At 40.3% G+C, this 413,653-nt stretch overlaps 8 protein-coding genes and 2 long non-coding RNA genes across 27 annotated transcripts; 5 read left to right on the top strand and 5 right to left on the bottom strand.

The window, feature by feature from the left end:
* Nucleotides 1–33,540: 33,540 nt before the first annotated feature.
* On the bottom strand, nucleotides 33,541–136,160 carry OTOG (otogelin). Its single transcript, XM_083589137.1, has 56 exons — nucleotides 136,075–136,160; nucleotides 135,786–135,849; nucleotides 134,270–134,324; nucleotides 129,537–129,624; nucleotides 127,417–127,509; nucleotides 126,530–126,684; nucleotides 124,233–124,351; nucleotides 122,995–123,200; nucleotides 122,205–122,338; nucleotides 120,406–120,512; nucleotides 119,288–119,397; nucleotides 118,215–118,340; nucleotides 117,063–117,171; nucleotides 116,238–116,284; nucleotides 115,802–115,947; nucleotides 111,653–111,785; nucleotides 110,585–110,762; nucleotides 109,888–110,012; nucleotides 108,795–109,007; nucleotides 107,262–107,427; nucleotides 106,344–106,418; nucleotides 105,535–105,578; nucleotides 104,613–104,763; nucleotides 99,854–99,961; nucleotides 96,487–96,625; nucleotides 96,055–96,189; nucleotides 94,869–95,015; nucleotides 94,316–94,435; nucleotides 91,033–91,149; nucleotides 89,694–89,850; nucleotides 88,782–88,808; nucleotides 85,775–85,942; nucleotides 81,926–82,204; nucleotides 71,681–71,798; nucleotides 70,082–70,161; nucleotides 66,107–69,276; nucleotides 64,771–64,939; nucleotides 63,189–63,334; nucleotides 62,283–62,372; nucleotides 60,820–61,003; nucleotides 57,419–57,639; nucleotides 56,008–56,146; nucleotides 54,564–54,758; nucleotides 53,064–53,276; nucleotides 52,003–52,107; nucleotides 50,582–50,692; nucleotides 49,591–49,692; nucleotides 49,135–49,233; nucleotides 48,260–48,300; nucleotides 45,826–45,901; nucleotides 44,850–45,028; nucleotides 43,512–43,616; nucleotides 42,275–42,394; nucleotides 41,022–41,067; nucleotides 37,054–37,133; nucleotides 33,541–36,922 (listed from the first exon to the last, which is right to left on the bottom strand). The coding sequence occupies exons 1-56, from the start codon at nucleotides 136,130–136,132 to the stop codon at nucleotides 36,722–36,724; spliced, it is 10,089 nt and encodes a 3,362-aa protein (XP_083445263.1). The 5' UTR covers nucleotides 136,133–136,160; the 3' UTR covers nucleotides 33,541–36,721.
* USH1C (USH1 protein network component harmonin) lies at nucleotides 87,119–195,141 on the top strand. 7 transcript variants are annotated; one of them, XR_014542384.1, is made up of 27 exons: nucleotides 140,169–140,318; nucleotides 148,220–148,287; nucleotides 154,958–155,101; nucleotides 155,921–156,059; nucleotides 163,377–163,485; nucleotides 163,575–163,599; nucleotides 164,954–165,011; nucleotides 165,397–165,500; nucleotides 166,118–166,202; nucleotides 166,735–166,794; nucleotides 167,131–167,187; nucleotides 168,546–168,688; nucleotides 169,956–170,021; nucleotides 172,774–172,898; nucleotides 174,214–174,290; nucleotides 175,776–175,825; nucleotides 177,771–177,923; nucleotides 178,421–178,537; nucleotides 179,978–180,484; nucleotides 182,501–182,620; nucleotides 183,405–183,467; nucleotides 187,360–187,401; nucleotides 188,180–188,233; nucleotides 188,578–188,677; nucleotides 189,890–189,999; nucleotides 191,378–191,433; nucleotides 194,483–195,141. XR_014542384.1 is itself a non-coding variant. In XM_083590060.1 (23 exons), the coding sequence occupies exons 3-23, from the start codon at nucleotides 142,162–142,164 to the stop codon at nucleotides 194,493–194,495; spliced, it is 1,671 nt and encodes a 556-aa protein (XP_083446186.1). In that variant the 5' UTR covers nucleotides 87,119–87,206; nucleotides 140,169–140,318; nucleotides 141,903–142,161; the 3' UTR covers nucleotides 194,496–195,141. The 7 variants fall into 7 exon arrangements, 3 of the variants coding, with proteins under 3 accessions (XP_083446186.1, XP_083446184.1, XP_083446185.1); XR_014542383.1 differs by lacking the exons at nucleotides 178,421–178,537; nucleotides 183,405–183,467; nucleotides 194,483–195,141 and adding exons at nucleotides 87,119–87,206; nucleotides 141,903–142,197; XM_083590060.1 differs by lacking the exons at nucleotides 175,776–175,825; nucleotides 177,771–177,923; nucleotides 178,421–178,537; ... (1 more) ...; nucleotides 182,501–182,620; nucleotides 183,405–183,467 and adding exons at nucleotides 87,119–87,206; nucleotides 141,903–142,197.
* A 6,546-nt stretch (nucleotides 195,142–201,687) lies between these two features.
* On the top strand, nucleotides 201,688–259,501 carry ABCC8 (ATP binding cassette subfamily C member 8). Of its 10 annotated transcripts, none has more exons than XM_083589170.1 (39): nucleotides 201,712–202,464; nucleotides 204,573–204,714; nucleotides 207,327–207,448; nucleotides 209,310–209,476; nucleotides 210,143–210,385; nucleotides 210,910–211,101; nucleotides 215,231–215,395; nucleotides 216,013–216,168; nucleotides 217,940–218,074; nucleotides 218,494–218,656; nucleotides 223,280–223,320; nucleotides 224,606–224,751; nucleotides 225,472–225,577; nucleotides 226,164–226,274; nucleotides 228,060–228,135; nucleotides 229,085–229,190; nucleotides 231,089–231,121; nucleotides 232,416–232,451; nucleotides 234,261–234,359; nucleotides 235,534–235,618; nucleotides 236,957–237,037; nucleotides 237,480–237,617; nucleotides 238,607–238,732; nucleotides 240,684–240,783; nucleotides 241,963–242,210; nucleotides 243,590–243,756; nucleotides 245,974–246,043; nucleotides 247,481–247,638; nucleotides 247,978–248,070; nucleotides 250,583–250,685; nucleotides 251,448–251,561; nucleotides 252,207–252,327; nucleotides 252,490–252,620; nucleotides 253,928–254,006; nucleotides 255,253–255,361; nucleotides 256,354–256,457; nucleotides 257,592–257,725; nucleotides 257,887–257,949; nucleotides 259,273–259,501. In XM_083589170.1, the coding sequence occupies exons 1-39, from the start codon at nucleotides 202,317–202,319 to the stop codon at nucleotides 259,408–259,410; spliced, it is 4,749 nt and encodes a 1,582-aa protein (XP_083445296.1). In that variant the 5' UTR covers nucleotides 201,712–202,316; the 3' UTR covers nucleotides 259,411–259,501. The 10 variants fall into 10 exon arrangements, with proteins under 10 accessions (XP_083445302.1, XP_083445296.1, XP_083445299.1 ...); XM_083589172.1 differs by having other exon boundaries at nucleotides 201,787–202,464; nucleotides 209,310–209,470; XM_083589176.1 differs by lacking the exon at nucleotides 204,573–204,714 and having other exon boundaries at nucleotides 201,688–202,464.
* Nucleotides 259,502–262,769: 3,268 nt separating this feature from the next.
* On the top strand, nucleotides 262,770–267,672 carry KCNJ11 (potassium inwardly rectifying channel subfamily J member 11). Its single transcript, XM_083574970.1, has one exon. The coding sequence runs from the start codon at nucleotides 263,500–263,502 to the stop codon at nucleotides 264,700–264,702; it is 1,203 nt and encodes a 400-aa protein (XP_083431096.1). The 5' UTR covers nucleotides 262,770–263,499; the 3' UTR covers nucleotides 264,703–267,672.
* Nucleotides 267,673–274,275: 6,603 nt separating this feature from the next.
* On the bottom strand, nucleotides 274,276–292,659 carry NCR3LG1 (natural killer cell cytotoxicity receptor 3 ligand 1). The gene is made up of 11 exons (XM_083589499.1): nucleotides 292,362–292,659; nucleotides 289,115–289,465; nucleotides 287,018–287,344; nucleotides 285,532–285,627; nucleotides 282,689–283,126; nucleotides 281,631–281,945; nucleotides 280,190–280,501; nucleotides 279,048–279,353; nucleotides 278,287–278,349; nucleotides 275,130–276,890; nucleotides 274,276–275,047 (listed from the first exon to the last, which is right to left on the bottom strand). Exons 1-10 carry the CDS (start codon nucleotides 292,450–292,452, stop codon nucleotides 276,574–276,576), a joined length of 2,616 nt encoding a protein of 871 aa, XP_083445625.1. The 5' UTR covers nucleotides 292,453–292,659; the 3' UTR covers nucleotides 274,276–275,047; nucleotides 275,130–276,573.
* Nucleotides 292,660–294,267: 1,608 nt separating this feature from the next.
* Nucleotides 294,268–324,537, bottom strand: NUCB2 (nucleobindin 2). The gene is made up of 13 exons (XM_083590286.1): nucleotides 324,121–324,537; nucleotides 313,834–313,977; nucleotides 312,850–312,957; nucleotides 311,129–311,255; nucleotides 307,406–307,509; nucleotides 303,629–303,814; nucleotides 302,915–303,005; nucleotides 301,394–301,452; nucleotides 300,623–300,715; nucleotides 299,855–299,944; nucleotides 298,357–298,527; nucleotides 297,646–297,727; nucleotides 294,268–296,881 (listed from the first exon to the last, which is right to left on the bottom strand). The coding sequence occupies exons 1-13, from the start codon at nucleotides 324,139–324,141 to the stop codon at nucleotides 296,757–296,759; spliced, it is 1,401 nt and encodes a 466-aa protein (XP_083446412.1). The 5' UTR covers nucleotides 324,142–324,537; the 3' UTR covers nucleotides 294,268–296,756.
* Nucleotides 324,538–328,735: 4,198 nt separating this feature from the next.
* Nucleotides 328,736–336,923, bottom strand: LOC310751275. 2 transcript variants are annotated; one of them, XR_014542442.1, is made up of 3 exons: nucleotides 336,561–336,923; nucleotides 329,303–331,801; nucleotides 328,736–329,261 (listed from the first exon to the last, which is right to left on the bottom strand). It is a non-coding gene; the product is annotated as an uncharacterized lncRNA (long non-coding RNA). The 2 variants fall into 2 exon arrangements; XR_014542443.1 differs by lacking the exons at nucleotides 328,736–329,261; nucleotides 336,561–336,923 and adding an exon at nucleotides 335,227–336,506 and having other exon boundaries at nucleotides 329,426–331,801.
* Nucleotides 336,924–337,629: 706 nt separating this feature from the next.
* Nucleotides 337,630–386,246, top strand: PIK3C2A (phosphatidylinositol-4-phosphate 3-kinase catalytic subunit type 2 alpha). Of its 2 annotated transcripts, none has more exons than XM_083589151.1 (33): nucleotides 337,630–337,841; nucleotides 342,648–343,827; nucleotides 350,312–350,412; nucleotides 351,048–351,205; nucleotides 352,012–352,132; nucleotides 352,807–352,918; nucleotides 357,236–357,315; nucleotides 357,421–357,484; nucleotides 358,429–358,572; nucleotides 359,108–359,150; nucleotides 359,233–359,443; nucleotides 359,534–359,656; nucleotides 360,513–360,680; nucleotides 362,480–362,588; nucleotides 364,122–364,264; nucleotides 366,593–366,781; nucleotides 367,420–367,513; nucleotides 368,554–368,648; nucleotides 369,464–369,644; nucleotides 369,741–369,845; nucleotides 371,111–371,203; nucleotides 371,602–371,731; nucleotides 372,354–372,490; nucleotides 374,466–374,635; nucleotides 375,041–375,197; nucleotides 375,644–375,753; nucleotides 375,937–376,144; nucleotides 377,019–377,143; nucleotides 378,401–378,518; nucleotides 378,612–378,693; nucleotides 380,289–380,398; nucleotides 380,603–380,728; nucleotides 382,926–386,246. In XM_083589151.1, the coding sequence occupies exons 2-33, from the start codon at nucleotides 342,715–342,717 to the stop codon at nucleotides 383,106–383,108; spliced, it is 5,103 nt and encodes a 1,700-aa protein (XP_083445277.1). In that variant the 5' UTR covers nucleotides 337,630–337,841; nucleotides 342,648–342,714; the 3' UTR covers nucleotides 383,109–386,246. The 2 variants fall into 2 exon arrangements, with proteins under 2 accessions (XP_083445277.1, XP_083445276.1); XM_083589150.1 differs by having other exon boundaries at nucleotides 337,731–337,917.
* LOC310751260 lies at nucleotides 385,680–388,227 on the bottom strand. The gene is made up of 2 exons (XR_014542437.1): nucleotides 388,098–388,227; nucleotides 385,680–386,879 (listed from the first exon to the last, which is right to left on the bottom strand). It is a non-coding gene; the product is annotated as an uncharacterized lncRNA (long non-coding RNA).
* A 503-nt stretch (nucleotides 388,228–388,730) lies between these two features.
* Nucleotides 388,731–392,752, top strand: RPS13 (ribosomal protein S13). The gene is made up of 6 exons (XM_083590519.1): nucleotides 388,731–388,816; nucleotides 389,467–389,515; nucleotides 390,869–390,947; nucleotides 391,478–391,647; nucleotides 391,841–391,941; nucleotides 392,570–392,752. Exons 1-6 carry the CDS (start codon nucleotides 388,794–388,796, stop codon nucleotides 392,601–392,603), a joined length of 456 nt encoding a protein of 151 aa, XP_083446645.1. The 5' UTR covers nucleotides 388,731–388,793; the 3' UTR covers nucleotides 392,604–392,752.
* The last annotated feature ends 20,901 nt before the right edge of the window (nucleotides 392,753–413,653 follow it).

Here is a 413,653-nt window from a genome sequence, read left to right on the forward strand (position 1 = left end):
CCCACAGGTTGCATGTATATCACTTGTTCTCTCATCCACTGATCAATCAGCACTTGATGATTCTCAGACAAATGGGTGAACTGATGGGTCCCCCCAAAAAATTATTGTGTTCAAGTTGAGACTGAATCATATCAGATTGTAAAGAAAAAGTAATTAGAATTAAAATGTGAAGGGCATTACAGTATGGCTATAATGGCCCCCTCTCCTTGAGTTGCATCTGATTAATAATACTTTCAGGATTAACTAATTAACCCAACGTTTCAATCCCAAAGTTTATTTTATTTTTAGCTATGTACCAAGCACAACAGATATTATAGTATATGATTATAAACTTAGAGAGAGACTTAATTAAGTCCCTAACAGCACCATCTTCTGCATGCTTATTCAGAATTAAAGTGCGCTGAGTTCAGTGGGACTTATTCTTTACCTAGTGCGCTTAGGATTGCACTCTTAGTGACATATGTAATCCCCTGGATTGCTTAGTAGCACATTCATTAATACTTGGGAGTATGAGTTTCCAACGGAGTGTGCACCCAGCCTTCAGCATCCTATGAAGCTGTTTTAAAGGCCATGCAAATATATCTCATTTATTTCATAAAATACTACATATCCAGGAGGGAACCTGAGTACTTAAACACCACTCTTATGCTCCCTTGCTGCAGCCGATAAAATGTCCCTTATCCTGCCAGTCAGCCCATGATTTACTGGATGTCAGCAACATACATCTAGTCCATTGGTAAACCTGAACTGATCACTTTATGGGTGAGGGGTACAGTAAATCCCAAGCTGCAAGCCATCAGCAACTGTCAACCATCTCAACAAATCATGCAGACATCTGTGGCTTATCAAACAAGAAGCATCCCCCCCCACCCGCTACATTAATCTCTACTAGTCCAGCCCCAGCTTTCATTTCAAAAGGCTTGGCATTATATCTTCTGCAGAAAAAGTTGCCTGATTTCGTGAGCTGCAGCTGGTTCTGAGGACGGTCTTTGAAATCCGAGTATGTCACAAAAGATATTGCCATGCTTGCTGCAAGCAGCTTGCAAAGTGAGGGACGCTGCTAATTACTGGAACGGGGGGGGGGAGGGGGTGCTTCTCCCTGGGTCTTTTAGATGAGTCGGACCAGGAGGGTTTCCCACCCACCCCCATCATCATCTTCCTTTCTTTTCATTACCAACTCAAGGAAGTTGCTTTAAGTGGCCATTAAAGGGTTTGATATGGGAGCAGTGCACACGTGCCAACCACCCTTCACTCTTCCATTTGCTGTCAAGGTTGTGAATTGATGACATGATTGGGTACTAAGGGATCCCTTGCTTTGTCTCTGAGGATGTCATATCAGCAGTGGGGCAGGCATGATGTCAAGTGGGAAGAATGCCAACTGCCCAAACCTTTGCACGTTTACTCGGAAGCAATTCTCACTGAGTTCAGTAGGACTTGCTCTCAAAGTTTGTACAGAAGTGTCTGACCCTCTTTATTTTGGAAGACTGAAGGGATACCATAGGGGTCAACTCCTAGGGGCTGAGGAGTCTTTGGCCCCCCGCCCCATAAAATATTTGAGGGCACCCCTGAGGGCACTGAAGTGCTGCAATGTATCCTCACTGTCCATGTGGAAATTATTGACCTGCTACTACCATTGTCTATATTAAGTGAGACAAAGTTTGACTCATGAAGTTTAGGCCCTCCTTTCCCATGGGTTAGGAAATAGAAAGGGGGGCAAGGCAGCAGCAATGCTAACATAGAGACTAATTGTGAGTTGTCAGTCTTTATTTTGTCCACAAGGATCTCGGGCCTGTTTTCTACACTGATTTCTGATGTGGCAAAGTTTCTGTGTACGTTCTACTACATCAGTTATATGTGGTGAACATTTAATTATCCAAACATATGGTATATCTCACTCTTCAGATTCCCTAAATCTAACAACAAGTTTAAGCAACAACAAAAGCCAGCAGCAATTTTTCTCCCCTCTTAGAAAGACCCAGTGAAACTAACCTGGTGGGTCTCCCACGGTTGCCATTTCCCTTGCCCACACCCTTTTGAAAACAGGACTCAGAAGAATCCACTCAGTAGTAGAATCTGCTCTGTTGATGGTGAGGATTGTGATTCCAACTGCAATGCTCAACACACCAGGGAGTTTCCCCCACTAAACACCAGATGCATAGGACTGTGCAGCATGTTGAAAGAGATGGTCAAGTTGCTGGTAGCAGGGCCAAGGAGCTATTGCTTCCCACAAAGGCAGTCCATAAAGGCAACATGCACAGGAAGCCCACTATTGATTAATATAGATCAAGGAGGTTTTTTTAAAAAAACAAAACCCAGAGGAGGTAAAGACTGAAACAAAGCATGAGCCACTCCACTGTATGTGTCCCACACCTACATAGGACCTTGACACTCTTTTTCCTCTGCCTATGCTACTGCAACAGCATTCCCTATACCATCCCACCACCCAATTCTGGGATGGTCTAAACCACTGAGCCTCTTGGACTTGCCAATCAGAAGGTCAGCAGTTCGAATCCCCGCAACGGGGTGAGCTCCCATTGCTCTGTTCCAGCTCCTGCCAACCTAGCAGTTCGAAAGCATGCCAGTACAAGTAGATAAATAGGTACTGCTGTGGCGGGGAGGTAAACAGCATTTTCCATATGCTCTGGTTTCTGTCACAGTGTTCTATTGTGCCAGAAGCAGTTTAGTCATGCTGGCCAGGTGACCCAGAAAGCTGTCTGTGGACAAATGCCGGCTCCCTCAGCCTGAAAGCGAGATGTGCGCCACAACCCCATAGTCGCCTTTGACGGGGCTTAACCATCCAGGGGTCCTTTACCTTTACCTTTACTCACCCATCACCCAAGCAACACTTTGCCATGATTTTATAAAAATGCAGATCATTGGACAAAGTATTCTAAAGCCCCCTATTTTACAAAAGTTTTCTGTTTCCCTTGTTTTCTTGTTTTAATCTGAATACTTTGTGCTACTTCGTGCCACTACTTTGCACACAACCATTAGGATTTAATTTTAGCCATTTCCTTATGAATCAAGGTTTTTTTAAAAAAAAATGGAGTATCAAATGGATATCATTAGAACAGGTGATGTGCTTTAATGTTAAAGGCTTCATTACAGTCATCTAGTATGGAAAAGTTTTTTTCCTTTGAGAAGGGCATTTATGGCTATCTACTTTCAGTTAATGACATCTGCTGATTGGGTGGTGGGGGACAGAAGCATGAAAAGACTCCTCTAGATTATTCAGGAACTACAAGCTATTGTCCTTTACAAAGAATAAAATTGGCAATAATCAGAAGAAATGAACAAAAAATCCTAATCGTGTTTATAGTTTCAGTCCCCTCTTCCAAGCTTACTCCAGCTGTCTCAAGGCAGAATGATATAAAACACATAACTCCATTGTACTTGGTAAGAGAGTCTCCATATGCTTTCATATCACATTTTAAATGTCACAATATATTTATGTCTACTGCACACATGCCATGAATGGGTTAGAAGGTATGTTTAAGATCAGAATACATATGCAGTCCATCACAGAACTAATTCCTTTTTGTCACACTCGCAAGTTATGTCAGATACTAACTTATCAGTGTCAGCCATGGTCATTTTCCGTACGTAGTACAGTGAGACTGTAGACTAGAGAAGACTGATTCTGATATATAGTTAAGCCCCCCCCCCCCCCAGTGCTGGATGATGGCAGTTTTTTAAAATGGCAGTACTGGATGATAGACAGTTTTTAAAAATTATTTTCTGGACTTCCGGCGAGCCTCTTATAAAACAACCTCAATAAAATAACCAATCAACAGGCTATAATCTGACACACAACTAGCATAATGGTGGCGCCAGACTGTGCCAATAACCATATCCTTATCCTAACACCCCAACAAACCAACAATATTGGCAACTATACTGATAACATTATTTATAAACCTTGGACCCAACACAAGTACCACAATGGTGCTTCACACCATCTCACTGACCCTCCCCTATCGCAAGCAAAAGGGAGGAAGGCCTGTTTCTAAACAAGGCCCTCCATGTCAGCTGAGACCTAGGACCAACTGATTGGAAGCCAAATGGTCCAAAATATCCCCAACAAACACCTATATTGCTACATATAGGCTACCTTCTCTAATCCACTCCCCAACCAAACTCCAACTCTAATCTCCCTCTTCCCCTGCCCATCATACTTTAGGTCAGCGCAACACACTAGGTTTGATAGAGAATATAAGGCGAGAGAGACGGTACAACCCAGACGGGTTGGCAGTAAATTGCCCTATAAAGTAGAAATGCAGAATGGCTAGCTTAAAAGCAATCACATGTGTCAGAGCTGCCCAAGGTCCCAGCTCACAAAGGACCAACGCTGCTTCGTTGTTAAGTACAAAAGTCTTTATTGAAGTTCAGTTTCACTTCCAGAGCCGCAGTGCGCAGCTCTACGTCTCAACTGTCAGACCGCTGATGCTCCGTCTGAGTCTCCTCCCCCCAGACACCAATTTAAGACTCTAGCCTTACTCCACCTCTTCCTCTGTTTCTTCCGCCTCTGGTTCCGCCTGGCCGTTGGGGTCTCGCCCTTTCTAGACTCTTCTGACGCTGAGTCCCCTGAGCCTTCCCCCTCTCTCCGGCGGGCTTTAGGAGCTGGTTCCCCATCCGGGTCTCCTGCTGTTCCCCGCGCCTGTACATTTGAACTTGGCGCGCGCGCCCAGCCGGTAACTTTTCTCCTGACCGTTTCACTGCTGCTGCTGTCACTGCTTCCCCCTCTGGGGGGGCTAGCTGCAACTGACCTCCCCTCCATTGGAGGCGTGGTCAGCCCTGACTCACTTTCTCTCCCCGCTGGAGGAGACGCTGGCCCTGACACATGTGACTCTTCCCCCCCACTACGCTCTGGTGGGGAAACTGGTCCCGATCCCCCACTGCTGCTTTGGGGTTCCCCTCTGTCTCCTTGCTTCTGGTGCGTCCCCCCTGGGACCCCCCTTGCCCTGACCATCGGCGCCCCCTTCTGGGAATCTTCTGATTTGCTGGAGAAGCTCATGGAATCTCTCGGGCCACTGTCATACTCCCCTACGCTGCCCTCGGATTCTTCCCCTTCGCTCTCCATTTCCTCTCTCCCCAGTGCTCCTGCTCCTGAGCCCCTGACAACATGAAACCCTATCAAAAGAAAATGCATCACATCGTACATAAACACCATAAAACCACACATAGCCTTCCTACAGGAAATACATAATCCATCCAAAGGAAGCAAACTCCTAAGCGTACCCTGCTTCAATCAACTAGGGGTTGCACCTAGCTCAGGAAAGGCTCACAGAGTAGCCATAATACTGAGCAGAGACCTGAATTTTAAAGCTAAAACAGTGCTAAAGGACAAAAATTCATTTTTGCCAAAGGGATACTAGAAGGCAAAACTAAACTAACAATTGGCCCCAAATATGCCCCAAACTCAAAACTAGAGTTCATCCAGAAAACACTAAACAAATTTCTCTCCTTCTCTGAAGGGGAAGCAATCCTAGGAGGTGACCTCAACCTAAATGAGAGACGCAACTCCCTGAAAGACACCCATCCCACAACCCCATGGGCCACCTTCCTCCGAGGAAAACCCCAAACAATTAGAGACAAACTTACAAACTGCTAAAAATACTAAAAAACGGAGGCCTTTATGACATATGGGGTAAAAAAATGTGGGAGACACCAACCACACATTCCAATCCAAGCGCCATGGCACAATGTCCAACCCCATGGATGAGTCAACGAATACAGTAGTACCTCTGGTTACAAACTTAATTCGTTCCGGAGGTCCGTTCTTAACCTGAAACCATTCTTAACCTGAGGTATCACTTTAGCTAATGGGGCCTCCTGCTGCCACCATGCCGCTGCAGTGCAATTTCTGTTCTCATCCCGAAGCAAAGTTCTTAACCCAAGGTACTACTTCCGGGTTAGTGGAGTCTGTAACGCAAGGTATTTGTAACCCAAGGTGTTTGTAACCCAAGGTACCACTGTATTAGCAAGTTTCTAGGAGTGTTCTAGAGCCAGTCTATTTGTGTTATGCCTTAAAATAGGAGAGGAAACACGAACCACCCCAACATGGTTTTTTAGTCCCATCCTAACCACAAATAAATTAATCAGAGAGAGTCTCACAAAAACTATCCAGAACTACTTCAAAGAATATGGTGTAGATAATATTACAACTCCACTCCTTTGGGACACAATGAAAGCAGTCACCAGAGGAGACTGCACAAAAGAGAAACCATTCCTTAAAAAACAAACCTCAAAAATTAGCAAAACAGAAAAGATATCACAGCCCTCTCATCACACTACAAACAAACAGGAGCTAAAAGACGCCTTATACTGACAGAACAAAAAAAGGGTAATTGACTGCATATAACCATATACAGCATATAACACTAATGCCTCACAACAAATGTAACTGATCTGTAGAAAACACAACCTGAAGAAAGATACAATGCATGTGCTTTTGTAATATATAAATATTCTTACACTTATATTCTGCTTTTATTTATTTATTTATATACGTATTTGTAATCCACATTTTCATGAAAATATATCAAGATAAAATAATAATAATAAATCATAAAAAATCACTGAAACATCAACAAATATTGATGGGGTTGAAAGGGGAAAGTTCTTCCGAGTCCTCTCTTCCCCTCACAGAGTTAAAATGCTCAAAATGGTTTAACACTCTATCCCTCTTCATATGGTACTCTGAGAATTGTAGCCCTAAGTGGGGGGGGGCGGGATAGGGATCTCCTAACAACCCTCAGCATGTTTAATAAACCACGGCTCTCAGAATACTTTAGGCCGGGAAGCCATGACTGATTAAAGTGGTATCATAGCACTTTTAATGTACGGTGTGAATGTGGCCTAACTGTAGATAAAGCCATCCATTTTAAGAGGATTTGCATGACTGCTGTACCATATCCCCAGTCCATCTAGCTCGCCAGGGTCTCAGCAGGAAGGTCTTCCACAGAATATTCCACTTGGTTTAGCTGGAGATGCCAGGGACAGATTAGGATCTGCACATACAATACATGTGCTGTATCACTCATCTGTATTGTTTCCCTGATTACGGTTCCTAGACACAGAGCTGGTTAGTTTATTTATTGTATTAAACAGAATGAAAGATGGTACATGTGCATTCTGACTTCATGTTTTCTGCAGAAAACTAAGATAGGAATAATTGTATTTATTGTAGAAGTAGAAAATATATATATATTGATGTTTCATTCTGTTTTTAATCTGTTGGGAGCCGCCCAGAGTGGCTGGGGAAACCCAGCCAGATGAGTGGTGTATAAGTAATAAATTATTTCTATTCTATTCTATTCTATTCTATTCTACAATAATAAATCTACTCATAAAATAAATACCATAATTTATTTTATCATGAAAACACATGGATCTACAGTGGGGGGAAAGTATTATGTAAGTTAAAATGACCATTGATTGTTACTAAGCCTCATAAATATCTATAACCTCTTCACTATTCAAACTTGCAACCAAATTAGTCCCACTTGTTTGTCCATATCTGGTCCACTATTTTTTATTTTTTTAAATCAGTGCAACCCATTACTTTAATTGGAACTTCCTGCCTTCTTTCCCTGATAATAAATGAGTTTAAGACAACTAAACACAGAAAAAACATTTAATCTCCCATGACAATACAGCTGGAACTTCTGGATCTTTCCAGTGCTGGGCAATTCAAATTCTAGCAGCATAGGCAGGTAGATTATTTAACATTTGAAAGAAAGAAAGTGACTCAAACTATTTGACGAGCTAATGTTAACACTCTTAATCTTAAAGTGACAGTGGCCGTGGGAGTTCCAATTCACGCCCATGCCACCACAATTGCAAGCAATTCCTGGTTCAGTGCAACGTCAGGGAATGAATTCCCATGTTTGATATGCATTTGCTGATACCATATTTCTCTTTAGGATCTCTGTTTAAAAAGCATCATGGCTGATGCTCTATTATAGAAAAGAATAGAAAGCAAGAAAGTGTTCTTCTAATATTATAACCCAACACAGTCAAGAACAGCATGGGTCAACTTCAAAGAGACCGACTGTTGACATATGAATTCTATATCACCTCAGAAATTCTACGTGCCAATTTCTCACATAATTAGGCTCTGCAAGCAGAGATGTGAAATTATTGTTTTAATATTAGGCTTCCTTTTATCTTTGAACAAGGGCATTTGTTTTGGCAGAGGCAAGACAAACCTTAATAAACTGATTGGCAAACAGTATGTTTTAGCAATGAAAATGATACCCGAACAGGGATTAGAATATAAGGAATTGAGAGATTTAGGGAAGGATGTGATTTATAATGCCTTAAAGAAAGATAAGCTTCTACATCTGTGATTGCCTGATTGCCTAATATTTTTAATTGATTATCAGAGGTAATAGGTTTATTGTTTCTTGTGAAGAAAAGCTGTTTTATTTTGCTTCTTCATTTCTGTTAATTGACAGACTATATAGACGTGGCTATGTTTTGTAGATTTTGGCTTTATTATGGTGTATTAATTTTGTTAGACTCAGACTCTTAAATTAGCTTCAGAGAAGAAAACACCAGTTCACACACCTGTTACTTCAGCTAGTTCATCTATCTTGGTTCTTCTTGTCTATAATTTTTAAATTTTCTTTTGGATATTATGCTCCAAAAGAGGCCAGAGGCCACTAAGAACCAAGAGTGAATAGTTCAACAGAGTAGCTATGAAAACATGTCTTAGCAGTGGCAGGTCAACCTGAGTGCTGCTGACAAGGGAGAGGAACGCTACTGCCTTGGGAGTGCTAAGAGGCCAAGTGGCTGCCTGACCTATCTTTTGTGCAATGGAGAGTGAGGCAAAGCAAAGGTCAAAGGAGCCGGGGGGGGGGGGCAAAGTGAGGTTGGCTTGTACTCAGCAACAAATTTCCTAATTGATCTTGTGACCAAATGTGGCTTTGTATCTTTTACAGAGAATCACCTAAAAAGAGACGGGCAAATCTGACAATTTTGGTTTTTCTCAGTTTCTCATTTTTCCAATCTTAAACTCAATTCTCCACATTTCCACATCAGCATATGAGTGCTAATTACTACTCTGAATGTACACATGTATGTGTTACTTTCACTGATATCTGCATTATAATGTAAACTTTACTCTTGATAACGTGCATTTTGGTACGCATGAGTTGGCTGGAGAACTGCATTTCAAAATTCAGAGAAGTGCAGATTTCAAAGGATCAAAGGATAGCTATGTTTGCATGTTGTTGTGTTAAGTGCCAAATAGGTAGGGTCCCCTTTAAAGGTGAACTGAACTGAATCTCTCCCATCCCTACATCTGACCCACTCTGGCCCGTTGATATAACGAAGTTTCCTGAAACTCTTCTCCTTGGCCAGAGCTTGGTGGCAGCAGACTGTTTTACTTAAACAACAACTTAGTTTGCATGTGTGTTTTATATTTGGAATTAAGCATCACATCTTTTTTTTATGCCAAAAGAGTTTAAGTATTAAGGCATTAATTAGAGCTTTTTCTCAAGTTCTGTTTAATTACCTCTACAAGAGTGATGAATGGGACCTTATTGTATAAGCTCACAGAACAGTTCAGCTCCAGACAGTAACTGGTCACAGATTTGCAGCTCAACTTCTAAGCTTCTGTCATAGAGACATAAAAGGTACTTTGGCATCTGTCCACTTTGAGTGAGTAGAAAGATTGTTTTTCTACTCAGGGTGAAAAAGCATATATGACATTTCTCCTCATTTCTGCTACCAAGTCATATGTCCCGACCCTCCACGCGTACAAGGCAGTGTGCAGCCTGCTGTTTCCATGTTAAAGTACTCTTGCAGTCCACTTGGTATGAAAATTTGGGCCACCCTGCTCTAAGTCAAGCATTTTCCCCAGGCTCACCTGGTTTTGTTCCTGGATCTGCCACGAAGTCACTAGACTACCTTTGACTTGCCCAAAAAAAGCTCTCCAAGCTTCTCCTCTACCCCTGCACTCTCGACCTGCTCCTTAGCTACACCCAAGGCTTCACCCAGGCACCTGATTATTTCAGAAGTTAGCATCTTTATGAGAAGTTGCTGCCATTATGAGGACTGCATTTTTTACTTGTGCCACAGTTTGATTTTCTCCAAGCTCTGGCTTCAACCATAATTTATAAGAAATATAAGACATCAGATGGTGTAAAAAATGTGCCTCAGAGCAGTAACCTTCAATTCACCCACCTAGAAATCAGCTAGCCTATGCATACTTTTGAGACTGGATACTTTTCCTGAGAACCAGAGGTGAATGCCTGTAGACAAGCATAAACTGACTTAGTTGAACCTTTAATGATTATATTAATAGCATTTCAATGAATGAAATTAGTGAATATCTACAGAAATGATGCACTATTCTTGAATGTGTTTACCTTTTAAATTGAAATCCTAGGAAGTATGCTGATAAACTGTGCAACTGAAACTGGAAATTTAGCACCAGATGGCCTGAGTTCAACATTAAAAATAGATTCCTTTTCTCTTGCTCTGATCCTGGCACATTTTGATTTCCCAGAAGCCAAACTGAATGTTACTGCAAGACTAAAACAAATAATGACTCATTAAGCACTCCTAGGAAGAAGAGAGACCTGGCTCCATGGAAAAGAATTTGCACTCAGAAACCTGATAATGTCAGCAACCCCAGCAACAAACATTACTAGAAGAATTTATGGAAGTACATTTTGCGATACAAACTGTTCACCCATGCCGAGCGGAGCATTTCCATGATGTGATTGTCCCGTAATCAAGTAAACTCTCTTTGAGAGGGAAAACTGCTAATCTGGAAGGATGAAAGATTGCTGCCCACAGAGACTTCCTTTGACATTCGCAATCCTAATTCACCTTTTTAAACTTGCTGTTAAATGCACATGATTGGATAAGAACATGGGGGTCTACTGATGGTTGTAATGAACCATTGGTTATGCCTGATGTTGCTATGTGAAACATAATTCTGCTATGAACTAAGCTAAATTACCAAATGTGATGAAGGTGGTGTTATCTTATCTTTGGGATAGCACATCGTTTGTGAATGATAAAAAACATATCTAGATGCCTGACACTCCAGGAATCCTATATCCTCCTTCTTTCAGTAAGATATCGTTAACTCAAAATGTAAGAGAAACCAGCTATACCCACAAGGGGATGGAACTATTTAAAGTAATAGTGGCTGCCACTAGAAGAACATGAAATCCAGCCTTGCCATAGCTGAAATGCCTCTCAAGAATCAAAAACCTGCAGACTAGAGCTTGAACATGTTCTCTTTCCTTTAAATGTCTCCTATAAATATCAGTGGAACAACTGCCCTTTTCTGATTGAAAAGGAGAGAAAGTTAGTATCAGTTTTTCCTCATTTGTTACACCCAGCCTCACCCATGTTGCGTTCACCTGAGTCACCTATTTCATGTTCTTTCAAGTGTAAGAGTTATCAAGTGCTAGCAAGGTTATTCTTTCAAATTCATAAAACAAATCATTCGAACCTCAATAAATGTGTTGAATAACTAAATATGCAGTAGAAGACAGGAGTGCCTGGCGTGCTCTGGTCCATGGGGTCACGAAGAGTTGGACATGACTAAACAACTAAACAACAACAACTAAATATGACTGAAGTGTAGGCTAACATTTGAGCCAATCTAGAATGTAAAAATAGCTCCTTGGAATGCAAAAACTAAAGTTAAAGGTTCAGCCATCTACCCCCTGCTATACTTCATTATTAGAATGTATGTAGAAAATAATCTAACCTTTTCTATAGGAGGCTCATTCCCTGTTTAACAAAATCTGATCTGTTGAATCAGGATCATTAAAACTAAACAGGGCCTGTGAAAGTGGCAATCCTGAACCCATTTACCTGGGAGTAAGTTACATTGAACTCAGTGTGTACTTACTGCTCAGTACACATGTATATGCTTACACTGTAAGACTCTGCCCAGTAGCAAAAAGTGAGATTTTGCTTTCTCATAATACCTAAGTAAATCCAAGAACAGTGGGACGTGGGTGGCGCTGTGGTCTAAACCACAAAGCCTAGGGCTTGCCAATCAGAAGGTCGGCGGTTCGAATCCCCGCGATGGGGTGAGCTCCTGTTGTTCAGTCCCTGCTCCTGCCAACCTAGCAGTTCGAAAGCACATCGAAGTGCAAGTAGATAAATAGGTACCGCTCCGGCGGGAAGGTAAACGGCATTTCTGTGCGCTGCTCTGGTTTCACCAGAAGTGGCTTACTCATGCTGGCCACATGACCCGAAGCTGTCTGCGGACAAACGCCAGCTGCCTCGGCTTATAGCGCGAGATGAGCGCGCAACCCCAGAGTTGTCCGCGACTGGACCTAACGGTCAGGGGTACCTTTACCTTTTAAATCCAATAATTCTTGCTATTCTTCTATTGATCGAAGACTGATCCTCCATGCACCTTATTTCAATTAATGGTGCAGAAATCCAGCGGATTTCAATGGCCTGGTTACTATGGCATCCACACTCTTCTAATTATTCTGCCTCAATTTTTATGTGTCTTTCAAGGGCAAAATAAGTGTAATCAGCCCCAGTCAGCAGGGCTAGTTGTCAGAGATGATGGGAGTTGCAGACTGACAACATGTGGGAGGCCACAATGTATTAGAGTCACCACCTCTGTATTAGAGTCACACCTGCTTGGTGACTTCTTGGCATCTAAAATATCACCACTTGAGCCACTGAAACACTACACTACGAATGGATATAAAGTCTTATAGCAATACAGAATGCATATACACAGAAAAATAAGGGGCACAAAGAGAGTTTGGTGAAGTGTACATGTACACACACACACATATCAGATGACAAACAGGATTCGGATCTTGGAAACGTTAAAAACCAGTGTGTGATAGAACCCAAAGATCTGCTCTCCTAGCACCCTCAAAAATATAGCAGTTACATGTTAACAATGAAATTAAAATGAAGGTTCAGCATAGCAAGGTGCTTTGCCCAGAGTGAAATGCTGCTCCTGTAGTTTCATCAGCACAACTCCCTCTTTCAGGCTGGAATATGTTTGGTTGTGATCAAAAGCAAACTTATTAAAAACTTTTCTTTTTTGTATCTTTTATGTATCCTTCCTGATAGACAGTTCTCCCCCGCACCACTGCTTCATTATAACTTAAACAAAAATTTCAGGCGATTGGTTAAGTATAGGAGATTTCCTATGGCTGCCTTCTGCTGGTTGTTGCCTGACAAGAGTTCAAACTCATCTTTGCTCTTTAGAAAGTCAGCCATCATTGGCATAGCTACTTCCTTGGCTTCTTTCTGTCCTAGGCTGCTATGCAATTTGATAACTTTCTGCTTTTGACTTGGAAGAGAAGATCCATCTCCTCCTCTTCTCTATTGGAACATTCAAGTAGAAAGAAAGATTGAAGCATCCACACACCTCCCTGAGGCTTAGACACTCCCATAAAGAGGTGAAAAAGATCTATAAAAGGTATACAGGCCTTGGTCCAATATACCTGAAGGAGTGTCTCCACCCACATCGTTCAGCCTGGACACAGATCCAGCACTGGGACCTTCTGGCAGTTCCCTCACTGTGAGAAGTGAAGCTACAGGGAACCAGACAAAAGGCCTTCTCAGTAGTGGCACCCACCCTGTGGAACACCCTTCCATCGGATGTAAACGAGATGAGTAACTATATAACCTTTAGAAGACATCTGAAGGCAGCCCTGTATAGGGAAGCTTTTTAATGTTTAATGTTTTATTATGTTTCTATATATGCTGGAAGCTGCACAGAGTGGCTGCGGCAATGCAGTCAGATGGCAGGGGAACAATAAATTATTATTATTATTATTATTATTATTATTATTATTATTATTATTATGAACTATTGTTGCATGGAATTCCAAAGGATCTGCAAAAAGGCAGTGAGTGAGGAACAATTTGTTATACAGGTCTGCTTTACAGTTTGGTATGGATTTATTCATTTATTTTAGTAGAAACAGATACCTGAATAGCATCACCATTGTTTTTTCAGTGTGTACAATATAATCCTGTATAATATAATAAAGCAGACTGAAGAATATTAAAATATTCAAATGAAAAATAGTGGCTGGGAGGGGGGCGTTAAAGTGAAGTTATACCTCAACTCCGTAATCTGTCTCATTTTTCAGCTTGCATCAGTTTGAAGGGGCCAAAATACTTGACAGTGCTCTTTTCAAAGGCAGAGACAGAAGAGTGAATTATGAGAGAGATTAAAAAGTGATCGGAATCCTCTTTACATAGAGTTAGGTTTCTTCATACCATTCTTTTGCCCAAGGCCCGAGATGCAAGTGGTACAGAGACAAATTTGTTTCCAAATTTATACTGTACCACGAAACAAAGGAATGTGCAGTCAAAATAAAGCAAAGTACCTATATGAAGGTTTTTTTTAGGCTGCAGTCTTACAATGTTTACCTGCCATTCCTATTGAATTCAACATGGTTCACTTCTGAACAGGAAGGACAGTATTGTTTATCATCTTTAACTGAGTTTGCAGCACTGTGTGGTATTCAATCAAAGCATTGCTTTCTAACCACACTTGAGGAGCCAAGCAGCCCAAAGCCAATGTTTCTTTGAATGCGGAACACACTGCATTAACCAAAATTCACTTGTCAGTGGATGTGCATAGGATTACAGACTAAGTCTAATGCAGGCATTTATCACAATGCTCAGGTGGTTGTTTCATCAGGGCAAACATTTCAGCTTGCCAGAGAAAAAAGATCTCTCCCATCTCCTCTCTCTTAGCACAGAGGCTTCTCCTGGCACCCCCCTTGTGCAAGGCTTCCACTGATGGGACTCGTGATGAATCCCACCCCAAGGGTTGAAATCAATAGGTCTACTCTAACACTGGAAGCACCAACAATGTAAAAGATTCACAGTTTCTCTGGTGGAGTCTGCAAAGGTGTGACAGAAAAATCAAAAGTTACCTTAAAATTGCACAACAGTCGGGACAAGCAACAAATTAGTGTTGTGAAATAAGAGAGTGACACCAGACCCTGAAGGTAGCACGATACTATATCTCATGCTATGTAAGACAATTGGTCGAACATATCAGTGGCACAGTGTCCTCGGTGGAGTGCACTTTTATGGATTCATGTATTTTTCTGTGAGATAAAGCAATTTATTTTGCCCTTTGAAGATAATCCAGAGGATATTGACTATAAAGCATCAAGTAAATATTAAAGAGGCATATTATTTATTAGCAAAGGAAAGTAGCTGAGGTATTAATTTTCTAACAATAAAATTTTGTATTAGGCCATAATTTAATTTACTAGAAGCAATAAAGTCCAGTGTACTTTATTTTTGGCAGCATGGCATATTATGGAATAATTCAATTAAATCTGGGGGTTTTGGGGGGGGCGGAAATCAAAATCAAAGTACAGCTGTTGACCATAATGATTCTTTACTCTTTGGCATTGTATTGGACAGCTTATCTTCTAGGGATAGAAGGAGGACAGTATTTGGGAAGGCAGATCTTTAAAGCAAGTTATTTAAAAAGAACAGCCCTGTGTGCTCAGAAGGAAGCCCCACTGGGTTAATTCGAGCTATTCTTAATCCCAATTAAATCTTCATAGGATTGCATTTAAAATATGGTGCATCATTTTTGAACTGCCTTTTCAAGCCGAAAGTTATGCTTTTCATTTTCTCATTTTGATGTCTAAAAAGAAGCTGGGCCTGAGTTTTGATCTTGAAGGACTATGCTCAAATTACACTGTCTGGACAGCATTACGGTTTGGTGTCAATTCCTTGTGCCAGCAGCTCCTGGAGATACGCCACTGCTAAAAAAATCAAAGACAGCATAACTTCAGAATATGCCAGCATAATGTCAAGTGAATCCCACTGCTGTCATAAATCCACCACCAGAGAGACTAAAACTTCATGCAACCCAGGCTCTGCCTTCATGGCAGGAGTGCCAACTTGCCCCTGCGACCATGGATGCCTGGGGCTGTGAGTGCCATACAGCATGCATGGCCCTGGCGGTGAAATTTACGGGTGCCCAGCCCCTTCATGGGGAATTTTGTGGGTGCTCAGGCACCCAGGGCCCCAGGGAACTAGACCTATGCTCCATGCATCAGGTGAGGCCATTGACACGATTGCACCTGAGTGCTCTCTCTGAGACTATGGGGTTTGGAATATTCCCTGGGACACTGCAAAGCAGGTGCAAGACTTGTCCGGAGGATGATAAAAAACACACCCTAGTGCACATAATCACACCTATTGCATGGCAGCACAAATTGCAACAACAGCCTATTTTGCTGCCTTCAGGTAGCCATCATGTTGTTGTTCATTGCAACTATGCCACTGCCTGGGGGCAAGGTGAATCTGACTTTACTTCTATCCTCCTCCTGGTAGGGCTTCAGTCTACTCCATTGCTTCCCATTCCATTGCTCCATGAAGTGAGCTATTGTAAAAGTGCAGTGGCTGTTTCGTTTGTTGTCCATCCAAGAGCCTTGCTTTCCCTGACTGATGAAAAGCAATTTCTCTGCTTCAGCTGGGTTTTGCATCACCAGAAGGCATTGGACACTTGTTTCAATGAAGCCAATATGTCATAAGTAGGTCTCTTCCAAAGTGAGCTACTAGGGTGTTTTGCTCTGTTTTCTGTCCTCCCTTCTGGGTGCAACTGGGCTTTTTCTATTGGCACCACAATGGATCCTTCAGCAGTGGATATCATGATTTTTCTATATCTGATGGATGTGGCATGGCACAATGACATCGTCAGGGCAATTTGAGCCCATCTGTGGGTGGCTGATGTGGGGACATTGTCGCCATGCTGCTCCATAATTGGTGTGTGTGTCAGCAATGTTGCCACAAAGGCTAGCAGAATGGCTGTCGAGCTTGCTATATTTTCTTGTGTTTGCCATTAAGTTGTTTACTTACTGGCTTTTCCAACTGAGCCACCATGATGTTACACCTGTGCAAACTTATAGTCAACATGGCTTTCCTATGCCTCACCCCCACCAAGAATTTCCTCAAATTTGACATATAAATATATATGTTCCCAGTACTCTCCACAATTAAACATGTGCACTCTGTATGCTTTTATTTCTTTTTGCACAATCCCACATGACTACATGGAGAAATGAATTTCCTTTATAGCAGCTTTGAAACAGTCTTCACAGTTTATCTTTATACCTAATTCTTTGCAGCTGTTCCAAACTGCAGACTATACTCTCGGAGCACAACCATACAAGAGGACCTGACTGTAGCAGTCGAACACTATAGAATCATTTTGCCATTTCTGCTTTTCTCCACTTAATCCCCTTTTGCTGGCCACGATCCGATGAGTGCCTCACAAAAAACAGATGGCAGTAACTGATATGTTTCGTAATTGTGGCCAGTTAATAGCTCAGGATAACAGTGAGATAAGGACTAGGCAAGCCAGACTCCTTGAGACCAGCTGCTGCTGTTTTAACCCTTTTAAAGAACTCAGAGACTTGTTAGATTTTTGCAGATTCTCAATTAGCAAAGTTAATTGCATTCTAATAAATTCTGCATATTTTTGTTTCTGCTTTTGTTTATGTATAACTTATAAGTCTTCTCAGAGTGCTTTCCAGTCATATAATTCAAATCAATCAGCTTTCATCTCTTCTGTTTCAGTCAGTCTAGTTTTACCCTGGAGAACATTCCCCAACCCCAACGAAGATCTGTTTATTGAAAGGCCATGTATTTTAAATGAAATTGAACACTCTTCAGGAAACTATGGCTAAGCATATCTGCTCTTCTGGGTGGGGACCAAATAAAGTTTTCGAAGGAGTTGAATTATCTTTCTCCTCAAAGCAAGAACTCAAAAGCAGGCAATGTTGCCCTCCATAAGTTGTTGGACTGCAACTCCCATCATCCTTCACCATTCATCATGTTGACTGGGGTTGATGAGAGTTCGAGTCCAACAACATCTGGAGCACACCTCATTGGCTATTCCAGCTCTGAAGAATGTCTGTGTGATTCAGCACTAACTAGTTTAACAGCTACCTGGAGGAAGCCCTAGAAGTCTGTCACAGTGAGGAGAACTGTGGATTTTTAAAGCTGATGTTAATCTTTTTTAAAGTGAAAAGCTCGGTGGATCAGAGGTTCGTGTTAACATCATGTGAAAGCAAATCCCCTTTTCTCATAGAACCTGTCTGTTTTCATAATAATACACTTACTTCCAAGTATATATGCCAAAAATTTGAGGAAAGACTAGCAAAAGTGATAAACACAAATCCAAAACGTACATTCATTCAGTAATCATGTGCTGTGTCATATGGGAGAGATCATACTTCACCTTCCTGCTCCTTCAACAGATTGTTGGCATTATTGCAGATGATTTGAGCAGTGGCTAGATGGGCTTTGTTGAGGGTCCACAGGGGTACTTGTCCTTGCCACCCAATTCTAAATGTATTTATTTTGATGTACACAGATGTGTGCACATCCAGCCAACCAACAGGAGGCTTAGAGTGATTGCTAAAACTCCTGTTGAGAGTGGCTGCCAAGCTCAGACTTAGAACTTCTCTGCAGGAGAGCCTTCCATGACAGGCAGACAGCTCAGATGGATGCTGCTTGTTCTAATCTAATGATGATTCTGCAAATGTTACAACAACTGGAAACACTAGAAATACAATGATAATATAAATGAGTGGGTTGTGCCTTTTCGTGATCTGGTGAAGAGCTTGGGGTGCTGTTGGACACAGCCTAGGGGCAGGTGGGGGTGGAACAAAAAACAGAAACCAAAAGTAACCCAGCAAGAATAGAAACCAAGAATGCTGACAAGGTTCAAAGGAAATGGGAAAAGACAATCCTTTTCTTGGGAAACAAACTTAGTGCTACTGTTTTGAATGATTGAAGGCTGGGCGCAGGGTGGAAAGGCACAAATGTTTTCTATATAAGGTTGCTAAAGGCAGAAAGCAAAGAAAAATAAGGATTTCAGTTTGTTTAGCTATGGATATGCACAACTTACTCAAAGATCTGAAGACAGCTAGGGTCATCTAGGACCCTGGCACCTGGAGGCAGTTTAGAAATATGATTTCTGCAGCCTCATCCTATCAGGAGAAAGAGGCTGAGCCACTCTGTCCTCACCTATTACCCCATGAATCCAGGACAGAGGTGCCAAGTTGAATAAAATATGGGAGGGGCAGGTAAGCCCCACCTGCATAATTGCAGACTCTTCAAGTGTCCCTATTTTTCCCCAGGAACAGTCCTGGTTTTACAGAAGCCATCGTGGTTTCTGATTTGATCCCAGAATGTCCCACTTTTCCTTAGGACGTCCCTCTTTTCATCAGAGAAATGTTGGAGGGTATGGACCCCCAAGCCAATGAGACAAGTAACTATACAACCTTCAGAAGACACATGAAGGCAGCCCTGTAAACCAAAGTTTTTGAATGTTTCATGTTATATTGTGTTTTTATATATGCTGGAAACTGCCCAGAGTGGTAGGGGCAACCCAGTCAGGACATTCCTATTTTCATTGAAGAAATGTTGGAGGGTATGTACCGTAAGTGATCAGCCCTGCTTAGGGAAGTTTTTAATGACTGATGTTCTGATATTTAATGAATTTTTAATCTTGTTGGAAGCCACCCAGAGTGGCTGGGGAAACCCAGCCAGATGGGTGGGGTACAAATAATTAATCATCATCATCATCATCATCATCGTCATCACATGATGTGGTACATGCCCACCATTTGAATGGCTATGCTCATCAGCTTGGGCTTGGCCCCATCAACTATTTTATTGGGAGGTGGGTCAAAGGGACCTCAGCCTCTTAGAATTGACTCCTATGCTCCAGGATAACCTCAGCTACTTGGTCCCAGACACATACTGACCCTCGGGTTCTTCCAATTCTACAATTCTTTGATTCTATCGTTATTCAATTCAATTTAAGCCAAAGTCTATAGCTCTCTTTCTAGCAGACAACATGCAGATGGAGCTGGTGGCGTTTAAATGAAGCAAATGCAAATATGACCTCCATATCTTACCATTTGACAATCCTGAGGGGGAATATTCATTTCTTTGTTTTTGATATACAGTGGTACCTTGGGTTACATACGCTTCAGGTTACATACGCTTCAGGTTACACACTCTGCTAACCCAGAAATAGTACCTTGGGTTAAGAACTTTGCTTCAGGATGAGAACAGAAATCGTGCGGCAGCGACGTGGCAGCAGCAGGAGGCCCCATTAGCTAAAGTGGTGCTTCAGGTTAAGAACAGTTTCAGGTTAAGAACGGACCTCCGGAACGAATTAAGTAATTAACCCGAGGTACTACTGTATTACTATATTTGAAATTTGAAATTCTTTGATGTGAAAATTAAGACAGTATTAACTAGCAACTATCCCCTTCAAATATTAAACTCAACCTGTATGTGAAATGTGCTAAACATGCTTCCAATATACTAGAGGGGAGAGGAGGTAATAAACAAGAATATAAGAATAGCCCCATTTGAATTTGGGGTTGGGGTGGGGTGGTCTTCTGTTTCCATACCATAGAAAGTATACTAGTCCAGTCCAACATGTGTCTAGTAAGAGCATAGCCTGATGGAGTTCAGTAGTACCAACTCCCAGGTTTGTGAGTAGAGGACTACAGCCTAAGGCTGTTTTCCAGTGATGGTTTCCCTGATTTCTCTGAGCTAACCTTGTAGTGTGAGAAAAGCACTATGGCACCACCTGGTGACAGCCTAAACAACACAATTGTTACAGCACAGCTTTAAAACTCCATCTAACCAAGTGTGAGGCGAGGGGAGAGGAAGCAGTGACTAGGTTTTTAAACAGAACCATCTACCCTGGCACAGGTAGATTAACATAGCTTACTGTGTATTAGTTCAGTGGAACAGCTGCTGAGAGGCTGGCGCTCAGTAGGAGAGCACGCCTTGTCTGCAGAAGGTCATTCCTTGGCATTGCCATGTAGGACTCCTACCTGAAACCCTGGAGAGCTGCTGCTGGTTGTGTTGTGAATCTCCCTGAGATCTACAGATGTAGGGCGATATACATATTTAAATAACAATAATAACAACAATAATAGTAGTTGGTATTGACAATACTAAGCCAGATGAACCAAGTGCCTTGGTATAAGACCTTTCGTGAGTGCACAAGAAATGCTTTTTTAAAAATAAAAAATAAAATGAAGCACATTAAATAAATATTGCTCTAATGATCTTAGTGCTCCACAGTGTCTTTTTGTCAATCAGAACTGCCTTTCTGGAACATACATGAGGCAAGATTGCAGCACTCAAGATCAAACACATAAATTCAGGGTGAGTTTTGCCCTAGTATAGGCAGAAGGATTGGGACTGTGAGGAAAATGCTCAGCATTGACTGAGCCAACTGTCACTTTGGTGCTTTATAGTGCAGGGGATGTAATGATTATACATTCTTTAATCCCATTTCCTTCTAGAGAAACAATAGATTTACTGTGACTTTATGGCCTCTGCATGTCAATCAATGGGGTTTCCGTCACCAGCATTCTTTCCTTACCACTGACCTGTTGCTTCTACTTGGCCATAAGCCGTACAGTAAACCCTTTCGTGCTGTATAGTTTGATTCAGACAATGCCAACAGCCCTACTCACGTGCCTTTCCTGCTGGAGCTGAAGGCTGCGGTTGAACATCTTGTTTTTTCATTTGCTATAGACATTTGTTCTTGCAGCTGACCATGGGCAGAAAATTTTGCTTGTGTTCCAGGAAAGGACAGCTGCACCACAAATTACCTTAAACCTCCTTGCTTCAGGGATTAGCCGGGTACAGTGAAGTGTGTGTATCTAAGAAAGTGGGGCTTTTCTTTACCATAAACACGGTTATTAACCTTTTCTTTACCAGGGACATTTCAAAGCAGAAAAAGGAGACAAGTCGTTCTGTTAATTCATTATTTAAATTAGGTGCTGCTTGCTCTTGACAGTGTTCTGCTCCTTCTTCACCTCTTTTACAGAATCATAGAGTTGGAAGAGACTTCAAAGGCCATTCACGCACAGACACCAGCCAATGCAGCAAACCCTAATGGGTGGTCATTCAGCCTCCGCTATAAAAAGTAAAAAAGGAGAGACCGCCATCTTCTGAGGTCAAATAACTCATACCATCAAGAGGTTCTTGTCATTGAACTTGTTGACGCAGTCCTACCTCTGAAGCAACAGAAAACAAATTTGCTCCATTAGCTACATGGCAACCCTCTCAATATTTGAATGTGGCTACTACATTATCCCTGAAACATCTCCTCTCCAGGTTAAATATTCCCAACTATTCCAGCCTTTCCTCATAGGTTCCATGTAGGTCTCTGGGACCTTCTTCTTTAAGATGAAAAAATGGCTGGCAAGCTGGGATGTGTGCAGAGAAGGGTGACTAAGATGGTGAGGCCAACTATGGACCAAGCCCTATGGGGAAAGGTTGAAAGTGAGTAATGCACTTCCATATGAATTAGCCTTATCTTACTTGGGTGGCCCATGGACTGCGTTTAGTTCTCAGAGGCCTTAGTTTTGGGCCACAGTGGGTTCGCCTGCCACATTCTCACACTGCCACTTTTTGCTGCCTTGGTGAAGAAATAAAGTAATGGATCTATAAAGCAGTACAGGGTCAGTGTATAGAAAAAGGAACTGACAGCTGAAACTTAAAAATGTACTGCTGTGATAATGATGATTTTGTATCATGTGCTATAAAATAGCGGGGTCTGGACAGCAGAGGGCTGATGAAATCAGAAGGACTGTTGAAGGTTCCTTAACAGTCAGTGGCAAAGTTGCCAAGCTGGGTCCTATGCTGACATGAGAAAAATGGGACTGTTACAAAATAATTAGCCAATTAAAATATTTGATATCTCCTTCTTTGCCATTAACTTTTACATCTTCCTGCTCCAAACCTAACCAGAACAAAGGGGAATTACAGAAGGGCTATATCTTAGCAATATCAGTATAGTGTTTTGAATGTATGCTTATACCTGACTTAAGTCCGGGGGCCGCGGGTGGCTCTGTGGGTTAAACCACAGAGCCTAGGGCTTGCCGATCAGAAGGTCGGCGGTTTGAATCCCCGCAACGGGGTGAGCTCCCTTTGCTCGGTCCCTGCTTCTGCCAACCTAGCATTTCAAAAGCACTTCAAAGTGCAAGTAGATAAATAGGTACCACTCCGGCGGGAAGGTAAACAGCGTTTCCATGCGCTGCTCTGGTTTGCCAGAAGCGACTTAGTCATGCTGGCCACATGACCTGGAAGCTGTACGCTGGCTCTCTCGGCCAATAAAGCGAGATGAGTGCCGCAACCCCGGAGTCGGTCACGACTGGACCTAATGGTCAGGGGTCCCTTTACCTTTATATCTTAGCAATATCAGTATGGTGTTTTGAATGTATGTTCATCCTTGACTTAAGCATCGGTCCAGTGACAAGTAGCATGACAGGTGAGAAGATGGTAAAGAAGATAATACACTGGTAGGGTGCTTCTACCATTTCAGGAGGCCAGAAAGCAGTTATACAGAGGCTAGACATCATATGACCAGACCAAAATGCTTTTATATTACACAAGCAGCTTGCAACATCTGTGTAGAGACTGTGTAGGCAACTGTGCTTTGAAAGTAGGGTCTGTAACAAAATGCTGCAGTGTGTTCTTGTCAGTGTTCCAGTCAGTCAACCATGCATTCTTCAAGATACTTCATTTCATTCTCCTTTCCACCAGTTGATCACCACTCCATAGTCATTGAGCCTGCTCAGACCTCTCTGTGCTTCTTTAGGAGTCCCCCCCCTTTAGGGTTTCCACACATGTATCAATATTATTTGTAATTCTTCGAATGTTAGGGCTCCCCCAGTTCTGCTAATACCCCTAGATAGTGCTGATTTGGTCTCATTAGAAAATACACTCGTTTCCAAACTTCATAAACAGAGAGAATGTTCTTAAGCCTTTCTCTTATTGAAGGAGAAGAGGCTACAACATGGGCAGAATTTGCTCATAGAGCTTGCTCCAGAGGAAGAGAGTGCATCCTTCTGGGTCAACATAAATATTATGTTAATTATACATTTTTTAAAAAGCATGCTTATAACTTTGTGATCAAAACTTCCTCCAGCTACATGCCAGGGGATGGGGCCTAGAGGAGAAGGAAAATGCCGATCTGCTTAAATGAGCTATGGTTGAATGAAGTAAATTCTAGCACAGATTTCATTTACAGAGCAGAAGCAGAAGAATAGAGGTTTCTTGAGTTTAACTGTGACCCTGGCGCAGGATGACCAGTCATCTATTGCCAGCTCTTAGCAAGGACAGAAGAGGTATATAGTGATATTGCCTTCAGTAACATTTGGAGAAAATAGAACTGGCTGCAGAACAACATATTCCCTTGGCATCTCTGGCTCCCGGGATAATTGTTGCAACATAAAAAGCAATGCCGTTACATTTGTCATGAATCAAAATAACAATGGTACGCTGCACTCTGGCATGATTGCATTCATATAATATCAGAACTATGCAATAATATATGGTTATTCTGTTCCCTGTCCACCTTACTCTTCTAACTCTACAAGTCTTCAATGAGCTATCTAAAGTCCATAGGCCTTATAGATTAACTTCAAAACCATTAAAGTGTCTATTTTCAGACTTGACTAATTCATGTACATGCTCCACCTCCTGTTTACAGACGCATTCATATTAGGCTTCTTGAGGAAGCTGAGCAGTAGTGAAAGAGTTAATAGTTTATTGTGCTTTAACACACTTCAGCAGATCATCTTTCAACAATGGCAGTAAAATCAGCATGTAGCTTGAATTTTCTATGGTTGAACCTTGAACGTGAATCATTATATTACAATGTAGTTATTGATTTCAACAGGAAGAGGATTAAGCCCAGAAAATCAGGTTAGGAACCTGAAACTTGACTGAGGAAAATGGAATTTTTCTGGTGCTAAAAACCTCTTATGTTATGTAAAATACATTAAAATTGCAGACAAGAGATTTGCCCATTTGGAAAATATCATTGCTTGTCATATGAGAAAATACAGATCTGTAGTAAGGTGAAATTTTCTTGATAAGTGTTGCATTTTTTATTTCTATAATACACAAAAGATTCAGGCACATCTTAGATAAACATCAAACTTTCATATATCCCTAAAGGTGTGGGATATCAAAATTACCTCATTTGACTGAATGAAAATGGTCTCTGAAAGTTCTCCACCCTAATGGGGAGAAGAACAGGCATAATGCCAGAAGCCTGAAGGGAACCTGAAAAAAGAAATTCTCCAAAAATTCTCTTTTGGGAAATTTCAGCTCAGTTAATAATGAAACTTTACTGCTAGATCAGACTGTTGGGTGAAGAAAGCAAAGAACTAAGGGGACTAACTGGAAAGAAGAGAGGGCAATCCCATTCCTTCCTTTAACAATATTATAATATAAATAATAGTAAAAATGGATCAGAAGTTGCACCTGAAATTCTCCCCTATTTGAGGATAGTGAAAATAGTGAGAGGGTATTTTGCCAAACGTTCTCTGTGAGAACCCTGAAATTCTCCAACTTCTGTTTAAATTTTTGTATGGCCACAGTGGCTCTGCCCTGACTATTTCTTTAAAGCCTACATCTGATAAGTGGTATGTTCTCTCAGGACACCAGCAGGGCTGGTGTTTCTGGGACAGATGAAATGAACTTCAGAAGCAAAGTTCAATTTCTCCATTGGAATCATTGCACACAGTTGTCAGTAAAGCTGCCAGTCATGAGACCTGAGGGAGTGGCACTCCAACAGTGAGTAAGTCAGAGAAGATAGATAGTATGGGAGATGAATCTCACAATGACTACAGAACACACCTCTGAAGTTTACAGATCATTCTGTAGAAGGACCTGGCAGTCTTAGAAACAAATGAAGCCGAGTTGAACTAAATGAAGTCAGGAACTAAGTGAATCTTGGGAAGGAGTATTTTCTATTACAGTTCAATGTGCAGTATTTCAGATGTCCACCAGGCAGCAGATTTCTTGGCCTTTTTGAAACGTGTGTGTATGTGTGCAAGAATAACTACAAGAGGGTTTGTTTTAAATTTAAATCTCCGCTTGATACTTTATAAATTGGTTTGGCACTTGATGATAAAGGACAGGGTCCATGAACCTGTGTTTTAAAGCAAATATATTCTAAACAGGCTTTGGCACCGTACATGCACCTGGCATCACTTCCAGTCTGTTCTCAGGCACCTCTTGCCGAAATAATAATAATCCGGGTGGGATTTGCACTAATTCCTCATATTAAAAGTACATCTTAAATGTTTGGGAGGAGGATTTTCTTAAACAGCATCTTGCACCAAACATTATGCTGCAAACGTTTGCAAGACTTTAATTTGAACTTCAAATGACATATTAACCAAAATAGACTAGATGAGCAATAAGCAAGTCTCAGACTTTGTAACTCGGCTAGGCTTTCAGTTCATTCCAAGTATCTAGATCATAATTTAATAGTTTCAGAGAAGGGGAGTGTAACAGGAGATGAGTCCTCAATGACACATTGATTAAAATAGCTACTTGAAAAAAATGCCTTGGATTTATCTATGTATTGGTAGGAAGGTGACCTTGGGTTGATGCGTAAGGTTAGTAGAGCTAGACAAACTAGCAAGTGAAGGTTTCTCATTAGGCAAATACTTCTACAAACAAAAAGTTATAATCTCACTTTTCAAGAATATCTGTGGGGATACTTTATCAGTTTGCCTTTTTAAATACAACTCCCATTTTTTTCTGTCAGGCATGCCAGCAGGGGCTGATGGGAATTGTAGTTCAAACATCTGAAGGACACCAATTTGGGGAAGGTTAGAGGCTAGCCTTGGGTCAAGGCCTGACCCAATGTTGTTGTTGCTGCTGTTTTAATTAGCTTAATTTACTGTTGGATTATCAAAATTGGTGTTTAGATCAGGTTATGCTAGCGTGGAAGTTGTATAATGAATGTAAACATTCATGTGTTATCAGATAATGACAATTTTACTGTATTTGGGTTTAAGGGCACAGAAATAAACGGATTATTGTAGTCTGAATACTCACTGAGGATCCAGGAAGGTTTCATGGTTAGGCACTGTGCGTAGCACATACTTAGTAACACAGCCCAAGAGAACTACTGTACTTCAGATTGTCTTATTTAGGAGAAACCATTTTGGATGAAACAGCAGCACCATATTTTCTTTGATCTGCTGCTCATACACAGAACAGCAAGGACAGGCTAAATAAAAGGCAAGGTATCTCAGTAGCACTCAGAGGTTAGGTGGTGGGGTCACTCAATGAGAAGAAGCCTATGCTAGGATTTGAGAGCCAGGACATGAACTGAGGTAGGAAATTCACCGCCAAGCAGCTAGTGAGCATTTTATGGAAGCAGAGAAAGACAGGAGGCCTTTGCTGAAGTGAAGCTCTGCAGATCCAAGTGGGATGGGTGAGAATGAGCTACCAGGTTCAGAAAGTCCAAGGAGAGGAGAAATTGCATTGTGATATTTCACTAGGAACATGAACATGCTCAAAGCTGATCCTCAAATAGGAGTGGACTTTTACGGGAACTGAATATCTAAATCGGAAGCTGAGGAATAAGGGAGCAAAATGTAGTTCTTCCTATACTGGTTTGGTTTGACCCCACAGTTTGAGGCCCACAGTATACTCTGATTTAACTGTACAGTGGTACCTCAGGATACAGACACTTCAGGTTACAGACTCTGCTAACCCAGAAATAGTACCTCAGGTTAAAAACTTTGCTGTAGGATGAGAACAGAAATCTTGCTGCAGCAGTGGGAAGCCCCATTAGCTAAAGTGGTACCTCAGGTTAAGAACAGTTTCAGGTTAAGAACGGACCTCCAGAACAAATAAAGTTCTTAACCCAAGGTACCACTGTAATGTGTTTCCTTGACCTCCACTTTCTTGATTTTTCTTCTTCTGGAGAAGTCATTGCTCAGACTTTCAGCTCATAAAGGAGAAAATGTGTCATCTATCAAAATATGTCTGTATGCAGTCTTAACTTCTAGCAATGTGATATGCATGTAAAGCCCATGGAAAGTTGTCCCCTTGTTTTTTAGCCTGGGCTCAAGGGTGCATTACCCCAGTTACAAGAAAGATACATTTGTACGGGCATACAATGTGACAGCTCCTGAAAGTATCATATTCATCTCTGGAAAAGTTTGTGCCTTGTAGGAAGAACCATTCTAAAGAACTGTTACTTACATTACTTGTATCCATATTGCAAACATAAAGCCTATACCCAATAGATTGTACATTTAATTCCAAATTTGTTCTTTTCCTATCTTGTTAACGGCGTTTATATGCACATACAAATAGTTCAATGAGAGCTTAAATTGTCCAAACGTCATCTGAGGGCAGGGTTTGAGATCTTTGTCATCTCCATTAAGTATGGTTGGTGGGGATGAGCATGAAGGCCTTTTTCATTGTGGCTCCTAAACTACGGAACGGCTCCTCTCTGGCTAGAGCTTTCAGGCTATTGGTTTTTATCTGATGTTTTCTGGTGTGTTTAATGCCATAATTTTACGGTTGTTGCTGTCTGAGATTTCATTTTCATTTCTTGCTATCATTTTTCTGTGTGCTATGTTGAGTGCACATTGACACAGAATATAAATATTGCACTAAATACATAAAATAAAATAAGACTGATTTAAAGAAAAGCCTGTACAAGTGCATGGGAGAATTGCTGATTTCCCACCCCCCATAAATAAAATTATATTTATATATATCACCTTTTCTCTAAGAAGCCCAAGCTGGAGTACACCCTTCTTCCTCTCCATTTTATCCTCGCACCAACCATGTGAGGAAGGTCAGACTAAGAGATATTGACTGACCCAATGATACCCAGTGAGGCTGAGGACTGAGTGAGGATTTGAACCCTGATCTCCTAGATCAGGGGTCAGCAACCTTTTTCAGCTGTGGGCCGGTCCACCGTCCCTCAGACCATGTGGTGGGCCAGACTATATTTGGGGGGGTGAACGAATTCCTGTGCCCCACAAATAACCCAGAGAGGCATTTTAAATAAAAGGACACATTCTACTCATGTAAAAACACACTGATTCCCAGACCATCCGTGGGCTGGATTTAGAAGATGATTGGGCCTCATCCGGCCCCTGGACCTTAGGTTGCCTACCCCTTTCCTAGATCCTAGTTTAGCACTCTCGACTACTACATCATATGGCAAACCCTTAATAGGTTGTAGGTGCCACTCTTGAGAGTTCTCAGACTTCACATGTGGGCTTTCAGGGAGAAGTAGGGAACTGCTGCCAGAAAGAGAGGGGCCAATGTAACTTGAAATTTCTTCCCCTATACACATAGATTTGTGTACTAGGCATCAACCTGTTTTACATCATTCCAGTACAGTTCTTGAACTTAATCCATTCTGGGAGTTCGTTCAACTCTCAAAACCATTCAAAAACCAAGGCACGGCTTATGGTTGGCTGCAGGAGCTTCCTGCACTCAATCGGAAGCCACATTGGATGTTCAGCTTCCAAAAAACGTTCACAAACCAGAACACTTACTTCCAGGTTTGCGGCATTCAGGAGCCGATTTGTTTGGGAGCCAAGCCATTCAGGAACCAAGGTATCACTGTATACAAATGACCTATGCAGTAACAGATATCGCAGGCTGATTTTCCATTGGTTGTGCAACAGCGTAGAATAAGAAAGTCAAGGGGAGCACACCCCACTTGCCACAAAAACCCCTTAGCAATAAAAAAAACCTCCTTAATAATCACAGCAGTGATTTGGCTTTTGCACTCCCATTAACCTACTTGGCTCTGGGGGTCAGGTGCTAGGTCCTCTGAGCTCATCAGAACCTCATGTCCTTTACTTCAGTCAACCCAGATCCAGTGTGCCTGTTCTTTCAGAATATTGATTCAGTCATTAATCTGAAGATAGCAAGCATAAAGTAATGTGCAGAAGTGGAGCGTTTGAAAAAAAAGTTGTTGCATTGTAGAATTATAAATGCATTTATTTAATATCACTGTATAAGCTTTAAACTATGTTGCTTTAAAAGCCATGGCAAATTTATGAATGAAACTGTGCAAAGAGGATTTAAAAAGGGCTCGGCAGCAAGTGTTCAGGGGTCTGGATGCAGCCTGCCACCAGGGTAGCATGAAATCATTTGATAATTACACCATAGCCAAGGTGGATTAGTGTACCATAAAAATATAGGGCTGCATTATTTTTATTTATATAACAGATGGATCCTAGAAAGAGACTTTAAAAAAACATGAATGCAACACCATGCCACTGTTGACAGAGGATTTAGAAGTGTTACAATACAGCCGGGCCAAAAAAACTGGGAAATGTCACCATTCCCTGCTCTCTTTTTTCCTGTCAAGGAGAAGAAAGCTGAGAAACAAATGTTTTAATGATATGCATTCCATGCCGGGATCACTTAGGAAGCATTGTCAGAAAGGAAAGGTTGCTGTGAATAGGTGGTTTACTTCTCAGCTCCTTGCTTGAAAGGATTTAAGCTTAGAGGGAAGCACTGTAATATTTTGCTGTATGAAAAATTCAGCAGCCTAAAAGATTCTGTTTACAGCAATTGCCAAGCCTCTGCTTTATCCTGCAGGGCTTGCCAGCATTTGAACATTATTTAGCTCTTAATTTACTCCTCACTCTTCGAATTAGACTGAAGTAGTCCACTCCCACGTGTATTTGAACTGGTAGCAGGCATTTTCTTTTGTGTTTATCCCAACTTTTCTATTTCTATTTCTATTATTATTATTTATTATATACTGCCCTTCATCCAAAGATCACAGGGTGGTTCACAACATAAAAATACAAAATGAGAACACAAAATACATAATAAAACAAAAACTAACCAATAACCTCACCCAAAACATTTTAAAGGCCACAGAATGTTCATCAACCAAAGGCCTGGTTATTGAGAAAGCTTTTCACCTGGCGCCTAAAGATACGTAATAAAGGCACTAGGCGAGCCTCGCTAGGGAATTAATTCAAACTGGCAATTTTATATTATGGTTGGAATACATGAGGTTTCCAGCTTAGACCAAATTCCATCGTTATATGGTAAATCATCTTCCTCCAGTTCTAGGATATTTTTGACTATTTTGAAATGGGTTCTCTTCAAAGGCAACAGAATTGGTCCTAATAAAGGTATAGTGCTGTTGTTGCGGTCATTTTTTTCCTAGTTGACCAGCATGGCTGCCTGTGTCTTATGCAGCCCTTATTTACTAATGCTGATAATCAGGCAACAACGACAATACAAGATACACTAGTTCCCTGACTAAGCCACTCTTGTTTAAAGAATGTCAGGCATTTTAACAGGATAATATTCCTCTAAAGGAATATACTGCAGAGGCCACATTAAATTACATCTCAGAACCCCTGTGGAAGCACAAGTTTCCAAAGTCGTCATACTGTGTGTGTGTTTTCTGTGTGTGCAGATCAGACCTATTATGGCCTGATCAAAACACTCATTTCAAAATAGAACTTGTCTGTCTTCTGTCCTCTTTAGGAACTTAGGAAGCAAGAAGTCAACAATACAGCTGCCAGGAGGGAATAGGGCTTAGATAACACAGCTGTGGGATTAGGAAAGAGAGATCAAGAGCAAGAGTGCTCTTTAAGCTTCTACTGTAATTAAAACATGAAATGTGGAACAAATTGAATTTTGGAAGATCAGGTTTATAAAATAGTCAAATTTATTTTTATTTCAGTCCCGCAACAGGAAGATAATGATGGAAACACAAAGGGACAGTGGCCCTATATGTATGTTTAACCATTCACTCTCAACATTGAACATATTTCTATCAAACAAACTTGACGATAGTCAACTATCATTGTTAGCAGTGACTGAGTCCTGTACATTAGTCAATAACCGATTCAAATTGGGGTGTTTACTGGTGCAAAAGGAGTCTCCCTTATTTGGTAACTAGAATAGAAACTTCCATGTTTAACTCCACATTCATGTACTTGTTAATTTAAAACACTGTGTTATCTTTCCAAAGGCAAAACTGACTAAAGAAACTCTATGTTAGCCTTTAAACCATGGGTAGGCAAACTAAAGCGGACACAGGTGGCACTGTGGTGTAAACCACTGAGCCTAGGGCTTGCCGATCAGAAGGTCAGCGGTTTGAATCCCTGCAACGGGGTGAGCTCCCGTTGTTCAGTCCCAGCTCCTGCCAACCTAGCAGTTCGAAAGCACGTCAAAGTGCAAGTAGATAAATAGGTACCGCTCTGGTGGGAAGGTAAATGGTGTTTCCGTGCACTGCTGTAGTTTCGCCAGAAGCAGCTTAGTCATGCTGGCCACATGACCCAGAAAAACTGTCTGCGGACAAATGAGTAGAATGTGTGTTTTTATTTAAAATGCATCTCTGGGTTATTTGTGGGTTATAGGAATTCGTTCACTTTCCCCCCCAAAATATAGTCCAGCCCCCCACAAGGTCTGAGGGACAGTGGACCGGCCCCCAGCTGAAAAAGTTTGCTGACCCCTTAAACACCAAAACCAAATGGATGAATGCTTTTATGCCAGGGGACACCAATGCAAAAATGTGCCCACCCAGCAAAAAGTTTCAGTAAATATCCATTTAAAAATACACAATGCACAAGAGGCTCTTTTCTCTTCCTACTCAGTTCTGGCTCAAGCTTTCCTACATCAAACATATTTGCTTAAATATGCTAACATTTCATTGGATATCAAGGCTGCTCTGATCAAGGCAAAGGTGCAAAGAGCTTCTTTCTGTCAGTGTGACAATGGCTGTTGTAGTTGCTTTTTCCTGGTTTGATGGTGGGAGCATGTCGCACAATTTTGTGGTCCCTTTTCTTTTAATGTTTTTAGATCTGGCAGCCATTTTGTGACAGGCACTCACAGCACTTTTTCAAAATTCCAAACATGCCCACTGATCTGAAAAGGTTGGCAGCCGCTGCTGTGAATGTCAAAGAAGATATTTCTGATATTTTCCCCTGTTGAAGGTAAAATTCTGAAAAGTGTCACAGGCATACTTCTAATGTCAGAACAGACATTTGTGATAATCTGACACATGATCTGCAGTAAAAGGTCAAAGGGCTCCACAAGAAGTACCTCGCATATTCATGTCAGAAGGATCCCATGCATCCTTTGACCATTTGCTGGAGAATATGAGCAGAAAGAGCTATTATTGCACTTATGTCACAGGCATCTGGTTAGCCACTGTGAGAACAGAATGGTAGAAGAGATTAACTTTCTGTCTGATCCAACAGGACTCTTAGGTTATAAAATTGACAGGGCGATATTCCTTTCAGAGGTCCTCTATTTAAACAGCCTCTATTTAAAGTTTGGGGATAGAAACACAGTATCTTTGAAAGGCAAGAATGTTTTTGATCTTTATTATCCAGGGTAAAATGTGACCATTTATGTTGCACATTCAGTGGGAACAATTCAGAAAGATGGTTTAGCATAAAAACAGAACTCTTTTACTTGATTTTTTTTAAAAAAACAACCCACCACCATCCATCATTGGTCAGCTGTGTTGCAAAAACTCACTCAAGGATTTTTGTAACACAATATAAATGAAATACACCAGTGCAGTCTAGTTGCATCGAACACTTTAAAGCACTAGAAGAAAAAAACTAATCTATAATCTATAGTGCCTGTTTATTAGATAAGTGAATATAACATGCAGAGTATGCAGAAAGTGATAGCAAACAAACCGATGTGACTTTTGCCTTAGTATTTTTTTTATTATCATTGTAATTTAATTGCTTGCAAGAGGCAAATTCTAGTACCAGGGATTCTCAAAGGCAGGGTCAAAGTACATGAGATTATTCTGTCCTGTCAATCAACCTGTCTACCTTTAACATTTCACAAGCTGTTTTGTTATTTTGCTGCAACAGACTCAACACAAGTACTTCCCTGCTCCCCCGAGCATCTGGCATGGTGGGACAGTGCTACATAGGTGCCCTCCTGATACTGGCATGGCTGCTTAGAGGATGGGGTGGTGTAGAACAGTAGCGAGGGTGGGGCTATGAGTACAAAAGCTAGTTTGGTTCCACCAGTGCACCTGTGCGGTCCTGACCTTGCTGCCACCTTGTCTCACCCTTGCACCATCTGAGTGAGCAGCAGCAATGCTGGTGTCGAGAGATCAGCTCTGCCTCACAATACCAGCTGCTGGAAATAGTTCAGAAGCTGAATAATACAAAGCGATTACATATAATATTGTTTTCTTGATTTCACAACACATATTGGATCGAACTGGTCAGAGAAAGTCATTTGATCAGAGAGAATCATGTGTCACTTGCTGTTACCAAACATCATGTAACCCATCTCTTTTGTTGATTTTGTTCTGAGAAGCCAACTTCCATAATACATCAAAAACTGCTTCTGAATTTATCCTGGCAGTGGAACAGACTCCCTCAGAAAGTGGTGGAGTCCATTGGTGGTTCTTAAGCAGGGGTTGGTTGGCCATCTGTCATGGATGCTTTTAGCTGAGATACCAGCATTGCAGAGGATTGGATTAAATGACTCTCAGGGTCCCTTCCAGCTCTACAATTCTATGATTCTGTGAAAAGTAGCTTGAAATGCAATGTAGGGAAATTATCGCTTGAGAAAAACGATCAGTCACCCCCAAACTACATAGAGAGCTAGTTGTATATTTCTCTAGATGGTGGATATTCTCCTTAAGAGACACACAAATGTCACACATACAATATGATATGCTATAGAAGGCAAAAGGTTTATTTTTCATATAAAATGTGTTTAAATGAAAGGAAAGGGAAACACTTTTTAAATTTGATAAACTGGTGTAAATCAGTTTGTCATACTGTTTTCAAGATGCAGCTATTGCTAATGTTTAACTTGGATACTGTCAAATGGCAGATCTATATTTCCTAGCAAATATGCTTTTACATAACACCATAAAATATTTAAAATATCATATTTCATACCAGGGAACATGTTTATATATACAGTTCTCAATATTGAAAATATTTCCCTGATAAACATAACTATATTTATATCATTTGCCTTCTTTTGCATTATCAGTGTGACGTATACTTTCTTACAATTTACTTGCAGTGTCATCCAATGTATATACATTCATAACACAATATTGTCTAGGTATTACGACTACAATTCTATACAAACTTGCTTGGGAAGAAGTCACACTGAACTCAGCAGGACATGCATAGGATTTCACGGTACACTATTTGAAGATGTGGGGGGGGTTGGGGGGGACAAGGATAGAGAACGTGTAGGGATGGGGTAGGAATCTGTCTACTCTGATTCAAAAAACAAGTTTGTCTAATCCAACCTGGGTGGATCATGACCAGAATTGCCTTAATGGTCTTCAGAACCCTCAGTCTGGTAGGTTCATTTACAATGCAGCCTGATGGCTGCCATCTTTTCCCCACCCCCAGCAATTTTCCTTTTAAACTTCTAAAACAGGGCATCCAATTGCCCACGGTCTGAGCACCTAGTGCCAGCAGGACTTGATGACGTTCCGTCTCTGTCAGGGAGAATTGGACAGTAAAAGCATTGCAAGTCCTGTAACACTCAGGAGAGCTTACTGCACACTGAATCAATTTGCGTGGTGGCATAGAGTACCATGCAGTAACCACTCAAGCTGAAGGCAGCTGGGTGCCCTGCTTCAGGATTTTTTGTGGGGAGGGAAAGATTAGAGGCAGTGCCCAACTCTTGGACCACCTGGTATTTTATTTTTTATTTTTTTAAAGTGTGTTTCTAGGCAGCTTTTTAAAGATTTTCCATTTTAAAAAATCTTCCCAGAAACAGGAAAGGATAAATTTAGCCCCATAGCTTCTGGAAACCAGGATAGACTGGTCTTTAATGGGTCCATCCAACCCTCCTAACCTGGTACCTTACAGATGTTTCAGATTACAACTCCAGTCAGTCCAGCTGAGCATGCCAACTGTCAAAGACAATGACAGCTGCAGTCCAAAATATATGTTGGTCACCCTGTTTTAAAAAGTGGTGGTGTGGTTGATACAGAATAAATCAGACGTCCACAAAAACAGTTCTGTCTGTTTCATGGCCTCTTTCAAAGGCAATCCCTTTTCTTTTGAAAGTTGGCACATACCACAATTTTTAAAAAATGAAATTAACAACAGGACCAAAATCCTGCAATTTCAGATATTTTTTGCTTTTGTTTTTATTATGGACTGGTAATAGAAATCTAGCTATAAAAATTTGACCAAAAGGATCCCCTTCCTCCCCAAATCACTAAAGAAGTACTACATGTATCACCTTTCCATAATGCATAGTTAACTGAATGGGTGCACAGGGGAACACAGATCCATCTTCTAGAACCATCATTAGTTGGACACAACTTCTTCCTTGCAACTAGAGCTGGATCAGGGCTCTTCTCTTTTAGTGGTTCTAAGGGATGGTTCATATATCACAATCAACCAATGATTTGGAGATTTAACAGCTTACATGAATTCTATGACTTCATAAGAACAATGTAACATGAACAAGCAACTTGCAAAGCAGTATGGCAATAACTTCCATGAATGGGAGAATTTGAAAATGCATATTTGCTTCTTCACAGCCATTGCTACCATGAAACTGTGTTTCTCTGTTTAAATGATACACTGCTCCTGTAAGTAGACCAGTCACACAATCTGTTAAGTGGCCAATTTTGTTGTATGAACTAACTCTTAGAATATTGCGCCTTATTGGAACGTTCAGATTTTTGTGGGGTTATGTTCTGAAAATATAACATCAGTGCTGTAAGTTCATCTGTTAAGCAGAGATCCCAGAACACAATCCAGTTTTTTTAAATGCTGATTTTTTTTGTAACTGTAGGCAACTGTGTCATCAACATTCTTTGTCCTAACTCAGGGAATAAAATTAATTTTCCCCAAAGCTGTTTAACACATTGATTTCTTGTAGCATTGTTTCATGACCACTGGCAAGAACAGTCTGTGGGTTCTTGAATAGTATAGCTGACCCAGGTGGAGTTGCCACTGCAATATAGCTGCACATTTCGTCTGTGTAGCCCAAGTTCCCTGCAGCACTTGCAGAATCTTGCATATGTGTTGATGTTATAATTATATATGCTAGCAGAAGGGCATTTTCCATCACAGGAAACAATATTTACCTGGAAATAAGCAGAAAAATAACTTAATGTGCTAAGAGAAATGGCTAAATGGCTTCCAACCAACAATAATGCTAAACTTTCAGGGTAACAGAGTGCAAATAGTAGCGGGATACTGCTAGTCATTTACTTACTGGTGTGTTACTTCGACAATCATTCTTGCGTATTGTCATCCTAACAGTCACCTTTTTGCAGAATTTTCCATCTTCCTTGCCTACAAAGAATGACATGATTAGAAACCAGTTGATACACCAGGTAAGCATATAGAAAATAAAAGACAAAGACCATGAGCAATGGTCTATGTCATTCAAATTTTGGACTCTCAAAATTATTCTAAGCATTACATTTATTACCAGCACAAATATTCTATGTATCAAAAAATCTAAATATAGATAGGACTGTGTCAGTATAGTTGCCATTGAAATGAGTGGAGCTTGTACCAATGAAGTTCCTGGGGTGGACAGCACCCTAAAATTCACTTTCCAAATCAACAGAAAGCTTAATTCCAAATGTATTTATTTTAAAGTACCAGTGTTTTTAATAATTGTTCTCAAGTAAGAGCTCAGGACTATAATCTAGGGCCCTAGTCTTAAATTACTTACTGCTAAGTAACCTCATGAATGTGAATAGGTCTATCTCAAAATGTGGAAGTAAACTATCCAAGTATTTTCCAAAAGCACTTAACATAATTTAATTCAGCTGAATTCAATACTACTAAACTGGTGTTACATAAAAATAAATATGGTGTGTACATGGCAACATTCATAGTGCCAAGTCTACATTAATTACACCATCATATTTTGGGTAAGCAATTTGAAGATTGCACTCTAAGGGTTTCACACTATGACAATTGCACAACATGATGTGACATCCCAAATCAACACAAAGCCACAAAGGCAACAGCCACCAATGCCAAACTGTGTAATAGGGAACTAGATAGATGAGATGGAGAAACAGTGCAATTTGGAGGCAACTTTCCTATGCATGATACCCCACTCCAAATCTTCTACACCAGCCCAACTATTTTACATAGGAGTTACAAATGAATAACAGGCAGGCTGCATTACAAGCTAGGATTTGTTTGCAACATATGAGATACCACTGTTCTTACATTGGCACAAACTCCTGAATAACACCAGTATTCACAGAGGTGTTTTATTGCTATCATTCTCAGTTCAAGCTACAAGCCTTTTAGTTGAGAGTGGCCCATCAGTGAGACCACCTTCACATGCAGCTACAGTCAAGCTATTTCTTCGTGCTGCAATCCTTCATAGCTAGAAGCTACACATCACACTGCATCCAACTGCCTTGAAAATATGGTTGGACAGGTGGCATACAAATATTTAAAATAAAACAAACAGGTCAACAGGAAGAATTTGCTTATTTACTCCCAATCCAATAGGAACTCTGCCAGAAGACAGTGTGTCAATTGTATGGGGAAGACTTTTGTGAAGGATTATTGCACTGTTTCTGGTTTGCAGTATTTCTCATTGAGCAACTACCAGCACCACATAATTATTTTTAGAAATGTTATATAACAGATGATAATATTTAGCCATTCATTCAGCATATACCCAAGGAGACAGTGCTGTACACATATGCCATACTTTCTGGATAAGTGTTATTTTAACAGCAAGCTTTAACAAGCAAAGCAATTAGTTTCTATCTTCTACAGCACTATGGAAATTACTGGAAATAGCAAGCAAAATAACCATGCAGCAAGCTAAAACACTATGCAAATGCTTACTACCAACAGTACATTGTTGGCTAACAACAATGCACTGCCCATACAGTGCAAAATGAAAAGATATGTGAACAGATCTGAAAAAAAATCAGCAGTTCATACTACAATACAGCTTATTTCAACCAGATGTTGTGACCTGAGGGCATGATGCTCCTATGAGGGAGTACATTGTTGGAAATCAACAATGGTTCTGTCTGGTTTGTTCCTACTGATTTCCAAGAATATGTACCTGTGTTACAGCTAGCACTAGGTATAGGAGTGACTGGGCTAACGGGGAATGGGAGCAACAATGACATTCCAGAACCTAATAAGAATATTACAAATCGAACACATTATATATGATACATAGATGCACAAACATTAGGGAGGAATTCAGTGTTGCGCTAAGGCATTCATTCCTTCAAGGTACGTATTTTGACTCTACACTCCTGTTCCCCATCCCACTGTTCCAAGAGTTCTCCCTGTTCCCCCATGATAATTGGGGGGAGGGGAATGAGGGTGAGGAAATCATTCCATCAAGGAAGCATAATTGCCTGCACTGACAGAGCCTCTTAGTGCTACTTTGAATTCCTTCCTGAGTTTAAATAATATTTTCTTGTTTTATATTTAAAATAGGTTCTTGCACTTGTGCATGTAACTTTCTTTTATATGTAGTAGTTGCTAAACAATTTCCTTCTCCTTAAATTACACACAGTAATATCTTATTTATTTTTTCATGTTTGTGTCCCATTTTTCTTCCAGGGAGCTCAACATGGAATATTTTAATAATTGTATTGTACTGACATGTTCATATTACTGCAAGTATATTGCATTGCTATGTACATACAGTAATAACATAATACATGAGCATTACCAATTCTATCCACTCAACAAATCTACAAGGTAGGTTTGGGCTGAAGTAAAGTTGTCCAAAGCTACCCAAAGTGCCTCATGACTGAACAAGGATTTGAGCCCAGATCTTCCAAGGTGAAGTCTGACACTCTAACCACTTCACAATAGCCACAACCCAAGACTTGTACTGTTAATCTATGGATTTTGATCTAGATGTGGAGCTACATGATGTGCCATACAATCCTTTGAATGTTTACTTGGAAATAAATCCCACTGAGTTCAATGAGATTTACTCTAAAGTAAGTTAGCATAGGATTGCAGCTTCTAATATAAACATATACCCAAGTGATTCTGGGCTTAGTAAAAATGTGAGTATCTGTGGAATTATGAAATGAATAAGCTGACAACTCCTTTGTACCATAAAACGAAGATACTGCCTCCATGATTCATTCGTCTGGTATATTTAAACAAAATATTAGTAATAGTTTCTGCTTTTCACAGTGCCTCTAATTCTGTAATGTTTTAACTTCATTTTGAGGAATACCAAAGAGAGCTGATATCAGAAAACAAAGAGCCACATTTTCATGAACCTCAATTCTACATGTCAAGTTATATTATGAAAATGACACTGTTCCCTTTATTTTCTTTTAAATGTAAATTAAACAGCTTAAAATATACCACATATCATAGACAAATATGCCCCTACTTTATTATTAATAATTTCTTGGCAAACTGAAACCATGAAAAACTTTATTTCACACGCACACCCTGCAACAGCTTTTGTAAATTGTAATGGGATTTCAGCTGCAGAATTTCCTGATGAATTATGTCCCCATGTAACAACATTATGGCTTTCCTTTTCGTTTCTTATTTATCCCGTAAGTACTTATTTGTTTATGACTGTTTGGTTCTGTGTTGGTATTTTAAATAATAATAGTTTTAAATAGTAAAATCTTCAGCTAAAGGAAATAAACAGCAAAGCTCATTTAAATCAACTAAATGACCATGCAACCAAACTAATATTTCAAATCATAGTGAATGAATCATTGATTAGCAATTTTCCAGCTCTTGCCCCACTCCCAGCTGGTTGGTCTGATTTGTGAATTATGATTGAAAGAATCACTACTGGTTGCAGAAAAGTAGCCTTAGATTCAGTCCCAACCAGCGAAAATAACACAGGTGTCATTCTAACCTTAGTAAATATTGTCTTAACGCAGACTGAATCTAGATTTAGTTTTACTGGCAATGGTAGACAATGCTATCACCTGTGTGATTTTTTTACAGTCATTCACAATCTCATACTAGGTACACAATGATCTAAACAAAACATGGAGGTAAATTTCATTGATTTAAATGGCACATGATCTCTTAATAACTAAAGAATGTTACTGCTATTATAACCATTGGGTAAACCAATTTTATTCTTGTTATTGTTAGTGCTGCTTATTGTTTAGATGTTTCAGAAGGCAACCAGTACCCCTCAAAACTCTCTCATACATACACCATTATTGATGTTTTGGTACTTACATGTTTTGCAGCATCCTTCTAAGAACGGTACAATATATCCTCCAACCTGAATTTGTATTTAAAAAAAAAGTCACTATCAGTATGAAATCATTTTTAGCACTAATTCACAGGTTGTTGTAGTAGTAGAGATGAACTATTGGAAGAGCGCTTAACTGCACTATTAGGGAAACTAAACAGTAAATAAACCAGAATCTAGAGAATAATACAATATTTCTTTAACTGAAACAAAATATGGTTACAGCGTGATGCTACTAATGCCAATGTTGCAGGTTCGATCCCCATATGGGAAAGATACATATTCCTGCATTTCCAACTCTACAGTTCTGTGATTCTGCAGTTCTGTGATTCTATTACTACATTAAAAAAAACCACACCTTAGATTCAGCGTAATGTTCACTCTAAACAAAAGTCAGATCAAACAGATTAGGAGTAACATAGCAAGGCTGCTCTTGAAAGTCTACTTGAGAGGAAAATGTAAGTATAATCCTCTAGGGACTTTGCCTGCCCCTCTGAACTGCATGGGAGTGACAACACTGCTTTCTTCCCATCATCCGTAGAACACTTCTACACCTGGTAAATCAATGAGCAGTCACAGTGCTCACTGTAGAGGTTATTTTACCTTGATGGCTCTGAAAAGACTATCTATCATCTATCATCTATCTATCTATCTATCTATTTGCATCTACATCCCTCTTTTGTTCCAATGAGTTCATGGTGGTGTACATGGCTCTTCCTCTCTCCATATTATCCTCACAACAATGCTGTCAGGTGGGTTAGGCTAAGAGGTGGAGACTGTCCCAAAGTCACCCAGTAATCTTCATGGCTGAATGGGGATTTGAATCCTGGTCTCCCAAGTCCTAGTACCTACACCCTAACCACTATACAGCACTGGATCTATGGTAGTTTACATTACATATAGCTCTATGGTAATTATATTACCATGATGTTGCGAGCATCCCTGTTTCCCCACCAGTGCTGCCCAGGGGTGTGGTGGACACACAGAGACTTACAGTGTGGCGGTCTTGTGATCTATATGTTAAGTAGATCTAAATGTTACAGCCAGGAGAAGGGTCACTCACCAGAGGGAGGACTGATTTCAACAGCATCCCATTTCCAAATGCAAGGTCTAACCTGTGTTCTGGCTCTTTAGCCTTTACGACCTTTTGTTCCATCTTGTTGCAATAAATGGAAGTGTCCAGAGGAAGCAAAATAAAAGCTTTCAAAATCGAGTGCAAAAGGGATGAACCACTGACCTTCACACATTCCGTTTCATTAAACGGTGGACAGCTGATGGCTGATGTAATTAGAACAGGTCCAAATGGTGTGTTTGTGCAGTCGTATCTGACACAGTTCGAAATCCAACTGGTGCCAGGCTATTTTGAGTATTTAAAATAATAATCAGAAATACAAACATTTCAAAAAACAAATAGAATTTGCAGTTTTTTAAAACAAACAAACTTGATTTAAGGTCAAAATAAGCCACTTGTTCGCGCTGAGGGAGCTGTCACTGACATTCCTAATACCAAATACAATCAGTACTGTGCCTTTCTGAGAAACAAGACTTCCAGAAGCATCCACGAAGTAATACAGTTCTGCACTGTAGCAACCTTGGTTTATTATATTTCTTATTCCCACATAGTCCTGTGGCAGACCAGCATAATTCAATGTGACGTCTGAAAGGTTACATAGCTCTATGTGGAGTGCAAATTAGTAGTGAAAGTATTGCTGTTTCTCCCCCGTCCCACCTCTTGTGAAGAGAAGCCAAAGCCTACATAATGGTAAACAGCTGTACTATTGCTCTACTACAGGCATCGCCAACCTGCGGCCCTCCAGATGTTTTGGCCTACAACTCCCATGATCCCTAGCTAACAGGACCAGTAGTCAGGGATGATGGGAATTGTAGTCCAAAACATCTAGAGAGCCCAAGGTTGGGGATGCCTGCTCTACTATCCATAGTGCTCCTTATTGATCTTACAGTTTCCCCACCTTAAGATTTTTCAATAAAATGAAATGATGGGAAGAAGAATGGTCAGCAACTGTATTTGGCCACTAGACTCAGCACTTACCCATGTCCTCAAGGCGGCTGGGAGGTTGATGCTGTGCAAGCACACTGGTGGAGCCAATCTTGCACTCCTGCTGGCTGGTGTGTTTGCATGGCACCAACTGCCTCACTACCTTGCCCTCTCCGTCACAATAAAATCAGTGACTCCATTGTCAGGAGGCCAGGTGAGTACCATCATCCCACCACGTCATTCAGTACTGTCCAGGTAGCTCCCATCATACATAGCTATGCCATCACCAGAGAAGGAATGTGCAACTTCATGTTTCCTAAATTTGTTTCGCTAATGTAATTTGAGCACAGATTGCTTGCTCAAAAAATTCCACAACTGTTTTTTTGGTTCGGAAGCACAAACTTAATTCAGCACTTACACTTAGTAACCAGTAAGAGCTACTCTCCCTCCATAAGAAAAACTGTAAGTACGAATTTACCTTAAAATGTGAAACTGTTCCATTGCTGAAAGAGTGAACACAAGACACATTCTTGCATTTTCCACAACAAGTTGTTAAATCCTCTGGAGGTTCATAGACTTCATTCTGGAAAAGTAAAGGATATCATTTCAAATATAGTTCAAATCAGGAATTAAGATGACAAACGTGTATTTTTTATTACCATATTCCATTGAACTCTGTCATAATCATAGTATCTAACAGTACTATTAAATGTATTATTGTACCTTAAATAAATGTACAGCTGCTATTGCTAGGAGACCAGTGTACTTCAATGGCCCTTAGACTTGCATATGGGGAAGCTGGGTTCATGCTGTGTGGCTCAGCCACTTTGAAATTGATTATGGGCCTTTCCACGTGATCAGTTTTTAGCATGATAAATGTACAGTTCATACACATTTGTTGTGTCCAAGACAGATTATCTTCTGTTGCCAAGATGCCGTGATACAATAAAACCAGGATGACCTGGTTAATGTCCATCAGTGTTTGAGGCAACAACTTCTTAAGTTCTGCAGAGAAGTCAAGCATGGCTATTAAGTTTTAATTCATGCTGTGGTTTGACTTCTGTTTGCTCATGGCAATTACTCAGCTTAAACAGTGAACTATGTTTGCATTTTCTAACACATTTATGTGTATCACATGCACATTCATGTTTATGCCACTAAAGCATACATAAAATGACTTTCTGTATTCCATATTAGCAAAGACTTGAACTTTTTCACAATTAAATTGTATTTATGCATAGTGCGATATTCCAACAAGCCTTTGTCCAACACTAATAGCATGATATCCTGTCCTCATAGAAAGGATTGTTGGCTGCATTTGCTGTAGCAGAATAGTTATAATGATACTCAGTTTCTTGTTTGTTGTACAGAAGCTCTTCAAGCCTCAACAAACAGATACAATATCAATTGATTCAATATATGGGGAAATTTTCACCAGGAACAAAATGCATTGTATCAATTGATTAATTTATCTAATATTCGGTAAATATACTCTACATTTCTGCAGCTTGCTTTGATCCTTGAAACTATTACCTATGCAGAGGAGTTAACTTCTAACAGCAAATATTTACTTTTGTAGAACAAATCATAGCAGCATTAAAACATCTGTTCTTATAACTGAATGTTATCAATGGGTCAACCACCAATCCCAGTTTTCAAATAAGACCTCTTGTTATAAGACATCAGAGATTCTGGGTGGGGAAATTAGTGCAACTGCACTAGTTTCCTTTATTATTAAAATGATTTACTTTTATTATTCCTATCTGCTGTTCTATTTTACCAGAGAAAACCCAAAGTTAAATTCTAAACTTCTTACAGATTTGCACCTTGCTGCACAATCTATAGTTGATATATTTATCCGATAGTACTTGGTAACAGGATCAACTATGCTTGTGCAGTAGGAAGTGTGGCAAACACCATCAGGTGAGTGTTCAACAATGGACTGTCCTGGATGCAGAACACCTCTCTCGCTGCTCAGGCACACTTTGTCTCTTGCTGGAACAGATTTCCAAAAACAAAGTACATTGGAGAAAGTTAACTGAAATAATCAAAACCGATGACAATTGATGCTTCAAAAGAAGAAAGAAAAGTGAGGACATAATACTTTTAGACCTTCACAAATATCATTTGGCTTATTCGTGAAAGTGAATCAACTGAATCCATTTTTATCTATTTACGACTTTATGTTGGCTCATACTGGTTGCCTCTTAAAAAACCAAAGGCCACATTCATTAAACATATCTGCTCAGCTTTTCTTGAACGCATAAAAAATATGCAGGAAAATTTCCCAAGAATTATTTCCTTAGAATAATGAGAAACTATAGATTTAGAACAATTTATAACTATTATACTAACACTGATTCTATAATAATAATAATAATAATAATAATAATAATAATAATAATAAAAATAATACTTCCAATCCTTCTACATAATGCTTCCTTGGGAACACAGCAGCAGCATATGAAACTGGTTTGTCTTCCACTTCTGCTTCATCATGGTTCATTGTTTCATACAGACAAATGTGTTGATATTAATTATGCCTCGTTTGAAACAAGCTATCTTGAAACCAAGCTGGCTTGTTTCAAGCAGATGATACTTAATGTTAGCTATTGTGTGCAAGCTTGGATAAAGCAACAAACTGGTTAAGCAAAAGGGGAAGTAAAAGCTTACAAACCTCTGGAAGGAGAGGAGAGTCTGTCCTAAACAGCATGATGTGTGAATGTGGCCATAGCCTTGAGTTAAATAGGATAAATTAAATGCTTTTTCAACTAAAAATCTTGTATACTTACAACACTTGTACTTAGTGCAGTGACAAACATTTTCTGTGCTGTTCTGGAATTGTTCATCTATAATCAGTTTCTCTCCCTGTCCATAAAAGAAGAAAAATACAATTACTATGTCATTAATGTTGCATTTCAATGTCAGTGCTAAGAAGCACAGCATGCATATATATATATATATATATATATATATATATATATATATATATATTCCTATTCCACTTGCAATTCTTCATTTTGTTGCTTAGTAACAAAGTACTTTCAAAAAGTGTAACTTAAGCTACACTGGGAGGTAAAAATCTGGTTTCATAGCAATGTTTAGAAATATGGCATGGAAAAGGTAGCATCTGCCTAGTGGCTACTTTATAGTATACATGCTCAGGGAACACAGGCCTAAAAAGAATACAATATTTCTTCCTCTCAGACAGTTTACTTTTACGGGTATATGTTCAAACATTAAGTATACCACCCAATCTTATAATGATCATTTAAAAGTCTGATTAGATTCATTGCACTTATTCCTAATTATGCACAGGATGTCTTAGTCAAAGGGAAATTACATGCAATTCACTGCATACTAAAAGGCAATTTCTTTGTCAATGTTTGCTAAGAGCAATAGGTGTCATCCATTTCTGATGTTCCACCTGTGCACCAGACTTCTGCATCTACAAATGGGACTTCCCATTCCTCTCCTACCCCAACGCCCTCCTCCTAAATGTGCTCTGGAGTTTTGGGGAAGTCCTGCTGTGTCTGCTGGTGTGATGTTGGATCTCACCCATCATTCCTAATCCTGAGCTATGTGAACATTTGGATGCTTTCCTGCTTTCACAAACAGAAGCAGATGCTGGATCAAAATACTGCTTAGTTACTGCAAATGTTCATTCCAGGGAACTGAGCAGAAAGTATTCAGGAAACAGAGTTAAGTCATCCTACCACCCAAGGCAAACAAGGTCACCTGATACTGAGGTGCAGTGAATATGTAGCTCCTCTGTTTCCACCCACAACCCCCTTTCTGACCATATCTGTGCAAGAGGCATAGCACTCTCCCAGAACTGACATGGCCCAAAGAAGAGGTAGGAAGCTATATGCCCCAAGCTCATCAAGCTGAAAAAAGGGTCCAGCTGGATGTCTCCTGCTTACTCCTCTGACAGAACATTTATGATAAACAACCCTGGTTGGTGAGCAGGAGCTACCCAGGAAACAGAGGGATATATGCCCAAGATCAGCCAATTAAAGGTAAAGGTAAAGGGACCCCTGACCATTAGGTCCAGTCGTGGCCGACTCAGGGGTTGTGGCGCTCATCTCGCTTTATTGGCCAACGGAGCCGGCGTACAACTTCCGGGTCATGTGGCCAGCATGACTAAGCCACTTCTGGCGAACCAGAGCAGCACACGGAAACGCCATTTACCTTCCTCCCGGAGCGGTACCTATTTATCTACTTGCACTTTGACATGCTTTCAAACTGCTAGGTTGGCAGGAACAGGGACCAAGCAACGGGAGCTCACCCCGTCGCATGGATTCGAACCGCTGACCTTCTGATCGGCAAGTCCTAGGCTCTGTGGTTTAACCCACAGCACCACCCGCGTCCCAAGATCAGCCAATTAGGGAGGGACAAACTTATTGCCAGATGCCTTTATGTCCCCAAGGAGGAGGCTACAGAGGCAGTTGCTGCCCTACTGGAGTGAGCTGAGATATTTAATAATGTTGAAAGACTCTGGCCTCATGCACCTTGGTGATGCAAACACACAGCCAATGGGCCAATGGGAACATGTTGATTTCCCCTCCTCATCTGGGGTGAAAGGATACAAAAGTGAGTGAGAATTATGAAATCGTTCAGTTTTATGAAATCAAACTTTCTGGGCCCTCCTGACATCTAATTTATGGCATATCTATGTGGGGCTTCCCTTGTGCTTGATCCAGAGGCCGTGGTTAGTGCAGAGTGCTGCAGCACGATTGCTGACAGGAGTGGGGCCTTGTCAGCATGTAACACTTGTGCTTAGAGATTTGCACTGGTTGCCAATCTGCTACTGGGCCACGTTCAATGTGTTACCATTAGTATACAAAGTCCTTAACAACTTGGGACCAGTTTACCTACGAGATTGCCTTGCTTCACATGTGCCCACTCAATTGCTTCAATAGCTGGAACTGGCACTACTGAAGGTGCTATATAATACCCATTCCAACATTGCTTTGAGTCCTACCCTCCAGAGCATGAGAAAACAAGCTTGCTCCACCTTCCACGTGACAGCCCTTAAGATGCTTGAAGATGACTATCATATCTCCTCTCAGTCTCCTGTCATTCTTGTTCAACAATATAAATAATGTCAACAAATTCAGTCTATGTCAAATATGACTGGAGTCAAAGATGGACAGCACAATTTGCAGGCAGTTCATTGTATTAGAATAACATTTAAAACATGTTTTAATAGGATTTCCTCCTTACCAGTTTACACTGAGGCTTAGGAACAGTTTCACATGCACATTCTAAAATGGGGAAGGGAAGTGTCAGAATAAATGTTCATACACTTTCATGAATGCAAGCAATCAACAGACAAAATTATTTCCTAAAATGATGCGGTTCAACGTTTGTCAGGCATTCCATAAACAAGTCTTGTAGCACCTTAATTACTAGCAGATTTATTGTGGCACACACTTTACGGACTAGAGCAGGCATAGGCAAACTCGGCCCTCCAGATGTTTTGGGAATACAATCCCCATCATCCCTGACCATTGGTCCTGTTAGCTAGGGATGATGGGAGTTGTAGTCCGAAAACAGCTGGACAGCCAAGTTTGCCTATGCCTGGACTAGAGTCACTTCATCCTACAAAAGCAGTATCCTCAACAGTCATCCAGTTTCTCTAAAGTTTTATTCCCCTGAGACAGAGCATTCCAATCTTCTTCATTCTCAAATAATGTTAAAATTTCCTCAGATGTTTAATCGATGTAGGGTTGAGCTTACTTTATTGTTATGAAGGGGGCATGGGTGGTGCACACATCTTTCCCCCTTTCCTTTAAACACTCTGCAACCTCCCCAGCTGCCCACTCTTCCTGCTCTGAAAAAGCCCCTGTCTCAGCTGGGGAGCAGTAACCTTCCTGATCCCCAGCTGAGCTGTGCAAACAAGCTGCATTGTGCCAGCCTGCAAGCACCTGGGTGAAACCACCTCTCTATAAGACATCTCAATTGGTCCACACCATAGTTAGGCTACTGATGGCTCCAGACATAGCTAGATTTTCAATATTAATTCAACATTGCCTTTTTATACTACAAGATAAATTGATGTAACCTAATTAAAGGACATTGAAAAGAACTGCACTTACCACATGTACGATATGGACAACACTTTTCTGGGCTCCATACTTCTACCAAGGACATCCCTAATAAACACTTAAATTCAGGACAACGGTAGGTTTCACAAACTGCAAGTTAAAAGTGCAAAGAAAGAAATGGTGTTGAATGTTCAAGCAGGGAGAGCATTTCCAAAACTCATGACCAAAAATAAAATGTTCAACAAAGCATAAAGCACATTCTTCATATATACTTCACACAAAATTTTGTTTATACATTGAATCATAGTTATTTGGTTTAATAAATTAATGACATTTTTAAGAGGCATGGTAATAATTCCATATGCTTATTCCATGACTGCTTTAAAATGATTAGGGTAGATTTAATGAGCTTTTCTCTTAATGAAAATTCTGTATTGTTCATCATTTACAGCACTGAAAAATCATTGCAAACAATTAAGAAAGCCTCTAGAGAAATCATCAACTCACTACACTGGTAAGCAGGACAACATCTGTCTGTTGTGTTGCCTTCCACAGTAAGCACTTCTCCTTCCTGGCACACTGGAATTTGATCAGAGCAAATACCACATGCTGATAAAAAGAGAAATATTAAATTATTAGAAAGCACATATACATGCCATTTGTTTTCAGTTTTCTGTAAGTGCAAAAATTCTACCTCAAAGGATTGATGAAACTACAATGAAAAGTTGAGCACCACCTAATTTCACTCCTGAATGCAGAACTGTCAACCTTACGTCTAGTTAGAGAGTCAGTACGAGAATGAGATTGGTGTCGGACTTTTGGCTGCCCCAATCATGTGACTTTGATTGTAAAAAGAAAGAGGTCAAATTGGGTGGAGAAGCTTAATTTAGCTAAGTAGTTTTTTATTCATTGGGAGAAAGACTTTGCATAGCTTAAAAAGGGATCAAGTATAGGTGAAGTATTGCCACAGAAACTAAACAGCAGCCCTGTAACCTCAAACCACTCAGAGGGAGGAGTGCATGCAACAGAATGCTTATTAGTTTTGGATGGGCCTCCAGTTTGGGCTGATAGCGTATAGGATGCTGAATGCACTGGGGGATTTGGGAAGCAGTCTTTCAGGATTGCAGTGACCACCACAGAAGTACAGTTGGGCTTTTAGAAACAACTGGAATTCAAAAGATTGGGTGGTGTGGGCCTGCAGGGGGTAGGGGAATTTGAATCAGTTCTGGTTACATTGTATACTTCATTGTAGCTTCTATAAAAGATGTGCCAGCAGGAAGATGGTGCCAGTACACCACTGCACACCGACACATCATTTCTCTCTGCGTAAGGTGTTTTGTTCTATCCCTCAAGTATCCATATTTTGGATATTGTGCAATACAGAATACTGGACTAGGCAGTAGAACTTCTCTTATACCATTGTGGCATATATTCCTAGATAGTCTTCTTTGCTTACAAATTAATCTACAGGCTGTCAATAAGAACTAAATTTGAATACCACAGATATAGGATACACAGCAGGTGCCTTCCACATGGGCAGCAATCAGAGTTTGATCTGCTCGGCAGTTTGGAATCTGTTCCATAGACTCACATTTTGCTGGATCACATTCTGAAACAAACATAATATTCTCATAAAATATATGATATTCCATCCTGAAGTCATGCTCAGGCGGCTTACACTAAATAATAAAATATAACTACATCTTATTTCCTTCTGCGGTGTAACTAGGAATACTGGAGCAAACTGTGAAATATAGGTCTAGCACGTCCTCTATATATGTTGGAGCAAGATCTTCCACATACCACATTGATACAGTTTCTTCAGTCTTGCCTTCCAAGTATCTAAAAATGGATCTGGGACTAGTGCATGGAAAAATGCTTACAGGGCAAATGAGCACCGCCAAGACATTCCCAGGCTTGTTTACCTTTTTGTCTCTGTTTCCTTTTTCCTTTGCAACTGCACACGGCACAGGCTACTAAGTTCCTTCCCAGAACAGGGAATGGATTTTCTGAATCAACGGGGGGCAGGGCAAATTAGGGTTTTTAAACATAGTCAGGGATGAGCAGGGGAAGGAGGAGACACTGTGCCCCTTCTCCCTTCTGGCCTCACAACCAAGAGCAGGAGGGTTCAGTCCTTACCCTGTGGGAAAGGAACTTGCAAAGGAGCACCTTGTGGCCCACAAGTGGAGGACTCAATCCTACTGGGATCTGCTTCTCAAACACTTCCCTGCAGGGAAGGATCATGCGAAGGGGTACCTTTACTATGCACAGGATTCAGTTCTGCTTAGGTCTGTGTCACTAGTGATTTTCCTGTGGGGAAAATCACCCTGGAGAAATAGACTCCTGCAGACTTGCCTTACCAATACCCTGCTCCTTGACAACTCAAGATCCAGCATGACCCAACTTGGGACCAGATCTAGGGCTGTCTCTAATTTGGCTGAATCTGATGCCCAGCCCTAATAATAACAGTAAAAAAGGTAAAGGTAAAGGGACCCCTGACCATTAAGTTCAGTCGTGGACGACTCCGGGGTTGTGGTGCTCATCTCACTTTACTGGCCGAGGGAGCCGGCATTTGTCCACAGACAGCTTCTAGGTCATGTGGCCAGCATGACTAAGCCGCTTCTGGCGAACCAGAGCAGTGCACGGAAATGCTGTTTACCTTCCCACTGGGGCAGTACCTATTTATCTACTTGCACTTTGACGTGCTTTCGAACTGCTAGGTTGGCAGGAGCTGGGACCGAGCAACAGGAGCTCACCCTGTCGTGGGGATTCGAACCTCTGACCTTCCAATCGGCAATCCCTAGGCTCTGTGGTTTAGACCACAGCGCCATCCGCGTCCCAATAATAACAGTGGTCAAGGTCAAATATTTCAATAGAGACTCCTTTGCCAGATATTTCAATTCTTCATTCAATACCTACCACAACTGTAGCTAGGACAGCAGGAATCATCTTGGTAATAGGTTGCCAGTTTCTCTAGGCCCTTGCATTCAGGAATAAATGTTTCACAGAGGCTCTGATTACAAGCTTTTTAGATCACAGCAAAAACAAGAGAAGAATAGGGTTGAATGGCATTAATAAAACTGATTGCATTTTTTGCGTATTACACACACACACACACACAGAGAGAGAGAGAGAGAGAGAGAGAGAGAGAGAGAGAGAGAGACCCTAGGGCTGATATTTGTAAATGTTTTGTAAAATCCAAGAAGGCTTCAACTTGCTTTGTTGCTTGTGCCACATTAAACTTTTCTTCAGGCAATAAAATAAGTGGGGATAGAGTGCTATGAGAAGCTGTCATACTGCTGTATTCTGTTTATACATAGCTGCACTATGAGGACTTGATATATGGCTCTCAATCTCCATTCCTGTCTTTAATGTTGACTGATTTTTAAGGTTAAAAGGGGCACAAGGTATGCAGTATTCACATTGCAGTCTTATGTAAAGACAGGGTGGCAAAGTGGCTGTCAGCTGTCAATGAGGTTATCTTCCTAGGTGAGTGCTTTTCCTTTCCAAGAAAAAAGCTGGGCTTAAAAGACAGCAAACTGTGCTAGGAAAAGGAAGAAGCCTTGAAACCTTAATTTTTTAATTAAAAAAATCCAATTCTCATGTTTTAATTAAAACTTTTGAAACCAGTATTGTTCATGGAAACCTCAGAAATAGAGCAGAAAGCAGTGGTGTTGTGATAAACATCTTATTTGTCACAACTCCGCCACCCCCCAAATAATCTCAACCACTTCCTAACACTACTCCTGCTCATCCACCTCCTAGATCAACATAGCACTTTCTTCCTTGCACAGTATAACCTCAGCACTTGTCAAAATGATGTACCTTATGAAAGCCCACATACTGCTTCCAAACACCTGCAAATTAAGTCATTTTTTTTTAGTTTGCATATATCTTAAATCAAGAAAAACTTGACTATAGTTTATAAGATATCGAAAGTCAGTGGTGCTGGTAAGAAAGTGTATATTAAGGATACTTACTACAAACTTTCTGGTGACAACAGGATTGATCATCTGGTACAATTAAAGCTACTTCCCCAAAACGCTGACATTCCAAGTCATTATTTGCTGAGCAGTTGTATTCCACAGGAGCAATGGTCTCATTGTCAATGCATTTGTGCATGCAGCATCCACTATGGGAAGTTTTCCAAGTCTCACCCAGTGCATGTGGCACTCCAGAAGTGTCTGTACAGGCTAAATTGTTGCCAAAAAAGGGAGGTAATTTATTTATTTTTATAAACGTCTAGATTCTATGACATGTTTATAACTACAGACATAAATAATATATGACCATGGCAGAGAAAAAAATTCCAAATCAATGCTACTTGTCAGGGGTTGGTAAAGCACTGTTACTCAGGAAACACACCTGAGTCATACTCTCTTTCAGTCTACATCTTCCAGACACAGAATGGACTCCATGAATCTTTTTAAAAATCTGGATGCACACAAACCAACCATCTATGAGTAATACAAAGAAATGGCTTTTAGACAGATCCCTGAACTGCAGCACTCTGAAAGCAACACTGCTGTTCTTGGGCCTGTTAGGAACTAGTTACATTCATTCTAAGGCCACTGCAGCTCCATGTTCAAAATTGAGTCATCTGAATTCCATCCAGCTGTTCTAATGAGTTATCTGAGGGGAGTAGATTCTGCAGCTTATTGTCATAGGATTGATTTGAAACTTGGTAGTAGGAGAGGTATAATATTTGGGTTAGAAAGGATAAGTGACAGCTTATTTTGAAAAAGTTACATGTTTGATGGGAGACTTTGGCAAGTCGATGGGTAGTGTGCAATCTTCTTCCATGGGCTTCTGCGGGGGTGCATTTTTGCTGGGGAAAATTTCTCCAGTTGTACTGTGTGCTTTAGAAAATGGGTTGTAATGTTAGGTTGGGGGACCGACTAGTACGTTGCATTGCCAGGGGCAGCCCTTTCCATTTCACCACCTGAGGCAAAATGGGAATGTGCCGCTCCCCCTTCCGCTGCAGCCTTGCTTACTGGGGTCATGCGGCGGCTTCTGGAGAGATCTTGTCAGAAGCTGCTGCTTCTCCAGCAGGGGCAGGTGGGACACCGTTCCATGGGATTCTGCTGTCTGAAGCAGCTGCCTCAGTCCACCTCATTGGCCTGACGATTACTCTTGAGTTGTGTAACATGTAGTGTTTATTTAAAAGGCATTTTTGTGGCCAATGTTATTTAATGAGATTTCATAAGGCTATTTTGGTGTGTAGATGGTGCGGGAGCCCTGCACATGGCAAGTCAGCTCCTGGATGTAGGGATAGCCTTCTGTATTCGCTAGACATTCATTTATTATTTTTCTCATTTTTGTGCCACCCATTAAAAATAAGTTACCTGGGTACTGTACACATCCTAAGGTTGATCTAGAAACAGAAATCTGTTTCCATTCATACATATGCTGGGTAGGACCAGAATAATTCATCATTACTTGTCAAATGATACAAAATTCAATAGCATATTGATACTTACCACACTTCTCTTCAGGGATGCAAAGCGCAGAGTGTACACGGTGAAGGATGGTCCCTTCTGCGCAAACACACCCCTCAGTCAATATTGAACAAGAGTCTGGATCCTGAAGTTCTGGCTCCATATTTTGACAAGTGCTTGGTGTCTCACAGGCAGATATACAGGCCTTATAGTAGAAACCTTCTGGACAGGGAAAGGCTAGCAACATAATAAACACAGAGTTTAACACCGTGATGCTTCTTCATGTAATATTTTACATGAGCTAATGTTTCATGTGAACTTGTGCAGAAAAACAGTGACAACACTTTTATTCACTGCAAATTAGAAAGTAAAATTAGAGTGGAAAAATACAGTAGAGCTTAAATTTTCACCTGCTCACATGAATCTCCCCTTTCAACCAATTACCCCAACCCAATTATTCCAGACATATCTTTTATCTTGCAAGCACGCAATTAGAACAGCCAGTGGTTGAGGAGCAGATGGCTGAAAAATTAAGCACTTCCTCCCCTAAATTGCTTTTCTACTCAGAAGTATCCTTTCCAGTGCTGTATTTTTTGCCATGCGTAGTAGAGGTTTGAGATTTTGTACATATTTCTACTGATTTCTCAACATTATTTCTATATAAATAAGCTTGGACTTGAACCTCAGCATTTTGGCTCAAATTCATTGCTTTGTCCCATAGACTGCACTGCCTTCTCATCTTGCAGTAATCAAAGGTGCACAGCCTGGGAGTCATTTTGGACTCACAGCTGTCCATGGAGGCACAGGTCCAGGGCAGCTGTCTACCAGCTCCACCTGGTATGCAACCTGAGACCCTACCTGCTCACAGACTGTCTTGCCGGAGTGCTGCATGCCCTGGTTATCTCCCGCTTGGACTACTGCAATGTGCTTTATGTGGGGCTACCTTTGAAGGTGACTCGGAAACTACAACTAATCCAGAATGTGGTGACTGAGAGTGGCTGCTGGGACCATGTAACACCAGTCCTAAAGGATCTTCACTGGCTCCCAGTATGTTTCCAAGCACAATTAAAAGTGTTGGCACTGACCTTTGAAGACCTAAACGGCCTCGGCCCAGTATACCTGCAGGAGTATCTCCACCCCCATCACTCAGCCTGGATACTGAGGTCCTCCTCCGAGAGCCTTCTCCTGGTTTCCTCACTGCGAGAAGCAAAGTTACAGGGAACCAGGCAGAGGGTCTTCTCGGTAGTGGCTCCCTCCCTGTGGAACGCCCTCCCTTCAGATGTCAAGGAGATAAAGAATTACACAACTATTAGAAGCCATTTGAAGGCAGCCCTGTATGAGGAAGTTTTTAATGCCTGATGTTTTTATTATTTTTTCTGATATGCTGTAAGCCACCCAGAGTGGCTGAGGAAAACTATTATCATCATCATCATTATAGCTATTGCCATCAACAGCAAACACAGTGTCTTTGATGCGAAGTACTTACAGCAATAATCAGAATTCCTCCATTCTATACAGATGTTAAATTTGTTACATGTTGCAACATAAGCAGCCAGTGCCACACATGGATTCTGAATGTATTCTTTATCTTGGACCCACATATCACAAAAGGAATCTGGAGAAACCTTAACACAAAAATAAAAGTCTTAACTTAATTACTGGTGGATAACTGGAGGGGAAAAAAGATCATCATTAGGTGTTTGATGCCAAATAGAAGCTGGTGCAGTTTAATGGGTAAAAGACAGAGTCACCACAATTCTAGGAAGCCCCTAATTATAAACTTGCATCTGTGATAAGCTCACTGTGTAGCCAGCCATAAACAAGTGCCTCTCTCTCTCTCTTCCCCAGCCCTCATCCGCAATATGAAGTATAATAGTGACATAATGTGCATGGTGGCTGTAAGAAGAGAGGAAACCTCTAGGTACACAAAAATACAATTTTATTGGGCCCAAAATGTCATCAGGACATAGTAAAACAAAAATGCTTTGTGTTCTCCAACTGGTCACTTCAAGAGTTAAGTTCACATGCAATTAGGTATGGCAAATGTTGGACAATTTCTCTGGCAGTTGAAAAAGCACCTCCAAGATGATGACAAATTATACGTGCTATAAGCAGTCCTCTTAGAGGAGTATACGGTTGACACATCTTTGACATGTCGCTGCACCCTATAAAGGTGCTAATGTCAAACCCAGAAAATAATCACTAGTTGCTAGAGAATATTAGTATATGTGATGGGGGACTGCTCATCCCACCTCTGGACAATCACATCACTGCTGCTTACTGTGAAGTAGAGGTGGAGGGTCAAGGCCACAAGGAAGACTGGTTCTCCTGGCATGTTTGAGCCATGTAAGTATCACTGCCACCTTGCCCTTCCCCCTCTACCTCCTGGTAAGAGCAGTCTTACAATGCTGTCTGTTGGTGGTATTAGTGGAGTATTAAAAAATACAAAAAGCAACCATTTATTAAATGCTCTAAATTTATTATTTCTGTGCACTGCTCTGGTTCGCCAGAAGTGGCTTAGTCATGCTGGCCACATGACCCGGAAGCTGTATGCAGGCTCCCTTGGCCAATAAAGCAAGATGAGCGCCGCAACCCCAGAGTCGGTCACGACTGGACCTAATGGACCCTAACCCTAACCCTTTACCCTTTACCTAATATATGTAGTACAGTACCTGTACTCTGATAAAAGCTCAACAGTTCTGAAGCTATATGCAGCCTATCATAATTTCCCTGGGATTATTATTGTTGAATAATCACTTGGTTGATATGTGAAATAGGCAAAGTTGTTTGTCAGGGAAACAACCCATAAAATAAATACTTTTGACTCCTTAAATATTAACAAAAACAGATGACCAACAATAAATTTAATTCAAACAGAGGATCAAAAGATAACATACGTAAGGATGGCAGCTGCTGAAGGTTTGGTTCAATAACGTGTTTAAACAAAGGGAACAGTCTGTGACTGAACAGTTAGTTTCATGGATTCTCTGTTCTCCAATATACTTCAATGTGTTTGGCACCTGCCAGCTATCTGTGAAAAGAACTGAAGCACCCACGGTGCTTACGACGGTCCTGTTGGGTAGCATGAGATCATTTGCTGAGATTCCATCACAGAAGCCTGCACAAGAGTACAATATACAGATTAGCATATCTCCATGTACATACTATGGTATTTTAGGACTGGCATCAGTATTATGCTAATCACAGAGTGGCTGCTTGAAACAGCCTCTGTGTAATGACTTTAACCCCATGGCTATTATATTATGCTGAGCTTGTATTTGCAATTTATGTGAAGAATCTCCACTGTATTAGCAACAGCTGCTGACCAAAATCTCCATATAGCATAGTTTGAGGACCACCTAATGCCACCTAATGCCAAAATATAGCATGGCGACCGAGTCTCTATATTTTGGCATTGGCACAGGAAAACCTAGACATGGAGGCATTTTAAGGAGCCCCTGTATGATAAACAATACGGGCAGACCAGCCCTAACAGCTGGAACCATAGTGTCCTATAAAGTACCAATCCTGCAAGATCTCTCAAAAGACATATATGGTGCATTAAAACTTTGCACCAAGCTTCCCTCTTGCTGATTTTATGCTGTTTTTAACTTGATTTAGATATTTTGCCTAAGCTGGTTTTACATAATTTTTTTTGCTATTGTGATTTTTTTATAATTAGCTCTGGTGGTTCATTGTGTCGGCTTTGAATTGTACACTTTAATGTCGTTGTATACCGTCCACAGAACGTAGTTATATCGGTGGTATACAAATGTAATAAATATATTAAAAATTAATAAGAATACAGTAATGTATCTACGCAATGTAAAAATGGTTAATTAGTCTGATAATTCTTTATGAAATATCTCATGATTGGGGGAGAATAATTGTCAATTTGAAAAGTACATTCTGTGTCAACCCCTAATACTATTTAAGGATGTAGGAAGTAGGATTATATTGGGTCCACTTAAGAGTTTTTTCCCTAGAAAAATAGGTGCCAGTACTCACCATGAAGTTGTTACAGTAAGTGTCACACTTTTAAACCAAAATAGAGAGGGGTACCAGTACTACGTCCCATTGAGTAGCCCTTGGGGGGTACTGGGTTCAGTACTGGTTAGAGTCTAGACTGACTGGCAGTGCCTCCCCAGGGTTTCAGACAGTATTTTTGTCTAAGCTCTGCTTGAGAATGGCAGGCACTGAACCAGGGACCTTTTGCATCCCAAACACATATTCCGTCACTGAACTACCACCCTTCTCTATAACATGCGCTGTCTAGCAGCAGCTGTTTTTACATAGCTGCTTTAGACCAACTTTCCTTTATTTAAAATGTTCCCTCTTTTATGAAATAGGACTAAGCTTCTGGGGTAGGGGGAGACTGCTTTGCAGAAATGCAAGGTGGGTACAGGAAAGAGATGAAGCACAGTGAAGTGGATAGCATTTTAATAAGCATCCTATTGTGGCCTTCTAGATTCTAGAATCTATCATAAAATGTCTTGTTCAATCAAGTTCTGTCTAGCATTTCATTCCTAATCAAGCTTACTTTCAAGTCAGTCACATCAACTTCAATGGAATGTATTACCGAATAGAATGTATTACCAAGTAAGTATTTATTTATCTGGATTTTCTAAAGCAAGGCAGCTTTAAGTAAGAAACCATGGTTAAGACACTGGCTTATGTGAAGTCCATTAAAGCATTGCCTTTTCTCAACTTATACTTTAAAATTTAAAACTGACTAAGAAAAAATAAATTAGAAACTAGTCAAACTAACAACTCAGAATAAGAACAAATAGCACTAACATTTATTTCAAGCACCTCTTCTCTGTAGGAACATTACTGTTTGCAAGCATTGAAATCTGACTAAGTATCACTGATATTTCATACTGTTGCTACACATATTTGCCCTTTATGAAACTTGGCAAGCTAGCCACTGTAATGATGGACTTTGCATCCAAGCCTTCCAGCAACGATAATTCAAGTGTCAAAGCTAAGATTTATATCAATAGATATCATGCTTCCAAGAGCCTATACCAAACATATCATCCAAGGTTAGAACTTCCAGAAAGAATGAAGCCATGTGCACATACCAAACAGGCTTAAGAGCAATTCCAGTATAACCTTTATGAGCTGTGAGCTTTTTGGTACCCATATATCTGAACTATTTCTGTAACTTGGACTGATTCTAAGTGAATAACTGGTGTTCCAATAAAATGTATGACTAAATATAATGAACCCTGAGGATATGTAAAGTGTTTTGAGTTCTACAATGGAAGGGGTGACCCTCCAGACATTCTGCTCCATGAGTGGTTGCAAGGTAGGTCAGATGACTGTACCTTAGTCCCACCGGCTTTGCTTCTGCAAAACTCCAGGTTTGATCATATGCATCTCTATTCAAAAGGATTTCGCAGCATTGTTTTTACTTTTGTTTTTAAGTAACTAATGCATGTTTTATAGGATGGGTGTGCATTTATTTTGGGGCTTCCCATAGGCATCTGGTTGGCCATTGTTAGTGCAGGATGTTGAACTAGCTGGGCTATTGGTCTAATCCAGCAGACTTGATTTATGTCACTGCTGTTTTAGTCTTACTGTACTATGAGCTCAACATTGAGGAAGGCTGGTATAAAAATGCAATTAATAAGTAATTAATTCATTATTGACTATGCTCACACCTTTATTCTATTCTCAGTAGCAAAGAAGAATTCTGATCTCCCTTATTCCCTTTCCCAGTTGTGTGTGTGTGTGTGTGTGTGTGTGTGTGTGTGTGTGTGTGTTAGGGAAAATCATGACATTTATTTGAAATTCCACCAATTATTAAAAATTGGACCCTTGTATTATATTCTACTTAGTAACTTCTATGTTAGCATAGAGTAGGCAACAAATCTCTAAGCCTTATTTTTTTTCTTTGCTCTATGGAAAGCTCAGTAAGATACATTTTCTCTTTATTGCAGTCCTATTTATTTCCATGTTGCTTCAGCATTCATGCCTCGGTTTCAAATGCTCTAAATTAGGAAGCAAACTTGCCTTATCCACGACTACCTGAAATCTGATCCCCAAGGGATTAAAACCAGCCTGCAGTTTATTGATTGGCAAACCTGGCATTTTCTCTCTCTTCCTGAATCATTTTAATCATTTCAGCAATCAACAGAGTAGCAGCTTCCAAAATAATCATATTTTCATTTTCTGTCTTCTGAATATATTTAACCTTACTATACATGCTCTAACAAAAGTTGTGAAAAACCAAGTGTGGAGCACTTCCCACATTTACCAGATGTAACATCACAATCTTACTAAAGTTGCTTACCACACAGTCCCATTGCTTTTGGATCACTGGTTGCATTAGGTTCTATTACCATCACCCCAGTGGTATGAAACCACTGAATTTTAGTATTTGTCGGAGTTTCAATAATATACATGAAGCCATTGTCCTCAATCTTAAATCCATATTTTGTAACAGTGGGCCATGCATATCTTGAGTTGACAGCTATCTGGAGAATATACATACTTATTTTAGCAAACAGTAAGATTTTAGCTTTGCCATAAAACTATGTTTTCGCAATATTTCACCCAGCCCTCCACAAAACATAAAAATAATTGAAATGAAATTTACATGCACTGTGCTAGTCAAATATTGCCTAATGCAGACCTATACAGCTTGTGTATTTTGCTTATCAGGTGCTTAACAACTTCCCTATTTCTGCAGTCCAAACTAGGTGGCAAAATCAAGTCAACACATGTGCTGCATTTGAGTGGTGGGTCAGGCCTCCAATTTGTGCAAGGATAGAAACTTTTGCAGTGAAAGGGCCACATTCCCTGAGAAGAAACCTTCCAGGGATCACATAATGTATTTTTAATCTACTGTTGGAAGCCACCCAGAGTGGCTGAGGAAACCTAGCCAGATGGGCGGGGTATAAGTAATAAATAAATAAAATAATAATAATAATAATAATAATAATAATAATAATAATAATAATAATTCCAGTGGTGGGTGTGCCAAAAGGGGTTAGAGCCAGACACACACCACTCTCCATCTTCCATCCAGAATCTTCCTGCTTTCTATCATGGGAGCATGGTGGTCATTTTGGTTGCCATGATCTCGCCCAATTTCATGCCATGGGGCATGTGTTTTGGGGTGCCGCATTAGATCATCGTCCCCCCCAAAGCACTTATTGGGGGGAGAAATCACACAATATCATGGCAACCAAAATGGCTGTCGTTCTCTCACAATAAGAAACAGGATGTCTCAGTTTTTCTGAGACACTTGTGGAGTATGAAAATCACTAGAGGACAGGCCAGAGGATGACCTGGTGTGACCTGGCAGAAACTTACCAAGTGTGACTTGGTAAAGACTCAAGGGCCATATCAAAAGGCACTGAGGGCCATATCTGGCTCCTAGGCCTGAGGTTTCCTACCCCTGGTCTAATGCCTTCAGGACACTGGGTGAATAAGTGTGTGATTTCTTCAGAGCCAACATGAGATCAACTACTCAGAAGCTGCTTCACAAGACCATAAAGAATATCATCTCTAAAAATGTAATACAGGAAGCAGAAAATCAATATGAACAGCACAAAAATTCCTAGTCCTGTTCCAGTTTTACTGCATATGCAGAATGCAAATAATAAAAGGCTGTTACATGTGTCCTCCTCTTGAAAAGTATCAGTTCTATTACTAGAGTCACAATTCTCAACAAAGTTACATGCATGTAAATTCTAGGAATCTAAAACAGAATACTTGAATGAGAATTATAACAGAAGAAATAAACTTTACCTTTCTGTTTAAGCGGTCAATGGTAATCTGGTTAGACATATATGTTAAATTTAACATTGCCAGGCACAGCTTAGTAGAGGTTAAAATGCCCTGAATGAAGATAAGAATCAAATCAAAACAACATGTCAGCTTATTCCATGGTTAAATGCAACATACATATATTATACATATACTCAACAGAAAATCTTCCCCCAGATAATTCTACCCTCTGCTTTTTTAGAATAGGTTTAAACATTTAAATAGCTGCAAAATGCAAAACTGAGCAGCTCCCATCCTCAAAGCTCCTATACAGTGGTACCTCAGGTTACATACCCTTCAGGTTATATACGCTTCAGGTTACAGACTCCGCTAACTCAGAAATAGTGCTTCAGGTTAAGAACTTTGCTTCAGGATGAGAACAGAAATCATGATGCGGGGGTGCGGCGGCAGCAGGAGGCCCCATTAGCTAAAGTGGTGCTTCAGGTTAAGAACAGTTTCAGGTTAAGTACGGACCTCCGGAACGAATTAAGTACTTAACCTGAGATACCACTGTATTCTACAGCCTTGAGGATGATGAGAGGTCCATATAGCTAGTTACATAAACCATTCATTGAGTGTGACATTTAAGGTTTGTATAAGAATACAGAAAACAATGTTATCAGTCACATTCCATTAATGCAGGCATAGGCAAACTCGCCTCTCCAGATGTTTTGAGACTACAATTCCCCTCATCCCTGACCACTGGTCCTGTTAGCTAGGGATGATGGGAGTTGTAGTTCCAAAACAGCTGGAGGGCCGAGTTTGCCTATGCCTGCATTAATGCGAAACAGAAGAAAATTGCATATTTTTATATGCAGCAGCATAACTGCACTTGTTTATGATCCTTAACATACTCAATAAACAACAAAATTCCACAAGGCCCATTACCATATGAATCTTGCTGCAGTCACTGATGTGGATGCTTATAGTTTGATCTTGAGTTTGGCTGATGATATAGGATGCTTCCTTAAATAAAGCCAAATGGTGCCCATCAAAGGTGATAAAGCTCAGATCAGAGAAGAGTGTACATCGACCTGATCAAACAAAATAAGGACTTCTTTAACTTATTTTATGAAACAAACAGCTAACTACTGATCAAGCATTATAAACTGAATCTAAGTCATTAAAATAGCTTGCTTAGTTCCTTTACGTTAGATACAGATCGTTAACATATAAAGGATTGACTGCAATGAAGTCAAAGCAGACCCTTGAAATCAATGATTTAACTTATTCATTATGTATTTATTTCATAACATTTATACACTGCTTGATTGTAAAAACCTCAAAGTGGTTTGCAAAAAGATAAAACAATAAAATATAGAAAAAAATCACAACCATTCTTAAAACAGGCATGGCCAAACTTGGCCCTCCAGCTGTTTTGGGACTACAATTCCCATCATTCCTGACCACTGGTTTTGTTAGCTAGGGATGATGGGAGTTGTAGTCCCAAAACAGCTGGAGGGCCGAGTTTGGCTTGCCTGCTTTAAAGCATACAGAAGTTAAAATCCTAAAACATATTAAAATCACCTCAACTTGCTAAGCATCTAGATAGGCTTGCCTAAAGAAGAACCCCTTTTTTTTGCAGGTGCCAAAAAGAGTACAGTGAAGGTGCCTGCTGGATCTCAATAGGAAGTGAGTTCCAAAGTGCAGGTGATGCCACACTAAACAACTGAATACTTACACATGCGGAATGGCAACTGTTGTAGTGCCAATTCTGCCAGTTGCTCAGGGAGGCACATGTGGGCTAAGGCAATCTTGTAGGTAAGTTGTTAAGGGCTTTATGTGCTAATAGTAACACTCTGGACTCAGTTAGCAAATTGGCAACCCGTGCAAATCTCTGAGCCCAGGTGTTATATGCTGACAAGGCCTCTCATGCTGCAATATTCTGCACTAACTGCAGCTTCTGGCTCAAGTACAAGGGAAACCCCACATAGAGCATATTGTAGTAAACTTAGCCAAACACATTGCTCAAACAGGAGTGAGACTCACTCCTGGACACTCTGGATCCAACCCATTACATAAATTGTGTGAAGCCTCTACATAACAGATGAATCTGAACTAGTTCCTCTGAAAAAGGATTTCAACAATTTTTGTATTTACAGGCATTAAGGGTCGCATGTTTTGCTGCTGGTGTTCTGTCCTAAAAAATAAATAAATCTATTGCTTGTCCTTGGAAACAAAAATTTGCTGTAATGGGATCGTGACTATTCTCTCGTTCTTTGGATTTCCAACATCCCACATAAGGCATTCTGTTTTTCAGTCTACTTCTTTAGTGTACTGTGGTAGATGATGATGCTTATTTCTTTTTATGAAATTCATACTTAAAAATATTTTCTATCTGCATCATGTCAGCAATGAATAGGCCCATGTATAAATCTCACTATCTGTTCCATTTACACAAATGTTTTAGCATAATCAAACTATCAAAGTAATGCAATTTTAAAATAAATACAGTATGGATAAAACTTACATGCACATTCCCACTTGGGGCAGCATTTATCTCCATTAATCTGAACACCAAATCCAAGAAATCCACAGCTGGGTTGTGTCGCATTGTATGGACAGTTCTGTGATTTGTTAACTTGGATTAGTTGTCCATCTAAGCAAATGTGCTTTATGCACTCATTCTCTGTGATTGGCTAAGACATATTTAGAAAACATAGGTTACTATTCTTATCAAAATAAAGTGATATTCAATAAATAAATATTCACAGAAAACAAGAAGTTCAGTATACCAAACTACTGAATGCCCTTTTCAAGTCAATTCTTGTAGTACCATTAAAAAGCAGAAACATGAAATCTTTCAAATGGCACACAGATCAATGCAAGGAATCAATATAATAAAAAGAAAAAACTGGAAACTGAGGATAGTCATGGAACATTATAAATTTGACAGTATGGACATATTTAAAGGATTATGTTGCCTTGCTATTTGGGACACGCGTCTAAAGACCAAAGTTACTCAGGGGATCAGCTACTCAGAATACATAATTTGCATTCTTTCATCAATAATATTTTACACACGGAGAACAATATTAAGAGGCTGGTCAAAGAGATGCAGATCATGCAGTAGAGGAGATATTCTGTAAAATACCTAGAATTAAAGCATTTGACAACTTTATAAGCGCAATGTGATGTAATAAACTTTGGTTGTGCTAATTGACACTTATGGGTGTTGGCAATACACGTTAACTGCTGAATCAGAGCAAACAACAGCCAGATTTTCTGCCGACGTCACACCATACACAACCTCCCTTTCATAATTAATTGAACCTGGAGAATAATGTGACAATAATGGCTAGAATATCGTATAGCATAGTGAGGGCTTTTTAAAAAAAAGAAAATAAAAGAAAGATGTTCTGCTAAATACAGATTAGTGGCAAGTATGGCCCTAATAGATTAGCTTATCAATGTATCAATTCTTAATGCTAACTAGAATCTGGAATTATATCTTGTAAATTATTTTTGAAACATACAAAGCAATTTCTGGATTAGTGGGGGGATAGTGAGTTTTATAATCTGAGCTAAATCTTTGACTTCTTAAATGTAACTGACATTCTACAAGCATATGTATGTCCCAGAATATTGTTGAAAGTTCTCCATCTCTATACCACAATGCAGGCCACTGTGATGAGATGAATTTCATGTCACAAAGTGAGATAAAGAGGCAAAAATATGTCACTCCATGAGCAGTTAGGAACCAAGCCACCTTCATTTCATATCCATCAGTAAATGAGACCCAAGAGTTATATATATGATACAGAAATCACTCATATGGTTGGGGGGGAATAATCTATGATACTCACTACACATGTTGGCGGTGTTGCTGTTTCTTTAGATGGCATGAAAGCTGCTGCTGTAACTCCTGAGACCATTTCAACAGTGGTTAATCCTGATAAATATGTGGGAACTGGTATGACTCCTGTAGCATTTGGAGGTAGTGGTGGCATCAACAAAGAACTTGATGAAGGTGTGGACATCTCTGTGGCAGATGGTTCTTTGGCTATTGTAGTTAGGACAGTAGAACCAAGTGAAGCTGGAGAGGTAGATGAATGTTCAGCGAGTGGATGTGATACAGGAAGCTTTGTAACCACTAATTGTCCATCAGTCTCTGACAATGTGATGCTCTTTGTTTCTAAAGCAATGGAAGGCACTGAAAATAAGGATGTTGTCATGAATTCTTTTATCCCTGCTGTTTTTTCTGCTAATGATTTAGTGACACTCCGTGTTGTGAGACCGCTGATCCCAAGCGGTGCTGACTCAGTCGTAGTTGTTAAATGTGGGGTAGCTGGTGTCACTCTAGACGCAGGGAGCGTGGAACTGAAAGAAATGGTAGAAAGTGGCACTTGCTTAGACAAGACAGAAATCTTCTCTGTGGCACTTTTGCTCATAGATGTAAACGCTGTTGATTGTATTGGTGTTAAAAATGCCGCCTCTTGTGAGTCTGTTGGACTCACAGCTGAGGTTTCTGGTACTTCCGGTATAAACAATGAAGGAGATGCTGGTTCTGATTCATGAAATAAAGTACTAGATGCTGTAAGTGTTTGAGAAGGAGTCAGTGCTTTCTCTGTGGTAGGGAGCTCAAGTTTTGACTTTTCAGTAGGAAATAACTCCACTACTTCTTTTATTGTAGACAATGGCAAAAAACCTATTTGGGTTACTTTTTTTCCACTTGTTAAAGGAACTTCTGGTGAAAGCACTGAAGTGAGTGATACAGTAGAAAGAGGAATCCCTGGTAGTGGAGTACTTTGGAATGTGGAGGGCACTGCAAATTTGGTTGCTGACTCTGTTGTACTAAAAGCAATTTGGGGGTGGATACTTGTTCTCAACAGTTCAACTGGAAAATGATAGGCTGCAGTACTTCCCTTGGTTGTTAAGTAATCTTTAGAAGGTGGTGAATAATCAAGTTTTCCTGTCGTTTGGGGGATAAAATGTGGAACAGTGGATTCTTCTTTCATACGGGAAGAAAACCTTTCCATTGGAGAAGTAGGAACAGATGAAGTAGCCTTGGAAGTTATAGATGGTTGTGTTATCTCAATTAGCTGCCCTGCAGTGGCTGCTGTTTCAGGTATTTTTTGTGTTAATGGGAGAACTGTTTTCTGTGCCAGGTAAAGTGTGGTTGGAAGTGTTGTTAGAGGAAGAGCAATAGAGGAAGAGAGGGTTGATACTACTTTGGTTGATGCTACTTCTTTAATGGTTGATGGCTGGCTGCTAAGTTCAGAGTATGGCCGTAAAGTAGCATCAGTGGCACCTAAAGCTTCTGTTATTGGAGCAACTGTGCTTAGCAGCTTTGTAGTAAGAGGAAACTCTGAAAAAAATGATGTTGACTTTGCTGTTTTTGGATGTTGAGTATCAGCACTGGTAACTTGCACTTCAGGTGATGATGCCATCAGACTCTTTGCTGTAGAAATGGACCCTGGAAGCAAAATAATGGAAGGTTTTTTTGTAGTGGTTTTTTCAGACTCTGCAGTGGCTTTTTCTGACTCTGCTGTGCCAGGGTACAATATCACTCTTTCTGTATCAGTCATGGGATGCAGAAATTCAGTTGTTTGAACTGGTTCAATTTTTTTAGTTACCAATGGAACTAGGACACCCATAGCTGCGGCTTCTTTTGTCAAATCAGATTTTGCTGTTTCCACTTTTGTCACACCAATAGAATAGGGTACAACACTCACTTTTGTAGTTTCCAGGGACGAAGGTGTTCTGTATTCTGTTGATGTTTTATCGGTGACTGATTCTGGCAGAATCGTCATTTTAGAACTTATTTTGGTAGAGAGGGGTGTAACTGTCATAGCGTGTGATGAAGTGGGATACTGGGTATACAGAACAGTCATTGCTTCTGTCACATTTGGTTGTATAAATGGTGAATATGCACTTGTCAATCCTGTCTCTAAAAATTCTTTTGAGTCTATTAAAGTTGGCGAAGTTGTACCAGGCACTCCAGGTAGTTTGGCAGAAGTACTACGTCTTAGAGTCGTAGCTGAATATAAATGAGAAAAAGTACTTGGGGGGTGCATAATGCTTGATGTTGTTTGTGCTATTTCCTTTTTAACAGTAGAAACTGGAAAACCACTTGTATGTGTCGGGACTGTGGTGGTGGGTTGCGTTAGTGCTGGAGGTAATGTAATAAATGTGGTTTTAACTCCTTCTTTGATTAAAGCAACTGTTGTTTTTGTTGTTTCTGAAGGAATTGGCTTTCCAACAGGCCTTACTGTTGATAAAACAGTAGATAAAATAGAAAACGGAGCTACAGTGATATTTGCATCTGTTACAGTCAGTTGACTTACACCCAGCATTGTTCTGTCTGTTGTTTGATTCACTGTGGGGGCATAGGAAGACATTTCCAAAGATGGCAATGGGGCTTTGGTAAAAAAATGACTTGTTCTTTCCGTCTTTGGTGTTGAAGAAATCTTGCCTTCTGTAATACCTTCAAGTTTTCTTTCTGTTTCCTCTGTTGGGGGAAGTTGAGCACCTGTTACTTTTTTATCCAGTGCTATTTTAGTTGTGGCTGGTGATTTAGCAACTGTAAGCATTGATGGCAGCACAATAATAGGTGAAGTAGAAATTAATTTAATTTCTGATTCAGTTGCTATAGATACAGAAGGGACTGTTGTACTACTTGTCTGTTTACCAGGCAAAGACTCCGTTACTGCCACAGTTGTAGGTGGAGGAACAGCAAAAGGGAGGCTAATATCAGATACTGGGTGTGAAACTACTGGCATTGAGCTGGTACCAAAAGCTGAATATGTTGAAGCATTTGATGTTGCAGATATGGCTAAAACTGTAATATTTGGCAACAAAAGAGAAGAAAATTTAGTTGGAGTAAATTGCCACTTGAATGCCTGTGTTGCTTCTCTGTCCTTTGATAAAGTTAGTTCTTTACTCAGCATTGTTGCAGAAGTTTGATGAGCCCCCGACGTTGTATGTGTCTTTACAGTGGATGATGGAATTTGAACATCAGCTGTAGGTTCAATGCCTGAAATAAGACAAACATGGGTGCTACTTTCCAGACCTGTAATAATATAGGCTCATAAATATGTACCAAAAGGAATAAATGTGAAGAACAGTATTAAAGAAACAATTGCCAACTTTAACATGTCTTCTTGGTGAGGAAATTATGTTTTAAAATGGGGAAAACTTAAAATGGGAATTGGTTCAATTTTAATGTTTCAAAACCTAATTTGACATCACAAAAAAATGTAAATGTAATTATTTATATGACTGGCTATGTATTTGGTGAAGACTTCAGATAAAAACAAGTAAGGTAACCTTCAGAATATCTGTTCTTATTCCCAGGCAGTTCCTTTTCCGGAGTAACACATATTTCCATATATGTCTACTTCAGTCAGACAAAAACTAATGGAAGTCATATAGTGGATAGCATGTTGGACTTGTACCCATTCCATTCCTGCTCAGCCATGAAGTTACTAGGTAACATTCAGCCTATCCTACTTGACAGGATTGTTTATGGGGGAAATGGGATAACTCTTTGTATGCTATCTGAGCTTCTTCAAGGAAAAGAAGATTTTAAGTATGGTATATTATGGGGATTGACATGCATTTCCCTCCTAGATCCCTTAGAAAGATATCTGTGGCTGATGGACTACAAAAGCAGAATGGAACTAAACTAGCAGGGGAGTTGCAATGGTTAGGAAGAAGTGAGAAGGGGGTGTTATTAGGCCCACGATCGAGATCCTGAACCCTGTACAAGATACTGAAAGGAATCATAGCACTGTATTTTGAATTTTATCTAAACATAATATGAAATGTGTTCTACGTACAGTCTTCAAAATAGACACATCTTTGAGTGACTTCATCCAGAACCATATGTGAAGGACACATAGGAACACATCCTTCCACTCTAAAAGAGAAAATAATAATAATGATGATAATGATGATGTAACTATTCACATAACAGCATGTGGAGATGAATGAGAGGGATTGAATAATATCCTTAGGAGCCCAATTAACAAAACACCTGAACAGGCATACTTGCACTTAAACCTGTCTTAGTCTGCACTTCAGTCAAGCTATTTTAAATGCTTGTACATTATTAATTTCTTAATAATTTAAGATGCAGAAATGTCAGGTTGTTGTCACATTGTGGCTGACCTAATGTGCCATCCTGCTGATTCATGAACAATGTGATGTAACCTTTGGAACAAAAACATATGCTTCTCCAATGATGAATACTTCCATTTAGAACTGGCAGAAAGCCTTTACGTGCTTGTACAAAATTGTGTTCCTTGTTTGTTTATACCAACACTAATGGCCCATCAGAGCCCTTCCAAAAATTTGCCTTGCATGGAAAATCTGAGGCAAGAACAGAAGCGATTGGAGAGGTAGTTTTGTCCAGGCCACTGGATATTAAAGGTGTGATTCTAAATCTCAGAAGTCAATGCCAGTTATTAATAACATCTTTAAGTGGGACTATGCATACAGTCAATGTCATGACCAGTATCCTTTACCTCTTTCATATGAAAAATATCTCTCTTACTATTGCTTGGCCAGTGTAATTACTGCTCAGGACGGCACTCCTACTTTTCTAATACTATAGTTATGAATCTGGCTGCTTCCTCCATTACAGCATAATTTTATTCTGTATAAGTGGGGGGAAGCTCTATTTAGGAGGAAAGATAGGGAGAATGCAACAAGGTATTTTTAGTTGTCATGAGTTGGTATGGCAATTTGTGACCCAGGGGTATGGGAGAGGGGACATTAGCTGGGGTAGGCCTCTTGGCCAAGAAGCATTATGAAGTATTGAATGAAGAACAGATGTGCTGGAATGGAAAGAGGCAGCTCAGTCAGATGGACAAATGTTTTTGGCACAGGCGGGAGATAAATTGCAAAATTACAAACATTAAATTAGAAAATGGTATCACTCCATATTACAACAGGGCTCCTAGTCTGAATTACCAGTATGCCATCAGCATATTACCTTCCTTCATACAGACTGAGAGCCCTATTATGTTTTTATATTTGATAAGTTTTTACTTCTGTGCTTCACCTACTATTGTCCACACTGTTGTCTGCCCCCCCCCCAACTTGGGCTGAAAAAGTTGTCCCCACTTCTGCTTTGTGCCCTTTCTCTCCCCCACCCCCACCCCCGGCTCAACTGCTATAAGTATTTCATACAATCTGGAAATTAAAGGTGGAAATTAAAGGTGGTTCCAAGCTGCTGAATATGTGTTGTTTTTCTTTTCATTTACAAAGTTTTTCTTTTCATTTTCCAAAGTTGCATTCTCCTGTGTATGTAGAAACTGCACAGTTCTCTATAGATGGACCTGTTATGTTTCCAAATTGAGAGGCACTCAGCCACCTGAAGTTACTATTAGAAAGAATGTTGTTAAAATAAAAAATAAAAAAATGTAGATACTTACTTTGGAACAGTTTGACAGCGTTCTGCCAAAGGATCTCTGCATGTTTTGAAACAAGGGCTTGCACAAACATCGTAGCGCCACTCACATGTTGAGTGAGCTAGAAATTTAAACTTGGTATCTAGAAATAGATTTTAAAAGTTTTAATGTAATGTGTATACACACACATTTTCTACTTTTACTTGGACCTCTATGCATTGAATGATCACCCCTTATTGAACTGATTTTATGTATTCCACAATGAGTGATGCCTAGTGTAGACAGTGCTTTGATCCACAGGTATTGGATCATACAGGTTCTACAACAGACAAATGTTGGAAATCTAATGTTTTCAGCAAGAAGCAATCTTAATTTTTAATGACTACAGAAAATATTGATGGACTTTTCAGTATCTCATAAGGTAGAGGCAGTTTCCCTAAATGTCCTCACATTGCACTTAACTGAAGAGGCTTACATCTCTGGGTGATCCAGTGCTGAGTTCCTTTATGTTTGTCTCAGTTGGAAGGAATGTTTTCATATTACAAACACAGCAACTTAGGTTGCTGATACTATTTATTTATAGTATACAGCAATCCCGGCTGAGTTTCAAGTGCCTGCAAAAGTGCTTTCTTTCTTCACAAGCAGTAGAGCATTTTAATTCCTAGGAAGTTTTATCTCCAAATGGTTGCATGCTTTGGGGTGACAGAGTGTGGGCTGTACACAATGCAACATTAAATGGACCAAGTATGGTATTGATACCTCTAAAAAATTTAAAGTAATTCCCAGTGCAATGTTGTGAAAGGGCATTGCACGCACACATGCACACACACAGAGTGAGAGATAAATTTCTTTCCAAGTCATATTTAGAACAGTTTCTCACATTACAATTTTTATTCATGGGAACTTTCCTACAAGTAAGAAATATCATGTAGCACAGCTCCTAGACTGTACCATTTCAGAGTGCCAGTGTAACATTTTTCGAGTGTACCTTTGTGTAAAAAACATATAAACAAGGAAAGCTGAAATGTCAAAAATAAAGGAATCCAGCTAGTAATGAGTGAAGTTGCCTATACTCCATTTGTACTAAGCATGACTCATTCATTCATACACGATAACTTAGGATGGGATCATTTAGGCCCATTATACTTGAAGTCCACCATTCCCTTTTCCAAACTTACTCTTGAGATGAGGGGAGGAGGATGGAATTAGGAAGGCTTTGTGGCAGTAGAGGCTTCCATTTTAAGGTATGTGTTGAGACTGGGAAGCATTGGAATCCAATGTGAACTACAAATTGCAGGGATGAATTTGGGGAATTTTGAAAGGGAGTATCTGGCATTTGCTGGAAAATGACAATGAAAATTTTATAAAGTCAGCTGAAATCAGACAAATCTTTCTCTGTCATAATCTTATTGATGACAGCGATTTGAATTCATTTCTTATATGTACAGAATTTTAACTGATACAGTTCTGAGTTCCATTCCTGGATTCTCATGTGAAAAAAGATCTTAGGGAGCAGGGCTCGGAAATATTTGTAAGATATTGGAGAGCTGCTATAAGTCAGGTTTTACAAAACCTACCTAGCTGAAGTGCTATATTTGATTTCTGCTGAGAAATGCTATTTGTGTCACCATGCAACCCTTATTAGCAATTTCCATTCCATTCTTCTTAATTCTGTTTTGGGTGCATTCACTTAATTCATAGCTGGACATTACACTGCTGTACTGTTTCTGGATGTCTCTGCAGTTAACTCACAACAAAAGAATGATGTGCTATTACTGATCATTCAAGTCATGGCTTTGCACCAGACCAGACACATTTCTCTGTAAAAAAAAACTAGCCATGAAATTGAAAAGAAACCTAATGCCATCTGTTAAATTTCAGTCATTTGTTTTCTACATAGTGAATAGCACAATCCTTGCTTGATTAGGGAGCAATGCTCTGTACGATGATCATGGCACTTGATATGACAAACAACTCTGAAACTGCAGCTGTATCACTGCATAAATTTGCTTATTCTGGATAGCAAAATAACTATAGCAAAAAAATGTATATATAACTATAGTTTGAGGTAAAATATATGTTGTTGGCTAGATAATAAATCTAAAACAATTCACTTCAATACAATGAAGGTGGGTTGTACAAGGGAACATATTTCTGTGCATAGAAGGCTTCCATACAAGGGTCCTCAATATAAAAGAGAAATCAATAGGACTTCCAGTTAGCACCGGCGCTTAATGGCGGATCTCAACCGGAGCTCCGGGAGAGATCTGCTTCGTGGGTTCGGGTCCTGTCAGCTACGGCGAAGCGGGGACCCCTAAAAATCACAGGCGCGTTGCCTGTGAACTGGAGACTCGGCGGGCACCTTTGCGCCCCCCCGACGCTGCGAAATAGCCTTTTTAAAGGCTCCGGAGGAGCGGAGGGGTCTTGGAGCGGTGCTGAGAGTCGTCTTCACCCAGCCTGCGAAGCGAAGCCGCGTCGCCATTAGCGGAGAGCGCTGACTTCTTCCCGGGAAATTGGATTAAAAGAACAACTATCCGTGAGTAGGATTGACCGCTAAAATATAATTGGACACTAAAAGTAAAGAAATTGGGCACCGAGACGGATAAGCACTAAAAAGGAAGTCTGCTTTCCGTTCTGTAGCAAGATCAAAGCGAAAGGCACTCTAGCTGTAACTGCTTGAGAGGAAACTTGCGGGATTTAAGAAATCCACCACCAAAGCAAAGAACTCCCCCCCCCGAAGGCAGGAGGGGGGGGAAGAAGATTTTAAAAGTGTTTCCCTGCCAATTTAAAAGAATTGGATTAAGTACCGCTGCTCTTTAACCTGGGATCGGACTGCCGGAGAAAAGGAACCGGCTAAGGACTGTTGCTATAAGAAGCTAAAAAATATCTCAAATTGACTTTGGTTACTTCCAATTTGAAACACTGTTTCTGTGGTATTACAAAGTTACTTACAGGACACTATTGACTGGGATCCCCTTGAAAAAGGAAAGAAAAATTGAAAGGGACTAGGAAACTTTGGACAAGGCACAAAGACAGGTAATAACAAAAGATGGAAGACTACCAAAGACTTTTTTTGAAATGACTGACAATATGGACTTGATTGATATTTGGAGAACAAAACACCCATTAGAAAGAGAGGGAACCTTCTTTTCTGAAGCCAAAATGACATGGACAAGGATTGACCAAATCTGGGTGACTAGCAGTATGGCTCCGAATATAAAAAAAGTAGAAATCTGCCCAAAAACTTTCTCCGACCATAATGCTGTAAAGATGGTGATGAGGCAAACAACAACTGGTTCCTTCAGATGGAGAATGAATGACACCTTATTTAGAGACGAGGAGATCTGCAAGAAGGCCAAAAAAACCTTGAAAGACTATTTTGAAATCAACTTAAGGTCTGAAGTAGAAAAAAGAATAGTATGGGACGCAAGCAAAGCCGTGATGAGAGGGTTTTTGATTCAGCAAAATACTTTAAAGAAGAGAAAGCAAAATGAGAAAAAGGAGAGAATTTTGGAAAAGATAAAAGAAGGGGAAAAACAATTAAGATCGAAGCCAAAATCCCAAGAGATTCTAAGAGAAATCAAATTTCATCAAACACAATATATGGAACTGATGAATCAAGAATTAGAGTGGAGAATTAAACAAATGAGACAAAAGACTTTTGAATCTGCTGATAAATGTGGCAAGTTACTGGCTTGGCAAATAAAGAAGAGACAAAAACTCAACACGGTAACAAATATAGAAGTGGAAGGAAAAAACATAAGCAACCCAGCGGAAATTAGGAATTGTTTTCAGAACTACTTTAGACAACTTTACACACAAGGGCCACAAAAAGAAATGGACATACAACAGTTCCTCGAGGAAAATGGGCTGAAAAAGGTTTCGCATGAAAGTAAGATAATATTGAACCAGGAGATATCAGCACAAGAAATAGAAGATGCCATTCAAGGCATGACGCTGGGCAAATCCCCTGGACCGGATGGACTGACTTCCAAATACTACAAAGTTTTGAAGGAAGGGTTGATACAACCTTTGAAGGAAGTCTGCAATGAGATTATGGAGGGGAAAAGGGCACCCGATACGTGGAGAGAGGCCTACATTACACTTATACCAAAGACAGAGACTGAAAAGACCCAACTTAAAAACTACCGACCCATCTCGTTATTGAATGTGGATTACAAAATCTTTGCTGATATTTTGGCAAAAAGACTGAAGAGAGTTTTGATGGAGGAGATTCACGGGGACCAAGCGGGCTTTCTCCCAAAAAGGCACTTGTCGAACAATGTAAGGAATATAATTGACATTTTGGAAAAGCTGGAAGTGAACATAAACACTAAAGCTGTTTTGATATTTGTGGATGCCGAGAAAGCCTTTGACAACATTTCTTGGAGTTTTATGTTGAAGAACCTCCGGGGGATGGGGGTAGGCCAAGGGTTTGAAAATGGTATAGGTGCAATATACTCTGAACAGAAAGCCAAACTAATTGTAAATAATGTGGTTACAGAAGAGTTCAAGATTGAAAAAGGGACACGCCAGGGGTGCCCTATCTCCCCATTACTTTTTATATCGGTCCTGGAGGTTTTGCTTAATATGATTAGGAGGGACCAGTTGGTTAAAGGGATTCAGGTCGGAGCTAAACAATATAAACTGAGAGCATTTGCAGATGACTTAGTACTTACATTGCAAGAGCCAGAAGCTAGCACGAAAAGAGTTTTGGAAATAATTCAAGAGTTTGGTCAAATGGCAGGATTTAAACTGAATAAGTCTAAGACAAAGGTTTTGGAGAAAAATTTGACACAGATAGAAAAGGAAAGGTTCCAGAATGAGACAGGGTTGACTGTGGTTAAAAAAGTGAAATATTTGGGTATAAATATGACAGCTAAAAATGTGAATTTGTTTAAAGATAATTATGAAAAAACCTGGAGAGAAGTGAAAAAAGATTTGGAGATTTGGTCCAACTTGAAGCTTTCCTTGTTAGGCCGTATTGCAGCTATAAAGATGAATGTATTGCCAAGAATGTTGTTTTTGTTCCAAGCATTGCAAATAATTGATAAAATGGATTGTTTCAAGAGGTGGCAAAAAGACATATCTAAATTTGTCTGGCAGGGCAAAAAGCCCAGAATTAAATTTAAGATACTAACGGATTCAAAGGAAAGAGGGGGGTTTGCCCTGCCAGACTTTAAACTTTACTACGAAGCGGCAGCTTTCTGCTGGCTGAAAGAATGGCTACTTCTTGAAAACACAGACATTTTGGATTTGGAAGGTTTTAATAACATTTTTGGGTGGCATGCATATTTGTGGTATGACAAGGTTAAAGCACATAAAAGTTTTAAAAATCATATTGTCAGAAAAGCACTACTAAATGTCTGGGACAGATATAAAGACTTGCTGGAAAATAAAACTCCAAGGTGGCTGTCGCCAATGGAAGCTAAGGCAGTTAAAAAGTTAAATATGGAGTCCAAGTGGCCAAGATACTGGGAAATTTTGGAAAAGGAAGGGGACAAATTGAGATTGCAGAGTTTTGAGAAATTAAAAGGGAAGGTGAGAGACTGGTTCCACTACCATCAAATAAATGAAGCGTTTAAACTGGACAGTAAAATTGGCTTCCAGGTGGAAAAATCAAAATTGGAGACAGAACTGTTAGAACCCAGTACTAAGAATTTGTCCAAAATGTACAATTTGCTGCTGAAATGGAATACACAAGATGAAACGGTTAAATCGGTCATGATTAAATGGGCTCAGGACATTGGTCATAATATTTTGTTTGCTGATTGGGAAAAGTTGTGGACCACCGGGATAAAATTTACGGCATGTAATGCCTTAAGAGAAAACATTATGAAAATGATATATAGGTGGTACATAACCCCAGTCAAGCTTGCAAAGATTTACCATGTGCCTGACAACAAATGTTGGAAATGTAAAGAAACTGAAAGTACATTTTTTCATCTTTGGTGGACCTGCCCGAAGATTAAGGCATTCTGGGAAATGATCTATAATGAACTTAAAAAGGTATTTAAATATACTTTCCCCAAGAAACCAGAGGCCTTTCTCTTGGGTATTGTCGGCCAAGGGGTGTTAAAGACGGATATAACTTTCTTTATGTATGCTACAACAGCAGCTAGAATACTCATTGCGAAGTACTGGAAGACGCAAGAACTACCCACACTGGAAGAATGGCAGATGAAGGTGATAGACTATATGGGCTTGGCAGAAATGACGAGCAGAATCCGAAACCAGGGAAGAGAAGCAGCGCAAGAAGAATGGAAAAAATTCAAGGACTATTTAAAGAAATATCACAAAGTTAATGAAAGTTAGAATGATGTTGGACTGGAAAGTAAATGGTTACTATTAGCAATGGTTAAGACAAGGAAAATAAGGAAGAATAGTCTAAATTTAAATTAAAATAAGGGAAGATTTGCTGAACAATCGATAAGAATTTGGAATACAGAAAGGGGAGGCATGAGGAAGTCGGGGAAGATAGGATATGAAATTAGGATATGAAATGATACATGTTTTTTGTTTTGTTTTTGTTTTTGTATGTTTATGTTTGTTGTATTGTGTTTATATGGAAAAATAAAAATATTTATATAAAAAAAAAAAGAGAAATCAATAGAGGTTAAAATACACAGTACCTAGAATCTAACAATTTCTGCTGTGTGCCCTTTATTGCAAAATAAATGGGCCATGTTGTCAACGGTTACAGTCCAGCCACTTGCTTTGCGGAACACGACAACCAAATTTAAATGATGGAACTTTCACGTAGCTTGTATACTCAGCTTTTAAAAAAAAAACCAATCAGTTTATGGCTTAAGTCTATCTCATTTTGGCTCAAGATCCACAAAGCCAGGAAATTAGAAGCTAAGGTGGATGCAGTGACAGTGACTCTTTACTGTATGCTTAATTATAAGAGCTTTCCTCTGTGAATATCCTGTGTGTTGTTTTTTAGTCAATTGTGCACAAAACAAATGGATAGGATAATTTCAGTCATTCACAGATTTAAGGAGATGAAACAGTAATCCAAATAATTGCAGTAAATATCTCCAGAGAACCACAACATTATTTTGTTATCAGCATCTGTTATATTGAAGGTGTTCTATCACTATGATATGCATGTTGGTATCTATGGTACACTTATTGATATCAAGTTGAGAATCTTCACATGACCTTTATTAAACAATGGTTTTCTCTAGGGCTTCTTGGTCTTTAAAAATATTTTAGATATGCTTCAGAGAACATCAAGCCTATTCATGAAGACACTTTTGGCCAAGGGGATTTAAAGGAGCAATTATACTATTCCCAATATTTATATTCAGGAATAGCAGTTCCCAGTTAGAAAAGTTCTGCTCTAATATGCAAAGCATTTATGACAGTCAGCAGGAAACCCAATCTGCCTTTGCCTCTGCACTCTAGAACTGGTGTAACTTTTCCATTAACTTAAACAAATGCTGCTATATTTTTAGACCATGTAATTATCCTGCATCAGCAAGTCGGGCCTTGTGAAAGAACACTGGAGAAAGATTCAAGCCCCATGTTTCTTTGCTTATAAAACTCTGAAACCCAAATCCTCGGATGTGGTGATTAATGAAATGCCTCATGATCATTTGATATGATCCCACTTGCTGAGGTAAATTGTTTTAGTTTTCCACTGGCATAGATAGGATTCTTTGGCATGACTGGAAGGCGAAGACTTCACACTTTTAAAAAGATATACAATTCCCAGCACTAGGGAAGTCTACTACAAATCTTAACCTCTTCTTTCCCTCTTAAAGAAAAAAGGCCACAACATTTTTGTTTTTTTCAAACTAAGGTGCATGTTTGCAGCACTTTATATCCTGGTAACAGCAATAGCTTCATGTATCCTGCTGCTCCACTCTTCAGCACCATCATGATTAAAGGAATTTGTCAAGAGGCAACAAGCATTTGGCAATGACAAATTCAGTCATTTTTTTGTGAAGTTGGAGTGTGCCAGCCAACAGCTGCATTAGGATCTCATCTTAGCATGCCCTCAAATGTAAGCAGATTCACAATGCCACTATTAACACTTTAATTCAATGGCTTGATAACAGGAAACTCTGCATGGCATGCAGTTGGCCCTTTCTGTCATGAAAATCAATGTGCTGGTAACTGTACAACTAGCCTAAGCAAAGCCTCTCTTTTTCTTTCTTTCTTTTTTTGCAACATTTCATGTTCTACCCTTTTCGTATAGGGAAAAGAATATTTTAATTATATTAGTATGAACAGATAACCAATACAATTAGCTCAATAAATGCTGAACAGTTCAGTATTGGACTCTAGATTATTTGTAATAGCTGTAGATGTACTTGAAAGTATCTTCTGTCCTATTGTGAGGGATACCTTTCAACATGTGCAGTGTGAGGATGTGGACAAAAGCCTTACAAGTTTAGGTCTGATTCTATGCATGCTTCAGTCTTGCCTTTCTGGGTTAAAAGCTTCCAGATGTTACTAGCTAAGTGGGAATAAGGTCCTTGCAGTTCTAAAATTATCAGTTGTAAGACCACTCCCTAGTTTAGAAGTCCTTGTTGGATCCCTTTTGCTTGGACAATTACTGACTAATCTACCTTTTCGGGGCAATGTAACTAAATGGATGCTGGCAACCCAACTCCAAGAGGTCTTGGATGTTATAGATTCTTTGAACCACTTTCAGGCAGATTTGCTACCCAGATTTGGGACTGATAATGCCTTGGTAAGAGTCCTAGTCTAGCAATGTGACATCTTTCAGTGGCCCTTGATACTATCAACCACATTAATCTTCCAGATTGCCTATCACAGTTGGGACAAGGCAGCATTGTCATTTCCTGGTTCTGCTGACACACTGAAGGTAAGTTTTAGAATGAGATGCAGATGGGACAGTTGGTCAACTCTTTGGCCACTGGCTTGTAGGGTGCCACAAGATTCCATCTTGTCCTCAGTGCTAATTAACATCTACATGAAGTCTCTGGAAGAGGCCATCCAAATGTTTTGGAGTAGGCAGCAGGGGTCATCAATATATTGATGGCACCCAATTCCACCTCCAGATTGGCAGCAAGGAGGAGGCTGGCTGAGCCAGAACTGGGCAGAACACCTCCACTTAATCCATTGCACAAACACAAATATGGCATTGAGGGAGTGGGGGTAAGATTACTTTGCCAGTTAATCTACATAGGGGGAGCTCTTGATGATGGTGACAAACTCTACCAAATATTGATCTTTAGGGATGATGCTTTAGGAATGGGTTAAGTGACTGAACTAGTAATGCCAGAGGAACCACAATGAGATTCCATAATGGACCAGTGAAGACTCCCTAACAAAGAAACTCTTAATGATTCCTAAGTATTAAGTCTCCCAATGACCACAGAATCCCCCAATGAGTAATTCCTCAGAATGTTCACGAATTCAAGGCCCATGAATAACAGCAGCATTAAATGTCACAAGCAATACAGTGATAAGGTCTGCAAGGTGCATTCTCTAAGGACTGATCAGAGTGTACATTAGCCTACAAAGTCAACCATCATCTACAGATATCTGTGGACAGGCTCAGTGTTTGAATGGGTAGTTTTCATATCTAAATTAAAATTATTTTGATTCTCAAAGACATCATGTTGCCATAACACCAATCTATTCAAATTAAAAAGATATACTTTGGACATTTACCATTACAAGGGTTTCATGGTGCAGAGTTAACAATTGGAAATTAAACTGCCAAAAGAATTCTTCCAAAAGAAGCACGCTCAGGAAAAACAGTGAGTTTAAGGTTGGGGCAGATGACAAAACAACCACATACTCAAGAGGTAATTAAGAGAACTAGCCCAAATAGAGAATATATAGTCAGTAAACAAAAAGCAGTTTATCTGACCTGATTATGTAGTTCAGACCAACAAATAAGAGTTTCAGTGAGAGTAATGGGTTAACACTAAAGAATTTCAGTGCATGTGCCTACAAAACAGCTGGTTGTGAACTTCTGGTCTGCGTGCACATGATCTCATTTTACATTTCAAGCTAGAGAAGAAAAGAGGAAGGGAATGGCGCTTGATTTGTAATAAAATTGAGCATTATATTGCTAGCTGGATGAAGTTATATTCTGAACCCGGGAAAACTAAAGGAACAAGTTTAAACTACAGAAATATCACACTCACAGGATGCTGTTTTAAATTGATTGGTCATTTATGAGAACTCCTGTCAGGCATCGCATGATAAAAGATGATATCATACAAAGGATGCCAAAATCAAGTTTGAAAATGTAGCCACCACAATTCATATTCAAGTACTTACCAACAAGTTTGAAAAGTGTAGCAAGTCTGAATGCCTCAGAGTGGCGATATTTAACAATATTCACAGAAGCAGCAGAAATGTGGATGAAGGCTCCTGGCACTGCAAATGACTCAAAGGAGCTATATCCTGAAAGCCATGTGTTTTTGTGGATGGTAAACGTTGATCTGTTTTGAAAATGTTCACTTCTTTCCCACTTGGCGAGAACCAAGGTATTGTTGGAAGCTAAATGAAGAAAATAATTTGGTCTGTCAGCTGATTCAAATGAAGCCAGGTTTGGATCTGGAAAACAAACAGCAATAACAAAAAATAATTACCTGAGCTGAGCAGAGTTTTTTTGAGATTGCCTCTAGCACACTACACTCTGTTGTGACTGTTTCTACACTTTTTAAAAGCACAGGCAGGTTCTGCTAGGCTCAGCTTAGCCCAAAGCGACTATACTATCTCAAACTATCTTTAGGCATTGAAGAGAGAGCAAGCCTAGTAGAAGGGACTGTGGGGGTGCCTGTTTAGTTCGATGTTCAAAATCACAGAGTTCTTCCCAATGCTACAATCACTGTGTTGAGGCATTTCTTATGAAGCAGGCAGCCTTTTCACCATGTCAAGTTTCCTTGCACCTCAGAATAATAAATTGTGCAGGGAGTCTTTACACACAGAACAGATACACGCTTCAGGAGTTATTTGCCCATATGATAACAGTAAAAGTGGTGAAAATCATGTGACTTTGGGGACAAGGCTAAATACTGGGGTGGGGATGTGTCAGATCTGCCTGTACTGTGAATAACGAAACAGATTGGCTTGATTTAGGGCAGTCTTTCATGCTTTTAAGCTAGATAGCACCATTAACAAGGGGGGTATAGGTGGATCATGATAGCTCTTGCACTTACTTTTCTGAACTTTGGCAGGTTTCTTACCCAGGGACACCTTCCTCATGTCACCAATTTCTAAACTGATTACATATGTCCACCAAAAAAAATAATAAAAAAGTGCTAGGGGAGGAATGTGATTTCTACTTTCCCAGTCCAAAATAACAGAGTCTGCCTTTGTGGGAGAACTGGTGCAACTATCTTTCTGAAAACTGGTGGGCTTCATCCTCTCAGGAGGAGGTTGCTATATCTTCAGTTTGCATCTAAAAAATATAGTAAAAAATAAAAAATAAAAAAGGCATTAAATAAATAAAGAAATAAATAAAGGTTTTCTCCAGGATGACTCAGCCTGAAATCTGGAGTGGCTTCTTTCCCTTCAAATTCATCCATTTATGTGAAAAGGAAAAAGCTATAGCCATTTTTAGATCTCCCATTATAGTCAAAGGAGGGGGAAAAAACACCTCTGGTTTAAGAGATCAGATTTGGACCAGAATAATGAGTCAAATCAGAATGACAAAGATCAGATCCAAAATGGATCAGGCTGCTTCTAAATGCTATGGATACAAGGCGGATCTTGTGGCCGCTGCACACTCCTGTTAAGTACATGACTGAATAGGGCTATTGTTGTAAACAGAGGAGTTTCTGAAACTATAGACTGAGGAATTTTGAAACACTACATTTTTCAGAGAACATTCTAATTCCATAAGACAAATGGTGTTTAACAAGTTATATTTTTCATTAAACTCGCTCTCCCCAATGCCCAGGAAATACCTCCCACCAAACCTTTATTCACAAAAATATCAAGAAAGCAACATTTGTACTGTAGGTTCTTGTTTTTCAGTTTTTCCCTCATCAATTGGCCACCTTATCCCAGAAAACATGTCAGTCACAGGCAATTCTATGTGTTAGCCATATTTTTACTCTGGAATTTTCAACGGGTCTTCAAAATACAGAGACGCTGAGAGCAGATTTAATTGTAGGGTAAAGTAACGCTCACTAAAAGGGTGACAGAACTGAGACTCAGATGAGCATCTGTTGTTCCAAATATTATTTTGCTGTACATTGTGTTATTTTGCTTAAAATAACCATAAAACTACTGTAAAATCAACTGTCCCCCCTCAGGGCTGGATAATGTTTCTTTAAAAATCCTGCAGAGAGAACAAATAATCTCTGTTAAACAGATGTTGTGTGATGCACAGTTCATTACTCGGGAATACTGTCTAATTTTCCAAGATGACAACATTTATTGTGTGAATCATAATTGCACCAAAGGAACTGACATTTTCTTCCATACACACAGTATCGAGAAAACTAGCAATACCAGTGTAAACTACCAATAGCTAATTCTTGTAACAATTTCATTAAGTTTCAATAAGCATTGGTGAACTCAAAGAGTCACCTCAGACAATGCACATGGAAGGGAGTGAGAGTGTTACCTGCCCTTCTCTGACCACCTAGCATAATTGGCCCACATGAAGATATTGTGGGACAGCCACATAAAGCCATAACATATAAATAAAGTCTGCATATGTGAACATCCATATGCTAATTTCATGAAGATGATTTCCTGATAAAATCCAGCAATACAGATGTCCACTGAAGAAAAGGGGATGTTTTGAAATCCACTTCACAACTTTGGACAGTGGGTCACTTCAGTTTGGCACTTTGAACTTTCACCCCAGCAGGAACTCAAATAAGAGTTTTGCTTCAGAAGATTCAATACTTTGTCAGATCAATAATAATGGGCAAATAAACAAATGGCTTTCATTTTCTTATGTTTTATCCAAATTGGATGCCATTTACACAATTTTTAACAATATGCTTCCTTAATCTTTCCTTTATTACACTACTATCTTCTATTACTTATTTCAATAACAGTTTTAGACTTCGATTTTTTTTTTTTTAAGTACCAGTTACTCCACAGACCACATTGGCTTGTTTGCTTTCTCATTTCTAAATAAGGAAGCAAAAATTATTTTTAAAAAAAAAATGGTTGAAGAAAATATCTTTGTAAAGTACAAATAACCACACATTCAACTCTAAAGTGGAGTAGATATCTGGCTAAGCAACTATCAAGACACTCCAAAATCATCTCTCACATCATTCACACATCACTCACTTTTTTCTGTTATCTGATTGCTCACTCACGCATGTTTTAAAAACTCAAATAATGAAAGGTGGTGTTGGAAGTAATCCTAAAAACCTCTTTACACTTGTGGTTTCCCACTTAACTACAGTCCCACCACCTGCCAACCAACCATAATGTGAACTCAGCTGACCTAACCATTTGTACCTCACTAATTCTACAGCTGGCTGCCTGTTTCCAGACTTCCTCCCATGCTTTTCTACCTCTGTTCCTGCCACAGGGAAGATAAGGACTGCTGGGTCTACAAATTTGTTGATCTGAAAAGCTGAAGTGTCGGACTATTTATAAATCAGCAATCACCTTGTAAAGATCCACTCATTAGATAGAGATTTTGGCAGACAGCCTTCTTGTTGAGAACCTACTGATAGATGTAGAGTGAGGTTTAATGCTCCTTCTACAAAACTTCCTACATTCTGATGCAGCCAGAATCCATACTGCCTACTAAGGAAGGACTGCCTTGCTGGGGGGGGAAAAAACACTGAAAAAGGATATGAAAATAATACCATTTCCCCATTGTTTGTGTCTGGTACAGTGCTACCTCGGGTTAAGCACTTAATTCGTTCCGGAGGTCCGTTCTTAACCTGAAACTGTTCTTAACCTGAAGCACCACTTTAGCTAATGGGGCCTCCTGCAGCCACTGCGCCACCGGAGCACAATTTCTGTTCTCATCCTGAAGCAAAGTTCTTAACCTGAAGCACTATTTCTGGGTTAGCGGAGTCTGTAACCTGAAGCGTATGTAATCTGAAGCGTAGGTACCACTGTACTTGAAAGAAAGATGCATCTGAAATAAGCATTGCCTTTGCTAATTTTCTAGATATTTTGCAGTGACAGTGAGTTTACCATGTGCTTTTGGCTTATACAGTCCCGATGTCAGCATAAAGTGTACTGCATCTCCAGGAGCAATAGCATCTCCTCTTGCTGGAAAAACAGAACCATCTAGCAGCTTGGCTCCAATTGCAATTTCTCTGTCCAAGAAGCTGACCAGCTTGTAGGGGCCCTTTCCCAGAACTGTCAAGAGAAGGCAAGGTTACATTTCCTGTTGAATGCCGCAAATGCTTGTATCGCACATGTTTATTGGTCAGCTTGTACAGTGGCAAAGAAAACAGCACCATCAAATGACATCAGAACTACGAGTCACGTAAAAGCTGTTAGAGATGTGCAATGTTTGCAAGCCCAGCTTCAAAAATGGTTTTAACCTTTTCTCCCTCTGTCAGGAGGAAAGTATCCGCTTTAGAGTCCTTCCCTATGTTAAAGCCCAGTGCTCATATAGGTGGGGGGGGGACCCCTGAAAACAATCATTTCCATCCCAAACACAAACAACATTAAAGTGGACTGCTAGCGTGTAAATGCATTGGGTACCAAAAAATGGAACCAATTTGAGAGCAAGAGTCGGACCCTGCAGGCAGGGAGGGTCACCAAAGGTTTTAAGAAAAGCTTGGGCTTGTGGAAAGATTGTTATTTATCTCCCAAAGCCAAGGGTTGGGCTTGTGCATATCTTAAGCTACCTTTGGATTTTGGAAGTAACATTCTGTTGTTTCTCCTGAGACCTAAAGGAGAAGGGACTTGCTCTGGAGATTTATGTACCCTAAAGGACATTTTATTTGAGCCCCTAGGATCTTTATGATGAAGAGTTGAAAGGATGGGGAATGGATAATTTGCTTCAGACAGCATGAATCATCTGGGGCTAATTTGTCCCACCCATCCCGCTGTGAAATGATTTCACAGCACCCCAGATACATATCACAATAGCTAACTTAAGTCCAGCATGCAGACCTTAAAATGCAGAGGGTGATATCCAATATTAAGTCATACTCTTAGTGGACCCATTGAAATCAATGGACCTAAGTAACTTTAGTCCATTATTTCAGAGCACCTATATTTTTTGCAGACAGGATTTGCACAGGTGCCCCAAAGATGTTACATGAAAAAACAGGGAACAAATCTGATGTACTATTGCAGACCCAGGCTAGCACCATGATCAGGCCCAGTGCTGTCAACATAATGGCAGTGATACTGGTTTGGGATCCATCAGAGACCAGATCAACTCAGCCCCACCCCAGATTCAGCCCCATGCCCAGATTCAGGGAGCAGGGGTGTTCCACAGACTCCTGATGGTGGGAGCAGCAACCAATGGCCTTCCCACCTGCCTGCATGTTCAGTGAGGAGAAGGGGGGCCAACAGTGGCTGTTTTAGCAGGGAAAGCTGAGCAGAGGGACATCTCCACTCATTCCAAGCTACCGCAGCCTGCTGTAAAGGGCATTTGGATTGCTCAGTAAGTACTATAAATCAAAATGTATAGTGAATTCTGTAAAAAGCATGCAGCTTATCAATAAAAATGTGCCGCCAGACTATCACAAGGCAGGATGTAATTGAAAATCACTAATACATGCAAAATAATGAATTGGATCCGAATGTTCCTTCCTCTAATGGAAAGTGTCTTCCTCCAGTGGGAAACCTGAAGGAAGGTCTTTTTTCCATTGATGGAAGGAAGTCTTTGGATCAAACCTAGTATATTCAAGCAATATTGAATCAAAATTCATGGCAACTAAAATACTACCTAAGATTTATTAGTTCTGCCTTGCCACTAATCTGGAGGGACAAGTGGATGATAGTTTACCACTTGCTAAGCCTTTCCTATCCCTTCAGAGGGAAGTGGAGCTGATACTCAGCACCCATCCTGTCTGGTAGACAACAAAAGAAGACCTTAGACCCTCACTGTAGTTTTACTGCACGCATTCATATGTTTAGAACAATCTCAATATTATCTGAGGAAAACTCAAAAGAAGTATTAAAGGAATGGAAAACTAAAACAATTTCAACCTGACTTTTTAAGATCCCTGCCCCCAGTACCTCAGGCTGTAAAAATTGTTTTGGACTCTATATATCTAAAATACATAAATATGCCAAACATGGATATGGATATGGAGTCATACCCTTTTAGCTATATAAGAAAGTGTACAAAATGGAAGTGTCAAGTGATGCGTTGTTGATTTCTTACACCAATAATGAATCTGAATATAGTAATAACAGCTAGGGAGAGACTAACAATTATCAAAACTTGCAAATTAGCTCCCTCTTGAGGCCCTTCAGGGGAAAAAACACAGAGCATATCTCTGGCAATTCCACATTATGTCTGAACATTTTCTGCTGCGAGGTGGGAAATGCAACTATTTTATTTTATTTTGTTTATTTTCTAACATTTTTATTCCAAGGTGTAGTAGTAGTAGTAACAAACAGTGGTACAAATAGTAGTAACTAGTAATTCTAAGATATGGAATCATGATGCAGCAGTATTAGACGGTACAATATTAAACATGATACTTGATAAAACTTGATAGTAAATAATAGGTAAATATCAGGAGAGGCAGAAGGAGGCAAAATTCTGTATTTGGCCATTCTTGACTGTTTTATGACCATTCCAGGAAAGATGCACCTGTACCAAATCTTGAAGTCATATCCAAGTGGCAAGTGCAGGTCTCTATCTCACAGAAAGCTTTCAAGTGCTGAGACACACACAGGAGGAACAAGGATGGTAATCTACTACATTCTTTTATTGCCTTCATACTCTCCTTTGCCTTAGAAATACTGTTCAGAATGTGAGATATTAGATGGAGAGTGCAGGAGTGCAACTCACTCTCAAATGTATGGAATAATTATGTGGATCAGATATAAATTTGATCCACATTTGATCCTGGTATGCATTTCAAGGTTAATCAGAACCCTACCTGTATGTTTAAACAGTAATGAATGCTGCTTTGATAAAACTGGATATGAAGTTGTTATTTTATTAAAAGTGAACAGAAAAATACTGAACTGTTTCATCATCAGTTCCCCATGATTTGCTTACCTTTATTGATATATTCACAATCATAAGCTGAAAGGAAAGGAAAGGAAACAGTGAGCAATATAAATCTGGAACACAACTAGCAGTATGTTCTGTATACATATGGGCATATTTGCACAATCACATTCCGTTTCTATTCAGACTGGGAAGAGAAATTAAGACTGGCAAATTAATTAAAAACTCACATACTACTGACTAATAAATCTGATACAGAATGAAGTATCAGCTGCAATGAGCAGATGCTTATCCTTTTGTGACCTCTAGTGGATAAGAATAAGCTTGGTCATACATCTTTGTACATCTTTCCTGCAGAGAGATGAGAAATTGATGTGAATACAACAGCTTTTGCATCTTCTAGAGGAAATGCATAATGCCCAGCTTTGAACTTAACTTTAAAAGACCAGAAAGAAATCTGAATCATTCACACTTCTTGTACTTCTGCATAAATGGAAAAAAGGTAGAGCTTTTTGCCTTCCGCTCACTACCAGTTGAGAGAATTCTTTAAGCGCCAATACTCCTTCAACACAACAATGTCCCACCCACTAAGCCTGGATCTCACTGCAGGGAGGATGGCTCACTTAACTAGGATGACCAGCAGAGATTGAGTGGTTTGTAAATTCTAGAGAAAGACAGCAGAAGAGATAAAATTCTAGACTGCCATGACTCAATAGGAAGCTATAAAAACAGATCCATCCCTGGCACTGGAATTGATTGAAAACCTGGCCTCGGAGTAAAAAGACTACAGAACAGGGTATCGGTTCAATTTTCTTCTGCAAAAGGAATAGGGAATCCATAAATGCCTACATTTTCTCACTAGCAAATCAGTAATACACACATTGCAGTAATTAAACCTGGGTGCAGACACAAATTCTTCCATTCTATTTCAGCAGGCAAAGAATATTTAAGCATACTTACGACACAATCTCGGAGATCTCCAGTCCACTGTAACTCCTTGTTGACAACATTGATGTGCATAGGCTGAAACACTTGTGCAGAAACACTCACAATCCCCTCCCTGGTTACAACCACATGTGTCTGTCAAACAGTTTGAATAAAACCAGGTGACATCAACCTGAAGAAGATAATTATTACTGTAACATATCATTACCTACAGAAACATTGGCAACCCAATGTGTTTTCAGCACAGAGCCACAGAAATCTAAAAAGCAAGTTCCAAAGGATTCTGGCACGCAGCATTTACTGTTGATTTGTATTAAACAAGTTCATCACTATGTCCTTTCATATATGCCCTGTTGTTTTGCAACATTTGACCCTCCCAGCCTTCACAGGTAAGCAAGGCACTGGGCTTTCATAAGAACAGGGACCTAGAGTCCTTCTCCCTACTTCCCAAAGCCTAGTTAGCACTTTTCCAGCTTTGGGAAAGAAATAGGAGGACTCCAGGACCCTGCCAGAGCCTCATGCATCCTTCCCAAAGTTTCTATATTGTAAACAAGAAAATAAATATGAACTAATATGTAGAATTTATTGGCCTCCTAGCATTTATATACAACATTTATGATAGTTAAAACTGGCACAGATTTAACAATTAAATAACCTTTTTCTTTTCTTCCCTGTGCCACAACTTGGTAATACCTTGTTCCTGGCACTATCAATTCATCAGTCAATGATGCTACACCATTGTACTGTGCTATATATTGGTGCTATATGCTGCTATATCTGATCGCTGCAAACATTTCACATTCCACAGTTAAGATTATTCTATGTTGGGAACATCTTCCTTGCAGTTCTAAAAATAGCAGTAACTGGTAGTGACTGCTCAGGATCATGGAATGGGAAGAGAGGAAAATAATTGCTTCACCTAATTGCTTCAGGTGAAGACTGCACACACTGTCAGCACAATGTGATCACTGCCAGCAGGCTTGGAACCTCACCAAGATAACGTAGAAACACTTTTTATGCGAATTGATGTCTTTATATTGGTAGGTGAGCATGCAGTGCCACAATTTGTGTTCAGACACTGGTTGTATGAACTGTCACCTCCACAGGTCAACACAAATTCCGGGTGGGGACTACAAACTCATTAGTGTTCCTGAACCATCAGTCTTACAGGTAGCCATATAGAACCCAGTTAGCATAGTCACTGTGGTTGTTCTTCCTGCCCATCCTAAATGCAACAGACTTTATGATCAAACTGTAAATGCAGGATCAGAGTTCTACATTATTCTAATATGGAATTCAGGAGCTATACATTAAAAACCTTAAGAATTATCATTATGCAGGAGCGGCTACTTACCACTGGATGGCAAGACTCAAATATTTCACTTAAGAGTATTCCACATTCTTTCTTGGCAAATGGTTCTCTGAGTGGGTTTAAAATGCATGGATGCCGAATGTCAGAACTGTCAACACACTGAATCCAAAAGCAAAATAATCAACCAGGAGAACATTTTCTTACATGCAGTATGGTTTTCTAACTTTTAAAATAACCAAGAAGTGTAACATACACAAGGTCTCTCTCTCTCTCTCTCTCTCTCTCTCTCTCTCTCTCTCTCTCTGTGTGTGTGTGTGTGTAGCACAGCTGTTCTGAACAGCACACTGACAGTCCCCCATGCATAAACACCTATAACTACAGAAGAATTCACCATGTCTAACTGTCTATAATATGTATAGAGGATTTTCTTACCAGTACCTAAAGTAAAATGACTATCAGTGTGCTGCCCATTCGGATTTAAACAGTCACCAGGAGTTGGGATATGGACTCATGCAAACACACTCACTCACTCACTCACTCTTTAAGAGGCATTGATATACTTCTCCTTTAAAAGCCTACTTTTTTGGTCATGTTGCTCCCCTTATTTCTCCCTGGCCCCGTGTACTGAGAGTGGCATATTACTGCTATATGTTTGCCAAAGGGAGTGTGCTGATGTTGGAAAATCCAGCTTAGGTATCATAAAGCTTCTGAAAGTGCCTCTATTGTCATTTTTTTAAAATAGCTACATTGTGGTTTGAATAAAAACAAAGTTACACAATAGTACAAACAATGTAATACTTCTAAAATTATAGTTTTTAAACCATTGTTTAGCACTACTATTCAGAACATGAAAGCCAGTAACATACAGTGCAGTTGGTGCTTGATTTTATTTATTTATTTTTAAATGATATTTATTAAAGTTTCAAAAAAGATTACAAAAATAAGAAAAAGAAAGAAAAAAGAAACAAAAAATACAAAATACAGAAAAATAAAAACAATTAAAAACAAATCAATCTTTCCATATCTTGTCTTTCATTTACTTGTTTCCCTGACCTCCTCACACCTCCCTTTTTTGTATTCCAGTTCAGTTAGTTAATTCAGCAAATCCTTTCCCTCTTTGTTTTTATCTTAATCCTTTATCTTTTATTTTTTGTATTCTAGCTTAATTAGTTATTTCACTGACCAATTAATTAGCTCTATACATCCTATCCATCTTTCACCATATTCTGTTACTCAATTTGCCTTACTTTATTTAACCTTATCTTACCATAAAATACCTTAAAACTTAAAAACTTAATGCTTATATATACATAACTCCTTATATCATTTCTACTAAAGCCAGACAATTTTGTTCCAACATTCTCCCTAATATTTATTAATTTTACACTAATTCCCAAAATAAAAAAATTTTTTTCCTTCCAGTAGCACCTTAAAGACCAACTAAGTTAGTTCTTGGTATGAGCTTTCGTGTGCATGCACACTTCTTCAGATACACCTTCAGTGTATCTGAAGAAGTGTGCATGCACACGAAAGCTCATACCAAGAACTAACTTAGTTGGTCTTTAAGGTGCTACTGGAAGGAAAAAAAAATTTTTGTCCCAAAATAAAAGTTTTTCTTTATAGACTCTTCCAATTTTCATCCAACATCCCTTCTTCCTGGTCTCGGGTTATGTCAGTCCTTACTATCCATTCCATCTAGTCCATCAACCTGGTAGCCTTATGTCCGAGGCCCTTAAATCTCTTCCATGCCCCTTCTGCAGATCTTCTTCTTCTTGTTTATATTTGCACTTTTCCTTGTCTTTTGTTGATCTCTTTCTTAGTTTCTTTCCTTTCTCATTGAGGAGTAGGTCTCCGGGGATTTCCGCCCATACTTATCTCCATCTCCCCTCATCAGACCCACCCATTCCCCACAGTCCCACTCCCCACAGCCATCAATATAATCCAAAAGATCTTTAACAGCATATTTCAAAATCTCTCCAAAGTTAAGAGCCTCCTCAGCTCCAGACTCCCTCTGGCCCATTCCAAGTTCATTCTTCCAAAACAGCGGCTTATGCTCCTGCAGGGCCTCGGGTCTCTCCATTTGTATTGCTTGAGGTACCACCGTAACTTCCTCCATTATTATCTGCCCTTGCATTTGCCCAGTCAAACCAGTTTCCTGGATTGATCCCTGTATGATTTCTATGTCAGTATTCCCTATTTGTCCACATTCACTGATTACAACAGTCATCAAATCCAACTTCTCGTTCATCAAATCCACCTTCTCATGCAACTGCTCCAACAAAGCACTTGTCTTGCAAAAAGCAAGCACCAGGACTTCTTCCAAACACATTTTTATTCAAGGTCACAGTCTGGTCCCACGATGTTAATCTCGCAGCTGTGAAGTCCCCAAGTAAACTGCAGCAACAATTTGACAAGCTCCCTCTAGAGGATACAATTTCTATTTGTGTTCATCTTTTTAAAGCATGTCCAACAAAAGAAAGTTACTTTCAATTTTCAAATATTTTGTTTCTTTATAATGCAAAAGGCAACACTGGAATCAATTTGTTTCTCTCTTTTTTTTTTTTTTTTTTTTTTTGCTATCTGTCAAAATGTTCCATTCACAGTCAATGGACGTCTCCGATAATTTCTGCCTCTGACACCCTGTTCCCAGGATTGAGACGGTGGAGACTTATTTTCCTTTACTCCCTCTCCTGCAGGCTTGAACAGTTAAATCCCCCCCCCCTTTTCTCCTGCTTCCAAGGGGGTTTTAGTGGTTATAAATGAAGGAAATTTCGACCTTTATAAAACAACTTTCCAGGCTATTAGCTTACAAGGTTTTTGCTTCAGTCTATTTACAAAAAGCGGAAGGCGGACTTCCTGTTTTGAACCTTCCCGCTTCGGTGCCAAATTAGGATATTTCTTGATCCAATTTTCCGTTTCTACTCACGGGTACTTATTTAGAGTCCAATTGTCGACAGGAAAAAGTCAGCGCTCTCCGGCAATGGCAATGCGGCTTCCCTCCGTGAAAACAGCAGTCAGTTCGCAGCACCGCGCCGCTCACCCTACTTCGCTCCGGAGCCCCAAAATGGGGTTCCCTGCGAGTAGGAGAGGCGCTCCTGGTGCTCTGCCGAACCCCACGTTCCCAGGCTTCTTCCACCTGGGATTTCTAGCGGGTCCCCACCTTTGCCACGGCGGGTAGACCCAGTTTCCACGGAGCCAGTTCCTCCGGTCGGAGGAACTCCGCCATTCGCTGATGGCGCTAACCCGGAAGTCTAGTTGGGGCTTGATTTTAAATGATAAAGAACTATGAAGAGAAATAGAATGAGTGACCACTCCAATTATTTACCTCTACAGCTGCCCAGCTACTTCCAAATTCTTGTGCATTTGTTAACTCAAAATTTTCTGGCGTTCTCATTTCATTTATTGTTTTTGAATCAAAATTTCCACATAATCCTGTCAGCACACCCTAAAAAGAAGGCAAAGTTATTATGACCTGCTGGTGGCATTTTGTTTTCTAATCAAAAGTCCTGTAGAAAAATCTCTGTTCCCAAAGGCATATAATCAAGTGCCCTGTAGTGCCCTTCAAATATTCTTAGACTACAACTCTCAATATTTATGACTATTGGTTGTATATTGGACAATATATGACTGTATTTCACCCTAGATATGGCAATGCTCATTATTTACTACAATATTTCATTTATACAATAAATCTAAGCTTCTTAATATGTTAAATATACGACTCACTCTAGCCAAAGCCAAACCCTTGGAAATCCCATTGACTTCAACTGGACTGTTAAGTATAATGCTAAATCTCTCCAAGAAAAATGAATGGGGTTTCAAACTACTTAACTGTAACTACATCATACTCATAATTAGATGAGGCAATGTGCTCTTACCTGCCATTGGGGTCCTATCTCTACATGAACAGTTGTTCTTTGATCCCACATTACTGTGATGTGTTCATTGGGAAAGTGAACAAGTGTGAAGAAACCAGCTTTCCATATATGCACTTGCTGCAGTTTGTCTAGGTAACTCAATGGACTCTGTTAGGAAAAGCCAGCCCACACATATTTACTTATTCATTTAAAGCATTTTTATACCATTTCATTAATATATATCACAGCAATACAATATCCAGTAGGAAGGCAATAAGTGTACTGAGTACTAGTGGTCAGGTTTAACAAACATAGAATGAAAGCATAGTGTTGTTCATGCATGCCGTAAAGCTATCACAGCAAAGGCCATCATCCAAGAAGTCACAAAGTGATCACAGGGCCTCGTCTGCTCATCCCAGTGCATGGGCAGATCTATATGGGAGAAGGCACTTTCTCAAAGTAGAATGCCCCAGCAGCTTGTTACAGGTTATTTATTAAGGGTTTATGTGCTCATGGTGGGTTGCTTCAGCGAACTGCTGCACAGCTGCATTCTGTACCAGCTGCAGCTTTAAGGGCAACCCCACATAGAGTGTGTTGCATCAATCCCGTCTCATGGTTATTAATACATGGACCACTGTAAAAGGTAAGATAAAGGACTCCTGGGTGATTAAGTCCAGTCAAAGGTGACTATGGGCTGCTGCGCTCATCACACAGTAAAAGCTTGTGTAAACTACATTTAGAAGAACAAGCACTTCAGTGTCTTCTGAACATCTCTCTAGGTTAATATTATTTAATATATGGGTCTGTTTTTTCAAAAGACGTGATGTCTCTTGGCTTGAAACCATTGTTTAAATTATGCATGCTTAGAGGTTGCTTTGAACCTATGTCTAATGTGCAGGGTCCACTTTGCATTTTCTCTGCATGCTGGTTATCACCTTGCTTGACACACACACACCAGCACATCCATCATGTGATGTCAGGTGCAAGTATGTGCAGTGCAAAGCACAAAGGCACTGAAGGGGGAAATATGTATATGTGTATCAGGGCTGACTCAAGCACAAGGCAAATTGAGGCAGTAGTCAGGTGTGGGAGAAGAGGGTGGCAAACATTTGTAGGCTTGCAGGGTTGGTGAGCAGAGCAAGCAGGGGCAGCAGTCCCTAGTACAGTTATACCTATGTGTCTTTTCTTCTTCAGTGCTAGAGCTTACCGGATCTCCAGTGTCATCGTCAAATATTATGAATGATTTTCCAATGTTAATGAAAATATACTTTCTGCAAATGATCCCAGTATTAAAGCAATTCACGTTTTCTATGATGATCGATATACTAGTAATTGAGGAACTCTGCAGAAGGGGGAGAAAGCAGCTGTTTGCAACTTGTTGACATTTGACGAAAACCTGTCTAATGTGTCCAATTCTCCAGCCACTCTGATCCCTCCCCTTAATGATATCTCTCTCTGGCTCTGAAGATAGAACTCGCACAGAGATGGCTGGTGAGGTAGTGCAGCAGGTAAAAAAATGCCACTAGTCTTACCTTTTAATGCAAGCTTTATTCAACTTAAAATTTAGAATAAGTAGTATGTTGGTTTTTTAGAAAAAAGCAAAACTTCTTTAAAAAACAAAAAACCCTCAAAGTCTTACCTTAACCAGGTAAACCTTACAATTCCCAATGTAATCAAAGGAAAGTCCATCGAAAGTTCTGTAATGGCGGTCTCCATACGTAGTACACATTGATGGGCAAGGATGGAAAGTGCATTCAAATGACCCATGGTAGCAGATGCTGGTGATGGTGGAAAGAAAATCAAGAGATATAATTTCAAAAGTAATTGTAATATTCACAAATAAGTCTGTTAATCTTCTGTGAAAGCAAAATGCATTGACATTCCTCCTGATCCAGAAATCCAGTTCGGACACAAAGTTGTTGCACATGCAACCAATCCATACATTTCAGTGAATGGATAAGATGCACATGCATAAAGCAATGTGAATTCTGCTTCTGGGCCCAGATTGCTGGACCTAACTGAATGCTGCAGTGCCAGACAACAAAAACCTCATAGCATCCCACTTTGGGAAGAATAAAAATGTTTGCTGATTCCATGTGAAATTATATAACCATCTGAATTATAATATATTGTAACACTAAACTGAACACATTTAAAGTAATAACTCAAAATGAAAAGTAGGAAATAAATGAAACTACCTGAAAATATTACAAAAAAATCATAGAACTGTATCCAATTACATAACGGATCACATAACAGATCCATGGAAATAATGGTCATGGCTAACTTGGCTCCATTAATGTCACTGGATCTGCTCTGAGCATGACTTAGTCTGATACAAATAATACAAAATATCAAAAATAAATGCCACATTGAAAAATAGATATACAGTGGTATTGTGAAGGTGTTGTTTTTTTAAAAATCTACACATGTATTTATAAAAATGAAATACAATTAGTCCAGTTTCATTAACACATACAGTTATACATTCACTGGATATCCATTAAAAACAAATTCTATTCTTATTCAGTGTGATGTTAGTCTAATATCCATTTCAGCATCAACCTGAGATATGAACAATATCAATAATACATATTTACTGTAGGAAGATTCATTACTCGGAGAGACAATGCCCCCGTGATTCTGGACAAATAGAAACAATAGAGCATGTGCTTCTCCAGTACCTATACTATAGACACATCCGTATTAGCCTCATCTTCCCACTACTCCATAAGTACCCAGGGCGCACAGGACAATTCTATACCTCCCTGCTGCTTTCAGATGCCAACCTTGCTACAACATACAATGTTGCTAGGTTCTGCATAGCAGCATTCAAAATTCATTGGTTGATGACCTGCACCACAAACTAGATTTAATGAACACTCACATCAGAGTGCTTTGTAAATTGATAGTCATAGCCTCTTATATACTAACCTTTTATGCTCTTCCACATCCATTTAATGCTCCTAACCCTTCTTTTAGCTTCTTTTAGCTTCTTATAGTCTTTTATATATACCTTCTATTTTAATAATTTTAGCTCTCCAAAACGTTTTACATATTTTTCAAATGATTGTACCCCACCCTACTTATGCTGGTCTATGACCGTAATAAAGATTTGATTAATTAATATTTACATTCTACCAAACTCACCTTGAGTATCTTGTAAAACATATTGAGAAAAACATATCACACTATTACAAGCATTCTATTCATGCAAGCTTGAATGATTATTATCCCCCATTCCCCTACATGCTGTTGCGGGAGTTCTCCTGACCCCCTCAAGCCAAATTGGAAGGAGAGGGCACGACGGGTAAGAAGACCCTTTGACCCTTGCGCTGGGCTTTCACTGATAGAGCTTGTTAGGTGAATCCTGCCCACTGAGCTTTCTTCTATAAGCAACGTGGATATTGCTAGCATATTGGTGGATAATTGGAAGTTTATACTCTGGTGAAGATTCACTTCTTGAAAAGATCAGAAAATAAATACTAACAATCTAATTATCCTCTTGCCTGTTATATTATTAATGACTGGGTTTCGACTTCTCAACTAATACATTATGCCGTTTCAGAATTACAGCAAGCCCTTCATGACATCCTCTACAGGGAACGAATTTTTGTGTGTGCAAACAATTATTAAAAGTTAAAAGTGTACAGGCCTTGGGGACCAAGGGAGGTAACACGGGGTCACTTTACCTTCCTGCCAAGTAGAGATGGCTTGTAAGTCGCTTCACCAGTCGGCCAAAGGGCTACAAATGTCTTCTAGAGCAGATACTGAGAACCTGACAAGAGGCAGAGGCAGTCAGTCAGCACAAGGCTGGATTGGGCAAAGACATCCAGACAAGGCATTGACTAGTGCTGACTGGACCAGCCTGGATTACTCTAGGCTCTATAGAGTTATGCAGGCCCAGCGGTAACCAGATGGAAGAAATTAGCCAAACTGGTCAACAGGGGTTAAGATACTGTTAAGATACAGTGTTGTGGTTGCAACACTCTGTAATACTTCTGCTATCAGTCTAGATGATGGGAAGAAGAGGCATAAGATGGGGTATTATTTCCAAGATTTTAGCTGTCACGCATTTGTTTGTTGTATGGAAACACCAGCATATCACTGGTTCAGAAAAATGGGTGGAGAGTGAAGGACCTTGCTTAAGAACTGCTGTATGAGTATAAACCACTGTTAAGCAAATGATGCTGTAACAGGATTTGTTTATTTGGGTTTTAGTCCAAATATGATAGACAAGGAGAAAATATGGTGATTTATGAAAGGAGACTAAGATTCATCTTTAAAATATGTATGTATATTTGGAAGTGGGAACTAATTTAGGAAAGGTAGTTAATATTGTGTTGGATGTTAAGGGAAAACTATACATTACAGGCTAATTAATGCAATAGTCGCGTATGACTTCGTTTTTAGAAAAAAGTGAAGCAGCTTTGAAAGGAAGGTGTTTGGCAGAAGCAGGTGCTTCACAATAATGGTGGAATAGTGTGGTGCGATAGTGTGATTAGCTGACCTCCCAGCAGTTGAGTCTCTGCTGCTACAGGGAGAGAGAAGTGTATGAGCAAGGAGACAGGAATGTCAGTGCAGTGCAAATGAACCAGAAGGAGTGCTAGATTGGCTCTGTCAGTGCATTTGCAATGTGCTCCTTCCCGCCACCTTGCCTTGTCCCCTCCCCTCCAGGTAGGTAGGAGTGACTCTGCTGTCAGAAGGTCAGTTGTCACTGCAACATCTTTCACAGGTGCTTCACCTTTCCCAGACTCCAAATCAGTCCTCTGGAGTTTTTACACTGGTTAATTTATAATTTTTTACCCATAGCTATCCATCATTTTCCCAATGCATAATTTAGTTATTAAAAACTATTTTAAGATGGATATTTTTTAAAAAATCACTTAAAGGCCAGTATATGCATTTAAATACTGAAATAGGAAAAAACAAAACAGCAATTCAGAACCAGAATAGTATAGTTGCATTTATAACATGAGATTTTTTAAAAAAAAGTTTCTACTCACCATGTATGGCAGGAAGAAATTACTTTATCCCCAGGAAAGTACTCTTTGCCTTTCCAAGAACACGGGCATTCATCTGGCTTGAAACATGCATCGCCATGTTTAACAAGGCTATAAAAAACATCAAATAGAAACTCATTGTCAATTATATTTTTAAATTTATGTAAATTTGAAGAAACAGTTTGCATACATATATTCCTGGTTGCCACTGAATAATTCAACTGAGCATGGGTGGGGGCATATACTTGTGAAACAGAGCATTGATGTCACAGTCACGATCAGACAGGTACCCATGATGTAAGCATTGCTATTACTTTTGCCCTAGTTTTGATACTTGAGGTGTTTAAGAACATGTCTTATTTCTCTGACTGTAAGCCAATTTAACCTATTTTTAATACTGTGTTTTAATGTTGTTACTTGCCCTGAAACCTTAGGATGAAGGGTGGAAAATAATAGCTATTATGATTAACAGCTAAAAGTGTTTTAAAATATGCTCTCCCTCACCAAGAGATATCATTTCAATTACTCCTTTTCAAAACATTTATTAAACACTGCATTTTGTTGCTGGTTTAACCATCACAGTCACCTAAGCTTCTCTGCGATAAAAAAAGAATTTAACAAATTTGCAGTAATAATTTCCCCCCCTCGTCTAGCATCTTCTACAGTCGTCTAGAAAAGTCCTCTAGACTAGAAAAAAAGTTAGCCAGCGAACATTTCAAGTATTGGTACTGGATAATCAGTGCCAGGATAACAAATACATCTTTTTACAAAGTCTTTGGCATGATGACTGTTTTGGTCAATGTCTAGACATAAATGCAACCTAAGATTTCACAGGAGCACTTTTATAAAAAGATGAATCACTCTTTTGTAAACTGTGGAGCAATAATAGCCAAAGCTTTCCTGAGTGTGTTTGCTTTCTCTAATTTTACAAGTTATCTAGAAAATGTTTACCGAGAAGGCAGTAACTTTTTCCAAAAAACAACATTTATATTAAACTTTAAAACTATAATTTTATTTAAAGCCTGTTGGGAGTTGCTGTACCATTTCAAGTTCTGCGTCAATTTCTTGGATGGAAAGTGAACTACAAAGCCGAAAATTCCCACTGGTTTAAGCTACCAACTAAGTAGGCCACATTTAGAGACAAAGAGCATCACTTTGACAAGGTGAGACCAAAGTGCAAGTTTCATGTCTGTAATATTATCCTGCATAAAACAAGTGTTAACAGCTTTCTCTCTTGGAAAGCCAAGCAGCCAGATTGATTACAATGATCTAAGAACTCAAAAAAACAAAACAAAATGCCATTTTGACATTTTGGCAGGTGGTCTCCACACCTCAAAATGAATATTGTATAGCTGGAAAAGGTTCAGAAAAGGGCAACCAAAATGATCACGGAGCTGGAACAATTCCCTTATGAGGGAAAATTACAACATATGGGACATTTTAGTTCAAAAAGTAAGCAAGAGGGGTGAGGGCGGGACATAATATAGAAATATGCTTAATGTGTAGAAAGCACACAGACATAACTTTTTTCTTTCTCCTCATAATGCTAGAACCTTGGCCCAGCTACTGAAGCTGCATGCTGAAAAATTGTAGCTAGACAAGGAGATGCCTCTTCACACAGTGCATAATTAGACTATTAAATTCACTACTATAAGATGTAGTAATGGTCACCAGCTTCAATGATTTTAAAAGGATTTTAGAGAAATTCATGGAGGATATCAATGGCTTCTGTGTGCCACCTCCAGTATCAGAGGTGGTATGTCTCTGAATACCAAAACAAAAAATTTTTTTCCTTCCAGTAGCACCTTAAAGACCAACTAAGTTAGTTCTTGGTATGAGCTTTCGTGCATGCACACGAAAGCTCATACCAAGAACTAACTTAGTTGGTCTTTAAGGTGCTACTGGAAGGAAAAAAAAAATTTGTTTTGACTATGGCAGACCAACACGGCTGGCTACCTATCTGTATCTGAATACCAACTACTTCAAAGCACAAGCATGAAATGTGCTATTGCTCCCATATCATCCTTGAGGGCTTCCCATGGACATCTGGACAAGATGGGCCTTTGGTCCAATACAGCATGACTTTTAGGCACTTACTACAAATGACTTTATTTCTATTATATGTCAAGGTTCAATATGATGCCTACAGATGAACTGAAATGATGGACCTTTTCATAGACCCTATTACTGAGCTTAGGCATGATTTAATTTCACTGGCATCTCAATCATATGCCATTTATCAGCCCCTACTATTAGCAGCAGTTACCAACCACACACATGAACACGCACAGAACAGAAACTGAGAGGAACAGCGTTGAAGAAAAACATCTCACCTACACTCATCACCAAGGGCCACTTTAGATATTCTGAAGAAGCAATGGCAGAGGAAGAGTGTATGATTCTTCCACACATTTCCCTTTAGGAGATAGTCTCACATTACCCCTCATTAAAATTTAGCACTTTTAAAGTAAAAACTTAATATTGCCAACTTGGTAAAATGAGACTTTCACATTATTTTTAGTTGATCATAGATCAATCTTATGCCAGCTCATCACTTAACAGGAGAAGGCAAGCCTGGATGTTGTTAAAGGCAAGTCATGATACATTTATAGTAAATTCTGTTTATTACTATGATCAGCTAAGCTATAAACCTCTACACACCTCCCTATCAGTAAGCCTTACACAGTGGAGCTTACTTCCACGCAAATAGGCATAGGCTTGCACTGCAAGTATCAAAGAAATTCTATGGAAAGGCTATTAAAGAACGAATGATCTAGCAACTGGAGGATGCACACTTAAAATGAAGGTTATTGTCGAGCTTTTGAACTAAATACGTAAAATACCATTCCTTCAATCCTGCATCATTTTTAAAAGACAAGACAACAGCCCATTTGAATTTATAAAATACACTGCAGATATGCAGACTGTTCATTTTACCCCAAGGACAACAGAAGAGTACTGCTGTCACAAAAGGTGGTTAAAAGAAATTACATTCTGTCTGTGTTATTACATTCTGTCTATGTTATTACATTCTGTCTATGTTAACTTCATTAACTGCACAATCCTAATCATGTCTATTTAGAAATAAGGTCTACTGAATTCAATAGGACTTATTCCCAATTAAGTGGGGTTAGGCTAGCATAATTCTCTCTGGCTATTGATAAGAAACATTCTTGGGCTCCATTAAAATCATTATTTTCTTGTATAAATTAGAAAGTGATGATTTTTCTTTTCTTTTTTAAAACAAACCTTTCAGGAATTCATTTAAGCTTCTTATAAGTTATTTGATCTGGTATGCCACCTGTTTTACAATGAGAAATATTTTTTCTTTTGAGATGAGAAAAAAGCAAGCAGAATATTCCGAGAACCTTATTTTCATTATTCTTGCAACATTATTCTTGCAAAAATACCATGGACAGTGCCAAAGTTCAGAACTGGAGGAGAGAGGTCCATAATTGTGAACCTAGGTGTATTCAGCTTCTTTTGAGCTGAACACAAGCTCTACTGGAGATTTCCCCAGTGCCATCACTTCCCATCACTGCAAATGCCTCTTTTCATTCCCTCTTTTAACTGACAATATCTTCATTACACTATGGCTGGCATCTGGAACGGCAGTCATCCAAGTACCAAGAATCCTGGAAATGTAATTTCTCAGGACATCTGAGAGACAATTTTAAGAACTTAGTAAGGCACCCTGGAAATTTTGATTGATCTGTTAGATTTGTTACCTGCTCTTCACCCAAAGACCCTGACAGGTTATATAAAAAGATGAAATGCATGCATTCATAGTAAAAGCAGCAGAGGTGGCGGCATCAGTAAATATCTCACCCTATCCCTCCCAATACCTGGATAAAAAGGCGCATCTTGACCTACTGGCAAAAGCTGTATAGTGACACTGTAATACATAGCTCAGATGGAAGACACACACACACACACACACACACACACACACACACACACACTTCCAGTTGCTCCATCTGCACAAGCATTTCAGCTTGCCAAATGGAACAACCCCCGTTTTTCTCCCCCTGCATGCTGTTTTCGGGGTTCTCCCAAACTGGTCAGAGACAATTTGGGAGGCAGACACACATGAGGGAATGGGAAACCCCACTGCATAAGTGGAAGTCCTTGAGCGGGGCTTCTGCTGACAAGGTTGGTTAGGTGAATCCCACCCAAATTCTTCATACAGAGATACTGCTTTTAATAAAACGGACCCTCTGTGGAAAAGATACCCAGTCTGGATGTCTCTATACCAGCCTTAACCAAACTGGTGCCCTCCAAACCTAAACCATGATGCCTTCTTAATAAAGATGTGCAACTGATTCCATAGTTAAAACCGTTCCTGTTTGGGAGGAACTGTTGGGAGTTGTAGTCCCAAACATCCAGAGGGCACCAGATTCATTCCTGAAGATATTAAGTGAGTTCTACAATGGGTACAAACGCCCCATGGAAAAGATAACAAAGCTGCACAACTCCACAGGAATAAGAATGGACTGGAGGTTGTTTAATCAATGGAGGCTTCTTAACACTGCTTCATTGCATGATGCTTGCTTTTTGATGTCCAGCATATGACAAGATGGGAGGAGGGTGAAGCATCCCCTTGCCTCTGCTGCCAAAATAACTTGAGCTAGCCATAGTCATCAAATGTCTTTGACTTCTTAAAAGGCAGAAGGCCATACTACCAAATGTACACTAGGTGCTGAAGTGGCCATAGGTTTTATACTAGTAGGATAAAATTGAACCTGTGTTTGTCTTTACTTACCCCTGAGGACACATGCATCCTGAAAAACAAGGAAGATGTGCCGATATAGTGAGGTTTAGCAGTTGGTTTTCACATGTTCTCTCCCGGCCAAGCTCCATAGTTTGTGGATTACTGCAGTTTACATAGATCTGGTCATCTGGACAGTCATGAACTACAACAATAGAAGACACACATACATCATATTTAGTTTGCTCTTTACCATAAAACCCAAGGCACCCTCTTTAAAGCTAAAGCCTAGCCAGATTCCTCCATTTTGTATTTATACATTTGGTCTTCAGTCCTACACATCTACTTCTTTAGAGAGTTTTTGTCCCTCTCTCATCACACTAAGAACTCCAGGCCATCTGACGAAACTGACTGGAGGAGAGTCATGACTCACGATGGACAACTAAAACTACTTCCTCACACATTTCATCATTAATTTATGGAATTTGCTGTTATGGGTTGTGGTAGTGGGCAGGCCAGTAGTTCATATAATTTTAAAAGCGGTTTAGACAAATACATGGAGGAGAAATCTATCAGGGACCACTAATCCTAACTGCTGTGTAGAACCTCAAGGTTTAGAGTCAGTATACCTCTGACTACCAGTTACTGGGGAACAAACCAAAATGGCACACTAAAAATGAGCAAGATAATCCAAACCACAGTCGAGAAGTGGCAAGTCATGACAGAGAGGCTGAGCCAATAGCCAGCATCCACAGCTCCATCACTCACAGGAAAGAAAGCAAAGGTAGACAAAGCGCTGTGCCAGCCTGAATAGCACTGAGTTCAGTTTGAGATCCATTGGGTCCCGGTCTGGCTCAGCCCTCCCCTTAGAAAAGTCCTGCCAATTTTTGATGGGTATAACAGGGAGCTCTAATTTTGGCATGGCTAGGACTCTACGAGGGAATTCTGGGTAAAATAACATCTTTATGTTACATACCAATGCTGTTTTCCTCACAGTTCATCATTCCATCTCTGCAGTGGCTGAAACAAAAATACAAGAAGTCAGGACCATCAGAATCTTTTTGTATAAACTTAAGGAATCTGGTCAGAGTTCTTCAAAGAAAAGAATGGTGCCAGTACTGTACATACATGGTGCTTTCCCTCTGATTTCCCTTTTAAGAAACTCTTGCACCAGATTTCCCAGGATTTGTTGGGGGAGGCTATGTGCTTTAAATTGAGTATTAAAAGGTAAAGGTACCCCTGACCATTAGGTCCAGTCGTGGCCGACTCTGGGGTTGTGGCACTCATCTCGCTTTATTGGCCGAGGGAGCCGGCGTACAGCTTCCAGGTCATGTGGCCAGCAGGACTAAGCCGCTTCTGGCGAACCAGAGCAGCACACGGAATTGATTATTAAAGGTGCTTTAAATCTATGGTGTGGATGTGACCCAAGTCACAAATCAAATTAACATTTCAGACTTCAATACATACAGTATTGAGCAGATGAAAAAAGATGGGGCCACAAGGGAAGCCATCTTAAAAATTCATTCTTAGCCCTCCAAAAGCATAGCTAGTGAAGGCCCATACAGACTGTGAGGCAGGCCAGCTGCAGGAGCAGAAGGGAAGAATGCAGTGGAAAGGGACAGTGCCATCTTTTTAAGCAACACCAATGCTCTCTCCCTGTGGCTGATCTCTGTTCCAAAGTCAGAAGGGATGGGGCAAACCCAGTGTCTGCTAAACACATCAGCATAAAATTCTGCCAGATGGTATACTTGGCAAAACCCACAGAACATTATAAACTGCCCTTACCATTTTCCCAAAGATGTGATTATGTTTTCTCCAGGTGAATAGTCAATACCCTGAAAATAGCAGGGACATTCATTTCTATAAAGGGGGGGAAAACAGAAAATTTGTTTCCATGGAAACAACACAGACTCCCCCTGTTATAAAGATGCATTCACTTTAAAAATAGTTATTAACATATTAACAAGTATTCTTGTCAAACACTGTATATTGGAATGCATTTCTATCACTGTACTATCCACAGCCAATAACAAATAACAAATGGCAGAGCCTATGGACAAGCATTTATGTACTGTTTCCCCTTCAGCAGTAATCCATGCTGGTCACAAAATATATTTTCTAAGGAAAACAAAATGAATAGGGCTGTGACAATCAGAAACCTCAATAAATTACCTCACATATTCTCAATATAATGGAACTGCAGGATGATGCAAATTTGGTAATCTTCAGTAAACTCTGAGCACTAAAAAATCCACATGGAAACATGGCACAACAGGCTCTTTGGAGCATGAGACAAAAATGGACTTAATCTGCTCATCCATTCCCAGGTCCAGGAATGCTTAGCTCTATCACAGAATTGTGTGTGGGTTTCCTATATATACATATCTTGCTCAGCACTGTTGCCTGTTTCTTCACTTGGTAAACGTGAAGCAAAAGCAGACAGTCTTGGAGGGGCCATTCCAGTGCACTCTCTCATACTTTGAGGCAAAACTGACAGAAAAGTTTGGCCACCCCGAGTTTACAACCATCTCATATAAGCATCAACGAACCCTGTATTCCCACTGCTGGCTAAATGGAGCATGCCTCTTTAGTTCTGCAGTTCATTTTATGTCTGAAAGTTAAACCAATTTCTCAGCTAGTCCCTTAAATCTGAAAATATACTTTTACAAAGTGGTTGGTGTCAGCACTACAAATTATACCTACTGTTGCACACATCTGTCAGTTTTGATGTTCAGATACATTCCAAGAGGACAGGTGCAGCCTTCAACACAATCATCACTGCACGTCTCTGGCACAGAGAAAGCTTGGCAGGATCTGCCACAAGTAGATACACAGGTACTGTACTCCTTTGTATCTTCACATGAAAGAGCTAAGCAAATGAAACAGACTTCTCATATTACAAGCCAAACGCATAAAAGGCAATCCACTCTCAAAGGCCTGTAACACATTTCATCCCACACACTGGGATGGTTTCTTGCATGCTTACTTGGAAATAAGTCTCATTGTGTTTAGGGGACTCACTCTCTGGAAAATGTGCACAGAACTACAACCTAAGCCCAAGTTTAGTTAGCCCTAAATCATATCCTCGTGTATTGCTGGCTGTGAAGTGTTTACACTTTTACTACACAAAGAAATTTAATTATTTATTTTTTATCCAATATTTAGTGTAGGCCTGATTTTTCCCCCCACTAAGACCCCCCTTAGGTTACTTTACACAGCCACCAAGTACTGTAAACTAGACTTGCAAATCACATTGGATCCCGCTTACATGGCTAACTATAACTGTGTTAGTTAAACAAGAACAATAAAAAATAAACGGGGCAAAGTGAGCTTAGTTTGGAGGAGGGAACCAAACAGAAATTTTCCTTAATATATTTAAATAGGAATGGCTTGGACCAAAGGTACCCTTCCACTATTAGTGGAACAAATCATCCAAAAATGGAACGGCTGTTTCCACCCTAGCAGAAGATCACTGCATGCACTGGCGGAGGAAGAAGGGTGCGGGAGGAGTGCACCGCCCCCGGCAGCGTGATCCCAGTGGGGCACCATCGCGGCTACCGCCCCTCCCACACTTGGCGCCACACCCCCGCCTGCTCTCCCCCCCCCCCCCCGGTGCCGGAGCATGAAGCTCCACCACTGACTGCATGACAAAATCACCCCAAATACAGAGAAGTTCTTCCATTTGTGCAAGACTTGTACAGGATCTTTTTAGAGATCTTTTTTATAGCATACTATAATTTATATACTAGACTGTACAACCGTATCCCTGGTTCTGCTTTGTACCATATCTATGTGCTTTTACCTAGCTTGAATGTGTGATTTAGCTGTGATCATGCCCCTTGCTTGCCTGGATGAAACAAGTTGTTGAGGAGGGTGTAGAAACAACTGGTTTTTGCATGGCTGGAATGTAGCATACTGTAAAACAGTAAGAGTCATATTCATTGCTCTGCCCATTTTTTGCCTGTGGACCTGCATGTGTGCCCCAGAATATTGTTCACAGGAGAATGCAGTGCTTGGTTCCCAACCCAGCTTCACAGTTTGGGCTTTCTTCATTACCATGTTTCTCATCTAGTTATGCACCACTATGATCTACTGTAGCGCACGGTTATTTCAACCTAACCATGTGCATTCAATTTGGATATCCAGCAAATGATTTATCAAATTTAGATTAGTCTTGAAATGTACACAAGATGTCAGACAGCCATTAAATTAATTACATGCTGAACAATAACTTACCACATTCTGGGACGTAACTCCGAAAGTCTATCACCACTCCATATCTGTGGCACAGGTGGGCATAATGGGACAGAGCGGAGCACATGCAGATCTGCCCACATTTACAGGCATCTCTTCTGCACTGTTCAAAATAGGGGAGAGGACTCAGGTAGGAGAAGCATGGGGCAAAGAGTTCTTTTGTAATGATGCCGCAAGCTTCTGTTGCATAAGTGGCTGTTAAAGTAAATGATAATAAAATAACCATGTTAGCATCTCCAAATTTAATAGCAAAGGCTTTCTTCTGTGGAACAAACATTACTTTTTACAGCTTATCTGATTCAGCCATAGATAAGCCACAGCCAGTTACAGAACTCTACAACTGACTAGAGTCATTTTTATGGGAATTTTCCAAATAGCAATCGCTATTAATATTTCTCTTCAGTTCATCAGATATAAATTTTATTACTATATTTTCAGTAAATAAAGCTCAGTCAGGGTCATGACATTGATTACATATATTATCATTGTTTTATATTACTTCTTCTACACAATCCTTGACAATAATGAAGCATGAAATGCATTTTTTGTCAGCTGCACAACTGAGCGATGAAAACTCAAATGAAATATAACCAGCTGGCTAAAATGACTTAAAACACAGATATGCTTAATTAGGAATACTAATAAGAATGCCTTTCCACACTCCTTTCGACACACACACACAACATCATGCTCAAAGTGGCTTACAACAAAGAGAACAGCAATACATCTCAAAGTCAACAATATCAAAATCAATTTCATAACCAGAATAATAAAACAACATTATTGTAGCAAATGTACTAACATACACACCAAAAAAAATTCAATACAATGGGTTATTCAGGGTCAGAAATTTCAATGGATCACCACTGAGTAAAAGTTAATTGAATATGACCCTATAAATGCAACAACATTTTGCTGCTGGCAATAGCAGAAACTACAAGGCAGCTTGAAAGTTTCATTTTGGTACTAGAAACATTCCTCCCATGATGTTGCTCACAATTCCTCTTTTGCAACAGCTTCTTATAATGCTTCCAAACCCATCATCAATATCTGTATATAATATCATCACACTTACCTGATTGTAGATGAATATCACATGGATCCACTGGTGAATAATCATGCTCAAGACCACAGGCAGATGACGTTTTCCAGGAATTTCCAAAAAGCTGTGGTGTACTTTCTGGCACTCCTACTGGAGATCTTTCCCCCATTTAAAAAAAAACAAAAAAAACAATGTCACAAAAAGGATATACTTCAAACAGCAAGTACAAACAGTAATTCAAAATCATGGTGTTGTCTCATTAATTTCAAGAGACTATGTACTGGATTCATTGTGGTTTATTTTATTTTATTTATTTTATTTATATCCTGCCCATCTGACTGGGTTACCCCAGCCACTCTGGGCTGCTTCCAACAAATTAAAACACACTAGGGTAAGTCTTCCTCTTATGCATTCTATATTTTGTACTTCTCTATAGGAAAATTCTTATTAAATTAAATATTTGTGTATTAAAATCATTTGAAAGGACATTTAAGCAGAGCGTTCTTGCTCCCAAGAATCAGACCCTTGAAAGTAACAAGATATATTATTACAAGATCTCTCTTCTGGGTTGAATTTCTTCAATGTTATTATTATTTAATTAATACTAGGTTTGCTAATCAAATTTTATATTTTATTCTAATAAAGAGCTACTATGTTTTTCTATACTGTTTGGGGGGAATCAATATTCATGAAGATAGAAGTATTTTTAAAAAATGTTAATGATACATACAAAAAATCATCTTGCATATTTCCGTTGAAAGTCCCACAAAGTCCTATGGTATCATCTTTCCATTGAGCATCAGCTTTGAGATAGAGCCTCAAGCCCTTCCAGTCATACAGTATTTGTAATCCAATATATGACTTTATTTGCAAAAATACAGAGGAAAGTTTCCGTATTTCAAAAGCGTCTAGTAGATAAACATTGCAGAAAAAATGTATTAATAGTCATCTACAATATTATCAAGAGATCAGGAGTTGCTTTTATTCTTCACAATGTGTTTAATGTTAGTTGCAAATTAACCTCCTAATCTCTACTTGAATTTAACCCAAATAAAATTGTTTTGCGGAGATCAGAATGTACTCTATTTTACGCATGCCATGAGCCCTCATCACCACCCCCCTTTGCAAGCCTACCCAGGTGACAAGTGGTGACAGGAGGTTCTCAAGGAAGTCTAGATACTATGAGCACTTTTCAACACCACAATGTATCCTTGTGGGTAGCAGAAGGGGTGCTGATGAAGAGTTGACTGTTAAACAACTCAATGATGGAACCAACAGCAAGATAAGATCTGGAAAGAATCAAGCTAAAATAATTGCTTTGGATGATTTGTTGTTCATTGAAGCCTCCTAAAAATAATTTGTTGCTCAAGCTGATTGAGGCTGAAGATAGCTTGTCCATCAGTAAAAAGGCTTCCTTTATGTATATCACTTAGTTCATCTATCTATATCAAGTGTGGGAAACCTTTGGCCTTCCAGATGTGGATGGACTGTAACCCCATCAGGCCAGCAAGCATGGCCAATGGCCATGGATGATAGGAGTTTTAGTTCAGCAGCATCTGGAGGACCACATCTGATCTACATGGTGAGATGAAAGGGAGTGAATATACAACTAACATCTGGTTCCAGGGGTACCATGAGATGATGTAGATATTAGAGGAAGGAAACAGAGGGCTAAGTGAAGCTATAGGAGAAGAAATAAAACCAGAATGATTGACATGATGGAATTAGGGCATGATATGTAGACATAATTTAAATCATAGCATTTTCACTGTGGCTAAGTGTTATTTATTTTACTTACCATCAATATAAGGCAGATTTACTTTGTACTGATCATATACCAAAACATCTCCTGAATGGGTCAGAGTCACTTGCCTCTTGGAATCTTGATTGAGAATAAGACTGACTGACTGGATACATGCTCCATCTTGATTCTACAAATAAATTGAAGAGCAACATTGCAAAATAAGCTTGGGATTAAGACCTATTTGCCTTTTGGTAGAATTTGACAGGTGTAGAGCAGGAAAGTATCTCCTGGGAAAGTCACTGGTACACAAAAATCAGTTAATAATTTGCTTGGAGATTTTACATACCACAAAATGCAGTGCTATGAAAATGAGAACACCCAGTAAGATGATATTTATAATTTAAGAAGATAAGAAGAGCCTGCTGGATCAGGCCAGTGGCCATCTAGCAGAGCATCCTGTTCTCACAGTGGCCAACCAGATCCCATGGGAGACCCGCAGGCAGCTCATGAGCACCAGAACACTCTCCCCTCCTGTGGTTTCCAGTAACTAGTATTCAGAAGCATACTGCTTCCAACTTCTATAGTGGCAAAGCAAGTTTCAAGACTCAGATAGACATGAGCTGAGATATATACCCTAGATAAGGTAGAAATGCCCATATCTGAAAGGTAAAGCACATATCTTGTACAGTGGAACCTTGGGTTGCAAATGTGATCCGTGAAACAGTGTTTGCAGCCCGCAGCGCCGCGTCTGCACACACGCATGATGCGATTCGGCACTTCTGCGCATCCACAAAGTGCAATTTAGTGTGCATGCGTGAGCGCCGAAACCCAGAAGTAACCCGTTCCAGTACTTCCGGGTTTGGCGCGTCCACAACCCGAAAACACGCAACCCACAGCAATTGAAACCCGAGGTATGACTGTACACAGAAGATCCCATGGTTAATTCTTGGCAGCTACTGTTAAAAAATGGCCAGGTAGCAAGTGAGAGAAAGACTTCTGCCTGAGACCCTGTACAGCCAGTCAGGTAAGTCAGACAGTACTGGAACTAGGTGGACCAATTGTCTGGCCACATACGGCAGCTTCCTATGCCATTTTCAAGATGTCCAATCAAATCCTTATATATTGTAATCAAATCCTTATATATTGTATATCCTCACAGAGACATTTTCAAGATGTCCAATCAAGCCCTTAAATGTTAAGAGCAGTAGATGAATGTGGGAGTATATATTGGCTACATATATCTGTGTGCGCATATGCATATTGTCTAAAATAGGCTCTAAAATCCTGGCAATAATTCTCTGATCCAGTGAATTGTTTCTTTCATAACATTGACTCCGCTAACTATCAGCAGCTGCCTTCTCATGAACTGTACCTCACTCATCACCAGACACTTAATAGAAATTCCTATATTAAAATATCCTTCTCATCATAACTAACCACAAAACCTAGTGATACTGTCATTTGAGACTCAGATAAGGCTAAGCTATGCTGATCACTTGACTGATCCTCTTTCAAAAAGTGTTTAAAGCTAAATTTTACATCATTCCAAACTCACTTGCTGCATGATGATTGCTTTTGTCACCAAACCTGAGGCTCTAAGTAACTGTACTCTTTGTGATTCAATGAGTCGAAAACCTGTTCAGGTGTTATCTGGCTGTTGCTGGAGGTGTTTTTCTTTTTCAGTATAGTAATCTGCTTTATTGCGATAGAGCTCTAGCATTTTAATGAAAATTTCTCAGTAACTCTACAGAAATCCAAGGCTCAGGAAAAAAAATCAAGACACTGAAATAGAGTAATTTATGCTAATGTCTAATAAAAAAATGCAACATTTCCTTATCTCATAATTTGGTGTTTCTACATAAGACATTTTAAGCAACCGTTTTCAAAGATGACAACTAGAAACCAAGCATTTGATATTACAGTTTATTAGATTATTCACAAATCAATGCATTGTGGTTGTTAAAAACACAGTTTAACTGAATCAATCCTTGTGAGTCAACGCCTTGTGCCTTGAGATTTTGTCGCTTCAAGTTTTCGTTAGACTGTGTTTGATTAACAACTTAGAAAAGAAAATGCTTGCAAAGTGGCTTTGTTGGAAGAAATAGTGCTTTATTGTATATCCTCACAGAGACACTAACAGGTTATTAAAATGGTATGTGTACAGCTATGGACTCTGTGCAGGCGCTTGGGAGATTATATGCCATTCTAAAACTGCCTTTCTAAGGCACTCTAGATCTTAACAATGAACAGTGTATCCTTTGTTGGACTTGCCATCTGCAAGACGAGTTGAACGTAGAAAACATATTATATTACCATATTATTAAAACATTTTACTGAAGTCAGGGGTAGCTAATACAGTGCCCTCCAGGTGGAATACAACTCTCATCATCCTTGACCATGCTAGCTGTGACTGATGGGAATTGTAGTCCACCAACATGTGGAGAGCACTACAGCGGCTATCCATTACTTAAATAGAAAACTATAAACTAGATAAAAAACAAGATAAAACTAAAAAGCCAATATTTTCAGAACCTATAAATAGAGATAAAAAGAGCAAACATTTCTTTTTTACAAAAAAATTAAAAAATATATATCAGGTGAAATAATTCTACACCTCCCTTGGCAAAAGGTTTCAGCACTGTACTGTTGACTATTTCTTTACATAACCTCCTGTTACAACACCACAGGCACCATTAGCCAACCAATCCCAGCATTTGACACATGCTTTCTGGGGAACAGATAAAAATTGTGCTTACTGGCTTCAGCTTTATATATTTGTTCATTGTTTGAACTAACTAACCTCAATTTTCTGAATGATACAAACACTTGAAAAATTGGCATTACTCACATACTGGCAAAAAGGGTGAAAATTCCGTGCCAATGACAGCTCTGAAAGAAGGACTTCAGTCTAAGGACCCATATATTACGTCTGCTCTTTTCATAGAACCACCGAAGAATAATGAGAATTACCTTACTGGATCAGCCAAAACCTGACTGCTCCAGCATTTAATTTTCAGTAACATCCAGTCTTCCTGCTGTCTACCCTGTAATGGAGGTTAAGGCCCACCCAGGAGCCCCCTTCACATCACAGGGCCATGAGTCAGTGCAGAGAAGGTGTTTTGTATGCAAAAGTTACAGATTCAATCTCCAGAAAGGGAGATCCCAGTCCAAAGCCTTGGAGAGATGCAGCCAGTAAGTAGAGAAAATACTAATCTAGATGTGGGCCGATGTTCTGTCTCAGTATAAGACAGGAAAGGAAATCACTAGCTCTACGTGGGGCTACCTTTGAAGGTGACCCAGAAACTACAACTAATCCAGAGTGCAGCAGCTAGACTGGTGACTGGGAGCGGCCGCCAAGAACATACAACACCGGTCCTGAAAGACATACATTGGCTCCCAGTACATTTCTGAGCACAATTCAAAGTGTTGGTGCTGACCTTTAAAGCCCTAAGCGGCCTCAGCCCAGTATACCTGAAGGAGAGTCTCCACCCCCATCATTCAGCCCAGACACTGAGGTCCAGTGCTGAGGGCCTTCTGATGATTCCCTCACTGCGAGAAGTGAGGTTACAGGGAACCAGGCAAAGGGCATTCTTGGTAGTGGCACCCGCCCTGTGGAAAGCCCTCCCATCAGATGTTAAATAAACAAACAACTATCTGACTTTTAGAAGACATCTGAAGGCAGCCCTGTTTAGGGAAGTTTTTAATGTTTGATGTTTTACCGTGTTTTTAATATTCTGTTGGGAGCTGCCCAGAGTGGCTGGGGAAACCCAGCCGGATGGGCCGGGTATAAAGTAATTAATTAATTAATTAATTAATTTTTTATTATTATTAAAATAAAGTCATAAGAAAGCACATGTGCTATTTGCTATCCACCTTTTGCCACTGGATATTCAGAGACAGTTAGCTTTTTAAGTTCTTGAGAAATGTCTGCACAGTAATTTCTCATGACACAGATACACATAAACTGAAGGGACCAAACCTAGGACCTTCTACATCCACTGAGCGATGGTCCTTCCCCAAGGAAATTAGAAGTGGATCCAAAGGTAACCTTCCATGAATGGGAGGAATCTTTCAGTGAATGAAAAGTTTCTTCCATTCACCGAAGGGAAACTTATAAATTGAAAGTTTAGTTTAATCTTTTTGATAATGCCAGTTAAGTACCCATACTTGATGCAGCTCAAACATTTGCTCTTACAGCCTTACCTGTCCACAACGAGCATTTTGGAGAGTCACAGCAAATTTTCCGGAGGTGAGGCTTTTTGCCAGAATATACTGGCAAGTGGCTTGAAAAGTATACTTGCGCCCATCAAATGTCATGAAGTGAATATCTCCTGAGACTGAACATTCAGCTAAAAAAGGCGGGGGGGATAAAGTGTTTCAATATGTTACCAAAATATTCTGTGCTGCTAGTAATGTATGATATTAAAGTCGCAATAGTGAACAAAAAGCCTGAAGGAATTAGTGATTACAGTTTGCATTCTGGGAGCTGATAATCCTTTTAAGCATTTATATGCTGCTTTCCACGCGTAAATAACTAGGAAAGATTGGGAAAATAATCAGACATCAATATTAACACTTGGATCACATGCAATATACCCAGTATAAAATATTTGAATGAAATATCTGAGAACAGACATACCTGGACAGGTAAGGTTTGTGCAAATCCATTTTCCTCCAGCACATGTACTGAAAACAGAAAGAATTATTTGATGTTTTAAGGCTGTTGGCATAGCCCTTATGTGGCAATTGGAAGTAACAGTTGTAGGACTGCAAAGGAAACCTTATAGTGAATGCTTCAATTGATACCAAGTCATGAAACCATGAAAAGGCAGAAGTAGGGTCAGAGCCCAGCACTCTGGTTGAAATTATGCCACAAGTCTCAGAATGCAAGATACACCTGGGGAACACTAAGGAAAATGAATGGGCATTTCGATGTTAATGAAGGTTTGACACAGGTCTTAAAGGTTGCATAATTGCAGACCCATAAAGTGTGTTTAGGTTAAAGTTTTGAATAGGCTATGTCACAGAATGCTCAGCCACAAACTAAAAAGCTAAGTAAATCTCTCAAAGAAATGATGCAAACATCCTCCCTACGTTGTGAGGTTCAGCAAGCCTATCACAACCAGCTGACTGCAAGTACAGCATCTTCCTCACCATCCTGTCAGCACTTATTTAAAAACTCAAGCACAGATTGTATGATAAGGAGAAGAGTCTGGGAGCTTGAAACCTTCATGCACCAAAGGCATGCAAAAGAACTGGTCACCATATTTAGTACGCAAAACCATTAAAATTAAGATTATTCCACAAAATTACAAATGGCAAAAGGAAAGAGAACGCACCTTTCTATGAAGGTGTATGCTTTATAAAAGTAAGGACTGGTATATATGCTAAGGCTTATATATTGGACATTGTTTAGGGAATTCGTGCTATGTTAAAGGGAACAAATATATGGAATGTTACTAACCAGTTGTTGCATTCTTCATGAACCACAGCACCAGTTCTGTAGACAGATCCGTGATAATCACAAGGGCATTCTGATGGCCTTACACATAATTTGTTTTCATAAATAAGTCCTAAAATGAACATTTGACAATAACAACAAAATTAGAGCCATATGCTTTGAAAAGGATCATTAAAAAACTGCCTAGTACTTCTAGCTAGAAAATGAAGATGTGATAAATTATAATTAAAATCCTTGTGTATGTTTCCTCATTGCATCTTATACTGCAAAGTTTAATGGTATAATAAAAAACAAAAGCAAAACAGAAGGTTAAGATGTATTATGAAACAGTTAAAAGCTGCTTTTGTCATAAAGAAAAAACAACTTGAGTTATAATAGTTGCAGCCCAATACCAAAAATATTTTCACAGAAATCCATTTGATTTCCTAACATACTATCAAGTCAATATAGGGCATGCTATCACTTAGCCTCTCAGCCTAAGCCTGTTTTCTAAAATGTCACACCAAGTTTTGTAAGGCTTACTCCCAATAAGTCTGTCCCCAGTGCTATTTGATATTTATACGCAGTCATTGGGTGCTGTCATTAGGAGTTTTGGAGCAAGGCTGGATTACTATAATGAGCTCTATGTGGGGCTGCACTTGGGTCTGGTTTGGAAACTCCAGCTGGTGTAGAATGCTGCAGCCAGATTGCTGAGGGGAGCTTCTGGTCAAGAACATGTGACACCATTGTTAAAACAGCTGCACTGTCTGACCATCTGCTACTGAGCCAGGTTCAAAATTCTTGCATTGATTTACAAAGCCCTGAACAACTTGGGTCCAGGATACCTCAAGGATCGCCTGAACCCTTATAATCCAGCTCGTTCATAGAATCTGCTCTGGCGGCTCCTCCAACTCTCTGTAGCAGACTTAGAAAAGGCAGAGAATGTGCATGGGAACAAGAGAAGAGAGGAAAGTTCTGTTGCACAAGAGAAAATCCTTGTATTGACAGGAAATGTTAGTTGAATACCACCCATTGCCTCTAGAATGAACCCATCTGGTTTTGTTGACAAATATCTGGAGTGTGACTTAATTACTGTGTCTTGTAGATTGCAGAAAGGCCATAAGCTCCTGAAAGGCCACAACTTCTAACAAAATTCCACACCAAAAACTGCATTACCATCTGGACAATAGCATCCATCAACACAGGGCAGTTCACTGTCAACACAGTGAGTTTTTTGCTGACATGAAACTGGGCAGCAGTCAATGCATTCATTGTAGACAAGATGCTCCTCACATTTAATGACTGAAAAACAGAAGAAATGAAGAAATGTTAAATGATTTAAGCTTCTCCATCCTGGGGTGGAAAATTGATGCTATTTTAATTTAAGCATCTAGTGAAGTGGTCTCCATGCAAAAGCATATACTGGTTAGTCTTAAAGTCTGAACTTACATACAATAACCAATTAAGGTACAATATTTAAAAATGAGAAAACCTGCAGAAAGGGGAATAAACAATATGCAGAATATTTTGCCAGAAGATAGCATTCTAAAACCTTGTCATTGCATACCACATTCCTTAAATTGTGCCTGCCAGTTGTGGAGAGCTTTTCCTGCTTGAGCACAAGTCCTTGCATACTCAGTTGTGATTCAAGACCCCCCCAGCACCCCCCAAAAATGAAACAGTGACACAGGATTTTAATTTAAGTAATTGGGCAAAATTTAGGCCACAACTTTATTGAATACAGAATGTGAGTGGTATTGGCTTAGGCATTGGCATCATCACGGGGAATCCCATAAAGGATGAACACCACCAGAGGGCGTACCGCCAGAGTGTCCTGACTGGTGCTCACCCCTGGTGTCACTGTGGGGTCCTGGTATGGCCCTAGCCCCTTCCGCAGGGGTTTCGGACAAGACCCACGCCAATCCCTAGATTTCTTTAACGGAATACCCTTGAACTTGGAGGGGCAGGTGATGGCCCCTCCTCCCCTCCCCATGATTGCTGATCCAATGCCTAACCTTACAAAGTTGTGACAATTGCTACAGTGGTAGCTGAAAATCAAATGGCCCTGCCAATTTGCCAGATGGAAAAATTCCTACCAGGCCCCCATTACAAAACAGGCAGCCAACAAAGTCCAAAGCAAGGCCAGATGAACCTATATTTAAAAATGAGAAAACCGGCAGAAAGGGGAATAAACGATATGCATAATATTTTGCCAGAAGACAACATTCTAAAACCTTGTCATTGCATACCACATTCCTTAAATTGGGCCCGCCAGTTGTGGAGAGGTTTTCCTGCTTGAGCACAAGTCCTTGCATACTCAGTTAATGCTCGACACAAAGTTGCATTATCAGCTCCTGACCTTAACACAAAAATAAAATAAAATTGACACAGCCTTATTTTCACTGTTCTAATTAACCACAGTTTAGGACTGGGACAACAAATAAAACTGCTGTTAAGCTAAAACAGAAGTGGAAGCTGCCAATCCCTTCCTTGCAGCTAAACAAAGAGTAGAGGCAGTGATTGCATTTGAGTACAAGTCATGCCGAGGCTTGTTTCCATAGCGCTAAGCCATGGTTTACTGCTAAATTATACCAATGATGAACATTCAAAATGCATATAATGTTTAAATCAATAAATATTTGGCTTTAACTCTACTGCCACTCATTCTATTATAACTAGAAGTGGTACCACAAAGGACAATCAAAAACAGTGAGAAGAGATAAAAGGTAAAGGTACCCCTGCCCGTGCGGGCCAGTCTTGACAAACTCTAGGGTTGTGCGCTCATCTCACTCTAGAGGCCGGGAGCCAGCGCTGTCCGCAGACACTTCCGGGTCACGTGGCCAGCATGACAAAGCTGCTCTGGCAAGCCAGAGCAGCACACGGAAACGCCGTTTACCTTCCCGCTAGTAAGCGGTCCCTATTTATCTACTTGCACCCGGGGGTGCTTTCGAACTGCTAGGTTGGCAGGCGCTGGGACCGAGCAACGGGAACGCACCCCGCCGTGGGGATTCGAACCGCCGACCATACGATCGGCAAGCCCTAGGCGCTGAGGTTTTACCCACAGCGCCACCCGCGTCCCTTGTGAGAAGAGAAGCCGGCCCCAAAAAAGAGATGTATTTAATTTTTGCAGAAACTTAATGGCCAGAATTCCAAGAACCCTATTCCCACAGCTCCCATGGTACCTTATGCACATTAAAAAGATACTCCTAAAGATACTGCTTGGTATGGCATTCATCAGTATGAAGTGCTGCAACTAGAAGCTGAAAATCAGCACAGTCCCATCCATACCAAGAAGTGTTTTAAGTGGACCTATCTCAATCCCAGCCACTGACTGCTAATTTGGGACTTCTCAAACCAAGACACTTACATGCATAGATCATTTGTGCAGCTGGCCATGAAAGGAAATGGGCTCACAAATTCATGGCACTCTTTGAAGGGGCTCCGGAGCAGAATGCTGCAGAATGCATACGTCCTCTGAAAACACACAAAGAATTAGTGTGAAGGAAGAAGCTTTCTTAAAAAATGCTTTAAAAAAACCAAAAATAGTCTAGAAACTAGATCATCTGATAAGTATCCAGCCTTTGATTTTGAATCCAAAGTCTGACAGCAATGGTCCTAGAAAGATTGGCAAGGCTGCAAAGATGTTGCTGGGTAGGAGGCTTGCACAAGAGGGATTGGGTTTTTTATTATTTCCATGTCATGCTGCAGGTTCCTATGTCACATCTCACTCTGTGCCAGAGAGCCTACCAGGCACCCCCAAACTCGGCCCTCCAGATGCTTTGGGACTACAACTCCCATCATCCCTGACCACTGGTCCAGTTAGCTAGAGATGATGGGAGTTGTAGTCCCAAAACATCTGGAGGGCCGAGTTTGCGGGTGCCTGGCCTAGCCAGTCCTTAAGAGTGGATTTCCAGGGAGGTGCAGGGTGTTATATAGGGAAGGCAGGAATGCCATGATCCATGAATGGAGTACCATTCCATCTACAGGTTTTAGTTGAAGAGGCAGCATTGTGAATTCATATTTTATCTAGCATGTGAATTGTTTATATTTTAGGTTTCAAATGAGGTCTATCAGATTCAACACAGATGTATAATTTGTAATTTAAACATACTCATATTACATTTACATAATACATGCACTATACTGTATGTACATTGACAGATTTTATTTGAATAAACACTAATAAATTTTTCCCCCTCCAGGGCCAGTAGCAAACTAGTGGTATTTTTTTTCCTCATCCCTACGCAGGAAATCTAAAGCAGACTTGGTATGGGATAAGTTTTCTGATGAAACTGAAATATGGTAGCCAAAATTATGATGAACTTTTTCTTTGTCATTATGGACAGCTGTCTATGGAGACAAAAGCTCTTTCACAGATTTTAATACAAGTGAGGAAGAATTATCTGATTAAATTCTGGCACTAGATAACACAGGAATCCACTGGCTGGCTACAGGCTTTGAATGCTAAAATAGGAAACTCTGAATAATAATATCAAAGAATGAAATAAAAGGAGGAATTAAAAATAACTCAAGCGTGATAAGAAATCTACTTAATCTATGAACCTTAAGCACTCCTCTAGGAAATAACATTTTCCACATATTTTGAGGTAGAGAGTAAAATCAGAAATGAACTTGAAAGCAGGAGGCAGATAGAATCTAAAATCATCTTCCATTTATACCCCAGCTAGCTTAATTGCTGTCATGTCAATTTCAGTCAGTATAAAGCCATGTGAGCCATCCAAAAACTATGTTTATTATGTAAGCAATGCATCACAGCTATTTAACTAGGAGTCTCAATCCCATAACGATGGGCAGCGGTTTCTTTTTGCAATTAGGAAGTCATTTATGTCATTTTTTTAAATAAGAAGTTTCAGAATTCAGTCTCAACAAGTTTATGTCTTACATCAGGGATGTCACTTAGAAGGGGCCGAGGGCCTCTGCAATTTTCAAGGAGGGGGCTGGGCCTCATCAATATTTTGCAGTGATGTGTTCATGCCATGCGCACATGCCACACTCACATCACTCATGTATGCCACATAATGTTGATGCGACACATCAGCACATTGCACAGCATGTGCACAGAGTGTGAGCATGTCGTGGAGCACCAGCCCCCTCAATCGCAGGAACAAGCCAGTGTACCTGCCTTACATTAATTATCGTGCCTACCTGTAAAAATGTTTGACTTTGAGTCATACAGGGTGGCTCATAGTTAAATGAGGTATCCCAGGAGAAGATGTTCTCCTGTGGAGGATTTTCTCTCCAGCTTTCTACAAACTCTTCAATGTCTTCAGTAAGTTTTCCTAGGGAAAAGTGCACAAATGCAGGAAATTAACATTTTTCTTGATCGGGTTTAGATGGAAGCTATGAAAGAAATACAAAGCATCTCTGTCAGATAGATAGTTAGATGGAAGTGTGACTGCTCCTGTTAATGCTAAATTCTAATCAACAGCTCATCCCAGGTCACTTCTAATATTACATTTTGTCCTCGGGGGAAAATGGTATAAAGACATTGGCACACAAAATGCACATGAAGCCCATCAATATTGAAGAGCAAAGTATATGTAGAAATCACAAAGAATCCATTTCAAAACAACACAAGAAGAAATTCTGGTCCTTTTCTGCTAATGGACAGAAGCTATTTAATAGGCAGTGCCACCACCACCCCACTGGCCATAATGTGCCCAATTCCCAGCTTTCATTTTAAAAAGCAAGCCATGTAGAATCTGAGATATGAAGCAAAATGTGCAGTCACTATTTTGCCCATTTGTCTTATGAGGACTAACCTGCTCTCACCTTTCAGTATTTTTAGCCAATGGATGAAGTCATAGCAATTATGGCATTTAGGGAAGCCAAACGAGACAAAAAGAGGGCTATAGCAGCCTTGCTCTTTCTAAGTAAGGCCTGTAACTGCTGAGGAACACAAACAACATCTTAATAAATTAGATGAAATACTCACCATAACTAGTGGCAAGCTCATCTTGCAGAATGGCATTGTTGTTACCACACAGTCCATGAGTTCTGCCCAAGTAGTCAGGAGCCATCTTAATATAAACAGCAGAGGTACCATCCCAAGCCAGAGAGAATGCATACTGGTGTCTAACAATGACATATCCAGCTAATGCTTGGATGTACAAGTTCCCTATGGTATATGGTAATTGCATCCTGGGAAGCCAAACAAATACCATGATAAACAAACAAACTCATTGTCATCCTTTATACCCATTATATATCAAACAGGCAGGAACGCGGGTGGTACTGTGGTCTAAACCACTGAGCTTCTTGGGGTTGCCTATTGGAAGGTCGGCGGTTCAAATCCCCACAATGGGGTGAGCGCCAGTTGCTCTGTCCCAGCTTCTGCCAACCTAGCAGTTCAAAAGCACACCAGTGCAAGTAGATAAATAGGTACTGCTGTGGCAGGAAGGTAAACAGCATTTCCATGCACTCTGGCTGGAAACGGTTTTGTCACACTGACCACATGAAGTAAGATGAGCGCCGCACCCCATAGTCACATTTGACTGGGCTTATCCGTCCAGGGTCTTTTACCTTACCTTTACCTTCACCTTTACCTTTCCTATCAAACAGGCACCTTATCTATGGTCTTTTCAGTGCCTGCTAAAGATGTTCCTCTTTCAGCAGACCTCTTGAATACCCAGTTGGCATCGATATTGGGTCAGAATTGATTTTATGTATGTGCTGTTTTAAAATGTTTGTGTGTGTGTGTTTGTTTGTTTTGTGTGTGTGTGTGTGTAATTGTTTGCATATATGCAGTTTTTTTAACTGTTTAATATTTTAATTATATTGCAAATTGTTTTAGGATGCCTCATGGGGAAATAAATAAATAATCTCTTTCCAATTATAGTAATTACTGCATTCCGCTATCAATCAATGATGCTATTTTTGTTTCCAGTCACTTATATCACTCTTAGATTATGCCCCCATTTCTGAAGAAATGTATGCACACTATTTTTTTATGACTTAGGGTTACAAATAATAAACTTAAAATGACTTGCCAATTGAATTACCGTATTATTAATATGAACAATACTGAGTTTGTTTCACCCACAAACATGACTAATTTGTAGGAATAAAGATAGCATATAGTTACAAATCAATGAAGGGGCCTACATCTCTGAATATCAAAATAACATGGCAAATAAAAACACCACAGATCATGAGAGTATACATTGAATTTACCCAATCCCTTTGTAGGTGACCTCACTACTTAATCTGATTTCCCCATCTCCAGAAAAGTATAGGCTAATTGATCGTTTACAGGAATATGGAGAAGACTTGCAATCTGGATCATTATGGACCTGCCAAAAATGGGAGAAATAAGTATTTTAGCAACAACTATATTTTTGGCATTTCACATACTGCTTTAGGAATGTGGCCCCAAAATGACTTTGAAATTGCAGCCTCTGTGAGCATCTCTTATATATTCCTTTAAATACAGTAGCATTCCATATCTCATATTTATTCACTTCAAGATAAACTGGGGAACCATATTCAGCCTCCTGGTCACCACTGGAGGAAAGGCAGAATATAAATCCATTCAGTCAAAGGCTATATTACCTCCAGTGTCAGAGTCAGTACAAGAGGAGCCATGTTGCATCAAATAAAAGGCCCCAGTCCAGTATCCTTTTCTCACAATGGACAACCAGATGCCGATGGGAAGCCAGCAACCAGAATAGGAGTGCAACAATCCTCTTCTCACTTATACTCCCCAGCATCAGGTTCTCAGATACTGCCTCTGACAATGGAAGTAGTACATAGCTGTCATGCCTAGTAGCCATTGACAGTTTTATCCCATTTTCATTTGGCTAATCAACCCCCTTTTAAAGCTATCCTAGTTGGTGACCATCACTACATCTTGTGGGACTTGACTGCATGTGTGAAGGAGTACTCCTTTTGAATACCAGTATTTTCATGCCTCTGAATACCAATTACTGGGGAACACAAGCAGGATAGTGCTATTGTGCTCATATCCTGGCTGTCAGCATCCTAAAGGCATCTGCTTGGTCACTGCCAGAACAAAATGCTAATCTAGAAAGGACTGTGGTCTCATCCAACAGAGATCTTCTCAATCAAATAAAACAGAAACTGGCCCAGATTTTTGTGCATCATCAAACAGTATGATTTGATGGCACAAACAAAAGCAGAAAGCATTTGGAAAACTGGAAACTTGGAATATTTTGGCATAGTGAGATTATTCAACCACATTCTTTATAGCCTCAGACTATGGATAAGACATGGATCTTACAACAACCAAAGAGTGCACATGTGCTTTTTAGTTATTCCTCTACTGCAGGCCCTCCCAAACCACTCCAATAACTTTGGGAAACCCACCATGACATTTCATGAGCCATTATGGACTGCTACCAATAAGAAAGATCAGCATACTTCACCCCTCATGTACACAGAAGCACTTTACTTGTGATCTTAGGGGAAAGCAGCATACACTATGCATGTCTACTCAGCAGCAAGTCCTGTTGAATTCAATGGGCCTTGCTCCCATTTGTGCACATGATTACAGCCATGGTAAGTTGTAGTTCCCTCCCTCCCTCCTTCCTATATTACTTGAGCCACATTCATTCATTTTTATTGCATTTATATCCACCTTTTTCTTCAAGGGGCACAAGGCGGCGTACATGGCTTTCCCCCTCCTCATTTAATCCCCTCAACAACCCTATGAGGTGGCTTAGGTTGAGAGGCAGTGACTGGCCCAAGATCATCCAGTCAATTTCATGGCCAAGTGGAGATTTGAACACAGTCCTCCAAGATCCTAGCCTGATACTTTGATCACTACACCACACTGGCTCCCCATTGGAGGAAGGCCTCCAGGATAGCCTGAGCCTTGGCACTGTCCATGACAACTTCTTCCAAGCCCTCCAGGCTCTCCTCACTCAACTCCTTTCAGTTTCCAATGAGCTTGGCTAGGCAGCAGTAGGTATAGTTGTCACTCACAATCTTGATCAGCTCTGGGAAATAATACCCATATCCTCCGTAACACCATGCATGCTGAAGGGTTGCTTGCAAGTCAAACCCTGAGAGCCAGTGTGGTGTAGTGGTTAAGAGCGGTAGTCTCGTAATCTGGGGAACCGGGTTCGTGTCTCCGCTCCTCCACATGCAGCTGCTGGGTGACCTTGGGCCAGTCACACTTCTTTGAAGTCTCTCAGCCCCACTCACCTCACAGAGTGTTTGTTGTGGGGGAGGAAGGGAAAGGAGATTGTTAGCCGCTTTGAGACTCCTGAAGGGGAGTGAAAGGCGAGATATCAAGTCCAAGTCCAAACCATAAGAGCAGCCCAACCCACTGGAACTATCAGTTCAAGAACTAGCAGGAAGCAACAGAATCAAACAATTCTCACAGTGGGGTTTTTTTTAATACTACTACTAATAATAATAATGATAATAATGCATGAAATGCTCATATTTATTGCAAATCAGATTTATTTTAAATGATTTGGAATGAACTTTACACCATCATTTCTTACTTGTATAGAGAAGCTCTGTTCGTCCAATTCATTCTGCCTTAAGAGAGTGTATGTAGATTTTCCAGAGAAAAAGTAGTAGAGCCCATCAAAGGTTTCATAATGGTATTGTCCCCATGTTCGGCAAATGTGGTCTCGTTCTGCACCTGTGTTGTATACTATGGCAGAAAATGTAAAGAGATGCGGGGAAAGCAATTTTTGAAACAGGATCTCTCACTAATGCCTACTCCTCTTCTGGGGGTGAGCTCCCAAAAAGGAGGAATGTTTAAATATTTATTTATTTAGCAAAACATATAGATACTTAATTTTAAAAACCCTCTAAGCAGTGTACATAGAACAATTATTGATAATACACAGGTGTGTTAATACACATAATAATATACATAAGCAGGGTTATTTTATAATACAGTCATACCTCGGATTATAGGTGCTTCGGGTTGCGCACCGCACCGAACCCGGAAGTACCGGAACGGGTTACTTCCGGGTTTTGGCACTTACGCATGTGCAGAAGCACTAAATCGTGCTTTGTGCATGCAAAGAAGCGCCAAATTGCGACCCGCAGGTGCGCAGACGCGGCGCTGCAGGTTGCGAACATGCTTCCCGCACAGATCACGTTCGCCACCCAAGCATCCACTGTATCTTATTGCATTTGTATCATTGTGATTAACTGCCTTGAGCATTATTTGGAGGAAAGGTGGAACACAAATTATCAATTAAAATCAATAAACAACACATGTAGTAGTTCAATTACTGTATCCATCACCTCTTCAAAAAGGCCCAAGAATACAACTGAGCCTTCTTCTGAAAAGAAGTTTGCCAGTAAAGTTATAAGTGTGGGTCTTACGTCACGCTAGACACAGTATGTAACATGCAAACTGCTTTCTACTCACTTTTCTGACATCTTGATCCAGTTGCATTATATCGACTACAGTCACACAGTTGCCAATGCACGCACTCACCTCCATTAAAGCATGTGAATGAATCTAATTAAGACAGAATACATAATCCTTTATTTGCAAGTCATATACATGTTAAGGGGTAATTATATGGACACATGAATGTAGATAATAGCAACACGTGTTTCAGATAATGGACTGCAAGGGTTCTCTCAGAAAACAATTGTTTGCATCTCATTTGTGGACTGAAAATCACACATCTTTTAACTGAGAAAAATGTTTTTGTTACCAACATGTGATAGAGTGTTGGCTGCTGCTAAGCATTTATAAATCGTCCTACTTATAGGTACATCATACATTACAGATATTAGTGGGTACCCTCCTGCAATTAGTGGGTACTATGTAGACCTGCAATTTCCCCTAACATATGGAGCCAAACCAAAGACTTTGTTTGGACTCAGAGCTATTACTACTTGTTGCAGTTTTTTTGCATGGGATGGGCTGCATCCAAAGTTTCCCTTCCAGAGAAAAGGCTTCTAATCCAAGGGGAATGACACCTCAAAAATAGATGGGTACCACATTGACATTTACAAGTGATCTAATATCACTGGAAAACTTCTGAATCATATTTCTACATACCACATAAATAATGTGTGACAAATAGCAATCAATTACAAACTATTTTGTAACAAACCATATCCCCAAAACCACCAGTAATACTTTCAAGTGACCCAGTTTCATAAGAAATAAGAAGATTTAGACTCAGTGTAATAAGAGTTAAATTTAATAAGCTCTAGGCTCATATTCTGTGTTGTTGAGAAGGATCAGCTCCCATTAATTTAGGATCCTGAAAAATACTGTAAGCCAATGCTTAAATACTAGGTAAATAGCTTTTGACATTGTCAGATAAGCCAGAAATAATAACATTCATTATATTCATCCTGTAATCCATCATTAACCAGCTGGCAAGAGAGCTGCAGACAGACTTTGAAAATGGCAATTCAAAAGCCAATTAAATTTCAAAGGCAATTTTCCATCTGATGTCCTGTTCTAGGTTCATTTTATTAATATTTTCATTACCAATTTTGCCCCAGTGCCTGCTTGTACATTTGCCCAGTTTGTGATGCCAGCACTGGAGAATTTTAATAGTAATGTTATTAATGGAGCTAGTCAACCATAGAATTCCTCCTGCTAGAAGACCTTATAAGTTTCCCTCTTATATCTGGGGCTTTTGCACATGACATGTTCCACTCTCTGGCTCCATTTACTCTTCAGGATTCTTGTCTTTTACTTTGTCTTGCCCTTTGCCTCTGGCTATACAAAGTTTATTATTTCTATGGAACAGAAGAACTAAATTCTTCCCTTCCGCTATTTTAGAACTAACCATTATCCTACATCAGTAGGTTATTAAGTGTGTGAATATAAAGGAAGGTGAGCCTCCCCATAAAGCAAATGTATTTTCGTTCCTTTTCCTCCTTGGGGGAGCTTCCCCATGTCCCATGCAAATCACTTGGCATAGTGAAAAATTCCAACCTAGTCAATTTCATGTCTAAGGGAAGTTTGCCATAAATTCTTCTTTTACAACATATGGGGTGGTATTCAACTAGGAATTACTCAGAGTAAAGCCAATGAAATTAATGAACGTGACTATGTGAGATCTATTGCTTTCAATGGGTCAACTTTGAGTGAAGCAGGTTTGAATAGCACTCACAGACTTTGTCATATTTCCTAATGTATTCTAGACACAGCTATCACCTCTCCCTTACTTCCCCTTTCATGCTACTTTATCAAACTTTGTTTAGATACTTCATCCAGACTATATACACTCTAAAACTGCAAACATTTTGAAACTTAACAAGCAGGCATCTTGTTTGCATGTACATAGTCAATTCTGAGAAGTGTGAAGTGGGGACACATGTTACTGTGGTCAGTGATTTTTAAAAATACCCATAATGACATTATTATTTTTATTATTATTTTTTATTATTAATTTTTTATTATTATTATCATCATCATTATCATTATTATTTTATACCCCGCCCATCCATCTGGGTTTGCCCAGCCACTCTGGACGGCTTCCAACAGATTAAAAACAGAACAAAGAGGGAGCTTACTGGATGATTCACAAATAGTGTTGTGAAATTTTCTTTGCCTGGAAGATACTGTAGTAGATGAAGTGTTATAAACTGATGTTCCAAATCCCTGTACAGAAAGGATAAAAAAAATTAATCTAAAAAAGCATAGCATTGTGAAGGGCTTATAACTCTTTAGAAACATAGTTTTAAAAGGTGTTTGTTCTAGCACATGCTCATGTTTGCCATCAAGCTTAAATCAAATTTCAAAAAAGGATTCAAGTTTAAAGCATTAGATAACCCATAATGCATTTGAGGCTAAGGCCATGTAGTTACCAAAATGAATCTTTTTATCATGTGGATATTCCATTTGCAGACACAAGGCTGTGACTCTATAGTCTGTTATCTCTATGGTTTGCAGTTATCTCCCAAGTGTCAATCATAGCTGTAACTTCACTCATCGGCTAAGAGCATCGAAAGAGAAACGAGATGCGTTTCTCACAAAATGTTTGGATAAAATCGTGCCTACACATTTTCTCTCAAATGATGGCATCTGTAAGGTCTATGCTAAATAACTTTCTGGAGGAGGAACTAATCATGCAAATAGCCATTGGGTGCAAAGCCATCTGGTTAAAACCCAGCCAACTGGGCAATATGGCAACCCTACCATCAGCCCAGCTGGGCAGCAGCAGCAACAGTACTCTTCTTCCTTCTTCCCCAGGTGGCTGAGAAGGCCACTATAGCTGAGTACCAAAACATGTACCAAGCCTCCATCTGCCCACCATTTTAGTTTAAATCATTTCCACAGCAGGACAAGAGCAGCAGCAAGTTCAGCCAATTAGTTCTAGCTTTGGGGGCTCAGAGCCAATAAGGCCCTGAAGCAATAAGAAGTTGGACCAAGTCCCCTGGCCCACCTTCTCACTGCTGTGGTGCCCTCACCACCCCCGAGTGGTGGCTGATAGGGTGAGCTTGCACTCACTCTTTACCTAGGGTGGAAATTTCAGAAATTAAGCCAGACACCACGTTGTTCTGCTTCCTAGCACACCACTACATGTTGCTGCTAGGGCACTAGACTTGGGGTCCATAATGTAGCTCTAATGACACCAGCAATATTCAACAGTACACACATTTTCAGTATCATCAGCTCACAACCTTCAAGTGATGAGGCCAACAGCCTCAACTAACATGGCCTTTTAAAATATTAGCCCATCTACACTCTTTTAGAACGTTTTTGTCTGCTAAACCCATTCTGATTTTATGCTGCTATTTGTTTTATGTAAATGTTTATTTTGCAACAGTTTTAAACTAAACTATGCAAGGCAAGTAGTAAATGCATTGGAAGACCAGGGTATAAGTTTTACAAATAAATGTATAAATAAATATTCCATGCAGTTGTTTGCACAAAGACTAATAACCAAATGCCTCACCTCAACTTTACCTTCAATCCCCTCTCCCTACTTCCAAGGAGATGGATCTGACACAAAGCAAATGAACTACAATCTAGGACCCAGTTGGCAAAACCCGACTTGAAATGCTGGAGCCACCGGGGGAAGGGAGCAAAGAGTATTGCAACAAGTGCTGTGAATATTTACTTGTTTATTTAAAATATTTATATCCATCTCTCCTCAGTGAATCCCAATAAACTAAGTCAAAACATCAACATAACAATTCAACCAACAGCAAAAATAAATGCAATAAACCAGTCATAAAACATTAAAACAAGGGGGGGGGGACAAAGTAACAACCAGCAATGTAACTTAACCACATAGGGATGGGGAAAGACCCAATGCTCCATGTTGTGTCCAATTCCTATCCGTTGCTTTGGTCAAATTGGTTAAGAACTGCTCAGTGATGTTTGTATTATGGGTTGAATGCAATAAGTTCCCTTTATTTTCCCCCTTCCATGGTTGCATATGTGCTCATAAACAAAAGCTTAATTGGTTAATTCATCATCCCTTTTCCTTCATGAGTCTCGAATTCCTGTTTCTTGCTTTCCATTGCCATGCTATATGCAGTGAACCATGGGAGGTTGCTGCTGTCAGTGTGCCTCTATGGCAGGCACCCCCAACCTGCAGCCCTCCAGATGTTTTGGCCTTCAGCTCCCATGATCCCTAGCTAATAGGACAGGAATGATGGGAATTGTAATCCAAAACATCTGGAGGGCCGAAGGTTGGGGATGCCTGCTCTATGGCTTGTGTGTCCTGGCCTCTCCCCTTGGCTGCTTGGCAAGAATCTTTCTGTCCTGGGATACGTCTTGAATTCTTGTCCCAAAAAGGCTGCATGTGCGATCTCTGTGGGTACTATGTTGTGTGCCCTTCCTTTTTCAGTCTGTGTGTTGCACTCCAAAACAATAGCACCTGCCTGAAGGGATATCTCAAGACTTGCAATGGAGGATCATTGCTGGCTGAGGCACTAGAGCTGATGGAGTGAGGGCACTTTAGCACTGCATAGTGTGTTTGATGCAGAGAAGTAGACCGGGGTGTGTCCCCAATGACCTGAGTTCACTGATGCATTCTGTGTCTGCGTGTTGTCACTGGTTCAGTTCAACTGGTGAGCATCAGCAGTGTTTCAATGGGTGCTGATGAGATTATCTACTCTTGGTTTACCCTCCTCTCCTGAGTTTAACTACTTCAGTTCCATTAATATGGTATTAAATTACCCAATCTGATGATGTTCCCATTTCAGTTACATTTAGAATGTTGGATTATTTGATTGTTGTTAGCCGCCCTGAGCCCGGCTTCAGCTGGGGAGGGCGGGATATAAATAAAAACTATTATTATTATTATTATTATTATTATTATTATTATTATTATCTGCCAAATATTTATTTTCAAGTTAGAATTGTTTGGAGTGAGGGATTAAGGATCAACAGCTTGAAAAACGGCAACTGAATGGTTGTTATCATTCCCTGGATGCTTTTCATAAAAGCAAAACTTTGGCCTTATCAGCAGTTGATTTAATTATTGTGATTGTGAAGAATATTTTTCTCTCTGCAAAACCTCTCCAGAAACAACAAGTCGAGGAAAACAAGATCAAGAAACGGACTCATTTTGAAGAGCCTAATTAAGCTGTACAAAGTGAAAATCTGAAGTGACTAACTTCTTTCCCCATTCAGAAAATAAAAACCACAAAAAAGAATGAAGGGGAAATATACTTTAAAAGACATGGCAGTTGATATAGTTCTGGTGTATAATTAATTATAAAGAAATTAAATTACAAATGAAATAATTACAAATGGTTTGATAGCCCAAAGGACAATCATTACAAGATTTTACTTAAAAAAGAAGATAAAAAGTAATTTTGTACTGTATTAAATAAAAACTAATTATAGACATGCATCCTTTTCTACTTGGTGTGTTTTATTATTGACTCAATAATTTGTAGAACTGCATCCTATTCATTAGCAATTGTAACAACTTTATTGCTTTTACAAATTTTTTTTCTATAACATTTGTCATTATTAAAATTCAAAATCTTTTTTGAAAAAATAAAGAAAAGTATTGATTTTATAGGACTCAAACACAAGACTGAACATTACAAAATGTAAGCAGTTCATAAGCACTTGACTTTGACAGAACTAAGAACAACTTGCATTTAACAGTATCAGATCCTTAAGAATTATTAATAAGAATCAGGCTTAAATGTTGAATAAGCTAGTTTTTGTCAACAAAAATAAACATTAATTTAAATTATTTAATTTAAATTATAATAGATCTTATCAGCAACATAATATGTTAAAGTAATAATTGTTTCTCATAATTTAGCCTCGTGATTTATTTTGGTTTTGTTTCAGCTTATTTTACCTACAGAAATAAAGTGATATTATCCCTGTCTATTATAATACTTTCATAATCCAGATACAACAGTTAGAATTACTTAAAATTTACTGAAAGGTATCCAGAGCAATATGCTTATAAACAACAGAATGATATACCTACGTATTTTGATTCATTGTTACCAGTCTAATAAAATAATAATATAAAGCCTGACAAAATTGATGTTATAAAGGTAGTGTTACTAAATAAGCATTTTTCTTTACAAATCCAAGCATATCATTTATTCATTTCAATGTTTTCATGGATTTCTGCCCAGATAGAAAACAACTATTCAAATGCATTTGGAAATTTGAGTGAGGTTTCTCCCCTACCTCTAGCGTTGGATAACTGAAGTTCCTCTAGTAAATAAAAATGGGTAAGTTTCTATATAAGTTTTTATGTATTAACAGGTCACTTTCAGTGACCAAAGTAGTAAACCTCAGCTTTACTGACTCATATTACAACTATAGTCAAGAATCCACCAGCCTGAGTCATTAATATCAAAAGCTCATCAAACCGTTTCAATACCCTTCTTCAATTATAATATGTATAGCAAGGGAACATTCTACTTAAAGCCAAGAGTGTAATTGTCTAACTATTCTTGCATGTTATTTCAGTAAAAGAACCAAGGCAAAACATTCTCAGAGCAAACACGGCTATTGCTGAAAGCAAACCCTTTCATTAAAGCTGTTTGCAAACCAAGTCATTTTCTCAATACTGCTAGAAAATGGAAGGACATAAGGAAATGTATTCCGTTCAGCAGCTGGACAACACAGCGCCAAATGGCTGAAAGAAAACATTCACAGTAACTGGAACACCCATCCCCTTCCCCTTCCCCGCACACTATAATTTGTTGGGTGCATGGCTGAGCCATCCTGCGAACTTCTCCTCCCAGCACTCCAACCTTTCAAACACAGAAAAAAACAGCTCCCATCAGGTGAGTGGGTGCCCTTGCCTTACCAGCTCTCCTAGGGCACTAGGATCTCCTTTCCGAAGTACTGCACTGCTGCCGTTCCTAGGCGGAAAAAGAACAAGGCTGGGTTTGTTTAGCAGAGGTAATCTGCACCTTTCTTACTCATGCAGAACTCAGGGAAGCTGCACCTCTTCTCAGACTGAGGGCCCCAGGTTGAACTGCGAGTTTCCTTTGGAGCAAATATCAGGCAAAGTGGGCTTAAGGGGATTCCTCTGACTCTTGTTTTTTCCGAGAGGGTGTGTTTCTACTCTGTCTCTGGTTGCTTTGATTAGCTCCTGACCAACAAAAACACACCAGCTCCTCTCTTATATGCAAGTCTCCTTTCCCTAATTACTCCCCTCCACCTTAAAATGAAAGCCGCAAATCCTTAATTTCTCCTCAGATAAATCAATCCATCCCTCGTGAGTCTGTAAAACATTAAGAATCAACAGGTTGCAGATTGCAAGCACTTAGTACATTTTAAATTGTATCAATAAAGATGCTAGTGTGAATATAGCCATGAAGAGTTATTCCCCATTCTCTGTGCCCTCATATGTACTTCCAGCAACTAAACTCATTTCTTACAGTAAGGGAAATAAATGGTGTAATCCAGAAGCCTTTCATGCAGAGATGCTTCCATTTATTTATGTTTATGCCCATTTAATTATATCTCCATAATTCTTCTGCAAGCAAGGGGAAATAGAGGAAAGAATTCCATAACCTGCCTAAGATATTTGACACAGGAATATAAGAAAATCTGCTCCCCCAGGTGATTAACTTAAGAGGCAACCAAGCTCTGTGCCAGAAGCACATTTAAATTTCATATATTACCAAATTCTGATTATGAGTCTTGTGTCACCTTAAAGACGTTTTTATTTTATTTTTGGTAGCACAGCATGTTCTGTTAACTAGGGACCGCTTCATTAAATGATTGAGCGCCATTAGCCATGAAATCTTAGACCGCAGTAAATCTGTTACGTTTCTAAAGGTAACAACCTCACTCTTTGTTGCTTTTGCTGCAGGGAACTAACAAAGATCTGCCTCTGGAGGCAGATTTTGATTCTCCCACAGCTCACTCTCACACCTTGTCAGAACGCACAGCACATTCCAGCAAAGCTTTTGGATTCCATTCCCAGTTTAAACCACCATTCCTTTCTCAGCCCAGGTCTGGTAATGGTCGCCCAGAGTCGGCTCCGAAAGAGCCCCTGTCCCTTTAAGAGTCAAATCAAAGCACAGGAGGGGAAGATCCCCCCCCCCCAGGTGCAGCTTTTCCCACCACACTGAGGTGAGCGAAGCACCGGTGGAATTTTCCTCTCGTTCTATTAAAGAGACAGGAACCGTCCCATGTCTGAAGTTGAGATGCCAGTTAAGGTAAGTTTCCCTGAGGAGCGCCCCGCTTTCCTGCCTGCTTTGGAGCTGGGAAGGTACGGAATAGCGAGCCCGCTTTCCCAAGCTCGCTCCGGGCCGCGCGCAGGTAGAAGGGCAGGTGGGCCACGCCGCGCGCCCCTCACGCCCCTTACTTACCTCGCCTGGCCGGGGGCCGCGCTCCTCGGAGACAGCTGCGCAGCCACGCTCCACGCGAACAGCGCTGCAAAAGAAGGGGCGAGCTGAGAGGAGGCTGGGAAGGCGCGAGACTGCCCAGAGTGCCCTCGGCGCCCACAAACCAACGCAGGGCCTGGAGCCCCATCACGGCGCCTACGTGGTAGTAATAATACTGATAATAATCCCCTCCCCCACCCACACGTTTGAAAGGAACCGACGACGACGACGACACCTCCCGCCTCACAGAAACCGCGCGCTTTCTGACACTCACCCTGAGGCACCCAGACGTACACCAGCATCCCTTTCGCGCGCCTGAAGCGCGGCTCCATCGGGACGCAGCGAGCGACGAGCTCTCTGAGGTGGCTGAGGGAAGGCGAGCGCTCCCCTTACCCGCCGCGCCTGGTGGCCAGCATCTCCGCGCCCCGCCGCTGGGCAAGTGTGGACGGCAAGGGGTGGACCCGCACCGGCCGGCTCGCTTCGCCTTGTTCTCGTTCCAAACGCCAGCTCTTCGCCGCCGCTCGGCGCTGGGGGGACGCCTCCCCTCACTGATTAGCATAATGTCGGCCCCTCAGGAGGAGGCGCCGTTCCCCTGCCCCTTCCATAGGGAGCGCAGCTCAGGCCTCCAGGAAGAAACGGGAGCGAGGCGACGACCCGCAGTGGGAAGCTCGGCTGGGGACTCGGAAATGCCCTCGCTCGGGTTGATTCGCCCGTGGCACGCTCAGAAAGAGGAGGCCACACAACACCCCGTTGGGCGCGTGTGAATCTAGGGAGGGGGACACAGGCACGCACCTTTTAGGCTGATCCTGCAGACTATTTATTCTGAGACCTACTCAAAAGGAAATATGCATTGGATGACAGCCTATAAAGATGCTTTGTTGATGGATCTTGCGTCATATATATATATATATATATATATATGTGTTTTACAATTTAGGATATTCATTTAAACAACCTTAAATACCAACAACTTTCCTTCTCTTTCCATGATTCATTTTGCATAACATAAATCCCTGCATATTTTACATGAACTAAACCATTCAGTATTCCATTATCACATCCTCAAAACTTATTTACACTGTTGAGTTTATCTTAATGCTGCCAACGTTTTCAAGTGTACACAGTTGCCCCCGCCCCAATATATTCAATAAACATTTTCAAATCTTTTATGGGGGGGGGGAGATAAACAAATGTTCTTTTTGTTCTCTTATTCTGTGTGTTAGGTCCACAAGCTGCACATATTCCATCAGTTTAAGTTGCCATTCTTCTTCATTTGGGACCTTGCTTGTTTTCCATTTTGGGCTAGCAAAACACAGGCCACAGTTGTGCATACAAAAATTACCTTTATGTATAAAAAAAACCATTTAAAAGTTTATTCATGTTGATTGATCTTACATCTGAGTAGGATAAAACTGCTGAGTGCACCTAGGAGCCTCTTTTTTGTTATTTATTTTATTTTATATTTTTTATTGAATTTATATACCGCTCTATACCCGGAGGTCTCAGGGTGATTCACATGTGCCACATGTAAATGCAGAGGGCATTGGTATTGTAGAATGGGAACAAAGGAGTCGTGGCAGCCTGTAAATGTGATACAAATCTATTCCATACATAAAATAGGCAACTTAAAATGGTTATAACCTAAAAAATATATAGCCACAAAGGCCAATGACCGTTTCTCCATATGCAACACACATTGGCAAACTGGATACATGTAAATTTGTTGGTTTAATTAGGTTGTAATGACATGCACAGTGTGCATGAAACATATCTCCCATAGCTAGATGCATTTTAACTAAAAAGTGTTTGGTGGCAAATTGAGAATTCCAAGCACCAGTCTGAGCATGAGCCAAGAAGGCATAGTCCTCTTTAAGGTGTGCCACGATAACAGATTTCCTTCCCATATTTTTAAAATGAAATATGCAAGCCTCTTAATCTCCAGACTTTGTAAATGTCAGTTTGGATAGCCCCGAAACAGCTCATTTTTATTACAAAGTATAATCATTAAATATTTCCGTGTTTTTTACTTCCTCACATTATTTAAATGAAGGCACTCCTTTTATTTCTAGCTTTTTGCCATTCTGTGTGTGCACTTTCTCCTCTTTCATTCCTTTGTAGTATTATCTTCTTCCCTTCCTCCCTGCCTCCTCCCTCTGCCATCTGCCATACTTTCTCTCACCCCTGTCTCCCTTCCTTCATCCTTCAGCTATCTCATAACAGAAGCTTTAAAAGCTTCCATTGCCAGGTGAGAAATTGTCTCAGATGAAAAGAGTCCCTTTTCTGACTGCTTTAGGAAGTCTGTTAACAGCAAGTAATTAAAAAGATCTCATTCCCGTCTTTGTAATTAGTCCCCAAGTATTGTATTTCCAGCTGTAACAAGTGATTCATTTCAGTAGGAATGATGAAACCGCAATGACGTCTTCACCAAAACTTGGTCCTTCTGTAAGCAAAAAATGAAACAAGGGTGCCTTCTAATTTCCCCCCTCTGTTTATTTCAGCACCCTGAAACATTTAGCTTCTTGTGCAGCATTTGCGCCATAACAGAAACATAGCAGATACACAGCAGAACTCCTGATTTTCAAACCTGGGTGACCAAATTCTCACCAACAGTTGACATTTACATGTCTATTGAATTAGCATCTAACCTCTCAGAGTGAATGCAGAGGGAGGACATATGCCAATAGATCTAGAGCAGCTAGCAGGTACTGTGTGGATTGCACTTTCCCAGCAACAATATGTCATGGATTGACGACTAGGAAAAATCTATTTTCCTGCAACCAGGTTTCTGTCTGGAGAGTAAAGACTTGCATTTTCCTTCAACTGATCTTCTGGTTGAGAAATTACATATGGGGATGCTGCTTGTCTCAGACAAGAACAGAGATTATTTCACTTCCTTGCACAATAATGAAAACATCAGGGGAGGAGGAGAATAGGCAAGATCTAAACAAATAAATCAAATCTGCACACTGAGATCTGCTTTTGTGCACAAATTGCCTCTTGCTGGGCAAGGTTATTTGTGTTCCTGAAGTACAGGGAAATATATTACCATGGCAGACTATGACAATTACTCCAAGTCTGTCTTCAATATTATGTACGCTGAGATTTAAATGCCAGTACCATTCTTCTGCTATTACAGTGGTACCTCGGGTTACATACGCTTCAGGTTACATACGCTTCAGGTTACAGACTCTGCTAACCCAGAAATATTACCTCGGGTTAAGAACTTTGCTTCAGGATGAGAACAGAAATCGTGCTCCAGTGGCGCGGCAGCAGCAGGAGGCCCCATTAGCTAAAGTGGTGCTTCAGGTTAAGAACAGACCTCTGGAATGAATTAAGTATTTAACCCGAGGTACCACTGTATATTGTGCTTTAATAGCACCCTATACAGGACTACTTGGTACAATAAATAAGCTGCTAATTTACACACACACACACACACACACACACACACACACACACAGACATCAAAATACAATATATGACTTTTCTTTAAAGGGAATATTTCCAAACTTAATATTTTGCAGGAATCACTCATGCAAGTAATGAATAAGACTAAAATATAAAGCTTGCTTGTCCTAACTTAGACTGGGGGGAAACCTAGACTAGAAAACACCCACAAATATAAGCTTCAAGTGACAGCAGAACTTCCACAAATAAACATTCAGTTCCATGTAAACTTCGCTTGCTTTGATGGCCTCAGTTTTCAAATGTACCCAATTTTCTGGCTTCTCTGGTTATCAGTGTGTCTCAGAGATTATATATAGCAAAGTTAACTTTCTGAATGGCCTGGAAATATGTTATCTATTTGGGTATACACTGATTGCACCACATTTCTAAGTATAAATTCAGAGAACTGTTCATTTATTCCTTCTAACTGATTCCTCCTTCTTAACCAATTCCTGGTAAACAAACGGACCTCTTTTCTTATTCCATTACTGTTAAGCTTACTCAGGAGTCTTGGGTGAGGTACTTTGTCAAAAGCGTTTTTTAAAGTTCAAGTACACTGTGGCAACCAGATCACCTTTATCTATTTGCTTGTTCATAGGACTTGCCCTTGCCAAAGCCATGCTGGATCTGCAGTAGCAAGGCTTACTCTTCTATATGCTTGTTTATTTTATCTTTTAACACTTTCTACCAGTTTTTTCAGGATAGATATTAAGCTAACAGGCTTGAAATTTCCAGGGTTTTTCCTAAGTCCTTAAAAAACAAATTTTGTTACACTGGCTATTTTCCAGTCCTCCGGTATGGAAGCTGATCTGAGGGACAAGTTACTTATTTTTGTTAAAAAATAAGCAACTGCACTTTTGAGTCACTGTGGTGGATGCCACCCAAAACCAGTGATTTGTCACTTTCTATTTTGTCTGTTAGGTTTAGAACTTCATATCTCATGACCACTATCCACCTCAGTTCCTCAGACAGCCTTCCTGCAATTTGCAAAACTTAGTTCAAGCACTGGGATCTGCCCTACATCCTATGCCTACTTCCTCTTCCTGCAAACCTACCAGCCTTCAACACAAGGTGAGTTGCATCCCATTCCCAACACTTCCAACAAGTAACTGGTCTCTTTCTTCTTCTTCATTTTCTCCCCTTCCAACCTTGGCATTATACTTAGAGGAGGAAAGTCAACATTGTGATACTATGATCTGCTTTCCAGATGGTATTATTTCCCCTCTCCTCCCTCCATGTACTGTTCTGGGCGTTCTCCTAATTCCCCCAATATGATGTGGAGGGCACAAGGGCACCAGGTGAGAGAGGGGAAAGCCCATTGCACTAGTGGGACTGACTATGCTGGCTTCTGCTCACACGGGTGTTTAGCTGAATTGTCCAGAAACATTGCTTTTGCGTTTATTAGGTACCTCTCTGCAGGATTTTTAAAAATGTCTGGATTTCCAAGACACCACAAAGTACTTTTTGTTTTTGCTTTGGCTCACATCACCTTCTACAGATGTCAAGTCTAAAAAACCTTGCAAGCATATTTTAATTTAGATTGTACTTAAAAATAAAAACAAATCAAGGATAATTGGACTAAATATTTTGAGTTCTTTGCAGGTTATTGTCTTATTTGTATTTGCTTTTCTCATAGCTTTCACCATGATGTGGTTTCATTTCAGTTGACAAGGCATCACCTCAGTCTGAATAAGGAAATAGAATTGGCTAAAGCAAATGCAATTTGGCATCGCAACCTGGAAGGATTTAGAATAATTTCTAATGGCAGCATGTTATTCACTCTCTTGGTTTGAAAGTACAGCAGTACCATTGTCACAGTTTCTGTGCATGGAATGAAGCTAGTGAATGCTACAGACCTAGACGGAAAGAATGAAGAATGGAAAGTGTAGGAGAAGGTGGAGTTATGGAATGCACCTGCTACATAGACCTTCCCTGGATGGGCTGGAAGAGGAGAAGGAAAAGGAAGGTTCTGTAGCTTGATGGGATCCTTTGGGAGTGAGGGGGAGTGTTCAAAACTGTGGCTGATTCATTTTCAGGTGAAATAACTTGAAAAACTGTTTCTATGCAAGATCATTCTGCTACTGACAAAGTTGCAAAGTTGAGAATGGCAAGATTGTGTTCAAACCATAATCCTCTACAAAATGTATTACATCTGCCTGCATTCAGAGGGTCTATAACGAAGTGAAATTTTGACCATCTTGGACCCAAAGAGTCCACGTGTGCTCTGGGGTGAGAATTTCCCCTTCCAGTTGCAGTTCCTGATGTGGATCTTTGGGATCCTGCCCTAAGTTGCAGCACAGAACGCTTATAAGGGAGACTTCCAAGTGCCCAAAGTCATGCGACACTGTGTGTGAAAGTTAAGCAATAGTGCAAACTTATCCAAAAGAAAGTCCTATTGATATCATTGGAACTTACTGCCAGATAAATAGGCTTACGGCCTTGACGTCTCATTTCACTGGAAGAATTAATAAGCAGTTGTGCAACTCTCTTCCATCGAAATCAATGGGACTGTAAAAAGTGTTTCATTGTGCGTAATTTTACCAGGACGAACCCTAGTGTAGTATATAGCAGAAAGATAAGGTTTGCGAGAAATAAAATGTAATGGAAGCTGATCTGAGTTGTCCCCCTTTCACTGAAATTCATGGGAGGCTGCAGGAGATCATCAAGAAAATGTCGAGGCAGCGCGAGGCGACCTGGTAAGCGCCTTCCTTGCCAATAACATTCTTCCTCGGACAACCCGTCTGCCGCGCAGGCCGGCCCTTCCCGCAGGGCTGCGCTGCGCCCTCTAGCGCTCGGCCGGAGTCCTGCGTCCTAACCTGCGCCCAGGACCAGGAGGAAACTGCATCGGCTGGGTGCGCGCACCGACGAAGGTTCCCCGGGGGGAAGCCAAGCGAAGGTCGCTCTCCCCATTGCCATGGAGCGGAAGGTGGCCAGGGAATTCAGGCACAAGGTAAGAGAGGGGCGCTCGGCCCACCGCCTGCCCTACGCTCCCTGCGGCGTCCTCGGGCTTCCTCGCTAACCTCACTTTCCGCCTCGTAAGCGAGAGAAGCTGCTGGCGCTGCCAGCGAAGGGAGCGTGGGCATTTCGCTGGGACTATGGACTCTCGGTGTCAATTAACTCGGACCTGGCAGGTGGGGGAGCAGGGGGGAGGGGAAGAAGGGAGGCTGGCATGCTTCTTTCAGCAGAAGAAAGTTTTTTTTCCCCAGGGGACCCGAGGTGTGTGGCGGATTAGGGTAAGATTCCTCTGGGCAGGAAGGAACAGAGCCCACCCTCGCCATGGGCTGCTCGCCATGTGCGCGCCCAGCAAACCTGCTTCTCTCGCCATCCATCTTTCTTCTACCGACCCAGACCTGCCTTTCCCTGCGCCTCTCAAAGCAGGCGGGCGGAAGGCAATGGAAAGTTCAAGGAGCTGACCTTGCCGCTTCTTAACTTTCTGGGCAGCCTTTACAACAATAATCAACATCACTACATACATAGAGATATACAGATATATGGGTGCGTCATCATTTTAGAAAACCTCACAGAGCAATTTCTCAGGAAAGGGATACCCTCCAAAAACAGTTTTTGCCGCCTCCTCCTCCTCCTCTCTCTTTGGTGTTTCTTTGTCAATGACCAAGAGACTTGGCAAGGCTAGGTGTATTGCATAATAGCTCTTTTGTTCTTACCCTTTAAAAAAAAGTGAAAGCGAGGAGCTGCCAGACAGCAATGAAAAAATTCTTGACCTAAAAGTAGGTGAACACTTGTTCTTTAAACAAAATTTGACCACACTGAGAAAACAAAGAAACAAAAAAAGATTCATGTGTGATTTGGCAGGCAAAATGATATGAAAATGGTCTTTGGCAGTTTCGGTGAAGTGGGAGGCTGTAATTCAGTCACGCTGTAAGAGCGTTTTTGGGCATCATACTGGAAATATATTGGGCTGTGTCTAACTAACTTAGTTGGACCTGTTGAAATGAATGAACCAAAATTAGTCATGGCCATTAATTTTAATGGGTCTATTCTAAGTAAAAGTTAGCTGAATACAAACCATTGACGGGGGGCGGGGGGGGGCGAGAAAATGAAACTCCAGTTTTGTTCAGAATGCCCTTAACTTCTAAGAGCAATTTATGTTTGTATGCACTCTTCTTAGGGATTTTCCATAGAACGAATACACCAAATAATTGTAATTATTATTTTTATATTTGCAACCTGCTCTTCAACCAAGAGGTCCTGTGGGCAGTACACAACATTGTATTAAAATACAGCATATCAACATAAAAGCCATTACAATGAAATAAAATCAATAACAGACAGTGCAGCAGTCCAGGAAGGGCCAGATGTTATTAATCAACTCTCTTCACCACTGAAGCTACCTGAGCCTCAAGTGACTAGGAGCCTTCAGAGGCAATGCAGCTCCATCCTCAACAGGCTGCCTCCTCAACTGTTTGACCCACAATCAATACCAACCATATTTTATATCTGTGCATATTTCTAGTAAACAAATAATCACGAAGAGCATCCAGCTATCCCCACTAACATTGATCTTCCCCCCTTTTCTGCCTGTACCAAACTCGCCATCTAGGATGATTTAGTCTCATTTTTAAGTTCCACCCAGTTCCATTTTAAAATTGCATTTGTACAGCTTAACTTCGAGTTATGTGTCTTATTGGGCTCTGCCTTTGCCTTTTTTTTGCAACCTGCTCATAAACACATTTCTCTAGAAATAAGCCTGTAATAATTAAAGGTAAAGGTAAAGGTACCGTACGGGCCAGTCTTGCCAGACTCTAGGGTTGTGCGCTCATCTCACTCTATAGGCCGGGAGCCAGTGCTGTCCGCAGACACTTCCGGGTCACGTGGCCAGCGTGACAAGCTGCATCTGGCGAGCCAGCGCAGCACACGGAAACGCCGTTTACCTTCCTGCTAGTAAGCGGTCCCTATTTATCTACTTGCACCCGGGGGTGCTTTCGAACTGCTAGGTTGGCAGGCGCTGGGACCGAGCAACGGGAGCGCACCCCGCCGCGGGGATTCGAACCGCCGACCTGACGATTGGCAAGTCCTAGGCGCTGAGGTTTTACCCACAGCGCCACCCATGTCCCACCTGTAATAATTACCTGGGAATAAATCAATGGGAATTACTTATGAGACACATATGAGATTTCACTGCCAGTTACCATTTACTTCAGTGGCGTTATTTCTAGATAAGCATATTCAAGACTGCTCTTTACATTAGCAGAAAGAAAACCTCTCTCGTCTTTTGTCTTTCGTGGCTAAGAACTAAGTTATTTAACAAAACGTTAGGCTTAATTTCCTTCCCACCATGATAAATAGGGAAGCACTATTGTGAAATTGAATGGTGAGGTGAGGTTAGAATATTTTTGGCAGCTTTTAATAAAGGATCTCTGCTTCTGTAACTATGATTGTTATTCATATCTGTTAACTATAAGGGTTGGACTGGGTTGCAGCAGACATATTGCTCTCATGTGTACCTAACATAATATTTATGGTCTTGTACCTTGTACTTGTGGCCTTTTATGATGATCATATTCATAAATCATCCTGAGACCAATCAGAGACTCTCACCACAGTTCCAATACCTCTGTACTATAAGCCATCCCAGCCTCCGAGACATACAAAGTGTTGCATGTTAATTTCAGCCAGATAACTAATGGCCCATTTAATGCAACTGAACAACAGTGCGATCCTAACTCATGTTCTGTGCCTCTGGAGGGAGTTAGGGTAAAGCAGATGGGACTCTTCTCTGGCAGAGGAGCTCCACTGCTGTGGAGGCTCCTTCTGCACCCAGCAAGCAAGGAAATTGTTTCCAGTGGTTCTTCTGTCAGTAATAGCCTGAAGAAAAGCCCAAATGGGTGGTCATTCCCCGCAGTAGACCATGGCCAAAACCAATGGCCAGGGCTCTTCCCACCCTACCCCAGGGAGCTCTGCTGGACTGCAACTGTAACCCACCCCTGATTCTGGATAAGCACCTTTATTGTGTCTGGACACATATGCTTGGATCCTAACTTTCATTTTATGAACAGAACAGAGTTCACATTCTATGGAAGGATAATTTCTTACTTCCTCCTTCCCTCTGCAACCCGGGAGATACTTGGGAATGATGTGGGATATAGTATGGGATGTTAAAGATTGGGGTGGGGTAGAAATGCCCACACCCACATGAATAGAGGAGAGGCTTACAATCCAAGCCATGGACTTCAAAATCTAGTCATCATTATTTATGTTCTTATTTTATGTGCTCTGCTGCTGGAAAGGCCAAGTGATGTCATATTGAACATTACTGCACAATTTATGTCCCTTCTACAAGTAATGCTCAATTTACTGTTGCATATTAAAAGTCACTAAATAACTTATACACATTCTGCTCATATATTTATGGGTGTTTTGGCTTTCCCATTTGTACATCATTCTGTTTAGAATACATAGTTCAGTGATCACATGAATCGTAACAGCTTGTTCACTAGAGATTGGGGGGGCAGGAAAAACAAACAATGATGAAGAAAATGGTTTGACAGTGTTCATGGAGGGTGTGTCTGCACTGTAGATTATTTTCCTCTTGTATTGTCAGATGTTCGTTTGCATTGCTGCAGCAGTTTTGTATGGGGCTTACATGGTTCTTCGTTAGACCTTATTAGGAGCATCTAGGGCACAGGGCAGCTGCAAGTATTTGATTTTATTCAATCAATGCAGGTGTTAGGAGGGTGGCTGCACCCACAGGACCCCCCTCCTTGTGCCAGAGCCCCATCAAAAACTCATTGTCATAGGCAGCGACTTTAAGAAAAACATAGTTACACAGGGAGTTCCAGCCATGGAGCTTCACCATTATATTTTGTGTTTTCAGTCTAAAAGACAGCTGTGGTCACTATACACAGCTGTAAACAGTAAGTCCTATCCCATGTTTCAATGCCCCTGCACAGCAGAGCTTGGGGTCAGGATCCAGCTAGAGGCTGAAACCCATTGACTCCATGACTACAACTTAATACAGTTCAAAGGATGCAAGAGATATAATTTCCATGAACACCTGTTTCAGCCCAGCACCTGTGCTTCAGTGCTGCACCTATTCCTTCAACTGAAGTGCAACCCCACCTGGACAGCACACCTAATTCCCAGATGTACACTGTACAACTCTGTACACTGCCTCCATCTTGTCAGGATTCAGTTTCAGTTTATTGGTCCTCATCCAGCTCTTTACTGTATCCAGGCATCAATTCAGCACACACATAGCCTCATCTGACTCAGATGACAGAGAAAAATAGAACTGGCATTAACATACTGATGACACTTCACTCAAAATCCTCTGATGACCTCACTCTACAGCTTCGTATAGATGTTAAAAAACATCAGGGACAATATAGAACTTTGTGGGAATCTAGAGCACAAGTGCCATAGAGCCAACCAGAAATCTCCCAATGCAACTTTCTGAAAGTGACTCTGAAGGTAAAAGAGGAGCCACCATGTCACTGTGCTGCCACTTCCCATCTGACAGAGTTGCTCCAGCAGGATCCCATGGTCAGTATCACCAAAAGTCACAGAGAGATCAAGGAGAATCAACGGTATCACATTCCACATTCCACTCCTGGCAAATGTCATCTATTACGGCAACCGAGGCTTCCTCTATGCCAAACCCAGAACTAAACCTGGATTGAAATTCCTTCAGTAAATATTCTGGGGATTGCAGTACATGGCTGAATCATGCCCCATTATTTTTTGCAAATGTTACTTTCCATGTTGCTTAAGTAGGCTAAGCAATCTTCATTCTCTTTAGCTCTAAGGAATGAACCAATAGTACAGGATATGGACTGTATGCCATAGTTTCCAGCTTCATTCCCCAACATCTCCAATTAGAAGAGTTATAAAGAGCAGGGTTGGGAGAGCCTGACACTTTGGAGACAAATCCTCAAAGTTAAAGAACATACTAGAAAATACAGTTGGCATCCGTCTGTCTCAGGAGGCAAGGGAGGCATGTGCCTTTGGAGTTGAAAGTATGCTCAAGGTATCTAATTTGAGACAATATGCTTTGAATAAATTAACCCAATAAATGGAATTATTGGTCTTTACTTCTGAAGAGCATTGGGTGTATTGCAACTTCTAATATATTTTTCCATTTCAAGCAGGCTTTGTCCCTTGCTTTGTTTTGTTTGTTGGCTTCTAGTCCCCTTGGGGTGTGGCACTTTCCATTTCCTACTTGAGATCTGGGAGATCCTCTGCACCATCAGAATAGATGACACTTGCAAAAATGGACTGATATACTGAGTCAGACCATATGTTCCTATGTTCTTCTGGGAACTGCCTTTGTAGCAACTCTATAGCTCTTACAGACGTGATTGACTTTCACCGATGTGAAAGCCACAGGCAGTGGTGGTCCTTTCTGATTACCAAAAGTAACTTCTTCTCCCATGAAATACGTGGGCGCTGTGCTTTTATTTATTTTTGAACAGTTAGCAAAATTAAAGTCTTGAAACCTGACACCAGTTTAAGTGAACATGTTGTGACCGACAGTGAAGAAAGAATAACTCTAGCAGCGAGCTCTCCTCTGTCAAGATATCAGAGCTGCAACGAGCAATCTAGTTTGCTGCACAGCGTCATGAGAAGGATGCTGACATTTCTAGTTTAAAACCATTGAACTCGGTATCTAGATGGTTTTGGTAGAATTGTTTCTGGTTGCTCAGTCATGTGCTACATTAGTGAATGGCCTAAAAGGTTTCTGAAGATATTTATTCAGCAATTTAGTCATTATCAGGTAAGAGAATCAGTATGCTGCTCTGTGGTATGAAATGACTAGATTTTGGCACGATAATAAATTCCACCGGTGTAGTTTTTATTTCACATTCTTAAAAAATATTGCTGCCTTTGCAAGAAGCCTCCTGTAAGCAGAAAGAAATATATTTAATTGTTATATTTTGGTTAATGAGTTGGGGTGTATTCAGCTGTCACAATTTGTGGTCAGAGTATTACAATAAAATTATCATCTTTTCCAGGTTGACCTGCTGATTGATAGTGAAGCAGAGAAAGATTATCTCTATGATGTGTTGCGGATGTACCATGAGTAAGTTATTCCTTCATATTGATTTCACACTTCTGGCAGTTTGGCATTTGGTAGGAAGAAAGTTATAATAGTAGAAATGTTTGCTCATCTTTAACCTGTAAAAAAAAAATAGGCAGAGGAACTATTTAAGACTTCCTTTTAGCAAAATTGCTTCCGCATTTAACACACAACTAAGGAATAAGCGAAACTTTTTATAATGTTCCTGAATTATTCCCAAAGTCTTATTCCAAACTGGTGAAATAAAGGAACGTTTGATAAAATGTCTTTCTGAAACAATTGTCATTAGGAAACTAAATGCCATCTGCACATTTGAAAATGCTAATAATATGATCCAGTTCTTAACTTTGTTTGATTCTGGTATTTTAGCCTTTGGAATTCTAGTCACATATGAACAACTACAGTGCAACCCTATTTGTGTCTACTCAGAAGTAATCCCCATTATATTCAATGGGACTTGCTCCCAAGTAAATGTGTATAGGATTGCATCCTTTATTATTTTAACACAGAGATCATCAGCAATTTCTATACACTTGTGTTTTTCTTAATACAATACTGTAAAACAATACTGTACAAGCAAGACACAAATATAGTTTCTGATATAATTCCATTTCCACTGTATACTATTTTCACCCAGCATCTCATCTGTACACTGTACTTTCACCTGGTCCATTTTGTTGTTGTTGGAGGAGATGAGAGTATTTTTCCATTCTTCATAGCTGAATGATTCTGGCCATTATCGTTTCTGGGCATAACTTAATTAATAGCATCATAGTGGAATGAAATGTAGACTTTTCAAGTTTCCATGTGCTCTTTGTGTTAAAGCAGAGTTTTGTGTAGCCTTGGCTACAAACCCGGTTTGGTTTCAGTTCGGGCTGTCTAATTGCTTCACCATTCATAAAGCATTGCCTGCAGCTCGTGACATCAGGAAGAATTCAGCGTAGTTAATTATTTAAAACTTCACTGGAGTTGTAAACCTAACAGATACCTCGAGCATTTATATTTCCCGCCCCATCACCCCCAAAGCTGGGAAATGTTGCTTACACTTAAATAAAATGTACAATATTGTTACAAAGGTATATGCCTTTTTATGGTCCTTAGATTTCAAAGAAATACCCTAAATCCATTTTGCTAGATGAATATTTCATTTCCACATTTGCCCCTCCAGAAACTAACACTGAGCACCTGTAAGTGTGTTTGTTATTCCCCTGCTACTCTTGCCTCTGTCGTCTTCCCGCTTCTGTAAAAATTTACAGTATAAGCTCATTGGGGCTTTTGTTTATGTTATTCTGTAAAGATATATAGTTGTATTATTTGTGTCAGGAATGGATCACATCCATGCTAAATGGTTTCTGCATTAATATGTATTCTGTGTAGAAACTTGTATGACACAGTACTATTGCCAGTTTCCCCCTCTGTCTTTCTGTTCTCATTAGACAGACGTGTGTGTGTGACCACTTCATATATCTGTTGTTCTGGACTCTAATCCAGAAAACCTTATGCCATAAAGCAGACAAATGCTTTTATTTAAACACACAACTGCTTGCCATGGATAGCTATAAAAAATTGGTGGTTTAAATATGCTTTTAACATTTGGGGGGGGGGCATAATATAAAAATCATATAATCCAAGGCCAACACTGAGAACTCAATATTTGTCAAACTTAGAAAAATAAAAAGACATTTGTATATATTTTTAAAGATCACAACACATTCAGTTTGGCATTTAATATTTGGTGATGCATTTCCTACCCTGGTGTGTATTTAATTGCCATTAATAATGTGTTACTTGTACATCAAGTGACATACTAGGGTGTCCAGTATCCTGTGATGACTGATGTAAAGAACACAAACAGATGGTATGGAGTTCTGCTGTCCTTTAGGCTAGAGTAACTCTGCTGAAGTCAACAGACTGGCTACAGATTAATTCTGTTATTTTCATAAAGTTGTTATCCTGGAATCCCATTAAAATGTCAGTATGCATGTAATCTTAAACACTTGAAGATTAGCCGTGTCAAATACAATAGGGCTTACTCTTGAATAAGCATGCTTATGATAGAACTTAAGAACTTGTACACAGTACCATAGGAATGGGGCAGTTATAACAAAAAATGTGTATGCCATATGTTCAGATGCTTTTTAGGTGTTCTGTGGATGCATTTGCTTTGTGGGGAGAGGGGAAGGGGAATCACACTAGGGACCCCCATGCTGTGCCTTGACAACAGCCAGAGGTCTGAAAGATTCCTAGGCCTACTGTACGTCCCTGTGTGTACAGTGGTACCTCGGGTTAAGAATTTAATTCGTTCTGGAGGTCCATTCTTAAGCTGAAACTGTTCTTAACTTGAGGTACCACTTTAGCTAATGGGGCCTCCCGCTGCCACTGCCCAATTTCTGTTCTCATCCTGAAGCAAAGTTCTTAACCCGAGGTACTATTTCTGGGTTAGCGGAGTCTGTAACCTGAAGCGTCTGTAACCCGAGTTACCACTGTATACAACTTGTACATGCGCAGGCTTCTCCAGAACACTAGGTAATCATGCAGAGGTTGGGGCCACAGATAGTGAGCACCGTCTTCAGCACCACTAGCCATTGGAAGCATAGGAATGTAGGAAGCGAGACCATTGGCCCATCTAGCTCAGTATAGCCTGCACTGACTGGCAGTGGCTCTCTAGGATTTCATGCAGGGTTCTCTCCCAGATCATTCTGAAGATGTCAGGGGTTGAATGTAGGACCTTCTGTATGCAAAGCAAATAACTACCGCTGAGCCCTCCCCCCCATCTCTTTAGATGAAACTGTGACTAAAGTTATGTAGCCTTTTCATAATGTTCAAGGAATGACATTTTTTTCCAGAATGCTGGCCATTTCATTTCCAAGCGTTTTCTTAGAGATGGTGAACATTAGTCCTCTGCACAGACAACTAATGTGTGCAGTTTTGTATTGTGCATGTTGGACAAATGCAGAATCACATAGCATTGGGGTTGTGTAATCCACATAAATTTGGACTAACAGCCTATACTGATCCTTTATGTTTTTTTTTAATGATATTTATTACTTTTAGAGATTACAAAAAAGGAAAAGAAAAGAAGACAAGAGGGGAAAAAACAAAAGAGAAAAAAAGCAATACAATACAGTATATAAACAATACAAAACACAACCTAAACACATTAAACTAAGCACATTAAACTAAACTAAACTAAATCCTAACCCTAACCCTAACCCTAAATAAAACAAAACAAAAACAATTTAAAAACATACATCTCACCTTTTCCATACTCTATCTTTCATTCCCTTGTTTCCTCGACCTCCTCTCACCTCCCTTTTTGTATTCCACTTCTATTAATTGTTTCAGCAAATCCCTTCCATCTTTCTCTATTTTCTATCATATTATAAATATCTCAACATATTTTTAACCTTATTTTCCATTAAGACTAAAATACTTATATATGCTTAACTCCTTATAACATTTCTGCTAAGGCCGTAAAATTTCATTCCACCATTTTTCTATCACTCATTAATTTTACAGTATTTCTATATATAAACTTTAAATTTTCCAATCTTCTTCCACCATCTCCTCTCCCTGGTTTCGGATTCTGCCAGTCCTTTCCGTCAATTCCATATAGTCCATCAACCTGGAGATCTTATGTCTGAGGCTCTTAACTCTTTTCCAGGTCCCTTCTGCAGGTCTTCTTCATATTCTTTAATGCTAGAGAACAGATCTCGGGAAGACTCCAACCTAACAGTACTTTTATTCCTTCTGGACAGGTCAGCCAAATTTCCATAGTTGAAGCTAAGATCCATAAAGTATTTCAGGACATGTTTCAAGATTCCTCCAAATCCAAAGGCCCCCAGAACTTCAATCTCCTCCAGACCCAAGTCCCTGTCCCAGAAGTCAGTTAATCCCTGCATAGAGGGATCTTTCCAACTTTCCTTCTTCAGTCCAGGCCGGGATCCGATCCTCAGAATCTGACTTTTTCTAGATTCGATCATAAAAGGCCTCAACTTGTAGTCCTCAATTTTCTTCTGTAAGACTGAGGATCCCGCTTGTATTACTTTAGACTCAACAACAACAGCTTTCTCCTTCTCCTCCACAATTTGTCCTGCCAGAGTAGATTCCTGTACCAAGTCCTGAATTATTTCTGTGCTGGTGCTCACTTTTTGTTTCATATTAGTCACTTTTTGTCCCAAGTTGTCAATTTTAAAAGCCATGTCATCCGTCTTCTTATGAAGCTGTTCCAGCGAATAGCTTATCTTGCATAATACAGCCACTATGGCTTCTCCTGTCAACATTTTTAAATGGTCCAAGGTCAATCTCTGGTTCTCACAATTTCTTATCTTGCAGCTGGAGATTCCCCAGTTACACTCCTGTAACAGTTTCAAAAGCTCCCTCTAGAGGGAAACAGTCTCCACTTGTATCAATCCTTTCAAACACAACTCAAGCCATAAAAGAGAATTTCAATTTTCAGTTACTTTTCCTCCTTTTTAAACGCAGAAGAGGACAATGGAAACACTATCTTTCTCTTATTTAGCTAGCTGTCAAATACTTTCTGTTCACAGTCAATGAACTCTCCCAAAACGTCACTCTTTCTGGCAGCCCTTTTCCAGGTTCAGAGCAGTGGTAATTTGATTTTTCACTCTCTCCTGCAGGCTCGCCAGGTCCAAAATTTCCCCCCTCTTCTCCTGCTTCCAAGGGGGGTTTTGTAATTTTAACCGATGGAAATTTAATCCTTTGCCAAAGGCATTCCAAGACTTTAGCTTGTAACGTCTTTGCTTCAATCTATTTACAAAGAGGAAGGTGGACTTCCTGTTTAAGACCTTCCCGTTTCGGTGCCAAATTAAGGTATTTAAGCATCCAATTTTCCGTTCTACTCACGGGTAGTTGTTTAAAGTCCAATTGTCCACAGGAAAAAGTCAGCGCTCTCCGGCAACAGCAATGCGGCTTCACTCCGTGAAAGAAGCAGTCGATTCGTTTTTTGACAGAATTACCAGCCTGGTAGATGAAGGGAACGCAGTGGATGTAGCCTACCTTGATTTCAGCAAGGCATTTGACAAGGTGCCCCATGATATTCTTGTAAAGAAGCTGGTAAAATGCGGTCTTGACTATGCTACCACTCAGTGGATTTGTAGCTGGCTGACTGACCGAACCCAAAGGGTGCTCATCAATGGTTCCTCTTCATCCTGGAGAAGAGTGACTAGTGGGGTGCCACAGGGTTCTGTCTTGGGCCCGGTCTTATTCAACATCTTTATCAACGACTTGGATGATGGACTCAAGGGCATCCTGATCAAATTTGCAGATGACACCAAACTGGGAGGGGTGGCTAACACCCCAGAGGACAGGATCACACTTCAAAACGACCTTGACAGATTAGAGAACTGGGCCAAAACAAACAGGATGAATTTTAACAGGGAGAAATGTAAAGTATTGCACTTGGGCAAAAAAAATGAGAGGCACAAATACAAGATGGGTGACACCTGGCTTGAGAGCACTACATGTGAAAAGGATCTAGGAGTCTTGGTTGACCACAAACTTGACATGAGCCAACAGTGTGACGCGGCAGCTAAAAAAGCCAATGCAATTCTGGGCTGCATCAATAGGAGTATAGCATCTAGATCAAGGGAAGTAATAGTGCCACTGTATTCTGCTCTGGTCAGACCTCACCTGGAGTACTGTGTCCAGTTCTGGGCACCACAGTTCAAGAAGGACATTGACAAACTGGAACGTGTCCAGAGGAGGGCAACCAAAATGGTCAAAGGCCTGGAAACGATGCCTTATGAGGAACGGCTAAAGGAGCTGGGCATGTTTAGCCTGGAGAAGAGGAGGTTAAGGGGTGATATGATAGCCATGTTCAAATATATAAAAGGATGTCACATAGAGGAGGGAGAAAGGTTGTTTTCTGCTGCTCCAGAGAAGCGGACACGGAGCAATGGATCCAAACTACAAGAAAGAAGATTCCACCTAAACATTAGGAAGAACTTCCTGACAGTAAGAGCTGTTCGACAGTGGAATTTGCTGCCAAGGAGTGTGGTGGAGTCTCCTTCTTTGGAGGTCTTTAAGCAGAGGCTTGACAACCATATGTCAGGAGTGCTCTGATGGTGTTTCCTGCTTGGCAGGGGGTTGGACTCGATGGCCCTTGTGGTCTCTTCCAACTCTATGATTCTATGATTCTATGATTCTATGATTCAAAGCACCACGCCACTCACCCCACGTCGCTCCGGATCCCCAAAACAGGGTTTCCCCGCGAGTAGGGGAGGCGCAAAAGGTGCCAGCCGAATCCCAGGTTCACAAGCTTCTCCCACTTGTGATTTCAATGGGTCTCCGCCTTCGCCGTGGCGGTCAGACCCTGCTTTCCACGGAGCAAGTTCCTCCCGATCGGAGGAGCTCCGCCATTGCCGGAGGAGCCAACCCGGAAGTCCTATACCGATCTTTTATCTACTCTCATTGTAGCTTTCGAAAATAGGCCCTGCAGCATATTTTACTTTAACTCAATGAACTCCTTTTAAATGGAGGTGTCTTATGTATCAAATCAGGTGATTTAACATTAGAAGCAGAAGAAGAATGACTCTTGGGGGCAAGGGTTTTAAGGTAGCATCCTTAAAGCCAGAGAGCACAATATGTTAAGTACATTGTCAGTAGTTAATATTGCATTCTCCTTATAACCCTCTTCAATTTTATTTTGTAGATCCATGAATCTTCCAGTGTTGGTGGGAGATCTGAAGTATGTAATCAATGAACCAAGCCGGCTGCCCTTATTTGAGGCCATACGCCCTCTCATCCCATTAAAACATCAAGTGGAGTATGATCAGTTAACACCTAAACGATCTAGGTAGGTTTGATCTGTATATGAGCACACTTTTTTCTTTTTTGCTAATTGATGAATTCTTACTCAAGAACTCAGCAAGTATACATAGGCATATTGATCAGTCATTTGCCCCAGTCCTCACCTAACCTTAGGTGGGTGCCCCCCCCCAAAAAATCTTTTTCAGGATGCCTCTGTTTCTGCAGCAGCAAGTTAATAACAGTTAATCAATCATAGAAGGTCTCCTCCTGAAGTTCTTCCCCTTTTCTTCCTCCCTCATCCTGATAATAAACAGGAGGGAGAGGTGTTCCCTCAGTCCTTACCCTTTGAGCCCAGGAGCCCTGCTGATTGAAGAGTCTTTGGTTTGTGGAGACTGAGACTAGAATTGTTATTTTTCATATTTTAAGTGGGGCTCTTGTGTCTTTAACAGCTGCACAGCAGACAGAAGTTAAACAGATGCCTTTTCTAACATGGAAATGCAAATCATTTTTAAAAGCAATACCAGTTTCTATCTGTTGAGACCTGTTATAAGAGTAAGAGTCAAAAAAAAAAAAAAAGAGTGGCATCCTTATAAGAGTCTGGAGTACCCAGCCAGGGTAAGGGAAGAGAGCTAATGAAAGTTGGAAGTTGCTTCCTACTGCTCTATATAAGAGGCCTTCCCTTCCCTAAGACTTCGTTGCATGAAATGCAAATACAAGTAATTTGTAGGACAAAATAAAGTATAGGACAACACACTCCACCTTCTTCAGAAGCCTTGAAAATCAACACCAGTGAATGGCAGATGGGTATATGGGACTGTTTAAGTAGCAACTGCAAATTCTGTTTATCCTATTCCAACTTTTGCAGAAAACTGAAGGAGGTGAGGTTAGATCGTTTGCATCCTGAAGGACTTGGGATAAGTGTGAGAGGAGGTGTCGAATTTGCCTGTGGCCTTTTTATTTCTCAGCTAATGAAAGGTGGACAAGCAGACAATGTTGGACTTCAGGTGAGAAGGACATTCTGTCTTGTATAGCTAGAAAATATCTTATGTATATATTCTATTATTCAAGTTGGTGGAGTTGCTGCTGCTTCCTGAGAAGGGGAGAGGAGAGGTGGCAGCAAGACTGGTGCAGTGCAACACACTACCATGAGCACCTTGGCTCTACTGGTGTGTTTGCACTGTGCCAACCTCATTGCTGCCTCTACCTCCCAGTAAGCAGCAATGACATGAGCCCCCCACCATACTGTCCAATAGTAATAAGATGTAAGAATACTGTTTATCACTATAAGCCCTTTTTGCCAGGATGTGAGATTTGACCCCTTCAGGGCTCTTATATCCCTTAACCATTACTCTAGAAGCAATGATATTGTTGCTGTATACCAGGACCAGAATGCCTGAGTCACTGCTCTGCACTTCATATTCCAAACTTACTTCACATTAAGTTCTGGATTGGAGTGGTCCATTTATGACAATAAAGACTGTAGGAGGAACCTACCGGTATGTTATGAGCACTACTACACTGACGAACAAGAAAACATGCATAGGACCCATTACAAACCTACACACACAATAAAAATGTGACTTTAATATACAAAAGCATTAGTCTTGCATATATTTTAAAGGTGAAAACTAGCATTTATACACCCATGTGCCCTCTGTAACTGACATGACACATTTTGAAACCAGTGAACTAAGTTTGTTGCTTCATAATGGATATTCACATGCATTCCTATCTCATGAATGGTTTGAAAAAAGCTTAGATCATGAGCCAACCCATACTCAGAAATCTTCTAACAGATGAATAAGAAGGGAACCTCATGAGAGGGGAAAATGTGAATCCATTCCTAGACAAAGGGCATATATGAACAAATAAATCCCACACTTTCCTATTTTGACTTCATTAAAGTACGTATATCTATTTATACCAAACCAGGAATCTCATTTGCAGCAAATGTAGCTCTGCCTTCCTTGTTTGTTGATATGTGATGTTAATAACCAGCTTAAGGTGCCTTCATAATAGTTTGTACAAGACACTTTCTAAAACTTTCTAAGACCAAGTGAACAAGGGGAGTTGACAGGCTGCTCATTGTTCTAAATTGCTGTCTCATGATAAAGCCAAATGCTTCTGAAATTTCACCCATCTGCATTATTTCACTAAATCTCTACACATTTTCCAAGCTAGAAAAAAAATGTAGTCTGGGAAAAGGCATAATGAACTTCTATCATAATATCAGTTTCTGGCTCCTTTTTTCCTATACCATTTTGATCCATCCTCTTGACTATGAGAAAATGAGGTAGTTTTTCCACCACTTAAAGTGTGTATGTGTGTCTGTATAATCAAGATACGTAACTGAAACGTTTGTGGCATTGACCTATTTTCTACTGATTTCTCCTTCTTCTTTTTCCTAAATGGATACAGTTTAGCCTTTTCATGCATTTCATCTGTCTATTTTGTTGCTCTCACAGATACTGTACTCATATCTTTGGGGATTATGTTAACTAAAAAGGCCTGGAGATTATTATGAATAATAGAAGTAAAGGAAGCACTAAAAAAGTAAATCTGAAACCATCATGATTCTGCTCCGTATACTTTAGTAAAAAAAAAAGGCCCCCTTTTCAGACTGTAAAAACAAAGGAATGCATGAAACAATTTTCTATTTTAGTTCCCTGCCCCCTTGTTTTCAGTCCCTTAGTCAATTCTTCTGTAATAACATACTGGTGCTTAATACATTGACAATAGGAAACAGAAAGGTTTTTGCCAGTCTACATTATAGAAAATCTAGCAAACATTTATTTCATGAAGAGTGTAGTTTGCCAATAATGTCTTTAATGGCTATTATTGGAGCATTACAGAGAGAGAGAGAGAGAGAGAGAGAGAGAGAGAGAGAGAGAGAGCGCAATTCATCCAACTTCTTTTGGTGGGGTGGAAATTTGTCCAATTTTGTCTTCCTGTAGTGTGACCAAAAGCCATTAACTCATGTATGTTTTAGACAATATAAGAAGATAGGATTTGTTCTTACACACTGACTGATATTTATACTGGTAGTTGTATAAGTGCCAAATAGTGTTGGTCCACACTCACAAGGAGTCAACCGCTTACTGTGGCAGCCTAATTTATGGAACTCCTTGCAGATACAAAGCCTTGGCAATACGGTCTTCGATACCTGCTAAATACTTTTCGTTTTTGTTTAGGTTTTGTTAAGTCTAGATAATTTCAAAGTGTTGATTTTATCTGGATTGGGTCAATTTTAGTACTTGTTGTAAAGTTTGGTTTTACCAGTATTTTCCAATGGATATTTTATATTCTTTTCTGTAAACTGCTTCGATTATTTTTCTGATCAAATAGTAGATAAGTCTTGTTAAAGAAAGGAGTAAAAATAAATATGTGTGCAGAACCAGCCCCAAAGCCCAGCCACAAGAAGATCAATCTCCCACTGCAAGTCAGTAGAGGGAGCAAGAGGGGCCGCAGGAGACCATGGAGACTGCTGAGGGTGGAGCAAAAGAAGGCATTCTGCATGGACACAGTTTGCATTTGGAAAAGGAAAGAAAGAAGTCTGGCTACTCGCTGGATGGCAAGAAGCAGTCTTTGGGAGAAAGTGAGAACAGGAATTTCTCTGATTTACCTTTGTTACATAATGGTGTATTCAATTGTGTATTCAAATCTGATACACTATGTGACATTTGTACGCAGACGGTGAACAATAAGCAGGAAAGATAAGCAAGAGAAGCATTATGGACATATTTGCCTCCTGAAGCTAACCTCTTCATGCAGAAAATTTTCATTTATGCTGGGGGTGAAAGGACCATAGAGAGAACACACCCTCCTCTCTATCAGTAAGGGATTTTACAGTTTAAAAAATTCCCCAGTAGGTGGAGCAAGCACATCATTCCTAATATCAGTGAAGACAATTATTTTATTCCACTCTCTGCATGCCGTGCAAGTAGTACTTTGAATCTTAACTAAAACCTTTTCCTCCCTGTAGAATTGTTGGCTAATCTTCTAGGAAGGGCTTTTGTGCATTTAGCAAGTGCATGGTATGAACGAAATAATAAGCAACAACAAGGGGAAAGATCTGCTAAATTTGTATCAGTTATGTAGCTATTAATGGCACAGGATGCTTATCTAGAAACAAAACAAGCAGACATTAATGCTCAACTATGTTGCAATGCCCCTGTGATGTTTGCTCTTTCTCACTTTTGTCTTGTTGCACCTTTGTACATATTTCATCTACATCCAGGGTAGCTATCCTGCCTCACATCGTGGGGGGCTAATACAGGCCTCCAAGCAAATTTTTCTAGCCTGCTCTTCCCTCAACCCCACTGATTCAGCAATGGGGAAAAGTAAAAGTTAAAGCAGACTAAGTGTTGGGATGGAACCTTGGTAGCTCCCTCTTTATGCAACGTGTTAAATTGAAAGAGTTTTTAAAAAATGAATTAGTCCTTTGCAATACGGATGACATTTTAAATAGATATTCAAGCACAAAGAGGCAGACATCAAAGTTGCAAAAGCAGCTTCAGGCAAGGCCTGCAATAGGCCGAATTAGATCTCTTATGCAGTGGCAGAAGGGAACTCCGTTGATGGGATCTGGATCCAACTTGTTGAAATTCATCTCAGTCCTAGCAAGTGTGAATACAGTAAAGGGAAAAAGCAACCACATCTGCTTTGCTACACCATTCCAATAGATGAGCGGCACATAATTTCAAACAGAATAATAATAATAATAATAATAATAATTTATTATTTATACCCCGCCCATCTGGCTGGGCCTCCCCAGCCACTCTGGGCGGCTTCCATAAAAACCAAAAATACAATAAAATATCACACGTTAAAAACTTCCCTGAACAGGGCTGCCTTAAGATGTCTTCTGAATGTCACGTAGTTGTTTATCGCTTTGACATCTGCTGGAAGGGCGTTCCACAGGGCGGGTGCCACTACCGAGAAGGCCCTCTGCCTGGTTCCCTGTAGCTTTGCTTCTCGCAATGAGGGAACCGCCAGAAGGCCCTCGGCGCTGGACCTCAGCGTCCGGGCAGAATGATGGGGGTGGAGACGCTCCTTCAGGTATACTGGACCGAGGCCGTTTGGGGCTTTAAAGGTCAGCACCAACACTTTGAATTGTGCTCGGAAACGTACTGGGAGCCAATGTAGGTCTTTCAAGACCGGTGTTATATGGTCTCGGCGGCCGCCCCCAGTCACCAGTCTAGCTGCCGCATTCTGGATTAGTTGTAGTTTCCGAGTCACCTTCAAAGGTAGCCCCACGTAGAGTGCATTGCAGTAGTCCAAGCGGGAGATAACCAGAGCATGCACCACTCTGGCGAGACAGTCCGCAGGCAGATAGGGTCTCAGCCTACGTACCAGATGGAGCTGGTAAACAGCTGCCCTGGACACAGATTTGACCTGTGCCTCCATGGACAGCTGTGAGTCCAAAATGACTCCCAGGCTGCGCACCTGGTCCTTCAGGGGCACAGTTATCCCATTCAGGACCAGGGAATCCTCCACACCTGCCCGCCTCCTGTCCCCCAAAAACAGTATTTCTGTCTTGTCAGGATTCAACCTCAATCTGTTAGCCGCCATCCATCCTCCAACCGCTTCCAGACACTCACACAGGACCTTCACCGCCCTCACTGGTTCTGATTTAAAAGAGAGGTAGAGCTGGGTATCATCCGCATACTGATGAACACCCAGCCCAAACCTCCTGATGATCTCTCCCAGCGGCTGCATGTAAATGTTGAAAAGCATGGGGGAGAGGACAGAACCCTGAGGCACCCCACAAGTGAGAGCCCAGGGGTCTGAACACTCATCCCCCACCACCACTTTCTGAACACGGCCCAGGAGGAAGGAGCGGAACCACTGTATGACAGTGCCTCCAGCTCCCAGCCCCTGAAGACGGTCCAGAAGGATGTTATGTCCAGACGGTCCAGAAGAAGTTAACACTGCTGTAAATAGCAAGGTCTGAGGAAGGGTTTGTGGGCCCCAGAGCAATCCTGGGTCAGGGCTTTCATGCCAGATTGTTGGGGCAAGGTGGTGGTACCTGATTAAATAAGCCGTGGCAAATGAAATTTTAAAAAGACTTATACACACCACAGATCAGGTTCTCTGTGTTTGCCACAGTGATTAAGTGTATCAACTAACATCTGTTTAGCATGTGATTTCCTTGGCTGGAAAATATGGCCTGAAATCAGTTATTTCAGTATTGAATTAAATTAAACTTGACTCATTATGTGAGTAAAACAAGTACCATGCAATGATAACTGATAAGCAAGTGCCGTAAACCAAAGCTGAGCAACAGCCCACTGAAAGAATGCATTGTTCTTGCAGTTCACCTTAGCGTGCCCATACTAGCTTTCCTAGCCCATCAGATGGAAGCAATATCGTTAAAACGAGCTTTTAGTAGACTACAAAGGGAATTAATTGAATTTAGGATTTGATTGAATAAAATGGCATGTAGTCAGTGGTTGGCGCTTATGCAACAAAACTAAAAACAAACCCTTCGCATAATTTAGGCAGTAGCGGACAGTGAGGCAGGGCTGCCCTACTCACCTGAGCTACTTCCGGCTGACTTGCTACTGCATATAGGGAGGGAGAGGGGCAAGGCAGAATCAAAGGCAGCGTGGTGCAAACAAGCCAGCAAGAGCACTGAATTACCTCTGCTGCAGCATTTGCTCCTTGCTGCCACCTTGCCCCTCTCCTTCCCCATCCCAATACACAGCAGAGACTCAGATTTAGGGAGGTCAGGTGAGTGGCACAGGTCCACCACGCCATCCACTGTTGGATCTAGAGGGGCTGCTGTGTGGATTTGTTACAGCAAAAATAGCATGAAGTCTTAAAGACTGACTTAATACGTTGGTCTCAATAAATTCTGGAAACAGCTAGCTCACTACAGAAAATAATTCTCTCTGTGCCTGTTTATTTATTTTGGTCTTGCTATGCCTATTCATCACCAGCAGACACTTATCAAGAGTGGATCTTGAACTCAATGGATTGGACTCTCTGTATTCATTAGCACTGAGCACAGCATAATGGTACACTTCATTGCTATTGACATTTCGGCTTCACTTTGCACCAAAAATAAAAATATTCTCTACGTACTCGGGATATATATTTACCTACTTATTTAGGTGAACACTACATACATCTAATGAACTTACATAGTTTATGTATTTGAAGGTGTCATGCAACATTGTGGTCTTCACTAGAATTTTACTATGTAATTTAGTCTTTGCATCATTTGCTATGCTCAGTCTTTAGTTGTTGCTGTTAAGAGACTGCAAAATTTTACTGCCTCCATGTGGAGACGGTCTAAAAGCACTTACTCATGTTAGTGGCTAGGTTGTTGGTATGCAATATATATCTATTGTCCTGAACATTGAATTAAATGAAGTAATGTACTCTAGACTTTAGCTGGATGTCTAAAGTAAGTAACTATTAATTTAGGTCCATCACCAGGTTATTTATGGCAGAATGCAATGCAATGAAACTGCGTAGATTATACTGCGTAGATTATACTGAACTATTCCCTAGGGCTTAACAGCAGGAAATGCAAGTCAATGACCAAATAATATACTCCATCAAAGTATACAAAGGATACAGTCCATCCCAGAATCAGCTTTGATGTATGATCCCAAAACTGTACCTTCAATGGCTTGGATCCTAAGTTGCTCTTCTATTCATAGGACTTTTCCTCTTAATGAAATTCTCTCTGATCCTGCTGGCAGATAGTGGAAGGGAGACTATTTTCACCAATTCCTCCTTTCCCCTGCACCCTCAGGGTCACCTCTCATGGTGCTTCAGATGGTCCTCTAACCCTGTAGAGAAGATTTTTGGAGGTCACAGGTGGAAAGGGGAATTAGTGAGCAATCTATTCCATTCACTCAGAGTTCCATTCACTCAGAGTTGGGATCTGAGCTGATACACATAAAATAGCTGAAAGAAATAAAGGATTACTGGACAAAACAATAATGTACTTCTCAGCAAGGGAGCATATATAGGCTGCTCAGATGTGATCAAGCAACTGCATAAAACTTGAAAGTTGTCATTTGCCCATTCCCAAAGATGTGTTCCATTAATTTCACAGCAGGATATGTCTCATTTCTACACAAAAAAGCCTTCTTTCAAATGGATTGCCAATTTGAAATTGTTTGTTCCTTCTGAAACACACTATATAAAATACTATTTTCACAGAATCTTAGAACTGTAGAGTTGAGAGTGATCACAAGGGTCATCTAGTTCAACTCTCTGCAGTGCAGCAATCTTTTGTCCAACATGGGGCTTGAACCCACGACCCCAACTCAGCTTCCATCTCTCTCTCTCTTTTTTAAACTAAGGTTGGAGATGAGATTGTTCGAATAAATGGATACTCCATTTCTTCATGTACCCATGAAGAAGTGATTAATCTTATTCGCACAAAGAAAATTGTGTCTATAAAAGTGAGACGTGAGTAGAACATTGTTTTGATTTTTTGCTAAAATTCCCATACTTTTGTGCTATTGTGGCAACTGACAGTAAACTTTATTTCATTGCAGACGTTGGCATGATACCTGTGAAAAGGTAATTGTCTTTTGGCTAAATGCATATTTTACATACAATATGGAATGTATCTAATAATTTACAGTGGTACCTCGAGTTACAAACGCCTCAGGTTACAAACGCTTCAGGTTACAAACTCCACTAACCTGGAAGAGTTACCTCAAGATGAGAACTTTGCCCCAGGATGAGAATGGAAATCGTGTGCTGGTGGTGCAGCGGCAGCAAGAGGCCCCATTAGCGAAAGTGCGCCTCTAGTTAAGAACAGTTTCAGGTTAAGAACGGACCTCTGGAACAAATTAAGTTCATAACTAGAGGTACCACTGTACACTGCTTCTGTCAGTTTCCTCTGCTTAGTAACATCACATTTTGAAAACTACAGAGTTTTATGTTGTTGCCTTCCATCTTTCTCGGGATACAATGTAGTACACCTCCGGTGGGGGAGTCAAACAGCTGCATTAGCAGCACTCAAGTGACCTCCCTAGGGCACAAGCCTGGGCAGTGTATATGGAGGTCTTGGGCTGCCAAGGTAACTGGGCCTCTGGGCCTCTGGGCCTCAGTGATGTGGTCCAGAGGAAAGCAGAGCAATACATTTGGCACTAGCTCGGCTGCAGGAATTGTCGGAAGGAGGTGTACAAGTTGCCATCCAACCATAGCCTTTTCTTCTCCCTCTACAACACATACAAAAACTACCTTCTTGACTGTTGGACCCACTATTGGTCTCATCTGCTCAATCTGCCAAAGCCTGTCTTTGCATGCAGTGGAAGTCCCTAACTCACTGTGGGTTTGAGACCCTTTGGCTACCTTCACCTGAATTAGCTGTCAGTCAAAGCTGTTTCCTGGGGTGTGGCCACTGTTGCATGCTGACAGCTTCTAGGAGTCGCAGGTGAGAGCTGAGTGCAGGGTGGGGACCAAAGGTGAGCAAACTACCCCAGAAGTAGCACGCTGTGTCCTGCACAGTTTTATTTCAATGGGATTTAGCCCATACAAGTCTATGTTGAATTGGAGCCATTCACTTTACCTGAGGTTTTTCCTTTTAAAAAGCCATTATGCTCCTAAAGTGCTTTTATTAAAATTATTTGTGACCAAAGTTCAACTAACACAATCTTACTTGACCTGTAAATTAACAGCTAGCATTTAACTCTGTATATTGGGGGTCATATGGCTTACAGCCAAACAAGTATTAGCTCTCCAAAGCCTTTTAAAATCACCAACAGCCAGCTGACAGAAAACTGTTTAAACATCCCGACTGGTCCACAGCAAGGGGAATTTAGGTTGCAACCCAACATCAAGAGGTGTGGTATGAAAGCATCCACAGTGCATTACTTATTTCAGCATCTTTTCTTTGTTCATATCTAACCACTTATATATTTTCTAGTTCTACTGATGAGCCTCTCAAGTGGCAGTTTGTAGACCAATTTGTATCAGATCCTGGGGTAAGCATTAAGAAAATAACATTTGCTGCAAATTTTAAAGTCTGTGCTCATAATAAAATTTTGCATTGGACCTATTTTTATAATATAGTGCTTTGGGCACTGTACAAAATTGTTTGGTTTACACTGAGCACATTTGGAATGGGATGACTGTATGAATTATATATTTCCAAAACACTTTTGGATATAGGCACATGGAGAATTGAGTTCATTGTATGATAATGCTATGTGTAAACCTATCAACAATAACTTATGTATTTCCTTCAGTATCCCCCGATGCTTTGCTAAACTTTATCTAGACTTTGATGGTGGGCAAAAAATCAGCATGCCTTTTTAGCTAGTGGACTTCAATGTCAGAAACTCTGTTGCCCTAATTTTTGCATTTTAGGAAGGTAAAAGCAGTGTTGCAGGTCTTGCATCATCTGGAGGAAAAAACCACAAAGAAAAGAAAGTTTTCATTAGCTTGATTGGTACAAAGGGCATGGGATGCAGGTGAGCTGCCATTTATTTCTCATGACTCATTTCATCTGGAAAATATAATGGATGTGATCTAGCCAAAATTAAGAAGGGTTTAACTGTGACTGGATCTTAAGTTAAATATATTTATGCAAATGATAGTGTTCAGAACCAGATATAAGCTGCTGCACACATCACTTGTCCATTATTGGTCAAAGCTGCAACTCTTTTCGTCTTTGGGTAATGTGTACTGACGGTAGGCCTCTCTTTATTGAAATCCTGTGCAAAGAATTGTTCATTACCAATAATTAATGAGGTCACAAAATCAATTGATTCTATCCTCTTCTCATATGGACTAAGGCATGACTCGATTTCTTTTATACAGTACTTCTTTGGCATGCTGAAAAAAGTTGTGCCATGTCTAATTGTGCAACAGTGTTGACTGTGATAGAATATTAGTGTTAGTGGGTTGTTACAGATCCTATGGCACCAATAGAGCTTAAATGAGGTACATTTGCTGTACATCTGATCCAATGTATTCTCATCAATCTGAAAGTAACCAAGTTATTTACAGTACTTGGTTATTTGACCATGATTGTTTACTTGCATTATTCCATTGTGTAATATCATTTTGTTTTCATTGTTTATTCCAGCATTTCCAGTGGTCCCACACAAAAACCAGGCATTTTCATAAGTAATGTTAAACCACATTCTCTGTCTGCAGAAGTAGGATTAGAGGTAAGCGTAATGATGATGAAGCCATCTGGTTCCATGATAGCCCCATGCTGTCCCCTCTGCCGACAGAAGGCATCTATTAGAGGAAAGGGGAGGGAAGAAATTTTGAGAGTTCTCTATTGTCCTCACATCTTCAATCTACTCCAGAGTGTGCTTCAGTCCTCCAGGGCAGAATTTGGGACATACAGAGGTCTGCAACAAAACGAGAACAACCAAGAATTGCCATCTTCCCTGTACTATGGATGGATGCCTCCCATCAACAGAGGGGACAGCACTGGTTATTGTCCATGGCAGGTCTTATGTTGAAATGGCCATGTTAAAGGAAACAAAATCAGTGGTGTCTTCCAGACACCAATGCAAAGTGAATAAATTCAATAAGATTGAAAAGTTAAAAAATATCCCAATGTTTACCTTAATCTTCAAACTAGTTGTTCTGAAGTGGTCTCACTTTTCTGAAACAACTGGTTTGAGAACTGAAGTCTGTGTGAGAACTCTGCTGAAGCTTCAAGTATTTTGTTTGTTTCCTTGCTTTCAGGTTGGTGATCAGATTGTTGAAGTAAATGGAATGGACTTTTCTAATGTGGATCACAAAGAGGTAATGAAAAAGGCCAAGTTGTCCTATTCTCATAAATCGAAAATGGACATCTTACACTAACTTTTAAATCAATCTGTTTCACAACTCTCAGATTTTTAGGATTCAGCCAACAAATATTGGAGTATAGTTTAAAATGTTTGAATCCAGACACTGCTCTCACTACAAAGTCATCTGCATTGTTTTAACTGTCCTGCTCTTAGAATGAGATTCAGTCAGCATCATTACCAGGTGGAGAGGGTGCCACTGTAGTTGTGCTGTGTACACCTTTGCAGCTGGACAAAGACATGCATGTAAATATATTATCCTTTCCTCTCCCCCACCCCACCATTTTTTTAGGCTGTGAAGGTGTTGAAAAGCAGTCAAACCCTGACTATCACGGTTGTAACTGGAGCTGTAAGTATGAATGTCATCGTAATCAGCAAAGACCCTGTGAAAATCTAGAAAGCCACTGTATTCACACTGGTTCTCAAAGTACATATGCTAGCCAGAAACTAGGGATGGGAGACATATACTCAATTTCAGTATAATCTAGATTCAAATTGGTTGTTTGGGGCTTAAGTAGTTTAAGTAACTTATGAACATCTGAATGTCATCTTTTAGAGACATCAGCAGTTCACTGATCAGTTCCTCTGAACTGGTTGTATTTTGTTGTGCATATTATTTTGTTCATTTTGTGGCATGTGAAAATATTTTAGAACCTCAAATAAGCCTTGAAGGTTCAAGGGAGAGTTAGAAATCCTTCCAGAGGGCAACATATTTACCCCATAGTTCTCATTTACTCCTGCACATGGAACCACAGGGAAAGCAGCCATGAAAAATTGTCTTCTGTAGCTGGCCAAATAAGTCATTGCCTGTTTGTTACAATGATCATGTATGAATGCAGTGCATCTGCACCACAGCCCACAAGGGTACACAGCTCTGCAAGTGACTTAAATCAATTTCACTAACATTAATCATGTTTCAACATAGTATAGCTCTCCCATCAAACATGACACTGTGCTTAGACTGATTTTCAGCTACATTTTTTGACCCATTCTTTCAAATGAATAAAGGGGAAAAATAAGATAGCAGTGTGACTAACCTAGTTCCTAAAATATATTGCCATTCCCCTCACAACACAGTCAGAATGCTTGTATAACCAGCTAGGCATAACACCTCTTGATGCTGTAGACACACCATTCAGTGTGAAAATATGCAGTTACAAGAAGATAGAGGTGAGGCTACCACTTCTGAAATACTGTATACACATTGAAGGTAATGACAGTGTCAAGCACAAAGCTAAAGTCAAAAAGCATGGCATTTCATGTATCTAAAATAGACTTATAATCAGACATATATAAATCTGAGTTTCACACTAATAATCTGGATTTCATATTTCTCGTAATGAAACCCCCTCCAAAAAAAAAGAACTAATAAAATTGAAAATTTTGCAACATTTTGTATTCACTTAAAAGAGGTTTTACATTCCTACTGATGGCTAGATAGATAGATGATAGATGAGAGAGATAGATGAGAGAGAGAGAGAGATATCTTATTTATAAGATTTACAAATCTAAGTCATAAAATTTATTACCAATCAATAACTACAATAGCTCTTTTTTATACATCTGCTAGATAAAAGCAACAATTTTCATTGCCTAGGGAAAAAGGTATTGTCAATGTGTATTACCTGGCAGATCTTCAAAGGGAGAAGAAGTCTATACAAATTTGCTAACAAAACTTAATTAACAGGGATTTGAAATAATATTTAGGGGAAGGAGCTGTTTATGACTGAAGAGGAGAAGCAGAGGGAAGAGACTAGCCGTGAGTTGGAGCGGCAAGAACTGATGCGCCAGAAGAGGCTTGCACTGGAGACCAATAAGATCCTGAAAGAACAGCAAGAAAAGGAGAAATTGTAAGATCTTGGGGATGCATCAGGTTTGCTAAATTAACTGTGGCATAAATGTGCTAGTGCTGAGGCTTATCGTGTGTAGGAAACTTCTTAACTAACTTTGCCTTCTTCTGGAGGCCTCAGGGCACTGCTGTGACTATCATTCTCAATTGAGATTGTTGTGACTTCTGGGCAGTACATTAGATTTCTTGGCAGCTGGTAGATAGGAAATTTGATGTTGAACAGTGTGGCGTTAAATGCAAAAAAAGCATAACATAGCCTTTGGGGGGGGGCGAACCCAACAACTTCAATTACCAGTATGTGTCCTGATTTACAAAGCAATACACAGGGCCAGCCAACCCATGAGGCAAGGTGAGGCTTGCTGTCTCAGGTGGCAGGATCCACAGGGACAGCAGATCCAGCTTCCAAGGAAGGCATCGCCTGCTGCTTCCACCATGTTGGCAACAACAGGTGCGGTGTACACCTTGGATGAAGGATCTGCCACCTCCGCAGCAGCCACTACCCCTCTTGGCAAATAGGAGGCGCTGCAGGTGTCCTCCCACCCTTGCTCCTTATTCCTCCCTCCCCACCTTGTTTCCAATGTATCTTCAACAACTTTCACATGATTTTTTCATGTGAAATTCAACATTTTGATGAATAAAGCCCAGACTGCAGTCTTGATCGGTCATACTACAAGCAACCCTAACTACTTTTGCAAGACAAGGTATGAGCCTAACATTAGGGTGGCAACATTGTTGAGAGATGACAGGGGGGAAATCAGGAAATCTCGCAGTTCCCATGTACTCATCTCATATTTGAGTACGTGCTTGGAGCTTCCCATGCTTATTAAATATTTGTGGTGGAAAGCTTGTCTTTAAAAAAGCAGTGTCAGAGGGTACCAAAGAAGGCTGCTGAATTTGTGACTCATTGGACTGTACACAGTCTGGTCTATGCATGTTAGTTCTCCTGCTCTTGCAGTTTCAGGCAGGAAACCAAAGCAAGAAGCTTAGTAAAATGCTGGTGGGCCACCAGTTATGTCTGATGGGCTAGATAGGTCTAGTTCAGGCATAGGCAAACTCAGCCCTCCAGATGTTTTGGGACTACAACTCCCATCATCCCTAGCTAACAAGACCAGTGGTCAGGGATGATGGGAATTGTAGTCCCAAAACATCTGAAGGGCTGAGTTTGCCTGTGCCTGGTTTAGCTGGTCAAAAGCATTTTCTTATCAAAGTTATTTTTCCATATACTGTAGTTAGGTTAAAAACTCCAAATTGTTCCCCCTTTTTTGTAGGCGAAAAATGGAGATTGCACAAAAAGCTGCAGAGGAGGAGGAAAGATACCGTAAAGAAATCGAACAGTTAAGTTATCTCTTAGTTCATTTCTCTCCCGCACGCACACACCTGCATTTGGTTATTTTCCCTCTATGATTCCTTTTTTAAAAGGATTTTATGGTTTGGGGAAAGAGTGAAGCAGGATAGATGCATTGTCATTCCACTCCCCTGTCAAAGCCCCCTACCCTGCACCACTTCAAACTACAGAAGGATAAATCACGTGTCCTCCCCGGTATAAAAGCTCCCTGCACACAGAAAACCAGTATGTGAGGGAGAAGTCTTCCCTAGAATGCTTCCCCTTGACACTGGCAAGGGCTGTATTGCCATGCACTCCTTCTGCCTGCAATCCAACGTGGTACAGCACAAGAAAGCCAGTACCAGGTGCTATTTCTGAATTTGCAGCTTGACTCTCAGTTTTAAATTTATTGCAGTCTCAAATTATTGAGGCATCCATATGTCCATAACTGTTTGTTTGTTTGTTTGAATGCCTAACCTTCCCACACCTAAGGCTCAAAGTAATTAGCAATGGCATTAGGAAAGAAATATGAAAGTCCAATAAAATAGCTGAAATCCAAAATAAATCCCATTTGCCAATGGAACCTCAAAATCAGTCTGAGGGAAACACGTAGGTATATACTGTTATAGTGACAAAACGCATTGTGCTTGCTACATGTTCACTTTACACATTGCTTTCCATGAAGCATGCACAGCAGTCATGATATTCTGCCGCTTGACTACAGATCCTTCCAACTGATCTACACTGTTGCCCTTCTGTGTGGCAAATGCCTGCATCAGCTCCCTGAAAACGGGATCCTGCATGAAATCCTAACTAATCTCAGGGAGCTGTGAAGAAAACTGGCTGAATAATGGGCTCTATTAGAATGCATTTCCGTATGGTGGCATTGCAAGTTAGGGTACCATGGGAATGATCGTGTCCCAAATGTTGAGGTTCAGCAGTGGGGAGGTGGAGGTGGTGGGGAGGTTGGTACAATGCAGATACCCCAGCAGGATTGCTGGGGTCTTCCTGTTGCCTCTCTTCTCCCCCTCCCAGTATGCAACATTGACTCCCTGTTTGGAAGATAGTGTAGAGGCTTAGTACCACCTGACTAGCCAATTCCATTCAGATCACTGGATCATGGATTTAATCCATGTTTAACTTAACTGCCAGCTTTAATGTTCACTTGTTTACGTATCAGTGTATATAGAGGGCAGGGCTCCATGGTAATTAACCTGCCACATGGTGTTTACAGTCTGAAATTTAGCACAGAGGAAAACAACAGAGGAGGTGGAAGATAGTAGAGATGGGGTAAACTGGGAAGGAATATGCAGCTGTTTCAGCTGCATGTGACTTGGGTCTTACAGACTAAGTTGCAGTAGGGCATGGGAATAGGGGTGGTGCCAAAAGATTAACTGGAAGCTTTACTGGAAGCAAATGTGCTGGTGCAGTTTACTCACATTGCTCATCCTAAGCTGAGATATTTAAGTATAAGCCAGACTATTGGAAATATTTGGATCCTGTTTTAACTCCAGTTCCTAAAGTAAACAAACAAACAAACAAAAACATAGAGCATGAGGCTCTATGGCTCTTTCTTGTGCATTTTACCCATAAATTATGAGCAGGTTGAGATGTTAACCATCTCAAAATCATGATGAAACTCATGGTCAGGTTTGCTAAAGTTATGTAATTATTGCCTTACCTACACCATTTTGTAGTGTTAAGAGTGTATTAGTTTGCACCGTGTGATTCTTCTCCTCCTGTTGCTTTTGCATTGTAAGAGATCTGAAAAACTGGTTTTTATGTGTGCATGTTAACACTTGTGCAGCAGTTGGGGCTTTGTTTTTAAGTGGTTCCAGGGCTTGGACTCATGTCACTGGAGTTGGTCCAGGAGAGTCTAAAATGTGCAGCAGGAATGGGGAATCGGTGATCCTCCAGAAGTTTTGTGAATTACATTTCATTTCATCCTTTACCTTTGGCCATGCTGGCAGATACTGATGGGAACTAAAGCCCAACCACATATACAGAACTACGGGTCTCTCATATCTGGTATACAGTGTAAAAATATGAGGAAACTGGGTTCCAGAAGCTGGCCCAAAAGTAAAAGGCTAGGGTGATTATTTTTTGTTCAGTAGAAACACTAGATCTAGCCAAAGTTAGAATTTTTTTAGCTCCATTTATTTCAATGGGGAAAAAACTAATCTCTTCAGCTGAAATAAATAAGAGTACTTAACTTTGGCTGACTCACACTTCATTTTAATATGCAGTTGAAAGGTCTGGATATTTTTAAAGTGTAAGTGATGAAAGATAAAATAAGCAAACTCAAGTGTTCCCATGTTAAACTAAGCCAAACTATGGCTTAGTGTGAGCAAGCAAGCATGCTGGTACCCAGAGCAAAAATCATGGCTGCTTCACTCCTCCTGTGGTCCTACTGTGCACTGCTTGTAAGTAAGCCATGGTTTGGGCTACTATTGCATGGAAACCTAGGCTCATGGTTTGTCTTGCTTCAAACAAACCATGAACTGAAAGTGTTTTTTTGCTTACCACTGGAGGTTTGTTTAGAGGAGACGAAACACTAAGCTGGTTTCACACATAATGATAAATAAAACTATGGTTTCGCTTCAGGTAGTGTAGTAGGACTAAGTGAAGAAGGGAAGTGGCCATGTTTTTTGCCATGTGTGCCACACTCTTGCTCAGCTATGCTTAGTCGTACATGTGAACTGGGCCAGTCAGCCTCCATTTAAAAAAAGAAATCCAACTGAATACTTTATACTCCTTTTCAGGATAAAGGCAGAAGAGGAGAAATTTAAAAAGCAATGGGAAGAAGACTGGGGTCATAAAGAGCAATCAAAGCCTCCCAAAACTGTAGTTGCAGAAGTACATAGGCCTCCTCATCATAAACATCGAAGTAAGTAAAAAAATATTCATCCAAGAAATTGTTAGAACATCATTAACTACAACTTACAACTCTGTATTTCTCACAAAACATCTGCTTGGTGAGAAGCTAATGCCTTTGGGCTGTGGAAATGAGTGCCTGGTGTAGTCATTGATTCTTTTCCTCTTTCTATTAACTTGATTAAGTGTTACAGATTCAGGGGAGCTTTTAATAAGAAGGAAGATAAAAATGAACTGAGGAAGAAAAAGTAGAACTCAGTTCCACACAACACAACACATCAAAACAAGGATTAGTTCCAAGAGATCAGTACAGTTGTACCTTGGTTTTCGAACAGCTTAGTTCTCGAACGTTTTGGCTCCCAAACACCGCAAACCCAGAAGTGACTGTTCAAGTTTGCGAACTATTTTTGGAAGCCGAATGTCTACTAGGGCTTCCGCGGCTTCCGATTGGCTGCAGGAAGCTTCTGCAACCAATCAGAAGCCGCGCTTTGATTTCTGGAACGGAAATACAGAACGGACTTCTGGAACGGATTCTGTTCGACTTCCAAGGTATGACTGTACTGGTTGCCTGACTGTTTGGACAGTCAGAATCATTATAGAATCATTTTCACTGCTGTGTTGTGACTTCTGGCTGTAATGGATGGGTGGGTGGCATTTCAATTCATTCTAGAATAGCATTGCAGAATCCTTTCTGCCCAGTCCTCCAGAGTCCAGAAGTAGAGGGTTCGTTTGCAGAACAGCACTATAATGCCCAGTCCCTTTTGAATAGTATATGTGTTTAAAAATAAGTGTTCTTGCTTGAACCATAGAGTTCATCTGATTGTCAAATATATAGCCGGTGAATCAATCAGCTTGCTCCATTATATGAATTCCCCACAGCTCTCCTTCCATATTACACCAGTGTAGCTGTCTCTATTCAGCTCTATTTACATATATGTGTTCCAAAATAGCACTTGTAAAGAGACCACTCTTCTCTCACAATTTCATTATACTGATTACAGTTTCCAATACTAGCGTAGTATCTCTAAGGCTAGGGATGGAGAGAACAAGGAAGTGACTTGCACTGAATTTAATCCTCCGCTGCCTTGATGAATTAAAACATGAAATGGGATGATACAGAGATGTCAGTTGTCAGTAAGCCCCTTCTCTTCTTTAGCTGTTGAAAGCTTCTTCAGCTTCCTCAAAAATTAAATCAGAAGAAAACATGCCTAACTTCTTCAGGGACTCTCCCTTTGTGTCAGTTCTTTCCAATCCATTGGCGGTGTGGAACACCCAAAGTATTATCATTTCTTTTCCCCCTCTGTTTCTTTCTTCCTCTGTTTCTCTAGTAGATGTAGATGAAACTGCACTTGACCATTCTGCGGCAGGTGATATGGCTGGAATGAAGTCGAAAGAGAGTCAACAGGTTTGCTGTAACACCTTGGCTTCCTATCTTGACTTTGATGCTTCCTGCACTCCTCTTCCTCCTGACAGTCAGTCTTAATGATGGATTGGCCTACACTTGTCTTCCTTATTCCACAATTATTTTCTTAGGGACACTACTTATAGTAACTTGCTATGCTAGACACGTATATATAAATATGGAGCAAGTAAGGAATGTCGTGCATGATCTTTGAGCAATACAGGAAATAATACTGGATTCGCCCAGCAAGGGATTTTTATGGGTCCTGTTTTCTAATACTGGAAACTAGAACAGCGTTCTGGGGTGGCTCAACTCATGCTGTGAGAACCCAGGAGTAAGCTAAGAAACTAGCCTGTTACATTTTTGCTAAATGTTCATTGAGCACAGTACATCAGGATGTAAAGCCTATAGAATCGGGCAAAATAGAATTCATAAAAATGTAATAGTTTGTTACATTAATTCTGATTCAGTAAATTTGTCTAATAGCTTTTGAACATTATAAGCTTTTCTGGGCAAAGAAGAAAAATAAAAGGGAAATTGCATTCTTAACTAACATCCTTGGCTGTTGGTTATCTGGATGTCTAAAAGAAAGGGGAACAGATGCCACTGTGATCGTGTGTGTGCGCGTACAATATTTAAACACAACAAAAATTAGTGTAGCTGGTGTTGAGCTGATCTAGAACCAGTGAAAGTAAAACTGGCTAGCTGCTAAAATTCATTACATAAATTGCAGTTAATTGCTAGAGAAATTTGCAATATATATATAGTGACTATATGAACAGAATTGTGTAGTTTCAGTAGGTATATAACTATTTCAATTTGCACACTTTGCGTTAAATAAAGTAATTTGATTATTGCACACTATTTTTTATTGAAAAATGTAGCTTAATTGTTCCTATTTACAGAAAGTTGCATGTCGTGAATTAACCATCAAAACATTGTGGGCTTTTATTTATACTTGGGTTCATAGCTTTGGTTTATATTGAACTAAATTCTACCAATTAAAATTAATGGGCCCAAATTAGCTATAGCCATTAATTTTAATGTGTCTACTCTGAGTGTGAATAATGTTTAATAGAACTCTCAATGGGCATTAGGAGCACAAAGCTCCTGTGTGTGTGTTTCCTTGTTCTCACAGCTCTAAACAATTGTGTTCTCTATTGATATGAGCAGGGAAATTTTGAAAGTGGGGGAGCTTCATGTGCACTTCTGAACCCTTGCATTGTGTTCACTAGATTGAGGCACTTGAGCCAAAATGATTGTATAAATAAGTAGAACGGTGAAAAATAATGGAGTGCTATTATTTGTTATCAATAGCTAGTTCAAAGTTAAAATAAAAGTGTGGCTAAAATACTGCATTCTCTACAATGTGTGATCCCATTGGAGTTCCTCCCCCCCTTTTAAACAGCTGCCTACCTCTACCTTTTTGTACTGTATATCTGTAATATATTGCTCTCTGTTATATATTTCTCCTTTACCTATTTATAGCTTTTGGGTGGTTTTATCGGTACGAAGGAAAATTTCCCACAATTCGCAAGGTACAAAGAATGTTGAGTGTGAATGTTGAGAAGGTTTGCTGTGGAAAGTGCATTCTAATCCATTCTGTATTTTCCCCAATAAATTGTACACTCATGTAAATTTATTGATGAGCATGAAATTAAGGGAAAGTTTGCTTACGTCACAGTGACTTAGATGCAAAGAAAGATGCCTTGCATGAGTTCAGGATTTGTGCCACTCCCAATACCTGCTATTTAAACATGGAGTATGCTGGAGTAATAGCTTTAAGAACACATGGTAAAAGATGTAATCTCACCCTACCCTATATTACGAGTCTGTAAGTTTTATTTTCTCCCATGGGACATGCATCAGTAACTATGCACAGAATTGCAATCTATATGCATATGCTTGGAAAGCTCAGCAGCATATTCCAGAATTGGACTGATGTATGTTGGACTCTGGAGGAAGTGATTTAAAGCCTTCATGGAGCAGTCATCAAGACAATTGTGGATATATGGATGTTTTTAACTTAAGCAACTCCACTTTGCAAAATACGTTTCTGACAGCAGGTAAATTCTTTGTCGGCCCATTTCTAAATCACAAATTATGTTTATCTTAAGAACATCATCCTTAACTATAAATGATCAATGTTAGTCAGTTAGTGCAGTCAGGTACTACCTACCTACCACTGTTGAAAAGGGATGAGGTTGACGGGTACCTCATGCCCCTACTCATGGGCATTGCAGCTGATGAAGGAAACTGGGTGACTGAGTTAGCCTTGTGCTGACTGCCCAGTAGTGCCGTCTGCCGGCCCTACTGATGCCATTGGTCCATGTCTGTTATTGTCATAGCTTCTCCTTGTCTCTGCTGCCACCTGACACTGCCCCGCCAATATGGGTATGGGCTTCATTTCCCCTTGGTTGCTACTCAGCAGTAGCAGCCAAACACAGTTCCATTCCAGTGTGATCTGCAATGTTTGTTTCAAAAGCCTGCTTAAATGAACTGGCTAGATTTGACAGTTTTCCTTTAAGTTCATATCAGAAATAAAATCCATATTTAATATAACCAGAGCACCAGTGCAAATTATTTTTAGATGTCTGTGTTGTTAGTACTGCAGTCCTGTGCACGCCTACTCAGAAGTAAGTTGAGTTCAATAGATCTGACTTCCAGATAAGTGTGTGATATGACCTGACCTGCCTTGCACCTCCTAAACTAGCAGGCTGCCCTCAGCTACAGCAGAGACACTATCCCAATGTTGAAGTAAGATTCAGATCCACTGTCAACCAGCTTCAAGTGGCTGAAGCTGAATCATTTGTTTACAATTGCTAAAGATACAATACCTGATTTTTGTGGCTTTTCTTTAGGAAACACAAAGCCCTGGATTATTAACATTAATCCAATAGCTGAAAGGCAGTTTTTGCTTGTACAATTCCAAAGAAACAGTTTGGTTCTCCACAGTTTTCTGCATTTCCCCCCTTTGCAGTTGTTTGCTGTGTTGTTTTGGCAATATGCTGTACAATGTTTTGAGTGTGAAGTACTGGAATATTTTCTTGCACAGTAGAATAATTACTGCTACTTCATATGCAACCTCCTATTATGTAAAAGCCATAATCTAAGCATGTACTTGCTTCATTTGTAGAGAGACCACAGTTTATGTAATATTTTAAAAGCGACGTAGTCTTCAGTTAATCTGTATCAAAGGTATCTGCACACATTGTGAAAGCGTTGACATTTTGCCTCCAGCTTTTCAATATCTTGCCCTTCCAACAAGGTTTAGTTAAAATTAAATTCATTATGTGGCTGCTGTTTCTTCATGCCCAGCCTCAGCAATCACTGTGAATAGTTGCATGTCTATATTCACAGAGCCTCTTTTTCTAGGACATCTGCTTTTGTATATATAATCTCAGATTATTGAAGTAGTACATTTTCAGCCCCTGCAATATATATATTTTCTAAATGTCTGTAAATATAATGAAAACCACCTAGAAAGGCAAAGAAAGAAAGAAATCCAAAAGTGACAGTCTCAGTGAGCAGAAAAAGAGCAAAATGCAACTGGAGTTTGAGCTAAAGCTTCTCAAGGAAAAGGAAGAGAAGCTAGAAAGAGAAAAGCAGCTGAAAATCAACCGGCTTGTACAAGAGGTATGTTTTTTTAACATGTTCTGATGACTTTAATTTTACCATTTATTCCTGGGGGGAGGAAATATGGGTGGTATTTGAGTATTTACATATGCAAATAACTTCAGATATATGAAAATTTTAAAAATCACATTAACAGTGTAGTTCAAGAACTCAAGCTAGACAGCAAAAAGTGGTTATCACAATTTAAAAGCTTAGCTTTGGTCCTCTTTGATTGGCTAATGGCACTATGCCAGGCATAGGCAAACTCTGCCCTCCAGATGTAGTGAACAGACACAACTGGTCATGTGTTTATGCTTTCTAGGACTGCATGCCTATAACTTTTAATACATGATGCCTTTTGCACAGAGACTATAGAGATTGGAAAAGGAGATGAATTACAATGTTTTTATCTGTGCACAACATTTTTAACAGTGAAATTCACTTTGCGCAATTGAATATGAATTCTATATCTGTAACAATAGCTTTACACTTTCTTCTGCAACTGTGATATGACTCAGGTATCTGAGACTGAACGAGAAGATTTAACGGAATCAGAAAAAACTCAGCACTGGGTGGAAAGGCTTTGTCAAACACGTTTAGAACAAATCTCCTCTGTGGAGAATGATTCTCCTGAGGTAAAATCATGCTCTGATCCCCACCCATTGAGATATCTAAAATGCCTGTCTTTGTTTTCTTTTTCTTTTTTTTTTTTTTTTTGATCTATGAACTATTTTACAGATGCAGTTAGCAGTATTGTCTCTAGTAGTCTCACTCGTTCAGTTTACATGGTGGGGAGAGTTTCAAATTCATTCAGAGAAATAGATGCCCTTTCTCTAAGGAAAGACATTTTAAGAAGGTAAAGGCACTCAAGAGAAGCAGAATTAGAACAAAAGCCTAGCTTCCCAGCAGTAACTTCTACTGATACTTAGTCCTTTAAAACAGGGATAGGCAAACTCTGCCCTCCAGATGTTTTGGGACTACAATTCCCATCATCTCTGACCACTGGTCCTGTTAGCTAGGGATCATGGGAGTTGTATGCCAAAAACATCGGGAGGGCTGAGTTTGCCTATACCTGCTTTAAAATCTAATACTTGCTGTATGACACCTTATTACATGCACTAAAAAACCCCCACTAAAAACCTTAGTTTTGACTGCAAACCAATCCTATACACCTACTAACCAATATTAGAATCACTTGTGCCGAATGTCATAATGGAGAACCTAGAGATCAGTGCTTTTTTTCTGGGGGGACGCAGGGGTACACATACCCCTAAAAATTTTGTGAATCTAAGTTTGGCCTCATTGAGGGGCAGTATTTCAATATGAGTAGGAAAATGAGAGTACAGTACCCCTAAACATTTTTTTAAAAAAAGGAAAAAAGCACTGCTGGAGGTACTTTCCCACAATTTTATCACAAATAAATGAACTGTATAAATTTCTGCAATGTCTTCTGTCCCTTCTAATTTATAAACATGTATGCAATCGTGTGAGTGTGGAGTCTGAAATTATACCGCTTGCAATAGAAACATCTGTTGGGAAGCTAGGTTTTTTCTTTTAATTTTGCTTCCACGGATTGCTCTTACCTTCTTGAAATGTCTCTTTCAGCTGTAGGATTTGCTGTCACAAATACTGGTTTCCTTTGACCTGAATTGCGACATATTGGTATGTGGGCCAATCGGACAATTGGCATTGCGTGGAAATGAAATGTTCTTATAGCAGCAGGTGGCCTTGTGCTCCATTGCTTGCTGCATTGCTTGAGAGCCAGTGTGGTGTAGTGGTTAAGAGCTATAGACTCGCAATCTGGGGAACAGGGTTCGTGTCTCCGCTCCTTCACATGCAGCTGCTGGGTGACCTTGGGCCAGTCACACTTCTTTGAAGTTCTCAGCCCCACTCACCTCACAGAGTGTTTGTTGTGGGGGAGGATGGGAAAGGAGAATGTTAGCCGCTTTGAGACTCCTTCGGGTAGTGATAAAGTGGGAAATCAAATCCAAATCCAAACTCTTCTTAGTGAGGATGTATTCAGGTAGTTTTAAGCAAGTGCTACGTTAAAACAGATTTTTTTGTTATTATATTAGACAACAGGTGTACGTCCCGCTGTTTCTCCTTCTGCTACATCTGTGCGGAGGTTTGCTGGTGGTTTGCAGCTCCACACCACTGACCTTGACGATATCAGCTTAGATGATGTTGGCAAGCCTCCAAAACGCCCAGCACCTCCACCTCCATTGCCCCATGCAACTCCTGTATTCCCAGGGGCTTACCCGCCTCCTCCACCAAGTGTCCCAGCTCCTAGGGGACCGCCTCCAATGCCCTCTCCTGCAGCATCATGGATTACATTGCCTTCTCCTTCCTGGGTGCATGCTGCACCTCCTCCCCTGTCACCACCATCTTCTCCCCCATCCTCTCCTGCTCCGACTCTCCATCCTGTGCCCACTCACTTGGAAGAAAGGATGGGCAGCCACAGCTATCAGCCTAATGGGCCAGCAGACTCAATGAATGACTGGGAAATGAAAAGCTACAAGGGAAGGAGCTTTAGTCCAATTAGTTCTCAGACCAGTGAGCAGACCTATTTATCCAATCCAAAGGTATGACATAGTATGGAATATGTTTTGCATCTGTGGCAAACCCAACCACCTTCTGCTTCTGTTTGAGTTTTTCAACAGAAAATATACATATTCCACTGTGAGTTTTGCTCTGCATGATATTGTACTGCAGCATCCCCACTCCCCCACAAAAGAAAAGATAAGCCCATTTTAGAACATGGTCTTATCATGCTTGTCCTCTCCCGCCCCCGCCCCCCACCCCAGTGTGGTCTTTTGCACATTTCTGGAAATCCTATTGTGCTTCATGGAGACATTTGTACAGCTTATATTAGTCAACTGAGTGTGTGTTTTTCTGCTACATATTTATGTAAGAAAAAGGGGGGCTGCTTGAGTAAATGTGCATAACAGCTGAGAATCAAACATGAATGTGCTTCTGAGTAGCACATTAATGATCAAGTACTAAATTTGCTAGGTTGGCAGGAGCTGGGACCAAGCAACGGGAGCTCCCCCCCGTCACAGAGATTCAAACCACCAACCTTCTGAATGGCAAGCCCTAGGCTCAGTGGTTTAGACCACATCACCACCCGTCAAAGTGCAAGTAGATAAACCAGCAGGAAGGTCAACGGCGTTTCCATGTACTGCTCTGGTTCACCAAAAGTGGCTTAGACATGCTGGCCACATGACCCGAAAAGCTGTTTACAGACAAAACACCGGCTCCCTTGGCCAGTAAAGCAAGATGAGCACCACAACCCCAGAGCCGTCCACGACTGGACTTAACAGTCAGGAGTCCCTTTACCTTTAACTTTTTACTAAATTTGCTGTTGAGCTACTGATAGCTCACTATGCACTCTACTATCTGTTAACCACAATGGAGATCTCTAATGGTGCACCTTCTTTGCAGATTTCTACTAAAGACCATCCTTGGTCTTCCCAAACTGCATGTTCTTTCTGTCTGCTTGTGATGCTTTGTTGTTTCAAAAGGCTTTCTCTGGTTTCTGGTTTTCGTACATGAATATTTTGATACCAGTTCTCCATCCAGGTGGAAATGCTAGTGTTCATGTTTTTAATAGTTTAGCTTGTTTCTGTTTCGTAAGTTGATTTCAGTGTTTATAAATAAGATAAGAGTGCTTTAAATCGTATTGTAGGGATTAGTATGTGTTCACAAATATTTGCATGCTTGTTTCAATGAAGGAAGGAATGTATTAGTCATTGACCACTTTAATATATGGCACAATCCTATACACATATATGTAGTTGAACCACATTGAGTTCAGCAGGCTTTAATCTCAGGTAACCGTACAGTATTGCTGTTTTAAGTAATACAAATGGGTTGAGGAAACCCATAAAGGGCTAAGAATATTTAAAATGAGAAAGTTATCTAACAATTCTCATTATAATTTTTTTATCCTGTTTTAAAGTAAGACAGCTCTTTGAAGGGTCAAAATATCTGAAGGTTGTCATGCTTGCTTCAAAAGCGTATTTTGTCACCTACATGTTATTCTTCTTTCTGTCATAAACCAATTTGTTTTTCAAATGATTATTGGTTGTGTGGTATGTCAAAACCATAAGTCATCATACCCCATATGAAACCTGTTGTCATTTAGGTTGCACGAAATACAAGTCACCTCAGCAAAATGTCGTCTGCATCAGGCAGCCCATTGGTATGTCATATATATATATTTAGTAAATAAAGAAAATTTGGTAGCCTTCCAACATAATACCATAAGACTTTCAGATCTCAGAAGAAACGAATTGTTTTATTTATGAAATGCCTAGTTTTATGGTCCTAGCTATCAGTGGAAAAGCAAGCATTCTAAATGAAATATCCAAATGGCCCTGATTCTAGTATTGCTTGGTGCTTAAATTGTTGTTCAAAATGTAAAGTTTCCCACCCATCGCCACCCCTATAGTGCATTGGTTGGTATTGTGGGTGGTGTGGGTTACCTTCGTATGAGTTTCGTGGGACTTGATAGAAGTTGGTGAAGTGTCTGAATTACATTTAGAATGCGTGAAACACACAGGTGTTTTCTGTAATATTCTTAAATTGCACCTCCATAGCAATTTTCTCCAAGCCCTCCTGCCCTGCGTCGCCCAGCTGTACCTATAGTCTCCAAACCTGTCATGCTGCATCCTGACCACAATATCATGGTCAGACCAGCAATCAAATCAGAAGCCCTGGTAAGATTAATCCTATATAATTTGCATGCTGCAAGTGTGTTGGGTATTGCATGTCAAGTGATCTGCTCACGATTGGTGTCCATCTTTCCTTCTGAGTTCTAACTCAGAATGCAAACTGAACATGTCAGATATATTGTGATGTGTGACAGATCTTAAGCTCTTACCATGGATGGCATTCCTAGGGTTTCCTACAAGACCCTGGCCCCTGGAGGTCAAATAGATCAGCCACTCAGATACTGCCCTGAATCTAGCCTTCCATTAATAGTCTTCACAATACCTACCTGCTGTCAATCCCTAGTGAGTTAAGAGACCATAGGACTCTTCTCCTGTGCACTTAACTGAGTATATCCACACAGGATATGTGGGATGAGAGATACTGACCTTTATAATCTAGCCAGGCCAGAACACAGTTAAAACAGTAAACATATTTATCTATAAAAAGCAATACCCAGAAGTAGTTGTATTTTTTTTACAGGATACTAAAATAAGTTCTAGTATCTTAACCTAACACAGCTGAGTCGTCTCCTTAAGTTATCCTAACTATTTAACTATCCCTTCATTGCCTCTCATTTCCACATCTTATTCCCTCTCCTTCTGTGAGAGGGAGTCCAGATAGTCCGGATAGGCAGTGTCTATTTGAAGTGCAACTGATCCATGATACAACATATAGTTAACTGTGCCTTCAATGCAGAAGAAGTCTGTACGTGTACAAAAATAACCTTGCTAATGTATTTGTAGAATAACCAATTGCACACCTGGCAATTTGTTTCTATCTTTTTTCCAGCCTCAAGAGATGTTTAAAAGGATGGTGGTTTACAATTCATCATTTAAAAATAACAAAAAACAAGTAAAATAACATTTTCTTTGTTTGTGTGGCATTTTGGTGTTTCAGTTGTGCTTTGATACTAGCATTCTCCCTCTCTTTATCCCCCCCCCCTCTCTGTTGTCATTTGGAATAAGGACACAATATAGCTTTCTAAAATAATAATGGATTAATATTATTATCTTAGTCAAGCTTTATACTCTCTTGATGAATACATCCAACTCCTGCTAGCATATTAAGAAACTAGGGGTCATACATAATGTTTATCATGTAGTTTGTTCCCAAGTGAAAGCTGCTTCTATCACAAATCACCACTCTGGGGAGGATTATGCGTTAAGACCATGATGTGGCATCCAACCCTTTGCCCCCTTCTGTAGTTCTGATCAGAGGCCCTGCACCTGCAATTTGCATTGGGAGAAAAAGCTCCAATTTATTTTTTTTTTTAAATAATATTTATTAAAATTTTTCAAAAATACAAAAAATATCACTTTACGGGACTCCCCCCTTCCCCCACCCCTACCATATTCCCCTTTCATATTGTTGGCCAAACAAGTTCCCCATTCAAATTGAAACTTAGTTTGTTTTACCCTTAATAATAATAAAAAAAAAAAAAAGAAAAAAACCCAGTGTTCTTTCCCCAAGACCCACCCCATGTCATTCCACAATTTCCATTTTTTAATAAAAGAAGCACCCCAGATAATAGAAACAGAAAAGGTAGAAAATAAAAAAAATATAATGAATAATAGACCAATTCAGCAAAAAATAACAAAGTTGGCAAGCCTTTGGAGTTTTAGTTCTCCCCCCCCTGTCTCCGGTTTAATTTCCCCCTGACCATCAACCCCTAGTGTCTGCCTGGAATTCTTAAGGCCATAAATCACAACTTTTCCCCAACTCCTTGCTGGCTATTTCTTTTTAAAATTAAAAATAAATTTTTTTGAAAATCAAAATTATTATTATTATCATTATTTTTCAAAACTTTAACTTCAGTCTTTAATAAAACTGTAATAGAACTCCCTCCATTGTTCTTTCCAGGTTGTAGTCTAATTTCCCTTTGTTCCGCTGCTAAAACGTTGTAATTCGAAAGTTTGGTAAGTCTGCAGGGATGGTTGTTATTCAGGGGCAAAACCTTACGTTCAGTCCCTTCCTTTCTTCAATAGAAAAATCTATTGTCTCCTTTAAAAAAACAAAAAAGAAAACACCCTGAAGACGAGATGTTATTTCCGTTTTGCAGCTTTCCCAGAAGATAACCAGTCCTGTAAAGTTCCATTGGTGTTTTTCCACTTTCCCAATCCTTGTAATGTCCCGAAGCTCCTCAAGGGGGATTGTTGTGACTTTGTTTCCTCTAATCCAAAAGTCAATTTGTTATCCATATTCGCCATTTTGTATCCAAATTTTAACAAGTTGTATCAAATTGTATCAAATTTAACCAGCCAAGTTCTCATAATAAAATCCACTCCGCTTTTCGACTTTGACAGCTATTTTGACAGCTGTCAAAATCTCCGACTCCTTTCACCAGGCTCTCTCTTCAGTCGCCCCGGTTCCCAGGGGGGGGGGTTGCGTTTCCCTTCTCCAGTTCCTCCTCCAGCACAGTTCTTGTAGTTCCCCATCGTGGAATTTTGGATTTTTATCAGCAATGCAAGCCTTTTTGGGTCTTGGTTTCCCCGTCCTTGTTTTGGAAAGTTTACAATAGGGAGGGGACTGACTTCCTTTTTGGATCCCCCCCGCTCGTATCCAATTCGAAAAAAAAAAAAAAAATTTTTTTTTTCCTCCTTTTGAGCCCGGTTTCCAAATTTACTCACGGGTTGTTGTTGAAAAGTCCGAATTTTCAATGGAAGAAGTCAGCGCTCTCCGCCGGATGGCATGCGGCTTCGCTCAGCAGGGGAAGCAGAAAACTCAAGGCACCACGCTTCTCCCCGGCACCCGATCCGTAGCCTTTAAAAAGGCTCCTTCACGAGTCGGGAGGGCGCTAACGGTGCAAGCCGAGTCTCCATGTCCACGGCCTCCGTGGCCGTGGTTTCTAAGGGTCCCCGCAGAAAAAGCTCCAATTTAAACAAATGGGAGCTCCGTGCCCTGATGCAGATTGCGGGTGAAGAGAGGCCCAGTCCAGGCTGGGATTAGAGTTGCAGGATAAAGCTTAATGGCCCCCAAACCCTACACCAAAGTACCAGTCTGGACTGGGGATCCCTACAGTGGTAATTAGTGAAAGAAAAAAGTTTGCACTAAAGGCCAAAGTACATGAAAAACACCTTGTGTAGTTTGGTTCTAATTACAAGCACTAAAAATCCTGATGATATTTTAAGACATCAATGGGAGCTTTATTTGCCCTGATTAAAGCACCTCTTCCCCCACTCCACAGTCCCGACCTTGCTTTTCCCCACCCCACCCATGCTGATTTTTTGTTTTGGTTTATTAAAACAAACAAACTCACAGGGCCAAATGATGTGGTTTTAAAATATGAGAATAAAGTTGTTGCCTTCCTACTTGGAACCAGTCTGCTAATGTTCTCTCCTTTCACCATGAAGCAGAAGTACAGTACCAGATCTGCAATTTAAATTTTAATGTAGCAATGCCCAGTGGTTGTGCACCTGTTAGTAGTACACAATGAAAACAGTTTGGTGACACTTTTCCCAGAAACACTAAATGCATTTCACAGTGTTTATTCTGGAGTGATAATGATTTGTTTATTGGATCCAGCCTGTGTTTGTTTAAAGGTATTGTATTTACTCTTTCTTAAAACATATTTTCCCAGGAAAGTATTCTTCAGGGACAACATCTGTTTGTTATGAAACTGACACTGAGGTTAAGGAAGATGAAGTGATTTGCTTTAAATCGCACCATGAATCAGTGGTTCCACTCAAATTACAACTCCCAGTTCTAAGACATTTGTTCAGAATATTTCTTTCTAATATATAAAGACTGCCCAGGTCACTTTCATTTTTATCTTCTTTACAGAATTCATTATTATAAACCATATTGTGTCAGAGTTGTACTATTTGCAAATAAAGTGCTTTGTGAACACAGCTATTCCCCAAACAACAAATCTAGAATCTGTGAAACCTAAAACCAGAAATCTAAAAACTGGCCCAAATGAGTTAATAAAGGGAGAGGGATCAACAATGAGAAAGTTTGACATGCCTAAAACTACACTGAAATTAATAAAACAGGACTATCCCAATGTGTTTACCATCCTATTTATCATGCTTATCATCCCACTAGGATGAGTTAATCATTGGTATATGTGCTTGATTTTAATACATGTAAGCATGTCCATTGTGGATCAGTGTTAGATGTGTGTGAAACGGGCACATGGATTCTAGTCAGGGTTAGACCAGAAGATGACCAAAGCCATACAGTCTCACCACCACCCCTGTTGTTTAAGATGAGCAGTCTTGATGTGCAGTAAAATGAGCTGGATTTGCTTTAGACAGGCAGTTAAAAAGTTATGCATGCACTGAAGAGATGGATGTGGATGCATGTTCAATTAAATAAAAACTTTTAAGAAATGTTTTCTTCTTTATTTTGTTTTTCTGCTTTGTAGCAGCCAACTTGCCAGTTCCATCTTAGCTTTACTCCTTCCTTATATTGCTGAACCTCTACCGAGAGCCTGCAACTCTCCCTTAATTATGCTAGTGGAGTTCAGCAAAATACATCATCTGCATGTAGCCTTCACTATCCATAGACAAAAGTAACTTGTCAATAGCTAAGTCTAAGGAAACTTCTCTACAACAATTTTAGTTGACTATTACATCCTAAACAGTTGGAATCTCTGTATGTCTTCTGACTGTCAGGAGGAATGTGAACAAACTGTCTAATATGTCATCATCTCATTTCTTTTCTGGCTTTGCTCATCTAGGAGCACCCACTTGCCCATTTACTGTTTGCTATGCATGTATTTGATTACCAGTTTTATTTGCAGGGCTTCCAGAAGTACGTGGAAAACTTTGATCCCTACACAATGGTAAGAAGACATTTACAAGTATAGGCCATTTGTTATCTCTTATGCTTTGCGCTGCCTTTTGACACAGGTGGCATTTTTAGCTTTCTGAACTAAGGCAGAAACTAATTCAGAGACCTGCAAAGGGCATGTTCTGCATAGATTATATCTAGAAGTGCCTACATTCTGTTTTAAGATGCATGCTTCGCATTATGTAATTTGTCTTTCGCATTTGAAAAAGTTGTTGTTGTTGTTTAGTCATTTAGTCGTGTCCGACTCTTCGTGACCCCATGGACCAGAACATGCCAGGCACTCCTGTCTTCCACTGCCTCCTGCAGTTTGGTCAAACTCATGTTCGTAGCTTCGAGAACACTGTCCAACCATCTCGTCCTCTGTCGTCCCCTTCTCCCTGTGCCCTCAATCCTTCCCAACATCAGGGTCTTTTCCAGGGAGTCTTCTCTTCTCATGAGGTGGCCAAAGTATTGGAGCCTCAGCTTCAGGATCTGTCCTTCCAGTGAGCACTCAGGGCTGATTTCCTTCAGAATGGATAGGTTTGATCTTCTTGCAGTCCTTGGGACTCTCAAGAGTCTCCTCCAGCACCAGATCAGCCTTCTTTATGGTCCAGCTCTCACTTCCATACATCACTACTAGGAAAACCATAGCTTTAACTATACAGACCCTTGTCAGCAAGGTGATGTCTCTGCTTTTTAAGATGCTGTCTAGGTTTGTCATTGCTTTTCTCTCAAGAAGCAGGCACCTTTTAATTTTGATGACTAACTCATGTTTCTTGATTTTCTGCTAGTTTTCACCTGATCAGATTATGGGGAAAGATGTGCGACTTCTGCGCATAAAGAAGGTAATGTTTGTGATTGAAGAAGGATAACTGGTTAAGCTTTAGGAGGCAGTTGTTGGGATATGCAATGTGGCACCAGTACTCATTTTAAAATGAAACTTGCTGGTGATGAAGTTCAACAGTCACTCTCTCACACTGAATGACCTAAAATCTCTTCTCCCAACACCAGATGTTATTGAAGAATTTGGCCCATGCCCAAAAACCACTTCCATCAGTGTTATTGATCTGTTTATTTATTTAAGTAGATACTGGCTTTACTTCTGAAAATTCTTAAAGGCTGGACAATATGTTCCTTTTCACAAAGGTGATTTTCTTTCATCTTTTCCGAATTACGTTTTTCTTAACAGGAAGGATCATTAGATCTTGCAGTAGAAGGAGGCATCAATTCACCAATTGGAAAAATAGTGGTTTCTGCTATTTATGAAGGTGGTGCTGCAGACAAGCATGGTAGGTAGCTTTGATCAAGAACAATAGAAAAGATGAAATCATGTCACTCATTTGATTAAACAGTTACATTGACATTTTTTGCAATCTTTCAAACCCTACAAAGCTCATTTTTAAGCACTGGAATTCTTGAGGCAGATATCTATTATTTACTTTGTTAATAATTGTGGTTTGTATTCAGTAGCATTCTTCTGCTGAAGGAACTGAGGCTTTCTCTTTTTACAGTGGGGAGGGAAGCTATTTTTACAAATTTCCCTCTCCTTCTGCAACCTTCTCCCCATGCCACCACCCATGCTGTTCCAGAGGGTTTGCCAACTTCCTGAAAATGATTTGTAGGGCTTTAACGGGGAGGGGGGGATTGGAAAAATTATATCCCTTCTCATCAGGAGTGTAGCATGGGGGCTGAAACCGGGGCGATTGCCCTGGGTGCATTTTGGGTGGGGAGCACACTGCTCATGACACCCTCCCCAAGTCACCCCTGTGCGGATTTGGCCAAAGGAGCATTGGTGGTCTCTGCTGGGAACGTGCAGGACAAAGCATCTTTGCCCCGCATATCCCTTACACAGAGTAAGACAGCTGGCAGTGGGTGGGTAGAGGATGGTGGGCTGTGTTGGCCTGGCTGGATGAGGGGGCATTGTTCGTGTGACATCATGCACACGCAATGCTCACACACACACCCCAATGTTGGGCGCAACTCGGCACCGCTGCTTTGGATTCAGCACACAGAGCAAATCAAGCCTCTGTGGCTCTTTTAAAGTTTTCAGCTTAAAGCTCCCTAGCCTATTGTTCTCCTACCCCCAAGATGACATGGCATCCAGCCAGGTAATGGGAGGGGATCCTTACTACTCCTGGAAAGGTATCACTAGCTACTTGCTTACATGGCAACATGGCCAACTCTTTAGCCATGCAGATAGGATGCTTACAGGCCAATCTAGGGCCATTAACTTAGCAAACTGGTTTAAACAGTTTAGCAGTTCCTTCTAGTATACACTAGAATCTTATAGATACTTAATCACAGACTTGGTTGGGATCCACAGGCATCAGCCCCCCAATCCTGTAACATTATTTTGGTATGGTGTGGCATAGTTCCCCCTACCCAGAATTGCTGCCTTCATTAAATACTCTAGTTTGATCTTCCACATTGCTGAGTAGTAAACGCTTCTGTAATTAAGCCAGAAATGTTCTTGTTCCTTTGCTTTGTATTTTCTTTTTCAGGAGGCATTGTGAAAGGGGATGAAATCATGGCTGTGAATGGCAAGATATTGTTGGATGTTAAACTGGATGAAGCTCAGGCGACTCTTGCAAAAGCCTGGAATATGGGTGGGGTAAGTTAGTCTGCATTTCCTAATCTACATTTTACATATCAGATATTCATGTTTCCTGCTCTCCTTATGAAAAGCAGTAGATAATTTTCAAAAGTATTGGTAAACATAAAGTTAAAAACAACATATGTGCCCTGTGATGAAGTAGAAGTGAAGAGGGTCTAGGAATCCCACACTGGAAAATATATTATAAAATTAAACAATTGTGTTATACAATACATAGTAATACACAACTTCATTACTGAACATGGATGCTATTAGCACATTCAGAGTTAGGGAAGGAGTTGTGTCTTGTGGGTCTTCAACCATCCTGACACACACACACACACACACACACACACACCCTGAATGCCCCATTTCCACACATGCGTGTTGCTAGCAGAACACCACCAATGGGTGGCTGTTGGTACTTAGGAACACTTAATGTGTTTTAATTTGTTGGAAGGCACCCAGAGTGGCTGGGGCAACGTAGTCAGTTGGAAGGCATATAAATAATAAATTAGCAGTGGCAGTAGTAGTAATAGTAATAGTAGTAGTAGTAGTAGTAGTAGTAGTAGTAGTTGTATTGGTTATCTTTGGCCATGGAGCTTTCCACAGGTGTACAGGGGGCCATGGTGGCATAAGCGCTGCCCACCAATTAAGCCCCCCTCTCTGCTGGCAGAGCAGCACTTATTCTGCATCCAGTGGTCTTTTGACCAGCTGTTTCTACACCATCCAGTGTGCAAAAACAAACAGTAAGAAAATATTGGACAAAGAGTAATATCATTTCACTTTAAAATGTTGTCTGAAGAATTGCATGCCAAGTAATCAGATTCTTACATAATATACACAGACCAGATGGACATTGGTTTAAAGTACAGCTTGATCATGATGTGTATATATCACATACATATGCATATATAATATATGTATGTGAATATATATATATATATATATATATATATATATATATATATATTAGAGCAGCAATCTTCCTAATATTTTCTTAGAGGAAAATCCTACTGTTGGAACTGCACAAACATTTGGTCAGACCTAGTACAATAAACATAGAATAATAGCCATACATAAATACTGACATTAGGTCAATACTGACATTAGATAGGTTTCTGAGAGCAATTTTAAAAAATGGATAGGCACATAAAGTTTATGTTCATCTGGCAAGATTTTCCATTGATATTGGGTGGGTTAGAAGCCTGAATATTAGATCTCGCTTGTGGCTCTATGTTACTTGCTTCCTTTATGTTAACAGGCATGAAGCTTAGGTGTGCTGCCTGCCATATTGAAAAATGCACATAGTGAAAGAGTATTAACTGCATTTGACTTTATCCTGATTAGCCACTGGTGATTTAGATTTAATATTTATGCAACCTTTCTCTTGCAGGATTGGATTGATTTAGTCATTGCTGTGTCTCCTCCGAAGGAATATGATGATGAAATGTAAGGTTTCACTTCTATAGTCATATATTAGTTCACAGAAATAAACTAGACGTCTCTCTTCAGCTAGAGTCCTTAGATGTAGGATCAAACGTTAGTGACCACATTTTAAGAAGAACGTCAACGGAATGAAGGGATGTCAACAAAAACAAATTAAATGCTAAGCAATTTAGAACCTAGGGAAATCTTTTAAAAATAGGCCTAGGATAAAGAATTGTCAGGAGGACGTGGAAGCTGTTGCTGCCTTCATTGCTGCTTACCTTCTCTTTCCTGGCCTGACCAGATGAAGGAACAATTATGCTGGAAGTGATGCAACAAGACAGCAGCAACACTGAAAGACCCACCTCCCGCTCCCAGCATCTGCATAAAAGGCAGGACGGAGCAGCAATGGAGAAAGTGGGAGGGGAGGGGGAGAGGAAGGGAGAATGGGGCTGGATTCTAGACACATCAAGAAGTGTTTCAGTTAAATTCGTTGCAAACTTTGTATGAGAAATTGGGTTAGCAAAAATGGAGCTCCACAGCACCATCTGGTGTCACAGTGTTAGAATGCATAAACAACACATATAAAGCGTATTTTATTTGCCAATGTAGCCGAGTCCTGGGTGGATATTGATTGATTTTCACCAGGGGTGGCAGAAGAGATGTGCAAGGGTGGGGGATAGGGGTCATTATTCCACCAAGTATCTTAGGTAGCAAGTGCTTCACTTCAGAAAATAAGCTATTTTATAGGTCGAGTAATGAGAAGGAGACCTAAGCCTAAGTGGTGAAGATCCCATTAGGCAGTTTCTGACAGGAAAACACAAGCTGGGGCTCTGAGGATCCTTGGGACTTTATAGAACACAATTGTGACCAAATATTTAGCAGGACCTAGCAGTGAGTTGCTGTACGCAGAGAGCTTGATTGCTTATCAGGGCTACTAAGGGAATGGCAAGAGGTTAAGGCTTTAAATGGCCTAAAATCCATGAAATCATCCTAATTTTTTTCATCATTCAACAAATCATCTACCATGTATTATTAAACATTCTTAATGAAACCTGGATATTTTATAATACTTAACTGCTCTAATGGCAGCCTGAAATTATCAGCCTAATTCCAATGCATATGGAAATTTGTTTCTGCCTCCAATACATATCTCTAGCTTAATGAGAAACCATCTCCACAAATGGGGGAATCAATAAAACAACAGAAGTAGAGGAATAACAGCAGCAGCAGCAGCAGCAGCAGAGACTATTCAAACAGCCGGAAGTTAAGCAATAAAAAGGCTTTCTAAATAATAAAAAAAGTGTTAACCACATGCTCAAACTTAGAAGGAAAGGAATTTGTTGGATTTCAGTAGAAAGGGCATTCCACAACTGTGGTACCGCCACTGACCAAGCCCTGTCCATAGTATTCACAAACCAAAAAATACAGCCTACAAGACAAGCTGTAAAGCTTGGGTAGTTTCAAAATAGCTGGTGTTAGTAGTTATTAGTAGAGACATAGAGGAGTGCAAGCAAGCAGAGGAGTAACTTCCATACTTATTGTGTGTTTTCATATCCTATATATTTAGCCCTATTCCTTCGTCATCTGTCATCCCCAACATAAACAGAAAGGTTTTTGAAGGCAGTGCTGCAGTGTACAGACAAGGGTTTCTTCTGCAGCTGTAACCACTGCAGTGTTCCCTCATGGTGAATAGCAAAGCTGGGTGCACATATTATGTTTTTGTGCAAATGTGTACATTGCAATGCATGCGCCTGCCTATACTTTGCATGCCGCTTAAAAGCTTTGCAGAATGTTCTTTGGAATTGGTATTTCTCATTTTCTTCAATTAGTGCTAAAACTGTGGACCCTGTAGCAAGAATATTCATGTATCATGTAGTATTATTTGGTAGTATATAATGCCCTTTTCTCTAACTGCTTCCAATGTGATGTGTTTGACGAAAAATTGGTAGAGACTAAAAAAAAAAAATCATTTTTCTTCAGTTCTTTTTCACTCTGTATTAGCTAAGCAACTAATAGCTCCCTCAAAAAAATGCAGTCAGAACTTTACAAGATTGGATCCAACCAACTCTGTCAGACAAAAACATCAACTTCCACTGCTTGTACAATTAGCAAAATCTTAAAGAATAACACTTCTGTTTTCAGAATTTACAGGGATGTGTGCAGTACACAACTACTTGTTCTTTAAATCCTATTAACATCAAATTGAATATTTAAACTTATAATCAGGCTTGCCAAAGGAACACATGTTTTTGTTCATTCTTGGTGCAGACACTTTGCTTTTTTTATTACAGAGTAACTTAGAATCTTCTGATGTCATTAAAATTCAATTGAGCTTGCATCCAAGTGAATGTGCACATAGGATTGCACTGTGTTTCTAAAAAGGCATATAGGAAAGCTGTGGCTCTCCAGATATTGTTGAACTCCAACTCCCATAATCTCTCACTGTTGGCCATGGTGTTTGGGGCTGATGAGAGTTGGAGTAGCAATATCTGGAGGACCCAGTTTTCCCATACCTGGTCTAGGTAAAGCTTCTAGATTCCAATCCTAAAGTTGCTTATAAATGAAGGAGATTTTTACCCTTTACAAGTCATGGAGAGAAATTGCAAGGGAGTCATGCTTCCTCTTTTTGAGCTTCTGGGGCAATGTTCTGTGGGGACCTCACACTACAACACTCCACTGACAACTCCACTACAACCTGATGTATGAGCTGCAGATGCAGAAACAGTACATGCATCTCTTCACAGGGAAGCACAAAAAGAAAAAGTGTGACTCGTTCCACATTCCTGTCCACCATCGCACACACACACACACACACACACACACACCCGTTTCCTAACCTTTCCTAAGCCTCCTGGAAAAATAGAAGCTATGCTTGCCATCAGTAAGTGTTTTAGGCTTCTTCATTTGTCATGTTGATGTGCATGAGTCTTTTGTGATCATGCTCTGAAGGGTTAAGCACTATAAACGCTAATTTTATCTCATTTTATTGTATGATTCGGTTCTGCTTACTCAGGTTGTTTCCCACCTTGACAGAGATTGGCATTAACCATTTTTTCCTCCCCTATTACAGGACATTTTTTTAAGATGGGAGAAACAAAACATAAGCATTCTGAAGAAATCTACCAAAGTATAGGTATCAAGTTACTTTTGTCAAATCAGACTTCTATCAGTCAAGAAGTGTGAATAAGATGAACATGAGATTCTGCAAATCATTCACGGCCTTGTGTTTGAACTCTCAGAGCAGCATGTCATTTTATTTCCTCTCATAAGCCATGGTTTGTGGTTGCTTATAACTGCCAACAGCTGAATAATTCATTGGAGATGATAAAAAGAGCCAGGGGCCAATTCTGAAACTGTCCTAAGTACACTACAGGTGAAATTGTTTAGGAGAGTTCGATCCTTTCTCAAAGGAAGATATAGCACAATCCTATACATGAGTAATTTTCTAACATACTAATACTTAAAGCACAGAAGATAGGGGGAAATTCAGCGAGGATACTGATGATATAAATAACTCAATGCTTAATGCGTTTCTGAATTGCTATTTTGAATCTTTACAGATACAGCATTTACATTTTCTTAATTACTCTATATTCAAAAAATGATTTTTGTTTTTATGTTTCACATCTGCTGTTGTTCCAGTGTGCCAAGATATCCAAATATACAGCATAATTTCTAAACTGCCTTTTAATGCAATAGTGTATTTTGAAAATAAAATGGTAATTCCCAGACACTGAGTTACTGTGTCTTTTAACAGGATTCTGATAACTTGTGGTTGTTGTTGGTAAATCTGCCAAATTCTTGGTTTGTTTCAAAATAATAAAAACACACTTTGAGGAGGTACTGTACAAGCATTTACTCCCACTCCAGGTGTGTTGGGAGATAGGGATCCATAACTTGGTAATGTAGCATATGCCCTGAATGTAGAAACCCCAGTTTCAGTTCCAAGCATAGGATCCAACTCCTAGGGGCCTTGGGAGCTTCGGCCCCCACAATAAAATATTTGAGGGGGCAGGCCCCCACAAAGTTGATGGGCATTTCCATTCGAATGGGGTGTATGCACTGCTTCATGTGATTATGTGGGGCGGGGCTTACCTGGGTCCCCACAATATTTTATTCAGGTTGGCATCCCTGGTTCCAAGCATCCCTACTAGGAAGGATCTCAGATAACATTTTTTACTTACTTATCTATCTGTCATGTATATGGCAAGATGGCTTCTAAGTGGTTTACAAGTATAAAATCAATACATAATTAAAATTCACAATAAGTTCTGTTGGGGCATGGCTAGGAAAGATGTCTGCCAGAGCCCCTACATGTGGACAGGCCTGTGTTAGAGATGATCTAGTCTAGAAGTACCAATTGTCTGATTCACTAAAATACATGTTGTCCTTTTAACTCCTAGATTGTGGGGTCCTTTTAGCATCAAAAGCAAGTTCCCTATGACAGCAAATACAAGATGAGAGGACCATTTTTGTCTGGAGAAAACGTCTCTCGCTTACTTGCCATTTGTCCTTTGTTAAGAGTATCCAGTTTTAAGGGGAGCCAAAAGTGAAAGAGAGCTTTTCCAGATCAATCTTAGTCCCATCATTGGTAAATATTTAATGTATCAAACCATTCATGTGCTGTGAAATTCAATTATTCCCACAGTGCAGCATTACAGTATGAGAAGTAATGGCGATTAAGGAAGATACAGGCTGCAATGTATAAATTCTAGTGGGAAATAATATCTTATGAAAGAACTTATCTGGCTTTGGAGGGGTTACGCAGCAGTCTTCCATTAGCCTGTGAGTAGAAGAGGTTTTCCAGTAGCAAAAGGGGACTTCTGGCTTCCAAGTGCTGCATTTATCCCCAAAATACAATGAGAAGCCATAGGGCATCTTCCTAAAATGCTCACAGTCATCTTCTCCACAAAGTGTGCAAACATGTCCTGAAAAGAAAGATGTTAACATTTGCTTGGCTTCAATCTTCTTTTCCCCACTTCTATTCTTTCCTCTTTTCCTCTACTGTTTCCCATTCTGGGGATCACTGACCTCTTCATCCTCCCCTAACTTTAATAGGTTCTTGTTTACTTACGGCTTAACAGGAAATTTAAATGGGAAAGAAGAGCTTTTTCCCATGTAAACATACTGTACAACGAACAATCTGGCAATTATATTGACATGACATTTAATAAGAAAAGAAGAAAACAAAAGTTTAGTTTTTTAAAAAAGACATCCTGCCACCATTTTGAAGGTCCTTTTTAGAACTTTCTGTTTGATTCCCTCACTTTTTTAAAATAGCAAAAATAGTATGTTCTACTACCACAAGTTGAAAAGTTTGAGTAAAGGAACTATACAGAACAACTTGTTAAAAAAACACAACCCATCACAATACAAAGATTTTCATATTTAAAATAAGTAGGATTCTTCAACTGTCAATTAGTACAGAGACATTTCCCCAGGAATAAAGCACATGATCAACTAGGGCCAAACAGAGAATGAACTGTTTAACTGGAATGTGAGATTAGCAGACACTCATTGCTTAAGAAAACTTCATTTCAGTGCAATGACTTTTAAGATAATTATGCCACCAATTTTACACAGATGTATGTGCTGGCTAACATAACTTTTGAAAGAGCAGAAAAGGCACAGAGGATCTCTAGGACCCATCTTTCCAAAAGGTCCAACTATTTGCTATTTTCCCTTCCCTTAGAGGGTGATAATGGAACAAATTATACCTTTCAGATTATCCTCTGAAGACTTGCAGCAGGCAAAAGTCACTTCAGGCTAAACACCAGCTCTTCAGAGACCAAAGCAAAGAGACACCAGCTTTAAAGTTTAGGGAACACATGTTTTTGTTTAGGGACCAAGTGAGAGTAAAACTTCCATATGTTTATAAAGTTAGTCACTACCAGTGCACAATCTTATGGAATTGGATCACAGAACTGCATTTGAGGAAATAAGTGGTATTCTGTCTCATATTTGTTTGGATCTGAAAGCAACAGGGATTAATATTGGCAGCCATACATATTTAGGGGACTGTACAAGACTTACATGAGTTCTGTACTTCTCCCTTCCATAACCTGGCTCAGAAGCAGAGATACAAATGTTCTAAGCAACAACAAAATGCTTAGTTCTACTAGGAATGCTTCTGGCTCACATGTCAGAGAGTAATCATTCCATGTGTTGCTTTCCATCTGGACACAGTGTGATTGAGTTTGTTCACACCTCCTAATAATGACAGCGTAGATGAGAAGCAGAACAGAGACAGTATGAAAGCAAAACTTGTTCAGCAATAGATATGGTCTCTTTTCATATATATGCTTCTAAACATGGTTCTGCAGTAAATTTCCACTAACCCTCGTGTCATCACATTGTTATCAGAAATCCAACTCTTTAATAAGTGTGGTGCCTTGTTAATTTTATAAACAAAACAGCTCCGTTCTATCCTTGGAGTTAAACCCAAGCTCTGGAACTGATTAAGAACATTACGCAGATGGGCTTTTTTGTTTCAGGCACAGCTAAACAAGCAACCTTGGATGTCACCATCTGAATCATAATGAACAAATGAGAAGTGTTTCATGTGTGCTCCCATTTCTTATTTACACCACTTAAATGTCATTTTTAAAAAGCACTCGATGCATCTTACAATAGAATTCAATTTCAATTACATTAAAACATAGGAAAATGCATTTACCAGTAAATAGGAGTGAACTGAGTGAGAATGAAATTTATGAACATTTTCATCAGCCACAAAAGGCACTCCTATTACAGTGATTTTTTGGGAGCTGTTGTATGAAAGGCAATACTAAGCAGCAATACTGTGGTCTTCACTTGATGTCAAAATGACATCAAGTGAAGACCTGTTATTTTGGATTATCATTTATTTGTCATAGGCAGTAATCTTTTATCACTACTATAGTGTTTGAAAGAAATACAAAAGCTACTCCAAAATAAGTGTGTACTAGGCATATTCTTGTTAAAAGTGAACAAATGGCTACTTTCTGTGGATAAATATTCAAGTGATACATATTTTTACATGTGGCATTCAAAATTAGTACATTTGCCCTAGTCCTAGAGGTGTGGGCTGTCAATCACATAGCTGTTCATTAACATTGCTTGGAAAGCACCATCTTATTTGAAAACTGCACATATTTAATCTCTTGTTGCTATACTATGTTAACACATATCCAAGTTCTCTGCATCATGGACCTACTTGATACCACAGTTTCATGAAGATGTACAGTATTCTTACAACAATTCTGTGCTTCATTTGTTTTCTGTGGAGTTTTCCTGGAAGCCAGATCCCCCTTAAAAATGACTGTGATGTGATGCGATGTTATCAGCATCCCAATTCTGTTGCCTGAGAAGAAAAATGTACTATCACCAGCTAGAGCTTACTGGGTTCAAAAGGTTGGAGCACAATTGCCCTTACCTAAAGCAAGAAAATTCTATGCATTAATTGTTCCCATTCTTTGCCAAAATGAACGTCTCTTTCTGACCTGGATCCTGGGCTATCCATCCATTCACTGAAGGGACCCTGATCCAGGAGAAGCTTCTGTTGTTGAAAAGAGAGGGGCAATTTTTGCTAATGCTGGAAGGTTCTTTCAATCTTCTGGAGAAGATTGTGGCATAGGAGCCTGCAGGGGGCAGAAAGGATTACTAGAAATCACTTCCCCCTCCCCACTAGCAAGAGTATCCCCTGAGCAAATCCTACTCATGGGAATTTAGAATAGAGACGTCAGTCTTTAGCTAATCAGTGATCCCTGTTATTCTCTAAAGAAATAGAAATAATAATAATAATAATAATAATAATAATAATAATAATAATAGTACCCTGCTCATCTGACTGGGTTGCCCCAGCCACTGCTAGACAGCAAAATTATGACTCAAGTAGGGGAGTAAGGGAGGGTAAGTCAGAGCTTGGCAGACACCAAGCTTGTGGAATAGACTCTGTTTTTTACCAGAATCCTGAGACCATAATATGGAATCCAGTGCAAAAGACATTTATGTACAGTGTTGTGTTAATATGATCATTTGGTCAATACAAACATTTGTGCTTGCCAGATGGAATGACCTCCCCTCCTGCTTTGTGCTATTATGAAGGTTTTCACAACCCCCAGAGCTGATCTGTGGGGCATGGGACATGCAGAAGATGCAGTGGGGGCAAGAAGCCCCATCGCTCTACCAAGATTGTTGTGCTGGTTTTCACTAGTGCAACTCTTTAGTTGAAATTAGACCACAGAATTAAACAATTAGACCACAGAATTAAACAATTATGACACCAGGAACCTGTTTTTACAAGAACCAGAACTGAATGGAGCTCACAATCCTTCCACATTTTTTTTAAATCTTCTCCTTGTTATCCTGCCCCCTCCAAAAACCCTTTCTTCATTTCAACACTATAATATGGGGGTAGAGAGAGTTACTTTGTTGCAACCATTGCTAAACAATTGGGAGTCAGGAATCTTTGCCAATTTGCTTCAAACCACCACTCAGAGATCTATGAGTTCTTCCTGTTCTGCCTTCTATCCACAACTGAATTAGGTTACTGACTGTACTAGGTATGGTATGAGTGATGTGAAGGGAATGAAATTGCTTATAAGGAGCTGACCTTTGTGCTGAATTTTTACAAGATATGCGACCAGATGAATTTGCAGCACCCACAGCATTTGATCTGAACCCTCTAAAGTTGTTGATAGCTTTATTTGACTTTAATAGAACAGAATCAGATCCTCATATTTCATGCTCTTCGAAAGGTTCTTAAAAGAGCAAAACCAATAAAGTCTGTGAAGTTTCTTATCTCTTCGTATTATTGAAAGTATAACTTATTTGGCAGCTAGCTCCTACAAACTCCAGTCTTGATAGTTGTCACAGCAGCTTGTTAACACTGTAGGAACAGAGTTGCAGAAAGAAGAGAAGACTATTCTCATAAATACTCCAGGACTATAAATAGCATGACATACTTAAGGACTGTGGTTACTTCATGCCAAAACCTTTAAATTCTGCACCTTGGTAATAAGATTCCGCACCAAGAAAAAGTAAATCCTGCTCAGAATTTCTCAGAATTCTGTGCCAAGGCAGCAGCTACTCCACTGGGCACATGCAGCGGCTTTGTCAGCAGGGCAGAGTGAAACAGGACACACTGCCCCTGGCTGGCGCAGAACTGAGTAACTAGGTGGACCCAGCTCATCCACCCCAAATTTCAGTGATGCAAGCCAGATAAGATTCTTCCAAACAATGCATTGTTGTGATCTTATTATGGCCTGATCAGGCATTTAGCAATAACAGCAAAAGAGCAGAGGGCAGGCTTGCAGAGCAAGGGACGAGGGAGCCCTGTTCGTTTCCAGGGCCAGCCTACCCATGAGGCAAGGTGAGGCGGCTGCCTCAAGTGGCAGCATTAACAGGCACAGCAGATCAGGATGTAGATCTTTATTTCCCTCTTGCTCCTGATGTAGATCTTCACTCACTCCTTCTTCCCTAGCTGGGAGGGAAAGAGCGATCTTGTGATTGGCCTCAGGGACCCAAATGTCTTGGGTCGGCCCTGTGTATGTCATAATACTTCAGCTCCAATACTCTGGGCCAGAGCTTTCCAAATTTTTCATGTTGGTGATACACTTTTTAGGCATGCATCCTTTCACAACACAATAATTCAGTTTTACTAGCAAACCGGAGGTTAAACTAATCCCTTTTCAGCCCCGGGAAGAGCAGGGGAGCATTTGCGCGACACACCTACACACTGCAGCAGACACAATAACATGTCACGACACACAGTTTGGAAAGCTGTGCTCTGGGCCCAATTCAAAGTGCTGGCTCAGGACTTCAGTACCTCAAGGACTGCCTCTTTCCAAATGAACCTACCCTGAGATCATCTTCTGAAGCCCTTCTTTGTGTGCCTTCTCCACAAGAGGTCTGGAGCATGGCATCATAAGAACGGGTCTTTTCTGCAGTGCCCCCCCATTTGTGCAATGCTCTCTCCAGGGGGATTTGTCTGGCACCTTCATTAGGCACCTTTAGGCACCAGGCAAAAACATTCCTCTTTCACCAGACCTTTGACGTCCAATGCCCTTTTAAAATGGGGGGAGGGGATTGTTGGGTTGTTGTTTTTATTTTATGTATTTCGTGATTTTATATTGTGATTTTTTATCCTGTGAACAGCCCTGAGGCCTGCGGGTACAGGGCGGTATACAACTTTAATAAATGGTAAAAATAAATAATTCAGCTGCTAGTTTTCATTATAGTTTTCTAGCGCAAGGGTGGCTTTTAGGCGCCCTCTGGCCAAGGGAATGATGGGAATCCTTAGACAGTGGAGAGGGGGCAGAATCTGAAATGTTTACAAACAGAAAGACGGCGGGTTTTCCGTGTTCCCGCGCACCAGATGGCCTCAGGCTTGACACCCCCTCCGAAAAGAAGCGGAGAGCGCGACTATTTGCCTCTCTGACAGATGAGCGGAGGCGGCTCCTTTAAGTACCGAACTGCGGCTTCCTTTTTCTCTCAGCTGCTGTCGCTGCCGGGGAGCCACAAGAAGCGCCTTCTCCGTCGCCGGAGCGCGCTCGGCATTTGCATTCCCGCCGCTCCCGTCACCACCTCCAGCCTCAGCCTTTTGTCCCAGCGGCACCATCTCTCCTCAGCCGCTCGACCTCGGCTAAACCGATAGAGGGGAATTCCCCGGCGCCTCGCTCCACCCGGCGCGCGCGCGCTCCAGAGCTGAGGGGGCGCATCTGGCCGTCTTCTCACGGCTCCTCCCGCGCGCTTTGTTGCCGCCGCGCTGAGGGGGCCGGGCCGGCCGCGGCATAGTTCAGGTAGAGAGGCGGGAAAAGGACCCCGGGCCCGGCTCGCGTCTTCGCGCCTGTTCTGTTGTCGTGCATGTCCGCCTCCCCCTCGACGCTGCTCCCCGGCGACCCTCGGACACCACCACCACCACCATGTCCTTGGCTTTCTGTGGCAGCGAGAACAACTCGGCTGCCTACCAGGTGAACAATGGGGTGCTCAACAACGGCTGCTTCGTGGACGCGCTCAACGTGGTGCCTCACGTTTTCCTCCTGTTCATCACCTTCCCCATCCTCTTCATAGGTGAGTAAGGGACGCCTGGGGAAGCGGAGCCGCCGGGCGTACATTTCCCTCCCCCGTTCCCGGTCTGCGGCGCCCGAGCCTGTGCATTCGCAGGCATCCATCCGAGCAGACAGGCGAAGGAAGCAACGATGCTGACCTGCTTTCCCCAGCAGCAGCGGGGGCAGCATCCTTCCCTAGCTCGGACGCAAAGGCTTTAGAGAACATCTTCCTAGGAAAAGCACTGGCGGCGGCAGGAAATGCATGTCAGGCTCCCTCTGCCTTCCTCCCGCTCATTTATTTGGGGGCAGGTGTGAAGCGCAGCCCATCTTTTTGCAGACCTAGCTCAACTGTCTGGCGTCCTGAATAAGTCAGAACATGGATCGTGTGTGCCTTGAAAAAAGGGCTGAATGAAGTCAAGGATGGTTATGGAGAGGAGAGGATGCAAACATATTAGGGTTTAGTCAAACAGAGGAAAGAAGAAAGCATTGCTGCAATGGACCTGCTTTTGGGGTTGTTTTTTTAAAAAAATGGGTTCCCTAGTTTAAAACTAGGTGTGCACTTCTTTTACTGGTCCAGCAGTAGTTTGTAGTGGCAATGCCTAACTTTAACTGGCATGCTACCAGTCATGCCCGTGAACCATTATTTGTTTATTCATTTATGTATTTGTATTTTCTTTCTTTATTCAATTTCTATACCGGCCTTCTTCCAAAGATCAATAGAATCAGAGTTCTAGGTCATGAACACATAATGGCACAAATGCTGTTTTAAAAAACAAATAAATTTTCTAGACTTCTTTTTCAAGAGGAATACTGAAAGAGCTGTGTAAGAGAAATGCACAAATTCAGCACCATTGTTGATGTCCTTTGGCAATGTCTATTCACCTTAAAGCTAAAGGACTGGCTTGTTGATAATTCCCAGTGTTTCCATATAATCAGTCTTTTACTTCAAGAAGTATATTGTCTGACCATGCAAAGCACTTCAGACAATATGAATTTTTTTCCATTCAGTGATGGTGTGAGGACTCTGATTCTGCAAGTATTACATCCACCTGCTAGAAAGAGTGCTATAGCTCTTTCCTCTCACCACTATTTTCTAAACCTTTGTTTTTAAAAGAATTTTTAATATGTAAAGATTGATTACTCATTTTGAGCATATGAACTTATTTGATGTATAACCCCAGGCTACCTTCCACTTTTTGCTGTGGGTGTGTTATATTTGTAAGTAGTGTACCAGTGAGGTTCCCCCACACTTCCTTCCCATTCTGACAATACCCTTCCTGCCTAGACAGAAGCACAAACTGATAACCTAGGCAGGTGAAACTAATATACTAGGCAGTATGACTGGCTTTCCATGAAAAAATACACAATGCACTCTATATAATATTGAACACAAGAAAGTCCTTTGTACTGCACAAATGCTGTAATCCCAAACCTACTGACTAGAAAGTAAGTCTCACTGAAGTTAATGAGACATTTTTGATGGGGGGGGGAGAGGGATATTTAGTTATATCTCACCATTCTTCTTAGGAGTTTAAGGGGACATACATATTCCTCGCACAATTTTATCATCACACCCAGCATGTGAGGTGGGTTAGGCTGAGAGATAGTAACTGGCCTAGGGTTAGGCAGTGAATTTCATAACATAATGGTGATTTGAACATGGGTCTCCCAGGTCCTAGTCCACTGCATTAAACACCAACATGCTAATCATTGCTGGAATGAATCTGGGGTGTGTTTACACTAATAGTGTGGAAAGCCCCTTCTTATTGACTTACGTGGAACTAGCACCTAGCGTTCAGTTTCTCAATTCAGTTTCATATATATACATTGATGTTCCAACTATAGAGCAAATTCAGAGTTCTTGCTTTGATTTAGTTTTTAACTAGATTACAAGAGTCTAAATATAAAGGATATTCGATCCCATCTGTATCTTATTTTAGACCCTTAATGCAGTTATGATGTTTTAATCAAATGTTTTGTTTCTAACTTTGTTTCCCTTTCATGTTTAAAAGCAAAAGATCTATACTTCTGTTTCCAGTTCAGAATGGACAGGGCCATGCATTTTTTTATTCACTTTTTTCTGCACAAAACTCTCAGGATAATTGTGATTATTTGCTTTCTTACATTTAGGATGGGGAAGTCAAAGCTCCAAAGTTCATATCCACCACAGTACTTGGCTTCATTTTCCTGGTCACAATTTACGCTGGATTTTGACTTTCATTCTTTTGTTTGTGCTGGTATGTGAAATAGCTGAGGGTATAGTGTCTGATGGGTAAGTACATAATTGGATTCTTTTCCATTTTCACAGTACTTTCCCATTTTTAACGCAGTTGTACGCAACTTGCTATACACAAGTTTGTTTACTGCCAACTCTGCTTGTTAGAAATGTAATCTGTGTTCGAGGTGATTAACCTACTGACTTGTGTCAGATATTCCAAAGACCTCGCCAAGAATGTGTGTGTACAAACACACATACACTCTAAATTATATTTAGCTAGCCAGTTCATTTTGTCCATTTGCCAACTCTCTTGTGAAAATTTGCTGCGTCCTCTATGGATGAAAAAGATCATAGGAATCCAGAGTCAGAGACAAGATGAGACCCTTCATTGCACTATTCTGTCAAGCAGAGCAGCTGAAAGGGAGCCCCAAACTTATAAAAATTACATCAAATCCCCTTAAAAAACAAAAACTCAACATGATACATTGTGCATTGGGAGATTCAGATAATTTTAGCCAATAGCACTATCATGACTTATTTTAAATTATGTAAAATGTTGCTAAAATTACTAGAAATGCCAGTTGATTTTGTTTTGCTGCTTAAACAAACCTGGAGTAGCAGCTATTTCAAACATTTATTTGGCTCCTAAGTTGCTCCTCCATTCACATTTGTGGGAATGCCATTTTGAAGGGTCTCCCTGGAGCAAGAGGCTGCAGACTGCTGTAGAGGTCTGCAAGGGGAAGGGGGAGAAGCTCCATTAGAGGACTGTTAAGTTGGACCCATTCACAGAAAGAAAGTTCGTATCAGAGCCAATGTCTGTTGTTATCCGAAGTTCTTGTCCTGTACTTAAGAAATGCTAGCACATACTGAAGAGCATCTGAAGAGCAATCAGCAGTACAGAAAGTAACTCAGTGAATTTAAAAGGGGATTACAACAGCTTCTTGAAGCCCAAACAGTTTATCTTTTTAACAGTCTGCTTGGCAGCAGAAGGTTATGTTAGGCTTTGGCACCCAGCCAGTCCTTGAGATAACATCACATAATAAAAATTTCTGTTGCTCATATCATCCTGACAAATTTCTGCATAGTATACTCACAGCTTTAGCAGTCAAACTGTTAAATTTTCAATATTCCTCTGGGCTCTTTTGGGCCTCTGGTAGTGTTTACAATCAATATAAGGGAGTTTAAATGGTGGCAGGTTTAGAACAGAGGTTGAAGAAATCCATGCAAATCCTTGGGAAAACCTTTCTCATCTACATACATCTGCTTAAATGAAAGATAGTGCTTCTGCCTTTAAAACTTGTCTATTCTTTTACGCACTATGAACCCACTGAATAGAATTTTATAGCCTTTCTATTCAATTCTAGTGAAAAGCTGGCTTTCTCACTGTACCTGGACTCATACCTTTGTCAGATACACACACACCCTTTCACATTATGAAAAGCTGGGGAGTACTGTCATCAGAAAAGCTCGTGGTATTTATGAGAATCCCCAAATGCATTTGGTCCACCATTTTAAATTTTTATTAATTAATACTGGACTACACAGACCCTTGATCTGATCTAGCAAGGCAGTTGCTACGTAATCAAAGGTCTACACAATCTGACTTTATGGCAATTGTATCTTGTTTAATTATGACAATTGTATCTTGTTGTACCCAGCTTGTTTCTGCCCAGCTGGGTAATCAGACTGAAATTGGAGCTTTCTGCTCAGAGTGCTTATGACACATTTGAATTATTTTATGATTGTGTTTGTTTATGTTTGCTTATGTGTGTCAAGGGGAGGGAGAGAAAGAGGTGGGAAGCGCCTTAAACCAGTGTTGTTGTATAACATATTTCAAATAAAGCTATAAAACTATTTCTGTTCTAAGTGCAATCATATTCTCATTTAAACAAATTTACTATGAACGGGAATAAAATCTTCATGTGCACTGATTTACTTTTTGGTCAGTAATTAGTTCATTAAGACTGCAATGATATACCCATTCCCTCGATGGGACTTACTTCTGAGGAGACATGTATAGGATTATGCTGCCATTCAGTTTGGGGCTCATCCAGCATGTGTCCAAGTGTTTTTTTGCTATCCCGTGCTTTCTAGACACATGTCTGAGGGGTTTTGCCCTTCCCGCTAATGTTTTCCGCAAAAGAACCCACTCTTTAGCAAAAAAAGAAAAAAGAAAAAGGAGCGAACGTCAATCCAGAGAAAACCGGATTGATGTTTGCTCTGATGAAGCAGTAAAGATCAGGTTTCCCAAGGGAAAGTGGCAGGACAAGGGCAAGTGTGGCTGAACCCTAACTGAAAATTAAAGTGATGCATGGAAATTTTCCTTTCTTCTCTGTCCTCGTATGAATCATGAACATAATAAATTCCATGTTGATTGAAAAAGAAAGATGGGAAAGCTAACATTGTTGCATCTATTTTTTTGGGGGGGGGACCACTCACTGGGCTTCAGCCTTGTATCTTAGGAGTGGGAACTCTTTATGTGTGTATTTGCACACGTACACACACACACACACACACACCACCTGGAGTAACTGAACCGTACATGCATTCCTTTGTGTGTTATCATAATCTCTGTTCAAATAACTTTGGGTCTTCATGTAGGCTTCAGAGCAAACATGGTACTCTCCATCAGGGTACTTCTGATTAATGTGTTTTGTTATACTTAGGGATTCAGAATCTCGTCATTTGCACCTGTACATGCCGCCTGGAATGGCGTTCTTAGCAGCCATCACATCAATTGTTTACTATCACAACATTGAAACATCAAATTTTCCAAAGTTATTAATAGGTATGTACCCACAATACAGAAAAATATGAAATTGTGAATATGTTATGAGGAAAAAGTCTGTTAGGTCTTGCTGGAGGTTCACTTCAGTGCCCCCCAACTGAAATTTTATTGTCTAACTAAAGCTTACTAGTACTGTTCTCCTCTGTTTCCCACTAACAAAGCTGATTTCAAGTATTAGTATTTTTGATGAAATGAACTCCCCCCCCATTTATTATTTAATAAGAACATGGACATAGCCAGGATTTATGTTAGGGGGGCAGAACCTCAGTTAGTATTTTAATTGATTTACTTGATTTGGGAGGGGGCAACTGTCCCTCCCTGCCCCCTCCCCTTTGGCTGTGCCCATGATTAAGAATTATGTCCCACCTCATATTCCAGAATATCTATTTGTTGTAAACACCAATGCTTTAAGGCCACATGGCTGTTATCACCATACACATACTGCTTTGATATTTTTCTTGACAATCATAAATTTAATTTTTAAAAAATAGCTCCACAGAATTGATGTTCCTGGAATTGTTGGCAAATAGTGTCTTTGTTTGTACTGTTGATGCAAGTAGCTTCCTTGGGAATAGTTATGGAGTCATCTCATCCCTTGACAGGAAATTTGTGTCATATGTGAATAGTTCCACAGTTGTTTGGCCCATATGTTTCTCTGAGAAAATGGAAAATGACCATTTTTTCCTATCTAATCTCATGAGACTGAATGTCAGAAAACCAGCACTTCCTATGTGTGTTTATTTAACTATTTGAACAACTCAATACTTAGTCTTATCTGCTGAACAAGAAGCTGTGCTTTGTTTGGAAAGTTGAAGTTAAAATACCTAAATAAAAGATGGATCACTTTGTTCTTCTATAGCATTGATATCTAAGAATATGGTGAAGAACTTCAGCTCTGCAGCAAAATAAAGCCCTCCAGGTCTTTCTCTCTGGCTCCTATAACTCTCCCCAAATCGCAATTTCTCTCCACAGTCCACTGTTCCCCACTAGCACTGCTTCATGTAGGGTTTTTTGCCTGGCTGTGTCCTGGCCCACACTCAAATGAAGAACCTGAACTCGCAATTCTAATTCTGCCAAAGGCTTGGGTTTTTATATCTGATTGGCACATACATCAAGCTACTAGCTGCCTGTAGTTCCTGTGAACAGCACAACAGCCTGTGCTTGGGCGTGTGTAGCAGTCACAAGGATGTTAAATAAGATTGCTGATTAATTATTTTACAATCAATATACTGAAGACTGATACATCAAACTCACTTGTCATTCCTCCCCAAGGTGATTGCCTCCATGTGGCAAGCCTTTCAATACACCCACTAAACCTTTTCTTTTCAGGTTCTGGTGCCATTGCAAAAATTCCCTGCTCTACAGGGCAAATTACAGTACAGCACATGAAGGCTTGGCTGTGTGAATCAGAAGTCACCGGGAGCTATTTAAAAACATGTTCTTGTTAATGGGGCTTGGAAAGAGAATGAGAATATTTACAAGGGAATATTTACAGGGAAGCTTGTGTAGGAGTTAGTCAGAATTTCTTTCTCTCAAACACACACCACACACACACACACACACACACATATATGAAAGTTTCACCAAGTACATTTGGCATACTCAACTGAAACTGTACAAAGCAGGTACAAATCAATGCCAGAGACAGTTACTGTAGCCATGCCTGAGAATGCTTATATTGATTACTTATCTTTGTGGTTGTAAGCTTAGTCAAAACTTCAGAATTTCCAACATTATAGAAATGTAAGTTGCTAAACACTTACATATTCAGGACAGATCCCTTGAACAATCTTGTAATTTTATTTGCCTTCTTTAACTTTGAAGTGCTGTTCTGATCAGTGCTTTATTCTTCTTTCAACAGCCTTGCTAGTCTATTGGACTTTAGCTTTTATAACCAAAACCATCAAATTTGTAAAGTTTTGTGATAATAATATTGGACCTCTCCAGCTTCGATTCTGCCTCACAGGATTCTTAGTAGTTCTTTATGGAATGTTGCTTCTTGTAGAAATTAATGTCATCAGGGTACGGGTAAGTTGCATTTCCTGATAATTTAGATGGTTAAAAGCAAAGTTAATGTTAATGTTGTCCATTAGTAACTGCATCTTGAACGTACTAGTATTTCTGAAGTCCCATGAATATAGGTTTCCATATACATTTTCTTAGGAGGAGGTGGAATATTAGAATGACATCCAGTCAGTTCCAATTCAGTCATGTTCTTTTTCATGCCTCCTGGTGAAAATAAATTTGGCCATATACAGCTTTGTAAGCCAACATGCTAGTTATAATTAAGCTCAAGTAATTTGACATTGTTCCTTTCCCCTCCCTCTGCCATCTCCTTGAGCATCAGGAGCACCAAGTTATAGTATGCAGCACTACTAAGATGTAATTGCAATTTGAATGTGTTTAATGTTGCTGGATCCTGTCCATGATGGCCTTTAATTCTGACTCCCTGGATAAAATATTGATTAAGAAATATGTTCTGTCCAGAAACACAGCAGTGTCCTGCCAAATCTATACTGTACTGCTTGTCAAGCATTGAGATACTGAAAGGTGAGAAATCAATTGAAAATACATGCCTTAAAATCCATGGCAGCCTGGTCCTCCTGGACAGAGGACAACACATACTACAGTATCCTATTATTCCTGCTCCCCCTCTCCATTAACTTGCCTAAGATTCTTTTTGCCTTTGTTTAGAGATACGTTTTCTTCAAAACGCCCAAGGAAGTTAAGCCTCCTGAGGACCTTCAGGATCTTGGAGTCAGATTCTTGCAACCTTTTGTGAATTTGTTGTCCAAAGGAACATACTGGTGGATGAATGCATTCATTAAAACAGCTCACAAGAAACCAATAGACTTGAAAGCCATAGGAAAGCTGCCTATTGCCATGAGAGCTTTGACAAATTACATGCGCCTGAATGAGGCCTTTGAATCTCCAAAGGTATGAATAGAAAAGGATTACCCACAACTGTGTTTCTGGCTTTAAACATGATGAATGCAGGCAGAAGAGCTCCATGCATGCCATGGAATGCTCATGCCTACAATCCGGTAGAAAACTGTCTCACTTCTCTTCAGCACCTATCAAAATGAATAAGGATTGGAAATTTGGCCCACGATGTTCTCAAACTGTTTGGTGTCTAAAATCCTTTTATGTAAGAAATTTTTTACTAGTATTCGTTTCTTTGGCTCAGCTTTAAATGCGCTGTTTGTAACAGCACAATTATTCCATCGGTGCATATTTGCTTGTTTTTTTATTCCCCCCACTTTCCCTTTTGTGCCATGCCTTTTAGGTGGTAGACCCATGTGCGGTGCTAAGTAAATTTTAGGTACTTTAAAAATTAATGATAAATTGATAAGTCAAATGAGAGGCTTATGAAAATGATTTGTGAATGTCACTTATCACTTTGGAATATTACATTATTCCCATTAAAAGCAATTTTTCTTTAAATTATATATATATGACAGAATAAAAACACTCCAAATCCACAAGGATCCAAGTCTATCTGGCGTGCCCTTTGTAATGCCTTCGGAAGACAACTGGTCCTAAGCAGCACTTTCCGAATTCTGGCAGATCTGCTTGGATTTGCTGGTCCACTGTGTATCTCTGGAATTGTTCACCATGTTGGAAAAGGCAGCAACAACACCATCCGCCCCAAGGTACTATTTTTGTATTGTTATTATTTAACTTCTATATCAGGGTAAAAAAGGGTAGCCATAAACAAAACAGTACCGTGTTAACCCCATGCTTTTGTGGGCCCAAGTGTTAAACACATGACTAACTTGAGCAGGGATGTATTTAAGCAAGGAAGGTTTCTATGGATTAGCACTTCAAATTCTCTACTGAAGAGGCTGAAGAATGGAAAGGAAGTTGCTCTAAACAGTATCTTTTTAAGTAGCAGTAACAAAAAAAGCCGCCTGCCAACCTAGCAGTTCGAAAGCACCCCCGGGTGCAAGTAGATAAATAGGGACCGCTTACCAGCGGGAAGGTAAACGGCGTTCCGTGTGCTGCACTGGCTCGCCAGATGCAGCTTGTCACGCTGGCCACGTGACCGGAAGTGTCTGCGGACAGCGCTGGCTCCCGGCCTATAGAGTGAGATGAGCGCACAACCCTAGAGTCTGGCAAGACTGGCCCGTATGGGCAGGGGTACCTTTACCTTTACCTTAACAAAAAAGCAGATTTCACTGTGACAAAGAATTTCCATCAGAATCTTTAGAGAGATAAAATAAAAGCACACATGGGGATGCTATTATCTCAGGACATTATATTCAATTAAAAAAAATGAAGACTGTGATTTTCTGGGGTACCCTGCAGGGATTGGGGGAGGAAGCAGTTCTTCTGCAGAATACAGATCCAAAGCAAGCATGTGGTTATGAATTAGTAATAACAACATGGTGTGTTTTTATTGCTAGTTAATGCATCACAGTCTCTTTTAAAAGACTCATAAACAAGCCAGTTTGATTGAAAGACTTCTACTGTTGTTAATGGGTTTGCATCTGCTGCCATAATGGAATGGAAATGGATATCCTATGCTGAGGATGAAGAACTAATTTTATGTTTCTAAATCAATCAATATGCTGCTGTTTTCATCCTTTCTTCAGTATGTTAGTGTACTTACTGGAGACATTTCAAGGGGTTACCTTTTCTATGCTGTAGCTGGGAAGCATCAAGAACTGAAGTTCAGCATATTGACCCAGAAATTATTCATTACTGAATAATGAAAAATAAACATATTACCTGAAGGATTGTGTTTTGCAGCAAAAACAACAGTGAGCCTTGTGGCACCTTAAAGACTAAGTTCTATCTGTTGCCACAAAAGCTTTCATCTCCATCAGATGCATGAAGTATTTTCCTAAGTTGCCGATATATACGGTATGCACATACAGTGGTACCTTGGGCTACATATGCTTCAGGTTACATACGCTTCAGGTTACAGACTCCACTAACTCAGAAATAGTACCTCGGGTTAAGAACTTTGCTTCAGGATGAGAACAGAAATTGTGCTCCGGTGGTGCGGCAGCAGCGGGAGGCCCCATTAGCTAAAGTGTTGCTTCAGGTTAAGAACAGTTTCAGGTTAAGTACAGACCTCCGGAACGAATTAAGTACTTAACCTGAGGTACCACTGTAGTTGCAGAGGTTGGGATTCTAAACACTGAGGTCAGAGGAAAATAAAATGAAAAAGGTGCAGACAATGAAAATTACATTATTAACAAAAGTTATTCACAAAACTATTGTAGAGATAACACAAACATTATGGGATTGATAAGTTAGTTAATGCTTACAGTGTGTGTGGGACTAAAACCCTTGATCTCAATATCCAGCCACAGGTGATAGAACTGTCCCTTCTTCCATGCAATTGATCAGAAGATACAGTTGGGTAACCTACCTGGGAAGAGTTATTTTTGGTGCATGTAAATACCATTGCAGGTGGGACTTGCACTCTACTTGCTTCAGGTTACAGACTCTGCTAACCCAGAAATAGTACCTCGGGTTAAGAACTTTGCTTCAGGATGAGAACAGAAATCGTGCAGTGGTGGCGCGACAGCAGCAGCAGGAGGCCCCATTAGCTAAAGTGGTACCTCAGGTTAAGAACAGTTTCAGGTTAAGAATGGACCTCCAGAACAAATTAAGTTCTTAACCCGAGGTACCACTGTATTAGAAAGAACTCCATGCTAGTATGTGCAGTTCAACAACAAAACAGGCTACTTTAGAAGGTGGCAGACTCATTAGAAGTTTTCAAGCAAAGTCTTGGATGACTTCCTGTCAGGAGTGTTCACAGGGAATTGGACTAAATGAAATTTTATTATAGCTGCTATGTTATGCACTTTTCACATTATTATAAATGTCCACCTAGAAAAATATTCTCTGATATCAGCATTCAGTGTAATTTGTCTAACCTTCTGTATATTGATGGTATGTCACATTCCTCTCATATGCCTTTTAAACATGTATTCATCTCAATCACATCATTTGTGGTGGATCTTACCTCTCCCCTGCCGTAGGTAAATATTTAAGCAAAATACATTTTGCTTAATCAGACGGTTAATCAAATTCATTTGATGGTTAAATTTAAATTGTAAAGGAATTATGATCTGATCTAACAGAATTGTCTATTTCACCATCTTGAATAATTTCCCACCAATCATAAAGGATTATGTGTCCTTTATTCCCCAACATGAAACACCTTGGTTTTGAACATATCTTTCCCCAATTTGATGAGATTATGTGAAATTTGGATCATCAGTTTATCTGGTCAGATTCTATTAGCAAGGTGCAGCCCCCTATGGGCACAAGAATTACACATGACAAGATTTCCATGGGGCTCAATAGAGCTGTGTACCCCTTTGTTCTCTTGGTGCAAGTACACGGCTTCATGAAGGATGTTGGGTCACTGTGGGGATTGTTTGGTTCCCTTATTGCTATCTAGCTCTTGCTTTCTTCCTCTGAGGGAGGAGGAAGGGAAACAGAGCACTGCTGAGCACTGTGGAAACCTCTTTCTAATGCAGGCACAGGACTGAGTATATACATTCCAAAAAATTCTCTCATTTTCCAATAGCCAGTGAAACAAAGCCATCTTGGAGAACTTGGTCTTCTTGAATATCTACTTCTCAAGGTTATTCTTGATAAGAGTATTGTAACACAAAACTAATACCACATCACATGCAGTCTCCTTAGCATCTCTCAAGGGCAGCTACTTAAGTCTTGACAAGTAAATCTCAAATGCTAAGCTTCTGTCACTGCCGTTCTCTCATTGTGTTTAACATTGCTTTTCTACTGCTGAGGAACCAGCAAGTGATCATGTTATATATAATCATCTATGAAGATCAAATGTTCAAAAGAGCTGCTACATTTTTAACTGCCATGACAGGCTTAATTTTGAGAATATCTAAATTTCTTGCCTCCAGATTTAAAGCTTATGTTTTATGCTTCTGAAAGATACCACGTATCTTGTTAAGAAAAGCAAGTAGATACATATCTTTGATAGGTTGTTTGGCTAAGCCTGTGTTCAGGTTGCAAAGTTGCATAGTTCTGGATAGGCCAAGGGAGACTTTAGAGCTCCACTAAGTATTTACAGTACTGTGTTCTATAATGACTATTTATCACATGATGCCTTGCTGGATACATGTAGGGAGAGACTTTAAATGTTATTCTCTGTACTGCCCTGGAGACAGATGGTTCAAGGACTAGGAATGCCAAGAAGATCTCATTGCTATGATCAGATAGTCACCTTCTCAACACTCATATTTTGACTTTATTGAGGTGGCAACCCAGTATGGACAGTCCTTGGCTGGGGACTCATGTCAGCAGCTTCCAGAGGTTCTGATCTGGTATGGGTCCCATATATGGTGAGCTACCGGACTGGAGGTTGCAACTCCTATAGCTATAGCTCCTATCCACACCAGCAACCATGGCCAGTGGTCAAGGATGGTGGGGGTTGTAGTCCAAGAGCATCTGGGGAACCACCTAGGTCCTGGACTCCACCCACCCGGGCTGACCATTGAATCCTCCTGGACAGGAAAGAATACAAGGGCTTCTGGACATCATTATCTTTCTGAGCTTTGGCGTTCTCCAGCACTGACCTGCCATTTGGTCTTCAGTCTTGACTTTCTCTTTGGTTCTTCCTAGCATTGTCTCTCATTTCAATAAAAGGATTGTCTGAATCGCTGAAATATTTTATTCAAGTCATTGTTGCAGTTTCAAATGTTTGAGAACACTATTTCTATAAAGAATTATACAAAAGCAAAATTAATTCTGAATTGCCTTCTTCTCTCCCCCCCCCCCCAACAGACCGAAATACTTGGTGTTTACTTCATTTCATCCCAAGAATTCCTGGCCAATGCTTATGTATTGGCAGTCCTCCTTTTCTTTGCCCTTCTGTTGCAGAGAACTTTTCTCCAAGCATCATACTATGTTGCCATTGAAACAGGAATTAACCTAAGAGGAGCAATACAGGTATTTCAGATAATCCAGAAACTTTTACCTAATGAGCTATACAATCACTTCTTAACTGTTTAAGTAAAGGAGCACGTTTCTAACAAACTCCACCAATCAAAAGAAAAAGAAAGAAAAGCTTAAACAAACTTGGGTCAAAAAAATACATTTTCTTTGAAAAATAATAAACCATATGGACAGTATCTGATTTGTGCATAAAATATAATCATGCTTCAATTTGAATGTCATATAATCTATACCCCATAAAATCACCTTATCTCCAGGTATGCCAGGATTCTCCTGACATGCCAGTAAGTTCAGTTTATTTCGCTTTGTTCTATAGTCTCCTGGTTATGTGACAATCTTTCATATCCTTGCTTTCTCCTACAGAAGCCTGCAGCTGTCTTATGGGTCCTCTGTGATTGATAGATGACATCTGATTTAATAAACATAGCTTGTGTTCCTGTACTGTAAAAATAAAAAACCATTAACACCCTATATTTCAAATAAGCAATAATTCTTTATTTGTAAGCTTAAAAGCCACTTATTCTATCACATGAAACATGTGTACACCAGCTCAAAAACATTTAAGTGGGAAATGGTTTATAAATTCTTAAATAAAAAATTTCTCATTCTAGACTAAAATTTACAATAAGATTATGCGGCTGTCAACTTCCAACATGTCCATGGGGGAAATGACTTCAGGTCAGATCTGTAACCTGGTTGCTATAGATACAAACCAGCTGATGTGGTTTTTCTTCCTGTGCCCTAACCTTTGGGCTATGCCAGTGCAGGTAAGGAAATTAAAGTCCATATAACTTTAGTCCATGTAAATGGAGATAAATTTGGTGTGTGAGAGTTATTACAGGGAATCAGTATGTGGCACAACAGAGTACTTGTGTAGGATATAGAGACTGGGATATAGAGACATGATATTCAAAATATTGTTGCTGGGGAAATGCACGTCTATTTAAAAAAATAGTTGTTATTGAAAAATAACCTGAGGAAAAAACAAAGCTGTGGCTCCTTGTCATCAAGTTGCAAGAGTAATTATAATAGTAATAGTAACAGTAATGAGCCCTTGTACTGAGCTGAAGCAGAATTGCCTCTGCCTGGCTAAGGTGGCCTTCCACCAAAAGGGTGGGTGAAAGTGCCACCAGCAGGATCACCTCCAGCAGCAGCCAGCAGAAAGCCACCAAATGGGGCCTTCTAAAGGAAGAATGGGGAAGGGGTTGAGCCCGACTTGGAGCCATTGGCTCCTGAGCCAGTTTGGCTGCCATCACATGAGCGCATTGGGTCCAGTCATGGCTCACGGATTGTCCTACCTCTGCTCTTCTTGCCCAACCACCATTGATGGCAGGACTGCAGATATGGCAGTGGCCACAGTGTTCTGAAAAGCATCACCACTCAGTAGTTGGGGTTTGGATTGCCCTTTTAGTCTGAAAGAGGTAAAAATATGGTGGCTGCCTTAACCCTTGGATGTCAATAAGTGGCAGCTACCTATTTTTATTCATTGCCTCTGCTACCTCACCAACTTCTGCTACATTTCAACTATTAATGTCGTTCCGGCTCCTAAACAATCGAAAACCTGAAGTGAGTGTTAGTTTTTGAACGTTCTTTTGGAAACTGAACGTCCAACGGGGCTTCCACAGCTTCCGATCGGCTGCAGGAGCTTTGGTTTCCGAACGTTTCAGACACTGAACGGACTTCCAGAACGGATTCCGTTCAAGTTCCGAGGTACGACTGTACATGTATATGAACATACAATAGGACAGGTGTCAACTGGGACAGTTAAAATCTGAACTTCTTGTGGTTTTTGAGAACATGCAATCTAAAAATGCTTTTGTCTTTGTTGAATACAGTCAGGCCATTTGTCCAGCTAGCTCAGTATTGTCTACCCTGACTGGCAGATGCTCTCCAGAGTTTGAGACAGATGCTTCTCCCAGTCCCACCTGGAAATGCTGGGGACTGAATCTGAAATTTCGGCATACAAGGCAGATGCTCTACCGCTGAGCCAGACTACATGCTTTTAAGCATGCTTTCAAACATGCTTTTGTTTTGAAGGGAAGGTGGCTGTGCAGGGAGGAATAGTTTAGCTTCCCACTCACTATTCAGAAGCAAGCCGGATCTCTCAGCCTCAGGGTTCCATTTGAATGATAGATTGTTTTTGTTACTCCTATCCTAATGGGTGGCTGAATGAATGAAATCAGGAGATGCTGCCTGCTGCTACTAGAGCAAATTTTAGATTTCAAAATCAATATCATTTGCTTCAGGGAATTTCAAACTCTTTTCCTAAACATTTCCGCAACCTATAAAATCTTGTATATTGAGTGAATCGTTTTGATTTTTAACAGTAGTTCACCCCCAAAAGTGCTGTTTGTAGTAATGTCTCAGTGAAGATTTGGAGTTTATGAGACTTTTGAGTCAGATTTGGGACTAATGGATTGCTAAAATTCTGTCCCTTAATACAGATTACCTAATAGCATCCAACTCGTGATAATTCTTTACTTTGTATTGGTTGGGAAATATAGTGTCCCTTCTTTCTTTTTTTTTTTGTTATCCCAGATTATTGTAGGAGTCATTCTACTCTACTACCTGCTTGGAATCAGTGCCCTAATTGGAGCTGCGGTGATCATAGTGCTTGCACCTGTTCAGTACTTTGTAGCCACAAAACTTTCACAAGCTCAAAGAAGCACATTGGTAAGTCTTTTCAGGCGTGTCCTTTCAGGTTATGGGTATATGTCCATGCAGATACACTATTGTAGGAACAATATGCTTTGCGTAATATCAACACAGAAAATTCTGCTTCAAGGTAAGTTCTGTCAACATTATTCCAGTCATTTTGTAAGCTTATGCTGAAAGGCAGCATAAAAATCTTTGAAATTAAATACACATAAATACTTCCATGTGCAAGGATAACCTCCCACCCAGAGATATCAAAGTGAAACTGAAGAGCAGGGTTTTACTGGAAAGCAGAACACGCAAGTTCTATATTGTGTATGGCATGCAAGAACATCTGTAGTCAATTTGTACTAGCATAGCGTGTATCCTTAGATAACACAGTATGCTGCGGTGTTGCAATAATCCTCCTTAAATTAATGTTTGTGTCAATGGTTCAGGAATATTCCAATGAGAGGCTTAAGAAAACAAATGAAATGCTTCGAGGCATAAAACTCCTTAAGCTCTACGCCTGGGAACACATATTTCACAGCAGTGTGGAGGAAACCCGGCAAAAAGAAATGACTAGCCTCAGAGCTTTTGCTCTCTATACCTCCATCTCAAGTAAGTATATTGCTTGACTTTGTCCCAGGATAAGTTTTTGTCTCAGCATAACTATGAGTGCACTTGCCATTTAAAGGTGCTGCAGGTTTTAGAGTCTATTTCCAGTTCTAATATACCAGCAGAACTGCCAGTAGCACAAATACATTTTATTGTGTTTGGAAAAGGTTTATGCAATCCATTTAAGTATTGAACCTCCTGGCAACTGAATGCAGGAACTAGAGTTTGAACTAGAGTTTGGGTTTATCTATACTTACCCTTCCTCCACTCTCTCCAGGCACAGTCCCTGAATTAAAGGTCCGTGTCCAAGCACCATATATGTACCCTAGCCTCTGACTTTCTTTGCAGTATAGTTAATACTCTGACCCTTTGCAGTATAGTTAATACTTTCTGAGCAGTTGAGGTCAAAGAAGGAAAAAAATCCATGTAGCTGACTCCCATGAGAAAAGGATAGTTGGTAAAGGTTCCTGGAATGTACTGCCCTTACATGCTCTGCTTTTTGAAAAGCAGTGCTTTAAAGTTTCAAGATATTGAATTAGTACAAGTGTCATAAATTTATGACACTAAATCTTGATTCAAAATACTAATGGGGTTGTTATTTTATGGGATTGTTTTTAATGAAGGCAGTATAGAAATGTTTGTAAGATATAACATCATGAAAAATTAAAGATTTCACATATTATATTATTTCTACCCAGTGGCGTAGCGTGGGGGGTGCAGGGGGGGCCGGCCGCACCGGGCGCAACATCTGGGGTTAGGGTTAGGGGGCGCAAATCCACGGGTTAGGGGGCGCAAATCCATGGGTTAGGGGGCGCAAATTACTTGCCTTGCCCCGGGTGCTGACAACCTACGCTACGCCACTGTTTCTACCTCATTCTTTAAATGTCACATGTGTCTGGACTCAGCTACATTAGTTTTTTTTTTAAGGCATTTTAAATGCATTATAACACTGTGGCACCAGATGGCGCTGTAGACTTCCATCTTTCGCCAACGTGATTTCCCATTATGAGGTTTTCAAAGCATTTTCCTGAAACCTTTTTTGGGATGTGTCTAGATCCAGCCTCTGTGCCTTATAATATGGGTGTATCTGAGACAGAAATGATTGCCACAAATAGTATAGAGCTGCTCACTATGGCCTTGACAATTAAAGTCCTTTTCAGTTGATCCATTCAGTGCTGGGACTCATCCAGACTTCCTTTTGTGCTGCGTTTCTAGGCAAATGCCCAGGCTTTAAAGCTCCAGGGTTTTGTTTTGTCTTGTTTTGTTGTCCTAGTCCTTTCCCCAGGAAAACCCATGTTTTAATGCTGAATCAGAGCAAAGGGCAATCCAGTTTTCTATGAATTGCCATTGGCTCCGATTCAGTGGTAAAATGCCAGTTGTCCGGGGAAAGTGCCAGGACAAAACAAAAAACTGCTTGGACACAGAATTTTAAAGCTCAGACATGTGCCTAGAAAGTCTGGCGCAAAAGGAGGTCTGGATGAGCCCCCAGTGAATATGTTTGGCTGTGAACAGAAGCACAGCAGTAGGCCATGCCCTTTGACATATGCATCTTCCTTTTAAGGTAGGAACAGAGGCCACCCTCATGCAAACTGTATGTGCATATGGTTCTCGCCGTGTTTGGGGCCTGATCACAGCCTTACATTATGAACAAAATTTATACAGTGGTACCTTGGTTTCCGAACAGCTTAGTTGTCGAACAAATCGGCTCCCGAACACCGCAAACCCAGAAGTAAATGTTCTGGTTTGTAAGCGTTTTTCGGAAGTTGAACATCTGACGTGGTTCCCGCAGTTTCTGCTTGAGTGCAGAAAGCTCCTGCAGCCAATCGGAAGACGCGCCTTGGTATTCGAATGGTTTCGGGAGTCGAACGAATTAAGTTCGAGAACCAAGGTACCGCTGTACTCGTATGGCAGGTTTGAGCATGACGTCACTGGCCTCATTATTTTTGAGCTATAAGCACCTTTCCTCCAGCCTTAGTCCAGCAGCATCTCACTTAGGTAGAATCTACACACATATAAAAACCATTATGAGAGTGCTTTTTTTTAAAGTGTTTTAAAAAATTGAATTTTCCATAAGGCTCACCATTGCCATCCAGTGTCACATTGTATATTGCACTTAAAACACACACAAAATGTTTTAGTTGCAGCTTTAGTTTATTCGGTATCTGAAGAAGTGTGCATGCACACGAAAAGTCATAGCAAGAACAAACTTAGTTGGTCTCTAAGGTGCTACTGGACAACTTTTTTATTTTTATAAATATTTTTAGTTGCAGCTGTATAGCTGAGTCACTAGTCAGTGTCACTTGCTTATTTAAATCAGGACTGTCACTGAAGGAAAGACTGGTTTTAAACCAGTTCAGAATTTGATACTGTAAGGGAGACAGAAATAGTTGTTTTCCCCACTTAAAAAGGTATAAATAGAATGATAGACATAAATTGTGTTTCATTTACAATCCATAATTTATAGTGGTTTTGCATTTGTGTTTTGCATTTGCCAGTGAAACCAATCTGAAAGAATCTCAAGTTCTTAAAGAAATAATGTGAAAACGAGGAGACAAACATTTAATAGTACAGTAATTGATTTGCATTTCCTGGCAAGCCTCTGAGGGCCAATTTAAATGCCTGCGGCTGGTGGCTGAAACTCTCTTCCCTGATACAATATTTAAATGTCTGCCCACATATGCCTGTATATGCATGCCAGGAAGAGCTTCCTTTGGAACCATGCTACCATGCTACACACACCCAACAAGAATTTGGACCAGCTCACACGAGGGCACATAAAGTTTACTCTTACCATATAGATTGCCCCAAACCATACACAATAAATAATGTTTAAATGACAGTACAAATTAAGCAATTATTCAGAGCCCCTAATCCTACCATCCACATGGGCATGTGGCGCCAGCTTTCAATATGAGTGCTTGGCAGGTCTGAACTGATGGCAAGCTGATCTGAGAGGCTGACACCATGCGCTGATTTATGTGCAGTTAGTCCTATATGCATGTCTATTCAGATGTTCAATGGGCTTATTTCCAAGTAAGTGTGACAGTGATGTGGAAACTCCAATTTTATGGATGGTGATCATGTAAAATAATACATAATCAAATCAAAGGACATTGAGATTCATGTTTATATTATTACTGAATACTGAAGGATTGTATTACTGATGATGATCTCTCATTCTGCACAATCTGCAGCTAATTTCTCTCAGTTTTGAAACATTTCCTGTTTATATTTAGCTGCTGCAACAAGATTACAGAATGAACCAAGAAGTCAAACAAAACGCCAGAAATGCATTCTGTTGTTGAGATACATTGAGTAATTAGACGTGGTTACTGCTTGCTCAAATTAGTAAGAAATTTGGGCAATGCTTATGAAGGAATAATTAGTCACACTACAGGAGATAATTTTTGTTAATGACAAATTTAAAAGTGAACCCAAGGCAAAAAAGCATTTGTTCCATTCCCCAGCCATCTGGGGATAATAACCTCTAAACGCTACAGTGATTTGACTAGGCACAGTGGGAAAGCCATTGTGTTCTGGGTACACAGAAGGTCAGGTCAATGTTTCCAGGGAATGACTACTTTTTATTTTATTGCCATTATTCATTTGTATTATTACATGCCACCCCCAATCTCTGCTCAGTGGTAGCCAAATTCCAGGAGGTACCAGGCACTCACCCTGTGTTGAGTTTCCATTGTGGAATCAAGGCACTGTGGAGCTAATATCTGGTTTAGTTTACACATATTTACAGTCACTTCAGTGCTGTTAACATGGTGGTTTGACTTCACCCACAGAGGTGCACTCCATCGTCTCTTGAGGCAGATGGATGCCAGCAAAAACACCTGGAGCCTTCAGTGGGGGGGGGTGCAGAGCACTACATCCCAGGAGTGTCCCTCATTGCTTCTCTCTTAGCTTCAGTGAGCTTGGATCCAAAGTTATGGCCCCCAGCCTCCTCCCTATTTCCTCCTTCTTGTTCCCATAACACCTTGCCAAAGAAATCCCATCTGTGTAAAGAGGGCCAGATTTGATGATGAAGTGAACATACGTGAGGGCCGACCAAAGTTGTTCAGCTTTTTTTAGTTTTTTTAGGATCGAAGTTGCCAAGCTTTTTTTAGGATTTTACCCCCGGATTAAATCGACCGGCAGACCGGATTAGGCCCCCGAAACGGACTTTGGAGATGCCTGGTGTAAAGGGACAACTTTTTCTGTGTGGCATCACACCCACATTGCCCTGGCAACCTCCCCCTTGTTTACCTGCAGGGTCTTTTGTCTTATAGATGGATTAAAGACAGGGCCATCATCTCCCTTTGTCCCTCTGTCTGACAGAAAAACAAGCTCAGCTTTTCAGCTCTGATTAAACCCCAGCATCCAAGAATCTAGGAGGGGGGAACCTGGCACCCAGGGATCTGGGGGATCCCCCACTAACTCAAAACACTATAATGACAGTTCCAGTATATCCTAACTAAAAGGGAAGCATCCAAGCAAGACAGGATGAAACCTAGGCAGATAAAAAGAAAAAGAAAACCAGAAAGAACTGTTATAGATACAAAAGTGAAATGCATGTAGAGATGTATGAAGCCTAAGTATATTGAAAGAATCGGTAAAATATATTTGTTTTACTTGCAGTTTTCATGAATGCAGCAATACCTATTGCAGCTGTTCTTATAGTAAGTATTTTACTGTTAAAAATGTAGATATATTTTAACATTTAGAGAAGAGTGTAGCTACAAAGCCCTCTGTTGGTTACAAATGCATTATTCCTTCTCTAGTTCATTTTAAATTACACTCTACTAATAAAATATTAACTTTATGTACTGCTATCTTGTCCTTCAACAGATGCATTTGAAAACTGAAACAGATGTGACACAAAATGATGTTCAATTATGTGTATGCAGAATTACAGAAAGCATGGAGAGTTAAATCACAATGGAGAGCAATTTGTTATTTGGGAACTGTGTGTGTGTGTACTTTATCTTATTTTACGTATGAATAGATTTTTCTTGAATGTCTGTAATATCACTTTACTGATATTTAGATCTTACTGCTGTTTAGATCTTCAGTGGCCTGTTTGGATCTTAAATATGGACATCACTCCAATGATACATTTTGCAGCATGTATCACTGTTCTCTCAGCATCCTCCTGTGCTTGTATATTTAAGTTCTGTCCTCTTATCATGTAAGCTGACAGAGTGATGATGGCTAAGTACACACAGACCAGTTACCACGTTATTTCAAAAGCTCTAGAACAGGCATCCCCAACCTTTGGCCCTCCAGATGTTTTGGACTATAATTCCCATCATCCCTGACCACTGGTCCTGTTAGCTGGGGATCATGGGAGCTGTAGGCCAAAACATCTGGAGGGCTGCAGGTTGGGGGTGCCTGCTCTAGAAAGTAATCTCCATACAAGATGTGTTGTCTCCCCTGTAATTGATTCTATTCTACAACACACAGGCCATACAGAACCTAAGAAATGGATTCAGGCCACTCCCACTGACACTTTCCTTTAGATGGCACCATTTTGGTGCATGCAGGAGCCAATCCAGTAAGGGAATCCAATTGGAGACTTTTGTTACCATGCATAGATTGTACTAGGGCAACCACAAACATCCTTCGATATTACTCTTGCCTTAGTTCTGCTCCAAGATGCATCTTTGAGAGTAACTTTATGCTGCTCTGGACTTTCAGATGGACATAATTCTATTTCTTCAATATGCATTCTTTTCTTCTTTATTTGCTTTTATAATGGGGAAAGCTCTTATATAATTGTTGTATTTATAGCTGATAGTTAAATGTATATTAAGTCTGCCTGACAGATTTTGCAGTGCTTAGTTGCATAATGTCTCCTCCTGATCATTAGAGCTTTTGAAGTGCAGCTAAATATTTTCACTGCATTTGTACCCTTAATATAAGAGGTGGCTGAAATAATTTGTTTTGCTGTCTTTTCTTTTAAAGACATTTGTGGTCCATGCCCACCTGTTTGAAAATGCTGACTTTTCTCCCTCGGTGGCCTTTGCTTCACTCTCCCTCTTTCACATCCTTGTCACACCACTGTTCCTGCTCTCCAGTGTGGTTAGATCCACAGTCAAAGCTCTTGTAAGGTAGGGTTTCTGGAGTGCCTTTGTCTTACATATGAAGCTTCTTACTGCAGTGTTTAAGAGCTTGTGGTATCTGTCCAATGCTTTTGCACTCTAATTAGAAACACTGATTTTCAAGGCCATCCCATAGTAAGTGTCCCCACCCCATATGCAGCCACTATAGCCACTATGTTCTTGCATTCCCAGCTCATGCAATAAATTATACGGAGTTACGGTATATGCTTTCAGGTGCGGGGGGGGGGGGAATCAATGTGAGGACACCTTTGACAAAAGTAGTATCACACACCACAAGATGATGATGATGATGTAAAGTTTAAGGCATTAGACCTTGATCCCGCCAATTGTACCTACAGTTTTATTACAGCTTTGTGCACAGTTATGGGATTTCTTCTGAGAATAATATCTATACAGTGGAACCTTGGTTCTTGAACTTAATCCATCCTGGAAGTCCATTCGAGTCCTGGAACATTCGAAAACCAAGGTGCGGCTTCTGATTGGCACAGGCGGCCCAGAAACAATAGCTGACATTGGACATTCGGCGTTCGAAAACCGGAACACACACTTCCACGTTTTCACATTTGGGGAGCCAATTTGTTCATCAACTAAGCCGTTCGAGAACCAAGGTTCCACTGTACCGTGGGAATTCTGAAATGCACACTGTTACTGTAACTGGCACAATGTATAAGTGTTCCTCAATTTACTACCTTTCCCCTCTTTTTGTAGCGTTCAAAAGTTAAGTGAATTTCTCTCAAGTGAAGAAATAGGGGAGGAACATGACGAATGTGCAGAGCCAAGATGCAAGGACAACCACAGCAAATACCAGGCAGTTGTAAGTGCTAATATTGGATTGCGTGCCAAATATTTGCCTCCCGTTCTTTAATCCTTGTGAACCACCCCAATAACTTTGTCAGTTCCTTTGTAATTAATTAATAGCTACGTTGGCAAAATCTTAAAGCTAGCTAAGGACTATACCATGACTATTTTTGTTTAAGGCCAGCAGTGGATAGAGTTGTGGGGGGACACTGGCTGTCATAATCAAGTGGGGAGGAGAAAGCCCATCCATACCAGAAATGGTTAAGAGGTAGCAGTAGAGGCTGAAGGTGACCCAACCAGTCCAATGAAAAGGTACAATTTGTTATTGGCTTCCAGGGCCTAGTGTAGGCAATGGTTGCTGTCTGTAGAGTCGGCTAGCCAGGCAGTCACTGCACAGTTGCACAATGCTGATTGACACACAAACCTGTCTCCTCTGCTTCATACCAACCATTTCTAGGAGGGGTATCTTTTCCCCTCAGTCCCTCCCCAATCATGATTAATGATTGCACCAGAAAACCAAGTCATTGTCCACTCTTGCTTAAGATTCTTTCACAGTCCTGTCACCACTCACCATGTATTTCTGTCTTCCTGATCTTGCACAGCCCCTCAAAGTTGTTAACCGTAAGAGACCTGCCAGAGAGGACTGGAACAATTACAGCTCTCCTTTAAGAAGACCTGTTAGCACCACAGAAGCAGATGATTATTGTGTAAAGGTGGTAATAAGGTCACTCTTTCTAATAATGTTGTTACTAATAAGCTCAGAGTTCTAGAGCCTGGAAAACCCACATTTGCATTTAGAAAGCAAAACAAAACATGACTGCTGAGGAGTAAGTTCTCATTGAAAGATTGTGGTATTTATCTGCCTCTTAAAGATAGAAATAAAAATAGTTTGGTAGCATGGTTATCAGTTTGTGAAATGGATCTTCTTGAAACGTTCTAATTTAGCCCAGCTTTCAAGATGTTTTTGAGCATAATTTGTGTCGGGTCTCAAACTAGAATCTGCTTTTGATGCTAGAGCTTGACACTGGAAAATATTGTGTGAGAGTGGATAATAGTGTCTCTGAGCTAGTACGCAGTCTGCATTGACATTGTCTTCACACATCAAAAGCTAGTGAAAGGCTTCTAGTCCAGAGGGTAGTGTTTTCTATTGACATTGTCTTCACACATCAAAAGCTAGTGAAAGGCTTCTAGTCCAGAGGGTAGTGTTTTCAGGCAGACACTTTTTTTAGAAGCTTCTCCTCCTCCAACTGTATGATTCCTCACTTACTAACCTTCACTCCTACGTCCTATTGTGCTCCCTTAACAATGCCTTCTTTGCATTATATATGAATGACAAGGGCACAAGTGGTTTTTCTGTAGCTCAGGAATTCCTTCTCCTAGCAACTTGTGAGAGCAGTTCTCCTCAGAAAGCTTTACCCAAATTGAAACTGAGTTATTGTGTATAAGTTTATGACTATTTTAGTTGTGTGGTTTATATTTAATTAAGCTATATGTTCTGATTAAGTTGAGCATTTTTTTAAACCTGTGCATGTTTACTCAGAAGAATGGGAAATATCTTCATGTGCACATTAAAGCTTTTATCCTCAACACATTTATTAGGGAGCGAGTGCCACTGAAACTTACTGTACTTCTGAGTAAACAGGCTCTGTGACCAGCTCTGAAGGACATTATAAAACTCAAAAGGAAGAATTGTGGAGTTTTGTGTTTGCTTTGTATAAGCCACAAGAGGTAAATTAAGATTTTTCATTTTTTTAAAAAAAAGGTAAGGCAGTTTGCATTTGATGCCCAAACAATACTGTGCTGATGCAACATACAAGTATATCTATCTCCATGTAGTTGCCAGTATCTGGTTATGGTGAGACCAGAGAGACTCCTGGCTGGGAACTGTTGCAGTTACTATGCCCAATTGAAGTAATCTCAGTTTTCTGTCTCCTATGAAAGTTTGGAGTTTAATTAGGGTCTGATGAACAAGGACACCATGTTTCTCTGGCACAGGGGAAGGAGTTGTACCAGACCAGTTGGTTTGTGGTTTGCACAGTAAAGAACAAAAAGATATCATTAGCTTGGAGATGATCTGGTTGAATGTATATGGAGTGTTACCAAGTTGTAGTTTTAAGGTTTAAAATTTCCAATTATTGTTTCTTTACATCTATTTTGGATTGCAAGCCATCTTTGATGCACATTTGCCCAGAAAAGTGGTCAAATATATATATATTGAATATAATAAAAATACATAACTTAACAATTCTCAAACTAGCCAAACAAGAATGCCCATTTTAATATATCCCACATACCACAGAATCTCTTAAAATAATACTCAGATGAAAGCATAGAAATTCAAATTGGTCAAAAAAGGGTAAGCAAGAAATTAGATAGATCAAAGTGGGGTGGGGCTAAACTGTCTTATTGGAAAACCAGAAATAATTTTTAAAGAAAATGTCTGAGTAAGATTTTGCAACGGCATGGATTATTTATCTTTTTTGCTATTGTTGCCATAGGTCACAAATGGATTTTTCACTTGGACACCTGAAGGCTCTCCAACATTGTCCAGCATTGATATTCGAATCCCTCAAGGTACCACTTATTATATTTTTCCCCCAACAATTTTTATTGGTTTTTACATATATTTTCTTTGCATAACATTATCACAACCTTTTCCCAAAAATAAAACATTTGGCTCCACGAGCCTGTGACTTCCTCCCTCCCTGGTTAATGGTTTTCAAACTTAATCTCTATACATTGCATTTTCCTGTATTTCTTATTCCTGTTAAATCTTATCCTTATATATTTCCTTACTTAACTACAGTAAGTAATAAATTTATCCTTACAAAGCTTCCTATAATCCTACTAGCGATGTTAATTGTTTACAGTTGTCTTTCAAATACAGTGGTACCTTGGGTTAAGTACTTAATTCATCCCAGAGGTCCGTTCTTAACCTGAAACTGTTCTTAACCTGAAGCACCACTTTAGCTAATGGGGCCTCCTGCTGCTGCCGTGCCGCCGGAGCACAATTTCTGTTCTCATCCTGAAGCAAAGTTCTTAACCTGAAGCAATATTTCTGGGTTAGCGGAGTCTGTAACCTGAAGCGTATGTAACCTGAGGTACCAATGTATACCATAAATTTACTCCAGTCTTTCTGGAAAACCTGGTCCTGCTGGTTCCGGGTTTTTCCCGTCAGTTTCGCCAATTCTGCATAGTCCATTAATTTCATCTGCCACTCTTCTTTTTATTATACCAAACTTTTTCCTTTTTTTCAATAACTCTGATCCAGCAAGGGAGATCTGCAGGCAGAAATATGCTCCTGTGCAGGAATCGCATACCAATGTGCATTCATATTTGTATCAGCACTCCACAGTGTGTGGGGGGGTTATGCCTTTCCACACCCACCTTTGCAATATCACCTAGTGCACCTGTGTGAATGTACTACTGAATGTTTACTTGTTGAGTGCAACTGTTTCTGGATCAGGGCTCACTATCTGTAGTAAATTTAAACTTCAAATAAAATTCTTTTTTGTTACTGCAGGTCAGCTAACAATGATTGTGGGACAGGTGGGCTGTGGTAAGTCATCCCTCTTGCTAGGGATACTTGGGGAGATGCAGAAGGTATCTGGGAATGTAATCTGGAACAGGTAATTTTATTCATACTTTAAGTTACTGTGTAGTTTATGCAAGGGATACAGACTTAACTTCAAAGCTATGTTATTGGTGCATGTGAATTAAATCACTGTTTTGGTGAAGACCAAACTATGTTTATACTGTATATTTTATATTGTGGTTAAGAACAGGCATAGGCAAACACAGCCCTCCAAAAGTTTTGGGACCAGAGCTCCCATCATCCCTGACCATTGGTCCTGTTAGCTAGGGATGATGGGAGTTGTCGTCCCAAAACATCTGGAGGGCCGAGTTTGCCTATGCCTGGTTAAGAACATCGGTTTTCCTTACTTACCTCTTCCATGTATATGCAACTGCAAACAGCCCCTAATTCTAAACATATATATTTGTAAGTAAACCCTACTGATTTCAGCCACAGCACAAGAATACCGCTTTAAGTGCCTGGGGAATTGCCATATACAGAAACTACATATAAAGAAAGCAGAACTGTTGGCTTGAAATTATATTTACTATGCCTGTGCTGGTATGTTCTATGCAGAATCAACACTATCTTAAATCAAGAAATCAGTGTGGGTCTATTAATAATTGCCTCACAATTAATATTCTCTTTGTCAGTACTTTTGTTAAAACATTCAGTTAATTTGAAAGAAAACACACTATGGAATCCAGCAGTTCACGTTGCAGTTTGTTTTCTCAGCTACATCTCCATTGCAGTGACCAAATCATATATCCTTATGGTGTTCCTTTTGATGACAGTTTGCAATAAATATAAATTTAATTATATAGATTTTGACAGTGTCTCTTAAATCATGTATGCATGAAACATACTGCTGTTATAATTTGTTCCTATCCACTGTGTAGATATGGCTATTATTAAGGTATACAATGGTAGCATCTTTCTAATACCTGTGTATGTCCTTCCCAAATCAGCAAGTGTAATTTATATAATTTATATATCCAAATGGCTTTTTGTTAGCTTTCCCCCCATTTTCAGTGAAAATCAGCAGTGGGTTGGTTGTTCCACCTAGTGGTCAAAAGGCAAGCTGCAACCTTTTGAGAGGCAGGCATCCAGTTCTGCTCCTGCCTTTGGTCGAAGTGCAGCCAGTCGCCATTGCTCTCGCTAATGGAGTAAAACTAAATTATTGAGCATATTTATATGCAAATGCTATTTATTAAATGCTATTAAGCAGTTACTCTCTGAGGAGGAGGAGTTACAAAATGGAAAAGCATGCTTCTCAACATTGGTTGAAATAAATTTACAAAAGAGAAATTCTGTAACAGCGGGCATTAGGGGGATGACTTACCTGTATGGGTTCTTTGTGGTTAGGGTCCTATTAAAAAAAATATGGTACCTACATCATTCTTCACCATGGAACCATAATTTCAATATACAGTATGCTGTTCTGGCATACTTAAATGTAGGTATTAGCAACCTAATTTCTCCATATGATGTCCATTGGTTGGAACCCGCACTAATAACTTTTAGACAAATCCTACTTTCAGCATAGCATTTGTATTCTCAGTTTGCTGCATCACACTATATATCAAGCCCACCAAGAATTGGCATAACTCAGCAACACAAACTTTTAGGATTCATGAGGGTTCCTTCATGTTCAACTTTAAGTCTTTAATGCAAGTATTATTCCACTGCAGCTCACATGAACATTTTGAAAGTACTAAATATAAGCTTCTCATAACCACCAAACATTCAAGAAAGATGGTGGCTCCAGGTTGACTGCTAAAATATTGTAAAGTGCCTGAAGTAAGATGCTGTTGACCTCAGTTTGAAGCAACTCTATGAAAAATATTTTGCAGCGTACATGCAAAGTAGAATGTCATCATTAATCCTCCTGTAAGCAAACGGTTCAAAAATACCTGTATGAACAATATTCTTTTTTTCCCCCTGATGATGCAGCATTCCTGACAGCGAGACAGGGGAAGATGTCAGGTATAGTAATACACATGATTCTTGCTCATCATGATATCCTAAATCTATTGTGTTGCAAAGAAACAAAGTACTGTACAGTTTGGCTTTACAGTATTAACTGCTTGAAATGATTCTTTATTAAACATTTCAGCTTTTACTTAATTTTTCTCACTCTCTTGACATTTCTTTTTTTTTCCTTATTTACACATCCCATTTTATAGAACCAAATGAAATAAAAGAATCTGCTAGGCAGATGAACATGTGTTGGCATAGTTTTTACTTATTTATTTATTTTAATTATAACACTCCTTAGTCTTCTAGCCTAAAAGGCAAGATACCAAAAAGTAGACTTTGCTTTGACATAGCTCATCTGCTTCATGCTGCTTTTCTGAAGTGTGTTCGTGTACCACCTCCTGCAGAGATGGAAATAGATAATTACTTACTTCCCAGTTCCTGGGATTTTTGTCATGTCTATTAGTTTTCTTCCCTAGCTTATCCTAGTTATGAGATGATATCTAGATACTTTTGCTCAGCAAAACAGACAGTTTCAATATCTTCAATATCTTCATACATAGTATCATAAACTGATGTGGATCAGATTTTCCCCCACCTATAAACTAAAATACAAAAAAGTCACATGTAAAACATGCTTAGCATGAAGATTAATTCCAAAGCAGTGTGCATAGCATGGAAGCTTCAGAATGTAACCTATATTAAAATTTATTGCGAGTTTTCAACAAAAGATACAATTAAAAAACAAGGAGGAAGAAAGAAGAGGAGAAAAAGAAAAAGAAAGAAAACCATATATGTATATATAGTACCAAGCCCTCTATCACAATATCTTGGTCCTACAAGTTGCTTTCTGAAGAGAGGTTTTTTTCTTATCAACCAACATAAAAGTACCTGTACAACAAGGTGAACTATTATCCAAATGATTGCCAGAAGACTGTGTTATGTTTGATACAGTAGAGTGGGGCGAGTCAAATCACAGTCATAACAGAATAGGAAATGAAAATGTATAGATATATGCATGACATGCTGTAGTAAGTTTTGTGGTGTTGTTCCCCTGAGGTTGTATTTACCTAAATTTAAGACCTGCTTAGGAACAGATTATTGTTATTATGTCCTGATATGTAAAACTACAGAATTCAAAGAGGGTGTACTTTCTTTTTCCCATGACTGCATCTATATATTATTTGTCAAGGTATATGTCATTTATTTACTTCTCTTAATTTTAGAACTCAGGCATATCTAAAGTATTTGCAAAAGTGCATTAATACTTCCATTTTACAATATACTGTACCTTTTCCTGCAGCCCAGAAAGAGAAACAGCTGTTGACAGTGAAACCAGGTACTAGTTAATTATTCCTTCAGGGTCAATCCTGGGTTATGCATCACCCTATGATCCACATCCAGTCGTGGTGATCCTTCCAGGGTGCCATTTGGGGAGTTCTACAGCCTGTTACCCCCCCCCCCGGGCATTTAGATAGAATCCTTCCTCCTGGATCCTTTTACAGGGGTATGCTGTTTCTTTGAGCTAGGAAGAGGGTAGGGCTCCATCCCACCCCCTTTTCCTAGACTAAGGATACAGTCCAATGCCTTTTGCACCACCTGAGTCAGCCCCACCTTGCTTGTTCACCACCATACCTCTCATATCTGCAACCAATCACATAGGCCCCAGTAGATGTCCAGCAGCCAACCCTCATTGCCCATCAGTGGTAGGTAGCTGCCATCAGGCCTGCAGAGATCCACATTACTGAACGTAATGCTAGGGGGCTGAATTACCTGGCCCCCCAGGTGAGACACTGTGTAGAACATTGCCTTGTTCACTTTCTTCTGGTTACGGTAGGCACCTATGAGCTCCAAGCCCACCTTGCCAGTGCGTTTTAGGATGTCCCCCATGCAGGGCCTCAAGTTCAGTGGTTGCTGTGAAAATGAGATCTATGCCCTTGCTGCTAACCAGGTCGTCCTTGCCTAGCTGAATCACCAGGGCATCTAGCAGCCCATGTAGTACACCATGTGGTATAAGCCATGGCATCAGGCTAGCTAAATGTATGCCCCCCTGGGCTTATCAAGTAATATGGGCTCTGGCCTCTAGGCAAAGCTACTGGCCCCAGAAAGTTGTTGTGGCATGCACAGGATCCTTTAAAAGTGCTGTTCAGATTTCAGCTCTTTTTTCCATGCACCAGAGGTGCAAATCTTGAATAAATTATTTGGGGTGGAGCAGGAAAGCCCCACCCCTTATAATCTGTCACAAGACACAGTGTGCACACACAATTTAAATGGCAATGCCCATCAACTTTGGGGCCCCCTCAAATATTTTATGGGGGGGAGGGATCTCAGCCCCTAGGGGTTGGCTCCTATGCCAGGCACTAGTAAGAGCCATTTTTCTACCACAGTGAGGCTCCCCAGGGGGAGTAAAACCCCAACCCCTAACCCAGCTCAAAAAACTTTGGCCTCTTTTCCAGGCCCAGCTGCCACCACAGGAGTCTTCAGCTGCTTTAGTGGCCAAAATATTATCTGGCTACTTATTAGACCTCTTCAGGAGCATCCTCACTCCCCGACATCTGTTGCCCACTGCACTGCCGAATGCAAGTGCACCCGGCTTACATAGTATGGTGACGGATACAAGCTTCCTCTCTGAAAACAACTCAGAGCTCTTTCTGTAACAGAAAAAAATGCTGAAAAACCATGATGCAATAAAGTCCTTTCAACTGGGTCAGCCTTTCCCTGACCACTGGTTCTGCTAGTTAGGGATGATGGGAGTTGTAGTCCCAACAACAGCTGGGGGACTCAAGGATGAGTTAGGTTAAACCTTTTTGACTAGGGTATCCTTCATATTTATAGGGCAATGTAATATTAATCTAGAGCCACTTACAACAGCTTTTGCTACCCCCAAAAAAAGATGCCTTTTGTAATACAAAAATCAGAAATTAAAGCTATTACAGTCGAACCTGACTGTAACCTTAAGCACAATAACATTTTACCAGAGACACATCTCTTGTGACAATATACCTTTTTTCAGGATAGAGATGGAATATTAATTGATGTTTAAAATAGGACATTGATAACTACATTAATGAAGAATAATTTCCATGGCTGTTTCAGTAAAATAAAACAAAGTCCTTCTGTGGTTTTTTGTTTGTTTGTTTGTTTCCAGGAACAGAGAATCGGTGGCATATGCTTCCCAGAAACCATGGTTGCTAAATGCTACTGTAGAAGAAAATATCACTTTTGAAAGCCCTTTTAATACACAAAGGTTAGTGTACTTAAATGCCTTGTAAATGCAAATAATAGTAAGTCTATCTTACCACCCTTATAGAGAACGTTTTTTATTGCTGTTGACAGTACTCCTCTCCTGGTTACATAGTACAAATGTTGAATTGTTATGACAAAGGTGATGGTCTTTGAACTGTAATGATTTAAAACATTCAATCATATTGAGCAGTGATCCTTCCTTAAAAGTTCAGTATTGACTGCACCTTCTTGACTGAGTACCAATCTAAGCATTACATCATCCACAAGGAAGCAACTGAAAAACATTTCCACATGGCAGATGTGTCACAAAAGTGATTCAATATGTAAAGCTGCTTTCTAAATGGCATGGTCCAATTGTGTGGGGAGACTTTTTGCTAGCATTATGTGAGGTGCAATCCATCTCTTGCCAGAAGTCTTTCCTCAAGAAAGCAGAGACCATTGTCCAAGAAACCAAACTTTTCCTGACTACATCACCTGTGCAGCCAGTGGTTTATTTTCAGTATTTTCCTTCTGGGCCACAGTGTTCAACAGGAAGGAGTGATGAGAGAAACACCTGTGCTCCAAGGCCCTTCAGCTTCCTACTCAAAGTCTCATAGTCCCTTGCTATATGTTGAAGGTTGTGTCTGGCAGCATGATTTGTACCCACATGAATCAGAAGGAAAGGGTTGCATTGTAGATGTATGTTGTAGATTTTTCCACACTTCCACTTGCCTAGAAAGCACAAGTCCACATAGTTTCCCCCTTACCCCACTTCTTTCCCAGGAAAAGCCCACTCTTTAGCTCTTCATCAGAAGAAACAATAATCCACAGAAAACCCGATTGCCATTTGCTCCTATTGAGTGCTAAAGAGCCATTTTCCCTGGGGAAAAGCAGTGGGACAAGAGGATGTGTGGATAAGCCCTCCATCTCCTCAGAGGATTGATCCCAGCAACAGAACCAGGGAATGCTTCATTTATTTCTAACCTTTGGACTACCTGTAGTATAGTGCATTATTAGCTAAAATGGCATTTATTTGCCTGGAACAGAGTTCCCATTAGAACAATTAGTGCTTGGCAAACATGCATTTTCCAGCGTGTGACTTCTCCAACTGATTAATTTTGCTCTTAAAAGCAGGTAAAATGTGCTTGTGAGGCAGTCTCTAGGTGAATTGACAATTACCAGTTCTGTTTCCACAGGTACAAAGCAGTAATTGATGCTTGCTCTCTTCAGCCGGATATTGACATACTTCCTCATGGAGACCAAACACAGGTTGGAGAAAGGGTGAGTGACCATATGCAATATGTTTGTTTGTTTTTTAATTAAGCACCCAAACTTGTCATGTGTTCTTGAAATTCTAACTGTTACTTGACAAAACCAATTTGTAAAGCAAATTGATATTATTGGTTTGAAAGCTTTACATGTCTGAAACAATGTTAAAGTTTCATCTAACAAAGTGGGGGGTTTTCCAATCTGCAGTCACCACTCCTGATCTCACTGAAATATTGTATTTGAGGTGTATATTTACTGAATAAAATAAGAATTTTAGTAATCTAGCATGTATTAGTGAATGATATTTTTCAACATTCCAATTTAAGTAGGAACTAGCAAGATTTTCCTTAATATGACAGGCTATGTAGAGAAATAAATGGTAGCTGCTGCTTTTATATGAGAAAGTAACAGGATTTCAGTTGGGGACAAAGTTGAATTGGGGTAAAACTTATTGGGTGTTCTGATAATCAAAGACAAAGCAGATGTTATTGGTTTGCTGGATCTCCTACATGAGATCCAGGCATCTAGTTGAAGGATGAGATAGAAGCAATGTCAGTAAGGGAAGCTGACACAGAACACAAGAAAACTAAGAGTAGCTAAGGTGCAGCATACAATATTTGGGAAAAAAAGTCTTAGAAACACCAAGGATAAGACAGGAAGAATATAAAGCATTGCAAATGAGCTGCACAAACAAGGTTTCATCTTGTAGCAGTGTATGTTTTCAGAGATAACATTGTCAAAATCCAATGGGATAAAGTGTTGGATTTTCACACGAGACAGATCCATATCTCATGGGATGGGAAACCTGTGACCCTCCATCTAGCATGACCAATTGTCAGGGATAATGGGAGCTGTGCCCATGCAATATATGGAGTGCAATAGAATTCCCACCCCTTCTATAAGTGTCTTAGTCAAGTCTTTATATCACAGACTAGGGGTGGGGCACTTGTGACCGATATATTGTTTGACTCCAGCTCCCATCAACCCCAGCCAGCATGGTCAAGAATTATGGGAGTTCAGCAACATCTGGAGAGCCACAAGTTCCCTAAACTGTTGCAGACATAGTTCCTCATATTGACTTCAGGATCCTTAGTGAAAGTCATTGATGAAACACTTGGATATTAAAAGTGATTTGTAAATTGTTAACAATAGGGTAAATATTTTGAAGAATGCAAATGAAGATACAGTACTGCCTACCTTGTTTAACAGCATTTGGTATTTCTGACTATCTTTTTCAATGTCACTTGATAAACTCCCATATGAAGATTTATTAAAGCAAAATTTGAGCAATGATGCTTCAGAACTGATTATATAGCTTTTCAAACTGAATTGTTTTGTCTTTTATTCCAGGGCATTAATCTTTCTGGAGGTCAACGCCAGCGGATCAGTGTGGCAAGAGCTCTCTACCAACACACAAATGTTGTATTCCTGGTAAGTTGACCATAACTAAATCCACTCTCTAAACTGAGGCTTGCAAAATTCTGTTGTACTGCCCGCATAAAGGCATCCACCTGCACAATGCTAATATTATATTAATTAATATTCAAGATACAGTGATATGACACCATGGAAATGAGACCATTAGAAGTATTCCAGAATGGATGGGGGGCTAGGTTTTAGCATCTTTTTGCTCAGAAGCTATGAACAATTTTGAAAAAAAGGAATTCCTGTGAATTTATTTTACATTATTTTATTGCACATCTAGAAAGTTTTGTTTTCATTCATATAGTAGGATTCATATGGAAGGTTCCACCTTTTCCACCTTTCCTGGAAGGTCATAAAAAATATGACAAAACAAAAGCTACGTCTCCTGCAAAAGTAACAGTGCACCATTACTGAGGAAATATCTAAGTATATATTTTGTCTTGGTTAGGATGATCCTTTTTCTGCACTGGATATTCACTTGAGTGACCACCTCATGCAAGAAGGAATCCTGAATATGCTAAGAAATGACAAGAGGACTGTTGTTCTGGTTACCCACAAACTACAATATCTGCCCCATGCTGATTGGGTGATGAAGCTTTCTTTGAATATAGAAGAAAAAAGTGATTTGCTAATATTCACAACCTGCTTGTATATGTTTGCATGCCTGGTTCAACAAAATATAAGCACTCTTAAACAAAACTGACTTCAATGAAATGGGTATTTAATTATCCATCTGCTTGTGTGCTGTCCTAACATCTTTACAGCCCTGGTTAAATATTTATATTTTGTGACTTTGCACTGCCATAGCCCTTGGCAACCCCATCATAGGTAATGTAATCCACACTTTACTTCAGGAGTGGGGAACCTGTGGCCCTCCAGAGGTTGCTGAATCATTCATTGAATCATTGCAATCATTCCTCTCCATTAGTCATGCTTGCTGGAACTGGTGGGGAGTTGAAGTCCAATGACCATTAAATATGGGAGCAGAACTTGGGAAGGGACTCTATCTCCCTATATTGCTTGTGATTAAGACATTTCATTTACTTCCAGGGTGTTCAAGCAAGCAGCTTCTTGGTGTGCTTGCAGCTGTCATAGATAATTTTTACATAATATTGTATATACCATATGACAAAGATAAAATGGACCATTGTCAGTGGCATTTAGGTTCAGTCCATAAAAATGCCAAAAGATTAAGTAAGTAAGTAGACCCAAAAGAAAGGAACTAAGCACAATTTGAAAGACAGCTCCTTTTAAAACACCACGATAGACTTTCTAAAAAGAGTGGCATTGCACACTCAAAACAAGTTCACCTATTAGAATAAAAAAATTTAACACATAGCTTAATTCTGCTTGTCATTCACAAGTTATGTGAAGTTTAAAACTATCTCTGGATGAGGGAGAACAAGCCCTCCTTTAAGCAATTAAAATAAATATATAATCAAAAAAGAAAGAAACTTAGCAGGAATTAAATATGAGTTAAAAGCATGTATACCAATTAAAGTGGCTTTTAATGTGTGTGTTGTTGTTTTTTAAGAACAGACTTTATTGACAAGCTACATCTTAAAACTGTTTCAGATTATTGCAATGAAAGATGGTACCATTCAAAGAGAAGGCACTCTCAAAGATATTCAGAAATCAGAATCCGAGCTCTTTGAACACTGGAAAACACTCATGAATCGACAGGACCAAGATCTGGAGAAGGCCAGTTTTGTTTTTCTTTAGGTTTACATTACCTGAAGCATTTGTAGTTCAAAAATATGGAATGATAAATGAAATTCAAATGAATAGCAGGACAGTCCAGAATCCAGCAGGGAAGAACAAAGTGGGGGATCCATCCCATTTGTGCCAACCAGGATGGCAGTTAGAGATGGGGCAGTTGTTTTGTCTTCCTTCCTGTGCCAGCTCCAGGCTGGGGGTGCAGAAGGGTCCAGATCGGAACCTTCTCTGACAAATGGACTAGCTTTTAATCAAATATATCCATCACTAGCCTTGCCTGTTTTGAAGCCATACACCAGCTACCACCAGCAGGAACACTGCCAGACAGAAGCTATGTTCACATTAGTAATTTCCCCCTGCTGCATTTCAAGCCACAATTGCACAGTGTTGTTCACATCAAAGAAAGGTTGGGAAAGCATTCCCCTGGTGTGTGTGATCTTTTTGGTGTGTGTGTCCAGAACACACACCCCAAAAAACCCCTCCTATTCATTAAGCTGTCATCTGCACATAATGTGCTGACCTGCATATGTGAGATGACTTACTCTACATCTACCGTAGTTTTCTAGTCAGATTGAAGCTAGTTTGAGAAAAAACACATCGAACAGCAGCTTTTGTCAAGTAACTACAGGATCGATGTGGATTGTGGCAGCATCACATGCACACAGTCTCAGAAACTAGTAATGGGAGGACACTTGATATCAAGTAAGCGGTAATCCGAACATACCCAGAGATAGCTTCTCATTCACCTGTGGGTGTAACAGGGGGCCTCTGCAGAGATGAAGTCCCCCTGCTTGCCAGTCTGCAGCAGCAGAGGCCACCAGAATGTGGAAGAGGGGTCCCCTCTAGTGGCACATATCATGAGTTATGCAATAATCCTTCATCACACAATTTGTCAAGGGGGGTGTTATTCTTCTGTATGGTCTGTACCTGAAACCACGTTTGAATCAACCTTCCCAAAGAGATGTTCTTGCATAAGAAAACTGGAATTTGACCATAGTAAATAAAAGTAAGGTCATAACATACGAAGAAGAAGAAGAAATTGGTTGACTTAGGATGCAGTCCAAGCCATGGCCTCGGACTAGAGCTTAACAGAGTGGTAGGACCTCAGCCCTGCAGCTGACACCAGGCAAGGTGGAAGGCAGCAGGAGGGAAATTGCTGCAACAACCTGGGAGTGGCAAAAGAATCGAGCCCAAAATGAGCCTGATGCCATCATGTAATGCAGTGGAACCAGCTTGGGAATCAGTGGGTCCTGGGCAGCCCCTCCCCTGCAATACCCCATTTCAAAGTATTATGTGGACTGCTGCCAGGACACCACCCTTTTGAGATAACACCCTTTCAGGACACCTCTGCCCCATCCATAAAGGCACACTAGCACAAGGGGGGTTTGCTCTGCAGTGTCCTGTATTTAATGTTTACATATTGGGAAAGATGTTTAAAATGTGAATACTGAATAGAAGCAGGACGATCAGAGGTGTGGTGCCAACAGACCTTTGTAATTGATTATTTTTTTAATTAATCAGTTGCCTGAAGTAACTATCCCTATTAGCTAGAACTCTCTCTCTTACTCAGTACATTATCTCTCATTTGTGAATTATGCTCACCCTCTTGGCCATAGCTAGGTATAATCTGATTGTTGTTAAACTTAGCTGTGATGCTCCAAACCCTGGTGTTGAAATGCATATCCTGATCTCTTAATCTTAGTTAATGGCTGAGCTGCCATTATGTCTGCTTCACCCTCAAGTGATAGATGGCATTGGCTATCTTGAGAGCCTGGTGTGTGTATACCTAAGGGATTACTAATTCATGACAGTTAAATGCATTTCACTCGCTTCATTTCTAACAGCAGATTGATTTGAAAATATAATTGTTTGTAAACAAAACCTTTAAAAATGAAAAACCTGTACACTCAGTGTCACTTGTTTCTCCTGCTTTTAGGAGACCTTAATCGAACGAAAAGCTGTATTAGACAGGACAAACCTCCAAAGGACAAAGAATTCTCGAGAAACTCTTCTCCAAGATGAAGAAGAGGATGAAGGTGAAGTTGTATTCCAAACAGGACTTTTCTGAATAATTTTTTGTCATTCTGTCCTTGACAATAGTTCACAAGGCCAATAAAGTATTTTTGAACTGCTTATGTACAAGTCGAAGGTATTCTTTGTTTGCTAGCACAAGTTTAATAGGAGATTCTTGTTTCAGCAGAACTAATTTTAACTGCACGTTAGAGCCATAATTGAACGTTCATGCACATGTAGGTATTTATTTCATTGTGAAAGACTTCAGAAGTAATACAAGGGTCACTTTTTTTGTGGACTGCTAAGATTGGATTACTCCATGCATCTATAAATCATGGTGTCCCGAGAAAATTCTGAAGATCTGTTAAATAATTTAAACACTCTTTAAATGTGAGAGTAATGTGAGAATAATGAATGGCTAGTCAACAGACCTTCTACTATTTTACTTTTTTTTTTTTTGAGAGCTTTTATTTTCTATCATAGAATTCTTAAGCCACCACATTAGTGGTTTATCCTTGAAAGAAGGAGCCACTGGAATCAGTGTAGATGTGTTAAAATATCCTCTCTTTAGATTTGTATCAGTGCTTTAGTCTGTCCGCATTTACATACTCCTTTGTATACATTTGAATATACGCACAAAACACCTGAAAATATCTACATAATATTTTGAGCTTTTCAGTTCATGTGTCTACTCACCCCACCTACCATGCATAGAGCAAAATGGACAAACTGGAAGAAATCTGTTACATACTTGCTTGCTAGTAAGCCCCCTTGAACCTGGGCCTTGTTGTGAATAAAAATGCAAAGATTAAACATGCTTGATCACCTCTGGAAGTAGTTTAGCCCTCTATATGTTGTTGGACTACATTATCCTTGAGCATCAGGGCTAGGTCAGCAATTAGCCAGTACTGCTGCTCTGGCAGCAGCAGGGCAGATGACGATGGCAAGGCAGCACTTCCCATTTTGCCTCAAGTGGAGAAATGGGACATGCTGCCCCTATGGAGCATTGACCATGCTGGTTGTGGCTGATGGGAATTGTTCCAGCCACTTCCTGAAGGCCGCAAGTAAGCTACTTGTGGTCTATGGGCAAGAAATGCTAGTCCTGTTTTTCCAGGACTTAACGTATTGTTAGCACTACATAAAGATGAGGGGAGAAAGGTAAGATTTTCCTAGAAGGATTACAGTACAATATTCCTTTACAGATGAAATTCCAGAAAGTGATGACGATGACAATCTATCTTCTGTCCTTCACCAAAGAGCAAAGATGCCTTGGCGAGCATGTGGGAAATACCTTAGCTCAGCAGGATTCCTCCTCTTGCCTTTGCTGGTTCTTTCACAGCTCCTAAAGCATTCTGTTATGGTGTCCATTGACTTCTGGCTGGCACAGTGGACATATGATGCTATTGCTTTCAAGGTGGGGCCCACAGAGAAGAACTGCTCTGTTTGTGAGGTATGGTGCCTTCTAAGATCCCAACACTGATCTCTTGAGTAAGATCTTCCTAGTTTTCTGCTCAGGTATATACTATACAAAAGTCATATGCTCTCTGAAGTTGTTTACATTTCAAGTGGTGCTTGAAAATAGCATGAATAGAGAGTACTACTATGTTTTGTTTTTTTCTGGGATGTAGCATTCTAGCTACTGCAAATGGTTTAAAAAGAAGTATTTTATGCATTTGGAGTACTGTTGCAATGCAGTCTTCAACCATTTTACTAGGGAGTAAATCCCATTGAACTCAATGGGATTTCCTTCTGAGTGACATTTTAGGATTGCATTATGAATCTATAAAATCACATATTTCGTCATGCGAACAAGAGAGCACAAGTATTTTGAACACGGAATGTGGATATATAGGGCTGCCACCAAACATGGTATCTCAGTGTTTGTACTCACAATTTTCTGTAAACATCTATTGAAATTCTTTCATGGCATGACCTCATAATGTGAGTTCCCCTTCTGCAGCCCTACATCACTATTAATCATAATTAACTCATCAGAAGAGTTAAGAATTGAAGCAACCATTACAGTTATATTTTCTAAAACTCTTTCATTTTCCTGTACAACCATTATTCTCAACCAAAGAATTATATCTTATGTAAATTGCAATGGCATGGAAACTCTGTCTGTGTTAATAAAAAAGACAGAATCGATTCAAAGAAGATCAACATAATTAAGTTACTTGTTTCAAGGAGGGATTAATTGTTCATGTGAGTCAGATGTGATGCTGGCATTATTTAATAAAAAAATGTGATTGAATCATTTCTGGCAATTTGTGTTTTATAAATAAGCAATCTATTTTATTTAAACTCTTAGGGTGATAGCCAAACTCTGCACAAGCAGACTTCTACTTGGGCAATTGAACCTCCTCATCCTCCTTCTCCCCACTGTGCCCCCAATCTGCTCTAAAAGATCCCCAATGCTCCAGAGGAGATTTGTGGGGCCATAGCAGACAGCAGTGGGGAGGAGAAGAAAAGGCTGTCTCCTTGCAGAAGCAGAAGTCCATTCCACTGACGGACTGACATAGTCTGCTCTTCTGCACAGTGTTTGAGGATAAGTAACAACTAGATGTGCATACTAGCCCATTTCTGTTATAGTCATTGTATTTTAAATGTTTAATTTCAAGCATTGCCAAATTATATATCTGTATCTTAGCAAACCTAAAGTCTAAGTGCTGAAGGCTTTATTTTCATAAATATGAAGAGAGACTGAAGTAAGTACCGTAGCTATGTAGACAGGTAAATGGGAAAATACCCTACAGTTATTAATCCTGCAATTCCGACAAGTTTTTTGTTTTTTGTTTCACCATTTTTCTTCTCTGTCCTCTCTTTTAGGAATCCAAGTTTAATCATTCTCCTTATACAATAATATTCAGCATTCTCTGTTGCCTTGGAATTATATTATGTCTTGTAACATCAATAGCAGTAGAATGGACCGGTTTAAAAGTTGCCAAGAAACTACATTGTTTTCTGCTGAATAAAATTATTTTGGCCCCGATGAGGTATTCTACTATCATGAAATTCAAAGATAATGTTGTGATAACAGTTGTTTGTTTTGTTTTTGGTGCACCCAAAGATCCCAAGGGCGAACTGCAGTAGCATAGTGTTTCTTGTCCAAAAGGCTTTTACTAAGCAAACAAAAACATTGATAGACCATATGAATGGCCTTCTCAGCATCCTATTCTAACCCAGAGTTCCCATCCATTATTTCCAGTTTAATCCGATATACCATAATCCTATCCTAATCCATAGTTCATAACCCTAAAGATCAGTACATCTTCATCCAGTCCCACAACAATCACTCAAAAAATAATAATAATATATCTCCATGCAAGTAGATAAATAGGTACTGCTCCGGCGGGAAGGTAAACGGCGTTTCCGTGCGCTGCTCTGGTTCGCCAGCAGCAGCTTAGTTATGCTGGCCACATGACCCGGAAGCTGTACGCCGGTTCCCTAGCCAAGAAAGCGAGATGAGCGCCGCAACCCCAGAGTCGGTCACGACTAACCTAATGGTCAGGGGTCCCTTTACCTTTACCTTTATCTCAGTGCAACTACATATTACACTGCACAAATGTATTACTGTCCTATCACAGAATCATAAAATTATGGCACTGGAAGGATGCAAAATGCTAAAAAAAGATCAGTCACTCCAGTCCCCTACAAATGCAATTCATATAATTGTTAGGAGGAGAGAGCTCTAGGTGTATTGTAAGAGATGTTCCTCTAACAATTATAATTTGCCATAGTTGTCTTGCCCGATCTATGTCCAGTCAGTGGTGCATGCTCTCAGGGTGGGGCTTTGACATACAAGTGCCCTCAACAGAGTGAGCTCCAAAACTCAGTAGGGCTAGGCTAATGCATTTTGAAATAAATGAAGTGATAGACATTTCCACAGAGATAGCCACTGTGATGCACTCCAATTGTCAGGGGTGATGAGAATTGTAGTCCAGCAACAACTAGAGGCCACCACACTGTCTACCCCATCTTACCATCTATAGGGAGAGGGGCACCATAACAAGATTTGAAGTAATACACATTAGCATCTAAAGAGGGAGTAAGAGCATTAACTCTGGAACCTAACATTAGATCCAAGGGTTAATGATCTTACTTCCTCTTTAGATGCTAATGTGTAGTAGCATCTAAAGTCCCACTGAGTCCATTACTTATTCCTGCTGCAACAATCTTCCCATTGACCCTCTCAACAGTCTCCCAATGGACACTGTGGTATTCCGTTCCTTTAAATCTACTCTACTTTGAAGAGTAATCTAATGTTTCACTCTTCAGTTCGGAAAAATAGAGCCTACCATGGCTGTTTGATTACTGTGAGTTTATTTGGAATTGGTTTTAAACTCCTGAGACCTTTTATATCTCAAACATATTAAAAGGGATTTTTACTGAACAGATACAGAGATATTCTCATGGAATACGGTGCCTTTTTACAGGCCTCAAAGAGGGAATTGCATCACAGTGTTGCACAGAAATCACTAGAGGCCTGATTAGGGTTTTGATTTCTAATTGTAAGGGAACATAGCATGAATAATGAGGACGAGGCAATTTTTCTTTGTTTAGTATATTTATTATTTTGTGTTCCTGTTTATATTTAATGAAGAGATAAGTGACTTGATGGGCTGTAGCATAAAATGTGGAAAGTAAATGAAATGCTCCTATTCTAGACTATTATGCCTTCTCCACAACATGCTATATTTTTAGATGAAGGGAGAATTCAGACATGCAATTTCCCACCAGCAATCTGAAGTCATATAATCCTCCCATGTGCTTTCCTCTGAATTTGTGGATGGAGTCTTAGAACCATCATACCTTACCATTTAATAAAACATTAATATCACGCTAAGCTTACACTGTTTCACTTTTTGCTATTCATTTGACCTCCAAATAATTTGTTACTTGTGTGCAATTCTTTGTATCTTTGAATAGAAAACACTTTCTCAGTTTAATTGTATCATTCAGTTTGTGCAATGAATTGAATCTGATGAGTGATTCATACTTCTATAATATGTGTATATATTTGATAGTAGTTTAATTATCAGGAATTATATAAAGTTTATTTGATAACACAAAAATATCTCATTCCCCAGTGTTAAACAGAGTTATGTGGAGTTTGGTATTGTTCGTAATCCAGAAATAACTGAAATAGACATTAAATCAGTTTTTAAATTTCTTTCAATGTCAAACTTGGTGGTCTCAATTGCCCATTACAGGTTTTTTGAAACAACACCCCTGGGAAGTATCTTGAACAGATTTTCAGCCGATTGTAACACTATTGACCAGGTAGGCACACTTAAAAAAATAGTCACTAAAAGTAAATTCTGATTTCTTCCAGTCACATTCAGTGCAAAATATAATCTAAATGCAAACTATATTTGGACTATAGTTGAACAATATGAATAATGTTGCTATGGAATGATATTGAAGTATTTTATACATTGTAGCAATGCTGTCAGAACATTTTATATAACTAATATAAATTTCCATGAGAAAATCCTTTAGAATAAATAAAAAAGGAGAACACCTCATTACAAGATAATGTAATTTGATACTAAAAATAAATAAAAAGCCTATGATACCTTCAGGGTCTGAAGAGCTACATCAAAGTACCTTTGCTAAAACTGTGGCTGTCTTTTTTTTTTTTTTTTTTTGCATCAGCCGATTTCCGTTAGCTTGACAATGACTGGCTTCAGAGGGAACACAAAACCATGGTTTGTGCTAAACTAAGAACCCACACTGTAGCATGAGCTTCCAGGTGTCCAGCAGACAAGCCCTGCTTTTGTTTCCCATCTGTTCAGGACTCCACTTCAAAAATCACTCCTGCATTCATGGTGAAGCAGCCACAATGGCCCTAACTGTGGCCTGTCAGTTGTCTGCTATTTCAGATATAATAATATGCGAATTCCAGTTTCTTCTAATTTCAAACCACATTTCCAGACCCTGGTTTGTTCCCCCGCAAAAAACAAACAAACCATGGTTATCTGGCAGGTTTGAGCTGGAGAAATCATGGTTTCTCATTACATCTGAATCCAGGCAATATGTTACTTACTTGCTTTATACTGAACTGTGCCTCGATCTTCTGCAGGACTTGCTTTCCCATGTGCATGACTCTATTCACCACACTAAGTACCATTGCCCTCATGCAAATTTGACTCAGAAACTGCAACATGTATATGATCATATTTCACTGTAGGAATAACTTCCCAATATTTCTCTTAAGCAGTTTATCACAAATTCAGAAGTAACAGGCTTCAGTGGCAGCCCTAACTTTGTTCACCCCAGGAATACTGAATGTAGACACAGCAATAATTAATGGTTTATTCATATTAAAATAAGAATGACATTCAATTTTTGAATTTCCTAATGGGCTTTCAGGAGATTCCCAATTGGCAGCCCAGTCCTGTGCTATTAATTGTGCTATTAGTTGTTTAAAAATTCATGCAGACTAGTTTCTGCCTGAGCAATGAAGCTATACAAAGTCTCACCAAAATCCAACAGTCTTTTTACTGATATTATAATTATTATAATTATTAAATATTTATTGATTTTTTAAAAACCAAATATGAAACACAAATCTAAAATTAACTATTCAGCACCATACATGGCCTTGTTTTGAAAGAGGGAAGAAAGAGCAAAAGGAACTGTTGATTTCATGGTAGCATTGATTTATTTTCATTGCACTTAATATTTATTGCTTTATTCTTGTGTTTATTTGCTTAGCACATTCCTGCCACCCTGGAGTGCTTGAGCCGTTCTACCCTGCTCTGTTTATCTGCTCTTGCTGTGATTTCGTATGTTACACCTGTGTTTCTCATAGCTCTAGTTCCTCTTGCTGTCATATGCTATTTCATCCAGAAATACTTTAGAGTAGCATCAAGGTAAGCAATTCACAAGTATGTCACAGTGTATGAAAAATGGCTTGTTTATATGTAGGTATATGACTTTGTATTTATGTATATATAGAAGTACAAATGGAAAAGATGGCACATCTAGCCCATGTTTGAATTAATGATTATCATCTTGCTATTCCTGGTAGCCCCTGCTTATATTTTCACTTTAGAACAAGTACCGTTTTAGGTTTAGACTGCCAGTTTGTTTCCTGGTTAGACTTCTGCATTTTAACAGTTGCATTAACAATTAAATACCCAGTAAATAAAGCTTAATTTCTTATCGGGGGGGAAACTGACTGCTTTTTAAAAATAAAACATTGTTTTCAGGGATCTGCAGCAATTGGATGACAGTACCCAGCTCCCATTACTTTCTCATTTTTCAGAGACTGTGGAAGGTCTAACAACTATACGGGCATTCAGGTATTTGTTTGGTTTTTAAGTTGTAAGGGTTTTCCAAAACTGCAAGGAATTTTGTAGTTATGTACTGCCTCACTCTATTTATGTATGAAGAATTTGGTAACTATAGATAACCACAACAAGCCCCATAAGACTCTAAATAATAGTGTCACTATTTACATTACCATAGTGCTTAAAAGGTACCATACATTATAGAAATGGGTAATATATTTAAGTGCCCGAGTGTAGTCTTCCTCTAGTACCTTTAAGGGCACCTTCAACATGGGTGGGCACATCCATCGCACATCTAAACCCGAACTTCACATATGCCCATGACATCATTCCACACTATTCCCCTGGTGCAGCGACCATGGCGCAATGGCGGAGCACCTGCATAATAAGTCCCAGCTGCAGCACTGGTATCTGCAGGTAAAAACCATAAAGTAGTAGGGGATGGGAAAAACCTCTCTCTGTTTGGAGAGCTGCTGCAAGTCAGAATGGACTGTGCTTTGCCCTGTCCTATGTCCTATGTTCAGCAGTCTTGTTCCCATATCTTGACACAAAAAGAATTGATGGAGAATATGAGCAGGGGGAGCTGTGTGCCACATGGCTCTAGTTTGGAATAAGGGTTGGGGAAGTTGTGCGTACTCTTCCCTAAGCAACTCCTGCCACCTCTGTCCTTTTCAGTGCCAAAACTAAATGGCACAAACTGTCTGTGTCAGTGAATTGCGCAAACACCGTTCATCACAGCATTTTTTTGGAAATTATAAAGTTTAGGTCTGGGGTGGAAACCCTCAGACAAGCCTCTCTGTTTAGCCCTTGGGACACTTCCCAGGCAACACTCCTCACCACGCTGCTCTATTTTTGCTTGAATGTGTCCTTGAAGTATGGCATGCCTCTTGCATGCCTGGATAGAGACTGGAGAGAGGTGTCTGTGGGCAGGCAGAAACCACTGACTTTCGCATGGCTCCAATGCAGCCTACTATCCTAAAAGTCACATCCAATGCTCTACGTACAGATGGTTCCACAGTAGATTGCACTGCCCATTGTCTGCCCATGGCTGGCATGTGACCTCCATAGGTTGACCATGATAGCATGTCACCTTCAGGCTGAAAAAGGTTCCCCATCCTGACATAGGAAAAGCTGTCCCAATTAGCACGTCAAGATCACTGGTTGTGGGATGTGTTTCCTTTTCTCCCATCTGCAAGCCTTGGTGCCCCAATGCTATAGCAACAAGTAGGCATAAAATGGGAAAGAGCCAAATTAGACATGAATCAGTACGTTTCCATTTGTTTCAATTTGCACAAGGACACCATCTTACAGTATTTGTGTTGACTTGCACTGTGCCATCATAGCCTGCTAGCTATTTTAAGTTGTATAGAGAGGCTGGGGAGACCATAAGCAGCAAAATTAGTTCTATTTATATTTTAATTACTATGATTATCATATATTAGTTAGGCTTCTAGAATCAGCTCCTGCTAATTGGCATTCTATACCACTATACCACTGGGAAAATTAAGTCAGCCATGTTCCATTATGTATTTAACTCATGACTTGTGATATATATATATATATATATATTCCAACCTTCTCCAGTTGAGAAGATAAAAATGTCTTTGTAACCATTAGCACAGGACTCCACAGAGCTTTGCATGAACAAAAACTTCCTTTGATATTGTCTATAGAAGGCAAGCTGACACCTTGAAATTGCTGCCTGGCAGCACAAGCTCAGAATTTAGGCAGGCAAATTGAATTCAAAATAATTGATATACCTCTGACCCAGACAGAAGCGAGCATTTACCAGCTCCTGTGTTTTATTTACTGTCAAGCTATTTCATGTGCTATATTTAGGCACTTCGTTTCAGCTGCCTTACATGCAGCAGAAGTGACATTTGGATTCTAATCTCTCAGCAAAGTATTCAGATCTTGAGTTTCTAAAATTAGCTCTGAAACAGAACTAAATTAAAGAGCTAGATAGCAAATCCTTGTTCTTCCTGACCCTCATGGCAGGTATTTTCAATTTGATCAAAATAGGCAAGGGGGAAAATGATTATATAATTGCAAATAAATCTTCATAAACTATATTTTTATAATCCACTATGTCTGTATACTATTGCTGCTCAGTGCATGACCCTTCTACTTTATTTTATCTCAATTATTCACTATATGTAAATATAGCACCTATTTGCTTATATCTGTGTAACAGTTCTGTAGCAGAGAATTAGAATTTAAATTAATGAACTCACTGTCACAAATGTACTTTTTTGGACTACTGACAATATTTTGAAAACTTTCAACACACAGTCTTAAAACTTAGTTGTTCTTTGAATTCTAATCCTCCTTCTAATTGCTGACATGACTATAAATGAAAAGGCTGTTGTTACTTATATTTATTCATATAAAATCCACTGCTAGTTCCACAATTCCTTTCAAAAGAATCCCTTATTTTGCATAAGCAAGCCATAAAATATACCTTGCTATTATGAATGGACATTCACACTAACATCTGGGTGTCTCTCATTTCTCTTTTATAAAGGTATGAATCCCGATTTAAACAGAAGCTTCTTGAATATACGGATTCCAACAACATCGCTTCCCTTTTCCTTACAGCTGCCAATCGTTGGCTGGAAGTTCGGATGGCAAGTACATTGTCTGTCATTAAGTTTATATCAATGACAATAGATGGTTTGCTTTATCATGGGAGTTGCTTAGGATTGCCAGTTTTTCTCTGGTAAAGGCTCCTGTGTCTTTAACAGTTGCATAACAACCAAATTCTCAATTGCTAAAGCTCAATAGGCAAAGCTTTATTATTATCCTGCTTGCCAGAGAAGTCTTAACTTCTGCTTGTTGCACATCAGTTAAATGGATCAAGACCATTATAAGAAGAAAAACTGACAATCCAAATTTGGCTTTAGTTAATACCATTGCAAATGGTCTCTGTAATGCAAATCTGGGAGTCTTTTTCAACCCAATGGCCACAATCTCTCATGGGTATCTTTCCAGGTACTGCATGCCAGTAGTGAGAAGCACCAAATCCAAAAGGGGATGGGTCCACAGTCAAAAGTGGGTGGGATCAAAGTGCAACCCCCACACACACACTCATCCGCATACCATTCAGACAAATCCATCCTCACCCCATCAGTATGGACACTCCATTTGTGCAAATTTATCCAATTACTCTACAGGGTTGAAGTATTATACAGTACTCACCTCAAGATTATCCTCTGTAATTGCCTCAATACTTGGCCTGGTCAAAAGATCCTTTGCTGACTGCCAAATGTTAGAACCTGACCAGCCTCAGTAAATCCAAAAGCCTAGTATTTGATTCTGAAGTTTCAGAAATAGTTAAAATATTGCTATCTCCTTGTGTGCTATGATGATTTATATTACTTTTTTTTAAGGAGTATATTGGGGCATGTGTAGTGCTCATTGCAGCTGTTGCTTCAATTACGAAATCTCTCTACGATAACCTCTCTTCGGGTCTTGTAGGCTTGGGATTAACCTACGCTCTGATGGTAAGTAAGTTTAAGAGGAGAGGCTCCAGTCAGGTGTTAAAGTTGACATTTAGTCTGCATTGGTTTCTGAAAATATGCAGCATAATATAGGCCTAAGCGTTTAGGTGCCTCAAGCTTAACAAACTGGCAGCTGGTGGCCAAACACTGTAACCATAAAAATTAGCTGGGGTAAATTTAAAGTGTATAATATCCCAATAGTTTTATTCCCATTAATAGTTTTATTCATAACAACTGACAGGCATTTGAGTGACCTAGAAGAGGGGTTTTTAAATGGTCGTCCACTAATAGCCCGTGAGCTTCATTCATGTGGTGTGCGGCATGGCTGTAAAAATTAAATTAAAAACCATACAGAATCTTGCACAACAGGCAGAAGAAAATTGCTACAACAGGCAGAAAAAAATATAAAGCGGTCTGTCAAGACCTTCTGCAATTTTGAAGTGGATCGTGGAAGGGTGGAATTTGGGAACTACTGACCTAGAAGACTGCCATAGTAGTCAAATATTTAGACTTCTGGACAGATGGAAGCTCTTGTTTTCTTTTATGGGAGCAGACAGTGACAACTTTGAATAATTTGAAGTGTTGGTTATGAGATTCTACCTACATTCTATACCAGTTCCAGACACAAATCTTAACTATTTATTCTAGGTCTCTAATTATCTAAACTGGATGGTTCGCAACCTGGCTGATATGGAACTCCAGCTTGGAGCTGTGAAAAGATTCAACGGCCTCATAAAAACTGAGGCTGAAAGTGATGAAGGGCTGTTGTGTGAGTATGGTGCTGTATAAGTTGTAGAAAGGGCTTGGTAGTTGTTTAATTATTCCCACTTAAGTCTCATTAATAGCCATGAACTTTTAGAGAGCTATTTTTAAAGAAGCATGAACTTTTAGCAAACCAGTTTTCCACATATTATTTTTGTTTTGATTACAGCTCCAGCACAAATTCCTCAGAACTGGCCTGACCATGGTGAGATTCAGATACAGAATCTGTGTGTTCGCTATGACAGTACTCTGAAGCCTGTGCTAAAGCATGTCAGTGCCCACATCTCTCCTGGGCAAAAGGTAATACAAATGATCACTTAGAGTAATGACTTTAGCTGTCAAAAACCCATGAAAACTATATTGTTGAGAGTAGAACCATTCCTTATTTATTCCAGAATATCGTCCCTATTTTAAACAAGTTGAAACAATATACAGTGGTACCTAGGGTTACATATGCTTCAGGTTATATACACTTCAGGTTACAGACTCCGCTAGCCCGGAAATAGTACCTCGGGTTAAGAACTTTGTTTCAGGATGAGAACAGAAATCATGCTCCAGCGGCGCGGCAGCAGCAGGAGGCCCCATTAGCTAAAGTGGTGATTCAGGTTAAGAACAGTTTCAGGTTAAAAACGGACCACCGGAACGAATTAAGTGCTTAACCCGAGGTACCACTGTAATCTCTTCCCTTCCCCCCCCCAAAAAACCCATTGTTTTGATGTTCATGTAAATGTTTCCTATATTTACACTTTGGCAGCTGGATCCTAAGTGTGTTTACACTGAAGTAAATCTCACTGAGATCACTAAAGCATGCTCTCAGGTAACCTTGCGTAGGATTGCAGTTGTAAAGTCATGCGTACATCTTCCAAGCCAATGGTATTATACAAGGAGATCTGATACCCAACAGAAATACACACAGTTTTATAAAAAGGGTTTATAAAGTCAAATCTCTAACTAAGTCAAATTTGTAACCTTCCCACCCCTGCACCCTGCCGTCATCGTGGGCATAAGAAATTAAAACTTTAAAAATGGGAGGCTTGAAATGATAAGAGAAATAGCTCCAGTATCCCTGTTTTCAAAGTTTTTAGATCTATACTTTTTTCTAAAGTCATTAAGTGGATGCATACTGCAAAGCAAGATCCCTCTCACACACAGACACACTGAACTGGATGCAAACTGGAAGTGCAGGATGATGATTTTGGCCAATTCCTCTTGCAGCCTCTACTGCTGCCTCCCACTGTTCTGGAGTCTACCCCAACCCTATGGAACAGTTTTCAGGGGGCTGCAGGGAAAAGGAAGAATCAGTGAAAAATGCTACTCTGCCCATTTATGTCAAACATGAGCAGAATTCCACTGAACACAACTCTGGATCCACCTCAGCTTATGGAGCAATAAGCACTGCTAGTAATGTAACTGTACCCCAAGCTGGTCATAAATTATCTGTCTTCTCAAGAAAACAAACAAAAAAAACCCCTTCTAGTCTGCCATTCGCATGTAGCATAACTTACTACTGCTTGTGGCAATCACTCTGTACCTGTGTTTCCCATTCTATTGAATTAATATTTTCTTTGCCATTCCCATTATAAAACTGGTTTATTTATGATTTGCAGATTGGCATATGTGGCCGAACAGGCAGTGGAAAATCATCCTTTTCTCTTGCCTTTTTCAGGATGGTTGACACCTTTGAAGGTAAAGCTACATTTGTACACATCAGGATGAGTTACTATTAGTTTCATTTGTATCTGTGATCCTCCTGGCTACATTTCAAAAGAGGAGACCACATCTCCTTTTCCAGTTCCTGCCACACCCATTTCCCAAGCTGACATAAAATACTATTTGACTTGGCTGTTTGCCATCTCCGACATAATACAGCAGAGCAAGGTGGTGATCCCCCCCCCCTTTTTTATATATATATACAGAGTTACTGGTAAAAAGTTTACTTTCTGCATGGTAACTTATGTTTTAGCATGCTTGTACTGTTAAATATAGCTGTTTTTACTGATGTCAGTGGTAAAAAAAATTCAATTTTCTGCAGGTAATTGTAATATTTGAAAAGATTGCAGATTAATTATTATCTGTGTATGTAAAGATGACCTCAGAGTGTGAGTTGAGCGCCATCTAGTGGTTGAAAGCAAAAACCCTGCTCCAGCTAGAACTTTCAAAGCCTCTCTCTCCTTTAGAACTTGAGGATTCCAAAGGAGGGGGGCAATGATTTTGCCTTCAACCACTAGGTAGAGCTCAACTCCCATACTCTGAGGTCAAATTTTTACATGTACAGAAAGCCCTTTTGCAGGTAACAAACCAAATGGCCTTATTCATGATGAGAATCCAAGGCTTTTCTGGCTAAGTGACGTACTTAAGAATATAAGAACATGAGAATAGCCTGCCTGATTAGGCCAATGGCCTATCAAGGCCAGCATTCTGATCTCATAGTGGCCAACTGGATGACAGTGGAAAACCTGCAAGCAGGACCCCAACACAATAGCACTTTCCTAATCTGTGGTTTCCATACTGCCTCTGACCATGGAGACAGAGCACTGACATCATGACTGGTAGCCACTGGTAGCCCTCTCCTCTGTGGTTTTTTTGTCCATCAACTTATATGGCTTCAGAAGAGGAGTAAAGCCATCTAATTTGGTGGCAATGACAGCCTCCCATAAGAGCAATTCCATAGTTTAACTGCAGCTTGCATCCAGATACATAAGAGCCACTTATTTCAGGCATTATAACCTGGGTGCCTAAATTTCAAGTCTTATATATCCATTTACCTACAGTGAAGTAAAGAGGGTTTAAGCTGCTGTACCTATAGTGGCATCCTGAGTGAGGTGAATGAGGTATATTGCTTTCTGGCTGAGTGCCTGTGAGATAGAGCTAGAAAAATAAGCCATGTGATGAAGCATATGAACACCATTCATTTTTTACAAACAACCCACAGGAAGGATCATTATAGATGGCATAGACATTGCCAAGCTTCCCTTACAAACACTGAGATCCAGGTTGTCAATCATTCTCCAAGACCCCATTTTGTTCAGCGGAACAATACGGTAAGTGTTATAATCATCATGTAAGTAATTAGGCACGTTCGTGATTATGGCCTGCACTATCTGTCACTGTTTGCAATTTGCATGGATTGCTGTTGCAAAATCACTGCTGGCTGCTGCTGGGACTTGCTGTTCCATCTCTCAAAAGGCAAAAAGGAATGTCTTCTATAAGAAAAGGAGCCTGGATAACAATAATGGTTCAATGCATTGTTGTTTTGGATCCTCCCTGGGTCCAAAAATCACAATTCACTGGAAAGGCATTACAGAAAAGACAACTGCAGTATTTCTAGATGGATCCCTCCATCCCATTCTTTCAGTATGTTATGGTATACTGCTGGATTTTAACATGAAAATATGTGGCCAATTACTTGCTGTGTTTACCTGAACACAGCACAAATGATTTATAACACATGATGGTCTACTTAACCTTTCCCAATGATGTTTGTTACTTGGGTTACTGCAAGGCATGTACATTATGTATGTATACTGTTGTTTAGTCGTGTCCGACACTTCGTGACCCCATGGACCAGAGCACGTCAGGCACTCCTGTCTACCACTGCCTCCTGCAGCTTAGTCAAACGCATGATGGTAGCTACGAGAACACTGTCCAACCATCTCGTCCTCTGTCGTCCCCTTCTCCTTGTGCCCTCAATCTTTCCCAACATCAGGGTCTTTTACAGGGAGTTTTCTCTTCTCATGAGGTGGCCAAAGTATTGGAGCCTCAGCTTCAGGATCTGTCCTTCCAGTGAGCACTCAGGGCTTATTTCCTTAAGAATGGATAGGTTTGATCTTCTTGCAGTCCATGGGACATAGTCATAGTAAAAAACAAAACAAAGAAACCCACCCATGGTTCTCTTGCCAGACTGGCAATATTTTGTGCCCTGTTCTTTAAAGTGCATAAGATACCAAGGCAATCATTACATGTGGCTGCTTACCTCAGGTGTCAAAAAAGCTAAATGGCTTGATGCTATTTAGTTGTTTTTCTGTTTTCACAGATTTAACCTGGATCCAGAAAAGAAATGCACAGACAGTATGCTGTGGGAAGCTTTGGAAATAGCACAACTGAAGCATGTGGTGAAAGCTTTACCTGGGGGGCTAGGTAATAACTCCTTTACCTCTGAGGAAATCCAGCATTAAAAATATTGTTCGTTGAAGTTAAGCTGCATAGCATACCTTTATTGGAAGTGAAATTGTAGAAAATACATTATACGTGATGCATTTATTTTTTTCTGTCCTGCTTTGATCTTGGTCAAACTGGTTTTCAACATTTCTTCAGCACTTCAAGAAGATTCCAGGAAAGACTTAAAATGAACTGGTTCACATGTAACATTAAATCCATGGTCTAGTGCAGGGGTGGGAACTGGAACCACCCAGTGGGCCATATTGTTATCTCTCTCACTCCTCATGGGTCACATTTAGCATGTGGGTGGGGCTGCCCTGACAGTCACTTGACATCACAATGATGTCAGGTGACCCTGTTTTGCATTAAACTGTGTGCACTCTGCAAGACCCAAGTGCTGGCAATCTGAGCCAGCTGAGCCAGGTGGGCATGTCTTGACCATAGTGGCCTCACAGACTAAATGGGGAGACCTGGTCAGAAGTTACGCACGAGCCTGAATGAAGCCTTGCGCTTCCACACTCCACCTCTGTGTTGCAGCGATTCTCAACCTGTGGGTCCCCAGATGTTGTTGGACTACAACTCCCATCATCCCTGAACTTTGGCCTTGCTAGCTAGGGGTGATGGGAGTTGTAGTCCAACAACATCTGGGGACCCACAGGATGAGAAAGGCTGGTTTAGGGGGAAGGAGGCACTCAGAGATGGCTTGTCTCCACCCTCCGCCACGACAGGTAGGCTCACATGATGCAGCTGTAAAGACTTAGATAGGCAGAGGAGACTCCACACTAGCTCCTTCTCTCTTAGCATTTGGCTTCTTTCCCACTCTTCACTGTTTATTTCTTTTTGAAGCACTACTTTGTTTTTTCTCTTACCATTTCTTCCTCTCAAGTTCTTTCCTGCTATTTCCTCTGCCTGAGCACGAGGCTCGTAGAGAAAGGCCATATGTCTAAAGAGAAAACAGTACTCAAAGAAAAGTCATAAGACTTGTGAGGTGCAGGTCCAAAGGTGCTGCTCCCCCACTACCTCAACAATTGCTGTTGAGTCTTAAGGCACGTTGTCACTGGAACCCATATATTTTCACAGGTTTCCTCTAAATATTAATTTTATTCCAATCAGATGCCATTGTCACAGAAGGTGGAGAAAACTTCAGCCTGGGGCAAAGGCAACTGTTCTGCCTGGCTAGGGCCTTTGTACGGAAGACAAGTATCTTCATTATGGATGAAGCCACAGCATCAATTGACATGGCAACTGTAAGTTTCTACAGACTGTCTTTACAAATGACATGTCCCTGAAAAGGAAGCAAAATTGTTAATTTCTTCGTGTTTTTTTTTAATTAGGTAGTTTGCACACAATGTTTCTGTTTATGCATGTGTCTGAATTAACAAAAATATTTGTTAATCTGCTTATGTAGGAAAATATTCTTCAGAAGGTTGTAATGACTGCATTTGCTGATCGAACTGTGGTGACAATTGCAGTAAGTATTGTATTTTGCTGCTGAGATGCTTTTTTTGAATGTGTTGTACATTTTTAATACACCTGTAACATTATCATCAGCCTGGTCTGTTCGCTCTTGCTTCTAAAATGAGAAATTTCCTTTAATTTTCAATCAATTATATTATGTTTCTCACATCTGAATCAAGACAATTCTTCCTCCCGTAACAAAATAAAATGTTGCCAGTAAAATATTATTATTATTAACATTTCAGGGGGCTCAGTTACAATGTGTTTATAGCCATAAGATGTTTTTGTTTTAATTCAAGGAAACTCTTTGCAACAAACCAAAATGAAAATAGTCAGCTGTGATCCTGGGGACTGCCCAGAAGAGATTCTTGCCTTGGGATTTCTACAAAGCTCTTTCCCAGCAGCAGTTCCCAGATGTCTTGCTTGTGGTTTTTCTGTTTCTCAGCTAGCATGAACTGGGAGCACCATCTGGGAAAACTGCATAGAACCCACTGATCATGACCTGCTATTATCTATTAACTATTTCAGCAGATGGCATTCTGAAATTGCAGGCTTGAAGAGCATTATTTCTGTGGATAAGAGTTTTTTTTAAACAATAAATAACAAAATCACTTTCCGCCATGGCTTGGAGGAGGGGGGGGGTCACCATGCCAAGGTGTTTACGGTATGCTGAACAACTTCTATCAGTACAGAAAGGGGACAGAGGATGTTGAGCACAAAGAGGGCTAAGAAGCTCCTAAAAAGACAGAACCTTCTAAAAATGAAGGATTCTTTTAATTTATTCCCTCACGTTGTGACTATGAAACAATTAAAATACAATAAAGAGCAGAATAAATAAATCAAATTAGCAAAATCAACAAGGGAGAGATGCTTCGAACCGAGTTAAGAAGTAGATTTTAAAAGAGAGAGAGATCAAGTCACATTTCACCTAAAGCTTAAAAGAGAGGGAGCCAACTGAACCTCTTTAGCAAGAGAGTTCCACAACAGAACTTTGTTGCTTCTAGAGTAACTATGCCTTTGTGGGTGGCAAGATTGGTTCATATGACAGGAAGCAGTCCTATAGACATTCTGGCTCTCTATTAGGGCTTTTCAGGTAAAAACCAGCACAAATTATGCCTGAAAACAAATGGAGAGCCAGTCCAAAAAGAAGCTTTATGGCTGCCTTGATCAATGAAGTGCTAATTAGATTCCAATGAGCAAAGAGGTTTTTGGCAGAACTGAATCATTTTTTTTCTCATACTTGTATTTTCTAATAATCTAAAAGTATATCTATCACAGATGGTTACATATATAATTATAATTCTCATCCTATCTGTTTCATTATTATTTTTTGTAGCACCGGGTGCACACCATTCTTAATGCAGATATGGTTATTGTAATGAAGAGAGGAGTTATTCTGGAATATGACAAACCAGAGGTTCTTCTGGAACAAGAAGACAGTGTGTTTGCTTCTTTTGTCCAAGCGGACAAGTAAATATAAATAAATTAAATATTTGCAAGTGCAATTTTATTATCCATTTTATAATTCAGTAAATTACCTGTAAATAAAAAGCAATTTAATAATATAGGGCTGAGTCTCTTCATTCTGGGGAGATGGGGGTCGGGACCAAAAATGGTTTACCTTTTAAGTATGAATACATTGTCCTGCTCTGTGAATTTCTTCAAGCAGTCATTTTTTTTTAGTAATTATTGCTTGTTTTTTTTTTTATTTAACCTGATTTATACCAAAGCTGTGTCACAGTGGATCAAACTATTACAAGAACCACTAAGGTACAGTTTAAACAATGAGGCTTTTAAATAAAGGAACAAACCCACCCCTTATCTGAAAGTTATCATTTCAGATAATACCATATCCAACCATCATTTTCTTATCCCTAAGCAGGAACAGGTAATTCAAAAGGGAGATTTCATAACTGTATCAACAACATGTCCTTATGTGACCCTGTCATACAGATATGCAACACAGGTTAAGTGGACAATGGAAAACACTATAAAAATGAAAACAGCCTCACAATCATAGGAGACAACTCCTAGGAACCCTGTCTTGTACACTCATATGATTTATGCACCTGTTTCATTGACCACATGCAGACCAGGAGTCGGGATGGAATGGATGAGAATGTTTTCCACTTACATGTTCAAAGTCACACTGAAAAGTGTTTCAATTAATCAATCAATCAATGGATGTAGTACTGTTCAGGGGTGGAGGGGAAGTATTAACAATTTCCCAGGTACAAAATATATTATAACCAGTGTTGGGGATCTGAACTATCTCTGTAACATAAATACAACCTTGAGGAAAATCATGCGGGACACTACACAACAAATTAGTATTTCATACACAGGCACTGAAAATCAACTGTGCAGAGAGGCTGAAAGAAGCAATAAAAGTAACATCAATGACACCCCCTCTGAGCAAGAACCACAGGGCACTGGGATGATAGCTTCCCCTGCAGTGTGTGCCCATCTGCTCCAATATCTGAATCAACCATGCTGATCCTCCACAAAGCTAAGATTTATGCTCTTGTGCTGATCAAAGCAAAAAACAAAACAAAACCCTGTTTGAAACTGACAAAATGAAGCATTACAAAGCAAATTCTTAGGAAGAATTACCTTCATCCTAACCTCACCCTCCAATTAGTTCATACTGAACAACCTATGTAATATTTTGAAAATACTGTCCCAGAAGATTATGACCACAATTAATTTCATCAAGATCTAAGCACTTATATAATCTAATACAATATAAGTTAATGATGTGTTAATGACTAAAAAAACAATTGAGTAGCATTCAACATTTATGGCTCAGAGTAAACCAAATGAAATTACTGGACCTGAGTAAAACTTAGTTGAAGGCAAAACCCAATATGTATACCCTGCTAGATTATATATATTGCAGACTATTAATATTGTGCAAGAACCAACAAACTTCTAAAAGGCCAAACAACCTCCAATAATATAAATTCTTCTAGGAGATACTGCAATGAAAGTCTGTTGCTTCAGTGCTAAATCACAGATTACTATATTATAACATTTTTTAAAAATGGTATAATATACCTTTGCAATGTAAGCTGTTGAAAGTAGGTCTGATGCACTCTCAAAAATAAATATTCTATAGCAAAATAAGGCTGAGTTACTTATGCACCTGCACAGGTGGTGATGTTAATTCTAATAAATTCTAAATTACCACAGGTAGCAGAGCACTGCACAAATTTATAACAGAAGATTTATGTATAAAGACAGCCCCAAATGCAATTAAATACTATTTTCTATCTCCCTTTGGGGGGTGCTTCTTAATGCCCTGCAAAATACTTCAATGGATATGTCTAATGTTAACTGTTTTTACCTTACTTGGAGTATATCTGTGTGCTTGGTATATAATCTTAAAATATCCCTTCAGTGAGAGATGAAAAGAAGTGCCTGAACACTTAAAACATCTCAGCAGTCCCAAGGACACTAAAAATAATCAAGTAGCCAGAGAAAGCTCTTGAACTTTACCCAGATCTTCTGTTCAGGAAACGGTCGTGGAGAGCTTGGGCAAACCAATTACCAGTGATAATGGGAACTGTAACATTTGTTAAACAAGGAAACTAGCATTTTCACATCAAGAGACTGGTGCATAAAGGCAGGCGCGCACACACACACACACACACCTTCCTCTCACGTTCATTTTAATGAAGTTCATTCCCACTGCTTCTGAGACCAAATGGAATAAGAGAACACCAACAAGTGAGCAAATATGCCACCACCTCCCTTTCCACATTAATCTGTGTGCATTCTTCCTCCGGGTGATACACTAGAAAGGGGTAGGCACTCCTCCACTGTATAGGTCATGGGTGAGGAGCCTCCAGCCCACAGCCCAAATTTGCCCCAACACCACATGCACCTGCCCCACACACCTGAAGTTATATGTGACATCAGTTGTGGGACAGGTGACACAGCTGGATTTGCTACATGACTGAGTTCCCTATGAAGGATCAACTGTGTGGTTGATCCCTGAAGAAAGCAGGGCTGAGGTCACCTCTGAAGTGATCAGCTGTACAGCTGAGTTGATGGCCTCACTCTTGCTGACCTTGTCTAATCCTCTTTTAAGACATCCAAGTTGGTGGCCGTCACTACACCTAGTGGAAGTGAAGCCTGTAATTTAACTATGTGCTGTGTGAAGAAAAACTTTTTATCTTGTCTCCTGGCTCTTCCAACATTCAGCTTCATTGGACTGCCCTGAGTACAGTGATACCTCAGGTTACAAACACTTCAGGTTACAGACTCCACTAACCCGGAAATAGTACCTCGGGTTGATAACTTTGTCCCAGGATGAGAACAGAAATTGTGCAGCAGCAGCGTGACAGGAGGCCCCATTAGCAAAAGTGCACCTCAGGTTAAGAACAGTTTCAGGTTAAGAACAGACCTCCAGAACACATTAAGTTTGTAACCAGAGGTACCACTGTATTAGGGAACAACTCTATCCACGCCATGTTTAATCTCATATACCACTTACTCACCATTTCTCAAAATAAAAAGCCCTAAATATTGTTACATTAGAGAGAAATTGCTCCAGACTTCCTCTCTATTCTGCACTACAGTGAGTGGCTGGTATTGATAAATAAAAGAGGCAGCTTATCTGAGCAGGTGCACTGAGCAAGAGTTCTAGGGCTCTTTGCATATGAACACTTGATCCCTCCTCCCCGTCCATCCATCATGGCAGCTAGGAGGATGGGGATGTTTCACCTGGGAAAGACAAGGTTAAGGGGAGGAAGACAGATGGGCGGGGTATAAATAACTTTATTATTATTATTATTATTATTATTATTATTATTATTATTATTATTATGGAACATAAGAAGCTGCCTTGTACCACGTCAAAGCAACGGCCTAACTATCTCAGTAATGTCTACACTGGTTGGCAGCAGCTCTTAAGGGTTACAGCCAGGAGACTCCCCAGCCACACCTGGAGACGCCAGGGACCGGACGTGGGACCGGACGTGGGACAGTTAGCTGCTGTGCCAGGGCCTTGCCTAGGTGAGCGCCCAGGTTCCGTGCAACCCCGTGACCCTATGATCCCTTTTGTGCGCCCTGCTCCTTCGGGTCTTCTTGTGACTGCGCAGCCCCCCCACCATAATGGGTCTCCCTTGCGCGACAGCGCCCCCTGGCGAGCGTTCCGGAGAGTCAGATTCCCAAGCGCCGCCGCCAGCGGATTTGCCTCTGAACGCGCCTCCTCCGCTGCCGCCGGCTTCTCCAAAGCCGGCAGCTTAAGGCAGGCAGGCGATCCCGGCTTGCGGCGGGCTGGTTGGCTGCGAGAGCGAGCGGCGGAAAGCCGCCGCCTTTGCAAAAGCCGGCGAGGGCTGTGATTGGCGTGCGCAGCTGGGGGAGCGCGTCGGGCTTGCAGAGGCGGGCGGGGAAGGGGAGTCGGCCAGGGCAGGCGGAGGGGCGGCGAAGGAGGCACAGCAGCAGCAGCAGCAACAGCAGCGATGGCTCCCTCCGACAGCGTCCCCGCCGCCGCCGCCGCCGCCGCCGCCGCCGCCGCCACGGGCCGGGGGCTGTAGGAGGAGAGCGCAGGCCAGCCATGCTGTCCCGGAAGGGCATCATCCCAGAGGAGTATGTGCTGACCCGGCTGGCCGAGGATGTCCCGGATCCGTCCCGCTACCGCGCCCGGGAGAGGAGGGCCCGCTTCGTGGGCAAGAACGGCGCGTGCAATGTGGCCCACAAGAACATCCGCGAGCAGGGCCGCTTCCTGCAGGACGTCTTCACCACGCTGGTGGACCTCAAGTGGCCCCACACGCTCCTCATCTTCACCATGTCCTTCCTGTGCAGCTGGCTGCTCTTCGCCATGGTCTGGTGGCTCATCGCCTTCGCGCACGGGGACCTCGACCAGAGCACCCGCCAGCTCCACCTGCAGCCGGGCGACGCCGCCGGGGGGGCGGAGGACTTCGTGCCCTGCGTGACCGACATCCGCTCCTTCACGTCGGCGTTCCTCTTCTCCATCGAGGTGCAGGTGACCATCGGCTTCGGCGGGCGCATGATGACCGAGGAGTGCCCCGCCGCCATCCTCATCCTCATCGTGCAGAACATCGTGGGCCTGGTGATCAACGCCATCATGCTGGGCTGCATCTTCATGAAGACGGCCCAGGCGCACCGGCGCGCCGAGACGCTCATCTTCAGCAAGCACGCCGTGATCGCGCTCCGCCAGGGCAAGCTCTGCTTCATGCTGCGCGTGGGCGATCTGCGCAAGAGCATGATCATCAGCGCCACCATCCGCATGCAGGTGGTGAGGAAGACGGCCAGCCCCGAGGGGGAGGTGGTGCCCCTCCACCAGATCGACATCCAGATGGAGAACCCGGTAGGGGGCAACAGCATCTTCCTGGTCTCCCCGCTCATCATCTGCCACGTGATCGACAGGAACAGCCCTCTGTACGACGTGGCCCCCGACAACCTCCACCACCACGAGGATCTGGAAGTCATCGTCATCCTAGAAGGGGTGGTGGAAACCACGGGCATCACCACTCAAGCCAGGACGTCCTACTTGGCCGACGAGATCCTCTGGGGACAAAGGTTTGTGCCCATCGTGACCGAAGAGGATGGGCAGTACTCGGTAGACTACTCCAAGTTTGGCAACACTGTGAAGGTGCCCACCCCAAGCTGCACTGCCAGGCAACTGGAGGAAAACCAGAGCATCCTGGACAGCATCTCCTTCTCACCTAGGGGCACTATCAGGAAAAGGTCTGTCAGGTTAAAGCCCATGTTTTGCATATCCGATGAACCTTCCTGACACATAGATTCAGCTCCTGTATCAGACACAGCAAGCAAACAGGGGACCCCAATGTGTTATTCAGATTGTGGTTCCACAAGGTAGGTAAGATATCGTTTGGTGCAAGACAAATGTGTGATTCAGGACATCTAAGGAAAACTGAGCTTGAATCATCTCCCTTTGACTTTCTTCTTTATTTGCACAAACACTTGGAGAGGATAAACAATCTGAACAGAAAGTCGCCTTTTTTGAGAAATCGTTTTCTATGTATTAAGTTGTATTATTTATCCATAGATTTGATATGTTTTTAACTCTTATTATATACAAGCATCTCAGTTCCAGTACAGTAGTAAGTTAAGTAGGCTTATTAATAAAGAAATAACTTATTAGTATTTATGATAAAGAAAGAGGCTGCATACACAAGGGTGCCTGTTTACACTGCAGTGCTTTATGTCTTAAATAATTATTTAATTTAATCCATAAATAATATTGCATGGTTTATTTTAATTGCACTGAACTAGGTGATGTATAATCTTCATTGGCACTCGTTAACTTTGTAATTAAATTCAACTGGAATTAAGTTAATGCCAAAAATATTAGACAATAATAGGATATAGTAGTTGCAGGTGGGGGTTCCAAACAGGAAAATGAAATGTCTTAAGTGTGTTTATTACTCTGTCACATCCAGCCTCCAAATCCTACATAACCTTATAAGCTTTTTATTAGTGCTGCCTGCTACTGAAATTGTAGGCGCATTCAGTTTTGACTCAGTTTAATTTGGACTAAGGAATTAGATCCTTCATCTTAATTCAAACTCAGCACCCAATATTGATCCTTCTGACGTGAATAAGTAGAATGTCATTTTAAAATAGTGGACATTTTGTACAAAAATACTTTCTAAGATGATTTCTAATGTAACAGACAAATAAATAACAATATGCAAGCAGTATATTTACACACTCTGTACCCTTTAAATTCAAACCATATTTGTCAATAAATGGCAACAGCAAGATAAAGCCATTTGCTGGCAACACAATTTGCTTGCCTGCCTGTGATAACAAATCCAAACCTTCATGTGACAGCATCATCTATAAACTTGCAGTAATGTTCTTTGTTTTAATAGAGTTAGACAATACAAAAGACAGCCTAGTAGAAAGAGTGTCATTCTAGGGCTTTCGATACCCAGGCTTTCGATCTCCACTTACCCATAGGGTTCGCTGGATGACCTTGGGCCAGTCAATACTTTCAGCCTCACCTACCTCACAATGTTGCTGCAAGGAGAAAAGAAAAGAGAGAACCATTTGTACAGCGTTGAATTCATTGGAGGAGAGGCAGGATATAAAGAAAGTACATAAATTCCTATTGCCACTTATTTAGTACTGATTAATGGGGACAGCTCAGTGACTGCTAATAGAAAAATCACACTGAACCTAATTGTGGCATTTACCACACCAAAAATGATAATGGATCTCAACTGACAATCAGAGACTAAATCAGTAAATGCACTTAGATTTTAACTAATTTAATACAAATAGATGCAATCAAATTAAATCAAATTAAATCAAAATTCTTCAAACTGATCTTATTTAAGTTACTCGACTGAGTAACTATATCGAGTTATGGATCATATATGTATTAATCAAAAAAGGGGAGATTACATTATTTTACCAAATAAAACAGTGTGGGAAAAGGAACTGTAATTCCAAATGTAAAGTCTTAAATGCATGTTACATGAGCATGTATGTACCTTTTAATACATTTGCATGCTTTTAAGATATTTGCTACACAAGCAAGTAGCTGTGCAGCCTCTGCACAATATCTAAACAAAAACAGTATGTGGCATGGAATAAAGCAGCAAAACAAAGTTAATGGTTTTATATTCTGGTAACAGAAAAATTAAAAGCTACACATATTTTTTTAAAAAAACCAGTAGTTCTCAAATGCCTGTTATTATGATCACATTGTTTAATACAGTTGAGGATTGTTTTGATATCTCACCTTTATGGTTTGCTACATCTGTGTAATTTCTTCCAGCAATGTAAGTGCTCTTAATCTCCCATTTGATCTTTACAGCCTGCCTCTACTTATCCTTGTTTAATTGTAAAAATGCCACACAGATTTTGTTGATTTCAAATGAAATAAAATTGCTATCACTCCCTAAAGTGCCCTTATTCAGCATCAAAATGATGTTTGTAAGGTATACTGAAATGTAGCTTTAACATCTAGGCTGCAATTCATTAACCCAGAACACTTGGGTTTAAATTTATTTTAAACTGCTGATTGGGACAAAACAGGTTGTAATCTAATTGCACCTGTTTTGCCAATTTGTGGAATTGGTTTGCATGCTGAGACACTAGGGAGGTTGCCTTTAGTGGTACTCTAAAATGTAAGAGGTTGCTGTATTGTTGCTGAGTTAAACAGTGAGATTCTAAAACAGTTGTTAAATCAAGCATGTGATATAATTCTCTCATAGGTCTGGATGAGGATGTGCATGAGCCTATTCATGCAACTTTTTGTGTCTCCACTTGCTTGAGGAAATCTATATATTCATAGATTCCCTTTGTTCTGTGTATCATTAGCTGGGGAACACGGAAGGAGAAATTTAGAATAATTGCTCTCGGGGCCCAGTGCTACTGAGGCTGTCATTGCAAGAGACCTGGCTTTGTATATTTGCAGAATGACAGATAGCCAAAGAAACGGATAGTCAAAAATATTATGACAGACAGGAATGACATTTGGGTCATTGCTGAATTTAAAATTTCCATTCTCTTCCTGTCATATTTTAAAGAAAAATGCAAAACTATAATGACAAAATATGTTAATACACATCTTGCTTCCCTTTGTTAACAAATAAGTTGATAACTTTAGGCTGCTATCAGATATACACTTACCTGGGAGTAAGTCCCACTGAAATCAATGGGGTCTACCTCTGAGCAGATATGTGTAGGACTGCCCTGTTAATTAAACAGCAATAAATTTATTCCTTATGAATTCTGGTTACAGTATGTGTATTCCTTGGGTCCTTTATTTGAAGTCTTAATAACAATATATTAATCCTATTCCTCCCTATGCACACTTATTCAAGGTTGTTTCCTTTTTTCCCATAATATCAGAGGTATCATTGAGGAAAGCAAGTAGATAGTCAAACCATCTCTCCCCACATGTTTCAGGTCATATGTTGTGATTTCTCAGGGGTGCCTTCTCTGCCTTGCCAACTGCCTAGTTCTGTACCAGGTGTGAGGAGCATTCGGCCTTCCAGATGTTGATGAACTACAACCCCTGCAATCCCTGCCCATTGGCCATGCTTGCTGGAGCTGATGGGAGTTGTAGTTCAGCAGTTCTGAAGGGCCCAAGGTTCCCCGGACCTGTTTTACATGCTCACAATATAGGTTGGGGCTATCATTCCTTCACCTCTACCAGCTATACAAATCACTGAACAATCTTTCAGGGTTAGGAAGCAATTCCTAACTGATCTACAAGTGGATATTGCTACATGCCAAAATGTAAGCCCCACTCACTATGCCTAAGTAAGTAGCACAAGTGTATTCAATGTGCAAATGCAAATTAAAGCCAAGGGAGAAGGCTGTGGTATTGGTATGCTGACTTTGGTCAGTGGAAAAGAAAACTTGGATAACAGGGTTGTTTCAGCTAGGTCATTCCATTAGGTGGAGTAGGATTAGTTGCCTTAGATTTGGGATGTCATAAATGGGAAGCAAACAAAGTTATTTATTACTGTTGCCTTGGATACTGTGCACCTTGATGGGAGGAGAGTGCCATTCACTGCTCTCCTTCAGGCAGCAAAATGATTCTAGCCAGACCTAGAATGAGAGAAGTTGTTTTGGCGTGCAAGATGATTGTGGACACTGTGAGCACCTGTGAAGGATACTTATAAAGAGAGGCATTAGTGCTGGTGAATAGATTTTGTCACACTATATAAGGACTGGTGATGAAGGATATTTTCAAAAGCTGTCCACAGGGACTTCTCCCTTCAAAACTAATGATTTTGAGAGAAGAATAAATACAGCCCATGGGTATCTTCTGGGTGAAGGGTTTGGCCCTCATAGCCATTTACACAGAAAAATATTAAAAGGAAGGAGCCAAGTTTTTTCCCATATCCCTTGTCCCAACATTTCCCAAGCCTGGCTCCTCCCTTCTCCTTCAGATAATTCTGGGCACCAGCTCTTGTCCTCCTTAGTTCAGGTATTAAAAATCCACTAGCAACCCATTCCTGATTTCTGGGGCTGCTGCAGTCAAAGCTCAAATGGCAGCAACAACAGATGGGTTCCTTTTCCACTTAATTCAGCTCATAACCTGCATCAATCCAATCCATAAGACATATGCACAAAACCCCACAGTGTCCTTTTACATGTCCAGTGGGGAAACTGGTCATGTGAATCCAGCCTTACACTGTTTAATGTGTTGTGTTTCTACAGTTAGCATCTCTTTCTCCCCACCCCCCACCCCACCCTGGTCATTCAAAGTATTACTTTGCTGTAGCTCTTGTAACCTTATCAATTAGCTCAGTCCACAAGCCAGTTTAAGGCATACTCACCATCTTAGTTCCGTGTAAAGATGTACCTTTTTCTTCTGTTATGATGGCTTCTGTATTCTTAACCAGCTTAGTGATAGAAATTGAACAGAGGGCGTATTTGTCCTGAAACATCAAAGTGCTGTCAGCACAAAAGGTGGCAAATCTGCGAAGACTACCCCTGGCCCATTAAAAAAAAAAGTCAACTTGCTTTTCAACTCCAATTCTGTACACACTTACACAGGAGTGAGTCCCACAGAACCTGGCACTAAGTACTTCTGAGTAGACAGGCACAAAGTTGCACAGTTAGTTGATATTATTATTATTATTATTATTATTATTATTATTATTATTATTATTATTATCAGAATTGATTCAGCCTCATTTAGACCAAAATTATTTTAAATCCAGACCTTCTGTGGGTTGTTGATCAGCTTGGTTTATTCCTGAACTTACTGTATTACAACCTCACCTGTCTGACTAGGGCATGCAAAGCCCCTGTAGAAAGTTTGGATAAATGCAATTATAAATAGGTTTTATTGACTCAAATGCCCAAGTATCACGTCTCTGATAAATATATCCTCTACATGTAATGGGAACATGTCAAAGAAGGAAAGAAATATCAAAAAAATGTGCTTTAAATAAGATTGATTTAAACATCATTTCTGTCCTAAGGTTCTAATAAATGGCACGCAATTTGAATAAGAAAAATGGTTTGGAATATACCATCTCATGCTAAAATGAGAATTGGATCACATAACTTTTCATTCATTTCAAATTAATGGTCTTTTAAATGCAAGCCACAAATATGCTTTGAGGGATGTTCAGTGATTCATATTAACCTAATCTGAAAAAGCAATACAAATGCCATTGCAAGAAAGCACTAGACAGTGGTTTTATGAAACGTGGTTCTGGTGCCAAAAAAGCACACACAAATATAAATGTGAAATTAATTTCACACAGAAATAGGGTTGCCACTTCCTTTTTTCCTGTGCGAAACGTTGCAACTGAGCATGAGACGCTTAATCTCAGGGTCATGGTTTTGAGCCCCCCATTGGGGAAAAGATTCCTGCATTGCAGGGGACTGGACTAAATGAGCTTCGTAGTCCCAACTCTACAATTCTATGCTCTTTGAAGCTTCTCTCATCACAGCATTTGCATGCCTGTTGATTTTGGATTTCCGTCCATGATGCACCTGCTAAATGCAAGAGTCCTGGCAGGAGGAGGGGTAGGAGCAGTCCCACCAAAACCTTCCCCCCCACCCAATGGGTTAGTAAGTCAAGGGATGAAAAAGAATTCCAGTGAGGAGAGGCAAACACAATACAGACAAAGTTATATCAGTTTTTCATCAGCTTCTCTCAGTAAAGAAAAATATGAGCTTTTAAATCCCAATATAATGAAAGAAAAACCCAAGCTTTGCTACACTATAACTCTGTATCCAGGAAGGGTGATATATCCATGGAAGGAGGCTTGTGGAAACAGATCTCATTTCTAGATTGTGTATTTGAATGCAAAAAAGTGCTATATGAAATGCGGGGTGATCAACAATACTCACATCCAGCACCTAAGGCTGAAGACGTGGGCAGTGCCAAGGAGAAGATCAGCTATGCCAACTCTGACAGCACTAATCTATTTGGAGTGTAGGGAACTGAATCCAGGCCTATCTGTTCTCCCTGTTGACAGCAGCAACTGTCCATTTAGTTCTGTTGCTGCAAAGATCCTCATGTACATTAGATACATACTTCAAACTAGAAACGTAACTTGCCTTGATCCGTTAGATCAAGAGTGGGGCAAAAGATGGACAGTTAAACTATGCTTGGCAAAACAAGGCAGAATCTGTTGCTCTATCCTGCATACCTTATAACAACACCATGCAGAGGACCAGAGAACATCCCTCCTCTGAAAGATCTACAGTGGTACCTCAGGTTACATATGCTTCAGGTTACATACGCTTCAGGTTACAGACTCTGCTAACCCAGAAACAGTACCTCAGGTTAAGAACTTTGCTTCAGGATGAGAACAGAAATCGTGCTCCGGCAGCGCGGCAGCAGCGGGAGGCCCCATTAGCTAAAGTGGTGCTTCAGGTTAAGAACAGTTTCAGGTTAAGAACGGACCTCTGGAATGAATTAAGTACTTAACCCGAGGTACCACTGTATATGGTTGCATGGCACAACTGTGTGAGGATAGGCAGGAGTCACCTGTGAACAGTGAAGAGTTTCTCTTCCTCCAAGCAGAGGGGATAGAATGGAATCTAGGGCGCAAGAGCACAGGTACTCCCATTGCATCAGAGCTGGCAACCTTGCTCTCAGTTTGTTGAGCTCTGGCCTCAACTCAGTGGCATAGAGCCAAAGTTGGCATTTAATTGTTGGAGCCTTAAAGCTGCAGAAGTTCGGAACCAGTGCCATAAAGGCAAATCTGGCACCTCAGGAGCCCTTGAATGAGTAGCCAAGGCAGATTAAATAATGAGAAGTCAGATTTGGTATGGCCTTCACAAGGCAGAACATTTAGGAGAAAACTGAACACATTAAAAGTCTGTATCCTTCGCTGTGCATCTCCTTCACAGCAATATTTCAGCTCTGCTGGAACAAGCTGAAAGTCTGCCAACGGAGGAGGAGCTGACTGAGGTGTCAGCACACACACACACAAATTAAACAGAGGAATTTTGGCTCCACAGAATTCAGCAAGACTTCCATTATTGCTTGCTTCACTAAAGACAGCACTTCTGTGAAGGGCAGGAGGGAAATTCACAACTACTTGCCTCCTCATGAGTTACCAATGCAAAGAATCCAGGTTCAGTGAAATAAGATCACGGTTGTTCAAGCCTTTGGTATGTCCTCAAGAAGATCTCCATGTCAGAGAAGTGCCTGCCTTCAGTGAGCTGTCTCTTGGTAGCCTACTGAGTAGTACTAATAATATATAATAAACACAAGGCTTGTTTATTACATAGCATTACTCAGTTTTTATAACCGCCTTTTATTGTATCTTTTATTGAACTGTTGCCTGCATAATGCTTGTTTTAGTACTGAAAACATCCCCACAAAGGTATTGTTCATAGTAAAATCATGCATTTGAAAATTTTATATAAATTTTATTCCTGGACTGCAAGGTTCCAATGCAGGTTCCTTCCACCTCCTGCATATGAAATATTTTCATAGCATTTTCGTAAAAGAAAATCATGAGGTTCAGAATAAAGGGACTCAAGAGTTTGAGGCTGCTGTTTTTATCTTGATTATTTCATCATTTATAGAGCATTGGCTGCTAGTTGCAAGTCTTAAAAGTAAGACAAGTAAACAAAAATATTTTCTTGATCTAAATCTGCTTGAACAGATTTAATGCAACCATCAGCCTGTGAACCAGATACAGCCCTTGAATATTTTATTTTTATTTTTATTATTATTATTTGCCTCCACAGAAATCTTTTCAGGTTGTAAGCGATTTCCTACTAATGTTTAAAATTCTGAAAGAGAGTGCCATCTAGCGGATTTCCCCTCCATTACTAACATACTATCATAGAAGAAGTGGAATCATTAAAAGTTCTACCTCCCTTGGAGTTTTACCGGTAAATGGTGCAGAGACTATCCTAAATGGAAAATGACTACCCCGAAGCATGCCTTACTGAGGCATCATTCTGGGGGACTAAAAATTAGGCGGGGCAGACAATGGAGAGAATTTTCAAGCAATCCTTGCACTCTGAGCTATGGCAGCTTTGCTTCAGGGGAAAACTAGTTGGGAGAGCCAGTTGGCAAATTCAAAGCAGTAAATGTTTAATGGACTCCCTCTATGATTCTGTGTACTATTTTTGATTCAGTAGCAAGATGGGATACATGTTACTAAATGGCATGCCCTGTCCCAGACACAGGCTATTAAAAGACAAGAAGAGATCGAGAAGGAATTTATGGAGATTGCAAGCTTCGTAAATCTTCAGATGAGGGGAAACTGCAAACACCCATTCAAAGAGTGAAGCATGATCAACTTTTAAGGATGCTAAATCAGGTGTGGTGCCAGATTGAGGTATTTTAAATCAGCTACTTTCTACTTGCCTTTCAAAAAACAATGATGGGCATGTTAAGATGAGGGTATGTGTTTGGAACAGGGTTCTGACCTGATCCCTCCATGGGTGAATGGCTGCACTTGTATGAAGATGAATCATGCCATCCACAAACCATTTTAAAGTAATAACAGAATAGCCCATTCAAATGTTTAAAATCAGTTGGAATTATGCTTGTTCTTAATTCTAACAGCACCAAGTCTCTTTTAAATAATGCTCCGAGCAGCCTACGCACAATAGTACAGAAAAAACCTAACCAATTGACATGATATGGAGTTGTGCATTTACAGGTACTTACAATTTTTGAAGCTACACAGACCCGTTTGTGTGTGTAGATCAAATGCCTAACTTGCATGAAACATCTGGAGCTATGATAGTACATCCATTTCTAGTGCAACAGTCTCTTCTGATGTTATTTACTTTTACTGTATTCTGGTCCTTATTTGAAGATTAATGAAACTATTATCAGTAACCATTCTTAGCAATTCCAGAAGAACCATTGGCCTGATCCAATGGGCTCTTCTTATGTTTTTACTGTAATATCTGTCACAGCACTAATGGAAACTGCCCACAGCAGGAAAAGATGTTAGCTTTTCATCACCTTTCAAAACAAAGTATTGAAATGAAAATTCTAAGAAACTGGAGAATGTTTTCAGTAGAGATTTAGATTCATTTTACCTGTTCTCACCATGAGTAACATTCAGAACTTACCAACTCCAGAATAGGTTTGCTGATAATTTTATTTATTTATAAAAGCATTTGCAAACAGACATTGCATGAAAAATATAAAGGCAGTGTACAAAAATATTGCTGAGAGTTTGGGTGGGAGGGGGGTAGGCTGTATGCCTGAGTCCCAGTGGCGTAGCGTGGGAGGTGCAGGGGGGGCGGGCCGCACCGGGCGCAACATCTGGGGTTAGGGCAAATCCATGGGTTAGGGGGCGCAAATCCACGGGTTAGGGGGCGCAAATTACTTGCCTTGCCCCGGGTGCTGACAACCCACGCTACGCCACTGCTGAGTCCATCCTACTTCATGGATCCCGCAATGATTCAATTGTTGGAATAACCAGGCCTGGTACCTGGCAACCTAACTATGCACTGCTATGGTAACAAAGGAAGTGGCTCTGTGTCAGAGGCCAAATGGGTGGGGGCCCCTACCTCAATGGTCTGTTAGTTAGAACGCTTCTCAGCAGTGCCTCTCTTTTTTTAAGGAAAAAGGATGCCAGTACTCACCATGAAGTTGTTACAGCATGTGCCACACTTTTAACATCTGAAGACAAAAAAGGCACCGGTACTGCATGCCCTTGAGTACCCCCACGGGGAAAAAGCACTGCTTCTCAGTCTCCTGATGTAGTAAACAACTTTTTCAGAACATCAGTCCGCCATGCTGTGAGCCTCTCCATCGTAGGCTCAGGTTGTATATATTTCTAAATAAGCCATATATCCTGAAGTCACTACAGTCTCTGCTATCCCTCATTCCAAAGAAAACCTGCGCCCCAGGTAAGCACCTGGAATCTCACACTGCTAGGAGATTGGGATGGCGTGCAACAATAAGCCCTACTAAACACAACGGCACTTACTTCTGAGTAAACCTGAATAGCATGACACTGTTGCGGTCTTCAATACTTTCAGCAAATGCTCACTACCTGTCCTCAAGGAGAAAACACTCACCTTGGGAATCAAGAAGGAAGGAAGGGAATTACAGGTTCAGTCCATGGCATCTTCAGGTAGACCCTAAGAAAGGGCTCTGTTTGAAACTCTACTGCCAGTCAGTATCAATAATACTAAGTGACCTGGGAAGACAGGAGTGCCTGGCGTGCTCTGGTCCATGGGGTCACGAAGAGTCGGACACGACTAAACGACTAAACAAGTGACCTGGGCCAATAGTCTGACTCAGTATAAGACAACAAGGAGAGTGTTCATGCTCTCCTGAACATGACACTCAAGGGTGTGATAGAAGGCACAGAGCTCTGGGCTCGAGGGAGCAGAATCGAGGGAGGAAGCTTCCAAGAGTGACTATGCTGCCTTTAAACTGCTTTTTATTTGAGCAGGGGTGCTCCTTGCTGCAAGTGCTCACATCCATATTTGGCACCAGTTGTACATCTCTGAAGAGACACTTCTACAAGATGCTCCCCCACCCCTTTCTGCCAGCTGTCTAACTTCTGATCAAGGCCCCTGAAGATGAGCTCATTACTTGGGCAGGTTTGTTTGGGAGTAAGCTTCTGAAAACTGGATTTCAAGCCATTATGCAGGGTGGGGGGGAGGGACCCCCCCTACGTTCTCTAAAATAATAACATTCAACTTCCACTCTAAAAGTTCTCCTAAATCTGTGCCATGGCCACCATCCCTTACTCCCTCTAGACACTTAAGAATTAGCTCTTATATTAAGCAAATATACCAACATTTGTTTGTTTCAGTATTATGGACAAGGTTACCTAGTTACTTCAACATAGTAATACGGGTTGCCCCTTTTCTTTCCATCCCAGTTAAGCCTTAACCAATGAGGTCACTGCTAGAAGCCTTTTCTATCAGACATAGAAACACAAAAGCTGCCTTACGCTGAGACAGACAACTGGTCTATCCAGCTCAATATTGTCTACACTGACAGGCAGCAGCTCTTCAGGGTTTCAGGCAGGAGTGCCTCCCAACCCTACTTGAGAGATGCTGGGAACTGAATCTGGGGCCTTCTGCAAGCAAGGTCTGCACTTGAGCTATGGCCCTTCTTTTACCATTGAGCTAGGTCCTTTACTGATTTATTTAAGTGCAACTGTATTTTTACTCCTTCCTGTCCTGCTCAACGACAACTCCTGAACTTGCTTTGCTGGCCAGTGCTCAGCTAGATATATCCACCAATTAAAATATCCTGACTCTCAGTCCCTCTTTTGTGTACTGAAAATTCTACCACTGTCCTGTTACAGCTTATCACTGAACCAGAGTGGAGACTTTCAACATCATCATCACCCCCCATACATTATATTATGCTATACAGTATTTCATTATATTATAATTTCATTACATACATTACAACCTCATTAATATAATCAGGTTTTCTTCACATGGGGCTTCAAAGCAGGGGTGCCAACTTGAATAAAATCTTGTGAGAGCCCAGGTAAGCCCCGCCCTACATAATCAATCACATGACGCAGTGCACATACACCATTTGAATGGGAATGCCTATCAATTTTGTGGGGGCCCACAAAACAGGATCGACAGGACCCACACACCTCATGGAAGCAAGCAGGGGATGTATGAAAGCAGCCTGCAGTAGATTTTTCCTGTGGTTCTTTTTGTATATTCATTGTCTTTATACAATGATTTCTCAAAGTTCTAAATCAAAGGTTTTATCCAAGGTTTCATCATTTGCAACTACATAAACTTCACATTTGATTTCATATTTTTTCTTATCTTTTTCGGTTGTAATGATCACATACGAAATAAAACCAGATCCATCGCCACAATTTTCATTCTGTATTTCATCATCAACTGGATATACTCCGTTAAACCAGCAAACAATGGCATCCTCTGCTCTTATTCCAGGTACAAAACAGCGAAGAGTCACCTCGCCTGTCTTTGGGTTGCTGGTGACACATTCTATCTTCATAGGCTGAGCTGGTTCTTCAACGGGGGGCTTAGAATCTAGAGAGAGGGAATAGGAAATTGAATAGGAAACTGCTCTTGAAGTACATACCTGGAAGAGGCATCTCGCTAACATTAAGCATCCCTGATTGTGATGTTCAGTTTCCAATCCTTTGCATATTTTCCTCAAGTCAGATAATTTGAACTTTCTGTTCACATTGCATTATGTCTGTTCCCTACCCAGCCACTGCTTAGTGCTGTGAATGGAAGCTACAGTCAAGACATTGGCAATTAAGGATTAAAAAGGAATAGCAAGGCACTGGGGAACTAGAGTGGTTGTAAGAATGACTGACAGCAGTGGAGTGTAATGGATTGCTGGCTGGAGTCAAAGTAAGTGACAGCTGTTGAGAATCTGTTGAGGATGGAAGATAAAGAACTGAACCAGGACAGGAGAGTGAGGGAAAATGAGATGGAGAGAATAAACACCTAGGTAAAAGGATAGCTGGAAAGAGGGCAGTTATGCCAAGTCAGGATATTAAAACTCTTACTATTTGGGATGTCAGGTCCCTAAATAAATACAAGGTTACAGTTTTATCTTCAAGCCCCAATATGTAGTTTTGTCTGGATGGACTTTTGTTCAGTTAAGCATATATGAATGTCTTTCATATGTCTTCAGTATCTTTTATAGGTTGCTAGAGACACAGTTATTAAGATATTAATGTTGGCATATAAATTCATAAACTACTTGTTTTAAAACTAATGTTTCACATAGTTGTTTTGTCAAACCTGTTATTGTTTTATGATTTTTATGATTTTTAAAAACTATCCAGTGGTATATAAATATATTGTCATACATTAAGCAGAATAGGAATGGCGTAAATAGAAGCATGACATGAGGAACTCCTCTGCACCCTTTCCTGTTTCCTTGTGCATTTCAGAGGGCTGAGAGGAGTGGTCACTGTGGCCACAAATAGTGGCAGGCTTTTATGCCAAAAGAAAGTTTGCAGATCCCTGCGTACAAGTTTTACAGAATGCACTAAGTTGATCTTTCAGATCATCCCTTATGAAAATAATGTGCACGTTTAGAGTAACTTAATGGTCTGGTTGAGATGTAATGATCTCACTTTAATAAATAATGGTTTATAAGGCAGAGTAAAGGTTGTCCATGGTTGGACAGTGTTCTCGAAGCCACAAACATGAGTCTGACCAAACTGCGGGAGGCAGTGGAAGATAGGAGTGCCTGGCGTGCTCTGGTCCATGGGGTCACGAAGAGTCGGACACGACTAAACGACTAAACAACAAAGATTGTCCAAGTGCTCTCTTCTCCCACTACCTCCTCCAAGAAACATCTAAACAGTTTTCTGATTTTAACTGGGACTACAAACCAGGATATGAAACCACTGAGTCAATGTGTCATGTACCTGCATTTTACCTACACGTGAGGTGCAATACTCACTTAAACCAACATGGTTTTTGTTCACTGGTAAAGTAGACACTCCTTCAAGGCTATCAAAGTAACCTTGTTTAAAAGAAGAAATAACATATTAGGCCTTGGGCAGGCATCATGTCACGTAACAGAAATACTTACAGCAAAAATGCTACTCAACTGAATCAACACGCTTTCAACTGCAATTAGCCAACTGCCTTCCAAGGGTAGCATTTGGGGGGTTGCAGTGGGAAGAGATACAGTCAGAGCAATATTCATGGAAAAAATTCAAAATCTAGTTCTCTGATGAATTCAAGACAAAATTTCTAAAACCAGGTGTGTTGTAAGAGCATTATGTTGACTTTTGTATTCATAACAACCAGATACACTTGTCTTCTGAAGAATATTATTAAATATGAGAAAATCATAAGCTACCCAAAAGACTACAAAGCCATCTTTCAGCCTTGACCAAGGGTGTATCTACACACAGGGGGGGAAACGCTATAATTAAATTATAAATAAAATTGTTATAACAAAAGAAAAAACTCTACGTAAAACACATAGAAAAGTATTGTGCTCTACAGTGCCACCTGGTGTTCCATGTTTATAATGCATTTAAAACACTGTTGTTTTTTTACTAATGTAGCTGAGTCCTAAGTAACGGAAGTGCTTAATTGAGAAGAGGAATCACCTTTTCCCCCATTAGCAGTGTTTTTTGGGGGGATATGTCTGAATCCCTTACATAAATTCTGTACATTCTGCGCTGAAAACATAAAAAAAAAAGTTCTTACCTTTCCTTTCCCACACAAAGCTTTTTTCTTTAAAATCCTGTGTTGCTTGGTGAAAAACTTCACATCTGATTGTCTTTTTGGAGTCTCTTCCTTTTGGACTAAACTGTAATTTGCTTACAAAATAACCTAACTTGTTTTCTCCAATCTGAACGTTCCTGGGATTGTCTTCAGATATTTTTTTCCATTCTTCATACCATGTCACTTTTATGTTGCAAGGTGCAAAATTTGATACGACCGTTTCCAAAGAGATGCTCTCACTGTTTTGCATTGGTGTTGCCTTTATTTCAGACATCTCAGGGCGGTGAACTACATGGGGAGGAAAGGAAAGGATGTACTTGAAGTGACAATACAAGACAACAGGAACATAAAAAGATGCCTTATACCAAGTCAGTCCATTAATCCATCTAGTTCAGCGTTGTTTACAGTGTCTGGCAGCAGCTCTGCACAGTTTCAAGCAGGGGATATTTCCAGCCCTGCCTGGAAATGCTAGGGACTAAACCTGGGATATTCTACTGCCCTTCCCCAATGTGAATCTATTCTATAACTTTCCTCTAAAAAATACAGGAATTTTATGAAGGATTTAAATGTGTCATTGTTTAAATCACACTTCAGATCAGCAGGGTTGCAAGGATATTCATCTTCAATGAATATAGATCCGAGAATATGGTTTTTGATTTTCTAAAAACTTGGGGTGAACTAGTAACATCAGTGCCTATGTGTGAACATATGGTGTGGTTTTTGTTTTAGTTTTTATTAGATTTACCTGATTTTTCTATCAGGGAATCTTCAGAACTACTAAATGGAAGTCTGCAAGAAAGTTTGGACCTTCATAAAACAAACAAAACTGGCAGATATTAGGGACACATGACACCTAGTAGAGACATGGCTATACGGTACACCTATCAGTCAGAGTACACAAACATGTCAAACCTCCCTTGTTGCAAAGGGAACTGCTTTATATCATAATACTACATCGATCCTCAATCTAATATACATTTTATTTTATGCAAACCACTTAGACATTTTTACAATCACTTAACAACATTTTTAAAATTAAGTGGTTTACAAATTTTGTTAAATAAACAAGCTCAAATTGCCATTTGCCTAAAGTTGAAAGAACCCAAAGGATTCTCAGTACGTACCTGGGAGCTTTAGATACACATCTCTAATAATGGGCTTTTTCAGGTCGCCATATGTCACACTGAAAATAATGAACTTATTATGATCCAAAGCAGTTGGTATCAGCTGGAGCTCAGAAGACAACTTCAAGCAGCCATTTGAGTCTTTGACTGGCCCCTCTGTGACCACACCTTTACTTATTTCAATACCCCCATCGAGCCATTGAATATTTATGTTGCTAAGAAAGAAATCTGTGACTTTACAGGTTAGAGACAATGTAGTTCCATATTTAGGATAATTTGGTTCACACGTAATATCTGTAACTTTGGGGTAACCTAAAAAATGCAGATGCAGAGAAAACAAACAATTGAAAATATTAGTTTAAATTCAAAGAATGCTGGTACATCTGGTATTGCAAAACAGTAAATCAGAAGTGACAAATGGCAGATGGGGTGTCACATTAGTATGTTACAGCAAAAGCTAGCCTAGTGTCACTTTATAACACATATATCATGGCATAAACTTTCATGGACTACAGGCTACTTCATATGATGCATGAACTCCTATCCTCAGGGGATACACACATGGATATATACACACAGTCTCTCTCAAAAAGAGCTAGAGATAGGTTTGGAAAAATTACAGTTGCTTATCCTTTCACTCTCACTACAACCCTGGTTGAAATTAGAGGATAGAATGAGCAATTAACACCACCGTCTTGTCAAAACTACCAAGTTTGCCTGGTTTAGATGTTATGGCTTCTCCCAATGAACTCTGGGAGTCAGATCTTTTGTAAAATCACAGGAATCTCAAAAAACTACAAATTAAAAGCTTTGCAGATTTAATTCAAATCCGCACAATACGGTATATGGAGAAATGATAAGAGTACGCATATAATGGCAGGGGAGCATTGGCAGTCTAACATATTCTAACATATCTGACATACACACATATATAATTTGTTATTAAATGTATATGATTATACATGGCTGTGTTTTATTCTGGTTGGAATACAAAGTGTGCCATGTTTGACCTTTTGGACTGAAACAGATGAGAGCTTCGATTTCTCATTTGATTCATGTTTTAAATTGGCTGCACTATAATGCTTGTCATGTTTGCAATTTGCCACTAGCCGACACTATAATTTTCCTACAAAGATGCACATATCAGCTATAAACTTGCTTTGCTGATTTCACCCAGAAAAACTTCTAAACTAATTTTATGAATGACTTGACACTTCTGTGCAAGGACTCTCTGAGTCATGTTTTCCATGGGACAAACCCACGATAGCATCACCTACTGACAAAGAGATACAAGTGATCTCTTTCAGTACAAGTTATCAAAGACCCACAACAAATACAGATACAGGAAACAACTCCATTATGTATTTCCAGTTTTATATAAACTATTTAGACAGGAACAACAAGTAGTTGTTCATTGCACAAGAACTTGCTGAGTACTCACCTTTTAACATGAGTGGGTAACTATGTCTTATAACTTTTTTACAATGGTTGATTTGAACAATAAAGTCTACTGCATGGTCTTCTGGTTGAGGTATAAAAGATACTCTGCTTTTCTTGCAATACAGATTTGATCCTGGGTCCAGTTGTGGCTCCTCTGTGTTACTTTTAGCATCCAAAGGCTCATTATTGCCTCTTAGCCAACAAACGTCACACTCCCGTGGGCAGAAATCTTCTACTAAACAAGATAATGTGATGAGTTTCCCACACTCTGGTACAGGAGGCTCACATTCAATTTTGGAGACTTTGGGAGTACATTCTGTAAATAAATAAATAGATAAATAAATGTATACATACCAAAAAAGTGATATTATTAGCAAGTAGAATGCAACTGGAGAAGATAATAAGTATGGACTCTCTTTTGTCCACATGAATTTCTGATCTGAAGAAGGCAGGGAGTACACAATCCCGTGCAGGCCTTATACCATGAAATGCTTTAAAGGTCATCACTTCGCCCTTCGTACGGGCTCACAAGTTATAAGAAACTAGTCAAACTGAATGAGATTAAGAGAAATAATCTCCACACAAGCCACCTGTGCTGCTTTCCCATTTTATCATTCACTTTTTGTAGACTGATCAAAGAGTTTAGCTACAATCCTGCATTGTTTCCCTTTGTGTATCATCATTGGCAGCAGAAAGTATCCCATTGCATTCATGCAGCTCTCTCACCTTTCATCTGTTGACAGAATTCTTATACAGTGGTACCTCGGGTTACAGACGCTTCAGGTTACATACGCTTCAGGTTACAGACTCCGCTAACCCAGAAATAGTGCTTCAGGTTAAGAACTTTGCTTCAGGTTGAGAACAGAAATTGTGCTCTGGCGGCGCGGCGGCAGCAGGAGGCCCCATTAGCTAAAGTGGTGCTTCAGGTTAAGAACAGTTTCAGGTTAAGAATGGACCTCCAGAACAAATTAAGTACTTAACCCGAGGTACTACTGTAATAGCCAGTGAAATATGTAGTATTATTCTAAGTGATCATTTCAGCCCATCTTTCCTACTTACCTATGACTTTAAATGGTATTATTTCAAAAGACAAACGATCTGGAAAGGCCTCATGTCTAACTTCAAGTATAAGTTCAAACTCCTCCAGATGCTTTACATCTGGAACTATGTTGACTTTGCAGTAAACGTCAAAAGTGCGCCTTTGTTTTACTTGCAAAGCTGGATCAAAGGTAAACATGGTCTTCAAAGTCTTTTCAAGATCAGAACTTTCTTCTTCTTTTCCAGTGATAAGAGGCATATCTTCTCCGTGTTCAATATTGCTGCCTGTCATAGTATTCCAAGAGCATAGTTTCAGTTTTTCATTCCTGCTTTGGAGTTTTAAGAAAAAAACTATTTCTAAAGGCTTTGGACGAAAGCCTTGCAGCAGGAACACCACCAGTGCTTCTTCCAAATGTTTCAATTCCTTATTTGCAGTTGCTGAAAATATCCCTGGTTGAACTATAAAGAGCAAAACAAAGAATTTCAGGTGTAGAAACTTGTAGCAGTGTTACAAGTGATACTATTAGAACAAGTCATCTGTAAGAGGAACATTCTTGCTGCAGTTTACAACTAAGCATTATTTTTCCTTTTTGTAATTATCACATTCAGTCTATTGCAAATGCTAGTGACTGCTACATGGTGAATAGCGATGTATGCAAGATGCTGTATCATAGATCAAGTGGCACAGTCCCTATTCAGAGTGCTTGAAGTACAGATAAGGTAAAGCATAACTGGAAGAAAAAGACAGTCCTGGATGAAGCGTTGGCTCAGTGAGATTAGGAAGAGTTTATTTTTGAGGTTAGGTTCAGTTGAGTATAGCAACAGCCTTACTAAAGAAGCCAGTTCAACAAAGACGGTTTAAAGCTTTAAAGGGTTGGGGGTGATATGATAGAAAGCCAGAAGGTAGGAGCAGGGATTTTAATAAGATGTTTGCAGCAAATGAATTTGCACAAAGAATCATTCTGATTTGGAGGATAATTCCTTCCATAATTCCTCTGTGGCAATAAGACACTGAATAGTGACAGTTCAGTGAACAAAAAACCTAACAGCTTAATGTATTGTATTAAGTTCCATGTTCTCTTAAGCTCCAAAATGCTGGGTTTTGCAGCTGTTAAAGGTCACACCCTCAACAGAGGTGTTATTTAGACAATATGGATGGATACGCAGTAGATGTCCTATGTTGTGATTAGTTCCACCTTAAGCAGAAGCCACCATGATATGTTATGTGTACCCATTAACACAGAATGGATGGAAGTGTACTGGCTATGTGCACCTTTCCCACAGAATAATAAGAGTTTAAAAGAACCTTATGGTGATGTGGGGTGCTATCTTCAATCTATAAATCTTGCTCTCTCTGTGTGTGCCCTGGAAGCTTCAGTAAAGTTGCTTAGCTCACCAACCCGAAACAGTTCTTGTTTTAAGCAGTTGTTTTACCTGACACACACAAAATACACGCTCTATATTTACACACTATATACAGGTTGCACAAAGGCTTTTCTCTCTTTGGTCCCAGAGGGTTTTGTGTAATTCAAAATCCTTGCTGAGCAAAATCCACATGCAAGCCTTCTTTTCAGATGAGCTCTCCTCAAAGTGTTTCACAATGATCCATCCCTTCCTGGTAACAGCCACTGACCCACAACCAATGCTCTAATCCGAGCCCTTTTATACATATAGTTGCATGCTTACTAAGGTAGCCATATTTTGAAGAGCAACAAAGAGAATGCTATGACGACTCTCGTTTTAAATATCTCTACTATATGTAGGATATAGAAGCTGTGATATATTGCTGAGGGGGACAGGTGAAGAGAAGAGGAAAGCAAGTCTATGTCTCATCCAGAAAGTATAGCCAGAGACATTTGGGCATATTTAAAAAATCCACCCGGACAGAAATTTTACCCCTGAAAAAGAGGACGTGTCCTGGAATAAGAGGACACATGGCAACCAAATCTGCCCAGTAAATTGATAAAGAAGTCAAATTGAGCCAGGTGCATTTTTGAAATGAATCAGAGTGAGACAGCTTTTCCCTCACTAATGAAATTAACACACTAGCTATATTCCTTAACACCTTAAAGGTCATTCAGTCCAACTCCCTGTTCAGTGCAGGGTAGTCGCGGATTAAGCATTCCTTCTTACTCCTTTTGTACATATCCCACCCAAGTATTTTGGTTAGCTTTGTAGCCCTGAATTAAGAATCTTGCAGAGTGTGCTATTTCTGTATCATGTAGAATGAAGCAAAAGAGCTGAGAAAGAGTGCTTTATCTGTGACAGGGGCTTGGACTAAATGACCTTCAGGGTTTATTCCAGGACTTACTTTATGTGGATGTTATTGGTTGCTAGTTGAGCACTTGCAATGTCAAATAGTAGCTTCAGTTGTATAGACTCCATGAGTCTTTTCTAGTGAGCAGATAAATCTGGGGCATAGGGCCACCACTCTGTCACTGACAGCCATCCATCTCCAAGATAATGCTGAAGCTAGAACTAACCAGTTAGGACCTCTTGCATGCAAAACAGATGTTCTATCACTGAGTTATGGCCTTTCCCCAATTGATTCAGCAAAGAAATCTTAGCCACTTAAAAGAAAAATTAGTCAAAATTCTTAACCACAGGCAAGGAGATTTTTTGGTGCCTGGCGCACTGGCGCCTAGGATTTTTTGAATACTGTCATTTCAGACCTAAGTTTACCAAAGATTAAGATTTCACAAAAGTACTAATTTTACTTTAATAATAATGAATACGTGCATGTATTATGTTTCATATTAATCTATTTTTGTAAACCACCCTTAACCACCTTTGATGAATAGTATAGAATTCTCTTAATTGAAAAAATCAAATAATCAATTAATTAAATGTTTCCCATTACTTACTTTTCTTAAAGTACATTATGTACAGAATCACAGGAATCACACCAAGTAATAATAAAACAAGTATCACAGCCAACCAGGTAAAATTTGGTGGTGGTTCTGTAAAGAGAGAGAAATTGTTCTTGTTACTTATCACACAAAATAGCAAAATGTTTCAGCCTTGTTGCAACCTTTTGATGAGAAGTAATATTTCATATTCAGCTACTCAATCGTGGCAAAGTTATTTTAGCCCCATTTATTCCAACTGCACATAAGAAAAGTCCTGCTGGAGCAGCCTAAAGACTAATCTGGTCTAGCATGACTATAAGGTTTCCAAACTGGACATAAAGACCTCTTATATTGTTGTTTGCCAGAAAGTTATACTGTATTCAGAGGCATGCTACCTCTGATTTTGGAGGTAGCCATTGGTGGGCTTACACTGTAAACCCATCTAAGCTAATGGCCATCAACAGACCACCACATGGCAGTGAATTCTGTAAGTTAAGCATATGTTGCATGAAAAAGTACTTCTTTTTGTCTGCCCTGAACCTCTCACCGGTCAACTTGACTGGATGATCCCAGATTGTGTTAATGGAGAACTAATTTCCATCTATATCACACATAAAGGTAAAGGTAAAGGGACCCCTGACCATTAGGTCCAGTCATGGCCAACTCTGGGGTTGCGGCGCTCATCTCGCTTTATTGGCCGAGGGAGCCGGCGTACAGCTTCCGGGTCATGTGACCAGCATGACTAAGCCGCTTCTGGCGAACCAGAGCAGAGCTCGGAAACGCCATTTACCTTCCCGCCAGAGCGGTACCTATGTATCTACTTGCACGTTTGACGTGTTTTCGAACTGCTAGGTTGGCAGGAGCAAGGACCAAGAAACGGGAGCTCACCCCGTCACGGGAATTCAAACCGTCAACCTTCTGATCAGCAAGTCGTAGGCTCTGTGGTTTAACCCACAGCACCACCCGCATCCCAGATAATTATATCACACATAATTTTATACAATTCTAACATGTCCCTTCCTCATATTTGCCTTTTTAAAAAAAAACTAAAAAGCCCCAAGTGCCATAACCTTTTCTCACTAAGGAGTTGTTCCATCCCTAATATCATTTTTGGTTGCCCTTTTTGTGCACCTTTCCCAGCTCCACAATAATCTTTTTAAGATGCAGCAACTAGAACTGTGCACAGTATTCCCATAGATTTGTATAAAGGCATTACAATATATTTTATCCCTTTCCTTGTGATGCCCTAGCATGGAAGTCCCAAAGACTAATGCATTTGTAAGTACAATATGAATCTTTGGAGAAAGAAGGCTACATTTCAGAACATAGGGCAGAATTAGTGGAAGGTGCTGAAGGCTCCAGGGTGTGTGGGCAAATATCCCCTCCCCTTCTGGATCAAAAGCCCCTACACTCATGGAAGTACACCAGTTGGATGTGACCCACTATTATACACAAACACACACACACACACACAGGCAGAAAAGGTCAACAGAAGGAATACCTGTTACTATCAAAGTGGCATTGAAGGCCTGCCGTATGGAAAATGATTTGTGTCCCACAACACAACTATAGACATTTCCATTATCTTGTAAAGATGGTTGTAGCCCCAGTTTACTGGTTACATTGAAAGTGCCATCTCCATTTTTCACAGGTACCCCTGTGCAAATATCATCTGCAGGTACAACTTCGTTATTCCCGCGTTCAGATTTCTTCTCCCAATGAACCTCAATCAAAAGAGGATAGAATTTATTCACTGTGCATGACAGGGTCTTCTCCTTGCCGTCTTCTAGTTCAACTGTCCTGGGAAACAGCTTTACTGAAGGTTGAGCTGCATGGAGATAATCAAAAGTGTCATTGTTTCTGTTTTTACTGCATTTTTATACAGTTTTTCAGACAAAAGCTGGTTGAAAGTGAAGTGAAAGTCATAGTTCATACTCCTGATTTCTCAGAAGGACATGGTCTAAATTAAAAACCTGGGTTGAGGGTTGTTTAATTAGAAGGAGATGGCTGGGGCAAGAGGCACAGAAGAGAAGTCCTGAAGAAGGTGTTTTGTGGGTCAAGAGGAGCTGTGTGCTATGAGTGGGAAGGGGGGAAGCCTACTAAGAAGGCTGGTCAAGAGTCTTGGTGGTAACAGAAGTGAACAAGAAGGAACTTGGGGGAAAATAATGGTGGAGGCAGAGAGCTAAAGAAAGGAGTCCAGGAGAATACCAAAATTGGGCAAAACTAGAGTTACAAGAGACTCTGCACAACTGGATGGAAAAAGCAGAAAGGTAAATGACGGACCTGAAGGGACCTGGTTTATTTTTCCCCACCATTGATATGAAGGTATTTTTTTATTCCTCTGCTTTGTTATTTTTGTTGCTATTTATTTATCATTCTATTGTTTAAGTAGTTAAGCTGCCTTCATAGCATTTTGACCCTGAAGGATACAGAACAAATTTTACAGGCATACATATATACATACATATATATAGGATCATTACAATTTAGAACCTAGACCCCGAGGAGATAATTATGTCAGTGGCAGCTTCTATTGTTAGTGTAGCTTTTGTGATCTGGCAATTCTAAAAGCGCAGTGAGGGCAAAGAAGCAATGGGAGTGGACTTAACTTTCAAAGATTCATTTGAACTAACCAGCCAATTCTTTGGCTTCAAGTGTTTCAAATATATGTGATAATATCAGTCTGTCGAATAGAGCTCAGGTGTTGAGTGACAACACCAAAAGAAGGCTACTAAGACACAAGGAGGAGATAGTAGCATGCAGAAGTAAAACAACAACTACAGGGGGAAATCTAAGGAGGCACCCCCCCCCCAAAAAAAGAGCATGCTTAGTAGCCACAAAATACTGACAACCTGTTGGGGATGGGGAGCATGAAAAATTGGGGTGATGAAGAGAGAATGCAATGGGGTATCTTGGATACCACCTGAGTGGCTGGAGGCCTTAATAGGAGCACTCCACAATACAACGTTTTATGGCAGGTCCCACTTGGTATATAAGAAATTGCTTAGCAAAACTTTTAATGAGTCAGCTATACCACTCCATAACACAAAGTGACTTTTTTTTGAAGAGATACACTTCTTAAGAGCTGTCTGACATTAGAACAGACTCCCTCAGAAGGTAGCAGACACTCCTTCATTGAAAGTTTTAAAGCAAAGATTGGATAGCCATCTGCCATGTATGATCTAGTAGAGATTCCCTTGGGATCCCTTCCAACTCTACAATTCTAGAGTTCTATGATTCCCAAGCAGGTGATTTATAGTTAAGAAATTTTGGTAGAAGTTTAACACTTTCCTTTCCTCTCACTGTACCAAACCACCCCTACACGGTTCCAAACCTGCATCTCGGGGGGGGGGGGGCTGAAGCAGCTTGGAATGTATTTTGATGCCTGGGGGAAAGGATTAAACATGCTTCTCCCACCCCCATAGTTCACTGTTCTAAATTACTGTCTTGCAAAGTGACTTTTCTCTAAAGATGGGTGATATCACATACATTTCCTTATATAATGCTTAGTTAGACCTTAAAGCTACTGGGAAATTCTGAAATGTACAAGTTCGTTCTCTGTAAGTTTTCTACAAACTTGTGCAACATAAATACTTACCAATTAGCTCTACAACAGTGGTTCCTTCATTTGAATCTGGGGTAACAGTCACAGAACATATGTATATTCCTTCTTCACTAATCTGTATTTGGGGGAGGGAAAGTGCAGCATTGCCTTTTATCAGTTCACTTTCATCCATTCTTGCACCGTTTCTATAAGATGTAGGCACTCCAGAAACAATGGTGTACACTATATTTTCCGCTTCCTTGGAAGAAGGCTTCCAATACCACTCAACAGCTATTTTTGCGATCTTTAGCTCTGGAGTACTGTATTCAGAGATCTCACATGGTATCATCACATCTGTATCCAAGACTGCCACCATCCGACTTTCCATTGTCACTTTCAGAGATTCTTCGTAAAGAAAAAAAATAGCATTATTGCAAATAGTCTTTTGACCTTTCTAACAGTAGAAGGCTATGATTCATCACTGCCCATATTAAATGTATGGGAAACAAAATAGCTTTTTGTTTCCTATTGAATGGTCGGTGATCCTTTTCTGTGGCACTTAATACCATTTTGACACCTGATTTTATACCTTATTTTGAAAGAGACCACAATTACCTTTATTTTGATACCAAAATAGGCCCAATCGGTTAAAAAATAAGTGAAACAGGAGGTTTTTTTCTGACACAGAAATTGCATTAGCCTAAAAAGGTAAAGGACCCCTGACAGTTAAGTCCATTTGCGAACGACTCTGGGGTTGCGGCGCTCATCTCGCTTTACTGGCCAAGGGAGCTGGCTTTGTCCACAGGCACTTTTCCCAGGTCATGTAGCCAGCATGACTAAGCCACTTCTGGTGAAACCAGAGCAGCGCACGGAAACACTGTTTATTTTCCCGCCGGAGCGGTACCTATTTATCTTCTTGCACTTTGACGTGCTTTTGAACTGCTAGGTTGGCAGGACCTGGGACCAAGCAACGGGAGCTCACCCTGTCGCGGGGATTCGAACCACCAACCTTCTGATTGGCAAGCCCTGGCTCTGTGGTTTAGACCACAGCACCACCCGCCTAAATTGCGTGAAAATTTAAATTTTAAAAAAATTATCCTGCCCCCAATTTTAAACCAAAAAGTATTTTAAAAATAATTTGAGGTTATCTCATAGGTATCTACACATAACCAAAAAAAAAAAAAACCTGAAGAAAATATAAGTTGTGAGAGCACATGGCACCAGGTGATTTGGTGTGGAATGACCCTTTTAGAAATATAGGGTTGGATTCAAGTAACCTGATCCTCCAGTAGAAGCCAGCACCAGGGTTCCTGGTAGTAAAATGGGACCAAAAAACAAAAACAAAAACCATAGTCTCCTATATTTCACCTGTGAACTTTGCTCTGATCTTTAACACTGGGGAATGGGCAGTCAATAATACTTTAGGATAGACAATGGCAAAATGTTGACGATCCTTTTCTTTTTCTATATTTCATTTATGTTTGTGTAGCCTATATGGTTTTTAGCAATGAAAAGATCAAGCTGATGTCCTGTCACTAACTGTTATTAGGCTGTTGCTCTGGCTTGAGGGTTATTTTAATTTAGCGACTGGTTTTTTTCTTTCTCTTTCTCAACTTGAACTGTTTTTCTGGGATTCACAGTGCCATCTAGAGGCCAGAGAATTTCCTGTTGCTGAGTTAGGGCTTCTGGAAAGTCAACAGCATGCCAAAGGGCCAAATTTTAGCCAGGAATGACGGCTTGTTCATTTTTACACAAATTGCCAAAACTCCTGATGGGGTTACACTCCCTCTGAAGGGAGGTGCTTCTGGATTCACTGCTGTCACCTGAGGCTCAGGTGCCCCCAGTGGCACAGAGTGCCTTCCATCAGCTCCTGCTGCTGGCCCACCTGCACCCCCTGTCTGGACAGGTAAAGCCTAACTTCTGTTGCCTATGCTCTAGTAACCTCTAGGTTAGATGACTGCAACATGTTATAAGTGGGAGTGCCTCTGAGGATGGTTCAGAAACTCCAGGTGGTGCTCACCAGAGCAAGACAGTTTGAGCATATTATACTGATCCTGGCCCAACTGCACTGACTGCCAATTAGTTTCTGGGCCCAGTTGGAAGTGCTGGTTTTGACCTACAAAGCCTTAAATGGCTCAGGACTGAAATACCTCAAGGACTACCTATGCCCACATGAACCAACCCAAACCCTATGATTGTCATTTGTGGCCCTTCTTCGTGTGCCCCTCTGTGAGAAGTCTGGAGGTTGGCAACAGGCCGTTTCTGTGGTGGTTCCCCACTTGTAGAATGCTCTCCCCAGGAAGGCTTGCCTGGTGCCTTTGTGACATATCTTTAGGTGCCAGGCTATGGGCATAGCCAGGATTTGTGGGGGGGCAGGACTTTTGTTAGGGGGCAGAACCAACGCGATTGCTCAGTTAAGCATTTCTATTGTTTTACCCCCTCCTTGGCTACGTCCAAGCGCCAGGCAAAAACATTCCTCTTCTCCCACGCCTTTGGCTATTTGAACCATCTATATGACCTGTGAGGGGGTTATTGCTTTAGTTTGTTACTATGTTATGTATTTTTGTGTTTTTATATTGTAAGCCGCTCTGTGATCCTCGGATGAAGGGCAGTACAATATAAAAAATTAGTTAATAAATAATAATAATAACGTGCCCCCTGTGGATCCAGACGGTAACGCAGCTGGTTGGCGGATTTAACACTCCGCTCTCAGGGATTTCTCCTCAAGCGCTAGAAATTAGCACACCGAGGGGGAAACTCCGCTTGAAACCAGCTGGTGGTTTCTCCCGCTTCCCCAATGCAAGCTGAAGAGGCCGGGTGTCCAGTCTGGATTCCGTTAAGGGTTTCTCTCTCCTTCCACACGCGTTATGGCTCCAATCCGTGCCCCAGAAATACGTAGAGAAAACTCCCTAGTCTCCAAAGCACAACTGTATGTCGAGCCTAGTGGGCACCATTTCCGCGAGGAAGAGGCGCGAGGAGGAGCTGGGCTTTCCACGGAGGAGCAATTACAAAGCGCCCCCTTCCTCCTCCTCTGCTCCAAACAAGTGTCCCCCTTAGTCCGCCTTACTCTCGTTAGTTAGCGTCCACCTCGCCCCTTGTCACAAAACTCGCTTCTCCAAGAGAGGGGGAGCGGGTGGCTCGCTTGTTTCCACTTGTTTCCCCCGGGGCGAGAGCGACCTCCGCGCTCTCTCCCCCAAGCAGGAGCCGAACTCACGGCGCGAGTCGCCCTGCGGCTGCCGAGCGGCCTTTAGAAGCAGCAGCAGCTGCAGCAGCAGCGACGCCCCTCGCCCGCTCTGTTTACCTGCCGGCTGGAGGACGACGACGCCACAGAGGAACACCGAAAAGCCGTGCAGGAGGCACCTGCGGGCCGCCAACCCACCTCCCCAGTCCATGGGTCTCGCTGGTGAGGCGCGGTTTTCCTTCCACGCGAAGAACTCGCCAGGGTCCCACAATCGACTTTCTCCTGTGAAAGGTTTCGCTTTCCCTTATGAGATTGCGAGCTTTGGTTGTATTTGGACCTGACACAGATAGTGGACAGGCAGGGGGCAGCCGCGAAACTTAAAATCGCACGGAAGCTTCGCATGGTCAAAAAGTCAACTTCAACATTTCTCAGGCAGCTGAGGAGTGCTCACGAGTAAGCCGGGTTAAAATACAGGAGGTAAACAGAAAACCAAACAGGCACAGCACCTCAGCAAATCTCACAAATGGTTGACAGCTCAACTTAAGCCTAAGCTTGAGTTTAAGTAAAATCTCAACCCATAGCCCCCTACAGTCCTGAGTATTCAATTCATGCTCCAAGTCTCTCTTCCCCCCCATATAGGCTTCTGGTTTATTGTCTCACATTGACAACAAATAAACTCTGTGTTTTTCTCCAATTGCTGGTTGCTTCAATACATTTTCTGTAGTAACCAACCAATAAATGTAATAAAGATAATAATAAACGTTAAACATCCTTGTTTATGATCTACAGTGTTATTGTTTTTAATTCTGCCAAACATAACAATGCTGCCACAACAATCACTGGAAGAAGATGCTCTTAGAGGACCCAAAGCAACTGACTATGAATTCAATATAATTTATACCTCATGTATACAAAGTAAGGGTGAAACAACATTCTGCATACAAATATTGCACTGGGAATAACACAGATATGTACAACTTTGTTATACTATGCATCTGTTGGGATGCCCAGAGCATCTTCTTTGCAGGTGGAAGGTCCCAGGCTCAACCCCAGCATCTCCAGGTAGGACTGAGGGAGACACTGCCTGCCAGTGTAGACAGTACAGAGCTACATGGGCAGTGGCTATGTGCCAAAGAACTCTTGCTGAAAAGTTTCAATGTGAGGCAGGGTGAAGGACAAGGAAACATAGTCTCCATGTCATAAACCAAAAAGGAATTTAAAAACAACCTTCATGAGACTTGGGCCACCATCCTAAATATTCCTTTTTAGAGAAATGAGTGGCACTAAAAACAAATGAACAATACTTTGAAGAAAATGCATTTAGGAATGAAGCACCAAACCATGGAAATTATGTCTTATACCAAGTTTAGGGCTAATTTCTTTTAGCCGGGGAGACAAGAATGATTAAACCTGGGAATTTCACGATGCAAACCATGCCCAGCATCACTGAGTTCTGATCAGAAAACTTTGCAGGATAGGAATTTTGCCTCTTACCAAGGGAAGTGAACAATCTTTGCCAAGCTCTCTGTCCCCATACAAAAACAGTAACCATGTCTACTCAGAAGTCAGTACTCAATTTAATGGGGCTTACCCCCAGGCAAGTGGTTAGCATTGCAACTTGGTAATACTTTTTGTGTCATAGTTTTTTTATACTTGGGGGTGGGGGAAAGTCCCAAGCATAAGATTTGTTTATAAAACAAACAATTGAACAGAAGCTGCAGATTCATTTTTAATGTTAGATTAATAATACTATAGGAACCTTATTTTAATTCTTCCAGATACATTGGTTGTGTCTGATATCATCTGCATTCAGCATGGTCATAGCCTCTTATAAGCATTATAAATTATGAAGTAGTTTGAATAGCCTGGCCCATACACAGCCATGACTGTGCCATATTTCCTTGTAGAACGTGGTTTGGCTCACAGCAGTGATAAACGAAACACCATAAATTCTGTATCCTGAACATTTTTAAAGCTTCTTGATTATAAAATGCAATAAGCTTTTGGAATCATACTGCAACCCAACTTTTTATTTTTGTCATGTGATTTTATTTATAATCTTAAAAGAGGGATGTATGCCACATAAAATTTAATGACAGAATGCTTTTTTGGTCTGTATATACTTGTGAGGCCACAAACAAAATACAGAAGATAACTTTCCAACAATTTATTAGGTGAGCCTCAAGAAAGGATCACAACCTGTATTTAAGCAGCTGTCTAATGTACTGTTTCAAGTAAAACTGTAGAGAAATAGCTTTCCTCCGGGAACTTCTTTTGATTCTCATGTAGGGTCTCCTGTATGGGTAATATGAATTAAGTCATGGGTATCAGTCCAATAATCCTGTTCCATCGCACCTTGTATATAATCCAACTAGGAAGGCACTATGCATGGTTGCAGTTGCCTCTGCTGGCTCTTCTACTGCCCATCGTGGGCTGTGGAAAAAGAAGTCTAGGGCTACAGAAAGACAATTCAGCCTATAGATCAGAACTACATTGCCATATTCATTTCAGGACCATAAAAAGGAAAGAGTGGCTGACACCGAGCAGGAGTAGGAGATGACAAGAAGCAAGAAGGCAAAATTCAGTTAAGATAATGGAACTTGAAAAAGGGAAGCACAGGACGGGTTCATAGGCCACTCTGACCATGGGCTGGTTCCATGGAAAGGCTGCCCACCTGGCCTCTCTGACTCCAAGAAGCCACCTGTGTGTATTTGCTATCTGTTTTGAGATGTGCTCATATTATGACATTTGTGGTTTTATTAAAGGAGAATTTGGTGCATGGCAGTAGTCACACACTACCGGTTCATCAAGGGCAGGGAAAAAACCTGCACAGGTTTTTTCAAGTATCCACTACATGCTTAACAGTCTTATGCAAACTGTGCGCCAAATTCTCCTTCCCTAACTTTTGTATAGGGAAGGCCTGCCTTTCACTTTATCTCTGCAAATATAAATAATTCTGTTATAGCAAAACAGCCAATTTCCTGGAAACAGAAATCATTACAGTTGTTCAATATTTTAATAGCCACCTCCTATTTCTGCCCCATCAGCACAACCATCAGAAAAAAATACTGTCCTAAACGAATGTAGTTTTCAGACCTCATTTTTAAATACTTTGTATCCAGTCTTAATGCCACTGTCATTCCATTTGCTTCAGTAGTCTTTGAATCAAAATTCAAGTAGGAACAACACAGGAATAAAGAATGCCTTTAGGAGTCATGTTCAAAGGATAAACTGGGTTTCAGCTGTAATGAACTGGATGCTTGTTTTTGAGCTAAAATGGTAAAGAACTCTTAAAGCCATGTTGCTCTTAGCCAAGTTCACAGAAAAACAAAGGGTTATGTGGAAAAACTTGAATTATTATTGAAGATGCTGGCTTCAGGCTTCCATGAAAATATCCACATCTAAACTGCATGCCTTTTAACGTTCAGGTAATCATACCCAGTGTTAATTAATTTTAGCTTAAACTCAGAATGCAGCTTCTGAGAACTGCTGTTTGTAACATACTGATGATTTTCAAAGGAGTTGTTTACAGCAGGAGCCAAGCTGTTTTGTCCAGGAAAAGACAATGAGAGGTCTTTGCTCATTCTGCAAATACACTTTATCATCAAAAGAGCTCACTTTCATAGCTCATAAAGGGATAAATGCAACTGGCATATTATGAAAGGAAGTAGGACAAAAGTATCTTCTTCATAGCTGACTTGCAGGGGATGTAGCCAGCTGACACACTGCATTCGGTTTGCAACAATAAGGATGGCTAAATCAATACACTTCAAATTCACTATTTCTGTTGAAGGCTTCTTATACTGGCATTCCTAGGCATATTCACTATTGCCTATTACTCCCTGCTGCAATTAGACTTCCTTTTTTATGTGCAGAATTTATTGAAATCAGATCACAGGTGGTTTCTATTCATTTGGTCTCAAAGACCAAAGAGATTGGGTCGGGGGAACCCACCCTCATTCACTACACCATCCTAAATTCCTGCTTTCCATTGTTGGCACTTTTAGGAAAATATTGTCATAGACTTGTGTCTTGATCAAGCAAACTTCCACTTTACACCCACCGACAATAAAGACTGTCGGCATCATGAACATTTACAAAAAAAAGTAAAAGATTTGTGCCTCTTATCTTTTCCCTCATCAGTGAATCTTCTGGCAGATTATAAAACATATTTAATTTAACCATGAAGTAGGTGGAGATTTTCCAAGGCACAAATGATGGACAGCCAGCCAAATTACATTGAAGTCAAACAATAATGTTTTCCTGAGGATAAAATCTGGATGATATCCTTAAATCTAGTTACAAAATTAGAATATTTTAATATACCCTTCTCACCTGAAAGATCGGCAGCTTTATAAACCTGCCTTGTATCATTTGTGCCTTTGAAAGTCTTCATGAATCCAATGATTTGAAATGGGGATTTTAAGCTCAATTCCCAATTTGTTTTTACTACTCTGAACACATCCCCTCCCACTTCTCTCCCAAAACTATGGTACAAATTTGAGGCACATGTGGTTAAGGGTGAGACTGAACGTGATCTGATCCTGCAGCTGTTTCTTGTACTGGTATGCTTCCTGGTGGTAAAGGCTGACTGCCTCCCGCAGGATGATTTTGAACATTTCCAACTGGTTGTGATGCAGCTGTAACACAAAATACGAAAAACAAAGGTTAGTTCTGTTGAACAATTACCTGGTAATCCAAATCTCAGAAAGTGTGGTTTTACATATTATAGTAGACTCAAATTTTACATGGGGGTTACATTACAGGGGGTTATGCATAAAGCTGAAATCACATATAGTCAAAACGTCCCCAAAGGTTATTAGAGCAGAACTCCACATATTTATGGTACTAGATATTTTTTTCCTTGCATAAAATCACCTTTCAGAGAACAAAGAAGGTCTGCAGTATTTGCTTGTTCATTTATGTGCAGTAAGATTTTATAGCTCCATTTTCAATGGTATTTTCAATTTCAATGGTATTTTCCATTTTCAATGGCTCTCTTTTATGAAAATGCATCTTTCCCCCCCTCTCACATACAAAGACACACTTGCCCAAATTATATCTCTCTCTTTCATGTACAGCTGCTAAGAGATATATTTGGAGTTTGTATGAAAGGTGCCCCTATTTCATAGTAAAACATGATAGATTCTTTCATTTGAATTATCTGGCAAGGAAAGTATTTGGGTAGGGGTTTAGTTTCAGGCATCCAAGTGTTCAAACATGTTACATTCCAATCTAATGGGTTGGAAGGCTCCTTCTCTTATTTGCAGTAGAATATTAAGTGCAAAGCTATAAATTTGGTTCTGAATCGCACTGAGGGCATAAATAGTTTTTCTCACAAGCAATGAACACCATCATCAATAATATGTGTGTGTGTGAGAAAGAGATTAATTAATTTACATACGTGGCTGGAATTTCAGTTCTCCACCCGGTCCCGAAGGAGGATGTCCTTGCTGTAACTTCTTCTGTTCCATTTGTTGGACAGCCTGTTGGGCAGTTACAAACGTACATGGAATGAAATGGAAAATAGGTAATCCAAGGTGTATCGGGGTGTTAATTTCATGCAATAAAGCTATATATATATATATATATATATATATATATATATATATATATCTTTGAATATGAACATCCATATAGTTCTTGTGTATCACAGTAAAGTCTGCAACAAAATGCCTTCTTAAATAAACTCAGCTTTGCATGGATTCTTCTTTTCTCTGGAACAAGTCCTCCCAAATCCAATAATCTAGTTCAGTACTGTGCAACATGCAGTAACTTTACAGTTCTTTAACACAGAATATCACCAGCACTTTATACTGCTGCTAAAAAAAATTGCACTGGCTGCCAATTAGCAACCAAGCTATTTTTAAGGTGCTGCTATTGGTACAGGTACTGGTGTATAAAGCCCTATGCAGCTTAGGACCACAATACCTAAAAGATCACTCCAACCTTTTGAGGTCTGGTATGTCTGAGCAGCAGACCAAACTAACATGCATTCCAAAGACAGTATACTTTCAGAACAAGAAATGATAATTTGTTCTGTTCTTACTAAACAATAAATACAATGAATTCCGTATCTATAACCAAAGGAAATTTGCAGCTATTCAGATGGTACCTGCTGGAGTTCTTGTCTCTGAGCTTGAAGGTGGTCGTGTTGCCTCTGTAGTTCTTCTTTCCTTTTCTGAAGTTCTAGTGCTTGCTTGTTCAGTTCATCTTCTTGCTGGGAAATGTGACTTTCAAATTCCTTCAGATCCTCTTCAGTGAAGACCTGTTGTTGGTCCAGGGTCTTAAAAACAACAGGAATAAAGCACAAACCCCTCAAAGAAGGTTCAATGTTGAAAAAATTAAGAAGCAATTCACAAATTATTCTATAGACCCACCTTTTGAAATATGTGTGCAAGATACAATATTTTTTATGATGATCCGAAGTTTTGATAAAGAGCAGCATTTTACACTAGCTAAATTCTTACCAGAAAGGGGGGGGGGGTAGAATAGCAAGGTTCCTCAAGCGCCTCTCCTTTTTCTAACAAGTTCCTGATCTTTGTCCATGCACAATTCACACACCTTGACAGGAACTTGACTTTGAAAAGACTAAGGGTCTGCCCATTGGAGTGATAAGGAAAATCATCAGCCTGCAGCATTACCTAGCTTTTCCCCACAAGAGGGTCCACACAGGACCTCCTGCCAGCAGAAACACTCTCCCCAGGAATCTTCTGTATAGGAAGATCTGTGCTTTTTAAAGACAGTTGACAACATCAGACTTTCAAGAAGTGATCATTTGCTGAACAGTGCACACACAATACAGGAGCAGTATGCTCACACCTTTTGGTGCTGTATGTTTTCCTCTGCTCCTTCACACCCCCACCTTCCTACATACATAAGCCGTGGTCCAGAAAGTGCCACCCCCACTTTGTTTTAATGTATTTATGTGAGGAATTTTGGGGGGGTTGGTTGGTTTTGTGTTGCTTTGTGTTGCCTTGAGCAAGATAAAGCGACTAATAAGTTTAATAAATAATAAGAATGGAAATCTGCTTATGCATATGGATTGTATTTGTGGTAACAGTGCAATTATCTGCTCTATGCTGCTGGGCTTGAATTTCCCCACACTCTTTCTCACTTAATGTGAAGTGCAACAGAATCTTGTTTGCCAAAGAGAACTCCTTCTGTGCTTATAGAGATATTACTGTAAGGAAGACAGCTTCCAAGCATACAGGACAGCATTACAGCACTTAACAGTTCTCAGTTTCTTTCAGGATCTGGGAAGAAATGGCATAAACCTGACTTTATAAAAAAGATAACACAATTCTCTCTCTGTATTTCCAATATAAATCGCTGACTGCTCTGTTCAAAGAATACTGCAGTCAAAATGCCTGTGCTTATTCTATTTCAAATGCATGCACAAACATTAAGATTGTCCCATAAAGTAGCATATGCACAGTGTCCTTGGACTCACTGTTCAGATTTTATTTTGATAAAGTCGCTAATAATTAAGCACAGATAAATACAACAAAGAAAGGGGGAAGAGAATCAAAGGCTTTAGACAAACCGACTACTTGTGGTTTGGGTCAGGATGGTGGTTGCAGCATGTTCTACTTTAAAAATGGCCGGATTACCTCCCAGCTTTCTGGCTCCAAAAACTCTTTTTTCTCTGTAGCTCTCAAGAATTCTTCCAAAGTCACTAACCGGTCCTTGTTGATGTCAACCTTTTATAAGAGGTACAAGCGGATAAGCACACTTTAGGTCATCAAACTTGCATTTGTATCCAGCATTTCAAAAGATGAATCAGCACACAGTATTTTAATGTTACAGCACAGGCACCGCATTATTCTGAGGGGGAAATGATGACTGAAAACAAAGTCGTCAGTGTGGCCAAATGAAATCCCCTCCTAAAACACTCACTCACAGCATAATCCAATGCATGTTTACGGTACTCAGAAGTAAGTCCTAATGTGTTCAAAGGGCTTCTCCTATGTAAGGTCCACACAGTTAATTCTTGAGAGTTCTTCAAAAGCTTGGATTCCTCACTGAAAATACTATACAATGTTACCAAGCAACTATGTGTATTTCATCCAGTCCTAATTTTTTAATGTCTAAGGGTCAGAATGCATTAGTGCCCACCACAAGGGACACTGCCATCCTAGTGATAACATTTTAGAATTGCTTGTCACTGTGACTGTCACCATCCTTATGTGAGAATTTCATATTCCCACTAGCAGCTGCCTGGAACAGACCAGGGATATAGAGACATTAGGGTGTGAAGTGTGTGAAGTGTGTGTGTGTGTGTGTGTGTGTGTGTGTGTGTGTGTGTATGAGATGAATGTGGTAACAAAAGGGTTTTGCCTACTACAATTATTTATAAAAGAGTGATGTTTTGGCCTCACCTCATTCATGACATGTTCTCTCATTCGTAGCCTCTCTTCTTCCATTTCTACCATGTCATCTTCTTCATTTTTGGGATCATAGACTTTCTCTAGCTAAAACAGAAGCAAATACATCACTGAACATAAGGAATATGCTTGAAACAGATTATCCATCCCTGTTATTGTTTAACTATATAAATACGTCAAACAGAGTTGGCTTCTGTTTTCAAATCAAGAAATTACTGCTTTTTATGCCAATGTACAATACATATTGGTACAAAATCAGTTTGAATTGAATTGAAGTCTTTTGGCTTATCCTCTTCAGACTGGACCAGTATATCAACTTTCCAAATTTTGAACTTATCAAGACATTTGGGCATTGGTCCACTCTGTATGTACAGATATGTAAAAGCCCCTTGCATTTCTATGCCTAGACACTGGAAATATGCATGCCAGGTAGCTAGTCCCAGCCTGAATATGAAATCAATAGCTAATTTAGTAAATGGCATCAGTTCCTGGTATGAAGTTTTTATGTTTTGCCCTTGCATCTATAGGTTTTAGCAATGGACTTTCAAAGTGTTGAAAGTAACTATCTCATATTGCTCCCTATTCCAGAATATATTGTTTTTCCTTGAATAATTGACCTGGGTTTTTTTAAAAAAAATATTTAGGCTTTAACATATCTTTGGTGGATACATAAATATTACCAGTGCTGCCATTTTTATATAGACAGAAGCCCTTAAATATCAACTAATTGTAAGGAAGAGTTTCCATGTAATGTGCATCACATACCTCTTTAGTAAACAGGGCTTCTAACTCCTGCTCATCCAGAAAATGATCATTATTGACATCTATAAAAAGTATAATGCATATAAATATAGAACACCGAAGCATTAGCACACTCATGCACACCAGGTCTAATTCACTTGTAGCACACTACAATTCCAACTTGATTAATCTAACATAATATTTTAGCACAGCACATTTATTTTTCTATTTAGCTACTGACCAGACTGTTGCTGTTGACTATTTGGTTTTGAGTTCTATTAGCAAAGAAAATCTAGAGGCATTGACAATTCTGCTCTTCAGGCTTCCATTCTCTTATAATGAAATTGGAAACCAAAACATAGCTCAAAATAAAATCTTAATACATAAATAGCCCTTTAATATATTCAAAATTCATACATTGCCTCTCTTTACCCTTCTCCCCTTGATAAGATCCCACTTAGCCACACCTATATTGAATCATGTTTATCTGCATTAAATCATGGCAGCTTGACTTTTAATAATTAACTTTTGAAGCAAGGGCCTGTTAAACAAGGGTGTGAACATCCATGACCTTTGTCTTTGTCTTTGTCTTTCAGTGCCTAACTGCTGTTTAGAAATTGTTGGTGCTACTTAACTTAGAAAGGAATTAACTATCTGTCTCAGATACTATTCTTTATATGTATCTGCTTCAGATCTGTCCAGCCCTGCACATTTGTCACAACACCATAATGTTGATAAAGTCACTTTGCCACACACAGCCATTGTGCAACTCTAGGGTGTAATAGCAGGGATAAACAGAGAACAGAAATGAGGAGGGGTTAACTCTCAGTCCCATTTCCTGATATTTTACAGGTTCTTTAGTCCCAGTGGCTGGAGGGCAGCTGGGACAACCTTGCCCAGACTTACTTGCTAACAATAACAGCAAAAGAGGGTTTTACTTTGCAGAGCATAGCCTTATAAGCTCTGGCCCATTTGCCCAGATCTGAGTATCGATTCTTTAACAGTTTTGGAAATTCTGCTTATTGCAACTTTAAAGAACCTTCAAAAGACTGAGTAATCTGTCCGGTAGGTGATGTATAATTACCAGACTAGTTTTCAAGTCCTCGAAAGGGTGATTGCCATGAGTTTTAAAAATACAAGGCAAGCTGAAAATGAATCTAAGTTGTAGTCCTTCTTCAAAATATTATTATTTTCTTCCTCAGTATGGACTCCAGACTGTTGAGGTAAATAGTGCCAGAATGTAAATAAGTGCAACAAGCCCACCAGTTATGAAAATTGTTGTGTTACAAGGACCTATACACATGTAAATAAACTCCAGTACAAAAGGGACACTCCAATGTGAAAATGCTGAATTAGAACTCAACTGTCTGATAAATTGTATCACTTCAGCCCTGATCTGCATAATGGGATTTTATCCTACTACCGATGTTAATTTACTTAAGATTCTTTGTTGTCACATGATGAAGGTATTGCTCCTGAGAAGGCAATCCCAAGAGTATCACTCAAGTTGCTTAATTTTTTACAGGAAAAAATTATGCTCCTTACCATGCAACTTGAAAAAAGTCTTTGGATCGAAATCATTGGGGTCCAGTCCATCTGCCTCCTCCCATACCTCTTTCAACTGGTCTTTACTGCCCTGTAAGTGGATCAGAAAAAGCAATAATGCAAATGATTAGATAGACATTTCTTGCAACCACATTGTGCCAAATAAATCCATATTACCTTTCTAAGAAAAGCTTCAAAATCTAGTTATTCCCCCCCCACACACACACACACTGAAAAGCACACATCTATCATCCATTAATGTCAACATCTTCAGTAGGAATTCCTAAATTGTCAGCAGAGGTGATAACAAAAATGAAACAATATGTTACACATGGTCAAGAACCATTTGGATCATTCTACAATGCCACTCTTATTAACAGATGGGCATAACATAAGGGGAGGTAGAACTTGGTCAGGTTCTATTCCCCATAGAAGAAGCTGTCATGAAAGCTGCAGCTCAAACATGTATTAGAAAAGTTTTCAAAGGAAGCAAAGATCTCAGTCCCTTCTCATAAATGTTGATAAAATAAGAAATGGCTGGAAAGGACGCATATAAAATGATATTTCAGTTCAGTAAAGTCCTGCCAGTTCAATAACCAAACCAAATTTAAGTGCATCTATAAAGCATATCCCACTACTTTTATTTATTCTCCTTTTAATGCATAACGCCTGACTACACCTTCACTATATGGTAGACACAAACCATGTGCTTACAGGATGGTTAACTTTGGGGTGATTACTGTGCTTTTTCTTCAGTTCTTCATACTTAGCTTCCTCTTGTCGTCTCTTTTCTTCATCCAGTGTTTTTAAATATTCTCTTCTTTCATGTTCTTTCATCATCTCATATTTCTTAAACTCCTCATGACGAGTCTTGTCATAGTTTTCTAAGTCACTTGTGGCCTACAAATTAAAAATCAATTAAGAATACTGTGTTTTTTGACCACTGCAATATGAAGCACAAAATACTCCTTTTATCCAAACTTTGTGTGTGTCCCAGCAGTGGGTCTGAGGTCATGCTGAACAGCTGATATACCGTATTTTTTGCTCTATAAGACTCACTTTTTCCCTCCTAAAAAGTAAGGGGAAATGTGTGTGCATCTTATGGAGCAAATGCAGGCTGCGCAGCTATCCCAGAAGCCAGAACAGCAAGAGGGATTGCTGCTTTCACTGCGCAGCGATCCCTCTTGCTGTTCTGGCTTCTGAGATTCAGAATATTTTTTTTCTTGTTTTCCTGCTCCAAAAACTAGGTGCGTCTTGTGGTCTGGTGCGTCTTATAGAGAGAAAAATACGATACTTCACACTCTTTCCTTCCAATTTACTTATGAAAGGAAAGCGTATATGAAGTGGTTTAATATCTGTCACTAACAATTGAAAAACCACATCAACTCAATCAATAAGATATGCAACACAGAAAATCCAGGGAGTTAAGCAATGGTAAAATTATAAGAGAGGCAGAGTCGCAAAGCTGATTCCACAATTTTGTGGGCCCCTTATACAACAGTCAACTAGTGTGCCCCCAACCCGAAATGTAAAGATATAGCCAAAAAGAAATAAAACTTCAAAGTTATCACACCCTGACCACCAGTACCATTGACCAGGCACTGCCTTTAAATGAGGACAGGGAGCTAAGCTGCCCAACGCATTCTTTTTTGAAATGAACTGCCACCACTACATCAATGAGGAAACTATTAGTTTTGTCTTTTTCCATTAACATTTGAGTGGGCTCCTGCAAAGCTGGGAGTCTCTGGTGGCTTCCTGGCCATCCAGTGCTCAGGGCTGGACAAGCTGATCCTGACTGGGTGAGTACTATAGCACACCGGAGCCAGTGGCGTTGCAAGGGGGGGCAGGGTGGTGGTGCACCCTGGGTGCCATGTCTCGGGGGTGACAAGAAGGCACCCCATGGGGTGCTCACCCTGCCGCCCCCCGGGCGCGGCGGCGCCAGCAGCTGTTGCACCGCCGCAGCCACATGTGAAGGATCCTCCGTTTGTGGCTGCAGCCGCGAGCGGAGGATCCCGCCACTGTCTGTACGGCGCCTGAGCGGCACCAGCGGCAAACCGCTACACACAACACATGCACGGTGTCACACGCATGCACGGTATGTAGCGATGCCGCACACGCACTGTATATAGTGGTTTGCCACCGGTGCCGCTCGAGCGCCATACGGATGGTGGTGGGATCCCTCCGTCGCCACTACAGCTGCAAGCAGAAGATCCCTCCGCCACCACCGCAGCTGCGAGCAGAGGATCCCACCAACGTCCGTATGGCGCTCGGGCGGCACCGGCAGCAAATCGCTATGTACAACGCATGCTTGGTGTCGCAGGTATGTGCTGTACGTAGCGGTGCCGCACATGCGCCCTAAATAGCGACGGCACACGTGCGTCGTATGTAGCAATGCCATGCATGCATCGTTCGTAGCGGTGCAATGCGTGCGCGGCCAACCGTTTGCCCCACCCTGGGTGTCGGTTAGCCTTCGTTCGCCCCTGACCGAAGGTTAAAACCCTTTATTTGAATGAATTTTTGCACTGCTTGAAAAACAACACACACTCTCAGGTAAACTGCTTAAGAACTGTGAAATGTGTCACTTAATGAGAAGCATACCTTTACTGAATGCCTCTGCTGTATCAGAATTACCTTAAGTGTACAGTACAAAGCAATTCAATATACAATTGCCATCAACCCCAGCCAGCATGGCCAAGTGTCAGGTGTGTTGGGAGTTATAGTTCAGAACATCTGCTGGGGACCAAGTTGGAAGAAGGCTGGGCAAGGTGCAAGGTATTTATATATATGCATTTAATTTCACCATACCAGCTCCAGACTGATAAAGCTGAGGAATCAAAAAGTTGGACCTCTCAAGGATTCCATCCCATAATGCTCTCAGATCTTACTGTGGCTTATTGTCCATCTGGGCATAGCTGGGGCCTCCACCACAGCAGAACCATCCCCACCAGTGGCTCCTGTAACTGTCCATCATCTTAACCCACCCATCCTGCAAGTCATTAACATTGGAGGGATCACTACTGGTCCATTATTTCTCCTCCCAACCAATCAACAACAGGAGGAGGGAGCTGGTAAGCCCAAGGCTTGCTTGCTTAGGCTCATTCCTACTTGTTAATGTTGTACAACTAAACTATGGTTTAGCATAACCTGAAAATGCAGCTGACTATGCCAGTAGTGCCATTCTGATTATGCTTCTGTCCATTTTTCTATAGTGGTTCTCACAGTCATTCTTCAAGAGCAAACTCAGTCCCATTTCCTCAATTCTCTATTTGCTTAAGGAAAGTGTGCTAACAATGAGTCACAAAGTCTCCCGGTGGAAATCTCACTCAGCTATGAACTCACTAGGGGGAGCTAAAAATTCACTATACTCAAGTCTCAGCCTCGCCATCTGCAACTTCATAATAATAATGTGGTACTATTTATTTTTAAAGGGTTGTTGCTAGCATTAGCGAAAGTGCATCTCAGATTAATAACGGTTTCGGGTTAAGAAGGGACCTCCGGAACAAATTAAGTTCGTAACCCGAGGTACCACTGTATCTGTAAGGCTTTCCCTCCTCTGACAGTTGTCCTTCCCAATTATTTAGTTAAGCAAAAGGGCCTATTTGGTGTTTTTGTGTCTGCAATACTGTTACCCTCCCCAAGCCTTCAGGAGAGGATGGATTGCAAATCTAAACATGCTTTTCAATTTCAAAAACAGAGCAAGCAGCTTTAATTGGCTGATTCATTAGCTCAGGGATGGGGACCTGGTGGTCTCTCCAACTGTTACTCATTGGAGCTGCTGTCCAATAACGTCTGGAGCATCACAGGTTCTCCATCCCTGCTTTTGATCTATGGGGACCAATTTTGATCACGTTGCGAAACACCTGCTTATATTTTGAGACTATTTTGATTCCATCAAGTTTAATGTGGAAAAAAGAGAGAATGAAAAATGCCCTTTTTGAAGATGGTGTTGCAGCTTTTGTTTATTTATTTGTAAGTTTCATTTATTTTTTGCTACTTCAAAAGAACCTGTCTTTAGGTTTTGGCAAAATGCAAATCAGTCTAAACCTAAAGCAGTTAACTAGTTAAAAGACAGGTGATTAATCAACGCAAAACTAGTTAAAATCTTTTGTACATATCCAAATACACTTACATAAAATTGCTAAAGGAATCAGAGAAGAAAATTTGCCAGTATTAGCTGGCAAAGGTCAAAAGAGCGCTCAATTTAAAGGCTCTGTAAAAACCTTCAAAGATTGCTTATGTTGGCTTGGGGATGCAAGTCGCATGAGGCACTATGAGAAAAATGAGCAGACTGTTTTCAAATGCACATAAATGTCTCCTGTGGCACAATATTACATTACGGAGCCAAATGGGATTCTCAGACTATGACTCTTGAGGTAACTATGAAAGTTATTCAAAATGGAGGCAGGGGAGGGAGAAAAAGTAGATTCCACTAAAGAAAAATACAGCAGTAGCAGCAAGCAAGCATCTGGAAAATATTTGCTCAACACTTACAGCTTTGATTAGCATGTCTAAATCTTTAGCTTCAAAAGTGTGAGGGTTGTCGTGGTTCAGATGTTCAAATTGTTTGAGAAGGAACTGATGGTCTATGCCAGAATCTAAAAACAACCCGTACAAAGACAGAAATGATTTAACTACATATATCAATATATATTGGACAACAGGTTAAGTTTCCTGGCACTGCATGAGGGAAGAAACATATTTTAAAAACACATTTATATGCTGCAGCCCTCAAGAGCAACTCAAGGATGGGCTTTAGCCAAAGTAAAATGAATATTGACACTCAAAAGGACACAACTGTCAAACTGTTGAGAGATTACACTATAATTTTAATAGGCAGAAACTAAAATGCATACTATAGCAGACATACACTACAACTATTCTGCACTTAAACCAGTTCCAATATCCATCATTTCCTCTAATAGCAAATGTTAGTTACTTAGGTGTTAGTTTGGCAGCTAAGCAGATTGTCACTCAACTAACCTACAAATAAGCTGGCAATTTCCACATACTCCAGGGACATAAAAGTATAGAATTTCTGAAGTAAAATTAAGAGGTATTTAACTTTAAATAAAAAGTAAAGGGGGGGAATCCGGGGGGGGGGGGAATCAGTGAGGACTGAGCATGCTCAGCAGTTTACAAAAGCCATGGAATGGGGAGTGTCATTTGGAAAAGAAAAAAGTGTTAGCCTTCTTGAGCCGCCTAACAATGGCTAGTATTCTGAAGAAGTGAAGGCCAGTATAATGCAACTATGGGTCAGGTGCAGATATACTGTTCCCCAATAAACAGAGTTAGGAAATCCAGAAGCAGGCTGTGATAATCTGTACTGCCTTCACTAGCAGCTTCCTTTCTCCCTTAACTATATTATGTTCTGGCCATTTCCTGCTAAATGGACTAGGCTTTTTTGTTAAACCGTCTACAAACACTAGTTAAGATGAGGCCCTGCTCTGCAGTGTAAGAGAGAGGAGAGGGGGAATTCACACAAATGAGCAAGGCTGCAGGGGAAGCATGTGGGTAAAAGACAGAGTAATATTATGTCTGCACCAGACTTGAAGTCTTTAGATTCTAAATTAATTCACTTTGAATTTGGCAAGGTTGGAGGGAGCACAGCTTGGGTGTGAAATGATTGGTGGGCGGGAGGGAGATCCAATGGCTTTCTGAAATGTGACACAATTCTTACAAATAAAGACTTCTATCTTTCTTTGCATAGAACCCTCATGTTGATCATCGTATGCACATACGCATCATATGCACATATGTATAAAGGTGGGATAATGTCCCAGGTAGTGGATTTCCAGTTGCCCAGCAAGACTTTCGCTTCCTTTTCTATCCCTGCTGCCCCCATGCAGATTTTGGGTTATGCAGGGGACAGGGGAAGCGGGGTGGTGGTGGAGAGGAATGGGAAGTCCCACCATGTGTGCAGAAGTCTATTCTACTCAAGAATGGACACAACTGGATGCCCCCCACTGTGTATACATCTACAGAGGTGTTTGCATGTTTCCCCCTCTATTCTGGCATGTTGGATAGCTCAGTCAGTAGAGCAACAGACTCTTAATCTCATGGTTATGGGTTCAAGCACCATGTTTGGCAAAAGATTCTTGTATTGAAGGAGTTGTACTAGATGACCCTTGTGGTCCCTTCCAGCGCTACAATTCTATGAAATGGCTCTCAGCAAGGAACGTTTTAAATGTCACTAACTGCAGAAACTGCTAACCAGGAAAATTATTATTAATATTCCTCTCACTATCCAAATAATTTTGCTGTTTGAAAGTCTGCTTAAACAGTGAACTTTTCTTTTTTAAAGTAGAAGCAATATTTCATTAAACAAGACCCAGCAAGGTAAGTCCAGCTGTGTGTGGAGTTTAAGAGCAGAAGCACTTCTTTTAAACTCCCCCCACCATCCCAAAGCAGAATTGTGATTTGCTCTGGTGTGCAAAAATTCAGATTATCTTTCTGCCATGAACACAGTGAAAGCAGGTCAAAGGGGGGGGGGGAATCTGTAATGGATAATCATGTAAACTGGCCCTAACTGCTTTAGAGAAGAATGAAAACTGTTTCATGAACTAGATAATCTATCTTCATAAAGCCTGGCCTTACACTCTATTCCCCTGAAGCACCATTTACTGCTGATTGAAATGTAAGCATTTCAAATGCTGTAGAGAACAGGCCAGTCATCCAATACAGCATATCCATATTTCACATTGCAAAACATTTTCTTCTCCCTATTTCTACATACTACACCTGAAAACAAGGACAGCGGCAACAGAAAAAAGATTTTGCACAAATTGTGTGTGTGTTTGTGTGTGTGTTTATTAAGTGTCACTGTTTTGATAAGTATTGCAGCTGCATTATGATAACTATACATGGTACTTTGAAGAATATGTATTTTATCATACTGGACATAATATCAACTGGTTTTCTGAAATCTATCTTTTCTCTCCTTTAGACATTTTTTCAAGATATTGCCAATAAAAGGTGTGGTTTTACTGTGACACATGTTACGGCCAGTGGGCCGGATGCTGAGCTCTCCTCCCTTTGTGGGTCACTTTGACAGGTAGGCAGCGCCATCTACCAGTCAATCAAATGTTGTCAGGCAACTTAATTTCAAAAGAAAGAGTCCCGATTCTTCCCCTGCATCCAAAAGAAAGTGCAGGGTAGCAAGAAAAGGTGCCAATTCAAAAAGGGTTGACTCTTTGAGGCTAAGGAAGAATCAGAAGTGCACTTAAGAAGGCAATTCCGATTCTTCTTCCTTTTAGCCACAGCTTGAAGTTTAAAGCTGCAGTAGGAACTTCCCTGTACCCTACATCCAGTACTATTTTTCTAGAAAAAGAGGTGCTGGAACTCACCATAAATGCCTCCCTCGTTCTCTTACAATGGCAATGACGCCCACCTGAGAGATACTTGAACTGAGTTCCGGCCACTTCCAGCTGGAAAAAAGCCCTGCCTACATCATATATGAAATCAGGCCAGGCAAAGGATGGCATGGTTTGCCCAAAACATCCAATATCCTGGGCCTAGTTGAGCTTGATTAGGCCCATAAACCATAAAACAACATTCAGCTTAAAAGATAATTCTCACATTTCTGCTATGCATATTAGAAATACCTGCTAGTCCGTGGATTAATTAACATTGTTTCAATGAATTCATTGCAATGCAATCTGCAATTTAAGCATTTTGGGGAAATGATCATAAGTGTTTAACTTCTACACAAAAATTAGGAACAAGATGCTACTGCATTTTCATAATATCAGTATTACAGGGGTAGTATTAACTCATTTTATTTTTGCTCTGTATTCTCATAACCTTGCAAACCTTGTTTTCAAAAAACCTTTCTAAACAGGTGGCCCGGTCAGATAGTACTTTGCAGCTCATCAATAGTTTAGTGTTTATATTCCAGTGAAGTATGTTGCTGGTCCTCAGTGAGAAAAGTAAAACTTGCAAAGCTCAAGAGAAATTAATGAAGAAGCTACAAAAGTATTTGACAATATCAAAATGGAACTCGTATAGTTGTCTTTTCTTAAACCATTTTCCCAAATGTGTGTCTGCTGTTTCCTCAGAACTGGTCTGTCTTGTTCTCCTAGATTTCCAAACAGGAAAGGACTGTGTAATGAGATGAAAGGAAACACCAAAGCTCTTACACCATTCTATTTTATATTAATCTCTGCTACTGTTGTAAACAAGAGAGGCAAATGAAACATTTTTGCTTTGTGTTCTTACCTTGAAATGAATCAATCTTGGCTTTAATTAACATCCTTAATCTTGCAACCTCTTGTCTTTTCAGTTCATCCAGCCTTGTTCTCACATGATGGCTAACTAAATCTAGTTCTTTGCTTAACTTTCCACTCTGTCAATAAAGAAAGCAATTGATAAAGGTAGTCAGTTAAATTTTTTTAGAAGTTAACTGTGTTCTACTAGGTTCTCAACAGAGAGAAGACGGTGAAGCATTTCACAACTGACATGTTGCAACTGGAAGGACATATTACCTCCTTTTATCATGGAAACAGAAGCCAAAGTCTAAGATCCACAGGTTCCATATATAATAAATAAATGAGTACAGTAAGCCAGTTAAGGATCCAATCCAATTTTTAGTCCAAAGTTGTGTGAGCACTATGTTGCTGACAGAGAGGTCTTATGCTTAGAAGGCCTTCCTTTTTCACTTAGGGGTGGCGGAACACAATGCATGAAGCTGAGATAGATAAGCAGTACTTCCCTTATCTAAAGATAGGAGGAAGTCCTGCACAGAAACCTCCACACACTAGTGCTCCCACACATTCTAGGAGCAGCTAGATAACACAACCCTGTTCAATACCTGATCCCACTGTGAACAATTGCTATCTGCAATTGTTGCTGTCATATTATCATGAAGGAGCTGAAGGATGTTCACAAATTTATCTGGGCAGCCAATTTTCAGAAGGACAGTCGACAGAGCATTACAATTTCAGTGTCAAAGGCCTTAGTCAGGTCAATAAACACCATATACAGGGGTTGGTTTTGCTCTCTGCTTTTTTCTTGAAGCTATCAAGCGGTGAAAATCATGTCCACCGTACCCCTAGAAGGTCAAAAACCATTCTGGGATTCAGGAAGGGTAGCCTCAGATATTGTTAGGAGACAGTTTGCTAAGATCCTTGCAAGAATTTTGATGTCCACAGCTAATAAAAAGATGCCTCGATCGTTTCCACAATCCGTTTTATCGCTTTTTTTAAAAGAAACTGATAATTTAGGCATCCCAAAGTCTGCTGGAATCTCTTCCCTCCCCCAGACCTTTTTGATGAGCTTGTGAAGTTGTTGTCTAAGTTCAATTCCACCCACTTTGAAGACCAGAAGGTATCCCATCAGGTCTGCTGGCTTTGAGAACAAACTCCATGTTACCTGTATGGCGTACTGGCTCTTATCAGAATATAAGAGGAGCCCAGCTGGAGCAGACCAAAGTCCCATCTAGCCCAACATCCTGTTCTCACATTGGCAGGGAGATGCCTATGAGAAACCCACAAGCAGGGCTTGAGCACAACAGCACTCTCCCTGCTTGTGATTCCCAGCAGCTAATTCTCAGAAGCATACTCCCTAACACTGGATCCAGTAGCTATTCTCCATGAATTTGTCTAGCCTCCTTATAAATGACAAACCAGAGTACAGTGGTACCTTGGTTTTTGAACATAATCCGTTCCAGAAGTCCGTTCGAGTTCCGAAATGTTCAAAAACCGAAAGCAGAAGCCTCAAAACGCAAGCCTCAATACAGAAAACTCAAAACAGAAGGTGTGTTTCCTGTTCGACTTCCGAGGCGCGTTCGAAAACCGAGGCACTTGCTTCCAGGTTTTCTGCATTCGAGTTCCGAAACGTTCGACTACAGAGGCGTTTGAAAACTGAAGTACCACTGTGCTCTACTTCTCTCTCTTATTTTTCTAAACAAGCTGCATGCTTACACAGTTAAAACTACATACCTTTATTGCCTCTATGTCGGCTGTCTGGAGCTTCTCTCTGAAATGTTTGTCTGTCTCCAGGACATCTATCACTTGCCTGAGGTACACATCGTAATAAAGCCCAGTATCCTTCAGGAAAATGAATATCAGTTTGGTAAAAGAGGGCCAAAGAAGAAAAGCATTTCTCTTTCTATAGAAATATTTCAGACTAAATTAGGTGAGATCTTTAGCCCAGCTGTGATTCTAAGACCTAACTATCAGTGTCCATAATGTTTTATCTAGCGGTGAAGATAAAAAAAAAAAATCACATGAAGCAGCTATAAATACACATTCTTTGGGGAACTGCAGTTTCTGTGGATTTAACTGAGCTCTTTAGAGATGTCGTTTATAAAGAAAACTCAGTAGTACAGAAGAGAAAGAGGTTATAAGGGAATAAATAAGATATATGTGACATTTTCTCCATAGCTTTCCTTCCTCTGTTTTTCTTCTAGCTTTAAGAACCCAGTTAATTTTAGGTCTCAAACTAAATGAGATTTGGGGAGGTCAGTGACTGGATCCCCATGGTTTCTTTAAGTTAAAATCAGCCAGGTTGAGCCCAAATAATATTTGGGGTCTGGTGTTCCAGTACAGAAAACTTAAGTCCTTTTCCAATATCATATGGTTTATCGCTTTTTTAAAATGGAGGATTTCTTTTCTCCGCTGAGAAATTTCCTATTCAAAACACTGGATAAAGTGGTTTGAAGTCAAACTGCTTTCTCTGAGAGTCAAAATGGTCCGGTTAGTTCATTTCCTCACTCTAATTTTCTTCTATTCTCTCTCTCTCTCTCTCAATATTTTCACAAAGCTAACAAAAAGAAGAAGACCTAAATCCAGACCCTGAGTGCCACAGATGGCCCTGAACAGTATTAATACTTTAAATTCAGAAATAATATTCCATCAGTTCAGCGGTAACAGTAATATACACTTATAATATTGATGCCATTACAAAGTATTTATTTCACTTACCGGATTATCTATTTTTGCATTCTCTACTTGTTCTTCCGCTTTTACCTTTGTCTTGTCTATGTCTATAGGCACAGCTTCCAGCACAATAGCAAGATAGGTCAGGAGCAAAACACACTGTTGTAAGAAAACAGCTTTCCATCTTATCTGAAATAAAACAGCAAAGTATTTTTTCTAAGCATGTAACCCTTTTTATCCAGGATTGCTCCTATGGCAAAAACAATCGCGTCAGAAGTATGAGGAATCCCAGATGCATGCCTTGTCAACTTAAAAGAGGCTAAAGTAGAACACCTTTAGGTATGACAGGAGTGACTTATAGTCGCACTCTCGTGAATTCAAGCTGCAATATCGGAAGTGGGCCAAAACTGAGGTGTTAGCATTAGTGAGCAGTATGAACACAGTTCAGGACTGGTACTAACTATGAACACAAGTTTACACATTTCTGGTTAATAATGCAAGAGATGAACATATAAGACCATATGCAAAGTGTCTGGTAGTGGCATCTTGACATCTGCCATCATATTCTGTACTATCTTCATACCATTTTTATAGTACCGTCCTCCTATTCATTTTCACAGCAACACTGCATACTCCCTTTTTACAAATGGAGAACTGATACCATTTCCCCAAAAGGCTGTGCTGGCATAACAAATTTGGGGGGTTGAGCTACAGAAGCAACCTGAGTAACCTACATGAACCAGACTGCACTTCAGTTGAAATAAATCTATGAAATCCAAGCATGTAAGCTTAACCAAACTGTGGGTCCAATTATCACTGATCCTACTACTACAACAATTTAGTCCCTGAGCAGTTCCAAGGGAAAAACAAATCAGGTGTTGGAACTTTCAAACCTTGGAAGAGCACACATGAGAAACAGCAAGAGAAGAAGATAAAGTTTATCTGTTGTTGTTTTGTCTCATATTGACAAAAAGCAGCCTCTCGGGCTAATATACCAGGACAGCTTTGTACTAAATATGAACTACTGGTTTGCAGACGCTAATAAAAATATTATTGCTTATTCTAAATATTTCATTCCATATTTCACAGCTTCATTTGTTATTATAATAATGCCTTGAAACATTTCCAATAAAATACGCCTTTGCAACACCAGTACAGCAGCATGTTTTGTGATATCGTCTTGGCAGTACACTCAGTCCTAAGCAAATGCTGAGTGGTCGAAGATGTACTCGGGTCAAGCTGTACCACAACATCATCTCACTAGAACCAACTGTGCTGTCACAACTGCTTGTTGTTTTCAGTATTATCAGTCTTGGGAAGCTTGGTCAGGTTCACTATGGCTGCATTAGAGTTTTAACCAAACCAACCCACTGGGGTATATTAATTTCTAGCTCTCACTTGCATGGCAACTTTTGTTAAGCTGTGGCCTCTACTAAAAGTATGTGGCAGATGAGTGTATGAACTGACCCAGTATATGTAAATCTTAATGATTCTAATCAGAAGTATTAATAAGATAAAAGAAACTGCTTAGATGGAGGCAGTGCTTTTTTCTGGGGGGGATGCAGGGTACACATACCCCTAAACATTTTGTGAATCTAAGTTTGGCCTCAATGAGGGACAATATTTCAATATGAGTAGGAAAATGAGTGTACCCCTAAACATTTGGGGGGGGACTGCATGGCGGAACTTCATCCTCCAGTAACCAGAGACCAGCATTGAGTGTTAGAAACTCAGATATATAAGCTAATTGCCAAATGGCACCTTAAACCTAGGTTATGGTCACCATAACCAACAGTCTAGTCACCCTTTTGCAGTGAAGTTTATGACTCAAATTATTCTTATAACTAATTTCATTTCAACACTACTTTATATTTTAAAGAATGAATCTCAAAGCAGTTCATCACACCAGCCACTGTCTAGCACCATCACAGAACTGTAGAGTTGGGATCCTGAGTATCATCCAGTCCAACCCCTAGGATACTGGAATATGCAGCTGCCCCATACAGGGGTTGAACCTGCAACCTTGGCATTATCAACCTCTAACCAACTGAGCTATCCTGCTTTTGCTGCTACCACTAGTGCACGAGCAATTACAATGCCAGTATTCAGCATCCATAGTAGCAGAGAAGGCAGAACTAAGAAAACACTAGGGAACAATGGACTCAAAGGTTCATATCTGAGAAATCAGAACTCTTACACCATTCTTTGGGGCTGCAGGAGATAAAAATCTCAGTAGCCTGCGATTCAGCTACACTTGAATTCATGTCTCTTTGCAAGCTAGGAGCAAAGTGAGATAGTCAATGAGCTACTAACAGCAGCAAAACATTTATCAGGACTGGGGATTAAATAGGACCCTTCGCTGGGGCTTTTGCTCTGACATCAACAGGTATTTAGGGACATCCCACTGTTTCATTTATGATATGATACAATAAGCAGTCACAGCCCATTATGTGACCATGCATAAATTATCATGGGTTCACTTTCTGTAGTAGCAAGCCATAGTAGCATGGCAAACATGTTATCAAATGCAAAGTGGCATGTCCTTAGATTATCAGCACCCCACATTCAAGAACTATGGAATGAGTCTGATTTTGAACACAGACAGGTATAGCTGTGAGTCACAGCTCTGACGTGGAATGCATAACAAGGGTAGTGACGCCAGTCGATGCAAAATTCATAAATTCAATGATGACGGTGAGCAAAAAGAAAGCATGCCCTTTTAAATTAATTGATGCACACATCAGCATAACAAATATTAACTATGGTCTTGGAACCATGTATGCTTGCATTGCCTCGCCTGGAGGAATTCTACAGCTTCCAAAAGCCTCTCAGATTTCCCAGAAAATACAAGCATATCCTAAAATCCTAAATGGGAATTTAGGCCAGTCAGTCAATTTTATTGCATATAGCCAAAGGCCTTTACAATGGACGACAGAGAATATAAGGAAAAACTTTAATCTAAAACCATACAATGTAGCCTGTAACAGTTTACAACATAAAAGAAACATTAACAGTTAAGACTGAAGTGTGTTCACATAGTTGGAATGGAGCTTCTTGGCTGCCAGCACAAATTTGGCTACCTGGTGTGTAATGTATAGATGTTTATCTGCTAGGAGTTCAACTGTCACTTCCTGTGTGGATCAACCTGGAAGCCAATTAAGAATTGGCAATATACATTTTCCTCTGGGCATTGTATACAGGGGGCAAATCAGCAAATAGTGTGTAATGTCCTCTACCTGATTGCATCCACATATACATTTGCGATCCATATGGGGAATTCCCCTATACCTCCCCTCTAAATATGCTGAGGGCATCTGTTGGAATCTTATTTCTACAAAGGCCCTGTGTAGTTGGGGGAAGGTCAGAGTCTCAAGGTAAGGGGGCCTTGAATGATTGGTCTTAATTTGGGGGTACCAAGTAGAGTAATGGGGGGCAATCATGGATGCTCTGTCTTGGTTGGCATCCTGAGCAAAAATCCAATTTCTAAGGTCACGTGGGCTAAGGGCTAAGTAGTTCTCCATTTGAAGATTATAAGCTTATCTTGGCACTTTTGTGCCCAGCCCCTTGTCCTTAGTTGCTCTAACCAAAATGGGAATTTAGGAGGAAGTCAAGACACATAAGATTGCACTGTGAATTTAACCTGTCTCATCTTCCAGCATTTAAACACAGCAACCAACATAGTAAGTGTAAGACTGTCCAGGCCAATTTGCTGAGCTCTGGGTCAGCCCCCTGCAATGAAGACAGGAGGTTATGAAAGCTTACTCTCAGCGATATCAACCACAGGCATCTACAGTTAAAGCGTAGTACATTTTGGGGAAGAAACCCTAGCGAGAACCTGCTTGCCAGTGCCAGGATAGATAGATCGAAGGTCAGGCCACACATGTTCATGCTTCAAAGTTAATCACCCTGAAGAAATTAAAGAGTTATAGGAGCCAATTCACATTTCACTTCTTGGTTAACATTTTTTATTACATGTATTTTAAAATAGTATTTTATGTCACCCTTCAATATAAACATTTACTAGGTGTTTCAAAAGAAAGGAAGAAATCTACACAATAGAAGGGAACATAACAATAATACTAAAATTCAAAACAAAAGCAATTAACATCTTGGGAACATTTATAAAAGTTTGTCTGGAACTAAAAAGATAGCTACCAGGTTACGCCTTGCTAGGAGGAGAATTCTACAATTGTGGCACCCCAACTAAAAATGCCCTTTCCCCAGAAACCACCTGTCCCACTTCTGACAAGCAGGGACATTTGGAGAAAGGCTTCAGATTAGAAGAAAGTAATTCTTATCGATCCTTCAAGGACTAGCTGCAAAGGAAAACAGGGCTGCTGTCCCTTTAATGGCTGCACAGAAGAGGGAATTTTTGGCAGGTGCTCCTTGGCATGTAGAGGTGAGAAAAGCTGCACCTGCAAGCTTCTGTGTCTTTAATACTTGCAAGTGTGGCTTTTCTCACCTCTCCTGCTAGACTACAACCCCTCCTCCTGCCTTTTCCATACTCAATCCCTCATGTTTGGCACTCCTCATGTTAACAGAGGGAGAAATGATAACAGAGGGAGTAGCACTACATGAACCCTAGTGAAGGTTGTTGCCCCTGCTGCCTCACATCTGGAACAATCATAGAGCAACTGTTATTTGATGGAATTTGTACTGATGACTGTTTTTTAAATGCACCGAGCTGAGGGGGTATAAAATTGAGAAGATCCATTGGGGGGTGCCAAATTTTGGCCTCACTCAAGTACCAAAGATTACCAAAGTCCACTCTGCAGCAGGAGAGTGCCATGGTCTTCAAACCCTGCTTAAGGACTTCAAAGAGGCATCTGACGGGCCACTGTGTGAGACAGATTCTGGATTAAATGGACCTTCTTAGGTTCACAGATGTCTTAAGTATCAAGTGGCTGCCTCTGCCTGGAGGGAGAAATACTTTGGCAAGCTGGACATAAACCTACAAGTTTATGACGACTTCTTATCGTCCAAACAGAAATTTATCTTATACAGTGGTACCTTGGTTGTCAAACAGCTTGGCTCCCAAACAAACTGGCTCCTGAATGCCACAAACTCGGAAATGGTCCGGTTTGCGAACATTTTTAGGAAGCAGAACTTCCAACATGGCTTCTGCGGCTTCCGATTGAGTGCAGGAAGCTTTTGCAGCCAATCGGAAGCCGCACCTTGGTTTTCAAACAGTTCCAGGAGTCAAACGGACTCCCGGGACAGATTAAGTTTGACAACCAAGGTACCACTAGAATACTAATTACCTTAAAATACTGAGGGAGATATTTTACACAAAAATTACTGGTGAATATGTGCATGAACCACCACTTGACTCCTCTACTGTTGATGGCTGGCAGCTGCATGTGCAGGCTGACTCCATGTTTATTACGGCCTCAGCCCAGTATACCTGAAGGAGCATCTCCACCGCCATGGTCCAGGCCAGACACTGAGGTCCAGCACCGAGGGCCTTCTGGCGGTTCCCTCCCTGCGAGAAGTGAGGTTACAAGGAACCAGGCAGAGGGCCTTCTCGGTAGTGGCGCCCGCCCCGTGGAATGCCCTCCCATCAAATGTCAAGGAAATAAACAACTATCTGACTTTTAAAAGAAATCTGAAGGCAGCCCTGTTTAGGGAAGTTTTTGATGTTTGATGTTTTTAATATGTTGGGAGCCGCCAAGAGTGGCTGGGGAAACCCAGCCAAGGGGGTAGGGTATAAATAATAAAAATATTATCATACATTACTATTATTATTTATTGAAATTATATACCGTCTGATACCCGGAAGTCTCAGGGCGGTTTACAGTCCATTCATATGTGCCGTCAACACCAAGGCAGAATTTTCACATTGCCTTACACCTATGATGCTGAAAAGCCAATTCATGATTTGGAAAATTTGGGAAAGTTATACTTAAGAGCTTTTGATCACACTAGCTGGCTCTATAGCTCATCTGAACACAAATTAACTGACTGGCCAAACAGGAATTCCCTCATAGAACATATGACCTTTCTCCTTAAATCCCTTTACTGGCTTCCTAGCTAATTTAGCATCTGGAACAGCCATATTTTCCTGAGCCTTAACTCCGTCTGGCCTCGCCCTCTTTTTTTTTTCTATACTGGTTGAACTGGGATGGCTGGAGTAATGTAGTTCTCCTGAGATCTGTCAGCAGAAGACAAGATCTTTTCAACTCTAAGCTATAGTCAGCCTGCTTTAAGATGACACGACATTACAATCTAGGTGCCTCCCATCCCCCCAATCTCCTAATTTTGGTTTCCAGAGGGATAGCCATATTAGTCTCTTGCAGCAAAAATACCAAACATTCTTATGCCATATTTATTGTTGTAATAAATTCGTTAGTCTTTAAGAAGCCAGCAAACTCTTTTTTTCCCTTTTTTCTTTTTGAGATATTACTGACTATAATTTCCAAAGGAGAATGAACTGTAAAAAAATACTCAGCCTCCCCACTCCTCTTTTTTTCTTCTGTACAAGTTGGAACTTGTAGAAAAGCTATCCTGGATATATTCTTTCAAGGTTATGTAAGTCATAACTTACCAAAGAAGCAGAGTATGTATTTAGAATACATAACATTTCTTTACGACTTATGTTTTCTGTATTGTTTTTAAACCTATTTTTGTTGCTTTTATTGTATGGCTGTAAATCACCTTGGGACTTATTGTGGAAGGTGATTCACAAAATAATAAATAAATGTAAACATGCACCCAACAACTTTGTTGAATACCACCCTTTTACATCCACAATGAAAATATACAATAAAATATTTCCAATTAAACAACATAGTAATGGAAGTCGGAGGCTCAGATAAAGAGAATGCCTGGGTAACCAGGTGTGTCTTCAAAAGCTGGCAAACACCAATACTGATAAGGCATCTCTTATTTCAACAGGGAGCATGTTTTTAACATCAGTGAAAAAGCTTCCTCCATATCACCATAAGCTGATAATTATTAGACTCCGGCAAGACTAACTTGATTCCATTTGATCACCTCAATGCCCTTACCAGGAAATGGAAGGAAAGTTGGTCTTTTGGGTAACCTGGTTCAAAGTTGGATCTTTTAATCCTATATCCTGTCCCATGATATAATATCCTATTCCTAAAAAATCCTTGATAAACAACTGCCCAATTTTCTTTTAAAAGTACAGAAAAGGAAAAATTCTAGTTTATACTGATATGTTTCAATGAATTTCAAATATTTGGATACTTTGAAAATATTTCACCTCATACCTCTTTCCTTCAGGTTAATTATACCCTGCTAAGGAAGTGATGCAAGCCTCAAAAAAGAAGGAAGATCTTGCTAAAGCCATTCTCCACAGTTGCACCATTAAACAGTCAAAATGTGGCCTGTGGTTGTACCTCAAATTTAACTGAACATGGTATTAGGTTTGATGTTCTTCCAACAACAATTAAACACTTTGATGTTGCATTTTCTCCAGTGAGCTCAATACAACTTACGTGGTTCTTCTCCCATCCTCATTTTATCCTCAGCCTAACCTACATTGGAAGTTTTTAAACAGCAAATGAAGCAAAAAGGCTTTAAAATAATAGTGACTGGCCCAAGTCTGTCAGTAAGCTTCATGGCTAAGTGTATTTGGGGGGGGGGGTTATCTACTGCATCATACTTGCTCAGACATTTAATAATTATTTTATACAGCACCATCAATATTCCTGAGCCCACAGAGGATGCAATGGAAAATGCAACAGAGAGACAAGAGCAAGAAGGGATGAATGTAACCAAATGCAGTTACACCTTCTTAAAACTGGTCACAGTTGGAAATGAGGATTAATGGCATGAGGATTAAGGGGGTAAACCAAGGCCACCCAAGAAAGGGTGTAAGGAGGGATTTGAAGGAAGAGACACATTGCATATATATTCAGGGAGGAACAATTTTTTTTCCTTCTCAACTTTTGGATATTTCCAATAATACATGCCAATATATTATTTTTTTCTATAACCTTTTTAAAAGGAAAAAAAACAAAAAGGAAGGCACCAATCACAGGAATGGGGGAAACCTCCAGGTGCAAATTCCTTCTCAGGGGCACTCTTAAACCACTTTCAGCTGCACCAACCAACTTGTTTCAGGCAAGACGGGTAAGTTAACAAAATGCGGTTCTACTTAGCATCTAATAAATTTCTGGCACCAAAGCAAAGGTATTCCTAATAATTTGTTTAACACCACCACCAATCCATTACATCAGGAATGGGGAACCTGTGGCCTTCCAGATATTGTTCAACTCGAAATCCTAACAGCTCCAGCCAGCATAGCAAATGGTTAGGGATTAGTTGTACTGTGTGCTGGGAATTCTGTTCATCTGGATGGAGGTGTGCAACTGGCTTTCAGTGGAGTTTGCACATCCTGAAGGGCCAGGCACAGAGCTTGTAAGTTTGTCTTCTGAGCCAGGAGAGTCCTTATCAGAGGAGGACCAGGAGCAGCCAGCCTTACTACACTTCTTTATGGTTATTTGTCGCTTTACAAGTTCCCTGCAAGGCAGAAGGGTAAGAATGCAACAGAAAAATCTTCAAATGGATGAATTTGCCCTTGCTCTATGTGGAGCAGCTGGCCAATCAAAAATGGAAATAAGACTCCCACCCATGTGAAATGAATTACTTTGCTAAATTCAGTGATGGCCCAATTCCCAAATAAGGCTGTTGACAATACTGTACTTAATATAAAAACCGTTCTTCATTTTCAAATAAATCTCTTATTAAATTCAGATAGTGTGATTATGCTGAAATAATTGTCACAGTATAAATGCCACAATCACTGAAGTCCTGTTTTAATCTTCTGAGAAGCCAGGGGGGACCACAGGTACTGGCAGTGACATGAGAAACTAGTGTCAGAGGTAGGTATTATTTGTCATCTGCCAAGGCCCACACCCTTCCAGCAGGCCACGATCAATTCCCAACATCTCCTGGCTCTGGTGCTGCTGCTCCTTCCTGCTGTCACTACCTGCCCACCTGTTTTCTCTGAGTATTCAAGCAGTAGCAAAAGTAACAAGAAAGAACAACACTGTCCCTTTGGGCAGATATGCAGACTGAGACCAGAAGGAGAAAGCAAGTTAATGGTTAGTTGGGACACTAGTGAGGAGGTAGGCACACTCAGGAATGGCACCCATTGAGGACATCTTGCACAAGGGACCTAGCCAGGACTAATGTTATCCATCTTATCTGAAAACATGAAGCCCTGAACTGCATCAAAACCAGTTCAGCCAAGGTTTTCTTGTGAATGTAAAAGAAAGCTTGCTTCCATGCACACTTTTTTCCTCTTTTTACACATAACAAGGGCTATGATGAATCAACAGGTCACTGCTTTCATTCATTGCTAGAACCATTTTATTTCACAGTGTTTTTAAAGAACTAAATAATCATTGTTCTGATAGCACAATAAAACAAAGTGGCAATAGTCTACCATTTAAAGGAAACAACCCACGTGCCTACATCAAGGAGCTGACTCTGCTTACCTACAGATTAACTTAGTGGGGGGGGGGGAATTAACTTGGATGTAGCTGACATATTAAGGACACCTTGCATAAAAAATAAAATACAAGGAACTGAAACATACAAACATACAGCGTAAGACAGGCTTAAATATGCAATAATTGGGGAGCTTACTCATAGATTGTGGTCCTACCATGCCCATCTCAAGAAGTAACACAGAAAGCACTTGATTATACTTCAAATACTTTTGTACCCCAACAAGAAAGCAGTTACTGTATGTGTGTGTGTGTATTACTTTTTGCTGCATTGTATATTTGAGGACAAGAGTTGCTCACATAATGCCTTTATCACTCCATCCCATTGATGAGTTAAGAAGAGTAAAACTGGGCATACTTCTGGCTTTTTAAAAGCCCACTTCTTTTTCCCTAGGTGAACTGATGTCATCACAAGGTCACAGGCGTTAATTCTGCCATTCAAAAGGGAACTTTGACTACATGTGCTAGCTAGCATGAGTATCCCAGGTGCAGCTAACCCCTTGGACCAGCTCTTCTCCATCAATTTAACCGAGGCTACACTTCTCCTACCTTGGGCAAGCACACTTTCTCAGAAGGTGGCAAGCTCTGCAGTGCCAACAATAGCCATGGCTCACCACCACCCAATTTGACAGCCCCTTAGTTGAAAAGCAAATAAACCCATCAGACTCCCACTTCCCACCCTGCCCACGGCTTAAAATGTGCTGCCAGAATAACCTGTTGGGCAAAGAAGAAACTTAAGAGTGACACCTGTCCACTCAGCTCATTACCCAGGGAGGGGTCCAAGCAAGTGCACCATCCCAGCGGGCAGCCAGCTCGCCCCTTCTGGTCCAGCTTTGGAGGAAACCTGACTTACCTTTATCTCGCTGTGATTCATAGCTATGGAGACGGAGAGATCCTGAGCGTCTTCCAGCTGATGTGGCTTCTCCCTATTGTGTACTCGCGTGCTAGGAGAGAGAGGCAGCCTACAGAGCCCCCAGCAACAGCAGCCCAGTTGCCAGGCACCTGGTGGCTTCTTTTCCGCCCGCCTTCCTTCCTTCCCCTTCCCTGCCTGCCTTCCTTCCTTCCTCTCAGCCTCTCTTCGCCGATACACCCCCTTGAAGCAGATCTGTAGCAAAACCTAGTTCCCCCGTTCCCATAGTAATAGGCACCACCTCTCGGAGCACGCGGATTGGTGGAGCCTGTCCCCCTTCTGGACATCGCGTAGGGCCACGATTGGGCGGCGGCGAAGCAGCCGTGTTCGGTTGCGCAGGCGGCGAAACAGGCCTGGGGAGGTGCGTTGCGCTGGGGGAAGGTACGTGGCGGTAGCGGCGGTGGGCGGTGCTAGTTTGATTTCCCCGCCCTCCCGCTCAGTGACGCGCCGCGTTGAGGAAGAATAAAGCCGGGAGGGGGCGGTGAGTTGATACAGAGGAAGCTGCCAGTGGCCAAGAAGCCTTGGAAGAAGAGGAAGGGGGAGCCCGAGAGTTATTCATTTTGAATCAGTCATTGTCCCTTGGTCCCAGTATCTGGAATTTCCCGGAGAAGGAGGATCCCCAGGCGCCAGTAAATTCAAATCCCTCCAGGAAGGCAGAGCCCTCCAGTACAGACGTCCCTTTGCAGATATGTGGGACCCCATGATCAGAGCTGTCCTAGAAGAATAAAGTTTTATTTTATTTATTTAATTAATTTGCCAGCTGCTTTATTTTTCCCAGAGCAACCTAAAGCTACTAACAAGCAAACAAATAAGAATATAAAGTCCACATAGCTACATTAAAACATAAAATTTTATGTTGTGAACAGCCCTGTGATGTGATCTTTGGATGAAAGGTGGTACAAAAGGGCGGCATGGGGTGTGTTGTGTTTATGTGCACTCTGCGGATGTACGTGGGGAACAGAACCCCCATGCGAAATGGTCTCCACCTGTATGCAAGCACATCTCTCTGTCTTTAAAACAAGTAAAGCAAAGAGGTCAATGGAATAGCATTCTGTTGCTTTGGGTAAAGGTAAAGGTAAAGGGACCCCTGACCATTAGTTCCAGTCGTGGCAGACTCTGGGGTTGCGGCGCTCATCTTGCTTTATTGGCCGAGGGAGCCGGCAAACAGCTCCCAGGTCATGTGGCCAGCATGACTAAGCCGCTTCTGGTGAAGCAGAACATATAGCATATTCCAAACACCCAAAACTTGATTTTGGGATAAAAAGATTTGAGACTACTCACTACCAAGGAAATGTAATAAGTGAATAGAAAGAGAACCTATCCAGTTGATGCTGACACAAAACCCCACACTTATACTATATAAAAGAATATGTTTCACCACCCCACCCCTCGCCTCCACCCTTCTTCTTTCCTGACCCTATACTGCATAACACTTACGTTTCATCTCAAATGTAACTGATCTGTAGAGAAGACAATACAACCTGAAAAAGAGACAATGCATGTACTTTTATAAACCAAGAAAATCTTTCATTAAAATTATTTTTTTAAAAAATAATAATTTGAGACATCTAGAGAGAATTTGTAAAAGCTCAGATCATATCAACTCAAAACAATCTTAAACCCTATGTACTTGATCAAATGCTGGAGGGGGACTTTCGTTTTCTGACTTTTAGTTAAACTATAGGAAGTGTTTATGTTTTACTTTGGAATCAAGGTTATTTATATATGTATCTTCACATGTTCTTGTCATATTTGGGTTTTCTTTTTCATAAATCAACATTATAGAATGTGAATTATCAAGCTTCGTGTCTTTGTAATTTTGGGTTTTTCTTCTTTATTTCATTCATTAAGGGAATGTTTATAATATTTTTAAAGTTTTCTAACATGTACTAACATCTACTCATACCAGAGTGATTCTCCAAGATCTTATGCAGAGGAATTCCAGTTTGGCTTCCTGAAAGTCATAGAACTATAGAATCATAGAGCTGTAGAGTGGGAAGAGACCACCAGAGTCATCTAGTCCTGCCCCCAGCAATGCAGGAGTCTTTTTGCCCAATGTGGGGATCGAACCCACAACCCTGAGATTAAGAGTCTCATGCTGCACTGATGGAGCCATCAACCCCAATGCAGGATTTACTTTTGGGTAGACATGCACTTGAGTCAGGTCAGAAGTCTATCTAGCTGTGGACAAATCAAGCAAGGCAAGATAGCAGTAGTATAGCTTAGATGGAGGGGGGAATTATTAATTGTACAGAATCCTTGCCCCTACTGGATATAGTAGCTCATGAAACACAGAAGCTTGTGCATCTGGTAAAATAAGGCCATTAAGTGGGGGGTTTAAAGTGCACCACCTTGCAAGTCAAAATAGTTTTAAATTAAAGGTTGTAAACAAATGTGCTGTATATCAACAATTTTTCTGTATGGTTAAACCTAAACACAAGTCTTCCAATTGATATGAATGCAGGGAAAAGGGGCTTCAGGAGGGGATCACTGGTGTATTAGGGGAGTTATGCTGGCGTATCCATAGACACATAGAATTGTAGAGTTGGAAGGGACCATCTGTTGTGTTGTGGGGCTTATGCCAAATCCTATAGTCTCTCAGCTGGCAGATCTTCAATAGGCCTGAATATAAAACCATGTAGTGCTGCTGCATCTTAAACTTTGAAGAAATGTGTTTATTGCTGTCGGCCACATTGTTCCACAGTAAATGCTACCCACACACAAAATAAGCAAAGTGCTTTCACTACAGTTGGGATGATTATTTATACTGAAAAGAGGGAAACACACATTGCCGGTAATCCTCACAAAACAACTGTTCCATTTCTTAGCAGACAGCTGCAGCAAAACATGATCTATTTCCCAGCGAGAGCAAAAAAATCTGCAGACTGCCAAGTGTTTTCCTTTTCTCGAAAAAGGAGGAAATAGCACTTGGCAAAAACATACCACATACCTGTTGCTAAGAAATCTAGTTTCTTCCTGAAAGTGATGCTTAATTTAGAATGCTTTCAGTGCCATGCATCAACTGTCATTTCCATGTCTATCAATTCTTGGGGTATATATCCTGGAAAATATATGTGGTTCTTCAAACCAATGTTCATTCAAATATTTAGTTCAAATTAACAAACCTTCATTGCATTTAAATTCCTCTGCTAGTCTCATTAAGGCTTGTTTCCATATGTTTTGGCAACAGAGTTGCTGTCCAAAATCCCTTCCTCGTAACTCAAGAGAAGTGTAGTACTGGTGTATAATCCTCCTCCCTGCCTGTGTGCGTAGCTTCACTTCTAAAAAACAAGATGCTACGGCCCATGTCTGTCAATAAATACCACTTGTGGTGACGGTTCAGAATTTAAAAACCTTCCCTTATTTGGGACATGTGTCAACCCTTACTTTAAAACTCATAATTCTGCGCATGACCAAATGCAACATGGGGCTGTTGAAGCAGCAGAAGAAGGCCTGAGACTACTGTGCAAACTCTTGACTGATTGCAGACCAGTCTGCAATGTACAAAAGCACACTAAAAAAAAGACCCATGTGTGTTTCAATGGCTATGTGTATGCACAATCTGTATAACAAGGCATGAACAGGACTCTTGTTAGTTGCAATAACAAAAAGTGAATCTGTGGCAGGAAACAATAGGAAGCTCAGTCCCCTTAACGCTCACACAGAGGAAATCTGGCCTTCAAGTTTTTATAAGGGTGAGGTCTTGGCACATTACTTTGGCTATAATCCTATACATCCATCTTGTAGTTCTCCTATCAGAGTAGGGCTCGGTGATGAAAGACAAGTTGAAACACTTCCTGGCATCCACAAGGCTCTCAGATCCTGCCGCAGGGTCAATCCTCCTAATACTGGGTCTTTTTTCAACAGATCTCGTCTATTCTCCTGATCCTGGTGTGTTACCATTAACAACCAGCGCTGGATTTATGCACAAGCTATGTAAAATACAGTTTCAAGTCTTGGGTTGTGAGGGGCATCTAAACAAGCAAGCAAACAAAAAATACTGTTATATTGTTTCTGAGAGTAACACCAGACTGGTATGGGTGCAGGATAGTTCACTCAGCTGCCTGTTTTACTGGAAGAAAGCTGTATGAGAGCACTTTGTTTCCTGTTCCAATGAAATAATTCACAGAACTAGACTTGGAAGGGTTTGGCAATTGCTCCAATCTCCTTAGCAACTTCCTGTATCTCATTCTCACACTTTGAGAGCCGTGACAGTAGGCCACATAGAGAACAAAGCTTTTATAGTCCTGATAAAACATCAAAGGAAATAAATGTGATTTTAATTCCTGAAATTCCTTCTTAATTTCCACCGAGCACCAGTAGATACAGAAGTGTCTTTATCACAAGAAGAACTTTAAATATTGAATAAATGAGCACAGTTAAGGTCTTGACAGAGTTATTCAAGCGCCAAGCTGTAATCTTAAATGTCAGAAAGATGTACCCTCAGTTTTAAATTGTTGCTTCACTTGCCATTATTGAGGACATATCTGAAAAGAACATTTGGTATCTGTAGCAATTAGCATGCTTAAAAATTCACAGAGAAATGCCAGTCAGATACTTAATTTTAAGAATTACATGCAGCTTTCACGTATTTTATTACACCAGTCGCTGCTGACAAAAAAAGCAATGTGGAATAAGATTTGGATAATTCTCAACACATTAACTTCAATTATTTTTCCAATTAACCACAGAAATTGTAGAGCTATGAGAAGATGCAGAATGAAGTTGCTGTTTTGCTACGATCCTGTTTGAGAGTTGGAACTTCAAAACAACAGCCTTGCTGTGTGTGACAAGGTTTTCAGGTCTGGGAACACAGCTGAGGAGTTTTATTTGAAAGGCAATGCAAGGATACTGAAATATACTCAGAGTCGCAAAGTGATTTAATGCTCTTTATTCAGCTCATAGTGGTGAGGAGGAATGGAAGTCCCCTCAAAGTATCTGCTTTATATACATTATTTACACAATGGGCTGCACGTGATTGGCTAATTCCGGACTTCTCCTGTAAGCCAATCAGGTTGTGGATTCACTTCTATCTGGAGCTGGATTGGGTGGCTCCTGCCGACCAATCATACTGCTGCAATGTTCTAGGACCAATCAGACTGCTGCATTCTGAATCCTATTGTACTAGGACTAATCAGACTGCTGCATTTTGGATCCTATTGTTCTAGGAACAATCAGACTGCTGCAGTTTGGATCCTATTCAACTCAGTACATAACAGATATAGGGATAAACAACCAGACAACAATGGAAGTTTAAAAGCTTTATTTCTTAATCAAATGCTACACATTTAGGGTGTCCTCTCCCTTATGGAGAATTACCCTGGAAAAGGAGAAACAGAAATTAGATAGGAGGAGTTATCCTGCCTAAACAGGCTAATCCTAATCCCTGCCCTGGCACTGAGAGAGAACTGCTTTTATGTAGACATGGGATGGAGAACAAAATCCAATCCCCCGGGGATCCAGAATGCCATGAGCATTTTGTGTATAATGCGGATCAGTGGAGGGTTGATGGAGCAATTACAACTAGTCTAGACTCTAGAGAATGGCACTGGCTGGCAGCTTCTGGCAGCGTTGCCACTGAAGAATTCAGCAGGAAGGAGGATGGAGATGAAACTATAATTAGTTGACTCTGCCTGTCATTGGCTCTACCTACTGTTGGGCTCACTTCCTTTTGCCCTAGCAGTCTCAATGGGCACCAGCCTCTGAGTGCAGAGACAACCTAAGTGGAAAACAAATCACCTTTCCATTCCGCCTGATGAAGGGTTCCATGTACAGGAATTAAAAATAAATATCTATTTTGCCCATCTGGTTTAGTAAATTTTATTTGTAGTTTTTTTATTTGCAGTTAACCCCTTCCCCCATTATACAGACACAAACTGGTTGCCGTTTTAGAGTAACTGCAGAGAAATCTCATTGTCATTGCTCTCCACAATCAATAGTCACAACTGCAGCCTTGGTTAGACTTTGCTTGAAGCTGCACAGCAATGTCAATTATGTCAAGGAACAACATGATCTCACCAGCAAAATATGAAGAAGCACAGGGAGGTGGATTCTTCAGGGTTTAGATAATTGGATATAGAATGGCCAAAAACCAGTACTTTTGGAAGAACTAATGAAATAGAAAGCTGAACAACAAAATTAGTAATTGATTTCAGCGGCTAACATGGATCAATTAGGTCTAGTACCCAGGGAAAACATTTATGCACTTACTGCCTGCATAGATTAAAATGTGTGAACAAATTTTAAAATTACGCCTGGCAATGCATAGGAACCATGCAATGAGTTTTCTACATTAAAGATTGAGACTCGTGTATCTTAAACAGCTGTCCCTCCTTTTGCTCACACTGCTTGAGAAACCACTTTTGAAAATGGGAGAAGTTAAAAAGCAGATTGTTATAAGGCAAGAGGGTCTTCAATCCAAAAGGAAACAAGAATTATCCCAGGTATGCAGAAGCTCTTGGGCTTATATAAAAACTTATTAGGGGTCCAAGTTGTTTAGGGTTTTTGATATTAATTGAATAGCTTTATCTCGTCCATCGTGTTCTACTTTTTGGCATTCCTCTTATTACTGCTGCTTCCCCTTCCTCACTTAATAATAATATTTTTTATTATTTTTCCCCGCCCATCTGGCTGGGTTTCCCCAGCCACTCTGGGCAGCTCCCAACAGAATTAAAAGCACAGTAAAACATTAAAAACTTCCCTAAATTTCTTTTACTATATTCTTTTACTGAGTCTTTTTCTCTCTTTTTGTAGGATAATTAGTATTCTTTAGCCTGCAGATAAGTTGCAGTAAAAAAACAAGCCAAGAATAACATATATTATTCTGCTGGTTCTTTCAGAGATAACTAGGCCAGATCAATCAGTTCCAACACTTAATGTGACCAAGTAATAAAACCCAGGATGGAGCTATGCAGATAGGAATAAGCTACTGTAAATTCTTACAGTCCATCCAGGGACAAGGAACCACTCACCTGAGCGTACCCCTTTACTTTCACTAGTCTTAAGTGAACAGCTGCAATTCCTTCTTGCTGTGTCACATTCCAGTGGGTGTCCTCAGGGCCCTCACAGGATTTATAAGCAACTTGGCAAAATATTCACCAAGGAGAGCAAAGCTGAAGGTGCAGCACAGTCCAAACAAACCAGGGTCAAGCGGAGGGGATAATTTCAGGTCCAAAACATGATCCAGAGGCAAAGTCAAGCAACGGTCAAAGGTCAGTATCACAGAGAGTTCAGGCAAGATACAACACAGCAAAGCATGCAAATTACACCAAGGAGCCCAAAACCTATGTTGTTTCCAGAGAACAGAAGGCCCGAGAGGGAGACCTTGTAAACTCCCTTCTTGTAGACCACACCCTAACCACAGCTGCTGGTAGTGAAGATGTTTCAGGAATTGCTTGCTTACAAGCCACGCAATGACTCTTGAGTCTGTGAATGCATACTGTGCTGTTGTTCTTTAGCCCAGACCCAGACCTTTTGGTGCCAGTATTCTTGAGGACTGGAAGGCGGGCCCACCTTCTCCCATGACAGCAAAAATGTTCCTCAGCAGGTGTCTCCTCCTGATGGCCTCTCAAGGAGATCCTCAGCGCTAGTTCCAGCTCCTCAAGGTCCTTGACATGTTAGGTACCTGTGAGGGAAAGTAAGGGAGGGGAGAAAGGGAGGGAAACAGAAGCAACCGTCAGACTGAAGGAAAGGAAAAAAGGAGAAGACTCAGTCTAGGGCTACTTCAACGCCTTTGGGTCCCCTTGCTCCATGCACACACACTCTGTCCTCCTTCCTCCAGTTAAGTCTCCTGCTGAGCCAGGAAGCCCCCACCCCGCCTTTCTCTGAATGGAAAGAGACTGAGGGAGCATTGAAGGAAATTAGGAAGGGAGATTGAATATTATTATTAAACAGGAACAGAAAGGAAGGCGGGCAGGGGTGCTGCAGCACCTTTCTGTATGTTCGCTTAAAGAAGGTATATTTCCAGGGGGCTGCAGAGCAATTTTTTTAAACATAGTTCACAACTCATACATACAAATAAACCCACCACCATTGACAATTTAATTATCAAAATTAAACTCCTATCCCCTTACACAAAGAAAACATAACATAAAAATAAAAGACTTCCTTTATCCTGTAAACGGCCTCCTTATTTACTTCTTGTGAGAGCATTATTTTTTTTAAAAGGAAGTGGTAGGCCAAATAGGTTTGGGAACCTCTGACTTAGAGTCTATAGTTCAGCAAATCCTGCCTCAAATTAGAAGGTTAATTACAACACCTCCAGAGCTAATGTCTGTACTTAGCTGAAAGAAAGCTAAGTACAGTACAGACATTACTGTACTTCCACAGTACTGTGGAAGTCCCTACCACAAGGAAATAACAGGGGCAAACAATGTGGCAATTTCCAAAGAGAGATTACGTATCAATAGAAAATGTTAGTTATTCCTAGCTGATTATGCCAATCTTTGCCTCAGCCCATCACCATTTTGTTCTGGCTCTGTATTACTGTTTTGTAACTGGTGGGCCACAGTCATTTTTACCCCACTTGTGGACTCTAGTGTGAGTATGAACCCACAGTGATTAGTTAATGTGCTGACTGCTTTAAAACATTACCACCACAACACAGTAATCCTTAATCAAGGTTTTGACCTACTTTCACAATCCATCACACTGATAAAATTGCAATCTCTGCAAAAAACATAAACACCGTTTCACAGTATAGTCCCAAAATATACTTTTTTATGTAATGGTTGATTTTAAAACTGTAGGGCCCTATTTAACTATTATGGATCTTTTGGATTGTGATATTTTTCCAGAACAACAATTTAGATATGTTTTGATAGACCTACGTAACTCGATCCAACACACCAGAGCCTCATTTGTAAGTTAATATTGTCTCAACCATAGTGAAGGTCTTCAACAGCAATAAAAGTCAGCATACATAAGATATTCCAAAATTATGTGTGACTGCTTCTTGTGTGAACCAGACAGAGGACAGGAGGTGGACATTAATCCTATCAAGCTTTTCCATTTCCTCTCCCCGCCCTCCCTTCCCAGTCCCAGCAGCTAACCAATAATGAAGAAGAGAAAAAAAGGTATTGAATATGTCTTTCTTCCTGACCTACAGAGTTCCATGGCAAGAGGCACTGAGACATAGGTGGTACGTTGCAGTTATCACAACATACAGAATATGGGAAGGAAGGAAACTATATGGATAAGTGTAGAGACAAAGGTGGAGTTATATAGTAACCCTGGCTAATATTCCTATTAATTGCTCATTTTGCCTTTATTTATAAATGGAGCAATTATTGAGTGTTCTAAATAATTTCTTTAGGATATGTTGTTACCTTTGAGATCAGCTTTTTAATATTTTAAAATGGAAAAGTAGCATAAAATGTTTTAAATAGATAAGGGAGGAAAAGGAACTACTCAGTACTAATGTTTCCATATGCTGTTTATGAAAAGGATTAAAGAGGGTTCCTTATTTCCAACATTGTCAGCGTCTGCACACTGCTTAGTTAAGCTTAATTGTGGTTTAAAGGTGAATACAGTGTGCTGGTGCACAGGCTGAAAAATCACAGCTGCTTTGCTCTTCCCATCCTCCTGCTGCTCTTGTGGTGGCAGGGAGCTAAGCCACGGTTTGGCTTAGCATTGTGTCCAAATGCAGGCTCATGGTTTGTTTTCCCCCAGCAAACAAAGAATGTGCCCAGCTTCAACATAACACTGACTAAACCAAGCCACATTTTAGGTCCCAGCAGCACACCAGTAGCAGGGGTCGGGTAGGAATGGAGTGGTTGCAATTTTCAGTAGTATATGCTGCATGTTGACCTTTAAACCATAGTTATCAATACCGTAGTTTAAAGTGATTTGTGAACCAGGTTATAGGGTTGTACAGTATGTCAAATATTATTTCCTCAAATGCAACATTTGTCTAATAATTCAGTAGTTTTATGGAAAATAGAAAATATTCTGAGTCAATTCCATACAAATGTTGTAAGATATTATCTCAGGGTATGGTGGCGCTGTGGGTTAAACTACAGAGCCTAGGACTTGCCCATCAGAAGGTCGGCAGTTCGAATCCCCGCGATGGGGTGAGCTCTCATTGCTTGGTCCCAGCTCCTGCCCACCTAGCAGTTCGAAAGCACGTCAAAGTGCAAGTAGATAAATAGGTACTGCTCCGGCGGGAAGGTAAACGGCATTTCCACACACTGCTCTGGTTCGTCAAAAGTGGCTTAGTCATGCTGGCCACATGACCTGGAAGCTGTACGGGAAGGTAAACGGCGTTTCTGTGTGTTGCTCTGTTTCGCCAGAAGCGGCTTAGTCATGCTGGCCACATGACCCGGAAGCTGTACGCTGGCTCCCTCGGCCAATAAAGTGAGATGAGCGCCACAAACCCAGAGTCGGTCACGACTGGACCTAATGGTCAGGGGTCCCTTTACCTTTACCTTTATGGTCTGATTGCATGAGGCCACCACTTTGCTGAAGCTAAGCAGATGAGTGCCTGGATGGATGACTGCCTGGGAACCACATGTACCGTATTTTTCGTCCCATAGGGCGCACCGGCCCATAGGACGCACCTAGGTTTTTTGGGGGGAAATAAAGAAAAAAAATTATTTCACCCCCAGGTGCGGGGCTGGGGCGGGGGAAGCCCAAGCGTCCCCCGACCCCAGCCCCCAGAACAGGCTGCTATCCGCAAGCTGTGGGAGAGCTGCGCGAAGCCCGAAGCCTGGGGCGTGCTGAGTGCAGCACGCCCCAAGCTTCTGGGTGCAGGCAAGCTCTCCGCTAGCCGTGGTAGAGCTACGCAAAGTCGCGCAGCTCTCCCACGGCTAGCGGATAGCTTCCTGAAGCCTGGAGAGCGAGAGGGGTCGGTGCGCACCGACCCTCCTCGCTCTCCAGGCTTCAGCGAAAGCCTGCATTCGCCCCATAGGACGCACACACATTTCCCCTTCATTTTTGGAGGGGAAAAAGTGCATCCTATAGGGGGAAAAATACGGTACTCTTCTTTGAGTTCCACAAAGGAGGGAAGAAAGGAGGGAGGCATACACATGTACAGTAAAAGTATGAAATTACCTTTCCCTCTGTCCTCCTGTATCCTTGGACTAATCAGAGGTAAATTTAGCCCAGTTTTTAATATCAGGATTCCACGCTGAAAAACTCCCTAAATAAAACTCTGGGCTTATTTCAAGTGTTATTACTCTGCGGAGAATTGTGCATATCTCAGACACATTGTCTGCAAATATTGTGACATGTCAGGATGTTCCAACTTCAGTCACTTTCTAAGAAGTGATGCAATTACAAGGTATTCAAGAGATTTTAAATAGCCTTATGGTCTTACTGGCATTTTAAATATTCAAGCAGCACAATCCTATGCATGTTTATTTGGATGTGTGTTTCACTGTGTTCAGTGGAACAAAAGTCTAAGTCTGATTTAATACAACCTAACAAAAAAAAAGTAAAGAAAGAGACGATTATGAGGGAAGCAGGACTGAGCGGCATACAAACTACTGTGTACTTTGTCCATTTCTCATATAGCTGGGCAACTCCTGGCTTATATAGGTGTAATTTTAACAATATTAGTTTAAATTTAGCAAAAGCAGTTAAAGTATTTTTTTCATTAAATTGCACCTTCACTAGGAATTAAATGTTTTTGGTTTTGAGTTTTGTCATAATACATTACAGGGGAAAAAGACTGAACCTCAGCCTTTAACATCTTTATATACTGTTAAAATTGTATAACCAAATTCAATGACAATACTTTTATTTCTCCTTCTTTATTTCTAATATTTTTTTCACCAGTAATTTTTGAACGATTGTTTCCATTGATATTAAACATGCATTATGTAATAGCTGTTTGCCTAGTCTGACCTGAAAATATACTGCCTAATTCTATTTTTCAGACCTAGTCTGCTCTTTCAATTGATATTACTTCATATGTCTTGTTTTAGTTTATTTTCCCTTGGGTACGTTCAGTCTTTTCCCTGTAGCACATGATAAAGTTCAGTGTTCCTGTATTTGCATACCAGCTCACATTTTTTATGCAAGTTTCCAGTAATTCAAAACATTCTTACTTAGATCTAATGGCAGGAACAGGAAATGATTGTTTACTCTCCCTCTCTTCTTTGAATCTATTTACTATCACTATAAACCTGCGCTCAGTAGAAGCTAACTTGTGAATGAATCATTTAACCAGTGCCAACTAAACGATTACTTTTGGGTCGTTTTTAGAAATATGTGTGTTGGTTTAGAAGCAGAATTATTGTTCCAAGTCCAACAATCACATTTGTACAGGCAGTGTCCTAATATTCACTCTAGTGATATACTGTGTTTAAAATAGATCATTCCTCCCCCTGGAATATAAGCTTATCGTCAAGGAGTAAAGTAAATGACCATCATGTTGTCCTTACTGCTGTAAAATGCAGACACTGGTGACATCTCCAACCTAGTCCTGACGTGCTGATCATAGATGCTGCCATAAACAGCACGTCCTCAGGAACAAAAGTCACGTTGTCTGGGACGAAGCATGAAATCCAACCCCTTTCGGTCACCCCACTGTTGTTTGCCTCCACCCATTATAGGAGACAGCCAGTGAGATGAGAAGTGGGAGGGTTTTGATTTTCGTAGAAAACAACTAGTGTTGAGACTGTGCCTTCTAAGTTCTCATGCCAGTTGCCACTCCAGGCCACATTTTGAAGCTCTAGTTCGAAGAGTTAGTTATACCAATAATAGTTCTACTATTTTGGGGTTGAGGAATTTTGCTATCTGGCAAGAGATTAGTGGAAAGCTTAAGTTTCCACCCCACCCTTCTGCTTTCCTGGCAGGGATCCTGTTCCTTGAAGCTGCTTTGTGGCAAGCAGAAATACGAAATGAGGCTTTCTCAAGCACGAAGTTGAACACTACCTGCTGAATTTCTGTCATGCAGCTGTGAAAAGTGCACTGTGAGAAACAGATGACACCCCCTAAAAAGTATTTCTAGTACGAAACACTAGCTGGCAAAGATTGCCTCGTACATTGCTCACTGGCCCACGTGGCAGGACGATGTGGGAAAAGGGCAGCCTTCAGGTGACGATGTATCGCACCTTGGTCAGTATCCAGGCACTTCCGAAAGCAATTAAAAGTGCATGCGCCGAGAATGATGTAACAAGTTAAGGTACAGCGTGTAGGAATGGTTGTAAACTCCACCCCCCCCTCTCCTGTGCAACAGCCACGTGAAGAAAATTAAACTGGTGAAGTTATTCCCCTCACTGCAACCCGAAGGCTGGGAAAGGCTTTACCCGCAGAATGTTTTGTCCTGCAGCTGTTACCCAAGGAAGGCGGGCTGGGATGTGTGTGGTGGAGGGGCGGGTAACTCTACGGGGCAGCAACCCGAGAAGGGTGTTTCTGTGGCCCTTCTTGCACGTCTAAGCTCGACGAAGCGTCCTGTAGCATCCGAAAGCTTGCTCCCAACATTTGAAAAAGCCCGTATCCTATCAGCGTGCTTCGAAGCAGCCAGCTCCTCATGAGCCCAGCGCTCGACCCGGCCTCCCTGCTGCGGCTCCGCCTTCGCCGCCCCTTCCCTCAGCCGGCCTCCCCTCGCTAAGAGCCGGAAGTGGACGCGCGGCAGCAACAGCCATCCCAGCGCGGGGAGCGAAAGAGGCGGGGAAGCAGCAGGAGGAGGAGGAGAAGCGGGCTTGGAGTCGAGCTCGCCAGTAAGTTTCTCCGCGGCGGGGACGACGGGAAATGGCTGCGGCGACGGCTGGTGCTTCGGGATGGAGGCTCGTTGAGGTGAGGGCGAGTCTGGAAGGCTGCGAGGGGGAGGAGAAGGGAACGGGAGAGACCCCTCGGGGGGCGTTTGCTGCAGGCGAAACGCGGCTCCCAGGGGGCGCATCCCTGCGCTCAGCCTCTCTGGGCCGCCTTCTTCCTCGCCGCTGAGGCCGCGCTTCCTCGTTCGGTCCCCGAAAACCCCAAGGCATACTCAACCCCAAGGCGCCCGCTGAGGGGCTTCTTCGCTAACTCCCCTAGAGGAGCAGGAGGAGGAATGAATGAGGGGGGCTGGTCTGCTTGGGTCGTCTGGCGCCCGAGGCCAGCCAATTAAGGTGGCGCCGAGGAGGAGCTGCCTGCGTGTGGCTCCGCTTCGGAGTAAGGAGACGCTGGAGCAGATAAGGAGGCCTCCTCCATGCTGCCTTGCGAGAAATAGGGCAGCCGAGGAATAGTCTCTCGCTTTCCCACTCCTCCCACCCACCCCCTCGCCTTCGCGGCCTTGCAGAGCAGTTGTTTTGTTTTGGGGTTTTTTGGCACACGCAGATGACTGCGTCTTCCCGCTAATCGTATTGCGTCGAGAGACGGAGAACAAGCTGTAGTTTTGACTCACCGAAACAAATTCCCACGGGTTTGGTTTGTGGGGGGCCTAATAAATTGCGGTTTGAGCATCCTTGGGCAGGTTGGCACGCAACCGAGAGACTTACGATTGCTCGCACTCCAGCGTGTGTTGACAGTAGTTGCAAATGCTGCTGGTGTATCACCGGTGTCCATGTGATCAAGCCTCAAAGTAGTAATTAACGGTGGTAATATAGATGCTGTGGTGCATAGGAGCAGGTTTTTATGGCCAAAGGCCCTTGGGTACCACAAGTTGTAAAGCAGCAGTTGGGCTGGGAAACGTTTAATACATGCAGCCAGATTTGATTATCACCGGTGTTATTCCTGGGGTGTGCTAATAGATGCTAGAACAGCGAAACAAAACACTGTAATGTTGTCATGGGTGCTTATAGGAACTATAGTAGAACTCTCTGATTCTAGGTTCAGACACTAGTGGTATTTGATTGTATTTGTGGTCACCAGATATAAGAAGCAATATTTGTTACTGGCTGTTTTATATTTTGTATCATATAAATATCTTTGTTTACTGGGATACTGAAGAGCTTAATTGATTTTACTTGTTGGCCTTTTATTATTTAAAAGTGTGTTTACTTTTAAAGATCTGACGCTCAAATGCTGAGTTTTTATCCATTTAGACTTCTTGGATGTGTAGTCTCTTTGCTGCAAGAAAGCTTAGAAGTGTTCTGAGTGTTTATACTTCTTACTAGCTTTTTGTTACAGAAGCCGGTAGGGAGGAATACAATGCATTCTGTATTATTTTGCAACTGCAGTTTTCTGAAGAGGAATCATGTCACTGGGTGGGATTCAGCTCTGTTTTACTCAGAGTAGACCCACTGAAATATATTTACCTAACTTATTCATGCTCGTCAATTTCAATGTGTCCTGAGTAAAACTTAGTTGAATACCACCCATAGTTTCACAGAATTGAGACATGATGCTGTGGTAAACAGAAAACAGCAAAATTGCTACATTCAAGTTAAACTTCACTTGTATATGATACTGGTTTTTGATCTTAACTATTTGCTGTTCAAGTGACTCATTGGGCAGTTTTATGTTTCACAAAAGAGTAAAGGTCTTGTTATTCAAGGAAGAGGCATAAGAAATGTAAAAGTTTAATGTGTACAGTTTTATTTGAGGCAGCAACCGATAAGAACTGAAGCGTACAGTATATGGTAGGAGTATAAGTGTATGTTGTACTTATTTATAGCCATTCAGTGGAAGTTAATATATTTATGGAATCTCTATATTTAGTATGCACTGACGTACAGAGGAGAAAAATAAACTATAAATGATTAGAAAATCTGTTGCTTCTGGCACCAGTACAAAACAGGCCATAGTTAAAGTTCTGATTCTGCAAGTATTGAAACTTATCCACAAGTTCACTGTTAGTTTTATTTTTGCTTTAGCATGGCAAGTTGGGAACAGGAAAGAGAGAAGTAAGGTGTGACAATCCTGAAAGCAGAAATAAAAGGTAATCTGGGAAAACTGAGGGAAATTCACATTTCCCAGGGATTCTCCCTATGGTTTCATACTTAATATCCCCACATATCTTCATACTGGATCTTTCCCCCTGAGGAATGTTTGTCCTCCACCCACCACATTCCATTGTCCTTTGTGGCAGGCTTTTTTGTCATTCTGCGTATGTTGCTCTTGCCACTTTGTGCTACAGAAGTAAAGATCCCATTAACATAACTATTTTTACAGTGACATATTCAGTGTTGGCATGCTGAACTCATTTGAATGTTTTGATATGTGAAGCTGCTTTGTACAGAGTCAGACCATTAGTTCATCTAGAAATTTCCCAGTTTTGAATAGATTTTTTCCCAGCTTTGCCAGGGCATGCCAGGGATATCTGCTACTGATGTTATATGCCTCCTCTATCTCCTTAAATGCCAGTGGCTTCAAGATTTAATCCAATGTTTTTTGTTTGCAAAGATGCCAGTATTGTATCATCTTATTAACTATACTGCACATGCCTCTGGCAGCTGTTTTAATGTCTTCCATGTCTTTCATCACATAAGATTTAATATTCTGCAACCAGAAAATTATATGGATAGTGCATTAAATAAGGATAGTGGCTTAAATTTGAGGGTGTCAGTTCCAAGATCCAGCATAGGTTTCCTTTTGGAGAAAAGCAGGAAATATTGTTGCCTATTTTTCATGCAGATACCTACACTGCATCTCATACTCATCATACTCATACTGCTGGAGCATCCCCTAATAATAATAATAACTTATTTCTACCCCACCCGTGTGGCTAGGTTTCCCCAGTTACTCTGGGCGGCTTTCAACAGAACATCAAAAACAGAATAAAACTTCAAAAAAACACTAGGAACTTCCCTAAACAGGGCTTCCTTCAGATGTCTTCTAAAAGATGGATAGTTGTTTATTTCCTTGACATCTGATGGGAGGGCGTTCCAGAGGTCAGGCGCCACTACCAAGAAGGTCCTCTGCCTGGTTCCCTGTAACTTCACTTCTCACAATGAGGGAACCACCAGAAGGCCCTCGGCACGGGACCTCAGTGTCCGGGCTGAACGATGTGGGTGGAGAGGCTCCTTCAGGTATATTGGGCCGAGGCCGTTTAGGGCTTTAGTACAGTATGCTGACACAAAAGCATAAGCAGGTGTGTCTGTGTGCAGTTATCTAAGAGCAATTATTGGCTTTTAAAGTCCTTCATGCGCTGGACCCCAGTTACTTTTCAAAGGGCCTTCTCCCAAGGGAAGCTTTGTTTCTCATGTTGATGGACTTAGTCCACTGTGTGGTGACATAAAAGAGCACTTTCTCTTTTTTGTGCAAACCCCCCCCCCCCCACACACACACCCCGTGCCCAGTAGAACTCTCTTCCTGTGGGAGTGCAGATGGTGGACTTCGGTGGATTTACCTGTTGTCCCAGGCATTTGGGGTAAACCTGTGAAGGACACAATTTCTTTAGGTCTTCTCATGCTGTTGTGTTTATTAATTGGATTTACTAATGACACTTTTTAATTAATGTATATTTTGGGTTGTATATTTTATGATATGTTGTAAACCACCCTGGGATCACCATGTGATGAAGGGTGATCTACAAATTTTAAAATAAATAAAGTCTGGATTGAACCCATTGCATGTAATTCATTGTATATGAGCAATGCCAGATGAAATGTATGGTTTCCAATGCAGAACATTCCTCTAAGTAAGAAATCTCATCTGGTTTAAAATGGATTCTAGAGTTGGACTGAGCTGTGTTGGCAAGACAGTGCAGCACAACTTTCCACAGTTACTGATGTAGAAATAAATTCCTTTTAAGTTTAGATATGCTCTTCCAAGCATTGCATTTGTGGCAATATATAGAAATAATTAATATACATAAACAATGCAGTTGTTCTAATAATTATGAGAAATATGTAGCTGTGAGTAGCTGCTGTTAATTACAGCTGAAATATTTTATATACATTTCTTGCTTAGTCTTAGTGTTATGTGTGAATGCAGCCACTGAGTAACACTCTTATTTGTTTATTGCCATCTCCGATGTTCTTTTGCTGAATTCTAATGCCTGTGCTTATCTATCCTATCCAGCTCTGTTGGAAATACTGGAAGAAGGGTAGCCAGAGCTAACCCTGATTCCAGTGGAAGTCTGAACAGCGTGCTTGCTGAAACTTGAGTGGCTGCACTTTTTCAGCCCCTGTTCTCGGACTACCCACAAAATTTGATCACACTCACACGTCATTCTTAGGGTTTGCATGTTCCCCTCTAGTTGGGTTATGTGTGTCTGTCTCGCAGATGAAGAACCTAGGCTTTATTGGAAACCAACAGTCCTTGGGACTGTGCACCTGAATGACACAAAAGGAAGCAGGAGCAGGAATTATTTAAGCATAGGTTAATTTTATTACTTCATTCATTGCATTTATGTGCTGCCTCATAACACAAAATTCTATAGGCTACTTAGCGCAAACAAAATGCATATGCAGCTGGTTTGAGAAATGAGACAAGTGGTTGCTGATTGATACTGCATTGTTTTTCATTTTACACGCATACAATAAAAGCTTGGACCTAGTTCTTGAAGCGGTTTTAGAAATCTACCATTTTGAAATACTTTTTCATTTGATTTTGCAAATATTGTTCATTTTGTTTCTAACGAGTGTTTTTCTTTCTCCTTCCAGTGCTTCTGAATCTGGCTTTGAACATTTTGGGGCCAAGGATTTGCAGAAGAGGTGACTGGAGTTGTTAATGGACATCTGTTTTCACGGCATGGCCCAAATATCTAGCAGCAATGAAGTCAAACAGCGTTCATCACCCTCTTTGGGCACAGCAAAGGCAAAAGAAGTGGACAAAGAGGAGGCGCTGCAGATGGAAGCTGAGGCTCTAGCTAAGATGCAAAAGGAAAGAGTGGTAGCTGGTAACAGACAAAGTGTTGACATTTTAAGCAACTCTTGGCCAACTGTACAATCCCACAGGAAACAGGACCATGATCTTATGGTGTTTCCAGAGTCCGATGCCAAGAGAAAGATGGATGATAAGTTAAATACAATTGAGATAGAAAAACTAAGCCATGCTGAGCTAGAGAAACTACTACTTGAGGACAGTTCTGAGTCAAGCAAGCACACCACGTTGCCAGCAACTCCTATTCTGAGTTCATCATTTTCTTCACAGTTTTATGCCAACCCTACTATTCAAAGAGGACAGTGGACACCTGGGTTTCCTGGGCCTTCTACTTGCACTGTACCTTCTATTTACCCAGCAAATTCTTACAGCAAACAAGTTGGTATCTTTCAGAATGGCTTCCATCCAGGTATGTCCACTTACCAGTCTTCAAAGCCTATTTATCTAAGTCTTCCAGAGAGGTCCCAGTACATTACATATGCACTGCCTGCTACTTCAGCCTTCCATCCACAGAGAAGTTTGCCTATATATCAGCCAACACTTACCCCTGAAATGGCAAAAGTATTTGATAAGATAGCAAGCACTTCAGAATTTCTGAAAAATGGGAGATCAAGCACAGACTTAGAAGTGACTGCTACTAAATCTACAGTTAACTTACCAACCTCTGAAAACTCCAGTGATATTAGTAAATTTGATTGGTTGGATTTGGATCCTTTAAGTAAACCGAAAGTCGACAGTATGGATATATTGTATACGGCAGAAGATGATGCAAAGGTGACTTGTAGTACAGTTGTAGAAGATCCTTGGGATGCTGTGCTACTGGAGGAGAAATCCCCAGGGAAATGTCGTCTTGAAAGAAAAGTTAGTGGGAAGTCTTCTTCTGGGGCAACAGTTACAAGAAGTCAGTCTTTAAACATTCGAACCGCTCAGCTTACTAAATTACAGGGCCAAACATCACAGGTAAAACATATCCTGAAAGCTTATTTTCATTTTGTAAGCTTACTTTCATTTTGAAAAGTTGATACTATTTAATGGAATGAAGAATTTGTTCCCTGCCCAACCATAATTCTACAAATAATTGATTATTAGAACTTTTAAGAAAATTGTGAATTCGGTAACGTGTGTTTATTTTGCATTAATTTTTAAATTGAAATTTTAAAATTAAAAAATATTGTTCCTGTTAAGTACTACAGTCACATTTTCTAAAGAATGCAGTATAGCTTCAGACAATTGCCTTCTAGATGTGCAGAAATCAGAAGAAAGAATGGTGAGTAGGGAGAGTTTTATTTGCCTTCATTACTGCCCCCACCTTGCACCCCCACCATCAGAAACCAGGTTTGTGTAGCTGCTTCATTACTGAACAGTACACAGCTGTGGGTAGACCTTATGCAGCTCCATCAGATCATAAACCTTAGAGTGAGACACTAAGTCAGCAGATTAAGGGAACCCTCTTGTTACGATAATTTTTTGGCGTGATATTTTCCCTCATACTTGTAAAGTCCTTCAACCTCCTGAAAATAAACATTCTTGGGGCAATCCTGACTGTGGGTGGCCCTGGTTTGCAACCTTGCTGATAAAGTATAGGATCACAGAATTGGGAATTAGAAGAAAAAATTTAGGACCCACAAAATGTTGCCGAATAGCCTCCTGTTGAGGCTCCACCCAGTCTAAAACAGAAGGCCTGGTCTCATGTCTGGAAAACTTTTCATACTGTGCTATTTAGTTCCAAAGAGATTCAGAACTGGCTTCCAGAATGGGGTTTTGTTTATGGTTTTTTTGGTATCTAATAGCAGTGGTGGGGGATACTTTTTTTGAGGAATGTGAAAGGAGTGAATACTCCACATAGTGCTGTGATAGGAGTCTTAATCTCATGGTTTGCATACCCCAGACTTTAATTCCCCTGAAATACTGTAGCAGTTAGCAGCTCAAATATGCCAAGCCAATGCCCTCTGCATCCCTTTCCCCTATTATTAATTATTATTATTCTCCAACTAACACTTTCAACACTCTGTTCTTCTTCAAAGCCAGTGACTGTGCTCATTCCCCATTAGGATGTTTTTGGAGTTCTTTTCCTTTTTAAAAAATGCAGAAACTACTATATTTTCTGTGGGCAGCTCCATTTCACCGCTAAACTAATTGGTCCTGAATACCAAGTGTGATATTAGAAGGGATGATTATTATTCAGTTTAATCATTATCGAAAAGTCACAAACAATTCAGGTAGGTCAAGAGCAGTCAGTGTATGTGCAAGTAAACTTAATTGTGATGAGTTCTTAAAGTCTAGTTATTCCTATACTAAAGACTTACTGACATCACATGGGCTACTTGTGAGGAAGTGGTTTCAGGATTTCTGCCATTGTGTAGTTGGTTACTTTGCAGAACTACTGTAATAAGATACTTCTGCTGAAAAAAATAATTTTTAAAGATTATTTTTCCATGTAAACAGGCTCTTTAAAAAAAATAACATTAGAAACTCTTATATTCCATATTTCATACTGATGTTGCACACATAATGCACTATGTAGTATATTAAATATATAAACTGCTTCTAAATTAATAGTATACACATATCATGGCCAAAACTGTTAACTTGGTCTCCAAATCTCTGCGGTTTATCCTTTACAAAGAGGCTCCATCTGTGTGATCTGTCATGAGTATTAGGAGGAAGTAGACATTTAGGCCCCGTGCATGATCAAAACTATCTGGCATGGGAACAAAGCTTTACAACTCGGCAGGATAACACTTCAGCAGAACAAAACAAAGGCCTGAGATTTAATATGCTCACAACGGTTCTCAAATATTGAAGGTTTTTTTCCCTAGTGTAGGAAGTGGCAGTCATATTAACCCCTACTGTTCATATCTTTAGAATGCCCATATAGGATCTCTGAGTCTGTTGGGATGTGCGTTATTTGTTTGCCATGACATGACAGCCAGATAATAATAAGATGGATTAGTCAGCTCATTTGTATGGTGGTGTTTTTATTATATTCAGTTATTTTGGTTTCTAACATTTTTATTGTAAACATCTAGTTAGGGTTTGCACTGAAATACAGGATAGAACTAAATGTGTCAGATAAATTTGACTGCCATTAAAATTAGGCATTTTTTATTCACAAAATTAAAATTAAATTAAAATATCAGGTATTAGCTTGATCTAAGACTTGGGCATTTAATTTTGTTTCCAGCTACAGAATATAATTGTTATGCTGAATCAGACCATTTAATTCAGCATTCTTCCTTGGAGGTGAAACTAATGAATCAGTTGTCTATTAAATGTAGCAAAATCCCTGGCACAGGAGCTATTGCCATTTAATTTAATGTCATGTTCACTTCTGTTAAAACACTATGTGATATCTTCATAAATTAAATCCTTACTCTATTCACAATTCGGTTATGCTAGGTAAAGCTCAGTCTTTAAATTGGAGACATGTGTTATGCTTTCTTCAACAAAGTTTCTCAGAAACCTTGATGCTGTTGAAAGTTTAAAATGACACACATATTATCAAAACTAAATATATTGCAAGTCATATTAGCACATTGGAAAGTTATTTTCATTTTTATCACATTTGCAGCACAATGAGAATTGTGTTTACATGGAAATAAAATCAGTGAGGCTTAATATATGAATGGTTGGTTTATACCTCGGAAAGTAGAAAGAGATATGTGAGGTTAAAACATCTGGTATATTACTGCATTGTAAGCCACAGTCTTTTTCTTTGAGGAAAAATGACAAGCCAAATAGGCAACTGGAATTAAACACAGCTAAAATTCTCCTCCCATCCACACAGGAGGGGAACATGCATGTTCAAGGTTCACTGCAGTACACTCACATTGTGCTAAGTTATGGTTTAGCATTACATTCCAACATAGCTAGTTTGTTATGTCTAGGATAAACTGTGGTTAGTTTCAACTAGGGTTTGTACAAGCACGTATACTTCAAACTGTTATTTAGAATCTTGTTAAGATAAACTATAGTTGAACATAATTGCAGTTCGCAGCTGAGACAGAATGATGCACTGTGGTTAACTGAAAACAGAAGCAAATCCTTCTAGTCTTCTCTTGGCCACACTGTAGGAACAGGGGAGGAGAGGCAAGCTTGTGCATATAATGGTAAATTTGTTTTAGTGTTCTATCCAAACCAGGTTAGGTCTTTTTGTCAGTCATCATCATCATTTACCCACATTTCACTCCAAGGTCCTGGAGCAGACTACAACATTAAAACACAATATTAAAAAGGGTTTAAAAAAAATTTACAACAATCACAGAACGTTGAGGAATGTACTTCATGGAGTTGCTTGTAAAAAAAAATGCCACTTTCTGTGGGTTAGAGCCAAAGATCTCCATGTATTAGCAGAAGACACTTGATGGCTCCCCCAGAGTAGTTTGTAGTGTGGTGGAGGGGCTGCAGCCTTAATCCAAGCCAAGGTAATTTTTTTGGTACCAGCTGGTTTAATTGATGCTACCCAGCAACGTGACAAATGGCAGACCAGGACCAACATACTTGTGTTATTTTATTTTACTGTTGGCTATTGAATGGAGGACTAATCATATGCTGCCTTTCAGAGTGTATTTTGGCACTGATAAATGGGACATTTCCTCTTGTGGCATGTCATATGGTACATGTGCTTTAAATCACAAGCGAATGTATGATTTAAGCAGTTGGCACAAAAATGGCACAGGTGGCAGGAGCTATGGCATTAAAGCAACTCCTATTTTGAAGTTGTTCATATAAGACATTGTATGAGTTACTTTTTTACATTTTCCCCTGGAGATTATCTTTAAAATTTTGGATTTTGACTTGACTAATAGCAGCTGCATAAATATTTGTTCAGGTCTTTTAATAACATGAATAAAATGTTCCACAGACTTTTGAAGTAAACTTACTCACATCTTATTTCAGGACTTAATTCCACAAGAATGCCATCAAATTCTGTATATTGGAAATTAGAGGTAGAAGCCATAAAACTAGGATTATTTTAAGACTAAATAATTAGAACTATAAGAATTCCTTTAGTAGGAGTTCCAGATCATACTCCATTTCACTTGCTTTTATTTGGAAAGTGGAATCAGAGAACAGAAAATATCCTGTTTATGTCTGTTGCAATATCATCATATACGGTAAGTTTGAGACTGTGCGCCTCCGTCTAAATAGATGTAGGCTGCAATCCTGTACCCACTTACTAGGGAGCAAGCCCCATGGAACCTCTTTCTGAGTGAGTGCATATAGGATTATGTTGTGGGTGGTGGGGTTGGGGTGAAGATGTGTTATAATTATGTCATAATGGTGTGTTTAAATCTGGTTTTTCCATCTTCTGTCTATATGTGTTATGCAATATATACTGTTGATTATATTGTGTGTGTGCATGTGTGTCTCTGTGTGTGTCTGTGTTTAAATAAACAGAAAATGAATCCATCATCAGATAATGAGAGTACCAGGCTGAACTGGAAATTTTTCAGAGACACAGTTGTTGAGTATTAAGGTGGAGAATTTTTCCCAAAATTTTTTTTAGTTTCTATACTGGTTTTTGGTAGAAGGCCCCCACAACAGTCAAAAGCATAATAATACAAGATACACTACAGTACAGTATATAATAATCTACCAGAATAATATATGACAACAAAATCGCAATATAGAGACAAGACTCAAATAGAATTTTCCCAAGCTAAAGAATTAGAGTATTCTTAACAACCCTGCATTCCATACATTTAAGTGTTAGAAGCCTGAACAGACAATGAGCCACACTAAAAAAAAATTACATCTGACGAAAGGAGTTAAGCGGTACTCTCAGTTCTACCCATTCTAACTATTCAGGGGTTTAGGACAAACAAGCAATCCATGTAAAATGTCCACACGAAAACAAAAACCAACGGGGAGCATGCCCAATATCTATAGCTGCCACAATTTAACACACATGCATTTTTGGGCGGTAAGACAGCAGGAGAAGCAAATACATTTCTATGATCTTGAGACTTCAGGCATTTATAGCACAAAGTGATAGCAATAACCTGGAACTGCAGTGTTTGAAGCTACTTGAAACATTGCTCTAAGTCAGAGGTGAGCAACCCACGGTCTAGACAAGAGGACCCATGGCGCCGTGCACTACTTCCGTTGGTGCGCTTCACCCGCCCCCAGAAGCCTGAAGGAAAAGAGAGAAAGAATGAGTAAATGGTGACCGAATGATGCGAGGAAAGGACAAATGTTTGTGTTTGTGTGAATAAATGGGTGTGTGGTATGAGAGAGAATGAAATGTTCAGTGAACAGCACAGCTAGACAAGGTGTCTGACCCTTTATATGCTTTGATCCCATTTGCAACCATCAATATGTGGCCCTGACCATTGCCCCATCCCCCGGGAATGTGGAACTCAACCCTGGGAAGGTTGCCCACCCCTACCTACTCTTAGCAGTGGTAGACTGCTTTCTATGAAACAAACATATTTGGAATCAAATACACTTAGTTTTGCCAGCTCTGTCCCACCTTTAGCCACTGCAGGTGAGACTAGGGCTATACTTTCACTGGCTTCTTTCTTCAAAACTTTCTTAGGCTATATAGACCATCTTAAAACATCAATATATGCAAAAATTTAAAATATATACAAAGAAGCAGCCATTCAAGATATATAGTAACAGAATTTTTCATTGGAATGTCTTCCCGCCAAACCGTGCCATTCACCACTGCAAGAGATACTATTGACAGAAATTCAGCCACCCTTGCAGCCACCCTTACCTCCGGGTTAATATCAGCAGATAGAATCTGATATTTTCATTGTGCCATGATGTTAAACTACCCCAAAAAAGGGGATAACACACATTTATGTAGCTGGTTGCACAGTGGACAGTAGAAAATAATATGTTCTACAGTGTCTAGCACATTCAAATAACATCCGCAATGTCTATCATTTCTAGGGATGTTTAAATATCTGCCCTTAACAAAAGCTGAGGGGGAAACGTTCCTTTGGGCTAACATATGCCCTGTGTTGGGCTGGAATTACTAACTTTGAGATATAAGTGATCCTGTTATTGGTTGCATTTAAACCATAGAACTTTGGGGAGCAGATTTTATTTACAGCTGATTAAATGTTTTGTTTTTCAATATCCCTTAATCAAATTTGGATATTGCAATAAATATATTGCTTACTAGAATTATACATTAATTCCAAGTCAATACCAATAGATCTAATTTTGCTGTGTATGAGTTGGAGCCATCTGGATTTATAGAAGTCCTTGAGTAAATCAGAAAGCAGACTCGAAGGTTGGGAACGAAAATGGCAAAGCAGCCAGTATTTTATAGTGCTAGTCCACGCCCAATATTCCATCATGTGTATACTTAATTCTGCACACATCGTCTCATACTTGATTGAATTTGGGAGACCAAGGAATACGACTCAAGAAAGGCTTATAGGAGTCATGTCTATCACTGCTTTACTTCTTTATTCTTAAATTTCAGACAGACAATGGGACCAGTAACCTGCCAACAGGAAATAAATTTCTCAAAAATGGTGATGGCCAAGATCAAGAACAAGCAGCATTTTGTGATGCCATTGCAAAGTAAGCAGTAGTGTGGTGCAAACATGTTTAAGGAAGTAAATGACAGCACTAGTTTCATTTATAGGCTTGACACTTGAATATTTTGTTTCATGTGTCATATGTTATATGCATGCTTTTTTACTGGTTTGGAGGGAAAATGCAATTTTTTATAGTTATTAAAGCAGCAAAACACTAAGATTGATTTCTGAATTTTTACTGCATATTCATCTGGCTGTAGGATGTTTTACCATTCCTCTATTCCTGAACTATTACAATACTATGTAATGGAGAATTGGGGGAAAGAGGGGAACCTGAGATTTGTGCACTAGGAAATGTTGAATTCTGTGATTGCATAATTTATTCCATGGTGGGTAGATTTGCATAAACTTGTTAATTTTAAAAATCTGATTCAGATGTCTTTTGTATAGATTGGATGGTTTGAGATTTTTAGGATAATGGAACATGAGGTTCCATGAGTGCAAGGCCAATGACTTGTCTCATAGGGTGGAGGGGAAACAAGTAAAACAGTTTTTAGGCAAATGAATTAACTGTGTGATTCTAACTCTTTTTACTAAGAAATAAGTAACATTGTGAACTACATGTAAGTGTAATTTATCTTCATTAGAGCAAGGAACTTACATACATATTGCTTACAGGTTGAGGACCAAGTTTCCCCATGACAATCTTGATACAAACTCAGGCTTTGTGCTGAGCCCAGTAATGTTGCAAAGAAACATCAGTGGAGAGAACTCAAGCATCAAGATTTCAATAGAAATTGAAGGTTTCCAACAGCCAGTGATATTTACATGTGATGGTATGGGTGTTTTCATTTTTTAATAAATGATGTTTCCATAGATCAAAAGATTACGTCAAGATGAAAATTCCAAGAATTATTTGCGTCCCAGATTATTAGCACACATGAGAATAGTCATTATTCTACAGTTTATGTTTTAGTTGGTTGTAAATATCAGTAGATAAGATTCCTCTTACCAAATGCGTCTGGTGTAATTATTAGGGAACTGTTAAATGGGCTGGGTTTGGGTTTTTGTTTTTGTTTTTACTAGAACTAGTTTAAGTGTTTCAAATCTATTAATTGGGCAGCCTGGTCAAATTTGCATGTCATGTCAGCCTTTTAAATAAGTCTGGGAATAAGCCATCTCCCATGTGATAAAGTTGGCTATCTTGGGTTCTAAAGTAACATTACATTATTTCGATTATAACTGCCACTCTCTTAAATCAAGCAGTTTAAATTAAAGTATAGTAAACAAATCATTTTCCTTGTAGTTGAAAACTTGCAAGACATGTCATTGATCTTTTTATGGAGAACCCTCATAGAACTCACTGCATATTCTGGTATGGTCACCAGGTCACTCTGATAGTGACCACTCCCCTAATAAGTTACCTTGTACTGGATTTTATGTCTTTAAAGAACTTCTGCACTTAAATCAGCTGGAAATACAAATTATATTTCATATAAATTTATATGAAATTTATATTTCATATAAATATAAATGAGTCTATTAACTCATTTAAATTGGAAAAACTTCAAGAGTTAGTGAAGAATAAAATAGTACTTTCTTAACTATTGTCTTCTATTTTTTTTTTTTTGTCTTTAAATAGCAAGTTCTCCAGTTGAGCTTATAATAATGCAAGCACTTTGCTGGGTGCATGATGACTTGAATGATGTAGACATTGACAGTTATATCTTGAAGGTTTGTGGACAAGAAGAAGTTTTGCAGAAGTAAGCAGAAACTTTCCCTCTCAGTATTTAAGTGGGCTTAGGGTGCTTTCAGAAAGAAAATAATGCAAATGTTTGTTAACTTACTGGATTTTCTGCAAAAAGAGTAAATCTGGATTAAATGCAGGCTCTCATTTTGATGATGATGTCAAGTAGACACTGGGGGGTGGGGTGGACTTGTATGTATAGCCAAGAAGAGATTTTTTGCTGATCCCTCTTCTACTCTGCACCTAAAATCTGTTTGGGAGAGATGTTCCTCCACCTCTCAAACAGTTTTTTTGGGGTGGTTTTTAAGCCTGCTGTATCTCCCAGACTCATCACACAACCATGGGTACAGTAGTATTAACCTCTATGAATATAAGGCTAAGCTATAGCTGTCAACGTTTCCCCTTTTTTAAGGGAAATTCCCTTATTCCAAACAGGATTCCTCACAAGAAAAGGGGAAAGTTGACAGCTATGTGCTAAGCCATAGTTAACAAAGAAAAAGAGAAGAAGCAAGGGCAGTAGTGAGAGGGAGAAGAGGAAGGGAGCACATGTTGACTGCAAAGGCATGTTACGTCTGCATTGACCATAGTGTTGCTTTCTAGATTCCAGTCACTATTACTTTCCAGGAAAATCTTTTAGAAAAGGTTTTGCAAATTTGAAGTGGTAGGCAACCACATTCATTTCTTTTATAGTAAGCACGGTGTAGGAAGCCATGAATACATTCAGAACTGCCGAAAGTGGGACACGGATATTAAACTGCAGCTCTTGACCCGTAATGTTATATGCAGAGATTTGGCACGAACAGTAAGTACAAAGTGAACACACATTCTCAAAACAACCTGACTTTATTGATTTCATGTGTATTATTGAGGTTGTGCACATTCCTTGCTCTCTTCTTATAGCTTGGAACTGAGGAAAAAGATAACTTGTTTTCATTATAGTTATAAGTGAGGATTAAAAAAAACATTGCAGCCTCTTAACTGTTCAGGAGCAGGGAGAAACATATACTTGTTGCTAGTGATTCCATTTTATATATTTTGTCAGCACTTCCTTAAAGCGTTAAAAGAACTTGATAAAGCACTATAATTCCCCCCTCCCCTGTCATCTACACTGCATCAAGTATCTAATTTTCTTTTATAAGACAAGCCAGTCCAGATACATAGAATGTTAATCTTGGTTTATTGCTGTTTTTAATTTTTAAAAAATGTCTTAAATGCCCATTTTAAACTGTTTTTACTTTACATTATATTGTTTTATGCTCTCTTTGTAAACCGCTTTGAAGTTGTTGGTTTTCGTTTTTGTTTAGAAACAAGCGGTATTTAAAGTTTATGAAATAAAGGAATGAGCAAAACAATTTTTAGCTTATTTCTTGAGTTAGCAAGGTACTTTCCCATTGTTATAGTTAATAAAAATTAGTTCTACTGAAATATGCTGTAACATATCAATAGATAATTAACAGTGCTTAAAAAAAAAGTTTAGGGGTACTCTCATTTTGACTCAAGAAAATCACCATTTTATAGTTCAAATCGGGAAAAATAAATACAGTAAATGGACAAAAGTACAAAGATTCACAAAAGGTTTTGGGGTATGCGTACCCCTGCATACCCCCTCAGAAAAAACCACACTGGATATTAATCCAGTTAAACAGCAGACATTTCCTCTGTTGGGATTCTTCTTTTGCAGATGATGGGTTCCAAATTTATCCAACATGTTAAAGATCAGAGCACAATTCTTACTCTAGAGTAGAGCTATTTTTTGTCATCCCGTTGTTAACCCAATGGTATTGTTGAATGTGTCAGTACACTATTAGTGTAGGTCTTAGGAAAGTTTATGTAAAATGATCTTAAGGTGTTACTTAACATTAAAACATATTAGCCATATATATGTATATAACAGCAACTAGTCTTTGTTGGAGAAGTAAGATGCCCAGTACTAGATGTTTTACACATCTTTTGGAACTGTCATAAAATAACAAAATTTTGTACTAACATCAAAGAAATTAAAATTATCATAGGACATACCATGCCAAGGGACCCATTGAAGCTTCTTTTTGGTTGCCTATGGGCAACAGGAAGATGATCCTTTATTAAGTGCAGCCCATATCACTGTTTTTATAACTAAAACAAAATCTGGCCTCCAAGTTTGGACGACTAACTGATTAGTTTGAGATATAGCTTGCATGGTTAAATTGACCAATATGATTCAGTTCAAAAAGGGTAGGCACAACTAAGATTATTTTGTTGAAAAATGGACTCTTCATCATGTGTGATAAGGCACAAATAAACTTAAATCCATATGCTTTTTTGGATTCTCTAAGATCTTTATTTACTGCGTTAAACATAACCAACTTTTCCTCTCCTTTTTTGCTGTTTTGTTCTGTTTGTACATTGTTTAGAAAAAACAAAGAAAATAAAGCAACCTTAGAACAGCAGTCATCACAATGAATAGGGCTGAAAGCAAAAAAATGCAGGAAATTCCTGTGCACAAATAAACATTTTGTACATATTATGGAGCTCTTTAGCACCTGGCCTGGGGCTTTTTAAAGTATTTGTAGAAGTGAAATAGGTTCATTGGAGAGCTTAAGGGCTAACAGTGCAATCCTTTTCATGTCTGCCCCAAAGCAAGCCCCACTGAGTTCAATTAAACTTACGTATTAAATATATACAGAACAGAAAGCGAAGCTGATTGTAAATAACTATACTACAGAAGATATTAAAATAACCAAGGGTACAAGGCAGGGATGCCCACTGTCGCCATTATTATTCATTATGGTGCTGGAAGTTTTGCTAAAATCAGTAAGAAAAAATGAAGATATAAAAGGGGTGTCTATAGGGAAAAATGAATACAAAGTTAAAGCATTCGCGGATGACTTGGTAATGACAGTAGAAGAACCAGTGGAAAGTATTGAAAGAATCTTAGAAGAAATAGAACAATTTGGACGAGTTGCAGGATTCTATCTCAACAAAAAAAAGACGAAAATTATGGCTAAAAACATGAATCAAGAATTAATTGAGGAAATACAACAAAGGACAGAGATAGAAGTGGTGAACAAAGTGAAGTATTTAGGAATATGGTTAACCCCCAAGAACATTGATTTGTTTCAAAACAATTATTTATCTATGTGGAATCAAATAAAAAGGGATTTGGAGGTGTGGGGAAGACTGAAATTGTCCTTTTGGGGGAGAATATCTACGATAAAAATGAGTGTGCTACCAAAGATGTTATTCCTTTTCCAATCACTACCGATAATCAAGGGGGCATCAACTTTTAAAGAATGGCAAAAAATAATTTCAAGATATAACTGGCAGGGTAAGAAGCCAAGGATTCAGTTTAAGTTATTAACAGATGCAAAAGAAAGAGGTGGCTTCGCCCTGCCAGATTTGAAATTATATTATGAAGCATCATGCCTCTGTTGGATAAAGGAATGGATTAAATTAGAGAATGGAGAGCTGTTAGATTTAGAAGGATTTGATAACAGATTTGGTTGGCATGCTTATCTATGGTATGAGAAGAAAAAAATTCACAAAGGTTTCGAAAACCACATCTTCCGAAGATCATTGATAGAGGTGTGGGAGAGGTATAAAAACTTGTTGGAACCTAGACTCCCCCATTGGATTTCACCATTAGAAGTGATGAGTGTGAAAAAAATTAATATGAGGTGGATAACATATGGAGAATTGGTAACAAGAGAGGGGGGGAAATGGAAAATGAAAACTTATGAAGAGGTGAAAGAATCTGTTTACGACTGGTTACATTACTTTCAGATTAATGAAATGTTTAAAAAAGATTGTAAAATGTGTGGGTATGAAGGTAAAGAATCAAAATTCCAAGTGGAGGTATTGAATAATGAGTATAAAAATCTGTCTAAAATGTATAAAATGTTGCTGGAGTGGCATACAAAAGATGAAGAGGTAAAAGCAGTAATGATACACTGGGCAAGAGACTTTGGTTATAATATACAGTATGATGATTGGATGAAATTATGGAATGAAAGGTTAAAATTTACGGCATGTACTGCGTTGAAAGAAAATGTAATGAAAATGTTCTACAGATGGTATATAACGCCAGTTAAACTGGCCAAAATGTATAAAACATGCAATAAGTGTTGGAAATGTAAAGAAAAAGAAGGTACTTTCTATCATATGTGGTGGGAGTGTAAAAGGGTGAAAGACTTCTGGGAAATGATATACAATGAATTGAAAAAGATGTTGAAATATACGTTCGTTAAAAAACCAGAGGCCTTTCTATTAGGAATGGTAGGAAACGAAATTAATAAGAGAGATTGTAAACCGTTTCAATATGCAGTGACTGCCGCAAGGATACTTCTGGCCCAAAGATGGAAACAGGAAGAAGTTCCAACAGTGGAAGAATGGAGAAGGAAATTGACTGAATATGCAGAATTGGACAAATTGACTGGGAAGATTCGATATCAGAAAGACCAAAAGTTTATCGAGGACTGGGGGAAATTTACAGAATATCTGAAAAATATATGTGATGTACAGACAATGCTTGTTGGTTTTGAAGAGACTCTGTGAGATAGTAAGAAATATTGCAAAAAAGAGAGTAAGGAAAAGGAGTTGGGAAAGGCAATATCATGTTTAGAAATGCGTCAATAAATAGAAATTTTACGAAAGATTGACAGAGAAACTGAGGGAAGTCAAAAATTGAAGAATGAGTGCAAAATAATTTGTTGATTGTATAAAATTTGTTTGGAAAATGAATAAAAATTATTTAAAGAATAAACTTACGTATTCATAGGTAAGTTTTGGCTTACCGCCTAAAACATTAGTTAACCTGAAATGGATTTTACAGTAAAAAAAAGTGAGTTGGCTTTCAAAATTCCTATTTGGTTCACTGATTCATGGTAAATAGTTAATAGAATTTGGAGAGTGAAAAATATTGGTACAAGTTTATAGACTTTGTGACAAACCCTTAACTAGCGTATTTGAAGGTAGATATTTGTGCACTTTATTCTTTAAAGGAAGAGTGAGGGGAAGCCAAAATTCTCATTTTCTAAACTCCAGACAAATTGCTGTCCATGTTTATATTACTTTTTAGAGTTCCTTTAGAAGAAACATGTGGTTATAGTCTTTGAATAACTTGTATATCTCTCATTTTTAGGAAGATGATGACAGTACACCTGTAGATTTGACGAAGCATCTTTATCATGTAGAAAAGCTTTTCAGAGAAAGCATTCAAAGGTAACCACTGTCATAACATCCTTTGTAATGAAATGAATTACCTCCAAGTTGTCAGTATATTTCTTTTACAAATGCATATAGTAATATAATCATTGTTCGTTTTAGTCAGTCTCTTGAAGAGCTGTTGGAAGCTTATCATAATCAAGTCGATAAACTACTTAAGAATGAGGTAAGCATTATCTCTTGCTTCTTCTTCTATGAAGTATATATTTCTATGGCAATAAAAAAATTCCTTCCAGTAGCACCTTAGAGACCAACTAAGTTTGTTATTGGTATGAGCTTTCGTGTGCATGCACACTTCTTCAGATACACTGAAACAGAAGTCACCAGACCCTTATATATAGTGAGAGGGTGGGGAGGGGTATTACTCAGAATGGTAGTGGGAATAGGTGATTGGCTGATAGGTGTGGTAAGCCTGTTGACGACTGTTAACAACTGCAATTGGTCTTACAGGAAAAAGCAAGGGGTGAGATGGCTAAAAATATTTTTTAGCGGATGGCACTGTGGTCTAAACCACAGAGCCTGGTGCTTGCCAATCAGAAGGTCGGCGGTTCGAATCCCTGCAACGGAGTGAGCTCCTGTTGCACGGTCCCAGCTCCTGCCAACCTAGCAGTTCGAAAGCACGTCAGAGTGCAAGTAGATAACTAGGTACTGTTCCGGCGGGAACGTAAATGGCGTTTCCGTGTGCTGCTCTGGTTTGCCAGAAGCGGCTTAGTCATGCTGGCCACATGACCCGGAAGCTGTACGCCGGCTCCCTCGGCCAGTAAAGTGAGATGAGCGCCGCAACTCCAGAGTTGTCCGCAACTGGACCTAATGGTCAGGGTTCCCTTTACCTTTAATAGTAGTAGAACTGGACTATTGCAGCTTTCTCCAAATCTGCTAAGTCTCACCACCCTGGTCCATACTTCCCCATGTCCACATTCCTCCTCGTTAAAAACAAATAATGGTGCTCGTGTGTATTTTTCAGAGTACAAATGAGAATCCATATAGATCTTAATAAGGGGCTATACACCCTTTGCTGGACAGGAATAGCTTGGCTGCTGTGAGTCTTGTGTTCGTACCCACACAATTGGACTCCTAATTCAGGACTCTGTCATGTGCTTTTCTCATCAGAACCAGACTAAAGCTGTAGATCATATCATTAAATCTGTTCGAAAAATTTGCTATACATTGGATGGGGTAGAGACTCCTGCAATTACAACATCTGTAAAGAAGCTAAGAAGAGTAGTTAACCTTCCAAGGAGTGCAAGTCCTGAGGTAATTGGTTTGCCATGTTTTGTGCTGTGTATGTGCTTTGTGAGATATAAGGAACCTTTAGTCCCATCCCCCACATTACCTGCAGACAAGTTGATACGGCAAATTTGGGAAAGACAGGTTTTTGTTTCACTAGCCAAGAAGCTAGTGAGGTAAATGGAAAATGTTTCTTCTCATTCTTTTGAGGAGGGGGGAGGAAAACTATTTGTTTTGGAGCATGGTGAATTTTGTCCTTCTGCAATTACAGCCTTTGAAGGGACTTGGGGGAGTGATAGTGATGTCGTTCCTCCTCCCACATCCAATTCTGTACTTTTACAGTGGAGGGTGAGAGGGCAGAGAGAACTGTGGCATTTACAGTAGGTGACAAGAAACCCATATTTTGCCTCTACAGAGGTAAAGAAAGAGAGAACTGTTATGAAGTTTTCATAGGATAGTTTTAACAATCAGTTGCATACCTGAATAACTTTCATTTATAGTATAGCATAACCAAGGGTTTTCACATATGTGAAGATCGTGTTTTCCATATGTTATTGCACAGGTGTCTTTAACATCTTCTGATGAGACTAGCAAGAATGCAGTTGGTAAGTACAAAACTTGCATCTAATTTTGTCTTTAATGTTTGTTTTAATGGTTACCTTCCTAAAGCAAAATGTTTTATTTTAGGTGCCTTGCAACTTGAAAACCCTCTGCAAACGAGCATAGATCAGCTGACCTCAGCAGTATATGCTCTTCTTCAACTCCACTTGAACTCGTGCAGCAGTCCCTTAAACACTCCAAAGATTCAGAAAAGCACTAAAGAAGCATGGACTGCCACAGAGCACCTCCAGTTCACAATATTTGCAGCGCACGGAATCCTTAGTAGCTGGGTCTCTGTGTGAGTAACTAAACCAAAACGCACCTTTTACCCCAGTGCGCACGCATCACAATGTTTTGATTCATCATAATGTTTGTCTCCCCTTTACAGTTATGAAAAATACTATTTGGTTTGTTCTCTTACCCACAATGGAAGAGATCTTTTCAAACCTGTGCAGTCCAAGAAGGTTGGCACTTATAAGAATTTCTTCTATTTGATTAAATGGGATGAATTGTAAGTGGTGATTTTTTTATTTATCTGACTCATAAAAATATTATGGTTTCTCTGAGCAGTAGCTATCACATCCCCTGAGATTGTTAATTAATGCTACTGATTCCATCAGACCACAAGTTAACATCTTTCATTTTCTATGCTCTGTCAGTGCATCAAATTCTGAATAGTTTACCAGGTCCTTCAGCATAATTTGCATAGAACCTCCCAACTTTTCAAGATAGAAATAACTAAAAATAAAATTGGTGTTGTTCTACTGTTCAGTTATTAATGTATTCAGCTGGTGAAGAAAACAAGGAAGGAAGGTTGCAAGCCCAGGTCCCATCCCAAGTATTGTCTTGGGGATCAAGCAGCTTCCCACACAATGGAAATCCCTATACAGGACTGGGAATTTCCTCATGTGGGAAACTATGAGGAATCCTGTGTGAAGCTGATGGCATATGAGACATGCGCATACAACCAAGTAGGCATGTGCTTTTCCCAGATAGCAAACAATTTCTTACACAAAAGTGATGGGTGTTGGAAATAGCCATCACCATATTAAAAGCATGGCTTTACAAAAGTCAGTTGATTATTCCTGTTCCATTTCTCATCATGCTTCTAATGACTCCGTTTCTTTGTCACTAATGTTTATAAATATTGCATGAAATATTTTGTCCATTTAAGAGGGGTTTCTGTTGAAGTATGGTGAGGGTTAGTGAGATTGCAATAGTGCAATTGTCTACTTTTAGTTGGCAATGGAGAATAAAGCACTGTTTTAGCAATGGGGGAACTACGTATTGATCTTCTTGAACATATGATATATTTTTAAAGCATAGTAGTCAGTAATTCCTAACGATTCTATTTCCTTATTTTACAGAATAATTTTTCCTATACAGATCTCTCAGTTGCCATTAGAATCCATCTTATGCCTTACCCTCTTTGGAATATTAAATCAAAATGGTGGTAGTTCACCAGATTCCAATAAACAGAGAAAAGGCCCTGAAATGTTGGGTCAAGTTTCCTTACCTCTTTTTGATTTTAGGCGGTGAGTATTCAAAATGTCTTCTGTGGCAAATAGTATAGTTTTGTTAGAGGGAGATTACCAATTTTAATCCAAAGAAAATAGAGTTAAACCTAAGAAAATGGAAAGAGAAATGCATTATATAGGTGGGATGGGCTCTAGATAACGGCCACGTCCTATTTTGAATAATATATTTTAAATACGTTTCTTCTTTCAAGGGGTGAAGTGATAGGCTGGCTCTATGTTAAGGATTGTGATACTTTTGAATACTGAGTGGTGTTGACTACAGTCCTGCTTATGGACTTCTTAAATCCCTAATTCATAAGATTTCAGCTATTAAGGTTTTATCACTCTAGAAATTCCACTACTTGTACGAAATTCTCTAGGTTCCCAGTACATTGTCCAGCCAAATGTAGTTGGAAAGCAGTTCCCATCATCCTTGACCATTGGCCATGGTGGCTAAGGTTAATAGGTGTTGGGGCCCTCCAGATGTTGTTGGTACTATATGTTAGCAGCCCCAGAGTGAACTTAAGGAATACTGCAGGTACAGCCTTTTTTCAAGAACATAGAACACAGTCAAGTGGGTTGTCATCCTCCACTTGCTAGAAGGCAGGAAAAAACATTATCACTTCAAAATAACCTGTAGATTACTCCTGTCTTGGAGTGGCAGGATTTTGCTGGTGCTCTTCTGGCCTAGTCTTTTCTGGCTCATTGTGTGTGCGATCTGTGATATTCTGAGTGTAGTGAGTGATTCTCTGTTGTTGTCCCCCCACCCCACTCCACCCCCTGAGGCCTTTTCCTCAGCATTTGTGTCTTTCATTCTGAGCCATTTCCCCCTCAGTGTCTGTCTTTCTTTGTTTTTCCATTAATTATACAGTTGATTCTTCTCTCCCTTCCAATTAATTCTTTCCTTTGTCACCAAATTGTACAGTTGACTATCTATTGCCTTAAACCCCAAGTTGGGGGCTTCCTTACTTATTAATTGTATTTTTCTTACCTGGGTTCAGCCTTCAATTCCTTCCTTTAATTATCCCTCCTGAATTAATTCAGTTTTACTCTTGAATGTGCGCATAAAGCAGCAGCATTGTCACTATGAGCATCTTGCATGACTGTGGTCTTCTCTAAGGTAGCTGTCCTGACGCATGGGCGACATCCTCAACAATTCCACTCTAAGATGTAGATTGCCTTCATAAAACATCTCTCAACTTCTTTAAGGTTGCTGTGTTTATGGCAGGTGCATCTGTGGACACAGCCCATTTGTGTCTCATGCTAATGCGTCAGAAATAGTATCAAGACACATTGTGTGAGGAAACTGATCCCAACTAGACTGATCTTAGCAACAGATTCTTTTGATGGCAGGGAGCTTGTGGGAGATGACAATTCATTAGGTGACATTCTCATGGAGATGGATAAAAAGAAGGCAGTGCCATAAGAGGGAGGATAAGTCTCCTTTTTGGTGCTTCCATCCTTGTCAGACTTTTCATGCCTCCTGTTTTGCTTGCAGAGGTCATGAATTTTGATCAAATATGCTACTAAAGATTTCAATCCAGAGGTCCACAGTGCTCAGGACTTCTGAAAATTATCTTTATAAGCATATGGAAAATTATCTTTATAAGTTTGCTGATGCTGAAGTATATGAATCAGGTCTGAGATGATTCTATGAACAAAACTTGTTTTTTCTTCCTAGTAATAACTGCTTAAGTTGGATCTTTATTTGATTTAACAAGCAAATTCTGTCCTCACATTCCAACTGCTATCATTTTGTAACTGATAGTTCTTTCTCTGCACAGAGCACTAAATTCTTCTTGGTTTTGTGTCCGTAGAATGTTGACTTGTGGAACAAAACTTTTACACCTTTGGACACCTCCCACAAACCTTGTCCCTGGAGCGGTCCATAAAAAAGGAAATTTAATGGAAAGAATAGTATTGCAGGTAATGCTAGTTCCCTCTTAATTGCTTTTAAAAGCTTTTATACCCTATGCAGAATTATTTGAGTAGTAATAAATGATCCCTTCACAATCTCATCTTCTTTAATCCACTATGAAAATTTGAGTGCTGTATCTCGTCATTACTTGGACTCTTTTTGCAAAACTGTGAGAGGATATATCTGGCCTTTTTCTGCTTTAGCCTTTTTGTATATGGATGTGCAGTCCATGCACATACAAAAGAGTAAAATAACTGCAGAGTGATGAAGAAATATGAAAACTTCTGTGACGTAGTTTGCCTGTGAGGGTTTAGACTTAAAGATCTCTGTCTGAGGGATTTGCACATTACAAGTTCTTATACATACAACCCTTTTTTGTGCAAGGGTGAGTGTTTAATGCAGTTTAACAGACCATTTTATCATCCTGATAAGCATACTGGGAAATGATTGCAAGGATCACATTCTCAGTATGCTGTAACTGCAAAAATATACATAGATCCTTGTACCTGAGTATGGACCTTTGCATCCCAAAGTGGTGATGCATGATGTCTAGCCTATACATACAATGTAATGAGATGGTGTGGTAGAGGGAGACTGTAGTACTTCAAACTGCTGGCAGCCATAATACTTTTGAATGTGCTCCTATGTAAATAAAAAAATAACGGAAAGTTAGAACCTCTCTTCCTAGCACTTCAGTTACTTGTAATAACTTCTAGCGAACATTTTAAAATGGGTTTCTCCACTTGTAGCTTCATTTGGTCGATTTTGCATTCTAGGTCCGCTTTGCACATCACAGTAAAGCTATTTTTAATTGTCTGGGCACATAACACCAATCCTGGCCTGACTGCACTGGCTGCCAATTAGTTTCCAGGCCTAATTCAGAGTGCTGGTTTTGGCCTACAGAGCCTTATGCAGCTCAGGACCACAATACCTCAAGGATTGCCTCTTTCCATATAAACTGATCCAGACCCTGCTGTCATCATCTGAGGCCTTTTTTCATGGTCTCCCTCCTTGAGAGGTCTGGAGGGTGGCAATATGAGAACAGGATTATTCAGTGGTGGCTCTCACTTGTGGAATGCTCTCCCCAGGATGCCCTGCCTGGCGCCATCATTACATAGATTTAGGCACTAGGCATTTCTTTTTACCAGGCCTTTGGCTCTTAATTATCTGTGGTGTCCTTGAGTGGGTGGGGCATTTTAATCCAGTGTTTTAAAAATAGTTTGTCTTTGAGATTTCCCCCCCCCATGCCAGTTTTAATGTATATATTTGTTTATATATTGTAAGTCACATTTTGCAATGACAAACGTCATATGGAAACTTTATTATTATATACTATATGTATTATTTGTGAGAACACGTCACACTAAATGTTCTTTTTGATCTTTATGGTCTCTGGCTTTGATGTTTTGTTATTTTATTGTGAGGGGAAAGAGGACAAAAAGTGGGTGCTGGAAATGAGGTCGTAATTGGGATGTAGAAGTAGTTCTCTGAGTTGCCATGTCATAGTTTGCGTCAATAATTTTACTTTTTAAATTTTTCAGATTGATTTCCCTTCCTTATCATTTGATATTGTATACAAAATTCCTCAAGCTGCAAACAGTACCACATGTCATTCCATAGAAACATTGGAAAAAGATTCAAGAGAGCGTCTTCTTTCCATTCTTTCCAAGGAGGGTACACTTGGGTATGTTGTATTGCGTTAACCGTGGTTAGTCATCATGGTGCCCTCCAAATATTTTGGACTTCATATCTCATCAGCTTCAGTTAGGACAGCCAATGTTCAGAGATTATGGGAGTTTTAATCCACAATATCTGAAGGACTTCACTTTGGTTGTCCTTAATATTAAGAGTAGTGGTTTACCTTTCTACATAATTATCCTACAGTCACCTTTTAATTTAATATACATGTTCAAAATGTTGCACTCTATTATGTGTTGATTCTCCTTCTTCTAGTTTACAAGTCCTGACAAAATTATCTTCATGTAGATCTAGATGCAGAACAATACTGTATTTCCACACATTTGAATCTAATGTCTAAATCTTTCCTCTTTTGTGTGCGAGACAACTTGAAACCTGACATTCTTTACAGAAAATACTCATCAGAATACCATAAAGCATGCTGCCCATCTGTATATTGCCATATATGACAATCATCCCTGCATTTATTTTTGTTTTTTATACAGCTTGTATTTTGACTGGATTTTTGGTGATCTAGGGAAATCTTGTCTTTTTATGGTCCTGTTTGCATGAAATAAGTGGCAAAAAGTTGGGAGATAGTTGTTAGTGCCTTCCTGAAGGAAACTTGTTTCTTGTCCATTTGAAGTGAGGGATGATTTACCTTTTTATGTCAATATGTGTAGATTGTGTTGATCCTGATTAGACACATCACAATTATTCCCTTTTTAGGGAAGCTGACTGAAGATGTCATCACAGTACAGTGGTACCTCGGGTTAAGTACTTAATTTGTTCTGGAGGTCCGTTCTTAACCTGAAGCACCACTTTAGCTAATGGGGCCTCCAGCTGCTGCCGCGCTGCCGGAGCACAATTTCTGTTCTCATCCTGAAGCAAAGTTCTTAACCCAAGGTACTATTTCTGGGTTAGCGAAGTCTGTAACCTGAAGCGTCTGTAACCCAAGGTACCACTGCATATTTCTAGGCGTTGCAGATTCAGGTGTCTTTTCAGTATTTCAGTAATCTCTGTCCAGAGGTGAACATGTTAAATATTTCCCTGTTGATTATCCTGGACCTCAAAGCTCCTCCTTTTAACCTTTTTGGGTCTGCAGAACCTGTTGACTCTTAGTACCACAGAATAATACAGTGGTACCTCGGGTTACATACACTTCAGGTTACAGACTCCGCTAACCCAGAAATAGTGCTTCAGATTAAGAACTTTGCTTCAGGATGAGAACAGAAATCAGGCTCCGGCGGCAGCAGGAGGCTCCATTAGCTAAAGTGGTGTTTCAGGTTAAGAACAGTTTCAGGTTAAGAACAAAACTCCGGAACGAATTAAGTACTTAACCCGAGGTACCACTGTAGAAGGGTCATTCCATGTCAAATGATGCAGGGACTTTTACCTTACAATTTCATATCGCTTTCATTTCCAGTTTCCTAAAAGTAGTATAAGAGAAGCTACCTGATCTCAGTTTTTAATTTTTTATTTCATCCTGTTTTTGAGTTATGAAGGTTTGAAATTTCAAAAAATTGACAATTTTGGTCTTGCTGGACTACATAAAAACCTTAAAATCTCAGCCCAGGACTGAAACCCACCTTACCCATGATGTCAAGGCCAGGGCTTGGGCAAAGCCCACTTAAGCAGTTTCCAAAGTTCTGTTGGGAGCCTTTGAAATGCTTCACAGAGTAGGGTGCAAAGGATGGCAATCCTGTTGGGTTATGTGTGTGTTCCTGGTCTGGGTGTCCCACCCCCCACCCCCCATTCATTTCAAGACTTTTCTCCTTTGAGTTTGGGACTTCAAAGCAGCAAATCCCCTGACTTCATTTGTGACATCATGTGATTGTCAAATTTGACCCGTGAGGCAGATCCTAATAATGATATGGCCTTTGGAGTCAAAAGTGTTGCCAGGGACTGGAAAAAATGGAACCTCTGCTGCAGTGGATCTTATCTCTGACTAAACATAGGGATATAATAAGGTTTACTTGCTGACTTTTTATGGGGAATACAGTACTTTTTAGCAGTATATGGAACAACCATTTTAATTTCATTTGTGGCAGAGTGTGGAAAGCAATGGTGCGTCAGCACTAAAGTCTCCTAGCATGAATTCAACTCAAAAGCCTTGCTTTACCATTCTGACTATAGCAGCCTTTTTCCTGCTTGGGCCTTTTGCAACAGTAGAGTATAATATTGTGTTCTGCATGTCCTAAACTTTGCAGCTGTTTTCTTCCCAAGGGGCATGCATTAATGACCGCTGTGATAACCATAAATATATTGTCATGAACTAATAAAAACGTTTTGTCTTTCTTTCTTTCTTTCTTTCTTTCTTTCTTTCTTTCTGTAGATTGTCTAGAAAGGATAAAGCATTTTTGTGGGAGAAGAGACATTATTGCCATACAGAGCCAAGCAGCCTTCCAAAGATATTGGCCAGTGCACCAAACTGGGATATGACAAATCTGTCTGAAATATATTTGCTGCTTCAGCAGTGGCCTCCCTTACCTCCTCTGACTGCATTAGAATTGCTGGACTACAAGTAAGTAACAAGTTCTGAACTATGTTGTGCTATTCTCTTCTTCAAGTGAGAAGTGCAAGTCACATTCATAATTCATTTACTTACGGTTTGCTGCTGTTTGCAGCCACACAATTGTGTCCTTGAAGATTGCAGATGATTACATGTGCATCTTGCAAGGCTTGGGGTTATAAATTGTTATTTTTTTTAGTAGGCTTGTAGCCTGATTACGGTGGTGCTGTGCCAGTACATATGTGGGATGGAACGTGGTAGTCACCTCACCAGAACATTACAGTGTTAATGTTGACATTGGAAGAATGTTACATAGTTTTGCAGGCAGATTCACAATTAGGAATATCCCTTATTGGTACAATCAAGTGTCTTTCCTGTTGCGTTCTACTGTATGTACTGATTTAGAGAGTCACAGAATGACAGTGCATTCTGAGAAGCATTTCAACAGTCCCCATAAGGAGGCGAGGCTGCAAATTCTCAAGACAATTTTCTTTGTTCCCCTGCAGATTATAGCACATTTTATATATACCGAGAACTGGTTTAGATTCTTCATTAATAAAAATAATTATTTATTCCAAAAACCACCAGGGAAGTATGCTCTTGTCAAAGTTAAACGAAACGCTGTTTGTTACAGATGTTATGCTTTGTAGCTTTGCAGATCAGGAAGTAAGAACAAGAGCTGTGCAGTGGATTGAGGCAATTAGTGATGATGAACTTGCTGACTTTCTTCCCCAGTTTGTGCAGGTGAGATGAATGACACATTTAAATATCTTGAAAGCGAGGGGGCAGGGAACTTGGCATTTACTAATTGCACACAAAAAATATGGATCATTTTGACGTTTTGAAAGTGTAGCATTTAGATACAGTGTTATTTAGTCCAATAAATTCAAACTATGGTTTGTAATTTACCTGGTGTGATTGGCAGCTGCTTTTAAAAGACAAACTGGACCGCCCTCCTTTTTTCCTAACCATTTCCATGCATTCCTGGTTGCTTTTGCTACCCCTTTAATATAGACACCCTCCTTCCTTCTTGGCAAGGGCCAGAGAGAAGGGAATACTGAAGGATTAATGCCAGGCAAGGCTGTGTGCATACAATACAGGATAAATATTTTCAAGGCTGCAATGGAACTCAGTTCTTTGGTTCCTATCTAAAATGATGATAGTGAGCCTGCCCAAATGCTAAGATCATTTGAGACTATTTTCAGTGCCTCCTCCCCACAGCTTCTGAAATTAGGCAGGCAGTGACTGAAGAGAAGCCTTTTCCATCTGTGACACCCCACATGTGAAATGTCCAGGGAAGCTTTCCTGGTGCCAGATGAAAACTTTTTAATTTGCTTAGGCCCATCATCATATAATTAAAAGCAGTTAATTGTTGCTGATCACAGATTTTATTGTGTATGCTAGTTGTTGATTGCCCATTTGCTTATAAGCCAGTATAAATTTTGATTTATATTTAAAATTTGTGTTTTGTAAGTAGTTCTATTTTCATTGTTATGGGAGGTGTCAAACAAAAGGGCAGATATTCTAAATAAGTACATATTTTCTGAATGAATAGTAACTTAATCTGTGCTGAATAGCTTTACATATTCAGGAATATGGTTATGGAAATAGTTTCCCCCTTAAAATATCTGCAAAACTACATGTGTCTGGTTGTAGTAAGCCACCTGCAGTTGTGTTCATTGAGTATTACAACTATATTTTATACTAGTTCATTGTAGCCCCTCAAATAGACAGCTGCTTTAATAACTATGTTGGTTAAAACTTGATCTCTCTTATATATTTAGGCACTCAAATTTGAAACCTATCTGGACAACGCTCTAGTCAGATTCCTTTTGGCCCGAGCATTAGGAAATATTCGAATAGCACACTATTTATATTGGTAAGAAGATCTACATTCTTTTTGTTATCAGATTTTTGTTCTAAGATTTTATATTCCCAGACTTTAGTTAGTCTGAGAATATAAAGTATATTATTATTATTATAGATCACAGTTCCTTATAGCGTAGAAAAATATCTGCTGCGACCACTGGAAATATTTTTAATTACGTGTTCTGAAAAACCAGAAGTGTACTTACTTTATGATGCCCTGGGCTGCTTCTTTCTTTTCCAGCAGGCTAACTTATATTGTAAAGTACCACATTTTACGTCAGCCTTTTTCATACTAGTGCAGTTAGTTAATCATTCTGTATCCTAAGCAAGATGATGCTTCATAATGAAAACCCACGTACAAATGGTAACAAAACGATAACACCAATTTAATGTCAAATGTAATGTTTCACTGCAAATGTAGTGGAAGTAGCATGGCCCTAACCCTGAGATGAAAAGTAGTTTATCTATAACACTTTCTCTAAAGTTCCTTGATAGGAGTCTTCTGTGGAAGCTGAAAACCCTTTTCTGCAGTACTAGAGAGAGCATCTTAACTCTTAATTCACATTTCCTTGCCCAATCCATGGCATGTTTACTCTGGTGTAATTCCCACTGCCTACACTGGGGCTTACTTCCTGGTATTTCGGATTGCAGCCTCTCTCCCTTCACACCTTTTCTTGCATTGCTTGTGTTGTATGTGTCAACTAATACTGTGTTCTGTGGCACTTTATAATCTAGTTACTGCAGCAGGAAATTTAGTAGCCTACGGAGGGTGTGCGTGTGTGCGGTTTGTGAAGAAAACTAATCTAATATTACGTAATATTTCAGGTTACTGAAGGATGCCTTGCATGATATCAAACATGGTGTAAGGTATGAGCATATCCTTGGTGCCTTCCTTTCAGTCTGTGGCAAAGGATTGAGAGAAGAGTTGGAAAAGCAGACAAAATTGGTACAGATTCTGGGAACCGTAGCAGAAAAAGTAAAACAAGCAAGTGGATCTTCCAGACAGGTTTGTTACATTAGGAATATTTATTTGTATGTGTATTGCTAATTAAAATCACTTCTCAATCCAGGTAAATTTTAACCTTGTACTGTTCATTAACAGATTGTCTTACAAAGCGGAATGGAGCGTGTTCAGTCCATTTTCTTAAAAAACAAGTGCCGTTTGCCTCTCAGTCCCAGCCTTGTAGCTAAAGAACTGAATGTCAAGGTATGGTGTGTCTCTAGATTTCTAATCCAGTATAATATGTATGTACTCACATCTAGTAATACATGCAAGAATAACCAGCAGGAATGAGCAAAACTGTTTGGCGGGCATAGGGCAAATGACTTGAAACTGTAAATGATTAAAACCATTGTTGGATGAGACGAAAGGTCAATCAGTCCAGTTTCTAATATTAGCCAGACAAGTCCCTCTGGGAAGTTCACAGGATGGCATGAAGTCAAGCACTCCTCCCTTTATCTCCCTAGGCTATGGCACTTGGATTCATGTTGCCTCTGTATATGGAAGTTCCAGTAATAACCAGAAGACAGAACCTAAAATTCTCTGTATGGGAATTTTTGGCACAGATTTTGAAAGTGTTAAAGAAAATAAGACCACCATAATTAGAAATACACATACAGTTTTTGCATAATCTCATCTTGACTTCAGTGCTTTGTGAAATTTGAAGACAAATACAGTCATACCTTAGAAGTCAAACCAAATCCATTCTGGAAGTCTGTTTGACTTCCAAAACGTTCGGGAACCAAGGCGTAGCTTGGCTTCCAAGGCAGGAAGTTCCTGCAGCCAAGCAGAAGCCGCGATGGATTTTCAGGTTCCAAAGAACGTTTGCAAACCGGAACAATAACTTCCAGGTTTGTGGCGTGGCGGAACCAAAACGTTTGTCTCGCAAGGCATTCAACTTCCAAGGTACGACTGTACCGAGGTACCATTGTACTAAGCTGTCAAATAAATTTGCGTAGGTGCACAGCTGTAGGAAGAAACAGGAAGTTGTTGAAGCCATATTCCTTTGCAAGCCCCCCCCCCCGCATTCATGAGCGCGGGATAAATCTATTTTTTTTTTTAAAAAAAAGATACATTGCCAATAAGATACAAAATAAGTAACAATAAAAGGAGGGAGAAGGAACAATATAGATAAATACGTATAGTAAATGCAAGCAGATTTTTTATTTTAAAAAGCTTTATAATACTGTTGGAACATACTTTGCTATTTTTATAATGAGGCACTAGGGTTAGATGATAAAATGCAAATCTCTGTAAATCTGTCATCCTCACTTCAGCAATATGGCCATGAGAAATAACAAAAACATATTGCTTTTAAGTTGGGCTTCTGTATCCTTTGTGGTTCGCTTATTTGCTAGTTTAGCAAAATTAATTATAATATTTTCTTGTAAGGATAGTTGGAGCTCTTTGGTTGCCTTTGTATTGCTAGTTAGTCTACCGTTGCACTAATTAATGTAAATTGTATTTTGCAGGCATGTTCCTACTTTAGTTCTAATGCAGTACCTCTTAAACTTGCTCTGGTGAATGCAGATCCCTTGGGAGAAGAAATTAATGTCATGTTTAAGGTACATTTTTTCAGCATGTGTTTGACAGACATATTTCTGTGGTAACATAAATTTGATAAATCTTTTAAAACTAGTTCGCTTTATGATACATACCTATGGCATGTATAGTTATTGCAGTAAAGTAATTGGGTGGGGAGCACCAATACAGCTACTTGCCAAGGGACCCTAGATAAGCCTCTGAAGGAGCTATAGATTGCAACGAAGAATGCTGTTCTCAGAGTTTCTGAGGTTTTTCCAGGCTTTTCCCATTCATCTTCAAATACGAAGTACTGAATTTTCTAGCCAAACATCCATTTCTGGTCTTGTGCAGCAACGTAGTTAACTGTGCACACCCCAGCTTATGACACATGTCCTGTTGAAAGTCATTCTCTCTATTTGCATCCTTACTTTTGTTCTAGGTTGGAGAGGATCTGCGTCAAGACATGTTGGCGCTGCAGATGATAAAAATTATGGACAAGATCTGGTTACAGGAAGGACTGGACCTGCGGATGGTTATCTTCAAGTGCCTGTCAACTGGCAAAGATAGAGGTGCAAACCGTTCGTAGTTCCCAGAGCATAATGCCTTCCATGCCACCTAGATTTTGGTCTGCTTTTCGTGTCTGTTCCCAGTGGGAACACAGCTTTAGCATGATTGCTCTAAAGCCTCTGCCTCAAAAGTATGTCTGCATTTGCAGAGCAAGCTAGAGAAGCACCTTGCAAGTGTAGTAGTAGCATCTTTGGGGGATGACATAGACAGAGCTGTCTGATATAAAGCACCCTCCTGCAGTTTCAGCTGTGTCTGAAATCAGTTGGATAAAGTGTTAACATGGATGTAAAGGAAATTCTATCCCATATGAAGAAATCTCAAATATATGATTGGAGAGGAGAGCTCAAAATTGTAAGGATTCTGCTGCTAGCAGCTTCTAAGTCTAAAACTGTGAACGTCTTTTTGGTTATCTACAAAGTATTGATTTGATTTAAAGATCAATTTGAATGAGCACGGGTACAAATATTTCATGTCATGCAACATTATTTGTCAGCAAGCACTTTGGATTCACAGAAGTATTTCTTTAAAATGTTTGAAGTTAAGACTTAATTAAACCCATTATAGAAATAGAGTACAAATCCTGTATGCCTGACAGTAAATATTTTTTTGCTTATTGGATTTAAGGTTTGGTGGAGCTTGTTCCAGCTTCAGATACACTTAGGAAAATTCAAGTAGAGTATGGAGTGACAGGGTCCTTTAAAGATAAGCCCCTTGCAGAATGGCTAAGAAAATACAACCCTACAGAAGAAGAATATGAAAAGGTAACTTTAATATGAAACTGATTGAAATTCACGAGGAAAGAACAGATGCTGGGAAACCGCACATGGAGCCAGGCCACCTCTCCTCCTCCCTGCCCCCTGACTTTTCCTTTGCACACCAAGGATTACTGTCTGAGTCCTGCTTCCCTCTTGCCTTAGAAGAGCCCTACTGTGTCAGTCAGAAGTTTATCTAGTTCAGCAACCTGCTTCTTGCAGTGGATAGTCAAATGGCTTTATGTTTTTCATAAACTTTACATTGTTTTAAAGTATATTTTATGTAACCCATTTTGAAGACCATTCAGTGAGCGGGAGGCTATAAGTAAATATGGCTTCAGAACATGAACCGATTATGATATGTAAACTGCCCTGTGATGTTTGGATGAAGGTACGCACACACGTGCGCGCGTGCGTTATGAGATGTAGAGTAATCGCTGCTATTGAGAAAAGGGCATAGCTCAATGGGAGGGCACATATATTGCATATACAGTGGTACCTCAGGTTAAGTACTTTATTCGTTCCAGAGGTCCATACTTAACCTGAAACTTCTTAACCTGAAGCACCACTTTAGCTAATGGGGCCTCCTGCTGCTGCCACGCCTCCGGAGCCCGATATCTGTTCTTATCCTGAAGCAAAGTTCTTAACCTGAAGCACTATTTCTGGGTTAGTGGAGTGTGTAACCTGAAGCGTATGTAACCTGAAGCATATGTAACCTGAAGCGTATGTAACCCGAGGTACCACTGTATAAAGTCCAGCTTCAACCTCTGACATCAGAAGCAGAGATAATGATGTTGATGTTTAGATCCTAGAAAATAGCTTCTGTCTGAACTAGATGGACAAGGATGTTACTTAAGGCAAGCTTTATTTTCTTGAGGAAAAAATGGTCAGTAGGCTTAGCTTAATTTTTAAAAATAAGATGCTAAATATTTATTCTAGCATTTATTTATTTTAAAAGGAAACTATTCTATTGTGCCTTGGGGTGGTCACTTTGGTGCTGCTAATGCAGCAGTTTGACTTCACCCCCAGAGGCACATTCCATTGTCTCTCGAGACAGATGGATGCCAACCAACTAACCAACCAGATTCTGTTGTGATGTTTAGAAACTCCTGTTGAAGTACGTAACAGTTTTTTTAAAGCAAATATTACATATTGGAAAGAAAAAGAAGATCTACAGTAACTTTATTACTATATTACTTTGATACTTTTTATTCTAATTTTAGTGCAATTTTTTCATTACACTTCCTAACTGCGCGTGTTCCCTATTAATTTGTAGAAGCCATTTTACTGTGTGCCTTAATACGTTTTTAACTTTTCAGGTTTTCTCTCCCCTAACCCTTCTTAAGGGACACGGGTGGCGCTGTGGGTAAAACCTCAGTGCCTAGAACTTGCCGATCGCATGGTCGGTGGTTCGAATCCCCACGGCGGGGTGAGCTCCCGTCTTTCGGTCCCAGCTCCTGCCCACCTAGCAGTTTGAAAGCACCCTTAAGTGCAAGTAGATAAATAGGTACCACTTTATAGCGGGAAGGTAAACGGCGTTTCCGTGTGCTGCGCTGGTGCTGGCTCGCCAGAGCAGCTTCGTCACGCTGGCCACGTGACCCGGAAGTGTCTCCAGACAGCGCTGGCCCCCGGCCTCTTAAGTGAGATGGGTGCACAACCCTAGAGTCGGACACGACTGGCCCATACGGGCAGGGGTATCTTTACCTTTAACCCTTCTTAACACCGCTAAAACCTACTTGCAACAACTGGCACAAGATGGTGCTTACTCTTTTCCAGTTGATCATATTACCCTATTAACTTCTCAAAAATTAAGCAAAACTTAATACAATCCTTAAAAGTCCCTAATTATGTTCTATTTGAGTGACTGGCAGTTCTGCTACCACGCTTGACTTACGTATGATAAACCACAGTAGTATTCTCCAAGTAGTAAATTAGTAGTAAATTGGATTGAATCTAACTTAACCTTTATTTTTCCTTATACTAGGCTTCTGAAAACTTCATATATTCTTGTGCTGGGTGTTGCGTGGCCACCTATGTCCTAGGTATCTGTGACCGTCACAATGACAACATCATGCTTCGAAGTACAGGACATACATTCCATATTGATTTTGGAAAGTTTTTGGGCCATGCACAGATGTTTGGGAGCTTTAAGAGGTATGATTTCAAAGTAAAATTTGAGGCTTCACTATACAGCTAACTTTACAGCTATAGTAATAAATGGTCTTGAAAAGATCGATAGCTTTCTGTGGCAGTATGCTCTGTTAGCTGTAACTTTTCTTCCAAAATAATGTTAAATATGACAATGTATGATTGCCATACAGACTCTGCATCTGATAAATAGAGCTACATTGATCTTATTTCGACCTATGAAAATATACAAAGAAGGGAAGGGGGCTGTGGGCCACTGATACACTCTGAACCATTTGCTTACAGCAGTTGCTTCCTTCTCCATTTTGCACAATTTGCAGAGTTCCTGTGAAATTCCCTCACATTAGAAGTTTAGAAAATGAAATTTCAGTACTTAAAAATCTGTATTTAATTTATCTCTTCTTTCTAAAGGGATCGGGCTCCTTTTGTGCTGACATCAGATATGGCCTACGTTATCAACGGTGGTGAGAAACCTACCATCCGTTTCCAGTTGTTCGTAGATCTCTGCTGCCAGGCTTATAACTTGATAAGGAAACGAGCCAACCTTTTTCTTAACCTCCTATCACTGGTAATAGTTTTTGTATTGTTGGAGGTTTCACCAAAGAAGGCAAGAGGCTTCCTCTGCTCCCCCTGCAACCTCTGTTCCAGACTGCCCCTCAATCTTCAGAGCATATTTTGGAAAAGGGGGTGCAGGATGCTGAAGCAGGAGAGGAGAGGATGGGGAAGTTCTGTTTCTGGGAGGGGAAGTCAGTTGTGCAAGTGGGCTTGTAACCCTTGGATGTTTTCAAGTGAATGGTTCTTGTGCTTAAAGACAACTACGTAGTGTTAATGCAGGAAACTGCAGATTAAATTTATGTCATAATGACTGCAGTAATAAAATCTGGAAATGCTATTTTAAAATATAGTACTGGTTTGGTTTGGTTTGGTTTGGTTTGGTTTGGTTTGGTTTGGTTTGGCTGTACCAATGAATAATTGATCTTCTCCATTTTTAAAACATATCTGTTCACTCTATAGATGCTCTCTTCTGGATTACCAGAACTTACTGGAGTTCAAGACTTGAAATATGTCCAGGATGCTCTTCAACCCCAAACTACAGATGCTGAAGCTACAATTTTCTTTACAAGGTACCACTTTTTTTTCCTTTTTACAAAAATCTTATTTATGCATGTTCATCAGTTTTAATAAAGTAGGTGTGATCAATTCTGTGATCTATGAAAATAGTTTTCCTTTTTACTCCAATTAAGCAAATGTACTGTACATCTCAAAGGAAATGAACATGATCTGATTCCCCCTCCCTTTTTTTTTAGGTTGATAGAATCAAGTTTGGGAAGTGTTGCCACCAAGTTCAATTTTTTCATTCACAACCTTGCTCAGCTGCGTTTTTCAGGCCTGCCTTCCAATGATGAGCCCATCCTCTCTTTTTCTCCCAAAACATACTCGCTTAAACAAGATGGTCGTATCAAAGAAGTGTCTGTCTTTACATACCATAAGCGATACAACCCAGATAAATATTATGTAAGTATGTGGATCCATACTATGTCTTAAGATTTCCAGGTTTTGCCATTTTTCATTTTATTATTGGTGCAACTTTCTGAGTCCTGAAGCTGTTGCTTCTCCACAAATATTGCCTATTTATTATCTTGGAACTTGACATCAGGTTTATCAAGACATTTAACTGTGGGGTGAAAGAAGTAGTTTGATACTTTATTAAGAAGGGCTCCAGCAGAGAGGCATAGACTCTGAAATCCCTAATGTGTGTGTGTTCTTTTGCCTTGCATGCTTCTGTAGATCAGGAAGCCATGGCCAGTTCCTGTCTGCCATCATTCAGTGTTTATATAACAGCTTAGCAATACTATTTCAACAGCTCAGGATCCCAGATTATGATCAGTCTGAATTGCGTTGTCCACAAATCTAAGTGCCAAGCTTTAATTCCACAATCTAACATTACAAGGGAAACATATTTCCAGGGTAGTGTCATACAGTAGAAAATGAATTCTGTAAATGTTGGGTGGGCCTGCTCAGCTTTTTTGGCTTCCTGTTCATATACATAGTGTGCACACGCACCCTGTCACAGCAAACATAAAACCAATGTAACCTTGAAAATAGCTTGCAGCCTGTCACTGCTGCTTTTCTCATTAATGAAACTCCGCTTTCCTGCCCTCTTATGTAAGAGCTTTGAGGAGCTATAATTCTGAGGAAGAAACCTGTATACACACTTGCAACACCTGGTACTGAAATTATTATTCTTTTTGTGTGTTTACACGCTTGAGAGAATGACACTATCTCTTTGCTTTCTTCTGTTGGATGATGGGAAATAGATAAAATAAAAAAATTATGTGTGTGTGTGTTTTTAAAAGTTATTAAAGTGTGTTCCTTTCTGATTTGGCAGATCTATGTTGTCAGGGTTTTAAGAGAGGGGCAAAATGAACCCACGTTCATTTTTCGGACATTTGATGAATTCCAGGAATTCCACAACAAGCTTGGCATCCTATTTCCTCTTTGGAAGTTACCAGGGTAGGTTCCTAAAAACTCAATTAAATATAAACAAAGTAATTTGAAATCCACTGAGCTTTCATGTTTTGCAACAATTAAATTTTCTCAGTAACATTAAAAAGTGGACATAGCAATAGTTCAACGTGTAAAATCTATGCTATGCCATGCTATGCCCATCAGCCATAGCCTTTCCTGTGAACTGAGGCTCACTTGTGGGATTATACACAAGTGAAGTGTGAAAGTTAACCTTTTATGAAATACATTTCCCCATGTATGCAGTACTCTTAAATTCCAGGAGCTAGGCTGTGAGTATACAACACTTTGTTGTAACTGGCTCTGAAGAAAAGTATCAAAGAAGGATACAGAACAGTCACTGTAGTTCCATAGCCGTAAAGTCTTCATTTATTTCAGTATCTCCTTCAGTGCTGTTGAGCTTTTTACTTTTTGTAAAAGTAGTAGTAGCTTCTCCCTGAAACAAACTGTATTTCACGACTCATTTTTTAATTGAGAAAAGAATATCATTTTGTGGTTGTTTAGTCATTTAGTCGTGTCCGACTCTTCGTGACCCCATGGACCAGAGCACGCCAGGCACTTCTGTCTTCCACTGCCTCCCGCAGTTTGGTCAAAAATATCATTTTAAATTAGTCTAAAATTCTGCCTGGGTCACAGACTGGTATACAGTTTTCTGCCATTCTTAAGGATATGGTGTGTCAGAATGACTCAACGGATGTTATAGTAACATACTAAGGGTAACATGCAGTGCTGGTCATTCACCATTTATTTCAGCAGGTCTGCTCTGAATATGACATAGATGTCACACACAGAACTTTGACTAGTAATAGCTATTAATTGTTGCTCAGTTCTCTTGAGTGATGCAGACACATGAGAATTTATTTTCTGTATTTGTCATTTCGTTTCTGAAAGGGACTATAACAGTTAATGGTGCTTGAGTATTTGCTTTCAGTGATTTTAGAAAAGGGAGAGGAGACAGAAGGGTGGAAAATATTTCCTTGGAGCATGTGTGTTGCCATGTTACCTTATACTTGGAGTACTCTTGATATAGTAACAAATACTGGACAGCTGACAACAGTATAATTTGCAGTGTTCCTTCAGTTCTATTGTAAGATTGCCCAAGCTTTTGGACCAACTCATAGATTATACTAGTATCTTGTCTTACAGTCTTGAAGTATTTGATTGTTTACTTCAGCAAAAGTTAAATCCTGATTGTTGCTACTTACTCTTGTTATTAATGTTGTGTTCATGTTATCTATATTGCAGCTTTCCTAGTAAGATGGTTTTAGGAAGAACACACATAAAAGATGTAGCAGCCAAAAGGAAGGTGGAGCTGAACAGCTACATACAAAGTTTAATGAATGCATCTGCAGATGTTTCGGAGGTAATTCTACAAAGTAATATAAACATCATTGTTTCAATTCCTTTATGTTGGGTACAGTCACCTCATGATAACATTTTGTCTTTCCATATCTAGTGTGATCTTGTTTATACATTCTTCCATCCCATACTTCGTGATGAAAAAGCTGAAGGAATAGATGGAATAGCCAAGTGTACAGGTAAGAATATCACTTTTAAAGAAGAATAGGCAACTTGGATCGTGTCCTGAAAAGTGAAAATATTTGTTGTAGTTACATTCTTTCAAGCACAAAAAGGGAAATCATAAAGGCAGGAGGACAACTGTATTGAACTAGTTATTGAACATTTCAGTCATTCCCCCCCCCCCCTGCCCCTGGTTTTTCCTAGCATACAAACCAATAATTCAAAATAACTTGAGTGTGAATAAAAATATTTACCTGCTTAAAGTGTCCTTGAAAGAGAATGTATCTCAAAACATTTACATTTGAGGGTTTCTTTCTATTTTAAAATACAAGTTCAATTATTTTGTGTGCTGGTTTTCTTCTCCCCTCCGCCTTTTTTGCTTGATTTCTTATTTTATATTTAATAGAAGAACCAGCAAATACAATATATTTCAACAAATGTTAACATTTCTCATTTTGCCAAAGAAGTCCACCCATGAATAAATGTCTCCCTTCTACACTCATCTGTAATTTAAGTCTGTGGGAAATTGTCAAACCACAAACATATTGGTATAAAGTAGTGAAAGTTTTTGATGGAGAGGAAGTGAATTTGTTATCTAATAAAGTGTGTGTGATTTGTCCAGTGGGCTTTGTGCAGTTCACCCTGTTTTGTCACTATCTCCTCAATAACAGTTTGTTCGATTCATCTCTGATAGTGTAGCCTTATTAGACTTTACCGATTGGTGGGCTCTGCATTGCTCCCAGGTGGGAGGGAGGAAGTCAGATGACACCGAGGGTTGGTTCATAGAAAGAGTTCTTTATTTCTGCTCTCCAGAACAGCAGAAAGGCACTCGCGTGGTCAGTCCACAGCAAGTCCAAAGAAATGAGAAATTTCATGCAGTATATATATCCTCCAGGCACCCTCTCCCCCTTCCCCAGGAATCCAACCACGTCAGCCTATACACACAGGTTGACATCACATGTGTTCCTGCTCCGGTATTCTTAACAATAAAAGGGTTTTCTGACCATAAAAGGGTATTCCTGTTCCTACTCTTATCTTGGAGCAAGAGGTCACCAACTCCAAGAACTCCAAGAACACACTCTGGCGCTTTTCCCAGACTAGGTCTGTGCGTCAGTGTGGTCAGGACGTGAGATAAGACCTAGACGTGTCATCCCTGTTCTACTGGAACAGCCAAGGTCATCCTTGCCGTCATGAACTGATAAAGGAGAGGGCTCTGAGCACTTGTTTATACAACCGGGTTTTTGTTTATACATTGACTCAGAGCTCAAGTTAATGGATTTTAGCTAAGGAAAAATAGGGATTTTGGTGCCTGTTTTAAACTGCCTGCACAGTCAGTTTTTGGTTTGGGAAACCCATTCCTTCAATAGTAATGTGATATTACATGTTGTCATTTCAAGTAGTCAGAACTCCATAAACTGGCCTTTTCAGGATGACCAGTACTGATCACAGAGAGTGCTTTTCTCTCACATCCCAGTTACCCATGGTGCCACTCTCTGATAGCAGGGAATGATTTTCCCTCTGTGGGAAAAGGGAATGACAAGTGCACAGGTTAGATAACGTTCTGACTATGGAATGTAGAGGGAAATATCATTCTGCCTTTTCTTTTTTTAAGATGTGAGCCCTTCAAGTCCTACCTCGGGCAAAGTAGGAGGAGAAGTAAAACTATCTATCTCCTATAGAAACAGCACTCTGTTTATCATGGTGATGCACATTAAGGATCTGGTATGTACAAAACTGGAAAATGCATATGATAGTTCATAGTAGATTTTGGTGACAAGTAGTTTGCTCTTACCAACAGTAATTTCTAAGGTTATGATCCCTATGATAAAAATCCCTGTGTTATTTAAACAGCAACGCCAGTGTCTTACTTTATTTCAGTATGGTTGATGGTTGTTTCTTACACCAGAGATGTGCTCTCATTCTCAGGTGACTGATGATGGCACAGACCCAAATCCATATGTGAAAACATACCTGCTTCCGGACATACATAAAACCTCTAAACGGAAAACCAAGATATCACGGAAAACAAGAAATCCCACATTCAATGAAATGGTAAGCTGAAATAAGCTATAGTATAATATTCGGTGGATTTTCAAAGCAAATCCGTGTTACATAGCTATAACTGATGGAACACATCAGAGGGCCCCCATTGAATTGCCCCAATGGGAGTAAGAAACATACTCTAAATCACATCTATCCTGCAGCTGCCATAACCCATGCTGTATGAAATAGCTTGGGGCCAGAGTATATATATGCCTGGCTGTACAATTTTCCAATTGCTTTTACCTCCCAAGATGCCTTAAGCTGTTAAGAGAAGTCTGCCACCTTTTCAGGATGCCCAGTGTGGATCACAGAGAATGCTTTTCTCTCACATCCCAGTTAACCATGGTGCCACTCTCCAATAACAGGGAATGATTTCAAAAATTGGGAGGTTAGCTTTATCATTGAAAGCACTGTATCCCTCTTTATGAATTCGGAGTGGGAGAGGAGAGCCTCTTCTAAAATATTTTCTTCAAGCAAGAATCCAGTGCCAGGATTTTTCCTGAAAATCTGCCTCTTTAAAAAAAATTATTCTCAGTCTTCTGAATGTTACAGTTAAAACAATGGAATATGAAATTGGGGGTGAAGGTAGGGAAGGAAATTTGCAAGTCCATTTTTAAAGCTTATTTTTACAAGCCTGTTTTCAGTAGATCAAATCACTGAGGTTTTAAACTGTACACACTTGGGGGAGTTGGTAAGCTCAATTTCGGTTCACTGGTATTTACTTCTGAGTAGATACCCAAAAGGTTACAAAGGGCTTGTGCAGGCAATCTGCTGATCCTTGTACGTCCCTCTTCCTCTCTCCCTCCTGTCCCTCTACCCCAACAAATCTCTTCTGCCTAGGGGGTGGCAGACACTAGAAATACACCACTGCAACTGCATTTAAGCTAAGATGTTAGAATATTTGTGAACAATCCTTGACAGCATAGCAAATAGGTCAATGACTAATTGAAGAATTTTTCATCTAATATAGGTGGGTGGGTATAGGTGGACATCTAAATCCATATATTCACAGCTGAATGAAATATTCCAGATATATTTATGGATTAATCTAAGGGTGTGCCCACGATTACAGATGTTCCCACATGACGATAATCTGTTGAGTGGGGATTTAAAATGAATGCAGACACTTGCTGTTGTAATCCCAGGGGATGCAGATGGGAAGTGTGTGCATGGAAATCAGGGACATGTAACTATGTTGACATTGTCCCTTTCCAACTTTTATCACTAATTAAACTATTGCCCTTCAAAGGGTGGGTGCTAGTTCAGGGAGTGGAATGTTTTGAAACATAAATTAGTGAGCATATTCCAGTATTTAATAAAAGGATTTAAAACAACAACCCAACACCATTACCACTCTGAATGAATGAATGGTCAAAAGAAATACAGCGGGATCCGTTCCAGAGCCCTGTTCGCATCCTGAAGCGAACGTAACACGCGTGCACGGGTCGCATTTCGCTGCTTTTGCACATGCGCGCGACGTCATTTTGAGCATCTGTGCATGCACGAGCGGCGAAACCTGGAATTAACGCACTCCATTACTTCCGGGTCGCCGCGGAGCGCAACCCGAAAATGCTTAACCTGAAGCGTATTCATCCCGAGGTATGACTGTACCTTAAAAACATATATTTGTGTTCAGGTACCAGCGGGTGGCGCTGTGGTCTAAACCACAGAGTCTAGGGCTTGCCAATCAGAAGGTCGGCGGTTTGAATCCCCGTGATGGGCTGAGCTCCCATTGCTCGGTCCCAGCTCCTACCCACCTAGCAGTTCGAAAGCACATCAAAGTGCAAGTAGATAAATAGGTACCACTCCGGTGGTAAGGTAAACGGCGTTTCCATGTGCTGCTCTGGTTCACCAGAAGCGGCTTAGTCATTCTGGCCACATGACCTGGAAGCTGTATGCAGGCTCCCTTGGCCAGTAAAGCAAGATGAGCGTGCAACCCCAGAGTCGTCCGCGACTGGACCTAACATTCAGGAGTACCTTTACCTTTACCATGTACCTATCTTCCATATGGCTGATTGAGGCAGGAGGTTACCTCAGTCACCCAGCAAATGGTAATAAGCCTAGGAGTAGAAAATAAAAGACGTATTCTATACAGGGTACTGTCTTAGTCAGCATCAGTTTTTGTAACTTAATCCTGGATGTTTTGTAAATAAACTGTCTTGGCTTTCATTGTTTATGAATTACTGTGTGTGTGTTTTTTATATAGCTTGTATACAGTGGATATAGCAAAGAGACCCTAAAGCAAAGGGAACTTCAGCTAAGTGTACTCAGCGCTGAATCGCTGCGTGAGAACTTTTTCCTGGGCGGTGTCACACTCTCCTTAAAGGAATTTAACTTGAACAAGGAGACTGTCAACTGGTATCGACTTGCTGCCGTACCATATTTGTGAACCTGGCAGCTGAGAGAGGTGAAAATAAGAACAGAATTGAATAAACTCAACTTCACCCATATTTGGTCACTTTTTCCTACTTGAAGATAACTCTCACACTTTAACATAAAACATGGCAACTTGGCAGATTGCTGTTGGACCAGCCTTCACAAAGTTTAAACAGGGCTTCTGGAAAACCAGCTCTGCTTCATGCTTTTACTGTAATAATATCCAAGCATTGCTGTAAATGAATTGTATAAATTTAATATCTGTGGATAATGAAGTTATAAACCTTGACTAGATGTTCCAAATTAAATCTAAGGGGTGTTTTTTTTTAATTAAAAAAATAGATTAGATTCAGTCACATTTGAATTGCTTGCCTGTTGATATATTGGAAGCTTGCTTTATGCTGCTGTTATCGGACACAGTACCATGTCAAAAAATATCAAAGTAAAAAAAAAAGATTGCTCCTTGTCAGAAAAGAGTTAGTGGCTGTAGAAACTGTCAAAAGGGAGATTTAAACAGACAGCTAGTGAGCATTTGGACTCATTAAATCTCTTTGAAGCTATTATCAGAATGAGTGCCGGTAATGGAAGTAATAAACAATGGTGCCTTATTTTGTCATTCAGCTGCTTCTTATACCTCATTTCTGATAATTGTTTCTAAAACACTTTTTTATCCAGCTTTTTTTTAAAAAAAAGAATGAATGTTTGCTCACATGGTTTGCTATATAAATACTTCATTTAACATTCCTCCCCCCTTTTAAGTTTATTCAGCTTCCTTAAGTCAAACTCAGATGGCACCAAAATGTTAAACACTTATCCAGTTGACTTTGATCATTTTTGTGCGCCCTTAACTTATACCTTGATAAACGGCCACATTAAGATATACATTGAAGCTATTTTATGCCATGGTTTGCTGCATAGCACATATATTTCCAGAAAGTAAATGTTATGGGTTATGCATTATTTGGTAGGGATTTGGGATTCCGTTTCCAGGTCACTTTAAAGTGCAGAAGAGCATAGTATCAGCTGCCGGTTGAGAATAAGTTGCACTAGAAACTTTGGGTGATGTGATTGGACACAATAACAGTTTTTCAGTCTATGAGCACTAAAAGAGTAATCCAAGCACCTTATTCACTCCAGTAGAAATTGACTTGCTAAAATGCGTGGAAGATGCTCTGCACCACCTTTTAGTGGATTGCACTCTGAATCCACTGATTTTAATTGTATTCTAGTTTTATACATTTGTGTGATACTTAGGGATAGGTTGCTATAAATAAAATTTACTAACTGGTAAAACGAAGATTTTAAAAAGCTGGTGTAGGAAGTGTTTAAATTGCACCATGGCCAATATCCAACATTCGTCATACTTTGAGTATGCCCAGTGAAATCAATGGACTCATAATTTAAGTCCATTAATTTTATTGGGTCTACTTTGAGCATGACCTAGTTGGATATCACCTGATACATTTAAAGCTAAAGCCCAAATACTTCTGAATAAAGCTGATCTCTCAACTGTCCGTAATAATGAGCTTAAAGCAAAATTATGCAATGATAAAGGAGGATAAAGTAGACAATGACAATCTTTATTTGCCGGGCAACTGAACTAAAATGTGATCTAATTTATTTACCCTAAAGCATAGTGTCTCCATTTTCAGACCTAATATTAAAAAGTGCAAGGGAGAAATGGGAATAACATTTTGCTGCCTGAAATATTTGTGGTCCAATTGTACAATAAAACCTTGGAATATTTCTCAGTGTCAAAATTACATTGTGGCTAACAAAAGCTACTTGAGGTTTAAAAAGTCCTGGTTTTATTAGCTTTGAGTTCAGTATGTAAATAGTAACCTATATATAAACTAACTAGATTGTATTTCCTGCTCACTTGATGCTTTTTGAGATGCATTCCATTTCATCAATAGAACCACAACCAGACAGGAAAGTAGACTACTGTTTTTGTGAAACGTTCCATTAAATTACTGGAAGCAATATGTACTGCTTTTTTGCAGTCTGCTACTAGAGCACAGTATGTTACAGCACAAAACGCAACATTAAAAAGACTCTTGGCTGGATGCTGGTTAGAATATGTATGCTATCTAATGGTAGCATTTGCCAGTGTTTGTCCATGCCTGTGCCTTTGCCCACCTTCACCACTTTTCAAAATAAAGTACACGTTGGTAGATTCTTAAACTGTTCTTCATTTACCATTAAAAACTGTAGAGGAACAACATTAATTTTGCATCTCTTGAATTATTTATAGTGGTGTGATACACAACACATGATTATCTTAGTTTGGTATACACAAAAGGGGAGGAGGGAATAATTGGGTTAACATTTAACACTTTCATGTTTTTAAAATGTGGTCTTACTGGCATTTTATACATTGTTAATCAAAGAAAATCTTATGCAACATGTATGGACTGCAGCTAGAAAGAAAATTGTGTCTATGTACTTGTGAGGAAAACATCTTGCTGTAAGAAAAATGACCTCTACGTTTTCTGTACTAAATAACCTGGCTATGACTTTGCACTGAATTTTTTAAATATTACTGCTTTTTTATGATCTACACATATATATGAAAGCTCAAGAGATCTTTGATATTTCTCTATTTTTAAAATTAAAATGGTGCAGAAATCTTAGTATGTTGCCTTAAAAACCTGATTGCTCTTTCTAGGATACTATACAGTGCAGCTTTCAAATTGAAGAAATTTTATTTCTGGTATTTGCCGAGTTAGGGGCACAGTATAATGCAGAGTTATGTATGCTTAAGCTCATTTACACCAATGGACTTAAGTCTGTTTGTTTTTTAGATTGTAGCCTATGCATGTTACATGGAGGAAAACCATTCAGGCAATATAGCACCATTCTCACAATCCATAGGAATTTAATTTCCTTCTGTGCTTTGTACTCTCATACTGTGACTAAAAAAAAGTATGGCAAAGGTTCATAGATAATGAAATGCATTGGGAGCAAATGTAGAAGTTTGCCTTGAATTGTCTATTTATCTGTAAGAACCAAATACTTCAGTTATATTACACTGATAGCTAATAAGGATGTACAGTACAGTATTTCTATCGGTATCCTAACCCATAATATGTGGGTTAAATGTGACTCCATAACTGTCCTACAATTACATTAAACACTATTCTGGAATAAATAACGTATTGCCTCTTTTTCTACAAACACTGGTATGTGTGTGTAGGGAAGTAGAAAAACAATCACAAGCTACAAAAATAATGTAGGTGCCTTGTAATAGATTTTACTATTACCCATTCAATTAGTAAAGCCTAAATTCTGTTGTTTGCTATTAGCAAATTTCTATCTTTGGCTACTACTTGTGTCTGGTTTGAAGTACAAAACTCAAAGCCACTGCATTTTCTGAAGTTGGTGGTTGTACAGCTTAGATAAATGAGGGCACCTTTAAAATTTCATCAGCTTAAGAGTGCACAGCTGCTATATTTTCCTTTTCTGCAGAAAATGTAGAACAGCATTTGGTCACATTTTAAAAATTACTACTGTATTGTCTTTATTTCACTATCTGGCTGACTTTTGTGGCAACAGCACACAAAGCAAATACTCTCAGCGATTTACACACTATGTTGGCTGGGTTTGCAAAACTGATGGCAGTTCTTTGAGTGCTTGGGATTTTATTTAAAACCATGCTGCCATTGGGCTGAAATTGGATGTCGAAGGGGCTTCCTATCCTTTTTTCTTTGTGCTGTTTTCTGCTGAATAGCATCTCCACTCACTGCTTTTACTTCCTCAGTGGTTGTAAAAGTATAGCTGTTTCCTGCAGGAAAGGAAAATAGTCAAGAAAAACAGTTTCATGTCAAAAGTACATCACCTGAACATGCTCACATCTACCAAACATAACAGCTGCCATTCACTAGAGTTTGCTTCTTTGTAATTGATTATGTAAAAAAATTAAAAAATTGATATCTCTATTAATATCTCTATTAAGACCTGGTCTTAATAGAGATATTGGATTCCTGTCTCATTACACATGCTAATCATCTGCATACTATCCCTTGCTTTTTCCTGTAGGAATAATTGCAGTCATTAACAGTCAACAGGTTTACCATACCCATTGAGTCAATCACCCATCTCCTACCATCCTGAGAAAAACCCCTCCCCACCCTCTCACTATATATAAGGGTCTGGTGACTTCTGTTTCAGTGTATCTGAAGAAGTGTGCATGCACACAAAAGCTTATACCAAGAACAAACTTAGTTGGTCTCTAAGGTGCTGCTGGACAATTTTTTAAATTTTTAAATATATATTTTGACCGCATCAGACCAACACGGCTACCTACCTGCCTCTTTGTAATGTCAAATATAGTGCTTGATTGGACAAGCAGATGGTTTGCATGTTAAATATTATGGATTAGTAATTGCAGAAAACACTTGCTTCTTGTAACAATAGACATGGCCCAGCACATCCAGAGCTCGACACCTTTAGATAATAGCTGTCAACTTTTCCCTTTTCTTGAGAGGAATCCTATTCAGAATAAGGGAATTTGCCTTTAAAAAAGGGAAACGTTGACAGCTATGCTTTAGATTCAAGTTTATTTTAAAAGAAAAAATACACACACAGTAGAGCATGAGATTCTTAATTTCTGGTTGTTGGTTCAAGCCCTGTGTTGGGCAAATAGAGCTAGGGGTTCCAATTTTACAATTCAATGAAAACAAATACAGTACTGTGCATGGTGGTCCCTTTTGGAAACTATACTGTAGGTGTCATGGTAGTTGCATTACAACACTACACATCAGCGCTCTAGCACAGGTCAAGCCAAGGAGCTCAGTTACTCTGTTTTACTGTCTCCATATTTCAGATGGAGGTGGAGGTTCTTATTAAAACATGGTTTCATAATATAGAGAGAGAATATATACAGGGTGGGAAAATGTCACCTGAGGAAACAAGTTCTGCGCCTGCCTTATTTGACTGTCACCTCTGTAATCAACATTTGGGAGAAAATGTTCAATCAGAAATATAGACAGGCTATGCTCACAGTATCCATATGAAGAAATAGACCTCTCAGACACTCTGGTTCTTCTATGGAACCTGTTGCTCCATCCCTGCAAAAACAGCATAGAAGCGATCGATCCTCTCTGAGGGTTAAAAAGAAGCGCCCTTGGTGAACTCTATGAAGAAGCCCCTGACCAGGGAGACTGTGTCATTTGTCACAGCAGCTGCTTCTGATATTTCGCATCACTATGAACTGCGTAATGAACCGTATCGATTGCTTTTGAGGAATCTGTTCTCAGTTTTGCTTATGTGCTACTGCGCTTCCGATATATAGCGATTGTAACGCTTTATGTCCCTTTATTTGAATGCTATTTGAATGGCATCTGGAGGGTCGCTTGCTGTTCTCTATCGGAGCCTTTCGTTACTGAGGTGTAGCAACCCCTGTTGGGATCCACTAAGGCTCTTATGGCCACTGGCGCTCAAAAAGCCCCTTCCCGCCACTGAGCGACCCGCGCCTCCGACTCCCTTCCCGCGAGTGAAAATAGACCGGCTGCGCTGCCCCTCTAGCTTGCTGCGAACTCTATGGCTCTAGCGAAGCAAAATGGATGTCTCCAAACTAAACAGGAAAGCCGAGAGCGGCGGCGACCGAGCGCGCTGACGTCACTTCCGACTGCAGGAAAGGGTAGATCTGCGCGGCCGCCTCGCTTTCCTCTTCCTTTTCGCCGCCGCCGCCGCCATCATGGGTCGCATGCACGCTCCTGGGTGAGTCGTCCGCGGAGGGGGGAAAGGAGGCGAGGGCCGGGGCTGGAGAGGAGGGCGCGCTCTCTAGCGCTCCTGGGGCCGGGGGGAGCTGGTGGGGCCGGGCTGTGGGCTGGCGGCGCGTTGCTTCGGGGCCCTTTCTCGGAGGCCTCGAGGAGAGGAGCCGCCTTGTCTCCCGGGTGTCCATGGCCGGCCTCGGCCTCGCTGTTCCTGGCAGACCATTAGCCTGGGGCTGGATCCTGGGGCTCATTGTGAATGGAGACTCAGGGTGGTTTTCACCCTGGGCTTCCCGAATTTCTCCCGGGGAGGCCTCTTGAGTCGGGCCGCGGGAAACCGCCACGCTTGGAGACGTGGGCTCAGACTTGATTTAGTAAAAACGAAATCGTCGTGGGGAGTAGCTTTCCTCCCTCCCTTTTTATAAAACCAGAAAATAGTGGGGCTGTTGTAGTTCAAGAGTTTTTATTTTTCCATTGATTTGACTGCACACGGTACGGTCTTGGAAGCATCACGGATGGTCATAACATTTATGGGTTGCTGCTGCAGCAAGTTGATGACTCTGTTGGGTATCAGATAATGAGCTGCTTGTCTGCCATGCTTCCAGAAATGCATGTTTAAAACTTTATACTCATTTCCTTCGGTTTCTTTTCCCACAGGAAGGGCCTGTCCCAGTCTGCCTTGCCCTATAGGCGAAGTGTGCCCACAGTAAGTAATATCTTCAGTTGTTTGTGATCCTGCTTTGGCTTAACAGACGTTGGGAATGCATTATGGTGCACAGTCAAATAATATTCAAGTGGGTTGCCATTGGAGAAAACTATTTTGACCTACAGTATATAGACTAAACAGTGGTGCTATCATGCATTTGTCAAAGTATCCTATTTTCTAAAAGCTCTTAGTACAGTGAAGTTCTCTCTAAAGTGCTGCAACACTTCTGTTCAACAGGTAGTTAAATAATAGGCAAGCCTTTCCCAAATATTTATATTAATGAAGCACACTGAAATTTGTCTGTGGCTGCAGCTGTATACATTCAGTTTAGCGTAGCACTGGAAATGGTTTGAAAGTCAGGTAAGAACATAAGAAGTGCCTGCTGGATCAGGTCACTATCTTGTTCTCACAGTGGCCACCTAGAAGCCTGTGGGAAACCTGCAAGCAGAATCTGAGCACAAAAGAGCATTCTCTCCTCCTGTAGTTTTTAGCAAGTGCTATTCGGAAGCATGTTGCCTCTGACCATGACGGAGGAGCAAAATCATCATGGTTAGTAATCATTGATGGTCTTAGACAAATTTGTATAATGGCATTATGATACTGGCAGTTTTATTTTCAATTCCTTTCCTAATGGTATTTGCCTTTTTCACAGCTGCCACACACTCAGTTACGGTCTTTATCAACCTGTCTACTATGACCACAATATTTCCTTCCTGGGAAGTCTCTGCTGGTTCTGACCCCATGAGCCCCATATTGATACTCTCCCCCCCCACACACACACATGTGCCTCTTTACAGTTGTTCACACTGAATTACATTTGTCACTTTACTAGTTTGGAGTAGTCCTTTTGGGTCTCTTTACAATTTCTTATAGTGATCCTGAACAAAAGTGGTATACATTTGTACATATGTACAATTTAAAAGCTATCAATTAAAACAAAAATGCAACATAAAAGGAATAAAACAGCATAGCAGCTACTGTGGGGTTACAATGCATCTCACTGTTTTCTGAAAATAAATGCTACAAGGATATATTAATTAATTAATTAATTTTATAATGAATGGTTTTAGAGTGTTGTTTATGCTGTACTTTTGTACTGTTTTATTGTTGTTAGCCGCCCTGAGCCCGGCTTCGGCTGGGGAGGGCGGGATATAAATAAAATTTATTATTATTAAGATTTAGCAGAGAGGATTGTTTGAAAGACTCCTAGACAGTTGCATTTTCTAAAACTGTATTGATGCTATGTAATGTATTGCATAGTTAGTGTAGTCCCAATTTGATTCTGGGTGTTAGTCTATACTACCAACATAAGCTATGTGTGAACTAATCTGGCTCACAATTGAATTATTACAGTGGCTCAAACTTACTTCTGATGATGTCAAAGAGCAGATCTACAAGTTGGCGAAGAAGGGCCTAACTCCCTCACAAATTGGTATGTTGAGCTCATGTATCACATTTGGCAGGCATTACTCCTGTTGGCTACATAGAGTTTTTACAGTTCTAGTTGTGTTGCTTGACTATTGCTAGTGGAGTGCTCAGATGGTATAGCTGCATTTCTGTCTTGGGTTAAGCATATAAATCTTAAATCATGTGTAATACATTGGATTGGAGCACTGTGTGTTTGGGCGTGTTGCTAAATAAATATTTCAGCCCATTAAATTTCAAAGATTTCTTTGGTTTCAGCCCTCAAATTCCATTGCTTCTAAAATTTCAAGGTGCTGTGTAGTCACTATTAGGTTGAGTTTATACTTGACACACCCATCAAGTACCTGTATTTCTGAGTGTGCATAGCACTGTTTTGCTCGGGTTGCTCTCTGTGATAATTGTTAGAAACCATTTTTTATTTCCATCAGAATAGTTCTCCCTTGTATTGACTAATAATTCCTTGGTAGAGTGAGCATTTCCAATCACAGCTGAGTTGTCTTGTATTTCTAAAAGTGTGTAATTATTTCTCTGTTTCAGGTGTGATCCTCAGGGACTCCCATGGTGTTGCCCAAGTTCGTTTTGTGACAGGCAACAAAATTCTAAGGATTCTTAAATCCAAAGGACTTGCCCCTGATCTTCCAGAAGACCTTTACCACTTGATCAAGAAGGCTGTGGCTGTCCGTAAGCATCTTGAGAGGAACCGGAAGGTAAGCTGGCTATACTCCATCCTCAAGGTTATAAAATGGGACCTGCAGTTGTTCTAAGAACAATTCAGAAGATCATGCCTCTAGGTTGGGGAAATCCATTATGTAAGATTTCACTGAACATCCCCTTCCCTTTCTAGTTAGTTTATTTTGTTAAAAAGCAGTATTTATAAGAAAATTGGTTTTCCCCCCTTAGGATAAAGATGCCAAATTCCGTCTCATTTTGATTGAGAGCAGAATTCATAGGCTTGCTCGTTATTACAAGACCAAGAGAGTACTCCCACCTAATTGGAAGTAGTAAGTATAATTTGCTCTTGATCCTAGTGTAGAAATTTTCCTTGAAGAAAAAAAAAGTAGGCAGCAGGTTTCAGTTTCCCAACCTTATGACATTGGAGTTGGGGGGGGGGGGTGATAGCACTTATGTAAGGAAAGCTGCTGTCATAATGTTCTAAACCTAAAATTTCTGTTACATCTGATTTGACAATAGGCTGGCGACCTATAGGCTCAGTTTTATTTTAAAGGATAATGTAGCCATTAAATGCAATTGGGATATGCTTCTTTAAAAGAAGTCAGCTCTTTCCGGCCCATGTGAGTACTGTTGGCCTACAGGTGCTATATATGTAGTGCATCTATAATAGAACAACTTGTTAGAAATATGTGCTAATCCTGTTAACGGGTATACTAGGCTAGAGTTTCTCCATAGTTCTTTATGCATTCAGTTGCCTCATTTGCAGGTTGCTCACTGTGGTGATTGTGTTCCAAACATTCGTAGTTTCCACCAGAAAGGTTTTTCCTTTGTGTTGGCTCAGCCCTTCCTTGGATGTCTGAGTGAGCCGCTGGAATTGTCATAAAATTCCTAAATGCAGTCTTGTAGGTGTTGCATTTGCCACATCTTGACACCTCTCTTTTGCCTCCCTCTGTCTAGTGAATCATCCACAGCTTCTGCTCTGGTGGCGTAAGACCTGTTCTATTCACCGAGGGATCACATTGGTCATTTTTTGTGTCCCATGCAATGCCTCTTCAGAGAAGGATGTCGTAGAGCTGTCTTATTTAAAATTGGCAGAATAAGATGTTATCTTGACCATGCGAATAAAAATCTGTTTTTTTCCACCAGATTTGTAAAGATTTCTTAATGTAAAACTGCTTTTGTGCTGCAAATTAATTTACATGAGTTGTAAGCCAGTAGCAGATTGTGGGATGGGGTGGAGGTGCTTACCTTACCTCCTGGCAGGTGAATCGTTGCAGCTTTCTGAGAGAAGCAAGATGGTGGTGATGGAAATGCACCAGCATAGCTAGTCTGGTGGTGGTGGTGTATTTGCACCATGCGGTTCTCCCTGCCATGCCCTTGTTTTTTTGGTAAGCAGCAGTGACTTCCACTTCACTATCTGCTACTGTATAAGATTATAATTGAAGGATGCAAATGTTGACAATATATTATATTTCATTCCAGATTGGAAAGTGTCCCATTTGCAAATTGAGTATTAATGAAATTTTGAGACTTGAATGTAAAAACAACCAATAATGGCTTCCTTCTTGCAGTTGCCTATTTCCAAGGGTTGTGCAGTTTTCCTTAAACTGATAATATAAATCATTTCTGATGTATAACCAGTCTTAACAGTGAATGGCATCCATTGGTGTTGTCCCCCTTGTGCAACAGGCTTCCATTTGAGCAATGGAACTTGCCTTTTCTCTCCATGCACCCTTTAAATCTACCTGCAGAGGGGTTGGGGGGACCCTCTGGAGCAGAGGGAGGAGGCACTGCAGGCTAAAGGGGAAACAAGAAGTCACAGCTGCTGGTGCATTGTTGGAAATCACACCAGGACAGCACCTCGGGTGGCACAGTGCATCTGCCTGTTAACCAGAAGGTTGGTGGTTCAAGCCCACCCGGGGCAGCTGTGGGCAGGATTCCTGCATTGCAGGGGCTTGGACTCGGTCCACTCTTCAAGTCTATGACTCAGTATGTTCAAAGAAGCGCCCTTTATAAGAGGCCATTTTAACAAATATTTCAGTTGGGGGAAAATGGCTACTTCAGGCTGAAAGGTGTTCTCCAAATAGATTCTGTATGACTTGATTTTGTAGGGCAACACAAATCTTTTTCAACTTTGAATGAGGGGTTCCCTATTCAGATGTATGACTTGTTGCCACATCAAGGATATGCCCAAGTCTTCCCTTTCTTCCATCCCTCCACCTTTTCCCCATTGTTAAAGGTAGCATGAGCCACTTGCAAGTTTTTTGTTCACTAATGAACATTGCAAGTTTTTTGTTCACTAATGAACATTTCCCCAACACTCATGCGTTGCCAGAAGTATTACCATTTGAAACCAAGTCTTCATTCACTTTAGCATCACTGTTCCCTGAGCTATTTTCATTACATTCTAGTTATGTTTTGCTTTAGGCAGCAAATGATACAAGCTTTATTTAAGACACCTAGTTAAGCAGCACACAAAAGATACGTATGCACCTCTGCTGTTGGCTGGTTCGGGAATGTTTTTGCATGGTACTGCAAAAGCATGCAACATTACACAAACGTCTTTCAAGAACACTGGATCCAAACAGACGGGCAGGTTCTGAGAGCTTCCAGAGTGTCAAACATTTTGAGTTCTCCAAGAGGGGCCAGGGGAAATAAAAACACTATTGGAGTTAAAGCCGTATACAGTAGTTTGCATTGGTTTTCTATTTTTGAAGTGTTTTCTGCAGAGGAACAGAATGCTTGAATTTCCATTCACAAGCAGAATCTGACATGCATTGCATAGCATAAGAGCCTACTACACTAATCCAGCCCTCCGGCAGGGATTTGGTTTTTCCTCTGAAGCTTTCTGTTAGCTTTATGTGGCATAATGATGGCGTCTGAGCAGCAGAAGCACAGTGGGGTAGGCAGGGATTATTCTGTGTAGACTCTAGAACTGCAGTGTTAAATATAAAGTATTATCAAAGAATGGAAAATTTTGATCTACAATACAAACACAGTGGTTAAGAGTTTGAATAGGACTGGGGAAACCAGCCATGAAGCTCACTGGCTAAGCTGACCGTAGGCCACTGACTCAGCCTAACTTACCAATAGGGTAGTTGGGAGGAAGGACCAATAACACCTTGAAATTCCTGAAAGAAAGTATATAAAGAGAGGATGGGTTAATAAGCTATTCCCGAAGTGAATCGATTCACCATGCCATTTTTTGACTTTGATACTTCAACAAGTACCAACAAATAGTATGTGAATAAGCGGGTGCACAAAAGGCTTTGTTAACTTGCAAAGTACCGTAGCTATTTTAAGGAACACAGGAAGCTGCCTTATACTACTGTATATTCTACGTTGGCTGGCACCAGAAGGAATCCATTCTCAGACCTTTTGTGTGTAAAAAGCATATGATTTATCTTGCTCCTAAAATATCCTGCACTGAGGAAGATTATTCATTATGCATTTCCAATAGTAAATCAGGTTTTAGGCTTCATCCCCCAGAAGAATGAACTACTTGTAAATGTTATCCTGTAAAAGAGGTTGCCTTTTTTACTTATTTCAAGGAGATGTAATTTCAGTAATAACAATCCCTTAGGAAACTTCAACTTTCTTGCGCCTTGAAAATGACATATAACAGACATACCACCACAGATTTCCGTAGAAAAGTTGAGTATGTGCTGAAATTTTTCACAATGAATTTGTTGGCACTTAGTTTTGAGTGGAGTCTAATATTCATATTTTACAAACTAGGACAGGATTCCTGAGATACTGTACATTTAAATCAAGCCCAATGTTTCATGTTAACTCTGCTTTCTAGATGAGGTGGGAGGGGCGGGAATTAGGTCTTGCCTGGAGTCCTCAAAATACTGCACTTTGGAGAAGAGCTTTCGGAGTTAATACGAATGGCAATAACACAGTCAAGCTTTTGATTCCATGCTTGTGCACACAATAATCAAAAATACTGCAGAACATCTCTTGTGATCCAGGCGGAGGGGGAAAGCAAGATGACTGCCCTTTTATGCAGAGCCCATAAGCAGCTGTTGCTGTGAAGTATCAGCAGAGGTCCCTATGCTCCCAGCAGTGTTGTATGTTGACACTGGCCTGGCAACATTTTAGAATGCAGGTCATGTGATCAGCTTTTCTTCTGCAGCCAATGCTACCGCCTTAAGCTGCCAAGAAAAGTGTTCAGAAAGCACTGCATTTTTTTTGTGTGTGTATGTGTTTGCCAGATCAAAGTCCTTGTGCTAACTCAAAATGGCAAAACACGACTTCAGTGGCAAACCTGTGGCTGGTTTTTCTTTTTCCACTAATCTGAACTGCTGGTTTTATTTGTGCTCTGTTGCTGAACAGATCTTTAGAATTGCTCTGATTGCATTAATATAATACGCTACTAAAAGCTTGCTACAGCAGGTGTATCTTCTGGTGAACTGGGGACACGTGTTTCACAAGGGATGCTGGTTTCAGGATTTTTATTTCAGGTTTTTTGAAACACGATCTGGCTAAGGCATTTTAATTCTTTGTAGTAAAACACACATTGCATTCCACAAATATGCAATGTGTGTACCTGTGTCTACAAACAGCTGAGCTGCAGTTACTCCCCTGTAATGTTCAATGCATGTACAGTCTGTGTACAGCCATAGTTGAGATGCATAATAAATGAGCAAGCACACAAAATGTGTAGTGACAGATTTACTTGTGTTCAGTGTAATATGTGAAATGTAAGGCTTATGGTGGTGGTGTTTTACAACTCACAAGGCTGGAAAACAACTTGTAATCAATAGCAGGCTTAAGTTATTTCGGGTTTTTTACTCCATTGTAATTTTTGAAAAGTAGCTTACATGTCACTATCTAGTTGGTGGGTGCCCACTGGGAACATCTTGCACAAGGGTGCCATATAACTTAGGGCTGTTTTCAGGGGGCCTAATCACACACATACACACACAATTTCCTGTTTTGTGAACAAGGAGCTACCAACATGGTTCAAGTGGCAAGGATGAACTGCCGGTGGCTAGGGAATTTAGTCCAGGGAAGCCCAGGGTGAAATCCCTTCCACAAACCTTACTCTGGAAGCCTTGTGTGCTTGTAGTGAGAATAAAAGTGAGCTGTTGTGAGGTGCTTTGAGGAAAAGTGAGATAGAAATTGAGTGAGTACATCACTACACCTTTAGATCTTCAGATGCAAGGGGGAGTGGAGAGCTATAAGTAGCCCCAGTGGCACTACTTACAGCCCAGGGCTCCACTTAGAAAAATGAACAGGAATACAGCAGGGCTGGCTTACTACCTTTTGAAGTTAGGTGTGGGGCCCCACATAACACCATTAAGTCCAAAGTCTAAAAATGTTAGCAAAGTCACTTAAATAACACAGATGGAGTCCAAAGAGAAACATGTTAATGAGAGAAGTGGTATGCAGCTTGAGGAGAAAGAAGCAAAAGAGGTTTTGTCCTTCTTAGGTCAGGTCTTGCTGAGAACAGAGTTAATGTACAGTGCAACTTAACATCCACCTTCCAGACCTATGCAGCCAATCAGAGCAGGCACTACCTCACCAGAGAAATGCCACTCTGACAGTTGCTAAGCAACACCTCCCCATGGGCAGTTGACTAACACGGAAAACAGAATTAACCGCATAAGTTACAAACAGAATGATCCCAGATGTTGCACTTTCAACAAATACCACCTTCCCCAATCCTGTGCCATTCATATGTTTTGGACTACAACTCCCATCAGCCCTAGCCAGTGCCGCTCTGCTTGTAGTCCAAAACATTTGGAGGGCACCAGTCTGGAGAACATAATATTTCTCACAAGGAACCTGTTTTTAAATATGAACATAGAAACCCAGGCTAACTACCATATTATAAATGCTGCATAGGATCCTTAGCAGCTGCACTTCAAGCTGCTTTGCCTATTAACAAGTGTTGTAGATCATTACGTGTCTCTCATTCATGCCCTGCTAAACAGCACAAAAATATAAAGCCACTTTATCCCCCGTCTTAAAGACACTTTTATCTCATCCTTACTCCAAAGAGATCACAACAGCATACATGATTCTTCTCTCCTGCCCACCACAACAACCCTGTGAGGTAAACTAGGCTGAGAGAGATAGGGACTAGGCCAAGGTCACTTTGTGAAGTTCACACAGCTGAGTGGTACCGTATTTTTTGCACCATAACACTCACTTTTTTCCTCCTAGAAAGTAAGGGGAAATGTCTGTGCGTGTTATGGAGGAAATGCCTACGGGTGGCATGCCTACGGATTTTCCTCCTTTAAAAACTACGTGCGTGTTATGGTTGGGTGCGTGTTATAGAGCGAAAAATACGGTAATTTGAACCTGTTTCTCCCAATTCATCTTGTCATCACAGCTCTAATCACTGAATCACACTAGCCCTCCATATTTTAACTATCCCACCTCTAGAAATCATCAATCCTGCACTGGCTGTAACTATGTGTTAGTCATCTCAAGACTCCCAAGCTTACTGAAAGATTCTTTAATAGATAAAAAGAGGTGAGGTTGCACTTTACTTCCACTCAGATCAGGCAGGAAGCCTAACAGATCGATCACACATGATAGATGCTTCTGTCTCCTGCAATAAGCTCCAAAGACCTTAATGAAAAACTACACTTTTCAAGCAACTCAGTTGCATCTGGCTGCAGCCACTGTGTGCTTTGGGCATAAAGAAAGAGCAGTTTGACTTTTGCTCCCCCCACTCCCAATAAGAGCTGAGGTATTTCATGATGGTTAGTGGCTGTAATCAGTAACACCTTTAGTAATAAGCTGAGAGCTAATCTTTACCTCAGCCACCATGCACATTTGTTCTTGAACATGTGACTATTTAGTAGTTCTCTCAGACACACAGGTAAAGACAGATGTCAGATAAAATTTCTTCAGTTTAATGTTGTTTCATTTATTTTACGACCACGAGCTAGGCTTAGTATTTGCTCCGTAATGATCCTATCCTGCACTAGCTGGCTCATACACAATTCCCACCTGATGTCCAGATGAGGCTTCACCCTCCTACATAAACCTCCCAGAGGGTTTCCCTCCAAAACACAACAAGCCTCTTAAAGAGATATCACCACAAGGTAGCATCTGTAGCATCTGTTTTCACTGACAGAGGAACTCAGTACTGGTAAAGGGATAACATGGATTTTCAGCTGCTGAAGATAGCCCTTTCTGGGGCTTGAAATTTGAGGGGCCCAGCTTTACTTCTGGGATCCTCTGAAAACTACAGAATCGCTTCTTCACCATTATTAAGAAAATACACTTAACAGTACCAGCATACATTATAAAGGCATGTGTTCAGGCAGATAACCACCGATTCCTCACTCTGCTCTAAAGCAAGGATAACATCTTAAACTGAGAATGGGGAGGTGAGGCCAATCTGCTTGGAGTCTTGATCCTTCCAGGCCATAATTTCATCTCTGCCTTGCCCTTGAAGTTTGGCTGTGGAGAATCCATCGTCTTAAGCCAGCAGGTATATATTATCCTAGTTCCTTTTATGCATGTTCATTTCCCATAGTATATAATTGTATTATATACTATTTGACCTGAGACAGCAGATACAGCTAGTTTGGTTCCTAAAAAGAATCAGTGGCGGAGCTTGGATTTTAATTCACGTGTGCATTACGAGTTGCTTGAGTTGCATGCCATGCTTCTGGTGAAGCAATTGTATGGTTAACCCTCCTCCCTTTCTCATGTCAGTTTGGTTGTGGGAATTTAGCCCTACGAGTGCAGTCATAGGAAAGAACATAGGAAGCTGCCTTATGCTGTCGCACACTTATGCTGAGTTTAGCATCATCTTTCTAGGATTTTAGACAGGGATCTTTTCCAGGCCTACCTGGAAATCCTGGGAACTGGACCTGGGGTCTTTTGCATGCAAAGCACATATATTTCCACTTAGCCATAACCCTGCTGCATATTACCTCAGGTATCGCTCAAATTGGCACCCAGGTCAAAATTCCAGCATATGGAAGGACTATGCCTCTCAGCTGAAGGTGTCTATAGCAGAGCAATACATCTCTGCCATCCTTTCCCTCAACAGAGAGCGCCATCTTTTGTAAGAGGCTCCTTAATGAGCTGCTTAGTCATTGGAGATGGCTTTTATACTGTTTGACCCACTGCAGAGGCCAAAAATCCAAGTGGAAGTAGGTCTAGACATATAAATACTTGGCAAAGGGTAGGTGTTAGGAAAAAAGCAGCCCAATAAAAGACATGCATGGTAAGAGACCTCTGGTGCGCTGGCCCGTAAGTGCAGCTCTTGACAGGCAGCGAGCGGGTAATAAATGTGTTGGAGGTAGCCAAAGCTGCACATGGGTAATCAAGGATGACACACTCCCCGGTGAGCCAAGCTCCTACACACAAACTTAAGGCTCTTGCCACTTTGTCAGGAAAACAGGAGGTGCCTGCAGCTCCCATTGGTTTCGGTGAGATTTGTGGTTGCTCTAAAAGTCAGGCAAACCGGGTATGCAGTAGTATATGGTGGCTGAAAAGCTTTCTAGGCGGCTAGATTAATGAGTCCTGAAAAGAGCTTTTCAAAGAGTGCAAATTAAAGTTGAACTAAAAGAAACCATGGGAGCAGCACAAAGGCCAGGCATTTACAAACACAGTAATATCCTCCCACAGATTTCCTGAAGCAGCATGTTCTTACAGCACTGAATGCTCTAGAGTTCTTGGGGCCACTTTCCTCCAGCCTCGTGGCAAATCACAGGCTTGTTGATCACATAGAGTTGCGCTTACAGCTTCCATTTTATTACTGCAGTACAAAACGCTTTCACTACGATTTCCCCCCTTTTTAATCTTACTACTTCTTGGGGGTGGAATTATTATTAACAATGGAAATAAGTGAGCTTAGAAAAGCTGCAAAGTGCTTATAGAAGCAGGGCATTTATTACCAACTAGTAATTTTATTCTGGTCTGATTCTCCAGCTCTCACTAGCTCCTAGTACAACCATCTATGAAGGACAGATTGCTTTACATTGGAAATATATTTACATTTAATCATATGTATAAATGGGAGGAAGGCTTTTTAAAAACATGATTCTTTTATCTCAGGATATGATTTGTTTATTTACACTAAACCATACCAAGAGGTGTTATCTCAGGGTAACTAAATGATTTTTAATCCATTAGAAAGGAGGTAAATTGCATTTCATCTAGTGAAAACCTGTTGCACACTGTTCCTGTCAGCCTGCTTATTTGATGGGTGAGTTTTGTTGCTTCAGGAACTGAAGAAACAAGCTTTCAGTTTTGAACCTAACGTGCTGTTCCCTGCAGGTTAATAACCTCTGCATGGGCTCTGGCCAATCTTCTTCACTTGTTCAAATTGTCTCCCAATTCTACCGCACATGGTGATTTACTACAGTGGTTATAGTGACACAGTGCTGCTTTCAATCAAGATTGATTCTAGATCCTGAAATCTACCAGGGTGGGTGTGCTAACTTGCTACCTATTTAAAACCTTCCCCTTGATTAGGTTATCCATACCTTTACCTCCTTGCCCAGTCCAGGTGAATGAAGAAGGAAGTGGTGATTGCCTACCCAATGTCATTGGGCAGGTGTGGCAACATCCTTCCCACTGCCTTCATCTGCTTTCAAATGGACAAACTGTGGGGTAATGCAGACTCAGTCTGAAAGGAGCTTTTATTTTTGGAACAAAACCAATTTCTCAAGAAACACTTTTCAAGGGCAAACAATATGCAGTAGATCTAGGTTGTGTGTGGACTATGTAGAAAAAAGTCTCCATTGATTCTAGAATAAAACGTCGTGTGCATGCAGCCTCAGTTCTGCAAATAGAATGATTCCTTCTCTTCAGAGAAATGACTTCAATCCAGCACAGCTTGCTGCTTGAGGGAAGGGAGGGAGATGTTTTTGTTAGCAACTGTGAACTGCCCTGATTTCTTTTTTAAATGAAGGGAGCTCTATAAATGGTTTAAATGAATAGAATTAAGTCAGATACACCCAGCTCACAATAAATGCATAGAAAAGGAATGTGAGCTCCTTGGAGAAAAAGGTGGGATATAAATGCAATAAATAAAATAAATAGGGAAACTATTCAGAAGTAGCCTCTGGGATCTTAAAGACTGCTGTTCTCTCCCCACTCCTGCTGCCGCCCCCAATCTGACTTCATATGCTATGTGGCTCAAACACAGAGCCATGGAACAATAAAGCTATTCAGTTCAAACCTAGGTCCAAATATTCTATTACCATAGAGCAGCCTGTTTATTTACTTAGCACCATATATGTACATAGCACTTTATGAAGAACAGGTATGACAGGTCCTTATTCCAAAGGCTTACTATATAAAATAAGACACTAGGAAACAACATAAGAAAGGACACGGTTAGGCAGGGTAAGGATATGTGATTATTTCAGTTTTACATACTTTGGATTAGTTACAATAAGGCACAGGGACTAGAGGTGATCCAAAAGTTTCTTGAAAAGGAAATAAGGGAGGTGATTCTGGGAGACAGTTCTAGGCAGCAAGGGGAAATGGATGGAATCGTTTCAGCAAGCAGGAGATGTTTGAATAGCTGAGGGTGGGTAGAGCAGGATGAGCAAAAGTCACAGGAAGGGATGTGTTGGAAAACAAGCACAGAGCTCTTAAGGAAGGGCAAAGCCACGGAGGGTTTTAAAGGTGAAGATACAGAAACTTGTGTATGATCCAGGAGTGGACTGGAAGCCAGTGAAAACATTTAAAGAGACAGGTCTGTTAAGAACCTAGATGCAGCACTGAGCAGGTGGGGCTTCCATCTTCACAACCTAGCCCATGCCAGTTGCTATGCCAGTAAAGCTATGCCAGTTGCTCCAAGATGCTGTTGAGGCTACGTGCTCCTTCTGCCTCAGAAGTTGTGCATGGTCCACAGCTAGCATCCTCTCTGAGGATCTGGCTGTGCTTTGCAGTTTCTTTCAGAGCTCCAGTCTTACTGACTGCATCTGACTTGGATCCTCACCTCCTTTTGGTGATGGATATCTCAGGCGGACATTTTCAGTTTGAGCACACCCTAGGACATGTGAGTGTACTATATTAGAAACTTCAACTATGCAGATATTAGCAGCTTGAAACACAGCAAGGTTGTTTCTGCCCACTGCATTTCAAGTCACTTTTTTATGTTACTATTCACCTCAGAGATGTCTTCATCCAAGGCCTATTATACCTGATTTGTTTCCCCATGCCAAACTTCAATTCACAGAAGTAGTCATCTGCACTTGCACAACAGCTGCCTCAGATGTACATACCTCAGCCCAACAGCGGCTTCTACTTTTTAATCAGATGAAAGCTGGTTTGGGTGAAAGGGCGTTAAACAGGAACATTTCTCAAGAAGCTGCAGAATACCTGTGGATTGTGGATTAACGTCATGTGTACTTGGCTTCAAACTCCAGGGGTGGGAGTGTGCTAGAGCCAGAGTAAGCTGCAATGTGTACACAGTCTTAGTATAACCAAGAGCCATGCCACTGAACTGATTTTTTAAAAAATATATGGACTCTAAATTACAGACTGAACTGTTTGAAGTGGTTTACTCACGCTGTCAGCAGCCACCAAGCTATCCAGGAATCCTTTCTAGGGATATATTACAAAGGTCAAAAATAAGACTCATTCAAGCATTATTTCTGTCGTTAAAGAAGATGCTATGGAACACTGAGTATGGGATAGAATAGCGGAGATTACTCACATAGGTCCAGGCCAGCTTTTAACCCAGATACTGAGATGAAGGTTATTTTGAGTTCAAATGCTGCTGTAGTAATGACAGTACAGCTTGTATCTAACTATGTGGAAGGAACTAGACATGACTGCAGCGGACCTCTGAAATAGGACACACTCATGGATTGGGGCGGTGGGGGAGGTGATGTTAGACTTTTCCTTCCCCCTGTAGAACTTATGCCTTCCAAAAATCAGCTTTGGGCAAGCAAATCAGGACAAATGCTGAATAAACACATCTGGAGTAGCCTTGGTGCAGTGGTGATTAGGACCTGGGCGACCAGGATTCAAATCCCCACACTGTCATGAAGTGACCTTTGGCCTAACCTACCTCACAGGGTTGTTGTGGAGATCTCTGTATGCCACCTTGTGCTCCTTGCGGGGGAAAGGCCAGATATAAATGCAATAAATAAAACAAAACAATGTATTATACTTATTAAAAAGATTGTGAAAATGCAAACAATTTTGGCTGAAGCAATTGTAATGACCTTCCGACTGAATCTGGAGCACCTTGATGGGGAGCGGTGGAGAAGAGTCATGGGGTGAGAACATGAAACAATCAAGGGGTGCTGCATTTGGGAACATCTGGTATTGCCATTTATTAGCAACCCCCAGTGGTTTGGCAGGAATTCCAAGCCAGCACCCAAATTCTTGAAATATCACTTGTACTCACACATAGGCAGAAAACCTGAAGCAGTGCCTTTTGTCCTTGTGCTGGTCCACTCCTCACTTCTGCTGCATTACTGCTGCCATTGTTCTTGAATCTTGAGTAATGGGATAATCTACTTAGACTCATTTAGGTTTCACAGGCCATTGGGTACAGCACACTTAATAAGGAATTTGTGAGCTTTTCATGTCAACTCAGCTGTTTGCAGCCCTCCTTCAGTTGACTACTGTAGAGAATAAAGGAGACCTTCCAATGCATTTTACAGCACAGTTGTTGCTCAAAAGCACTTGATACTTGTCAGTAAGCATTGTTTAAAGCAGCAGATTTTCCCCCTCCCCAGAGTTAATTAAAGTAATAAACTGGTTATGCATCTTGGCTGGTAAAATGTGATAACCTCATAACAGTTCCCAGAAGTAGGAAAAACTTGCCATTTGTCAGAAAAGGTCACCTTGTCCGCATGAGGCACAGGAAAAGAAGTCATCAGTTTCAATAAAAAAATAATGCAGTGCTCTTCTAGACAACAGGAGGTTGGCAATTCACATAAACGCATAGAAAATTCAGGCTAACCAGTGGGCGTGGCTCCATTTTGAGTGTGGCAGTGATGGCCATTCACATCTGTGCAGCGCACATTTCTGAGACTAGAACCAACTTGCTGAACATTTCAGTACCACTGTCTTAACCTCTCTTGTCCTGCCATGTATCATTTGAATCCCTTGTTAGGTTTTTCCAAGTATCTGTGGTGTTTCTCCTTAAGCCTGTCAAACCATCTTCAGTCCAAGCCACGAACTTTCCAGATATTCTTATCCCACAGAAAAAGCTGCAGGGAATCAGAATGAGAACAACTATTTTAGGCTGATAAACACAACTGTTCAACAACTCACAATCCTTTCTTAGCTGGTTGTAGTCACCATTCTGAAAACTAGTACAGTCATACCTTGGAAGTCGAACACCTTGCTAGTCGAATGTTTTGGCTCCCGAATGTCACAAAACCGAAGTGAATGTTCCAGTTTGTGAACGTTCTTTGGAACCCGAATGTCCATTGTGGCTTCCACAGCTTCTGATTGGCTGCAGGAGCTTCCTGCAGGGAATAGGAAGTCGCGCCTTGGTTCCAGACTGTTTTAGAAGTCGAATGGACTTCCAGAACAGATTCCGTTCGACTTCCAAGGTACCACTGTATATTTATTTATCAACAATATTCATGTACTGCCCACTGACTAACGTTCTCTGGGCACTGCCTTTTGAAAATTCCACCGGGACGTCAATTCCGTCTTTGAAATTCCGGTAATGTCCAGGAAAATTCAGACGTATGGCAGCCCTATCTGTTGGGGGTGCTATACCTTTCTGCACTGAGTAGGCAATTGAACAAATTGGTGTACCAGCTCCCTTCCATCCTTCTGAATTCTCCTTGCTCTGCCAATAATGTAACTGCATTTTATTTTACTTTTAGCTTTGGTCTTTATATCCACAGTTATTGGCACTTGTTTCTGTTCTTAAGGCTTGCTTTTCTTAATCTATGCAAAATGTAATAGAATAACCTGGATCAGCATTTCCTCCTTTTAGAACAAGTGACCTTTTATAGAAATACTGTCCTAATGATAAGTTAGGTATTTTTGGAACAACTGAGATTTATTTATTGGCCCTGTGCATATTTTTAGAGTTCCATATCCATCAGGAAGACCCATCATTATTCATGTGACTGACTCAGCAAATTGCATCTGCACTGCTATACTGCCAGAGCAATAGCATTATCAAAGTGATTAAAAGCAATTTATTCCGTGTGTGTTGTGTTGATGCTGGCAAATTTACCCTGTTAAAACATTAACGTCCCTGGTAAAGAAAACTGGGACAATCTTTAAACAGGTCAATTGATCCAGTGTAATATTATTTCCTGCAGCAAATGCAAGCCTTTCCATGTATAAGTTGGGGTTAAAATATTAAACATTAAAAACTTCCCTATACAGAATTGCCTTCAGACGGCTCAGGGGTCAGATAATTCCATACCTTCCAACATTTTGCCAATGAAAATAGGGACGTCCTAAGGAAAAGTGGGACAATCTGGGATCAAATCAGAAACTGGGATGGCTTCTCTAAATCAGGGATATCCCTGGAAAATAGGAACACTTCTCAGCTATACAGCTGCAAATAAAACATTTTAAGTGTGTTTTAAGTGCAATATACAATGTGACACTAGATGGTGATGGTGAACCTTATGGAAAATTCAATGTATTTTTAAAAATGCTTTTTTTTAAAAAAGCATTTTCAGAACTGTTTTTATATTTGTGTAGGTTCCATCTTGGAGGGTCTGGTAAATAGATTTGTTAATTGCATAAGGGATAGATTAAAAAAAACAAAAACAAAGTTGCTGAAATATTGTTTTAGTTTATCAGCCTCTCTGCATATCAGATGAAAAACAACTTAGGAAGACCCACTGCCTAGATCAGGGATGGGGGCTCTGTTGTCCTCCAGATACCTTTGGGTTCTAAGTCTCATCAGTCCCTGTCAGCATGGCCAATGGTTAAACCTCTCTGGGTAGTTCTAACTTTTTTCTAGTCTTAGACTATCACTTTAATTTGTTTGGAGAGATGGAAAGGAGAAAAGCTCAAAAGGAACCTGAATCTTTGAAGGGAAGGGCTTGGCAAATAAAAAGAAGAAAAGGAGGGGAGTTGAATTCTTGCCCTACTTTCTTCTGGCAGGTTCTAAATAGGACTAACTGGAGCATGCGCAGTTAATCACAGACAGTCTGCTGCAGCTTGGAATCAGGCCAGTCCTAGCCTCCTAGTAAAAACTTTCACTTAAGAGCTTAGTTCACCTCCCTTCCTGCTACTTTCTAAAATGTATCATGTTTATTATGTGCTGTTTTTCACTTGTTATCAGCCACCTTGGATGCTGGTTGTCAGGGGGGAAAGTGGGATAGAAATATTTTAAACAAACAATATAATATTGCTGTCAACTGCCCTGAGATGTAGAGATGAAGGGTGGTAGACAAATTTAATAAATTAAATAAAAATAAAGTAACAAGCAAACAAATAATGGCTTTGCATAGGCCCTAAAGCAGGACTACCATAAGCAACAGTAGGCTGGGCAGGAATTGGAGTGGGCCTGGGTATGGCAGATTCAGGCTAAGACCTTTGTCTGCCTTTGCAGTGCGGTGCTGCAGTATACAGTCTTGCTCAGAGGACGAGAACAAGTGTAGATTGGGACCCACAGTTCTTAGGTTCCCAGATCTTGTTGCACTCCAACTCCCAGTATCCCTAGACAATTTAGCCGATTTTCAAAGAATTATGGGTGTTGCAGTGCAATGACATGTGGGAACCCAAAGTTGAAGATAGCTTCACTAGTAGATATCTGAGTAAAGCGAAGTAGATTGAGAAGCGTTTCTGACCCCCCAACAGTTTAACAGTGACAACGACAAAATTGCTACCTCATTTTATAACACCGAAATGAAGTGGCGAGCTGCATTTGATACCTAGGAATGGGGTTTTATGTAGAGGGACTGTGACCTCCATTAAGTTCTGGTATTAAAAACAAATCCATGGGTTTCTAATTAGGAAGATAAGAAGCTGCTTTCTACCATCTCAGACCATTGGCCAATTTAGCTCGGTATTGTGCACAGTGGTTGAAAGTTGACTCTCCAGGGTTTCAGACCAGGGGCATTCCCAGCCTTACCTGGAGATAAGGGACCAAAGGTAGCCACTTCTGCACTTGAAGCAGATGCTCTACAACTGAGCTACAGCCCGTCCCTTTCTTTAACTGTAAGTGTATATCTTTTGCCCTTGGCTCCAGCTGGTAGATCTTTTGAGTTTTAGTGAAAAACAAATGAGATCACACTGGCCTGAAGTCTGCCCCCACCCCCCAAATTAGAACAAGTGTATGCTTCACTTGTGCATACAAACCAAAAAGCTTGCTCCTGATGCCCTAAGCTAATATATCAGTTTCCACTGAAATATTGCACAAACACATTAACTATCACTAGGGACAATTTTTTATTTTTTTTGCAGAGCCATGTTAAGTGGATAAAGGCTTGGGAATAAAACTGTCTGAAGCCCTTAACTACATTAGTATGCTTGATATTATCACTAAAATAGACTTGGGTGTCCAAGCAAAAATATTTTTTCTTATCTATAACATGGAAAAAGGTTGTATAAAGCATTCAGTTTCCTTCTTAGTGCTGTGCAATGTAATGTCACACATCCTAAATATAGAACTTTTCATAACGGCTGAAAATACCCCAGGTTGTTTTTTTTTAAGTTCTAAATCTTTATTAAATGTCTAGTATCTACAGCTATTTTACTGTCTGGTTTCTGTGTGAAACACACATTCATTGCATGATTCAATTAAGTAGCAATTGCTGTACCTGTAATGCCTGGTTTGACAGCCAATCAGCACCCTCTCAATCTCATAATCGCTGGCAAAACTCACCTCAGCATTCTTCTACCAGCAGGAGCCTATGCTGGATCAAAAGCCCTTCCAAAAACAGAAGAAAACCTTCCACCCATGGAAGTCAGAGTTGTGATCCATGCCATGCTTTCTTATTTTCACATGAAAGATAGTGCTTTCTGTTTGGAATGTTTTTAATACTTCCCTTTGCTTTAAGTTAATAATATAGTAGTGTTCTGTCATTTCCCTTCATCTGCTGTCTTCTAAAACAGCTGCAAAATATATTTGTCTTTTCCCTCAATACAGTATTATCAATTTCATATGCCATGGCATGATACACTCTATAGATAAGGAAATTTAATGGGTCAGGTATTGCTATAATTTGTTCATTCTGATGGAGCTGTGTTGAAATCTTGAACATAGTTTGGACCACTGTGCTGAAAACTGACATTATTCCGAAGAGTGTATATGTAGGCCCTGTGCAGGAATCCACATATTTCTCATAATCTCTTCTTAGCATCTGTTCCGCTCCCCCTGCAAAAAAAGCTCCCCATTTCAACAAATGCCTGAATTTAAAGAACACACAGGGACGTTAGCAGAAAAGCTCTTTAAATTATGCAGGGAAATACAGTGTGCACATGCACTGATGGTGCTTTCACTTTAAAATATTATCGTGCCAAATCCCCAAACTGCTTTTTAAACTTAAGATGCATGCGCAAGTGTACATCAAACAATTCCTATGGCTGGACTGTTGCAAAAACCACTCCCTATTTGGCTCTTTGTGTGAATGCTCAGTGAAGTATAAAGGTAGTGGATGGGAAGAATGGAAAATGCATCTATGCATGAACAAAATAGGCACTCAATATCCACTTTTGTAGATAGGACAACGTGGATGTTAAAACTTAGCATTCAAAAAAGTGTGGACAATGCTGTGCTATCCCATATTCTGATAAAAAAAAGTCAGAAGTCCTCCATGCAGAAGTGCCCAAAAGCTCCAGTTTGTATATTGCAGAACCGGAGATTCGGGACATGGAGTAAATTAGTTTTGCACTGGCAAGAAAAATGCTATTATAATTCCAAGACAACATGCATACCATATACTGCATGATATTTAACCTAGAATAACCTCAATTGAGCGACTCCATATATACTCACCATGACTGCCATGGCTTAGAATCTTACTTTCACCCTTGTGCATACACTAAAACAGTAGAGAGGAAAATCTATCAATCTGTCATTGTTGAATAAACCTAATCATGACTATGAGATAGTGCTTAAAGGGTATAGAAAGGCAGCTCTCCACATTAATAATAATTTAGGATAATAATAATTTATTATTTATACCCCGCCCCATCTGGCTGGGTTTCAGCAGCCGCTCTGGGTGGCTCCCAACCGAATGTTAAAAACACAATACAGCATTAAACATTAAAAACGTCCCTAAATAGGGCTGCCTTTAGGTGTCTTTTAAAAGTAAGGTAGTTGCTTATTTCCTTGACATCTGCTGGGAGGGCGTTCCACAGGGTGGGCGCCACTACCGAGAAGGCCCTCTGCCTGGTTCCCTGTAGACTCACTTCTCGCAGTGAGGGAACCGCCAGAAGGCCCTTGGCACTGGACCTCAGTGTCCAGGCTGAATGATGGGGTTGGAGACGCTCCTTCAGGTATACTGGACCGAGGCCGTTTAGGGCTTTAAAGGTCAGCACCAACACTTTGAATTGTGCTTGGAAACGTATGGTGCTTGGAAACATACCAATGCAGGTCTTTCAGGACCGGTGTTATATGGTCTCAGCGGCCACTCCCAGTCACCACTCTAGCTGCTGCATTAACATTGCAATCCTAAGCATGTTTATTTAGAGGTAACTACAGCTGCTGTGCCTTCATTGAGTTTCACTCATTGTAAGTTCCTCACTTAATATGAATATATGTCGAGCCAACAAGAAGGTTGCATAGCAGTGGAAGTCTCCAGTTTTTCCATCTCCTTCCCAGATTTCTAACTGAAATCTTTCCCAAGGTTTCTCATTGATTTCTGGGTATTTGGCAAGAAGTTTACACATTTTCAAACCATTTGAGTCGCAGCAATGAGCTCACAGCAGTCTTTGTTTTAAATCAAAGCTAAAATTCTCAATAATTAACAGCTTTTTTTACTGCTTCAGTTTCCACAGAATGCTTCTGTCCAAAATTTTAGTTTGATCTCAATCAGTATTTTTTTAATTACCAGAATATTTTTCTGAATAGATTAAGATACAGAAACTTCCAATGTTCCCTGTCTCATCAGATTTAATATTCTAGTAGCTTGCAAGGTTCATTTTTTTGTATGAGGCAATTAAGGCTGGTGACACAAACTGCAAAGAGTGATTACAATTAGATTATTTGTTTGGCTGCCTATTCACAAATAATTCAAGTGCTTCATTTCTTCTAAGGTGCTGTCAGAGAAGAAATGAACATTATGGCAATATCATATGCCAGCCTATGAACAAAGCTAGGTTTAATTTAACATTCTACTGGTGCTTCTTCTAGTTGGGTCTTTGCCTGATAATGTCTGAGCAATGCACAAAACTGCAGGGAACGGTCCCTGTTTTGCACACGAACTTGGAGCCAAATACATTCACAGAGTGCTCTGATTTTTGACAGAATTCCCAAACAGAACACAGTTGTAAGAGGAGATATAGGCAATATAGCCTTAAAGCAGAAGCGTTTTGGAAGAGAGATGCAGAGGCAGAGAGGGACTTGGCTGAAGACATGCTGAGGGAACAGGGAATATCCCCTCTGGGGACCTGATGACATGGGAGGGCCAAGGTCTCCTCAGTCCCCATCCTCTTGGCCATTACTTGGCGGTGGTGGCAGCCATTCCTGCCAACTGTGCTACTCACACTGCCACTATTCCCCTCAATTCCATTTCCCAAGTATGTGTGTCCAGCACAAGTTAGGGCACTTCCAGACAGGCTGTTTATTCACACAAAAACTGGTCGTTATCCCATACTTTCCAGTGCAATTATCCTGTCGCTTTGCCAACTGCAAAAAAAAAAAAGGTCTGATAAGAAAAGTGATGGAAAATTGCTAACTATGCTTTCCAGGGTCAAGATAAGAGAAAAGTGGTTCTGCTGGTCTGTAGCAGCAACTTGCTGTGCCCAGGATTGATTGGTTGGTAGCTGTACATAACAATCCCTCCCCTATTCCCTGAGCAGTTTTGCAACTTGTTTAACACTGATTTTCTTTTCAAAAAATTAAGGGATAAAGTAAAGTTTGTCTGATTAAAAACAACAGGCTAAAGCAATATAACATTTTTCTGCCCTGTCATCACAGCTGTAGTCCGTCTTGGGAGACTTGCATACCACCCCCCAAAAAACCCAAGAGGGGCTACTTATTTAGCGTACAACACACCATGAAAGCCGGGTTCATATGCCACTGCCTTACAGATTAATGGCACAGGTTCAGGAGAATCTCCCAGTGGATTGTGTCACACCAAGCCAGTCAGTCATGGCATATACTTGGCATTCTATAAAAACCTCCACACTTCTTTGGCACTACATGACCCCACTATCAACTCTTTAATCAGGCTGCTGGTGTTTCTGTATCAGACATCTTAAGATTATGAATTAGGCCATGAGGGGATGAGAAAAAGAATTGGGATCAAAGATTAATTGCTTCTCCTGTTATTTTATCCCTTTTAGAGAGGAAATCTATGAGACAGAGGGAAGGGGCTATTTTTGGAAGCCACTCGTGTTCAGATTAGTGGGGAAACTGCATTTCTTCCAAATATATATATATATATATATATATATTTCTGAGGTATTACATTCTATGCATGTATGTGTAGCAAGTCTCAGATCTGTATACTTTCTTTGTCCTACATGCAGTATGTTCTGTGCAACCTGGCACATTTATTGATTATTGTTTCATTCTTCCATGTCTCTTTTCCATTGGATAGATCAGATGTGCAGAGCACACTCATGTACTCCTGTAGGCACAGCCTCTCCAAGCAAAGAGGGCACACGAGGCTGTGCCCCAGCCTACAGACTACTTGGCCAGGTTGCTTGCTCATGTGCAGTGAAATCTTACGCATGTCTCCTCAGAAATAAGTCCAACTGAGTTCATTGAGAGACACTTATTCGCAAGGTTATATAGCCTTAGGTTACAATCTCAAACAGACTTTCTAGGGAATGAATCACATTGAATTTAGTAGAAGTTACTTCTGACTTCTTTTAGCACAATCAACTCTGCATGCATAATAGACTCTGCATACATATTTTATAATTGGGAGCAGAAATTAAACTAACTAATAAATAGCATGAGTTTACTAGGAGATCATAATTTATTGCTACCGTTGGGCTGTGTCTGAGGCTCAGAATATGCAGTTTATGGCATGTAGGGATGTATCTCCCAGTGCTCTCATGTATCCGGAACCAAGAGGGGAGGTTTACAAGGTTCATTCAATCCATGAAATAATAACTGAGGTGGTAGCAGGAAATGCTAGCTCCGTTTGATAAATGACCCAGCTCAGTTATTTATATGTGATGCCAGAGCACAGCCAGCCTTAGATTACGTAAGAATATAAACGTTGCAGTTGATTGAGTTAGCTAAGGAATAGCAAATGTTCAAAAGGCCTACCCATCTAACTGGATGTAGTGTTACAGTCACCATCCGTAAATCAGGCTAACCTGTCAAAATCAACTATTTAGGAGTCTTGCTTCCAGGCTTAAAACCAGAGGCAATATGTATGGGAATGCTTAGAGTTCTCTGACTACTGTAATCCAGTGATATCTGATGAGCTTCTGCTAATGCTGCGGGTGGGTGAGTTTCCACTATTTTTGGCTACTCTGTGCTCCATCTGATCACAAACATCCTGGGGAAGGACACTGGAGGCTGCAATTGAAATACTGTAAGAGCATAAGAAGAGCCCTACTGATCAGGCTTAAGACCAGTGAATCTAGTCCAGGATTCTGTTCTCACAGTGACCAACTAGATGCTTATGAAAATTCTGCAGGCAGGACCGGAGTGCAACAGCTTGTGATTTCCAACAGTTGGTATACAGAGAAATACTGCCTCCAATAGAGGCATCAACATGCTCAGGCAAATCCAAAGTACAGTTTGTAGAAATACAACTTTATTTTCCCCACTGAGAACAAAAAATCCCCAGCGAGGATTAAGTATGCTCTTAGTAGTCAAGTAATGTTTGAGCTCTTGATTGCTCATAGAACTCTTCAGTAGGGCATGGCTGCCAGGCTGAAACCCTGAAGACAAGCACTTCTGCCAGGAGCTGAGGGTGCACTGCAGTGCTTTGTTGCAATAAATTCCACTTCTAAGTCATACAAAAAATTATGTGA

The sequence above is a fragment of the Podarcis filfolensis genome (assembly GCF_964270895.1).
Source record: "Podarcis filfolensis genome assembly, chromosome: 1".
NCBI classification, from domain to species: domain Eukaryota; kingdom Metazoa; phylum Chordata; class Lepidosauria; order Squamata; family Lacertidae; genus Podarcis; species Podarcis filfolensis.

Coding starts and splice junctions, on each gene's coding strand:
- OTOG (XM_083589137.1), bottom strand. CDS start 136,132: ATGGAGCCGCGCTTCAGGCGCGCGAAAGGGATGCTGGTGTACGTCTGG. Junction 56,147..57,418: donor TCAGCAGCTGCCATCCTTAC/GTATGTTATCTT, acceptor TTTTGTGTTAAG/GTTTCTCCAGATTCCTTTTG. Junction 52,108..53,063: donor TTGTCACCAGAAAGTTTGTA/GTAAGTATCCTT, acceptor TGATCTAAAAAG/CTTGTAATCAGAGCCTCTGT.
- USH1C (XM_083590058.1), top strand. CDS start 140,274: ATGCCTACTTCCTCTTCCTGCAAACCTACCAGCCTTCAACACAAG. Junction 188,234..188,577: donor GACTTCTGCGCATAAAGAAG/GTAATGTTTGTG, acceptor TTTTCTTAACAG/GAAGGATCATTAGATCTTGC. Junction 188,678..189,889: donor TGGTGCTGCAGACAAGCATG/GTAGGTAGCTTT, acceptor TTTCTTTTTCAG/GAGGCATTGTGAAAGGGGAT.
- ABCC8 (XM_083589170.1), top strand. CDS start 202,317: ATGTCCTTGGCTTTCTGTGGCAGCGAGAACAACTCGGCTGCCTACCAG. Junction 243,757..245,973: donor ATTATTTTGGCCCCGATGAG/GTATTCTACTAT, acceptor TGCCCATTACAG/GTTTTTTGAAACAACACCCC. Junction 252,328..252,489: donor AAGTGATGAAGGGCTGTTGT/GTGAGTATGGTG, acceptor TTTTGATTACAG/CTCCAGCACAAATTCCTCAG.
- KCNJ11 (XM_083574970.1), top strand. CDS start 263,500: ATGCTGTCCCGGAAGGGCATCATCCCAGAGGAGTATGTGCTGACCCGG.
- NCR3LG1 (XM_083589499.1), bottom strand. CDS start 292,452: ATGGACTGGGGAGGTGGGTTGGCGGCCCGCAGGTGCCTCCTGCACGGC. Junction 287,345..289,114: donor CACTGTTGTAGAGCTAATTG/GTAAGTATTTAT, acceptor ATCTCCATGCAG/CTCAACCTTCAGTAAAGCTG. Junction 283,127..285,531: donor CATAATGTACTTTAAGAAAA/GTAAGTAATGGG, acceptor TGCTCTTTATAG/TTCAACCAGGGATATTTTCA.
- NUCB2 (XM_083590286.1), bottom strand. CDS start 324,141: ATGAATCACAGCGAGATAAAG. Junction 312,958..313,833: donor ATGCAAAAATAGATAATCCG/GTAAGTGAAATA, acceptor ATTTTCCTGAAG/GATACTGGGCTTTATTACGA. Junction 303,006..303,628: donor ACCCCAAAGTTAACCATCCT/GTAAGCACATGG, acceptor ATCCACTTACAG/GGCAGTAAAGACCAGTTGAA.
- PIK3C2A (XM_083589151.1), top strand. CDS start 342,715: ATGGACATCTGTTTTCACGGCATGGCCCAAATATCTAGCAGCAATGAA. Junction 362,589..364,121: donor TGGAAAGAATAGTATTGCAG/GTAATGCTAGTT, acceptor TAAATTTTTCAG/ATTGATTTCCCTTCCTTATC. Junction 364,265..366,592: donor TCCAAGGAGGGTACACTTGG/GTATGTTGTATT, acceptor TTCTTTCTGTAG/ATTGTCTAGAAAGGATAAAG.
- RPS13 (XM_083590519.1), top strand. CDS start 388,794: ATGGGTCGCATGCACGCTCCTGG. Junction 389,516..390,868: donor ATAGGCGAAGTGTGCCCACA/GTAAGTAATATC, acceptor GAATTATTACAG/TGGCTCAAACTTACTTCTGA. Junction 390,948..391,477: donor CCTAACTCCCTCACAAATTG/GTATGTTGAGCT, acceptor TCTCTGTTTCAG/GTGTGATCCTCAGGGACTCC.